This window comes from Buteo buteo, chromosome 14 (genome assembly GCF_964188355.1).
Source record: "Buteo buteo chromosome 14, bButBut1.hap1.1, whole genome shotgun sequence".
NCBI classification, from domain to species: domain Eukaryota; kingdom Metazoa; phylum Chordata; class Aves; order Accipitriformes; family Accipitridae; genus Buteo; species Buteo buteo.
In genome coordinates this window covers 17,573,881-18,150,596 of record NC_134184.1, presented here as the reverse complement: position 1 = coordinate 18,150,596, position 576,716 = coordinate 17,573,881, and the positions used below count along the sequence as shown (strand labels likewise).

General features: G+C 40.8%; 1 protein-coding gene and 1 long non-coding RNA gene across 10 annotated transcripts; one reads left to right on the top strand and one right to left on the bottom strand.

Moving 5' to 3' along the window:
• Positions 1-177,428: 177,428 nt before the first annotated feature.
• Positions 177,429-426,487, bottom strand: KLF12 (KLF transcription factor 12). Of its 7 annotated transcripts, none has more exons than XM_075046072.1 (8): positions 426,212-426,485; positions 357,612-357,675; positions 329,560-329,649; positions 273,843-274,380; positions 258,273-258,408; positions 245,665-245,724; positions 204,406-204,563; positions 177,430-187,092 (listed from the first exon to the last, which is right to left on the bottom strand). In XM_075046072.1, the coding sequence occupies exons 2-8, from the start codon at positions 357,630-357,632 to the stop codon at positions 186,911-186,913; spliced, it is 1,185 nt and encodes a 394-aa protein (XP_074902173.1). In that variant the 5' UTR covers positions 357,633-357,675; positions 426,212-426,485; the 3' UTR covers positions 177,430-186,910. The 7 variants fall into 7 exon arrangements, with proteins under 7 accessions (XP_074902178.1, XP_074902179.1, XP_074902173.1 ...); XM_075046073.1 differs by lacking the exon at positions 426,212-426,485 and adding an exon at positions 425,976-426,176; XM_075046075.1 differs by lacking the exon at positions 426,212-426,485 and adding an exon at positions 424,769-424,900.
• A 355-nt stretch (positions 426,488-426,842) lies between these two features.
• Positions 426,843-453,796, top strand: LOC142039503 (uncharacterized). Of its 3 annotated transcripts, XR_012652916.1 has the most exons (7): positions 426,843-427,120; positions 427,597-427,639; positions 428,062-428,209; positions 428,746-428,885; positions 432,874-433,030; positions 448,243-448,352; positions 453,658-453,796. It is a non-coding gene; the product is annotated as an uncharacterized LOC142039503 (long non-coding RNA). The 3 variants fall into 3 exon arrangements; XR_012652915.1 differs by lacking the exon at positions 428,062-428,209; XR_012652914.1 differs by having other exon boundaries at positions 428,062-428,885.
• The last annotated feature ends 122,920 nt before the right edge of the window (positions 453,797-576,716 follow it).

Genomic DNA, 576,716 nt, shown 5'->3' with positions numbered 1-576,716 from the left:
TGCTTTGTTGTATACAGCTGCAGGTTGCACTATTAATAAACACTGTTTCGACAATATGTCTCAGCAGAAATCAATGACTTGGGACCTGTGTATGCATCTACATATTTTTATTTTGATAAATTCAATTTTGGAAATAATTTGCAATTGCTGGTTCACTGAAGAGTTCTCAAGCTGTAACTGCACAGATACCAGAAGTCTTAGTGCAGGCCACACAGTTCAGTGAAACGATGTTCTCATGATGCCTTCAGTGAATCAGGATGAATTTTGGGGGCAGGAAGAAAGGATCTGAAAAGGATAATTAAAATGTACTTCTATGTATGCCATCCCTGACTAACAAAAACATAACATATTACATTAGTTCCAACCTAACTGTCATTCTGGCTTCCCTTAGTCTTATTTAGATGAGATGTCAAAAATGTGCAAAATACATGAAAAGAGACCAAAAACTTGAGTCAAACATCTGCCTTAATGCTAAATCTTCCCATTTCTAAATTTAAACTAATATTTCCAAAATACATTTGTGAATACATTTCTTATTTAAAAGCAAAGAAAAATCCCCTGTATGGATAGGCTTCAAAACTCCCTAATTATTTCTGAGTCTTGTTACAGTCTGTCAGATAATTGTTTGATCTTTCACTCTTTTAAGTCAATGTCAAAACTCTTACTGAGTTTAATGGGTTCAGAACTCAGGCCGAAGTAGGGAATTTTAAAAATACAGACTCTTGGCACCAGGTACCATAACATTTCTGAAGGTGTATAATGTTAAAAAGGCTTTTTAGCAAGCAGCAAAGTAAATTTCTTTGAACTTATTCAGCCTACTGGGCATATGAATGTACAACAAGCACACAGTATGTTCGCCCATTGAGGGCTCTTGTAAAGTTTTAGATAATAAAAATTCCAAGTGCTGTAAATGCTGGTTGAAACCCTCATTTGCTTTCACAGTTCTAAATATCCAGATTTTTCATAATAACTAACACACAGTTCCCTCCTGAGTACAGAGCTACATCTACGTTATGGGGACAGCTCCATTCTTTACCCCCTCTCTAAGTTTGAACATCACTTTGTTGTTTTGAGAAGCTCTTTTTCTAAATGCAACTGGCTGAGTGGATTTTGAAACATGACTGTCAGCAGGAGTAGTCAAGAACTGACTTTGCATTGGGATCTCACCATAGCACTGGATGACTCTTTCATTACCATGACATGAAATCAAATTTACAGCCAGAACCTGCCAAGGGCCTCACTGCCTCCTTGCAGCTGCCTCCTTGGTAGCTCCTGGTGGTCTACAGAAGGAGGTACTTGCTTCACTCTGTGGGTCTATCTACTTTAGCTACTTAGTGCTCTGGAGAAGTCATTGCTGAGGTGCAAATTTGCCTTGTGCCTGTAACTGGAGTCATGCAGCACACACAGGAGAGCAACCCACTGGCAGTGCCAGTGCAAGGTACCTCCCAAAGGGGGAAAGCACATCTTCCCTATGTCCTCCAGCAGTTTGCACTCTGCACAAGCACATGATACCGCCAACAACCTCAAAACAGTCTGGGGTGGCTGTACAGGAATACACTTTGCATTGCCTACTGAGTACAGATGCATGGTGTCACGTGCCTAGGACAGGCAATTAGTATGAAATTGATTGCCATAGAGATGGTCCTAGAACCAAGGTGGATCACATCAAATCAAATGCTGCTCCTCCCTTTTCTTGCCCCTCACCAGCTGGTAATGAATGCCCACAATGTGGCAACTCACTTGAGAAACATGGCAGGTGTCTGGTCTATCTGTCTGCTTGTGTTCAATTTATCTCTTTAGCTTTATGGGGCAAAGATCTTATCTTCATTTATGGGTTCTCAGCTGAGCAACTTCAGTTCTCATTTAGGTGTCTCACAGATTACACATCTTCTGGGACTGAGACCATAACACTTGCCATGAGGAGATCCTAAGCCAAAGACATGGGCAGATCCAGCACGATATTCATCAAGACACCAAAGTACAAATAGTGCATAAAGTGGATTGTTGAATCATGTACTGTATCTGAATTTATTCCTGGAGTAAAGTTTTAGGTGTTAATACAGTCAGGATACTGAAGTGGCTTGTATGTTAACCGGAACCCTGTGCAAATTAATAAACAAAGCTTAAAATTGCATTGGGAAAATTAGACTTGCAGAGTTGCCAGGAAAACAGCTTTAATGGAAGGTGTGTCTTTAGAAAAAGGAATCTGGACTGTAATCCTTGGGTGTGAAAAGGCTATCCATCAAGCCTTAGAGAAATGGTCACTGCAGGCAGGAATGAGGGACATGGTCAAGGCTCGGTGATGAGACTGTGCTGGTTTATGCTGGAAATTGTCTCCAGGATTCTAGGCCTTGTACTGCTGAAATCACTAAGAGAACTGAACGTGTTTTTTTTCTGGAAAGAGAAAGCAATTAAAATCTCTTTGCTAAAATTTTGCATGCCAAACTTTAACCTGGGACTGATTTGCCTGGTCAGAGGGAAGCCTCAGTGTGTGCTATCTGGTAACTGGAATAGCAAACTGCATGACAGACCCTTCCATGAGAGGGCAAATGGGTCCACAGTACCTGCACAATTGCCATAGCTGCTGCAGAATCGGAAGTTGTGTAATGTTTAGAACAGGAGGATAGTTAGCATGTCTACATGGCACAAAGCACTGCTTTGCAAAGCTCCTTCTAAATGAGTCGGAAGTAGTCTATCTTCATGCAGCATTCTCCTCAGGCTAATGAACTCTGCCTCTTGGCAAGGCTAATTAACCCATATGAAGTGCTATGCTAATACGGCTAAACTGTGTTCGCTACCCACATTACATAGTTTCAAGTCAGGTTGGCTATCTCTGCGTTAAACTGCAGTCGTGGCTGTGCCAAGGGCATCAAAATACCCTGCAAATGTGAGTCTCAGAGCTTGACTCTGCCTGTCCTCTTCAGAGAGAGCTCTCATTGCAGGCAGTGGGAACTTAGCCTAAGGAGCCCATGACTGGGCCTTTAAACATTCAAGACCAACATTTTGACTAATTGACTCTCTATTTTGCCTTAGGATATTATGATAGTTTTCAAAGGCTGGTTCCAATATAGCAATAAGCCACAACAACGTGTGTGTTAGTATGCAATCGGTGCATGCCTTCAGTGCATTGGCATGGAGCCTTTACCACCCAAGAAGTATTCCCCAAGTGATCCAAAGTCTACTGAAATCTGTGGAAAACTTTCTATTGACTTCAGTTGGCTTTGATTTCCATTGACTTCAACGGGCTTTGGATTGGCCCCAGAGATTCCCGTCCCTCATACGAGGCCTGTTTACACAAAGTAATCATTAGACAAAATATGCAAACAACTCTTGGAACAAGTACCGACACCTAGGACTCTTCTTGGCAATGGATGCAGAGTCATACCCCTTCTTGCTTTCTCTTTCTCTAGGTCCCTGTGTTTGTTTTTTGTATAGCCTGGCAACTTCAACACAGCAGTGGCTGGAGCACTCCCTGGGGACTTGGAAGATGGGTAGCTGAACCTTTCCAGATGGGAAACTACCATAGCCTCCATATCACCCATCCTTCACAAACAACCTAGCCACTAAATTGGTGTATACAAAGCGGTTATTGGCAGCAATTCCTTTGGCTATGTTTTACAAAAAGTGGTATGAGCCACTCTGTTTTATGGAGGCAGATGGATCCAGACAGTGTGTAGGATGCCTTAGGAAAGACCAATGGACCAAAATTCCTCAGGCTGTGGATCCCACTGAGGCTGAGGCTTGAGCAGGGGCCAAGCTTCTCAGCTCTGTCACGGGGCAAATATGTCTGCGGCACGATTCTAGGTGTGTGTGGAACTTCCTGAGTCAAAAAGGCAAGAATCTGTGAAAGTGAGGTGCCTGTGGTGGTACTGAGAAGTTGCAGGAAAGCAGGCTTGGATGTAAGTGCTCACATGCTGGTTAAGCCCCACATTGCAGGCTTCTCCCAGTCCTGGCCCAAGTTACTCATCATTGCAGAGAGTTCGGCACATTCAGCATTGCACCAACAAACACAAGGCCTTCTCCATCCATGATCTAGCTCCGTTTTTCAAATAGTGCCCATGGCAATAGCATCTGGGTACATATTCAGGAGGAGTATGTAAGTTTTGCTTAACCTCCTATTGAAAAATAGAGATGGAAACCTATAAAATAAAAACTCCCAGATTTGGAGTTATCAGGAAGACTTATTCAGGTATTACTCTGGCACTGAAATTCATTTTTATTGTGGAATGGGAGCTTCTTGATGAATAAACTTTGATAATTGGTGCTGCAAAGTTTGTAGAGATGATGATAAGATCTGAGGTTATAGGAATGTGGTAGCTGTTTGGTGATCATACAAGTAGAGTGGTATTTCCACAGCCAGATTAGTAAAAATATCCCACTAGGAAAGGAATTAAAATGCTCAGAATTCTTAATCAGTATCCTCACAAAGTAATAATTTAATAAATGTATTTCTGATACACAGATGAGTTTTTTTCAAATAATTTAATCTATAGGCATATTGATTAATGTATTAACAGAGAGGCAATTATCTAATAAATTTTCTAGGTAATGTGTAGTTAACAATTAATGTGCTGTTAATAATAGTTAATGTATACTGTTTATTTAAATGCACAATCATTAATCAAAACAGAGCAAGCAAAAACAATGCTAAGCATTACTGTATCAGTGTACTGCCAGCTCGGACAGTGGTGTTAATTATAGGCCAGATGTCAATAACCTTGCTCAGATCAAGGAGTTACCTGTCCCATCAATAGCCTCAGGGAATATTTCTACATTCTCTCAGAGATGCTGCCTGAGGCTGCTCATAAGCCCCCATGCACTGAGTCTGCCTCTGCACTAGCAAATTAAACAGTGCTGGGGCACGGGAACTCAAGTCATCGGAGTGGTCGCTGACATGCTTTTGGCTTGGGCCGTTAAGCATTCGCCGAAACAATTCGCTGGCACAACTGGGGACTTAGCAGAGGCCAGGGACTGTTCCCAGGTGGCCGTGTGATTGTGGCCACCCTGTTTGGGGGAGTAAGAGAGTTTAATACTAATGGCATGGCACACTGTGAGTTGGCCAGTTTTGGTGCTGGAGAATGGTCCCATGCAAGTGTCATTCATTAGTGTAAGCACAGCTGGGCTGCACAAATAGTAAAATCTGCAAGCTCAGCCCCAGCTGTGGCTGAAATCCACTTTGCAGAGTCCAAGAGACTCCCTCTCAGTTCACCACCCTGCTATGCACCCTGCAGCACACCAGGCAGCTTTGCCAGGCACACCACGGCAAAAGGAACCGGGGCTGTCGCGGACAACCCTCTTTCCCAGCCGCAATGGCAACCCCACGGATGCTTGCAGATGCTTCTGGAGTGCTAGTACTGCTAGAAGTATGCTTTTCCCTTTTGTTTGTTGCAAACAATGGTTTGTAGCAGTTCAAGCACTTGAAACAAAGCCCACAAAGGCCCTTCAAAATAGGATGCAGGTGCATCCGTTGCGTCCTCTTGTTGCATACGTGGATACCGATTGCTAGTCCAGGCCGGTGTGTTCAGTGTGTTCACTCATATGTGAAAAGTCAGTTGTGACCATAGTGCTCTGCAGAACTGAGCCTGAGGCAACCAAACCAAATATTGTCTCTTACTTCAAGTGGTATATAAGTCTGTATACATATATACACATATATATTGCTGACATGTAGCAACTGTTGATGGAGCAAGTTCTGATGCTGCTGTTAAATTGCACTGAGTAGTTAATCAGTGGCCCTGTTTTATTGTTTTTGACATCGCTTTCTACAGGTTGAAGAAGTTTACCTTTATAAGAAGCAGAAAGTTGACAGATATAGTAGATAATTCTGTTATGCCTGCTTGGAAATGATTAATGCTAAACTTTTGAACAGGTCTGCCTTGAAAAGGAAATGTCACCTGTTCAAACGCAGCTTTGTATGTTCTCCTGCGGTAATATATTCAGTGCTTATCAACATGCTGATCTGCTGGTAGTTTCAGGGAGTAAATGTGAGTTTCAGCAATTGAAGCCCGATTCCACAGGTGCATGTTTAGGCAAAACTGCTATTAGTTTTAATAAGAGTTTGTCTAATTCAGAAGTGCAGGACGAAGCCAGCAAGTGGGTAAATGAAATGTGTGAGCACAAGGGTGGGTTTTTATTACTGAGAATACATTGATGTGCCTTTGAGACTTCCATCCAAAAATGTTTGGAGTTTGCTTGAATTTTTCATGCAAAACCAGTCATCAGAACATGTTTATAATTTATTAAATTCTCATTTTATTTCCCTCCCTTCCGGCTGCTTAATAAAGAGTTTCCAGCTGTTTGTACTTCCATTTGACAGATAAAGTAGACCTTTATTCTGCAAAATGCTCAGGAACATGTGTAACTTCAAGTGTGTGAACGGTATCCTTTGACTGTGATGAGCTATCAGCGGGCTTGAAATTATGTATCTGCAAAGAGCTAGCTTTTCATAAGTACTTAGGTGTCTAAAAATATAGATGCAGCACAATGGGATTTTTCAAGATCCTTAAACATGCTCCTCACTCCCCCTGTAATGATTTCTTTAGTACTTCATGTAGTAATTAGAGAATAACAATTGCGGAGCCCACTTGTACAGTAATGCATTTCAACAAACTTCAGTTTGTATAGTACGGGGAATTAGGAAAAACAGGTTAAATTTAACAGGAATGCCAGGAATAGAGAGAGACTAAATAATTGCAATACTTGACTGTCATTTCCTCTCTAGAATGACATTAACCATCTACAGGTGTATTACCACACTGCCTCTCAGATGTACTAGGACCCCGTTCTTTCTGGTACTAAGCAAAATAAGAGGTCTTATGATCTATCAAGTTGTCTGAAGAACTCCAACTGTTTCTTCTGTTCATGATTCGCCTATGAGCTGTTCACGTTTTCCATGAATTTGTCCATTGTTTGTATTTGTATGAAATTTATTTTCTGGAAAAAGCCTATTAATTAACTAACCAAGGAACCAAAGATTGGGGCCAAAGGGCCAGATTTTCAAGCACTCACTAGGGAGAGTTCTGTTTATACATATTTCATGGGAGGGGTTATAATTTCAAAAATAATTGTGGTGGTTTGGAATTTGTACATGCTTTGGGTGGATATTGTTACATACTAAGTTTTTGAAGTAACTAACATTCAAATGACATTCTTAGTCATTTAACTATTCAGTGTTTGAACTTCTCCTTAGAAAGTAGTTTGACAAATACCAACACCATGGAAACTGTAATATTTATGTACTAATCGAATACAAATAGAACATTTCCTCTACCACTTATCTTTGTACACGGTAGACTGTTCCTCATTCCAGATCTGTCCCTCTATCTATCTATCTATCTTAACCTTGCCATATTCAATTCTTAATGCATATTACTGACATTCTCTCAATAAAATTTTTGTTCTATACACTTCTCTCATAGATCAGTTTGCATATCAATGTTGCACTGATAGTCAGTTTGATCCTTTGAGTTTGAAACAACTGAAACTGCAATTCAATATGACTGTTTTCCCTTGCAAATAGGTAAGTTTTCCAGTTTTCTGAATTTCTGTGTATTTCTACTGCATCCATTTTTTAGCTGGTTTCACACATTTTGAATGAGACCAATTCAGTTCTTGCGTGGGCATTTGAAGGCATTTAGGTGTTGCTGCTGGGGTGTTCGTTTTTTTTACTGAACATTGCAAAATGTACGGAGTTAGAAGAACAAATAAGGATCAACAGCCTTTGTTGGCGGTTATTGAAAATTATTAGAAAATGAGCCTAGTAAATCTCTTCCTTTTTAGGGTGTATCTATACTTCGATCAAGGGTATCACTGTAGCCAATGTTAATATCACCATACTAGCTGTAAATTAGCTAATAGAGTAACTGCAGCAGTATAGGGCTCTGCTTGGGACAACCACACAAATATTTACCTGGTTGAGGTATACACGCAGCCTGTATTAAACTTCATGCTGATGTTCCTCTCTCTTGGTCTGGATTAGCTCTGTCCTGCCTGTGAAAGCTGCCATCATATCATTGACTGTCCCTTAAGAAAGAGCTGTGGGTAAGCTGGAGGTTAATCGATGAGCAAGGGGAGCTAGTTTGGTAAGCAACTACTAGCCCAGAACTGAGGGACTGGCTCTGACTGGCTTGGATGATTAAAACACTATTTTCAGTCTTCTAGAAATGTCTATATTAATAGTGTTGATTGCAATAAATATACCAAAAGATGATCATATTTCTGCTGCAAACACACTGGTTCAAAGAATCAGTGACACAAGATGACTGACTTGTTTTCAAATGAGCCTAGCTGTAGCATGTTTGATAAGAATAATAACAAAAACAGAGAAAATACATTTTAGGCTTGAGTCTCAGAGATTCCATATATCCCCTAGACCATCCCCTGGACAGGAAAACAGGAATTGGTTTAATGGACCAGGTGAAGTGAAGGAGAAGAGAAACCCTTCTTCTCTAGAGCACAGAGTGACAGTAAAGCTGCCTGCAGACCTTACAGGACCAGGGGATGAAGCAGCCACTGGACTTTAGCACCTCCTGTGTCACCAAGCAGAGGGAATTCAGCAAGAAATGTAGGGCTTGTGGGAGACCTGTTGTTGGGCTATTTTCTTCTCTTGACATGTGCTCTAGTACAGTAATGTAGAAAGGCGCAGCTCCTCGCAGCTGCAAGAAGGATGCACTCTCCGCCTGGCTTTTCTTATCATCCTTGTCCCTCTTGTGACATAACAGCACCATTCCCACTGTTGGAGACTTTCTGTTGCTCTCCTGGAAAAGTCTAACAGACTCCTAGGGTATGCAGGTAACAGTCTGATTCACCTCCCATCCCTGTGTAACAGAGCAGAGCCGCATACCCCATCTGAAGAACAGAAATTGTTACTCAATCACAAATCACTCATTGATCATACATCATACACAAGCATAAGTTATTATCTGATTTAAATTATTTACCAGGTTAAAATATGCTGCCTTTCACTGTGCACAGAAATAAAATAGTATTTTGCAAAGAAACCCTGAGAAAGTCCCTTTAATGTGTTAACTGCCAGGTCCTGAAGTGTCATTCCAGACACTGATTAAAGTACAAACTAGAAAACAGTGGTTGTTTGATGACAATCTCTATAATGATGCCCAGACTTTTTGTTTCCTCTCTTGTTCTGTGTACCAATACAGACCTAGTGTAAACAGAAACGTGAGCTTTCATTACTTTGTATTCAAGCAGCTGCAATAAAAACTGCTAATGGAAGAGGAGGGAAGAAGAGGGAAAAGATCAAATGCCCTAAAAGATATTTACACAACATAAGAGTTTTTTGACCATGAGATACTATTTTGAGGTTACATACAGAGAGTGAAGAAAGAAAATGCACTTTCAGGAAACTTTGTGACAAGAATAGGTGGGAAAATAATTATGTTGCATGACTAGCCTTCTGTTTGTATAGAGACATTATATGGCAAATGCCAAAGCAAACAGATTATAAGTGAAGCGTAAGTTTTATTCATTTGCTGTCTGATCAGAAGTATTTATACATACCTGTAGTATGAGTGTCTTTATTTTATTTTTCTTTTTTTAAACGTAGGAGGTTTATTAAATCACTGATAGGAAAGTTCAGGTATTTTAGAAATTGCTTTACGTCAAAATTTTGTTTAGAATGTAAGGTTTGTTGCATGATTCAATGTGAAAGTATTGCCTTAATGTGCCCTTTTCCTTCTTTGAGTGGATAACTAACCTGCTGAATGGTGGCGGAACAGCAGATAAATATTTTGGTGAGACTTTTCTGACACCGCCTCTTGTGATGTCATGAGCAAGGTAAGGAAACACAGTCTATAGGAAATAATCAGGAAGTAGGACAGACTGAAACATCTTTCTTAAAAAGTAAGCATGAGATTCACTGCAAAATTGTGAAGTCCTTCAAAGTGGGACCCTTGCAGGCTTTCGTCCTGGTCCCAGCCCTAACCTGAGTTTTCATTAAGGGTCTAGACAAGAAACTAGAGAGCATACACACAGAGTTAATTTGGAGATGGCACCGGTGGGATGGTGCTCCAAGCACTTTGGAAGAGAGCTTCAGAAATCAAATGGGCAAAGTGGAGGGATTCCCTGAAATCCACAGAATGAAACTAAGCAGGGACAAGTGCAGAGAACTGCAGTTCAGAGGGGAAAAAAAAAAAAACATACACAAAAATAAAATGGAGAATAATGAGAGATACAGCAGCACAACAGGAAAGGATCTGGAGATTACTGTGAAGCACAAACCAAGTCAGCAATCTGAAGCTGTTGTGAACAAGACAAATTCAGCATGATGTGATCAAAAACATCATCTGTAAGAGATAGGAGGTGACAGCTTATCTCTATTTGCACTGGTGAAACCTCAGCTGGAAGACTCTGCCCACCTTCAGGTGCTGCGCTTGAACGAGGATGTAGGCGAACTCCAGGTGAAGGTAACAAGCAGGGTAATAGACTTAGAAAACATGACATACAAAAGAAGAGCCATAGAAAGAGAATCGCTTGGTCTAAAAGGGGAAGACTGAGGAGGGAATGTAAGAGTCTACTACAGTAAGAAGATTACCATAAAAAGATAGATTCACTTGAGGGAATTGAAAATCTCCTTTTTTGGAAGCTTTTAAGGATGGGCTAGAAAAATGCCTGTAGGGATGATCCGGGAACACAGCAACATCTGAAGGTCATTTGCAGCCTTATATTGCCTTGATTCATTGACCCACCCCATAAAAATGCACCTGAAATCAAACATCTGTTTTTAGATAGATGATTAGGAGAGGGGTTTGGGTGGTATATTTTTAGCATGGCACCCTACTATTTTCTTCCACAGACAGACGATTTTGTAATTCTGATGTCAGTGTTTTCTTAGTACTTGATGATTTTCATGAATATTCACACTGAAGCTTTAGGAGGCCTTTTCTAAATCAGAATTATGTTTCAAAGGGTTTTGCTATAATGTTACAGGTGTTTGTTAGATGGCAAATACCTCTTTAATCTGTTTCTTCACAGATAGTTAATCACAGAGGGTAAAGTTTTAATCTCTCTCTCAGAACAACTGTAACATTTGTATTTAATGTACATACTGATATTAGTTGTAAAATACATGATTCTGAATACTTTTTATTTATCCAGTTTCTTCAGTTTCCAACATAGATCTCAAAGTATTTTTTTTTACTGGCACTAGGGAGGTTCATTTGCATCACATCTGCTTCATTTGCATCACTTTGCAATGGTTGGGGTTTTTTTGGAGCACTCGCCCTTTAAAAATTTACTTAACTACAAGCAGTGACCTCTGGATGCTGCCCTCAGTATAGTCAATGAGACAGGATTGTGAGAATAATTGACTTTCTTGTTATCTTGATAACATTTTGTTGTCATTCAAGAAATCATCTTGAATTGATCAAAATGAAAATGTGCTGTGTGGATTTCAAATTGAATTTAGCATTCTATTTAAAAGAAAACCAAAATGCTTCATTTATTTTTGCAGTTGAGGAAATGGAGAGACAGTTTTGCTTTAGAAAAAAAGTTGTGTGACAGTAATTTTTAAAATGTTTTGACTTAATTCCACATTTCTTTCAGCAAAAGTAGTTGTGTCCCGTCATTAGCACTCACTACAAAATCCATTTTTTAGCAGAAGAGACACACATAAATTAATCACTGACAGAGTACAAGGTTACGCTCATTGTAATAATAAAGCAGGCTCTGTTGTGTGGAGGGTTAGGTGATAAACTGTCTACTTTATGGCCCGCGAAGGATCAGACGTTGCTGCACCTGATGCGAGTCTGTGGTATCATTTGCTACAGATCCCTGGACAGAGGAGGTTCTGCAGCCACAGGATGGGAATTATTTTTTGGAGCCTAGGGTTGAGTTGGGGTTTTGGTGCATTGTCTGCGGGCTGCACATCGATGCACACAACAGGCTTCTCCTACAACTAGAAACACAGTCAGCGTTCACCTTCGGCGCAGTAGCGAGCCGCCTGTGTCTGCCTGCCTCCCTCCCGCAGGTCCTCCGGAACGGAGCTCCGGAGCCAGCCCAGCCCAGGGGCCATGGATTCCCAGCCCCGCTGAAGAGGGAAGCCGGCTCCCAGAGGGATGCGGCGGCGGAGAAAATGCTGCAGCCCTGGGGGATGAGGGAGGCAGGCTGCCTGGCAGCGGGGCTCAGCAGGTCTCTGAGGCATGGAGTCACTTTGGTGAAGCCACCCCACACGTGTCAAAGCCACTGACAGGTTACGTACGTGTGCTGCCTCGCCTTTCAGCTTCCCGCCATCCCCAGGCCAGCATGGGATGCTTCCTCTGCCCAGTGAGATTTTTACCAGGGATGCCACTTTAATTCCCTTTCCACCAACCCAAACTTGACTCTGTCTTGGGAAGAGTTCACGCGCAGTTTCGCACACCTGCGGGGTTCTCAGGAGAGCTGCTCGTTATTCCGGCCTGCTCACCTGGGAAGCTGTGTGTATACCAAGGATGCATCTCCTGTGGTTATTTTCCCTTTGAGGCGAGGGAGGTGAAATTGTTTGCCTGGTATATACCATTCATTTTCCTCGTGGTAATGGGCAAACACCTTTTTCTTGCTGTTGGCTTTCCTTGATGGAACCTGCAACCCTGCACAACTTTCCTATGTATTTACCCAGCCTGTAGGGCACCGTATTCTTGTTTCATTCTTCAGGTTTCTTTGAAGCCAATGAAGCCGTACTGGCTCTTGAAAGTGCAGAGGTTGGGATCCAACCCGTATTCGCACTGTGTTGTGCCTTAACTGTGCAGGTTATACCAAAGGACACATCAGGACCAAATAAGGTGTTAACTCACTTTTTAAGTCAGCAAAGGACCTTTTTTTTGTTATTATTTATGGATTTTTATCCAGTTGTTCATCCCAAAATTTTAGCAACAGATTTCTGCTAATGATTTAAAGTCAAACCTTGCTATATCACAGGCCTGAGTAAAGGGAAAGAAATTGCTTGTACCTTATTGTTTCTGCTCGAAAGCTAGCAGAGATTCTTCCACTACTTTCAAATCCAAGTAGTACTTTCCCTGACACAAGGCAGAAGACTGTGGTCACTTCTGAACAAAATGCAGAGAGATATGTACTCTGTGCTTGATGGTGTCTACACTGGAGTACTTAGCTGGTGTAAGAGTGGTTTTCTTTCAGGACTATGGCCAGTATAGACAGGCCTTTTGCTGGTATGTCCATATTTGCCAAAACCTGGAAATCCCACATGTAGTGACAGAGCTATCTCAGCAGAAATGCAGAGCACAGACCAAGCCCTGGCTGTTCAGATAAGTCCAATGTTGCACTCAGGACATGCTGAGGAAAAGTCCTACTCTGAAAACAAGAGAATGAGCTTGACAGGGGAGATCAGGGGTTTGAGCAAATGATTAAAGCAAGGACCAAAACCTCTCATACATGCATTCCAAGTGGAAAATATACAATTTTTGTGACAAAGCACTGACAAACCATGAACAGTCAAACATTCTGCATCACTGAGAGGCAGGCGTACCTTCTTGCTCCTTGGCTAATGTATATAATATACTCTTCCCACTATGGAAACAACATGCTGTGTCTCATCCTTCATTCCCATTTGTGTACTCCATTCTCCTTTTCCTGATCCTTCTGGCAGAGCCATGTGTTTTCAACACTTGCCCTGTCTCATGGACGCTGAACATTATTATTATCTCTGTGGTACTAATTGCTTGAGCTGTTACAACCTCTGCCTACATTGCTGGAGTCCTGTCATTTTCTCGAGAAGCACTTCAGTTGTGTTACCAAGAAGATGGTCAGATGAACTCTTGAAACCAGTTAAAATTTAGTGATCTTTGAACTATGATACCTCATGCTTCTGAGACAGTACTGGAAGGTGAGGGTAAATTTCAGAAAAGAGAATCTGCCTTTTGCTTTCTTCATTTGGATGACATCTGACCTTGTTTATCATAACACTTTTAATATACAGTAAAGAATTATTATGGTGAGCTGGACGCAATTCTTCATACCCCACTGGTGTTTCACTGAGGGCTGGATGGACACATGATGCTGATTCCTCTTTGTTGTCAGTTGCTAAACTGTAGTAAATCTCTGGTAAAGAAAAGCATAAATATCTTCCAATACAGGTATTTGTCACTGGAATTTGGAAGGGGAATGAGTTTGGTTCATGGCAGCTTTCACTCAGATGGGTAGGTTGGTGCTCAACCAGTGCATCTATGTTAGCAATTTAGTGCTCTGGAGAAGTGAATGTTTAGGTGAAAATTTGCCTTGTGTCTGTTCTTGGAACTGTGCAGCACACATCTGAGTGCACCCCAGGAGCCAAGGCTGAAGCCAGGCTCCAGGGTTCCATCCAGAGCACTCCATCAACAGTGGTGCAAGGTACCTCCAAAAGGAGGAAAGCACATCTTCCCTATGTCCCTCAGCAGTTCACACTCTATACAAGCACAAAATTCTGTTAGTAATGGCAAAGCAATCTGGGATGGCTGTACAGAAATCTGCTTTGCATTGCAGTGTACATCTTGGACAGGCAACTGGTATCAACTTCATTGCCAGAATCAACGTGTTGTGGAATAGGTCCAAAACATTATAGCTCTACTATAATGAATTGCACCACAACATTATGGCTCCACTATAATGAATTCTGCCAAGTCAAACCCTTGTTGTTCCTTTTTGGGGGGGCCTCAGCAGTAGCCACTATGGGTGCATGCACTGGGAAATGCTGTTTGGTCCAATGTGCTGTCCATGTTGTGCCACAGTCCAAACACCCACAAGTGGCTTCAATGGTGGGGTAATTCAATGTTCCCAGAAAGATGAAAAGGAACACAAAGTGCATGCCTGACTGTAGTGAAAACATCATCTCTTTGGTAACAACCACTTTGATTATGAAGCAATGACCAGTTTTATTAATGTTGTTACATTACAGACAATGAAGTCTAACTCTTACATTTTGATTAATTTCATGTACCTACACAGCTCTGGTGGTTGTTATCTGTTAAAGCACCTTCCATTGTTGCAGAACAAACTGTGTTTAAGATCCTCTTGCAAGACCTTTTCTACCACAGACCTCCCCTCTTTCCATTTTTTTTTTAAACCTCTCTCACAATTGGAACCTGCTCTTTTTTCTGGCCCCTGTCTATTGTGATAGAAACTGTCCCCGTAATAACTTTATGGCTCGACCTTGGTCTGGGGAAGGCTACCTCTATCTCACGATCATAACCTAACTGGGTTTGACACGTACAGAAACATCTCTCCCAGAGCTTGTGTTGATTGCCTTATTTGGGTAACTCATGTATTACTTATCAAAAGATATATAACAGTAAAGCAAGATGTCAAAAGACTTGCACATCTCCATCTACGTCTTAGTCCTTCCATATGTGTTTACCATATGTTCCCCTCAGTCCTGTCCCACTTCTTTTCTACTAGAAGATACAGATACCCAGTAACTGCTGCTTGTTTCCCACCCTTTCTACTCCAGGCAAAGGGTTTTAACAGGTTTAAGTTTCTCTGATCCTGACCTCAGAAACATCCATCTATAACTTATCCAGAGCCAGGTGGTAGATATTTCACTGTTAGCAGTCCCTCTTCTTAAAGACTCCTAGATATCCTCTCTGGAAGATATTAATCTTTGTCTTGATTCTATTTAGTGTTTTTCTTAACAGTCTCCTTTAATTCTGTATAATCGAACAAAAAATATCAAAGAGATAAAACAAGGTACTTATGATAGTCATGAAAATAATAGAGATATCTCATTCTTTACAACAACCAAATGAATATGAAGTGCTTTGCACACTGCAACCTTACAATCTGGATTTTATACAAGTAAAAATAAATGCACACACCCATAAAACTAGTAAAACTGGCTGTTGCAGCTACACATAGTTCCCTGTGTTCATTAAAATTCTATCTTTATTGAGCTTATCTTGATTGGCATGCAGATCAAAGTGAAAATGTAATAAATAAAAGAATATACATAATGGAATCCATGGAAAGAAGCTATTCAGAAGATAATTCCAGTAGGTAAATTGCAATGCAGTATTAAAAACAACAGTGCAGAAGCATTTGAAACATAACACGTCATACACTGTTGAAGGGCCAGATCCTGAGGCCATTACTCACTTGTGTAGACACACTGACTTCAAAAGAATTACTCACCGTGAGTAAAGATAATTGGAGTACGACTAAACAAGAGACTATTAGCTCCTTTGGTGCAGCTGTGTAGCTGAACAACAACTCTGTGTGAGCATGATCCCATCAGCGATACCCAGCTCAGTCCATACTGGCAGCTCCAACTCCCCTCTGGGATGTGGTGAGCACCTGCACAGGGCAGAGGATCCCTGAGTGATTGGAAAGTGGGAGCACAAATACACATAAATATGAAATGAATATGTTTTTCTTCAGTCGTGCCCACCTATGCTGCTTATGAAAATAATTTTCGTACTTCCCTAGCTCTGGCTGGCCTTGCACAGCCCATACATGGAAAAGTGAGCTGGATCAGCCTCATCTCATCCATTGTTAAGCAAATAGTTGTGCTTTGCTGAACTGGGGTCCAGATTTCCATAGCTGAATTTTTATAGCTGTTTAAATGTACGGAGAAAGAGTGGTTTGACTTTCAAATGTCAAGGATGAATTTTTAGGGCAAGCAACAAAGAACAAATTATTTTTTCACCTTAAACTGCTAACTAGAGTACTTTGACGCAGTCATAGGACATGAACATAGGGGCTCTTAACGTCATTTTATTGAAATTTTTATTGGCACAATTACACAAGTGAGATAAGGGTTGATTTACAAGGTTAGTCACAAAAGGTGAACAAAACAGAAACTAGATGACAGATTCTAGACAACAGAAACTAGAAGACAGGTTCTGTATATCATGGGCTATTGGTCAGAATGAGTTCAATCCAGAGTATGAGAGAAAGAACATGTAGGAAAAAATTGACAAAGGAGAAGCCTAAGAGAAAGATTTCTTAAATAAATTTAGAAACCTAACTGGCATCAGTGGCTGCTATTCACTTCCCCTGTTTGAGCATTGGGAACCAACAAAAAGATCTGGGTATGCCAGATTTTGCTTTTCTGGAAAATAAAATTGAGGGAAAATTTCTCCTGCTTTGGTCTTTCATCCCTTTTATGTTTGAGCATTCTTATTACGTACGCAGTATAACCAAGAATTAGCCAGGCTGTCGTGCCATAAGGATGAGTTTCAACAGAGAAAAACATTTGTCTGTGGTTACAGACTGGGTCTCTGGGAAAAAAACCAAAACAAAAACTGGTTGCGGCAGTACGTACTGGAACTTCTAAAAGCAAAGCATGGGGCTAAGTTTACCTGTCTGCCTACCACTGCCTAGAGTGTTTTCCCAGGTCCCAGCTAGTTTATAACATATGGTTACCTGCAGTCATGTGAAAGTGTTTTCAACCAGCCTGGTGAATTATTGGCAGCCACTACTGTTTTACATAAAAAACATTTCATGCTATTTTGAAATAGTAGGAGGCAGCGTCCCCTTCCTCAAAACATTAATAGATATTTTGAACCAAATCCCCTACTCTTTGACCCAACTTTATGTTTGTATGACTCAATTGATCCCAGCAGTATTACATTCATGTGTCATTTTGGAATAAAACACTATAGTGAATCAGTCCCCTTTGTTCCTTTCTTCTACATTCTTCTACCACCACCATGAGAGATTCAAGGAAATTTTCCACATCTGGGAGCTTTCTGAGTAAGCAGTGGAAGATATTGGCACCCATAAAGTCCTGACAAGCATCTCAGAGATTATTATGTCTATAACACTGAAAAAATGCCACACAGGTTATTTCAATACACTCTTTTTTTTTTTCTTGTTCATATTTTGTGAGCAAAACTAAATCCAATTCAAAAAGCTGAGTGGAGCCTTCGCTGTAAATGAAAGTGTCTCCCCCAGCTCGTTGAAGCTCCTAACTAACTGACACGGAAGTTAGCTGCGTTATATGGGCTTCGGGCCATCCTCAGCACAATCAGTCTTCGTCAAGCTGAAACTTGCTGTGTTTAGGCAGGTTGGGATTTCTAAACAGGTTGTTCAGCCCTATTTTCTATGCTCAGTTGCCCAAGGATTTGTTTTCTTCCAAGAGCAACAACAAAGTATTTGGCTTACAAAAGTTTTGAAAGAGTCTATCATTTTGAGAGTTTTTTCTAGCCTTAAAATGGGCAGTTCCACTAGGACAGACACCAGGTTTTCAAGATGGAAGGGCTCTGCAAACTATGAAGGACTGGCAGGTTGTTACCTCTAGCTTTTCTCCTGAAATTGTGACCTTTCAGGTAGGCTGTGACACGGCAGCAGTTTGACAGGATCTGGAGGTCTAACTGAGGACATTTGAGGACTCTGAGGAAAGGTTTGTGTTGAGTGTTAACACCATTTTACTTGATCATATTCATTAATAAGGTGCTTAGAGCCTAGAAGGGGCATGACTCTTGTCTGCTTAAGCCTAAATAAAGATTAATATCCTTTCATGTAGTGTATATGTTTGCATGGTATTTGATGGTGTAGGACTTTGGTACAAAACCATAATAAAATGCTTCTCCAGCATGTCATGTTCAAGCAAACATATATTTACTTGGAAAGAAAAAAAAAAAAGAAAAAAGAAGACCCAAGCCCTGCAGAGGATGTAAACTAACAAGTCTGTCAGCATCTCTTCCAAAGCAGTGAATAATAACAGTCTATGCAAGGTATAGTTGCTTCCCATAAAGAGAAAAAAACCCAACCAAGCATACATTCACCTAAGTAAATTAAAGATTAAATTAAGGGTCCATCTCAATTATCAATACAGATCAATACAATATAAATCATGCAAGGCTTTCTTTTGCCATTTGTCCTGTACGTACTAGAGACTGTTCTTGATGTAATATGTTGAGCTACACGTTTAAGCAGCACTATATGAATAAAAGATACATAAATATCCAACTTATTCAACTCAACAGTTATCTTCACTGATGGAGTCAGCCTTGCACCTGTAGACTCCTATGAAATTCTTAGACATTCAACAGCTATGCTGTCATCACAAGCTTTATACTACTGTACTAGTTCAAAGAAGAAGAAATAAAAAACTCAGAGTTTTTAGACAAGGGTTTCAAAAACTACCAGTAGCACTTACTTACAGAGTTTCTAGTGGTAGCCATAGACTTATGTCTTCAGATCTACACAAACCTGTGGTACTCTCTGTACAACAAACATCATATCTGCTGGAAATGTCATGCCAGTCCTAATGTTTTTTTCTAGCTTCAAATTCCAAACAAGAGAGCAATCCAGAGGTGTTAGATGCCACATGGAGTGTGTAGAAAGAGACAGTCGTTGCTGCAAAATATTTTTGAGGCTGCAAACATAAGAGAAAGAAAGTACCGTTATCCCTGTTTTATAAGTACAGGGATCAACAGATGAAAGGATCTGCCTCTGTTATTCATGGAAAGATTATCATTGACTTCAGTGGGTGTAGTATCAGCCCTATAGCGGTATGAAACTTGGCTTCTAATTACATTAGGCCCACGTAGGCTTAGTTTCAGCCACAGTTCATTTTTATCGCCAGGTTGTTAACCTGTAAACCAAAGGTATTTCAACTGCTGACAGTCTGACTTGTGGTTCTAGGCTCCCAGGATGCTTGACTAAGAGAAACCCATGTCCAGTCACGTTTCATTTGTGCTTGAAGTGTTTGGCTTCCATCAATGGCTTGGGATGGCCTGTTCTCTGCAGATTGAGGAAATAATACATGACGCACAGGCTTGTCTCACTCACTTCAAAGTGTGAGCAACAGTGACTCACCCACCTCCACAGACATCTTTAAACCCTGTGCTGAGTTTCCTATTTTTCTTCTTGTGTCATAGATAGCATTGCTGTCTTTTGTGTTCTCCAGCCTACGTTCACCAGCTTTGCAGAACTTTGAATCCAATCTGGCAATGAGGTTGGGCTTTTTTTTTTAACAGTGCCTTTGGGTTCCCATATTCTTTCATAGTTTACTTAACCAAACAGCATGTGTTTAAGTTTCTCAGTAAGGCCGGGTGTTACCAAATAAGAATAATCTGCATAATATCTACGTGAAAGGGAGGCTTGTTATTCACACTTCGTTATCATCTTGTCCCAACAGACAGCTGCTGTCACTGTTTGCCCTTTTCAGTAGAAGTGGGCTAAATTCATCTTAGTCACAGACGCGGGTAGGTGGCTGTGGTGCAGTCCCCGTCCATTTGGAATATGACACGTTAAACTGAGTTATTCTCTTACAGAGCAGGGAAGTTCATTGGACAGAAAAGGTTAATTAATCTGACTGTGGACTGAACCGGTCCATGCAGGACATCAGCTGGGACAGGAAAAACTTCCATAATTTCTTCAAAATATACTTCATTATGAATACCATGAAAAAATCAATAATTACCTTATTATAAAAGTCTTGCCAGATAACACCATGGCTTCACCAGGAAGGATTTATCTGCTCTCATGCTTGCAGTTCAATGCCAGAATTCAATGAACCTGGGTCATCCATGGCTGTGTAGGCTGTTGATGCTATAGGCTAGTATGCAAAAATGAATACCACCACCACCACCACCACTGCTTCTCCCACACCACTGTTTTTGAATTAAAGTGACCATGGCAGCTCTGCCCTGTGCTGAACCCAGTGCTGTTGATATGCATTAGACATGATCTAAGCATGCCTAGAAGACTGGGATCCTTGGGGGCCTTAGGCAATGGAATACCTACTTTGTAAATCCCAGATGCACTCAGGGAAACGGCAGTCTACATATTTAGTTCAGTCAAGGTGTCAGTGGTGTAATTTTAAGCATCAAAGTAAATATTGTAATGGAAAATTGGAGTACTTTAGTGGGGCAAATGTTATTGGGAAAAGCACTTCTCTCTTTCTTTGATGAAATTCTCCTCAGTTGCACCATAAGTGCTTAGGTGCTTTATTTGAATCTTGCTGAAGGCACCTGCCTGTCTGAGCTTCAGCTCTTCTGGGTGTCCAGAGTTCTGCTTTGGCACATGCCCAGAACAGTTTAAGCAGCCTGATAGCTATCTCCCACCTAAGAAGCTAGGCATTCCTCTGCTGAAGTCTCCTGGGGGGCTCAAACCTGCAGACATTCTCAAAAAACACCAAACGCACACCCAGAAGACTCCTTGGAAAATGTTTTGTGGGTGCTTTTTTAGAACAGACAGTGGAGGAGGATCTGCCACCCACCTTTCATACAATACTCTGTGGTTAAGCCATTCACTTAGGAAGTTAGACTCAGATTCAACCCTTTGCTCTGACTGAAGGGGTTGAAACTAACTTTTCTCCAAGGAAAATGTTCTCCCCAGGGGCGACACTATTTAAAGGGGGAGAGATGGGGTTTCATGCACACTCTTTACTTTTCCTCTTGAAGTTGTTTTACTGTGTAGCAGAAAATTCAAAAGTCACTGGGCAGGCACCTCCACAGAGGTACATTATCCTGTAGCCTGCACAAAGTAGGTTTGGGCAGAGCTCCTTCCTTCTGTTTATATGCTTTCTGGTCCACACCCTTTCAGTTCAACTCAGACAAGTAGGAGATTTGACATTTGAAAGACTGGAAGAAATTAAATCCTGGTCTCCCACTTTGTCCTCTACAGCTTTACTTGTACTAAATAGACAGCAAAATTTCCATCACCAGCATGTTTCAGAAGTATGCTTTTGGAAAGAGGAGATGTAGGCACCTACTTACAGGTTCTGGTCTGTGAATGCAAAGTAAGACACGTCTTGATCTTTGTACTTGCTGTAAAGTATCTGAAAGTACTTGAATGGTGAGTATGGTGAAAACGTAGATTTGAATCCTCTCTCAGGGCACCTGATCTTCCCTGTGCTGTGTACATAAAGCCTCATACATAGGTTCTGGTTTCCACTCCAATAGCCAGCCACGTAGGCTATGACTGTACTTAGTTTTTGTTATTCTTGATAAGACTTAATAATGAGCATTTGGGTTCCTTTCCACCTTAACCAACAGCCCAGCAGTTCTTTCCTTTAGTGATATAATTTTGCTGTTTCTAGGTCCACGTGTCTTTCTGGACCCCTATATTTCTCAGTTAACCTCAATTATGTTTGATCAGTTTTGTAGACAAGGATTTCAAACCATTCACAATGGCAAGAAGGTTATATTCTACTGTATCTATGGCTTCTGTCTTTTGTCATTTTCATGGATGTACTCTTTTTTCCTTGCCCACTAAGCAAACACTGAAGTGGATTCTTGAAGAGTGTCAGGTCTTTAGATCCCTGCCAAAGCAGAAGAAACCCTAGGGAAATCCAGAAAGCAGGAAGGGTTAGGCAGCAAGTGCTCTGGGTTTTGATATCCAGTGGAAGCTCTGTCTCTGAAGTGATGGTGACAGCAGAAGATGGCAACAGCACAGGAAGGCCACATCTATGTGGGGATAGGAAGGGTTGGCAGGAGCTGGGAAGCTTGGAGCAGGAGAGTTCAGGTGAGGGACAACAGGTGAGAAGTCGAGTTGGATGGACAGGAAAAACTGGGGCTTTGAGTTGCTGGGAATTTGGGGGTTAGTCTGGAAGGACGAGAAAGGGTATGTGGGAAGTTCAAGTGGGAGGGATTTTTCTGCAGAAGAGTGGAGGGAGGGTTAGGAGAAGTCAGGACATAGTTGACACTTCAGAGAGCAAAGTGTAAGATCCTGGAATTGTGCCAGGGGAGGAAATTTCCCCTTGGGAAAAGGACATCAGCTGTACTGGGAGTTGGTGGAGGCTTCTGAGGAAATATGGTGACTAGCAGCTGAATGCTTTGGAGGAAAAGAGGCTCTGAGATCAGAGGGAGTGGAAGTGGGGGAAGTGGGCAGTCTCTCATCTTCCCCTCCGTACTGCTTCCACCTCCAAGGTCCTCAAAATTCCTGCATGGAGCAGTGATGCATACAGGGACAATAACCTCTTTCTCCATCCTGCATCAGTCTGATTTTGAATGGACAGAGCTGTTTGAAGGTAATGACCAAGTGGGTAACCTTCTATGTCTCTGGGTTACTTGTTCCAGTACAAAAACCAGAGCAGTTGTGGCATGTCCATCCCTGGAGGACTCCAACTCTCAGATGGAAAAGGCCCCGGCTGAACTGATCCAGTATTTGTGATAGTTCCACTTTGAGCTGGGGGTTGTGGTAGATGACCTCCAGACCTCCTTTCCCACAGGATTTCCCATGGTCCCTGGTGCTAGGAATCTAGAAGGCTTTTAGTCACAGAGGCATCCTTACCTTTGACACCTTACGCTATACTAGCTTCATTCCATTTCCCTTTAATTTTGTTCAAGATGACAGATATGTGTATCTGCATTGTTGCATAATGCTGATGTTTCCATAGGCTTGCAATAATGTGTTCTGAGTTCAGTTTCTTTCTGTAACAGAAAACAACATAATTCAGAGAATATAAATAAGACCACCCAAGGGATTTATGTGCCTCTTGCTGAATTCATCTTGCAGTTCAGGTGCTCTTCTAATCTCCCTTATTTTGTGTCTCAAAACCATCATTTCTGCTTGACCTGCCTGTAGGCCACAGGGCAAGTTGACTTGGCTTCCTTCCAGATCCTGTTAAAGGCCATTTCTGAAGTCATAAATGTAGTTTGCTAAAGAATAAAAGCATACCTTTTCCTGTATGAATTGGTAATATAGCTCTTTTGCAGTTCTCACAGCTGAAGCTGGTGGGATGATCTGGACCAAATCTACTTTCCTTTCTAATGACATAGAAGCTTATGTGGAATCAGAAAGATTTTACTTATGTTTCCTGCAAAAAAAACCCCTCTCCAAACCGAATGACAAACTAGGAACAATTATACAATCTCATTGATTTTTTTTGGAAACCAGGAGGTATGAGGTAATGCCTGAACCTGCACTTGTCCCTGCCAGTTTTAGCTGGACCGCTGAGGCACCGGCGTTGTAGCTCAGCCACCATGGCTCTCTCCGCTCTTGTGGGGCCACCAGGTCTCTCTGCCACCCTGAGAAAGTGCCCGTCTTCCTCCTGCGACATTAGAGGGAGTCTGAGGTGACTAACCCCGCTAATTTACATGCCTCACATAGGTGATTAACGTTAGGTAGGATGAATTGTGGCTGCAGTATATCATTGAAACATCTTACCTTATTTTCCAGATCAAAGTATCTTGTGTTTTTGTTCTGATGAAACAGTTTGGTACTTAACAAGAGGAGCACGTAAACATTTGACATACTAATTAGAGAAGCTAGCTGTTTACTGTATCTTTCCATTGTCCTGCAATCCTGTTTCAACTAATACGTTATGGCATGTGTTTTATTATGGACTTCCACAATCAAGACATAAAATTAAGTAAATATCCGTAACTGTAGTTGTATAAATGATATTCGTAACAATGAGAAATTTTGGGTTGGATTGAAATCAGAATTTCTCTCCAAGTTAATTTTTAAAATAAAAATGTAAAACTTTTTATTCTGTGGCAATTTTTAAAATGTTTGGTTTTGTTGTGACTCAAGGACAAAACAAATTTTGAAATTACTTTTAACACAAACTGTGTTCACAGTTTTAACCAGCCTTTCTGTCCCAGCAACAAAAGAGCCATTCAGCTATCAATTCCCATCTTTAAGATTGACTGAAGGGTTGGAAAGTAATGAGAAATTCCAGTGGTCTTTGTCAGTAGTGTGTCAATGGATTGCATTACCACTAAACTGCTGGATACTACCCAAATCATTTGTCTTTAAGATGCAAAAGTAAGCGAAGTGTTTAAGGATATGATGAATACTCTTCAGAAAAGTTCTAGGTCAACATATTCTAAATGGATAATAAGTATGGCTGTTTACCAAAGCATTTTCTAACAATAGTAAGAAAGTCACCAGAAACTTATTCAACCTTAAAAAAAAAAAATCAAAAAAGAAAAACTTTACATTGGTTTGAATAGAATATGAACTGAAGAACACACATAAAAAATCCATCCATTTACGATATTGTTTGACTATGTAGTACACAACTAAAAATGTTATGATTGTTTGCAGAGTATCTACTATTCAACTAAACAAAAGCATGCTGGGACTTGATTGACCTAAGCATCAGTGCATACCAATCCAATTTGAGTTATTTCACAGTTTGGGAACATTCTCACATAATCTTATACGTATGCTTACTGCATTTGTTTTTTGAGTTAACTTGCCCTTCTTTTGAATAGTACACATAATATTCAATGTTCAGCTGGGAAAACAATTTATAAACGGTGATTCTCAGTAAAAAAGCAGCTCTGCTGCATCTCATTGGCAAGGGCCTGGTACTGATATCACTGAATTTCTTGTAAAAGTCCACTTTATCTGAGCAGCAAGAAATCTCTCATGCCATGTTAAGACAAGATGTTGTGGTTCTATTGCAGATAACAGATTCGAGTCAGCAGTGGACTGTGCTCAGGATTGTGTAATCAAGGTGGTTTGTAAGTTGAGAAGCATTGCAGCCGCATGCAGAGGAGGTGGCTTGGCATTTGGCAGGAATCTCCATCCCGCAACTGTCAAATCCACAATCACAATCCATCATGTAGAATAATGGCTTCCTCCTTCCTGTTCACTCCGTGGTCTAAGCATGATTTTCCATCTTGAACGCATCCAGTCTTTCACATATGTTTTATTTTATTGCACACAATCAGATACACACTGTGGTATCATTAGAAAGTAAATATTTGTTAGTTTTCATTAACAGAAATACTCCCTGTATTGGCATATGATACTTGAAAGTAACCATTTATTTTACATGTTATGGTATACATTGTGGTGTGACAACAGATGATTGTTGTTTTTCAGCAGTGGTCATTGCTGGGGTGAATGAGTACAAGGCAATGAGATAATCCTTACTCTTACTCACTTGTCTGTGGTAGAAAAGGGATGGAAATAGGGAAAAAAAGCAAAATTCCATTTCAGGATTTATCAGTAACTGTTCAAGGTATTCCTGAGAAAGTCTGCAGCCCTGATGAAATAGTAATTTTTAGCACCTACAGAAAAGATTTCACCTGAATGTCTAAAAGGGCTTTAAACATTATAAGTTTCTGGTAGCAAGTATATTAATATAACCTAATTTTATTTTATTTATTTTTACCCTAATAACAATAAGTAACATTTAGTATTGCCTTGTAGGAACTGCCTTAAAAAGTAACCCTTGATATACTCCAGATTCTTAGCCAAATGAAAGCATAGAAAGATGAATGTATTTATCAGCAGTCTCGAGTGAATTAATCTTATGCTGAGTTAGAATGCAATGACTGGAAGTAAATAATTTTCCAGTGCTAAGATATTTTCTTTCACTTTTCAGTGCTAAGAGTCCTTTTTTTTTTCTGATGCTTTTGGGGTTGAAAGCAGGATTCCTCCAAGCTGTTTGCAAATTAGGGTCTGAAGGAGAATTAGGAAACAAATGTGTTTACTGAGTAAGATTAAGTCAGTGCATGAGCAGGGGAACAGGAAGGATCATAAACCAGAGAGACCAGTTCAAACCAATTTTCACAGAACTCCTCCCTTTAGTAACATTACTGTAAGTTACAAATATTACATCATCAGAATAAATGATTATTTGCTAATCCATGATTCAGAAGGCCAACCATTGTTAAACAGCACCCTTTGGAAACTGGTTAACCCTTTGTGCTCCATTTACTACATCATCAAATGTAAAGATGCAAAGAAGCTATGACTGAATTGTGCCAACAGGACAGTGACTGTGAAATCAGTCGAATACATATACACTCCTTTATACAGAGAACTGGCAAAAGGTGGCAGGTAATCAAACCAGGCATGAGAAGCCCTTAGTACAGTCATAGAACAAGTACAGTGCCAAAATCTCACCATAACCCTGTTCAGTTAATGTATTACATAGCTGACAATTCATTTTCTGGAGACTGTGCTGAACTTCTCACTAAGAATGTTAATTACGATAACTTTTTTGATGTAAACCTGTAATTTGGGAAAGGGACTCAGTCATATCATATAAAGACACTGATATTGCATCTGCCCAGACCTCTAATTTTTCTATCCCAATGAATACTTCTGTTAGAAGGCAGAAATACCTCCAGAGATTAATGGATGTATAGAGTGTACAGAGGTGTCCCAGGAACCACAAGCAGAACACACTACCAAAATCAGAAGATAGGAGAAGGAGCTGTTTAAGGACAGGTCTTTGTTAGTGTTTTAGTTTGGGTTGGGAGTGCTACTTTGAGGGGAATCTCCTGACTGCCCCTAGCTAGTATAGGATCATAGAATCATAGAATGGTTTGGGTTGGGAGGGACCTTTAGAAGTCATCTAGTCCAATCCTCCTGCAATGAGCAGGGACATCTTCAACTAGATCAGATTTCTCAAAGCCCCTGATCTTGAATGTTTTCAGGGATGGGCCATCTACCACCTCTCTGGGCAACCTGTTCCAGTGTTTCACCACCTTCATCATAAAAAATTCTTCCTTATAGCTAGTCTGAATCTACCCTCTTGCCTCTTGTAGTTTAAAACCATTACTCCTTGTCTTATCGAAACAAGCCCTACTGAAAAGTTTCTCCCCATCTTTATTATAAGCCCCTTTCAATTATTGAATGGCTGCTCCCCAGAGCCTTCTCTTCTCCAGGCTGAACAACCCCAACTCTCTTAGCCTTTCCTCACAGGAGAGGTATTCCATCCCTCTGATCATTTTTGTGCCCCCCCTCTGGACCCCTTCCAACAGGTCCATGTCTTTCCTGCACTGAGGACCCCAGAGCTGGACGCAGTACTGCAGGTGGGGTCTCACCAGAGCAGAACAGAGGGGCAGAATCACCTCGCTCGACCTGCTGGCCAATGAAGCTTTGGTTTGCATCATGGAGCCTCTCAAAACATGCAAGCTGGATTCCTTTTGGATGACACCAGCTATGAAATGTGCTCCAGAAGACTACCTAACACCCTCGAATTGCTAATGGAAATTCAGTCAACAGGACCTAACTAGAACTAGGCAGGCATCAAACCCCTGAAATGTGTGCAGTGTACATATCATTCTTCTGCACCTATTCCCATTGCTCTGTATTTGCTAACGCGGCTGTAGCCTTAGATACCTCAGGTTTTGAGAAGCTCACTGCAGAGCTCTGAGAAGAGTCAATAAATGGTCCAGAACCACCTCATTGCAATTTGCAGCTATTCCATTTGTCTGCAATATGAGTGGGACAGTGCCCTTTAAAATTTTGTCTGCTGTCCTAGAAAGATGTTTTGTTGTTAGAGCCTTGAGAGCCTTTAGGAATGTCCGTTTATTTTGGTCACTTGTGGGTGAGTACTCTCCGATGCACTGTTGAATGTAATTAGGCTACAGATGGTGCTGATTGTGGTTTTCTCCATAGCACCTAATTTCCTTTTTTTTTTTTTTTTATGTCTTAGTTTACTTTGCTCTTTCTGGTGTTTAGAATTAAAAACATAGTAAGAGTATTGAAGGATCCTGAAAAAAGTATGTTTCCTTTTAAAGAAAGTTCTTATGGACATTTGAGCATTAATTGATTTCCTTGGGGCAGAATTAGCACTGTGTGTGCAGATGACTTTGTGTTTTGTTGGTTGTTTTATTATGCCAGATAGTAATGGATTACATTGATGTAAATGGCTGTACAAAAGATGTAAATTAATTTTACTTTCTGTCTACAAATGATAGGGGATTCTTCAGTCTATGTGTAAGGATTTTAAGTATAATTGCAAAGGAAAAAGCGCCTCATGAGAAGGACTTCTGAATTCAGAATAGTCCTCAATAAGTTCGGATAGGTTAGTCAGAGAAGTCTCCACAAACCCCAAACCAGACGAGTTCCCCTCAAGTCTGAGAGCGCATGATTCAGCTCAGCCTAATTTATGGTGTCGGCAGTGTAGATGTCTGCACCTCAATTAGGTGTTAAGCTCCTATGAAAGTTAACAGAGAGCTTGAAGATTGCCTAAGCACAGTCTTCTAGTGCCATTTGAGATGCCATCAAGAATATGAGATATCTGCATGAAGCCTGCAGGTAAGACACAAGACCTAGGGTGACCCGTGCTCTTCTGGAGCAGCCTAAGGGTGACAACACACAGCATCTAACATATCAATAAGGCACCTATGTTTAGGAAACTGAAATGGATCTGAGCTTTCCCTTGACTCTGATGGGAAATTGGACAAGCTCAGATATAGACACCTGTGTTGCATAGCTTAAATTCAGGCAAGCTGAATTCTACCCTGTATCTCGTAATGGATGCAATGGAAGTGGTAAACAAGTACTCGTAGTGTGAAGAATAGCCCTATTCACAGGGAAGAAAGGACAGAAGTAGGTTGTGGTACTATTAGTGAACAGGAATGGCATATTTTCGTGTGCTGGAAATAGAACTGTGCAAATAATGGATTTTGGGGGTTGGTGGTTGAACTGAAAGTTATACAATAAATTCCTTTCAGTTAACCTGAAATAGATTTTTTTGGTGTGTGTGTTTGTTAACTAATATAAGGACCATGTGTCTCATCTGGTTTGTTAATGACCAGGAACTAGATTTCTATGTAGCCTGTAGCCATGGGTTAAGCATGGTAGCTATATTCCTGTAGCTGTGGATTAAGAAGCATAGATAGTATGCTGGGCAGGAACCACTGCATCATAAACTGAAAATTACCATGCAGCAATATGACCAGAAATAATAAACAATCTTATTTCACAGCATGACTGGAAAGCTTATCTGCTATATTACATATTTTATGGGTTCTAGTCTGCAACTTTTACTCTGGATTGCATTCACGTGAAGTGCCACAATACTTATTCACCTATGTGAGTGAGCAAAAGTGATTCATCATGCATAAAGATTGTGAAACTGGGCAATATCTCTTATGTATCTATGTGTTCACCCGTCTCCAAAATAGTAATGCAAACCCCATCATTTGAAGGGTATATGAGGCAGATTCTTACGCTCTGACATCATATTTAGACCTGAAAGTTTGTCTCGTTTAATTATATTGTTAAACGGTTAAAATATGTCAGTCTAAACATGCTATCACATTTTTGGAAGTACTCAAACTGCTGCAGGTTATGCCCATTCAGGATCTAGAATAAGCTATAATAGCATTAAAACTTACATGCCACCATAATTTTGTTTGCACCAGAGCACAAAACTGTGCTCATAAAGTTGCTGGGTTTTACCTGGTCTAAGTCAAATGGGAATGCTCACATGAATAAAATGAACAGACTTTGAGTCCTGATCAACACGAACAATCTATATGGAAAAAAAAGTAAAAATACCTGTGATATTAAGTTCATACCCATGAGCAGTTTAAAGCTACAAATGTTTAGGAATATATAAGCTGAATTTTTCAAAGAAGATACATGTTGATACTTCATATTATCACATGGAAAGTTGTGCAGTTGGCAGAAAAAGTTGCTTTTCCTTCAAAAAAAAAAGTTATATTAATATTTACTTGATTGCCTGATAAAAGTAATACTACAAAAGAATATTGCAAAACCTCGGAGGCTTGGCATGCTTTTCTATGTGGGTGGAAAAATGTTGTGCCGAAGCCAAGCTGGAATGAATCATGAAACTGTAGCATAAAAAATATACTAGAAGAACTATATTTTTAAAAAAGATGACAGCTAGAATAATAAAGCTGTGGGCCTTACAAGTATATGCAACATAAACATGTTGCTGGAATAATATTGGATAGTATATTATGCAGGACAGGCTTTGATTGCAAGGACAGCAGTAGGGGTTTGGCCTTCGTTCACAAGTTTAGGCTCTGAACTGAGGTGTTGAAGTTAGGAGTCCCATCACCCGAGATGTTGTCCAGGGGAACTCAATAAGGACAGGACTTCCTCTGCCCTATGAGTTCTAAGGGACATATTAGGAGGCATATTAATGGATATAACTTCATTTCTTCCACTGCATCTTTTATATTAATGGGAAGTGTCAAAATAATGTCCCATAGGTTAACCCAGCACAGGTTGGCAGGTGGTCAGGTTTCTTTAGCCTTTATGCTTCTCATGTCTCAGCACTTACGGGACAACTTCAGGGAAAGGCACACAAAATTTGACTGCTATGCTGACACCCCATCTGTCTTCCTATCAACTTAATGGCATAATTACCAGGTTGAAATAAAGATGTGTGTAATGCCAGGTAAAAATAAGAGTGTGTTAATCTCATGTGTAAGCATCTGTGCATGTGTATGAAATGATGCTGTCTAAAAGAAAGACAGGGACCATCCCCTCACCTGGAGGCCAGCATCAGCTGGCTTGCATCAACGCTGCCTAGCGCCCATCCTTTTTACAGCAGACTCGTCCCGGAGACTGCAAGGAGGGACAATCTTAAGGACAGGGCCGAAGAGCGAGCTAAGATTCAAGCAGTGTGACCATCAAGAGTCTGGTGAATAAGTTCACTAGCAGATTGTCTGTGTAAATGTACCCATTGTAACTTATCATAGGCAAACAGGCATTGCAGATAATCCTATTCCAGTTATTAAAAGGTATGTTATGTAAATGTACCATATACACTTACCCTATTGACTGTTCTAGTCCCGTGTTTCTACTTTTTATAACAATCATTAAAACATATTCACCAACTGGCAAACCTGGAACTATATTTGAAGCATTTATTTATGTGCAAAATTTTATGATATTTTTCGAATTCAAGCCAAAGCACTCCTTTGGATGGACCAGCTTAAGAAAAGAGGAAGCAGAAATACCAGATGCACAGAGAATTAACTTCACTGGTATACCTTAGGGCCCAAATTTTGGTTTCTTTTAAAAAAAAATGTGGTGAAGGACTATTGAAACATCTTCAAGGAATTTGCTTTTAACATTCCAGAGAGAACGAGTAGTTGGGAACAACAACAACAAATTTGTACTCCTTTTTGAAAAGTGACAAAAAAATAACAAAGAAGAGCAGACAGATCAAACCCCAGACAGGAGTATGCTCAGAAGCACACGTGAACGGGAGGAATGGGATGTGCTTGTGCCCTTGTAGCTGCTACTTGCAGCTACTTCTCCCTGCCTCATGCATATGCGTGAGTAAGATCCCAGGGCTCTTATCACTCACCTTGTCTGGATTTGAGGCCGCTCCCCAGGCAGGCTCATTTGTCAGGAGCTTTGGCTGGGCATCACGAGCTGCATTTGGCCTCCAGGTCTTCACTTGAGGAATCTTGCTCCAAGGTCCAAATTCTGCTGCTCTTGCTGTCATCGAACAGTCCCTTATTTCCCAATCTATTCGCTATCTCTCAGGTCTCAATTTGGCCCTCAATTAGTAACACAGATAAGGTATTATTTACATTACACTGCGATTTTTATTGACATCAGAGAAATTCACTCTGGGTGACGTCTCCATGTGCTACCTTTGACAATTGAATGAATGAGTAGTTGTGAAGGGGCAGGGGAAACTGAAGAACAAACTCTTGAGTTCCATCCTTGCCTCAATAACTGAAGTACAGCAAGCCCTGATCAGCTCTGATGCATTTGTGCCTATGCATGACTTAAATATTTTAATTTATGTTACCATTGGTTATTTATTATTGGCTTTACAATTCCATAATCATGAGCTCACTTTAAAACATATGACTGAATTAGGGTGCTGGTGGTATTCTCTATAACTGAAAGTTTTGAGCTTTGCAGAGCTTATATATACATTCAGTATAATATATAATAGAGCCTTTTCTCTCATATTGTTTCATTTCACATAAAGCTAGGAAAAACATGTTTCCTATGAACAGTTTTTATAAGAAAAGGAAACACATCTTAAAAATATATATTCAAATAATGTTAAAAAGAAAATGTATAAGAAATACAAAGGCTAGAGAAAATAATTAATCACAGTATTTCTACCAAACAACCTTTTTTGTCAGCTGTATTCAATCAATACAAGGTTGAGGAACGAAGACAAGAAAGCATATGGATAAATAGAGCATACTCTCTGTAGTTAGCCAAACAGTAAATATAACTGTACCTCCAGTCTAGTACTGTAATCAACCACTTCTATCATCATTGACTGTGAACAACATTTCTTCCTCAAAAGCAATGTCTCCATGTTCCCTCAGGAAATTCCCACAGGACTTTTTGATCATTTTAATTCTACTTGTTAGAAATTTCATACTGTTTTCTTTCAGAAATTTTAATTTGCTCTTCTGTGTTTGTAGCGCATTTGGCAGTAGATGAGGTTTTACGTGTTCATTAAAAAGCAATCCTTCCCAAAAGCCCACACACAATTTCTCTCAGAGCTTGGTGTTCCCTATCCTACTCGAAGACGAAATGTGAGGTTCAACTTTTCATATCTCTCCCAGAAGCCAGGATCAGCAAGCAGACGAACAGTGAGTGAAATAGTTTGTATTTGCCTATATCTGAATGAGCTACATAAAATATTACCATTAATAATTCTCATGGAAGCAGCCTAGAGCTAGAATCCAGAGTTTTGCTAAGAGGTGTCTTGGATATAGCTCTGCCCTTTGAAGATTTTCCCTTTCCTAAGCTGATACCATAACTCTTACATTTAGCAGTGGATTCCTTCATAGGAAACTTTCTGGAAAATAACAGAAACTTATCAACCAGAAACTTCAGCTAGTAGACTTAGTTGTAGAAACAACCGAAACGGGGACAGCAGACAGCAACTTCTATGGGAAGTAGAGATTGTGATAGCATATACACACACCTGACGTGATAGTGGCTCAGGAATAGTGACAAGTCAAATTAATTTCCCCAGCTGTGACCAAGTGACGCAACTAGAGACAGCTGCTAAAAAACCCTGGAGTCCCAGTCAAAAATATTCAATAGTTTGAAGTTCTGTAGGTTATCAGGGAGGTATGTAGGGTACAAGAAGCTGTTAAAAGAGTGCAGAGGTGTAATGCAAGAAACCTTCCTATATCATTTGTTTATGCCGTGGTAAACATCTTCCTTCCACATCCACTTTTGTCAGTGGCCTCAGGGGGCTAAGAGCATAAGAAATGCTAGGCCAAATAAGACAAATACCCCATAGCTCTGTCTTTGATACCACCCAGGAGCAGTTACTTAGAATAAGTTTCTATAAATGAGTAGGGTATCTATTCTTAACATAGTTTTCTGGTTTTTTATGATCAGAAGAATTTGGAGTTGTATCCAAATCATTGTACTTAACAGTCACTGATGAAATCTTCTGCCATGTTTGCCTAATTCTACTTTGAACCCATCCATGTTTTGTCCCTCTGCATTATATACATGGAATATGTAGTCAAGCATTGTACAAAAAAGTTCTATGACCCCTCTACTAGTAGCTTAATTAGGTGGCCTCCATTTTGTGAATTTTGTGGGAATAGTGCTTCCCTAACTCACAGTTATACAGATATGTATAATTTCTGTTCTTCACTAACTGTTCTTCAATGGGAAGAATTCTTTGTTCTGTAGTTACAGTAAGGGGTAAGGAACATAAAGAAGAATATATAGTAACTACAGATGCAGGAACTGGAAGTATGATGAGTGCTCTAAATGTTTTGCATATTGCTACTATTAGTCATCCATTTAAAGAAAAAATAACTAATTCTTTAGTCTGAAATAGATAAATTAGGTGCCTTGGTCCTATTTTTTTCATAGGAGAACCAGATTCATAGAGGGCTATACGTTTCTGTGTTGTGGTCCTGTCCACCTAAGCCCAAACACTGGACCTTAATCCAAAGCAAGGGCTTAAGTTTCTTGTACAGTCAGATGCCTGTGGAGTCAGTGGCTATGGAGGAATTTCAAAGGGACATCCAACTTGCTTAGTTTAGTCACGTCTCTGTTTTTTTTAATGTTTGAGGTACTGTTTATCATACTGGTGGCTGTTGCATATGCAATTACTAGGTGCCTAACTTCTGCACACATCATGTAAGAAACATAGAACTTTATAACTTCCACTCCAAGAACCAGAAACACTGAATTATTACTTTAGATCACTTGATTATCAGGTATTTTTTCTAATTTTTTTCACCACTTCATTAAAAAGAAGCATTAGCACTCCAATATGAAGTTTGTGCCATTAGGTACATCAGGAGCCAATCCACTGTAAAGTTAAATTTGCATATTTAACTGCATTTACATTCCTGGGATACTGGTTTTTTCCAGTGACAGAACTACATGATATATTTTTTTTAAAAAGTAGGCATTAGAATATTTACCTTATAAACATTCTGACAGCCTTGGTGTTAATAGGGAAGATTTCCACTGATCCATATATTTCTAATTCTGGTGGGCCTCTTCCCCAAAAGAGTGAGCTTGGCCTCCCATTGTCATTATTGGCCTTTAAAACTACATTTGCACTCTGACTGCCCTTACACCTCACTGCAAGTTATGAGAGATGGAGCAGGAACAACTTTCCCTTGAGTCTTGCCTATGACTCTGTGATTGCCAGATAGAAGCCCTTGGCAGAATCCTCTTCTCTGAGCAGCAGGAAACCGTTTTATCTAAGTAAATATTTAGTTATGTGTTTGTTTAGTTAGAGATAGTGTTAGTGCGTAGCATTCTGTTCATCACTTCAAAAACAGAAAAAGCAGTTTTTGTAATGTTATGTCAGGGAAATGTTTTTTCCAGTATTGAGGATTGTTCTATAACTAAGCAAAGTATTCTAATTTCAAGAAATGCCTTTCTTGCCCTTCAGTGTTGCTAAAACAATGGTCCACAGAAGCACTTTTTGGCCTTCAGAAGAGGCATGTTCCAGAAGAATGTTCCATCTCCCATTCCTTCCCTGAAAGATCATAGGAAGCTGAAGAATATTGCTGCAAACATTTCCTTCAGTTTAGAAGTGCTGGAGTCCATGTTCCATTCCAAAGTTTGCCACAGACCCAGTCCTTTTTAGGACTCTTGATGTGAGCTTTGGCTCAGACCAGGCTCCTGTGTGCCTTCTGTTAAGAAGGTTTCAGGGCACCAGAAAAGCAGCCAAGTCCTCCTTCACACAATGTCCTGACTGTGGTTGGAAAAAGCATTTTTCCTCAAGGGACTGAAAGGGTGGATTGCATTCCTTGGCCTCTGGAAGGGAGAGGCTTCATGTAATTCTCAAAAGGTAGCTCATGGCTCATACTTGGAAGGACAGCTGTAGGCAGAAATAGTCACAGCAGCAGTGTCAGCCCCTAGAACAGGTTTTTTTGGTAGAGGAACATTGATAACACATTGCTTAGCACTGCTAGCAGAAGAGTTTGACCCCAGGCAGACTTTCACACTTGCATCCTCTGCAGTGCTGGGTCATACAGCTATACTTGCTGAGCTGCACTTGCCTCTTCTATTGTATGCAACCTGCAGTATGCAGCTAAAGTAATGAGCCTTTTCTTAGTGCTGAAAGGAGCACCTAATTCAGACTGCTGAGGTTATCTCCTTTGTGAAAGAAACACTTATCATCTTGTAAACATGACAGTGAAATATTCCTGGTTCACTCAACTAATTCCTGCTTTGATGGCAATACTTGTAGACCCCACAAAAGGATGAAGATGTGCTGCTGTGGCCCTTTCCTACTAAGCCATCCGAAATAAAAATTTCAGAGCTAGGCCATCAGCACTGAGGTGATCATGAAGTTTAGAAGGGGAGCTCTCTTGTGGTGAGCAACAACTCCAGTGAAGTAAGGAATGGCAAGGGACATCTTCAGAATGAGGACCCTGTTAGTATGCCTACACCATCAAATAACTTACCTTCCAGTTTTTTCCCCAAGTTAGTCATATAATTTATTTATTAATTCACTTTCAATATCTCTTCTGGACTGAACCAACTTATTTCCTCTGAGATGGTAACCAGTTCTGGGGATAGTTCACTGATGTCAATATGGACGCATCTCCACCAAATTTATTTCCCTCTGTCCTCCACAGTTCTCCAAAACTATGCCCCAAGCATCCTCAAGTGAATATGTACCATATTGCAAGACATGTAACATACCCTCAGAAAGCACTGCTCCGGTGGCTATAATGCAGTGCTCATATCAGACATGATGACCTGAAAAAATGCACACAAAAATGATTAGTATGCGTGCTGGTTTTGGGTGGGATAGTTGATTTTCTTCATAGTAGCTAGTATGAGGCTATGTTTTGGATTTGTGCTGAAAACAGTGTTGATAACACAGGGATGTTTTGATTACTACTGAGCAGTGCTTACACAGAGCCAAGACCTTTTCTGCTTCTCACCCCACTCCACCAGCGAGCAGGCTGAGGGGGCACAAGAAGTTGGGAGGGGACACAACCGGGACAGCTGACCCCAACTGACCAAAGAGGTATTCCAGACCGTATGATGTCATGTTCAACAATAAAAAAGCAGGGAGGAGAAGAATGAAGGGGGGGATGTTTGGAATGATGACATTTGTCTCCCCAAGTAACCATTACACGTGCTGGAGCCCTGCTTTCCTGGAGATGGCTGAACACCTGCCTGCCCATGGGAAGTGGTGAATGAATTCCTTGGTTTGCTTTGCTTGTGTGCGCAGCTTTTGCCTTCCCTATTGAACTGTCTTTATCTCAATCCACGAGTTTTCTCACTTTTACCCTTCCAATTCTCTCCCCCATCCCACTGCAGGGGAGTGAGCGAGCGGCTGTGTGGGGCTTAGCTTCTGGCTGGGGTTAAACCACAACAGTATGCCTTAGAGCTGCAAGGGAGCTGTGGTGTTCCCACTTGACACAGAGGAGGTCCAAGCCAACATGGCCATGAGGCACCTTGCAGTACTTGGCCTGGTGGGCCACAGATCTCTCTTTTGAGAGAATGCCTTTGGCAGATGTGCCCTGTGAACCCCTAAACCACCCTTTTGTTAGCCTCAAAAAAAGTTTGAATTCCTGAAACCCTCATTTTGGCAAGACAAATAGCAAATATCTCAGGACTGTTTTCTTCAGGTGGAGATATTTAGGAATTCCTAGAGATGAAGCAGAGAGAAACCTGTCTCACATACCCTTACTAAAGCTGGTGAGAAACATGTGTTGGATGCTGACAAATGTAATAGTAACTTCTAAAACAGATACTGTTAAGAAACTGTTACGAAACTTGTGCGTTTTTATCTTTTCCTTTGCCCATGAAATAGGGAAATGCTGGCACGGTAAGGCCACTGAATTCCATAAGGACAGAGTCATGTTTATGTCTCACATTAGAGCCTTTGCATACCATGGTCTCATCCTTACTTTTGCTCCAGATTACTTATTTGATTATTGTTTTTTCAAAACCTGACCCTGACACAATGAAGCCAGATTGCATATTCTGGATATACACAGAGCTCTTTTCAAAATCAGGATAGGACCAAAGTTTTCAGTTTCCCCAATGTTGTTTGCCAGTTTCAGAGATAGGACGGAAAGTCAGACAGTTAGCCAGAGGCTATTTAAGTGGGTGTCTAATTACATTAAGTTTGTTATGAGCTAACCAGATTAGATCTACCAATTCAGGCTAGAGATCCTGCCACCACCAGAGTGCCGGCAGCCTCTGTGGCTTCCCTGAGAAGTGTGCCTATCTCTGAAATCTGGAGGAGACTGGGGATCAGGCCATAGATTTACACAACATCATTCTTTGGTCGAAAAATTAAAATCTGAAGCTTGTTTTCACAGAGCTGTCCTGTAGTCTCCAAGGTAGTCTCCAAGTACTCTCACCTCCTACACATCAGGTCATTGCTTGTGAGTCACAGCAGCAGAAAGTGTAAGGATGTCAAGAAAGGATGTCAGCTATGGAAATTTCCATTACTAGGGTTTCCCTTTGGCAGAATAAAATGGTTGCAGTAACTGTGAGGATTCTCTGAGATGTTGTCCAACCAGCTCTCCTTCTCACTGCCATGGAGTTTTATAACACCTGAATTCTGTAACAGCAAAAAAAATTCAGTCTTGGTACAATGGGTGGAAGAGCTCTAAGGTGCAGGTGCAGGCTCAGTGGATGCGGCTGGCCAAAATAATCCAAGCATAAGTGTGTGAAATTCAGGTGTGCCAAGAGCGAAGTGCAGATGGACAACGCATCTGAAACAGCCATGGTTACTACAGGGTAAGTAATGACTTTGGCTTGCCAAAGGGAAATCCTACTCACTGAAATTTTCCATAGTCTTCATCATTTCTTGACTTTGTGAGGGCTGTGCCAGCTCTAATGAATAATAATTGCATGGTGAACCTTTGATTTTATTATCTGTTGTTTGCCATAAGAATTTGAAATCTAGGTGTTGACAATGACATACAATAAAATCAACTGACTTGACCAGTCTGGTCTCACTCGTAAGCCTGCTGAAAGGAACATGAAGTTTAAATGGTGCAATCTGCATCAGGAAATCAAAAACTAAATTGAAAACCACCCCCCTTTTTTTTTTTCCAGACTAAGATGAAAATTAGTTCCTAACCTCACTGACAGCAAATAATGGTTTCTGCATTTTTCTTAGATGTGTTGTTATTGGATGTATTTTCAATGCACTGTATGAGGTAATGCTTAATGTTTCTTAAGAAATAAGCCTGGGGCATGTTCATAGTTGGTATGGCAGAGAATATTTTTAGTGGAAGAGGGTGGTAGTGTGCTGATGATGTACATGATAAGATAAAGAGAGAAAAAGTACATTTTTCTGCATGTTTAAACTTTTTAAATTAGAAAATGCTATCAACTCAATGTGATGATTCACTTGAAAAATGACACTGGGAAAACAGGCCTAATTTAAAAATTGACTCGTGTTTTCTACTGCCACTCCCATAAAATATAGGTAAATAGAATGTGCTGAACATTCTCTGAGAATAACCATTCTCCCTCTTAGTTTCCTGTCAGTGTGAAATTTCTTGTGTTGATCTCCAGCCATACCATTGCTGGATCTTACAGGAAAGCAAGAGTAGATGGGAAACTCTTCAGGAAATGAATTGTGCAGAAGGAAGTGATGCTGATGACTCACTAGGTTGTATTTTTCGTTCTGAGTCAGAACCAGGATGCTTGGCAGGCTCCTGAGGGTGCATGTGCTGTGGAATTGCCACTTTTTGGGTGAACAGTCAATCCCATAGTGCTTTTCAGAGTTGTGGCTCTTGTGAACTCCCAGTTTGAGGATTACATGTAGCCTTTCCTCCTTAAAATTCTCCTGCAGTTCGAAATGAGCATTGTCTATGTCTCCTCATTTCGTCTCCTCTTTTGTCATGTCATGTCACCCAGCGCCTAACACCAATTTCCCTCTTTCTCACTGTTCTTAGATGACATCTCTGATTCAGAGACTGCTGGAGTCAATCAAAAGTCTGTAATGACCTCTGCGGCTTGTGGCGTAGGTCTGAAGTATTTTGCCAAATGACAAAGGAAGACTTTTTCATTCTCAGGTGCCTTCTTCACCCTACAATGCCATCTCTGAGAAAAAGACCAGCAGCAAGTACCTTAAAATGATACTTTAACTTCAAAACTATGTTACCGAGGCAAAAGACTGCCCCTGATGTTCCATGCAGCCCTCTGACTCAGGGCTTGTGTTCAGACACTGATTAGTTTCTCTCAGCATCTAAGACATACTTCCCAATGCCAGTGAGGTGCTCTCTTTTATTTATATCTCCCTATGTGTTTATATGTTTGACAGTTGCTGAACTGAATGTATGAACTCTTTCATTGACATTCTACTTATAAAGGCATATTTTATGGTAACACAAAGACAGTATTTCCCCATTTCAGCACCAGTCATAAAATTAATACCTCTCCTTTTCTTGACAATTTCTTCCTGTATCAATAATGAAGTTCAACATTATTATTTGGGCTTTTAGATTACATAGATTACATAGACTTTTCTATTCTTACCAGTTATTGTAGCTAAGTTTGACATAAACTCATAACCTTTAATTATACTATTGCATGCCACCTGTTTCAGAAAGGTCTGGCTGGACAGAACTCTGTTTGCATTTTGATAACAGAGCTGACTTACTGTCCTTTCCTGAATACTTGGTGTTCAGACAAGTTGTTCAAGTTATTTTATATATATTGTATACACACTATGTATTTATATAAACGTGATTTCCTTCAATCTATCACATAGTCCGTCATGGTGAGTATAAAGAAAACCTGTTCTTCCAGCTCTGCAGATGGCGGAAAGAGGCATAACAGAGGGTAGAGCAATATCAATATTGCAATCGTATTTAAACAGTTTGAGCCATACAGATGGTAAGCTTTGACTGGGCCTTTTAGTTCTTTTAAACCATAGTCAATATGGATTTTATCACTTAGGGGAAACAACAAAAGGTCTTTCTTCAACCTCAATGCAACCATCATTCTGTGGGCAGATAGCAGTGTCATTTACAGTACAAAACTGCTGTCTTGGAAGTCCATGTACTGAATGTGCAAAGAACTCTTGAGTAGGTCTTTGCAGATCTGGAGCTGCAATGTTTTACTTTAGCATCTTGAGCCGACAATCATATGAAGGTGATTTATTTTAGACTCAAAATTTGATCACCATACATAGCATGCGGTTGCCTCAACATAGCTGCCTAGTGCTATCTGAGGTAGACTCAGATACCTAAGGCATCTAGATATCCAAGACACCTGCATGGCACTAGAAGATATGGGATATCTGTGCTGTTCTGCAGTAGCAGCTGTTGATCAGGCAGGATAACATACTGTGTTTGAATGGTGCTAAATATCAATGTTTAAGCAGTTACTTTGAGTCCCATGGGCAGGATTCTTGTCACAGATTCAGATTACTGAAGGCAGATGTCTTCACACAGGTGTTTACGTGGAAGCCTGGTGGTTAAGTTCCACTATGGTCAAGGTAGCTCGGTCTGGCTGCTTGCAGGTGGGGCATTTGTAATCACATGCATATATTTTGAACACTCTAGGGCATCTCATATGGTTAGAGGCCCAATGGCTACGTCTGTGTACAGGTAGAAGAGACAGGACTGTTCTCTGGTCCTGAGGGCAAGTGGCAAGATGTGGCTCATAAGCACTAGCTTAAAGCTCCTCCATCCCCCAAACAGTGTAACTGCATCCACAGTTTCATTAAGGGAACAGTCCTGGGCCCATGAGATCCTCTAAACCATGTCCAGGCTCCATCTGGCAGGTTACTAGCCTGGACCAAAACCAGACTGTAGTGTGTCTTAAAACATAATATGGATGCTCATAGGTATGTGATGGAGCCCATACTTGGACTACTTTTGAACCTCTGGGACATAACAAGAATGTTGTTTCAAGCAAATGGTTTTTTTTTCCATTCTCTGGAGAGAAGTATAAAGTTTATTTCTACTCTAAAAACTCAAGGTATTAATGTCTAATGTATTTCATTCTTAATTTTGACATTTTCTCTATTCAAAAGTTTTAGGAAAGCTCATCACCTTATACATATGTGTAAGAATTGCTATATAAATATAGCTACGATTATTTCTGTAGCACCACAAAACACAATAGAGCACCACATAGTCCTTAATGATAGAATTTTATAAATAATACAATTTATATACTTCTATTCAAATCATAGTGGTATGTATTTTTCTTTCTATACATAAAAATATAATATTGCAAATTAATCAAGAATTTCTTCTAGTTACTTTTCAGGTGTATCTCTAATGCTCAATGACTGCATTTCAGAGATGCAGTTCCCACCAAATGTCATGTCTTGAGATCTCAAGAACACGTACACTTGAGACTTAATAGCTACCTAAGTGAACTAGCATAGAGAATAGGAACAGGCACCCATATTAATTCAGCCTGCCTCTAAACAAATATTAGCTTATAAGCAGGGCTGCATCATTATATTAGTATATATTTTCCAGTTCTAGAGAGAACTTGGAGAGGAATACCCCCTGGAAGTATTGTACTTACAGAAGAATCTCAGTTCTTGTTTCAAATTAAGTGGGGTTGCAGAAATGCTTGAAAATGTGAACTCTGTATAACTCAAATGTAGCTGATCTAAGTAAAAGGGAACTTTCACCACCATTAAGGTGTGTCATTTACTTTTTCAACAGCCTTGTGTAGTTCTCATAAAGAGAGAAAAGAAGAATTTATTTCAGTGCAAGATTGTGACAGTGTAATACTTGATGGAAGCATTTGCATTAAAAAGGTACTGAAATCTTAATTTCAGACAGAGAATTAGTAATAATTAACATATACAATGACTTATTGCCAGTAAAGGAAATAATTTATTGACAGATTTTTTCACTGACAGTAGGTGCAAGAAATTATGCATGAAATTCTGATTTAATTCCACAAGTTACATATACTACGGTGGAGGTGGCATTTCACTTATGAGTCTAAAAGAAGAAAAAGGTACAAGAGTCAGTCCTATTTGCATGCTCTTCATAATTATGTGGTTAACTGGCATGCTGATCACATTGGCACGCCAAAACAGTGGATGCATAATGAGATACTCTGGCAAAAATATGCATTTTATATAACTGCAACTGCATGAATCAATCTCTTAGTTCAAAGTGTCTTCCCCTATTATTTTCAAAAAGCAAGCCCATCTAATTCTGCTTAAGGCAGGAGCTGTGCTGCTGGGCATAGTAAAACCATGTATTGTTTTCCCATATAACTGACTCGTAAACCAAGATACTGAAGGGCACATCTCTGAAACCTCCGAGGGCTCCCAGCCATACTGGCAACACACTGGCCCTTTCCGAGGGAGGTGTCTAGTCTATACCTCTTAACCAGTCTCACCTACTGTGTTTGTCTGCCTCTCGCAGATTGCTTTGTGATTGGCATCCACCCCCCTGCCATGCCAGAACAGCGAATAAACAACGGGATACCCTGGCACGGGGATGCATTTTCATAATGATGAAAAATGAGGATTTCACAGACAGCATGACTCAACTTCCCACTTCAAAGACGAGTTAGCTGAAGTCTTTATTATGGCCAGACAATGCCCAACCCTATGTGAGAGAAGTGGAGGTTGAGGGCAGAAGCAGCTTACTCTCCTGGTGCCTCTTGGCACACACTGGGATGGAGGCAGCTCGCAGCCAGCAGAGCTATCCTGTCTGCCTACAACTGACTGGGAACAGGTAAACACAATATTTTGGGTAAATGGAGCAAGCCATGCTGCCCTACTTCCTCACAGAGAAAATCAGACAACAGTCCCTTTGGATACCAAGAGGCTCAGCAGCAGCCTCCCACCTGGCTCACCTGAGCTGGTTCTTTCCCAACCTCTTGCCAAAATGCCTAAACGATGCCATCTCTACCCAAAAGAGTGGCAAAGCCGTTCAAAAGTTCAGTTGATAAGTTGTATTAGGGCTTGATTCACAAGGGGCTGGATATCAGGACTAAGAGGCATTTGTTAAAAGCGATTACATGGATTAATCACCCTAAGGAAAAGCCTCTTTCTTTCTTCTATGGACCTGTGGAGGAGAAAACATATTCTTAACTTACATGTTTTATTTACTAAAATTAGATGAGACCAAGCTATGTAGCACATATTTCTGTTTACTGGTAGGGAAATAATGTCACATTGCACCTGCACTTACTTATCTTTGAAGCTGTGGTGCATTACTCCAAACAGGTAGGAGTAGAAACAAAGAAGGATATCTGATGTGGTAACCTGGAAGCGTGGTGTCAGGTGCTTGACTGCTGAATATTTAGGAACACCATTTCACCCATAGTTTACATGGTCACGCTAATTTTTGCTCCAGCCCCATAATGACTGTTTAGTTTTGAGAGAAAGCGTAAACTTTGACTGACATTAAATAAACTCTGACAGCACTAAGATAACATGTCTTAGAGAGCATCTCAAGGTAGAAATGTTTTAAATGTGTATGATAAAACAACAGACAAAGATCATGATAATATAAAGCAATTAATTTTGTGGCTCTGGTGATTAATTATGTTAACTCAGCTCTGGAGGTTTATGGCATTCCTGAATCTCATAGAGTGAATTGCAGCCTTTTATTGTACATAGAAAGTTTTTACAGTTATATAAGTGAGAAGCTTTTGTAGTCTTATATTCCAAGTATGATTTCAGGAACTATAGCAATACTTTGAAACTGGGCTTCAATCATTTCAGAGAAGTCAGTTTGCATAACAGGAAAGAATGAAGCTGGGTTCCCAGGCGGTAGCATTATGATATGAGACATCGTAGGGTGAGAGGCTTCATATTCCCTGTGCCACAATTTTAATCTTTCAGTCTATTTTTATGTGCCTTGCTCACCTCTATATTATCTGGAACCCTTTGAAGAAAGAAGAAAATGTGCCATGCTCATCAATATCATTATTTCATATGCTTTTCAGTGGAGATTGGGGGTCAGCATTAAAAGTGTTAAGGACAGTGTGATAGGCCAAAACACATAGAAGTACTGCTCCCTCTCTTGCTTCCTGCAGGTGAGGAGTGAGTGGGAAAGAAAAGGAGACAGAGCCTCTAACCAGAAAACATACATTACACTTGGTACAGGGTCACTGCAAGGTTACTCCTCCTCAGTCTCATCCACAACAAGGCTACCGAAGAGGAACACATTTTGATGTTGTGGGTCATCCCATCACCAAGCAGCTCCATGGCATGTGCCTGAGGCTGCTCAGCCAAGCCCTGCTCCATGCAGGGACCCCATGGCAAACCACTGCTTAGCCCTTGGAGCAGGTCTTCGCTATCACCTGGCAGGTAGCATGATGTCCCACACGTACCCTATTTTGCTGAAAGGGCAGAGTTAACATTTAGGTCATCTGAACAAATACCTTAGCTGCACTCGAAACCTTGTGGACATCTCTTCCCCCACCACCCATGAGTGAAAGACCAGACTGTGTCCAAACTGCAGGTGCGTGCAAGGAGGCTAACGTGTTAATGCCATTCAGTTTCAGGTACCGAGCTACCTTCCTCTGCTTCTCCATGCATACCTCCTGGTGTGTGATTCAGCGCTGCTGACTTTAGATGTCTAATATTTAATTGTCTAAATGTAATCTACTTGTTTTGTCCTTTAGTGGAGAGAAATAGGCATGTTCAGCTGGTGATTCATCTACCCATCTTGGATTCTTGTCTTACACAAGGATGATTTGCCTGTTTCCCACCATTCACTAAAGACAGAGCCTCAACAGTTAACTTCTGAACTTTTAGAGGTTTAATGTTAAATGACATTAATTCATGCCTAAGTGCTTACTTGTGAACTATTTGGTCATAACGTAGAACAAGTGTTATTAGAAGAAATAAAATTGAGGCACAAGTTAAAATGGCTTTTGTGTAGAGTTTTGATGTCATATGTGTGCAATATATCTTGCTATTAAAAAAAAAAAGCTTTTTATGTGTACCTGTGCATATGTTTGTGTACACAAAAAAATTAAAGTGTGTTAGTGAAGGTAACTAGCTTTTGCAACTGAATAAATGTGACAAACTTCCAAGCACACAAAAACTTCTTTTAGTTTTGTGTATATATATGCATATAAAGGAGTAAAACAGAAACATGGAAACCTAATTGTCTTGTGACAGTGTACATCTAAAATCCAAATACACATTTAGTGTTCTTTAATGATATGCCATGACGCTACATGCCGCCCCCTCAAAATCTCTCCTTTTTTATGTAATTGCATACATGTACATACATATATTATATTAGATGTAATAGTAGTTCTGAATTAAGTTTACTTTGACGTATTACCTATATGACATAGCAGAGATTAATAGATAGATGTATACTTGTATGTATCTATGGTCGACTGTTGCATATACCTGTATGCAATGTAATTGCTGGTATGTCAAACCTGTATGACTTGCCCCATCCTTCATTGCTTGTTCATGTTACTTTGCAACTAGAAAACATCCTTGAAGATTTCACTGAGGATATCTTGACCTAAGATGGTGAAAGACACTGTAATGAGCTCTAAACACCTTTCTATTCACCTTGTTGATGGCATTTACAAGAAGACAGGAGAGATCCCATCCTAGTCTATTGCATTGCCAAAGAATGTGCCACCAAGCCCCAGTGAGATGTGGGCTTGAAAACAGCCCAGGTGCTCACAGTGAGACTGGTCTCTTTCAAGGCCGTCCCATTCCAGGACTGGGACAGTGACAATGTCACTTTGAACAAGCTAAGCACAGCTGATTGACCCTCATCAATGCAGGAAAAAGACAAGTAAAATAAGAGTATGCTAGTCATAAAATAATTTATATGAAATATGTGCCTAGATCTTGTAGATTTAAAATATTCCTTTCAATTATGTGTATTTTGTGCAGAAACTGATTGTGTTGTGACTAACAAACTGCTGTCAAGAACAAGAAAGCAATTAATTGCTTAGATTTAAATCTGTACTTCAATAAAAAAAAGATAATCTGCACTGTAGACTGTTAACTTTTTTCATGTGATAATATAGTCATTAATATAATCATTAATGTATAATTCATTAATAATAATAATAAAAAAAGTAAATCAGCTGTTTTGTCAGCTGGAACTCTCAGGTTTCATTTAATTTAGTTTTGAAAATACCTCTCAGGGCCAAATGTTGCCCTTATGTGTGTTTGTCCCTGAGGTCAAGGGAAACTGTGTGAGCAGACCTGAGCTTAAAATCTGGACCAGTGGAATGGTTGTGTTTTTTCTTTTACCCTGCTCACATAAATCCCATCTGTGGACCTCATCCAAAAACTTCTGAAATCAAAGGAAGTTTGTAATGACTTCAGCGGATTTTGGAATAGAACTAAATTATCATGAAATGTTTTTAATTGAAAAAAAATGGCAGTTCTTCAAAGCCAAAACTTTTCATGAGAAATAGCTGGTTTTGATATATTCAGAGTCTTGAAAATAATTTGGAAAGAAAAGTTTGGAATTGTTGAAATGTACAAAAAAAGCTCTGCTTTCCCACTTCTCTTTATTTTTTATTTAGAAGTATTGAGTACAATAAAAATAATGTTGATCACTTTGGACTTTAAAGTAAGTTTTTCCTTATTATCAAACTTAAAATATCAAAGTGTCTGAACTAATTGTTCTTTTGTTTTCTTTCAAAAATTTTATGAAATTTCAAGTTTCCATTCTCATCCCCAATGGGATTTTTTTTTTAATTATGAAGAAAATTTAAATGGATGAAGAAACTGGTTTGTGAAGAACTCCCCTTTGGTTCAGGCCTTTAGTAGGAGAATGGCTGTGGAGCAAATTCATACCTCGTGATAACGCCAGCTGTAATTTCCTGTAAGCCCACTGAAATGAGACAGAGCTTTCTCGACAATACCCATTGCTTGTTGTGCTTAAAAAAAGTTAAGAAAAAATAAAAATAAACTATTTGTCTCTCTGAAGCCTGCAACTCCCCCCCCCCCCCCCCAGCTAACATATTTGCTGTCACCAGAGGAGAGAAGCATTGATAACTTGAATCTGTCAGCTCTGGCTTCCAGGTTGCTAATGAGTTTTAATATTCAGCTGTTAAGTGTAATTCTGATGGACAGACCTTCCAGTCTTCTCACTGCATTACAGAATAAAGTAAGTCTTCTTCTTATTGTGACTAAATGTTGTCTGAAATACTTCAACAGACCAACTGATAAAGCGATTACTGAGGAATGCTCTGTTGTTGTAGAAGAATTCCTATTCTTTATGGAAATGCATTAATAAACAGATTTAGGGTATATCTCATTAAACTGAAATGAGATACTGTCTTGAGTGATAAAAGTTCAATCAAAAACTACTAAAGGAATGACAACCATTCCAAAATACAGATTTTTTTTATTGCAACAAGCCTTAATTTGCATGTATATCATGGTCATCAGTGAACTTCAAATAAAAAAGGAAAGAAAAGGGGGAAAAGAAGTCCAGTGGAACTGACAAGGAATTGCAATAATAAAAAATAACTTCCATAGTCTTTTAACACCTAGAGTCAAACCTTTGAGTTAGAAATGATCATAAACACAAAGATGCACTGATGGTATTGTGGATGGGCTTAGAGATATGTGTTTTTGTACTGAACTGAATTTGAAATTCAAACTTTGGAAGATATGAAATGTTCAGATACATGATCAACTTATTGTTCATTGGATGAACCTCACTGACTCTCTACACATATAGTCTTGGCCCATGACTTATCAGAATTAACATGATTTGCAGTCTTGTCTGCAAAAAGAGAAGTTGAAGTTTAGTTACATTTGGCAATTCTCTAACCTATTCCAGTGTGCAATTACTTACTGCACAAAACGATCATGCAAAAGTTTGGATTTGGTATGATACTCAATTTGTATCGCCATTGAAAATCTATTCAAGTGGTATGAAGACAGTGCAATTATCTGTAGGACATGAAATCAGCCAGCCCATTCTTTGTTTGTTATAACAACATGGAGGAGTTATTTTGCCAACATTTTCATAATGTGGGCTAATGTCATGCAACTGCACTTCACATTATGTCTAAGTATGGGCATTTGACATTTTTCAGGGCATTTTCAAAACCTACTATTTAACAGATATCTTCATGATATGAAGAAAGAAAAGGAAGTTTTCATTTATTGCAGAAGTCAGTTTACAACCTTTAAAATCAGGCTTACAAACTTCTCTTTGTGTGATATAAAACCTGAGAAATCCAGGGGAATTCAGGAGCTGCCACTGGTTCAGGTTTAAAAGGTATCTATGCTATATTCAGCAAGTTGTTTCAACCTAACCCCCTCTTTTAGAATACAAAAAAGCAAGGAGAGGTGCTTTAACCTCGTGACTAGCTGTAATGTTGACACTGTAGAAACCTGGTAGGAATGGGGGAAAAGACTGCTATGACTTGAGCCCTGAAAAGCAGCATCAGCAGACTTTATGTGAATGCTGAGAGTGTTTGGGACGATGTGTACAGGAATAGACCTGCTATCAAGTAACCACGAAAAATAAGACAGATTATTCATCTAACTTGGCTGAGAAATTTTGAAATGAGGAAAAATAATGCCTGAAATTTTCTCAACTAAGACAAGACTGTAAAGTTACATAGGTACTAACTCCAATCTTTGCTTTAGCTGAACAGAGTAGAGTTAATACAGTAATTGAGATTCACAACATTCCAAAGAAGTACTTTCTGGAAACCTTTAGCACAATTTATGCTTGGAAAAATGGCATTTCATGGTTCCATTCCAATCCATTTCTCCACAATGCGAAAATGCTAGACCAAGTAGCATTATCTGTTGCAATAACCTACTTTGGCTCAGATGAAGACCGAGACTGGAGCAGTATTTGAAATCTAACTCTGGAGTTCCTATGCTGCCCATCACTGTGGTTTTTACATGCATTATTTTCAAGATCAGGATAGGTAGAAAAAGGAGATGCTTGCTATATAAGGTCATATACTCTTATTTGTCAAACCTGCATCAACCATGTCTCAGGTCTCTCTGGATACATTTACACTATCAAATAACCTAGGTCCTCAGTTCATTCCTGGGTCCATATTCCCGCACAGTCCCTGTTGCATAAATCTTCATTTGCTGCCAGGCCATTCTCTGTAGTGTGGCAAGTAGTTCCTATAAAACAAAACCCCATTATGGTGTGGTAAGGATGAGACTGCATCAGGTTTGTCTCCCTCTGCCTTACACAGTCCTCCAACAACATTCCTGCAGGCTTTGCAGGTTCAAACTCCTCCCACTACTCTCATACCACACCTCAGGACATACGACACCTATTTTCGATCTCACGCTAAAAGAACAAAAACTCAGTGGATTACCAAGCAGAACTCAAATTATATTTGCTACTTATATCTATATATGTATTCAACTCTATTTTTATACATAAATAAATAAGTATATATATGTATAAATTGCTAACTGTATTTAAGGGCTATGGGAGTACCACGAGACAGCTGTATGTTACACCAGATCAGAAGTGCCGAGCTTTCTCTGAAAGAGGCTACACTTGAGCAGTGCAGATGCAATCATTCTGCATCACTTAGCTGAGGATCCTGCTGTCAGTCTCTGGAGTGAATGTGTCTGTGTGACACTATGCAATGCTTTGCAGAAATACCTCAGCTGGCTCTTAATAAACCCTGTTTGACAGAAGAGTGAGGCAATATCAGAGGGATTAATGGTTTCCTCGCTTAAGTCTTTAGTAAAACATGTCCTATCTTTTCATTCTGAAAAGTATGAAAAATAAAAGAGGGAAGACTGTGCTTTCTTACTTCTCTCTTTTCATTCCCATCAGATATCCCAACTACCATCTCCTCTGCAAGATTTTCCTTAACTTGGCTAGCAAAGCACAGTGGGAGATACAGGTGAGGAATGTAGAGCTTGCAATAAGAAGTCCGCTAATTAATCAGGGCCATAGCAACAACTGAACAGTGTTTCAAATTTTCCAGAGCAAAACTATTTCACTAATATTCCCATAATCCTAGACAAAGAGAAAGGCCTGATACTTGAAAAAAAATAGAAGTTAACAACTGCCAGGTTCAAATAAGGGAAGATACAAATTTGAGAACATTATGTACTAAGAGTGAAAAATGTAGATTAAAGTTGTCCCCATAGATACTATTATGCCTACTGATACAGGAATAATTGCCTACATGTGGGAAGGGTTGCATTTCGATATCTTGCCCAGAGTACACATTGGGTGATGCTGTGTCTCTCTTGATTGAATAATTTGTCTCCGAAGACAATACTTTCAGAAGCAATGAGTCAATCTGCATTCCTGGCACTGTTCTTCTTCTCTTTTTTCCTTTTTCTTTATTTTGTTTTTTTTTTGTTTGGATAATGCCTCCCTACCCATAAAGTGTTATGTCAGTGCTGAATATCTAACTTTTATGGGAGTAAGATATTTATTAGGTAGTTAAAATAGGCAAGCAAGGTACAGGACTGTAAGAAAAGTGTAAACAAGAACTTTGAGAATGAGTGTTCCCAGTGGGCTGTATTTAATTCAGAGGTCTAATTTGCAACTAAAATAGTAATTGTTGCTCATCTGGATACTGAAGAAAGGTTCATCTTGACAAACACATTCATCAGTGTCAAGGTGGATTAATTTGACCAAATGGAGATGTTTCTGATGTAGATGTTTCCATGTGAGCTAAGGCCAGACTTAGAGGTAGAGGTTGAAATTTTATTAGATCAATTGTTATAGCTGGGAAAAGAAGACAAGGCTTCAGACCTACAAGGCGTTTTTCAAATCAGAAAGACTGAAAAGTCCAGAAGCTTTGCTGCTTTTACCAATGCTGATAGTTGTTCAAATAGGAGATACTACCTCTACCTACAAATTTTGCTTCACCTTTGTCCTTAGACAACGAAGGTTACAACAGTATCTGAGCTAGTCACCACTTTGTAGTCAGTGGAGACAAACAGGAACTTCTCAGGAACATGATTCTTTTGACGCATTTCTCATATCTACAAAAGTATGAGATTAACCTTTTACTTATATCGCCTTCCTTTTCTTAATTGATATTAAGAGAAGATGAGGATGACCAACTCAGACAGAAATGTCCCAAGTTAACTGATATCAATCCTATCTGATACCTCTACATTGCAATGTACATGTAAGCTATCTCAAATACTAGAAGTAGTGTAACTATGGTAAAATGGAATTCAGTGCAAATTAATTTATCTTATGAAATTAGATTTTTGATTGCTAGCATTAGGAATATAAACTTGCTAATCAGCATAGCCTACTGGAAATAATAATTTAATGTGCTGATGGATGCTGTGGAAATAACTGACTAGTGTGCTATGCTTTGTGACTGTTGGAACAAGGAAGATCTAAAAAAAAATAATTATAAAAAGAGCTTTTTTATTCACTGCCAGCTGTATTGAACGTTGTGAATTTGTAAGAGTTTTCTCTATGAGTCATCTTCTCTTGGAAAAGACTTCCTCTTCTCCATTGCTTATCACAAGATAACAGCAAAAGAAAATCCTGTGTTCAAAGGGCTTTCAGGATACGGAGGGTTGGTAAGCAGCAATTTTAGTTCTTGTTTGTACATAGAAATACTGTATTTTTTATTATTCAATATTATTTTGAATACCCTATATTTATTTGTACATAACAAAAGGCAGGTAAGTGCGTTCATAGGGCTGGTAGAAAAAAATGGGCAAATTATGTCAATGCCAGTCCAGGACTTGAGAAGTCAAGGTTCCTTTTCCAGCAGGCTTCCTTGGGTGCATAGTTTAGGCCTGTTTTTCAAAGGTATTTAGGCATTGCTCCAGTCAGTGTTGCAATGATTCTGTAATCTATCAAAGCTGTTACATGAACTAATAGCTCTAAGTTAAGTCAACATAGTTTAAGCAGAAAATAAGATGAAGTTTTTCACAAGGCTGATTAACCCTTGTTAGTAACAGACTGTACCTGCATAGGACTAATTCTCCAGATCCCCAATTCTAAAGCAAGGTGGGAAGTCTTTCCAAAGGGTGTCTCTACTTTAGTAATATGTTATAAAAAATTTTCAGTGCACTTTTGGGCCTATGTAATGGAAATGGTCACACTGGCTGTCATGGTCTCTTTGAGCTTCAGAATTTACCTATCTTAATTTCTCTATCACATGACTGCTATTACCTACCTGGTTCTATAAGGTACCTATATGGTCCTATCTTTATTTCTGACCACTTTTTAGGTGTTTATCCTCGTTAACAACCTTGTGAAACAGAGTTATTGCACCCGTTTCACAGGCAAGGCAACAAACGGCTGTGGCTTGTCTTTAAGATTTATTTAGGATTTACTCAGATTCAACATCACGATGTTTCCCTGACCAGTGACATGTCTATACTCCAGAGTGACACAGGAGTAGGGGCTCTTGGCCGAGTTAACAGGCATAGCGAGGTGTAGAAGTTTCTCACAAAGCATTCCCCAAACGTGATGTGTACCCAGCTTGTGGGAGAGTGAAACTGATGTCTCTTCCCTGCTAGAAGAGAAGTGAACCTCCGGTCATTCTGGAGCTGGGATCCCAGAGAGGAGGAGAGGAGCTGGGAGCCACACACCACAAGGCCTAAGGAACCCCACACCCGGATTGCTTCTGAAAGGGACCTAAACTTCTAAATCAGCTGCTTCTACAGTAGTTCATAATGAGCTCCAGTTTTTTAATTAGAGACCTAATGGAAGCCCGTGTCAGGTGGTTGGGTTTTGCTGTGCCATAGAGCAGCCTTCATGGATGTGCAGCAGACAGGGCTATGAGATCGTGGGCATGGCTTTCCTCTGATTTTATAAGGCATATTTTCTAAACCACAGATCACTGTTGCACAAATCCTCACCAGGATTTCAACATCCATTTCAGTGAGGGCAGCAAAACTAGATACAGGAAACATGATTTCAATGTCACAAACACCAATAATGCCGCTGGCCAACTCTGGCTTAAAAAAAATCCACTTGTGCATCTGAGTAATGTCTTAGTTTGCTTTTGCAACAACGTGTATTGGCAATCATGTTCAGGTGGTTCTGGACATTCATCTCTGTGTTCTTTTTAGTGTCACTGCTTTCTGAATTGCAGTCATCTGGTATATGTGACTAACCTTTTTTATTTTCATCTTCCTTACGGCTGTATGACAATTAATGTTGTTAGATCAAATCTAGCCCTCTGTTGCACTTGATTTTGAGTTGAAAGATTTTGAAATTGGAGTAAGGGGTATATTTTAACTTAGACCCATTCCTAATTGCCCGTGGATATGGTTGCTTAATGACTATAAATTTGACACAAAAATCAGGGCACAGCCTTGCTCCCATTTGCCTAAATCCACCCACCTTCTCTTTCTCTATCACATTATCAGCGTCCAAGGAGACACATGGGAGCTGATGTACCGCTATCACTTGTAAGTCACATTCCTACGGCAAGGTAATAAACTTGTGTATGTATAAATATTAGTACACCCTTCACACAGTTTATCTGACCCACTTGGGATTTCATCAACAATAAACTCGGAAGGGCAAAACACTGTTATTGAAGCCGCAGTTTCAGGATGCAGTATCTATGGGGCAATGCCACCTCAAAAAATTTGGCTTTTCTGCTCCCTGCCCAGCTTTCATCCCAGAGCAGAGGCCCCATCACCTGCGCTGACCCAACTGCTCTCAGAGCTACTGCGTGACTGAATTGCTGAAATGCTTTGGGTTAATTAAGGAAAAGCTCTGATAAAACGGGGTTGGGAGCCCAGTCCTTCAAACAATCGTGCTGGTAAAATGGAGGGGACCCGGCACGGCAGCACTGGAAGGCAGGAGGAAGAGGAGGAGGAAGAGGAGTGAATAGCTGGAGCTGGGTGGGCTGGGAATTCCCGAAGCTGCCACTGCCGCTGAATCTGTCCCCTTGCAGACCGCAGCCAGAGCCTGAAGGATGAAAGCACCTCGGAAAACAGTAATATAACCAGTTTGCAACTCTTTTTTTCTGCAGCATTGCTTATCCTCCTGTACTCATTTTTAGGAAAAGCGATGAGTGCAGTAACACCTTTCTGGGGTTCTGCATTGTGAAGTGTTTTCCCCAGTTCGGTTTGTGGCAATGACTCACACTCCTGCGCTCTTCCTCGCTACTCTTTGTCCTTTTCATACACAGACATGACTGCTCTGACTGGTAAAGGTTTGATGCAGATCAGTGTGCATGCTGGCACCTGGGGATCAAGGCAGATAACTTTTTTATCCCAGTTTCCTGTTTAATTTCATAAGGTGCTAGTTGCACTTCGTCTCTAAAGGCATAATATAAGCTTTGTGTGAAGGCTTTATAGGCCTGACATTAATGCTGTATTTTCTCTGTAGTAAAAACAATTGTCCTAATCTGGGGTGCAATATTGTTCAAAAATCTTCAAACTACTTTAGGTGAGAATAATGTGACTTCTCCTATTTTAAGAAGTTGGGGTAGGTTTTTTTTGATTGGTGCTGAACATCACAATCTAAGCAAATAGTACCTGGATACTTAGCTCACAAAGTATTTATTTTTACTTTTGAAGATGGTATTCTGTTTTAAAGTAGCTTTTCACATAACTCAGCTGTCATCACTTGCAAGCAAGGACTGAAGTTACAGATCAAGTTTGGACATGTGGCTTTATACTAGGTCTCACAAAGATCCTGATAGCGTGAAATATTCCTGAAAGATTGTTTTGACTTTCACTCAATACTTAAGTCTATTTAGTCATGTCAGGGATTTTGCCAGTGGTCTGAACTGAACCGTGTTAGCAACTCTATGGACTGTCTACTTTCATACACATGCAGAAACTATGCAGGTACAGGAGACTACCCAGACTTGGCCTTCACATCTGCCTTCAACTGTTTTCATCTTATCTCAATGAGAAGGAATTTCCCTGATAAAATGATCAGGTAGAACCAATTTGACCAGATATTAAGCAATTGCTGTAGATATACTAATCTTTATTAGTTCATTGTGGAGTGACTAAGATTTTGAAAGAGATCCTGGTGACATAAAAATGAAGCGGCAAATAAATTAAATTAAAAAAATATGGAAGAAATAAATTCTGGTGTGTGTGAAAGCATGAGAGAGCTAAGGAAGTATTTTCATTACATTTATTATTCAACAAGGACCTACATCTGTTTCCAGTTTGCACTGATTATTGACACATCTGGCTATTTGGCCTTAGGAACTACAAGTTGCTGTTGTGGCATTATTCTCTGAATCAACTTTTTAGACCACCCGGAAAATAATACAGCAAGTGCTGTGAGAAGATTGTGTTATTTGTAATAAGATTACCTTTTGGCATCTAGATGTATTGTACAAATGGGATTCTGTCATCTTCTGTTTTATAAATTACAATTTTGCATTTTTGACACCTGTGGGGAAAATAAGGCTGTAGCCAAAGGGCTTACTATTTGACAAAGATAAATCGGGATGGCCTGATAGAGTTTCAAGTAGATGCTAGATCCAGTAGTAACTACTTCCTTACATGGAAAACCACCTTTGTTTCAGTAGAAACAAAATACATCTAAAGTCACAGAACTGAAAGATGTTTCTTTAACCTATGGTGAGATGTATTTTTTCTGATTAATATCCCACTGTTTGAAGTGAATACTGTCCAAGTCCTTGAGCCTTCAAACATTTTTTTCTGTAATAAACAGTTAAATTTTCTCCATCACTGGTTTGAGGCTAGTAATCTAGTCAAGAGTCTAAAGGACATATATAGTGAAGTATATGGTGAAGAGTTTGAAAAACCAAAGGGTAGGATCATAGGACAGAGGGGACCACCTAGATTACCGAGCCCACTCCTTTCCAATTGCATGCAAAAGATGGGATAGTCCTGAAGGATTCACAGAACATCTACTCCAAACACCCCCTCAAACCACAGGCCACAAAACACTTCCATTACCCTGTCACAGATTTAAGACATAGTAGTAAAAGACCAACAGCCACAGCTTTAATGTGCCACAGGAAGGAACATGATGAAACGCTTATTTGTTTTATTACAAATACTTTTAAACTAGGGTAATTTGTTGTTTTTGAAGAACGGTCTAGATAATCTATATGGCCACATGAAGCCACAATGCAGCTTCACTTGCTATGTTGAATTACCTGTGGAATTAATTTGACCTCCTGCAGAAAACTAACACAAGCCTTGAAGATGCATAGAATAAAGATATATAGGAAACAATTTGCTGCTTTTTGATGAATTGCAGGATTGTAAATGTTTTTGTGTGCTTTCTCTGAGAAAGTTCAGAGAGCCTCAACAGTTATTTCCATTCCTTCGGGTCAAGGATGCAGTTTTTAATGTGCATTATTGAATTTTTAATTCCTTTAATAGCTAAAGAATATAAAGTACAGAGGGCAGGGCAGCAAAATCACTGGGAGGCAAGAGCAGAGAATGAATATTGTATTCTTTGCAGTGCTATACTACACTCTGCTAGTCTCTTTAGGCTTGCTCTTTGTCCTTTTCAACATTGTGTCCCTATGAGTGGTTTGATTTCTCTTGTTTTCTCCTTAGGAGAAGAATCTGAGGGCAACCTTTGCGGTTGGCAATTGGTACCTCCTGCCAGGCACACTGCCGTACAGACTGTCAACCTGTCTTCTGCCTTGTCACATCTTCTGCGCACCTTCATAGCAACGATGATGATGTCTTCTTCTAGCTCCCTGGCCACCATAAGTGTCTGCAACTGGAGAGAACATACCCAGTTAGGAAATGACTGCACTAGTGCAGTTTGCCAGCAATTAAACATATGCAAGAATGACTGAGGCAAAATGAATATGTAAAAATAGAAACTACTCAGGGTGATTTTTTTCATGTGCATTTAGTGGATTTAGGACTTCTGCAAGACCTTTGAAAAATGATTTAGAGCTAGTTTCATAATGCCTGTTTTGAACATTTTCTTTGCAGTGCCTACAGAGCTTCTGCCCAGTGCTCAGGGAGTAAGTACCTAAATCAGGTGTTCAGGCAGCCCAGTCAGACAAATAAGAAAGTTGGGCATCTTGAGAGGATGATTCAGTGTCCCACATGCTGAGCAATAACTTGCCTGGAGCAATGAGGTGTCGCAGTTAGGGCACTCTGCAGGGAGCAGGGAGATGCCCCCTTCACCTCCCAGAGCTGTTTATGCAGTTTGCATGAGATAAGCATGGGATTCAGAAAAAAGAAGAGACTCCAGGATCAGGACCTCAACCAGGTCTCCCCCTTCCAGCTGACTGACCTAACCAACAGGTTCCTGAATTGTTTGTTGTTCTTCCAGCAGTAAGGGAATGATCTGTCCTGAACCTGGACCTTGCTTAAAAAACAAAGCCTTAACATGAGGAAAGTAGAGTGCCTAGCTGAACCTGGTCTACAGCACGAAGTTTAGGGCACAGCTCTAGAAAAAAGGAATGTGATTTGACTCCCCTCAAGCTAAAAAGGCTCAGGCATCCAAATTTCCTGCATCCCGCATGAGTGCTTAAACCAATAAACTGTTATGCAGAGGGCAGGCTGTATTTAGAAAAGCAAGCTCTGCCTTTGTGAATGCCTAATCTCAGAGTGGATACAGCAGCCTGAAAGCCATGTAATTAGGAATGCCCCTCCCCAAATCCTGGGTGCCTAAGCTCTGGAGAAGGGACAGGTCAGTGCTGATTTCTGCCGGCTGGATCCCAACCATGTTCTTGTCAGGAGGGCTGATTCATGTAGTGCAAGCACCTCATTTCATCGACTGATTGCATTAATCAACTCAGAAGTCAAGCAGGCTTCTCTAAATCCCTTGGGAATGGTTGCTTTCTTACTCGGAGTGTGTCCAAACACCTACGAGATTCAGAGTTACCATTCATGGAAACTGGAACTGTTGGGGTACTAAGGTGCTTGAAGTTGTAGATAGGATTTTCAGGAAATATGCAAACACAACCTTGAAGTTGGGACCTAGGCTGTCAAGCTACTCAGGTGCTTTAGAACATTTTTGCTTTACATACAGTCTCTTAATGACTCAAATGTGCCTTATTGTGCAGTAAGAGGAGATTAACTTTCTTCTTTGGGGGCTATTTTGATGTCACTCTTTTGGGTGCTGCCAAATATGTATTCTTTTTTGTTCTTTGGCTAGTAAAGCTAAAGATAACACCTGAGAAGTTAACATTTTCAGTTAGATGGCAAAGGTTTGAAGTAGTTTTAATGCATATCAGGACACAGCTATCCTAATGGGATCGTATCCCACAACTGCTTTAGTCAGGATACAATAAACTGTTGGGAACAAACTGCTGTAAAAACCTTCAAACAGAAATTCGGAACCTTACATGATTCTTGGAAATAGGATCCGTCTCTTTTCCTCTGAATTCAGCTCCTGCAGCACTGTGTTAACCATCTGGTGTCTTCCAGGAAAGGAAAAATGTAAATTACATCTGTCCTTTGCATGGTATAGGAAAAAAAAAAAAAAAGAAAAAAATAAGAGCTATATTCATAGCTGAAAAAGAACAGACTCATTTCAACTTTGGTGAAAGCTTTGTGTTTCTTAACTGTTAACAGTATACAAAGAGCAAAAAGTCTTTTTTTCTTATATGCAGTTCATTTCCGTGTACTCCACTGATTCACATGCACACAAACAAACTTGCAGTCTGTCTCACTTAAAAAGACCATCCTGGATCAAACTATTTGAAATGTGAGGTCATTCACTTGTGTTCGTGCAACTTCTAGTGCTCATGATTCAGTGTACAATTTTCTACTGAATCTCCTAGCACATCTTGGGGGGTCTTGTGGCTTCCATGCCAGCAACAGTCCCAGATGTAAATGTACAAAAATTAATGGTGTAAGGATAGTTGTTCATTGATGATGAATAGGTGCACTGTGTATGGAGAATGAGTGGGATTTATATTATAATGAACTGTAGATAATTTGGTATGTGATGGGACCCTAGAGTTTCAGTCAATAAAAAAGGAAATCCAATAATGTATTTCCTTTTATCCAGCACATATTCTAAGTTTTTGCCCCTTCTTTTTGCCTAAGAAGGGCCTTTCAGAAGGCTGAATATCACATCACTTCCTTTTTCGTTTCTCATTAGTTTTGTCTGGAACTTCTATGCCTTATTACCAACATTTGGTTTACCCCAGAAAGAATTTGTTTCATGGCATCACAACTGTAGCTCTCTATACGAATCTTCATTATAGTCTCCATTTTTTTGATATGTGAAAGGGCTCTGCTCCAACCTCCAGCCCCTCCAACCCTGACGTAGATGTTGCTCTCCAAGGGACAGAGGACCAGTTGATGACCTCCTGCATCCACCCAGCTAAGTGGTCTGTAGTGACAGCACTCAGGTAGGGACCAAGAAGAAAACTGAGCCCCTACTAGAAGACTGGAAAGCAAGTGGCCAAGAAAGCAATGCTTCTTCAGTGCTGCTGCCACTGGAGAGGTGGTAGGTTTCCACCTACCTCAGCAGTACTGGCTGAGCAAAGACCGTTTAGAGGGATCAGAGGGGGAGACACATATGATGAACATATCTCATGGAGGGGGGTGGAATGAGTGGGAAGATACAGCATGCGCTGTAGGGGAGGAGGATAGTAAATCTGTGCTTTCATAATCACATGTGACTGTACACTGAGGGTGGGATTCATTTGACAAAAAGTAGATGTTTTCATCTGAGCTGCTCACGCTCTATGCTTTCACAGGCAGTGGAGAGAGGTGAGCATTTTTTAAAACATTAGTTTGTGTTTTTGTGGCTTTATTGGTTAAAAAAGAAGAGTTAGTTTTCCACATAATGCAAAGCTTTTGCCTAATCCCTAAAGAAAGGATTTATTACTACTTTGGCAGGGAGCTGTGCTGGAAACTCTCCCGCTTCAGTTCCCTGGACAATGTCCTCCCCTGAAATATGGTTTGACTGTTCTGAATAGTGCATTGCAAATTCACACACAGCGATATTGACATCTGGCTTTAGCATATGGGATACAGATAGTCCTTGATTGCTGAACAGCTGTGCTGTTTTGAAAAGAAACAATTGCATTTGAAGAATATAGGATATAGAGTAGGCCTTGTCCTATCCCACACATCTTGCTGACATTTCTTTTTCTAAATTACCAGTCTGTTTATTAAATTTCCACAGTATAAAAACACCAAAATTTATAAGAGACTGAAGTAGATGGCAATATTGTCAGATATGCCAGCAAACAATCCATTGACAACACATGTTAGGAATCAGTCCATTACAATTAGTCAAGAACAATGCCAGAAGATGAAGGGACTGAGTAAGAACAAACAAACAAGCACAAAGAAAGAGACAAGGGAAGTACTGAAGGTTCAGAAAATGTTCCCATCGATTTTCTGTGTAAAAAAACACTTTGATGAAGAAACCAAGAGTTTTTGCAACAATCTCAGCAACCGTAATACAGTGAGCTCATTTACACAGTAACAAAGAGTGCTGCTCTAAGCTGAACATCAGCTGTCAATTCGTCAGGAAACCATCCTCCATAGCGAAGTGAAATGCAGTTATACAGGGAAGGAAAGCAAATCTTTACAACCCAAATTTATCTCAAGAAAAACAAGGATGTTGGCATATCTTGTTCTGAGTTATGCTGTATATAGAACATTGCAAATAGAAGTTGGTTGTTCAACCTTTGCTTTATTTTGCAACCCACTAGTGTATATTCCTCCATGATTTGGCGATTGCAGGGCTGCATATCCCACTGATACACATTTCAAATACTTTTCACCTAGTAAAAATTTTTGTAGCCAGACTGACTGTAGACACTTTCCATCAGTCCTATACCTTATGCCATGACTTCTGAGTGCGTAGATTTAAAGGTCATAGATGCCACTATGAACACCAAGTCTGCCCAATGTGTAACGGTTTCACCAGTATATTTTGTACCAGAGCCGTGGTATCTGCATGAAAGATACTGCATCTTTAAAAATAGGAGTTTAGTACTGATTTAAAGACCTCAGCACCTCAATTAATCCCACCTAACTGAGCTGCCTGTATCAGCAGTCACCTGAGGCTTTGTCAGTACTGAGTGAAGGGAGAGTAGGCAGCACTGTGGTGAATCAAGATGAATTTAACTTTTGAAGGTGCCTGTTGCATATTCAGGAAGCTGTTAACCTCCTATATCAGTTATGTGCTTGAAACTTGGATGGGACAAATCTAGGACTAAGAGGGCCAAAGTTATTGTAGGCAAAGTTCTAGCAAAAAGAAAATTAAGTGAAATGTTGCAGAATAATACATTGGCTATACAACAGAACCTCCTGGCAGCACAACCCTGTGACTCATCAGAATAACTAAAAATGTCTTGCAATACAGGAAAGTGAGGGGACTGTTGAAATAGAGGAATAATAGTGGTTTTTCAAAGGAAAAGAAATTATTTCTATTTGTTCAATTCAGGGTAATGTGAAAGAGGGCAGATTTGTACTGTTCTAGCAGGTCAGTTCATGTTCAAAGCCTTTTAATGCAACAGATCCCTTCACAAAATTTATTTGTACTAAAAAAAACTAATGTGACAAAAAACTATGATACCAAGCAGCCAAACAAACCAAAGATGTATTTTCAAAGTCTTTTAGATGTATTTTCAAAGTCTTTTATCTTCTTACATTTTCACTCCCCAGCAGATAACCATTTTGTCTTACCTCTGCCAAGTTCATGCAAGTCATATTCTTTTATTTAATCTTTATTTGTTATTAAATTTTTCTAAAGTTTGCCTTTTGTTTTCAGAATCTTTTTAGAAACTTCTTACTGTACACTTTAAATATATGGGACACACCCTTTCAATTTTCTCCCTGCTCCAGGCAGAGTGGAGCAGAAAGTTTGCAGCAAAGACGCTAAATGTCTCTTTCATACCATCTTCTGGGAAGAAACACCATCAGTGCCTTAACCTACACATCCAAAGTGTCATTAATTGATTTGGCATATGATCTCCCAGGAATGCCAAGTCTTTTCATTGCAGAATCTATGGTACATGTAATTTTAAAATCTTCCATGCGTTCTTCCAAATTCAGTACTGCACTGTGGTACAGTAAACAGCTGTGATCCAAAATGCATTACAGTTTTTTTTACAGATTGCATATACAGGAATTTAAAAAAAAAAAGAAAAGAAAAGAAAAAAAAGATATCATACAGCCCAGACTCCAGTTTTTAGAGGGTTGGCATACTTTTTACTCAAAATCTTAACACTTCACTACCAGCCTGCGTGATTCATGGCTGTGTTGCTCTGTTCTGTGTTTTGACACTTGGCTGGCCCATATTAAGATGCTTTCAGAATGTACCACGATCTCTCATTTCACTGAAACATCACAGAGTGTACAAAGGCCAAAGCAAGAGATGGGATATAAGAAGCTCCATATTTAGCTGCTTCATTTATCTTGGCACAGATACCCTAGGTCTCCCTGATGAGCTACCAATTCCGTAATGACAAGAATGAACACTGTAAGAACTATGTACAAATGAAGATTAATACGTAATAATAAGTATTCCTACCAAATATTTACTAGTGATTGGCTTGAAAAGCTATTTAAAGTCCAAATCCCCACAGGCACAGAAGCTGTTGAAGCCAAAGCAGGATTCTCAAATTAGGGGTATCATGGGCCTGATCCTGTAAATATGGTCAAAGTACAGCAAAACGTATAGCCAGGGTATGCTTTTGTACTGTACACCGATAATGAAACTATTCTGCTAGGTGAGTGTGACACAGGGTCTCTCCTGAGGGAGGGCAGAGGCTGGATCCACATGCCTAGCAAAAAGCCCCTTTCTGCCAAGTTCCTTGGTTTCAGCTCCTGTTGCCACAGCTACTTTATTTGGCATAAAAGTATTCTGAAGTGGGGATTTGTACCTGGATGTCCCATCCCTTAGGTGAATTGTCTTGCCAGTAACTTAGAAAACCCATTTCTTTTTTGGTCTTAAGCAGGCAGTAAGTGACTTCACATTCAAATACTTTATAGGATCTCGCTGTCTTTTGGTTGATGGGCTAGCTACACGAAACCTATTCTGTATTAAGGAATTACAGAGTAAAAACAGATCCCAGTAACACATACACCTCTCTGTTTCCTCAGGCTGGCTTTGCTTGGACCTTCTGGGACACTCCAGGCTGTAGCGAAGGCATATTTGGTGGTCTCATTGATAGAGACTGGCATTAGTGAGCGGGCACATGGAAATTCATGTCCAAGGCATTCTGATTTTAATGGATGCCAGCCACTTACTACTTCACTTGGGACTTTTCCAAAATCCTGATCTTATTTTTTTCAGTGGAGTAGGCAACATTTTAGAGGAGATTTAAGGAAGGCTTTGGGGATAATTGATTATGGCATTGTCTGTTTTGCAAGGTCAAAGCAGAAGTTATTAAAAGTAGGGATTTTATTTAAGGAATGGAAGGCATATATTTTTAAGTGATAAGCCCATAGGATGCTAAATATGTCCTTCTGGAAATTTAAAAAATGTAAACTATCATTACTCTGTTCTGTTCTGCGGTTGCAAGCACTGGTGCCAGAATTTTTTTATGCCTGTGGTAACAAAATCTCTCTCCCTCTCCCTTTGCCCTTAGCCAGCCTTCCCAGGCCAGGAATTACAACTGATTTTAGGAGGGGGCATATTACACTTGGTATATATACACTTGTGTATACGCATACATAAATCCGTATACAGCACAGTGGCTATTGCCTAAGTGGGCTTGGTCTTCAAAGTCCTCCATTTAGGGAATGGACAAGAATGTCCTCCATGAAAAGATGACTTTTTAAAAAACTGAAGCAGTAAATCTGCTTTACAAATTGAGGAAAATCTGGGGTATTCTTCTTCATAGTGAATTATTCCTTCTTTATATAGTTCTTCTGCTTGCATTCTGTATGGCAAAATGTCATTGTCATCAACAGAAGCACCATACAAAGAATGCATCTGGCAAATGAATGTTTCTCATATGTAGGTTTTATTACTATTTTTTAATTACATAAAATTTCAAAAACCTGTTTCAATACTTACTGCAGTCAATGGAAAGACAGTTATTTACTCCTGTGGGCTTCAGATCAAGACACAGTGTTGGGAAATGGGTGTACTGAAGCCCATTAACCAGAATTGGTTTTTGGACTTTTTAAACCCTTTTGTCTTTGTTTTGTAAGCCACATGGTTCGTGCTCAATAAAAAGACATTATACTGTTGTACATGCTGTAACTGAACCAACAACTTAAGTTGCACTGTAACTAAATCGTAACCTTTGGACAAGTTACAAGGAAAATGTATTTGCTTTATTGATTCTTACCCTCTTCTGCGCTGATTGATCATTTACTTTAAATACAAAGACTGAAACAAAGATATGCAAATGTATAGTTCACTAGTCTGACTAAATGTCATATACAGCAAAACAATATTTTGTGACTTCACATAATAAGTGGTTTAATTTAATTATTAATTATCACTTTTTGCAAATATTTCAAAATAGCAGTAGTAAGAAACTAGTTTAGTTAATAATTTTGTTAAGGAATTAGACAGGGACATGCTCTGATTTTTATGAGTTTTTTCTGACAAACATAATCTATATTGCAGTAGCAGCCAGAAGTCTGAGCCAGAGTAGGGGAAAAGGTGTCATAGGTATGTTACAGACTTACTGGAAAAGAGTTCTTGTCCTGGTAACACTGCAGTCTAAATTAGGATAGTTGCATCGACTACATCTTTGTTCTCTTTGTTCTCTACAAAATTATTATCTAATTTTATTGAGATTAAACATATGGTGCCGTTTCTGCTGTCTGATTAACTGCAACATTTTTGAAGAGAAAAGAAATCAAAGGGATTTCAAATTAGCTGTGAAAATGCTTGCCCTGCAATTCTTTAACAAATATTTGAACAAACTTTTATAAGGAATTTGAAGGAAATGATATCATGTGTTTCTTTAGGCACTGTCATCAATCCAAAACAATAACCTTGGGAAAATCTGTAGAATCGTATATTGTTCTTTAACAACAGAGCTTATCTCCATGGCAAAGAGTGTTGTGCAAGGAAGGGTATTTTAGCTCAGGAGCACTCCATACTAACAGGATCATAAAGCTTCCAGGCAGAGCTGGCTTGCACTCAGCTTGCGCTTGGTATTGGCAAAGAACCTCAGGGCTTTTGCGTGTGTCCACGTAAATACACACACACATACCAAATGTGGGAAATTATCTGAGAAAAACTGCAGGTCAGCATGGATTGGACAGTAACATATTGTTACTCCCAGAAAACCCTTCTACAGGTAGCACTTTTACAATACCTATAAATAATGTGTCATTATTATTTGATAGCATTTTTGGGGCATTGAACAGATGTCTGTGTCTTTAAAACCTGGTATAAAACATTATAATTATATTCAGAAATAAAAAAGACAGGCATTCTTAAACAAAAGTAATTCTAGTTTTGTTCTTATCTCCAAACCCAACATTAAGAGATCACATAAGTAGCTGATTTAGAGGGAAGTTAAACTCAGATGGCAAGTTGCATGAAGGAGCTCAGAAATGGTATTTGTTTGAACTTATAACTATTCATCCTTCTGTAATGTAGATAAGACATCCACAAAAAAATAAAAGGAAAAAAAAAATGCATAGGTTCCTTCCCAGTCTACTCTTACTCTCAGGTGCTCTTTAGTCTGTGTGATCAGGTACTCTGTGCCTGATATTATGTTTACTACTGTTGTGTCTGTCTGGTAGGTATTTGTTCAAATGCATGATCCTAGAAAAACGCTGACACATATTCATTTCATTATATGGATACATATCAAAAGTTTTTGTTTTCAGTATATTTTCAGCACTGAACATGGGCAAGCACATCAGAGACTTTTAAATAGTCAAAAAAGCATTACTTTCATTTTCCCAAGATACTGCTTTGTGAAAATTCTCTATACTATTCTTCAGTCTCCTCTTATTATCTGAGAAAAATGTTTGGATGTTGTTCCTGCTTCAAGAAATTACAGTTATCTCCTCTTGAATGCAAGTAATAAGATGATCACAGTTTGTTTATAAACTAACAGGGGCCTGAACTTTTTTTTTTTTTTTTTTTTTTTAAGAAAAGGACCTGGAAGGAAAATTAAGTTTGAATCATTAAACTGGCATTGTAGGTTAGGAAATAAAAGCAGGAAGAGACATAAGATGTGGAAAATATGAAAGAAATTGGGGACAAATGTTTTTGTGGCCATTTTGAAGGATAAAATATATGCATCTTGAGGTTTGAATAATTATTTGCAAGCATAGCTTTTGCTTAAGTTGGAACTTTCTGCAATCTAACAGTCTCACCTGCCTTGTGTGTGTGGTATTTGAGACTTCTTGTCTTATATGATAAAATTACAGGATTTTTTATATAGCACAAGGGATTCTAACCAATTCTCATTTTCAGATTATGATTATTACCATTATTAGTTGTTGAATGAACATGCTTATATTGTTATTTTAGTCTTCTTATACAGAGAACTTTTCAAACTATGCAAGCAGTTTAGCCCTCACTGGTTAGTGACTCATGTATGAACTTACCCTCTTTCCCTTCAGAATTATTCCAATCTGTAAACGAAAGAAAAACAATGGGAGTGGTGGAAAACTTTAATTTCAGACTACATGTTGTTCATGAACTGTTTGTTTAACTCTGTTTGTATTGGTTGGGTTGATATCTGTGTCACACGATAATTCTTTTTCTTCATGATTGGAAGCTAAAACTGAATCACAAAACAATTATGAGTGACTAACAGCAATCACTCTCATTTTTATTATCTAGTCACAATAGTAGTTGAGAAACTATTTAGTCTCAAACGTTTTCAGAGTAACCTGGCAATTGTCAGTGTTCTCAGAACAGGGAATGTGATTGAGAATGAACTAAACTGGCCATGTCCATTCACACACACAGATATTCACTGGTATGTAGATCTATTTGCTGCAGACGGATTTTTCGAATAATAGCTTTCTTGTCTCACATATTTCACCACCTGTAAGTTATAAGTGCGATTTGATGATGTTCTCATATATAGCGAAGTGACTTAAGTTATAGGTCCAAGTCCTGTTTGCACAAGCAAATCCTGCAGGAAAGGATTTACATCAATGACAATGCAAAATCCATTGTGCCTCGGCTTTTGCAAGTGGGAACCCCCTGGAAAGTTGGTCCTGAATGATTTTCTGTTCATTACCTGTTAATTATCCTTTCTACCTACAGTCACACAGTGACTATTGTTTGTCTCCAGTAAACATCCCAGCAGAAACTCTTAATGAGTACCTACAGATGCCCTGTACCAGGAAAGAGATCATAACCTGGGTGAGTGAGTTCCTCAGCTCTTCTGGCACTATGGGTCCTTTAGGAGGGTTGTTTAAAATCCGATTGCGAGCTGTGTAAGCTGCATTTTTTTAATATATATTTGTGGCTCTGCCCTCACAAATCTATGATTCATGACAGGAATGCAGCTTGGATCTTTTGCAATGTAAGCAGCTGCAGATACTTCAAATACTTGGGTACATGTGATCCAGCAGCTTGCTATAAATTTGCCCCTAAAAATAAAGTAACAAGTGATTGAACAGTGATAGGAATTAAACACGGCAGTGAGTGAATGGAATGCACAAGGCCTTACCTCAGAACCTTTTATTACAGCAATTGCTATAATTAAAATCAAAATGAAAAAAGAAACACCCTAGAATACTATCTTTGAACAAACTTGCCGCAAGATTCCTTTAAAGGTTTTTTTTATACCGTTGGACACTGAAAAAAGGTATTTGCTGGTATGCAGTGTCACTGAGCATGATATTTATGCTGTTACATCATCTGAGAGTCAACTGCATTTCCACTTTCCACAAGTTACTGAACTAGTTTGGTTTCAAATTTCCCCTAACTTTTTATCATGTGAACAAAATAGGCAAGCAACAACTCTGAGCTTTTGACACTGAAAGGATATTTTGCTGTATGATTTGTGTGGAGACTGACTGAAAGATTGCAGGGTAAATAGAATAATTCCTACTGAAAACAACCAGCTTTGGATCTGTCTCCGATAACTGAAAGTCCCAGTTTTCATAGCCTCTTGTGTCTGGATTTCTCATTTATTAGCCCTCATTTTAATACTGACACTGTGTGTGTTCGGTAATCCACATAGGATGAAACAGTATGTCAGCATGTCTCTGAACTGATCCTTCCATGTCATCTTAGGTTTTACATGCAGCTTTAATATAAAGTGTTTCAGGATACGGAAAATTTTAGAAGATAGATTTCATGGTCAAATTGTGTGATTAGATCCCATTAGCAAATTTCGGAATAGTTAACCGGGGAATTGGTTGAGAATTTCAACCTAGAGGCCAAAGAGTAAATGAGAATTGGATTTAGTTACACTGTGAGTCTCATTTCTAGAAGTGATTTTTTTTTTCACTGAGAGACTCATCAGAGGAGCTGTATAGCCTCCTGCCTACACGTTTCCTCTTCTGCAGGCCTTTTCCTTCTGTTGTTGTCAGATTCCTATCTTACCCATGCACAGCAAGAACAAAGGTGCAAAACTGCCGGGTTTGAAAGGGGGCATATTAGACCCAGATTTTTCAAGTACTTGTAGTGTGAAGTAGCTGAACATGAACTCCTAATTTTCTTTGTCTGAAGGCTGAGCTTTTGCTCTGAGCTCCTCTTCCAGGCTTGCTCTTCATCAAGAGAAAGATGAAGGCACCTCCAGAAGGTACACACAACTAGTGTGTTGGGGATTGAATCAGGGAGGAATGCCAAAGGAAAAACAGACTGAATGTTTAAAAACAGTGTTATTTCCTGAAGTCTTTGTTGAGTTAATTATAACTCAGGTCTTATACTGACAAAACTAATTCCGAAGCTGATTTGTTTAAAAACATATCTGCCTTAACACAGAGTGTCCGACTTTCTGTTTTTTCCCTGAAGCTCTGCTTTTATCTCAGTAAAATCTATGTATTACAGTACAGTAGCAGTCTTGCACTACTACTTCAAATAAACGTTAATATCACTTTTACTGTGAAGCGCCCTGTTCATGTCTCTCCATCAAGTGTGCTTTGTATCTCCCTCTTTAAATGTGAAAGGACAGGGCGAAAAAACGGTGTTTATTTTGCTCTTGAAGTCTGCACTAGCTGTTTAATATGTTTCTTATGAATTACCATTAAGAAAGGATTCTGCATTTAAAAGGAAGCTTATGAGGATATAGGTAAGTGTGAGTGTGGTCTTTTCAGAAGAATGTTTGATTGAAGACCTGTTTTTGGACACAAGGTAAGGAAAAAGATCACTTAACCTCACTTGAATAAGTGGAGATTAAAGGTTAAAAGCTTTAAAGCTTTAAAATGCATTAGCAACAGAACAGTAAATACAATCCATGGAGACATGGAGGAATTAGCAAAACAAATGTTAAACTAAGTAATGCACTCTAAGATTCACTGGAATCTCCACACTAAGTCTGAAGGCAGAGCACATTTAAACGTTTCACTGATTGTTTTAAGATTGTCTTTATATTCCTTATATTGGCTCTAATGGAGATGATACTAAACCTTGGCATGAATTATGCAAGCAAGTTTTATGTAGATCTTTCCATGTTTTAGCCTCCCTGGAGTTCTGGAGTTTTAAAGGGTGATTTTTACCATATACCTCATTTAACCTATTGCATATTGGCCAGATTTGTACTGCTGATGTATCAATAATATAGTCACAATCCTGTTAAAAAAATTCTTGTACACTATTAGGGAAAACAAAGTTACCATCATCAGTGATGTAACCTTATTGTATTGTAGATACAATATAATTTTTTATGAGTACAGCATCTGCTTAATAACAGTATTTGACTTAGATATCTATATTTTAACTTGCATCATGGATACCTTCAACAAATGCACTGGTTCTCTGTTTACCTTGCATACATCAACAAACTGATGCTTACAGCTCAGTAAATCCCACAAACAATGTGCTCAACACTTTGTGAAAACACAGCTACGTCCAAAAATAAGAGGGGTGATCCCAGCAGGGCATATTGCAACAGCCTAATTGTAAAGTAGGGAAGCTCTATACCAACAGGGAATATCTATCTGAGAAAAGGTTGAACAAAATGTAAAAATGGAATTTTTAACTATTATTTCCAGTATTGAAATACGTAGAAGCACCTGGGGTTCCAACAGGACTCCCAAACTGCTAGTGCCCAGCCAAGGCAGCCAAAATCAACACCTCTACTCGGTCCTTTGCACACAGGGCAAAATCTTACTGAAGATGGAAGTCTTGTGCTTGTAGATGCTGCAGATTTGGCATTGCCCACATAGTGGGTGAAATCCTGCCCCCACAGAAGTAAATGTCAAAATTTTGATTGACTTCAATCAAGCGAGGGCACTGTGTATAGGTGACAATACAGAGCAGAAACAATAAATGATTTAAAAACACAGATTATATTTAATAGTCTGTGAGTGTAATTATAACTTATGATATTTAAAAGTATGGGATATTAGAAATACATGGTAATTTTTTGCTAGCATGAGCAACACCATTCTAAAATTTGGCTTCTTAAGGATTCCAGTTAATTTATAACAAATTACTCTCATTGCACAATGTTCAGATATAAGAGCTTCTCAAGATTGACTGAACTTATTTTGAACTTTTATTTTCATTTAAACTCTCTATTAAGGAATTTGGGAGGGTGAGCAGGGGAGAAAGGCATTTGTTTAGATTCTGCTTTTAATAAAGTTTTAACACTTTGATATCAGTCTCTGATTAGATGCAGCATCCTGCATTCCAAAGTGAAGAGAGGCGATTTTCTCCTTCTCTCCTCCGCCCAACACATATCTTACTTTTGTCTTTTAAGCAGAGCCTAATTATTGTCATTAACAGCAGTCTTCTGTGGAGCAACATTCCTTGCTGTGGCCTCTCCTTCTCAACTCAACAAAGCATTATCCTAAACCCCAGTCTAATCGTCCTATTTCCAGTTGGGGGGGGGGGGGGGGGGATGTTGTACAAAACTCTCTGTGCCCACATTCTGTGTTTGAAGCTTGACCCAAAATAATGGATTTTCCTGGCATTTATGAAGTTACTCTGTAAAATGCTTAAGGACAGGATTCATCTGCAATGTAGATGTCTGCATCTAAGCAAGTCTTGGTTCCTTTTATAGTCAATAGATATCAATAGACACTCTGAGTGTGTGATTCATCCTATCTCAAGATAGACGTCTAATTTAGGTCAGGTGACTCACTCCCTGGAAGTACTTATTGACTATAAAGGGAATCTGAATGACTAAGTCAAAGATTTTTAAAGTGATTTGTAAAGTGAGGTGAGATTAAACTCATTCTGCATGCTTCCTATCTTCTGGCACAAAGTCTTCATGACCCTTCTGACCAGCTTTCATTTAAATTCTTTCCACCTGGGAAGATACCCCTCAAGCCTTGCCAGTCGTCTTTTCCCTGAACACTTAATGACTCCATTATCCGTCCTTCCTTGCCTATTATCACCCAGGACTTCAGCACTGCTATCAAATTTTTCTTCTCTTCATGCTTGCTTCCTGAGGCAAGTTCTTCTTTTTCTTAACTCACCTTCAATTCAAAGAAAGAAAATGTTTCTTTGCTTAATATTTGAAATGTTATAGAATTTTGAAGTTCCATAATAGTAAATCATAATTAATAAGAAATAATTTATTTTTTTTGTTTTACATTATGAGTTTTCATTGGATATTTCACAGGTTACAGTAACTCTGCCCGTATGTGACTTTCTAGCTATGTTAATTTGGTCCTACCTCCCTCTCCGGCTGCACTAATATTCATCAGGGAAATCCCAGTGGAACTTCTATTTGTATTTTCAAAAATAAATAATAGGTTTGAATTTTGGCCAAAGTCTTCCTCCAGTAGTGAGCAAGAGACTTGCTGACTGAGAGTCTCTATCTCTCATGTGGTCACATAAATTAGAGTCCTGATCAACGATGACAAGCATTCTGCTAGCTAGACAAACATCAATCTGGTTAACTCCCCTTCTTCCCACTCCTTCCTGACACAGAGGAAAGAAGTACCTTTGGAGAAATTTTGAGATATGTAGGTTGATTTTGTTGTAGCTATAATGTGGCAAGGGGGCTCCAAACACCTTCGGGAGTTTATGAAAATTCCAAGCAGAAAACAAACAAGCTACATGAAGCATAAAAGGCTGCCTTTCTTCCTTGCTTCCTTTTACAAGAAACAATTAAAATAATTATTTTTATTATTTATGATCTCTTGAAAAATAATTTTTCCACACATTCACATGAATATTTAAATCTGAAAGTCTGAGATTCTCAATCCTTTTAATGTAATTTCCATTAAAATAATTTTGCTTTCACCTATATGAATAAAACAAGCAACGATGTCAAGTCTTAAAAGATAAATTTCATTAACTGTGTTGTGCTGACAGAGCTGTACTGTTGTCAGGTGCTGACCTATTACAGCCCCCGAGTGCTCCACTGTGTCATTGGATATACATGTTCTTGTTGGTACTTTTTGCCATATTGCGGTGGGCAATGCGGATCTATGCAATATGGCCCCAAAGTTCTACTGTAAAATCCATCTGGAGGGTGCGGTCTTCCAGGAGCTCGCCTGACTTTCAAGATCCAAACAATGTAAAGAAACTTTTCCTGTAGAAAACAAACTTATTTGGTTAATAAAGTCAGTTGCCACATTTAGGGTTAGATTCTTATGCTTTTGTTTGTATTTGGTAGCACTTCCTTCAGGTATTTAACTGACGGTGTTATTCGGGATGCATTCCTCATACCTAATATAATGATGCACAGCCTGTGTGTAGTTTCTTGTGACTTAGGAGGCAGAGAGAGCATCTGGAGGTGAAGACTCCTGAAATCCTTTATTTATCAGCATGAGTGTTTGCAATTGCTTTGCTCCCTTTAAGGGTTCCACAAACTCCTTATCAGGGGCTCCATACTGCTATTGTCTTCATTAACTATTTAAATTACAAAGTGATGCTGGTGCTCTATAAAAGGCTGAAACCCAAGGTGGTGTATTCTTCAGCATACCCGATTTGTCACATTTGACCTGATTTTATAAGTACCTTTCCACCAAGGGGAAGAGTTTGGGGTTTGTTTTGTTTTGTTTTGTTTTGTTTTGTTTTAATGCTAGGAGAGTGTTTTGAAGATTCCATATACAGTTGACTTCAGGAATGAAACACTATTGTTTATATAAGGGATAAGGAAGGGAAAATACTCTTGAAAAAACAACCCCCTCCTCTTAAGTTGTGTATCTTGGAGCAGAGGAAACACAATCAGGATCTTCTGTTTTGATTAGGAAAAAAAAAAATTAGCAAGACGAAGTTCATGGTATTTGTCTAATTTTCTTAGCTCATTACAAAGGTTATGCACAACTGAGAGCTGCACCAGCAAATACTGTTTCTGCCCAGAAATTATATAGACACTGTATTTTAAAAGACTAAGATACAAGGTTTTCTGTAGGATACATTTCAAAGTTATTTGGGTTTGAATTAGGCTATGTGAAAAAAACCCAACCCAAGCCCCGTCCAAAACTCAATACCCACAGCTTTCCATTATTCCATTCTGAAATATTGTCTTGTTTAATTATATTTTCTCTGCCTACTTTTCCTCTTTTATAAAAAACAGAGACATTACTGTAAAATTGACCCTAATATTGAACATCCTATGTGGTCTGTGAAGAAATTGTTGCAACTGTGGCCGCATTTACTGGATCATCCTGGGTCACTTATCTGCTTGTAGCTGCCTCTGAATTCCTGAGGTACTAGAGGACACTCTCTGTTCTCAAAACACCTAATTTCAGCCCCTGAACAAGCCCTTTACCATCTAAGTCCTGACAATACCAAACCGGTAGTTATGTAGCACATGACAAAAACACAATTTCTCTTTTATCCTGTAGCTCAGGTGGTAGAGCAGTTTTCCTAGAACTTGTGTAGGAACTATAAGAATCATATCCCTATAAAAAAGAGTAATTGCACCACCAACGTCACCACTACCACCAGCTGCTGCCATGTTTCAAGAGCAAGTGTGATCCTTGTATTCAAATCCTGAAAAGGACCATCTTAAAAGCCCACATTCAGCATCTTCCCATTTACAGGTGTGCCAAAGCTTCACAAATCCCTTTGGTCAGGAACTTCAAATTTCTGCTTACTTCCAAGTTCTGCAGCTATATAGAAATGTGGAAAATACTTCAACCTTGATGGAATAGAGCAGCTTGCTGCTTGTTGTTCATTCTTCTGCCCAGGCCACAGTCAAACTTCAACCAATACACATCCTCAAGTACGTTGGGTAGCATCATGTCCCCTTATGGATACTATATGGGCTGCTGCTTTCTTCTCAATCCCTAATGGAGAAGACAGAGATTTGGCTCTCTTTACTCATAATTCCTTGCCTCTTCCTATTTTTTGGTGAGAGAGACACAGGAACATAAAATTACAGAATAATTTTGGTGAGATTTGACCACTGGAAGTCCTCTGGTCCAATCCCCGGCTCAAAGCAGGACCAACTTGAAGGTTACAAGGCTCAGGGCCTTGTTTAGTTGAGGACAATAGATTACCTTCCAAATTCTGCTTAGCAGGTCATCCTTTGCTTGGATTATTCCTTCCCTGTATTCAGAATAAATTTCCACTTAATATTATCCTAACACATATATATCCATCTTTGTGTCCTTATCAATTACCAGCTAAAAAAAAGGAACATGCAACCCTTTATATTACTTAGAATTTTCATTACTTCAATTTCTCTCAAGCAATGAACATACACTTTTCATCTTCATTTAGCCTGCTCAAATGAAGTTGCTACCAATTTCTGATCATCTTTTTGTTGTATTTTGAACTCTAAAATGTGTTTGCTAATAGCTTCTGAACACAATTAACTTATTTATAGTAACGGCTATAAGGAATTTTCTATTGAAAGCTCAGCTTTAGAAATTGGCCACCACTCACTTAAATAAAAAAAATCATCAGTTTTAACAGCATGGATTAAGACATGCCCAATATGTCACTACCATACTTGTGGGATACAGCCTTACTCACTCACACAAGATCAATGTATGACAGCTCTGTGCATCCCTCATAAGAACATAGTGTGAGGACAGCCACACTGAATATGACCATAGACCCTTCTAGCTCAGTATCCTGTCATAGACAGTGGCCAATAAAAAAAGATTCTGGAAGAAAACTGTAAATAGCAGGGTAACCATTCATGATGACAGAGAGAAGAAAGGTCCTTCGGATACTGCTGGAAAAATACCATGGTTTCCTATTTGGTAAGTACAGGCATTGTGAAATTCATTAGGGAAGAAGGTAGCAAACAATAAACAGAACAGAAGGCGAAAAGAAAGTATTGCGCTTGGGAAAGACTACATTGTCCTAACAGGGCAAAACCAGATCTGAGTGTGGATTGCTCTGGTAAGTCCCACTCCCATTCTGAAAATGATTTCCCTCACTTGAGCCCTTCCTCAGCATGTGGTGTCCTACACTGCTATGTAATGCTCAAGCTCTTCCTTGCAAGGGGAGACTTTGTGAGGGGTAGAATTTCAGGTTTGTTTGGGTTTTTTATCTTTGGATTTATAAGCCGTATCATTTCAATAACTCTGTGTGTATGTATTCCCTCTTCAAGAACCAAAATCAATTACTACTAATGTCGATGAGATACACTGAGCCTGAATTACTAATAACTGAAATTTTTTCACAGTCATTTGAAAGAGTTCAAGAGTGCTTGGAGTACACAATTTTTCTCAGTATTTTTTAAATTAGCCTTTGCTTTATTTATTATTTAAATAATTTATTATTATATGCTTAAGACAAATGCATTTTTCCTGTCCCATGGAATAAGTCTCTTGTTCAAAAGGAAAACCGATTAAAGCAGCTACCTGCAGCTTTGCATGCCACAAGTGTACATGTTTCCGAGGCAAAAATCTGAACTCCTTTGGCGTACAATTGATTAATGGCAAGCAAGTACTACTTTGTTTAGGACAAACTATTTTGAAGTGACTAGAAATTTCTCAACTAGACAGAGAAACCAGCTTTTGTATTTCTTAGGGCATTTGCTTTTCATGGATTCTTTCCCAGTAGCTTGGTTATAGATTTATGGGATACTTAATATCTTTGCTTTACATTCCAGAAACAGAAAGCTGATATAAAACAGAGATTAAGATATCAAAAACAATTCTTTCTACTTTTTTTACATGAACAAAGTCAAGAATTTAGTACAAATTGCAGTTGATTGCAGTAGATTTTTACAGTATTTACTTTTTTAATTGCTTTGAAGACTAGAGATTTATAAATGATACCTCGATTTGGTCCGGGACTCTATCAATGTACTACAATAAATTTTTATTTAGTAAGCTAACCCTCACTGACATTATTTAGTATCACAATTCTCTTTGATTCAGGTTAATTTTAAGATGCAGTTGAGCTTCTTTATGGAAGGCATCGCAAAGCTCTGCAGCCAAAGTAAGTCCATTACCAAGTCACTAGTGTATGATGGAAAGCTTAGCTGAGTATGTCTGCAGTGCATCCTTCTGCTGCTCTCTGTAGCTCAGAGCAAGCATGGGGCATGGCTGGCCTTTGCTGCCTTGTATCATGAAGATATGCCTCAGGGGCAAAGGGATTAGGGTACTGCATCTGTGCATAAGAGTGGGAGAAATACCACAGAGAGACAGAGGAGATGATAGATACAAAAAAACAGAAAAGCTGCCAGAAGCAGTGCTGGGAGATGGCTGGCAAAAGAGGACAGGGTACAGACCTGCTCTCCCTTGTCTGAGTCCTTCTGAGTGTAGGAAACAGCAGCCTGAGTATTTGCCATAACCAGGAGTGAACCAGGAATGTGTAAAAAAGGTGGTTGTGTCCATCACCAATTCTTCATTAAGCCCAACAAAGTGGCAAAATATCCACAACTGTCTCATCAACAGGGTCCACATTTTGCAATGGAATTGGGAAGCTGCCACAAAGAGACACCAGTCTATTAGTTCAGCTTATGCTGCTTCCTGATAGTTGTATTTTTGAGAATTTTGCCAAAGAAAATGTCACCAATTATTTCTGATCGGATTACTCACATTATTTAAGTCTTTTAGCTAACTGTCACAATAGAGTTACCCCTTTCAGTTGTTCACTTTGACACCAGTTTTAGAGGGAATTAATTCAATGGAGGGTGGTAGAATAAAACATGCACGCCAAGCTGATTAGATCAGCCCTCAGCCCTGCACACTGTGGTTGTTCTGTTAATTAATCTTGTCGTAAAACAAATGAGCATGCATGCATTCCCCCTTCAGGTCTGTATGCAGTCTGTGATGCCATGCTTGTCTCCAGACAATCGTCTGGTAGTGTCATAGGAAAGTCTTAGGGAGTTGGATAAGCTTCACCCAAAAGCCTGTCTAGGCAGCCAGGATAGCTCGGTTTGCTGGAGTTACAAGGGATGCCAGAACCTCTTCAGACCTCCACATGGCCATGCTGAATCCCTCTCCTGAGGTGTGATGGAGTGGTCAGGGAGCGCAAGTGATCTCCCACTGCCTTGTCTACCTGTGCAAAGGTCAGCTACCTCCACCCAGTGCTTACTCACGTCTGTGCAAATTGTTCTTGGTCAGCATCATCTGGCAGTTCAAAGGACACAGGACCAAAGAGAGACTCTGCATACAGGGGCGTAAATAATTAATAAGTTATTGATCATTAGTAGATGTCTCCCCTACCTGTTATACTTTCCAGAAGATCAGTGTGTCTTACAGAAAATGCTTTTAGAAATGGATCTATAGTGCCTATGACTTAGCAGCACCATAAGACCAACCGTTAGATCTATTAAAAAGGAAAGACTAATCCTTTTCTTTGAAGAGCCAGTCCTTGTCATTAGAAATAGAAGGAAAGAGGGATTCAAAGGCAGTGACGGTATGGGAAATCCAAATCTTTCTCCCTAATTATTGAATAAAGGCATGCCCTTCATTTCAGAGGTTTTCCTTCCCTCCAGACTTGATGATTTGGTGCAAGGAAGCCACATTCTGGACTGCAGCCTCCAGGTCCTGGATTACTCTTTCCTTCCACTGGCCTCACAGTGAAGGATTTGTCTCTTCTCCCATGGGAGCCAGGTGGTATTTGTCTCGCTGACCATTAATCACCTAAAAATTAAAGACCAAATCTAAATAATTTATCTTGGCTCTCTGCAGGCAATGGAAAGAATGAGATGTCTACAAAGGGCAGCTCATCTACCTATCTTAGACAATTATAGTAGAATAAGATGAATTGCCACTTCCCCATTGACTTCCCCAGAGACAATCAAGGTGACAAGTTTAGATAAGACCATTCACTTTTAGATGGCAAAAATAAGGAGAGGAATCTCACCCCACCAGAATCATGGCCTCCAGCAACCATATATTTTTCTAAAAAATGCCTCTTCAGTTGTCAGTGACATTATTTGTTTCTTTTCCTGGTGTAAGTTAGATAATGTCAGAATCATTGGTATCCCAACTGTGCACTGCTTCAAGCAATGCAGGATGAACATACAGTGGGGTTTCATGGCTGGCATCCAGAACACTGTCTTCATATTTTAGTATGACTTTTCTGTAGTCTTTTGTATAGCATGACTAGTATAGCAATTTACAAATACATACTTTGAAAACCTATTTTGATTTTTTTTTGTTGTTCAGTTTTTCCCTCACAGATGTGATATAACTCAAATGTGCATCTGCATACATATGTGTGTGTATAAATATATATAAGGAATAAAAGACACATGCCTTCTGCAAATGCTTTGCCCTGTTTACAGTAGAAATGATTGCTGCCCCATCTAGCACAAGCAGTAATATGAGCTGAAACTATAAAGGTTAATGATTGTTTCTTTGCCACAAAAAAAGTGAGATAGCAAAAGCTGCTTTTCCTCTAATGATCTTTATTAATAACAACCTGCACACTTTTTGAGTGGGGATGTTGCTGGAATAATGATTGAAAGCAGAATAGAAAACATACCGGTAGGTAAGGACTGTTTTGTTTCTGAGTAGTTAGAAGTATAGCCAGAAAGGGGAAAAGCTATTCCATGGAAAACACTGGCTCAGTTTTCTGATGTTAAAATTGCCAGTAATTCCCCATTTCAAGATCTGTAATGTCAAAAGGACAGAGCTTCCTAGAAGTGAATATCTAACAGCACAGCTAATATGTATTGCTTTGCTCTTTGTGATGCCTGCCAGGTTTTCAACAATACTTGAAAGGCCAAGCAGGTTTTTTAGATTAAGCGGGGCCAAGATAAGGTTTGGAAATTCCATCATTTTCTTCAAATACTTTTTTTTTCTTTCCTAACCACTGGCTACGTGGATAAGTTGACTTGAGGGTACTTTTCTAGCATGAAGTTTTTGTAGTGGGAACCACATAGGATTGGGATTTGAGAAGCTTTCAGGAACATTACAACAAAAGACATGGGAGACAAATCCCCACTCCCGTTTCCCTGGGCAGCACATGATGTATTATTGAACAACTACTGCTTTCTGAACAGGGTTATAGTTAATTGTAATTAATCAGCTTCCTTCACCTTTGGGTAAGAACTCTGTCAAGCCTGCAGAACTGTATCTTGTGAATATGTGTTCAGGGACATTTCAAATGTTCATTATTAATCCAGGGGCCATTACTAGCTAATCTTTACATATTTTGACACAGTAATGGCTTGTGATGTAATTCTACACTCAGGAATTTCTACATGATGGCATGTGTTGTCCAGGAACTCCTCACAATATGGATTTTTATGATACATTTTAAAAGCTCACGTACAATTATTTCCACTTGCGCAAATGCACACGCCACAGGTTACACTTCTGATGAAGGAAGGAAGACAAACAAAACATACACATTTTCCATAAGAGGCTGAGAGGTCAGTGACTCATCTTGGAATGTTCTGCAGATGAATTAAAATTCCTCTGCTTTAAAATATGTATAATGACATCTCCTTCCAGTTACATAGCTACACACAGAATAGATTGGGTTTCTTCTCTTTCAACTCCCAAGTTTTGTATGGCACAGTGTAGCAGCAACCCACACATTACTAATAAACAGAATTTAATCTACACACTATAGGAATTCTGGGAAAGATCCTATATTTAGGCTGTACACCACTTTCCATTACAAAAGATTCCTGTGACCTTTTTATGAGAAGCTATAATGTCTCCTTTGTATCTAGTAGACTTTGACTTTTGGCAAGGGAAAGAAATGCCTTTTGTGGAAAACTGGCTGACTTGTACACTACTAACATTTCCCGCTCTCCTCCCGATCGAGCTTCTCAGGAATATATCGGCTGCACAGCAAAACAACAGCAAACTACACAGCCCCATCTAAAGCTGGGCTGATGCCACCAGCGATGCAGCAGCAGTCAGGGCTGCACCAGGAATGCCTGAGAGCTGCCAGTGGGAGAGGAGCCAGGCTGCAGCCCTACCAATTAACCACAGCGCGCTTGCCCTTCCCACCGCCCAGCCTCCCTGCAGGAATGCCACATGGGCAGCCCCAGAGCGGAAGATGGGATATGGCTAACGGTCCAGGTTATTCATCTTCATGATTTTTTCAACCGGGTTGGAACATTTCGTCCTGGCTGATGGCAGTGATTGAAACCCTACCTAAGAAAAATTTAGGAACCGGATTCTCAGCTGTGTCAAACCACAGCCACTCATTTATATGAAGGAGAAAATGACCCAAATCATTTAAAGATATTCAGCCAGGCTTTGATGCTTGACTGAGCAATTCAAGTAACTCTAGAAAGAGTAGTATTTAAGACTAATGACACAGTAATCTGCAATTAGTTCACGGGTACATATGAACCAATAAAACTAAATGATTGTGTGTGTGTATTTACATATCTGAGTTCTCTGCGAATAACGTTGATGATAACTGTGCGACGCATTTATATACAGCTTCCTGACCAGCGATCTCGCTGTCCTTCCCAAGTCTGCGTTGGTGGAACCTCACGGTAGCCTTGGGAGGTAGACCCGTTTCGTTATCCTAAAATTACAGGTGAGGAAAAAGAAGCACCAACAGTTCTAGTGACTTGCACAGGGTCCAAGCCAGGAACGGGAGCCAGGAAGCAAATGTACCTTTGATTTAAGGTGGGTGTGCCTCCAACCGATTACAATTCGTCTTGCACCTGCCTACGCCTGGGGTGCTTGGCTCCATGTTTTCTGATCCCAATTGGGGCTAAACCGCAAGACCATTCTTTGGCATTTGAATGATAAAGAACAACAAGAGGGAAGATTCTGTGGTGGTTAGGGTGCTAGCCAAAGCCTTCGCAAGACCTGGGTCCAACAGCGCAGCTCCTGGCAGAAGTCCTCAAGAATATGTAGGTGCCTCAGCTGGGAGAGGGCCTCGGTGGCAAGCTTGCACTGGGTCCCCAGTGCCTAGGCATTACTCGAAATCCTGCTGGAACAGCCTCCTAGGCGAATGCCTATAGTTGCTTGGTTTTCGGTCTGCCCCAGAGTCACTCGAGAGAAGGTCTGTCCCCCCCCTCCTTCTGCACTCCCCTGCCCCTGCGGGTGCTGTGGCTCCCGTGTCACTCGTGTCTGTCGGTGCATGGAATATATGTTCAGTATGGGCACTATGTAATTCCAGGCATAGCGTGGTTTGAATGTCAGACAGCAATTTGCTAGAAGGCAGAGATGTATACGGGGAGGAAAAAGGGAGGAGACATTCCTTTTGCTCATTATCTTTTTAGTTGCTGAAGAAAGTGCTGTTTGCTAATTAGTAGCACAGTTCTGTGCCATATTTCACAACTTCCCTGTATTTATTTTCATGATGACTTCCTTGAATCACATCCTAAGCTTTACTACACATTAACTTCATAGTGAGCTTCTTTCCTGTGCTTTCCCTCAGTAAAGCAGATGAGTGGAAAAAAGCACAAAACAACCCACAACATTATTCTCAAATCCATATGGGATAGATTAGGTTCTTAACCCAATTATGGTGAAGTTTCCAGTATAGGCATCGTCGAAAAGCTAATGAGAAGTTAGGAGATATTCATGTTTCTGATGAGATTTGAAATCGATCTGAATGGGAGCTTGGCTTTCAACCCCAGTTTGGTTTTGGAAACCATTGAAGTTCCTGCAAATTTCAAATGAGCCCAGATTTGAATCTTTGGGTTTGACCCACCCTGAGCAGTGATACTAATTTCATGCTTCAGGCCACATTTCAATTCAAAATAGAAAAATGGAGTATTTGTGACTTACAAAGAGTAAATGATGGTATCAAAGGGTACTAATATTTGTCCATTGTCTTTACAGTTACATAAACTTAAAAGAAAAAAATATTCACATATGTAAATGTTAAAAAATGAATGATCATGTAGGAATGAGCCACTGTGAAAATGTAGGTCATGCTGTTTGTAGCACCTCGATTTCCTTCAGCGGAAAGAAGAACTACTGTTTTACTTTCCCCTGCAAGAAATAAGAGAATATTGCTTCTGCTTTGGTTTGAGATTTTGCATGTTTGAAAATTCAGTGTGAACTTTTATGCTTGTTATTCATATCTGAACATACTAAGATTTCTATGACATATACTGACAGATGATCCTTTAACAGTGTCTGTATCATACAGTAATTGTAAAGCTCCTCTGGCTCTGTGCGGGGGTGAAATGACTGACAGAGTCAGTCTATGTTATGCATAATGTCTCTGGTATACACAACCTTACGGTAACTACCCACAGTCATTATATTGGATTTAAGTATGTATGTAAGACATAAATGCACCAGAACAGAGTTCTTTCAAAATAGGTACTGAAGTCATGGAAGTAGTTTCTGAATGTACTTTGCTGCAGGATGAATATAAATAGAGCAGTTCTCAAAACATCCGTGCAATGAAATTCTTTGGAAAGGATGAACTACATATGTAAGGCGCTATAAGATGCTGAAATATGACTATTTCAGCACGCATGTATATTTGCAATATAAATCCTCAGCATACATAACAAGTGCCAGGCCTTTTTTTATTTTAAGACTTCAAAACATTTTATATAACATGTTTACACTGTAATTCCAGCAAAGTCATAGTCAGAAAAGAACATCATGAACTTTATACATAAATCATATTTCAAATGCATTTATTTGATAAACCATACATGCATGTAAGTTCGACAGAGCTGCAATTATTTGCACTTGCCTCCCAGGCCAATGAGTGACTCTTTTGCTATCCCACCTTTTATCACTTTGTGCTAATTATCACATTGTGGTGCAGCACTGAGGGGAAAGATACTGAGACCTTTACTGAGGAAGTGTAGTGCTGTGGAAAAACATCTCTTGAGGAGGCCTCCCATATTTCACAGATGGGTGCTTAAAGGTGCACACCCTTTGCAGATACGGCTAGCAGCACTCTCAACATTTCCTTGTATTTCCAAGTCTTGACGGAAACCACGTATGCCATACAGTTAGACCAGCTCTTGCAAGGGAATATTTAGGATGGCTTATGGCAATTTGCTTTTTTTCTGTATGACTTCCATCCAACCCCAAACATGTCAATCGCATAAATTAATTCCATATATGCTAAGAGAATTCTTCAAAATTCTGGGAACAACTACTGGAGACCCTGAAACTGAGGTATTCTTACATGCCAAGAGACCAGTTCACAAGAGTGAGGGGAAAAAAGACCAAATCCTACTATTTCTGAGATAACTGGACTTTGGCTGTCAAAGAGCAAGGTCCAGATGTGTAGGCCTTTTCTATAAGGACAGTTTTGCTAATATTTAGGTAGGGAAAAAAACAATTAAAACTCAATTTCACCATGTGTCTGGAAAAGGCTGAAAAAAATATATTCCAGAGTCCTCTAGTATCTAAATGATGTCCTGACTCAGAGTAGTATTTATAGCATGATAATGAGGTAGACAGCAATGAAGAAAAACCTAAAATGAAAATCAGCTATAATAATTCATTGAACTCCTAATGCCTTCTGTTTGTCCCCCTGCTTGGGAATCTTCCTTCTAAAAGCTGCTGCATCAGGTCCTGCACATGTCCAGCTATTTTTAGGTTTGCAACAGGCTGTTTACTGGGGATTTGAAGTCTGGCAATCCAGATACTCTAGACACAGTTGGAATGCTCTTGCTCACACACTCGCGCCTCTCTGCAGGTTACACTTGGAATTAAAAACTGCGATGTGGCTCTGTCATTCAAACCTTACAGTGTCTGGCATTGGGTATCAAAAAAATCATGATGAAATAGAGCACTGTGGTTTTAATTTAAACTACTTAATGCCAAAAATATTCATGGACAACTTATTGGCCAGTGGGCAAGCAAAGAGTTTTGAGTGATCTTCCATTTAAAGACTATAGTTTTGATCCAGTCAGGAATCAAGATTTTTTTTTTTTAATTTAATAACCTTTCTTCCTTTTAAAATAGTATTTCAGACATTTGTATTGAATATTTAGCAGGCGCTTCTTGAAAATTGGTATTCCCTCCCTCCTCAAGCATGGATTTCAGCAAATTTCTCATTCTCCATTACATGTAATATTATACCTATCCACATGATCAGTGTATATGCACTGACAAGATCAGCATAACAAGACATTTTAAATTTTGAGGTACTCTTCACCATTATATCTCTACAAACTTTTAAAATGAAATATCCCCACTGGTTTTGAAATCCCTTTAAAAAAACAAATTATGAATTATTTAAAATATTAAATACATACAACTTATTGTTCAAAGCATTATACTGCTGGGGGTTTATTTTTTTTTAATAATGTACATTTATTGTTAATTTTTACAAGTTATCAAAATAAATTTTTTTTAAGATTTTTGGACTTTTCAACATTTCCGTGCTATGGAAATGTGATTCTTAGGGCATCCTGGATCCCGCATATTGAGGAAAACAAGAACAGATAAAATCTTATTCAGATTGGAAACTATTCAGAAAAGCAGATAGACTTGAATGCTTTTTTCATTCCGTATCTCCAATATCTATTTTTTTATTACTATATTTCTGTCAATGCAATTCCAATTTAAATTTGCTAGTTTCATGTAGTCCACATATGGCTTTAGCATTTGTCGGTGCAATTTGTTTCAGCACTATGACCAAAGACTACAATACAGCAAAAGAATTTGATGCTAGTTGTTCTTGTTGGATTTTCACCCAGAAACACAAAGCGGACACAATGTTGTTATTACCTGTCAAATACTCTGCCTTGAATTCTGTCATCACTGTTTGATATAAGTTATAAGCTGGAAACAAATGGAAGCTTAATGTTGATTTTAGAGAGAACTGAGGAACATGTTTATGTACTTGGTTCCAAAATGCTGAAATTTGAAGCCTGGAACCTTAAAGAGAGGTCAATGGGAATTTAGCATCTGAATGTCTTTGAGCATCTGGGCTTTGGTGCTGTAAAGACGGAGCTTTTTCTTCCAAAGGTAGGCCTGAGGCCACTGTCCTGATTTACAGATAGCCCCGACTCCCTTAACAGCCTTCATGCCTGTCTCTTAACAGGGGCTGTGACTCCTCACCAGCTCTGATATTAAAGCTAATTATGCACTGTGGGTGCCAGAATATAGGTTTAAGGTCCAGCTGCACTTACCACTGTTTGAAAATGTTGGTATTTTGACTCTGTTTCTGAAATACCATCTCTGTCAGAGGCAGTGGGTAGGACAGGAGCACATGTGCTTTGCTTTGTTTCCCCTCCAACTTGAACTCTGTGTTGTGAAACACAATCAGTCTGGTCATGGTCTATACAGCTGAGCTTTCCTTAGACGCAGGAGCATTCCTCTGAAGGCAACAAGCATTTAAGATGATGTAAGGGGGTTTCTGACCCTCTGTGGGTAATATTGGCAGACAAAACAAGGACTGAGAAGTACGTTTACCTTTTCTGACCTTCCAGAAAGCCAAGAGGACAAGTCTTGTGGAACAAAGTCCCTACTAGAAGGACACAAATAGGTTTAACATGCAAGCACTTCTACAATATTGCTATCTCTTAGATATTCTTCTGCTGAGTACGGAGGACTTCTGTGTGTACAGTGTATAAGGTAAAAGTAGCATCTTCTGGTAACTGAGCTGCTCCATCCCCACCACGCATCTCTGACTGGGAGCTTGTTGCCTTGCGTAGCTCCATGCAATGACTTTGGCTCCTGCAGATGTCCCTCTGTCAGCCTCGACCTGTGCCTCCTTCCCCAGGTCTGATAGCAACCATGCCCTTACAGCACATAACACGGCATGAGCTAACTACCCAAGTATTTTGTCAGCTTTTTGATCAGCCTTTGCACCTTGCCCCAAGTTCTCTGTTGCCACAGCTACACTGCTAGCTTTGCTTGAGCTAATGAGCAGCTCTGGTATGTTTACCTGAGGTTTAGCCCCTGAGAGTTATCCTCACTTCATGTGTATTGTGCAGAGTTCCTGGCAGGTGGGCAGCTCAGCTGGATGGGGACAGAAGAAGGAAGAGCAATAGTCTTCTCTGTCCCCCAGTGGTGGGACTATGGCTGCTGTAAGCACTTGCTCTGAAAAGTCACTCAAGCCCAAATTGGTTTCTGGTTTGTGCTTCCAAAGGTGGACTTCAGCATGGGGAGGACAGTCTCGACAGTCTGCCTCTGTAGATAAAGCAGAGCAGAAGCCTAGCTTTAAGTGCCCTGAACCAGTCCTGGCAGAGTGGTGAACCTCATTAGACTAAAGTTAAGCCTATCTGTGTACTGCTTTTATATCCCTGTGAAGCAGTCCCATCACTAGGTACCACCTGGTCCTCATAGCTTTACCTAGAACAATCTGCCCTGTTTCTCTTACGGTCTCATGTGTGCTGAGAAGAAGCAGTCACAGCTTTGACATAAAAGCATATTCTTCTCAATTAATCCTTTACACAATTTCAAATGGCTACATAAGCAGAGCTATGGCCATCCTAGATCTAAATGAGAGAAGGTACTATCTCACCATGACAGGGCCTGCAGGATCTTACATGCCTACAGACTAGTGAGTGTAGGGATGCTTGAAATACCTGTGAGATTCTCCACACACTACTGGAAGTGCCAGTGCAAGCTCCACAACACCTGTTTCAAATACTTCTGGGGAAAGGATCTAGACTATCCCCAGCAGAGAGAAGTGAGTTAAATTGTCTCCTACAGAGCGAGATGCTAAGACTATCATACATGTACCTGTAGCTGCCTTCATGTTGGCTACCACGGTTTCATGCAACCAGATATCCAGAGAAGAAAAGGGAAGCATCCAAGGAGGAAAGAAGGGACTGAGACAGTCTTGGTGATGGTTTCTTCTGGGCACAGTTAAACCAGGGTGTCCACATGCTACAGGTATGAAGGACCCTCAAAAATATTTGTGGGTCAGCAAGAAACTTGCTGTAAGTGCCTCCCAGCCTGTAGGCACGGAATTGGAAATGCCTGGTTGCATAAAAGGGGATGATACTTTGCTCCTGGGAGAGAACAGCAGCAGGGACCAAGTGTTGTGTGAATCCTACTGAAGGCTCTGTAATGTTCTCCCAAGGAGTTAACAGCACATGGGGTCCATACTATTTTGCTGCTCGTTTTCTGTGCTCCTCGTTCTACATTGCACTGGAGATGATGAATCCAACAGTGGTATCATAAATGTATCACTTCATTGTAATGGGGTTCAGGTACCCTGTACATATCCTTACAAGTACATTCCAGTTCACATTAACAGCAAAGTAATAACCTTTGTCCTCCAGATATCCAACCGAACTTGTTTCATCTCCATGGTGCAGCAACAGCTCCTTGTCTTCTGGGTGTATTATTTCAGCTGCCTTTTCTCAGCTGCAGCAGCACAGAGCAGGGAAAGAGGTAATCCTCGAGGTAAACACTTGTCAAGCCTTTCAGGAGTTTATAGGTCAGAAACAACTCTGTCAGTCTGAAACAAGGAAGTTGTGATTACAGGTCTACATGGAGGAAATGCCAGAATTAATGAGGAGTCTGCTCCACCTTCGAAAAAATCAGCAGGCTTGGCTCTGAGAATTCACAGGAGCAAGTTATTTCTAGTCCTGTGAGGCTTCTGCAAGGAATGTGCTGCTGCCTCTTTCTCACCTTGAGGACACAGAGCAATGGTGATTCTCATAATTGACCAGAGAAAGGCAATATGGCACATTGTGGATGAGACGGCTGCAAAGGGTAGAGAGCTTTTACGGCTCTCTAGAAAGTCACCGCCTTCCTCACTGCATCTGGAGAGCAAAGGTTGTTCAGGTGTAGAATTCAGGTCTTATGTTAACTCAGAACATGATGTCACCTAGAACTGAAAGTAGTTATCCTGCCTTTGTTTCTTACAAAATTTAGACCCATGGCAGGCTATGTACTCCTGGGTGTCATCAAGTCATTTTCACTCTGACGAGCGTCCTGCTGAAGATGCTGATGAGCTGCTTCACTTGTCTGTCATGCTTTCCCAGCCACCCAGGACCACATCAGAGCTCTTCAGTGTAAAAGGTTCCTTCTTCTGCCTCAAAAACTCAGACTCACTGGCACGTGTTCTGAGTGTGCTGAATAAGCACTGCCCAGGCCCCAGTAAAATAGGCTCTTGCCTTTCTGAGTTATTATAAGATGATAGAGAGAAAGTCAGTCAGTTGCTAATGAGTACTATTAATATCTCCTTTTGTGAGAACAAGTCATCTAATACCCTGAAGCTCGAGGCAGTTAGGTTCTTGCTTGAGAGACCATATCATCCTATTATCATTTTCATCTGGCAAGGAAATACAAAGAGCTAGAATGAAAATGGCGAATTAATTACACATTTTCATTGCAATTCTTAATCTCATTAAAACTTTTGCAGACGGGACTGAATTGTATGGCAACCTCAGTTATTTATTTCTCATTAATGGAGATCAGACTCTCAAATCCAAACCTCTCTGGAGGGAGGCACCGACTGGCTCAGGCTGTTTGGACCGCTCTGCGCAGGGCAGTGCTGGAGACGGATGCGCCCATCCTGCCACGCTCACGCATCTACTGTGTTTGTGCGAGATTTCTTCTCCCTCCTGGTCTGGTTTTGTGTTTGCCAGGTGACTATCTCTCAATGCGAGTGACTCCCTATATTCATCCCGTGGCTTTTACATTTTGAGAGCAGAGTCTGGTTAAATGACTGTTTGGGAAAAGTGATTAAATGGGTGGCAGGAGCTTGGTGCTCTTAAGGAAGCTCCATTAGGAGTGTAGCGTCTGGTGTTCTGACAGTAATAAGCAAGTTTTGAAAGGAAAAGTAGAATCTGCATGCTTTCATGTAGCTTATGGTTTCATTTCCTTACTTTTTAGCCTTTATTTGGATACGCTGCATATGTAGCAGCCCCATGAGCTTCACAAGCAAGATTTCTGTGTATTAATTATAGCAACTTTATTATTTCCTGGATATTAACATTAAATTCTTAAAATGTCATCTGCACGCCAAACACTTAAAATTCAAGATGTAGTACGTTTAAGAAAGACTCTTATCTTGTTTTACAGAAATTGTGCTTTTTCTCTAAGGCAAACAGTTATCGCTGAAGTAATTTACAAGTAGATTTTTTCAGTTGCCTTAATCAAGCTTTTTAATATACATGCAAATTGTAGCAGCAGAATGTTTGGATGCACAAAAGCAAGAAATAACTGCACATACTGTATTTCTTTCTAGGTATTGTGTAAGCACAGGGTGAATATTTTTATAAATAAGAGCATCAATGCATGAAAGGCCCACTCAAAGGTCGTTTTTAAGCTGAGTTAGGATTTAAAACCTCGTTCAAAGACAAAGTAAAAGTGAAGACTAAAAACACTGAAGAACTGGGCATTGAACAATAGTATTAAACATTTACAAAAAAGGACATTTTGTAATTTCTTGTTTTGAATCTTAATGTGGGTGGAATCCTGGCTTGGCTGCAGTCAATGGGAGTTTTGGCATTGACTTCAATAGGCCTGTGTTTCACCCTGTATTTTTAGGATAATTCTTCAAGGGATTTATGAGATATAATTTTAAATCATAACAGAAAACACCCACTAAGGAAGCTACTAAATATTTTTTGGGAAGAACAAATAATTTTAAGATGGGAGCAACTTGAAATAGTCTTTCAACTAATTTTCATTTGCTTTTCTTGTTTAATGCAGCTTGAATTTTGTACCATGACAGGAAAAAAAAGTCATGTGAATGTGCACGCTGGAGAATTTTGCTCTTATGAGACTTCTAGAAAAGTTGCAGCATCCAATTTTTTAGTTTTATATTTGATGAACTTTAATGAACTTGATATCCTTGGCTAGTAGATAAGAACCACATCACATCTCATCATTAGTCAGCCAGATAATTAATGGTTGCAACTGCTGTAATAAAAACTGATATTAATCAAACCTGCCATGGTCTGTTTATTATTGTGAAGCAATTCATGTATGACAAGCTGACAGCAGAATATGGAAGAAACAGAAAAGCTATTCATGTGGATTGTTTGTTTTGGTGAGTGACATTTTGCATTGGTTAACACCATCTGACACAAAGCAGGTAGCCATGTGTTTTCAAAGGCCTGTTTCAATGTCTATGGCAGACAAATAGGAGCCTTTATGTTGACTTCCGTGTGCTTTGAAGTCACTAATGAGTATGTTTTTGAATAACATATAGTGTGAAATCTCAGCTGAAGCAGTAAATACATTAGCAACAGGGTGACTGTTTTCCATTCTTCCTCCTTCCCTCTACTTCCTATTTTTGTGGTTTTCTGATGTTACGTCTTGTCTGTAATTACAGTATAAGTTCTTTGAGACAGGAAGACTGTCTACTTATGTATACACATATATATGTGTGTCTGTGTGCCTGTGTTTCTGTACGTGACATCTCATCTGTTCTGAGTCCTTTGCACACTCCTGTGCATGAATTTCCCAAAGCACATCTATATGGTCCTAGTGACAGTATGTCTTATAGTTCCTCAGTTATAAATATAGCTTTTTTTATTGCTCAGGGGCTGTTTTTTTAGTTTAATGCCAGGTATGTTAAAATGCGAATCCTGTGTGCTAGCTAAAATCAAGGTAATTTTCAAGGAAGTGTTTGCTTAAGGGCCCCAGAGTTGTACCAGGAGATGACTGCAGTGAAGAGTTCAGATCATCCTCTTCGACTCTTTAGTAATACCATTCCTCTGCAGCTTTCAGCAGAGGGGTCTGTTCATTGAGGTTAACATTTTCAACCTAAGAATTAAATTTAGATTCTTGAGTCTATATTTATGTATCTAAATATAAACGGTTTCATTTTCAAAGGTGCAGATTACTCCTGACTGGTGCTGACAGCATCTATTCCCATCTTCCCTGGTAGAATTATTAACAGGCACCTTTGTGCTGTGCTGTGCCAAGCAGGGATTCCTGACATGCAAACACATGTAAATATCATGAGTGCCATCTGCAAATGTAAAAGGACCAGGATGAGGAAGGTTGTATGGACGCACTTCAGGGGGAATGAGTAAGTAAGCACAGAAGCTGGGAAGATCACAGCGAAGACTGATTGTTAGGCTTGATTTTTTATGGCAATGAAGATCTGGTTAGACTACAAGTAAAAATGAGTCAGTTGATCCAAACTAAATCTTGAATAATGAAGTGTGCAATTACTGAAGCACCTTTTTTAAGGAAATGTTTGTTCATGTCAGAGAAGAGCTGCAAAACACAGTAGAGTTCGTTGACTTCAGCCTAGGAGAAACCTTAACATGGAAGAGCAAAGAGCTGATTGTCCACATCGAGTTTTATTGATGCATTTGCATAAGGATGGGTACAAAACATCTGATCTAATTGGAACTGCTTGTCCTTTTCTTGTGTGGTGTGAGTTGGTGATAACCAAAGATCATCAGGCAAAGTGTGCAAAAAGATCACTGAATGTAGGTCAAGCACCTTCTGACTGAAGTTTTCTCACTGACTTTAAAAAGAATAAACAACATTTATGCTGCTTGTCTTGAGGGAGCTTAACTATATGTGTTCTTATGTCCCATCCACAGTGCTGCCAGGATTTGATTTTCATGTACACAGTAACTGACAAAAAAACAATTAAAATAAAATATTTGTTCTCCAGAGAAAGTTGGCCAGTTCAGGTAAAAACACTTTCAGCTCCAAACTCCTGTACATACATATTACTGTTCAGATTCACAGATATCTTTGTTGCCAGGCATCTTTGTACCATGATACATCTCCTCTTTCCTGCCACCACTCTCCAGTTTAAGTTGCTTTGTAAAGGTAGACTATAATACTTTTCCCCCCCCCTAATTCTCTATTATTAAAAAACAGTGCACGTTCATACTTCAGATGAGAAGTTGTTACCTGAAAAATGCTAGAGGTCTTGTAGTCTTTGAGGGTATTTGGAACAAACCATTACTGTTTGCAGACTAATTGTTTGGTGAGAATAAGGCAAGCTACCTTAATGACAGCTTGTGAAATAACAATCTATGATATAGTACTTGGATGTAGCAACAACTGTGTTTCAAGCCAAGTAAAAAAACTGTCAGTATCTTGTGCGTGAGAAGCTTGTAGATACCCTGAGGTGACTTCATATAATTCTAAACCAGCAGGTAGCTTCTTGCATAGCTAATCATGGCATCAGTGCCTGGAGCAAGTGGAGGTGGTTGACAATGTACTTTAGTTTTAGATGAATTCAGCTCCTTTTGAATATCATTTTAATTCCCTGTTCCAGTTTCTAAAGTAGGCATTTACATGCTTTATTTTTGCAAAATACAGAAGGTAACCTTGGGGAGGGGAAAGCATAGTTTATGTTAAAAAAACCCCAACAAACCCAAAACCAAAAAAACCCTGATTTGGGGAACTCTAATTAATGTCTTGTAGAGCTGGGAGAATAACTCCTAGAAAATAGTCCAAAAATTGTCTTTTTCTCTCTCTGTGAAATATCTCAAAAATATTTCTGAGAAAGCTTCCCTGTAAGTTAGTTGAGCGTATAGGTTATCCATAAACTACTTAAACTGTACAGACCTCAAACTATTTGCTAGAAACTATTTATGGTGTTTGACTGGTTGTATGGTACATTAATATCTGCTACCTCACAGAATAACTGACGTTTTTATAAAACAAGAGCAATACAAGTGATTTCAAGATGACTGTCAAAAAAACTTTTCTCTAAAACAGCAGGTCAGTTTTTAAAACAGCGTGTAAGAAATGTCAGATGCAGATAGCTCTTTAATGGGATTACAGATGGGTAAGCACTTAAATACTTGCTGAAAAATCCATTAATTCATACCTTTTAACACCTTTAAAAATCTAGGTCATATTTACACATTGGCTTGAAACTTTTGTTTCTCAACAATACTCTTGTTACACCAAATAACAGCAAATTAATATTACTTCGACACTTCATAGTAAGAAGTAAAAGAAAACAACTGTTTGTTTTCATCTCTGTGAGAAATATTTAAAAACATGGATCAAAGTGGATGTTTTACTTTTATTCAGTGAATGCTGGAAAAAAACTTGACTTTTTATTCTCCCACCTCCATTGTCTTCACTATACCTAGACTATGTCTCAGTCTAAACTCTAAAACTGTGTATGTATCACAGCTTGTGTACGCATGTAAAAATTCTGTAGCTTGGTAAAAACTTGGGTTTCAGTGCTTGAACTGACATTGCTGGGCTAGTTAAATTTTTTGCTTTGTGCCCTGTTGCTCCGGATCACAACAGAAGAGAATAAAAATGCTGAGAAGGACCATTTTATTATCATGTTATATCGACATGAAAGTCAGTCTCAAAAGTCAAATCATGTGGACAGATTATTCACCAAAACTATATGCCTTTCCTTGCTGCATGAATGTCCCAAACTCCCCATTATGCTTGTAGAGATTTTCCAGAGCTCTACTTACTTTCTTTTCTATTCCACTATCTCTAGCTTTACATCTACTAAGAGCTATTTTCTTCTCATCTGCCCATTTGGAGCAGAAGCGACAACACAAAGGTTATCTGCTGCTAACCTCTTTCTCTGCAGACAGACCCATAAGGTGGCTTATGACAAAGAGCAGCTCATCATTCACGCTCGTTATGCCAGCATGTAAATCTGTTGGGGGGTGACCGGGGAAGTCAGGAGCTGGCTGAAACTCTCAGAAACTTTCCAGAAGCCTACATGGGCTCTTTTTTCTCTGTGTCTTCAGTGATTTCGGATGCAATGCTATAGAAGTAAGCTAACGTCTGGAACAAGGAATAGGAGGGAAGGGTGCTTTCCATATAAATCTAGTTAAAACTTCATGCATGAAGTGCTTAGGAAGTCTGGTGGAGTATAAATACCTGCAGAGACTTTTTGCCTTCCTTCCCTCTGAAACAGTATTGTCTGGCTGATTTGGTGTAGCAGTGGAAAATCACCTCTCCTGGGGGCCATATCAATGGGCAAAAACTTTTATAGTGTGGATGCAAATTTAACTTGCTTGAAAATGGAAAGTAAACATGGGAGATGGATGAGATATCTGTGTAGGGTAGCCAAAGATGCTCATGAAATCAGCTGTTTTTAAAGCAGAGAAGGTCTGGGTTATTTGTCCTAGGCACTACAAGGAAATACGAGTCTATCTTAAAAGACTCTGAATACTACTTATAATTTACTGTCATTTTTCTTGAGAAAAGGTTGTATTTATATCTAAAAAATGAATTGACACAAAATATTATGAAAAAAATCATTTGCTCAAATGTTTAATTTTTCAAAGGATGTAAAAAAAAATTATGATCCTGTTCCTTCAGTAATGCATCAGCTTTCACTCAATGTCTTTCCCTCTTTCCCTTCATTTTCTCCCACTGAAAACATAGAGAATGCAAGCGGAAAGGGACTAAACAGAACAAATAGTGTTCTTGTACCAAGACTTTTTCTAATATAAAGTTTAAAAGGATTCAAAAGTTGAGAAATACGTTTTCCAACTGTTAAAAAAAAATCTCTGATGATTTTTCCAGTGAAAGAAGAACCTACAAAACCCACCTCCAAAGTAACAGGGAGAGACAGAAACATTAAAATGGAAAATTCTAAATAAAGCAAAAATAAATCTTTTTTTCTGATCAGAAACAAACCCCAATTTTAGAATTAAATGAAAACTGTTTAACTGGTTTTGAAAGCATAACATTTTAATCAGAGATACTAAGAAATTGAGTCATTTGGCTCAGTTCATCACAGCCAGTCATAACTGTGAAGCAGAAGAGCCTGAGAAAGACTCAGGGAGTCACAGAGGGCAGATCATCTGCAGATAATCTGCAGGTCATGACTGAGGTCATTTAGCACAGAAAAGTCACTATTTTTTGTTGGTATTATGAGATCAACTATCATAATATGCTTTCTACTTGGGCATGAGCAAGCACTTGTATGTTTGTACGTGCCAAAGTGAATGGTTCAGACCTTGTGTGGTCAGAAATTTGGTATGCCTACGTGAAAAAGTTACGAGATGTGCAAAGGTGGTAATGCATAAATATTCTATGCATTATAAACAAACAAACAAACAAACAAAAATTAAGTAAGCAAAACAGAAGGAGTTAGGATCATGTGTAATATTATGTCATAAAAGTAAGAAAGGAGTATATTAACTGTATGTAGATGTCTACATAAAGTCTATAGAACAGATGTTTACATCTGAGTTAATCAACATGGTCCTCCTTAATAGTCACTGGAGAGAGAAAAAGGTGCATGTAGTGTGTGATGCATCTCTATCATAGCAGAAGCATCTGAGCTAGTTCAGATTAAATGTGTCCTGTGTTCTTACTCTTTCATCAACGATAACTAGCATGACTAGATCAGATGTAGAAGTCTACAAGGTATAAGTGCAAAATTAAGTGAGAAGACTTCCTCAAATGGCTCACTAGATCCCTAGCCAGCTCTGTGAAATTTGCTTAGGAACTTCTAACAAAAGAGGGAGCTGAGTATAGCAAAGTGTCAGAGCAGCCAGGTCTGTCTGTGATCCTTTTTATTAAAATTCTTAATAGCAGTAATGTTTATCTTTACCTCAGAGGAGGAAAAAAGCCCAACAGTGTAATGGCCACTGGTCTGATAATTCATGCATTGTTTGGGATAAAATCTAAGGACTCCATAGATCAGTGTTAATCTGATCTGTGCCTAAATCCCAGGGTTGTGTGGCTATGAGTGGTTGAAAAGGTCATTCTTTTAAAATCTGTTTTTGGGCTAATTCCAGCATTCACATTAGAATGATTGCTGCTTGTTCAGTCTCTATTAGGATGTGTTTTTCTAGTGTCAATGTAGCCAAGTAGCTTAATCCTCTCTTTAATTTTTACCAACCAAAAACCACTGGTGATATTGTGCCCCTGATTCTGTGATACGAGATATGGGATGAGACTAGTCATAAGCATTCGGCTTTGCTTAACTTCATTACCGTTGAAATTACAGTGAAATGCCTGTTCCTGCCCGCACTTTTCTTTGATTTGTAGAAAGTTAACCTCTTCTGTTTATTTCTAGGCGTAACAATTACTATTTATGTATTGATACAAAACACTGGTTAAGGCTGGGCTTCATCTACAGCCTCATCCCCCACCACCCGTCTTCTCCTTTTCTGCACCTCTCACATGTACACCTAACATGTTAAGGTTTCTTCAACACCTTCCCAGTATTCTCAGCTGTGGCCAAGCTGTAGCTGCAGAAAAGGCTACAGGGGTGTTCAGTTTGTCTGACAGAGAACAGAAAGACACGAAATATTGTACGTCAGCAGCAAAAGCTGGTGGGAAACTTGTGGGCTGCTACCCAATGTCTGTGTTACCAGATAATTCTGGTGGGGTGGAGGGACTCCTGCTAAGGAAGGATGTACTGGCTTTGGAGCTACAATCGACTGACTGTTAACAAAGTGGCCAGCTATTCAGTGTTTCTAAGCCCTCATCTGAAGTAAAAGAAAGGTCAAACAGCAAGATGTCTACTGTGTTTTCTAACCAAACAAATAATCGCTCAAACAGCAAATCCAATCATCCCTTAGAAATTTAATTAAAAAAGATAATTCAAAGATAGTTTAAAATTACTATGTCAGGTGATAGAGACAAGCCCACTGTGCTCAATAAATCAAGCATAGCTGAAAAACTCAGTGGGTTTGGCTCCCTTGCCTCACATGAAGCAATTCTCAATTAAATGTGAGTTTTCTTCTTTAAACAATTTCCATGGTTTGATTTTCTTTTTTGTGGTTATTTGTTCCCTTGGAAGGTGTGCTAGTCATGTTGCTTTTGAACTAAAATTCAGCATACCATATACTTTTTATTGGCATCAGTGCAATTGCTTCTCTTTGGCCTCCAGAAGTCCCAGACCTCCAGACTAGAACTGGTGCAGAGTGCTGCTGGCGCCTTTTCACAAGTACAAAGAAGTGCAGACACATCACCCCCACATTGAAGCAACTGTAATAGGTTGTTTTGTTTGGGTTTTTTTTATTTATTTCATGATCCAGTTCAAAATAACTCCCCTGGTTTTATGGACTTCTCAGGCACTTGCTCCAACCTATTGTACCTCATGCATCTTGGGCTAGATCCACTCCTGGCTACACAAAGAGGCTGGAAAATTGCCTGAAATGCGTAGCTGACCACTCTCCCAGCTGGAGGGGTTCTGACCAGAGCAAGCTGTTCTCTACTGATCTCTGCTGTGCAATTCCCATTTGAGAAAGGCTACTATCCAGCACACTTTTAAGCAGCCACAGAACTTCTAAGTATGCAGAAGATGGCATGTTAAGAAGCCAAAAGCCTCTTTCATGACGCAGAGCCATGATAGGTGCTGTGTGAAGCAATTTTTCATGAGATGGGATCCCCTTCACAGCAATTCTCAAAACTATAATGTGAACACTGTTAAGATTTTTAATTTTTTTCTTCTAAATCTCCTGTTTTTTCTAAAGTCATGTTCTTCTCTGGACCTCCAGGTAATCCATCAACAGCTGAGTGATGTCTGTTTTGCTCCCTTGGCTCCTACCACCTACTGCTTTCTGTTTCTATAACTTAGCACTGCTGACTCTTAAGATTTTATCACAAGTCTCATAATATTTTGTATTTTTATCTAAACCTCCACTGAAGTCAGCTAATTACAAGAAAATCCCATCTCATTTTTTATGACGTTGATACATAATCCTTACAGTTGCAGAGAAAGGTCTAGGCCATGAAAATTTAAAAAGACAAAAGCTACATGAAAACCTAAGAAATATGATTTCATGGCTTTTATGGCTGTCTCCCTAATTTGGGATTCTGGCTCATAATTTTTGAATACTTATACTGTCTCATCAACATACTACCTGTTTTCATGGGATGACTCTGTGTTACATCAGTTTACTTTGTGCTGATCACTTGAAATGTGCATTACTTTCAGGTCAACAGCAGTGTAGATGATTAATTAAAAATAATAAACCATATATTCATATACTCATTCACCTACAGCCTGAGCAAAATGTAATTTCTTCAAGAAAAAGATACACAGTATACATATATATGGATGTAAAGGAAACTATTTTAAGAAGGAAATACAAACCCAAGCTTAGGATGACTGCTGTATTCAGCAGTGGAAAGCTGTGGGTAAACTATGAAGATCATTACGTCTAAGTGGTAGAAAAATTTATAGCATAATATGTATTCTGCATGTGCTGTGTATGTTAAAGCTGCATCTTTTAAATGTATTTTACCAGAGGACACTGAAAAAGTTAGCAAAGATCTGAGAGGACATGTGATGGTTCTCTATAAATACATTAGGGAGGTAAATACATGGAGGTTGAAAAGCTATTAAAAATAAAGGATAAGGTTGGCACAAGAACAAATGGTATAAACTCACCATGAATAAATTGAAGCTGGAAATTAGAAGGAGGTTTGTAACCATCAGAGCAGTGAGGGAGTTTTGCCTGTTTTTACTGAGACTATGCTATGTAGCCTTGAAAAGCCACATGCCCTACTTACCATGAATCCAACCATTCAGGGGTCAAGAAGAACCATAAAAATCTTCAAAAATCTCTACTCCACAGCATAAAAATGTCACAATTCTGAGGGCTAATATTTATTGTAGGACCTTTTCAGCTAGAAGCAATAGTATGAAGTTCTTGTTTCTAGCCCTGCAGGGTTGAACATTTTTTAAAAAATGGTTATTGAACATGTGTTTTGCATAAGGAAACTTTTAAATTCACCCCTCCATATGGCTGAATATCACCTATTCTGAACCTCCTTTTTGCTCTGCCATCACTTTGAGGGGAAATTCCAATTTCAAGGGAAAGAAGGAAATGTTTTTCCCTTTCTTTAAAATGGATACTGCTGTACAGTTAGATCAGTGAAATTCAAGTCAGGAAGATACATTGGCCATTTTAAGGGGGAAAATCTGTCCATGTTTTAATCTCGAGGTCTCTAGGTATGTTGTGCGAAACTATGGTTAAAAAAAAATTGGAAAGATCTCAATACAAACAAATTATACTCTTGATATTGGAGGTATGATCTGATCCCATTTTTAGTAGGTTACAGGAAAATAATATGGAGTTGTGGTTACAGTAACAAAATAATAACTTTGAGGTGATGCTTACCAACTTTTAATTATTTGCTACGAAACAAATCAAAACCTGCCTCACTTTGCTAAACTTGTCAGTTCACGTTTTACATCTGTAAGATCTCCCAAATTCACAGAATTTTGCAGGTTATAACCTTTAAATAATACTTATATATTATTTGTGTCACACAGCTGTATAGAATTAGACCACACTTAAACAATTCTCAGAATAATTTCAAATGTTATTTCTTACTGTGTAGCTTGTATGATTTGTTTGTACCTTGCTTCATCCCTTACCTGAGTTAACTCTTCTGCCCGTTCAGAGGCCACCATTTGCACTGGCTGCATTTGTGTTAGAAAGCTGCCTTAGTTCCACCTTAAAGTTAACTTGCTTTTGTCTTTATTGCCTTAATTTTTGCAGCCACATGACAGTGGCGGCTGCTGCACCTGACTGTGCCTAATTACCTCTGGAAAGCAACACAAGTAACTCCAGCATTACTCTGAAACTCTTTCTTGTTTCCTTGCTGACTTCTTTGTTCATGTCATATTCATTTGCCAGCTCTGAAAATTCATGTTCAGACTCAGCTACGCATCCAACCCACTTTGTTTTTATTTATCAACCACCTAGCAACATTTTCTTCATACAGGATCCACAATGACTACTTGTCAGTCAAAGGCATTACGTTGTGTAAGTATTTGTAACTGTGCAAACACCTCTCATTTTTCCTGAAGTTATTAATCTCACAGCAATCACTATGAAAAAGAGAGGCATGATTTGTAATCTTTTAAGAGAAGCCACTTATATTTTCTAGAAAACATCTTCAAATTCTTACATTATAAACCCAGTAGTTATTACTAACCCTTAGCAAAGGTAAGACGAATATTGAAACCCCACTTTCCAGAGTCATCTGATTACATGAGACTTTTAGACTTCAGCTGCAGCCTTCATTATAAGGGAGAGCTTAAATACGTGACCAAAATGTGCCTTGAAGGCTGAACCTCCCCCCACAACATAGAAGGTAAATTAAAAAAAAAAGTCTAAAATATGTTTCATCTCTAAATATCTTTGATATTAGGGCCAAGTTCATAATTATTAGCAGGTATGAAAGAAGAGTTTTGAGCATTTATGGCACCAAGACATCCTGGTCCAGAAGTAAATATTTTGTTTACACCTAACTTCAAACATCTATAATATAGACATCTGCATTGCTCTATATTCCCTTTATTGTCAGGGTAGAGAAACAAACACTTGCAGGGAGCTGGTTCATCTAGCCTCTTTCACATATACACCAGGGTGGGATGAATAACGTCCTGTCCATTACTTATTCTACTGTATTCAGCATAGGGAACCTTCCCGTGACTGAATTGCATCCGACATTGGGTAAAATCATCTTCCCTACCTTTATGTGGCTGTTTTCCTTGCTGAAACAATGTCACTCAGGCTGTTGTACTTTAGAGTCTGAATATTCTGAGTTTCAAATAAAATATTTTTTTGTTGTTGTTCATTGGTGATATTATATCTAGTAGAGATGGAGCACAAATACATATTTTTACACAGTATTTGAACAATTACACAGAACTACATTAGAGTATGGAACTAGGGATGTTAAAAACATACACCTTTTTGCAGAAAAAATGCAGGCACAGTAAGAAAACACTTTTAGTTTTGAACTAACCATTTATACATTTTGTCTGTTTAGCCTCAAGATTTGTGCGCTAAATCTTGGTAAGAAGATGGCAGGGACCTGTGCACATACCCAGCAACCCACACAGCAGCTACAGATTTTCAGAATGAAGAGGCAGATGAAGAGAAGACCCTCAAACCCAGATGGGTTTAGGGACAAAATGGAGACATTTTTTTAGGGGAGAGGAAAAAAGTGGAGGGAAAAGCAGGTTGTTTAACTCCTTAGGGACCAGCGTGTGTGAGTTTAGGCTCCTCTACAGGGGAGGGCGGCAGGCTGAGCTCTCTGCTTCGTGTCCCCATCCACCTGACAGCTGGATACTGCCTCAGCTCAGGTGTCTTTAGGGATTGCTGGGTGGAGGAGGAGGCTGGAGCCAGGCAAGGGTTCCTCCCAGACTGGCTCTTTATGTCCAGCGAGGAGCAGGGCTGGCAGCAGCTATAGCTGTGCTACCAAACGTCTTAGCTCTCCACTGTGCTCCTGGGCACGAGTCCTGATTCTCCACTGAAGTAAGCCTAGGCACTGCTCTGGGATAATTTGCTCCAGAAGCAGTGTAACTACGTTAAAACGCCACTGGGCTTGTCTGCCTCCGCTGTCCTCTGCACCCCTAAACACCACCCGCCTCCTGTCACCCCGCACCAGGGAGAAGGCGAGACGCACTCTTAGCTTCGCGGTATAGAAACACTCCTTTGGTGGGCTACAACACAGCCTTCACGATATACTGTGCAGCTGAAAAAAACCACACAGAAATGGACAGTTGCATGTTAGTGGTATTGGGAGAGAGATGGGGGCATGTGCTTCGTAGTATGGGCTCCGGCTGCTTCACCCAGGACAAGTGCTCTGCATTTTTTAGGCTCAGGCATTGCCAATCTCCAGTTCTGCTGTAGTCACAGTGTCACGCTGGTCTGACTTTATTGTACTGTTGCTCAGTGATAATACCAGTCTCAGAATTGGCTTTGGGCTCTTTGCATCACCTTTCATTCTGGTTGTAAACATGTCCTTAGTCATGGTCAGCCTCATGCTCTGTAAATATTTTATTGATTCATACAGGGGTTCCACTGCTACTCCATATAAATAAAGCTAACAGAATGCAGCACAAATTAAGTAAGTGTGCACAAAAGCTCCTAAGCCCCAACCTTGGCCACATAGCTGCGTTATTACTCAGCCAAACTGAAAACTGTTTACGTTTCCATTGCGACATGTTATGGTGATTTTTCTAAAACCTTTTACAAACTGTCTTTTCCTTGTACCTGTATGCATTACGCTAACGCTGGGTCTAGGCTTGGGGTCTAGATGCTGTTTCAATACAAAACAGTAACAGTATAACAATGATGTATGAAACATCACTGCCGCTAAGGGATCTGAGTTTTGCAAGATGCTGAGAGACTTCAAATTGCATTGACTTGAATGAAATACATGGTATCATTTCTGAAACCATAATTTTAAGGTATAATATACATATCTTTAAATAATAATTGTTTTTATTTATAAGTAGTCCTAATGAAGTCATTGATACCACTTATATCAGTAAGCACTTCTAAACTGGAGATTAGAACTTGGAGACATTGTGTCACTAGCATTTTTTTAATTGAAAAGTGGATAAGGGTAATCTGCAAACTAAAGCTTTTCCCTAGTGACCTTTGGGGACTTTCAAAAGGAAAACACTTTTCAGCTTTAAACTTCCTTGAAGAAACAAACAAATGAACAAGGTATTAAAAACATTAAAACAAAGTGCTCAGAAATCAGAGTTTTCCAGCTAGATTTGCAGGATTGGGTTCTACAGTTTGCAGTGAACCTGGTTCCTCTACGGTACGCATTTACATTTATTATTCTAGACAACTACTAGACATCCATTCTCAACAATTATGTGGTGAGCATTTCCCATGTAAATGCTCACATGAAAGCATAGGCCTGGATTTATCCTACATAAATTTAAGCAATTAGGCATTGAGGGAATTGAGAACCCTGGCTGCCTGGCACTCTCTACGCACTGGAGAGAGATGTCTCTCTAGAGGCAATTCAGGAGTTAGGTGGGTTCAGTGGGTGCCCCCCTCGCATCCCCTCTCCAGGGGCTGTGGGAGCACCTTGGTGCATCTCATTTCCTAACTGAGGAATCTCAGCTAAGTGATTAGATTTAGGACACCTGTTGTGCATTTATAGCTCCTCAAAGTCATGAAAGAGAGCAGAAGGTAGGAACTTCTGTAGTGGTCAAACCAAAGTCCTTCTGCCCGTGTTTTGCCTCCACCAGTGGCCAGCAAGGACCGGTCCTGCCCACCTCATGCAGGCAGGAGGTGTTTCCTGAGCCAGAGGTGGTGGCTTTGTGTTTAATAGCCCTCAGAGTGTTTGTATATCATGCGTTCAGTCAATCTTGTGTGAACAAATTTAAGATCCCACATCTGCAGCATCTTGTGGGCAGGACTTCCACAGCTTAACTATATAGGATAGTTCAATGGGAAGAAAAGGGAGGGAGTCTTTTAACCTGGTAGAACACTAAGGAAGATGGGAACTGTGATACAAAATAGTGATTGCTCAGAAAGCAGTGCACTGATGCAAAGGCCTAACCCTTCAGACTATGTACATGTCTATAAACACATAATACAGAAAAGCTTGATGCACATTCTTTTTTCCTACTCTGTTTCTTGGCAACAAATTGATTCTTAAATCATTACAAAATATGTGTAATACATAATCCCATGAAGTATGCAGCCCATTTAATTCATCTGCTTGTTTCCGTACCTGTAAACTAGCTTGCTGCCAGTGCAACCTGCCAAGTTTGGGCCGGGGAGGGGGAAAAAGGGTTCAAGGTCCTTATTCAGACCTCTTCATGTCACGCTACTCCTGGACACAGGTTGCAGTTACCCTCTGTATTGTTCTCAAATAGCCTTTATGGACTGTGCAGCTCAGGATGATCAGAGTTTGTTCTCGCTGTATGGGACACATTATGTTCCTTATCTACTGGAACTTCGTTCTTCCTTTGCAGAGAAATGTATTTTTCTATTGTATCCATGGGAACTACCTTCAGCAAGGGTGGATGTCCAAACAGATGGTTCAGCCGTGCCCCCACTTCCTCCCCCCTCCTCTGAATGAATTCCTATCTAAATAATTCCTGTCTCTACAGGTGTTGAGACAGGCAGTTCTCACATGCAAAAAAAAAAAGAGGGAGAGAGAAGAAAAAAAGGAAAACAAAATGATGACAAACGAGTTTACCTAGTAACCATTTGGAAACACTACCTCCTACCTCCATCTAACTATAAAAGGAAATATGTGTTTTATTCCTTCTCTAATCACAAGGTTTCGATGAACATACTGTAAGAGTACATTCAGAGCTATTCATTATCATGAAGTCCTGAGATTTAGGATATGAGTGTGATTGAATGTCTTAGCCATAGAAACCTCAGAAACTGCTGTTAAAGTGCAAAAATCCTTTCTTTAGTGTGCACAGGCATAACATACATAATCCTTTACCTCTGGCAAAGCTGCTGGGTTCTTGCCAAGGGCATGTTTGGTGATGTGTGGAATCTGAGGCTGCTGCATGACATTGCTGTTGAAGGTGCACAGATACCATGGCGATGGGAGTGATATAGGTGCCTAGATAGATGGATGGATGTTTTCTTTACCCACTCGCCAGCATTTTGATTCAACCAGTCCAACTTGATTTTCCAGATTATTTAAGTGAGGAGGCTCAAATCCATCTGTTTGAGAAATCCTGGCAAGCAATCAAGCCCCCTGCAATTCTCCCCCACTGCCATCTCAAAATTAAAGGTAAACACTGAGCAGTTCTCATTTAAATATGAAGCATCTGATACTGCCTTGATTTTTCTTTTTTTCTTTCTTTCTTTTTTTTTTCTTTAGTTGCTGGAGAATAAAAACAACAGTTGAAGGAACTGCAGTCAGTAAAAAGGTTTCTCTGGCAAGGAGGCCAAACTAAATAATGACACCCAAAGCAAAAACATGCTTCACTGAAACTAAACTTTAGTCAATTCACTCTCTGAAACAAAGGATTTTTTGTAATTTCAAAAGTGAACATTGTACTTTACTCTGGCAGCCATTTGTATGTTTTTCAATGATCTGATTATGTATAAATCCCAATTTAGCATGCCTTTCAGCACCTAAATCCTATGAGTGATTTGAAATCATTAATGAAGTTTTCTATAGACTACAGCTGCCCTTCTCTTCCTCCTAATGTTTTTTGAAATGCAAGCTTTAGTGATAGTGTTTTGATGTGCCTCATTTGTTGATGTGTATTTTCTTTCCTTTTTTCTAATTAGTTTGTAAATATTTATGAAAGATACAAGATCTGTTTCACATTCACACAGCGAGTCAATGCTTTTCCCTTCATTCCCGTCCTCTGCAATTGCTGTGTTTTCATGTGCAGTCTCAGACCTTTGATGGAACCTGTACTCCTTAGGATCGCAGTCATCCATGCAATCTGAAATTTAGCATAAGATGAGTTCAAAGGTTGCTCACTCGGGGGATAAAGTCTCCGCTCCTACTCGGAGCCTGAATAATCAAGCAGTTTACAAGATTGGCTAGATTTCACTGCTGGCTTTGCTCTGTGTCTTTGTCTCTGTGTCTTTGTCTCCGTGTCTTTACAATTTGTAAAACATCTCTAGTCTCTGTTTGCAGAATTGTACATCTCCTTTACACTGGCCTGAAGGGGTACTGTAAATCTATCCCTCTCAGAATGATTTAAAATGCTGCAGGTGAAACTGCCTCCCCTTCACCTTGTCCCAGGCTCCCTGCGGGAGCACAGAGAGGTAAAGGCAAGAACCGAACGGGAACGTCTCATGGTCACACCATATGGCTTGGGATAGCTGTGGTTTTCCTGTGTCGAGTGCTTCCTACTGTTAGTGGGGCTTCTTGTGCTAAGGGGGCAACAGGGACTGTATTGGCATTCCTGGTGTTCCAAAGGTCTCTCTAAAAATACTTGTGTATATTTGAACAACAATTTGAAAAGAAATATATATAGGGTCAACAAGAAGAACATATTCAATTCTTAGCAACTTTCCTATAGAGCATCTGTCTTCTAGAAATGGTTGTGAATTCTTTTTTTTTCTTTTTAAAAGAAATTTATCTTTACTACTGATTCCAATGTTATTAGCAGCAGAAAAATAAATTTTGAAAATAATTCCTAAAAGCATATAGGTAGAGAAAAAAAACTGTGAAAACCAAATCTTTTCCAAGCAAAGGTTTCCCTTGACTGAATCGTTATTTTCAGCTGAAAGTCTGAATTGTTGAAAATTCCTACTCAGCTCTATCCCTACTTACCCTGTACTTTTCCTGTAGGAGGAAAACCAAAACCTGAGTTACTGGGAATCATTTTCCTAAAAGTTATGTTTTCTTTTACTCAACTGAGAAATCATTTGTAATACCCCGAGTCCTCTTATTTCTTCAAAATAATCCCCTAGCTTATACAGATGAAGTAGTGTAACCACATTCCAACACAGTCATATTTATTAAAAGTTCAATGTCCCATGTATTTTAAGCAGAAGATGGTTTGGTTTAAGAAATAGTGGAAAATGTTAAAATAAATATTTTTCCAATCATTTCCCAACCGGTGCACTTAATTAATTTTACAACGAGGTGGTGTAAATGAACTTCCTTTTAATTTTAGGGCTATTTGGCCCTGCTGAATGAAGGCATGGTGTGATCAATACCACGAGTCCTACTGCACAGGGCGAATCCAGCTCCTGGTGAAGCTGGTGACAGAGATTTTGGGCCTCACTCTGTGACTTAGCACATTGTATAAGATGCCCCTTGATTTCTGCCTGCTGAACCCAGATATCTGAAAAAAGATATCTGTGTTTTTCAATACTACATGTAAGCTGCCCCACTCTTTTTGCTCCAAGTAGTAAATCCTTAAGCCACTTTTCACTGGTGATCTCTTTCTGATGCCTTGACATCCTAAGCAAATCACTAATAGTTGTTTTAGCCTCTCTTCCAGACATGAGTCTTCATTCCACAGTCTCAGATAAAACAGTGTAAACTTGAGGAAATTCCAGACTAAAGGTGTTAATGGATTGCTGGATTCAAAAGCATTAACTTGTTGGACTTATTTCAGAATAACACCAGCATAATTGAGATTCAAATTAGATCTCTACAGTATTAATAAATGATTAGTTCATACTCAAAAATATAAAATTCATGTGCAGTTCTACATAAACTTACAAATAAATAAATTGTACTGTCAGTGCCTCATTTCTGCCTGATTTTTCCTCAGGGTTACTCTTTTGATGGTGATAAATATTTTTATTATTCTTCATTTGTGGGTTACTGAGTTTTGAAAACACTTTCCAGAGACACATACAAATGCAAGTGATTTGAAAGGATATTGAATTCACTCCACTGTACTTATCCTAATGCTAGAAAGGGGAGTAAGTGCCCATCACCCATCACCCAGGGAGCAAGAAGCAGGCAGGGCTCAGTGCTCTATGCTGTCCACGTTTAATGCAAGGGACAAGAGAGGGCCGTGCTTCTTTAAGGACATTCTTGCATCACTCTGGCATTGCCTATGCCCATCAGTGACTCAAGGGCAGAGTACTCTAACTGAACAGATTTGATTAAACCTTTCTGGGAGTAGATCTATCACAATCCTGCTTCTTCATGTTGCATGATAACATCCGGCCCCAGGCAGACTTTTGATTAAAAGTTCCCCCGAAGATTTGTGGAGAAATTCTGTTTATTCCCACAACTCTGAGAGCATTGAGGTTATGTGCCCACATTTTGAAGTGCAAATTACATAAATTGCAATTTGGCAAAGATGTTTCTGGAGCTGGGAAACTCACTGGGGAGGCCTATAGATGTTTTCCATTGGACTATGGTCAGGAAAAAAATGCCCATTTTAAAAAGATTTCTTTAATTTTTTTAGTTAGCCCACACAATCTTTAAAACTGGGAATGATGAGCAAAGAGAAGGATAGAGTTTGGAGTGCAGGATGGGAACTGGAAAAACTTAAGAGAATCCTTTTTCAAAGGAGAACCACACACTGAGGTCACAACCAGACTCCTGCGATATGATTTATTTTCTATTCAGCACTTGCTATATTCTTGCCTCTTAATTTTTACCTTTGTTTTAGAGACAGCAAATGAGTAAACATTTTTTCTTGACTTTGGAAAGTTTGTTGCTTAGTTTTAGAAGAACTTGGAATAGTATTTGCCAAGTCATTTTTGAACTGCAGAGTGATTATTTATCACACTTCTCACTGTTACAAGTACAAGTCACTTTGGCCTACTCATAATGCACTAACAGCTTGATTGTACAAGTTCAAACTCCTTTTCACTAACTTTTTCCAACTAGACCATAGGTAAGGGATGAGGAGAATTGGCCCATGATAAATAAAAAATGTATTTGAGCTGTTAGTTAGTAAGTGGTTAAGCACCAGAGGCACAGACTGAAATATTTCATTGATGGTTTGACAGCTAACACTGCAGGGGATGACTCAGGACTTCGTGTTCTCTCTTCGCTCAGACTGAACCATGATGATTTTTATCAAATTGAAAAGTTAGTAGAAAATGCTGACTGGATCTCTTTGATGCCAGTGTCAGTCTTAATTCCAGATTTCTCTGAATCTGATATGCCATGGGAAATACTTGAAATGATATGGAAACATCTAAATTGCTGTGGTATGATTTCCTGTGATGCTAATCCTCCTAATCCTGCATGGGCAGCACACTGAAGGGCCACTAAAGATCAGGGTCCTCATGCAAGGCATTTTACTGATATAGTGGGATACTGAGAGCTCCTGCTCTGCCCTCAGCTTCTGTGAGCTTGAGGGTCTGTGCCGGTATGGTAAGATGATTGATAGTATCCCCATTAATACAGATTTGCTGCTGAACACAATGGTCACGACGTGCTGTGTGCTTTTCAGACATTCTGCTTCTGCCGTCAAACCATCTGGAAATATCTCTAGGTTGAAAAAGTTTTAGTGTGCATACAGCAGCACCAAGCAGCATTTCAGGACAGAAAGAGAAAGGACAGAGATTTCTGTCACTGACATTTGTGAATACAGGAAGGCAGCATGTGTTTACAGAACTTTTAATTTTTTTCTGCTGTTTACAAAACCTTGGCATTCAGAGTATCTCCCTGTGCTGTGCTCTGGGAATTGAGCAGAGCTGATTCTGCTCTTGTTGTAGGTCCCTTGATTCACCAGCCTCCACAGATCAGGGATTAATTTTTATCAGTTGCACAAGTAAAAGAGATAAAGACAAAGAGATAAAGGAAGCATATTTCTCCCCATGTTCCTGGGTAATTTGCCTATCCCCACAAGACTCATTTACAATAAAAGAGATCAATAACAGTATACCAGTATAAGCAGGAATTCTTTCAAGAGTCTTTATCCACGCAGTTATAAAAAAGCCTCTTCCAGGTGACATCTATACTTCACCTTTGATCTCAAAACACCATGTTTAGCTATAACAGTCATGTTCACTATCTGTAGCATTTTGAATGGATGATTCTTATCTATGTGTAGAGATCAAGCAGATGCATACACAGCAGTCCTGCGATTATTCCCTTTTAAATATTTTCCATTCTCAGAAAAGCTATGGAAAAGGTGTCAGAGTAATTTCCAGTTAAACAATTGGCTAAAAAATCTGAAACAAATGGACCATTTCTAATGACTCAAGCACCGAACCATGGAACAAAACACAGAATCACTTCAATGCGACAAGTCTGTGAGTACACAGCAAAACCCAAACATTTATGGGATACAGGCCATGCTCTTGTGTTGTAAATAAAGGAATACAGATAACACATCTGATGCGGAAACAAACCGAAGTTGGCTGAACCTTACTCTAATGGAGTTACTGAAACCCACAACAAACTTTCACATCCAGATGAAGCTGCTTTATGTTTTTTGGAAGATTCTGACAAGAATTCTTACCAATTCACAAACAGCACTTAAAGTATGCAAAATCATGAGTAAGACTGAAAAAAAAGTCAATAGGTTTAACTACTAAATTAGATTTCCTATGAAAACTTTTTTCTTCCACTAACCTCAACTCTTGAATTAAATCCAAGAATCACCTTGTGCTGTGTTACTCCAGTAATTTTCATTTACAGTCAAATCAATATTGGACTAAATGTCAGGAGACATAATCTTTGTTTTATATTCTCACTCACACTGGTTTCATAGGATCATGGGATCATAGGATTGGAGGACCCCTCTAGCCCAACCTCCTCTCAAAGCAGAGGCAGCTCCGCTACCAGACCAGGTTGCTCAGGCCTGTGGTCAGCTGGATCTCAAAAACGTCCAAGGTCAGACACTGCACAAATTCTCTGGACAGCCTGCACCTGGTCCGACTGTCCTTACAGGGGAAAAGGTTTTCATTCAATAGTTTGTGGGAAAATGTGTATATACAAGCTGTTGTTCTCAATGTTGTTGTTGTCAATGTTGTTATTGTTGGGTTTAATTTCTCAATAAATATTTCATGAACCATCTGCCAGTGACTGCAGAATGAGTAACGCTGGTCTAGAGAATAAGGGCAGAACTTCTCAAAAGGGTCTCTTGGTCACTTTTTGATGCCAAACTTGGATTTTTCCAACGAATTCTGAAAATATTCTAAAAATTACAATTAATACAGAGATTTATGCAGCCAAAATACTCATTATAACAGACAAAAAACAGTTGGGGGGGGAGTTAAGTAGCTTCCCACACCAGAGTGGTTAAGATGTCCAGCTGGAGGCAGCATGTAAAAGCATGTTGTCCAAATACCCAATCATTTTCTGAATTAGACTAATTATGGGTAGCTAGCAACTGAGGGGTGAATGGGAAGGTTTGATGGGTATTTTGCTAAAGAACCTGAAGCATAAATCCTGTTGCTGTAAATCCATCTTTGACTAATACTGGCAGAGACTGGGTATGTAATGGATTACTATTTTTGGTACTTCTCAGAAATCTAAATACTACTGTACAGGGCAATAATAAGACTGGAAAAGTCAGCCAGGGCCATAGAGCAAGCTTGAGCGTTGATGGTTCACATAGTTTAATTGATACTGGTCTCTGCTTGGGCTGCTCCAGTTGCTTCTGCCCAGAGGAAATCTGCTGTAGAGGCAGCAAGCCCAAAGCAGTGCGCATGCGAGGCAATTAGCATCACTTGCCTTGGGACCAGGTCCCAGACCTCTTCTATTTGTTAGTAGAGACCACGTAGCCATGTCCCTGTGGGGCTCCATGAGAAAGCTGCTCAAGGGAATGCGGTCTGGCCTGTTCTGTGCTCTTTTGCCAGGGATCATGTAGGCCTGAATTCCTCCTCCAAACACCTTTAGCTGAAGCATGCAAGCCAGAAGCTTCATTGCTCCAGGCCCCCAGGGAGTCAACAGAGAAAGAAAGACACATCTGGAAGGTGATTCAGCACCCTGAGAAGTGTCTGGTTCTCTCTATTGACTGTTGGCAGCATTTAGGTCACCTACACATCTAGTGCAGCTGTCTCAGATACCTTTAAAATTACTCAGGATTAATTTGGGCTACAATTAGTCAAAGAACGCTGTGAAGAAAAATCTTGTGATAGCTCCAGCTAAGATTAGGCAGGACTGTTTGAAGGGTTCTGGACGTCTGGGCACTAAGCATGCACGTGGCTATGAAACAATAAATGCAATCTGTCAGACCTACCAGAGTGACCATGCATGGTGTGCATCCAGACGTAGTGCATGGTGCGTGCAGAATCCAGCATTTCTGGTCTGCATTAAATGAATGACTGAATGAAACTGTGCTGAATGATTATACACAAAGCAGTGCACCTCTCCTTGTACATGAGGGAGATGTATGAGGCATTCACTGTCTTCTGCTGCACCCAGGTTCAATAGTTTAGCTAATTATGCAGTGTGTGTCTTTCCAGCAATTATTATTTCATATGACAGCACTATCAAGTTTGGTTTCAAGCTCACAAATGTGCAGCTAAACAGAAATACTAGACCATTTATCCTATTCATGTTTGACCAGTCAAGGAAGCTCATCTTTTCCAGACTGATGATTACAAGTTTATTTCACATTATTTATTTGTCTAGTTTTTTTTATTGTGGTTATCTCTTAGTCTGCACATTTTGAAGAATTTATGGACTGAAAGATGAAAACAGTGGATTAAAGTGCATTGGATCATGCAGACGAACTTTTTCTGCATAGCATGATGACCAATAAGCTATCCAGTTATGCTGCACAGCCTCCACTAGAGAATCTTTTACTATCTCCATATGAGTCTACCCAAAAGCCATCATTCATTCAGGCCATCCATTCTTTCTCTGCTCAGTCAAAGCCTGGGAAAGCAGGTGCATCTTCCAGTTAATCCTGAAAGTCATATACCTTAGCTATAAAAATCAAGAAACATAAAAGTGGCTTGTGAAGTCTGAGATGATAGTCTATTCATCTTTCAAATTGCTGGGGACACTACTGTCATAAACATGGCTAACAATTAGTATCCATTGTCATGTACAAGAAGCCATAAACTGAAGTGGAAGAATAAAGGTCTGTTATGCATGTTGTAAAAACTGGCATGACGAAGAAAACCTGCTGTGACCACTTGAACCCCTAGGCCAAATGTGCCTGGAAATTGCAGATATTTCATTGTCATTGGTTTCACATTTTTCAGGGTGGTAGATGTATGGAGGAATTCCTATTGCCTGTGGCTATTCCCCACGCTGAGGTCAGGCCAGATAAAGAAATTCTGTTCCTTGGGAGCTCTCTTTCTAGTTTCCTCATGTATTCACCACTTCTCCCCAGTGCTTTACAGCATTTTTGCCACTATTGCTCAAGATTTGCTGCAGGTAGGATAAAAAATTCTCTCTTCAGGGAATTCCCTCAGATAATCTCTCAAAGGGTGTGTCCATAGTCTTCTGCAGGCACTGAGTGAGCTCTGCCCAGTCTCTAAGAAAGCCAAAAGCCATGTGCATCCCATTAACACAATGTGAAGCCCAGGCTAACTGGCTTTATTATTGGGGCTTTCAAATACTGCCTTCAGATGGCTTCCAGATGCCTGAAAATCGGACATCTAAGTGTGAGCTAGTCAAGCAAGACTTCTTTTATAGTTAGTGTAGGAGAAAATAAACACCACCAGAGGCAAATTTTATGACCTTAGATGCCTATCTTAGGATGAGATGAATCACCTTTTGGAGGTGTCTCCTTCTCTACATCTACTATATACAGAAAGGCCAACTCGTCTTGATCAGACTTAAATTCTCATTTAAAAAAAAAAAAAAGCTGAGATCTTTAGATAACCATTTGTCTCGGGAACTTGGACTTTACTGAAACACCAAATAATGTAGGACTTGTCATGTGAGATAGCAATGCTGTGATCCTACTATTAGGTCTCAACCCTGGTTTTAAAGTCTTCCAATAAACTTTAGATTTGTTAACAGCAAGGTGTCTATCTCCACGCAGTCACCCTGAAAACCAGACTCATCTTCTGTCCATTTTGCAGGCATGCAGTAGTAGCCTGAAGGTTGGACAAACTATGACCTCCCAGATCTGCCAGGGCAAGCATGCCTCCATATGCCTGGCATGTTGACTTCTCTCTCCTCTCACCCAAGTTCCTCCACATCAGGAATTCAGGCAGGGCCAGTTCAGTCAGTCCTTGAGGGAATAATATAAATGGAAGGATCTCAGATCCTGGCTTTTCAAGACTGCTCTTAATTACTATGTAGGCTTACCCACAGTGTCCTCTTTGAGCTGGTGCTGTTACAAGTTTTGACCTCCTCATTAAAGGTTTCATTCTGTATTCTTACAGTCTTGAAGAATTTAGACTGCTTACCTCTGTTCCTGTGGTGACTATATGAAGTCCTTGGGTTTGCTTGCTGGCTTAAGAGCTTGGGCTAAATGGGCTACAAAGTTTGTTCTGGAAGTCTGGATAACAGAGCAATTAGAAATCAAAGAGGTGTTGAGTTGATGTTTATTAATGTGGACAGTTGTGACCATGCGATACACCGTCTTCTGAATCACAGGTTATGTCCCTTTCACAACTGGCATGTCATGTCAACAAACCTAGGCTTTCATAGTCATTAATGAGAATGGATAGAATTGTCATTTCAGTCCCACTATGTATATTTTGTAAAACTATGCAATTCAGATGACGAGTTTCATCTTTCTTGGTAGTTGTGCTTTCTGAAACCAATAGATTCATCAACAGGACATTGGTATTTTACACCTGTACACACAGGCATATATACTGTGTATACACAGCAACACAGAAACATAAACACAGATCACTTGAGCCAAAGGTAACCATTAAGAAGAGTTTGTCAAAAGCACGCAACAACACAGAAGCTCCAGACTGGAAAGGCTGGTTTCATACTACTTAAGTTAGGCGGCTATTCACCATAACCTTCCTCCCTGTCAAAGGAGACACATATATCTGAAGGATGATTTGGCTCGCTCCAGAATTAAGCTGTCCTCTGACGGTGTTTGTCCTCTTTTCACTGAAGGCAGACCTATGTATTCAAAGTGCTGCACACTCAGAAACACCTTAGATTTACTGAACATAGGGTGGCTTTGTATTTATTTAAGACAAAACTGTACTGAGTTTCTCAAAGCACATGGCCTGAAATAAGGTATGTACAGTGTAGGAATCTACATGAGTGACTACAATCTTGCTGAAGTAATCTGAGACCTAATCAGTCCAGGTCACTCTCAGGAAGACACCTACATCTGGTAAGCTGAATTGTTTCCAAAACTCCACTAAATTGTTCCCTATTAGAAATTTAGATACCTAGCTTGCATCTAGATACATTAGGCAACGAAAGCTAGGATGACCTAAATCCTTCCCCACTTATCACACCTGGTGGCTTCAGTTCACAAGGCCTTTTCACAAAATCAAGCTCCATGCATGAGGAAGAAAGAAGACTAAGAAGTCTGAGAAGGCCAGAAAGATTTTGCAGTTTCAGTCCATAGCACAGTGGTTAAATTATCTGACCACCTAGAAAGACTTAGGTTTGGGTCTTACCATTGGTATTTAATTCACTTTGACCTCCCAAAAAAGCATCTTAGTGTCAAGCTAACAGCTATTCTGACAGAATAGGTCTTTCATTATTTCCCATTTAGGTTGTTTCAGTTTCTCTGAAATAATTAAAAAATGGGATATAGGGAAACAATAACCCTAGGTATGAGGATTGCACCTCGAAAATGGTTGAGCACAAGTCATTGGAGCTTGTTGCTATATTGTGCTGATTAGTCAGAACATGGACAATGAAGAAACTCTGTGCACTTAGACATCCTGGCTCTGGCTGATTTCTAAACAATGCATTATTTCCAGAACAAACTCCTATTGATTTCAATAATTATATTCTGCTGGCTGCTCAGTGCTTTAAAAAAACTTCCCCTGATGACTCTATCTAAATATTCAGCTGTCTAGCTGGCTTTAAACATCTACCTTTTCGAAATGCAAGGTTTGGGTTGCTAAGTCACTTAGAAATTTTTATGACAGTTTTTCCTTGCCAAAAATAGGAATATGACGGGACCAAGTCTGAATTTCTGTTTTTTTCTTTCTTGTTCTCTTCTTTCCCTCCCTACCCTGCTGTAATTGAGATGTTTGTTAATCTACTTGGTTCCAGTGAGAAAAATGAAATACAGTATTACAGTAGTTTTGGTCGAATGCATAGTACAGTTACTCAAATGAGTAAGTCCCTCATTAAGGTCTCTTCTCCAATTAATATTTAGATGCTAACTTAAGTTTACTACTAACAACTGCATAAGGAGTGATAGAGAAGTTTCGTCATAAAATACCGAGTAGTAGCTTGGTGGTAAGGGTCCTTACCAGAGATGTGTGAAATGGCAGGACAGGAAAGTACTCCAAAGTTAAGTGATATAACAACGAACCTCTTTGGAAGCAGGGCTTTCTCATTTTTATTTATTAACTGTGAAAGTCTTCTGTTTCATTCCTACACATAAGAAGAGCACTTTCTTACATGACATGAATGTCAAAAACACATGAAATACAGTGTTTGGTTGGGGGGGGGTGCCAACAAATAAGCCAAGGTGTATTACTAATCCAACTAACCCAGTTTTAATGTTTTAACTTAAGTTCCTCACTTCCATGAATGAACATGGGAGAAAGTAGGCTTGCACAGACACGTGATCCTCTTCCTCTCTGCTCCAAAACGCTTAATATAGGTACTCCTGTCTTATGGCAGACAAGCATTATTTAATACCTCTCTGTCTTCTTTGTACTACCTGCTACACAGAGCCCTTGACCTCTGGCCAAGATTCCAGTCTTCACGACATGATGGTTGGGGTCCCCCCCACTTCTTAATGACAGGCTAGAGTTTTATTTGTATATCATCAGATCCAGCATATTTCTCTATCTCTTTACATGTCAGGGTGGTTCAGTTGTACTTTAAAGTTAGTTTTACAATGGTAATTATGGATCAAGAGTTCACATAGTGCTGTACTTGATGTTAATAAGCAGATAAATGTATAATCACTCAGTATTATGAAAAGTTCTAACTGAAGGACCAAAAGACTTTGTCATTTTACTCCACCCTTTGTGAGTCAGTAAAATGGATTGAATTATATAGCAGAACCAGCACTTCACTGTGATGAAACTCATAAAAAAAACACCAGAAAATGTCACTACATGTTGGCAGTTTATAAAAGGAGATTAACTAGCTTATCCATTGGTATTAACATGTCTTTAATAATGGTAACATTCTTTGCAAATTAAATAGCTATTAACTAAAAAGCCTGTCCAGATATGCTTATGTGCCCATGTGAATATAGGCATCTACCTACCTTATTGAATAGACCTATATAGAAAGAACTAAGCTAGTTTCTACATTTTCAGCAGATTATGCATAGAATTTAAGAACAGTTGGCTCTCACTTAATCCAAAGGGTGATATTTTGGGTCCCAAAATTCCCTTTCTGCTCATCCACTGAGGTGCAAACCTTCATTAAAGTAGTGCCCAGAATTGGTGGCTTTTGCAGTCCAACCTATAAGTTCCTCTTAAATCAAATATTGTGGTTTAACCCCAGCCAGCAACTAAGCACCACACAGCCGCTCGCTCATTCCCCCCCCCCCCCACTCAGTGGGATGGGGAAGAAAATTGGGAAAAGTAGTAAAACTCGTGAGTTAAGATAAGAACAGTTTAATAGAACAGAAAAGAAGAAACTAATAGTCATAATGATAACACTAATAAAATGACAACAACAATAATAAAAGAATTGGAATATACAAATAATGCACAGTGCAATTGCTCACCACCCACCAATCGACGTCCTGTTAGTCCCCAAGCAGCAATCCCCCTGCCCCCACTCCCCCCAGTTTCTATACTAGACATGACATCACATGGTACGGAATACCCCTTTGGCCAGTTTGGGTCAGCTGCCCTGGCTGTGTCCCCTCCCAACTTCTTGTGCCCCTCAGCCTTCTTGCTGGCTGGGCATGAGAAGCTGAAAAATCCTTGACTTTAGACTAAACATTACTCAGCAACAACTGAAAATATCAGTATGTTATCAACATTCTTCTCATACCTAACTCAAAAACATAACACTGTACCAGCTACTAGCAAGACAATTAACTCTATCCCATCTGAAACCAGGAGACCAGAATACTCATCTGCTGCTAGAGGAAAGAAGAGTGTGGATAGTGCATACTCAATGGTGCATCCTGGCTCTGATTTTTTGTGTTTGGGTGATTCCTGTCAGTGTTATAAGACGTTACTACAAAAGAAGCTGAGTTGGTCCACTGCATTGGGGAAAAAGAGTGTCACCCATGTTGCTCCACAGCTGTAGCAAGTACAGTTTAGAGGCATTGGAGAAGATGGCACAGGCAGGAGAATTTGGCTAGAAGTTCCTCTCCTGTTTTATAAATACAAATATTACATGTACTTAAACAAGTATTCAAGGAGGAACCTTTGAAACTCTTTCAGTGGTCTAAGAAGTCTTGCTTGTAATTAGCATCTGAATCTCTTCAGATACTTTTTTCTTCTAAAAAGGAAGAATCTAACCTTCAACATAAGACAACATAAGATCCTTACAATATTTTTCATAGGATCTTATTAGCAGTCAACATACAGTTCTGTCATAAGGACAGACACTTTCCTTCTGTTACTGGCATTGGCCAGGTAACCTCTCTCCACCAAGCATGTATTTCATGGCAATAGATGTGTCTGCATAATTTGTGTCTACATACCTTTGACGTGCTGTAGGAGCAAGGCTGCACTACAAGTGTTCCAGTGCAAGGATTCCAGAGAGCTTTTACATCTACTAAATATTATAGTTACGTGTGAAGGAAGGACTCTACATTGGAAAGAAAGTTGGACACACTGTTCTGTGTAGTTGCAAAAACAAATTGGAATGCAAAACAGCCAGCACATCTTCAAAGGGCAAAGATCTGTGCGTGTGTATGCGTGTACATATAATAGTCATAACTCCCATTTATCACTGCTAGAGCAACAGTGGCAGGCTTTAGAGTTCAAATGTATCTGGATGAAGATGAAGTCACTGTTTGGTGCTAGTCTAAGGCACAGCAAAGTCTAGAGAAGTCCTTTTACTAATTATGCTTTCACTTTCAGATGAGACCTAAAGAATGGGTAAGAAAGGCTTCAGATCTGTAGAAGGAAGCAAAGGGGTAACTTTAAAAGACTGGAGCCAAAGGATCCAGAGATGTGGATCCTAGATATTCACTAATTCTACAATGTTTATCTCCTGACCTGTCCCAGCTCTCACTATCTTTAAAATCCAGAGTGACCGCTGATGTCCAGCAGAAGAGTTCTGTATTACAATTGCCTCTCTATTTTTGATAAAAGAAGATAAGAAGCTATTTAAATTGTACCACATTGTTAACCTTAGATTGATTCTGACAGGATTACAGAGAATGGGTTAAGAACTTCTAATCTTTTTAAGAGATACAGACCAAAGACCATGAAACCATCGTCTTAAATCAAGGCTTTGTCTCTGCATCTCCTTATACATTGGGCAGTGGCATGATACCCTATTATGAACTACTAAACCTAGTAAAAGCAGCAAGCACAGAAGCCTTTTCCTAACTTTGTTGGTGCTCTTGATTTACTGAATTTAAGCTGTCAGACTCTAAACTCTGGAGAACTAAAGAACAGCTGCTCCATACTCCTTCAGATTGTGCCTTAAATGACAGTCCCACACAGTAATGAAAGGAAACTATCTGTTTTGTATTGTTCAGCCCACACAGAAGGAAGCTCTCCAAATGTGAATTCCCAGTGCCTTTCTTTTTTCTTTGCAAAACATACACCAAAAGACAGTTGTATGCTAGGATTATGCGTTCTTTTGTAAGTGTGCTTTATTCATTCATTGACTAGCTGAAAACAAAAGAAAATATCTGACAAAAGCTTCATACATCTTTGAACTTATGACACCCCCACTCAGTATGGATAATATCTGAGGTATAAAAACTCATGAGTTTGACCCCCAAATAATAACTTTTTTATGACTTCCAAGTGAATCCTGATTTTTAAGTTCTCGTCACTTACCCCTAGTGGCATGTGTTATTGCTTGTTTCTTCCCAGATTCGTAAAGACAATTCTGGGCAAGTTCTGCTGTTTGTAGGTCTCACACAGGTCCTTACCTCAGCAACACCTTTGTTCATCTACAGTGCCCATAACTTACAGAGAATAACATGGATATTCAGTTATCTTCATTAATGGTGAAGGATTGCCCAGGGAGAGAAATGAGCATCTCATCCTAGCTATCTCTGATCTTAGAAAGGTTTGAATTTCCCATGGGAGGTGCCTGTTGCTGTTGCTGGTTCTAGAGACATACTAGATGGTCTAAAAAAATCTGCTTTGACCTGGTGTTAAACAGGATCCAAACATCTTGCACTCTTCTGGAGAGGTAGCTGAAGGCATGGTGGACTAACCTAAGGAATCTAAGATGTCATTAGACTCATAGACTAAACTGATGTCCTGAAGACAGGGGAGATAAATTGACCCTGCTTGTACATGGATATCGAAAGAAAAAATAAAGATGTCTTGACTAATTATTGAGGGATTCATTCTATTTTCAACATTCCTGGGCAATTATTTTAACCCAATTAAATGCAATCACTACAGATCCATACCAATGTTATTTGGACATTCGTAGATACAAAATGGATCTTTGAGATGAGAAAAAAATACCTTCTTTTTAATGAAACTTTTTTTTTAATAAGCATAGAGATAAAGGCATGTTATATTAATTTGCCAGTAATTTAAAGTCTTAAATTTTGTATTTGTGTATGTATGAATGTTTAGCTCACTGAAACAAAATTATTTCACCAGAACACCCAATCTAACTGCCACCATCACCTGCTGAATGATGCATTTCTGGCAACTATAGCAAATTTGCCAATGGGGATGTTTGAATGGAATGTTGCTATGTAACCAAACTCCAAAAAGTGTCTTTAAAACAGTGATGAATGAGTGAAGTCCACAAATAGGGTTTCTTCTGTCATAAATGTACTACTTACATAGAGCTTTTTATTGCATCAGTAACTGAACTGACAACCAAATAAATCTGACAAAGAATGTGAAAGACTTGATATATCCTACACTGATGGGTGGAGAAGATTTCAGGGAGGCTTGAACTAGTTATTTGCTTAATAACAAGGTTATATTTGCTCTTATGATTGTAATTATGATTTCATGGAGTTTCAAAATTGGGATGACAACAGCCTTCACATTTTGTGCAAAAAGCTAGGTATATTCTCTTAGTAGCCTGTAGAAATGTGGCTGAGAAAGACTGAAAGAGAAAGATTTAAGAGAGGCTGAAAGATTTACTGTTGTAATAGATTAACAAATGAACTTTTTGAGAACACCTTGTCTGCATGAAACTAAACTTTTCTAATAACAGAATGTCTATTTATTACTTATTTTATGTCACTTTTGGTCTGTTTTATTTTTGTATGCTTTCTTTCTTAATGCGCTCTGATGCTTTTGAAACATAAAATTTATGTAGGTGATAATTCTCCCTACTTTTACTTTTTAAATAAAGACATTGTAAATCCTTTTCCCTAACCAACTAAATATAATACCACAAAATCATTAAAATAATGGTACATTGATGGAGTTAACTCAGTTAATTTTTGCATTTTTTGTTTTGTTTGTTTTAAAGTTGTAGATTTTAGACCACACCAATACCCCAGCATATCTCAAAATAATCCATAGCCATTGTGAACAATTTTAGGGATAGCTCTGCCAGTCACATGCATTCATATTTGCTATTTCAGGTCTGAACTTCTGCTAAATGCATAAATGCTCCAGTACACCCTGGCTGGATTCTGTATTAAACTAGAAACTCAGATCTCTGGAGACAAGAAGTTAGCTTGTTATTCTTAGGATGTATCAGACCAGGCATTTCAAGTAGAAAAAAACCAGAAATATGAATATCATCGTAGAGACCATGGAGAGAATCTCAGACACATTCCTCTCTCTGGCGTTTCCTATGGGGTTAGTTTAGGTGTTGGCATGTTGGCTCTTGTGAGTGAATTCCATTCATAAGCACCAGGTTGTACCAAATCCTTGGACAAAGAATTTAAATGTGTTACTTGGGATTGTGATTTCTACTCTTGAGTCCAAAGACCAAAAATTTGTGTGGCCTCACTGTGCGAAGTCCCCCAGTGTGGAACTGTTCTTTGGTTCCTTATCTAGGCGAACTGAAGGCTGAGAGGAGAAATGGCTGGTCTCTTCTTAAACTTGGGATAAACATAAGAAGGCAAAAGAACTATTTTAAGCTAAAATATCATGCTGGAATACAGCAGATATAGTTAAAAACTAGTAACAAATACAGTTCAGAGTAGAAAATAAAAGAAGGATTCTAAGAAATAAACTCCCTGGCAGTGTTCAAGGCCAGGCTGGATGGGGCTTTGAGCAACCTGGTCTAGTGTAAGGTGTCCCTGCCCATGGCAGGGGGGTTGGAACTAGGTGATCTTTAAGGTCCCTTCCAACCCAAACCATTCTATGATTCTATGAGTCTATGATTCTATGAAACAAAGTTGTGAGTCTTACAAGAAAAGTAATGGGAGGAAGAAAACTAGCCATTTTAAAATGGCTTTGATCAGTTTATGAAAGGCATTCTATAGTTTATTTGCCCATGAGAACAAGGAACTGTACATGATGTTGTGATCTGCTCCTCACATGGTCTTCATACTCAGTAATGTTACTTGGTAATAGAGAATTTGAAGTCACATGAAGCTGAGGATGTCCTATCTTATTTTAAAGTATTTGTTGAGATTTATGATAAAGACACAAAAAGTGCTTCGTTCTCTGCGTGGACTTTATCTGGTAAGATCCTGAATCTGTTTGGAGTACCTTTATCTTCCAGTAAAACTGAAGAAGCTTAGGATATACAACAGTTCTTCAGATGTTTTCCCTACTTTACAAAACCAGATCCTTTCAGGTAACAGTAAGATAAAGATGCAGTGAATAATGAAATTAAGAGAATCTAACAAGACAGCTGTAACCAGCAAGGACATGAATGCAGCAGGTTTTGGCTCAAACTATTTGCTGGATATGGCATGTATATTTCAAATATTTTAGTACATCTTAAACTGTATGGTTTTTGTTGCATAATGTCTCTCAGAAGAAGTTGCATTCAACATGAATCAGGGATGATTCCTAATTTAATGGACAGTCCATCTTTTTCCAAAGTCTTTCTCATAGAGACAACAGTTACAAACAGTGAAACGCATCTTTCCAAATTTCAGTGCCCACAGTCTGTTGGTACCTGCTCCTGAGATGATCATCCTTTGTTATAATCTGTGAAAAGGAATAGACACTCCTGTCATGCAATACCTAGTTTCTGGAGGATGAATTCTGAAAAAGATCAGATGTTTAAGAATATAACTAGTTCAAATGCAGATATTTGCATTGCAGATATTTAAGCACAGGTCACATGAATTCCACTAATAGGGATTGCCTCTGCCTAGTTTAGGCACCCAATTTTTAGGGATCTAGAGAAGCATTACAGTAAGCACCAAAGTTCTCTGTACAGTAAACAAAGAAAAGCAGGAGCCTAACTTAGATGCCTAAAAGTTAATGGGCAGTAATTCTTTTTGGATGACTTTGAAAGCACCTACATTTTTCCTTTGACTTTATAAGCACCTACTTTTATAGAGTAAGTTCACTAAGAACCTAAAATTAGAAGCAAGTTAGATGTGTAAGCTAGACAAGCAGGACTACCTTTTGCAATGACATCTCTCTCTGATGATGACACAAGAAGAATGACAGAGTAGAAAAGAGTGACTAAAGAGAACTCATCTTAGACAAGATTAATCATGTATTGATTTCTGTCTACATACAACAGTGAGGTCTGTCCTAGACACAGGTACATAAATCTGTAGATACGCAAAGAAAAGAGAAAGATAGATGTGATACCAAGCTCCAAACACTCAAAAAATATGTAGGTAAAGAACAAGGTGAAAAGTTCAAAATAAAACAATTTTTTATCAAAGTAATTTTTCATTGTGGGAGTTTTTGTTCATTGGATTGTCTTGCTGTATTACCTGTCTAAACATACACGAGTAAAATATCAACAATAGTATTCTGGCTCCAGAAAGCAAATAAGATCTCAGAATGGCTTCTCTAGCTGAATAAAACAACAATTCAAAGCCAGCTGGTGCCTCATAACGGCATAGATACCAATGGTCCTAAGTATGACAGCAGTCTGCAAAGCAATGCAGTGGGACCCAGATGTTAGTCTGGAGTATTGGAGTTATGGCAGAGAGGTTCTGCATTTGGACTGCTTCCTCCATGCTTCTGTGCCAATGTTTCCATGTCTACCTTCTTCTTTCTCAAGTCACACAGATTGTGGTGATTACGCCTCATATTACCCGTATGATTAAAATGGGGTTTCTGCCTCAGCTGAGTGTTGTTGTAAAACAAGCAGTATGTAACAGCTACACACCAAGACATTTCTCCCAGAGGAACTTCACTCCTTCTCACAGCCCTCATCGGAGATATCATGCAGCACTGTAGTTCTTGACTGACATCTTCATGTCAACAATGCATTGCTTTCAGAGTGCATATTTGGAATAAAAATATAAAGTCATATTTATTGACAGATACTTTAGAATCAAGTTTTATATCCCTGAACAGTTTTACAACAGATGACTGAACAGATAGCTTAGGCATCTGAGACCTCATTAGTGTTATCCATCCGATTAAGTGACAACATTGAAAGAACTAGGTGGGAAATTTGTAAGAAGGTATAGTGTTATCAAGATTTACTTAAAATAGTGAATGATTTTCTCTGTTAGGACACACAAAAGTCTAATGGTAAACAGCCTAATGATAACAGATCTGCCTCCAGAATCGATTCATCTTCACCTAATCTCCAATGGAAAAAAGAAAAAGATTTATGCTCAGAAGCAAAATAGAACATTTTAAAAATGCACACATGCCAGCTTTAAAACCATATGTTTAAGCAAAAACAAAAAATATTTTCTGTATTTTTCTTTGCAAATTTCACTACCAGACACTTTCAATATGCTTAATTTGTTAAAAAGTGCATCAAGTATGCCATTTAAAAAGTAGCACTCATATGTTACTGTGCTTATTTTCACCATAAAAATAGAACTCCCAACACTTAGAGAAGATGAAGAGAGTTTCAAAAATAAGTATTTTAACTCATGTCCTAGACACCTCTGAATCTGCTCTACACTCAGAGCAGAGCAGTCTGTGCATGGGAATAAAAGCACTTGCTACTGTGCAGAAGCTGATTTTACGGAACTTGCCCTCTTTCAGAGCAATTAGAGCCTAATGGCCTTTAAAAAGAAATCCTAGTCTTACATATTTATCAGCTATATCTCCTGGGACACAGCTCCTCATTTCTTCTTTTCACACGCAGAGTCAGAAAGAGGGGATTTTTTTACATCATTCAGTTATTGTTTCCTATTGATTTTTAAATTTTTTTTCCAGGGATGGCCTCAGCAGATCTGCATGGGTGCACGTGAAAGCAGCAACTGGCCACTAATACCTTTTCTTCCAAGGGTGTGATTTACCCAGGCAGGTGCAGGCAGACCTGAGCTCATTTTGCCTTTCCTCAGAGCTAGCTGACTGAGCAGGAGTGCGGACAGGATGAACTCAGGGCTGTCTGTACCCACCTGTGCAGGCATGCTCTGTAAATCATTAGTCACAGCCATGGGATTAACTTCCCTAACAGTATCCACGTAAAAGCTGGCTGCGGGAAGCCTGCAAGGTCCAGAGGCTCTCTCTGTCATCGATGGAGAGGTGGGCAACTCAAGTGGCAACTCATCGCACCAGAAGATGGGGTGATGAATCTCCCTTTGAAAATGTCGTCCTTTTTTATTCTCTAAGGGAACTGCAGTGATTACCTTAGACTTCTGTCTAACTTTGAGGTGTCGGAGTTAGGTAAGAGAAATCTGATCTGCCAAGGGCTAGATTGAAAGCGCCTTCCACAGAGTGGGCAGAGCTCTCAGGAAGCAGCAGTGGGACACCAGCCAGTGTGACTGCAGCCGCCTCGGTCTGATGTTCCAGACAGGATCAAGCAAAGGGTTAATGCCATTGTTTTCACAGTTTGGAGACATGGGGTATACAAAAACTAGAGCTTGGAAAATGTGATGTCCTGGTACAGTTTTTAAATTGTTAGCAGGTCTAAACAGATTTATGTAGCAGTCATGGGCATTTACAATTAGGAACCATGGTCTATTTAAATCCTAATAAATATCTTCTGCTGAACTGTGTCAAAACAAAGTGCAAGATACCCTGAGTGGATTCCTTAAACAAATAATATTAAACTTACTTAAATAATGCCCTCCAGGTATTATACTGAAACACCTGTTTTCTTGAGCAACATCTACTCCCATGGGAAATAAGTTCAAAGCCAATATAGTAGCATACAAAGTGTTTTTGCCAGATACAAATGCTGCCTACGTTCAGTGTTGCAAATGGAAATTTTTTTTCCATTTGCAGTCATCTTTCCTTAATAAACCAAGGTCATTTATACAACACGACTATTTTTATTTGTATGAAAGAGATTTTCATTGGAAATATTAAACTGCAACTTTTTTTAAAAGACTTTGTTGAGTTTAAAGGAAAGAAAAAGTAAACTTTTACTCAGATAGGGTTTAATGTTAATTCAGGAAGGGGGGGAAAGTTTTCTGTAGTTCAGCAACAGTTTCCCTTTTGTCCTCGACGAAAATCTGAAATGAAACCCATCAAACAAATGAAAAGATCCCAGTTTCCTTTAGTAGGCTTTGGATTAGGGCCAACTCCTGCTCCCACTGATTTCAACAGGACAATATCTAACTGGGTTGAAATGATATATTCCTTATCTCTCTATATATCAAGATTACACAAAATCAATAGTAAATATAAAGTGAGATTGTAATTAGGCCTTGCTAATGCTGAGTTATTATTCAGAGTTAAAATCTAATTTGCAATGCACATTAGTTGGGAAGGGTAGCAGAAATAGAGAAGAATAAAGGGAAGCAAGCAAAGGCTACATTGTTGGTGTCATTTCTGCCTTTTAGCTGATAGCCTCATTTTGTCAAAGGCAAAGCTGTCATTGATTTCAGATAGGATTATCTGTTGGACTTCTTGTCTGTGGTTCATTTAAGAATCATGGCAGTTAAGTCTTCTGAGCAATCATAGAAGGATACACTTGATTATATTTAGAGACTTTTCCACTACTCAGATTTTTCCATTAATTTCAGTAAGAGTTTGATTGAGCCCTTTGCAAACACTAAAACCCACTGAGGGCTGGGCGTGAGCATTTCCAGCATTAATGGCAAATGAGCAGTTTCAAAAATAATGTACTAGCTAAAACAATTTCCTAGTAAAGTATTCACATGCAGCAGTCTTCCTGCAGTTCTCAGCTATGCAAAACAATTTAATCATACCTCTAAAGCCAACTGGAAAAAAGTGGTCTAAATTTCAGTCTCTCCTAGAAACACAACCACTAATATTTCCAACGATCTTTCCTAATCCCTTTTGGAAAGAGCTTTTATTGTGGTACCTAACAGTTTGGTTTGCATTCTCTGGAAACCATCTCCAATAAGACGATTACCTCAGAGCAATTAAACAGAAATTCAGAAATAAACATGACCAAATAAACAGAAAGATGTGAAATCTCTTTCCTGGTTGACTTTGCCAAAGTCAAAGCAAATCAATTTCTTAGAAAAGCACTGACATCTTTCCAGGCAATGATCAGGATTGTTATTTTAAACACATCGGAGAAATAACTATTTGGATTTAGTTGGACTCTCCATACATGTCAGCCAGTGTCCCAGCAGCATCTCCACTTTTGAAAAACTAGCTGGAGTGTACGAGCTCTATCTATGCACATGTTTACTAGCAACTTCTCACCTTTTACATTAGCTTTGTTGCTTGTGGCTTGGGCTTAATAAAATTCAGCAGTTTCTGCCAGGTTAGAGAAATGGACTGAAGCTCTTGAAGTAAGGGACAGCTGAAATCAGTAAAATTCAACTGGGTTTGCAGACAAAAAAAACCCCAACCAACCAAGCAACCCAACTGTTAAGCATTCAGTTTCTCTGAGGATACTTCGCAGACTTTATTGTCATATCCTGTCTTCAGCTGTGCCTTGGAGTGAGGCTGGCCTCACTCCTCCACCTGGGTCCTCTTCTGCATCCTATCACAAGTAAATGGTAGTGGGATAGAGGAAGAAGGTGGCAAGCTCAGAGAAAATGTGGCTTAGCCCGTCCTTGTGTTCTGGGGACATACATACTGAGGCTAAACCTCACTTCGGAAGGTACTGAGATAACATATTTCCTCCTGGGAGAGGGAGAAATGAGGAAAGAGTTGTAATTCTCAGAGGAGGCAGCATTACAGGATCTGCTGCTGGGATAGCAGGGCAAGCCACTTTTTACCTGATTCGTAAGATAGTATAGATCTGGCTATTGGACTTATTTTTGCAAGGGAAAGCTTGCAAAAATTATTTTTTGTGAGCTCAACTAAATTCAACTGTTCAAGCTCAACTATATTATTGCTCAACTATATTCTTACATCAGTTCATAGCTTAACATGATGAGTGTGTTTTTCATGAGCGCAAGGAAAGGTTGAAAACTTGATATCATCCAGATTCAAAGGGAAAGGGATGGAAAAAGTAAATCTCATTGGTGAAAAGGAGGGCTCAGCCAGCCCTACAGCAGTTTGACCCGATGATAGCCTCTTGCAGCCACCAATGCAGCTGCCAGTGGAGTTTTCAATAGCCAGATGTTGTTACTGGAAAATACATTCCGGAGTTCATTGGAGCTACTTATAGTCCTGACCTTATGTGACCAAGGCAGCTGATTCTGTAGCTAAAAAAAGGTATTGTGGATTAAGCTGAATGTGAAGCTTCAGCTATAGAATTATATGGTATTTTGCTACCAGAAGTGTAATGACTAGAAAGTGCATGTGCCTCTTTACTGTGCCAACACAACTACTTTCCAAAAAAATTTTAACCTGTTCTATATGTCTCACGAGGTGACCTTATCATTCAAGCAATGGGTGGAGCTGGTATATTTTCTTGCCTTCTGAGCATTTGGCTGATTTACTATCTGGTCCCTTTAAAATTCTTCTTGTCCTTCAGGGTGAATGCTATAAGATAAATGGAACAAAGATTTTGTAAAAGAAAAAAAAATGTCCTCCCTTTCTGCAGAACAAGAAGGATTTTCAAGGTCCTGGAATGTGCTTGTTCCTCAGCCACTCACAGAATGCGTGGCAAAATTAAATACATCTGACACGTACAGTACATCATGTCATGTCTGCTGATTTGATCCAGTAGAGTACTAAGCATTACTCAACGTAAGGCTTATAGAAACAAAAAGGAGATGCTGATTGCTTAATATTTACTTATAGTTTGCGAAACAGGACGAATAATCACACCTTGATTTCAGGGGAATTTTTCCCAATTCCTGTGCAGAAAATAAAATTCAGTTAGAAAGACTTATTTTTCCTAACTTCAAAAAACATTCACTAAAATATGTGGTTGGGGGCTTAAATAATGGGTTTGCAGTATGAGATGTCCCTTTTCAGCAGTGAGACAGTAGAGGGAGTGGAGGACTGGTTATTGAGAACCAGACCCTATAAGCAGGGGCTATTGATATTCTTTTACATTGTTCTGAATCTGTACCTGAAATTAAAGGTACTGCACTACCATTTTCTGTATGAGCTGTAAGTGTGAGAAATCTGTATCAATCTTTAGTAAATTTTACATTTTACCAGGTTACCTCAAATTTTGACACTATATTATACCTAGAAAAATACCTGCACAGTTTTGATGGGATGAGAAACAGTACTTATAGTTCCCAGATTCCACCTACTGGATAGATGTCCTGTGATATTAAAATTTCATTACACTCTGTGTTAGTCAAGCCCTGTGGGTTCGCATAAAAGAACTGTTAAACCTTAACCTCCTCCCTCCTTTCATACCATATCCATTAAGCAGAAGAGAGATGACACCAGTCATTCCCACTACAGCCTCATGTTTCCAGGTCTCTCATTTTCTGTAGAAATAGTGCCACTTCAGCTGGTTTTTTTTTAGTACAGAGTATACTTTTGGCTTGCTTCGTCTCCTGCCATTGCTAGTGCTGAAGAAATGCCTCTTTGGATAGCCTCTATTTGGTCTGCTTAGGGGTCTATCAGAGGTGATGAGATCTTCATCAGTATTGCACTTTTTGTATTACTGCAGACAGTCTTGTATGTGTTATAGCCTCTCCATTACTTCTTCTTCAGGTTACCGTACTCTAAATATTTCGGGATTTCTGACACCTGCCTTGGAAACCCTGCAGTTTTCTCTAGAATTTGCAGTTATTTTTCTGTACTCTCTGTTGTATGGGAGGATGTTTCAAATACTGTACCTAGGGACTTGATTTTCCTGGTCTTCCTAAATGCATGAGGTGTCTGTACTATATGGTTTCTCTAATACATTTAGGTTCTTAGATACAGTCTCCACTTTGACAATTTTCAGATTTTCTATCAAATGTATAATCGCTCAGTACCATTTTAGAGTTTGTTGATATTTGTACACATCAGAAGGATATTAAAATGCATTTTTAAGAAGAACTACAACAGAAAATCAGCTTTTATAATTATGAATAGGAAATGTATGTCTTAAGGGTTCTAATAAAATGAAATTTCAATGAAAATAAGAAAAAGCATAAGTAAGGAAAAGAATTGTTTTACATATTGGAAATTTACCTTCTTTCATTGCATAAAGAATTTCTGTCCAAGAAACATCTCCTTTTGGCTGACTGTACCTAGTTATTATTAGCAGTAAACATTTCACCAGTTGTTCATAGATAGAGCAAAAAAGCAAACAAATCCATGAATCATCCAACCTAAGGTAAACCTTGAACCAACTCTGCAGTTAACTCCAAGATTAAATTCCCTTTGAATATCTATGAACTTTGGGGGGTTTATACTTATTAATGATAAAGTGCCTGCTTTGGCCACTTGAAACACATCTAGATCTATCTAAAATTACTGTGAAAGAAGGATTTTGTGATGGTGGTATCATAGCTACAAAGATACAGAACAATTTTTAAAAGAATAGTAGATGCTCATGGTTTTCTTTCTTCTTTTTTTTCTTCTTTTTTTTAAATAGACACTGCTTACCTCACAGATTCCTGTGTGAAAATTAGAGGCTGAGTTTATAAAATTACCAGCCCTACCCATGTCAGATCTTCTCCACATATTTCAGCTGAAAAATTAGAGAGGGGACATTAAGCTTTATAGAAACCCACAATTACGAAGAAACAAACATGTGCAGAAGCATTAGTGGTGCATTTGAAGAGAAATTTGTGAAAAAAATGTTGATTAGCAGACTGAAAATGATTGCGGAATTGTAAAGCAGTGGGGGATTGGATTCTGCAGAGTCCCTATCACTGGGGAGATGGTTTTGGGACCATGGTGTATGAGACTGTCTGGAATACACTGCCTGTGATCCCCTCTGGGCTAAATGGCTCTTACACAAATGACTCTGAGCAGGACTGAGATTTTATGGCATGTAGACACTGCTAAAAACAAGACCAAGGACTGAGGTCTAGCACGGGTCTCCTGGTGATCCAACCCCCTCAGGAGAGTAGCTTATTCCCTGGTTTTGGTTCAGTTAGCTCCTCTCAAGACAATTTGCTCTTGGGATCCAGCACTAAGCAGCGCACAGAGGAACCAAGCTGTGGCACATGGCCAGGGTTTGGTCTGGAGCCTTCAGTAGTATAGACATGGCCCCACCGATATGCATCCTTGTACTCTATTCCCAAGACACGCTGAGCCTTGCTGAAGGAGCAGCAAGGAGACAGCACTTTGCAGGCCTATATACCCGCAGGTTAGTGACTGCACGTATAGGAAAAGTTTGGTGGGATTGCAGCAGCACAGGGAAACTGCACACTTACAATGGATAACTGCTTATAACAGCAAATTCGTGTACAGAAATCAGACTTCACCTCATGGCAAAAATGTCTTTCCAGTCAGATTGCTGGGTTTTTTTGAAGCATGAACTGCTAAGCCTGTAGCAGCCCTCCAAATACCCTTTATTGTTAGGGAGATAGAAATTCATGGACAGATTTGGCAGGTCTTGCTACTTTCTACCTCATTTGCCGTTTCCTCTTTAAGGGACCAAGTAAAACCTTTGGACACTGCTTCTCTGTTGTGGGTGTCATCTAAGACAAGGCTGCAGGCAAAGGAAGCACATCCATTTCTGGCTTTCTGATGGGTTTTTAAAGGCTAACAACCTCTACCTATTTTCTTCCTCTGATAGCAAGGGAAAAGGACAGTGAGTAGAGGACAGAGGAGATCAGTTTGAGACCATAGCTCACAAGGTGTGGCATTACTCCCTCCTACCCTGGGGGAAGGTGGGGAATTGAGGCAGGTAGAAAAAGCTAGTTCAGTAGATGAGAAAGCAACAGCTGAAGGACTGATTGTATAGGGGCAGTCAGGAGGTTTTTCCTAGGGTTGCTTCATGCTCCTTCCTGCCTTCCCTTATCTTTCAGCAGAGCACAAGGTCTGCCTAGGTGGAGGGGGCAAGGTGGGGTCCTACATTTTTGTTCAGATCAAAGAGTAGCTCCTCTTGTCTCACAGGGGATTCTTGGAGAAAAGTAGGAAAAGTGCTGGTTCTGGAGAAGAGGAAGGGTGGGAAGTTGGAGTTCAGTGAGCACGCTACAGAAGTGAGGTGGGGTTATGGGAAGAGAAAAGAGAAAATTAAAATTGGGGAGAAAGTCTGGAGAAAGTTTAGGACCACATGGACAGGACAACTGAGAGGGAACCCATACAGCCAGGAATGCTGAGGAAGATGGAAAAGTTTGGTGTGAAAGTCATGTGTCACCTAGCTTTGATAGCAAATTGATGCCACAACCTTCCTCTCCTTTTTCTCTTTCTCTCTGTTGTGTTGACACACAGAGAAGTGAATTTTCAGGATTTTTCTAGACTATATGGGTGGACAGAAGCAACAGAAATATACTGGCATTTCCAGAGGACATTTCATTGAACTATCTTCAATACCTATTTTAAAATGGAAATAAATATGGAGTGGAAATGGAAATAAAAAGGCTTTGCATGTAAAGAGTGAAGAAAAATTAACAGGGGTGCATTATTCTTTCTCTGAGTGCATTTACATCTCCAGAAGGACAGTAGCTTAATGTGATGGTATGTGTCTTAAAATGGGACCTCATGACTGGCCATCTGTTAGTCTCATCTTGGCTTTCCTCATTTTCATAGCCTAGTGTTTGCATCCCTCCAGCACATGTTCATTTCTTTATTTTTAATCAAGTATTAAAATATATAAGGAAATGGCAGAAACCCTTGGGAGCAACAAGTTCTTAGTGTGGTCTGAATGAACTTCCAAAAGTGATCAGAAAATTCCTTCTCTTTCTCACACAGTGTTATGACTTGACCTGTCTCTCTTCTCCTTTCAATATGTGATAGCAGCACTGGAAGTTATACCTTTTAAAAGTTATAGTATTTTTAAAATTTCCTCTGAAAAGTGAAGCTTCATTTTATTTCTCTATCATCTTTTTTTTTTTTTTCCAGATGTAAAAACCTCAGACATAGTGTGCCTTTTGTACTAAGACACCCAATTCTCCCTGACTAGAGTGGTGCAAAGAGCTTGGTATTTCAAATGCCGTGACAAATGAAATCTTTCAATATGAATAAAACCCCATGTCCACAGGGAGGTCGGTCTAAAAATCTGTGCAAGACTTAGATGTTATGTTAATGCACCATCAATCTCATGTAAGGAGATGAAATGAAGAATTCATTTTGACTATCAAGAGACATCAAAAATAAATTCCTTATTTAAATTTTCAAATACATATAGGGATTTTTAACTGTTTCAAGTTGCTCAAGTCACTATCATGAAAGATCTTGGTGCTAAAAGCACTTCCTGAAAATCAAGGTCCTTTAAAACTGTCTCTGACCGAGTGCCGAGAAACTGCAGAGGGCAGAAGTCACGCTTGTCACACTTCTCTGAAGAAACACTTTATTTGGAATTCTGAAGCATGTCAGCAGCTCCTACTAAACACTTGCACCTCTTGTTTTTTTCTCAAGACAGCTTGTGCAATGTGACATACAAGTCAGAAAAATGCAAAGACATTTACATATGTATTTAATACATGCAGAATAGACCCCAGGGTATATATTAGACCAAATTAGGAGCCCAGTTGAGCTGGTTGAAACATTTTCCCTCCATCAAACCCTGTTTTAAGCACCATTACTCAGGCTCCCGGCAGACAGCCGAGGGACCCTCCCTCTCTTGGTGATGTGGAAATGTGACAGAACCCAAATTAAAGGCTTTCTTTACCTTTTGGGGGGAGAGGAAAGCTTAAATCCGGATCAACCACATCCCTACCAGAAGCCTTATCTAAAGTAAGATCTTATGGCCATTGCCTCCTCTTATATCTGTATAGCTTGTAGGAAGAGGTGAATATTCAGGAGCTTAAAGGAGCAAGACGGACTCTGCAAAAGCTTGCAGCATTTGGCTGGGCTGTAGGCATGCAGGCTCGAAGTCTTTGCTCTGCTCACAGTGGAGCAGAGCCTCACAACTTAACTCCATCATAAGATGCCCTCACTCATGCTGCGGGCACTCTCTGATGGTTTTGTTTATTGTTTGTTTCCTCCCACACAAAAAAAACCACCAGAGCTCTCATTTTTATTCTCCACCAGAAGCAAACCGCAGAACGTCAAAACCTCTGCGAACTGCAGGCATCATCTTCTGGCCACTGTTCAGGTGCAGGACTGCCCTTGGCACTTGGCTTGGTCTCCACAACATATCCGTTGTTTCGGTGTAACACCGCTGTCTCTCCTTTCCCTTTACTACCACTTGCATGCCCTCTACACTGAGCATTCCTGGCAAGATGTCTGAAGTGCAAGTAAACAGAGGAATACATAAGAGTTTTCAGGGAGTTGCTGCTTCTTTTCTCCTCCCTAGATTTGATCTTGCATCGGTCTTAACTATCTTTTCTTTTTTTTTTTCCTAAACTTAATTTATGATTTTTTATAAATGTTTTTCAGAAACAAAGAATGCCAGCAAAAGCATCCCATTTAAATTGTATAAAGAAGCAATGTATGTATGACCGCATTAGAAAGGAAGAAAATAATTCAAAATAATTGAAAGGCAATGATGAGAGTACTATATAACAATTGGGGAAGAAACAGTTGACGTAATAAAGAGACACAGCAATTTTCAAAAGATTCCAGAGAGATTCATTTCTCCATAATCTAAGAAAGCAATCCAGGCAATCTGGAAATCAGTAGGACTCTTAAAAGAAGGTCTTATGAGGCTTTCAAAAATAAATGTATCTTATTTGTGACAGTAAACAAGAAATTCATAACAATATGTTGCTGTAATGCTATTCCCTGTGTTAAGCAATGCAAGGAAGCTGAAAGCAATGTGGGAGAAGAGGAACCTCTTCTGCACATCAGAAAGTGGCAGAATGGAGATTGTTTATCCTAGATTTTCTAACCAGACAGCCCCTAGATCTTTTGCTAAGTCTTTAATGCTTTGTTATGAAAGGCAACTATCAGCTGAAAAACTCCAGGCCCATTGCTCACCTTCCTGTAACCACGATCTGCCATCAGTTAGGATCCAGTACCTAAAAAATTATGTCTAACATTTAGAACTGAAATTCCCTGGACTGCCCCAGAGGACCTTTCTCCTCACCATTTTATTGTGCCACTTTAAGCTGCTTTTGCTGCAAATGCTAAAAGACATTTCTTCCTTCGTACTGCATTAGGTATTTGCATAGTCTTCAAAAACACCTGCCTCTAGCGAAGACTACGCAGTCAGGAAGCTTCAGTGGAGGTCATGTAGAAGCAGCAGCATGGCAGTAGGTGATGAGTGTCCTGCCCTGAGAGCACCTATAGCCCATCTAGGGCTCATAGAGGAAGCCTATAAAGAGCAGATTCACCCAGCAGACCTTATGGGCTCATACATACCACTCAGAGCATCCTGGGCTACAGTTGGATGCGTCTGAGGTTGCAGCTCAGGGCCACCATTCCAAACTCGGCTGGGCTCAGTTCGCATTTGACTTAATAAAATCTCCATGAGAGATCTCTCAGGTACAATTAAACATGGATAAATGTGTTCCCCTGTTATGTTCATTTGTTTGAAATGCTGTACATGTCAGAACACCCTCTAAAAGTGTGGATATATACTAACTTTTGGAGGTAAAAACCTTCTTAGCCTAAAAGTTCTCTTGGAATACTGTCACGGAGAGGAAGTTTAATAAAACAGAACTATTTGCCAAAACCCTCAGTACAATATTGAGCTGTTTGTGTCATTCGTAGTACCACAACCCAGCTCTACATGACAGTGCACAAGTCAGCTTGCCAGAAGTTTAATCTCTGGTGGCAAAAAGGAGCCGCTGTTTCACCTTTCTCAGGCTGGAAAAGCACCTCTCACCTTTCTCTTCTCTCCCTTCTGAGTACTCTTTGTACTCTTGAAAAAATGATGAGCAACCCCATGCACTGAAAATTCCTGCATAATGCTGAAATGCTAAACAAGAGAACTTTTTTTTCTCCTCAGCAAATATAAACACATTCCACTTGAAGGTACAGTTATAAAATAGCAAAGATATGATTAAAGAATTCCATGTGGATTCATTACAAGCTTTCATTTCTGGTAAACTAATAAAGCTTTCCAGCTCATTTAAAAAAAATAATCTCCCAACATTACACAGGAAGAAAAAATTATTACTCTTTGGGTCTCTGATAGGATATTAGCAGAAAGGCAAAATATTATCTATGCCAGATATATAAGCCAATATCACAGAAAAACTCATAAAGTATATCAAGTCCAGGCAAAAACATAACAAGGAAAAGCAGAAAATCACTTGAACTGCAGTAGTTCTGATGGTAGACCCATAAATATATCTACTGTGCTCCCAGCCAAAGCAAAAACCTCAGAAACACATTTTCAGAGATATACAATTAAAACTGGGGGGGGGGGGGGGGAAGAGAGAGAAAATTAACAATAAGTCCAAAAGCTTTTTACAGAACTGTAATGAAGAAGGAAAAGAACACAAGGTACAATAATAAGTCTGATGAGGTAATAATATACCCAGAAAGAGTTGAAAAGAAGGAAAGTGGACAAAAGTCATTCCTAGTTCAACTCCGCAGCAATTTAAAGAAGCAAGAAACAAATATATGGTATGTGTATATATACGTTTAAAAAACCTTCAACACCACTGCCAAGATTCCTTGTGGTGCTATTTCTGTGCATACAAATATTCTTCCACAAATGCATGTGACTGGCCACATGATGCAGGACATTAAGTACAGCAAACAAGTCTTGTTTCCATTCATGGCCTTTGAATTTCTCTAATATTGGGTTTCAGAATGTGGTGGTCTGAGAAAGAACTTGCTCACTCTCAAAGATTTTCCATAGCGACCTACAGAAAGGAAACAATACCAGTCATACTGCATGAATGTTACATTGATGTTTCCATGCTAAGTGCTATATATGCAGGTTTTGTGTATTGGCAGCCCAGTACAGAAGTTAATGTTTTACACATTTCTTAGAGATGTTAAAAACCCAAACCAACATTGAGTCTTTCAGTGTCTACGTTGAAACTGCCAGGATGTATTTTGCAAAAGTCCAGTGAGTTGAGTTTGAAATATATGTCTGGTAGGCTGTTTTCAAACCAGATTTTAAATTTCATGTAGATCTTATTTTTCCACTCCTAGTAGTGCTTGTAGCGCAGATCTGTCCTGCAGGAACATCTTTCGACTGTGCTTTGAAGAAAACAAAAACAAAAGGTGGAACTGTAGCAGGAGAAGGGAAGCAAGTTGTTCCCACACATTTATTGCCAAGTAAGAGAAACATAGAGAGCTCTCTGGAGAGTTGTAGCTACAGTTGCAGCTACGTCTTGACCTGCTATGCTGCTTTTTGTTTTATAGTCCTCAGAGGAAAATTACATAGGGTTCACCCGGGCGAACACATAATCATCCAGCTGCAGATTCATCCCACCTTGCTTTAGGTCCCTAAAGAAAAGCTTATGTTAGGAGCAGACCTGTTTTACCCTCTCTGTACAGCCGGTGGAGAGGGAGGAATTTCCAGAAGATGACTCAAACCAAGGTCTGAATCTTCTTCAGCTGGGTCACGTGTCTTGCACCTCAAATGTCCCTAGAAGAGCTCCTGGAACACTGAGGATAAACTGGTTTCATTTTTTTCTTTCTACTGTCAGTTTGTTTGACTTAGAAGGTTTTTGAAGGGCACTCTGCTAGATGTTCTAAATTCATAGTAGAAAAAAATGTTTCTTTTAAGCTTTCCTTTGTATTATTTTCCTTGCTCCCCTACTTTTGAGTCTATTGCTTCCCACAGCAAGTGGGGCATAAAGGAAATAGCTCCACTTAGTGAGTTACTGAATAATAAAATCTTAAGCAGTACACTAATTTTGTGGGGGAGTCAGTGGGGATAAGGCACTTCTAGTGGTAGCAATATTGAAAGGCTAAACCTTGTAAAAAGGGAGTTTGCAGCCTTTGTAATGCTCAGATGCCATGTTTCTGGTGCTCTGAAGCTTCCCGCTGTCTTGCACCTTTGTGGTGGATTTTTGCTCTATTTTTCCCCTCAGAGATGGAGAGGCGGTACCTTCTGGTATGCTCTGCTGCTGCTACAACTAATGCCTGTGCTGGTTTAAAATCCCACTTAATCCACCGCCTCCATGTGAGTTGCAGCATATTTCATCCCATTCCTCCAAGTGCCTCCTTCCTGCTGGGAAGCACGTGCTAAAGCAAAGCGCATTCGCCACATTACACAACTCCCAATTACTCCAGGAATTAGGGCATTTCTGATCCCGCTGCTAATACTGACGTTATACAGTTGAGGCTCCCTCCAGATCTGCTTCTTCCTAAGGGCGGGTAGTAGAAGTTGCTCAGAGAGACATGCATTTCACAGGGTCCGGGCTGTTGCCTGCCTGCTCCAGCTGCCGGGTCTGATCCTGAAGTTTACTGCCGAGATCCACCCTCTGGAGGAATCTGCTGTGCGGGGACTGGAAAGGCAGATGGGACTACCCGAGATGCTCTGTGGTCAACCCAGCATCACCAAAGATTTAGAGACCAAAGGGCTACGTGGAAGCGCTCTGCCCCGGTGGAAAGTGAAGATAGGTGCCCAGCTGGCTTCTAGACAAGCTTGCTCCCGAGGGGAGAGGTTTTGTGGGATCTCAGGGGACTCTCTAGGTTGACCAAGTGGGAAAAACAGATCGGAGAAATCCACCCATGGCACAGGCAGGATTTACTGGAAATTGGGTTAGTGGTAGAGTGAGGGCCAGCAGACATCCCTGGAGTCCAAGGCCTCTACCAGTGCTGTTATAATTGTTGGCTTTCTTGTCTAACATCCAGCACACAGAGGCAAAAGTTTGGAGCAATGCTGATTAACTTTAGACCTGAGAGCCTAGTGGTTTTTCTGCTTCTGAATAAGTAATGAAGGTGCTGGCAGCACAGTATTCACAGGCACCCATACATGTCCCTGTGAGAGAAACAGAGAAAAGCAGACTATCACTGTCTCTCAACGATATCTTATTTATATATCAGAAAGAAAAATAGACTTTAGTGTTTGTGGTATTCTTTAAACTGATTTCAGGGTTATGTCTTTACTCTTACCTCAGGAGTTAAGAAACAAACACTCCTTAAAACGCAGATTATAAAACACATACTTATGGCCATCTGGAAAAACATACTGATTGATTAAAGTTCGATCTATCTGCTTTAAGCCCAGCTCACAGTAACTGCAATGATTGCAATTCCAGCTATGAGCTTTTTCTTCTTAAAACATTCCTTGCTGTTATCAGACCAATCACTCAGCAGAACTTTCACTTATTTCACGTATTTCCATGCCAGGGATGTATCTGATAGTCTGGAGCACAGTTCTGCAGAGAGAAGAGAGGTTTGTGCCTGGTGGCTCAGAACTGCTAAAGAATACAAAGGTCCAGGGTCAGTGGTGTAAACTGAGTACCCCATGTGCCTTAGAGCAGCTGAGAACGTGATCCAAAATACTGACCACAGTTCAATTATGTACTGATATGTTCTGTCAGACTTTATATAATGTTCTTTTCATAATTTAATAATTAGGTAATTAGCCCTAAGGGTATTTTGCAAGAACTGCCTACCAGCATGCAAAATAAAATGTAAATTTCCGAAGTGTTGCACTTGCCTGTGACAAAAAAGCAGTAAATTATTTCCGTGCAGGAAGGTCAATGAAGCTGTACATTTTTAGAAAGTTCATGAAAAATGCATTTTGAAATCCAAAATTAATTATGGAAATCTTTTATGGCTACATAATCAATAGCCAGAAATCTATTCTGACTGTATCACTAAGGGAAACTAGGCAATGGGGTTTTTTACATATATACTATGTGATGAGGTACATACACCTTGTTTAGAAAACTTTCAGGATCTCACCCGCTTTGCCTGGAGCTAGCGTGGGTTAGTGTTTCCCCACATCTCCCCATTATCTTCTCAACCATGCGTGAACTACTTTTGATTAAATCATGTATCTTTAAATTTTCTAATAGCTCAGGGATAGTTTGAAAAACAGAGCATGAGCCAAAAGCTCATTGAACATTATTCAATGTGCATTCCCCAATTATTCTACCAGCATAGTGGGTTCCAAACCACTAGCAAATTTGCCATAATAAAATTTTCTATCGACTTTCCTTTACATATTGGTCTTGCCTCTACTGTACCACTCTGAGCTTCTCCCAGTTGGATTGTTTTGCAGCTGGCAGGAGGCAAATATTTCTCTGCTGCCTTCTCAGTATTTGATTCATGTAGTGCTTCCCCTTTTTATTCAGTCTGTTAACTACTGGTATACCAAGTCAAACCAACTGCAGGGCCCTATTCATGTGATACAGACATTGACTAAAAAGCAGCTCACTTATCACATGGACCAGGTGTGCATAATAGAACCTGATAACAGATGGTAACTACAACTACCACTCATTAAAATCCTGATATTGAATTGAACTGTGTCATGTCCAAAAGGAAATCCAGAGGTCAGGCAGATGAATCAGGCCAAAAAGTTCTCACCTTTTTATTTTAAATGAGGCGAACTATTTCTTCTGGTCTTCTTTCTTGTTGTAGTTCTAAAAAAACCATGTCTCAAAAATCATGGGGTGGAGGGATTAAAGGTGTGACAGGATAAGGCATAAGAAGAGAAAATGTATTTTGAATTGCTGTATAGAAAAACTATCGTAGCGGCAGCTTATCAATACCTGAGTTTAATAAATGATTTTTAAATATAAATGAGTGCATAGGAAATGAGTAATGAAAAATAAATTAAAAAAGGCAGAAGAAGATTTTGGCCTGTCCTTACCTTGTCTGCTTAACTTCTTTGATTTATTTCTTGTCCTGTGATTTGCTTGTAAGTTCTCTTTTAGATCACAGTCTTGCATAAGGACCTAGTTTGGTATAAAACTCCTATCAATGTATTTATAAGGGTTTATAACTGGGGCAGGGATCTGCCCATGGAAACTTTTCAGTCCCTGCTGAGTCTCTCATTGATTTCACTGAGATTTAATGACCAACAGCAGCCTCTGTTAGCAGACATTAATAAAAAACTGAGGCTGTACTCAAGCATCTTGGATTGGAGCAGTAGCCCACTTCCCATGTGTCCCATGTGTTGTTCCAATTGCAAGGCAGTTTAGGAGAACCATAAACTAGATTTCTTCCAAAGGAAACTAAACCAGAAGCTCTGCTCCAGCTGCACACCAATGCTCTCTGACCCCAAGGTTAAAACCAATGTCTGGCCCCTCACACAGCTTTGAACCACAGGATTTGTGGGGATATTCAGTCCAGAGCACCAGCCTTTACTTAGTCTGAAGCCAGCATGGTTGTAAGGCCTTTGCTGTGAAGCACTGATCTGCTCCTGTTGTGGTGAATTACTTGTTAATGTAAACCTAGTCTCAATTAGACATCTTCTATGTTTTTTGGATAGGATTTAATGTAATTAATTTTAGCCATCTAAAAGTCATGCACTTCATCCAAGCTAGTTGGTCTCCACTCTTGCTGTAGTCACCAGGTCAGAGCTTTCAATTCTTTCCATTTGAAGACTGATACGGGATATCATATATTTAAGGTATGGGATGATGACCTTTGGGATCTGCTTCTCTTCCTCTATGCGTTATCAAGGCAGGTAAATGACCTACTTTATACTACATGTCTAACTTCTAGGCAGTTAAAATTAATGATCTATCACAGTTTGAGATGTGAGGTGGGGTTTCATGAGTGAATTGTAATAAAAAAAAAAGATAAGAACATCAATAGTCAGATGCAAATTCACGTTGGTGACATTTAAACTCAAACTCATACTTAAGGAAATACACTTTAAAAAGCAAAACCACCTATCCTGCCACCCATATAGCTGCCTGTGTTTAAAACTCAAAGAATGTTGTTAATTTGTTTTGTGCCTTTGATTTCTCTATGGAAATAACCACCTTTATGTATGCTTATCTACTAGTCGATTTCATGTTCTGACAGCAAACAGCTTCTGAGCATATTTGGATAGAAATTTATAGTTACATTGGAAGAAAACACACAGGGACAATAACACTTCCCAAAATATGCAATAACACTTTAATGTAAAACACTTCAAAGAAATGTACATGAAAAAAAAGAAAGAAAGAAAGAAAATTACCCTGAAGAAGTCAGCTGAAGGCTTTCCAACCGTGAGACTGTGCAAATTAAGTTGGGTGGTTTTTTTTGTTTGTTTGGTTTTTTTGAGTCTGCTTTTAAATGGCTCTGAGGTCCCAGTAATCTTTCTTGCTGTCAGAAATCCAGAGTTGGGGCACGCTCCAAACGAAGACCCTCCACAAATGGCTCCCTCTGGTGTGAAGCTGCAAGACTTAGCCTGTTACTGGAACAGTTGATCTTTAAGTTACTGTTTGTATTTTTGACATGATGTATAACAGCCATAGGAACATCAATCTGAAGTTTATCTCAAACATGATTTTGTAAGAATTGCACCAGCAGCTCCTCATTATCTGGGCTACTGAGGATGAAAGAAAAACTTGGATGACCCAGTGCCTGAGTTATTGAATGCATGGTACTAATGTCCAGCCAGACTCAATTGGCTTGGGTTCATCAGGATATACGAGCACTAGCCAAAGCACTAGCACAACCCAAGAGAGCTGCTAGAAAACCTCTCTCGTGCCTCTGTATCCATGTTTTCCAGCACTCTGAGGACCAGGAGAGGTTCTTAAACTGGCTACAGAATAACATGAGTATAAAAAGGTAACTTGGGTCAGGCAAGGCTAATAAACCCTGCTAGGTCTGAGCTGGTTGTGTAGCATGCGTCATATTTTGTACTTGTTTGGATTCCAAGGATACAAAGTAGGGGCAGCTGAGCTGGTTCTACTCTGAATTAGTACACGTTCAGCAAGTTTTATTAGTTTGGACTGTAGGACACACTGAAGTGGCTACGATGTTTCTGCGTATGAGCTGTCCTTAAGAAGCAGCATATTCGTGTTCAGGGATTGCCAATACTGAGCTACAAAAGCAGACTAGACCTTGAATCAGCTTATATGACCCTGTGGTCTTGACTCACATAATCCTCAATCTGGATACAACATGTGCAGATAACTGAGAGTTGCCTGAAATTTATTACTCTTGTACTCATATCCTTCAGAGCTTCTCTGCCATCTTTATTGATTATGACAGTTTCTTGCTGCTCTGATTTTATTCCTAAAACTCCAGGAAGAAAGAGGATGATACTAGCAGTAGCAGCAGCAGCACAGTGATGGCATCACCTGCAGTGAACCTTGATACCCTTGCTCAGAGCGCTTGTGGCCGACACTTTTGGTATGAATGGCTCTCTGTATGTCTACAAGCAACACGTGCGCTGCAGAGCCTGAGCTCCATTCCAAGTCCCTTGGATGCATGTGCTTGTCACGTAAGGTATTGGATGAAGAACAAAGTCTCGCCTGGAAAAGAACAATAACTCCTAAAAATTCAAGAACAAATTTCTAGCAGCTTCAGCTGAGCAATTTAGTCTCTAGACTAGAATTAGGCTCTGACATAACTGCTTTCACAGCTCCAAGACTCTTGGATGCCTGATACTGCAGTGACCTGGCTTCAGTGCAGGAGTAGAAAACCAGATACGGAGCTCAGCAAGAATATCTCAGTCTGCAAGCCTCAGGAACTTACTCGATAAGCCTAAATCCTCTTTTATACTTAAAACTGAAATCTCCCCTTCCTTGTAAAGAGAAGGAAGAAGTCTTGCAAAGAGATGAAACTACCTAACATTGCATCTGTCAAAACAGCAAGAATGACCCTTACTAATGACACTGACTGCAATTTTTACCATAAGTGAGCCTGGAGACTTTTCCAGGGAATACCAACAGCATTCTGGTGTCTGTTTACCTGCAGGTAGAAGTAATTCACCAGGAACAGATGCTCCTGACCACATGTGGGTGGCATAACCTAAATGCCTCGGGACCTTTCAGGTTGTTTAGGGAGGAATCTAGCAAACTTAAGCACATACAGTATTAAGCAGTTTTAGAAAGCAGGCAAGCTGAACTTTCATCTTGGATCAAACCTGGGTTTGGGCAATAATGACCTAAGCTAAACAGGGGTTAGGATGCTTTTATCCTTCTCTTGACTGTAACTAGATTCTGACTGTTGGGCTGTAAGCTGTGGAAAATAACCAGTCCTCAGCAGGTAGTTTGGATTTGTTATGGGCAACAGTCAATCATATGCAACTCATTGGAGGGGGTCAAAGATATGGCCGTGGTATAGAGACAAGCTCCTTCACAGGCACAAGGGTGGGGAAGGAAAGTGTCCCACCGTTGCCTGTCCAAGGACTTCCTCACGTTCATCACTGCACTATACGACTTGCTGGCAGAAGACTGTAGATCTCAGAGATGAGAACAAACATGAAGTGTAATTAGCCTCAATGCAAAGCCAAAGAAACAAATACACAAAATGAGGCACAGCTTGCCCGGGACCATCAGGAGGGCAGCAGCAAACCCCACATGTCCTGACACCTAGCCCATGTGCCAAACTCTAGCTTACGACCGCTTCAGTGCAGGTGGTCACATATTATCATTGTTTGAAATTTATGGCAAAGGAGACATTCTGAGAGAAATGAATGCAAGCTCCTTTTGGCTACGGGGAGTCTGGAGGGGTTTCTCTCCAGGTGGCTGCAGAAAGAATGGCTGTACTCTACTCGAAGCTGATGAGAAACAGTCTCCGAGTTCACACAGTGTAGGAGCCATATTAGCACAACAGTGTGTCACAGTTGGTATAGGCTGTATTAGATGATGCCCAGAGCTATGCTGAGAGGCCTGCAGAGCCTCTGGACTGGTTCACAGTCGTGCCTGGCCATAAGCTGAAGGGTGGTGTTCAACAATCCCTCAAGCAGAGATACTCCAAGATGCCAGTTTTCTGCTGTCTTGTTCACTGCCCTCTCTTCAGGCTAGTGAACATTTCTGGAGAACAGCCAAAAATTTGATTACCAGTATAAGCAAGAGAAAATAAATATAGTGGTTCTGGCTAACCCAAAAGGCAAAGAAATTCTGTGATTCATCCTAATAATTATAATGTCTTTGAAAGTATTTTGAAAAGGAATATATTCAGCACTTTGGAAATAAATATATATTGTATGCATTTTCATTTTTAAGCTGCCATGGAATGTTAATGGTGACAAAATATTTGTGTTATACAGCCAGTATATGAATATAAATATTTTCTTAGTGAGTTTTCTACAGTTTTATAGTGTTTGGGAACTTGTAAGTGAAACTAAATATATGTTTAGGTCTGGTCTTCAGAAATCATAATAAAAAATGTTTTCTGCAATGGAAAAAATCAGAAGCGACTACTACTAAGAGGCATTAAAGTATTGTTGAAGAAGCATGATTTTTACACTACTTAACATTAAAAAGCAGAAGCATGAAAAATGCATCCCGAGTCACTTTAGAAACATAGAAACCCATACTTCAAACCCAGGAGTAACTACATTCATGTGATTAATTCCATTTAGTTAACAGGAGAAAGCATGTAGATAAAATTGATTCCACACGTAACTATCATCAGGACCAGGTCCTAAGCAGAAATGATATATGCCCAAGAATCTGCAGAGCAGAACATGATTTGGGACTGGGGCCTTAACCTGCTGAATACACCAATCACTGTGGCCAGAGTCAGTCCTCGAGGGACCTGTTCTGCCTGCTCACCTGCAAAACAGCCTGAATATCCCATCCAGATATGACCAAGGTCTGAAGCATCCTGGTCTGTGTTTCCCAGGCAAAGTCATCCCTCATTTATACTGATCAGTGAAATATAACAAGGGCTAACACCCCAAAGCAACTCTACTCACCCAAATGGAGCAAGAACCAAAAAACTATACTCTGTCCAAGTAAAACTGCAGGTGATAATTTATTTCAGTAAAACATAATTAGTGGGATTGGAATTTGGCCAGGAGCCTCAGGTAAACATTCCTTTTAAAAATACGAATTGGATATTATTCTAATGAGTTTTCAAAACCAGTCTCAAGTGTATGTACTTTCTCTAGATGCCTAGAATATTTCACATACAGTTAAGTGCAGGATAGGTGCTGTGCACACCAATAATATTTGGTGCAAAGGAGAACTTGGGGTAACCTCAAGGCTTTTCATAAAGGTGAAATTTCTGTGCCATTAGTCATGCTCATTATTACTGGGACATGCCCAAAGGAAAGGTACAAAACTGGCACCTCTGCAAGCACAAGTATAATAATCAAGAGTGGTAGGACTTGATTGTTTCTTCTCGCTGGGTGCGAAAACCAATGCAGAACCATAAATTACTTTTATTTTAGACTTTTTTTGTTTCAAGTTTGTGCTTTACATGGCTCAGAAGTTTTCTGGTGGTCAGTTCTCCCTAAGGTCATTTTTTAAAATCAAAGGGTTGAATTTACAGCCCTATATGGGTAACAGTTGTGGAGATTCATGTTACTTTTTAAACAAAAAATCAGCACCCCTTTTGCAGGTGTTCTTGAAAGATTTGCAAGTCTCAAGCAATTTCACATGTCACTAACATCCCTGCATGATTATATAGCAACCATGGAGAATGTCTGCTTCCTGGTATTTTGGGGGTTTGCAATCCCATCTGTTATATTTCACAGTTCTTCGCTAAGAATATGAGTTATATGATAAGTTGTGGAAAGTAATTACGAAAATACATAGCAAAGTCCTCTGACAGAAGCAAATGTAGTAAGGATGAGGGTCAGGTTGGGGATATGACAGCTTCACTAAGAATCTGTCAGAAAGGTCTTCTGGAAGAAGTCTTGTCCATCTGCCAAACATATGAGATAATTGACATCTTGGATGTTCCCGCCAGCTGTCTCAACAGTTCAGGATCGAACAGGGGCAATTCGCAGTCATTGAGAAGCAGAAATGCATGTTGTAATGCGGGAACTGGAAAACATGACAGGTGACATTTGCTAATGACTGGTAACGATACATAAGAGATGTTAAGTTTTATAGCTATAACCCAGCCATTTTGGAAGACTGAAGTTGAAATACAAATTATTTTTAACACTTTCTGAAAATGTCCTGAGATGATCTACCATCACTCCAGAGTATTCCTTGTATGTCTTCATTCAACATCTAATGCTGACGTGTTATCTTTTGGACTGCTGATATCCCCACACCTTGGACAACCACTAAGAATACAGAATAAAAATAGAGGGGAAGTAAATTTTTAAGATCTCTGGCTTTCCAGTAGATTTGGAAAAACTATACCCTATAGAGATGTCTGAACTTCTCGCTTTAAGTTATTCATAATGCACGAAAACCCACAATAAGTCATTAAATCCTCTTCTTCCATTATATCATCATACCACCCTCTGAGGATGAAATGCTTTCTACCATATCAGTAATTAAGAAAACTAACAAATGGCATTTCTTAATTCACAGATGTAGATCTCTTGAACAATAGAGTAATAAAACAAAAAGTTGAGGAGCAGTCTGAAACATCTGCCATATTTTAACAGCAACAGAATTAATAACACTGTCCCCCACACACCCAAGCATTCTGCCAACACTTCAAAAGGGTAATTGGAGTGACTTGGATAATTATAGATGTGTCATCCTGATGTCAATACCAGGCAAAATAGTCCAGCAGGTGGACATGACTCAATTAATAAATAATAAAAAAAACCCAATGCAACTGAAGTGAGTTGATATAGTTTATAGAAAATAAAACTTAACAAGCTAGCCATAACAGAAAGATGTTCCACACTTGTATGGCACATACGAGCTTTAACACAAAGCTTGTATCTGCTTTACTGTCATGCTCAGAGCACCTAGCAGCAGAGGGACTTGTTACCTGAGCAGCAGCCAGTGGCTCTCAGAAGGACTGTCTCTGTTGTCCTTTGACCAGCTCCTCTGCTGGCACAGCCTGCGGGACCTCAGCTGGCTTCAGCAGTGCTGCGCTCTTTCACATCCCAAGCCCAGGTTTGAAATAAATAAATAAATAAATCCATTACTTCAAAAATTCTGTCAAGTAGGACTGGCCTTGCTGGACTTTTCACTGCTGCCAGCTTCTTGTGCAATATTACCTAAATTGAAGCAAATATTTTGTGATAGCCACGACAGACCAGAATTAAACCTCTTGATCTTGACTTTGTGCAAACGCTCTTCTCAATTTAAGATCTGTTTCATTTGCTAATAGCCGTTAAAATGTATCAGGTTTGGGCAATGCAAAGGATGCCCAGGAGGAGATAATTCAGAGTACGGTATGAGTTCAGACAGCAGAACTTTTGGGGCTTCCAAAATACTCACTCAAGCTCATTCCAACAGTAATTCAAAGTCCCAGGTGCATCACATTGAATGAGATGAGCTAATGTTCAGCCATAGATCGTGGGCAATGTAAGATGATGCATTAAGTGTTTTCCTTTATCATGATTGCTCATGTGTAACCATTACGCAGACCATTACCTCACAAAACACTGGCAAGCCAAAAATCACTCATAATGACAGTATGTGTTTATTAGAGTGACATTCAGAGGACTCCAGCGCTAGTCCATTGAAGACTTTGCCCTCTAAATTACAACATGATTTAAGTCACTTATTTCCACGACCACCTGTGGGTCTCTCTTCTTTATTCAGTTTTGCATGGCTGAAGCAGCATTCTATTGTACTCTATTCTGTTCTGTTCTATTCTATTCTATTCTACGCTACTCTATTCTGCTCTATTCTATGTTGAGCTAAATGCCTAGTTTCCTGTTTTCACCATGGCTCATAAAGGGAGAGAGAGAAAAAACATAGTCCCTAGATCTACTGGTTCTAGCCTCAGGAAGCCACTAGACTAACCCTCACACCTGAATCCAGTTTCTGGATTAAAGCATATCCTTAGCAATATTTCTTACCATACTTAAGAGACTCTAAAGCCACTGTCATCCTAGTTAAGCTTTTCTAGTTCTTAACCATCTTGACTGCTAGGAAAATGCATCTAATGTCAAGGTCAAGTTTGCCTAAATTGAACCTCAAGCCATTACCTCTTGTTAAGCCTTTGGCAACAAGATTGGAAAGCATCCCACTATCAGGTCTCATCATACACACTAGCGTATGGAATGAATGACCTCTCCTGTTCTCTTCACTGATTTTAAAAAGTACATCTTAACCCTTAGGGAAGGTTTGCCTTCCGACCCTTAGGTCCCATTTATAACCACACTGGTATTTCCACATTCTTCTTGAAATCTGGACTTCAGACCAGGCTTGATATCTGTATCACAGTAACAGCCTTGTTAAAGCTGTGTGGACAGCCATGATATTTCCCAGTCTTTACAGGATATTCCTCTTATTTTCCAGGGTCACAGGTGCTATTTTGTCACTGCCCTATTCTGAGATTCAATTTTTCAAAATTGTTAAATATTTCTTATAGCCCCTTTTTCCATGGAGAATGGTTGATAGAATAGAATAGAATAAAATAGAATAGAATAAAAATAGAATAAGATATTTCACTTGGAAGGAACCTACAACAATCACCTAGTCCAACTGCCTGACCAATTCAGGCCTGACCAAAAGTTAAAGCCTATTATTAAGGGCATTGTCAAAATGTCTCTTAAACACTGACAGACATGGGACATCGACCACCTTTCTAGGAAGCCTGTTCCAGTGTTTGACCACCCTCTCCATAAAGAAATGCTTCCTAATGTCAACTCCAAACCTCCCCTGCCGCAGCTTTGAACCGTTCCCACATGTCCTGTCACTGGGTACCAGGGAGAAGAGCTCAGCACCTCTCTCTCCACGTCCCCTCCTCAGGAAGCTGTAGAGAGCAATAAGGTTGCCCCTCAGCCTCCTTTTCTCTAAACTAGACAAGCCCAAAGTTCTTAGCAGCTCCTCATAGGACATACCTTCCAGCCCTTTCATCAGCTTTGTTGCTCTTCTCTGGTCACATTTGAGTACCTTGACATCACTCTTAAATTGTGAGGCCCAGAACTGCACACATCTCATCTAACTTTATATCCCCCAACTATGGCTCCTGATTGCATCTAAGTTGGTAGTATAAGACTAAAAGGCTAAATAATCAAAGGTTTATAAAAAGCTTATAATCAAAGAGTTAACAAACACTGGTCAGAACTTGACTATATTTGGAGCGAGCCTCAGGAGATGCCTGTCACTCCCCACTGACCCTGGAAAGTATCGAGGACAGCAAGGGTCTGTGAAGGGTCTAACACAAGGCAGAGTGTATTCAGGGTGAAGCCCACCATCCTGTGGAAGGAATTGTTTCTCTGCGTCTTCGTTTCTAGAGGTCTCGTGCATGTCTGTACTGAAACACATTTTATGGGATTGTGACTGTTTAGGCAGGCAATTATGTTGATGCTGCCTGTATTGTGTTTCCCAACGTGAAAACACTTTGTATGGTCATCAGTGTTGTTAATGCAAATACTGAACTGTGCCAGCTTAAGAGTCAGTGTTGGAAACAGATCTGCTCTTCCTTTGTAGCAACTGCTTGAGATCACTCCAGGAGCCACTTTATGACATATCTGTTATGTGTTATGCTGCGTTAATGTTATATAATTCATGTTTCTTAGTCAAAATGTAATTGATAGAAAGTCAAATGCCTTGGAGAAATCCAAGTATGTGACATCAGTACAGTTACCATTGTCTGCCAGCTTCAGAACAAAAGACAACAAACAAAACCTGTCTTCCAACCAAAATACTTACAGCTTCTAATTCTTTGTTCTGCAGTCCAAAACCTATGGCCCTGTATTTTCTAACCAACACTGTCAGGATAATTATCTGATAGCTACCTGTGTCATTCCTTTCATCATTTTCAAACACCCGACCAGTATCAAGAGTTTTTAAATCCTCAGGAATTCCTTCAGTTTTCCAAGCTTTGCTAAAAGTTTACCAGGGGCCTTCAAAGATCTTGGCTAATTTCCTTATGATTTTTAGATGCAAGTTCTCCAGCAGATGTTGCCTTCCCTCCTCTGCAGTTACAGATGGTAACTTCTCTATTTCATCCACAACATGGTTTGTAATGGACACAACTTCCAGCCTCTTTTCAAATATAGAAGAAAAACAGCTGTTAAGCACATCCAATCTCTTTCATCCATGAGTCACAGCTTCATTATCTGCATATAGTTAATCATATCTGACATAGGGATTCTTCTTTTCACAAACATTCATTTTCCTGTCTTTGAATATATTGTCTCAGATTGGAATACTTTACCCTTAGAATGGTATCTTTTCTATGGGTTTTCTGAGTTGTGTTACAGATCTCTCCACAACAGGCATATAAGGCATAAGTTGCATTAAATCCTGTATTACAGTTCAACAGTGAAATAGAATAATTATTGCTCTGTTAATTTGTGTTTCTTATGATTACCCTAAGGAGAATGCAGAATCATGGCACAGTTTCTGCTTCCTTCTATTTCACATGACAAAACAGAAGAAGAGAGCTATTAAACTTGCACTTCATGTTTAATAGTACGGTAATATCTATCCACAATCAAAAGCTCTAAATGATACTACCAGAGCCGGACAAAGCATGTTGCACTGCCACTAGATTTTGGATGCTTGCATGGGGCATCCCTTACCTACTACAGTATTTACAACAGTCCTTCCTGCTCTCTTACCTAATTGTCATTGCAGATATTTAAGATCCTTTGGCTTTTTTTCAGACTGGTATTCTTTCATTCTTTAGGTCAGTATAACAAGACTCAGTCGCTAAAGCTGTATCATCTGGCCTATTTGGGGAGGCTATAACAACACTTCTGCATTTGTTCATACTTGATCCCATGAGGAAAAGTACAGTAAGCAAAACCCCAAAATTCTTGTCACCTTTTTTATTTAGTTAATTAGTTATTGTGTATTTAATTAGTCTCCTGGAATTTCCAGTTTGCAAGAAATTTCCAAAAATCTGAAATTGAAGTTAGGTCTGTTTCAGAACTCCGTTTTGAAAGCAAACAAAAAATGAACTTCCCGAGCAGCAGACACCCTGTATTTTGAGAAGATGTCAAGTTCTGAAACAAAATTGGACTTCCATTTTGTGTGCCCATTCAGGTCTTCACAGAATGTTGGGAAAAGACATAGTCTCGAGCAATTTCTCGTCAAGCTTAAAATAGGAACTGCTGGAAATTTCATGGAGGAACACCAAAATATACCATTGCAAAAAACATTTATTGAAATATGCAATTATTATAATTAATAATGCTGCTATTAACAAAAGGCAATTCTCTGCCAAAGCTTGAGGCACTCTTCAAGTCGTTAAAAGAAATCGCAATAATTATCAAAGAAAATATACAGCCTAGTAGAACTTTGAGATAGAAAATAGTTATTACATCACCTAGTTCATTCTCTCTTTGCCAATGGAGGACTGTAGTATTAAGTACAAATTAATCTTCAATATTTGGATGCAGGTTTCCAACTTTTTTTCAGCATAGTGACAACTCTTTCAGCATAAGAGTAATGAAATCTTGGCACTCTGGCCCTCAGCTTGAGAATCTCTCTGGGAGCCAAAGCTTGTCCAGACTTTTCTGTGAGTTTGCCCAGACAGATGTAGTTAAATGGAATTGTTTACATTGCTGTTTTTCCTGTTGCACTTGTTCTCAAGCCAGAAGTCCTATACAAGAAAGAGCATTTTGCTTACAGTGTTGCAAAATGGGACATCTCCATACAGTACAGCTAACATTTTAATAGAGCAGAAAGTAAGTCTTGACTTTTTTTCATTTTCTTGTAGCTGTCTGAATAAATTGCCAGTATGTCCCTGTTGCTTAAAGTTTATATTTTCTATATGCATACTCCTATTGTAAATAAAATAATTAATTTATAGTGGCACAAGGGGACAGATCCAGCTGAGTTCTTAGATGATGCTTCCAGTGTAGCTCTTGAATTCTTCAGTTGTAGGCATTAGGGTCTAGGATTCATTCCACCAGACTTACGAATGCTTATCGAGGCAGTGTGAACATGAGTGCCTCCTGTCTGCAACACACGTCTTAGATTTGTATGTGGCAGTGCCCTTTGAAACCTCTGCATCAGACCATTCTGCTCTGTCAAACTCTGACTCTCAGCATGTTGTAGACTAGAGCTCAGCCCCAAAACTACTTAGACCAGTGTTTTGTGGCATGCTTGGGCATGCGGGCACCAAGGCAACTCTCAGGTCAGACAGCAAGTCAGTTCAGCAAGTCTAGTGAGCTCAGTAAGGTTAGGCTGAGCAAGCATGAGGTTTTTGTTTGTTTGACTTTTGGATTAGATGCACCTAAAGTTCATTCCTTTCCTTAGACTTCTCTGACCTTTTGTTTTTCATTTGTGGAGCTTAATTAAAGTCACTTAAATGAATGGGATGCTAAGCATGTCCCTGGGAGGAGAACCTGGTCTTCCAGTTAAATGCCCTCTGTACTTAGGAAAATGAGGCATACAGCAGAAATTTCTGGTCTGTTGCATGCTGCCACCAAATTGGAAGGCGGAATTAGCTAATGGGGACAAACAGAAGGCCTACACTAAAATATCTTTTAGGTGGTTCTCTTTTTCCTATTTTTACATTCTTGACATTGGCATATAAAACCTATTTTAGGAATGCAGGCCTGGTTTGTCAAGTCCAGATCCCTGATGATTAGGTAGGCAATTCTTATAAGAACTTTATTATTCCTTGACTGTGAATATGAGTCACTTCCAGTTTGCTCAGTCTGGGGAGGCCCCCTTTGCAGGTGGAAACAAGTCACAGATTCATTTATTCAGGTCTTATTTTTTGTTGTCCTGTCAAAAATATATACACCGCAAATCTCCTCTTTATTTCAGAAACACTGGGGAGGAGGTGCATACGTGTCACTTCCAACAGGCATTTGGCTTTCATCTGCCAAACCCTTAAGATCTTTTCTCCGTTCCAGTACCTGCACAGTCACGCAATGTACTCCCTCAAAAAAAAAAAGAAAAAAAAAAGAAAAATAATAGAATTCAAATAAAACAAACAGAGAAGTTGATATTGATCTAAGCTGACTACAGAGGAAAGTAATTAAAAGGCTGATTATTGCTCCTGTGATGCAATTTTGAGAATCAGCACAATACATTCTCCACCTTCTTTATCCTGCTATGCCTAAATAAATAAAATCCAGCTTTTAAAATTATTTAGCTCTTTGTTTCATTTTAGCAGCATCCTCTGGGATTGCCTTGTGTATGTGAATAGGACCTATTTGTTTTTATAGCTTCTTCTTTTATTTATAAGCTCACCCAGGTAGTAGAGTGAATTCAAAACCAACAGTGCTCGGTTAATTATCAGTCACTTTCTATTCCAGCTGTTTACAGGAAAAAACCCGTGACACATTCAAAGATCTGCTGTGTTTGCTATATAATACTACACAGTTACTCTAATTTGGTGTAGTGAGAGCTGGACTGACACTGATCTTACAGGTGTCAGTGGTGAAACTCCAGCTGGCTCTAATGAAAGCAGTTTGAGCTCTGGTGAGGACTTCTGGAAACGCCACCTTTACTTGCCAGAGTGGCAGTTTTTATGAGAGGAAAGGTTTCCCCTCCTGAAGCATTCACTGTCTCCACAGCAGCTAGTAGAAGTCTGTTACAGGGACGGCAGCAGTTTCCCTATGACATTTCAGTGACTCCGGATGCTCAAACGCTCTGCCCCAGGTAATCATCCTTGCCTCAAGCACCACTGCGGTTCCTTGCCACCAACCCGCCGCTGTGCTGAAGAGTCTGCCTGCTTGAAGTTAAATATGGACTTCATGAGTGTCCCCTAAATAAATTCAGGATACTAGTACAGGGAAAACAGTGAGAAGCCTTAGCCCAGGCTTTTAAACTCGGAAGGAAGGATCACTGTCTGCCTGATCTACCCTCCTACACTTCTGCTGGGAAGGAGAGCAGATGGCCATGAGGGCTGTTTGGTCTGGCCATTTTTGAGTTCTTCACTGAGTCATTTATAAATCTGTTTGTTTTTCGGCCTCTTTGCAAGACAGGGTGATTGCTCTTCCCTGTAAAGGCCTTCCAAAAGTACAATTGCACCATTAGCTAATAACATTAGGGAACTTCTAAGGTGAGTGCTAAATCATACTGGCTGGTTTCCATAGAACTTTACTGCCACCACTGAATGAGAGCACATTACTGCTTTGGTTACTCTTGTGACAAAGCAATTTATTAGACTCCTTCGCTGCAATTTGTCTGCCCTAAGCTATGCATCCAAAGTACAGGTAGACATCTCTCCCAGTTAGATGTTTGCACTTAGCTGCAATACAGTTGCCTGCAGGAGACAGTTAATTCTTCAATACACCCACTACCAACCACGTAGACATGAAGGGCTTCATCCTCAGTGGCTTCCTCAGTTAGGACAGCGGACTTTCCAGCTACTCCAGATAAAGACTCCCGCAAGAGTCAAGTCAGTACTTGAAACATAGGCAAGTAGACGGTCCACATGGAACTGGCAGCTATGAAGTCTGGCCTGTGGGTGACCCTTGTCATCATGGAGAGGCAGCTGAGGCAAGGTATGATACTCTAGGACATCTCTGATTATACTAGATACACACGTTTAGATAAACAAATTGAAACTTAAATGTCTTATCACTTGTCCTGCCCACAACCACTTGCTGGCAAGTTGTAGCTCACCCAGCCTGTGGATAGCTGCAAACAGCTCTCTGCCCACCACAAGTAGCTAATGAGTTTAATTCCGAATTGCACTGGAGAAGAAAACAAAACCTCTCAGCTCTGTGGTCTCCCTTCATAGCTGTGTAAGACCCCTCATGCATGTCAATATATTCTAAATCACTGACTTCAAGCCCTTAGCAGGCCCCTAGCTTTCAATGAAGTGGGATAAAACAGAAACTGCTTGAAGTTCTTAAAATACATGTGGATGAACCTGGTGCTGAAGGCCCGGGCCACCAAGCTGCAAGAACAGAGGAGTTGCCCTACTACCTAATGGCACATTAGTACATTAAAAAAACCACCCTGAAACCATTTTCTGGCACTGATGCCAGCTGGCATGGGACACTTGTCTACACTGTTCAACTCCATTGGTGTCCAAATGGGATAGCAGCATCCAGCTGCCTGTTGGGAAGCGTCTCTGGGCCATACTCCTTAAGGGTGCTTGGGTGTTATTTGGAAGAACGCTAGCTCAGGCTGGAAGCCACTCCAATGATACAACAGTACAGGCAATTGTGTTGCATCGCTTGTGAATGCTTCCCACCACTGCTTAATTTACAGGAAAAATTGTAGGCAGAGTAGCCAGTCTGGCTCAGTGCTGGGGTTCATGGCGCTGATTCTTTCCTTTGCAGGGAGGACAAATTCAGTAAATAAAACACAAATTCCTTACAGGCTTGATTTCCAACCTCTTTTTTTCTTTTTTTTTACTTTTTGCAAGCCCTACTCATGCCTCATGAACACTGTAGAGCATGTGATTCCCTGGGTTCTTGTGAAGCTCAGATCACCTAACAGCGTGAGCTCCTGACAAACCACGCTCAGACAAAGGAGGCCACTCAGTAGCTAGTGCTTGTCTATAAGCAGAGTGTGTCCAGCCTACTCAGCAGCCTTAGGCAAGGCTGTGGGTGGGATGGGTGATAGCTACCTGCTCTGCAGACCCCGTGGAAATTAGCATCCACCCGGGTAAGACAAATGAACTGCTGCAATGTCTGGCCATAACGCTGACAGTCAGGCTTCTGACTGTGAGGTGGTCAGCTCTTTTGACCAAAAAGGAGGCATGGATGCGACTCTCGACAGCTTTCAGCAGTCCTCTGAAACACCGAGGGTTCACTAGGGAGGGAGGTATCTGCAGTCTTCCATGGAGAGGTGATTAGTTCCTTGGTTGCTGCTCAGGGGAAACAGTATGCCAAACCAAATGAGGGTCCTGAGCAGGTGGGGGAGCTATATTCAAAGCTGCCTGCTGTTCAGTGTATCAGTGGGCACACATTAGGCAACATAAACCCATGGGTTTTTAATATATATTCACTCCATCCTTCTGTTGCATTTTCTACATTTTCTATCTTAATAAATCCTGTGTGTTTTTCCTAAATACAACATAGTGTGGGCACATGTCCTCCTTTTTAGGATCAACCATGGTTGGTTAAAGATGTGGCTGTTTGGCACAGTCATAGATGGTATCCAGGGACTCTCCAGGCACTCAGCGCTGCAGTCTTCCTACTTTCCTTTTCAGGCTGCCAGAGTTAACTTCTCTTCTCCTTTCTCAGGTCCCTCAGGCCTCTACGAAGCCTTTCCTTAGCCACCACTGCCACCCCAGCTTCTCTTTGTTACGGCTCCTAGATATAGAGGAGCAAGTTGTGCATCATTTCACCTCTCTCCATGGTGTAATGAAGAGCACTCCCAGTCCAGAGGTGGTGGTGGCATCCCACCACCAGGTGTTTACCAAAGGCCAGGTCTATTACCCTGGGAACAATCACATTGCTCCTCAGGTTGGGTTTAGGTATGCTTCAAGCAGGTCTGGCATCAAAGACAAGGAAGACAGGCATTGGCTTCTATTGAGAAAGTACAAAACCCCAAAACAACGGATAGTTTTGAGGTATTGTTCAACACACATCTTGGTAGCTGAGGTCAAGCCAAGCATCAGGTGATACAGATACCCAAAGAGCAGTAGGATCCCAGTGCTACGCACTTACCAACCCCACCCTGTCCCTCATCTCATTGACTGGGACTATGGCTTTGAGACCTGTGTTAGACTAGACACTGACCTAAAGCTAAAACCACCTCATCTCCGACTGGTCCCACCTGGTTAGTCTGTGCTCATGAAGACTCAAGGACCCACAACAAGGACCCTGATCTCAGTAGATCTGCTGTCTCACTCCTTTGCAGCTGCCTAAAGGTCAGGCACACCCTGTGTGTCCTTGATGCTTTTCACACTTTCTTGCTTCATTTTCAGGCTGCCCATGTGGCCTCTTTTGCCCATCAATAGTATAATGGCTTCCAGTTAGTAATAGGTTTTACCATGGCTTAGGGACATATGTTGTCATGGATACATGCTCTGCAAATGCTCCCACAGAATTTTCAACCACCTGAATTTAGTCACTTACTGGACATAAAGCCAGGAGAGTGGTGATAGCATGGGGACAACATGACCCAGTGACAAACATTTGGGTGCCTGAAGCAGCCCAGCTACCTGAGATAGGGCAGGCAAATCCCACTCTAAAGCAGCCCCTCCTCCTAGTGCATAGCACTGGGACAGTTTGATTGCATGTAGATAGGGCACTGGCAGAAGAATTAATGGGGCAATGCTGCTCTTTGGAAAAAAAAATAGGTCATCACTGGCATTATCTCTCACTGCTTCTGTTTATCTCTGTCTTCTCACTTTTCTAGTGGCATAGAGGTAGTTATTCCTTCTCTTTTACTGTGGTTATCTTTCATCCTTCCTCCTCTCTACTTAAAGTCTACCTCTTCATAACAATAAACCCACAACCTGAATTAATTTTGTGAAGAAAGTATATGACAATAAGCAGTAGTAACATCTTTTTTACTAATATTTCTTATAATGACTTCCTCTTGAGTACACATTCCAATTTCCTATGACACTATTATTTGAGACTACATGAAAATCAAGATGTAAAAAATAAGTTTCTTGTTGACTGTCAGATGCTTTTAACATTTTATCTTGGGCAATCTTTTTGAAAACTGCTTGTGAAGAACTTGCTTTCTGGATTTCTTCCCAGAAAGTTTCTAATTTCTCTTTCACTGCATTCTTAAGAGCATCCTTGTTCTCACATATAGTCACTTTAGACAACAATGTCTCTAATTTTGCAGTCCCAGTGTAGATGAACCATATAGCTTTAACAGATGCTTCCATTTGGGGAAAAAAAGAGCCAGTTGCAAGCAACTATCTCTTAATGATTTTACACTTATCTTCTGCTAAAATCTGCATAATTTTCTAAAGGTTAATTAGCATAAATTCATTTCATGGTTAATAAGAGGCAGCTGTTTTTAAGAACAGTGAATGAAGAAATTTTTAGGATGGTGGACTTTAAAGCACTTGAGCCTAGATTAAGGCAGTCTAAATTCCCTCTACTTCCCTATACCTTGTGTCTCCCTGTGGTCGTCCCTATGTCTTCAGGGACACAGGGCACGCTAAGCACAGGGACTATAGATCAAGTTTTCACTGTCTGACCCTGTACTTTGGTGTCCAGGTGTAACAGTGACCAATGCCTCTCAAGTTATTTAGCTACTTGTCAGCAAGTGAATTCCAAATTTGCTTATTGGTGCCTCATGAGTTACTTCGGAGTTTGTTTTTGTTTTTTTTTTTTCCTGCTGCCTATTGCTATATATCAGAGTTCAGAAGTTACCTGAAGTGCCATGGGACATAGCCCCATATGCACTTTTTCTGAGTTTCTAAGTGAGATTGTGGGTAGTGGTGGCAGAACTAGGGTTCCACTGATAAGATTTCAAGTCTTAGTCTGGACTTACTTCAACTCTTTCTGCTGCTGAAAGCTGCTTCCACTCTGAGCAACTTAAATGCATATGTGGTTATGCGAGCTGAGATCTGACCTAGATCTGATGCTAAGCACATTGTTCCTTTTTGTGCTGCTGGCTACTGAAGCATTGTATCTTAACCAATCTTGCTGCAGCAGCCAACTACTTTATCTTTGTCTTTGAACAGATTCTTAGTCTTGGATAAGGATGTGTTACTGTGGGTCAGATAACACTGGCTTTTGAGGAGCTGTTGCAAGCAGCTCCAGTCTTTGCCCTCTGCCTAGCTTTCAGACAAATGTTGGGTAAGAGATTTCCAAATGAAGAAATTTGCTTTATGTTGTTCTTGACCAGATCTTTCACAAGACTCCTGTATAGCTCTGGAAAAAAAAATGTTACTCTAGAAAAGAAAACAGCAGATTCTCTATCACTGATTTCACACAAAAAGGAAGATCACTTCCATGGTCAACTTCATACTGCTGAGCAGGGAAGGGATAACATCTAACAAACAGGAGAAAGTCCAGCACAGAAGGCAGACTGGTAGGCAAGAATGCATCTCAGATACTTTAGCATAAAAAAAGGCTTTGCTATAATATAGTCTAATGCAGAAAGGTTTACAGTTAGAACTTTGAAACTATGACTATTTAGGCCTGAATGTTCTCATAAAAGTCCCCACACTAATTTTATCACAAACACATCTACTCTTTCATAACTTTACATTAAGTCATGTACAAAGACTCATCAAATAGAAGTAAAGAGTCTTCTGGCAAAAAAAAATCCTTAAAATGTTTACCTAGTCATAACTAATAGCTTTTGATTGTTCCTTAGTAAGCTTGGAAGTCATTATAGAAAGCGCAATTAAGAGTCTTGACATTTACTGTGTGTTCCAGTTCAAATTTACTAATGGATACAATTCAGTTCCTTTTTGCACCACACAATGCCACAAATTCAGTTCAGGGTAATGCAGACTTCCAAGGGTGAGCTGGGAATAATTACACAGAAGGTCAAAAGCCTCTTGCCCTGCAATAAGTACCATTTCTGACAGGCTTGCTAGTTTGTTTAAATGGAACATTATAATCAAGCAGATATTAGAAAAGATCTCAAGGAGATTACTTCATACAAAACAGAGTCCCCCCTCATAAAGAAAGATATACCTCATTTTCAATTATGTGGTAGGTCACCAAGAAAGAAGGGCCTTTTAACACCGAGGTGCAACTACAGTTCTGGTATAGTGAGCTGCAACTCCTTATCCAAAGTAGGATTTTATTGCCAAACTTGAAACTAACAGTGTGCTGAACATCCGGCCCAGTGCGAACAGGCTGCCTAAGTATCTTCAAACCAGCCTCCTTGCATGAAAGAAGCAATACTTTTGTGAATGAAACTGGATACTGAAGAATTAGAAATGCAGATACTCCTCTGGTCACCTTGCAGAGAAAAGATGGGGGAGGAGTAGAAGAGATGCTGATTACAACATGCTGTCTACATAAACCAAACATGTGTGAAGGTGTGGGAACGTGCATATAAACTTTTCTCCAGAGTTTGTTGTTTCACTACAATGAAGAAAACTCAAAAATGTGTTCTTTCCTCTCCCCTCCCTCCACGTAACGTTTGTTGCTGAGCCAAGTGTTAATCCTGGACTGACACAGATGTCACCGTTTTGACTGATAAATCAAGTTCTTGTAAGAAAATAGCACAAATAATTGATCTGTATTTAAGAACAAAGACCTGTACCAGGTTGATACAGAGGCTCTTCAGGTTCTTTGGGAAGCCCTCAGAGCGGCATGGACTTGCTGCTGGATTGGGGTACAACTATGCCGAGAAGGGTACAGCAACAGGCATCACCATGGTGAAAGCAGTCCAGGGCATCAATGGCATTCCTCAGCACAAAGAGTGCCATTATTCTTACTTCTTTTATTTGGGTTTTTTTTATTTATTCCAAGTATCTGAGGTACTCGCAAACCTTCAATTAAAAAGAAGTGCCATTCCCTGATTTGAGAAACAAACATCTCATGAACTCCTGAAGCACTTCAGCTTTGAAAGAAAAACAAGTAGAAACTTTTGCCAGTTTGCTGCAAAACTGCCAAGAACTCCACATTCGCTATTAGTTATTTTTATCAGAGAGGGAAGTTGGCTAAAAGCCTGAACAAAGAGGTGGGTCTCCAGTCCCTTGCTGAACATGGGGAAGCTCAGGTTTAGATGTGTTTCTACCAGGAGGAAGAACTGCTAAGGTAGCAATTATCTGTCCTCTGCAACACCACACCCAGACTTCCTTCTACCCCTGTCACTGCAGCTTGCTGAAAGAGCATTGGTGGCACAGAAAAGACAGTCCTCATCACCTGGACTCTGGCTCATCATGTGGCCACCGCATGATACTTCATCTGGAGATGAAGTGTGATATTCTCTCATCATCCTATTTTACTCAAAAGTCTTGCAGTCCCCTTGACTCATAGCCCTATACAGAGTGTGCAGCCTACCTAGTCCGTATAGTACTAGGATGATAGCAATGAGGTCTACATGTAGTCAGCGATCATGAGATCATAGCTGCTCTGCTGCAATAATCTCCCGCTTGCAGCATGTGTCACAGGTATGAACCATTTGGCCCGTAAATCAACAGGTTTGATCTTGCCTCTGGATGATTCCTGAATAGGTTGCTGAAAGGCTCTCAAAAGCACCTCCACCTTTTAAACGGACTCCACCCTCTTTACTCACAGTGGGTTATGAGGAAGCTGCTGCCTTTTTTATTTGTTGCTTAAGCTGACCTGTTAAAGACCATAAATGTATTTCATGCCATACATAAATTGTGGGGCTTCTTGCAAGTCTCACAACAAAAGAGTGCTGTAGGTATGAATATGTTACCTTTGAGACATGGGAGAGGGTGTAGGCTGTGTTTGTTTCAGGATTCAAAATGTGCACGCAAATAGGGGGAACTCAGTTGGATGTAGCAGTGTTGATGCATGGACCTTTAGAAATTTTACTTCCAAATACAGAAATCATTCACTTGTATTTCCGACCACATCTGAATCAAATCCAAAAACCAGGATCATGACAGTTTTGAATCCTATACCATCTTAAGGACAGATTGATTGACACAAGCCACATTTTTGGGGAGGGTTATTCATAAACATGTACATTTTGACACAGCAGGTCAAGTGAGTAGTATGTCATACCTCAGTACTTCAAAACACTGGCCTGCAATGGAGATGATTCCTTGGTACAGTACTTTCTTCAGCTGCTTCAGTGAATGTGTTCTGCGTCTGTAGGTTCATGCCTGTGGAGCAAGAGGTTCTTTAGTTCCAATTCCACAGGTCATTTTTATTTAAATGAAGGTGCCATAGATTTTGCATCTCCCCCCCCATCCCGAGTTAGCCATACATACGTGTGCTCAGCACTCTTTGGCCAAGGCATGCTACAGCTGCATCTGTAGCTGTGAACACACAATCCCACCTCCTGTCCACCTGATGCCTTCATATGCAACCTGCAAAAAGTTTGTCCAGGTCTGCTCGGCCTGAGCTCCTCATGCGCACCCTGACCTTCTCACGGCATGATGGCAGCTTACGAATGTGCTGGACATGCCTGAATACATAAAGCACTAAAATGCCCCAAAGGAAAATCTCTCATTGCACCAACCTTGTGGCCTCCCAGATGGTCAAGAGCAGATTTGGCTTTCGGATGGCCTCAGGTAACCCTTGAGATGCAGTGCACCTGCATCAGTACACCTACATGTTCTTACCAAGCAGAATTCTCTCTTGGCTTATACAATGGAAATTAGAAGTAGGTGTGCCAACATGTATCAGTAGGGAAATGCACCCTTAATCCACAAATGTTTGCTTTATAAAGACTAAGTACTGTAAAAGCCATTCCTTTATGCAATGCAGCCTACATATTATAAGACTCAAGAGACAAGGCATGGATTAAGTGCATTACCGCACAATGGACATATGTCAGTTTGGTTTTTATCACTGTCAAACAAGCACTGGGAAAGAGTCATAAGAAAAATATTTATAGCAATAAATCCCATCTTAACATGATAACATTCAGACTGAACACTAAATTAATTCCAGGTAAATTTAATTCCAGGTAACTCATAACATACTGTAGAGTAATTGTACTAATGTTTCTGGCTGGCTAATAGAAGTTACAGGAGAAACTGCACTTCACAAGTTTTGGATAAGAAACTACAAACGTCTGGTCTGGCTGCACATTAATCTTACTGCAGTAAGTATAGACAACTTTTCTTACCATTAATGACATGATCTATGCTAGTAAACATCTTCCAAATGTAAGGAGCACAAATTATAACTGCTTTCATAAGTCATATAACAAGGTATACACTGTTCTCCGGTCTCACATAATCACGGAAATATCATCACTGCAGTAGCTTGCCTCCCTCTGGATTTTTCCCCTTTACATGCTTATGCTGACAGTTTGCTTTGCTTTACTTTACTCACTAATGTGGTTAAAATTTGTAACCCTCTTGATGACTGCCATGGTTATAGAGCACATCTCTTTCAACAGGTTCCTTTTTCCTGGCGGTAATACAATGTCTCTGATTCAGAGGCTGCAGGATAGTGGTGGTGAAATCACTGGAGCTTACTGTCCCTTGGCACTGGGGACCAGACTGAGAGCTGGGGTAAGCTAGGGGTTACCATGGAGTGCAGAACACCATCCCTGACTTTGGCTTCTGAGGCTCAGTTTCTTTGTTAGTATTTTTCTCTTTCATTGCCGTTCAGAAACTGAGAGGAATGCAAGTGTTTCCATATCACACTGTATAATTTAACAGAAGACTAATATTTTGTCTGGCAGCCTTTGTAGCTTGTATAGATGATTTCTTACACCAACCTTCCCCTTCCTTTCTCCCTCTCTCCCCTGTCCCTCTGAGTTTAAGTGTGATGTTTTGAAAAGCAAAGCTATTTGACTACACAGTTCTTTCTAGCATTTAATAAATTAGGTATGGGTTAATATGGCAAATGTCTTCAGTATATGCTCCTCCTTTTCAGTTTACTTTACTGAAGTCTGTTTCACCAAAAACACATTCATTTAAATTGACTGAAAGTCACTGAGGCTGATTTTTAATTAAAAAGTTTTTTTAAAGAGAGTTTTCAGGGTGGAGAGTAGAGAAAGAGGGGAAAAGGCTTTTTTTTTTGGTGCTAAAAAGCGAAGGTATTTTGATTCAGTAATGGATACTTTCCAATTCAAAAATCTTCAGTGTGTAGATCCCAAGACGACTGCTCTGGTATCCCACAGAAATCTGTTTGTGGCCTAACTCTCCTCTGTGAGACACATGTGTTGCTTGGACTACATTTCCCATCATTCGCAATAACCAGGAGGCCCATGAGACAGTTCAGCAAGAAAGAAACAGTGCACGAGTGATGTTCTCCACAGTGTTCAGCTCATAGAAACACTCTGGTTACAGTTCCCATAAGGCACCTTGACACCTTTTCCATATAGAAGATGGTACTTTCCAATCAACAGTTTGCAGTTTTGAAACAAAACTCTGCTTTTGCCATTGTCCTTATAACAGCAATGATGACAATAATAATAATGCTGATAATAATAATAATAATAATAATAATAATAATAATATGTTCATAGGAAAAGAAATCCCATTTTCTGGTTAGCTCTACTATTCCCATCTTTGTGAATCTTTTCTCACTGAGACAAATTCAAAGAAAAGGAGAACCTGACACGAGCAATGAAGAATCCAGAAATCTACATGGGGGGGGGCTGTTTTTAGCAATTTATTTCATCAGTGAGCTCAGCTTCCTTCCCAGGTGAAATTAAGCTTCTGGAATACGTGCTTAATATCCTTTCTCAGGCATAGTCAATCAATTTTGTATTAAAAATATAGAATGACTGCAACTTGCTGCTTGTACAATTTTTTCCCGCCATACAGTACTGCCATCCTTTTGGTTATAAAATGAAATTTAAATAATGCTGCCGTGTTCCTCTTGACTGAATGAAGTGTAAATATTGATCAAGGCTTCAATCAGCTTAAAATATCAGAAATTGAAAATGGGGCTGCCAAAAAGATGGGTGTTTAATACACTGCTCAGTACTTCCTTTTTTTTCTCCTTTGTGTTTATCAGTGCATTAATTTTTCCTCGTTGCACCAGCATATTTTATTATTTAAGCAAATTATCATGGCTGAGGTAACACAATTATTCTTTGTTAGCTGGCACATTGCCATTCCTTTCATGTGCTCAAGATTCAGCTATGAATTGTAAGGATATAATGTCCCTGATGGATTTAGTGGTGACATCATAAATCCTCACTCTGATGAAGACACTAATATGTGCCGTTGCCAGTAATTTGCTGACACCACTGATAGTTAAGGGCACAAATAAAGATGTCTTTCTTGGCATAGTGCCATGGAAGCCAAAGCTACTGTGAAAGAAAACACCAGCCAGGTGAATTTCAACTCCTTTGGAAATACATCTGTTAAACGGGGAACAATACACCTACATAATTAATGATGCTTTTCTGTGTTCATAACGTGCTTTGAAAACCACGGTCAGTTGAATACAAAAAGAAAAAAAAATGTATTTGAGGGATCTGGCAATCGTTTGTTAATTATTTCAGCTTAGCTAAAGCAGTTCTGGAGTAGTTTGGGGTCACCATGGCATAAGCATGTGGCTGGATTGGACCCAGCATGAAATGGGACCCTGTTGATCTAGTTGCCTGTATGAGCTTCTTCCCTACCCTTTCTCCAGTGGGGAGTCACGCCTGGCCTCCTCTGGCCCAGATCCTGATTTAGGACTGCTGCCACACTCATAGCTGCAACCCAGTGAGGTCAGCATGTCCACATGGGCTTTGGGGGCAAACTCTGGGGGCACTCCCAGGCAAAATGGTGACTTATTGCTCCTAAACCAACAGAGGCAGCCGCAGTGGGACTGAAGCCTGGCTTGTAGTGAGATCCATTGGCACAGGTGAGCTTCTGGGTATCTATTTCTGTAATACACCAAAATACCAGACTGGCACAGTCTGCAGGCCACAGAGGAGGTTTGGCCATGTCTTGTCAACATGATTTATGGCAGTACTGATCCACCTCTTCACTCTACCTATCACACCTTCATCATGCCTTTCCAAAAAGAAATTTAAGTCACAGCACACATTCATAAAACATTGGTATGGCCTCTAAACTGATTTCTTTAAACATACCCTAAAAAAACCAGGGTCCCCTGTGCTGCCTCCCTGCACCACCGCTGCTCAGGAGACCTTTGTTCCAGGACCTTGCAACCTCACTTAATCTCTTTTTAGGTAGATTTAACAGGTCTCACATTTCTCCCCACCCATCTTTAACACTCAGGTCTGCCTTTCCTCTAATAAGATCCCACCTGGGTGCCCTAAGGTGGCACATGCTGAATCCCACAACACCACCGGGAAGCTGAAGATCCCAGATTTTGCTTCAGGAACGGCATGTGGCTCTTGGGCAGCAGTAGGAAAATCTTTTCTGTAATAAAGTAACATAGGATATTAATTACTCAGGTTAGTCCAAGGCATCAAGTAGCATTATCAATATCATTATAAAAATCTTCATGCTAGGGTTCAAATTTTGAACTTGGCTTAAAATCAATAACACTGTAGAAATCTGTTCCTCCTATTTGCCTTCTGTGTTCTTGAATGATTTAAACTTTTAAATTTTCTCTGCAGCCCCAAGAATGACCATTTCCTGCCCCCAGCTCAAATGGGAGCTGCGTCTCACAATGCCATGTGACTCCAGAAGCTGTGGCTTTGAAAGAAAGCCCAAATATCTGCCTTCTGCTGTGCAAAATGTAGATGCTATTCAAACGCTGCATATAAAATACACTTTACATTATCTTGACAATGAATATGTTTGTGCACTGTATCAAGCAGTGCTTGGCTTCCTTATGCTATATGGTGTAGTTTTATTAATAGTACTGATTTTCATCTACTTTACCTGAAAGCTTTCAAACCTCCTGCTTGTGTAAAGTACCTGAGACACCGATCTACAGCTCAATCCAGATAGTACCTGTTTTAAGCACTCCACATGAATTTCTATCCAATTTCTATCTATTCCAAGCTTGCTGGGACCTGTCAGTGTTTCTACTTTGTTCTTCACTGGCAAAGCATTGATATGACATTTGTAAACGTTGCCAGATGAATCGGTGGCCTGGGTTTGGTACATAATTCAGAACTTCAGTTTTTCAGGCCCTCTGAAGCAGCAGCCAGCATTGGAGCCAAGGTTTAATATCATTAGTGTATTAATTTATGTCAGTGTTTCAGTCAATTTTTTTTTAACCGCATTTCACAGAAAATCTCCTACCATCAGCAATTGATCAAACATGACAAGCTCCCTCTTGGCTATTGCCCGTGATAGGGGCTACTTAACTCCTGTATTCCTTCCCAGAATGGAAACTGCGGCTTTTGGTGAAATAAAGGAGCTTCTGTTTCTCTGCCACTGTCAGAAATGGAAATTCAGCGCAATCTTTTCATCGGCTTGCAATGCCAGATCAGATTAAGAGCCCTGATGCCAAGAGGAGGGCATCTGATGCACTGCTTTGAACTGCGGTTCTTAATGCTCTTCGGTCCACCACTTTGTTGGAGCCCCTCAACCTTCCTGTCCCATTAGAGCAGTGCTAAAGTGTCACATCATTAACAGAGGCTGAGGTCTTCTGGAAATAGCCCCGCAAGGGTGAATTCAAGCCTGCTACAGGGCTTCCGGACTAAGAGGGTTACCTCAAGGAGGAAAACACACCAGGGGAGACGTAAACTGAAACTCACAGGGCGCATGCGGACTACTCGGCGGTCACATAAATTGGATGTTGTGACCTCTTTTTTGGGGAGAGTGAGTGGCACGGGCTGTAGAAGCAGCCAGGACCTGGCCACCCCAGACAGCAGTGCCTTTGGATCGCTCACTGATCCCTTGATCTTGGACATCTTAAAGGTTGTGATAACTAAACTGGGCACAAGTAACAGAGCCCATCACAGCCGGCAGCCTGAGGAATCAACCGCCATCCCACTCGGACGCAGTCTCGTTACTAAACCTTCCCTGCATTTCACACACACATGGAGTGCCTGGTATGAAGTGTGTTGTTGTCATAATGAAATCATGGGGAATCAGATGGAAAAATGTGTGTTTGAGCACTTAAAGCTAGACTTGTAGACTACAAAACAGACTTCACAAGTAGAGGTCAAGGTGGCACCAATTAAGACAAGATTATATTTAATGGAGAGTCACCTGGATTGAATTAAGTGTATTTTCTTGGACCTAGCAGGCTGGAATCAGGATAAACAAACTGCTCCAGAATTCCTAGGTGACCTTCTAATAATTATGACCAAATTTGAGTTTCAAGTCTTCAGAGCCCCCGAATTATCTTTTATATAAGAACACACATTGCTACTCGGGAGGTCTGTTTGTTGTGATGAACAGAGCATGAAATAAATCCCTCACACACAATACTGCAGGTGGAGGCTGCAAAGCAGTTTCTCCGACCAATAGAGCTAATGGGCCTCCAGTGTAAAACACATTTTTGTAACTCCCTTTCTTCAGAGCTTCTTTTGTTGTGAGAAACACAATGCCAAAAGAACTTGATGGCTTTGTTTTCCAGTCCATAAACTGCTGACATGTCACTGGTGTTGTGGTTAAGCATACATGGTAAGTCCACCAGAGTTCAAGCTCGTGCTACAGTCAAGCACTGGGGCCACCGCTTTTCTTTTTGCTGCAAGTTTTACTGTTGTTGCACGTTTAAAATATGATAATGTACCTCTAAATGGAAACACAGAATAAAAACATGATACATACACTTCTCAGTCTTGTGGGTTCAATCTGTGGCATCTTTGCCCCTTATGCAGACAGGATGCCCAGGAGAGGAACAGAAAGTCGTACAATTAGGTTGAATCTAATTCCTGTTTGTTTGCCAGTCTCGGACTGCATAATCTACTCGTTCGCATTAAGATGAGCATTGGTCAACAGTTTTTCACCACAAGAGAGTGTCTTTTGAAAACGTGTTGGTTGATTGAGCTCCACTGATCCAGCCAAGACCTACTTAATGAGCCCTTGTAGATTTTCAGATCCCTAATGGGCATCAATTATTTGAACCCTATGAATCTCTGGCAGCTTCTTAGTGAATACACACTCTTGTCAACTTTCACCATTTTCCATTAGCAGTGAAAACAAGAAAAGCTCAGTATCTCCAGGCAGATGCAGAGGAAGCTTCCTTAAAGTTCACTAGAAATGTCTAAAATTCATGGTTTGAGTTAAAACTGGGCTAGAATATAATTTCAGATAAGAAAACATGCCTTGTGGACCTAAAGTAATTTCATACAGGCCTTTCAAGAGTTAGCCCCTTCCAATCTCTTAATAAAATTTAAACACCTGTCATAAAGAAATAAATGTCACTCTTGCAGTATTTGCTTCACTTGATATTGATTTGAACCTTTAAGCTCGTGGCTCATAGTCTTGCCCACTAGGATTAGAAATACTGTTTTTATACTACAAAAGAATGGGAAGACCTAGATTTTCCCATGGGATACAAAATGCTGGGTTTTTCTCTCATAAAGCTGGAGATAAATCTGATACAATTAACACTTCAGATAAGACAATTGTGTAAGTTTTTGAAATGCGTCTTGTTTAGTTTGAATCTTCAGGGTAGGGAACCCTATTTTAAAAGAGGAGAAATTCACCAGCATCAATAATTCTTTCAAAGCTTGAAAAGACATTTCTAAAAACCTTTACGTGGGACGTACAGATAAAGGTGTAATTAAAGTATAAATGGTTATGTTTGGCACCATCTGATTCAGTGTTTCACAGCCTAACTTCTTCCAAATCTTAATGCTGCCACCATCCTCTTTCTCCTCTAACCTGACCCCTAAGATCACTGTATAATCGTACTTCGCCCTCATCTCAGCGCCAGGGTTATTGATATTGCCCTGTGTCCTTTCATCCCTTTTCCTGACTTCATCTCCCACTTCTTAGTCCTTGGTTCGTGTTGCAGGTGCATTACTGCCTCTTCATACTGCTGTTACCTCTTTCTTCTCCCCCCCAGACCCCCCATCCTTTGCTAGGTAGGAATTAAAGACAACAACCTCAGATAGACCCAGCTGAATCTCTGTAACACCAGGCAGGCCAGAAAACCTTTTGACTTGAGCTAACAAGCATGGTGTGAGACTTGCCTCCCCAGGCAGGAACCGGTGACTTGTATTATCCGGTGGTGCTTTTTGTGGTTGTAATGCAGCTGTTTGCAAAAGGATGCTGAGAAACCCTGAGTTCTGCATCCTGTGCTCCTCCTACATATAAAAGCACCAGCTCAGACTCCAGCTACTATATTATTATCACCATAGTGATAAATATATTAATTTTTATTTATATATTAATATAAATATATTAATATTTATATATTTATTAATATTATAAATATATTAATATTTATTTATATATTAAATATATTACATGAGAGTTATTAAATACTTCCCATCCAGGTCCTTTGTCAATTTTAATTAAGCTTACTGTGTCCCATGCACATGCCACTGCAATCAGCAAAGTACATGTACTCCTAAGATAAGAGATGTGTTAGACGTTATGCACGGGGAACGAGATGATGGCTTTTGGCTTTGGCATGAAGTGAGCCAAATGGCTCCAAATCCGCTACTTTATATAAATTGACTCTGGTAGAAAAACATATCAGATTCTTAGGCAGATTTGGGACAAGGATTTGGGACAAGGACTTCCATCATGAGTGACGGGGGACTCCCTGGACACGCCTAGGAAGAGGAATCAGTGATTCACATTTTAGAGGAGATTCACCCTGAGAGCACACCACAATCTTATGGCTTCTGTCTGTGCTGCCTCCTGCCACTCATGCTCATTATTTCTGCTAAACACGTTAAACGATCAATCCTTCAGCACCGAACCGGGTGGTAACTCTGCTCCCTCTCTGCTGGGAACGCGTGGGGGACTCCAAAGCCTCTGCTCCTCCAGGAAAAGGGTCATCCTGGGCTCTGGGGAGCCTTCCTGCCCCGCACCGCTCACGGAGGAGCAGGCACCACGGAGCACGGAGCCCGGTGCCTCTGCCGCTCTCCCACGCCATCCCCGCAGGCTCTGAGCTGCCACTCCTCGGAGCGTGCACAGCCTTCCTCCTCTTCCAGCTACAAACCCAGGACTGCGGGCGACTGCAGCAGAGACCGGCCTCTGTCCCAGGCCCTCCGAACACAGGAAAACACACAGCAAAGAATCTGTGGCACAGGGTTCACACGGGGCCCAGAAGAGCTCCAAGTGTTATGCGGCATGGACACGGCCAGCCTTTCACAGGGGCTGGCACTGAGCAGTGTGGACGTGGGCAAGCCTTCGCCCCATGCCATCGGGACCAGGGGCTGCAGCCCAGCCCTGCCGCAATGAGCTGCGGAGACATGGTCTTTCAGTCTAGCAGCAGCAGCCCAAATCAGAAATAGAAAAGGAATAACAAAGAGAAAAAAACCACTTGGTTTCATACACTTATTAAGACCTTCCTGCCTCCTACAGCAAGGCGTCACCTTCCACTGTGTCTTTGATAAGTGACTATCTATCTGCTGGGTATCATCACCGCACCTGCAAGTTATGGCCACTGAACTAACCTTTGGTCACTACTGCTCATAACTGAATTCAAGCTCGAAATCGCTGGCAATGCTGTCCCTACTTCCTACCAATAACCCTCCTGCTAGGATAGTCAAGGAAAATATTTCGAGCCCTGAAACCTCCTTAAAGTTTATGGGTACATGGCCATCAATGTGAATCAAACTAAAGCTGACAGTCCCAAAGGGCCACATTAGTTTCCCACAAAAAAACATGAATGTAGCACTTCTGTCCCACACTTGGCAGGTTATTCATTTATTTTAATTTGCAGTAACCGTGACTGAGTTACATTCATCTTCCCAGATGTTGCTAGTGATGAAAGCTCAAGGAATAAGCCTTTTCTGCTGTTGATGTACTGTGTGCCAAACCTCATCTTGAGCCCCTGGCTCCCGCTGTACTTTTTTTGTGTCTGTACTGCCGCTTTGTGATAAATGAAACTTGCAGAATCACACGTACCGTGGTACAGGAACAAGCATCTTGTCTGGGGAGTGGTCAGTGCCGGAGGCTAGAAACTCGGGTTGTGTGTACATCTGCAGAGGCTCATGTAATAACTACAGCAAAGTTATAATAACTAAAGCAAAGGTGCTGAGGCTTTGATTACAAATGTCAAACAAAATGGGAAACAAAGCAAGGCTGAGGAAGGAAAAGGGCCCCGTCCCTGTGTTCTCCTCCCCCCCGCCTTGTCACAACGAGCCGCTTTTCTGCCTTTGTTTTGTTTACTCTAAAAGCCTTTGCAGTCTTCCCTTCTTGGCACTTTCCTAGAGTCCTGGGAAGCTCAGAGTTTACTCTCAGTTACGCTGAAAAGCTCCAGATGGTATAAATGATCATTTATAAATAAATGAGTAATCAGAACCAAAAAGCTCCACAGGAACCCTCTACCAGCCTTTTCTACTTTCTCGTAAAACGCCTCAGAAAGAGGCTGCATACTTCACCAGCTGACTGAAACAGCCACGTTACCAATTTGCGCGTACAGAGATCCTTCAGCTAATCCCGGGTTTTCGATTTCTGTGAAGCTCCTTCCCCCTCGCCGCGACTCCCCTGGAAGCGGGGACGTGCCAGACCTCTGCTTGCCGGAGGAGACGAGGAGGCACCCGAGGAGCAGCCCCGGCCACCCGCTCACACCGCTGACCTGTGAACCCCCCCACCAGCCCGAAGGCAAGGGGAGACCCCCAGCATGGCCGAGGCTGGAGCCTCTGCTTCGCGTCCCGGGGGTCCGCGTCTTTCTCGCCTGCCTCTGGCCAGCCCTGGGTGCCGGGGGGGGGGCTGCCTGTGGGACCCCGGGCTGCGTGGACGACCTCGGGCCCTCTATGGGGGGGCCACGCTGTCCCCTGCCAGATGCACTTTGCAGTCCGGGCTCGGGCTGAACCCGCGCTGCCGGTGGGGGAGATGAGAACAGGTCTGGCGCCGGGGGCAGCCACGGCACCTCCTGAAGCACCAGCTCAGCTGGAGGGACAGGTGAAGAAGGAGCCTGAGCTCTCGTTTCCTCCCCTTGGCCTGTCGCTTCTAACATCTGAAATAAAGGGCTTCAAAACTGCTATACGGCTTTTGCGTGGCTACACGGACACCTGGCTCCTAAGATACTCCCAGCAATGTTCCTGGTGCCCACAGGCATGAATTCGTGGAGGTACCGCAGCTACCTTTCGAAGGAGCCAGTCAGTACATACATGCATGTATGCACATGTGTGTATATAAATATATATCTGTATGTACTAAGCAGATACATATATGTACTTGCATGTCTATACATGCTACCAGTCAGACCTCTGACGTCAATGTAGACATAGCTGGTATTTAAGAGCAAATGAGGAATCAAAGCAGCTCTATCTGTTGGATAAAGTGTAGCTGGGGAACAGTTGCATCCCACTTCCCACAGCAGCCAGCCCTCCCTCTCGGTGGCTCTGACACGTTTCCACTAGGCTGTGGAGGCAGGGGAGGAAGCCGTTGCCCAGGAAATCCCCTGCCCTCCTGGCCTCGGCCACACACAGATGGGCTCTGTGCCCTCCCGGCAATGAAGCAATTTCGGCGTACTTCTCTCCCAAGTCTGCCGGTTCCTCGGATGTGGCGATGCGTGGTTGCATCAGCCAGGGCCGGCTTCGCCTCTGCCGAAACGAAACGGCACGGCAGGATGGCCACGATCGTCCTGGTGGAAAGGGTTGAGATTTTTCCGCCTCAAAATCAGACCCAGTGTGTTAGCTAAGGTGCTACAATGGTTATTTTATTTATTCTACACTTGCAGTAGTTTCCTTTCTACATACATGACTTATTTAATGAATGTATTTAACTATACTTTTCCAGCCAGAGACTGCTGGATGGAGACAGAAAACTCTTTTTCCAGAGCTGCAGGCTTCCTTGTTTTCATTCAGTACCCAGTGACGGCATTTAGCCATCAGTGGTGCCACGTACGCTACACCACATGTGTCACATTTACGATCCCGTTGATCGCAGGAGAGGGAAATTTAATAACTCCTTACAGACTGCATACCAGAGCCTCTTCATGGCATCGCATTAGTAAGAAACACAGAGGGGAGCCCCTAATAAATGTTACAAGGGGAAATACCTTTGACTGATAAGGAGCTGAACGGATGACAAATCACAAAAGCCTCCAGTGAACCCCTCAGGAGCAGATAACCTTGAGATGTACCTGTATATAAAGATTAAACAGCAACCCGAGTTCAGCAGAGATTTATAGAGCTTTGCAAGTGTCTTGGTTTCACTGTTTGCTTTTGCAGTCATTTCTGGACTTTATTGTTAGTTTCTGTCTGTTAATATTCTGTACAGGCCCAAAAATACAGGCATAGGGAAGTCACTCCAGAAATAAAGAAGGAATTTATTTGAAATATTTTACAAGGAGATTTTATAGATCAGTATCTCCAGCAAATGAGAAAGATAACCAGGAAAGGCCACAGTACACCTGTGAGTGAGGTTGTGCAAAGATATAAACAAAAACATGAAGGATAAAATATATTGACATGTTTGAGCTTACTGGCTAAATCTGGTTATTCATTCCTTTGTAAGTGGCAGTCCTAGTTATTATGGGCTATATATATTTGGTAACACAAATATGTGAAGCAGTAAATGCCTTCGTTAGTATGCTTCAACAGGAAGGGTAGTGGCTACTGCTGCTATTCAGGGCCTCTCAGGGAAAATACCAATGGGTAAAAAAAAACGTGGCCAGTTACGGACTGGGTTGAAACCTTAACCAGGGGGACGTTTCTGCCTGATGGCTAAAGCGACAGAGCGGGGAACTGAAATGATTAGGTACTATTCTGAACATCAGGAAAACACTTTTTACTGTGAGGATGACTGAGCCCTGGCACAGGTTGCCCACAGAGGCTGTGGAGTCTCCATCCTTGGAGATCCTCAAAAGCCATCTGGACATGGTCCTGGGCAGCCAGCTCTAGGTGTCCCTGTTTGAGCAGGGGGCTCGGACCAGATGACACCCAGAGGTGCCTTCCAACCTCAACCACTCTGTGATTCTGTAATTTCTTGCTCAACTACTGAGTCACTCCAGCTTCAGTTGATTGTCTTTGGCTCTTTGTCTATTAAAAGGGTATAACATTGCCTAATTTGCAAGGATGGGAGGGTTGGGAAGGGACACGTTTCCACAGCGTGCACCACAGGCATTGCTGAGGAGACCAGTTATGCCCAGGAGCAGTCTGCCCCACAGGGCTGGCTTTTCTTTGGAAAGGACAAATACTCAGCGACCACCAAAATTTGGTTCCCCCAGCCTCGCCCTTTCAACTCCCAACCAAAACCTCGTGCCACCGGGTCGCAGTGCAGCAGGCTGGAGTACAGCGAGCTGGTCTTTCAGACAACCCTCCCCTACGGGTGTGCCTCCCTGTTGCAGGCTGGCAAGGAGGAATAGCATCGTAAACCCAGGGGTGAAAGTCTGCACTGCCAGAGCTCTGTCCGGGAGGCGGGCAGCCTGCCCAGCTCCAAGGATGATGCCAATGCGATTGTTTTCTGCACGTAGAGAAGGGAGCGTGCTTATCTGATCCCGCAACTCAACGTGCAAAGTTGAAGGTGGTTACCAGTGGCTGCTCCTCGTCACGCTCGCAGAGAGCTGGACGTGTCCCGTACGGTGTATGAAACACCATGCGCCAACTTTTCACTCCAAATGGACCGTTCAATAACAAAGGAAAAAAAAAAGGGGTGGACGGATTAGATGACAACTGAGCTGTTGTTTGTGCAAGTGGAAGAAATAACTTTTCAGGAACAGACCATGGGTCAGGGCAGTGGACAGTGTGGGCGTTCGCTGGAGAAGTCAGACTAAACAGGCGGTGATGCATTTTATACTTATGGCACTGTTGGGAGAAAAAATGATATTAAACACACACAGGACACTGAGGAAGAACAAACAACTTATTGTGTGGAAAGCAAAAATGCTTTGGAAGGGCCAGTAGGACTATCTGATTTTTAAATTCATCAGTGGTTTGAGAGATTCAAGATCTGTTCTAGCATGGCTTTTGTTTAGACACATCTCTTGATAAGGCTCAGAGGTCTCCAAATCAAATCACTTTCTTTGTTTACTTGTTTCTCTGCCTGTAACCATGTAAAACTATGGTTTTTATTACATAAATGGTTAAAAGCAAATGGATGGTAATGAAAGGGAAAGGGAAAATTCACACTTAGGGAGAAATTTCACCAGTAAGGGCAAAGTGCAACTCCAAGCCTCTGACTTGATATCCACAGTTGTCCTAGACTGGCTCAAACATAAAGGAAGCTTCTCTGTGGAATGGTCAGGCATGAGGGAGAAGCCCACAGGCCTCAAAACGTCCTTAGGAACAATCACAAATACCAACCCTCCTCAACTAAGTATGAAGCCGATGTTTCCAGTGCGCCATTGTCCTCCTTCAGTAGCTGTTCCTCTACTTCATGGGCACACAGTGAATGAATCCTCTCTTGGCTGCACAGGTAGCATCACCAACTGTGCCAGCTTCCCTACACACGGGGGAAGGAGAGGGAAAGCAGCAGAGACAGACACACAACTCCATTTTAAAGTACTTAAGGAACTCAGATTATATAGTAATGCAAAATATTTTTATATCATCCCAGGACATTTTTGTTTATACTGCTGAGTGCTATTTTATTTGTTCCAGCTTTGCCACGGATGCACAAACACTGTGAAAGGAGAAAGAATGTCTACTCTATATGATGGCTTTTAAAAAATCAGAAAGCAAGTAAAATCCATTTCTTAAGCAAACATTCCATTAAAAAAATCACTATATGTTTATAGAAAAGATTTTTTAACAAAGGTTTAATTTAAAAAAGTTAATAACTGGGTATTCCAGAAGGTTTGAGTCATCCACAGTAATAATTAGGGGTTTTGCTCCATACAAAATGCTTTATTTAACCTTCATGCCTCCATTCAGATAATTATACAAATGCATACATTTAAAGGTTTAAACTCTATTTCAATTCACAGCTCAATTCATAGGAAAGTTGAATACAGAAAAGCAATGCACCAACAAAATATGTCTGAGACACCATTAAAAACGATAACACTTGTTCATTTAAATCTTTGAGAATAGAGTGGAATAATCATCCTCTGACAGAATTTCATTAGGGGACTCCCTTTACATTATCATAGGGCAAAAATCACCATTTTACAGTAAGAGGAAAAAAAGCTCTGAGTATATTTACAATACATACACTATACATAAATACAAGAACAACACTTACATAATATTAATAAACTTATAACATAGGTGTTGCCTAAACACTACATACTATATAAATGCAGAGGAAACTATTGGGAAATTAGATCTTCAGGCGTTTACTTTTATTTTTGAAGAAAAGTAATGTTTGCATTTAAAAGCTTTTGAAAAGAAGGCAAAAGAAAGACTTAAGAAACTACTGTGTTTGCTTGCTAGCACTGGTGGTTTTATTCCTTTTAACTGTAGGACCTCTATTCACATTATTATCTCTATGGGGTTACCGATAATGACCCTCCCTTTTGCATCTTATCTAGGAAAAAGATTGAGGTGCCATACATACTAATTCCATTGCTGTGAAGCTTCAGTCCCAAATAAATCACTTTGTAAACTAGAGGGATGTTTTTGTATTTTTACACAGGAGGATCAAATAAACACTCATTGGTACATACAATAATAACGATTAGATATATTAGAAGGAACAATTTGGGGCCAAATGCAACCCCATCCTTAGGATTTCATTCAACTAATGCCATAGGGGAATTTGCTTCTTCCATAAGTGACTTGGCCAAGAATGGTATTTTTCATTATTGTTGTTTCTTCCTAAACACAGCTGAAAGAACTTTCCAATTTAATGGTATTTTTGATCCCACATGTTGATAGCAGTGTCCAAATCTCTCTTTCACTTGAAGTGCATGAATGCGTGTGTCTGTGTGTGTGGGTTGAAGGTCTTAAGGCTGATGGTGCATGAAACTTAAGTAATTCACTACTATATCTGTGTATATTCTATTGCAAGTGCAAATGGGAGATACAACTTTTTAGGGAGAGACAGCAGGTCAAGAGAGCATACTGTGTAGGTGTTCAGCGGAGAACTTCTTATATTACCAAGGAAGCAATGTATAGGGTGATAAGGAAAGAAATAAACCGTGGTTTTTTTAAAAATGAAAAATAAGATGCAAATGTAGCAGTGAAAAATAGTTTGAAACCAGAATGACAACATGAGCTCTGAATTGTGAAAAAGATGTTCAGCCCTGAACACTATGGCTCAAACTGTCTTTGCTCTTTCCATCTGGAAAGGCAGGGACAGGCAGAAAAGCAATATCTGAACCTACTGCTGTATTTCATGGTTCATGCTTAAGGCGATCCATCAAAGCCATCACCTGTGGTCCCCTACCAGACACTGAACTATTGTTTTTTAAATGCAGAGGTCACAGCATGGAGCAAGGTTTAGCAAGTCAACGTGTGAACCACCATTCACCTCTTCTTTTTAACTAACAACATCTTGGATCACTGAAACTTTTGATACTGAACTGAGGAAGATGTTGCAGGTCACACATATGGACAATAGGATGTCAAATAATTTTTTCTATTCTTTTCATAATAGCTAAAATTCACATGCCCAGTTTTGCTTGTCTGGAGGACTGAACACCTGTGTACTGAATAATCTAAAAATTACTACAAGGGCAACTCAGTTTATTTCACAATTTAAAGTCAGTAAGCACAAGCTGCTAGAAAAGTATGCGGGCGAATCAATATAATTGAGAAAAATCCAACTCTGTGTTCGTTTTCCAGAATGAAGGAAAAAAAAGCCTTGCTCATTTTGGGATCGTGAAGACAAGGTGCCCTTTCCCATGCAAGAACTAACACACATAGGGCTGGAGTCAGCCAAACCTCTCAACACTGCAAGTTTCTAAGGGTGCCTCCTTGCAGTGCTGCTGCTCCAGAACAAAGAACCAAACCCTCCTCTCCAACAATGGCTCAGGTACGAGGTAGGAAACTAATGTTTCCTTTGTCCTTCTGATGACACATTCCCTGATGCCCTCCTAAGATCCCCAGCATGAATTGTGTTCTTTTATGTACTTAATATCTGGAGATTACTCTCAGGATGACAGAGTAAATATATGTGTGTTCTGACAGGATTATATCCACTGGTGGCTAACATTTAAAAATAAGTTGTTACTAAACTAGCGGTCTTCTCACATGATTAACCAGTGTGCATAAATGTCTAGTTTTACACGCGAGTCCATGTGCTTTTTTTTTTTTTTGCACCTGCACTTTCTTCTGTTTATGAGCATCTTTGTGCACACCCAACCCTGCCTCAGTGAATAAAAACCAAACACCCATCATCCCACTCCAGCAGCAACCCACCGATGGCAGCAAAAGTCTAGGCAAAATGTGGAATTTTTCAAATACAAAATTCTGCCTGGATAAATGAGAGGTACAAATTTAGAGGATGGAAAGCAATCTTCCTTGGCAAAGGTATTACGACAACCAGTTACATTTTGATCTCCAATAAATTCATTTTTAGAAACAGAAGAAGCATGAGGGATGGCATTACCCTGCTATTTTAAGAATCCATTAGCAGTAGTTAGTTGTTGTTTGTTTTTTTTTACAGAAACCTACCAAATTAAAAAAAATAGTGGGAAAGTCACAGCTGGCCATTTTTTTGTAAGGTCAATTAGTCTACTGATGCAAATATTCAGGCCACTCAATATAAAAATCTCCTTACTCCATTTTAGGAGTATCAACTTCTTGTTTGCTATTCAAATAGTGTCTAGACTGACAGTCCCCAATTTTTCACTCATTTGTCCCCAAAAGAAAGAAAAGTGACATATTTTGTCCACTCCTGAAGTCAACCAGTTCTAAGATGATATGAAATACTATGAGCATTACATGACAAATTGAATGGAGACATAAGGTGAACTCTGTGTTTCCAGAGTTTGATGCAGAGGATTTTTCATGAGAATCCCCATTCTACCATATACCCTAAAAAAGCTCCATTGGGCTTATTGCTGGTTTTTGGATTATTTCACTAGAGAATACCCTGGATACATGGGCACATCAGACATAAATTAGGAAGAAATCCCCTAAAACACTGCTTGACAATGACCTCCATTCACACCTACTGAGAATCGATATGGATATGAGTCATTTGTAAACTAAGATTAACTTTCTTCTTACAAGTACATGACAGATGTTACCTGAGAAAATAACTTAAACGTCTAACACAATATCTCAACATGTGAAAATACAAATGGCACTTTGTGTTTGTTTCTGTGCTGCATTATTGTTCTCCAAGTAAAATTTCATTTTCACCTTATTGTTAACAGAATCCTGTAAGTTATTGCTGTGTAAAAGTATAGGAACATCCCATCAGTTCTAATTACAGGCACTTTCAGTTTCTGTTTCATCTTTTAAAATAGATTTTAGGCTATCTTGCTGAAGTGTATGTGCATTTTAGATGTCACAACCGTCTTGCTACAATTGATTTAGTTGACATGCTACTGCACCTAGAAGACAAAACTCCCCTGGAATCAGCAAAGAGCAGCTGCCTATTTCAGCTCCGCAACCTTTATTCAAGATGCATTGTAGTCAGGGAAATACAAGAAGTAATAAAATCAAATGAGAGTTTGCCGTTACTGTATCTGCAGTTCACTGTAAAATGCCAGAAGGAAAAAAACCAACACAAAAAACCCAAAACCTTTCATATGGTTTTCATTTTAAGTGTTTTTTTTCCTTTATTCAGTCAAAGACATTCTGAGTGTTGACTTACTCGACATTGAAGGACTCAGTATGACTTTGCTATATAGCACGCCATCTGCGAAACAGCAAAGAAGTGGCCACTCCATTTTGCAGAGAAAACATGCTCTGACAAACCAGAACAATTTACTTCTTATTTTTTGTGTTTAAGCTTTGCAAGGCATTATCTTACCAGTTTTCCTGACGAAAACTAATGTTTTTTAAAAATTGTATTCACTTAACCTATTTACACCCCATGTAAAATTGTGAGTTTGAAAATACTTTTCCACTATCGCATATATTACAGAATATTTAAACCGTTACAAGTATAGTAAAATACTTCCAAGGTATTTTGATTTCTAAAGATGCAGTATCCTTATAGTTACATTTTTGTACTAAAACCTGATTTACTGCAGAAATTGATCAGAATTTAAGCCTTTTCAAGCTACCAATGGGCTTGACTTCATAAGCATACATTACACAGCAACTGTTACGCTAGTGGAACTGTGAAATATAACAATCTTTGAATTTCTTTGTGCACTTCTCCAGTTATAAATCACAGGCAAAGGCATAATACAATAACATGAGCTGGTTTCTTAAGACGGTAGTATTTTCCTTTACAGTATTTATTTCCAATTCTTCCTTTTGTGATTTTTTTCTTTTCTTTAATAAACTTGTTTATTACCTGCACATGCATGGAGGCACGTGGAAGTGCTGGGGTTTATAGGCATGAGTGTAGAGATGAGCCTGCGGGAGTAGGGCGGATTTACTGAAAGATCTTAAGACTTGTTTGCTGTGGAAGATGCAGTTTCACACACTGACCTTTCCAAACCAAAGTTAAAACTAAAAAATAAGCGAGATATTAATAGCAAAACTTACTCTGCTTTTGAGGTACCCACCTTCAATAAAGGAGAAAGAGATTTTTTCCATTAAACAGCATTTATTATCAGAAGATAAATTTATAAATGGCAACTAGAATACATTTTCAATGTGGCTAATGGAAAACGAGACTTATGATCACTGTTATTCCCATTATTAAAGGGGAGAAAGGTTGTCCAGCTATTTGTCCATGCTCTGCACTGTGAGTTTACCCCAAACATCAACATCACTGATGTAATTTTCAACACTGTTAATTTTGTTATACATTACTTCAGCAAATAATCATATATACAAGTGAGTCTAAATCTATTTAATTAATTGTGTAAGCATGATAGAGAATAAGGAATACTGCACCTTCATCCCCAAGTATAAACTGCTGTTGCAATGAGCCAATTTTACAGTGCTGAATAAAACAGGTGCTGAAAAAATAACGACAATTTAAAATTTAAAAAGTTCTGTATCAAAGCTGCTTGCTTGTTACATTTTCCTATAATGCTGCCTACTGAGATTTCCTGACAAATCCATTGAATCCTTTTGAAAATATATGAAATCTGACACTTTGTGGCATAGTTTCCCTTGCAAGCTGTAATGGGCATGGTGGAAATTAACTATACTTTACTCACATTTAAAAGCATAAATCTCTGTCTTTCTGAAATAATGGGACACTGTGTATTTGTCTCTCCCAACTGCTCAATTTAGATGGATCTACTGTGTTGTGTCAAGGTGAGATCTGGTACTTCTGCAAACTACATATGATGTAAGCCTTTACCACGGTTGTGAAATGTCATGGACCTGTGGTGGGATACCAGGATTTTTGAGGAAACTACCATGGAGCAATCGCCCTTAGTCCTTGCACAAGCACAGAAGTTTGGTGGGTGTGAATGGCAGCCACTGAGGGAAGGACACCCTGGGAATCTGGGGGACATCAACTCCACATCCAAACACCCCCCTCGCGCAGAGTAACTTCTCTTAAACTACTTCTGAAGGGGAAAACAAACCAGAAAACAACCTCACTGAGTATTTGGAGTCAAAGCCTGAGGGTGCTGATACGAATAAGAAACTTGCCAAGAACCAGTGGCGGACTACTGCTGGTTGTGCAAGTTGTCTGGAGGTAACAGTAGCACAAAAAGCCCTTCCATGTGTGCTGGAAAGGTTGAGGATACACTTCCTGCCTGTGAAATAAGAAAACTTAGCGTATACTCCTTTACCTTTTGGCTTCATTCTGTTACCACTGACACGCTCTGTGCCTGTGTCCCTTGGCGTGAGTGCTGCTTTAACCCTGTATCACTTTGGGGTTCCTTGAATAAAACCAGACCCTCCTTCTGTTGCAGTGTTTCCTATGCATAAAGTAGGAAAAGCTGAAAGACAAGGGATTCACACAGACCAACCTCGGCCTCAAGAGATGAGCTTCCCCAGGGTCTGTGATACATATGCTCCTCCACAGGCAGTTCAGAGCTGAATGCTGAAATTTAAGGCCTCTCAAGTTCTCTCAGATGAGTTTTTCTCTCTTCATTAACTAGAGGGGAAGCCTAAAGAGGACACTCGTCTCTCCCAGTTATACCCTGCCTTTGTGAATAACATTAGAGATGATCTCTCTCACCGTTCCTCTTGTATGCTAACAGAATGGCCTTAAGAGTTTCTGGTCAAATAAACTTCATTTTCTATGGGAGAAAAAAATTAGACATTCTGAAAGGAATTCTGTATGTCATCAGTTCTTCAACTGAATTACTGCTACTCAAGTAACTAGCTGGTAAAAAGTTCTTGGGCAGGAAAATAATTTTGTCAATTGACTTCTACCTGACCTGACTTCTTTCCCTAAACGCTGAGAATGACAGATCCATTTAAGGGGACAATATTGAAGTACATAAAAGACAGACCTCAGACGTAATCCATGAACCATCTCACACACAACACTGACAACCAGTTTTTTTAAACCAACGGCAGTAACGCTGCTGGTAAAGACCCAGTTCTGCTGCCCCACCATGCCTCATGGCCTATCCAGAAGCCCTGATCCGTCGCAGCCTTTTCAGGCTTTGCACGGACACTTAGCGCCTCTGCTTCATTCCTGATTTGGAGCCGAATACTAAAATGTTGCCGAATTTGGTAGAAGTTGATTACCAATGCGGTCAATGTGAACTGATATGAAGCATTTTTCCCACAATGTCTGTGAGTAATTTGGCTTGGGTTTCTCTGCTGACCACTCGGCAGAGGGGAGCCTAAGCTGTAACAGTATTGAAGTTCTTCTTTCAGAGAGCTGATAAACTATCTGGTACTGGGGAATATTAAGAACATATTTAAAGACTATCAAACTCTGGGGCCTGTGAATGTTGTTATAACATATTATCCCAGTCATATTAATCCTCAATTAACTGTAATTGCTTTCAGTATCTGTATGGGTACTCTGTTCTGTTTTTTCTTAAAGATTACCTCGATTTCAGAATCCCCCCAACATTACTATGGTTACTTCAGGAATCAGAAATTAATTCAGACTGGTCTAACATTTAAAAATGAACAAGTGGCATCTCAAGTTTAATCTCTGCAATTCCTGGAACCAAATATTCATAATTAAATGCATTGCAAAAGACCTTTATGGATACATCTTTCATCTCTAAGCTATAAAAATCTCAACACTTAAAAAATCTTGCCAAGCCTCCTCTTTGTCAAATTTAGCTGAATAGGCAGATCCTTATGAGGAAAGAAATAGAAAAACACTATCCCGTTTGCATGAACAACTGATGACTAAGAGTTTCTCTCTCTCCTACATAATTCAATTAATACAAATTGGTTCACAATTATAGGGCTGTATGGGAATGATCAAGAATTTCCTTTTATTTAATCTGAAAAGGCTTGGATTGAAAATCCCAGCAGAGGCAGCCACTGGTACCCATATAAAGGGCCATTTATATCATACTAGACAGCTGGCAAGATCTTGTTATTCCCTAACTCCCAGGGAGAAACCTAATGTCTTGCAGAGCACCACTGCAGAAACATCTCTCCTTCTTACTTATGATTCATCCACTGACTCCTCAACAATCAGCTCTTTCCTTTATCTTTCTTGCTTTCCAGACACAAGTATTATGTTGAAGGAAATTAAAATACTTACTAGTGGTACCTAGCAGGTCAGTGAAACCATCAGAAAGATTAACTTAAATGATCTTACGTGCCATGTCTACATTACACCCCCCACCCCCCTTCTGTTGGTGTGGAGTAAATTATTGTCCCGAGACCCATTTTACTCATTATTGCTTTTTCTCTGCAAGAGATGCAGCTGTTTCTTCTCTGTTTTGTTTTGTTGGTACATTCAATACCATTTCATGAATGGCTACACCACTAACCTTGGTACCAGCAAGTATAAGATCTGACTATTTCCTTGTGTTCAAATAATGGTTGTGGGGAAGAGGATAACTGCATGAAAGAAAACTGCACATTGAGAATGGGGTACTAGTTTTTAGATGCGCTCTTTCTATACAAATCAGAAAACAGTTCTAAATAAGTCCATGGTAAAATACAGATACTTAATATTGTACTTTCAGCAGAGATGCTGCTGCCCCTTGTTTATTTTACAGACTCAACAACAACAACAACAAAAGAAAAGAAAGGAAAAAAAAAGATAAAAGAAAAAGGTTAAATGGCTGGTGTCCTCTAGGGCATAATGACAAATTGTGGTACAATATTAAAATGCCACCATTGTTATTGCAAAAGTCTGCTCAAGTGACCCTTCAGCTCCGACAGCGGGACCTCTCCAGCAGAATCTTCTTGCCTACTCATACGCAGCTTGTCTGTAGCACAGCTCGGGCGTAATGCTGACACCGGCCAGATGGTATTCAAATCAAGGGGGAAAGATGGGATAATAAAGGTCTAGCGGTCTTGCTCTCAACGTCATCATCATCATCATCATCATCATCATCATCATCGGTTTGTGATATCTAATCCTCCAATCAGCAGTGATTTTTCAGGAACAAAATGTCCGACAGCTGAGAAAACATACAAGCTATAAACATTTTTTGTCAAAGGATGCAGCATGTAAAATAATGCCCATTCCTGTAGCATTTCGGCTGCTATTTCCCAGGTGATTGTGATGACACTTTCAGGGGGTAGCCATGCTGAGGGGCAGACGGGGTTAACTTCAGATGGCGAGGAGAAGAGTGGCACTTCTTTTCCTGCTTTTTTTTTTTAAATTTGTTATTATTTTTTGTTACGGACATCAGGGAAAGCCCTGCCTGTTAACACTGTAGAGGGGGATTCAGCCCTGCTGAATTCACTCCGGGTAGTTAAGAGACCCAGCTCTTAAACTCGGCTGGAACAGGTAGTGTTTCTCAAACCAGCATGTGCCTGCGGCGGTGGAGCGCCAAGTGATCTGAGCGGGAAAAGCTGCGGTCACAGTCTGCACACTTGAATGGCTTCACTCCCGTGTGCTTGCGGTAATGCCTCGTCAGTTCGTCGGAGCGAGCAAACTTCCAGGTGCAGCCTTCCCAGGTACATTTGTAGGGTTTTTCTCCTGGGAGAGACAGAAGAAAGAGGGGAAGGGGGAAAAACAGGTGATGACTTTCCCCTTGTTGCTCTTAATCCCCGCAACCCCCTCTGCACACTTCCCATGAACACCCACTGCCTAGGGGTTGCTTTAAGCCAAATTACACAATTAGGAGGTACCGAATCTGCTGAATATAAGGAAAGGGTCTTGAGATTTATCATTCCTGTGGCATTCACATGACTAAGAAAATCAACAGGATTAAGGCAACAATATAGATCCTACCTTGCAGGGGTGATGCGGGGATTAACATCAAGACAAAGGGCTGTGTAATTATTCTTATGACTGCTGTACAAGTTTGCTACCCACATCTTGTCAGGCTACACTTTCTCCCAAAATGACCAGATTACCCAATATTTCAGCGATCTATCACAGGCTGCCAGAGACTTCCAATTATTTTTATGAAGTTTATGAAGGCTTCTCATTATTTGTGTAAATAACAGTGCAGGACACTTCTTAGCAAGCTGGTAAAACTGAACTACGATTTCCCAATTAAACATAAAAATTCAATCTGCAAAACATCCTCTTTATTTATTGTACTTGCTTTCTGTAAAATTAATTTTCTGTGGAAGATGTTACCAGGAGCAGTGTACAATTTCTAAATGTACTCAGCCATGGGACTTGCACAACACTGTTGATAAATACCCATTTACTTCAATGAGATCAGATTTGGGCTAAGTGTAGATTTTTGGAAAATCTCACTCTCTGCTTTTTATTTAAAGGTAAGCATGATGCTTACCCCACGTTCTGTGTCGTATCATGCCAGAGGAGAAGATTAATACAGCAAAACTGGATTTTGTGCTTTCATAAAGCAAACTGTTATAAAATCCCATTTTTGCCATGTTTGTAGGCTATACTTATTTGTGATTTTTATCACCAGCTCTCAAAGTCTACATGTTAAATGCTCTTGGCAACTACCTTGATCCCACAGTCGAGCATGCACCAAAACTGAGGAAGGGAAACTGTGTGAGGTCTGTATGTATCTTCCTTTGGTGTGTCAAAAATGATTTTTTACCCCCCCTTCTGAAACCAGTTAATCACAACCAGGACAACAAAAGAGCATCTGCAACAACTGTTTCCTTCATCAGGCACAGTAATTCCTCAGTTATTTATTATCTCTTTTGAATCACGAGCAGCTTGCAAGAAACTATTTCAATTACACGAACCAGTGACGCAACACTTGCTTTGTCATAGGCAGCACCTCCCTCCATGCATCTCTTCAAAAGTCAATAAATGCTTTGCTGGGAGCCCTCAGTTTCAAAAGAAAACTCCCAAGTAAGAATATCATCACAAAGTTCAAACAGCCCTGAAAAGTCCAGCTGAAATGGCCATGGGTGCCTCTGTAAGGAAATCGGATGCTGTACAGGCACGTCAGCAGGGTTGTCAGCAACATTTGAGCTCCTTGGGTTGGTACCTTCTGTGCACCATCTGGGCTGTGCTGCAGTTTTGATGTCAGACGGAGGTGGGAAACAGTTGTTGCGAGGAAAACCCCGCAATCCAGGCTCTGAGGTGACCACAGCCCATAGCTGCACCAGCAGCAACTTAGCCTAGATAATTTTATAGTCCTCAGCCAAGCACAAAGCACCAAATAGTGTTCATTGCCCCTGGGTGGCTGCAGCATTGCGCGCTTGGAATCCGGCAGCTGCTGTGAGCTGGACGGGCACGAGCTACATGGCAGATGGTGGGTTGCATGCTCTTGCCAATGACACAGTGCTACAAAATGTGCTCTGATTCGCCACCGAACTTTCTTACATACATATCCTTGCCACAAACAGTTGGTGTGGAGCACTGTACAAATATAGCAGTACCTCCATCCAACTTGGCAGGTCTATCCTAACCGTCTCATCACACTGCATCAACATTTTCCAAGTGGAGCATTGCCCCATCCATCCTCAATGTACTTTTAAACTCTCTTTGTTTAGACTCCAGATATTGCCCTGGTTGGTTTCTTTGGTCACAGAGACTTCCAGAGCAAAGCGTGAGGATATTTCTTAAGCTTTGGATTCTTATTTAAAAGCATCTGAAATTCTAAGTCTCTCCTACCACACAGAATCACAGAATCATTTAGGTTGGAAAAGACCTTTAAGATCAAGTCCAACTGTTAACCTAGCACTGCCAAGTCCACCACTAAACCATGTCCCTAAGCACCACATCTACATGTCTTTTAAATACCTCCAGGGATGGTGACTCAACCACTTCCCTGGGCAGCCTGTTCCAATGCTTGATAACCCTTTCCATGAAGAAATTCTTCCTAATATCCAATCTAAACCTCCCTGGTGCAACTTGAGGCCATTTCCTCTCATCCTATCACTTGTTACTAGGGAAAAGAGATTGACACCCACCTCGCTACAACCTCCTTTCAGGTAGTTGTAGAGAGTGGTAAGGTCTCCCCTCAGCCTCCTTTTCTCCAGACTAAACAACCCCAGTTCCCTCAGCTGCTCCTCATAAGACTTGTGCTCTACACCCTTCACCAGCTTCGTTGCCCTTCTTTGGACACATTCCAGCACCTCAACGTCTTCCTTGTAGTGAGAGGCCCAAAACTGAACACAGTGTTCGAAGTGTGGCCTCACCAGTGCCAAGTACAGGGGGACAATCACTTCTCTAGTCCTGCTGGCCACACTACTTCTGATACAAGCCAGGATGTTATTAGCCTTCTTGGCCACCTGGGCACACTGCTGGCTCATATTCAGCCGGCTGTTGACCAACACCCCCAGGTCCTTTTCCGACAGGCAGCTTTCCAGCCACTCTTCCCCAAGCCTGTAGCATTGCGTGGGGTTGTTGTGACCCAAGTGCAGGACCCGGCACTTGGCCTTGTTGAACCTCATACAATTGGCCTCAGCCCATCAATCCAGCCTGTCCAGATCCCTCTGTAAAGTCTTCCTACCCCCAAGCAAATCAACACTCCTGCCTAACTTGGTGTCATCTGCAAACTTACTAAGGGTGCACTTGATCCCCTCGTCAAGATCATTGATAAAGATATTAAAGATATTCATGAGATCCTTCCCCTGCAACTGCCTCTTTGGTACAGGAAATCCCAGATCTTCTTTCCCTTGGTAGAAGACAAATGGAGAACCCAATGCAGGAAGGGATGGTTGGTGAAAGAGAAATACCAGAAATAGTTTGTCTATTAAAACAGTATTACTTTGGTTAAGAAATGAAAGTCAGCTGATGGAAGGACGTGAGTGCAGGTCAGTCAGATGGAGTTCCCAGGTGTTGCTTCCAGCCTTCCTCCTCAATGAGTCCTGCTTACCCAGCCTCAGCTATATGAAAGAGACAGGACTAACCACATTCCTCGCAAACTATTTACACCACTGAAGGAAAATCACTCTTACAAGCTCAACCTAAGAAGACCTTTCATTATTTTCAATTAAATATATGCATATAGCATAAGAAGGAAACATTCACTCATATGTACCTTATAAAAGCCACTGTAAAGAAAACTGTGAAAGATATCATTTTTCATTAAGATTAATCAACATTTTATGCAGACCTAATTTTTGGGGGAAGAAGAATAATATTACTGTTCTGTTAAACACCTACATTATCTGTGGATGGACAGGTGCTAGAAAAAAAATGTTCTTCATAGGCAATACTATACTAACTCTCAACCTTTTGTTTGGTTATATGCCAGACATGAAGACTGACCACTGAGTTTGTAAAAACCAGAAGATCCAGGAGCTCAAAGGATGGAGAAAGTACAAGCAGGAGCAGAATTGCTAGAGGATGGGAAGCTGGTGTCAGGTATCACACACCAGCTTTGGCTGATGAGCTTGAGCACTCATAGCTGAAATTCTCAGTACAATCAACAGAGAGAAGCTAGACCTCAGCAGGGGAACCCAGAAAGCGGTGAGTGAGGAGGTGGACAAAACTAGTTTGTTCATTGGAAGAAACTAGTCCCAGTGCTTATATATATATCTCTATATACCTATATTCTTTTCACGGCTGGATTGCAGTAGAGTTGAAGTCAAATACTCAACCATTTTCCCTCAGACACTTCTGCCTCTGTGTGAGCACTTGAGCGTAAGTGTCTAAGAAACTCTCAGGTTCAACATGTGGGCGTATTTCAGCTCCTTCAATGGCTTGGCAGCCGCTGGAGCAAGGGTGCAGAATTACTGTCACACACCCAGACACTCAAATTTTCATTCAGCTCTAAGGAGCAAAAGCAGGCAGTGTGAGTCTTGCCCAGGGTAGTGGAAACATAGGAATGAAGGAGAAGACAAAACAGTGGACAGTTTTTGGAAAATGGTAGTAGAAAGAGCTGCAGAAAGAGACTAAGAACCTGTGGCAATTAACACAAGGAGAAAGAGAACACTGGAAAAAGATAAAACCCTGTTAGTTCAATCTTCTGAATCTGTAAAGTTTTAGAGTTAAAGAAGCTACCCATTTAAAAATAAATGCCTGAAGCTGTGAACGTTTTCATGGGAGCTGACCCTCTATTTTCACACCTGTCTTTGAGAGCTCTATTGTTTTGCCCCGAAACCTGACAAAAAGATCCCAAACCACAGAGAAATTGTATTCTCATGCCATTCTGCAGCTTAGTCTTGCAATACATCGATACCTAACAGTATACCATGACAGGCATTTACATGGATCAAGTGGGACCCTGGAGCATGAAAAAGTTCTTCTAGACTGTTCCCTGTAGAAAATGAGTATCTTCTATTGTTTGGGGAAGTTAATTATGAAGTTTTAAAGGTATGACTCAACGCCCCAAATGGAACTAGTCATTTTTTTAATCTTCTATTAACAAAACATCTATTTCTAAAAGCCCTCAAATCCTTGCCTTTTGTAGTCCAGATGCCACAATCTAAATTAATTACTTTTACTATGTTATTTTTCCTACCCTACCATGACTCCTCTAAGAACATAGTTACAATGGTTACTCATTAAATCTCCCTAAACTCAAGCAAATAATGAATTCATAATACTGAATAATGACCACTGTTCAGCCGATCCTTCCAAAATCTTCCACCCTCCCCACAACCCAACATCTGTCTTCTGTCTTCCCATATTCTTATTCATGTACTCTAACATCCAGGAGATCATTCACCCAAAGAAATAAATCTCTCCCAAACTTCTATTTTACAATCCGATGACATTCACATATTCCTTAAAAAAAAGCCCATGTAGGTACCAGCAGGAGACCATGCCATATAACAAATGAAGGGACCAGGGTCTGTTCTACCATGGGCAGAATTTCCCATGCAGTACGTTCCTCGGCAGTTATCCTCTGCCCATCAACTAGCTGGTATCATGGTATTTGATGCCAGATGCTTGAAAGACAGGCACCACAAAACCACCATGTAAATAGTTACGCGTTATTCTGCCAGCGGGGAAACAGCTCTGGAGCTCCAGGAAACAGAGCCAGGCTTATGTTCCCTAGGCAAGGAACTTTAGCTACTGCAATTGCAGATGCCCTATGTACTCCCTGTGCACTTGCAGTTCCTTTCATTTGTGTATTATTTAAGCTTCATTTATTCATCAGTTTAGCAGGCTCTTGGCAACCATGTCATTAAGTAATGATGAGGTAACACTACTACCAGGACAGAAAACATGTCAGTGATCAAGTTCTATATGATTTCTTTCTCTGGCATAAACTCACCTCTCTCTCTGGCATAACAGGTGAGTGCCATGTCCCTTCTTATTTGTGTCCTTTTCAGACATTCCCATCTACCCAATTTTTCTGCACATGGAATTGTCATTATGACTCCAAGTTATTACATCACTTCTCTGTAGCCCCTTCCTGCAACGGTACTCAGCATTTTGAAACACTGGTAACATTTTTATTCCAAACAAGAGTCAACTAGAAAATAAACATAAGGGACTGTTCAGGGGTACAGGCTTAGCCATCTAGTCAGATTTTTCTGTATTGAAGCTTTCATCACCCTGTGAAAGAGCCACATGCTGAAATTCTACTTTTGAGAAGGACAAAGAAAAGCACTTGGAAACCGAACTTGGTTTATAGGTTTGTGTAGTGTCTCCAGACTGGGAGGGTGGGAGATGCTGTTCCTCACTCTATTCACAAAATACAATGGGTTTGTGCAAACTTGCACAGTTTAATAGGTGGCACCTGCCCAGCCCTGCTGTCTACAGCCACATCTTTATACACTCAGTTTCTACTGCCATTACTCTTGGAGGAGTATTGCCTACGTAAAAGCAGAGTCAGGTCCTAAGGATTTAGCCCATAACAAGTCAAAAGAAAATAAAAAACTCCAGCAAGCATGCCTCTGCCTATGTTTGATGATGTTAAATTTTCTAGTCACAGTCAACCGATCTGCAGCTTTGCAGGGTTGAGGACATCTCCTGGTGATTCCTAGTTTGGTTTCTGCTACAGCATATTATGCAATATATATAAGGTATAGTATTTATGTCAGCTGGTTTCAGCTCCCATGTAAACACCAGAATCGTTCTGAAACATATGGGGCAGTCATACTGCACCCATACTGATAGGACTCTGGAAGAGGAAATCATAAATTGAAAACCACAAATGATGGCTAATTAGATTTTACATTTCTACTAAAAATAAGCGATTTCAGGCATAAAAGAATCTTTTTACAGCAAAAACACTATCTGATAATGAGCATCCTTAGGTAGTCCCAGAGGAAGAGGGCAGCTTAGCTTTTAGACACAGGGGAAAGGGAAAAATGACAACTCTTATGTTTTTTGTGATATTTTTATTAGTATAATTTTTTAATGAAAAAACATCAGAGCACTTATAAAGCACTTTGCAACTTCAAAGTGCCTTATAAAGCTTTTTTTTTTTATATTTAATACTTCATAAAAATCTGTCTTTGTAATAGCGCTCTCTAACAAATATCATGTCCATTCTGCAGGTAGGAAAACCAACACAGCGAGCATCAGCAACCTTCCCAAAACTGTAGAGAAAGTGAAGAGCAATGCTATGACTCACATATTAGGCACACCTTACTTTATTTCTGTAATGAAACTGCTAGATCTCAGTTTCATCCTTTTAAAAGTTTGAAATATTTTCAATAATTTTGATGCAAAAATCCAATTCAATTATTTAGATGTCTTTCTAAAGGTCATTTGGGATCTTTGTTTCCAAGTTAGTGATTCACTAGATCTCTTTGGTGAACATAGTGAATTTGAATTCTGTGTTTCAGTATTGTAAAAATATACAAATAGAGTATCTTTCTGAGAAGAGATTAAAGTTTTGTATCAGTTGAGCAAGTCTGGGAAAACAATTTCTATGAGCAGAACAGGAACATACTGTGCTGCCTGTGACATGTCCTGAAATTCAGGTTTTTTTATTCCTTGTTCTCAGCCTGACTTAGGCAAAGCACAGGGACGTGGTTTCTTCATGTGAAAACTGGGAACAAAGCTATTTCTTCAATTCAAAACTAAAACTCCACTCTAAACAAGAGACACTTTTGGCAGCTCTTGAACCAATTATTTACAAGCTCCACTTCTGATAATTCAGGCATGAGTCCTTTTCCCACATCACAACACACAAGTATCCTTTCGTTTCACTGCACTGCTGAGCTTGGGTCCTGTTTGCCATCCTGGCCCTTCTTCTCACTTCCTCAGCAAGACCAGTACTAGTTCAGCAACCTTATTTCTTTTCCTTCTTCTGCTGTTGTCCCACATGCCCCTCTAGGTATACAGCTGCCTCAGTTTGCCGCTATTTTAATACAAATCCCAGCAAAAAAAGCCTCTGTGACCAGACTCACAAAATTCAATTCTCCATAATTTTAAGAAGGCAAATCCATTACATCAGTCTCAGCGCTGTTCTGTCACCACATGCTCAGAAGAGAAACGAAGAGGGGGAATCCAAGAAACTTCTCTTCCACATTTTCTCTTTTTGACCTTCTGCACAGAGACTTTGCCTCACAATGGGACATACCTAGTACTATGTGAGACACAAATGAATTAATGCTGTAGGACAAGGATTAGCTACATACATTGCCGAGGGCATTGCTGATGTAAAATGATAAACTTTAAATCCTGTAAAAACAGAAAAAATAAAATTTCTGGAAATGTAAAAGGCCTCTTCCTGTACACCTGAATCCAGAAGCCAGAGCAAATCAACAGTGGGTGACAAACAGCATTTTATTACCCTTCCTGATAATTTTTTCCTGCATGGTGTGGGAGCTGTATAAATATTTAAGTATATGTTAAGTGCGTATATATATACTTAACATGTATTTTTTAGACATATATATATATATCTGTAGTGGAAGATGGCACGAAGTTTTCTCCTTCCCTCCAGCCACAGCAAATATATGGGACTATCAAATTTCCAGTGCCATGGGGAAGGCTGAGATTTTTCCTTTTACAGCAGCCTTCACTCACAAAGGTGTTTGGGAAAGAAAGGCGACGCAACAGATCCATATTTCCATCAGCAGCCAACTGCACGGAGGGTGCCAGCAGACCTGCACATTAACTCTCTTTAACTGGGGTGCTGCAGGCCTGGGTTTTAGTCTGGCCTCCCCAGACACCTTTCCTTCATTGTGGTCCATAACTGCAAGGGAGACGCCAACCAAGTGACACTCCCTTTTCCATCTGCCTGCGATTCTGCTACTGTCACTCCTCCTGGACAGTCCAGGGATTGCTCCAGCATATTAATCAAAACCAATACTGATGTTTCTCAGTATAAAAAGTTAAACTTTCCACTACCTGTTAAAAACAAAACAACAAACAAAGCCCCAAAGAAATAAAGATACAAACAAACAAACACCAACAAAAAGGCTCCAAGGGATGAACTTTGTCTCACTCAGGTTTGCACAACCGATCATTTGTTGTTTGCACTGTGCTAGAAGTCAGGTTCAAGCAGAGGCCTGGACCCTGGTGTGCTGGGCTGTCTGCAGAAAGAGAGCATTAAAAAACTCACCTCCCATGAAGTAAATGAGTTGTGAATGGAATTAAACTTCCCAAATGAAGAGATGCCGATTTTTATCGCCATAAAAAGCAGAACGAGTATATACGATACTAAAGAAAAACATTAACTGACAAAAATACACATGACAAGGGAAAAGATCATTAGAGTTAATGTGACCAAGATACCGCTACATTTCATATCCTAAGCGGAGAAAACACCGACGTGCAGAAAATAACCCCTCGTCCTACACAGGTGTCATCTGATCCTTTTTCCTTTCCCACAAAACAAGAAGTTTCTGTAAAATTTTCCCCGTTTTCTACCTACTTATTTGCAAAAAATGAAGATTGAAAGCAGTAGCTTTCAGGCTCTACCTGCTGTTTCCTTTTAGCTGTGGAAAAAAGAAAGCAGAAAAAAAGAAAACCTGAATAAAACATTAAAACAAAGGCTTTTGTGAAGCTTACTTGCAGTTTTGAGCATGCTCCGCTCTCGAAGACCGTGTTTCCGATCGAAGGCTGTCCTGAAAAGGACAGGGCAGGCACGAGCAACTTCAGACACACTTCATAAAAGACACAGTCTATCGGGCATTTCAGTAGCAAGTTGCTATCCTGTTCCCTCTGACTGGTACTGAGTAAGCTGCAAGAGTTCATGTCCTTGGAAACCCTGTACTGTGTATTTACTCCTCCAGGTCTGGGTGCAACATCTGGGAAAGCATTTTGGACGGAATGGGAGTAGAGAGGCCTTTCTCGCCTTCCATGCCACTGCAGGGCTACATATCGTAGACCACAATCATGTCTGAGACCTTAGATGAACTGGAGTTCTTTGGAGGTAGAATATTAAGCACTAAATGGTTTGCTTAGAGAAAATTTTGTTCTGCATAATGAAATTATCATTATTCCCTCGTGCCACACACAGACAAAACACATATGCACCCCATATTTACAAAGTCAAGGGGCACTGTTGCAAATATTTTTCATAACCTAGAGACTGCAAGCAATCACAGATGCAATTAGACTTGCTTTCCCATCAAAGGGCCTTGGAATAACCACGTGGGCACTCTTCCATATCGGCACAGCATCAGACCTACAATGCAGAGGAATGACTCCCCGTGTGCAAGGTGAATTCAGAGCTCGCAAAATGTGCCAAAAATGAAATCATTTAACTTTCCACAGAGCGGCTATTGGAAGAGAACTGGATGTACAAGCTGCTTGTGATATGGACACCTGCCCGTAAGTAGCTGGACTCAGACTACTATCTCACTACATCCAGAGGTTCCCACTGCTGAACATCACCTTACTAGGCTGTGGTGGCATTGGTGAGCCTGCCTTTATACCCTGGTACATATTGTACCAGCAGACATTTGCTTTTAAATATATTTCTGTCCTGAAATGTGAACCCCATCATATCAATGGGAATAGGCTGAGGCTTCAGCTGAGGCTTCAGCAGCCCCATTTATTAAATAACCTGTGCAACTTTTAAATAGAAACTGCATGAAGAAAGAGCAGAAAAGCTAGAAGTGAAAACTTCTGTGAAATATACTGGTTTCCACATTGGAAAGCTCTACTGTTTATTGAAACCGGCAGTAAATTTTAAACACTAAAAGAAAGTATCTCTTAAAAAATAAAAGCATCACCCAATACAAACAGAACCTCCTATTCTACTTAAATTCATTTTTAAATTGGCTTTGTTTATTTAAATTCCCAGTTTCTGGAACAACATGTGAACCTGCTGTTGCAGCTTTTTTCACCCGACAGATTTACATGGAGGAGGGAGAGCTCTGGGATAAGGGCCCAGGGAGCACGTAGAAAAACTGGCCTTTGAAGAGTGAGTCTGGAGGGGAGGTGACAAAGAGGTGTTAATTTTGAAGTCAGCCAAAGATCTACACAGTTCAAGTCAAACCCAGAAAGATTATTTTAAAAATGTTGGTTCCTCCCAATATTTACCTAAAGAAAGGATTACAAACCTGTAAATATCTCTCTGGAACTTATAGCTAGCAAAAGCCATTAAACAGACCTTTAGAAAACAACAGGTAACGAACGGAGTTTTAAAACCTACAAAGCAAAAATAACTTTTTTGGTGCCTATGATTTCTTAAGTCCGCTCTGAAATTGCTCAAAGGAAAATGTGAACAAAGACTAATGACAGGGGCCCTTTCATATTAAAATAATATATGGAGCAACAGTGAGTGAGAGGAATGCAATGTTTGAAAAAGCACAGACTAAATAAAACACCCATGTACTCACTAGCCCTCTCTCCTCTGGGGTGGTGTCTCAATTCAGCTATAAAGGAACACCTCGGGAAGGAAATGCTGTCATTTTCTCAGGTACAAAACCATATGTCAGAGATGTTTACTGTCTCCATGTAATGCTGCTGAAGACCCTCTGACACTGACAAATAGGCTTCATTACATCTGTGGTAAAGGTATTTGCTCTCATCTCTCAGGAATGATATAGGCGTTGATCAAGGACAAAGCGCCAAACACTAAAAAATTCATTTGGCCTGGGGGCTATATTCAGCCTGCCTCTGTAAGTGCCTAATGAAGCAGCCGCATCTTCTGCAGCAGCAGCACTGAGAAGAGTGATTCAGACCTGGTGCTGGTTGGATCTCACTGATGAAAAGCAGCAGTTGCAGCCCAGTATCTGAGCCCCACAGAAGGTGCTCTGGTTACAGCCTTTGCCCTCCTCCACCCCTCCAAGGCAGTAGCAAAGCCATGGCTGTGGATATACGATGCCCTATGCTCATGGACTAAATCCATTCCCACTTCATGCCAACTGGAAAGTCCCAGGCTTTTGCTGCCATTGACCCCAGAAAGCTACTATGCCACATTCCTCTAGAAATTTGTAAGTAATGACTCAAATAAGGTTGCACAGAAATAAAGAATGCTCATTACTCCTACAATAAAAGAAAATCCTATGGAGGTGAGAGACAGGGAACAATCAGTTCTGTATCAGCTGTTGTAAAATTATGTCCCACATAACCTTAAAGCAGGCATCTTCTTTCTTTATTCACTTCTTCAGGATGATTCACACTGTTTTAAACTCCTTGGGCTTTTCCACGTGGTAGGAGGGTAGACACAAAGAGCTAGAACTGGATTTAGCTGTGAGCAAATTTAGATGTGAAATCCAAGACAAATCAAATTTCCTTTTAAATGACTATGTAGTTGGTTAGATTTCTCAGGTCACAGTCTCCATGCTAGGAACTGCTTTGGGACACATTCACACCCGCCAGTGTGCTCTGCATACTTAGAAAAAAGGGTAGAGCTTTAAATCTTCTCCACATGTACTATCCATTATACATGTTTCAGGTCTCTCTGTTCTTTACCAGGCCCCCTAACAGACAGCATAATTTGCCTCTTCAATTTACATAATATGCCTCAAATTTACATGCTCTCCCTATTTAAGAGGAGACAGATGATGTCTATGAAAACTGGATCATGATATGCAAAGGTTAGCTTCGGTACCAAGAGGCCCATGATTCAGGTTAAAACAGAATACTCCACACTAGGATTTGCAGACTAAGTAGCCTGTGGATGAAAAGTGAAAGTAGCTTTTAGCCATGTGGTCAGCCAGTGGGACACTTTGTCCATGACCAGGTGCACCACCACATGCATACGCTGGGACATCGCCCACAGCCAGCAACCACTGCCCTGCAGTGTCTCTGTTGGCAGCCAAAACCTGCCATCTTTTGGTAATCATGCTTTTCATTACTTAATGCATTAATAAGGCAACTGAAATCAGTAGGAATAAAAAAGGGTTTGTGTGGGTTTTGTATGATCACTGTCATCTATCCAAAAGATGTTTTCACTTTCTAATGCCTCCTTTGCACTGTTATGGCAACTAGCCCAAAGGGTCCTGGATGTTTGTTTTTGTCTTCTCGCTTCTCTCTCCCTAAAACAGGCTCCCCTGTCCTCTCATCTTTCCATACACACACTTTATCCACAACTACTATGTTGATTGAGGCTATAATGAAATGTATTATTTCACCAGAGACTTTAGTGCCTTGCATTTGACCTGATAAATGGTGTGACCATAAGGCTTTGTCATGCTGCTTTCACCATATGTAGCCTATGAACCTATTTTCATTAGTTACAGATGACTGAAAAATAATGACAAGTCAAGTGAAATTTTGCAGGTAAATTGCAAACATTTTTGACCACTTTGCAGCTTTCCACTGACATTTCAGAAACATCCATCCAACTTAAGAGGAGGTCAAGATGTATGTTCTCAATTTTATGGCATGAAAATATCTGCTTGCTTTTTGCCAAAATAATGAAATTATTTAACACATTTTACAGTTTTCATGGACCCATGATTTCCAGCTTCACCAACTTCACAGATCAGTTATTAAAGTCTGGTTTTTATAACCCATATCAGCCTCTCAACAGAAGGCATGATTTGACTCTGATTTACATAAAACATATCAGATTTTCATCATCTCTCTTCAGAGGGAGCAGAATCTGTACATCTTTCACAAACCAGGGCTAGTAGAAAGCAAACAGCAATTCATTAAGGTAAATTTAAACATTTTTAGAATGAAATTTTGACGGGGGAAAAAACACAGTGGAAGGAACCAGTACTACTTAGTCTGCAATACTCAGCTGTCCTACTGGAAGTGTCAATGGCAACTTTAGTACCACCTAAAAGGCCTGAAATAGCCATTACGTATCATAAAATAACGCTATGGTTGTTTCCATCTTCAAAGTAAAAGCAGCAAACTGAGGAAGGTGAGTCCCATGAACACCGCATGGGCGCAGACCTCACTGGGAACAGCAGTTACAACTCTCCCCATTCCCGGAGCCGACATCAGCACCTATGCTGAGTGCAACGCAGACATATGCAGGCTGGGAATGCAACCCAGGGCTGCTGGTATTCTCATTTTTAAAGATTACTAATTTGTAGAGTCATACATTAGTAATTTTCTTTAAGTTCACTGAAGCAGAAACTAACTCAACACAACTCCAGTGAGCCAATTTCTCACAGTTTCTCCTTGCGGAAAGAGTTGATAAACCTGAGCTGCGAGATTGCCTGTGAGCCCCGAAGGCTCTCCATCACACCCGATACCTCCTGATAGCTTTATTTGACGATTTGGCAAAACAACAACAAGAAGCTGATACTAGAAAGAGAAATTTAATACCAGTGCTTGTGATTTATGAAATGTTCTAGTACAGGTTTCACTTGCAGTTTTTCTAGTTGGAGAGATGATACGTAATTCAAGCTCGCCCCCCAGTGGACTCCATGCCCACTGCCCACACCAGTACACTAAGTTTTGAGGACACTGGTGAGAAATATTGGGGAGCTAGACAATAGCATACGTACAAAAACCTAGGAGTTACTCGAAGAGAACTAAATGCAGCTGTTATTGTCTATAATATTTTGTTTCCATTTTTAATTATAAGAGGTATACCTTCCAACCAACCAAGTTGTTCATCCTGTCAAAATACTGCATTGTTTTTCCTCTTGTATCCAAATGACTGTGAATGTTTTAGTGGCTATGCATATACAGTAAGTGAAAAAAAAAAAAAGTTCTCAAACACATCCTGCTTAGGTAAATGATTGTCAGCAAGATCAGCCTGCCTAAAAAAAAAAAAAAAAGTCCTGATTATGCAATGCTGAGTTTCTGTGATCTTTTCTCAGAAAGTTTCCTACTGAAACTTGCTCACCCTTGCGTGCATAGCTGTCATACTTCATTTATACTTATCCCAAACTGCACTAATTACTGTGGGTCATACGTGAATAATTAACTTCTTTTGCCTGAAGCAAAAGTAAAGGCCAAGATAAAAAAAAGTAAGATGAGATTAATACACAGAGTACGCTACATGTAAGTCTGAATACACCAACTTCTTACCAAGACCTGAGAAGTGTTGTGTAAAACACACTGAATTTTAACAGCATGACACAGATTTTCTCACTGGATCCATTGGCTAAATTCAGTGCTCACCTTCTCTCTCGAGTACACTTTACTTCTTACATTGCAGCAGGCATGAAGGCATGACAATATAAAGCAGTTAACAGCTGACATTTAATGAAGGTTTTTGATTTGATATTATTTTTCTTTTCTCCCTGAAGGAATAAACCAACATCCAACATGACTGCAAAATACTTCAGGAAGCTGCCTTTTGGGGTGGGGATTCATTTCAGCCAGCTAACAGCCTGGTAGGTACCTGGGCTTCCTCTGTATTCAGCAGTGAAAGAAAAGCACCTTCACAAGCCAATCCCTGGGCCTGCCTGAAGAGGGAATAACGTGCCCCAGAGGTGCCAATCCCTCTTCTCTGACTACCCAGAGATCCCAGACAGATAGCATAGCCTAGACACTCAGCTGCCAGGGCACCAAGGCTGGGGAGATGGATCCTATGATTACAGCAGGTACAGAAACTCCCTTCATGCTGCTGGAGAGTTACAGCTGCAAAAGCTGTAATTACCAACACCCTTTCAAGCCTTCAGTGCCTAGTTTTGAGCATCCTAAGTACACAGCCTGAGATTCAGCAGTGCAGAGTATCTAACACTGAGGGTGCGCTACCCCAGGCACTGGTCTGCCATGAGATCACTCATGAATTACAGACTCATGACAAATGTGATTCTCAGTGTTTTCAAACATCATGGTAGAGAAGAGCCTTCCGTATATCTGGGCTAACTTGGGTGTGACATTTCTGAGGTTGTTCAGATCTAGTTTTGTAACTCAGCTCCTTACACGATGCTTGCTTATGTTCCTGGGCTGGTCGCCAGTCTTGCAGGCTAGAAAAGAGTGACCTCCCTGTGGTATAAGCACGTGAAGTGGTATTTTTGGTTCAAACCTAACAGTCTACTGTTTTCATGCCTCTGCTGGGCTCTCTGCCTTCTGATATGCTACAGCCATGTAATGCTCAAAGTGTGATACAGGCAAGACTAGGGAAAAAACTTAGAAATCAGGGCAGGGAGAAGGAAAGGGACAGAACAGGGTTAGATTGGGATAAAAGAAGTAAAACAAGAATGACAGAGAACAAGGTGAGAGGGTAAGGATATATAAAATGTATCAGAAGGGTAGGGATGGAAGACCACACTGAAGATGGGAAAGAATAGGGAAGAGGAAAAAAGAATTAAGACAAGACATGATAAATAAAGAGAGAGGAGAAGGCACAAGCATTAATGGGAAGATATGAAGAAACTAGAGTAATTGTCCTGGAGGGAAATGTAATGAAATTCCCAGATCACCAGAAAATTTCCACTGTTTAAGGAAGGGACTCTTACCTTACAGAAATTGGTTTAGTAGGGGGTATTAGGACGGAGCCTTGTTCAGTATTCCTCTCAACAAAAGTCCTACCAACCAAAAGACATATTGGAAAGAGTGATGGAGACGTGGCCTCATGTGAAATGGAGAAGCCATCACTTAATTTTTTAAAATAATATCTCATACTCTTTAGAGTACATCACACCACAGAAAGCGCCAGCAGATTCTCAGCAAAGAACAACGTGCTACATGCTGGATAAACACCATCTTTTCTCCAAGGAGTTACAAGAATGGTGAACTACATTAAGAGCAGAGAGATCAATAAATTTAATTTAAGCAAATCAGCAGCAGAGCAAGGAACAGCACTGAAACTCAGAGCGTTCTGTCCACTGCCTTTCTAGCCATCCAAGCAATCCCCTTTTAAATTGTTCTCGGTGACTTCAAATTGCTGGTGAGTTTATCCACAATAAAATTACAACAATTACACATCATTGCTTCAGCTACCCCTTACATGCCTGTCACATAGTCTAATAACAGCCCATAAAGTTAATAAGGACACCACGTATTGATTAAGTGTTAAGTAGTATCATCACTGAATGGGACCCAGCTCATCAAGGCACCTCTTCTGCATCTCTGTTGTAGGGACCTAGTGCAACCTATTCTCATATAATGACCGACTTCCCTCTGCAGTATGTGGTAGGTGCCTCTGAAAGCCTCCAGAAAGAAATACTGAGGTCTTGAGTTTACCCTTGAATTGGACTGAAGGCATTTAGTGGCACCAAGCAATTCAAAGGCTACATCTGTAAAAGCAAATAGTAGCTCAACAGGAGAAGATCTGTAGAGTGAAAAAAATGGTGCTGAAGATCCATGTCCACACTATATGCTCTTCTTGATGGTTTTCTTTGGACTAGCTCTGGTTAGTCCCAAGCAATGACCACCCATTGTTCACTGAAGCACAGTAGGTGTGTCCCTGGAGGCCACTTTTCTGTTTAGTTTCATCTGAAAGGAGCCTGGTTTGTGCTGACATCGGTCTTGTGCTGTGAAGTGGGGATCACAGGGAAGTTCAATTCAAAAGCACACTCTTGATCTGCACCAGAACACCAATGCTGGTGCACTTGCAGACATATCTGTTAATTAGGTACAGGCCTTTGGCTCTTAATGTAGGATAATGAGTTCAACAGGTCCTAAATTAGGCAGAAGGGAACCTGCTTGTCTTAACTACAGTATACAGTGCCAGCAAAGTCTTACCTGTGTGCGTCCTCCTGTGAGCCTTCAGGTGGGAACTTTTTGTGTATACTTTGTTGCATCCCTCAAAGTCACACCGATGGATGCGCCGCTTCCTGGAGTCTGGAGACTCGGACCTTCTCTGACGCCTTGTGCTCTCAATACTGAATGGTGAAATTGAACTAGAAGACAGAACAGAAGCAAAAAAATTAAGAAAGAGCATGGTGTATATCCTGGGTCCCAAAAGATCAGCTGTAATGTATCATTGTGCCAGAAGTGACCTTAACAATTAATTAAATACTTCCTTTTCTACAATGTAGTCCACAGCACATATTTGAAACAATCTGTGCTTGAACTAGAGTATATTTTGCAGCAAGAAGTAATTGAACTCTTGATTTAGAAGTGCTTATTGCCAGAGAAAACACCACGATCCTTGAAATACTGCTCCAATAATGAAGTAGCCTGACTTTATCTGAGCTTTATTTCTATTTTACATGTGTCTAGATGCAAGTGCACTGAACCCTGCTTTCTAAACAACTTTATATATAGCCTCCATAATTTCTGTTTGACAAATTTAAATAGATAAAAATCCTGAAACCTTTTATGGAAAGTGTTTCCAGTACCCAGATCTGGACTATGGATCCTCAAGTTTGGCCAAACACCTGTTGTTTGCTTGCGTACAGATTGCTAACAGATCCATATCACCCTGCAGCAGCGATTTTTCCATTTCCTTATTTAACAATTCTCAATCTATCACCTGCAAGTCAATGAATTTTACTTCCTTTTAGACCACTGATAAATAAAAAGTTTATTAGCACAGGGCCAGTGAACAATCCCTACAGAAATACAAATGGTCATCAAAGATACTCCATTTACAGCAACGTCCTAAGGTCTATCAGTTATCCTAATTTTAAGCAATTAAAAATATAATGTTGAAGTCACATTGAGTTTCTAAATACAGTGCGTACTGAGGCTAATACTTGAAGAAAGCCTGCTACAACAATGCACTTGCCTCAGTTAGATAAACCTGTGTCATAAACTATTATCAAGCTGGAATACCAAGATCCAAACCCTCATTGACTTCCATTAATTATATTACCCAGCAATAAATCATTATTAATTGATCGCCTTATCAACCCCATTATGGTTATACTGCACAGCAGTCACGTTCACCTACAGCTATAGTAGCCTGTTTAGCTACTTTAAGTACTGGAACACCATTGGCCTTCTTCAAGTTTCTGGGGCTTCCCCCACATTCCTGGGTTTACTGACATTTAAGGTAAATGATCTAGAGATTCGTCAGCCAGCTCTTTTAAACTCTTAAAGTTCTCAGTTCTCCTGAAAGAATTTGTGACTGTCATATGAAAATGAATCAGAGGAAAGAAACTGGATCTCATCACAAAAAGAAGCACGAATCTTTGGGGAAGCTAAGATACTGAGAAAGGCATTTGAAAGAACGACTGATGTTGATGCATCTGCTGAGAAGCTCCTGTGTCAACACCAATCTGCAACGTTCTGTTACAATAGCCACTGCTGTTACAGCTATAGCTTTTCTGGAAAAAAACCTTCACTTTTAGAGATTTCCAGAATTTGCTGAGGACTATTTATATTGGGTTAAAACTTTGCATAAAGCATCTTGCACTGTTAGCATGTGATTTCACTGGTGTTCCAATTCTCTGCATTACAAATCTTTAAGCCTTGAATTAATGGTAGTCCAAGTGTCACATTTTTCTTTTTGTTCAAATATTTTTACAGTACAACCCTAATTTAAAGCAATATTTTTAAAAAAATGGTGTACTCTCTTTCTGACAGCCCTCTTTTTCTCTTAACACTTGATATATATTCATATTTAACCTTCAGGCAAAGAGATTTTCCAGATTAATTATTTTTGCCTATAATACAATGTGTGTAAACAGGTGTGCGGGGAATTTCTGAAATGGAAAAAGAAATGGACAGACAGTCATAATATCAACATTAACTAGCAAAAAGTAGTCCCTAAGAGAGTAAGACACATCAGCACTAACTATGTGACAAGAATACAGATATGTTTAGCTGTCACAGAAATGGCTTAGGAATTGCATGTAAGCATCTGCATCTCAGGGCAAATAAAAGTCTTGGGTTAGATGATTCACTGAGAACCGTCTTGCTACTCCAGGCTTTTTTTTAAAATATCCCACCAGCTAAAATAAAAAGCAAACATGTAAGTCTGTTCATAAAGCTCAATACTGAAGGTACAAAATCCAGTGCTCAAGACCAGAAAATCTTTATCTTTAAAAATAATATCTGTGCATCATTTTTGTGTGAATATGATTTATGAGCCATCTTAAAAGCTTATTTTGTAACAGGGCATTCAGATCCTGGACAGTACAGCGAGTTTAAATGGGAGGAGGATCAAGCTTATAAGGCTGCTGCAACTTCCAGCCCCAAGACAAAGCAAGCCTTAAGCAGAGTCAGCACCTTGTAAAAAGCTATTTGTCATATACAAGAAAGTGACCTCGTTGTTGGGAACTGCTCTGTGCTTTCCCCGGTCTTTGTACAGGAGAGGGTGGCATAAAGCAGTACCACGAAGGTGGCACACGATCAGTGCTGCTGCTTCTTAACTGGATTGTTCCCTCTTTCTAAAATGCAAAGCATCCTACCTATTCCACGCCAGGGAAAATAACCGAGTAAACCACAGAAGGCGACGTGCATTGCCACCATCCCCTGGGAGCTTCACAGCCATCGCTTGCTCAGCGTTACCAACAGCTGGAACCAGCAGATGTAACCTCATGCCTTCCCTTTGCAGCAGTGCAGGTCGAATGACAAACTAACCAGCAGAACAGACTCACGTGGCAAGTGAGAGCACATCTCCAAGGTGATCTTCCTCTGCCACTCTAACTCCCATGGCACAGGGGGACCCCACAGTGCAGACACGCTCACTGGTGGAAAAGGAGCCAGATCCTACCTGATACCACCAGCTTTGTTTTAGCCTTACAAAAGCTGTGTGACTTTTAAAAATGGTGTGACTTTTAAAAATGGAGATACCACAGGAAGCCCTAAAAAGAGCACAAAGCACTTTTTTGAGCTTCCTGAGGTTAGTCCCTCTCACAGTAACTTTCAGTTGATTTGCTGATGTTCTTTCCCTTGGCCACAGAGCAGTGAAGGGACACCCTCCTTTTTTGCGAGCAATTTCTACAAAACACCCTCACTGACTACACAGACATAAAAAAAGTCCTCAAAACCATGTTTGGGGCCTTTTAAAGGCCATGGGAGTTCTGCCAGGTGGCTCTGGTCAGCACAGGGCTCCAGCAACTACTGTTTGATGGCACCACAGTGGACAAAGACTTTGAGAATGGACATGACAGGGAACTCACAGGTATTTATTTTTTTTACTGAGTTTTTTCTTTTTGTTTACAATGTATTTAAAATCACATAAATTAAATAAATTAAAACAACAACATATCGTAGCAGCCTCTTTTGACCATAGGTGTCCCTCACAGACTGCCCAGAGTGAAGACCTGAAAACACGTCAGCAGCCAAGAGCTGCCAGGGTGCCCAGACCAGGAGCTGCCAGTTCTCCTGTTAATGGCCAAGATCTCAGTCAGCCTTTAAGGCTCAAGGTGGGGTTTAGCAACAGGACTGACACCAGATGTAACATCCCAGCAAAACTGCAGGATGCCTCAAATTACTGCCAATACACCAAGTTTGAAAGAGAAATTAACAAAGAAGAAAATTGGGTTCTGACCTGTCAGGTGGATATTTATTTATTTGCAGTTTGTTATTTCTAAAAACTGTAAAATTTCTATGTTAGTGTAAAAACTGTGACACTAACAGAAATCCTGGGAGACTGCTGGCTCCCTCCATAAGCAGCTGCAACACCTGTGCTCAGTACTTGCTCATAGGGGGAAAATGAATGAAACCAATGTGAGCATTAACAGTGATTTACAAAACTTCAGCTGTGTTATTTCCAGCTAGAAGTGAAAACATGCATCTGCAACTCACGCATGGCCAATTGCTTGTCTTTCTGATGAAAAAAAGTCTGCAAAGTAAAACAAAGACTGGGGCTTTGCCGGTAGATGGCCATCAAGTTCTGCTGAACATGATCTGCGCTGCATGTGAAGGGGATTAAAACAACCCTGTTAATGCAGGATTATTTCTCCTTTCTACGGTTGCTGCCCATGACCTCCTAGGTGTTTCGCCTCTGTTCTACATACAGACTGTGAAAGGCCCTTAGGATATGCAGTAACACTGTTAAACGCAGATGTACCAGGTCTTTTTATACCAATCCTGTTGTCTTCTAAGCAATATGCAGAGCAGAGCTGCCCGGGGAGCATGGCATGTTTATTAAAGCCTTGAACTGTGCTCAGTGCTGCGACACGCCAACAACATGCCATGCAGTGACAAGTTGCTGCACACTGGCTGCTCCCCACAAACAGCCTGCTCATGTGCTCTCACCCTGTGGCAAACATGCAGCGTGTGGGCCACCAAAGGACGAGCTTCCTGGTGCTGCCAGCAAGCTGGGCAAGAGCTGGCTGACACGGCCAGCATGAAGCTGATGTGCAGCCAGCCACGCTTTGCTCCTTGCTGTACAAACCCAAACAGCGTCGCAGTGTTGCGTTTTTGTCCTTGTGATTGCCGCCTTTACTCTTGCTTGGCCCCTCCGCTATGAGCTCAGACTCTTTGGTTATGTCTCCTGCCTGCCTCGCAAAAGACCTCATGGAAAACACGCTGACCCAGGGCAAACAGGTATAGACCAGCTTGTGTTCAAAGTCCCCCACACCTTACCATACGTCCCTCCTTCATAGCATTCAGAATATACTACCTTCTTCCCTAGCTGGCCCTGTAGTTAAACAAGGGACTTAAGGGTGCACCTTAACAATAGTCTACGGCTGTGAAAAACAGACATTAACTTCACTTCGGGGTGAGACCCAGGCACATATCAGCTGTGTCTCCTCCATGCTGGCTACCACGAGAAGGAGAAACAGACTGGGCTCAGTCCCATGTGGCATCTGCTCAGCCCGGATAAGGGGCTTGGCAGGCCAGAGTGTGCCCCACAAGGTGGGCATAATGCGAGCTGTGGCCCTCTTGTGTTTCTCAGGCTCTGGGCTGTTGAAGGACATGATTTGGCTAAGATAGCACACCAGGACAGTCCTGCTCCAGTTGCTTTCCCTTGAATTGGCACTGGCACTTGTCTGACTGCAGGGAGACAGTTCAGGGACCCACAGTAACGAAAAGTCAATTCTGCAAAAAAAACCTGAGCAGCTTGCTTGCTTTTGCTGGTTTAACTCCCCAAATAGTGGAGTCTGCCAAGTACCTGCACTGACACATGGGATAGGATGGGAACCTGTGTCCAAGGGTTAGGCGTGTGTCATCACCCCCTTCAGTGGCAACTAGCTGTGATTACCACCAATGCTGCAACTTCCATGGAAATTTAGAATTTGTATGAAGAAATCAAGAATGTGGACATAAGCAATCAACACAAGGAACAACTGGAAAATCCAGCTTTCGCTCCACAATGAAGCTTATTCTTGTGATACTTGTATATATAACACACACAAAAATAAACACATAAATGGATAGGCTGAAAGCAAAAACTGGGAGATATTACCATGCTAAATACTTAGGAGGTGACAACATGCCTTGGCAATACAGGATAGAACCAACAGGCCAACATTCATATCTCACCCTCAGGCCAATTTTGGACGTCCAGATATTTACAGTTTTTCTTTGGTTTTAAAGGGAAAAAAGATATAAATATACAATATTCAAATATAAAAATAGTGTATAAATTTAGCAATGTGAATCTTTGCTTTATGAAATACGAAAAGCTTCTGGGCCAACCTGTCAGTCGTAGCAACTAAAACTGCAGGCAAATGAAATAAAAGCAGAAAACTAGAATATCACATGTCTGCATTCAGATGGTAATGAGCAGCTGAAGAAAATCCTTGGACCTCCAGCATTTGCTCAGCAATCAAAGGGAACCTGGGCTGCAGAAAGAAACATCATGGGTTTGGCCACTTAGCATTTACAGAAAGTAGAGCTCTTAAGTGAATAACTATGGGCGCTAAGTCAAGCTTTCTCCTTTATTTTTGAAAATCTTGGCCTTTGGATCCAGTGGTGGGACAGCATCCCCTGAGCACATCGAGCAGCACGCTCATGCAAACCCACAGCAGCTGTCTGTCCTCCTTCGGGTGAAGTAGGGCAGTAGTGACCGCAAGCAGCTCACAGAGCAGCTCCCTGCAAAGGACAGTCAGAAGCAGAGACGACCGCTGTCCCAATGCCTTTGCTTGGCTCCTTTGGCACATTTCTGAATCGAGTGAACATGTGCACAGCAGCACACCACTCATTCAGCGAGCTAATCTCACTTACGATAAAGTATCTTCTTTCTGTTAAGACCTTCAAGTTTCAAATGCTAACAGGCATGACATGGGTACACTCTGCGTTTTTGAAAAGGGGAATTGAACCACGTTTCCCAGTCTCCAGCTCTCAATTACTTTCTTTTGTAGTAGCTTTTCACATAACGTAATTGCATTTTCTGATAGCTCGTATAATGTTACCTTCCCACTCAGGATATTGGTGAAAGTATCCTTATAAACACCACATATTAAACTGTAAAGAAATACGATATGGATTATTTTTCATTACAGTTTATAAAACTTCACCTAGTAGTGAGATGCCAAAATCATGCTATATAAAAACATAGTAGTTTTTTTCTTTAATATGCCTAAATATCAGTGTAGACTCCTGATAAAGTCCTCCCCTCAAATATTTAGTCACTGCTTTTTTTTAATACAAAGTTTCTACTGTCTCCTGTTCACAGACTAACAGATGCACATGCATATATACATAAGTATTTTTTCTCCTCTTTGATTCTTAGATTCTAATTAATATTTCATGAAAGGTAAACAGCTGCCTTAGGAATGTTAGACATTAGAACATATCAAGCAGTACTTAAGGTGATCATAAAAAGAAAATACATACTACTCTTTTATTAGTAATTTTATTATTACTCTTTTATTAAGTAGTTACTTCAATCAGTGTACTTTAAGGTGATGTTATACTGGAAATTATACTTTTTGTCAAGAAAGAAAGCAGGAACTTGGCAGCATACACAAACAGTACACATATTAAATGGGAAAAATCACATGGATAAACAAGACACAGATAAGACATGATTTGAATACATTTGGTTCAGGAAGTGCCTGAGCTGGAGATGGTGGGAAATCGCACTGGGAGCCGACGGCGGTAGGAGCATGGTAAGTTTGCCCTGTTACGCTCTGTCCTAGGTGTCCACTGCTGGCTGCTGCCAGAGGCAGAGTCCCGGGCAAGAGGATCCTCTCCTGCGGCTCCATTCAGCCATTCCTGTGCTCTTACATCCCTGTCCTGGGTGGCCAGCAAACAAATACCCTACACATCTCTGACCACAACTTCATCTGCAGTATTTATTCCTGCTGAGACCAGCTAAAGTTACTTGAACTGTTGAGCTGCCTTGTAATACTCAAGTGTGTTACAACATCTCTCCGGCTGTGGTGGAACCGAAAGCACGACTATACATGAAACAAACTTCTGGCAGAGGGAAAGAGCTTTGGGGTCTGCTAGGAAAAGCACTGATGTCAACCATGGCATGCATCCTTACCTAAATTATCCATCACCTCCGTTATCAGCTGTGTTAAGCTGAGACATGAGAATGAGACAGTTGCCTGATCCTCCCGATCTATGTTTGTGCTGTGGGACCCAGGAGCACTTTGCACTCTTAGAGCAGTGCTGTCCTGGGGTGTATCCCAGCTCCATTCTGGGCTGAGACCCAAGTACACACCACATTCTCCTCTTTCACGCCGTTCTTCTGTCCTGGGTTTCTAAGGAAAGGAAGCGGGGCCAGGAAGTATCTATGACATGCTCCAGCACGTCCCCAGAACTGATGACTGGAGGACTGGTACTGCAAAGCACACTTCCGATAGAGAAAACCTATAAATCAAGCCTATGATGAACTCTGGAATGCCACTAAAAAAAACCCCAAACTTACCATCTATTTTACCCTTATCATTGACCAAGAAAATTTTAGCCTGTAGAGTTATTGTGTAAAAAAGCAAAGGAATTACATGTTAAGTATCTTGCACATAAGCATTGCCTACATAATTAAAATGTTTATTCCTGGTTTTGGGAAAGTTCACGGCCATATGACAACTTGCACCACCTGCAGATCCTGCTGTAAGAACCAGAACCTGGGCCAGCCTCTAAGCAGAGACAAACTTACTCCTGCACAACAACATCCAGCCATAGCCAAGCATGGGCAACAGCAGCTCATGACCAGTGACACCCCTACTGAATTACTGGGCTGCCGCTTAACAAAGACAAATTTCACATTTCTCTTAACATGGCAGGACATACAGAGCTTGTTTCTACCTGTAAAAATTTTAGAAACATTTGACAGTAAGGCTATGATGTTTCACACATGGACAAAATACTTTCAGCAATTTTAAACAATTCTGCTTCATTGCTCTCTGTCTTTCCCTTGGTTTGGATACGTGGACTCACATTAGGTGAGACACTTGTCCTTATATTTTGCCATAGATTTCGAGATGACAAATGACAGTGGTTGTTTAAATCTGTTTAGGAGGTATTTTTTTCTAACACATGCAACATACAGAAGATGCATGGCTGCATCACCAACAATTTCAGCTTGTCAGGACAGCTGAACACAGTGCATAAGACTCCTCTGGATGCCGAAGCCAACGTTAACACCTCTTTTTGTAACATGCTGCATTACCATGGAATAAAGAGTAATAGAAAAACTCAGCTGGGCAGAGACCTATCAACCTTCTGCTCAGCAGGGTTAACTTCAGAGCTAGATCAGATTGTTCATGGCCTTGTCCTGTTGAAGTCTGAAAATGTTCGAAGGTGGAAGAAAATGGGTCTCTCTGGGCAACATGTTCAGTGCTCAGCCACGCTCATGTTCTAAAGGGAATTTCTAACGAATGCTCATTTTTTCTAAATAGTTCCTACATAAATGTTTATATTTATAAATACAGATATCTACACATTATAATGAAAGATAACCAAGTGACCATGAGCTAATGCAAGTCTGAATTTTTTTTTTTTTTTAAAATTAGCATACTTTGCTTTAGCCCAATGGTCATCTGAGCTGAAGGGGAAATCCATGAAAATAAGGAAACCTCAAGCAGTGGGGTAAACGTATCTTCACAATGAACTTGCAGATGGAATAAAGTACATGAGCAAAGGACTGTTCTTTGGATCTGAAGACGTCTTCCAGACGTCTTCCATTGTACGTCTTCCAGAAACCCTGTATGCCAAACGTGTTTGATGCACGCTAGTTCAGGCCTGGGAGCCGAACCTGGTCTAGCAGAGAAAAAGCATCTTATTTCACCCCTTCCTTTCAGAGCTGGCAGAACAGCAGTGATCATTCACAAGATCTCTTAACGCACCAGCCGTCCTAATGCTCCTTCCAGACGGAGGCTGCATCAATGCCGAGTCTGTCCTTTCTTTTTTGTACCCTTTTAGAAAGAGCAGAAAATTGGGTAACTGAGTACCTCCAGCTCAGCTTTGAGAGCACAGGGCCCTGCTTTTTACCTTTCCTGTTTCTTTCTGATTCATATTTTTCCTTCATGTTTTTCTGGCAACACATATGCAAACAAGCTACAGCAATACTGGTATTCTCAGCAGAGGAAATTAAAAAAGGGAAATAAAGACTACTCTGTTGGAGACAGAGGTTGAGCTGAAATTTCCAGCATGGAAATTAGATGAGCATGTACATATTCACGTCTTTCACCTTTGTTCTGGTTACCTGTAGAAGCAGCACAGACACTTTACTTACTAGTGCAGGACTCCCTGCACGTTGTACCTTGCTTTCCAGATTTTACTTTCTTCTCATATCTCTAATTCTGATTTCTCACACCTGTGCAGCACAGTAGTCAGTCCCAACATTTGTACCATGATGACTCTTGCCGGTGCATCCACCTCTTCTTGTTGGTCAGACTAACAAATGTGGAACTGATGACCGCAGTGGTGATTAAAAATTCCCTCTTCTGTATCCTTAGCTGACAAAATTGTCACATAATGTCTTGCCAGGTCAGTGACATTAAATGAGGACATTGCATCCACTGGGACTGAAGCTCATGTGAATGACCTTTTCTTCCTTCCTTTTCAGAAGGTTTATTATTTGTAAGTTACATATTTGATTACCCTGGATACCCACGTATAACGCAATTATGGGTGTTCATCTGCCATATTCTGTGTCACCAAGCAGATTTTGGTAACTGCTAAATAGTTGACTCCATTGAAGTGTACACTTTGGTGCTTATATATATGTAAAGATAACCTGCCACCCCTAATAGAATGTCACCTCAAAACCCCAATTTTATATGCCCCACAGCCCTCTAGAAGCTCCCTCAGCTCTAGAAGCTGAGAATATACATCGCAAAGAATTAATCTATTGCAGAGATAAAATAAGTATCATACCTATTTGATCTGGCTAGGAAAAAAGGGACTAAATAATTTAATTCATTTGGGGACAAAAAAAGTTACTGAGCACAAGATCATACTTCAGGGATCTGGGTTTCTTTTTCTAAAACTACTTTCTAATTGATAAAGTTTAAGATTTATGTTTGGGTTTTTTTTTTTCCCTTCCAGAGCACCCTCTCCTATTGAAAGGAATTTTTTACAAAAGAACATAAGAAAATATTCTATAAATCAAAATTGTTACTATACCCCAGAGGCCATACAGATTGTGTTACCAAGCATTTTCATTATCAATGAGGAATCCTGATGTATTTATGTTATACAAGAAGCTAGCTTTTCTATTCAATATGCTAACTTGTACCTGGCTTTACAGTCTGGCATGTTGATGAAGTACCTCTTAATTTAGATTACGAGATACTTGCTACACCTTTTTTGCTGTTTTGTGTTTGCAAAGCAAAATAAGTACAGTGAGGTCCAAATCCATGAACAGAGTACTAATACGCTACTGCAATATGAAGAAACCCCACTACGTCTCCTTGCATCTGTGGTTTTACACACCTACTTATAATATAGTCTCACCTGAAAACCAAGCAATGTTCTGGGCTTCACTGGGTCCAGCTCCTCTGGCTCTTTTCCCAGGAACTGCAATTTCTTTTCTCTTCCTGCCTTATATTTTCCTTCTCTCTTCCCTCAGACTTGCTGCCACCTCCCCAGCTGGGATGTGCCTCTCTAGAGAATCACAGGGCCAGGTTTTGTCACTGAGTAAGATATTTACATAGGCAGAAATTTATATAGTTGCAGTATCACCATATTTGCTGGTATCTGTAAGATTTCTAGTGGCTTCATCTGCACACCGCGATAGAAAGCGTCCTTGAAAGTTGTAGAAATCACTCGGCCATATAATTTCTGAGAAAGAGGAACCCATGACTACCATCTACGAGCTAGAAGAGTTACGCTATCTTTTTACTGGCCTTGCACAGATTGGTTGGACCATGTGGGCAACCATTCCTTTTCTTCTTTCCATCGCTGAAATCAACCTGATTTCCATCCAGTGAATACTCAGTCTGCACTCTGAGTAACTGCAGGTAGGTAGAGTCTTCCCACTTGCAATTAATCAGGCAACAGAGCACTTACCTACTTTTCACACATACCAAAAAGGCAAATTTCTACAATTCCTTGTTTATCTTTACACCAGTTTAGCAGTCAAAAAGATATCCAGCTTGGATGTGTGCCTTGGAAAAGTCTGGCACAGCTGCCATTGTCTTCAGTGGAGTCAGACAAATGTTCTCCCAACAGAAAAAGGAAACCAGAGTATTGTGGATTTCATGAATCGGTCTTCTTAACACTTTCTCACCAAGGCAGCACTGTTTACGATCTCAGGTGCTCATGGGCAGGGCAAGATTTGATTAAGAGCAAAATTTCTTCTGTAGGCAGACTGCATATGGCCTTAAGGTACATTTTGTACTAAGAAATCTAAGGAAGTATGTCTCTAACAGATCTGTTTGTCACATCAGAAATTGCTCCATTTGCACTCAGAGTACAGTCTATATTCTTCAAAATAATTACCCCATAACACTTTTTCAAGAGCATTGGTTAGGCTGGTGGCCAAACAGCTCCAGTACTCTGGGCTTCACTGGGTCGAGGTGGCTGTGTGGGCTTGCTCTCAGGCTCCTCCACTTGAACAATGAGGTGGTTCTCACTGTGGCTATTCCCTGGTCATAAAAAACTACAGATGCCTTTAGGATAACAATATTCTTCTTTAGAAAGGCAAGAACAAAATCGTGATGACTTTTTGTCATCAAAGTAAAGGGTCAAGATTTCACCCTATGCACGCTCTAGCCCTGCTAAGGCAAAATCAGACTGAGGACTTGGCTGGTTGTGTTAACTGTCACTTTGTATGTGAATTTATAGGAAAGTTCTCATGCAAGGATTTAAACTGGGTAAGATTCAAATGAAGTTGCTTCTTCAGATTTTTGAAATGTGACACAATGCGTTCTCCTGATAAGGAATGCTTTCCCACTGGCTAAAGGGTATATGCCTCCCTTTGGGATGTCAAGTATTCAATTATTTGAGGGAAATTATTCTGCTATTTCCAACAGACATTGAATGTTTTGTTCAGAAAAGGATAAAAGCATACAAAGTTGAACAAGCTTTGCAACTGTCAGATTTTTGACCCAGCTCTTCCCTAAACACTTGCAACAGGCAAAATTGTATATTTGCAGGCTTTATGAAATAAATTTTATTTAACTTCATCCCACAAGAATTATTTAGATAAATATTTAGTAACAATGCTACCCAGCAAAAGAGAGAGAATTCACAGTCATATAGTTTTGTAGTTAAATGAACACTTTTTCACAGGGGGTTAAATAGGCACTCTTTTCAGATTAGCACACTTTTTCCTTTGATTCGAAAATACCTCAGGGAGGAGGGAAGGAACTCAGTTTCCATCCATGCAGAAACATCACCCAGTCACCAGCAGGATTTCTTGCAGATGCCTTAGAAACGCATATCAGACCTCCTTCATCTGCATGATACTCCTTGTCCTATTTAGTGCTAAAGAGTATTTCTATGGCCTTGTTATTACTTGGTGTACATATTTTTTACATTACTCTCACTGTAATTTATTTTCACACTTGGAAGCATGTTCACATTACAAAGGAAACCTTGCGAAGGAGCAAAGTGGATCTGTCTAGCTGCTCTCTGAAGCTGGCGCATCCCTCCTGACTGCATCTCCTACAACGCTGAGAATCAAGGGATGATAATAACAGGCCACTCTGTTCACCTTGCTAATTTATGCATGTTGCTCATTAGCGCTCTGCCAAGCATAGTTTTTAAGTCCCAAAGGTAGGTCAACAGATATCAGTGGCTAGAAAAGAGTGCTCTGAATTTCAAGCATCTTAAATGTGTGGTCAGGAGCACTGGTCTAGGACCCAGCGGTCCCTTGGTTTGCCACAGGTTTCCTGCATATATTAGCCCAAAGCCAGTTGTGCTGAACCAGGATCCAGTTCATTCATTTCTGGAATTTCTGAAAGCACCAGTCTCCCAAATCTTCACCAACAGGATGTTTGGTTTAAAAACTTAAATCCACATCAGGACTTCTTTAGTTGTACTTTTAAATTAAATTTCCTTTTTTTTTGGGGGGGGGGGGGGGGAAGGAACACAGCCCCCCCACCTTCTGGATATTTTCCCCTTCCAAATCTACTAAAATCTCTGCTTATTTACTATCTGAGATATTACAAACAGTATCAGTCACCAAATAAAGCACCAACCAGTACTGCCAACATAGTAATTAAGAACAACCGGCGTGCTTACACTCAAGCTTTTACTGGAGAAATCAGAGTCTGTTAAAATCTAGCAAAACTCAACCCTGCACATATGTTGTTTTGTTTTGTTAAATGGGATGGAACATACCAGAACTTTAAAGATCAAAAAACCCCCGTAATTTCCTAAAACATTTGGAGCCTTCGCATGCAGTAGAAAGGGATAATTATCAAAGCATTTTGCTGTCACAATTGTTCATTTGGAAGAGGCACTGAAAAAACCCAAATCCAAATCCACAACTCCCAGCACGACAGAATGACGTTGCCATAACTACAGTAAATAAGAAGTAGTGTTAGGCAGGTGGAGGGAGACATCACAGTGGCATTTGGCGCAAGGCCAGATGAGACAACCACGACCATTTCAAGTGACTGCCTGAATAAGACAAGCTAGACATCTCACCCTGGAAATGGGGTCCCGCGCTCCACATGCACCACTGAGCTGCCCACTGCTTTGGGGAGGTGTTGCTGCTGACACCGCCTGGGATGTGAGGGAGGACGCTCAAGGCACCTCATGACACCCCCCCCGAGATGAAGGAACACATTTAAGTGGGGAAAAGAGAGCAGGGCTCTTCCCTCCTACCACAGATCTCATTTCTTTGCCCCTGTTACATACTTTTATCCCATATGAGAGGGATGGAGGGAGGAGGACTGTCATCACAAACTGAAACTGGGTTTAACACAAGATCACAACTTGGACACACAAAACCCAACTCGATGTGCCCATATCTGGTTTTGGGTTTTGTTTGGTTTTTTTTTCCAAAAATATTGCTGTAGGGAAGACATTCACTTCAATTACACCCCTGAATCCTCTTTGGAAACTCCCATTTCCAAGTCCACCTCTTCCCCCTCTGCCTGGATAAGTGCAGGTCCATTTTAAGTTTTGTATTAGCCATAAAAGCAGCCAGAAAATCCCTTTCTCATTTAAGTCTCACATTTGGCATCTCAAATGCAACCCAGCTTGTTACACAAACTGAGGTAGAAGTTTTGAATACTGATAAAATGGATATTTTAATAGTAAAAATGTTAATTAAATGTGATGTAGAAGCATCTTGTGGCACAACATGCCATACAGGAGGTAGGTAGTGGATGTGGACTGGCATACCCACCCCACCGCTCGCCCCGCAACAGGCACAGAATAAAGCTGTAGTGCTTCTGTCAACGTATTTGTTCAAAGTAGCGTTTAAACTCTGTGTTCGCTGGCCAGTTATTTCTTGCTCTTGTTATGGTCTTTCCTACAAAAATGAGATGTTGGAATTTCAATATGTTTTGTGTTCAGTAAATTATACTTGTTTTCAAAACATCTTTAACCTTTTCAGTGGCCAGTAGACTGGCAGGTGGACCTCTTGTGTCTTTTCATACTAAAAGTCTGACAAACATCTTCTGAAAAAGGCAAGGCAGGCAGGAAGATAGTAGGTAAAATTACAGAATATCAGCCAAACCAGTAGCGCGTACTGCATTGCTCTCTAACACTGGGATGGTAAATCCTACTATCTCATTTCTGTGACGAAAAATTGGGCAACAATAAAAAATGGCCCAGTATTCATCTGTTTTTGTGACAGGCTGCTTACATTTCAGTCTCTGGAGTTCAAAGAGCAGAGACGTGGTTTACGTAGATGTGCCGCAGGTGAGCTTCTTTTTCTGAAGGGCTGAAGCCTAACTCTACCAATCTGAAAGCACTAGATTTAAAAGCCATTTTGAAGAACAACTCTGTTTTGAAGTCTCACATTATTTCAGAGCCCATCTTACTCAACAATACCATTTGGAAGTATACCCCAATTAAATGCACAGCTGCTCATTAAAGCAATGTGTTACATTCAAACAGTGGCAAACATCAGGAAGGAGGATAACATGGCTTAGGGGTCCAGAGTCCTGCAACTATTTCCTGGGTATCCTTAGTCCTGTCCCTTATTCTTTTTGTGGTTTAGCTCCTGATTTGAAAAGCGTGGGGATACTAGCCTTCCTCCTTTTCTCCCTCTTCTTCCCACCACCTTAGGTGTATCACCTTTTTGGGAAGTGGCTGAATCACACGCTTGTATGAAAACACAGGTTTTCCAGGCAGAAGAGTAAATGCTGTCACTAAACAAAACTAACAAATTCTAAAAGTATATCGTATAAAAGATCAAAACTTAATATCTCGTCATTTCTGACCCTGCTAACAGCCAGTAAATGCTACTTACTGTTTGCAATGATGGTTGGAGTGTGTTTCATCCTTACTGTAGGTGCACGTTTTACGCGAGTATGGTTAGGAAAAAATCCTTACTAATGCTACATGGTGATCACGCCTATGGTCCTACTTCATGCCTTTGTATCACACATGCATCACCACAGAAAATGCGAGCCAAATACTGGTATCGGATTTTTGAAAGATCTCTTAAGAAAATTAGGTTTTCTTTTTCTAAAGTAATGATTAAAAAAATCATTGAGTAAAACAGGTTTGCGATCAGACTGCTTCTACCCTGCTGGCAAACCTGCCAGAAACTGCAGGCTCCCAGCTCTGGGACAAGAGAGCCATTATTGCCCAAACGCTCACAGGAAGGCGAAGCCACTACTTCATGTTCTGGCAAACGTCCCTGCAAAAGGTGGTGCTGTGATTTATGTGCCATTCAATGTTGTTTTCAAGACATTCACTGAACTGAAGAAGCACCATTAGAATACGTCAAGCACACGTCAAAACCCATCTAAATCAACAGGGGCTCAAAATACATCATGTGCTTGACATACAATAATTGACATGTCATACTACGTTTGACATTTCAAGGACAGTAGTGCCTATTTAAATGGAGACACGGTAATATAAATATTTTTTTACTTGAGCTAACCAAAATCTAACAGGGCATCTTGGTGAAGTGCTGTTCAGTAAATATCTGGGGAAAAAAGAATTCTTTCAAAAGAGTAAAATCTCTAATGGCTCAAATTATGAAATGCAGAAGAGCCAACTTACAAGAAGGTAACTCTACTAACACATTACCACCTCAGGGGGAAATTCTGGTCACACTGGCTAGCAACCTGCTACTGATTTCCATGGAGCCATAATTTCACCCATCCCTCCTCACTCTCTTTGCATTTCTGCCTGGGTTTAGGCCTACAATTAACATTGCCCAGACTATCAGCATGACAACCGATATAGAAATATGGATTAACATGATGGGAGTACAGGGAGGCATGCACACAGCATGGGTCACGCTCTTTTTCCCTGCATAGACAAATCGCAACGTAGCAGAATTTTGAATTACATATGCTTCACCTGACACCTCATCCTCTCTCCTGGAGGCAACGGCATGGGGACATCACCAGTAATAACAAAGGTCCTACAGGACATGTTGACAGGACAAAGGGGGAGGTAGTATAAACCATCCAAAGAAGCAGCAGCCACGCAAACTACTTATAGCATGACTAGGAGATTCCTCCAAATTTAACACCCAACAAATTGAGAGCCCACTGTCTTACTTTCTTCTGATTCCCACTCATAAAGGATCCTTGGTCTTTTTTTCTCCATTTACATATTTGAAAGGAGTTTTTCCACCATATGTTGTGATGCAAAGGAAAGGTACTGGCAGAAAGTTTTTAAACTGAGGGTTAAATAGATTAAATTAATCTGCTGCTGCTGCTTTTACCTAATACTTTCATGTATAGTCTTAATTGATTCTTTCTTGTTCCATCTTCTCTCCTCTACATTTCCAAGACATGATGCTATACTCCTCTGAACTGCTGTTCAGTCAAGCCATACATATTTCACTCTTTTACTCTGTCCTCTTAGCTATCCCGTCCAGCAATCTAAGCAGTTTGGTGCTCCTCTCAGGTCTTGTTCAGATTTGTAAATGTATTGAATGAAGCACAGTTCCCTGAAATAATGCTATGTTCTCAGTGAAGAAGCATGACAATAGCATTTGCAGGATGAGACCCATTTGCTCTATGTGTAATCTAATGATGTTACGCTATGTGGATGCCATATACAAAAAGCCACTGTAAATGAAGGTGGGTGGAACTGCCAGCATACAGAATGAAGAAAGCATGCAGAAATCTAAAAACCAGGTAAATGACTCCTGTGCAGAATATTCTTCCCCTCCACATTTTCTTTCATGGAAAACTCTACATTGAAGAATGCAATTAATTTATTAATGTCTAAATGCCCAATCTGTGAGAAGATACAAGCAAACTAATCTACCTTTTTTTTTTAAACCCAGATCCTGCTCATAAATTCTGCGATGCTGATGGCCAAACTAAACAGAAATATTGTGTTAGTTTAAAACTCTATTAAACCAGAAGGGGGAAAAGGAGATTGGAGGAGGTAATCATGTTAGACCAGCAAGCAGAGAATTTTAATCCCCTGCCAAAACCCTGAAAAAGTTTTTGGTGAATCTTCTTAATTGCAGCAACTACAAAGAAAAATAGTATGAGTAATCTGTCATAAGTCTCCTTCTCCTTTCAGAGCTGTGGAGAATTGAGCAAGGTAGAGAGAAAGATACAGTGCCAGGGTTTCATTTTAGACCTCAGAATTAAATACAGAGATCAAGTAGTTCAAAGGAGATGAAGGAAAAAAGAGTTCACGTACTTTGTGAATTTAACTTCTTAATAGTTGCATCTAGGCTGCAATAACAAGACAAGAGCATACTGGGGGAAAATGGAAAAAGAGAAAACTACTAACAAATGTGAAGTTATTTTCAAGACTCAGAATAGGATAATTCAAAGAACTGAGAACAAAAAGGAAGAGTAAAACTATAAAGAGCTTTTTGATAGCCTTCTTTTTAAAAGGTGGCTGAGCAGATTTATCAAAGTGTGTGAAATGTTTGATCCTAAGCTGAACTTCCATGAAAACAGAATCATATTCCTTTCTGTTCAGCGGTCAGAGAAATGCTGCCAAAGCCATAGCAAAGGACAAAGCGCATTTTCTGATTTTAAATCAGGGAGTGCTGCATGTATGGACACAAATGTCTCTATATATGTAGCTAAAAAGGTGGCTCCCAAACACAAAGTGTGTTTACACATTTAATTGACTAAACCCAAGAGATCAAAATCTGAATAGCTGGAAATTAAAATAGTATCAAAGGAGGCTAATTGAAACATAGTTTTTTATATAGAGAATGGAAATACGTAAACTTACTCAAAATGTTTTTGCTAATTAACAGTTATATCAAGGCTCTGGAAGTAGGATCTATCAGTGATGAAAAGACATAAGGATGCTGTAACGGCAATAGGTATCTATTCTGAAAGCATAACCAGCACCAAATACTAGGGCACAGTATTTTGAGCTTGTGTATGCCATGCTGAGCCCGGCCCTGCTCTGCTCCACCTGATGGTTGTCCTCCTTCCCCTGCGCCCATCTGCAACCCACCAAGGGGAATGAAGCCATTCCACCACCCTGTAAGCTGTACATTAGGGATGGGACATTCTCATAGATTGAAGTCGGGACAGTCTGTTACCCTTTCTGCACCAAATGCCATCCTTCAAGCATGCAATGGGATTTCCAACACCTTCAGGAACTGGACAGGACATGCTGCTCTACGCAGAGGCTCTGCTGCGAGGCAGCCTTCTTCACAGTCCTTACAAAAATGCGGGAGCTTCTGCTTGCCCCAGAGCAGGAGATCAGAGGTACCTGGTCTCATCAACAAGTGTCTGCTTGCTCCTGCAAACTCAGACTTCAGTGGGATGCTGCCTTGCTTGGAGAGAGGAGGCTGGCCTTGTGCAAGAGAGGTCCTCCTCCCAGTAGGATCCATTGCTGGGTCTTCCCTTGGGACTGTGAAACTGAACAACCAGGAGCAGAGGGAGCAGCAAAGGAGAACCAGCCAAGTGAGGGCACCAAATGTGACACAGGTAAAAAGGTGTCCGCCACTGTCCCAGTTCAAGGTGCTACAAGTCTTCAAGTCGTCCAGACGAAGGTCACTAATTCTGATTTCTAATTTTAAGAAGGGGAAAAAGTGTAAAACAAACAACCAGCAGTTCTTATTTGTGATTTCTAAGTCAACAGTCACAGCCTTAACTCCAATCAAGTCTGCACTGGATCTTCTTTGCATGCCTGCCCTGCTCCCAGTCCTCCCCAGTATGCCACCACCTGGTCTGAGTGCTAACTTCCCAGTACAGTGTTAAACAAAGGACTGAGAGGCTGGAGCTGCAGAAACATCTGAGGGAAAGGAGACAAGGGAGATGAGAAAAGCCCTGTGACACTGCAGTGGGAACAGTCCCTTCATATATGCCCTTCTACACACGGGTTGCTTTCCCGTCCATACTCCCAGGATACTCTGCAAGGCCTTGCAAAAAGAATGCAACTGAGCAGACTTTTTACATCAAGCAAAAACAAACAAAAAGATGTTTGTCAGTTAAGAAGTCCTAATACAGACCACAATTCTGATAGCATCTTTACATGTACTCTTCTAAATCCAATTTGCTTTCAGTGCAACTACTTGCAGGAATACACCCACAAAATGGCATAGAAGGGTTTAAAATTCAGATCAAATGTTAAGTTGGTCAGAAAGTTAAGGAGGCCATGTCACTCCAAAAATGTAATTAATTTTTAAAGTCTAAACCCAAAGTAGGATGCCAGAGTGACTTGTTCACGTTCAGAAGCTATCTTAAAAAGGTACCCACTTATGGTATAAAAACGGAGAATTTTAAAAATGAAACATATTTTTATTCAATTAGTAGTTTGTCCTTCTAAATCTCTGCAGGGTTTGAACTCGTGAAAACCGAGTAATCTGTTTTCCTTTTCTCTGGAGAGACAGCTTAGCTTCTAACCAGCTTGGTTAGCTTCTACACACATACTTTTTCAGGTTGATCTTCATGTTACACAGTTTGTGCCCCAAATCAGTATTCTAAAGAAAGCTCAAAACCCCTCTACAACTTGACCATCAGGTGATGTTTGGGATTTAACAACATTATATTATAAAATTAAAAATTTTTAGAAGATGAAAAAAGTAAAACTTACATCTTGCTGCTTAATATTACACCATATCCACAGACATGAATGAAAATTGCATCGTATTGAGTACAACATTGAAGGGAATGTTTTCAGTCTCAGTTACCTGTACCCAACTTTGTTGCAACTTTTTATTGCCTTCTCTAAATGTGTACTTACATTAAAATTGTTGTCCTCCTTTTAGCATTGTTATTTCTCAATTTTTATATGTGATTAGAAAATTTTAATCAGTTTTAATATACCTAGATTACCTGTACACAAAAAAGCACTTACTAAAAAATCAAAAATACTTTTAGAAGTTCCCATTATTCCCACTGAAATGAAAAACAAAGAAAGCAATTCTATTGCTCTGAGAGGTTTTCCTCTACTATTGTTTTCACACATACATTAATTGAATGCCACTCTTGAAAACGCACTCAACGTTAAATCTCGACTCTAGATGGCAGCAGCCTCCTTTAGTTTTTAGTTTTCTCCTTAGTTTCCCGGCCTTTGTTCCTTAACACTCCAAACAATTCTGTACCTCCTTCTCTTCCCCCAAAATAAAGATTTCAGTGCTCCACGCTGCACAGTCTGGGGAAGATGACTGGAAGGCATTTTCACTAGAAGAAATCAGGCCATTCCTGCAGTTAAGCTACATGGTTCTTCAAAGCGTATAGAATAATTGAGGCCTAAGGTGGGAAAAAAGAAAGGAAGATTTTTCCCCTCCCCCTTCCCCTATCAGTCACCTGGAGAAATGTTAGAAAAATAGTGCTTCTTTTCATCTAACAACAGCCCCCTCAGAAAGGGAGGGGGCAAAGGACAGAGAAAAAGAGACAGAAGAAATGGAACAGAAAGGTGCCATTTCATAATGACTTTGAACCAGGAAAAAAGTCTACCTAAAGAATATGGCTTTAAAGCACTGAACAATTTAACAAAGCTCTCTGTTCGGGCACAGTATACTGACACTATGCTGGTGGAGTTTATTAGATGAGCTGAGGCTACTTTATGTATTGTAAATCTTAACACATAAGGAAGGATATTGCTCAAGCTAAAACACCTTGTCTGAACTCCTTTTCTTTTTCCCTTCTAATATTTGCATTTAGTTTTGCCACTCAGCCACCAGTCTTGGCAAGTCTCTGCATTTTTCTAATTATGTCCTTCCCCCACCCTGTTGCTAGTGTCACCTGTAATGGGTATTAGGTAGGGTACTGTACCTCCTCCAACTCTAGCGTTTCTCACATGCTCTTTGACATGATCACATCTCTGACATTCACATACAGAAATATCTTAAACAGAGATTTCTAAAAGTCCATGCATGCAGCATTCCTTAACGTCTGTAAACTGTTGCAATTAGAGGCCGAGTCTGTGAGCCCCCAAGCATACAAGCAATTTTATTTGGGCAAACAATTCCAGTTCAGCTGGATCAGTCCCCTCTGTGCAGTTTCCCATAAATGTATTTTCAAAACCAAGATATTAGACTTTTAAGTTCATGTTTACTATCAGCATTTTGAGTATTCCCACATACACATGTTGTCATGGTCTTAATTCTACTGGTAAGGAGACACAGGGGCATCGGAGACCATTCAGGAAACTGCCTTTTGGAATAGTTACTGCTGAGGGGTACTTAATGCAGTGCTCTAACACATCAACGTATTAGCATTGCATCCTAGGCTTATGTTTGTGCTATCTTCACAACTCATGGACTTCTTTTTTCTGTATAAAACCCACACAGTTCAGTCCCCTACATGCCAAGTTGAGGCCCCAAATATCCAAAGGCTGGTGATGCTGAAGATGCGTACACCTAGCTGGAAAGCATACGCATGGTGGAATGATAAAGGCTATAAAAATACAGAAAACTCCAATAGATACCTTCATCCTCACATTTCTCCAGCTGCAGTCAGGAAATGCATTTTTCTATGAGAAGCATAGAAACAAGAGAAACAAGGATTCTGAGAACCAAGGATTTAAGAGTAGCAGACTGACATAAAGTACTGTAAGAAACATATAACTACGTAAGAAACAAAAAATATCAACTACTGAATTAATCTCTGACTCGCTCTACTGCAAGATCAGACAATTTTAAGAAGTCTGAATACAGACCAGGACTGCTACCAGACTCTACTTGAGCACCATTACTAACTACATGACCATTACATGACTTTTCTCACAGTGCGGTTTTACCATACACCTGAAATCATGTAACCACAGGCATCTAATAAAGGCAGTGGTTTTGCTTTCTTCCCCCTCCATCCCAAGCCATAGGCACCTGTGAGAGACAGAAAGAGTTCATATCTCGAACATTGCGGTGGGGCAAGTTGTGCCTAAACCCAGGAACCCTGCCTAGCAAGGAACCCTGTCAGGTGAAACGCAGCCGACCGGCCCCGATCCGCCCCGGACACCATCCCGGGGCGGGCGGCCGTGCCGTGCCGTGCCGGAGGGTGCGCAGCTCCCTGCTCGCACACGCTCTTCTGACGGGCCGAGCGGGGCAGCTCACCGGCTGCAGCCAGAGACCCGACCGACCACCCTCAGGTCCGCGCCCAAGGGGACGTCACCCCCACACAGCCCCCAGGACCCCTTTCCTGAAGGTTCTGGAAGCACGAACCGCCCGTCACACCTCATTAGCCTAATGAGGCTAGCTCATTAGCCTAGCTCAAGTGTCCACCCGAAGGAGGGGCCAGGAGAGGATAAAAGGGCGCGAACTGAAGCTCCACGTGCGTGTGCCCTCCAGGACGGGACCCCTCGGCTGAGGGGAGCAGCGCTGGAGCCAGGGCCGGTGAGAGCTTTCTTGCTTTTCCTCCTTCTCTCTCCTCTCCCGTAACCCCCCACCTCAACCCTTTAGGGACAAAACCACTGACCAGGTCTGGGACTTGGAGCAGATCCAGCCGCCGGCGGGCTCCTCTCCGAGCGGGAGTCTGGGAAGCGAGGGGGTCCGCTCTGAACCCCCTCACCCGACGGGAGGGCTCACCTGATTGTCTTCCCTGAATTAATCCCCAAGTAGGCAAGGCTTGTAGTGTATATTTGGTGACGTATGGCCAGCACATGTTACGCAGTCTACTGATGTAGTTTCATACCAATTCTTATTGTGAGCATACCAATTCTGGTTGCAAGCATGCCAATTCTTGTTGTGAGCAAATAAAAGTTTTCTGAGTTAAAGGATCCCTGGCGTCGTTTCACCTTAATCCTGACCTGGGAATCAGCAAACCTGAGTCGTCGTCCTGAGAAATGAGGATGCGACAGCACGTCTAACCCTATGGAGAAGCAGGTGAGGGAGCTAGCGTGTGCCACTGCCCTCCCTGGCGTGATTCACCGACACTTAGCTGAACTTTGGTACCCACACAACAGAAGCGGCCAAAACCCATAGCTAGGAACGGGGACTGGACTCTGCCCATTAGATTTGCCCATTCATCTGTGCAATCAAGTTATCCGTGCTGCTTTTGGAAAAGTAACTAATATCACCAGGTCACATCACTGATAAAGGACTTAAACACTAAGTCAACAAATGAAGACTTCCACTCACACACACTCCATAACTTAGCTTCCTTGTCACATCACAACTGAAGCATTCCAGACATAAGGTGTCTTCTAGAAGACCACACTAACACTAACACTTTCTAACGTGAAAGCCCTGACTACCCAACACTGACATACATAGTTCTGTGTTGGGGGTGTGTGTAAAAAACTGAAATTGGTGGATCTAAACGTTAAATCCTACAATTGAATCCAGATGGCTGAACCTCTGTCCACCTAGGACCCCACGCGAGTTAAAGACATTCCTTGAAGGTGGAAAGGGTTCCTTGCATGAGTGCAGTTGCACCACTGGGATCAATATCTTTACTTTTGGGTCTAACACAATTACAATTCAGAAATGACACACGAACCACAGCCACTTTAAAAACTGTATCTCGAGGGCCCAACACAATTTATGAGAGCATCAGAAATCACCAGTGGTCTCACCCTTAGGACTACAGTAATGAACAATTCATTTTCGTGCTACTAGAGGGAGCAAAAAGAGAGCAAACAAAGCAGTAAACCTTCCTCTTCCTTTCTTCTCAATTATTATCAGGTTTATCTATAATTCATAGGTTTTACTATGAGAATCAACATAAAATCTGAACAGAGTTCAGATTCATGAATTTATTCTCTCAATACCCAAGTGAGGCTGATGGACAATGTTACTACCATTTTTCTGACAAAGGAATGACACACAGAGTAATTAACTGCCCATTTTTTTTCTTTTTTTTTTACAATAGGTATGGTCTGGAATAGAAAATATGAGTGATTGGGGCATCTTTAAAAATCAGGGCATAAGAAATGTGAGATAACAGGGGTGGCATATGGCAGACAGGAAATCCTGAGTCACGGTCCTATATACCTACTGAAAGCAAAGGTGTATGTGATTCCAGATAACTCATCCTTCAAACTCCACTTTCCTGGCTTTCACTGTATGCTCATTTTATGGCATTTACAATTAGAACTCACATACTAATTTTCAAAGAAGGATTTTTTCTCCAGGATGGTATTTTTACCTTACACCTCCCTTTTCATTTGTTATGTCCTCTTCAAACATCCTTCTCTTTCTCTGTTCTAACTTCGTTAAGTGGTTTGCTTAGACTCCTTTCAGGGCCAAAGGAAAGACAGACACAGGGAGAAACTGGCAATTCTTTGAATAATTCACCTCATGTATCTTAGACATACATATTTTAACATGGGATGGAGATGACCACCTCTCTCCATTAAATGCAGAATGATCTCTACTTATCTACTTTACTGGTAAAAGGAGTCAAACTAAGAGAAACACTGAATATTTATTTATCCATGGCAGTATCTTTAGCTGTTACACTGAAGGCAACAGGTGACACTGAGAAATCAAGGCAACTCTTTCCACACTGCTGATAAAAAAAGGTGCTGCTTTGTGAAATGTATTTAAGAGCAGAGATAAAGGAAATTGAAAAAGACTCATTTGTTTTACAAGTTGTTTGACTGCCTAGCAAATTGCTTAGTCATTTGTCTACTCATATTTGCCATACGTGTACATTTATGAAAACACGGTCTGAGCAAGGGACCACAGAGGGTGTCTGGAGGCAACACAGGGCATGCTGATAAACTCTTGACTTTAATGTATCAGACTTGTAATGAGGGACTAATTTGGTTCTAAGCATTAGCTTGGCAGAAACAAAATACTTACAGACTATTAATAGAGAAACTTTTCACAGAAGCTGTGACCTTTATGACTTAGCATAGTTTACAGCCCTACCTCTGTTACAATTAAGCAGATCCTTGCTGCAAAGCACATGTTTGTGTCTTTTTCTCCCAATTATAAGGAAGGGACTGCTAATGTAGAGCAACTCTTCAGTACACATACTGATGCAAATCCCTTCGGCAGTACAGAGGTGTACTGAAACATGGTAGGGAAAAACACAGGTTTTATGGTGTTCTGAACAATAATGTCCCCTAGCATCCCACAAAAATCCGTCCTCAGTATCAACAGCCACTCTAGTTGAAGGCCTTTGGAGATTTGAAGACAGTGATGTCTATGCTGTGATAATAAAACTAATTAATAGGAGAAAATATTATTGGTCACAATGTTGCAGTGGAATTGGGGGCCGGCGGAGGAGAGTATGGAAGTGGTTACTTCTATCCCTTCAAAGTCAGACATATGTAATAGATTTCTTAAGACTTTGGGTATAATCAAACATTTAAAAACAGTATTGCAAATGCCTGATAGAAAACAGTTATGAAACACATCAAAGAGGATAGTCCATTTACTATTTCAGCCTTTATTTGCCAAGTCGTGTCAACAAACATACTGGTTGGTAAGGTCAGTGAGGCTAGAAGTACCAGGGAAATAACTGTATCAGGATCATTTTTAACACAAGTGGTTAAAGTCTAAAACTGAGGAAAATATGTAATGCAAAATACACACTTGCATTTTTAGACACATTAAATCAACTTTTTTTTAATCATAAAAGATACTTATTTGTCTGACTCCATCTGCTCATTGCTGTAACTCACAGCAGTACACAGAACATTAGCGAAAAGACATATAGTCTAAAAGCGCAGGTGCATGGGATTAAACAAAAAGAAGACATAAAAGAATGTAAAAAGACAGTAAATTAGCTCCAGAAATACAAGCTATAGAGATAAATTTGGAAATAATTAGAACAATAGGTACAGTAATCCTAGTTCTTCCTGGTACTGCAGAAATGAGGAGCTCTACAGGGGTATGCCAATACCTCAAGTAGCAGAACAGCAACAAGCATCATTTTGTCATATTTAAAAAAAAAGAGGGTTGAACAAGCTACCGACTCATTAGAAGTAAATGGTGAGAGCAGCTAAATGACGGGCATTTCAGCAGTTTTATGCTTTGCAACCGTTTGTGCCATGAGGAATGATTTGCAGTGATATTCTGAATGTAAAGAGTGATAGAATAGTTTACGGGAAGCATGTTTGTTTAATTTATCCTATTCTTACTAACAGATTCAAATGATGGCAGATCTAGGATTAATTTGGTCTCAAGAAGAGAGCACAGAGTGAACACTCTCCCTGTGAAAATTATTTCAGCCACATCTTTGACAGCTGGCCCACAACCATGTTACCCTGGGAATGCCAAATTTGTGAGATAACCAATGGGAGATAGTAGAGCTCTCCACGGCCAAGAATGTAATGATAGGAAGTGATTATTCACTATTTTTTCTAAGAACTGGAGGCTTAAACTGAACAGAGGGAAGAACTTTTTTTCTTCATGTAACACATACTTGGAACTCATTGCCACTGCATACTACAGACGCCAAGAGAATAAATGGGCTCAGAGGAGGATTTGACAAGTTCACAAAGGGCAGGACCATATATGGATATTAAACATTCAAGTCAAGAAATAGCCTCAGAGGCAGAAGGTGCATAAACTACTGATTTTTTTAAGCTATAAAGCACAAGATGGATAGAGGGAGGGGACGTAGGTATTCCAGAGGAAGAATCACTCTATACCAACCTTGTTTTTCTGTCCTTTTGGTAAACACTAGCCAGGTTACTGGGTCCACTTGGACTGACTCAGTAGGAAGGATTTTAGACTTTGGTCAGTTGTTTCTACACACATACTAGTGAAACATGCCCTTTTGAAACCAAATGCCAGCTTTAGTGAAGGGCTCCCATATCAGAGGAGTAGGTAGGCTAGCTCTTATGCCAGCAGGACTAAGATGACCTCCAAACTCCACACTGCTTGGGGCATTTACAAATACATGGCATGTGCAACAAATGACGGCTTTAAAAATGGCAGACCCAAGGAATCATGCTCATCAGAAAGGAAAATGTTCGATTTGCAATACCTAGGCTATCCTTCAGTCCAACAAGGCAGGGCTCTTCGCTGCACATTGTCCATTGTTTTGTTCAGGTCAAATCCAGATGACAAGCTGATGAGCATAGTAACACTTCCCATTCAATATTTTATAGACCCATAAGGACATGCCATCTTCTAGTATCGCCTAGCCCAGGAAGCAGGTGTAGGGAGCATGAAGAAATATCGAAGGGCATGGGAAGGTGGTGGGTGGGCTCCTCGTTCTCAGTGCAAGAGGCTGGAGGAAGGGTGAGGAGCCATTGCCAAGGCAAATGGGGAAGGGACAACAGCAAAAAAGAACAGGACATACAGGCTGCTGAAGTGACTGAAGCATACTGGAAGCAGCAACAGGTAGTCTGAAAGGTTGAGAAGTAGTGGAGATTTAAATAGCTAGTTCAACTGAACAAGTGTCCTTGATCTCATTCTTAAGACAATTTTCTCTAAAAAAATCCCTACTCTAAGGACAGGATATCTTAGCAACTTTTGCTCATCAGGTCTGGTGGTAGAAGTAACAATACCATGGAAACCACTTTAATTTTCTCCATTGAAATAATTGTAGGGCTTAGTGCTTGCATCAAGATCATACACAACAGTATTTAATGATATTACTATGACACAGTGATGGAGAGGGTGGCTGGGAAAGAGGAACCTAAAAAAAACCCCAACAAAACCAACAAAAAACCCTCCACAAAATTGCCTGTCGAGTAATTTTTGTGAAAAGTAATTTACACAGCAGTTTTACAGAAAAGAGAATTATGCAGTTAAATTGGCACTGCTGGATAATTACACTGTACATGAGGCCTTGCTTTTAGAGAAAAATATAAGCTAATAAAAAGAGTCAGACGATCGGTAATGGCAGGGCTTTTGGGAGATACTGGAGACACAAAGCTAAATAATTTAAAGCTATGGAGTATAATGACTGTGAAACTGAATTATTTTAAGTTTACATTAATTCTCCACCCCATTACATATCTAACATTAAGTCCAAAAGCTAGAGAATTCTCCTCCACTGCAAACAACCACAGCAACAACGAGAAAGCCGAGGGGAGGTGATCCCGAACATGACTGGACTCTGAATGTGTCCTCCCAACTGCTGTGTACATCCTTAATATTCAGAGGTCTGCTAGAGAATTAAAGCCAGTTTACACTTCCCTCCAGTTACTGATGGTTCAAGTAAGGTCTCTCTCTAATATGGTCAACTGCAGTCAATCAATTTTCTTTGTGGTGCCTTTTTGTACCTTTCAAGCACCAGAAGCAGATGGCTCAGCCTGGCCGTCTCACTGCCACATTTGTAACAGAGAAACCAGTGAAAAGTTAAACAACATTGAATTAACAATGAAAATGATGACTGGTGTAATGAGAGCATTTCATTACCTTTCCATTGTAAGCAGTTTAGCCCTGATTATTATTGACCTTTGGCAATACTGCAGCCAAGTAAAATGTACTATCTAAAAAAGCACGGGTATACTGGAAGGCAGACATTGTTTCTGAGTGTATTCATAAATAAACCAGACCATTTCCCTTCCTGTGTTAGAGGTTTACCTTACAGCTCAGTTATCAGCATTCAGCAGTCACCCTTACTTCGTGTCTGTGCAACAAACAATACAAGAACAACTTGACACAGTACACCTGGCAGATTATTATTATTATTATTATCATTATTATTATTATTACTACTACTACTTCTATGGCACCCAAAAGAGCACTAGGTACTTCACAAAGTAGTTAAAAAGACAAACTATGTGCTGCAGTGAGCTAATACTTGGTGAAACAGTAGAACTACACAGGGGTGGAAAAACAGGAGGAGGTGGTGTAACAAGAGGAAGTATACAGGTTACAGGAATAACATTAAACAGTTACTAATCTGGGAGACACGAAGTTCAGCGCACACTGCTTGTTCTTATTCCACACTGAGTTCAGAGGAATCCCTGTGACTGGACATTTTGTTAGCACGCTTTCCAAATCCACTGTTTTTTCCAAAAATGCAGTTTGCTTGCATGCTAATCCGCATTTTTTTTTCTCTTAGGTTTTGTAGTCTGAAAGTAGATATATTTGAAAGTTTTGTCAGTTCCAAAGTAAATATGACTATTAAGGATTTATGGTGCAAAAAACAGCAGCCACAGATTCGAAGCTTTCACTTATTTCACAGTGACGGCACAATAAAGCCCATGACTTTGGGCCAGGATGCACCAGGCCAAATGCACAGGAGCAGCTTGCTTCCCTACACACCACATGACACATCAACAGACCACACTGTGGGACTCCGCATGCTCACAGCACAAGTTAGAAGAACTTGCAACTGACTGGTTTCTCTTGCTCACTCTTCATTTGATTTTTAGGGCTCACTGTTTAGGGAACCACGCAGCCCACTTCGTGTAGCTGATCTACTCCCACTGGAGTGCTACGATGCCGTGTGAGCCTGCTGCTCCCACACACCTCTGTGTCCTGACAGCACTTCCCCCTCCTCTGCCAGAGGGATTACAGCATCCTTCACCTGCTGAGTGCATTGGGGACAGCCCAGTGGGGGAGGCAGAAGTGAGGAAGGTGCATCAAAAAAAAAGACCAGGAAAAAATACAGTGCTTGTTACCAAATCCATCTACCAGTACAAAAACAATTGCCATGCTGTTCCCTGCTCTTTGGGCAACCGCATACCATCCAGAACAAAGCATGCTGTTGGCGCCTCCGGACTATTAATAATAGTAAGGTATGTGCTGCAGCGGGAGGGAGAACCGCAAGGGGTGGTTCTCCACAGGGCTGGCATAAGGAATGGATCTGCTCCAGGCTGCCTGCCAAATGCACTGGAAAACTTGACTTGCCAGGGGCCGCCGAAGGATGCTTCTCTCCTGTCTGCAATACTCTTTGGAGGGCTTTTACCCAGACCGGGCTGCACTGAGACAAATGCAGGTGGGAAGTATTCCTGCTTGCCCTCCAGTCTCTGCAACTGGTACTGCTGCCTTCTGGTGAAAGAGTCACTGGGCTCCCTGACCACCGTACAGATAAAAGCTTCTGCTTCATCCTGCCATGCCCCTGGGGCTTTATAGAGGTCACTGGAGCCAGTGGTAAAATCATTCCTACTAGGCCCTTAACCCAAGGGGAAGCAAGAGGGACAGCAGAGCCTGCCAGAGGGACTATTCAGGTTTGTCCAGGACCCACTGCAAATGTAAAGATTAGGACAGTCTCACAAGATACAGAGGAGAAAAGAGAAAAATTCAGAATGTTTTGCTGGAAACACCTCACTCCCTGCTCATAGCCTCATATACCAGAGGTTTTGGAAGGGGGCAGTACCCCAGCACTGAGAAAGGAAGGGACACAAGGGAAAAAAAAATTGAGATGCTAGTGTCCATCAGTGCACCATTTAGCATGGGGAGACATGTCCAAGGGAAGTAAAGTGTGTATTCATAAACAATCTGCTGCCAGTTCAGGTCTTGGATCACCTTTAGATTTCCACACACATGAAGTACCCCTGTGATGCAATGTGTCCCTGCTAGGGTGCTTCCTCCCCCTTCAGATGACTGACAAACTGTAGAACAATGCACGGAGAAATGATTGCTGGCTTAGTTAAATGGATTGCAGACGGCTAGCTGCTAGAAGCATTACTAAATATGTTGATGTTTCATAACTGAGTTTACTCTCCTTGCTATTTGTGTTTCTTGTTTGCGTATAGCAGGAACAGTCAGGCAGGGCGAATGCTTGCCGTTGTGCAGATCTGCTGCAATACCTCATTTTCACCGGTGGAGCTGATCGAGGCTTCCCAGTTCACTTTTCCCGGCAGCCAACCCTTGCTGCGGAGATGCACTGTGGTGCATTGAAAGAAAGCCCAGCTCCCTACAGAAGTGCATACAGAAAATTTATACCTTGTCTATATACAACCTTCAGCTTTCAAACCACTAGCACCCACTCCACAGGTAGGAGAAGCAATTTGGCTTCCATGTGTATGGAGCAGAAAGAATTTGAGATATCATCTATTTTACAGAGGATTAAGGCTACCAAGTATCTATGTTAAAACATCAGCCTGCCTCACAAATATAAACATGCAGTCAGGGTTTCCAGGGACACATGATCTCACATTATGGTATATGCCAAGGGGTTAATCTAAGCCTTGGAGATACGTTTTGAAATTGGTTTTCTTAAGTCATTGTCATCTCTTAAATATAACTTTGTTTTCATTAAAAAAAAAAAAAATCCTTTAGGAGTTTCCTCTGAAAAAAATTGTTCTTTGAGGCTGTCTTGAGGATTCCTGGAAGTTTTTCATGTGTTCTAAAAATTACCCCTGCAAAGCCCCTCACAGTCATGCCTCTCTGGTGCAGATGCCCAGTGAATGCAGAGCCTGCAGGGCTCCTGCACTGGGTGCCCCCAGCTCTACAGCTTGAGATGGCCCTTCCTGACCAGAGCTAGCTCTCTGCCCAAATAATTTCCACGTGGCTTCGCAAGCTACTTCTTGTAGAGGAAAGCTTAACTGAATTATCACCTCATTCCAAACTAGTTCCTATACAAATAAGAAAGCCCGTGAGCATAGCACCAAAATTTATTGAAATGCTTATTTTCCTGCAACGGTTGACAGAGTGTGTATTACTTTTCAGCAGCTAATACAATTTTGCCCCTGTTCCTATAAAGGACCAACCACGGTTTCTCTCTAAGACAGAGTGTACCTCTGCGCTCCCACAGCCAAGATTCTTCCAGGACTCTTTATTAACATTTTCCCTATGACAGCTGCTGCAGCTGAGCTGTACTGCACAGATTTTCTGCTTGGTATGGGGGGTTGGGGAAGGGGGCGTTAATTATACAGAAAGATGGAGCGGGGCCAGGCAGCCCCTCTGGTGCACTGTCTCCTACATGCACAGCCTCCTTCCTGATGTTCTGCAGCTACAAGGATCACCTGTTGGTCTTGGCGCTCGCCCAAGCTGGGGCCTAGCGGAAATGACAGAATCAGCTAGAAATGAGAGCCAGCTCCTATTCCAGCCACCCAAATGAGGGAAATACAAAAACAGATGATGGCAACGTGATCTAGCTGCTGCATGCGGGAGCCAAGAGGGGGTGGGGTAGAAGGGAATGGAGAAGGAAGGGATGTATGTTGAAAAAAACCAAACCAAACACCAGAAAAACCCCAAAACCACTGAAAAGAAGCTTTTTTCCTTCTGTTCTTCTCTTTTCATATTCAGCACAGCAAAAACATTAGGGGAGTTTTTCTCCATATGAACACCTGCTGATAGGGAGAACTACCTACCTTGTTCCTGCTCCTGCTGGGAACGTTGGGTGTTTCCCTCTCCCATATGAGAGATGTCAAAGGCATATTCAGGTACGCGGCAGAAACAATCTGCCTTTTTCAGACCGACTGCTCTCTGTATTGCGCAGCAACACACAAACTGTTCACAGATCTGTGTCAGGAATTCCCTTCTCCCATAACAACAGTGCTCAGCAAAACCTCTTGATATTTGGGTGAGCTACAATGTCGTGCAGTAGAAGGATTAAACACCACTCACCTCTCATTTCATTCTTGTGGGTAGAAAAGCAGCTAAGTAACCCAATAGAAAAGGTAACCATCACTAACAGTATTTAAAAGAGAGGAATACTGCCTTTTAAATGATAAAAATACAAGCTAACTACACATTGCATTTCCAGATACAACTAGTTTAATACAAGATCCTGGAATCCACATTTACTCAAAGCAGTAAGCATCCTAACACCTGAAATGTCTTGTGACATTTCTCTGGACCCTTGAGTTTAGGGATACAATAAATGCATACTGTCTCAAATAGCTTAATAGGCTTTAGATAAGCTTTTAAGAGATTTTTTTAACCAATATTTTTTAGAAACAATAACAATAAAAGCAGGAGAAACTTAATTCTTAAAAGGAAGTTTTTCCCTCTCCAAGAGCAAGGGAATGGGTCCCCAGAGCTTACTTCTTCCTGAGAAAATACTTCATGAATAATCAATGCACAGGCCAGTTCCTCAATAAGTACCGAGCCTTCAAACATGCCCAGTATTCAGCAGTCTCTATGACTCTGGCCTTTAAACTGTAACACTTTTTGCCTTGCCCTCCCCAGTTTCTCAAGCTTCCTTTATTTCTGTTCTTTCTAGCAACTAGATAGGTAAGCAGAAGCAAAATTCAAGCAGTGGGAGCAAGCTGGGGCTAATTTGCACCTTATGAATTATTCAGGCCCTCCTGATTCCTGCACCTGCACCGAGGCAGGAAGCTTGCAAGGAACAGTCATTACTCTTCTCTTGGGTTTGCACAAGCTTGGTTACCGCTCAGACACTTTGTTCTGTAACCAAGGGCTTCAGGTCTTGTATTAAGCTGTGAAAGTGGGGGGAAAAATATAACCTCACATTGTCAAACACCCCTCTGCTGCCCCAAACCCAGGATAATCATTCAACCCCTTCTGAGACAAATTGTAGTGTGTATCAGACTGCTGAATTCATCTCAGATATGCTAATCCGGATCAGAGCATCAGCAAAGAAAAAACAAATGTGTGCATGAGCTGGTCTCATCAGATATTTACTCAGCTGTATTAGATTGCATGTTTAAACTTCTCCCTAGCTCAGTACGGAGTATTTCATGTGCATCAAGTATTTCACATGTTAACTTGATCATTAAGGCATCCTTCTCCACAGATACAGCACAAATAAATTCTCTCCCTGGCATTCTGGCTAACATCAGGGGTACTAACAGTTTAATACTATTGGAAGAGCCTATATCATGCTTTCAACAGGATGGATTTAACGAGCAAATAGGTCTTTTCCATCTTCATCTACTATTATCTTGGTAAACAGAACGTGACACCTAACTGCAAATCCAGATATGACCCATGAATCTAGACAGCCATTAGGAACATTTGCAGAGAGCAGATACAAACCAATTAGCACTATGAACATTTTAGGATAACGATATTTTTTTGAGTTAATATGCTAAGGCAAACAGATCTAAAAGTATTATGCAAATTCAAAGCAGCAAACACCATCTTTAGTGCATCTCATGTCCACAGTTGCACTGAGTATCTTTGGGTCTTGTCCTTTACTAACATGCCATCACCAACAAGTTCTCCAGTTAAAAGATTGTCTCATTAATCCCAAGCAGCTAAGCATCATGCTTTGATTGATTCAGTAAAACAGATCTGCAGCAACTGATAATGAAACCTCTTTAATCCCCTCTTCCAAAATAATGAGTCAAACACAAGTGTTAAGCATTCAGAAAGGTACAGTCAATCCTTATCAAATCTTCACTCTTCTTCTTTCTATGCCTAAAGAAGTTAATTCATTTTCCATTCAATGCAGAATGCATGATTGGTCCTACGCTGCTCTTACCTCATTCCTATCCAGTAATAGGTACTCTGACTCTTTTTTAAGGTATTTTAATCGGGCATGTAAACACGTTTTATTCTTTGATGCTCTTTCATTCAGCATCATTAATCCCCAGCATGAAATCAATAGACTTAAAACATTTAATCACGTCAAAATGCAACATACAAATCCACAAATGACTTTAGCTCATCACACACACTGAAGAGCTTGCAAGTTGGAAACTATGCCATCTTTTTGCCACAGGAATCAGCAAACCCTAAGCTAATCTTTCATTGAAGTAAACAGATTCTCTCTCCAAGTATCTGCCATTAGGCAAAAAAAGATGTTGATAAACAAAACATGGGATTTTCTCTTTGCTCTGTCATCTTTTTTCATCCCTTGTGGTCACATTGGCCTTATGAGATTATGTGGCCTTGTTTTACCACAACTTCTTGACAGTACGCCCGTTTAAAAAAGTTTAAAAACAATTACAGTAACTGGTTTGCAGAATGTACTGAAGGTGCAAGGGAAGGGAAAAACGTCTTTGCAGTTGTTTATTTTCCTTTTTTAACAGCACACGTTGTTTCTCTCATTGAAAAGAACACTTAAGGGACAACACTCATAGTTGCTTTTTAAAAGAAAATGAAGGTAATTTGCTTCACCTTATATATGATTTCCAAAGCCATTGCAATACAGAAAGTAACAAGAATCTCTTTAATGGGGCAGAAATTGTGGCTGAGATGTAAAAACTAAGGACAGCCAGATACATCCTTTGATAGGCAAAAGGGCAGAAACAGGTAAGCATGGAAAATGAATACTCTAGATAATGGAATAACATCTTTAATTCTACTACATTAAAAAGCACTGAAAGCTTGCTCATTTGAAAGGAGAAAATACAGTTTGGAAAGTGAAATATATGGAGAAGTGTGGAAACCAGCATGTTGAAACTCTGATTCGGAAGGCAGGCACCCAAAAGACTTCTCACCCACTGTCCCATGAACAGTCCTATCCAGCATGTCCCTAAACTCATGAGGTTCTTCGCTGTTAAGCTGATCTTCTTCGGGTACCTACCACAAGGCATATGTTCACACATGCTCTTTCTGGCAGGTGCCCATTTTCCACCTACAGGCAGGGCAACATCCTGACCTTTGCCTATGTCTTGTGAAAAAGCCCCAAAAGGCAGGCAGAGTTTTGATGGCGGTGGCACTGGCAAGGTGCTGTATTGTAGCCTTGTGGTCAGGTAATTCTCCAAGGGAAGGCAGGACTTTGGTTGTAGGTCCTTCTCAGACAGAAGGGTGGATTTGGCATCTCCACCATCGCAAGAATAACCTGGCTATAAGGACTCAGGGTCTTCTGCATGAGTGTTCATGGAAGCAAGGCTGCTCTGCAACCAGGAATGCAAGAACCACGAGGCTAAAAGGTTGGGTAGAGAAGGTACATTCTGGCTCCATACTGGAAATCTGGACGCTCAGCTCCAAAAGGGCAATGGTGAAAGCTCTATTTCAGTATCCACAAGTCTTTCTGTCCTAATGTTGCTTCAGGGTATGCAGCCTACAGCCTCAGTCCTGTCCATGCTCAGGTAGGATTCAGGCTCTTCTTACCCCCACTCTCCTCATCCCATGACTTCTGTGCTCCTGTCTATACCATGGCCCATATTCAGTAAGAAGGGAGATGAGATACTCCACTGCTCCCCAAGTATCTCATCTGATAAGGCCTCTGCCAAGGATCCTAATGATTAAAACACCCCTGTGTGTTAGCGGTGAGAACCTAAAACTCAGGTCTCCTACTTTTTTGACAGGCTAGTTAATGAAGCTTTTCTGCAAAAGGTGAATATTGCTGTTGCAGCTGCCAGCTTGTTTTTCAAAAGAATCATGCCTGCTCCATTATCATCCAGAAAGGGCTATGTGGACTACCTCTGAGTGAAACAGATGCTTTTAGATCCTACTTGTTCCCTATATAGTCCATCATGACTTATCTAATGTAACTGAGTTGTATTCCTATGGAAGCACTTATGTTCCCTAGGCAGTCAGTGTAGAGGAATATACACCTCTACACAGATGGGTAGGGTCTCCTTTTTGGTAGCTCCTGAGACATGCAACTGTCCAGTGATTATAATGGGGAATTCAAGTGCTTTTCCTCAGAAGTCAATCACCCTGCAAGGCTTAACCTTGACATACAGGTAGAAGTTTGTTGTCAAGTTAGGCACAAGTGATTTTTAGTCAAGCGTTAAAGTTTTGTGAGTGTGTAACAGAGATACCACTCCCCTCCCACTACAGCTGAGTGAGGGAATGAAAATTTCATAGCAGGTGTGACTAATCTGTACTTTACTGTAAGTATCCGAAGTCTTAGTGACCTCCTGATTTTGCAGTTTTTCCCACTGAAAGTAAGGTTTATGCACTGAGCTGCATGGAGGAAAAGCCGTAGATTAGGGAATAACTTCAAATGCTTTGGCTATCCTAGATGCATTAATTTTTCATTACCTCATTTATGAAAAAACCCCACCCAAAACAAAAGAACAAAAACCTGAGGTAAAACTAAAGTATGTAATGAGGACATTCCAAATCAGGCAAAGAAAAGATCAAGCATTTTCTTCTGGCCACACTCTTAATAACTACCAGCAACGTCCTATTTATTATCATCATCATTATTCTTTATCCTTTTTCTTTAAAAATGATCCAGATTGCCTCCCTAAATGTGTAATTTTTCTGTTTGACAGAGGCTATATTCACTCATGGTTGAAAGCAATCAAAGTTTAGACATAAGAAATGTATTTTTTTAAAGCCTATGCTCTGTAGTTACAATTTGGTCCTGGAGATGAATTGGAAGTACAGAATTGGGCCTTACATTCCTACTGACTGAATGGGAATCTTAAGAAGTGAAACAGTGTACTCTGCAATGCTTATTTTCTTTTTGAACTGGTGACAAATGAGAACTACTGCTTCGAGTTAGTCTTACAAATGGCAGGAATAAAACAGCACAGTGCAAACGTTCGTCTTTGAATAGTGGAGATTCAAAGCAAACTAAGGTGAAAATGGTGTCCAGCAGGGTAATTCAGATCAGGAAAGTCATCCAACTCTATAGCAGCTTGACCCTAACATAGCCCCAGAGGCAGTGCTACAGCTGCCAGCTAGACAGCTAGCCAAGAAGCTAGCAGAGGTGCAAGCCAAGAAGCCAGCCATGAACCCACACGCCAATGCAGGAAAGCTATATTGCAGAATTTGGCATCTGGGTCGTCCAGGTGCCAAACATCTCCCATCTGGCTGAGCCTGTGGAACGAGGTGTTAGAAAGAAGAACAGAGGTAAATTATACAAGACAAAAAGCAGTACCATTTGTGAGACACCAAGGACGAAGAGGCACATTGTGCCCGCCAACATCTGAAACTCACACATAATATCACTTTGCCACCAGTGAAATGGTGGATAAGGGCACTTCTGGTTCAGGGGAGGCTGTATGGACAAAATGCTCAACATTTTACAGGAAAAGAACAGTTAGACATGCATGAACTGGAGCAACAGTCCCCGCCTGTGGCCATCCACAGAGGTCAAGAGATGCAGAACGTTTGTGTGGGATCGGTTTTGAGTAAAACTTACAGCTTTCAGTAGATTCCATGGGCCCAATAAAAAAAGGGGAAAGTAGCCTACAAAAAACGTTTCTTTAAGACTTTGTGATCCATTCTGTTCCCCCATCACTACGAAGAAAATCAAATATGTAAGAATGTTTCTGTACTTTCATACTAGAATACTATAATTTGGCATGTAATTTTATGGAAGAATAACCTTCTTGAAATTTGGTGGAAAAAGATAACTTTAGTAATACAAAATTGAAAAAAACCCCAAAACTGGGCATGCATGAAATTTCATTCAAATGAAAAATACATACACTCACATAGCTGTATTTAATTGTAGCACAATTCGCTTCTGACAAGCAGTTACTGTTCCTGAACTGCAATAGCTCTGTACTCCAAGAAGCAAGACCAGCTGTGATGAATACTCCTAGCAGTGTGAGCAGTTTTAGGTGCACCATAAGAATTCATACTTTCAAATGATACACTGACTTAAATATTCATCTCATTGGTCTCATTTCTACCTTTTACTCTACAGATAGGTCGACGTGGCCTAAACAAGGTTTGACAGATGTGATTTTCTTGAACAGTTTGGTCCTTTATTTTAAAAAGACATAGAAGAACCCATATCTCTCTTCCAAGTTACTGGTTTTATTAGCAGCTCTTTGGCTCATCAAAATATTACATTTCAGTCTCATCTCACTCCAGTCAGAGCCAACGAACTTTCAGTCGTTTAGAAGTGGTACGTGAAATGACTTATGCCATCTTCATCTACATCTAACCATGCGTGTTGTTCAGGGGGCCTCATTAGTAGGATCTCATATTCATTGTTACAGTATGTGTAAACTCTACATATAAATCCATGACCAATTTTTTGAGCAGAATGTTGACAACATAAAAAAAAAAAAAAGGGCAAAAAACTGACAAGATAAGCCTCTTTCATGAAAATGCTTCCTGTAGAATAGAAGCAAATGTAATTGGTGATTACATAGAATATTATTGCTTATTTTGGCTAAACTTGCCTGTATCCAAAATTGTATCTAAAATATAAATTTATTTTAGAAATACAATATTTTGGGAGACTAGCAGGCTCTTCAGAATAATTTCTGAAGTTGCACTGATGATTTCAATTGGATCAAAGAAAATTCTAAGGATTTTTTAAAAAATAAACATATTTTCTCAATGCATCAAATTCTCAAATTCTGCTAATAATGTTACATTTTTGTACCCAAGGAAACTTTAAAAGCTTTGTATGGGCTTTAACAGAGAAGTTGCGGCTGCTGCTACTGCTACTCTGAAAATGTTTGAGTAACAAGATCCTGCAAATTTTTAATATAAATAAACCAGTTGTAATGCAATTAACTGCAAATTGGAGATAGGACTAGATTTGAGGAACGATTTTGGTTATTTGACTACTTATTAGCAAGTTGAAAGTGTTATTGCTCTTAAACATGCCGTCTTCTTATTATGAAGCTTAGATCTACTTATAAATGTGAAGAATTATATTTATTCTGCAACTTATTTGCTTATACTGAACGTAGATGTTGTTTTTCCTTCTGTATTCCACAGATAAAGGGCCCACAGATTACTAAGAGCTGATAAAGCAGTGAGTTGATGGGTTTACACTTGTCACATGATGAACATGACTGCAAAAGAACTTTTATAGGGGCCCAGAAAACAAAGAAAAGAAGCGGGGAGGACAAACAAGCAAGCAAGGACACGGAGAGTGGGCATTTCATTGCACACTATTTTAAACTCCAAGAAAACAACAGCAATGAATCCAGCAAAACCAGGAACACTATCAGTGTTGGTACATTGCTTATATCATATGACATCATTTCTACCTGGGCCAGTGAGATGAACCTGAGGCACCTTACAGCATCACAACGCTTGCTGAAACCTCCCAGTCATTCCCCTCACTGGTTTTGTATATAAACTCTCTACTCTAAAGCAGGGCATCTACTAGATGCATTACACAGTAAGGTTTTAAAATTTTAGCCTCCTTGAAAAAACAGGTAAGAAGACATTTGCAAAGACCTCTTCCTACATTTTACAGCTTTGCTTGTCGACTGTTTCATGGTAACTGGCAATGACCCAATGTAACATGAGCTATGTGGATTCACATTAACTTTGTTACTCAATTTCAGTAGACTATTTTGAACATTTTAAACTGCATTATCAAACGTCAGACAGGATATTTTTTTTCTATTCTCGTATTCTAGTCATTGGGATTTGGAAAAAAAACTTGCAGCTTTCCCATGATGCACACCACCACCCTCCCAGCCCCAAAACATAAAAAGCAATAGCAAAAATCAACTTCGGACCTTGCCGAGCCCCGCATATCCCCCAGCCATGACATAAAGAAGGAAAGAAAGCTGAAAAGCACTGCTTCTAGACTTTGTCAATAAAACAGAACATTATATAATACACAATAAAATACTTCATACCTGGAGTTGAAAAAACGAAAAGGGTTAACAGCTGACCTGGCACAGCCCCACATGCTCTCTCTGGAAATTGAACACAGACAATTAGGAATTTTAAGTTACCCCAAACAATTGCAGGGGGCTTAGACAAGCTTGAGGGACACTTACTGCAAAGTAAGCACATAGCCTCAGTGTGGAAGGGACTTTACGATTTTCCCATTCACTTAAAACTCCTTCTTAAACTGAAATTGCTCTGTAGAGGTCCCAATTAATGCTAAGCAAGTCACTAGGAGCTCTGCCATTAATTTGCATGGGAGCAGAGTCAAAGCTTAAGGGCCCAGGTGTCACTCAGTGGTAATTCTGGATCACGGTGGATTGTATTTTCTTATCAAAAAATAATCAGTGACCAAGAGGAAAACATTAACAAGAATGTAGAGCACACAGACACTGCACAAAAAGGAAATAGAGGCTGGAGCGAACACCCGCTCCCAGAATTCTGCTGCTTAGGTAATATTACTCCATATTATTCCCAACACATCACTGAAAAATCTAGCCTTTAGTGCTTTTTACTTAAAACTGAGACTCCAGGGAAAATAGATAATCTTCTAGAATATTATTTGGAATATTGAACAACACAAATACACAATATCATAGCTGTATAAACTCCTATATTGGGATTTGGACTACATGGAATGCTCCTTTTCACTGACAAATTCTGATCTACTGCATGTGCTCAAACAAGAAGCATCATATAGCTGGCTTTTGGAAACAGTTCCACCACGTTAGAAAAAAAAAAAAAAAAAAAGAAAAACCTGTGGAAAGCCAAGTCCATGAATAATCCCCTTCGGTCCCTCTCTCTGTGGTTTAGACCTCAACTGTACCATGAAATTAGTCTGAGGCCAACGCCCAAGAAACTAGCAAAAATATTAGAATAACAACATGAATCATAAAAATGTTTTAGCACACTAGCAGTTGAATACATTTGCACTGGAAACATTTTGGATCCTTTATAATGCTCAATTAAAATGGCCAGGCTGACATAGTAATTGTTGAAAGTGAAAAGGAAATTTTCAAAGCAGCTTCTCTTGATTTATATAATTGCACTTTCCATTGGCCCTTGGAAACCTACAAATAATCTATTTTCTCCCAAGATTTTGCACTACGTCTTTCAAACCTCTCACATTTCCTTGCTTCAAGTGTACAGTAAATTTTGGTCTTCTTTACTCTTTGCTTGATTTTGCCATTTGTTAAATGTTAAATTTCTGATAATGACAGAAATCTGCTATCAAGACGACAAAATGATGTAAAGAATTTTCAAAGTCTAAGTTACTAGCTCTATCACAGCCTGACACTGTTTTTTTCCACCTTTTTTTTCCATTCTCCATGTAGAGTTTCTTCCTTCTCCAGGTACCTGTCCCATGGTATCTCTAGGTACAGATTTTACTTCACAGTTGCGTCAGTACCTAATCAAAGGGCACTGGGACAAAATCTCCCCCATCCCATTACGCCTCAACTGAAATCAATATGCACTGGAAAAACGGCAACTGGAAACCATAACACTGACTGTTCTCTCCCATGTCAATTAATTTATAATCATCTCTGTGTCTTACTGGAAAAATATTTATTCCTACAGTTGATGCAAATAGCAATACATTACCCAGAAGTCATGACTCTACATTTTGTACACTTCTTTTCATAAAGGTCCCTTTTTAACAACTAAGCAATAGGTGAGGATGATAAATATTTGCACACTGAATTTTTGTCAGTGGGAAATTTAGCAGACAACTAAAACTCTGGTTAGAATCTACAGTATCCAGGCACTGAAGTGAAAGACACCCAGACATCCTCCAACCAACCTCATAGACACCTAAAACTTGCTATGCTCCTCCCTGTTTGGCCTGAAAGCCAAATGGCTGTGGCCTCCCACTCAGCCTCTGCTCTGATCCATAAACCATGGGGAGAAATGCCCAACACTTGCTTCTAGGACTTGAACCTTATCTGTGCTATGAAAATGGCTAAAACACACCTGATGACATGGATTCATCGTGAAAGGGGTATGTAATAGTCACTTCCCAATCCAAAATACAAGTGTAGGAGGAAAAAGAAGAGGTAAAGGATGTTGTAGGACCACTCCTGGATACCTTTTGCGTCATAGCCTTGTGATCCAGAAGTGGCAAATGTACGTATGTGGCTTCCTGAGTCAGTGCTCTAACCACTAGGTTTTTATGCCAGATGTGGGTGGCTGCACCACTGCTGCCACTGATGGTCACATTTTTAAACAGAGTGAAGGCTGGTAGGAAGAGGACAGCATGCTCTGGGTTTTAAACCAGGCAGAAATAGGTAAGCTCAGAACAAAGTACTTGATCTCTTGTTTTTCACAATGGGAAGTTGGGAACATAAGCCTTTTTTTATTTTCCAAACTGTATTTTAATGAACAACTACAGGTCAGAAGCCCAAGCTCCAAAGAGAGCAGAGATGACAACCAAATACCTAGCAGGTAAGTGGAGCCAGGTCTAGGAAGCTGGTTGCTCTGCCCGTTGAACTTGAGAGCATTTAACTCTGTATTGACTGTATCATGGGAGTGTTGAAGCTTTGTGTAGGTGCTCTGAAACACTGCTGGATCCAATCACCTATTTCATAACCTCACAACACCTCCACCAGACCTCCCCCAAAGCAGGCAATCTGCATCTCATCTCAAGTGCCCATGCTGTTATGGTTCATCTTGGTTCTGGGTACCTGCAATATTTCACACATGTTGTGAGGGTATGAGGACAGCAGTACCTCTACACCATGCAGTATATGGACAAGGATGTGCCTGTTACAGAACTGCATGTACTTGGTAGTTCCTCTCAAGCAAGAGGAAAAACAGATTTTATTTTGACTATGCCTTAGTAGTAGCCAAGAATCTCAGAAATGATGTGGTGATACAGAGAGCAAGTAGTTTAGAAGTGGAAATATTGAGTGCAAAGGGCATCAACCTGTTCAGCTGACTAAATAATTTTCAGCAAATAATTTATTATACAACATTATCCTGTTACTCTGCTTTCGAAATTTTTATGACTGATATTTCGGTCATTATTCCAGTTCCTCCTGTGAACTTATTTATAAATGGTTTGACTCTTTGGCCCTGATAAGCAACTGATCATAGAAATAGCAATGGCCATCAGTTCTTAAGAGAAACACCATGGTGACTTCTATGTGAAGCTATCTGTCTGTCTAACAGCATTGTGTGTCCCTGATTTATCATGCAGTATCCCAACCCTATGTTAAGTATCATATTTTTAATGCAAATAATTGAGGGAGATATTTTGACAAGATTGAGACTCCTGCTGATTTCTAATGAGTACAGAAATGCAAGTATTTCTTTTTGTGCCTGCTGGCAGGTTCTGTTCAGTTCCAGGTTATTTCATTTTTCAGGCTGTGTTTGCAATGCTGGAGATTTCTGCCAGCAGCAGATCCTGTAGGGAGGCTTTAGGATGAGCACTTTTTAGGGCAGCCTCTGACCTAAGTACCTGCCCGTGTGCTCCACACTGCCTGAGCTTAGCAATACATGCTAGGCAAGAGCGGTTTGGTCATTGCTGCCTCCTCTGACTCACCCTGGTGTCGTCTTTACTTTCTGCCTGCCTCAGTTTTCATATTCCCTTGCACTGCTGCATCCTGTGGCAACTCAGTATATCCCAGAAGGGTAAATAAAGAAAAACGTGACCCAAAACTTGATTCCTGACACATCTTTTGTTTGTCACAGCTATAATGATGAAGGTGCTCGGCTTGACTCTGAAACCTGTGACTATCATTACTTCTGACAAACCTCAGGATTACATGCTACTATCTCAGCCATTGCGGTGCTTTACTCCTTGTTTCAGCCTTCAATTCCTTTCATTTTGGCTACAGTAACTTCATATGTGTGGTGGCTTTAAGCTCCAATTATCCTTTTCTTGATGTGTCCAAAATAGTAATACTCATGTCCTCAGTCACATACACATGGAGAATGACAGCCCCTTGGTACACGAGCTCAGCACAAAAAACTCCTCCATATCCGTCATCCAGGAACTTCCTTTCACTCCTCTTTATCTCCAGCCTAAAAAGAACTTGCTGTGAGAAATGAGGTTGCAGTGGAGTCACTACTAGTGAAAGAGGATTGAACTAATAAAGGGGAAAACCTAGCACAATCTTTTCCCATTGTGCAGGAAAAAAAGAAAATGGAAGAAAAAATGTGGTTTTTTTTTTTTTTTTAAGATCCCTGTTTTCACATGCTCACTCAATTATGCCTTGCTAATCAGTGTTCCCCTCTTAACAGTGACCTCCTTTGCATGCATTTTACATACTTGTGACCTACACAACTTTGTGTTTTTGCATGCATTGATCTAAACACTCAGGAAACATTTTTCCATAAATCAGTATAAGCACTGCTATTAAGATTTAATTGTGCTGCATGTTTGTCTGTCACAAAATCACAGGAACTGCCTTATGGAAAAGGAAAGATAAAAACTTATCTGATCTAGATAATGAAAAAAGAAGTAATTTTGGCTCAAGTGACAGCAGAGGACAATACTCTTTCTTATCAGTAAGTCAAGGTACCAGTTCACTAAGGTAGTTTTATTGTGGGTTTTTCTGGCAGTGTTCTGCTATCTAATCCGCACTGATGAGTATTTGCTACAGCTCTGAATTTCTTAATGCACACAGCTCTGCCTCTGCTTTTTGTGGTGATTTAGAAAGAAAAAACAGAAAAAGCTGAATAACGAATCACTGGGAAAACAGCTGCCAAATAGGTGTACAAACTGCTAACTGGGTAGCAGTAATGCATAATGTTATTTATAATTCATTCTTCGGTGTCATGCTCTTCAAGCTATTACACGATGCCTGCCTCCCTATCAATAAAATGCATTTCACATATCTAACCACTAATGACTCAAGCTTCACTCTGGAGCAACACATTGTAGTGGATTAAGCATGGGACTAGAAGGCAGACATTCCTGATCCCAGCTCATCTTCTGCTTTGCTGCATGGCCTTGAGCAAGTCACTAACCTGCGGGTAATTATAATATTTGAACACACAAGGGACCTGTACAATTTAATTAGTTAATGTTTGCAAAGCATTCCAAAGATAAAAAGTGCTATATGAATTATAATCATACACTATTGTTTTGGGGCATTTTATTCCAAAGCACATTTATGTAAACATGTTTACTAATGTAAATTCCCAGTAATGGCAAAGTTTGATAACTACTTTGAAATGACTGACACTCCTTAGACTAAAATTTAAATTAATTAACAAATTTCATCTAGTTTTGAGAAGACAATCATATGAGACAACTCAATATAGACACTGAACTGAAGGTGGGAAACAAGATCTTTGAAAGTTTCCTTGTGATGGATAAAGGTACTGAAAGAGACATACAGAACGGTATCTATGAATCCATACCTGTTACAAATAACTCTCTTGCTGCACTATGCTGGTCCCCAAAACAGCCTAAGTGTTGATTTACTTTTTTTCTTTTTAGCATCCAGAATTCTGTTACAGTTTTAAGATTAATGGTTAGACCCAGTGAAGTTAATGGTAAAACTCCTCTGGACTTTAGCAGAGCCAGGATTCCTTGGTTCTTCCAGCTTATTATGCACTTAATTTCAATATTTCTCTTAAAAGGAAAATATTACTCCTTGCAATGGTGTGATAAAATATGTATTGAAGAGCAATGCCTAGCACTTCAAAGTGATTCAAAAGAAGAGAACAGACATCCTAATGGCAATGCATCCTTGCTCTAGATTCATCTACTCAACAGTCATGGTAACTTACTGTTATAGGGGAGATAGGAAAACATAATTTTGTGTAGACCAAGCTAAAAGCACTTTTATTGTCAAATTAGCTTTCTTCAGGGAACAATTTGACAATATCCCTATCTCCTAATATACTGTCATTTAAGTAATACCATCCTTTCAAAGCAGGCAGCAACGTCAATTTCTTTGTAGAAGCTGCTTTTGATTTACATTTGCCATCCACCTGGCACTTGTTCCTAATGATCATTGGCTGATGGGGAATCTGTTATCCTGGCAAAAGGCTCTGGGACATATACCGGCAAATTTCCACACCAAAAATCCTAAAATCTCTGTGCATGCACAGAATGGCATCCTTTGATTTTACTGCCCAACTGTCAAGTTATTAAACTTTTTGGGGGGTAAAATATCACATATAAAAAAAGAGAAGACGAAAAAGAACCTTTTTGAATAGTATAGGTGCATTTGGATTACTGAAGCCAAAGGCTCACAGTTAGTGCCTGAAGAGCAATTCCCAAAGGTATATAGGGCTGTCAAGCTCTTGCACTAGTCGTCCTTAGTACAGCTTTAGGCACATTCATTTTTATATACAAACAGAGGATTCTGAGATTTTAAATTCTACTAGAAGAAGGTTTGTAAAGTGCCATATAAATACATTGTAGAAGAATTCAGTACTTCTTTAGCGAGTCATCTGAACCACATGTAGGTAGGAAAAATCACACTTACAGTAGTTGCACAGGCCCAAAGTTTAGATGTTCTTCTTCAGTTTCTTCTTGAGCCACAGACTTCCAGCATGGCCTTAGAAAATCACATAGAGGGGGATTCCTCACATATAACTTCAGCAATGTTAAGTTTTATCACTCTCCCTAAAACATTTGTGCAGGCTCCTTTATAACCATTGGGGAAGGCAGGCACCTCCAAAAGGTAGATGATCACAACTGATAAGATTATTGGACCTAAAAGTATGCACATCTCTCCACTGAAGAAATCCCAAACACCTGAGCTTAACTTTTAGATAGATTACATTGTGAGAGACGAACCTTGCTGCAGGGTTCAGATATGTCCAAACTGGACAGTCCAGTACTGCCCAGAGGTTCCCTAAGCTAGCTGACACACAGCACACCTTTGACAGCTCAATGGTGCCTTTGGGTCATTAGCCAACTTCCAAACCAGCAACACTTTTCACTGCAGATACCTTTTCTTTTCTGCCACAGAATATATATCTGACACTGCTGACAAAAAATAAAACAAAACTAGAACAGAAACATCCCTGAAATAACGACACAGTGGGGGCATCAACCATAGTACAGATGACTGCCTGCCTGTAAGGGCTCTACATCACCAGTGTTTTCTGCTTACATATCTGCATACACACCTCTCTCTCTATTAATGTTTAATAAGTCAGTTCAGTTTGTAGAGTGACTCTGGAGGAAGCTGAGGAGAAGCTCCACTGCATAAGAGCCTGTGGGGAGGTGGGAAGCCCATTGGCAGTTCTGCTTTCTGAGTGTGGGGTCCAGTTTCCCACCAGGAGCATTGCAGCAACCATGCAATCTTCTTCTCTAAAGCTTTACTGCAATGGAAAAATGCATCCCAGACTTGGCAAATCTTCATGAGAAAAGTAAAATTGAAACTGATGTATTCCCACGATTTTGCTTTAGACCCATTAGCATTCTCCAGTGAAAAAAAATGCTTTATTGAGAAATTCCAGACCAGCACTAGTCAGTTCGCCATCTGTAAAATCACCATCCAATTGTGTGCCAGTTTTAAAATGAGCATTTGTTCACAGAGGGCAGATGTACCAGAGGAGAGAGAAGCAAAGTTCATGCAAGTACTGCCAAAACACCCTTGCTTACGTTTCTTGGAGACTCAGGACAAAGTATTTTGTCTGCAAGTAGAAGAAAAAACTGAGGTTTTTTAAAGTTCCCTATAATGAATAGCACAATGGTAGTAATGATTGCAGGTGAAGCAGGAAGACAGACAATATCAGTATAGAAAATGAATGGCTGATGGGAACACAGTTATAAACCTGAAAAGAGATAAAAATCAACCACAGAAGTTGATTTACATTGAAGAAGAGGAGGGAGAAAAAAAATCTAGGGAGAAAAATTCAGACTCGAAAAATACATACCAGTTTAAGAGAGTACATTGGTAATGTGGCTATGCTGTCTGTCTGCTGTGGAATTTCTTTTTCACTAGTGCAGTATCCAAAACTATCTTCCACAGTATTGGAATAAAAGCCAGCACAATTTAAAAATAAAGTAAGATGATCACATCAGCATCAACGTATCAATCACATAATGCAGCCAAAGAGAATAGGGGTAGGGTCGAAGCCCCTAATCTCATTTTCATACAAGCACTCAGTGGCACCCAGCTTCAGTGCAAAGAAGAGTTCACTCTAAAGGTCACCATAGTCACATCCAAATGACAAATCACATTTCTATGAATTAAACGCAGCTACAAGTATTCAGAATTTCCTTTCTGAATTTTCTGTCTCTCCATTATCCCAGAAAAATAAGCGACCATCATCAGTTTATATGCACAGTCCATCTTTTCCTTGACATGATTTGAAAGAAAAAACAATTTTGTCAAAGAAGTTCCCTCTGCCTACAACCCCTAGGGAGAAAAAAGGCTAGAGACAGAAGGAGGAATTTCTGGATCTTTGGATTTTTACCAATACACTGATCAAAAGTTCATGCTAAAAATCACCCTCTGCCTCTCCTGCTTCTGCCCTCAGCAAGTAGGAGATATTATGTTGTGCATGTTCAGGCAGAGAGAGCTGCATGCTGTAAAGTAACATAAGTGTGCAGGGAAAGAAGGATATGAATGCCCTGTTCAGGGTTTGCATTACTACGTACCATGGAGATGGCTCCTGAGCCCCGCTGCATCAGGGCTGCCAGGCTGAGGGAACAGCATGTTGCCTCTGAGATGGGCCCATAAAAAGTTTTACTGGTCTTCTAGGGCTTGACTAGTGCCTTCTCTTCCCTTGGCTTCATAAAGATTTCTAGAGTCTATCTGAGATTTGACCCTGAATATATGATGCTATTCTTGTTGTGTAATAAGCATCAGTGGTGTCAGGCATATAGACGCAAATCTGCTCTTTGTTAGAGAGCTACATGTCAAAATGAGTTTCTAAAACATGCTACAAAAAGGATGAAATGCTGCTTACAATGCAAAGCCTGCTGAAATCTACATACTGCTGCAATATGTATTATCAGCCAGAGCATATTATCTGAAATTAATAAATTATTCTTAGTCTGTATTATGGTAAGGCATAACAACTGCCATAAAGCAGCACTGTCACATAAAGAAATTTCACTAAAGTACCCTGCTTGAAATAATGACTTTGTTTATCAATAACTTTACATTATTGATTGGGTTTGCTGAACTGAAGAAGGACTATGAAGTCATTACAAAAGAACTACTGAGAAGTCTGGAAGCTCAGCCAATACAAAGCTAGCAGCAAGAGGGCAATTTCCCTGAGAAAAAATAGTCATACTTGGTTATTTTACAAATATGCAAGCAAATCACATCCTGTTTAAGTAAATAGGAACTAATGCCAAACACATGGCTTTTAGTGTCTGATTGTTGCAATTTTTACTGGTAAGAATTTTTTTCCTCTGAGAATATAGTGGACCTGAAACAGAGCAGCAATACAGGCAGATGCCTTCCAGTTTTAGAGGACATGAAAAGCAAAGCTTTCATATAGGTGCTCCAAACTGTCTTGTGACCCAGCCACATAAGGGTAATTTCCAAGACAACAAGCTTAAAAATGGCTGTTATTAAAACAATGGTTCCTCCCCAAACACTGACTAGTTACTTCCTTCAGCTTGTGGTTAAAACCTTGGCATTGCAGATTTAGATCCAAGGGAAGATGCTGGAGCATTCAGTATCGTCTGGTCACTCCCAGTTTCTGGCACGCTGACTCCCCAGTCAGGTGGCGTGGATTGCCATCTCCTCACCTCACACCAGAGATCTGCAGTGCTGACACGTGTGTCCCAGGCAGCTGTCTGCATCGCCTGCAGTCAATGGAGAGGAACGAGCACTCATGGGCTTGAGTCTCTCTCTCTCCCTAAATTAGACAGCTAGAACAGGTCAAAAGAATTACTGCCTGGACACGCCAACTGCTCTCCGGCCCACATTCAGGGAGGCGAGATAACTAGCTCGGATGCAGATACCTACATTGCAGATGTCTAACTAGGCAAGACAAACCCTGAACCCCACAGACAGCACACAGGGAAAGTCAGGAGCCTCACCAAGGCAATACCCCCCAGCCCCACATATTGTGTGAGGGGCAGCACAGGACCCACCCAAAGCAAATATCCACCACAGGGTATTTGAAATCCCATTGCTCCTGAAGAACAGGTGGCAATAGGCAAATATATATACATACATATATATATTTATAATCCTTATGCAGGATAATTTAAAATATGTCTGAAAACCAACCAGAAAAAGGTCAACTGTTGTCTTGCATCTGCCACCAGCATCTACAAACTAGTCTTGGTATTTTGTTTAACAAAGACAAGATTGCACAACAGCAATCTGGTACTGAAGGAAAGGATGCTGCCATCTCTTTGCCATGCTGTACTTCCCAGCTAGTATATGCAAAAAGTTATTTTTTGTTGTTAACTGTATAACTATTCACAAGAGCGAGCTTACAAGCTCACATAAGAAAGAACACACTCTGTGGGACAGTATTCTAGACTCTGAGGTCCAGCCTGCCTCACTTAGGCACTGAGCTTAGACCTACACTTTATTGCCTACTGAAGCAGCCTTTCTATGCATGCCCCTACGCTGCCCGGTTATTCATCAGAACAGTAGGTGCCTTTCCACATCCTCAGAGGAAATTCCTGTCTGCTAAGTTTAGATGCTGAAATTGAGCACACAGGATCTCCCTTTGGAAGGCTTGAAAGGCACCTTCCTCTCTCCAACAAGGGTACGTAGAATGCAGGCTTTTATTTTCAGTGGACTGCTTTGCTAAATGTCTAATATTAAGGTACATGTTAGATGCCTAAATTCAGAATAGACCCTTCCTGTAAGGCACTGTTATAGACTGAGAAACAAATGGATTGAGTGAAGTCAGTATAATGTGCTAATGTCTCTTTTCAGCTCTGCAGCTGTATGTGTTGCATCTGTGACTGAGAATGAAGCAAAGAAGAAGACAAATTGCAGATCACAGTCAAATTAGGTTTTCCTAATGGGGCTTTTGAAATAAACTAACAGATTACTGTTTAAATAAAACCTGTAACAAGGATGAGTTGATGTTATATTATTAAATTTCTTAATTTAATTCTTAAGCTCCAGAGCCAGCCAAGAAATATTCAACACATCTACCTTCACAAACTGTGGAATGCACTGTGGAAAACCTAAAAAAGCTTTTCATGGTTTGACCAATTCTCTAAGTGTTCAAGCAGTATCAATCACAGAGAACAGTATCTGCCTGCCAGTTATATATTAAAAGTATTTGCTAGCGACCCATGCTTCCTCTTTTCATTAATTAGACAGAACTATTTAGTGCAAAATCATGACAGGTTGTTTTATTTTTCAGGCTTATTATGTGTGCTATAAACTGAGCAAAAAATACTTCGCATTTCAGGGCCTGGTGTTGTAACTAGCGAATTCAAAATATGTGCTAGGACTGTCTATCAAGCAATAGTGGCACTGGTGAAGAAAACTTCCCTTCCTTTATCACCGTCAGAAGGGAACCATGCTAATTACAGTGAGAGCCAACGCCTTGCCTTGCCCATAAAGACCTCCCTCTCTGCTTAAGGGGAATATAGGTTTGAGGATCACAGTTACTGTGCTTGACTAGAAGATGAACTAGCAGATGTCTGGTGAAAACACAAAAAAAGTAGTTCCTCCTCAAACACGGCTTAGAAACATCAGTGCCTTTGGCTGTTGATGGCCAGGAAAACAAAGCAAAACATTAAGTACTTTTAGATACCATGTTAAGACGTTTAAAATGCATCTATAATAAATTATATAATAACAATGTCTAATGGCCTTTATTATATCCCTTCCTATTTAATAATGTCCAGAATGCCCATATTTTGAACCTCTCAGATAAAGTAATGTGTTGTTTTGTGGGTCTAGCACAGGCTTCGGTGCCTGGAGGCTCTAGTTCTATTTCCAGCTCTGCTTCAGACCTACAGGGCGACCTTTACGCATAACCTCATTTTCCTCACCTATAAAATGGGGATATTAATACTTATTTACCTCACAGTTGGTTCCCTTCCAGCTGCTACAGTGACTGAGCAAGCTCATGCATCTACAGAATTGCTAATGTTCATGATAAACTGTTCCTTTTTTTTTCCAAACAAGCAATACAGACATTAAATTAAGAACTTATTTGTCTGTCTAGTGAGTACAAGTACACAGAAAAATAACAGCAGTGGAAAAACTGTTCAAAGCCCCTTACTCATTTCCTTTCAATGACACTGTCCTTCAGGAGAAATGTAGGTAGTTCCTATCTGACAGCAACTAGAATGAACTTCTTGATGCTGCTGTCAGTCAAGAAAAAAATTCATGGTTTTTGAGTGAAAGTCTAACCTGGTCTCCCTTTAGAGAGGATATAAAAACACTGCAAGCTTTGCAAGTAAATAAAGGGGAAGAAACAATTTCAGTTTGAAACTTTACCTAATAATGGGGGCAGAGAGAAAGAAAGGAAAAGAGAATCAGAGAGAGATGAGAGATACAGCCATCTCTTCCTAAACGGAACAAAGCTACACAGAAGAGATGCTGGCAGGTGTGCTGGCCCACAGCTGGTGGGACACCCCTGCGGTGCTGCCGAGGGCTGGTGCCTCCAACAGTCCACAGACACCTCAGCAACACTCATCTTGCTCTGGGAATGTGATACTTACTCTTGTACTGCTCTGGCTATGGAGAGCGCTGTAGATCCAGTTTCATTAACGCTATCTAAGGTCACATTTGGCAGGTCGTCATCATCACTGTCACTTTTAATTTGTCTGGGAGATAGGCCTCGGGGGTCCATTTGTGCTGCAAAGAGACATATAATGGATTAATATGAGCGTGCTGAAACTAATCTCATCCCAGAACAACATCAGGGCACACAACACATCCACTTGCTCGGGCTGCATGGCACCGCTTGTGCTGAGCTTCCCAAACCAGGTGACGGATTGGTAAAGTCACCTAGCGGTGTTACAGCTAGGCACAAGCATTTCCAATGGCATGCAGGCGTGCAAACGCACACAGGCTGCACCAATGCATTTGGCGGACCTGAAATAAAACTGCATATATAATATCCGTCAAAAACTCTGTTTACCCTCAAGTTACTTAATCTGCCTGTCTTCAGAAAGTGAGGAGAAAGGGCTACATCTGCTTTGTACAACACAACACACTCCAGAGTAAATTTTACAGCAAAATTTCAGGAGCAATCTTTGATTCTGAGTGTTCACCATGAGATACCAGGCTGGGACACATGTCACTCCAGTCAACTAAAATTCAGGCATCTGAAAAAAACCAGTTGTCCTGATTTCTGACTCAGTTCAACACTGGTGTCAATCTCTGAAGGAACCTTCCCTCCAAATTACATGTGGCAAAGCCACTGCATGTAACTTTACTCAGGCAACTAACTTTCAGGTGACAGATGTCAGTTAGGCTTAGCCAGTTTTTTTTGAAAAGTCACATAGTCTCAGGTCTTACGAACATCTGAAGATCAGGAATTGCAGGACTGTTTTGTCCGTTCACAGCTTAGAGTATCCATGCTGTATGCCAAGGGTGCAGGTGCTCAGGCACTGGCGGCGGGGGGTCACGGGGCGGCCCCTGTGAGGAGCGGCTGGGGCTGCCCCATGCCGGACACAGCTGGTTCCAGCAAGCTCCAACCCGCCCACCCCAGGGCACCGCTCAGCCCCACAGACAAGGCCGGGGTGCCCTGGGGAAAACAGGTTTAAAAAAGGGCGGAAAAAAGTCACACGGGCAGAGAGAGGAGGAACGTGTGAGAAACAGCCCTGCAGACACGGAGGGGAGAGGAGGTGCTCTGCGGTGGAGCAGAGATTCATTCCCCTGCAGCCCATGGAGAGACCACCGTGGATCGGGCTCTCCCGACGGGAACTGCAGCTCGTAGGGGACCCACGCCGGAGCAGGGAAAAGCGTGAGGAGGAAGGAGCGGCAGGGAGGAGCTGCTAGGGACTGACCCCAACGCCCATTCCCCATGCCCCTGTGCCGCTCTGGGAGGGAGAGGGAGAGGAGCTGGGAATGAAGGAGGGAAGTTGAGCCTGGGAAAAGGCGTTTCAGTGGTGGTTCTCACCATCCTAATCTACTTTTAATTAGCAATAAATTAAACTAATTTTCCCCACGTTGAGTCTGTTCTGCCTGTGATGGTAATTGGTAAGTGATGTCCCTGTCTGTATCTCGACCCACGAGCTCTCCCACCTTATTTTCTCCCCCTGTCCTGTTGAGGAGAGGGAGGGCAAGATCAACCCACCAGGGTTACATTTTGTGCCAAAAAGAGACAAGAAAGGAGAGGAGAGCAGAAAGGTAGGCTACCTGCCTTCCCTCTTATCCTGGCTGCTGCCCTCCAAAAGGAAGAAAGCACAACCCGCATATGGGCAGGCGGAGGAAACCCAGAGATGGGCGTGGGGGGGACTATGGGGCACAAGTGTGACCTGGGATAGTCCCGAGAGAACGTGGGGGCTGCTTGTGTCAGGGGACAGACCCAGAGACAAACTTCAGAGGTCATGCAGAGAAAGAGGCATTCCTCCTCACTCATAAAATACCATGTAGGATTAATAGGTGCTGAGAGACACTGAAAGCAGCTGGAGTAAAAAGCAAAGCTGGAGAGATGCCTGACCCTGCAAGGAAGGAGCGGGAAGGAGAAAGATGGGCGAAGAGAGTTGTTTAAAAATGTGTTTACTTTGTTTGGTCAGGTGAAACAGGGGAATGCAAGATTATTTATTTAAAGACCTAACTGCTGCAGTTTCTTAGCTTGTGCTTTCTTGTATTGCAGTGTCAGAGACAGGACACTTCCTGGGTCTTGCGACGTGCTTTTCAAGAAAGGTAGCTGTCTTTCCTACTCAACTCTGGCTAACCACAGCCCTGGACAACAGGTACCACAGGCTCCCTTAAGAGACCATGAACAGTTCAGTGGGCCTACAGCTACAGAGCGGCTCCAAAAGTCACAGTTAAATTTCCCATTTTTCCATGTTTCTTATGTTACCATGTTCACTAACTCTAGAAAAGTGACTGAGTTACACTGAAAAATGGGAGGGCTGTAGAAACTCCAGGAGCTGTGCAGCCATAACAGTAGCACTGATGGATAACTGGGCTCTTGAAAAGAAAGCACTCCCCAGGTGAGTGATGACTCAAGGGAAAGCTGGTCTTAAATTTTAATTTATGTCTTAGCTGTGAACCACCTCTGAGTAAAAGAACAGTGAGTGATTATAACTACCCTTCAGCTGCATTTTTTTTTAAAATGTTAAAGAACTTCATAGAAAAAAACCTATTAAAATATGTTCAGTAAGCTGATGCGACAACCCCTTCTGGAAGGGCAGTGCATTTACAGATGCACAGTATGACTTCCTACTTGCACAGTTCAGGTGCCTCAGTAATACTGGCTACATTTGGACTGCTTATTATTTCTTCATGTATGGTAAAGAAAACACCTTTTACTTATCAAAGCAAAGACTGTTGACAATGAACAATGGCCTGCATGAGACAAATGTAGAGCAACTTAGAAATTGTTCAAAACATTTAATTGTTTCTGAGTGTACTTCTTAAAATCACCGCTTATATGTGATGGTATTCAATGCGTACCTGAACATTAGGGATAATCTAGTATTTGATTTAAGCGAAACTGAACCATCTAGTCAGCTGATTTAGCCCCAGACAACTATCTGGAAAAAAGTACTACTTCTGACTTGTTCCCTAATGTTCCTTCTTAAAAGCAACTTTAAGTATGAGATTATTATTACTTACTTCATTACTTCAGTTTTTCTTAAAGTCAATCTTGTTACAAGAAGTTATATGTTTGTATCTGCCCGATATTTAAATACTGCTATACAGATGCTTTTCTGAAAGCTCATGTTTGTAAATAAAATTAAAATTGTAACAAAAAACTATGTATGCGATACTTTGTATTAACTATGGCTTAATCTGACTTGCACTACAGCAAAAGTTTTAAGCAGCTAGCTCAGAAACTTTCTTAACGTTTAAACCTAGGCCTAACTTGAAATCACAAAAGTTGTTACATAATTCAGTCTGTAATACAGTTATTATACACCAATTTTGATCACTTAAGCGTGAATACACCTACATAAAAAGAGACAGTATAAATGTATATGAAAAATCTTACATACTTTTGCTCTTTATAAGCCACGTTGTTTCATTATTATTGCAGATTACCAGCTCTTAAGATATTACTGAGACTCCTATGATATTTAGTGTTGGTTTTAGATTACCCGAGGAATGTGCTAGGATGAAAACTCTCAATTACCTTCTTTTTGTTTCTGCTTGGCAAGCTAAATCCTACTCTGTATACTCCTAACAAAGCCACGAAGTTGCCAATGGGGTTGTGCTTTTGCACCTAGGGATCATTTGGCCCACTGGGCATGGTTTGCCCCACCAGATGCCAACTTTTGAGCACATCACGAGGTGCTGCGACACATGAGCATGGTGAGAACAAAAGGCGAGGAACAGAAACATATCAGTGGGCAAATTCAAAGGTGGGCAATTCAAGGACATTTTTTGTTATATTTTTGCAGTGAACCTAACTGAAGATGATAATTAAATTAGAGAATGATCTAGGGATTATTCCCTTATTTTTTAATATCGGCCCACATATAAATCCTTTTTTGTCTCCCTCTCCGTTTGTGACCTCTTCTCAGCTTGCAGACTTGGGTGGCTGAGGCACTGGAGAGCCAAGGTGACTAACCAGGAGGCTGAGCTTTGCTGCTGCCAGCTGGTGTAAACTGCCCTGTTTTCTCATCAGCATGGCTGCAGCTGCTGCAGGGAAAAACAGACTTTAAAGCTATTCTCCTCCCCCAAATGAGCCATGTGAATAACCAACTGGCTGAAAGCCTAACAGATATCTCGTCCTTACCACTCACTACAGTGTGCAAACTGCAGTGCAGGATTTTTATACATTCAGAGTTCATGACTCCTACTTACGTCAACAGCTTTGACTTTCTCTCAGACATCTAAGAACAACTGTCGAACTGCTGGCACCAAGGTTTATAAATACCAGCGGCAGTTCATAAACACTGAATTAAGAGTAATTACTGGCCTAATGAACATCAAACTGGAAAGAATGAAGAGATGCAGGCAAGAGATAATTTAGCAAATGAGTTGAAAAAGGTGGAGGACAAGTGAGCAATGGAAAGTGATTGGCAAGCAAGGTGGAGAAGAGCCCACAAAACATGCCAGTGCATTTTAACCTCACTTTGTGCTATACCTTGCTCTGATGACCAAGCTTTTCCTTGAACTTAAGACTACGGGTACAGAAGGGATCCAGCTGGGTCACTGAATCAAGTCCTCCTGATCACAGGCAGACACATTTAATTAATAAAGCTCAGGCCGTAAAAATGAGCTGGTTTTCTTGCCCTTGCTACTCCTCTTGAAAGGCAAGATTTGTCCGATAGAGCTATTGGGTGGTTTTGTGAGGTGTGAATGAGGCTAAGGTGAGGCAAGCAAAAAGAAAGAGTCGGTCGGGCCTGCTTTCGTTGGACAAAGGTGTCATAGAAAGAGTGCACAGGAGCCACAGAAGCAACCTGTTAGCACTCCATGTTGAAAAGACTGGTGAGCCAGGGGAGTTATTTAAGAACATCGGCAAGTGCTGAAGGCTGCAAGTGGCCACGTCGCTTTCTATCCCTGTTAGCCTCGAGAAAGAGTGATCCTTTTTTGCTAAAGAAAGTACAGAGAATTGCTCTTGATGCATGTACATATATGCAATCACTTCTCAATGTTCCCTTTGCCAAACTGTACCAAAAAGGGGTTTCCCTTTCGGCCGTACGAGCAAATTCACTCTCTGCACTTGTTTTATGATAAGACATGCAAATGGGTCTCATGTAAGATGCATACTAGCCTGTAAATACTCTAGAACTTGTCTACCATAATCATTAATATTGTATCTGCCAACTGTCAGTTTCCAGTAGGAAAAAATCTGATCTGGATCTGATATAAGCTTGCTTCTATTTCTATCGAACTAAACAGCTTCTTGGCTTTAAAATTTATACTGGCTGGGGGGGCCAGACAATACCTGATCCTGTTTCTCAGGACAAAACTGTCCCTTCTACAATTCTGGAACAGATTTAAACTTGCACAGGAACTTTCTAATGAGTACTGATTGAATTTCTTCTTTCTGGCATATGGCTGTGTCATTTTTGACATAGTACAGGATTAGCCATGTCATGGAAGAAAAATCTCCAGAAAGGATCCAGCCTGCTGCCTGCTAAGGGCAGATGAACCCCTTGGGGCAGGACACAGCCCCCACCTTCCCAGGGGGAATAACCTGAGCACAGGGCCACGCCATCAGGGTATTTTTCTCCTTCTCCACTCCCTGAACTTGTGCTCCTGTCTGCATGGGGGCATCTCTTGGGGAGGGGGGACTGTGGATTTAAATCTCTCCAGGCTGACGAGAGTCCAGCATTCCACCCCTCACTTCTCACACAAGTTCTGGGGTTACTAGGCTGTTGGGTAAATGCTGTCTCCCGTCTGTCATATACAGGCTCCACCCAACTATATCCTAATCACTTTATTTCTTTCCAGCCATTATTTAGGGATATGCAGCTCAAGTGCTCTGACCTGGTTGGGCAAGGCCAAGCACCGCCAAAAATCCTGCAGCTGGATGCCTGTAGTAGGTGGCCTAAATCTGGGCCCTCTCAGCGGTGAAAAGGGTCATACATTAACATACTGCTATCACCACTTACTCAACCTGATTTTTTTTTATCCAGACAAATTCCCTGTGAGTGAAAGGGATGAAAACTCATCCCCTCAGTAGGCTCACAAAGACCCACTAAAAGTAGTTTCACATCTACACACTATCTTTGATTTAAAGGCAAATCTGAGCCCCTTGGGTTAAAGATGAATTAAATATTTAAGAGCAGGAGAAAACTAAGTAACCATCAGGAGTTTTGCCTCTCTTTATAGCTAAGCCATGTAGTATTAACTAATGCCGAAATGAGTCATTATGAGATGATCCTTGCTGGTGTGAATGCAGAGAGAGAAAATTTCAGCATCCTGAAATATTGAAGCCTCTGGCTCATTTTATCTTAATACCTCAGTTTTCTGCATTAAATTAACTTCTCTGCTAATAACTTTGTAAACATACATGCATGCAGGCCTGCTGATACACCACAACATAATAAAAACTGAATTACACTTAGTTGCTCTCTTAAAATAATTAAAAATCTATTTCTGCTTTTTGAAAGGATTTCCAAATTCAGAGACCATTTGCTTCTGTTTCACCGATTAAACTTCCCACCCTGCTTTCTCTGAAGGATGCCTACTATTCAACCCACTAATCAAAATGATTGCTCATGATGGGATTTCCAAGTGGCCCTGATATCCACCCACTAGACTTGCCAGCCACAAGCAGGTTTACACAGGTCTGCAGCAGGGAGAGTAACGCCAAGACCTGTGCTAGGTGAGACATCAGCCTGGATGGTGGGGAGGCCCCTCTGGCCTTGTTGGTTCTGATCCATGCCTGGGTGACGTGTTTGGTCTCGCAAACATAGCTAGAGGTTTTTATTGCAATGGAAGTTTAAATTATGCAGAAGTGTGAGGTACCTCAAACAAGCTGAAAAGAGTCATGTTTGCTGTTGCCAAATGTCCTTCTCAGAAACTCCTCTCCAGTTGCTTCCGGTGTATGCTGGCATACAGCAGGTAAAAGAAGATTAGCTGTAAGCAATGGTTGCTTTGCACTTACCTCCCTTTGGAATGGAAAACTAAATACTATCCCACACCCCAAAATTAACATTTACAAGAATCTCATTAGTACTGCTGTTACACAGGTTGTGTGTCTGCAGAGCATGAAGGACTGAAGTAACAAAGTGACATTTGCTGCCAAACTCCTATAAGGATAGTATTGGAAAATACGGTTAAGAAGATTTTATGGCACTCATGACCTAGCACAATATGCTATTAATCTGGCAGCGTCAGAAACACTGCAAAAGAAGTAGTTTGAACCTAATAACAATAATCTGCCACTCGCAATGATCCCAACAGCACCTAACAGGACATTTCTATCAGCCCCCATCCTCCCTCGGAGCCCTGGACCTCAGGAGCTGGGTGACAGCGGGAAGGGAGGGAAGAGCCTCTCTCTCCTCCTGCCTTCAGGCACCTGCATTGCAAATACAACCACCCCAACCCTTCCATACAGCCGGCAGAGGGAGATGGGTGCCTTCAGGGTGCTGAGCCCACCTGCCTCCGTGGACTGCATGGAGAATTCAGCAGTGTGAGCCCACCTCCCTCCTCTTGCCGGGTGCTGGGGCACCAGCCCTGGAAGAGGAAAGTGGCTCGCTGCCCCCTTGAGCCACTGTGGACCCGTTCCTTGCTGGGAAGAGGAGGGGAGTAGCCTTTGCCATGCAACTCTGTCGTGACTTGGTGTTCTGGGAAAGGAGCAAAAGTGTCTGGGGGAACTCAGTAAGTGCCTGAAGATGGGACAATGGCAACAGCACTGCGCAACCTCACTTGCTCCCACTCTCTCCCTGCCTGCCACTATTTGCTTAATGCCAACGAGGTGCCTCGGTCCCTAGCAGAGATGCTGAAGAAAATGATTTCTGGCCTCAGGACCCTAGTGGGCAAATTTGGAAGAGAACTAATTCACAGGGGTACACGGTAATCACCATTAAAACCAATAATCTGCCAACAGTTATGAATACTGTAGTCTCTAAACCATAACTTTGGTCTATACTTTTGGCAAACGGCATAGTTCAGTACCAGAAATATTCCAAGGAGAAAACTGCTGGCCAACACAGACTTCTTTTGCTCTTTCTTAAACTGCCACTGTTTCATATACCTCTCATAAAAAAATGCACCTGGGTGGATCAAATGCCAAGTAGAGGGACCGATTCATCTTCATCCTTCTCGGTTACTCTTGGAAAACAGGTTTTACAACTGTGCAAGCCCAGCCTCACACCCTAGCTTGCTATCTGAAGCAACTGAACATCCCCCTTCTTGGCAGTTTTTTTAGAGAACAGGAGCCCAGCATGGATTTCCCCAGCAGGAGAACATCAATGGAGAACATCAGAGAGACTGCTGCATGTTTTTAACAGAGGAAGCAACACTTCCAGACGCAGATGTACAGGAGCTATTTGAAATTATGCCCTCACAGATTAAGTGTTATATTCAGGTTTACTTAACGTGTTTTAGGAAACCAAATCCTGGCTTTATGGACCTAACAAAATGCACAGGAATTATGGCACTCATGATTTTCTCCTCCTAAGCTGGTCCATACTATATGAAGCACATATATGGCATTTTTCTTCCTATTTAAGGTTCATTATAAGTGCTTTATGCATTGGAAAACGCTCTGAGCGCACCTATCAGATTTTTAATCAAAACAGCTTGGTGTCTGGTCGGGGCAGCAGAATTGGTCGATTTATTTCATAAAACTTTATGTACAAAGCAGCAGTATCCATGAACGTAATTGTCAGAATATAGAGTCTTACAGGGGTAATTTTTATTACAATTTACAGCAAGATTACCCATACTCCACAGTTTTCAGATTTTATTGAGATTTTATGGGACTATATGGCTACAGCAGTTAACTGCACCCAGCATGGCTATGGTTCACAGAGAATGGGAGTTGGCACTGAATGCTAGTGTAACTAATCTACCAGAGAATATTAATTGCTATGATCCAATCAAAGGCAATATTTAAAATCATTTCACCAGTCAAATAATTTGCCATAAACCTGTAAAAACGTAGCTGTGTGGAGAAATACAGGGGTGAGAGTGATTGCATGGATGTAATATATGCACATATTTAAGCATCTCTGTCATTGGGTTGTATACATAAACATACAACACCATTTTGTTAAGCAAAGGACTTTTCTCTTTCTAAGGTATTTGAATGCCATGAGACCTCATCTACACAAAAAACAAACTGCTGAGACTATTGAGATTTATATCTCACTGAGCATCCAATATACAAGTACTCTATCACCAAAAGTAAACAGGGAAAACAGTAAAGGCAGAATATATTTAATATTAAATAAAATATTGCAAAGCCACTACAAAATGGTAGCAGATTGCAACTTACACACTGCAACAGTCTAGAGAGATTTTAGACACCAGAAAGTTTTCAGCAGGTTGGTCCAAGGCACAATAAAACCCAAAGCAGGGATAAAATAAATAAGTTTTATGCATGTGTTTCTGCTGGATCCAAATTTGTGGGATAAAGGTAACTAGATCAAAGCTCAGCCCTAGTGAGGGTACAGAGCTGAAGGACCAGAGGCATTCTTGGTGTCAAAAAGGACTTCCTCATCCTCCTTATTGCTAGGCTTCACAAATAAAGTTGGAATACACATCTACCTCATTACCCTCCCCAAATCTGCTCCTAGTTAAAAAACATACATGATGTTAAATCCACTGTTGATAAATCTTAAAAGAGCATGTGCTTCTATAGTGGAAAAACCTAAGCATGTCACTAGCGAGTCACCAGAAATACGACTTTTCTGGAGATTTAAGTAGAACACTGTTTATAGGACTCCCCACAGTTAACCCAAGCTACTTTGTCTTCAAGCAACCTCCTTCTCAATTTCAAATACCACAGCATATCTTGTAACCTGTGTTTTAACTCTCCATTCTGGCAAGAATTACTATTTACCCTAGTTCTTAAATATATGCACCATCTCCAGTAACACAGGTCCCACCCTGAACGTAAGCCTTTCCTCTTCCTGGCTAGGCATTGCCAACCTGCTTCTCTTTTCCAAGAACCACTAATACTTCTTCCAGACGAACCAAGCAAATGGGGAGAGAGATTCAACACTTTGGGGGACTGGAGGGTGGAGGTGGGACAGGTTGGAATACATACAGCTGCAAAAGATTTTTGTGCGTAACAATAAAAAAAATTATGGCTAAAGTAGAAACTCTCTGCCTCAATACAACTCAAATCCAAAATAACCATCTACTAAAATGTAGAAAGGATAATCACTTCACATGAAATAAAAAAGGCAACACTACTGGTTTTAATTAAGAGTCTCTTCCATAGCATAATTTATACAAAGAGACCATATAATCTGACCTTTCAACTTATGGAACGGTTCTTTAAATTTCTAGCTTTGGGCTACAAATTGCGTTTACTTTTGTGGAATAAACTTTACAATAGGCAGAAATAACAGGCTATACTTTAAAAAAAACCCCAAGGGCAGTGGATAATGTAATCTAGTGGTATCACCTGTTCTAAGCTGCAGAAAAATCTGTAGCAAAAGGTACTGCCTTTACTCCTTAATAATGTCTCCACAATGAGGAATATGGCATGTGTAAACTGTGAAAAGACACAATCTGTGTATTTCTGCTAGGTCTATACACAGACATAGTATCATAAAAATAGTCCACACCAATGTCATTACAGATGTTTACGTACACAGGAAGCAGATGAAGTTCAGTCAGCAAATTTAAATTTATAATGTTCTGACTACTGGAATTTGCAAGTGGTTGTGTCTTCTGAAAACTTTAAAACCCTTAAGAGCAAGAACCCAAAAACTTGAACCCCAAACCCCAGAAATACCAAAGTTGCACAGGTCCTTGGTGCACCATTATCAGGAGGGAGCTTCTAAAAGGCCCTTCAGTGAATGGAATAACTCTTCTGAACTACAGAAAACAAATTTTAAGGATATTATCTTTGGCAAAATCTGCTGCTAGAGGGACATGATTTGCCAGTAGTATTCAAGGATATCTTCTGAAAGCAAAGCAGTGGAAAGACTCAGGCTAATAGGACCAGAGTTAGTAGGGGAACATGATGCTGCCAGGGCAGGCCCTTTCGCTCCTGTCTGCTCTGAGCCTCTCCTTGTTCCCCTTCACCTTGCCCAGATCACTTTTCTACCTCCTTTTGCTTCTTCCCCCTTACTCTGTCTCCAACCCTCTCCCACTTTTCCTCCTGAACATGTTCAAACATCCATAGCCATCTCACCACCTCTCCTCTTCTTCCCCCTTCCTTTCCATCCTGCCCCTCTCCCCACTGCCCAGCCCCTTCCAACCTCCTCCATGCTTTCTCCCAGCCACAATATTTTTTGCTTTACCCTTTAAGGGGACTCATATTTTTTTCAGATCTCCCAATTTGGCTTGGTTTCTGCAACTGCCTATAAAGACAAAAAAAAGACAATGGTCCAAACCAAACTTGAGGTTCATGGCACAACACCACAGAGGTTCTAGAGCTTTTCACCAAAAAAAGCTGGAATAAATTTTTCAACATGGAAAGTGCTACATTTTTTTCTCTACGCTCAGTCTCAGGAAGAGTGGAATAGTTTTTTTCTTGAAACTTTCCTCAAAAAGAAAGAAAAAAAAAGAAAAAAGAAATAGCCTGAGGCAGACATGCAGCATGGAAAATGTTAGCCTAAATGGTTAGCATATAGACAGACTTTGAGCAACTAAAGACAGGGTTTTAACGGAAACCATCAGGCAACCTTATCTATAGGTGCTGCTACCTGCTGTGCCTCTAATTACACCTTTTAGCAATCCTCACCATTGCTGAACCAGGAGTAAAAAAGGCAAGGAAAGAGTTTTTCATGGGATTTTAATGCTCTGGAATACTTTAATGTATAATAATGTCTAGTGGTCACCACCTACTCCATGCAGAAAAAAATCTCCAAGTGCTTTTTAAGGCTTTGGATGGCAAGACAACAGTGGTGACCACTGAAGGGAGTGAACTTCATCTCTGCCACATTGTAGGGGGTGGCAAAGGGGGCAGCTCGGACCCACGGGGACTTGTGCCTGGCTCCCGTCCCGTCCGTGCCCCAACAGCCCTAACACATTACAACACTTTGTGCACATGAAATAATGTAAGGATTAGGTTGTAGGGGGCAACTTGCACAGCTGGGCTGGCAGTGTGGGGCAGCACACAAGACCCCCACTTTGGGGGTCTCCCTGGGGTGCCGCCTCCCCAGCGGGTGCATCAGGGGGATGTCAGGAGGGGAAGGTCCACGATCAGCATGGGAGTCCGCACGTAACAGTGTGTGTGTGTGCACCGATGTCAGTGTTGTGGGATTACCAAACAGTGTTAGAAACTTGTAGGAATTTGGTAAGACATTGTAAATGGCTAGTGTTGTATTACCGATACTGAACACATTGTCCACTGATTACCTTCTAATTATGTGTTGTTAATAGATTCCTAAAAATGCTTCGATCCTGATTTTGATTTACACTAGGTGAACTGAGAGGTTTTTATCCTGCAAAAAGCATCAATCTGACAGAAGGGTGTTTTTGTAGCATGATACCCCGGGCTCCTGTTGCCCCCCTTGGGGTACAGCATGTGGCACAGGACCTGACGGGATGCTGCCAGCAGCTTATACATATAAGAGCTAATTCTCTGCAAACCCATCTGGTTTTCAATGCTCCAGAAAGGGTTTGATTTAACAGGAAACCTTTTAAGTAAAAAATAGGAGAGAGGAGGCAGGACAGAAAGCAGAAATGAGTAGCACATTGGGAGGCAGAAAAGGAGATCTGAGACTCTCCTGAAGGAAGGTGCAACGGAAAACGCCAGGATGAATGACACCACAGAGAAGGATGCACAGTGGCAGAGGAGATGATAGTATGGGTTAGAAATATTAACAGATAAGGATGGAGAGATGAAGTAGAGCTGCTGAAACTGGCATTCAAAGAACAGTCAGCAAGATGTGAAGGACTAGAAAATATGGAAAAATAAAAAAAGAGGGGGAAACAGAAGAGGTAGCGATTTCTTGTGCTGGAGGGAAGTGAGAATTCAAACAGAACATGAAGAAAGAAGTATTTGCTTGAACTGCCTAGAAAAGCAGCTGCCGGGAGACAATTTTGTCCAAGAGAGAGGAAGGTGGACTAGGAAGCATCAGGGGAAGCAGAAAGCCACCCAAGCAAAATGCCTGGAGGCAGGATTAGAGGGATGGTGGTGACCTGAGAAGGTTTTGCAATAGAATTAAAAATGAAATGGTTCTAGTCAAACCTGGATGGAAGAGGAAAATTCAGCATGAGGAAAATAAAACTGGGAATAACAAGGAAAAAACCTTTCTAACTCGTTTCTTGCATCTTTCCCCTAAGTACCTGTATCTAGAAAAACATGAGAGGTCTGAACTGAAGTCTGATGTAATTTTCATCAATTTTAGCATGGGAAGTATCTCTGTTCAGGAAAGTGCCCAAGTCTCATTCAAGTGAAAGGGCTTAGATACAGGCTAATGTAAAATACAACTTTAAGTGCTTCCCAACAACACCCTTGGATCATCAACATGGTCTCTGATTTAGCACCAAAGCAGCAACAACACAGAGATTATGCGACAAATGCTGGCAATGCTATCTAGGTATCAACTTTGTTTCAGAGTGCGTACTTTTTTGTCTCTGAAAATGACCAATGTTCATGTAAAAGTTGAAAGTTGTGACTCTAGATGATTCTGAACCTGCATTTCTCCTTCAGGTGGTAAAGGATTAGCAACCAATTCAGTTTGACAGCAATGTCCTGTTAGCATCTGTTTATGTTTATTTCTTGTTTTCAGCATGAGAGCTGACCACTGAAGGGAAGTTAGTCTGTGCATATATGAAATTTACTTAATCAGTTAATTTGTGCAATATCATTGCATTTTATTATTTATATTGTTTTGCATTAAAGAAAGAAAAACACACTCCAGCAAAAGCTGAGAAAAGACGACTACCTAGAGTGGATTGCTGCCCATTATTCTTCTATTGTATGTATTCAAATTAACCTGAACATTCATATCAAAAGAATCAGTGATAGCAAAATGGGTACAACTGATGAGAAAAAAAAAATTAAAGAACGCTTAATCCTTTCTTTTTCTTCAGCTGTACATTAATAGGTGCTGCAGGGCTGGTTAATGATCTCTGCCAATAACAGCACAAAGGCGATATTGTCAGGGCAGCTCAGGAGACCCGGAGCTCATGGGCTGAAATCTCTATGGCACATTAAATTCTGGAATTTTGACAATGAAACTGGGGTAGCAAAGTTCCAGTTTTACAAGATGAGGAGGTGCTTCCCATAGAGGAGACTACTACCAGAGCCAACTAGCAACTTTGAAAAGAAAACAAACAGGAAAAATTCTGGATGAACTCAAGGTCAGGTGCTGCTCAAAGCTCCAAAATCAAAATGCAGACTAAAAATTTCCTTTTTCTTTTTTTCCCAGACAAGATGGTGAAAAGTTTTGCTTTCATTCATCATTTCTTGACATAACAGTACAAAGTCCTAAAATTACATCACTGTATGAAGTGCAATAAAACTTCTTAAACTGTCATTTTGAGGCTTAAACCAAAACCCAGATCAGCTGTGAGCTCGTTTCCTATGTCCAAGCCTGTTGAGACACAGGAACATAGACCTCATTTCAGGGGAAAATTAGCTACATTTCATTCACTCACACATGATAAACCATGAACCTTGAAATGAGTCTCTTTCATTCCTTTCCTCATGTTCCCATCTCTGCCACTAATGCCTTCTTTACAAAGCTATGCTTTTCAAAGTATCTGGGCACATCTGTTTTCTCTTTTCTTCCTCCACCCATCATGTCACCATCTCTAACAAGTTTTTGCTCCCTCAGTAACTGTTATGTTCTCATTTTTTCTTGCTTTCCAGCTCTCCTATCTGTGTTCTTTGAACACCTCTGCACAAGTGTATCTGTCCTTCTGGCGCATGCTTTCTTCCTCCCTTCACACCTCCATGTGCCTCAGGACCTGTGTCTGCAAAACTCATTCCCAAAATATACACTCCGTGTGGTTTCCTTCCATTCTGCTGTTTAATCTGGAAGAAGAAACCAAATTCAAAGTATTGCACTGCCACTCCCTGAGCTTAATAAAACCTACCTCTCTGCATCTGCACCACTCTTTGGTCCAAAAGCCTTTCCTCTGCACATTCCTACAGCCCAGCGACTGCTTTCTCTTTGCATGGAAACAATTTCTCTGACATTCCTTCCCTTGCCAAATCTGTATCACCTGGTGAGTTTTCCATGTTCATCTATGATGTTTTATATATTGTCGCTATTCTGTTGTCCTACTTCTCCAGCTTCTGGGGAGGGATTTATTCCTCTCAGGACAAAACTTGCCACGAGCTGTCTGAGCATCTAGCACCACTGCTGACCTCAATCTTTATAAAAATATTTTATTTATTTCAAAGAGCATCTGGGATAAGACTTTTAAAGGTTCCTCCCGATAGTGTAAGTTGTATGTCTTTTCAGCAAACAACACAGCAAGTTTGGAAACTAACAGCTTTATAACATCGTTACATTTTCGCCATACAAAAGCGGTTTTAGAGATGCCACAGATGCACAAAACTGGTTCCATCTTACCTTTGACATGGCTTCTCCCATCCTCCAACAGTGGTACTACTATAGTGTTGTTCATATTCCCAGGTGATCTCACAGCTGTATAGACAACAGGTACCGACTGTACCACCACGGGGATACGGTGCACATGACTCATTTTGTTGGACTGCAAGTTCATGGGGCTTGAAGGTGGTACTGGATGGATAATGTGCAAAAACTGCTGGCCTCCAACACCAGATGCAGAGGCCACAAGAGGACCTGGAGTTAATACTGACGGTACAGATGCCGCTGAGGATACCGATGTTATTACTGTGGGTGATGAAGCTGGCCGACTAGAAGAAGTAGAAGTAGAAGAAGGGGAGGAGGCTGATGCTGTCATGGAAACTGGTGAAGATGAAGCTGCTGTAGGGGACGACCTGGCTTTGTTTATTGACAAGTCCACTGGTTCAGTCTGTGTTTGGAAATGGTCTGTAGATAATGAATCCTCTGTGGGGTCTGCCTTCATGTTGTTTAGTAACAAGGGTACAGCTTCCATATCTGGGTAGTTGTGGACGTTTGGAGACTGTTGAGGAAGGACAAAGGGATGTAGTTACATATGTGGCTAAAGATGACTTGCACAGCCAGTTGCTAACACACATCACACAACTTGGTCATAAAAACCACAGGATTTGTTTCCTGTTCTTGTGTCAGCTCACAATTTTAAAGGACAAATCATGCTAGAAATCACAGACATGTTCAGTTTCAACAGAATATTAAAAAAAAGTTCTACTCCCATTTCTTAGAAGGTGGCAGGATTAACTGTACAAAATCACCCTGTTTCTTTGCACTATGCAACGTCATCAGTGACAAAAATTTTAATATCTTCACTATTTATATTGACAGGATACTTTTTCCCCAACATCTAGCTTTAAGCTACAGCGTTACTCTCTTGTGTCATCTCCAATGGACATGAAGACAAACCAGTCACCACTGTTTTTCAAACTTTCTGCGTGCTTGAAGACTGTAATTTCCCCCTACTTGTCTACCTTCTTCTAGACTAGGCAGATCTTACTTCTTTCTCTCATAGGTCAGCTTTAAAAGAACAAGCCTTAGCACTCTTGTTTGCTCTTTGCAGTGATCTTTGCAGTTTTGGCCACACCAGTTTTCAGAAGCCTTATGCTAAACACAGTCTTTCAGTTCAATGTTTGACTTTTTGCATTCTGCATGGTTACTGCTAATGAACTTACAAGTCAGTTTGTATGGTTGCCCTGTTACAGGCAGCAATGGCTACAGCAATTCATTATTCTGAATTAGCACATTAGATAGCCTGCCCCATTGTTATAAATTTTTTTATTTGTTTTCCATACTAATTAAGAACAATTTTCCTGACTTCGCAAAGTAATTTTATTCTTTAGACCAACTCTTTCAAAGCTGGTTGGTCTAAATTTATTCTAGACTGGTGCCAACTGCCATTTTTATACTTTTATTCCTTATTTCCATCATCAAAGAGGTTAATAGAATTTTTGAATAATGCTAGGCCAAAGATAGATCCCTAGAGAAGCTCATTAGATATATCTTTCCTTTTTGACAGTACTTCATTAATAACCACTCTTTAAAAATGTTTTTTCAAGTAATTTTCAATAGGAAGAGCAAGGAAGGAAATGCCCATCAATAACCTGGTAGTAAGACAAAGCACAGCTCTCAGCTAAGCACCTCCATGGCACTGCACTGCAGCAGAGCTTCTCTACAGGCACACACACACGCTTATGTGCTGTAGTACAGAAAACCAACCTCAATAAAAAGCATTTGCCAAGCTACTTCAAATCTCACTTGACCCAAAGCAATTATTCCATATACAGATCTAACAAGCAATCTTTTTATGGTACCTAAGCAGCTCCAAATGCATTCTCTCAATCTCTAGATTATAGTATTTACTAAGTATCTAAAAATATTAAGTCAGAAATATTTAAGCCACAAATATTTTAGTTCGTCTACTCTAAATAAGCTAACAATCAAGCAAGCTATGAATTCACTTTGGGATTTTTGTAATCAGCTATGTTAAATATTTTCATGGAGAACCCTCCTGGTTTTGAGTCAGAGCCAAATTTCATCACAGAACAGAGTTCTATTTCAAAAGGAAAATAGAAACACTAATATTAAAAACTGTAATAATAACAGCCTAAGTGGATATTATCCCTGGCATGCTGAAAGATGAGATGTTCTAGTAGATCCCATCTATTCAGCTGATTTAGACTGGTTCTTAGATCTGACATTTTCCCCTATTTGAAAGCAAGAACACCTCTGGAACAGTAAGCCTCTTCCTCTATTCATACACAAATCAACTTGAAACAAAGGAACCCCAATTCATCTGGCCCCCTGGACCCTGCTGTTCTGCTGTAATACAAATAACAAAAGCAAAAAAAAATCCCTTTATAAAGACCATGGGAAGTCCTCCAGCTAAAAAAGAACACAGAGTGAAGAACAGGTTACTTTTCAAGGTGCATAAGCAGCTAAGAGTGACAAGGTTACAAAAACCTCTTCCTCAAAGTGGCAAAACTGCCTGTAATTGCCCAGTGATGATTCCTGGTAACTTCCCTGAAACACCTTATCCTGGCTATTGTCAATACTGAGATTCCGCATTAGGCATACCATACGTGCTGTGATAAAGACAAAACCATAAACATACATGGCACAAGTAGTTAATTTGTCAAATCTTTACAAGTCTTATATATGGAATGGGCAAACAGACTGGTTCTGCTGAACTAAACAGATCAGTTGTAGAGTGAAGGCAAGACGGAGAGGGACACTCTGCACAGGCCATACCCACATCTTCGTAAGGCCAAAGGCAACATCTTCTATCCTATGTTTGAGAGAAGGGGGATAAATGGGGTCAACTCACGTACATGGGAGATGATGGATCCCCTTGTGCACATGGCTGGGCAAGGGTCATCTAGAAGCAGTACAAACTGCCAGCTCCATCCACAAGGCAGATAAACGTGCCATGGAGAAAATCCTCCCTGTTGACATACTTCCAGGCTTTGCCTGGGTGCCAGAGGCAGATTTCAGGCTGACTCAATGCCACCTGCCTCAGCAGCACAACTTGTTCCTCTGTGAGCTGAAGGATGGATTACCCCACTGTTGCTGTCCTCTGTTGCTCTTCAGATCACCTTGAAGTGCTCTGAAGGCACCGGCAACTTGATGTACCCAGCGTATGCATGTCAGACTGTTCCAAAGGAGTCTTCTGACTTTGGGGATACTTCTGGGACTGGACACAAGGGATCCATGCAGACCTCAAAAGCAGTCCATCACCAAACAGAGTGCAGTCTGCCCTGCAGTCCCACCTGCCTTTGCAGGAAGCAGCATCAGGCCCCCTAAAGGAAGAGTAAGGAAGAACCCCAAACCCTTATGTAGCTGATGCCACACAAAGTACTTGTTCCATAGATAGAGTCAATTGTCTTTGAGACAAAACACAGGTCACGACTTACAGATTTTTCTAGACTGTGCTAAGAACAGGCCTCTGTTTTACTATAGTAATTACACCTAGTCTTTTGGGAATTAAAAAAAAAAAACCAAGGAAAAAAGTAACATGTAACTGCAGTCTATCATAGAAATCACTTTCTCTTTTAATAGCTCTTCTGCATTTACTTTTGTACTGTACATTCCTTATATTGCATCCACTTTCGGTAGGTACCCTCTTCTTGTCCAGAACTGCCGGAAGGGCCATGCAGTCTCTATGTACTATGGTAATACAGTCAATACTATTATTTCAGTCTTCAGTTGTAAAACTAAACTCAAAACCTTTACAATCCCTTCATGAATTTCTCCAAACAGGATGAAAACTGGTATGCCCTTCAATGACCTCCTTCCACCTCCAAAACTCTCAGATTAAGCATGCCCTTTCTTTGGCAAATTCAGGCTGTGACTGATGTCAGTTGACATTACAAAAGACAACAGGATCCTTATCAAAACAGGTTTGTACATCCTGTACTTCAGATAAAAATTGTAAACAAGTGTTATATTTTGTTCTGGTGGTGGTGAACAAAGAGATCTACCTCAACAACTCACACTCCCTTACAGTGACCTACGAGTAGTATAGATGTTTCTCCATGATCTCAGATTTTACTTAAGCTGCCAAAGCTCTATTTAAACTGTACTTGAATCAAAACTTTTAACATTAAATTATCGTTATTACCTGAAAATGGATGGTATAAGCAAACCTTTCCCAATGACGATGACTGGTCCAGAGTTAGGAACTATGGGACGAAGAGTAGCAATGAAGCCAAAAGGATGGCTGAATTCTCAGTACACCATTTCTTAGTTAGAATGTTATGAACTAACAATTAACTGTTCATTTCCCTAGATGATGAGTGTTGCCATTAGTTCCATTTAACAGAACCACATCTTTTCTAATTGAGATCATAACACTGTGGTTGGGATATTCAGAGGTATACCTTCAGGCATTCTGTCAGCTCATAAAGTCAACCGGCTGAAAAATGAATGGTTGCGTGTTTTTTTTCTTCTGTCTCTCTATTCCTGCCTTTCTATCCTTATCTAGTGAACTGGGCTTCTTGTGGTGGTGTGGGCTCAGCTGATTGCTAGTTTGGGCTGAAACAGGTTTTCCCCATCTGGCTCCCAAAAGTGTCCGTGTTGGTTTTGCAAACTTCATTTTGGTTTTAGGGGTCTAAACTCTGTTGTTGAGAGTTTGGCAGCTTCCAGAGCATTTGGTGGGTTAGAAAGGGTTCAGCCTGAGGTCCCTGTAACCCAGTGGGCTGCCTTGGACATCAGCCCAGACCATGGAAATACAACATGAAGGGGTACAGCTCCACGTGGCTTCCCTCATCTCACTGCTCCTGCCCACTGCTATAAAGGAGAGGGACAGTTTCAGCCCTGCCTTCAGTTGGGATTCAGAGGCAAATCTCAGCAATGCCTCTCTCTGCGACACCGCCATCGCATCCTCATGCTGTTCAACATCCACTCAAATCCAGGCTGAAACAGAACTGGAAGGCAGGTTAGGATGGCTCCCTGCTAGAAAAGGCTTTTTAATAAAGCTCTAGCCTCTCTTAGTCAGTGCTCTGTTTCATGCTTTTTGTGCCTGCCCTTTAAAGCTGTACACCAGTATTCTCTGCAGTGCTCTGTTTCATTAGCTTGCCATTAATAAACGCCGCCAGGAACATAACACGTGATTTCCCTATTCACAAAGCTTTTTTTGGCTGTGTAAAAAAGCATTCCGTACTGCCCTCTTCCCCAACCATTACGGAAAAACAACCAGTCAGCCACACAACCAGCCACAAGACCCTGAGCGAAGTATGGTGAAGTTAGGGCTGATAATGTCTTATCTGCTGGATGGCCATCCTTTCCTGCACAGTTCTACATCACCTTCTTTCCAGCCCCCTGAAATCCACCTCCTCTTAACTTCCTTGGGAGGAAATTTTGCAACAGCCCCTTTGCACTCTCTTATTCTACTCATGGCAATCTTTTCTGTGTACCGGCATTGTCTCCCATCCATGACCAAGTCATGAAGAGCTCAGTTTACACACAGCTGAGTGTAAAACCAGTGAAAAAGCAAAGACCATTTTGTTTTCAGCAACTCATCCTGATGCCTTGCAGTTCATCAACTTCACAGGCTACTAAGCTTCAGTGAGTCTTTGTGCCTTTGTGGAGTTTTATTGCTCCCACACAACCGAGTTTACAAACCTCCAACCATCAGCTGTCAGCTTTTAAAGTGTTCTTCCTTTCTGGCAGCAATCGCCCAAGGTCAAACAATTTGTAAGAAAGCATACCAAAAAAGCTGTCCTTGATGACGGAAACTGAACAGACTAAATTTAGCATTTATAAAATAAGCTGGCTTTAAGGACAGGAAGTTAAAAAATAAATTGCTAAAAGCTTAACTCTTCAGTCAAAACCCCTTCTTGGTTGTCATCGTGCTGCCCCACCTCATTCTGCTCTGGCAGTAGAAATTTCAGGCAGCATGATTTTGTTTTGTCACAGTTAAAGGAGAGTGCGATGAGAAAATCATTCTGAAAAGCTACCTACATATTTAACCATGCTGTTGCCACTGCCATACCAAAACGCCAAGGCTCAAGCAGTGCAGGCATACAGTCTTATGGGCAGGCAGTGCAGAACTGAGCTCAGCTAGAGCAGCTTTCAGCTCTGATCACCATGCTTGAAGGGTGAAATCTAAATAACCAGGAATATTCTGCAGGTTACAGATTTTCTAACACTTGACAGTTAAAGAAACACATGCTAGGTTTGAAATGACAAAAACCACTTGCTCTAGCAGAAGTAATACTGCTTCTGCATAGCACACAGATGTGCTTACAACTCTAATGCCGTGAGATGTGCAGGTGGATTGGGTTTAGGATATGGTATGTTCATCTTTGGAATACAATTTGTTTTTTCAAATTAAAATGGAATATTTTCCTAATCTTTCTTGTAGATAAGGGTAGAAAGCTCATGCTCCCGAAACAGCAGTTCTGTGGGTGCTTGCCATGAAGCATATCTGCCTGTATCAGGTTTTATCCTGTCGCGCCCCAGAGTGGCACTTGCAGAGTGGCAACTAGGCACTTGCAGAGTATGAAAGGTTGGCGCACGGCTAGCTTGGGTAAGTAGCAGCTTAGGCACTTCAAAGAGCCCTGTAAGTTACGGCTTAAGTACCCAGCGCTTTCCTCGGAGTCTTTTTTGGTTTATCTTACTAATGCAAGGGTGAATTATCTTTAAAATTATGGGAAGAGATGTTTTTGAAAACACCTTCCCATCATGAGAAATTACATTCACAACACTCACATGCTTCCGCTTGAAAATCTCCACTTTAACCAAGCAACGAAATACTCTAAGAAAAGGAAGAAGTAATACAACCTGCCAAAAAAATGAACTAAACAACGTCTACTAGAAACACTCTGCTATCCCCCTGAAAAGAAGACACATCCAAGCCTCAACTATGCTCGCTTTGAGATGCAGCTATCATTATTAATCTGTACATGAGGGGTACATCAGTACAGTGGTGACAGACAGCTGTCGAAAATCAGAAGGGCGAACACGTAGACAGCTGAAAACTAAAACTGAGCAAAATACTTAAAAAATTGTTTCCGAATGCAAAAGCACCAAGCGAACAGGCATTTGTGCCTTTTTGCTCAAGGCTGCTGCTGCAGGCTTTCCCAGGCTGACAGAACTGCTCAGCTCGGATGCGCTGGACAAATGCAGCAGGTCACGCTGAAGAAAAGAGCAAAATGCAAGACAGCTGAACCTTTCTGCTTTTTTTTCTGGAAGCAGAAGTTAAAAAGTGGCTTACTATTCATTTTCAAGAAACGGTTGCTCAGGGTCAAGGTTAAATTTGTGTTCCAAGGAAGAAAAGAGATTCCCAAGAGATGGCATTCCCAAGCAAGGTTGAGTCAGACTCTGTTACAACAACTCCCATTGAAGCTTTTCTAAAAAGCACCAGTTGGCACCGAGAAAAACAGAGGGTATGGTCCAGGAATTATTAAAATAAAAAGAGGTTCAATGAAAATGCATTTAAACAAATTGGAATCAATTCAACAGGAGAGACTGAGAGATACCACTTTAAAGTACTTGTGATTCACTTAATGTATCATTATCTCTGCGTAACACTTGGATGTTTGATTTCAAAGTGGATGTTTCCAACCCTCAAGGCCTAAAAATAAAATTTCTATTCTCTTTGTGAATCTGAAGGGGCAAAAGAAACTCAGCAGACACTATGGGGCACAGGTGGCCTTTGTCAGCAGAGTGATGCAAAATGCGTAGAACCTACAAAAGATGCCCCCAAATAAAAGAGAATTAACTAAGAGATGGGGAGATCAAATTCAAACCAACCACTCATAAATAGACAAGCAAAATTCAAGCTCCAAGGCTGTAAAAATTATCTTTTAACTCTTCCTGAACAGAACACTATGGTGTTACTCCACAACTACTTCAACAATTAAAATGTACCATGTGCTGCAACCTTTATTAACAGCTCAAACTAGGACTGGGAAAATGTGTTTCAAAATGAAAGGAGATCGCTATGCAAACAGCATTAATTTTTAAACGTGTTTAACAATGAACGCAAATACATCTAGTGTGAAATGACTTATTTTTAAATAATACATTTGCAAAGACAGAGTAAGCATTAAGGTTACTTGGCATTTAACTTTCCTGTCCCCAAACTGACAGGTTTACCAGAGGGTTTCTCCAATGACACAGAAGGAGAACAAGTGATTACAGACTTCTACAGCCCAATAAACTAATCAGCCCCTGTACTATCTGGTACATTAAATGTAAAAATGATACATTTCTTGAACATGAAGCCAAATTCTCAGTTTCTCAGTATGTCAAACTCCACGTAGGCCTTCCATGATTTTCTCTGAAAAGCAACAAAACCTACCCCCTTGATCCCTAAATCATTAACACGTTCAGAAAACTAGCTGTTCAGCATAGAAGTATTATTTATATTTGAGCAATGTTACTAGAATGCTCTATCAAAGGAAGAATCTGTTGAAAGAAACTAATTTATGCCCATCGCTATGACACAAATCTTCAAGAGAAATGAGTCTAACAAAGGTGTGGAACAACAGTATTGTAAGACGTTGCTTGCAATATTACATGCTTAAGCATATAAAGAATACTGCTAATATATTTGTATTCCTTGGACTAATATATTTTAGATTTGAGAATAATTTGTGAACAAATGGCAGATCCCTACGTAATTGTTAAAGAGGAGATAAAATACCATGAAAAAATATCTTTTTGCCCCCAGTTCAGAATTATTTTTGGGATTTAAAAAAATGTTAGTTTATAAAATCCCAGACAACAAGAACTTCACACTTCCACTTAGCAGCTCTCATCATATGTTTTTCCCCTCATGTTTTTGGGGTAATTATTCCCCTTTTTGATTTCACTTAGTTCTTTCTTTTCTCTAGTACAATTTTAAATCAGAATCGTTCCATTTAGGTTATCCAAAAACTTGAGTTAATAAATTTGAGTCCTTGACGTTTACATTAGAAAACAATAAGAAAAATTGTACTAGACATATATTAGGATTTTTTAATTAATTTGGTTTTGTCAATCTAGACTAGTTACTTAGCGCCACATGGAATACATTGGGAACTTTCCACAAGTACCCACCAAGCAAGTTTGCTGATCAAGAGGTCCACCAAATTGGCAAGGCTTAGTGAAAGTCATTTTTGAAAAACATACTCAGCAGCACTTACATTTCTAGGTGAAAATATTCAAATTATATTCTAAGACTTATTTTTATCTAACACGGATGCATTCGATGTTTCCACATGAACCAGCCTGCACTGAAAAACAATGAAAGCCTGAAGAAGAATTTGCAGCCAACTATTTGCTGAAGATCCACAAGTAAAAACTTTGATGCAAAGATTCAGTCAATATTTTCCTACTCTGCACATCATCACAGAATATTCATAAATGTGTTAGCAAAAAAGGACTATGACAAATAATGCATGAAACTACTTTTTATACCTTTTAACCACCTGCAAGCTGTTGCCCAGCTCCAGGCAAAGCTCAGCCATGTTCCCAACAGCCTTGGAGCTCAGCACTCTCAAACTGATCTTGCACTTCCAAGCCATTCCTCCTTGGGCAAGCAGTGCCAGATGCAGCAAGAGGACTCCGCACCCAGTAAATACAGCTGATGTGAAAAAGATATAAAAGACTAGGCAGTTAATTCTTTTTAATTATTCCTCAATAGTCAGTCTTCCTTGCATGTCCTTTGTGGTATGAAGATACTCATGAACTACTGTAACATTATACAGGAGACGCCAGTAATTTTACAGCTATCTGATAAATACATCACAAGTGATGGTGGAGGTGCCATGCCTGAAACTCACACCTAATGCAATCCATGCACTGCAACTGGGCTTCTCTCTGTCTCTCTCTACATGTCTTTGTTCATCTTAATTTCCACCAGAAGGATTAATTTTCCCAAATGAACCTCCTTCTTCTGTTTACCGTTCTTCAAGCTAAAGTTTAGGTTCATTTTGTTCTTCTGACCTCTCAACTGAGATTGCATCTCAATTTCAACACAGTTTTCTTTACTAAAATAAATACATTAAGTAGAACTAACTACAGTTGGATTTGACTGAAATTAAGCCTTTCAGTGGTTTGGAGGGAGGGGAGAAAAAAAAAAAAAGGTTCACTTTAGAGAGAAAAAAATTAAAGAAGTTTTTACTAAAACTAGCACTTTCCAGTGCCTGTTCCTCAAACAGACTTCCAGGACCACCTACCCCAGAACTGGCTGTTGGTCCGAGTAAAACAAACATGCCCGGTGCCGTTCGCTGGCACTGAGGTTCCACAGCCTGCATTTGTATAGCCAAAACCTCTCATGCCCTGAGTGCGGGTAGCTTTACCCAGGCTCGTTAAACTGGGTGCAACGACCTCAGTCCTAACCTCCTTGAACTCCTCCTCCTGCTTCCCACTGCTGCCCTTCCTCTGGGACTGGGCAGCACCAAGGAGGACATCAGCTGATCTCGAAGAAGGAAAAAGAGCCAAATTTGGGAGGAGGAGAATAACACTGGCTGGAAAAAAGCCTTACAGAGGCAGACAAAATGTAGAGATTTGGTCTGGCTCTGTCTGAGAAAGGAAACTGATAGTGAGTCCTGGCTGGGAAGGCTGGGATACCATCAGCAAAGAGACCAGGGCTCCAAGGGGTCATGTGAGGTGAGCCTGTGAATTAAGGAAAGTAGGCATTCTATATCCTAAGCAAGCCATTAGGTCACCTAACGTCACCTCAGATGCAACTGGGAGGATTATGAGATGAAGATGAGGGTGAGAAGAAAGTGCTGCCCATCTCCCTGGGTGGTGGGGTTGGCTGGGAAGGCTGCGGGGCCTGGCTGGATGTGAGGAAGAGTGTCCCAGCCTGGAGGAGAGGAGACGGGTCAAGCTTGGAGTGACCAGACAAAAGGGTTTGTGCCAAGTAAAGCAAAACGCCCTGCCAGTGCCTGGCATGGGACCCGAAGCCGCTGAGGTTCAGCATTCCTCTGCTGTCAGCAGATATCCCCGAAACCCACTGGTGAAACATCCGGTCCCTCCACAACACCCATCCACAAAAATTGAAGACAAGAAGTGCGTGTTGCAGTAATTGCCCACTACAGGGTCTGATCAAAGTTAGCACAGACAGCCCTCCTCCTAACACTGTCCTAAGGCAGGCTGCTTCATCGTTCAGGCTTACTAATGTTCTTTTAACACAGCTTTTGGGAAGGGAGGGTTGGGAGGGCTAATTCTGACTTTTTCCCCCAAAAGTGAATGTGCTCTTATATAAACTATGAATATGTATATTTGGAAAATTAGTTTTTAATGCCTCTGGAATGGATTTTGATTCAACTCACTGCCCTGGTACATCACAGTACTTACTGTTACAGAAGAAAAGACCAATAAAAACCTAACCCTCTCTGTGCACCTTCTCTGAGTCTTTACATATATTATAAAAATCACACTTAAAGGCTAAATAAGATAGGATATGGATTACGAGATGGACAACCTATTGACACTATACACGGACCAGCAGACAAACACTCAGGTACAGACCATTTAATGCAATACTCTGGAGCTAACTGTGAAGACTTCCTTGTTTCAGTTCTTATCCTATGGCAATAATAACCACTTACTGATTATTTCAAACTGATTAGTGTTCAGAAATCTCCTTTAGATGGGGATAATACAAACTACTTGCACTTTACACAAGGGAAAATGTGGGGGGAGAATCTTAAAGAGTTTTTCCGGTACTACAATATCAAAGTTTAGAGTTACAACATTAGAGCTAAAACATTATAATACTGAATAAAAAATTAAATGCATTCTAACCACAAAGCCCTATAAATATGATTTTATTCTTTCTGATTTTTAAGGGTACTGAATATAAATAGCATAGAACAAAATCTATCATTATTCACAACAATTTTCCTGCTCTAAAGTAAAGCCTGCAGTGTGTATCTATAACAACTCTCATTATTTGAAACTATCATGTCTGAAATCTGAGACAACTGCACACTCATATTCTTATTTCTTTATACCTTTAACCTTAAAACCAATATATATCTCAACAACTGAACTAAACCAAACTCAAACTGATTATTTTTTAAATAGCTAACAATATCACAGTGATTTTTAGTATACAGCAGAAGAAACTGGGTATTTAGTTGTTTTTCTCAGAACAGAATAATACAAAACTAATAGGATCACCATGTTATTAGTTATAGGTGACATCATTCTAAATTTGTTCCAGAAGACTAATTGTTTTTAAACAGAAGAAACATCAATTTTCAAAGAAGGTGTTTGTCACAGCACCTTAATAACTTCATTTCCTAAACCTGTATCAACTCCGGAATATACAACAGTCCCCAAAATTAAATTCTGTTAGAAAAAAAGTTGTTGGTTTTTGACAACAAGTAATACATATAAAATACCAGATTAGACACTTGAAGCTAAACTGCAGATAAAACAATTCTCTTGAGTCCCCTTAAGAGATGCATATTTTAATTTAATGGAAACTTCTTATATGCTCCCCATGGTGACAGGGGCAACAAGGCACAAACTTTCTCCCTCCTGTCCAAAGAAAAAGTGGAAGAAATGGAAGAGGAGAAAAGAACACTTTTACTTTGGCCCACAAATTATTTTTCAACAGAATGGTAAGTTTTAGTTTATTTTCAAGCTCTTTAGAAGTTTCTGTTAAAAAAAAAAAGGGGGGGGTTTAGTAAATGTTAAAATAAACCATCATTAATGATGCACACTGACCCATTTAATATTTAGGCAGACAAAGAACACACGTAAGTTATTTTCTGATCTTTTTGTTATTTCTTTACTGATTATAACAAGCTAGTGAATTTGAAATCAATTCCCCAAAGTTTTTCGTTGACCTAAATCCCCTTTCCCTGCCTCCTCCCCACCCCCTTCCTTTGTTAACAGAACAACTTTTTGTACAAAGTTTACCCTCGGCTCTTTCACTAAACCAAATGATTCAGGCTCAACTCGAATGCCCAGGCATAGGCGCGTGGTGCCATCTGAGACCTCCCGGATCCCAGAAGACAGCACGGAGCTGGGGGACAGGCTTTGGCACCCTCACGGGGAGGCACTGGCAGGGTTACGCCAGCACACCTCTGAGCACACAAGGTGACGATGCTGGCAGCCATGCAATTTGCTACCTATGCAAACCCCAGCAAAAGACGCACACAAGCACCTCGTGTAAGCACACAACCCCACAAGCACAGAGGGGCCAGAAGAAAAAAGTTCATGCTTCGTATTGGTAAAAAGGTTCTGTAATGCTTTATTTAATTTTTAATACAGAAATAAACTTACTGCCCGCTTCATGATGTTGCGCAACATCACAACAATGACGTTAGGGTTAGCACTGTCACACATACCCACGTTAGATGCAACAGGACACGACAGCTGGTACTGGCTATGGAGCTGATGTTTTGCCACATCTGAAATCACTCCCCCTATTTGAGTCAAAATTATTCTTACGGTCAAAGAAAGAAGGTCCTTAACTGTGTGTGTCCATCGACTCTATGAGAATTTATTGTCGCATTTTTAGATGCGTACACAGACATATAGATTAACCCTACTCAACAGCCAAAGCTTACGTGAAGGATCCAAAGCTACTGAGCATTTCCAAATTCTCTTCCTTACTGTTCGAGAAGCACCATGGTTTAAGGTGCAAGAGCTGATCCCTGTATGTGTGCTGCTTTGCTCCTCTGACTTAGAAGGAAGACTTGAGTTACATGCAAAACCAACATGCTAATTTACTTTGGGAGGGGTGCATGAGGTAGCTTTAAAAGAAGTATAAATTGAATCATTCTATTTTTCCACTAACCATCGTTAGGGTGCACAACCGCATGAAGATGAGCACACCAAGTACCTCTCTAGGCATATTCAAGTTTCTGCTTCTCCTGAGACATAGACCCTATTACTCTTGTTGACACGCAGGTCTTATATTTAAACTATTTTATAGCACTAATTAGTACTGACAACTCTTAATGTATTAGAAATTAAACAGGAGAATTCACACTTAGGTTTAGGGGTGGGTTTTTTTCCACTGAATTAAAAAGAGTATCTCTAGCTTTAATACATACATAATTGCATGTTACAGCCATGAAAATCTAACATGAGAAAACTAAAAGCTGTGAAGTGCAGCTGTTTCATAAACGGCTTGGCGTCTCACAAATTGGCTTCAATAATTCAAGATTTCTGCATTCAAGCAATACAAAAGACAGCTTCTGACACAGAGCAACACCTGAGCAGATAGGGCCGTGGCTCCTCTGTGGTGCTGCCTGAGGCAGAGCCACAGTGTAATTGTGCCAATTAGCTCAGGTACCCTCTTCCGAGTATCAGTACACTGACCACTTTTGCTCCGTTTCACTTCCACTATCCTTCACATCTCCACACAAATGTATTGTAGAATCATAGAATGGTTTGGGCTGGAAGGCACCTTCAAAGATCACCACGTCCACCCCCCTGCTGTGGGCACTGACATCTTTCACTAGATCAGGTTGCTCAAAGCCCCATCCAACCTGACCTTGAACACTTGCGATGATGGGGCATCCCCAGCTTCTCTGGATAACCTGTTCCAGTGTCTCACCACCCTCATTCTAAAAAATTTCTTCCTCACATCCTACCTAAATCTATGCTCTTTCAGTTTAAAATCACTGCCCCTTGTGCTGTTACTACAGGCCTTGGTAAAAAGTCTTTCTCTGTCTTTCTTATAAGCCCTGTTTAAGTATTGAAAGGTTGCAGCAAGGTCTCCCTGAAGCCTTCGCTTCTCCAGGCTGAGCAACTCTTTAACTATCTGTCTTTCTTCATACAATAGTTGTTCCAGCCCTCTGATCATTTTTGTGGCCCTCCTCTGGACCAGGTCTAAATGTCCTCCCTGTGGTATTCTCATTCCACAACAGAGATTACCTTTCTTGGTTAGCATAGAGCCAACTACTCCCTCACCTGCCAAAAAATATTTTAGAGGTACAGTGATGGCATAAACTAAAATCTTGCTCTGATGGCATATATAACACCCTTTTGCAGTACTCTCCTTGCCACTTCAAGAGCTTGTCTAGTCCATGATTTGCTACCCATTACACAGGGGCAAGTTTGCCAGATACTGCTCATCTTTACAGATAAGTTGGCCACACAAGGAGCTCTTCTTGTGCGTACTTCCCAGGTAACAAACTTCACAGTAACAGCCACACCAGCAAAGAACAACGGGTCTACCACTTGCATCTCCAATTGTGAACAGGCCAGTTTTCCAAAGAAAGGTTGAAGGAGCTATGAAAACAAGCAGGTATGGAAAATTCTGATGACATGGAATGCTTCCTATACCCTCATTAATTACAGACTAGAAAGCGCTAAGCACTTCAGATTAACTTTGTAAGAAAAAAAAAAATCCCAACAAATAAACCCCATTACACTGAATAGAAAACCATCTAACTTAGCTAGCAGGGAAGCAGTCTCTCAGAGCAGCAGAACATCCCACTGCCTGTACTGCTGGTGCTGGGCTAAGCCACCCAGCATTCTCACTACCTGCCACCAGACTCCAGCACTGGAGTCCTCTTCTACAGCCCTGAAGTCCCTCGTCCCACACTGACCTTTGATTTGCATTTTATGGGGAAAAACCCCACTATTCCTCAATGAGAAGATATTGAGGAAGGAGTCTTGAGTTCTGGTCCCATGTTATTTTAGATAATCACTGGATGAAATCAATGGAGGGTATTTTGTAAGCAATGTGTGAGATGGTGTGAGCCCACCTTCCTCTAGCATAGCTGTCAGCAACCTCTGGCCTCTGTGCCAAAGGTTGCATGTGGGTAGACTGCAAATAGCACACAGCAGGAATTAGATGCTAAATCATCCGTCTCTCACAGAATCAAGATGTCATGAATTACCTGTCTGGTAATATATGTCCAGTTAAGAGAAAAATCCTGTTGAGAACAACTCTCTTGAAAATTTGCCTAGCAAGTAAACTACAATCAAAATATTCTCTCTCTCTCTCCTGTTATGTAAATCTTAAAGCCTGTAAAGCAGACCAGTTTGAAAAGGATGCATCACAAGGATCCCATCTCAGAACAGCCTCATAACTGCACCCTGTAAACCATAAAAAGCCTCATAAATAGAGCTCTCCCTGCAAGTGCGGGAGACAGATTTGAATCTCTTCAGGCACCAGTGCAAACTGAACCCAGGTCTTCCACATCATTAGTGTTAAGTGATCCATGCTTCTAGGTAAAAAAGAGCTCAGGAACATTACCTGCTATTTCTGTGTTTTCAGATACAAGGTTTCAGCAGAGTCGGAGTCAGAGCAGTAGAAGTTTTAACATCTCAACTGCCAGGTCAGATACCCTCAACAGGAGATACATAGATCACTTCTCTTCCTAGTCCTGATTAGATGCACACATTGCTGAGCTACTCTGCCTTTTAAAAGGACCACATACACATAAACAAGATTTTAGGCCCTAAGAAATGTAATGTTATTAAAAAAAACCAAACTAACATTCCTCCAAATTTTTGTGGCCAAACAGAAGATTTAAGGATTTCAGTTTTGAATTTTGGCACCAGAATACCTACTGATGTTCCACTTCAGGAACAAATCTGGCTAAATGCCCATTTATTTTGCTGTGTAGAGAATTAGGAGAAAAAGAAAGTCAGATTTACACTTGCATATGACTAGGTGTCCAAGTGACTAGCTGATACAGACATCATTTAACACGACAACAGTGCTATGAAAAGACTGTTTATAATCCCATTACAAGATTTTAATAGAATGACTCACAGTTAATATAAAACCCGGTGGTCTTCACAGAGAGATGAGGTACTTCATCATATTACATGGTAACAAGAACTTTGATATACAAGCACCTATTCCTCAAGTGCACTAAGCATTTCTGACGATTCTGTTTAACTTCAAATCCAATGACTCTACAGCTTAGACAGCAATTTATATTCAACTACTAACTAATCTAGAGCTTGCATAGGATATAATTGATAGCTTTATTACTTTATTATCCTGGAATGTAATGACAAGCTTTATCACCATTTTTTTCCAATCCCTTCCTTTTAAAAAGCGAGCTCTTCTTATATGGAAGGAAAATAGCAGTTATATTTTACTGTCTGTGACAGATACTGCAATTTCATTAAATTTAAAGTAAGTTAACAATCATACTGAAAGGTCATCACTTGGACTTTACAAAGCCAGCTGTATTAGCCCAAAGACTAACTACAGTGGCTGTGCTATGTGGAAGAATACAACAAAGTCGATACACTCATAGATTACAGGAAGCAGATTTTGCTTGCCAAATTCTAATTTTGTTTCATATGTGAATGTATCATCCTCCAAAATTTGCTTATTTTATTTTATGATGTATTACGTCTACAGCATAACATCAGACAGTGGTTCAGCCCAGACACCAGCCCCATGGGATGCAGGCATTGCTTAGAGTGACCAGGGCTGTTGCTGAACCAACTAAAGACCCCTATTCTAAGGGAACAGCTTTCCAAATGGCCAAGAAAGCCAGCTTACCAATTGATACACTCTGACTATGAAAAATATGTCCCAACAGGGCTGATAGTTAGAATAGTAGGGCCGGCTGGCTGCCAAAATGAATGTGAGAATCTATTGAGGGAAATCTCAGGTTATTTATTCATACTCAGTATCTCAAAAGAGAAAGAACATTTGTTTAGGCCAGAATTTGCAGACTGAGCCCTGCTTCAGGCATTGATGCCGTTTCAAAATGTTGGCCTTGATGTACCTAAATGTGAAAGATTCGGGAGCCTTAACAAGACAAAACAACCAAACTTCTTATAGTATTACATAAGATATAAACCTAGGAAAAGTTTGTCAAGTAAAATGTAATTTGTGCTTTGCCTTCATCCTACCGGTGTCTGAAGACTTCTATATACAGAACAATATTAACACATATGATACAGTTGATCTTAGAAATATTGATTACACACTAAAATCATGACATTTCAAATCACATGTTCCTTACATCCTGAAGTTACAGAATACTATCATAGAGGGATATGTTTATCATTGTGAGGCTAAGCCAGTTATCTCTGGAAAATTAGTTTACTCTGTAACTCTTTCAAGATACAGAAATACATCTTACGACAATAATACAGCACTTGCAATAGCAATTCTGTACAACAAAGACAACAAATACAGTAACTGGTGGCTCTTGGAAAGGTATCATTAAGTTCATGTTGAGTTCAGTAAGCCTCTCCTGCTTGAAAGGTTGTGAATGATGTGAGACATTTTTTCCAGTATACCCCTTACAGATTAGCTTCGTCCAGTAAAAGAACTAGTCCAGCTATTCTCAAACAAGCAGTCAAATCCTCCTGGGGAACAGACGTCTTTGAGTCTTCCCTTCAATCTTTCAGATCTGGCAGAAAGGCCAAATCCTTGGTATATAAATAGTAAGAAGAATGCCACTCATTTTCCCTCCACATACATTTTTGGTAATGACACAGAACGCTGTAAAAATTAAGGAAGAAGAAAAAAAAAATCCCCCCAATGACACAGAACAGAGACAAATTTGAATAGATTAACCCATTTAGTTCATCTAAGTTGTAACTAGAGGATCTAAATGAAAATTAGGAAAAGTAAGCCCTCTGTTTTAAATTCCTGAGTCTTGCATTTCCCCTGTACCAGTGTGTACACAAATAGACAGGGTTAAAGCTAAGGTAAGAAAACACATCGCTTGGTGATTACACCTGTATAATGGAAGAAGGCAGCTCTTGCCCCAATTACAACATACAAAAGGATAAGCAAGATTTCAGGTTGGGAGCTGTATACTCAGTCCTTTCTAATTCCTAACTGTAGACCCCAAGCTGCAAAATGGGTAACCAACAAAAAAGGTAAGCAAAGTGCCTCAATAAAAGCGATAGTCTCGTTCAGACATACTGATTTCCTCAATCTGCCAATAACCCCTTTGTTTTATCCAGATTAACTTTGACCAAAGGTACGCATGGTCAGAACGAAGCTGAAGTAAAAATAGAAAGAGCACAGTAGGAAGCAGAAATAGTATGATGTTACTCATCCAAACTAAAACAGAGCTGGCTATAGGATGCTCCAGAAAGACGTTTTTTCTTCTTCTTTAAACAAGGCACCATTTAAAGGCTTTTAGAAGGCACTAGACTTAAAGGATGTCCAGAATTTTAACTTCAGCCTGGTTTTCCCAGGAAGGGTATTAATACCTTTAGGGCAGCCAAGAGAATCACAGGTATTAAGAATATTTATTACCAGAAACCACTGAAGCAGTTCAATTTATTCTCAACAGAAAACTCTGAAGTGACCAACACAATGAAAATATCTATATATATATGGTAATGAATGACTTTGATAAAATGGAGTAAGACTTATTGTTTTGCATCCATGACAGAGACATTTTTGTACTGGAAAATTAACAATACATAGGAGATTAAAAAGAATGAGTAGGACACATGAATTGCTGTCTTTTCTGTTTTACAGTGCATCATAAAACTATTGAAAATTAAGGTATTTAATCTGATCTTATATTACCCAAGTCACAATGTGACCTGATACAATTTGTGATTTACATACTATTACTATACATATAAAACAAATGGATAATAAACACAACACTTGGGTGGTGACTAAATGGCATGGATGCCTGTGACCAAGCGCAGTTTGCAGCCAAGCTCAATGTACTGAATCGGTTCACCTTATGGAATAACAATTTCTGATGAAGTAGGCTGCAAATATGAAAACCAAGTTTTATTTTCCATTAATAGCAACTAAATTCAACTGATCTCCAAGAACTATGAGCTATAACTTTTTGCTCGCTTAAACTACCAAGATTACTACCAATGTAAGAACAGGTATTAATGTGAGGACTGCTGACCTGGCCTTGTGTGTCCCTGAAGCCTTGGACAGCTACAAGACCACCACCGCGCTCCAGCAATGACTAACTTCATCAATGGTTAACTCTCTCCGCCTGCCATCTGCTTACACCACAGTCAGAGAGGTGGTAAATGCTTAACAGGGAGGAAACTGATGACTGAGTATTTGGCAGCTACAATCAGCACAGCACTTATTTTTGGGTGATGAATCACCACTTTTATCCCAGCCACAGGGTGCTGGTACATTCACTGCACAGAAAACCTCTTTTATGGATGGGGCTGGTGGCAGGGCGATGAATGCTGCTCTTGGTAGAACCATGTCAAGGGACTGCTTTGGACAAACCAGAAGATCCTACGGTCGAAGGTGGCTGTGTGCAATACCACTCACCATCATTCGCCAGCCACACATCAAGCTCTGGGAATATGGGACTACTGGTCTGGAGATATCCAAAAAGTTCATTTACAGTCAATAAGGATCACCTTTTCTTCCATAGGGAGTGAAAACAAGATTGAGGAGGCAATAAAGTCACGCAAGATGTCAACAACAGTGCCCAGGGCAAAAGCTGGATTCAATCCCTTGTAGCCCACTTGCATTAAAATGATGTCACACCACAACAATAATACTTCAAGCCCTGTCAAAATCTTGAATGAACTCGCAAAAATTGGCAAATCTGAAAAAACCTGACTAAACAACATTTTGATACACTCAGCTAAAGCACGTCTCCGAAATCCTGCTCTCCACAAAGCCCTTGGCAGCCTCACCGCAGGCTGCCTGGGACCAGGGCCAGGAGACATACCCGATGCCGTCATGGGCTAGAAATTTCACTCCAGCTACCTTCAAAGCCCACCAAGATGACAGCAAGATGAAGCAGCTTTATTTGGCACTACAGTGCAAGTGCTCTTTAGCAGAGCTATAGGTTGTCAAGTTTTATTTGCCCTCCTCCCCTTGCCTCTCATTGAGAATCTGGGACTAGTTCAAGGTCTGACCCAGCTTTTGGTACTTCCTCCATGGTCTCTTGAACACCGATTTCCACCACAGCAGCACTCACGGTCACAGTATAATTACATATAGGTCAGCAACCACTTTCCACGGCATATCAGGTCTATCATGAACGACATCCCAATAAAATGACAACAGTTCCACTGACATTTTGTCTCAATATTAAGAGATGTGACAAAGTCAATGAATGTATCACACACACTTCAGGGTAGCGAACGGGTCAGAGCAGTGCTTTTGCTTTAGTATTAACTTTGGTGGAATCCAGACTCCCCAACAAACTCAACAGAAGATTTCCTTTTGCCCCCCCAAAACAGGCATCTCATAATTCAAACACCTGGCTTAACATTGCCTACAGTACCAAGTTATTCCATCTTTTTCATTCTGCCTTTAAATTGACATCAACAAGTGCTAAGGCTTTTATATAAGCTCAAGCCTGAGAATGCATCTGTCTATATTAATATCCACCCCAAATCCATTCATTTGGGGATCCATCAAGAACAGTGGAATAATAATAATAATTATTTATAGATACATACACAAAAATGTGTGTGATACTTGAGTACCTCTTTTCTTTTTTCCCTTTTGCAAACTCTTTAGAAAAACCCAGTGAACACCAGTTCTTTCTTTTTAGTCAGTTTTTATTACAATTCCCCTCAATATCTTAATGAACATTTTAGTTTGAGAATTTCCAACTCATTTCTGCTTATGACAGTTGGTTTTACACCAGCACAACCTGAATATCATCCCATCAGAGATCAAAGGAGAAGAGAGTGAATTCTAACAAAATCAGCTCTAATTCCATTAGATTTCAAGCTGTGCTTATGAATCTGCTCCTTGGGCGCCAATCACTAAAATGCCTCTTTCAGCTCTGGCTTCTTATTTTTTATATCTTCTTCAGAAATTCAGTAGCCACTCATGACATTCAGCAATGAGTGTTTTTGTAGTGTATATACAATATATTGTGGTGACTACTGGCTAGAAACAGATCCCTAATACACACTGCACACACACTTGTTGTTTCCAACTTGCAATCCTTCAGTGTGTAAAACAGACCTAAAGCCACAAGGCTATTTCCTACTCCTCATTTCCACCGTCACCTCTGGAGCACAACTGTAATCTGTCATTTGCAATTCATGTATAATTTAAAGGATCTCACAGCAAAGTGTCATACATTACTCTGTAAAGCAATGATATCTACCTAAAAACCTGTTTGTCAATTGTAATGAATCTGCACTTAAGCTCTGTTCTTATTTTTCAATTATCATACACAACAGTAGTAAATTTTTCAAAAAACAAAGTTCTGCATGATGTTATGGGATACATCAATGTTTTTAGAGTGATTAATTCAAAATCTTTACTTCAAAGCCATGATACAAATACAGTCAGGTGTTCTGCACCAAAAACTATTCTTTCAATAACATAATATCTCCTTCCAAAATAAGAACTGAAACAGTCAATATTCTCTTAGTTTATTGTTAGTTCAAGACAGTTACAATTAAAGCTTCAGTACAGTGATCTTTTAAGAGCCCCTAACAAGGCTCAGAAGTGCTGTATGTAAGTTGACCTATACAGGAGATTTCAGTAGCATACATAAAGAACCAAAATTTGCAGAAATTGTTTTTTAAGTTTACATATCAGGATAATCTTTTTAATAGGACATGTAGACTAAGATGGGGGATTTCAGAAAGGATTATCCCTCTGCCGTGGAATATTCTATTTCAAAATTTCCATAGAAACATTAAAACCCTTTTGAAATGCATCACTAGTATTATTTGAAACACCTGAGCCCACATCTATGAAACTCCTTCAAATCCTTTGGCACCGTATCAGAGTGAGGGTGCCTGACACCTTGCATCCTGAGCTATAAAGCCCCTGAAAAAAAGAGCAAAACCAATACTATGGCTGGAAAAATACCTTTTTTTTTTTTTTTTTTTTTTTAAATGAATTAGCTGCATCTGTGGCTATATACACATCTTTAAGAGACTGACAGAATCTACATACCTGGTTAGGTACCTAAATCCCCTTTGTTTAACTGGAAATTGGGAACAAAAGTGCTGTGGTAGGTCTGGAGCACAGTCTGTCTACCACAAAGCAGAGATTTACCTTCAAGCTCTGTCCATCTGTCTTTCTGCTACTTCCCTCTCCCCCTCTACCAGTGTAAAATCAAAGATGATCATTTCTCAACCAACCTGTCAAACAACCGCTGCTGCGCTGTAGCTGGTTAATCAAACATGTCCCTTTTGAAACGTACATGCTGGTACTTTATGTGCCACTTCAAATTAGCAGCTCCAAAAATTCAGGTCCATTTGCAAACCACAGTCTGTCCCAATCCATTATCACATGACACTTGGTCAGCAAGCAGATTGTAAATTAACATTTCCATCTTCTGCTGTAGCCTTTTAGTCATAGTAATTACAATAAAATCTCTTTAATCAGCAGACTCATAAAATAACCAAGACGGATGTCTTTTATTTAAGGAAGACCTTGTGATACACATTATGTCACCAGCTGCACGGGGAGAATATCAGGCTTTGCTAAGGTAGCAAAGCAGGAAGCTTTCTCACACTCAGGCCATGACCAGCTATTTGAGTTCCTCACTGATGCAATGCCTTCTGCTGCGATTAAACTGAAACAAATAACAGATATTTCCAGTTTCCTCTTGTATTCTCAGTGTATTTCTGAAGAATTTAATAAAACAATCTTACAAAATGCCTGCAGATCACCTAAGCAAAGACAGACGTGCTCGTGTAATATCATTTCTACAGTATTCAAGGCAGCCTTTTCAACAGGGCTTATAATTAAGAACGCTTTTGATGGCGAAATTGGGCCTCTGCTGTTAATCAAAGGACCAAAGACACCCCTCAGCATGCATAATTCTGCACCTCTTTGTTTCAGGAAAATCCTGACAGGAAAATAATGGTTCCTTCCATTTCTTTCTTCTCTGTCAGTTAACCAGGGAAGGTTATTCTGCTCCAGTCTCCCAACTGCTACAGCATAAATTACCAGAGGGGGAAAGAGTTGGAGGCACATACTTCCCAGGAAACCTTTTGCATGTTTTTTGCACTGGGGGTGAATGAACTGACTTGGACAAAATAGCCTTTGCCAGAACCTATGGGTATGACCCAGAACGAATTCAGTGCTCGTTTAGAATTCAGAAAAATTGTAGCCAGCTGAAACAGTCTGTCCCCCAAACCAAACCCATTTCTCATTCTTCAGATTTCCCCAAATATGATCTCATCTCAGACCCAGCTAACCTCAGAGGCACAGCACTGCCAAGACTCTTCAAAGGCTTCAAAGACCTGAAAACAAAACACAACATATTTTTGCAAAGCTTCTGTGTTGAAATGAGGTCCACCTTCGACAAATCTTCCAAGGTTACCCGTTGCCTGCATTTCCAGAGAAAATTCTTAGGTTGATAGGACACATCTGAGTTCCCAACTTGTAGAGTGAATCGGTACTCACAAAGCACAAGAATTTCTGGTACCAGGGAAATAAATCAGAATTAAAAGGTACACAAAAAATAATGGGGAAAATGTATGCAAATAGAAATCTAAGAAGCTTTGTTCAGTCTCAGTCTTCAAGACAGGTCAAACAGTTCCTGATCCTGCTTTTCAGTGTTTTGATCCTGTCATTGATTTATCCCCCAGAGAAAGTAAAGAAGTTTAATCTTCAGACAGATATTGAAATCACTGCAGCTAAAGAGGTAAAGGGCTCTCAGAAATAAACCATCTTGGTTTGCAAAAGCTTTTTATACTTGCAAATTTCATTAATCATTCTTTTTGCAATGTGCAAGTTCAAGACAATAAATCTAAACCATTCCTAAAAATTATCAAACTAACAAAGATAGAGGTCCTAGGACAATCTTGACCATGAGTTAACTACTCCTGTGCTGCTTCCTTGATGTTACTGGTCAAAGAGGCTTGTAAGAGATACAGACATCGCCTCACCTTGGCTGCAACCCCTCTGTGCCACATCCATGTGCCTCCCCCATGCAGGACATTCATAATTCACTGAATTTACAGTCTTATTAGGAAAGGATCCATTTAAAGAAAACTCCAGCATGAATTTTACATCAGTTTTCTCCTTTGGGTATTCCAGTATTCTTCAAAGAGAATGTGTCAGTAATTAATGCAGGTTCATACATTTCTTCCTAGGAGTCAGTCCACGTATGTGTTTATGTCCGACAAGATATGTCCCTCAGCAAAGGCCTGAGGAGCACTGGGACCAACATTAGTTCTCTAGTTAACTGTCATTCACTTCAATGTAATCGTCTAGAGGTCCTTCTGAAAGAAGCACTGTCTTTATTCTTCATTGTTCATACAGCACTTGATGTGGTCTAAAGATGTCCTTTCCTGACATAGCCTATTTTTAATAGCTTTATATTTCTTCTACAATACCCAATCTGGTATAAAAGCCAAATGAAAAAGTTCCAGACTTAATTGAAATATTTGTTTTTAGGAAATGTAACAAAGTTTCTGGAGAGAACATCATCGCTATCTTCCCACCAGAACCAGGCAGAAGTAGTGGGATTTACAGCCATTTCCTTCTGGTTTGCAGTTAGAGAGGCACAGGAGCTGCACTCATAGGAGATGCCACAGAAAGACATTTGGGGACACAAAGATCAAAGAAGAAAGAGAACCTGAGATAAGTAACAGATACAGCATTGCCAGTTACAACAGCAGCTAAATCCTATTCTATCAAACATCATCATGTGGCTTTTACAGTAGACTTGAGGGCACAGTATTACAAGATATCTTAGAGGGCTGCATCTAGTCTTATTTTTAGTTTTAAATCAGATAGCATTATAAAGACGATGTCCCTAAAGGCCATTCCCACACACTAAACTTTATCTCCTGCCACCCACAGAGATCATGGGGCACAGCCTTTCCATGCTCTTACTTTGCACTCCATACTTAAGCAAACCATAATAAAAGCATCTTCTTCTCGGCAGCTCCCCGCCCCCTGCCCCTGAAACTACCTTCTCTTCCAGAATTACTGATTTATGCTGTTATGCAACAGCATCTTCCAAAACCTACTTTGACTTTCTTCCCAGACATGCTAGCCTGACCACTGGAACAGCAGGAGGGAGATTAAATTTGATACTAGAACGTCTCCACCAAGGAGAAGCCAATTTTTTAAATTAGGAGCTCGTTTTAATCACTACCAACACTCTGTGGGCAACAGGGTTTTATTCTGATCTTGGCTACAGTCACAGCTAGGAAAAAGAGCTATTAGTCTGAAACTGAAAACTTTACAAAAATTGGAGGACATTCTTGATAGATTTTTTTCATGCATAATCAAAAGTTCTATCCACAGTCATGGTCAGGGGATGAAGACTACAAATTTCTGTATTTAAGTCAGAAAGTATACAATGTAAACACTGAAGATTCAACAGTAAACATTTTCATATATGCTCTGAGTCCTGGTGAGTGGATCCAACCAAGTCTATGCACCAAGAATCCAAAAACTTGTCTGTAAAGGCAATCCAAACCCAAAAACCTTCCATGGACTATGCTTGTTTAGTTTCTCACAACTTTTCTATGTCAAAGGTGCTGTATAGAAAAAGGGGATAAAGTGTTCCTGTAACAGTATGTTTAAGAACGTAGAAAATTTTGAAAAAATACAAGCAAACAAATAAACAAAAAAACCCAGACATCTTTTCTGCATACAGTAGCAAGCAGAGATTCTTTCAAAAAGAAAGCAGTGTCACGACATGTGCTCCTCAGATTCCTTCTTTTGGGGCTCTCCCCCTTTTTTCTTCCTCCCTGACATTGCATCGCAGGCTTATACGGGGTCTTTGTAAGTGAAACAGACTGGTTCGGTATTTTTCTATTACCTTCCATTAGGCAACAGGGGTTTTTACCACTATTGTTAAACTAAATTTTCCTTAGTATAGATAGCTACAATCCTGCAAACAGATATATCTGAGTTTTGACAGTTGGATCCTATTCTTTGTAAAGTTGGCATCCTTGCAAAAACTAGATTGCAAACTCATAGACTAACATGGTACAGCAAAGCCCGCTGATGTGTTCATCTCCCTGTATCTCTTTAAAAACTTGCACTTCTTCCAGAGCACCGGTCACTGATCAGGCACTTTCAACTCTGATCCTTTACAAACTAAGCCTGTATTTTCCTTTCAAAGTCCTTTTCACCACTACTTTCCAGCAGTAATAAACACAGTTCTTTCAGGTAACAGCTGTCTTGCAGCTTGACACTCTGTTCAGAAACCTATTCCAATGACTGCTACGGGAACATAGCTTAAAATCAGGATAGTTTCCAACGGACTTTGAAACTATCTGCGCTTTTAAATGTGAGTGTATGAAGCTCATTTTCTTTGTAACACTTGAAGCCGAGCAGTTACCTTAACTGACCCAGTGAAGAGGAAAACGCCAAGCAACATCTCTCTGAAGTGGGCATGCACAGTCAGCGCAGAGAGAGTGCAAAACAGCAAGGGCAGGACATAGCACTTGAAAGAAAAATGGATTTTTTTGGAGTTGCAAGCAGTGACCACATTGCTTTAAGCATCTAAAACACAATAGCAGATCAGAGTGAAACAGGATGCCTGTCACAGCATTTTTGTTTTCAAAGACTATTTAAGAAAAGACTGAAGTGTCCATAGACATGTCCCAGGCGACCCAGTTTACTCCAGCACTACTCCAACAGTAACACTGATACATGTTCATAACTCCTAGAGAGCTGCAAATGCAAACTCCACGTTGACATTAACAAGCACACCAAATATATCACTGCCCCTTTTTTTTGATTATAATTATGACTGGGACATACCAACAGGGCATGAAAACAAGTATATTTCCTTAACACCCATGAAGTAGAAGTGAGTAAGCAATGTAACACGTAGCATTATGTTCAAATGCCTTGGCTTTGGTCATGCACAACTTTGATATCAAAACCCTTCAGAGCAGCAGTGATGCACCCTTCTCCGCACGATGGTAGGGAGGTATGGAGAGTTTAAATAAATACAGATTCAGTCATTCTTCTGCTGAAGAACACTTGGAAATAAACAAAAAAACCCCCATGTTCTCAAATGCAAACAAGTTTTTGCACTGATTAGTCTACAGAAGAAATGACTGACTTGTTTTTTTTTCAGGGGGTAGGGTGGGTTGGAAACAGGACCAGCTCCTACAAGGGGCTCCTGTCCTGCGACAGAATTTTCTACATCCCAACACAATACAAACCTAAGCTCCCATCGCGAACACAGCTAAGGGAGGAAGGACTCTATGGTTGCATGACATTACTCACCTCACTTAGAGATGCCAGATGTTATAGCAGCATCAGTCATTTACTCTATGCTTGCATAAAGCATAGAGACTGAGGCAGACGCCTCCTTTCTTGTCCACCTCGTTTATAAAGAAAAGCTTTATATATATAAAAAAGCTTTTTTTTTTCATTTCTATGAAAAACTAGCAGATGAGTCAGCTCTTACAGCATTAGAAAAGTGTATTCAGCATGAGACATGGTTAAAAAGTACCTCAGCTTATCATTCAACTTGGAGACTGACTAGCCTCAAACAAGTACCTCAGGATCATTCTTTTCTCACTTCTAGAACTGAGAAACCATCAATGTCTAATTCAAATAAAATAGACACCCCGCCCAAGAATCTTCCTGTAGTTATGGCAAGCTGCAGGTAAGCATAAAATAGTTGTAAGGCTCTGACAAAAAAAGTGAAAGAAAACGCTCAAGTTCACAAGGCTCAAGAAGCAGCCCCAAGTGTTTGCAAGGCCACTGTCTTTCTCTTCTCCTCACAGACACTAACCCAGATATAATTAGGCATTAACTTTATAAACAATAAAAAGGTCTTCTCCAGGAGATGCTAAAATGATGACCAAAAAAAAGTGAAAGCAAAAGTATTTGCTCAACTGTATGTAGCTTCTATCTGACTTCTACATCTTTTTGATTTACATAAAATGCTGTAGTAGCAGTCAACACCGCTTTTTAATTTTTGTCAAGTTTCAGACATTGAGGAGGGATTGGCAAAGTTCTGCAGAGACATGCTAGCAATAAATCAAAGGTTGGTTTGCTCTTGTCTTGAGGCACACAAGATGTCCTTCTGTTTTTACCAGATTTTCTATTATTGGGCCCATGTATTCTTTTTCCTGTCTCAGCTGAGATCATGCACCACAGAGTAAAATGCAAAATGCCTTACTACCAATATTAACAGAAGAGCACTGTACCATATTATTCATGCAAGATATTATCAAAAAATTATTTCACAAATCTATTTGCTACACTTCTCCTCCCCCCTTACTCGCTGTTTACTTAGCTGCCGAAATCACTACATTTCAAATGCCAACGTGAACATTACTATGAATATCAACTAACATCTTCTGACTGAGCTACAATTTAAAATGTCAGTTCCAGGCAAGCAAGTGAGCAAAACTCATGAGGGCATAATTTATTAACACTGTAAAATGGACTGCTGCTCAATTTTTTCCTCTAGTAATGACAGAGTTGGCCCCTAATCAGACGTGCGCACACTACGGGGAGTTATAGGATCACCCTAACTCTGCCAGCTGATTCAGGTTTTCACATGTGCTTCAGTTCTTAACTGAAAACCAGGTAAAACATTAAAGAAACATATTCTAGGGTAACGATGACAGACTACATCCTGAAACATATTCAAAGGACACCCCGTCCCCTGCAAAAAAGAAAAATCCCTTTGCAGAAGATCACAGCGACACAGAAATGTAAGGCTGCACGTGATATTAAGGTAGAAACTAATTAATTTTGTTGTCCTAAAGATTGAACTGGATCAGATTTAGAAAGGTTTGTTCAGTTTATTGTTAGAACTTTAAGAACTAGGGTTTTACAACCTCGGGAGGTGGTCTGTTAAGAGTGCTTAGCTACTGTTGAAGTTGCATGGTTTTTCCTTGGAAAACAAAACCTTATCATCATAGCCTCTGTGAATATGAAGAACAAATGTTTATTGTGCTGCCTATAAACAACCTTTTCAAAAATTTGAATGCTATCCTTTTTTCTCCTTTCTAGACTAAACAAATGTTTATCCATCAATGCTTCTTCTATCCAGTTATTTCATGCTATGCTTTTATTAACTTTATTTTCCATTCTAAAATTGTTACTTTTCTGTATTGAAATTCCTCTTAATGATTCTGGATCTCACCTCCAGTTTACTGATTTTAGTTTGATCTTCTATAGTGCTTGCAGTCCAGCTTGAAGTGCACAGGCTTTGTTTAGCCACAAGAACAGAGGGGTTTAGGGGGATCTTATCAATGTTTAATAATTACTATTGTAATTAAACTACTAATGTTTAATAATTAATAATAAAATAAACACCTGTTGGGAGGGACTAGAGAAGATGGAGCCAGACCCTTCTCAGTGGTGCCCAGTGAACAGACAAGAAGCAGTGGTACAAACTGAAATACAGAAAATTCAATTTATACATAAGAGAAAAACTTTTGTACCATGAGGATGGTCAAGCACTGGAACAAGTTGCTGAGAGGTTGTGGAGCCTCCATCCTTGGAGAAATGCAAACATGGACTGGATACAGCCTTGAGCAACCTGCTCTGGGTGGTCCTGCTTGACCAGGGGGTTGGACCAGATGATCTCCAGAAACACCTGCCTGCCCCTGCCACCCTGTGATCCTGTGGTTCTGTTAAACTGCATCCTACCAACCACAAGTTGATAACCCCTCTAGATGTACCCTTCTGCCAGATGGCCTACCATCACCATTTACTCTGTGTGCTTGTGGTCATCCACACAGCGTGCTTCTGTATGTTTGCAGTCATCTACATAGTAATCATCTTACATACACTGTAAATCTCCAGATTGTTTCTGGGATGTCATATAGGACTCTAACCAAAGCCTTACTGAAGTCAAGAAGGAACATCCCAGCTGAGCTTCAGTGTCACCAAAATCACTATCTCAAGCAATTATTTCATAAAATCCACTTCACAAGCACTATAGTCCATCATTACATGTGGTTTTGTCCTCAGTATTGTAACTAGGAGGCTTAAAATGTATGTACTTTATTACAAAACTGTCTTAAAAGTTCCAGCTTACACTTATTCATGGCCACTTGCTTTTGAAGAGCTATGCATTTGAGCATATTTCACGGTAGCAAATTTGGTTGACTGGTTTGCAATTCCAAGATCTTCCTTCTTTCTCTGTTTTAAGAACATACTCTCTATGTGCCCTCTTACGGGATCTCACCTGTCCTTTACAGTTTTTACATGGTAATCACTCATGGATTCCAAATTGCTTCAATTAGTTGCTTGGGTAGACCAGAATAAACTCCACCCTAAGCTTACAAACCTGAATGCATCTAACTCATTAAAGCATTCTTTAACCTGTTCTTTCCTTTTTCTGCCCTGTGTTCCTACCACCTTTCTATTAGCTTCAACTGTGCTAAGCAGCTGATCCCAATTAACCTTCTTTGTAAAGACAGAAGCAGGAAAGGTCAATCCGTACTCCAACTTCTTCTGTCATCCATTATTTTCTCATCTTCTCCTTTAGATAACAGTCTTGAAGCTTCCTTTGTCCCCTTCTACTTACAGGAGCTTTTTACTACTTACAAAACCTTATTTTATTGTGCATTACCTCCCATACTATCTGTAGCTCTGCATTTTTTAATTTGTCCAGCATGCTTTTGATGTCCTTTTAATAGTCATCATGCCGAAAGAGTTTGAAAACATTTCTCCCTCTCCCCCCCCTACTGTTTTTCAGCTACTTCACTCTTATTAACCAACAGTCTCGAATTAAGTCTCAGCTTACCTGCAGAGAAACTGCTAAATGATCTCAGGTTTTTAATATTCTTTTGCAACTGTATTTCAAAGCTGCACTAAACAAATCAGACAGCATCAGCCAAGCAGTCCACCCACGTTCACAACCTTTCTTTACCTAATGATAATTACAGATTGTACTACAGACAGCCTTTAATAAACAGCATCAAGTTTAGCAGGAAGACATCTGTAGGGACCTTTCTGTTGCCATGGAAATATCTTCAGGCCAAGCTGTCTTTAGCTCCACACGTTACCTCCATATTAACCTATTCTTCTGCTTTTCTTTGGGTATTAGTACAAATTATGGACTAACTCACCCCAATCGTATTATTATAAATGATATTACATCTGACTTCGAGGGATTCAAAAGAACAAGGAGTCACAAATTCTACAGAAAAGGGTAAGTTCCTGGACTTCCAGGCAAACTGAATACTTGCCTGATGTTGCATGGATTTTATTGCATGAGGTCCTCAATATTTTCACCTTCCACCAGTAACTGGGGTAAATCAGGGCTCCCAGCAAGGAATCGAGCCCTACAACCACCGCTGCACTTTCTGAAGGCTAGTGAGCAATTCATGACTAAATTTTTTCATATCATTGTAAAAGTTTGGATGAAACTTAAGTTGTGCCAGCTCAAAATATTAAATAGATGATTACTTTTTGAGACTGATTAATGCAATAATAATCATGAACACAATGAACAACAATAACAAATGGTGTACAATGCTACACCAATAGGCACAATAAATGTGTGTAACAGACACTCTTCACATGGAGGTCCTTTTGCTTTGAACGACCTCAAAACATTTTGCAACTATGTACACATAACACTGCTGAAATATAGTCATCTCGAAGGGTAGAAAGTATTAAGCAACTTGCAAACACCATATAGCATAACAGTAAGATCTTTAACACCCACACAGAATAAACAGGATCTCAGTTTTTGAGATCTCATCCAAAACACACCCACACAGCCAAGTGCATGGTATTCGATTTACTTATTTCATATAAATGAAGAAAGAAATTAACCTCTGCTAAGATATGAACCATTGGTCTCGAGAAGAGTGAGGGATCCAAGCTTGAAAATTAGATTTTTCATCATTAACTATGACATTTTGACTGCTTCTCTAAAATTAAATAGGACATAATTGAAAATGTTCCTTACTCTGACGGTATTTCAAACCGTCAATAACTTTTAAACAGAAAATCAATCAGAAGTTTTCCCTACCAGCTTGAATTGCGACACTAAATTTTTTCAACAAGTATTTGATAATAGACTTTTGAAGACGATCATTAAGATTGCTGTCCAAAGAAGCACAGGCAACCTCTTAAGCAGGAACCAAATGACATAATTTGAAACCCACAAAAAATAGGCTTAAAGAGAATGCCAGGAAATACAAAGCTAAGGCTGCTGGTGCTTACCTAGTATGAATTGCATCTGCTAGTGAAAAGGCTGTTAAGTGAGTTTCTCAGATAAAGAAAATCATAACAAAATTATTTTCTGTAAAAGTTTTTTTCCTATAAATTGTAATACCTTAAAACTGCAAAATAAAAAAAAATTAAAAAAAAAAGATTTCTATCAGGCTGTCCAGAGTGTGAACAGCAATTTAGGATTTATTTTTGAACTGGTCACTCAAAATTCACAGAAATCCATCCATAGACCCCAGAAAATCTGCGACTGTTGCTCAGAAATAACATTAATTTCAGTCAACAATTAAAAACATCTATTTTCATAATAAGAGCCGAGCTTTCCCTCTTCTTCCTTGCATCTTTCTTTCAATCTTTATTTTGTTTCTGCTTGATCTCATTCCCTCCAATGAAAAAGCTTACTCTTTTAATAAGCACAGGGATGTGGTTTCATGCAAACTGTAAAATTATAAATACTTGAGAACAGGCCTTCAGGCTGAAAATCTTCATATAATAACGACAAGTGGCCTAGCTACGACCAGTACCAAAGAGGCAGCACCACAGCTAAGAAATTAACTTGTCACCTTGGTCTTTCTAACCGAGAGCAGCATTTGCGCTACACCACCATCCCAAGGTCAGTGTAAAGTGACATTAAACCCTGATGTCACGAGAAGCAGCAATCCCACCTCCCTGCTGCCCCCAACTTGCCTCCCCCCTCATGCTGCCATATGGACTCACACAGCAGCACCAGGGAACTGGCAGGTTGAAAATAATCTCTTCCTCCCCAAAAACGATTCATTATTACCGTATATCCGTTCCTCAACCCGACGCACTAGAAACGCTTCTGTTGGCGATGGGGAAGGAGCTTGGGGTCAACCACGTGTGGCCAAGAAGACAAGGTGGGAGGATGCTGCGTGCTGGCAGCACTACTGGCTTACGCCATGCAACAGTGACAATGAAATGAAGTGGGGGTCTGAGGACAACGCAAAAGGGACACTGACACCTGTCCAAGCGGTCAGAGTCCTGTATAATCAACTCACGTTCAGTGGTGCCTTCTTCTGTCAGTAATCTGGGATCAGCGCGACCACGCACAGACGACTCTGTTGTGCCACTGTCCCTAAAATGTTTTCTCGTGTGTTTAATTTACATGATTGCATGCTACCATTTGTGCAAAGCTCTCCAATCGTTCAGCGCTCATGATAAACGGCCATCAGTGAATGAGACAACAGGTCGTACTTGTTACGCTGCTGTCACTGATGACTGCTCAATGCTGTGTTTCGTTTGGAAGATGCCACTCAGCCACCTGAAGTAATATTAAAGCTTTCTCATCCATCTCATAGAAGACAAAACCTGAGTTCAAGGTTTACTGAATTCCCCACTGCTGTACAGACCCACCAGCCAGGCCTCAACACAGTGGGAAGCTGAGACCCTGCAGTGCAGAGGACTCTGCACCTCCGTGAACTCCGCTTCTGCTCCCAGCAGGGCGCAGGAGATCTGTGCTATGTGCCCTCCCAGCCTTCCTCTCTACAATTTCCGCCCCCATGAAAAGTGCCACAGGGGTGAGGCTCTGTGGATGTGAAAAACACACCCATCAAACTAAATGGACCCAAAGCAGATGGGGCAATAATGCCAATGATAAACTGCGGGTGGAAGAAAAGGAGGACGATGGAGATAGGCACCGAGCATCCTCCCCTCTACACTTCAGAAGCTGAAGAAGTTAAAGACAAACAGCTGAGTAACAGTGGAAAGTCAATCACAAGGCTTAATTTAAGCTGCATTACATATAAACGATCCCTGATGAACAGCAGGCACAATAAGCAGATCAGAAAAAGCAGTATTATTTTTTAATTAAGAGGAAAAACAAAGATCTCTGGCAGATCCTAACTTCAATACAGTTCAAATTAAGAACAATAAGGTAACAACAAACAATCTAGCAGCATTTACCTGTGCAGCAAATGATCTCTGGTAGCATTACTGGCTTCGCAAACAATGCATTTGCCAAGAACAATGCACCTATTTAAAGAAATAACCAATAATCCCACTAGCACTTTCCATATATAAAACATACATATAAACATTCCATACAAAACATTCCATATAAAATCCTGTGATTTCTGAGATTTTTTTACATTTCAAAGTAGACATAGAAAATTTTTAAAAAATATACTTTCCCTCTAATTAAACCGTGAATCAATGAAAAAGTGGAAGTAGGTAGTAGCCAAAGCACAACATGCACAGAGTGCCATTTCCTAGGCAAGAGGACTTTGCAGCCAGCAGAGCAGTGCCAAGAAAGAACTTGCCACTTGACATACAGCAGTTACATAAGTGAGAAGGCCGATGCTAATTAAATCAAGAGATTCCAACAAAAGGTCATGTTATTTAATATGCGGTATTCTTGGGCCTTTAAAGAACACTTAACATATGGCACTTATGCTTTTTAAGTCACATTTCAGAGACTTTTCTTATATTTGTTATATCAGGTGTCCATCTACGAAGACTTGCAGAACAAACTTGCGATACTGAATGACAAAGCAATAACAAGTAATGCACGTAGGAAAATTAACCCTTACTGTGCGTATACAATGACGACCTGTAAACTGGCTGCACATATAAATGTAGCTGTTCTGGTGGTAAGGGGTTATATTACACTAGTTCTCTTGGGAAACAAGACATTTCCTTAAAGATGCCAGGTTATGGAGTAAGATGTGTAACACATTCCTTTAAATGCTGCATGAAAGATAGACTTGGGCAAGGCGGTAAAGACCTTTCAAGAATTAATTTCACTTACATTGAGGACTTTGATTAAATCACCTTCCTGTTTTGGGTAGGGGCTGGCCAGGGGGGTGGTGTTAGGTAACATTTTTGTTTAAGGCCAACCACAACCTAAAGCATGAAAACTCATTGTAAATCTGTATCTTACATATATAATGAATGACAACACAAATGTCTCAAGACTTTGAAGCTACTGTGAACACTTGTCTGAGAACATCAGCTCAACCATGTTTGGGCATGTTATCACACACGAGGAATATGCAGGGAGGGAGCAAAATGGAAAACACCACCGCACAACTGAACAAATCCAATATGTACCATATAGCTCTGGATCCCCGCATAGGGCTCACCTCCTCTAGCTTCAGATGGATATCTGACACCTTCATCTGTGCTGGTCATCCATGCACCCATTCTACCCAGTGGAGAAAAATCATGGGGCCGGAGGATAATTTGTCTTACCTGTCCTAGAGACTAAGGATGATTAGCTCTGACACTGTTATTTAACATTTAAATACCTAACTTACTGAAGAAGAATTCCTCATCTGTTATTTAAAAAAGTATGTTAGCACTGAAAAAAATAGAAAAAAAAAAGCTACAAGGATGATCTGAGGAATGAATATTCAAGGATATATAAAGCAGATAACACACTTCGGTTTTGGAAAATGACGACTGAAGTCCTATGATAAACATCAAAATCCTGATTGACATAGAAACTGTTCCTCACAACTTAAGAACAAGAGTAATTGGCAGACAACAGCTATAAAATAATGGAAAATAAGTAGACTTTCATGTAACACCTACATTTTCCACCACATTGCCACAGGTATTCTGGAGATCAGAAGCATAAATGAATTAAAAGATGGATTAAACAGTTTCACTGGGAAGAGTTCATTAGTTGCTATTAAGCACAATGGTCCAAGTATAGCAATGGGCTTAAAATCACCTAAAAACTGCTAACTGATCGAAGTTATGTCCAAGGAAGGATCACACAACATTGACCTTTTTCATCTTCCCTGTTTTCCTCACCTGTTGGAGACCGTGCTGGAGTGTGTGGCCAAATGGACCTTTGGCTTGACTCACCATGGTGGTTACAGTGGTTCTGAATAAATCAGCCTGCTACCGCTATCACCTCATGCCACACAACCAGACTTAAACCATAGACTGCTTTAATGCACAGTATGTTTCACCACATGCCCACATCACAAAGGTTTTACGTTGTGTTTTTGTTAAGTGTCAACTTAGCTCCTTTGTGGATATTACCACTCAAAATGTCATGCTGCATACTCAAATGCCATTTGGACAACATCTAAGGAATAGGTTGTGAAGCATCTATGCTGTCATGTTCCCAGTAAAAAAACCATGAAAGAGATGGTGTGATAAATGAAGTATGAGATGAAGGAACAGTTTCTTCCTTCAATACAGGTTTGTATTTTTCCCCAGTTACCCTGAGCTTCCAGCAGTGCAAGGGCAGGGCTCAGACCACTCAGCTTCCACAGGCTGAAGGTGAGGCTCTTCCAGTGGCCGAGTGTTCAGCAGTTACCACGCAGCAATTTTGGAGACCAAGGTACTCCCTCAGTCTCACCATTTGCCCCACAGCCACCCAATGGGGCTATCCGATAGCTTGCTGTTGAAGTTACCCAAGCCATCAACCAGGGTAACAGATCTACAGAACATTTAGTCTGGGGCTGAAGTATTAAAAGACAAGAGCTGCACTTGGATTTAAGAAGCGTAGTGAAATACACAGGGTTGATGGTTACATTTTGAGCACATTTTTAGACTGAGGAAACATGACACAGGGGTCAGTACAACATGGTAAAGATAAGACCACACATATTAGATGTAAAGCTAGTTCTTCCTATTAGGGACACAAAGTTTATTTGAACATCATCTAGTGCACCATTCATTTCACCCCCCAAAAAGAGCAACAAAACAAATACCTGTGTTTTGCAAAAGGCACAGACTTCTTGTTCTTATCAGGGCGCAATGGAAGCAGTTGTTTTCCATCTATGAATTCTTTACTGACTTAGAGGCTGGTTAGTCCAGATAAACTCTCCTCCATACATTCTTCCCTGACAACTCAACTCAGATAAGGTTCTCCAGCTAAAATCTGACCAGATTAAGATGTTCAGGGCATTCGTGACAAGAGTGCTTTCCTTGGCCCAGCAGAGCCCAACCTTCTTTTTTCTATCCCCCACCCCCAAGCTTATGATAATGATGAGAAGTTCTTTTACTTCCTCAAGGTCAGGCTTGAAGTGGTGGGTAGCAATGAACTAAATGATTTACTTGGGAGACACACTCTGAATTCAAAATTAGACTGAGCCTTTAACTGAAGCTGGACCATAATGAATACATTTATCTGTATCTCATATGAAGAGGATTTTTTTTGAAACCTTCAGTTTAGGCACTTTTGCCTAGAGCAAATTGATAAGTGAATTATAAGAAATATCTACAGAAATAACACCAATGTGCTACAGATAAACAAAATACTGAGAAAAAGAAATGCATAATGGGAACAGTCTTATGCACACTGAAGCTCATACTGAAAACCCTGGATGCTGCAAATACTTCAAAACCTTTATGCTGTATAAAAGAGTAACAATGTCTAACCAATAATAGTATTATCTGTACTGATCACTGATTTTTTAAAAGCTGATCTGATCAAGTAACTCCTGCTATTAGCCAATGACCTTCATTTTTAAGCCATTCTACTAGCACTGGGCTCTATCCAAGTTAAAACATCATAATTTCATGTTTGGCGCATCACTTCCAGGTTATGAAGCTTCTCGTAGAAAAATGGGGAGCTTATTCACTTGAAGTTCCTTTCTCAGGATACATATTAAGATTGTATTAACATTGTATTATTACTCATTAATAATGCTCCCCAAAAAATAATCCTATGACCATAGACCAAACAGAATTATGTCATGGGTTGTATCTTGAGCTTGAGCTGTGTAGTCTCCTGTTGTTCCTGCAGACAGAAGTAACTGCTGGTTCGTTACACTCAGAAGAGAGAGAACATATCATGCGGAGTTTGTTTTTCCTCCAGGTCTGTAAGGAAAGGGATCGGTCTTTATGTTTTTTCAGTGTAAACTTGCTAGTCATCTGCTCAGGGGCTTTTCTGTCAGGTTTTATAGGAGCAAACAGAAGCCAGGAGGAGAAACTGTTCCCACTTAAGAGTCTCACAGATGAACACATCCCATCTTCGGAATATAGTGAAGAATGAAAACATGATGTAGATCAAGCTTCCCTCCTTGAAATTACTATCTTTGAAACTATGTGAAACAGAAGACCTCGCTGCTGAGGATACCTTGGCTTCCAGAAATGTCCAGAGGCAATCAGCAGGGCGTCAAAATAAATGATTCTCTCACACCATTGTTTTTGCTCAGTCATGCCAGGACAATCTTACTGTTTCATGTGAGATAATGATGCAATAAATCTTAACAGATCTGTGCCATTCCACTCTTTTTCTTGCCCCCCCCCCCCCCCGACATGCTCTCAAGATTTCTAGCATGCAGATACATCACGTTAATAAAGAAAGGCCTTGATCCCGTAAGTCCTTGTGTGGCTCAAAAGGTTGATGTACTCCATTACCAGAAACAGCACAGGCTACACAGAGGTGTTATAAAGGATAAGCCTCAGACGTAGCCCTCCACCATGTTTGAAAACTGCCATTCTTTTGCATGTGCGATCCCTCACACTCAGAAAAACAGCTTTAAAAACAGATCAAAACCCCCCAGCAGCACATTCCGTCAGAAAAATAGGGTTGTAGGGAAATCCCTGTATCATCCTAACCAGGGCAGGCTGTGCTGTCATGCAGCTCTGTTCTTTCACATAATGTCACTTTGCTGTCCTTTGTCGGAGTCAAGATGCCTGCCTTGTTCAGTCGTTTAGCACCTGCAAACTGCGTGGCGAAGCCTAAACCGCATGTTTCATCCACGTGGCATGACTAAAAGCATGACACATGAGTTAGGGTAGCACATATCCAAGCATTTATTGACGCGCCTCCCCTTCCCTGAACACCCCTTCTGCTTCAAGTCTGTTTTGGCATTTGACTGACTCCTCAGAAAGCCAAAATTATTGCCATTTTTTTTTCCCCAGGCTACTTTTATGCCAGACTGGCAAGCTGAACCAGCTCACCAAGTGATCCCACAGGTACCAGCGTCAACTCAGGGACAGCAGTTGAGGAGTCAGGGAAGGGAGGGGGTGGGAAGAGCAAAGGAATGGGACAACCTCTTCCAATGCCTGACCTAGCCTCCACTACAACTAATGGTAAGATTATTACTACAAAGAGTACTAAATCTTGTTAAGACTGGTGAGCACTCATCTTGCCCGTCCAGTAGCAGAAGTCTAGAGAAACCACCACACTCTTGTGTTTGGCCAGTTTGCTAAACTAATGCCTTACCCTGCCAGAAAAATCAGAGGTCATCACTTAAGACATCAGCACAGACAGGTGGAAGAATCTTGTTAGCTGCTGCCCTGAGGTTTGCGTGCCTGCAAGCGAAGCAACAGAAGTAGCAGGGGATTGAGAGAAGGCAGCAGAGGAGCACAAGCCACCCGCACAGGGGCAGGGCCATGGCAGCGCACACCAGAGCTACCTGCCCATGCCAGGGGCCAGCAGCAGCCTAGCTGCAGCAGCACCGAACTCCGCGGGGGCCAGTTTACCCAGAGATACTCCCTACTAACCCCATTTGGCTGCTTCCGACCCCAGAGTTGGCTCATACCCAAAGTGCACAAACCCTGAGCATGGGAGTACCGCTCTGAAGACAGCTCACAGTCCAAGCTGAGCACTGCTTTAAGGGCACTGGAGGTAAAGCAATGCAACTGCCTTGCACTGCTAACTTCTCCTGCAATGCACAAGCAAGACAAAAATTAATAATTTCAGCCAAAGCTTCACTGACTTTTTTTTTTCCTCCTTTTCTGAAGTCAGGAGGTTTTACAGAGTGACAGACCAAGTGCAAATAGCACATGTCCAACTTCCAGGACACCTGGCAAATCAGGGTTTAGAAATACATATTGGTAAGAAACGTCAGTGTTAGAAGTTCTCCTCAGCGTTTTCACATGAGACAAGGAAGACAAAAAGTAAGTACACTTGTCAGTGATTTAAAGGGGAGACACAAAAGAGTTACTAGGGAAGACAGACTTGTGAAACCCTCATCTGGCTTTCACAGCTGCTCGAGGAACGATCCCAGACTGGAGCATCACCTGGTCCCTCTTCACCCTTTCAAGCCATTACTGTCCACGCCCTGCTCCTTCACACGGGCTTTTAGTTACATTGCACGTGGCATCCATAGGTCTGCACAGTCCTCTTGTTCTCTGGTGAACACATTCTGCAGTGGATCTAGGGACTCAGCTGCAGTTCAGAAACACACTTAATGTAAAGAGCAACTCCTAAATATGCAGAAGTGGTCAGGGCTCAGTTATGGACCTGTCATGCATCTTTTAGATGAAAAAAATTACTGTTATAGAGAAAAAGATTTTTCCCTTATTTTAAAATGAGTAAGGCAAATCCATCTAATGATACTACATGCAAAATTTTTAAACAGAAAGTTATTTTAGCATAGCATGCACCCCAACGACAGTTGCTGATGTAATCTGCACTCACCATTAACTACTGCATAACGACAAATACCATGTATCTTTTTAGAGATTATATGGTTCTAGAAATCATTTGAATGGAATCAAGGAACATACTAAAAAAAAAAATCAGGGTACACAATCAGCAATATACCCTGTCTCATACACACTTCACAGCATCCCTCCATTTGATATGAACAAAATTAGTCCATAAAGAATATTTAAAATTCACTTCTTCACAAAAACATCTCTTGTTGTAGGATGTATTGGAAATTGATTAGTTTAATAGTAGAGTTAAAACAAAATGACGAACAAGCATCATACCTGGCATGCAATACATTACTCTGCCTTAAAAAGCAAGGAAACTTAAACTGGTTGATTTCTTCCAATTATTTTAAAGACTTTTATACAACTCAATGCTTCTAGAGATTACGGTAGGAGTTTTTACACATTTAAGGTTCCTGCATGGTACCCTGGCCCCAAGTTGGTACCATGAGTAAATAACAGAACTCCTTCTGTTCTTAAAAACTAAGCAGATATTTACATTCTCTGCTGGATGCTGAATATTCAGTACCTTTCAAGAACAGGCCCACAGCATGCTTTCCACTGTGGACCAGATATTTCATACTCTGCATATGTGACTTGGATTTACTTCATTTTCAGCACCGTTTGTTTCTTTTTAACTTGGGGTTTGCAGACAGGAACTTGTAAATATCAATTCATGGGAAGCTGCAAGTGTTTCTCCATAATCCGTTTAAAGCTACCAAATTTCTCCATAAGCCAGCTATTTTATTGTTCAGCCTTTGATAAACATTTGATACTTTTCTGACAACAGTAAGGTCCCAAACTAGGCAGTGAAAGTGGGATGAAACTCAAAGAGTACTCTTGGGTAGGCTAGAATTATTTATGGAATTTTAAACTAGGAATAAATTAATGCTTGTGTATTCAATACTAACAACATGCGTATTTATTTTATGCTAAACAGCTGTCTTAAATTGCCACTTTATCCCATCAATACTCCGAATGGTTATTCAAGAAAAAAAAAAATTAAGTCTATTTCATGTTCCAGACAAGTCATTCAGCCTAAATCCATACAAGAAAACTAAAATGTATAGTAACCAAGGAAACAAACTCAAGCTTCAATGAGCCAAACTATGAACAGTTTTCCAAGAGCAGAGGTAACCAATACTTACCTTTCTACTTTGGATTTTTTTAGTTTAGTCTGTAAAAATAAATACTATTCAGATGCCAACCAGAATAGTTTTGGCTTCTATTCTATCTGCTATTTTAAAAGTTTTCTATCATGAAAATCAATAATGTTTTCTACGCAACGTCTGCACAGCATGTTTTAACTTGCGGACCACACAGAACTGAGAATGTTGCAGATCTAACACTTTAAGCAGTTTATACCTACACCCTAACCTGGATCTGTGAAATAACCTAAATTTCGAGAGAAAAACTCTTTAAGATATTTTTAGCTTTTTTTTCCCCCTCTTTTCCTGGTATAGAACACATCCCTGCCCATGTCTGAACTGGCACAACTGCAGAAGAGTTAACGGTGGACAGGAACTTCCCCAACCAAAGTTCTGACATAAAATCCACAGCCTATACCACTACTACTACTTCCACAGGAGGAAGGAACAAAAAAAATCTTCTGCATGTCACAATGTTCTCCACACCATAGCTTCGGCCCTCCCCAGAAGCTTCATAGCATAGACTCCCTAAAAATCCACAACTCTGTTCTGCTATGGCTAATGGGAAAATAAATCAAGTCTATCACAGGAAATGCTCTCTTTGCCACGGCCATGTCTATCATTAAATCTTAGGCTCTCATTGTAGTCTCAGGATGGCAGCAGGCAGGTGCAAGACAGTTTAAGGTTTTACAGGTCAAAACCAACACCACAACCTCTGGTTATCAGGAAAATCTCCGTGGAGCTCAAAGAGCAATGACAACTTGCAATACTAAAGGTCATGATCTGCTCACGTGGTCCCCAGCCTGCACACTGGCAGATACTGGAGAGCGTACCAGTACTGTATGCTTGCTTTTTGCTTGCGCTTTCTGTAAGCACATGCTATGAGCTACCATGTTATGGGTAAGAAGAACCTTTCAAATGATCCACTGTGGTCACTCTGGTGTTCTCATAAAGTCCCATATGGACAAAACCAAAATGATCACTGTTTGTGTGGAAGGCTGAACAGGTTGGAGCTGTGGTAATCAGTAGTAGCTTTGGTGTAATGACCTTTAAGTAACGGAGTTTGAGACCCTGAGGAGAGTGAGGAAAGACAGACGGTAACAGAGACCTAGTCCAGATCGATCTAGACCCTTGACTATTAGAGAGCAGAAGTTTTCAGGGAACTAAGGAAGATCCCATGGGAGGTAGCTCTAAAAGGGCCAAAGAGAACAGGAAAACTGGAAGATCTTTAAGGACAACATCAAAGTGCAAGACTAGTGCATCCCACTACTCAGAAAAGCAAGTATCTGGAGACCAGTTTGGCAGACGTGTAACACATGATGGAGCTCCAGTGCAAAAAGGCAGTATGTATATATATATATAGCAGGAGGAGCAAGCAGGGACAGGCTACAAAGTACGAACACAGAAATATCACGCAGACACACGGGGCTGGTGTCAGGAAAGCCAAAGCTCAGCCGGAGTTCAGACTTGCCGGTAATATCAAAAGCAACAACAAGAGCTTTCGTCACCACATCAGCAGGAAAAGTCTGGACGAGGGAAACGTTGAGTCCGAGGCCGAGCGGGATGGGCAAACACTCGTAAGGCCGAGGAACTCCCTCGCTGCCTTCTGCATCAGCCTTCGCTTGTGCGGCCTTCTCACAGGCAGACGAGGTTCAAGGAGCGGAACCGCCAGCTGTGAATGAGGACCGAGTCCCAGGGATTACCCGAGAGGACTCGACCCAAACCAGCCCATGGGACCCACCTGCCTGCAGGCACGGGCCTTGCGACAGCCGGCCGATGTCCTTGCAGCACCCCTCTCCACCGTGCTTGAGAGGGCCTGGAGACCACGGGAGACCCCCGGTGACTAGAAGAAAGCAAACGGCGCAGTCCTCTTCAGAGAAGTCCAGGAGGGTGCTCTGGCGCTCTGCAGACCAGCCAGCCTCCCTTCGCTCCATGGAGAAGTCACATGGAAAAGCGAGCGAGTCCTCTGGGAACGGAATTCTGGGCACCGTGAAGGAGGAGAAGGTGACGGGGAACAGTCGGCGTGGATTCACCCAGGGTGAAGCATTTGGCATCGCTAATGGTACCCAATCCTGCCTTTCCTTCCTCAGCCAGCAGTTGTCCCTCCTCACCAACAACTCCCTGTTCCACAGTGCAAAACAGAAGCCCACAACTAGTCTTTTATCAGTTTACACCTTCCTGTTCACAAACAGCTGTTCAGTACTGAAACAGCAAAATGACCAGAGAAATCCAGCAAAGGGGACCAGAAAACATTTGGGGCCACCAGACACCCAGTACTTGAGAACTACCAAGCCAGAATATGACCAGGCTGTATCCAAACCATCTATCTGGCAAAAAGCTGTCAAAGAAAGCGGCAAATGTCATGGAAAGGCACCTACAGTATTAAAAACATAACTGAGCATATCTGTAACCCAGATGGGAGAGGGTGATGCTGCTATCTTCCAAGGACAAACTGATGCAACTGCTAGGGAATTTCCAGTAACTCACCTACCGCTATGACATAAGCTCCACACACTGCATCACAGACGAAGATCAAAGCCAAAGTCAGTGCCTCGGTATCAATATTGATCTCTAGAGTAAACTATGGAAGTAGGAAATGGGCTACAAATGCCGCCGGAGCAGCCTAAGCAGGCAGGATGGAGGTGACACCCACATGGCTGGCATCCCCCAGGGAACAAGGGGAGCGGAGGCATTTGGAGGAGGCAGTGCTGGCGAGGCTGATCTGACACGAGGCTTCCCGTGAACAAGCCTCGCCTGGGAAGACCTGCTGTCCTCCCTCTGTTGCATCCCCACGCCTCTCCTCCTTGGCCAGCCCCTCGCTCCCGGCCCACCCCAGTAAGAGCTGGGGCTCGGCCGCAGGGGTGGCCCACATCGAGCTGCCACGGGTCTTGTCGTCCTCGTCCACCTGGGCTCCAACCTCGGGGAATGGCAAGCACGGGCAGCGACCTGCGCGGACAGGGGAGGACGAACACCGCCTTTCGTGGCTGTTGGCTTTTTTGCCTGTGGTTCCTATGGTTTTCCAGTACGTTTACGCGATGCAACCAAGCAAAAACAACATTTGTAAAAGGATGCCTGTGAAAGCGGATGCCCCCTAAATAACAGTTTATTAAATACTCATCCTTCCAGTGTGAAACAAAGGAGGGGAGGGGTGTGAAGAAAGGGAATAAAAAAAAAAAAATTTAAAAAAAAAAATCAAGAAAATAGGATCCTTAAAGTAATTTATGTAAGGGCTCATCTCCACAGGGAGGAATAAGGAAAAAAGCCAACAATGCTAAAAAATATACAGCTCTTTCAGTACTTCCCACCAGGATACAGAACAAGAGTAAAATATACATTAAAAAGACTACTTATAAGGCAACCTCAAATAGAAAAGAAGAGTTAAGAAAACATCAACAAACAAGAGAAAACTAGAAGTAATCCCTTCTCATAACAAACAACGAAGATTAAAATAATTTTGGTACTATCATAACATAGTGGTACTTGTCTCATGCTGCTGAAGTGTTCTGTGATACTGTAAATTATTGAGTTATATTGGCTTATGCTTATTTTTCTTAAGCTAGCCAGTATATAATAAAATATAATAACAAAGCACACTTACACAATACTTCTCGCTTCAAATATCTCAGTGTCCTTAAAGAAATAAAGTATAGCAATTATCCAGCTAAGAACCAGGAATATAGAAAGATTTTACTTCACCCTGAGCCAAAACAAAGGGAAAGAACGAAATCCCAGTCACTTCCATTCCTCTTCCATTCTGAACATACCAACGTTCCCTGTTGAACAAAATACAGGCCATCATAATGAACAGACTACTCTAATGAGCATTAAAAAAAAAAAAAAAATCCATTCAACTCACTGGTGAGTAGAACAAGATGAAACGTAATGATTAACTTTTCTCCTAGTGAAATAATTTAAAGATTTTGTGATTCACAATTATCTCACTGAGACATTTCAATGGAAAACATTTTAAATAAGGAACTCTAAACCATAAAGAAGTTACTGTGCATCAGCAGGTCTGCACTATCCATCTATATACATAATCACACATGGAGGTAAATGTGAGGTAATTCAAGGTAGCTTTCTTGTTAATAAAAGCAGGATTACCTAGCTCACCTTCATTGGTTTCTCCATAGGAATAGAGGGACTACATTCCCTTGGAACCTGTTGAATTTCACTGCAGTTGCAACCTGTATTAAATTTCAGATGCCCTACCAGGTAAGGCACGAGATCAGAAGAGTAACATCCTTTTAGATGCCAATAATTGTTTTGCACAAATTCTAAAACTCACATTATTGTATCTCAGAATTGCAGTGCGCTGTGACATGAAACAACAGAGGCCTGTGTTGAGATTCAGTGCAGAAGTGCAACAGGATTTTAGATTACAGCGCTGTATACCAGCTGATATATGGCATGCTCTGTGCTCCCCTGACTACAGCATTAATAACTTTCCAGCAGGATTTGCAAACTCTTTGCTCTTTTGCAAAGAGCAAAAATCTGTACCTCATTGGTTCCTCAATTAGGATTGCAAACTAGATCAAAACTACAGTTAAGCTGTGAATATTTGATTCCCAAACGAAACAGAATGTGGAGCACACACAAGAATCATTGGAACAAAGGTTATCGGGGGAATGATGTAAATGTAGATATTTGGATGGCTGAAAATTTTTCTTACACCTTTTTTTTTTTTTTCAACATTTTCAACTATTTTTTTAATGCAGTAAAGGAAATGTTGACCTTTCACATCTCTATAAAACACACAATTTTCAACCCAAAAAGTGGATTTATAAATTGACAGTAACCAACAGATATACAGCTTGTATGTACCATGCTTGTTTTTCTTTATGGCTAGAGTTTCTCAGCCGAATAAATCTTCCATGAGATTCCCATCATAAGCTCTGGTAGCAGAGCAAGCTGAGAGGTCATAAATCATCAAAAAAGCAGACTGGCTTCAAGGTGAGCTCACAAAATAATTGACTGGGGATAGAAGGCAACCCAACTATAATCTCACGACACACTTCAGCATTACATTCAAATCAAAGTGTTGACTTTCTTCTCCCAAAGCCAACATTATTTTTTCAGTCCATATAAGCACACAAAACTGTCATCAATTCATGTATTTAACATATGATATATTGTGCAACTATGATTTTTCTACGGAACTGTAACAATATTAAGTTATGCTAATTTCTGGGTAATATCACACATTCTCTTTGAAACTCTTTCCAGTCTTGCAGATAAAATATTATCCTTCTCCTCTACCAAATACATCCTCATAAAATCTAATTTTTTAGTAAGTGAAATCATCTTCTTGCTGCTATTCTATCATTATATATATGGGAAACCTCTTTCTGGCATGGCACTGTTAGCTAAACACAAGCTGTTTGGAGAAGAGATCTTTCTCTGCTTCACTCCTTTTAGACTTGCTACTATATTCCTAATACACGCAATCATTATTATCTGAAGATGCCCATTAAAAGAGTGTCTAAACACAACTTCTAATTAATTAAACCGAAATATCCAGCGACAGCCCTTTATTTGTATAGTGCCTAGCACAATGAAGTCCTCGCCCACAACTGAAAATCTCCCTGTTCCTGCCATACATACCACAAACGATACCAGACAGAATAAGGAGTACCTTCCCTGCAATGCTCTGTAACAGCCAACTTAAGTGCCTAGGAAAGGAAAGCAATGGCAGATAGCAGTCAGTAAATTAAGTCTCAGAGGATCTGGGATCCTTCTCTTAGTGAGAATTTCAGACAGCATCATACATCTTAACAACCCCACCTGCATTTTCTATCTGTAAACTTGGTTAACTTGGCAAAAAGACTGCCTGGCAAGCGTGACAGTGAGTGTGCTGACTGAGCTGGTTAAGTTAGCATTTCCTATTAGTCTTAAATCTATTACCTTTTTACTGCACTTTTGTGTCTGATCAGTGGGGAAAAAAATCCCAAATAAATAAACCACACCTACAACCACGGCACAAAACCCCCTTAGCTCTCTATTCTATAGGAGGGCTCACTTCAAAAGGAGTAAGGAACACGTGCAACACTATAAATACTCAGCATTTGGCAAGGCAGCAGGGCAGAGACATGCCCAAGGTAGAAAGTTTGGGTCCCAGAAGCAGCAAAGGTGTCTCAGGGTACAGTTCCAGATACAGTTAACCAGCTCTAACTATAGGCCTTTGTCAAAAGCAGCACCCACAATCTTCTTTCCACCCTTCCTCTCTCCATAGGATGGAAGATATCCATGATTTCCTAACAGCATGACTGCAGGAGGTATACAGCCATTCCCTTCTCCTGTTGGGTTGGGTTTTCCTGGATCAGTGATCGGCTGACTCAGCTCTCCCTGATGTCGTTCAGTCACTGGCAATGGATACAGCAGGAATGTTGTAGGAGTTGGCTACCTTTTATTCTTCATGTGAGCCTCCACTTAATATGAAACAGCACCCACAGTATTTATCAGCTTGTGATGCTTCACTCAGCTCAATTAATCCAGCTGATGTAGCTGTGGTGCACCCTTCTGGGTTGCAAGCATATCCTTCAGCAGTGCTCGGGGAATACAGCTGTTATCTCCTTAGGTACATCTCACATGGCTTTGCATCATGCCCTGTAGGTTATGTCCTTACTGGTCTTTGGGATCAGATCTTGATCTCTTTCTGAAGAATGTAATACATTTATGGCACCGTAAAGCAACTAATGATTGTATCAGCTGTGTTTCTAACACCTCAATAACACTCGAGTATCATCTATTGCGAGATGAAGAAAACAGAAAATAAGACGAGCTAGTTTCTTTGCAGAAGAGATTGATACATGTGCACTGTCCATATGCTGTTTGTTTCCCCAAATCAGTCATGCTAAACATTAAGTAATTCAGAAAAAAAATATATTTGAATGAATGAAGCAGAGATTTCTAAATTACAACAGCAAATACTAGAAGTGCTCTTTTGTCTAACAGTACAAAGAATGTACATAAGCTGAATGAATCAACATAAAACAGTTCCCCATAGAGTCACGGAGCAAGATTTGCTGTTGAGACTATTCTCAACTGAATTTCAGCAGTTATTTTTTGAAATCTTTAAAAATAAACCAGATTTCTGTCACTGTTACCCAGGCTGAGGTAGAAAATGTTTATGTGTATAACAGCATAAGCATCAGTGGCATTCTTCAGACACAAGATGACAAGATAATTTGGCTAGAGACAAAAGACACAGAGAACAATATTGGCTTGTTAAAGGGTTTTGTCATTTTAGTCATTCTTTTCATAATTCAGCCATGATAAGGCATGGGAACAGAGACAGATCAAGCAGAATTAGGAGGTAAATTCAGAATAAGATATATAATCTTCAAGTAATGATTTGAGGGGACAAAATGCAGGCACAGGAATGGGTGAGATTGCAGATCTGGAAACAAAAAGACTGATGAAAATTAGAGGTTCATTATTCTCTGTAGTTGAAGATTAATTGTGGGACATAAGTCCCACTTTCATATCTCCTTTTAACAAAAGCTTATGGCCTGGCTCTGCAAATACTTGAGAAAGTGTAACTTCATGTGTCCAAGTCAGACACATTCACCAGTTTTCAGAAACTGGGTCACATCCTGCAATGACCAGCAAGACTTTCAGACTTCACAGTGAAGCCAGTCAACACTATCTATCCTCACTTCTTGACAGTAGCCATCAGCTAATAAATTCACTGCCCAGTCTGTACTACCGTTTAAATTAATCCAGCCTCTGTACATTTTTACAATGAGGAGTATTACTTTTCAAAATAGTTTTTGGCAGAGCCAAAGAATAAGTAATTTTTTCCTGCTGAAATACCCCACCTTCACTTACATGGGGAGGGACTACCTTCTTCATGTCCTTCTCTGAAGCTGGTTACTGACGCACAAAGATTTTACTGCAGACCAAAAGATCTAAAGCTGTAGGTCACTGGAGGATATTAAATGATAAGCAAATTCACATTTCTAAAGTAATTCTACCAATTTATTAGCAATGCTAGCTCCTGTTCCACAGTAGGGGAGATAATAACGAAGCCTTGTTAAAGGGCAATGCGATATCTTTTATGTAATGTCTTTTTTTCATTTGTGATAAAGTCATTAAAGCAGCACTGTGTCTTCTTGAAGCCTCAAACAATAGTCTGCATTAAATCTCCTGTGCAAAATTAAGGACAGTAGTTCACTGGAAAAATAAGCATCTGTTCTTGCTAATGCTGATGGCCTTCTAAAAATCATTAACTATTCTAAATTGGCAACGATAAAACAAAGCAGAACTGTTTTAACTTTTTCCAAAGCAAAGAGAAAATCCATTTCCCTTGTAAATACTTCTTTGTTCCAAATTTGCCCAGTAACCTATATCTCATGAGGCATGTCTCCCTTTCGGGCTGCCTAAATCCCATTCTCCCACAAGCATCTAGCTTGAACTCGGTGTCTTTTAAACCCCGGTTGGTAGAGGTTTGTCTTCACTGCATGGACGCAGGCTGTAGCTCCTGAGCCCTGCCCACCTCTCCTCTAGTCACAAGCTCAAAGGAACCGGTGGTGCGTGGGGCATAGCTGAAACACAGGAATCGGCTCCAATTTCCTTTCAGCCTCAGCTGGAGACTGGGCTGGTTTGCAGTGGGTGTAGCTCACACAGCTTCATTCTCTCAGGGCTACCCTAAAATTTCAGCTGACTACACTTTATTTGTTCGCTTATTCCTTCTGCTGTATTGCATTTTAAATCCACCTTCACTTGCTCTAGATATGTAATGCTTCTGCAGTGTAAGGACTGAGATACTATATAAGAGTACTGCTTAAAAACTTTTCAGAGGTTTCAGCCCTGGTTTGGACACAGAGCACCCAAAGACTGGGCAAGACACAGACAAATCATGAAACAAAACATCTCCAAACAAGAAAGTTAAAGACCCTGTAGGTTATGCATGGATGGTACAGAAGAACCTTATGTTATACTTAACCTCTCCTGCAAAAAGATTGAGGACTCCAACAGGAAAACCAAAAGCAACACGGGAATATAATGGATTGACTGCCTGGCTTAGTATCCAAATACAGTAGAAAATGCTAGTCTCGGCTCAATGATTTGCTCTGTCATGGTTCTTATCTACATCATGGAGGATTTCTACTCCTACCACCACCACATGTAGTCAAGAGACAACACCTGGTGAAGACCAGGTTACTCAGAGCAGCACAGGGAAGATGAATTTCTGATGAATGAAATGCACGTGGCCAGATGGTGCCTATTTCACTGTAGCCATATGCCACAAAAGGTAAGTGAAGAACCAACTTAAGGTTAAAAGCAGGTGCTGTTTGTATAAAATCTCTTTGGGTTTTTTTTCTCCTATTGTGCTTCCATTTTGGTGGAGTAGGTGTAAAAGGAAGGGGAATGTTACCACTTTCTGAGCTTTTTATTTCTGTTGTCCAGTTACCGCAGTGATCATCGTTCACTTTACCAAGGTTGCTAAGCAGTGGTATTTTCTACTGCTCGAGTCAATAGGTTGATGGGTTACTGTTCACAAACTGTAAGGAGACACATGAATTTCAAAAAAAAGCTTGTAACAAAGTCCTAGGATAAACACACTATGTTTAATCATTACACTCATCAAATGATGAAATAAATTGAAACCTTGGAGTAAAAATGGACTCAAATGCTGTGATCATATCATCTGCTGAAGTAATCCACCAGGCCAGAATCGTACACATAACATCATTACGACAATTCCTATTTGAAGCAGGGGTGTACGCATTTCGCTCATCTCCTTGCAGTCTTGGAGCCAAACTCAGAGTCACAGGGGTTCCTTCTGGCCCAGACTCTTTGCCAGAAATGGAGCACTGGCACCGAGCAACTCCCGAGAAAAGTTCTGCACCTTTACCTCACCTACAGCTGTAACGCACAGGATGCCCTGGGAACACGAAGGTGACGAGGCATACCAGCACCTGAGTGGGATGTGACCCAGCATCAGCCTGCCGTCCCTCCAAGCACACCCGCTTGGCTCCATGCAACAACCGCCCATGGTGCGATTAGACTCAACTCTACTGGCTGCTCTCTCATCAGGCCAGCACAGCAAGAGCCAGGACAGCGGGGAGGACTGGCTGGGCATCCCACATGGCAGTGCATGCGTACATGGTCAAACAACATCCACATTCCCCCAGCAAGGTCCTTTCTGTGAATCCCACCTTGGAGGTCATGAACAAGGGACAGCTAATCAAGGCACAGCTACTGAGAAAGCACCTTTTCTGGATGACATCTTCATGTGCCCTGCAGGAAAGCACTCAATATCCCTACAAGAAGTAGGCACATATCCTTGGAGCCCACGGTTAATTTCATCTTAACTTCAATAAAGTTTTGCAGTAATTGCCTTGTAAAAAACACCTATCACCATTAACACAGAGGACCCACCAAGACCAGGCTGCTTAGCTATCACATGTGGCAGCCTCCCACACTGCAACAGCAACCTGAGGAGCAACCCCCCTTGCTTCACCACGCATTGTGTGGCCTGGCCCCAAAAGGGCTAAGCAAGACCATCACAGAGCACCACGAGGGAATTCTTCTGTTGCCACTGGAAAAGGCAGGAAGCTGATGCTGATTCAGATTAAAAATTAGGTGCGTGCATTCACAACAAGCACGGGTAACTACTAGCATAGCTGTGGGAGGTTCATGATTGGTTTTAAAATCAACAAGATGTTTATTTGAAATATGGGCTCAGACTTAAAGAGGAGACAATTCAAAGTGGTCCCATAGCCCTTCTCAGGCAAAAGAACAGATGATATTATCCCAGCTCCTCCAAAGCCTCATTGGCGAGGCACAGTGACTCAGTGCTCTCTGCTCTGACCGCTCAGCGCTCACCACGCTGGTCGAGGACCACCCTGGTAGAGGACCACTGGTGCTTCAGACTGTGTTAGTTTCACTCCTCTGCAACTGATACAGCCTTCAGGATCCCCTAACCACAGATTAAACTTTCTTTTCATAACCCTTAAACCATGCCTTACTTTTGCCCTTGCAGCAAACCTAGAGCCAATAGCAGATACCAAACAGGAACTGCAAAAAAACCATCCGTCTCCCTACAGCTTTTGGAAAAGTTTGTCTAGTCTTGTCTAGTGTTCAGCATCCCAAGCGATGACACTTTGGCCACTACCTTCAGAAGACTCAAAATGCTGTCTTAGTTCGTAAATTTTCAAAGTAGAAATCACATCTCCCTGTAGAAACATACACTACGATGGAGGTGCAACTCTAGGGACTTTGGGCACTGTAACACCACAGACAGAGATCGCAATTTCAAATTCATACTACCTGGGATCACGCTTTAGTTCCCACTCCATGGTTTTCACTTATGATATTCATCTTCTCAAACAGCTCCACGTGCTGTTTTTGGTAATCGCATCCTTCAAGCACTTGTCCCTGTTATGTCTACCAACATCTACATATTCACAACAGTCTCTGAAGCACATGCTAAACATCTGTTTCAACCACCTTTCTCTTCAGAGTTTAAACTGTTTGCTGGAAAATTGCCATCCTAATGGCTAGCTCCTCTGTTAGTGAACTGGAGAATTCATTTTGTATTTATTGATTGTTCCCTAATGAAGAGTCATAAAGGTGCCAGAGACTCTTGACCAGACACTACTTAATTAGTACCAAAGTGCATAAAATCCCAAATCAAACCGAGCTCTTTGTCTAACGGCTCAGTCACTGGAAAAGAAAAAAAAATTACATCATTTTCTGCTTACACAGAAGTCTGTAAAATTTTATTAAAAAAACCCTAAGGAAATTAAAAAACTATATAAATTGTTCATTTCCTTCCAGTTCCTAAGACACCAAATAGGTCTTCCAGAATCAAATCACACTTTGCTAAAGGAAGTATTCTTCATAAAGGACCCAGCAATATGCATTATGCATAGAATTTCTTTTAAACTAGACAAAGGCAAATATCAATAAACATTTGTTTTCTGAACAATAGTGAGAAAGGTTTATGTTACATAAAAAGACATAATGCAAAGCATCCAGAAGGTATTAAAAATTACCTCTAATGGATCCGTCTTTTCATCATCGTGGCTCCTACAATAGTCCAACTTTTATGTTTCCTCAAACTACTTTGTATTGCAGTATTTTCTGAGGGTATTTGCTCTCAAGAAGGCAGAGATGAGCAAGAGCTCCATTAAATGTCAAGTTTTATTTCTCTCAAACTTAAAGCCTCAAAAAAATCCTGAGTAACTGATATCTCCTTGCAAGTCTTTCAAATTAAGTCATCCTGAAAGTTAATTCCCTCTCTTCCATATCATTTAAATTCTCAATTAAATAATTGAGAAAATAGCAGGAAGAAAAAAAGCCAACTAGCAGAAGGAGGCAAAAGGCCATCCCTACATGGCAACAGCACTGCTGCTTTTATTATGCTCTCTGCTTGTTGAGGGCATCTGTCTTCAGAGCAGTAAAGTGGCTTGGATTCTTTGGGATAACTTAAGATGCACACAAGGAAATAAAGGTTCATGATAACACAAAATCCATTAAATACAGATGCCCTCATAGTAATCTACAATCCCTGACATAATTATTACCACATATGTAAGAAAATACCCTTAATATGTCCAAAAACATAGTCTTCCATTTTTCTAAATCTACCACTCAAATGCCAAACCCTTCTTCTGCAAAAAATTCAGAATCCTATTCATGATCTCTGTCTTGTATTCAGCAGTTGACGTGATACCAGCTTTAACCATCTGAGGCTTTTAGCCCTCTTAACATAATGATAAACAAGTGTATTTCACCAGAAAGAGAGCAGGTTTGCACAAACAGAAAATGGGAGTAGGACAAGCATATAAAGGATGAAACAACCACAGTAAGGTAAATATTCCAAGAAGGCAGAACATAAAGATATGTACGGGCTTCTCAGACACAAGAATTTGGCCTCTTTACTGTAATCCATTATTTTTTCCCATTTTTTTTAAACTGCACCTTTTTTTATAATCATAAAATTACACCAACAGCATCTCAGCTATGACAGATAATTCCAGTAAGTCTTCCACAGAGTTTTGTTTTGGTTTGTGCTCCCAGCAGGTGAGACTAGATGCCCACCACTACATCTCCCAAGAAAATAAGCTCCAAAATGGTAGAAATGAAGAAAAACATAGAAAAGAAAATGACAGTACAACGGGAGGGACATCTAACCACAGAGAAGCTTGGGAAGGGTCACTACCGTGCTGCAGAGTGAGGCTGCACAGAAACTGCTTACCCCTTGCTCAGATTCCAGCAGCTCTGTTTTAACTCTGACTGCCGGCATCCCATCAAGCATTAACATTCTGTTCTCAAAGGCGCTGATGTCCTAAGGCAGAAAAGGACAAGGTTAATCAAAAAAATGATGAACAATACCGGGTTTAATTCACTGGTTTAGTTCTGTAATCTTTTAGACACAAGTAAGTTTCTTTTAGCAGAAATAAAGTTAGCAAAGATGTAATATTAATTTTAAGGAGTAGCTACCAAGTTACTACTTCTGTTAAAATAGTAAATTATACTTTCAATTATCCTTAAAAGAAAGCTAAGTCTTCGTAAGCAACAAGGGAAAATCATCTCCAATTACTACTTTTTAATTTTAAATTAATCACACAGGAGCACATATATATAAATTCCTTGCTTTAGAACTGGAAAGGAGAGCAGTGTTGTCAAATAGCTGCAGGTTTTTGACAGTATACTTAGGTATATTTGATTTCAATCAAATCGTTTGTACTTCTGTATTACCTAGAGAAAGCATATGCTTCAATTCAGAGAAGTTCTAGTGAAAGCCTGTACACACAGACACCCCCCCCATAAATTAATACACATCAACTCCTCCTCAGATTTCATATCATTCATTACCCTGTAAAGTTATCAGCATTTGTCAATGAAAATCTCCACACACTCACCTCTGACACAAAAGAAATAAAAGAGCATGTTAGAAGGATGCATTGTCCTTGTAGTAATGGGCAATATATGCTGAAAGCTTCAATCTGAAGACAGATTTGTAGAACTGTGCTTCCCTCAATCAACATCCCTGCTCTGAATGTCTCATCCCACTGTTGCTGAAGCAGTTTATGTAGACATGCAAAACAACCTCTTGTGCCTTCAGTTCAAACACTACCTCAACCTGAGTCAATTTTCTATTCCGGCCAAGGCTCAAGGCTGCTGTTTGAAAGCTAGCCCCTTCAGCTGCCATTTAGTTTGGACAACATGGACAGAATAAAAGACATTTTATCCCTCAAGCTAGAATCTGACTTTACGAATCCAGACACCCTGGTCAGTGGTACAGAAATACAAAGACATCACAGCTATTTTTCAGATAGTGAAACTATAGCACATAGAGCTTCTAAGTGACTCCTTCACAGCCACTTACTTATCTGCAACCCCCTCTGGAAGGCAGTACTTGAGCCTGGAGACTCATCTACACTGTAACTTACCTCGTAGTCCTCAATAACCACACTGTAATGGAAAAAACACTTTCCCTGTGTTTCATGGGCAGCAGATCTGTTCAGTACTGTGTGGTGCTGTTATTCATAAGGAATATGTTCATAGCCCTGTTTCTTACCATGGCTGCTTCAGGGGAATTTTAAGGAAAATGGTCTGTCGTAACGGAACTTCCAAAATCCATTTTAAAAACTTAAATTATTTTAAACATTTCTTTTTTTTTTTCCAATTAACGCATCTCATCCCAGGATCTTCTTTTTCAAGGATATAAATATTGCAGCAACTGTTTATTTTTGTATACTCCTTTACTTTATTGTAATTTAAATAACATGTTGAAAAGCAGGGAAACCGATATGCCCACGCTCCAACAGGGTGCCACGGGCAGAGCAAATGACCGGCTTAAAATCCCCATTGCCCTCACTTTGAACCCCATGTGTTACAGCAAGGCAGAGCTGCGGTTTGATACTACAGGGCGGGCAGGAACTCGATGGTAAACCAGATAAGCAAATGCAACAGCAAACGCAATCTGCACTTTTTTCCTTAAAAAGTACATTTATATAGTTCATAAATGCTTAAGTTATAAAATTTCAGATCAAACAAGTCATTTTCAGCACAATGCCCCTGCATTCACAGATGTGTGAATGAAGACAAGTCAAGCTGTTGAGATGTCCCAGGCCAGGCTATGCTACCGCTGTCTATGTATTTTAAGCTCGACACGACAGGAAGAAGAAGAAGAAGAAAAAAATGCTCTTCCTATGCCTTCTCAGCAATTTATTTTGTGCACCTTGTATCTTTCAAGGCAGGAGATGGGGAAAGAGCAGGAGAGACTCTGATGCCACAAAACAGCTGGCTGAAATTGTTGCAGGCTTTGCATCCCTCTTCCCAGCAAGGGCGGTGCACCGTTTACTTATCAGAAGCAGATCTCGGGTGTCACTGAGCTCAAGCAGTTTGGATGTGGTTTGGGGTGGAGCGAGAGCAGGAGCCAGCCTGGCATTCCTGGCTCCTCCAGCGCCTATTCTGCAAGCAGAGAGGTCCCTCTCCCTTCTTGATTTATGCGGGGTGCAGCTGAGTTTTACAGCAAGATCAGGAATATACCATCATCACGCATCCCTTAGGCTGTTTAGCTCATAGACAAAGAAGGATGAGCTGATACAGCTTCGTGTCCCTGAGGAGGTCTTACCCGCCTGAACGAAGGGACGAGGCTGGCTTGCGCAGGAGGTGCAGGTAGGAGGAGGGGGGAAGACAAAGCGCCACCGAGGAAAAGCAGGTTTAATGAACTGTTAGAATCTGATTAGAGGCTAATGTCCCTTTTAGTGCTTTGTACCAATTTACAGCTGATATACTTGAACCATTTTTCCCCACTGACTGTGATAAACTCATTAGTTTTAAAAATGCAAGCTAACCAGAGCCTTTGAAGTTTAAAACTGATAAATCATGAAAACCTGACTGGTTCATGTACCATTTAACACATTTACATTTAACTAAATTTTCGTAGTGCTTGCTTCCCCTTTTGTTCTCTAAAAATCATATTTCTTAAAAGCAGCGCTCTGCCTTTTGAGCACTGGTCTGAAGAGCGAGTGCAGCGAATAGCTCTGGCTTTTGGGTCCTTTATAATTCGGTGTAGCAATAATCACAGAAGTAGATTCTTTCAAACTATTTGATCCCTTCTGCATTTATAACATTGTGTGACACATCCTGGGGGACCACTGCCTGGTAGATCCAGTCTGTGTGCCACACATATGGATGACACGTTTAGCCCAATAGTCGCCCACAGAGCTGATCCTTCCCAACTGAGCTCTCCTGCCATAACCAGCATTTGCGCTACAGTAGGTTCAAATCCATTCAGCGAATGGGACGTAACTGCGGAGGTTTGCATACAGTGGGCAGTCATCTAAGGCAAAGGGGCTTCACTCATCCCTGCAGGGGCTGGGGGTGCGACCCGAGTTCCCCCGGAGCCTCGCCAGCCAGCCAGGCAGATGGAGCATCCACACCTGAGGGAGGCCAGGCTGCTCCAGTGCCCCACGTTAACTGATGACACTCAGGAGACCCACCAGCAGAGACTGGTATTTTTTCGGGCCACAGTCTTCTCCTGGCTCACTCAACTCTTTTCATTGACTGTGGCAGCTAACTTCCAGCTCCCAAAATTGCCCAGGTGAAGGTGACCTGAATTCGTGTGACAGCCCTTCCTTCTCTATCCTCCTACCTCCCACCCCAACCCACCTGGTGGACTCCAGTCACTCACCTAGGTAAAACACATAGTATGTCCTAAACTGGGCATGTAATCAAGCCAAACACTGCATGACCTTACCAAAACATCTGTTCTCTTGGATCAATAAACTAACTCATGCTGAAAGAGATCAACCTCTCTTTCTCAGTGCCATCCGTTGGAGCCTTTCACTGATCACTTTGGGCATTTATTCCCTTGAAAGATTAATCAAAACCACAAACCATACCCAGGTCCGTATGGACAACTGCTATTAGAGCAGTTGTTACAGAAGATGCATATGCTTTTGGGCTTACAAGCTCTTCTTCTGAGAAGCTGTAGCAATCAGTCTAATAACAAGACTCCCCCACCAACCCCCAAAAGTCCTATATCTTCCATACAGCACGGCTGCAACTACAACTGGCATTTTCTTCATGCAGATGACTTTCTGTTGCAAGTTTTAATCAAATTATCTTCGGCTACTTTAGAGAAAGAGAAAACAAAACCAAAACTCGTATCTCATGCTGGTACAACCTCCCCTCCCCCCCCAGCATCCTGTAGTGCTTATTTAATTATGAATTACACCATTGTGAAATTTGGCTCCTGTCAGAGACTGAAAGAGTTAATGTCTGAAACATTGTGGTGGGGCAAGTTCTGCTTAAAGACAAACCCTGCACAGCAAGGAACCCAGGTGAAAAGCCCTTCAGCTCAGACCTCAGCAACAGGAGGAGGAGGGGGTGCTGGAGGGTGCGCAGCTCCCTGTTCTGGTAAGCTGTTCTGATACAAAGATCAACCAATGGCTGTGTCTGCAGGGAAGGAGAAGTTACTCCACAAACGACCCCCAAGCCCAAAGACTCATAAAATGCTCATTAACCTGACGAGTTCAGGTGCCCGCCCAAAGGAAGGGGCAAGGATGATAAAAGGACACAAACTGAAGCCCCGGGTGCACAAGCCCACCGGGACTGGACCCCTCGGCTGACTGAACAAACGCTGCACCCAGGACTGGTGAAATCTTTCTCTCTTCTTCTCTCTTTCCTTTTCCACAATCCCTACACCTTGTCTGTTTCACAATATAAACCATTGACCAAGTCTGAGACTAACAGTGGATCCAGCCGCCCCTAGACCCTTCTGAGGAGTCTGGAAAGCAAGGGGGTCTGCTCTGAACCTCCTGACTCAACAGGAGGGATCTCCTTATTCCCTGAATCAATGTATATGGCTACCCTGGGTTACACAGTTTACAGAAGTAGTCTTATGCCAACTCCTGTTGTGAGAAACCCTGCCACCTACTACCACACCTCCCCAGTTCAGTTTGCTTCTGTCATAAATAATATCTTTAACTGACCTTTTGGTGTCGTTTCACCTTAATTTAGCCCGAGGGAATTTCGAATTAAACACGACTCCATGGTCTGTCCAGTCTGGGTCGTGACAGCTCCATCCACGAGAAGGGCTGTGGCTTTGTAGCCAAGTTTCTAATTTGGCCAAGCCAAGCATTTGAGAATCGCACTGCAAACTTTTAACAACAGAGGAGCTGGTGTTACAACCAACCTCCTGTCCTGAGACACCACTAAAGACACCCGTAAACCCCCTCCCTAATTTCTTTTAAGCACAAGATGATAGAAACTGCACATCACCATCCCACACCACAGTTGTTGTCTCTCCCACTGTCGCAAGATCTTCACGTCAAGCTGCTCAGTACTAAAGCATCAGAAGCGAAACGATGCTGTCCCAGACCTGGCCAGATTGTGATGGGCACACGCAAAAACTCCATGCAATCCCGGGAAGAAAGGAGTGAGCTCAGGCTTCAGAGCACCCAGAACTCACATTTTCCGCATGGATCAACAAACACTTATGTTCCTGCGCCAGGCAGTCTCCTCCTCTTGTTTCATCTAATGAACGCAAGAGAGATAGACAAGCAAGGTGGATGACGCTAGTTACTGCTGTCACTAATGAAGGTAACGGGCTTACTTAGTCACACTGAGGAGCTGCACACTGGCAAGATAAAGCCACTGATGGTTCTGAACTTTTACATGAGACACCAAAAATGTTCAGCTGACAATTCAATCCTTTGTAACTCTGGTGGGTTGACCTTAGCCAGCTGCCAGATGCCCACCCAGCCACTCTCACACTCCTCCTCCTCAACAGGAGAGGGGAAGAAAATAAGACGGAAAAGCTCATGGGTCGAGATAAAGACAGGGAGATCACTTATGAGGTACCATCACGGTCAAAACAGACTTGATTTGGAGAAAATTAATTTAATTTATTGCCAATTAAAACAGAGTTAGGTGGTGAGAAACAAAGACAAAAAGTAAAACACCTTCCCCCACCCCTCCCTTCTTCCCAGGCCCAACTTCATTCCTTCATTCCAACTCTTCCTTTTCTTTTCTGTACAAACTTAGCTTCTAACATGACACACTTTCATTTTTGAGAAATGAAGTATCAGTTGGGGGAAGAGCAGTCTCAAATTCAACATTCAAGCAACAGTAAAAAGTTTCAAGTTTAAGGGGAGTATGTTAGAATAGCTAAGAGCCGAGAACAGCCCTTAAGCAGTCTTTCTGTTTCAAAGCTATGACTTACAACTTTCCCTGCCTCATCTTCTAGTTATTTTTACACAAGTTTTCTGCACATGCAGTAATTTTTTAATTCATCATTATACTCTCATTTTATGGTTCCAAAATTTTGAGTGATTTTTGTGAAAACAGCGCTCTTGATACCTCAGAAACATGAATTTTTAAGTTTTCCTTTTTTATACAGATATCTTGGAAACATCACTAAACTAACCACCATATGCCTTAGCAGTAAGATTACCTTGTTGATGTTTCTGATCAGGAATACCTAAATTCCTATTATTCTCATTACTTACATTACTATACTGAAGTTATCCATCAGTCAAAGCAACAGACAGCATAACACCTCAGAGCAAAAAAACTGAAGTGATCCACTCAAAGCAAAGCTTTCGAAGATATGACAGACCCTTTTAAGGATATGACTAGATAAGATTTCCGAAGTTTGAAATTGTTTTTTCTCTGTGTTTCAAGGGATAATAGAAGAATGAAAGATTACCATCTCTTCTCAAATGTAACTATCTCCATAGGGAGAGGAAGCCAAGGAGAATGTCTTCTTTCCAAATTCTCACAGCAAAGAATCACTCAATTGTCTACTACCTCAATCTCCCAAAGACCTTCATTTCCAAAGAAGTCCTTTATATACCATACAATGAGATTTGTTAGTCACTTAAATGTAGTTATCTCTAGGGTGAAACATACCAGCTAACATTGCCACAGTATGTATAAGAGCAGTTCATTCCAAAAAAGTGAAGGAAACAACTATCTGACAGAAAATAAAATTAAATTTATGTGGCTAGAAGATAATCACTGAACTGGGAGTTCTGCCAGGAATTGGGGTTAACAGCCCATGTCTTGCCATAAGATCTTCATCATATGTAATTATGTTTATAGCTGTGTGAAATGCCCATAATGAAAGCAGATTCTTGTAGTTCTGCATTTTACTCTAAACTTGAATTTCCAGTCAAATTCACCAGAAAAGAAAAGGATCATTTGCATTTATTGATGCATCAAGGAAAACAAAAACAATTTCTTAAGAAAAAAAGTAGAGTGAAGCCTTAAACTTCATACTGTTTTCATATGAAACTGGGTGGGGTTGGTCAGAGTTCATTCCAATTCAAAATGAAATTCCTTTAGTGAAAAGAGAACACAAAGTTTGCAGAAGCCTAGGTGAACAATATGGATATACAAGCTGCAATTTGTCTTATCTAAAAAACAAAAGCTTAAAACAGCACAGCAATGAACTTCTGGAAATAAGCTAGACAGCAGCTCAGCTCATGAGTGTGAAGAATAATTAATTAAAGCTAACAACAAGGTTGTTTCTCACTGGTCTACATACCCCTCTCTGGTCTGCTTGTTAGCCATGAACAGAGCTCAGGGTGGACCCAAATGCAGTGCATGAAGTTCCATACATCACTCTGTGCCATACAAAGCCGTGGGAGGAGACCAGTCTAGGTATAGATATATATATCACAGACATGCATCTACATGGCATCCAGTGATCATGGAGGCATCATAGCTCTAAGCTTTCCAGGAAGGCCTCTGAGTGTGGTCTCTTATTACAACTGCGCATGCCAGGTAGAGCCCAGACCTCAACAGCAGCTGTGACTTGATGCTGTCAGTGCCTGAGAAGCACGTGCAATGGTTGGCCTTCAGCTCGTGTTGTCCTGCTGAGATCCTCATCTGATGTACCAGACCATATCCAGCTGTATCCTGCTGCTACCAGTACAAAGATGTACACATGCAACACAAGCTTCTTGAATTCCTATTCTGGTGCCTAGATCCCTTAGAAGAAAAAAAACACAACTAATTTTCCAGACCGCAGGTTTCCAAAAGTTGTTAAGTAGCCAAATACCTACGGATGTAGCTGTGTTTTAATTTGCTATCTATTTTTACAAATCTGTCTCCAGGGAAAAAGTTCAAGTCCAGACAATATTCAGTGAGGAGAACCAAGATCTCATGTTTTGCTTCAAAAGCTTTTTTTGTTTGTTTGGGTTTAAATTAGGTTTAGCAAATATAAATAGAACCGAAGAGATGTGGTCAGCTTCCAGGTGACAGAGGAGCATCAAGTGCATTGGCAACTAGAGGCCAATCTGCTATTTCTCAGACTCAACAGGCAACCCTGTCAGCTTACAGGCTGCTTAAAATCCCTTTACATCAGCTCTGCTCTCCTGCTACTTCTAGCTATCTCTACAAAGAATTACCGATCATTCCTATAGTATGTAATTCAGACACAACACGTTACAAGTAACAGTAATTACACCAGAGCCATATATTTAACTTTTATCAACATTAATGGCTTTATTGTTTTCCTTCTAATACAACATTCACAGAATATTTCATAAGATTTTTGTGAATACCAATGGATTCATTAAGTATTTGTGGATTTTCTTTATCTTGCACTTAAAAGTCCAGCTTAACAAAAAAACACCAACACCCCCCAAAAAAACAACAGAATAAAAGAGAGAGATGGAAAAGAGGCATCATTTAGGAGAGCATACTTAAGAAAGGGTAAGTGTGGAAAAAGCATGCACTACATTTATCTTTATGCTAGAATTAATTAAAAAAACCCTTTTCATAACACTTCATGATGCATAATAGTAAAATAAACTCTTGATAGTTTCCTTTGGGCTTTTTAAAGCACAGACAAATAGTGAAGATTGCTATCAAGTGGAAATTCATTACTTTTTCTACAAAAAAAACCAACCTAGTAATTGACCTAGATTGCCACTTTTCCTTGACCACAGTTACAAGTCAAGTGGTTTTAAAAAAATTACTACTCAATTTCCAAAGTAGTTTTCTGCTATCTTATGTCAACTGTCCTCGAGTTTGGAGAACAGTTTGAAGAATATGAGGCTTAAAATTAAAGAAAAACATCACCACCACCCTCAAAAAATTGCAATAGGAAATATAAAAGAATTTTCATAGTCCTACAAATATTATATTGATCAAACTTACTAAAACATATACTACTTAAAGGTTACCTTGACTATTAGGTGGGTTGTTGCCTCAATTATTAAACTTGAGAAAAAAAATTACATGAACAGCTGGTAAGAACAGTTTCAGATCAGGTTTTCTTTCAAGAGGTCCCCTGTCTTTTGCCTTTACTGAGAACTAAAATCAAAGCTTAGATAATCAAAATTAAGTCTCAGGTCACAACATGTTTTTAATTAACTTCTGGTACTAGAAGGAGTATGCAACATCAATAGAGTGTCAAGGGAATAATTCTGCCATCTGACAAAATTTTCCTGTATCTGTTGTCTAAATTGTGACTATTTTGTATTTGCTGAGCAAATAAGTGTTGAACGGCATTGCCCAGGAGCTTACCAGCAAATACACACTGACCTAAATTTTACTCTGAATCCTGCCCTCACCTGCTCTGGCAGGAAAACGAGCTGCAGAAAGCACGGGGAGCTGGTTGGCACACTTTCCCCCCACCTGCCAACGTGCAAAGTCTGCTTCCATGAAGACAGATACAGCATGGGCCCTGCACACTGGAGAATAAAGGGAGCATTTAGCATGTAGCAGTAGCCACGGTTTAGTCCAAAATTTTTGTCTGAGATGTCGTGTAGCAGGCCAAATGGCCAAACGTAGCTGCTCTCTGCCAAGAAGACAAGATGCCATCAACAGGTCCTGCTTGGCTCCATCACTCCCTGCAGCCCAAAGGGACCATCGCCTCGAAGTGACAGCACCTTCAGCTCTGCAATTGCAAAGCCCCAGAGGGAGCAGCGAAACAACCGCATAGGACGTTTCATAGACCTGAACATCATCCCTTCCTCCATAAATTACGCTGGCCCTTTCCATCCTGGGTTTCCAAGAAAGCAAACATGCTACCAACAACACTGTACGCCCTGCCGGAGCACGACAGGCTGGCGGATCATCCCCAGCCCTTTAGCCTGGGGAGAAAACTGTTGCTCTGCCAGGTGCTGTGTTCCCTCCTCTAGGACAAAATATAGTAATAAGTTGACTATCGGTGCCAAAAGCTGACTTCTTATAAACCATGGACATTACAAACTATATCCTCTGAGTAAGAACAATATAAGGTAATGCTGTCGTTAAATATGCCGAGCTCTATTCTAGCAGCTGGGCCACAGAAACATTAAGCAGCTGATATTGCTCTTAGCCAGCAGAAGTGTTTCTCACTTATCTGAGGTCTCAAATGTATAGGCAGAACTAAGATAAAACCAGGATAAGCCAGCTTTCCCACTTTAGGTTAAAAACATAACCGCTAAAGTTTAGGAAATTCAGTTAAGCCTTATTTTTATTTCAGATTTACTTTCTTCACAAGCAATTTTAATTATTTTTTTTTTTTTTTTTTTTACTATTAAAGAAAGAGACGTATATGACACCCATAAGAGAACACCTTGTGCCCAGAAGTCAGTTGCTTGTTTCCAGCTCAGCTTGTTGCAGTGCCAGCTACAGGGACAGAGCAAATTCACTGCAGCCTTGAGAGAAGGAGGAGAATATGCTTGTGTGCAGCTGCACTCTCCAATGCCAGATATCATAGGACACACCTGCAAGGAGTGCAGCCGGTTCTCACAGGACCTCAGAAATCGTCTGCCACGGTCCATGTACAAAGTCATAGATACGATAGGCAACAAGCAATGAAACCAAAAATGTTCTTTCAATGGCCCTATTCCAGCTGCTAGGAAGAGCTGTAACCACAAGCTTCGCCCCAGGAGCTCCACCAGTGCAGAGGCACAGCCAGAGTGCTGGTGTTTGCAAAACCATGCATAAAGACCGTTTGATTCATGCACATGCCAAAATAACAAAGGAATAATTAAATAAAGCTGAACGATTGCACGGTCAAATGAAAAAGTCAGACTATTTGCCAGAAACTAAGCATCACTCCATCACCTTTTGCTGCACCTTTTGCACAGCACCTTACGTGTACGTGGAGGAACAGTAATTGCTTTATACGCTTCTTGCCATGGAGCAAACAAACTGCTTACTCTGACATTTCAAAAGAAAGGCTGTATGCTCTGATGAAACTCCGAAACTGCAAATGTTTAACATCCTGTCACAACCCAAGCTCTGTTCTATTTAACATCGGTTTGAGGTTTTCCCACTCCCCACAGGCTTCAGTACAAACTCCTGAGAAAATATTAATATTAAAGCTGGCAAGCAGCACTTGGTACATTTCAAAAAAAGGGCAAACTCTGACTTTTGTTCACTTAGTGAATGAATTATAAAGCACCTCAATTCAAGAATGAGAATCTGTAAGCATCCACCAAATATGTGAAAAAAATTATCTAAAATAACATATCACTCTCAGACTGCTCACAACAACTTCTAGACAGAAGTTGATACCTGACTGCTCACGAGGTGTTTTCTTACCCAATACAGGATGATCAACATGCTTATGTACAAAACTGCCAAATCAGATTCCACAAGCAATAAATTATTGTGGAACAAGGGTCCACTTTAACGGCAATTCTAATTAAATGTTAAGAATTTCTAATTAACGTTTCACACGTCACCAACATGCATTTCCCACAGATTCTCGGAGAAGTTGTGATTCCTCAAACACATTTGGAAAAAAGCGTACTGCACATGAACAAAGTTACTGCTAATAATTGAAATAACTGCATAACTTCAAGATTAAAGAGTATATTAAGTAACTATTGCTATAGCCATAAAAATCACAGAAAAAAAATATCAAAGATATACGAGTAGCACACATAGCACTACAATAACAGATGGTTTGAACTTTCCTTGTAACATGCCTAAAATTCAGAGATACCAAATTGCTATATACAGCTAATCAAACTGGGCATATATAATAAATTTAAGAGTATAAAGAAAATCCATGAGTGTGTGTCTAGGGGAAAGACAAGATAAATGAGTAATTCATTTATAACATATCATTTTACAGCGAGAAACATTGTGTAATTCTGGAAAAATTCAGGGAGCAATGAATGCTACAGCCAATGTTTTTTTTCTCAGGATCCTAGGATAATTCAGGTGGAAAGGCACCTCAGGAAATCTCCAGTCCAACCTCCTAATCAAAGCAGGTACAGCTCAGAAGTCAGACCAGGTTGCTGAGGGTCATGTCCAGTCAGGTCTTAGCAACCTTGAAGGATGGAGACAGCACCACCTCTCTGAAAACAACCAGCTCAACTGGGAGACAGCCCCCATGGGGGGAAAAAAGGTCTGTCCTCACACTCAGCCTGAACCTCTCATTTTCAATGCACCGTCTCCCACCCTTCCACCACGCATGGCTATGAACGGACGAGGTCCCCCTGAGCCCACACACCCCGACAGTCTTTGCCCATCTGACTGTGTCCCCATACAAGCTGTAATAAATGTAATTCAGACACAAGAACGTTGTGGGAGACACCGCTGAAAGCCTCGCAGAAGCTGAGGTGAATGGTGTTCACTTCTCTCCCCTCACCCACTACTCCAGTCACTTTACACTGCAGATGACAATCAGGGGGGTCAGGCATGCTTTATACCTGGGGTGACTGTTCCCAGTCACCTTCCCCTCCTTCACGGTGCCCAGAAGCCTGGTCATTTTGCTGTTTCAGTACTGAACAGCTGTTTGTGAACAGGAAGGTGTAAACCGATAAAAGACTAGTTGTGGGCTTCTGTTTTGCACTGTGGAACAGAGAGTTGTTGGTGAGGAAGGAAAGGCAGGATTGGGTACCATTAGCGATGCCAAATGCTTCACCCTGGGTGAATCCACGCCGACTGTTCCCCGTCACCTTCTCCTCCTTCACGGTGCCCAGAATTCCGTTCCCAGAGGACTCGCTCGCTTTTCCATGTGACTTCTCCATGGAGCGAAGGGAGGCTGGCTGGTCTGCAGAGCGCCAGAGCACCCTCCTGGACTTCTCTGAAGAGGACTGCGCCGTTTGCTTTCTTCTAGTCACCGGGGGTCTCCCGTGGTCTCCAGGCCCTCTCAAGCACGGTGGAGAGGGGTGCTGCAAGGACATCGGCCGGCTGTCGCAAGGCCCGTGCCTGCAGGCAGGTGGGTCCCATGGGCTGGTTTGGGTCGAGTCCTCTCGGGTAATCCCTGGGACTCGGTCCTCATTCACAGCTGGCGGTTCCGCTCCTTGAACCTCGTCTGCCTGTGAGAAGGCCGCACAAGCGAAGGCTGATGCAGAAGGCAGCGAGGGAGTTCCTCGGCCTTACGAGTGTTTGCCCATCCCGCTCGGCCTCGGACTCAACGTTTCCCTCGTCCAGACTTTTCCTGCTGATGTGGTGACGAAAGCTCTTGTTGTTGCTTTTGATATTACCGGCAAGTCTGAACTCCGGCTGAGCTTTGGCTTTCCTGACACCAGCCCCGTGTGTCTGCGTGATATTTCTGTGTTCGTACTTTGTAGCCTGTCCCTGCTTGCTCCTCCTGCTATATATATATACATACTGCCTTTTTGCACCGGAATCCATGGGTTTTGCACTGGAAGCCATGACTTCTCCACTCAGAGAAGCTGGTAACCTGACAAATCTACTTGTATGATGAGCCGGAAATTGGTTCAAATTGGAGTTTTCTACAGATTTGCTTATCAAGAGCTATCAAGCACAAAAATACAGTTATAACCTCTGGTTATGAAAGTATTTGTGCCCTAGATTTTTTCAAACTTGGAAGATATACCAGGGCAATACCATCACTCACACACAACCTTGCTACATCATTTCCCTAAGCATGTATCTGCTATTGACTGTTCTTAGAGGAAGCACAGAAGGTAGATGGTCCTTTGCTCTGACAGAAAATGTCCATGCTTATATTCCTATGTCTTTTCTTTAAGTATAATACATGCCAAAACCATGAAGGTTAAACCAGCTCTAAACCACTGGATTCTAGTCTCAAGACTTGCACTCAAGAATGAATTAACATTCTTCTGCCAAGTAGCTGGTACAGATCACTGCCAAAAAGGGACCTTAAGTTAGGTGGGCCACTGTCTATTCTTCTGCAGCATTTCAGTCGTTATTTATTCCAGAGGTAAATGAGATAGCACAGAGCACCTACAGCTCAGCATGAACTTCAAATAGTACCTTCAGAGCCCTCTTCCTTTGTTTCCCTAGGTCATTAGTCAATCACTGAAAATGCAGCAATACGGCGTGTCCATGTGTACCACCATTCCTGGCTGATTTCATGAATGGTAAAAATCACAGCCAAACAATAGTGCCTGGCAAAGCACCAGAGCACTGCAAGTTATTGTTATTTTCACTGAAATATGTAGAAGTGTTACACTAAGCTATACAATGGAACTATACATTCCTACCTGCTGTTGAACTTCACCTTGCATCAGAGGTGCCTTATGCAAAAGCATTTGACAGAATTGTGTCTGACTGCTAAATGTGCCCCTGCTGGGTCTTTAAATCCTCATTAGTGTTAAGCCAGTGCACCTGATTATACATCGCACAGCAGGAAGATCTAACAAAGTATTGTTATTTGTATTATCTTTTTATAACCTAGCATCATGCTCCCATTAAAAATGTATAGTGACCCTACCCATGTCAAGGCTTTCAAGAAATAATGCACTGAGATAATTGGTTGTTTGGCATCATACATAGCCTTTATAGCGTGTGTCAAGCTCTGAGTCATACTAATATATTTAATGTTTCTCATTAGGACATAATAAGAAATTGTGCCTGTATAAATCACATATTTATTCCCAACACGTGGCTTAGTTACACTATGTAAAATGATGAAAACGATTTCCTGTCCACACTAGCTATGTCTCACATAGAATAAAATGCTTTTATTAGATTTACTTTGCACCACAAGAACTGGATGGGTTAAGCTGCTCATATTTTTAAGCAACGATTTCTGCACAGGCATAGAGTGTTATGTGTACTGCATCTTTCTGAAGAGATCTGGACCACTAACATTAATAATGTGACAAACTGCCTCCATCATCATTCTGGATACTGAAATTCAATAAACATTACTGAAATATTCTAACCACTAAAATCACAGCCACAGTGGTTTCAAGAGCAGTATTTAACAGACGCTGAATGATGCTGGACACAAATCTGGGGAGTAATTCCCTCATTCAATGTAGAGGATTCACAAGAATGCTTTTCACATTGAAAGCTCATGCTAAGTCACCATCACCAGTTCACACGTAAAGTAAAAAAAGAAATCTAAGAATTATTTCAGGAAAATACACATTTTCTTAAAAATCACTCCTCACAAGACTTCAGCTTAAAAAAAAATAAAAATAATAAAAAAAAAAATCATCTATGTTAAGTACCCAACTCACGTTTTGTGATGAAAAGCACCAAAACGATGTCATTGATTGTGCTGTTTCTTCAGATGCCCATCCTCTGGCTCAGTGCAAACAACACAGAGCCTCCATCCAACTTTTATGTGCGTGTCTATGCGTTATGTATGTGGACATATACTTTATATTGTTGGAAGACATTAATAAATTCTGCATTTCAAGAATTATATAAAAAAAGCATGGTAATTCTATCTCCTGTTTGGTACCAGGCATAATAAATTACCCACTTCTAAGCAAAAATTTTGAAAGTCTATCATCACTTATTCTTAAGTTTAAAATAGTCTCCGGAACATTCAGGTGGGGTTTTTTTGTTTGTTTTTGTTGTTTGTTTGTTTTAAAGTAATGACAGCTCCTATGAGTGGCCATTTGCCTGAAAAACAGCAAATTTTCAACCTGAAAGAATACTCACAAGATTAATGGATTATGTTTATTATTCTAGAACACAAAATTAAGTATTAACCTGCACACTAAAACTGAGAAGAAAAAAAAGAAGTCATACTGCTGATCAGCTCTGAGGAACGACTACACTAATTCAAGAATTCATACTGTTATGACTATATCTAATTATCAAGCCCTCGTAGAAGCCCACGCAGGCAAAGCAAGCCTTTTAAAGTAGGTTACCAAATAATCCTTCACGTTTTTACCATCATCAGCTACCGTACAACTGCTCTAGGGTCAGACGTAAAGGTTTATGCCTGGATTGGATCATTTTTGTTGAAATTTTGCAAGGCAGATACTAGTTAAGTGCTCATCCTGTTGAATGGCCTACAAAGAAGTTAGTAAAAAGCAACTGTACAGGACGAATCTTGGCTGGCTACCTGGAATGTCCCGCAGGGTCCAAAGCAGTCTGAGCTGATGCAGGATGGAAATGCCCAGGTTCACTCCTCACAAGCAAGGAATATGGGTTCATTAGTTTAAGTGTAACAAGCATTCTTGAGCTGCCATCTCAGAAAGAAGTGAAGGAGGCAGACACTTCCATGCTGTAACACAACAAACAGTAGATGCTTGTAGATGCTGATTCTTTTCTCCTTTTTCAATTTTTATAACTTGTAAAATTTTCCAACTGAAAGCTTCAGGATTTTTAACTAAACAAACAACAGTTCAACAAAACAACCACAGCCATGCTAGCCGGCACTTAGGTTCCTTTGCAAATGCAATGTTATCTCAACCACACATGGAAAAACACCTTTTTTTTTTCCGACTTGCTAGATACACATGTAGGCAGATACTTTTAGGTCACTTATGTTTGGATTAGAAATGAGAGACTTCTCTCTGAGATGAATGTAGATGCATCCCAAAGTAGGGTAAGCTGTGGAGAAGCAGGGCACGAGGAAGCTGTCCTAACCAGGGGGCTCCTTCGGACACCACAACTTTTCAGGATGCTCTTCTGTGTCCTTAGGGTCTGGTGCTACATAACTACGTAGTGCGTTGGAAAGTCTGGAGGCTGAAGTGAACTTTTCCCCTTGCTTGCCTTGCTCATATCTTATTTAGGATTTTAGCACCATTTGGGGAACAGTTACAGACACTTTAAATTACATTTGCCTGGTGTGGTCTTTTATTTATTTACTCCAAAGATCCCCACAGGGGAGAGTTCCGAGACACTGCAGTGGAAGAATTTCAATGTTTTAAAACACCTTCTGATCAAAAAAAACCCTCTGTTTGTCCTTATAAACCATTCCTTGGTCTCTGATCCCATCAGGCCACAATGTGGACAGACCCCGGCAAATACAAGCAAATGGTTTATTACTTCAGTGCACTTCCTTGCAAACTGCAGTAACTGTTACTGACATAGATTTATGACTAGGTGAAAACAACTGGTTTACTAGAAACCCAGCCAGAAAAAGAAACTGGTAAGAAGAAAAGTCTGACTTTGTACATCAACTGATAAATAATAATCGCTATCCAGTATCCAGAGTAAATTTGGCAGAACTAATCCCAGCCTGCATTCTGGAATTAAGAGTGGAGCACAGCCTATTTAGTAGACCAACTAGGTATTGCCTATCACCCACTGAAATCACTGAATATGTTTTAATTTTTTTCATGAACAAAAGCAGAAACTAACCCTGATCATGGAATGTTACATTGATGAAATTACCCCTTTTTTCCAATAACCTGTTTTCATATTAGTCAAACAAGTGCCTAGGTTTCTGTGCAACATTGTATGATGAATTACTTGCCCAGACTTTTCTAAAAGAAGTAGCAACTGACATCAGCTTAACACAAAAGGATTCTTAAACTGCATATAGCTCACAGACACCAGAAACTAAGGACATCATTCACTCTTTTGGAAACCTGCTATGCCCAACAGTAAATCTTTTCCTTCAGGCAAAAGTGGTAAGTAGCCTTGATCGTAACAAACTGTTGCTACAGATCAAAGAGTAACGGCACATTTTTATTCAGAGTAAACTAATAGCCAAACTCTTGCTTGAAGCCAAATACATGGTTGAGAAGCACACAAACAGGTGTTGTTATTACCGTCTACATTTAACTACTCTACTCTTCCAGTGTTTCTTTGTCTATTTTCCATGCTGAAAAGGTATCATCGGCTGAGGTAGGAAAAACCACCCGCACCAACCAAAGTGGGTGAACTGGTTTCAGTAAATTAAAGCTTGAAACCTCTTAACGTTAGTATTAAAACTTCTTTCCAACACACACCCACTTACGAAATCATGAACGTTCTAAAACTTTTGAAATTACTATTATTACCACTACAGAAATAAATAGCAGGTGAGCTTGGTTTATAAATGCTTTCCATATATTTAAATATGTAGCAGTTAGGATAATTACCCAGCCTCTTCCAAGCCTCCTTTATCAAGCCATGAATTATCAGCAGATAGTATATTTTTACTGCATAAAAGCCATATTTTCAGAGATGCACGTTGCTTGCTGTTCCTGAAGAGCTTTAGAAGTCCTGAATAAGAGAGTATGATAGTTAAAGGCATCCAGACTATTCAAAAGAAAGGTCTGGCTCCTTGTACATGAATAGCCAAGGATATTATGAACTCTCTGGCTCTCTTTCTGCATATAAAAAAAGATTATCCTTGCTTTCTGCAGATATTATTAAGGCAATTCACTTGTTTTACATTCTGCAATAAAATAAACTCCACTGTCATGCTGGCTGGAGCTCCTGTATCTCATCCATTATGTAAATCTCCAAAGAGTAGTTCAGCAAACATCATCTCAGTTCCACTGCACCTAATAAGATGACCTACACATCTAAGTTAATTTTCATCTTCCTAAGACCAACAGAAACTCCTTACTTCTTAATCTGCAAGAGAGATTCTTACTGTCATCTTCCTTCATAACCACCAAAGCCCAAGCTCATGCAGTTTTAAATGAAACTCAGACCTAACTCCAAATGTTTGGGTTTTGGGGGTTGCACCACCTCTTCTAAAAACAGGAAAATAAAGCCAAGGAAAAAATAATGTTTTGAATCTCACTGTTTCTAGGACATCTTTCTTGTTGGGTGGTTTGGGTTTTTTTGCTAATACAAATACTGGAACACTTCTACATTACTTAGAAATTTAGGTGGAAACTCAGTGCATGTTTACCTATAAGGTTTGAAAGCCAGGGCTTTTGTTTTCATTTGAGCTATGCCCACATGTCCATCACAGCTGACTGCAGCAATCACAGCTGTAGCAGACTGCTACCAAACTGAACTGAAACAACAACAACAAACCCTAAGTAAATAGCAAAGTTCAAAAGAAGGTAACAGCCTCAAAGCACAAAACTTGCCCTTTCCTGACTCATCACTGAATCTCTGCACAAGAAAGGCTTAATGAATCACCAGGAGTACACATGAAGTGCCATGTGGGAAGCGTAAGAGCAGGTCAAGATTTACATTAATACCAGGAGCTTATTTTCTCTTTTAGACACATGTCCTTGGGTATATGAAATACCATATCCAGTGGAATCATTATTCAGGTCTGTTAGCAGTGGCTATCAGTATTAAAATAACTGCCTTCTCCTTATGTGCTAGCTACTGAATTCTAACACATTCTTCTACACCTTCATATAAGAAGTGACAAATTGCCATTGTTTGATATTATTCTCTCCATGGCATGTCAAAAATACTAAAATCCAAATGCATTTATTTCTAGCACTAAATGTTTATTGTCAGATATGTAGGAAAAGGAAAACAAGAAAGCGTATGTAGTATTTCAATTTCTGGTTCAATGTATCTCAATCAGCACTGCTGTGCAGACCAAAAGCCATGGGGTTTTCACTTCTCATTGAGAAATAAAGATTAACTCTAAAATGCAATTAGCTGTCCTGCTTCATGATACTGAGAATTAATACCTCCCACAACAGAAGCATCCTTTTTTTTCCATGCAAACCCTTCCATCCTGATAACTAATGACCAGAAACAGGTCACAAAACAAGCAGAAACAGTAAGTCCTGTAAATCTCTGGTTTAAACTTGTTTTCTATGATGGATCGTGCCCAACAGAACTGAACATTATTCAGCTTCTTGGAAACCAAAAACCTGAGAGTATGAATTTAAACATTTTTCTCCCCATTAGGCACTTCGGAAACTTGTGTTATACTTCTGAAAATACACACATCAAAATGGTCTTGTCAAACAGCTTTGAAATTAAATGCCTCGCGCTTCCCTCTCTAGAGTAGTACAAATTTAGTCATTATTAGAATTAGTATAATTGTTCTCTAAGTGCTCTAGGAATGAAAGGTGAAATGAGCTTGGTGACTGCTCTTTCATTCCCATGAGAACATGCCACAGCAGAGAAGTCAGGCTGCAAGAGCAGGGATACTCAGGGATGCTTTGAAAACTGAAGGACTGGAGTGTCAGTCCAGCAAAGTGGAGCCTGGTGTCCTCACCATGTCTGCACCAGCATAGCTCACAGGCAGAGGAGATGTATGTTCTTCCAGGGAGGACACAGAAATCCCATGGGAAGAACTGCCTTCTGCAGATGCCTACCGCTGTCTGCCAAGTAGTGGAAGACGGGCACCTTCAGCAAAATGACTGAAGGTGAAAGGAACGGATCCAGGCCTTTGAGATCTAGCTTCCTGTGGACTATGCCCCACCGCTTATGACTAGTCCTCACCAGGGGTATCAAGGCTGAAAGAGGAACCAAAGAAGCTGGTTTGAAAGAGAAGCTGGTTTGGGAACACCACTAAACAAAAGAGGGACATTGTGGAATCTCAGCTGGGAGGTCCCTGAGCATTCACTAGCAGAACCGCAAGTCTGCATCTCCCTCCGCAAGCAGCACTGTTGCAACAGGAAGGGATCTTCTCAGTTTAGCTGAAGACATCCACAGCCTATGCCTTTCAATAGCCCATGGGAAATGAGAGTATGTTAGGTAACCTTTTTGGAGCATAGCTCCTGGTTTGGTTTCTTCCAACCTAGCTTTCGCAGCCCAAGGCCATGCTATGAGGCAAAAGGAAGCACACCAGGTCAGGACATTCATGGAAGTATCTCCTGATCTAAGCTAAACCAGTAACAGTCTGCTCACTTCCCAGCTCTAGTCTGGACTGCTCCAGCCAGCTTCCTCCAAAAACAAAACTGGCCTGTGGTTTGGAGGGACTGATCCTTCCAGGCTCTTGTAGTAACTGTGGACAAACCCCTACCAGTTTGACTGGTCCTACCAAGCCCTCCAAGCCTGTCCCCAGAGACCCCTGCACACGGCCTCACACCTGAGCCCACGACATGCAATGCATGCTTTCATGCCATGGAAACTCAACACTGATAGGCCTCCAATTATCTGCAACAACAACAATAACGAGCAACAGAAGCACCGCAAAGGTACTGGAGGACACCCATACGCCAAAAGGCAGCAGCACACCTGCAGCAAGCGCAGTATGGAGGGAGCTAACCCTGGCTGGTGGGCATGCAGGGACCTGGCACCACTCGCACCACAGCTACAGTTCACTCCCTGAAGGGGATGCACTCAGCAAGGCAGGTATGCCAGGTCCTACGTTTAGGCTTCGCAGTCCTGAGACACTAGATGCAGATGCAGCCAGAACTGAGGAAATGCTCACATCAAAATTTCCCACCTAGATCTTCGGGCTGCTTCCATCATTTTATTTCACATAGTCTACAACATGCATTTTGGAGACTACAAGAGGTAGCAGCATCCGTTTCTGCCTCTCCCAACAAGCAGGAACTCTGCTTGTAGCGCATCTTCTCTCCCACTCAGCCCAGGAACACCAACACAACATGCATTTCAAATACCAGAAATGGCAACCAAGGGTGTCTGTGCCTGCATTATAAAGCAATTTGTCACTTTATGCTCACAGGCTAGTTTTTGCTATCTCTGTTCTCAGCTCTGGCTAAACTTTTCAAGGTGAAGGTTTTTTTTCACTCCCAAGACAAATTGGAAAAAAAAAAAAAAAACCAAACAAAAAAACTCGAAAAGCCAAAAAAATCCCCAAGCTTTAAAAACCAAAGCAACAGTTACAGGAGGACACTCATCACAGGAAGAGTTTAAGCTTTGTAAGACCTAAATTAATCAACAGCAGTAATACAAGCAATAGATGCCAACACGTTTACTAACTAAAATTGTAAGGGGATATCTATTAACTTTCAGAAGCAGTTTAACAGGCACTCTACTGCACTGAGTTATGTCAGTAGGCACTGAAGCAGACCCTTAAACACAGCTGTCACCTACATCCACAATTTACTAATCAGACTCATCACCACCACCCATCTCTTCGTGGGGGAGTGATCTAGGCAACACCAGCAAGATCTACCTTTGCTTTACAATGACACTTAGTAATTTTAATGACGTGAACTGTGAAAAGAACTCTGGTATTCTTAATATTCCATGGTTTTGTCACATTTTGTCAATTCTAGACTAATTACTCTCTTGTGAGCTGCACTACAATGTGGGCCACCTTATTTCCCCCCACACCACCTCACATGAAGGTAGGTGCCATCCTTTTTTATGCAATTCTCCATTCTTCCTTTTTCAAAAAAACGTTTAATAAATAGGATTTTAATTCAAGAACTACTGCAAAAATCAATGCACCTGAAACATACCACAGCAGCTTCAAGCAGAGCAAAAATCTGTGCAGCCACCAGGATGCAAACCCCGCACACCACTGCCGAGCAACTGCTGGGCCAGAGACATTTCTCCCGATCCTGAGCAAAGCCTCTCGGGCAGCTCTGCGCTGACTACTTGAAAATAAAATCATATTTATTTTATATAAAGATCTCTGTATTTATTGATTTTAAAAGCAAAGCTTCAGGCTTTTGCAGTAGACCAGGCTTCGTCAGGCAATGTCTAACACACCCCGTGCCTACTTCCATTGCCTTTCTGAAGTGTGAGGGTGCAGAAAGACCAACAGTTATCTTCAAGCACTAAAATAACACTTCTAAAACATATTGTATTTTTGATATATGAAACGTAAAAGTTATGGTTACGATCCTCCATAGATGTCTGCCCCCCGATCCACACTGGCAGGAATAAAATACAAGGAGAAAACCCTCAAAATCATAATCCAACTTGATTTTGAACAAGGTCAGATCACAAGCCAAGCACTTAATATGATTTGGCCCTAACTCCAATGAACTGATTTTGTGTGTGTATAGATGTGTGTGCTTTGGATACCCACCCTAAGCCAGCTGCTGAAGAGCACTGTATAAACACACCAAAATAGTTGGGAAATGAACGGAATGGAGCCAAGACCCAGGACCCATAAACAAGAAACCATTTAGACTATGAAAGCAACTGCCCAGCAGAAATTAAGACAGAAGCGATGTAGAACAAATTTTGTACTGTTGTTCGTAAGGAAAGCCTAATAGGAACGCCGAGGTCTCCCCAGAAATCACTCATTAACTTTACAAAGGCAAAAGGGAAGAGGACCGAGTTCATACGCAATGCAAATGCGTCAAGCCAAAGAGATTCGTTGCAGGCATCTTAAATGCCTTTTTCTCCTTGGAAAAGATCAGTGTTGGAAATGCCCCAAGCAATTTTTCAGCCATGGGGATCAGTTCCAAGTCCACCTCACCCCACTCCCAGCGGGGCTGAGCTGGCAATAAGCAAAGCTGGGGGCTACAGGGCTTACAGCGCATGGCCGCCAGCAGCCCGTCAGCCCCACTGGGTGCCAGGAAAGGATGGGAGCAAGAGACAGCACAGTATGTGGCAGTCTGTGTAAGCAACAGAAAAAGAAAGAAAATCTCTGCTGCTCTTCCCTTTCCTGAATATAAGGTTTGGGGAAAAGTTTTCCTCTCACTCTACAGTTTCAGCATAAGTTTTACATTTTTCAGTGACGGTAAATAAAAGCAGATCTGTCCTATGAATATGACTGGGCTCCAGACAACAAACGGCCTGCTATCTATTCACACTGTGAAATATTCATTAAATATCAACCACCAGTGGACTGTTAAGGGACCCATCTTGATAAATGCTAGAGAACAGATGAAACCAAAAGAACTTCAGTCTCCTTGCCTTGATGAATGGGGCCATCAGTCATTTTTAAGTGGTCATTTGTTACATTGTTTTATCCAAGATATTTATAATCATAATGAATTGAGACAAAACATCAAACTACAGCCTGTTTGCCTGAGAGTAATCTAAACTGAAAAGCACATGACAGAAAGGATAGATTGATGGGCAGTGCAATATAACTCCCTTGAGATTAATATATTTTACCCTGTTGATGTTTCTAGTCATAATTATACTCGAAGAATCCACTGAATGACATTAGATGTGAAAGATCGCTTAAGAGCAATCACTTACTTTCTAGGAAAACTGCATTTGTTTGCAATAGATACGGAGGGGACAGCTGACAACAAAACCCAAACATATCACCACACTGCTACTAATATTCTGACTATGCAAATATAAACACAAAAGTTCCTCAAAGCACCCTCAAATACACTAAAAAAAAATTTTAAAAAATTTCAAAACCAGACTATAAAATCACAGAGAAAGTAAAAATTGAAAGTCCTGTGACTCCAAACTGCATCCAAAACCAGGGTAGCTCCAAAGTCAGATGAGACAACTCAGGGGCTTGCCCAGCCTGCAGTGGAGCACAGAGTTGTTCCTCCCCAGGTGCAGGACTTTTCGCTTTGCTGAACTTGATGAGGTCCCTGCCAGCTCCTTTCTCCAGCTGCCAAGGTCACCCTGAAGGGCAGCCCTGCCCTCACTGCATCAGCTGGGTACCCCTGCGCAGCACCACGCATGCAGCCGGCAGCTCAGAGGACAGGCACCCTCCTGCACCCTGCTCCGCACAGGAGTCAGAGGAGGTGAGGCAAGGGCACATCAGAGGTTGGGAGACTGCTGAGATGGGGTGAGCTCTGGAGAGTTCAAGAAACACCCCCTTGTACTGAGTTCCTCCCTCTAAACAGCTGAGCCAAAGTTTGCCTTTTTTTTTTTTTTTTTTAAGAGATGACACACAGGTTACATTTGTGAGACAGCAATATTCTTGGACTTATCCCATAGACCTCTTTAGAAAATAAGCAGTCATCTCCTAACACCACTGAATTCAATACAGCTGTGCTCTTTATCATTTTTTGAGCATTAAGTAACTTAGAACATCATTACACCTGATCAAATGAATTGCCCAGTAGTATTTCTGCAAGTTGTTTGTGAAACCACAGTGTGAGTGGGAGACTGCACCCAAGACCACTCGTTATGTACAACCCAGACCTGCCTTTCCAATCTGAGCAACCTCTCCTCCCCTTTAATTTCACTTTTGACCTCCTTTCAGCCCTGCCCATTTGTTTTTGGTTTAAAGTCTTGATCTTTACTTTGCCAGAGACTTTCTGAGCTATAGTTCCTCCCTGTCAGTTACCCATTTCCTTACCAGCTCCTACCCTGGTCTCATCTCCATACACCCACATTCAGTCGTAGACTGAAAAATGTAAACTTCAAACATCAGATTCAACGGAGAACTGAACCTCTGGATTCAGTCACTGTTATAATGGGAAATGTAGAAGCATCGTAAGCTGTGTGCATTCAATATACATGTATGCTATTGGGTTTATTTTGCATATTTCTCATTGTTCTCGGAAAGATTCATCTAGCCTCATTTTGAGACAGGAAAATTTATGTTCATATTTCCTTCATTAGTTGCATATATGCTTGGATGTCAGTTATTTATACAAAACCACATTTACATATATTATTATATGGTCTGAGGCAGACCAAAGACCTAAAATATACCAATAACATATATATGATGCAACACAAGTTGTTTACACCCCCAACGATATACCAACATACTCATGTTAGCAATGGAAAGCTTTCACAACTTGGTTAGCAAAACAGCAATAAAGTAAAAGGCTGAGGCAGGGTGCTGAGTGAAATCCAATTTCTTTCCTACTGGAGCCAGAACTTTATCAACTGATCTTAATAGTGACCACAGAGGAGCCCTCTCCACCTCTATTGCTTAAGTTTTCTGGAATCAGTCTTCCCACAAAAGGAATTTTTAGCCTCAGACTTTGAATTCCTCCACATAACCACATTTTTTTCGTGTTCAGTGATATGACTTAATCATGGTACTTTCCTAACATAAAAAATTAACAGCTGGATTCAGAGCCCTATGTTTGCAAAGACTACCAAACAGAAAACATGTAAAAGAAATTACTCAGCATCCCCCTCCTTATCTTCACATATTTTGCACAGCTTCCTCACAATTACTGCAGTATGTCATCAGAAGGACATGAGGGAGTGGAACTATGGCTCGATGTGGAAGAGGTCACCCTGTTCTCCTGTTCTTCCTTCCTTCTGCTACCACTCTGTGTTGAACCAGAAAGGCAAAAGCAGAGAGAGGAACAGAGATACAAAGCTAGCAGTACTGCATCTCCCATGCAACTACAGTCTTTCCCAAGTAACCTGGGAAAAGGCCACGTGAGTGCAAGAGTCTTTTGCGTTCGCCTGACCTGGAAGCCCTCCCTCCTCTGCGCAGACTCTGGTTACAACAGCCCCTCTCAAGGATCTGACAAATCCTTAACTTTTTCTGCCCTGGTGTCACTTCCCAAGCCAAATACTTAAGAAGGTCCTCTAGTCTGACCCAGTTTCTCCTCAATTCAATGCAAAACGTAACCATGCTATAGCAATACTGCTCTGTGCTGTCTTCTGGATAACATGAGAAGTCCACCATAACATAATGATATCCAGAGATAGCTTACAGATAATTAGTTTGGTCTTTGCACCCTCTCACGCTTTCTGCCAGTAAAGAGCCTCCCGAGTTTGTACATACAGGATTTTATCACTGCAGTTCTGGAAGATGCAAGCAAGGTTTGGACAGTATCAGTTTTTCACTCTGCTATTCATAGCCAGCAGGTCTGAGCAGGGAAGCGTTTGGTCCCCCACTATGCAAGCCCATCCTGGGCTATCAGACATCAGTAGGGATAAACAGCAGCCACCGACACATCAGCCATCAAACCAAAGAGAAATTCCTTAAGAGTTTGTGTGCTGGTTTTAGCAGGCAACAACTGCTGGTTCCTATCTGGGCATACAGGTCCCTGATCCCATAGAGAAACTGTGTACATTACTGCAGAGTTACTAATACCACTAGCTGTCTCTACTAGGGTTTAAATTTGGTTCCTGGAGGCTGGAGGTGTTTTCTGGGACCTGTGGTATACAAAGCAGATGTTCTGTGGATGCTTCCAAACTAAATATTGTTTCACTGGCTGTCATTTTGGGAGACAGGATTCAAGGACACAGATTATTTCCTCAAGTCTTATGCTGCTTGTGGATCCAGAAGTAGCTACGATAAGCATGTCCACTACCTGTTGTAAACACTAAAAAAGCATACCTGAGAAGGAATTAAGCTCTTCTGTATCCAAGTCAGTTGTTGATAAACTGCAAAATTTGAACCACTAAAAGATTGATAAAACCAAATTATCACTAAGATAAATAAGAATTTTTGTCCTCCTGAACTACTTTGCTCAAGTTAATAGAACTATAGACTTACATTTCTGGTATTGAACTGACACTGCACTTCTGAAAAAATCCATGGGTTTTGCTGGTTTTTTTGATTGTTCCCACCCCTGACTGAGACTCACGGGTTGAAGAAAGCTATCTAGAAAATATGTTTTCCACCATAACATATCCCTCCTTGACTAACGGAGTTTCCAGAATGCCTTATTTAACTGAGCTGCTGTGCAGCATCCTGCTGGACCGTGCGCTGTATCCCATTGCACCGCACCCTGCAATTGTCATTACAATTCATTTGCTCCAGTGCAAACCCACAGGCAGAGTCAGCTTTGTTTAAACAGCCTTGGCAGGAATCGGTTAACATAGCATCCCAGCCAAAGCCTATAGTTCAGTCACCAATAAGTCAGACTGACAGACGTCAAGGCCTACTGAATTTTATCATCTTACAAAGCACAAGAATAAAGTCAGTAAAGCACAGAGGTCCACTAACAGCTTCCTCCTTTTTAACTAGCACAGAAATACATGCTGTAAGACAGCCATCTCCCTATGATAAGAAAACAAAGCACCAAGATACTTTCGAAGATATCATATCCTATTTGACTTCTTAAAGAGCATCTGTCAATGTGGCATCCAAGTGCCACTCCACAACATATTAAGCTTCATACCCAGCAGCTGTAATGGAAGACAATGCCTCTCTCACTCTCCCTTCATCCTTGCACATAAGAAGAATGAACACCACTGTGCATCAGCCCATTCAAGCACCTGGCTGCAAAGGAATTACCTATGTCCCTAACGTACTACTAGGTTTTGCTTTGAACATTCAGGTTTGGTCAGAAACTGTTGCGTTAAGCTACAGCTGTGTTATGCTACAGTATTCCCCTGCCTGAAAGACAATACAGCATAGGAAGCTCAGACCAGTTATTTCATCTATTACATTTTGTAACACAATATAAATTTTTGATAATAGCAGTAATATGTATAATGCATATGGCTGTAAAAATGTCAACCAACTTTTATGGCTTTCCTCTTCATATGAATATTCAGTCATCCATTTGTCCCTAGATCCACTTCAATCCTGAAAAAGAAAAGATGAAATAATTTAATGGATGTATTTTCTTAGAGGTTCATTAATTTCTCAAATATTATTGCATATGTAAATAAAAACCTAACAATAGACATCTATTCCACAGTAAAACAGAGGTCAGAAGAACAGTAAGTCTATAAGCACTTTAAATAAAACTGGATAAATACAACAAAAAGTATATTGGAGAAAGCCTTATGTTTCCTCTTAACTAATGATTTCAGTCAATGCTCTCAGTGTCTTTAATTTCTGAGCTGCTACTTGAACACACTAAATCCCAACTGCTTTAATTAGTCTTCAGGGCCCATTATATTTCAGTACCCTGCATTTGTACAGGTAAACTTCCCAGCAGTTACCGAGTGCGAATATTCTTTACTGGTATATCAAAATGTGTTTCCCAAAAATACTATTTCAGATCTGGACAATAACACATTAAAAGCCAAAATACACTGATTAGTGAGCTCAGTCAATACTCCAGCCATGGGAAATAACTGTGCAAGACCATTACACAATTTGAATACTTATTCCTTGAAAGGTTTCCTATGGATACACGATTATTTTAGTTAAGTTTCCATGTGAATCTATAAAAGAAAAATGTATATTGAGATTTAAATACTATATTATACTTTGGGGAGGCTCCTTCAGGTTTAAGAAAATATACTAATCTAGTAGTCTAACTTTTTTAAAGCCTGGGGTGGGGGGAAGCTTCACATGTCCAAAATTTAAATAACAGACAGTATGTCTTAAACCTCTTGCTAGAATACATGCATATATCTGGAAGCAAATGCTGCTTACATATGTCTCTCTTACTAATGGAAATGGTGTGAAGTCAAGAATCTAAATCTGCTGTCAGAGTTATTATAAACAATCTGTTGTTATTTTTATATCATTCAAAATAAGGTCATCCTTCAAAATAGCAGTGGAGCATCACCTGCCTGCTTTTAAACCACAACCCAGTATTTCATTACTGCTGTATATACGACAACACGACTAACAGGTTTCCAAACACTAAGCAAATTTTACACTGAAAACACGACAAGAAGCTCCCTTCAGCATGTAAAATTAGTAAATGTTCATATACTGTGCTACTATTACGCTAACTAAACACCATGCACTTAATTTGATTTCTAAGAAAATACTAACGTTAATAGAAAAAAGTTCCAAATGTTCATACGAATCATAAGAGGTAGCAAAATCACTGCAAACACTGATCTAACTAAATGTAACTGAATACTGTAGGCTTAGAGCATGTTAACTATTGTAGACCATTTGTCCCATCTCCCATGCATCTTGTAGACTCTCCTTCCTTTTGTTGTTTAATCTCCCTTGGCATTATTTGGATTGCTTCAAAATTTCCATTTCATGAAGAAGTTTTGGGTTTTTTTTAATTGCATACTTGAAGAACCACCTTTGAGTTTCTAGCTGCTCTTTCTCTGTGCTAATGTCCAAAAATGGGATAAGTGGACCAGGTTTTCCATATCCTGGACATACGTGATATGGTTATCTAACCTGAGCAGGAAATGACATAGTCATCAAGTTCTTTAAAATTAAATGTAATATATTCAAAAGCTTCATGGGATCTTTGTCAGAGGAAGACAGAGTCTGACCTGTAGTTGTTTCCAGTTCTTCCAGTTTTCTCATCATTACTCCTCCCTACACGCACACAGACACACACGCTCCTACAACACAACTTAGCTTCAAGTTACACACCAACCCTGAAGTTCTATTAGGTTACCGTGGCTATGGCGACAGAGCAAACACAGGTATGTGTTTCAAAACCGCTAACACACCGCTACCCAACCAGCCATAGCCACAGCTGGTTTCGCTGTGCAAATCATGTACAACAGCCCTCCCCATGAAAAAGCTACTTTTGTTAACATCAACAAATAACTGGGTTAGCTTATTAATTCTCTTCAGGTCTGCGCAGTTTATCAAGCACTGAATTGCCCTCGTCCTTGCACCGCTGGGGTGCTCTCCTCCATGGAAGGGTTTTTGCTTGTCCTCCTCTTCGCCGAGCACCGGCAAGGCACATGACGAGCTCCAGCAGTGCCCCCCCCCCCAACGCTGCTCCACCACGGTACACGGCAGGGACAGGGGTTGGCCCCTAGCACTGACCAACACGGTGACCAAGAGCATTGACTTTGGTGGCCAATGCACACTTGCCACCCATATAGGCCACAGGCCTCGGGGAGAAGATGAAGACTAAACGGTTTATCTGAAAATGGCGTCCAACTAGTAATTCCACAATTCCTGTTGCCTCATTTTCAGAAGAGCTGAAAAGCTTCAGCTTCAGATGAAATTACTTCAAAATGCATATAAAAATAGGACTGTCCATCCTTACAGATCTAGTGCATCCATTCCGCCACATCTGTCACTGCTGTGAAACCTGCTCTAGACTTTGGTTTTCAGCAGCTTACTGTGAAATCTCAGTTCCTACTATCACAAATACGAAAACAGACATCAAAGTCCAAATAGAACCATCATCCATTTGTATCAAGTGTTTTTTATGCCAGAAGAAAATCTACCCAACAAGACAACCACACAATATCCCCGATTCAAAACCTTTATGTCAAAAGGGCTCTTTAAGTAATCAGAGAGCAGAGCACCTAACAAACCACCAGTTTCAACCAAAAGAAAGAAATTTAAGTAGCAAACACAGAATTATGTCCACTTCCAGCCAAAGGTTAACCATCATCTTAAAATCATGTTTTCAGACCCCCGTACTTTATAAAGCTTATGAATGATGCCAAACATTAGATTCTTTCCCCTACAGAATAAGAAAACCAAACAGAAATTACAACACCTAGTCCATTTTCAAAGACCTGTCTTCATCAGAATAAATGCCTTGGTGGTTCCACCCTGGGCAGCATCTCTACCCACTGGCGGAGCTGAGCAGGAATCACAGACCAGAGTAAGGAACATGAGAAGGGTTTCAGCACAATCATGCTGAGCATATTTCTAGACAAACAGAGGCCACTATGTGTGTGGAGGTGCCCTTGTCTCTACAAATAGTACATTTTTTAACATATAAACCCACGTTAATTCATTTTTAAAAAAGTTCATACTGGTACCACCTTCACATCTCTCTTACATACTGCTAACTTAAGTAAATTCACATTAATACAGTTACAAATTATACCTCATGTTATTTTCCCCCTTTTCTAATTCAGACAGATATGGGAATGTACATTTGGAAAAGACCAACTCATTCACAAAGTTAAGTCATTGGCTGAATCAGGACTTATTAACTTTTCCCTCTACAAAGCAAACCCCAGATTTAGGCATAATTGTGTTTCTTAATCACCTTCTTGCATCATTTATTTTACTTTAAAAGTATGCACTTTTCTTCTTGAAAGCTCTTAAATCTGCACTTACACTTCTGCAATCCCTTTCAAAGGCCCTGAGTCACACCAAACTTCCCCGATGACAGAGTGCAACTTCTCCCAAACTCATGAAAGCCACCCTGAACATCAGCTAAGGCAGGATCACTGAAAGCACGGTTTCAGCAGCGTTCGGAGACAGAGGAACACAAGTTATCCTCAACCCAGTGTTGACAATGGCTACCTTTATATTAATAGTAGTCACATACTTGACCCTTTTCTCCTATGTTTCTGATTCTTGCAGGGAAATTCATAAACTCCACAAAGCATTCTGCAGAAGCTACAGATAAAATATATATTAGCCACGAGCTACAGATTTGCAACAGTCCTCAACATTTTAAAATCAATAAGGGACAGGAGAGGCTGAAATTCAGTGCAGCACTGCAATGAATCAGCATAGACAAAAATCTACCTAAACTGCATTTTGAGTGCCTACCTTTCTTGCCTTGGGGTCTAGCGCCCAGGATCTTTGTAAACTGAGTTCTGTACTATTGTAACTGAAACTAGCCAAAACACTTTGCCACAAAGTTGGCTGTAAAAAAGTTAAAAAACTTTAAATTCTAACATAAGCCACTGTTGTACCAGCAGCCATCACAAGCTGCAAGATGAACTAGGTAGTACAGCTTAAAATACATTTGGTTTAGGTTAAGTGTAAGTGCTACACAGGACCAAAGGAGCACCTGCTACGCATTCTGTTACTCACTGAACAACTGTGATCATAAGGTTTATTCTGCCCTCAGCTAAAGTTTTTGCTAGTCTTTGATTGTGATTTCTGTTCAAACAAGGCAAGCGGAGTTACTTAAGATGCCAGCCCTCCCAACAACATCTTTGTTGCTCTGACGTAGTGTCATAACAAAAATATCTTAAGCAGCTCAAAATATTTCTGAAAATTAACTTAATGCTTCAGTTTCTGGTCTTCACTGGTATTTTATTAAAAGTAAAGAGAAGCAGGAGGCAGAGAGTGGGATGCTTGTTGCTAGGAGATACCTAGCTCTCCTGAACTCCTACAGACTGAAATATTTATCCAGACTCCCACGAAGAATGACATCTAGCACAGAGAAAGAGAGAGATGCACACACTTACTGAAGTACATCATGATTCAACGTAAGAAGCAGCAGCTCTGCCACCAGCTCGGTCCCTGGGGTACCTAAGCCAAGGAGGCTGCAGTCTGGGATGGCGGGGAGGGTAATGCAGCTCCTCCTAAATGTCTACCCTGATTTCAGCTGAGCCTTATGGGGTGATACCTTCAAGACTTTTACGCCAAACCAGAACGATCGAGCTCTTGGCAGCACAAGAAAATGCATCCTTCACTCACCTGGCTGTATAGCTGTGTTGTTTTTCTGTTGTTTGGGGTTTTTTCCCCAAATCATTATCCTCTGATAACAGGTCTCCATAGGAAAAAGCATGCAGCTGGCCAGATGTGGATGAACAATTCATTAACCAAACATACAACCTTTGTGCCATGCTCCTCCCCCTCCTCCCTTTAAAAGGTTTATTCAGTGATTAAACTTTCAAGGAGTGCTTACACAGTCTTTCAGTAGAGGCTTAGAGGAATAAACATTATTCTTTATAGGGTCTTTTATTTGACATTAATGAATTATTTTGAACTGAACAGCTTCAAGGATAAGTCCCAGACCTTCTGGGACTTAAAGATGAATTTCAAGAACTCTTTGTTCTCCCTAGCACTTAAGAGTCCAGTTTGACAAAAATAATTTTATGTAAATATGCTACGTTTTATAATTTCAGAGAATTATTACTCTGGGAAAGATAATGTCTTTCAGTAATATCTAAAAAACCCTGCAACTGTATCAATATACACAAATGAAATTCGAAAGTGTGTGCACACTGTTATATTGTAAAGGTACAAAAAGACTTAGTTAAAATCTGGAGAAGTAACGGAGTCCTCAAATGCCTGCATTTAGGTAATCATCAGTGGTCAATCTGGAAGAGTGTAATAAATTGCAGGGAGCAGAGGAAAAGGCAGCAGAATACTACATCCTCCTTGAAATTTTATTCTAAAAGTAGTTATCTTTGACACTCTCAGTTGTTTGAATAGATAGCTCTGAAACCTTGATACTCCCTTCACAACTCTAGTTTAAATAAAATTACATTGATTTTTGTTAGATCTAAATAAAATAAAATTTTGATAAACACAATCACACATCACTTTGGACAGCTTCTCTGACATAAGGAAAGGTTCATATTACAGTACACACGCTCAGCGCAAAGTCTCTCAGTTCACCACCTTATCCTTGCACACAGTTCAAACTCCACATTAGAGTTAGAATTTCATTTACCAGCCCGTCCACAAAGCCAAAGGACTTAGTGGGCCTTTTCTTGTTACAAGAATTACAGCTTTATACATATATTTCTATTTATACACACACATATATGTATATAAAAACACGCAGACATACAGCCACGAATTTTTGGTGGATTGATTAAATATTATTTGTAAATACTTGTCTTAAAGAATCTGCCGAAAGCATACTTCCTAATGTATCATGAAAACAACACAGGACTTTCAGCCAAGCTGTAAAACGTAACTATGTTTCTAAACCCATGAAGAACTCGAATTTTAAAAAAAGTGATCTTTTCCCCTTATCTTCAGACTTTCTTCAGCAAAACAGTACATATTACTCTCCAGGTAATGACTATCCAAGACTTCTACTCATAAGAGCTTACAAGCATCTGAAAAAAATTACAAAACAGTAATATTTTAAAACTGGTTATTCCTAATTTCAGGTTGGAATCATGTATGTTGTGTTGCTACATTTTGTTTGCACTTCAACTAAAACAAATATGATTAAGTGTACTAAAAATGAAGTCAAAGTGTGAAATCCAAAAGGAAGGTACCTCACAGGAAAAGTGTTCGTGCTTCATGTACAATAAGAGGGAAGAGACTTGCCAGTGATTCTTCTGCATCATCATAGTGAGGCAAGGGATAAAGACCAACCTCTCCAGCAGATCTTCCATCAAGAGACTAGGTTGGCTACAGAGGTTCCACAGAAAAAGACTTAACCGTACAGGTTCCATATTCTTATTTTTCCCCTGCTAATAAGGATTAGCATTACCAAATGCTATCACCCACTCCCCCTCTTCTGGTTTAATACCTTTACTTAGACCAGGTTTATGCTCAGTCCAAAATCAAGCCAGCTCTACTTGCAGCACAGGCAGCAGTACTTACGCTCTTTTCTCAAAGCTGCAAGATAATATTCATTTATATTCTAACCCATTCAAAAATAAATCAAGGATTTTCTTTATTTCCTGTTAAGAGGCTGCTGAATCCCAGAGACCATCAGAAGAACAAACAATCCTTGCACTTGTATGCAGTTACAACTGAAACAGCCAGAGCTTAAGGACGAGGTCACCAGTTTCCTTAGGACACCCGGTGAAGCATTGGTTTCTGTGCGGACCGTGCATCTGATGTTTCTCGTGGTGATGGCAACCTCCCCGACCACCTGATCTAAGGGAGGGTGTCTGAACACCTAAGGGTCCATTCTACAAGTCCAAAGGAACAAGCACAACTTCACTGCAGACTTGTGCCCAAATCTGCTCTCGGTCAACCCAGCTGCAGAGAGCACCCCATGGTTTGGTAACAGAGCACAGGTATCAGAGATTTAGCCTGGAAGAAAGTCTGAAACACATGAATGTCTGAAACAGATTAATTCTGCCTCAGATGGTAAATACCACCCTTATGTGGCTCAAAACTTTGTAGGGAGTCTCCTCTTAGTTGCCTTCAGAGGGAACACCAGGACAATGGAAAAATTGAAGTGGGGAGGAAAAAATGTAACACTGTTTATATGTAGTAGCTTATACAAACCCTGGCACGTCTTCTCCTTTTACACTGTTCAAGATGTTGTACAGCACTAACCATCATCCCACCGTGGACGAAATACCGCGCAGCTTTCCCCTTACCACAGCGTTGAGCGCGCTGTGCCAACTTTCACAGCAAAACCACTTAGAGAATAAGCAAAAACAGAATAAGCTGTGCCCATTAAACTTCTTTTAAGAGAGGGAACAAAATCATTCCCACAAGCAGCAGAGGAAGCTAAACAAGCTGTAAGTTTAAACATCACCAGAAGGTGGTTGTAAAACCAGTGTTGATGCTGCCCGTGCCAGCCGTGGGGACAAGAGCCAACACCTCGTTTCGCCAAGCCCCAGCCTGGAGACGGCCACCTCCTAGGAAGAGCCCACTGACCTACATGTGCAAGTCCCACCTCACCACATCATTCACCGCAAGGTAAGTTAGCAAAAACCCATCAAAATGCTCAAACCAACCTATTTTGCTCCTCCAAAACAGAGGTGACAATAAGCATGAGGCGGCATTGACCCCCACAGCTAGCACAGCCACTGCAGCTGAGAGAGGACAGGCTTCCACAATTTACCCCAAAGCTGGGAAAGACGAGCAAAGAAAACCAAGAAAACGTTGTTCCAAGTTGTGATACGTACCGAAGAAACCCAACCATCCTAATTTCCAGGTTCAGAGTTATGCTTTCAAAAAAAAGGAAAGTCAACAGCTGAATGCACCCTGCCCTACAAAGCAGGTAGTTATGTTCAGCTCCTACTCCTGCCTTTGCTCAACCCACAATAAATTTCATCACTGCATACATTACAATTTAGGCCCCTTTTGCTTTCCATTAGAAATGTACCAATAAAATGCTTTTTAAAGAAAACAGTGTGATATCTATGCACGTGAAGGTGTGGGTACATATTCAGGCTCTAAACCAGGGGCACTATGTGATAGCAGTTATGCTATTAATTAGTTTAAGGAGTCTACTTGGCTGGCATCCTACAAACGTGGCTGATGAGTGTGTCTATTTTAATAGGAAGGTACACCCTCTAAAATTGATCAGTTGACCACAAGTGTTTCCCTTAATAATTTTTAATGTCTTTTCTCCTAGCCTGCCCTTTCTTGAAAGTGCAGACTAGCATTATTACTAATCTTTACCCCTCAGCATATTGTAGGTAAAAAGCTCAGAAAAGGGAGAAATCCCACATCTAAGTACACACCGTTCCCCTCAGGGACTGACCAGCTTGAAACAGCTCCACTACCAGACTCAGTAGCTACAAATCTTTTAATAATAATCTGAAATCCAGATAAAGTCACTGAAGCATACTCATGCTTTTGATGTCTTCGGGAGGAGTGAGGAGAGTAAAATTGACCCCAGTACTGTTCCTGGAGAATTTCCACTGGAAACTCTCCATCCCAGCATTTCAAACTTCCCAATACACTCTAAAGCTCAGCTCAAGCTATGATTAACCTTAGGAAAAGGTGCATCTGTTCAGAGATCTACCTGATACATATCTGGCCATATTCCACCCGTTTCCCTAACCCTCGTCATTTCTCTCCTTGTATTTTTGACAGGAGACACAATTCCTCTGGTTATTTTCCTGTCCTTGCTTAAATAGGAATATATTTACTTCTCCCCTATCTGACAGTTCCCCCATCACTTTCACATTTGGGAGGGCAGGGGGGTGTTCAGGAGTACTTCAATGTACTAGTTAATTCAGTGTTCCGGGGGCGGGGGGGGGGGGGGGGGGGGGGGCGCGGGGATTAAATATGTAGTCAGATTTACAGATTAAGTGCAAAAACCAGAAGTAGCCTGATTTCCAAAGGTAATTTGTACTTTCTGGTCTCCTACTGAGATCACTGCAGCAGCCTGCAGGACTCACCATCTGCATGCAGTAAGCCAGTGCCATTTCATTCTGCAAACCAACATGGACAAACATCCCCTTAACCGTGGCTCAGCAATTATTCACATTCATAGCCCAGAAACTATAACCTGAAGAATAACTTTAGCAGATAAAGCTCTTGCCAGTTGGCGGGTTCATCTCACCTACCTACGGACACCTACACCTGCGCTAGCTGCCCTTCATGGCTCTGTAGTTAAAGGAGAGAAAGAGGCAGCACAAGGGCCTGAGTCACTGTCATTGCGGTCAGTCCAGCAACTGCTCTTGACCAAAAAATATTTTAAATAAAATGGTGCTTGGTTGCCTGCAGAGTGAAGGGTACTACAAGTTTTAAGAGCTTTGGTTTTTTTAAGCAAGTCTTGGGTTCATCTGTTCTCCCAATCAAAACCTCCAATTTTTAAGACTTTAAAAGCCGTCATTTTCAATGGAGCCAGGCAGACTTGGAAAGGCATCCCATTTTTAAAAAAGCTTGGAGAAAAAAAGAAAAGTAACTTAAGATGGTTAAATACTACTGTCAAACAGGAATGGCAACACCACCCATGCTAAGATTCCTGCATACCAAGGTGATACAGAGAAGTTAATGCAAGTACACTGCTCATCAGTTACATGGACGTCACCATAAAAAATTATTATAAAAATCAGAAACTAAGGATGGTAAAGAAGTTGCATTGCTTGGTTTATTAAACTAGAGAGGAAAGCACACCAAATAAACAATCCTGTATTGCATGTACGAAACAAAAATTCTAAAGACCAAGGATTTTCACCCTGGAGCTCCTGGAAGTTGGCCAGGAGGCTAGTCCCATATGCTGTGTCACCCCAGTGAAACCAATCAATCCCAAATTTATGCTCCTGCCACTCCCATTACAAGCTAGCAAGTGGATTCATTGTATTTAATTATCTTTCAGGGAAGAGAACTCAACAAATAAATTAATAAACAGCATTAATAAATAATTTAATAACAACAGAAGACACAAATACCAGAGGAGATTACCAACTGAGAAGAGCCACCCCCTCCCGTATTCCAGGTGTAACAGAAAACCAACATAGATGTGACAGTACGCATTCTGTTTTGAATGAAGCATGCCTCTGGCAAGGCTCAAAGACTTCTACCCAAGACGCCCAAAACTATTCCTGGCTAACCACCACGATCCGTAACCCCCAGCCCATAACAAAGCATCCTGACTCAGAAGAACATAAACAACATGAACAACCACATTCACCGCTTCCCTGAGCATCAAGATCAGCAACTCTTTGCCAATCAAAGCTTTTGTTCTTCTGTCAATTCCCTTTGATTACTTTTTTGATTTGGAGGTAACCTGACATGGTACATGACTTAAACTGCTTAACGAAGCAGTTAAACTAACTGGCAACTAACTCGGAGAAATGCATTAGCTGAAGATGCACCTGGGGCTATACCCATCCTCAGTTTAATGCCAGGAATACACCTACCTGGTATTTTGGAATTACGAGGAAGCTCCTAAACTACACAAACTACTTAATCAAATTACAGGAATATTTTTCAGTAAGAGATAGCAAACACAGCTTTTGCTGTTATAATCATACTGATTTCAAGTGGTTGCCCCTCATCTACTATCAGCATCACAGAGTTCCCCCAGCCCTTTCTCCCAACTACTCCCGTTGGTTACACCGGTTCTCCTTTCCACATTACCCAACACAGAAACGTTGCAGTTGTCCCCATCTCAAGCCTCAAGCGTCCTCCCATCTCTCTCAGGTTCACGACCCCTACGGCCACCCTTGAGACGCAGCCACCACAGACCCTGCTCCCACGGACACTCGCCCCAGGCAGGGAAATCCCCCCCCCTCAACCGCTGGATCTCCCCTTCCGCCTCCCCCCTGCCAGGGCAGGTTTCTGGTAGGGGAGTTGGTGTTGCAAGGCAGCAGCCCCCCCAGCTCAAGCCCCCTGCCCCCTGCGCCCAGCCAGGTGCTGGTGCCGCAGCAGGCACCTCCAGCCACAAACTTCAGCGCTGTGGGGCTGACAACCAGACCACCCTGTTCGCACCCCAGGGAGCGAGCACTCTCGTGCCCCGCTGCCTTACATTCAGGGGCTCCAAAATAGGTTGTAAGTATAATCTGAAACAAGGCGATGAAGGGTTTGTGAACGCAAAACTCCTCCGTGACTTCTCCCATCTACCTTCATCACTCCCTCTTACCACAGCTCTTGCTTCATCCTCTTCCCTGAGCTTCCTTCTTTTGCGGACCGCTCATCCACCGGCACCATTCCAACAACAACCCTCTCACTTTCAACGAGACTGGCTTTATTCCCATTAAAAAGACAAATTCTGACTCCATCCTGTTGATTAATCCACTGCTAAGGTAGATTTCAAGGTTGGGTTTCTTTTTTTTATACACAAGAATTACTTCTTCTGTATCTTAAGCTGCGCTCCTGATTATTCACTAGACACAAATATTGTCATGATTCTATAGTTCTCTGTATTTTGAGCTTTCAATATTTTGAATTCACTGCTAGCAGCACAGGTGACTCGTGCTACCTACTCCAAGACACCACCAAAACAGAACCTGTCTCGCATAATGCTCTCCTAATGAAAAGGTTTTGTTACCAAAGACAAAGCAATTATAAAAGCATCACTACAGGAGCAAACTTCAGTTAATAACACCACCACACACAATCGAAGTAATGACAGCAGTCCAGAGGCAAACAGCAAATATCGCTGTATGCTGCAATATTAAGATGTTCTGAGAACAATTTTATTAAAAGCAGAGGTAGACACAATAGTCTTTGTAATAACATAAGGAATACTGCAAACAACTAACACTTCCACAAGTGGTAAATGTCATCGTCCTAATGATAACCCCTACAGAGTTGCATCCTGTTGAGTTATCACAATTAAGATTCTGTTAAAATGCCCGTTACAAATATCTATTTTTAATTAACTGTAATTCAGACTTATAACATGAAGCAGGTTGTAGCTTGCTGATTTTTATAAGACAATGATTTAAGGATTAGAAAACAAAACAAATGTTAGCCTCTCAGGGGGAAGAAGAAAATCAAACCAATTTTAATATACACGGAAGAAAGTAATATAAGTCAATAAAAATCATAAATTTCGGTTACACAGACCAAGTTTTATAGATAATAAGAAGTAAACCACTGAAAATAAAACCCCCAGAAGTGTACATTTACAGTTTAAAAAAAAAAAACACAAAAATCAGTGTTACAGCCTTGAAGTTAATACCAGAAAAAACATGGAAGTGAAAACAAAGTCTACATGTTGGATCAGGCTCTTCTAGATCCTTCAAGGGTTAGCTTCAAAAAAAAAAATAATTGCATATCAAAGGGTTAAAATCCAAACTGCTCCCACCAGGGCTATATTCAGCACAGGCCTATTATCACCCCTCCCTGGCCCACTAGGTCTTAGTACCCAACCGAAGGCTTACAGCTGGGGAGGGCAAACAGGGGAGGTTTCTTGCATTCAAGGGCCATTTTCACCAGCTGCATCACTTCTATTCTTAGTCCCACTGATGCATTACAGTCAGATTTTGCTTTTCCAGCTGCATTTTCCAATCTAACGTAGAGAGGAAGCCCACTTTTCTCATCTCTCTTCCCCTTATCAACTGACCGAGTGACAATAACACAAGATCAGTCCAGTGATTCATCTGCCCGTCCGCCTTCGCATCCCGCTGCTCACAGCAGGCACGCTAAAATACAAGTGTCAAGCAGTCAGGAAATCTCGACAGGCCCCTGATCTTTAGGGTATCAAATATGGTAAGTCATCCCCTTGTATGGAAAAAATCTCACAGACTGGGGCCAGCGGTTTAAAGGGCTTTGACACACTGAGAAGGATTAGAACAAGCCAGCACCATCTCAAAATGAAAGAGCAGTGAGGTCTGGCTTCCCAACAAGCAAATTCACTAAAAAGCCACAAGCTTAACTGGAAACATCTTAACCTGCAGTATGTCAGCAAATACAAAAGTATGCTCTTTTAAACACGTACCGAAAGAAATAATGTCGTATTTTTTTCCATGTTGCCTTTCTCACCAGGGTTTGAAAAGAGCCCACGAGGAAACACTACATTGAATGAGTTCAGGAGGAGCATATTAGCTAAATACAGAAGCACGTTTGTACTAATATCCAGAGATGACATTCACAAACATCTTGTTACTATCCTGTACATGCCTTCAAAATAGGCAAACATCTCTAGGCTGTACCAGGGATACAAAAGTTTCACAGAAGCTGCCCTGGAGAAGTCTCCTGAGGACCAGTGTGCCCGCGATGGTGACAGCAGTGCCAGCCATGCCTTCTGAGCTTTTTCATGCTTTGTACCCAGCGCTCTCAGATGAGCGTCGTTTCTGGGTTCAGGAAAGAAAAGGAGAATAAATTCTCAAGATAAGAGACCGAACAGTCATAACATGCCCTCCCCTGCTCTTGAGGAGGGCAACAAAGACAAGAAGTAGCCGTCTCGAGCTCTGTTACGGAGTTGGAGCAGCAGGTAAGGAGGACGGAGCAATACAAGGCTCCACACAGAGGATCCTAAAAGTCTCCTGGAGGCCTTGGAAAGCCAGACAGGACCCCGCGCTGGAGAAGGCTCTCCATGGACCTCAGGAGGAGACCACTGCCCTGCTGTGTCCCTGGGGCTCAGCTCCCTGCCCCAGTCACCCTCTCCTCTCTCCTCCCCTCCCATCTCCCAAGCTAGACCAAGAAAAAACACCTCCTCCATAAAAGTGAGGGGCCTTAACACTCAGTTAAACTCATACTAAGCTTCGAGCAGCCGATCAACATTAGCCTGAGGTTAAGCTACAACCGCCCTTGGAGGCAACACCCTGCAAGACCATGGCGTTTTCTGAGCTGTTCCCAAACTGGCAGAATTTAGTGAGACGGGGTGGCATAGCCAGGAGAGCATCTGTCCTCCTCCTCCTCCTCCACTCCTGCCAGGGGTGTGCCAGATCAGGATCCTCATCACCGGGCCCTCCCCTGCTTTCACGGCTTCGTTTTCTCTGTTGCCACCTAAAGAGCCATCCATGGAAAATTCACACAAATAGCAAAAAACTAGGATGGAGGAAACCTCAAGAGATCATCCAGTCTCTCCCTAGCAATTCACACCACTGTGATTACCTCAAAAATCATTACATCTTTATTATATCCGTTACTGACAAGCTTCAAGAACAGAATTGCTGGACCTGCAAAGAAAAACTGCCTGTAGCACCAAGATTCATCCTGATCCACCCTGAAGACAAAACATCTGCTTTAACTTACCACCAGGACCACAAATAGAACAAAAATAGTCAGTGTATGCGGGCTGGGAGTTTGCCAAGAGCTCTGATATTTACTTCAATTGTTCCTATAGATGTCTATAAAGTAAACATTTTTCAGTGGAAAATTAGGATCAAACCCCCCACAAAATACAACTAATTCCAATAAATTCTGTGCCTTTTAAGGAGGTTTTGCAGATCAACTATCACAGATGATGTCTGCAAAATGTTTTAAAGATGAAAAGCAGTATGAATTATTATCACAAAGTTTTAGCTGTCAAGAACAAGAGTGAACGTATGAAAAATACATTTTCATTCCTCAGTATGATATGAAATAATACAGTAGTCTTTTAAATGAAAAAAAACCAACCCATACACAATAGAAATCAGTCCTCCAGTTTCTTAAAAACTGATTTTGTACACAGGCTTTATGATCCATGCCCCCCCAAAACAACAACGGGAATGGCTAAAGGCAGTTCCCTCATGCAGAAGTCTGTCTTCCCCTGGCTAAATTTATTTTCTGAGAGGCAAGGCTACTGCTAACCCTAGTCAGATGAAGTTTCCAGATACTGTTGAACTCTGTAATACTGGCACATCTAGGTCATTAAAAAGGTCCTTGGAGCTGATGATCTAATTGGTTGTGATCCCTACTGAAATACAAAAGTCAGTATTTGGGGGGGGGGGTGTGTGTGTGTGTATATACACACACTATATATATATATATTTATTTCAATGCATCTCAAGTCAAGGTACATAAAGACATAAATGTAAATCTGTAAGTGTAAATCCATACACAGGCTATATGTCAGTAATGAACAGTAGTGAATGCCCTCAAAATAACACTACTCTCACCACTAAAATAATAATCTTTTTAGTACAGTAAAAGGACACATGGAAATGTAGACACGCTAAGGTAACCACATGCAGAAGGTGTTATTTGTACGTACAGACACTTCTAAATACCTCTGATCTCTTGGGATTTGGTTACATCCGATTAGTCACACCCAGAGAGTCACCACAAATAATACCAGGATTTTTCTCTATTGCATGCACAAAACCTTGCAAACTACTTTTTTTTTTTTAATTAGAATTTGATCATATAATGTTAAAGTAGTTTTAGCTATAAGGATCCTGGACATTTAGATATACTCTAATGGGTAATGGTCAGACAGAATGCTTCACTCCTGTACTGTGCCATAGGGATGTACTGGCTGAAAAAGATATTAATAAATCTATTACCGTAAGCATTCACCTATACGGAGCAATTATGTAACTTTTAATTATCTTCTCTTATATGTTACAGTCACATAAGAACACAATGCTGTTAAAAGCAGTAACAAACATCAATACACACTTGTGAAAGACAAGGGCAGACTTAACAGGAATGGAAAGGAAATAGCATGAAGGGAAAAAGTAGAAAGACTCAAATGCCACTGAAAAGCAGAGAAGGGAAATGAATACATGTTTACTGCAACGCACACTACTGCATCTGCATTTTCTCTGCTTCTCAGAAATGGAAACGGAGGAGTATTAATGATAGTGAAGACCATCTAGCTTACTGCCACTATGGAAGAAATCCATTAAATACTACAGTGTAAAACTAGAGTTATACACAGTATCTCTTCAAAAATACTCAACAACTCTGCAAAATACAGCAAATGGAAAACTATGCTTTACATTTATTTTGCTCAGTTCATTTCTCTATGTAAGTCTAGTATTTTTTAATGAGATTCTTTTCAGGGACATAGCAGATGAGTCCAGCAACTGACTACTATTTTGTGACTGTGCACTCCTATTCACTTTAAAACAGGTGTATTTGTGAATATTTGCTTGTTTGCTCACACTCCAGTGGCCCGGCTTTGCCATTTTTAGCAATTCCTTCCTGTGTGAACGAGCTCGAGCATCGGGTTTTCTTTCACACACCAACAGGAAGCCCTGCCACCAAAATTACAATGTGTGAGGAGAGGTGCAAGAAAGCTGCATGACGAAGACAGACATTTTCGTATTAATTTATATCTTAAAAGAAAACCAGAAAAATAAGGTAACAGATATGAGGTCTAGAAGAGAAAGGGTTAAAATTGCTATCTAGTGTAAAGTGGCGATACTGGCAAAGAAGGAGAAGTCTCAGCATATGGTGGAACAAGAGGACAGGACAAAGCATTGGTAAAAGGAAACAAAATACCACGACCTTCAGAAGCAAGGACTGCCTCTTGTAACTACCCCACGTGCAGGTTTTCTGTATGTGAAACACAGGGGAGGAAGGTCTGTGAGGAGTTATGAAAATATGAGCTGAACAAGCACCTTGCAGATGGCTGACAGAAGCAGAGTGATTGAAGTAAAACCCTTAAGATGAAGGGAACCAGAGGGTGCCGGAATGAAATCTTTCTTTTGACTATACCTAAAAAAATCTGGAAGACTTACAAGAGAGAAATACTACTACCATGAAACCCTTATGACTTACTATGTACACCAGATAAATTGTCCTTCACCTCCAATTATTGGACTACGAAGTAGGTGGAAAACCAGCTGGACCACTAGCCTCAGAATATATTTACCAGCTACTCAAAGTCCTACTAGTAGCCAATTTCTAGGGGCTAATACTGTTAAACAGCTTCATTAAAACCAGTATGATGGGACAGAGCACACCTTCAGCAGGTTTGCAGGTAACAAAATTTGGGGAAGCGGTGAGCACACTAAAGGGCAGTGCTGCCACTCAGAGGAATCTCAGCAAGTTGGAGAAATGGTTTGGCAGCAACATCGTGAAATTCAGCAGAAGCAAATGGCAGGTCCTGCACTTGGGGAGGAATAACGCCATGCACCACTACATGGGACCAGACCAAATGAATGACCCCCAGAAATCCCCTCCAACCTACGTTAGTCTACCATTCCAAGTCTTCTCCTATGTACGTTATGTTTCTCCAACCATTAAGACTTCAGCAATATAGTTTTTTGAGAGTATAGGAAGATCCCATTCCAGTGACACAAATTTTTAAGATCCAGAATTCAGGGAAAAAATCTGAACTAGGAAGTTTCACAGAAGTTTTAGCATTCTTGTGACTGGAAAGAAAAAAAAAACCCAAACCCTATTTTCCTGTCAAGCTGTTCAAAAATAAATGCAATTTTTCTTTAGAACGCCTAATCTTGGATATGCATATGTGTGTGTGTATGTAAAAATATATATTGTGTATTTATATATATTTGCTAACACATCTTGAAACTTCCAATTTGTTCATGGCATTCTGAAGAGGTTAAAAACCCAGCAGCTTCATATTTAAATACTATACCACAGAAATACAGTTCACATAGTTAATTCTCACTGTTTAGGGATATTCCAGCTTTCCCATAATACAAACTGTATTTTAAAACACAGTTCCTGTGTCACGAGTTTCCTGTTCTTCCCATGTGATGCCCACTAGCATAACAACAGCTACAGCCATGGCTTACAGACACCAGAAAAGTGGCAATATGTTTTCAGCTGAAAAGAAAGATCCGCATTACTTGAGTGCCACATCACGTGCCATCGCTAGCACATACTGTTAGACTACATCTATGGGACTTCAGTAGCTCAGATCAACTGCTCCGAGAAAGACTTTTTAAACTTTGAAGATGTGAAAAGCAAAGCAATAATAATTCCACCAGGTTTTGGTCTTGGGTTTTGGGGTTTTTTTCCTCTATGAACACATGGTAGGTTTATGTAAGCATGTTATAATCCATCTGAGACATTTTATATCTTCCAAAAGCAAATTTCAAGTTTTGGATTTTTATGTACAAACTAAGACTATGAATCACATGATGAAACAGAAGGAGGAACAGATTTCTGTAGTTTCCTGTCATCTGTGAACGAAGCACCGGGACGCATACATGATATTAATCACCCAGGACTCCACAGATTGCATCACCAGAATTACATATGGAATCCACAATTATTATTATACATTGATGCTAAACTTAGACTGTGCTCAGTACCGAGGACTCACAGGACTCGTCCAGTTCCCTCTTCCCTTCAAAATTAGTGCAAGCTCAGATGATACTGTTTCCCCCTTCTAGAAAAATAAGTGTCCAGGTTGTGTCTCAGTTCCAAAATATTTAATAACGCCATGCTAAAACAGTGGTTTTCAGCAACATCTGTAATAATTTTTTTGCAGTGGTGTAACTGATTTCATATAAAAGCAGAGAGAAGGAACACAAAGCAGACTGTGGAAAATTCTGCCTGCATTTCAACCATAAATCATGAAGGTCATGCTTGGTTTCGGGTCGTGGGACATGCCTATCCTTGGGAAATATCTGGAAGAGAGGGAGGGAGCTCTGCCTTGGTCTGGCTCACTACGCGCAAAGCGCCTCCAGGCATCTCTCCAGAGCCCCCACCACCTTCAGCAATGGATGCTCACCAGCACGGCTCTCCACAAACTACACCATCAGGTGCCCACAGCAAAAGCCTAAGGGCGAGCAACCATACTTTCCTCCCCGTATTGTATCATACCAGGGATACTCAGCATTCAACATTTTTGTGAAAACAAGCAGCAGCCAAGCAACTGGCAGTAGTACCCAATGAAAAACAATAAGAGAAAAAAAAAACAACTACCCAACAGTTCACACCAAGTATCTAGTTCTGTCCCATAACCATCCTTGGACTGTACCTGTAATTTCAAAGAGAAACACCATATTATTTTTTTAAAAGATCAGGTCACATACTAAAGAGAATACACAGCTCTGGAGGAGAAAAAAACCCAACCAAACAAAAAAAACACCAAGGAAAAGAAGAAAGAAAAAAAAAAAAAGAAGAAAAACCCCAACCACAAAAGCAAAGCATCCTCCTTCTCAAAATACAGTCACAAGACTTAGATGTTTTAACTTCTAACCCACATTCTCTAGGGGAGGGATGGAAGGAGGCAGGATAAATACATGTTGCCTAAGAAGGCTTAACAATGCAGATTCACTGTTACACGGCTGTTCATAAAATAGAATGCCAGTTTCACCCTCATGGATTTTGAAGTGGGGAACACAGGGGATTTAAGTTAATTATTATACTTGCAAGTCATAAAAGTATTAAGAGAAGTACGGCAAGCACACTTTTACATATTAGCTTTCACTGAAAATAAGAGGAAAAAAAAGGACAGATTTATGACACTTTTGATTATGACCACACTGTATAAATATAGCTTGAGGCAGGGAAAAAACCACATCGGTCTAGCTCAGATTTTTAATATCATAAATCTGTAGCTAATCCTTCAAGATAATGTATTAGTAATGCTACAGACCTAGCGTTTCCTTTTTCTGTACACAAATATGTGACTCAACTGTGCGAGGTGCCTTGCACACCCATCTAAGTTGGGAGCATGGGTTGTTTCAGAGCCCAGCAAAGGTTTACTCACTGTCTCCAAGCATCACGTCCCTTATTAAAATCACTGCTGTCATGCAATTTATCCCAAAATAGGTTTTGACTGTGGCAGTAACGGTTTCTAGATCTTGACATAGGCCGAGATGTATCTAATAGATAAAAGCTGTACTTAAAATAAATAATTAAACTTAAACCATAGTTATTATTTTAACTTCTTGCATTCCTTATTTCATACTTAAATTAATACCCTATTTCTTTTTATCAAGTTAAAAATCAAAGCACTTCAAGGAGTGCAAGACCTTCTAAGGAATAATCCAGACCCAGCAAAAATAGTCCCCAACTGTAGTCCTTTTTTTCACGCCGTACCACCTAGGAAACCCTTTGTGCACCCCAGCCACAGCTTCCTCAGCTGTAAAGCAGAACAGCAACTCTACCTGAAGACAGTCACATTTCTTGGTGGAGGGCACGGTTAATCAAAACAGACAAACCCATCCGAAAGCATGGTGCCACCAGCTCTTTCCTCCCCCCTCCCCACTCTGGCTTCACCTCATTGACTCTTGGCTCAGGAGAGGTTCACCACCTCTGATGTTCATCTGAATACTTTGGAGAACTAAGGTCACCAAACGGGCAAAACTACAATTGACTTCTAAAAATAATTAATTTTCAGCCAGATTAATGAACTGAATCTACTTGCCCAGAGGCCAAATCAGTACTGCAGCCAGCACAGGGAAGGGAGTACAAGTGGAAGGAGAAGGGGAGATGGAGACCGCTGCTTCTGGCATAGCGATGTGCAGGGTTTGCTAGGTCTGCCCCATCAAAACCGTATCTGGTGGACAAATGGGACAACATGCCAACTGCTGACCGTTACTGCAGAACTGGAACGCTTTCCAGAATTTTTACATTCTTCAATAACAGCATGAATTTTGCACAGAATTTTTAAATAACATAAGACAACACTTATACTTTTGACTGGTTTATCAAGACAGAGAGATGTCAGGAATTCATCAGCCAGAGCTGGTAGGATCATGTTCTGTGGCCCCATAACCATTTTGTTTTTCCTGTAATTCTGGAATCATCTTAGGACTCATCTACTGTTGACAGAGCTATACATTTTCTCATTAAACTTCAGTGGGATCAATCCTTAATGTAATTGCACTCGCGAAACAGTGAGCGAAACATAAAGAGAACTCTCCATAAAAAGGAGATGAAGAGTCCACAGGAGTATTTTTATTTCTCAATACTCTTTCTCTTTACATTACAGACAAGCTTCAAAAGAAAATTAAATTAACCCATGAGTGCTATTTAACTGTCAGATATGATGCCAATGGGCACTTTAACAAAGACCAGACAGTCAGAGAGAAGAGGTAAGATACGCTGCGATGACTTTTCAGTACTTTGCTTCTGTACAAGTGAACATATTCCAATCTTTACCTGCATGGTGTCTCACAGCAGACAGCACAAAAGGCGTATTTAAATTATGTGTTTGTTTATAGAGGCAAAAGAAAATAAAATTACAATGAAACCTCCAAGATTTGCTTGTAGGTCCAGCAAAAGAGAGAAGCATCCTGGACCCAGCTGCTAAGCCAACGGAGCACATGTTCCTACTTTCATCTAGGAATAATTCAGCACAGTCTCTACAAACAACATTTTATTTAAGAAAACTGATCCTTCCGAGGTAATTCAAAGCTACCACTATTACTGGGCAACAGCTTAACTCCAGTCATATACAGATCATTAGCTTTCTTTTCTGGTCAATCTGACATTTCTATTATATAGCAGACAACTTTGCAGTACAGTACAATGTATCTTCTCCAGTCCTGTTAACTTATTTTCTACAGGCAGCAGATAATTTATACCTGAAGTGACTTTGATTTTATTTTTGTTGAGATATCCTATGCTAAGTTTCTGCTCCAAACATGTTTTTACAGCTGAGAATTACCAGCCCTGAAGATACAGATTTCCAGTGGAAGCATGAACATATTTAACTAGAGATGGTAAAAGAAATATGGGTTTGCAGCTACTTAATATTATCAAAAACCTTTACTGTAAGAATATAAAAAGAAATGAATAGTTCAAGGTAAAACATTATCTACAATCACTTCCCTACATGTCCTATCTTTATGACTGCTGGCTGCAACCTTTTTAAGGTCCTTTTACTGATAGTGCTTATCTCCGCTTTCATTTTAAAAACTTTTTTTTTTTTTAAACTTCTTGGAACGAAGTACCCTTGAAACTACAGATCAAACTGCTTGATTTTGACTTTGTCCCAATGATTTTTCACCACCAGCTGTTCATAATCCCAACACTCTAATACCAGAACCACAAACAAAAAGGTACCATGAAGTCCAATGTTCAGAAGGGACAGCCACTCAGTTTGCGGAAGCTGAGTGTTATTTGGTACCTACAGACCTGAAGATCAGATCCAGTACGCGGCAGCATCCACACATCCCCCACTGCAGCTCCAAGCTCGCAGGCACCTGGTCCTCAAGCTCCGCCACCCAGAAGCCCGTGATGGGGACTTTGTGCGTGGGAAGAAAGAGGCACTTCACAGCAGGATCGAAGCCTTCACCCACACTTCTAAGAGATGACCAGAATTAGTAAACTGCGAATGCACCAAAAAAAGGCCGATCTTAGACCCAAACCCTGTGCATGAGGTACCGGAGAACAGAGTACACAAAGTAAAAAATGGCAGGTAGAAGGAAGAAGAACAGAGTACATGATGGAGAGCGGCAATAGAAAAGAAACAGCGTAAACTTCTACAGCTCTTTCAGTATGAAAATTTTAAGTACTTTAAGAAGCTTCTCTGAGGGAATAATGTCTTTTTTGTTGTTGTTTCGTTGGGTATGGTGGTCTGGGGTTTTTTTCCTCTTTCTCTGTTTTTACAGAAACTGCTGGATCAGAGAGCTGAATGAGTTGACCACTGTCAGGAAGTAAAGCAAATTCGAGACAAACTATGTCTATTGATTTTAAATGTTTTCAAATCACAAGAGCATCTTGCATATGTATACTCATGAGCAAGAGACCAGAATGGAAAGAGAAACAAAAAGGTAAGTGAGCCATAAACAGAAAACATTAGACAAATGTCATTGAGACACTAGTATGAAGATGAGTCAGATATGGAAACAGCTAAAAAATGTGTCCAAAGAAATGAGAGGATGGAAAAATTCAGAAAAATGCAAATTTCAAGCTACTTAGTTGTAATGCTTGTGCTTTCCTTACTTTTACAGTATACATATCTGGCAATGTCCTATATTTATGAGCATAATAAAAAGGTGACAGGGCTGGTAGGAGTATTTTAATTATATTAGTATTTCTGGCTATTCTGAATTTTAGCAAACCTATAGCAAGACAGAACGAGGAAATAACCTCAGCTGCACCCATGCTCAAGCTCTGCAGGAGCATGGGAGCCCTCCCGCCATGCAGGCTTCTGCTGTACTTGAACAATTTCTTGCAAGTACTTTCAGTTGTTGGCAACTACAGCAACCTCAGAGGAAGGAGTCAAACTCCACAGCAAGAGAGATTCGCACCATCCTAGACTTCCCTGCTTTCTCCAACCCCTACCGGACCACAGCCAAATAATACTGGGGGACTGCTTTTAAAGCCTAGGGCTAGCTTTATTTTCTCTGCTATTTACCTCTCCTAGAACTGGAGCAGCGCTCTGGGTCCAACACACTCATATTTTTTCTGCTCCCCAGCTAGCAAACATCTTGGTTTCTTCCAATCTCTTTGGCTATTTTCCAATCCAGGTGCATACGCATATAATAAAAGAATCCCCTAAAAACCTTAGTCTGAATATCCATGAAGAATTTTTTTCCCCCCTCCCTGTTTCTCCCTCTTATCTTCCTGCAGTCTTAGCCAAAAAAAAGTTTCAGAACAATAATGCAACCTTTCCTCAAACTACATGGCAAGGGTTCTTCCTGCAATAAGCTCCCCTCATTAGAAGCACCAGGTTCACATCACATCAGAAGTTGCAGGGACAGAGAAGTTACACAGCCTCAAGAAACTGCCAAGGAAGGGAGAGAAACACGAGACTGAATTGCCATTTACAACTACTCTCCATGCAGCAACACAACATGTAAACGACTGAGGGTTTAAGCACTTCTCCTCCTCCAGCCACCACTGCTGAAGAAGATGCTGCCCACTGCTGCTGAAACTGCCCCAGCCAGTGGTTACCCTCCTTTCAGACCTGATATTCCCCATTAGGGAACAATAATGCTCTCAAATATGCAACACTTGAGCAGGTAGCAACCTATGACAGGGTGAGGCTGGGGTAGCAGGTTTTTGGGGTAGCAGCTGAAAGAGAACATGTGGTAAAACCCAAAGTTTCCTTGCCTGGCTTGCACGGTCCTATCACGGAGCTCCACGAACACGGGAACATAGTAATTGGTTTGTAATCTGTACGTCTCTTACTAGTTTAATTCAAAACTCATGTATTAGCTTGAGACGCATTTTCAAGAGTTTTCAGCCATTCAGACACAACCCATTGAGAGCCAGTCACATCTAGTTTTCTCGGTCATTTAGACAATTTGAAAATCCTACCTTTTAAATTATTTTTTGCCATCGTTGTCTATGTCCGCCTCCCCTTAATGTTACACATCTAATCAAAGTACCCAGATGGGGACCTGAGGTGTCCAAGACTCTCCCTACACACAGTTTACACAGGGACAGGCATCTCTGGAGATTGTCAGAGCCCACCTGAGATGTAGAAGGGCTTTTTACCTCTCCCTTGACCATAGCAGGAGCATTATGCCAACTACACTTTACCTAAGCACAGTGTCTCCATCAGGTGTTAAATGAAATAAGCCTAGGTCACCTTCCCTTATTGTATTTCATATCCATATATACACACATATGCATATCTATGTATAACTATATATTTATCTGTACATACAGACATACATATATAAATATGTGCACTTAAGCATTCTTCAGCACAGCTGCTCTTGGCATGCTTGCGCTCACGCAGTAAGCTGCTCTTGCAAAGAAATTAACTGATCCAAGTCAGGACAGACTCTTATTTCTCTCCCTTACCTTTACAAAACCTCTAAGCCTTTAGTGGGTGTGGGTGCCTTTCCCAACACCCTTTTGTACTGGCATAGCTGGAGTCATACACAGCAAAGAAATTAATCCAATTAAATTTAAAAAAAAAACAAAAAAACAAACCCAAACAAAACTAGAAAAAATAGTTGATATAGATTGAAGACAGTGATAAAGATGTGTAGTTTTGCAGATCGCTCATGAACTTGGCAGTACCTTCCTGATGATCACTTCTGTGTGCTCTCCTGAGATGCCAACAGAGCCAAGACCTAGCAAGTGCTTGTTTGCAAGTAAGCCCTCCACTTTTGTGGAGCTTTAATAAGGAAAGAGTCTTTTCATCGGTACATGGTTTTGCCTACTACCTACCAGGCTAAGTCTCCACACGAATAGATTTGCAAAATAGCACAGCTCTCACACAGTTAATGCTATTACAGACATGTCTGGCAATGTGGAATCTAGCAATAGGAATCAGCCAAAAACACTGTCTCGTTTTTGTTTTTAACATAAAAAACTGGCACTCTGCCCTGCCATTACAGCAGGCTGCACCAAGGGCAGATGAGAGGGTCTTCTGCATCCTATCAGGGTCTCCTCACATCCTATTTATCAGACCTCACGCAGATAGTACTGCAAAGTCAAATTCTGTATTTCTACTTAAAATATTGGTCATGTTTTTGCAGGGCACTCTCACCATCAGGTAGCCAGATGGAATCACAGTCTGTTGAAAAGAAACAAACACAGATCAATAACTACAGTCTGATTCGTGTGCTTTAAATATTGTCAAAACATGCATGAGGAAAAGGCTGGTGGACTTAACAGCAAAAGCTTGATGCACTCCAATACTCCTGTACAGGGAACTAGCATCCACAGGAGCTAACCACAGAGGGAGAATTATCTGCAAGCCAACAAGTAAATAAATAAATAAGGATGGGGAGCGTTCAACATTCTTTCAGCCATTTATATTTAATGATCTCTGTATGACACAGTCTACAGTTCTCCAATAACAGAGCCATGCAACACGTGAATGAGAACAGGAAAGCATGAACTCAGAGATCAACCCCAACTCCTCCGGCTTCAAATTGAAAGTAACAGTCCTTTCCCTATTGATTTTTTTTCTCCTCTTTCATTTGTGAAAAATTGATTTTTCTCGCTTGCGTTTGCTGAAGTGTCCACACCTGCAGCTCACTGTTTGCTTTAATCTTTGTTCACCCATACTTCCAAGTAAGCCATGTCAAATAAGCACCTGGGAGCCCCTGTCCCACACTCACTGGTGGTCTTACCAAGTCTCAGAAATCCTACCCCTCCCACGTTATGACCAAAAGATGAGGAGGCTGCTCCTGCCTTCCCAGAGGATGCTCAGAGGCCCCTCCAGTAGCTGGAGACCCTCAGGACAGAGCACGTCACACATTTTTGCAGAAGGCCATCTCAGAGCACAAACAACACCTGCGGAAGATGCAACAGGAGCTCTCGCTCCCCCGGCAGATCGCAAGAAAGCAGCAGAGTAACAACGCCAGGCTTCCCATGCCTGAACGCCCTCAGGAAACCTGGCACTAAAAAGGAAAACCCTGGAAGAAGAGCAAATTGGGGAGGTCAAGATGAAAAGGCGGGAAGTACTCACACAATAAAGCCCTCACCACGGCTACTGCCCGTTTCTCTCGCTTTCTCAGTGATGGATTTAAAAAAAAGAGCCCACATCACACTTTGCCGAACTACTCGGTTCCTCTGAAGACAGCTGAACTAGCTGGAAAAACGCCAGACAACGGCAGTCCTTCAAATCCCGTGGCTATAAAACTTTAAAATTGTAACATACAATTTAAAAAAAAAAAGTTTGACTGGAAATTTTCCAATGAGAATGATTTGGGGATTAATCCAAATAATAATTGAAAAAAAATAATTGAGGCTAAATCTGTGGTGCTTATGAAATACTAATATTTTAGCACTGAATCCCTCCTACAAAAAAAAGGAGCTCTTAATTCTCAAACCAGGCCAGCCTGTGCGGCAGTATTTATGATGTGCACACATGTCTGCTCTGAACACGTAATGGCTTATTTCACTTTTGATCTGAACTAAGACTTACAGATGTGAAAGGCATTAATCCATTTTGGCAATCAATCTCTTTCATGCTAAAAAAACTGCACATAGCACACAAAAATACTAATTTGTGTGTAATAGGCAACTGAATTTTAAGGTAACTAGCCATGTTCCAAGCTTATGCATTTAAAAACCTAGAATATATTCCTATTCCAGTATCCTTGGAGCATTAACTGTTTGGGGTTTGACTTAAGTCAACTTATTTTAAGTCCTTCATGACTGTTATTGTCTTTCCCTGGCTCTTTGGCCCAGAGGCACAAGTAACACACGAATTGTAGTGTAAGCCAACAGTTACACAATTCTACGGCTCATTTCTCAGACTGGCAAAGGAAAGGAGACCGAGTAATCGTGACAAAATCAACAGATACATAAATTATAAATCACATCTAAAAACCTAATTACCTATTCAAGATTCACTATAAGGGAACACATCCTGCTTGTACGCTATGGGAAAATTAAACAAGGAAATTAAGTGACGCTGCAGGTGTCAAAGGGACAAAGCCCCCAAGCGAGGGGACCTGGGGCAATGGTCCTCTATACGATTACATCCTAAATGGACAGCATCCACACGGCACGTTGCACTGTGACTCCTACAGTGACATCCTCCAGTATGCGGTGAGGGGCAATTCATCTCTTATGTAGCTCTGTCCTATTTGGTTGATTTTCTACGCAGCAGCAACTCCCAAGGGAAAAAAAAAAAGCGCAAGTTCTGCCACAACATTATTCATTAAAAAAAGAAAGTGTCTCATCCCATGCACAGATGAATGATTCATCGTTGTGCCCTGAGGAATATCCAGGCCAAATGAGGATGCCAGATAAAGAGACAATCACTCCACAAACTAAGTGCAGAGTAAATAAATAAAATGAGACCTCTTCCCTTTCTGAGAAGGGGAAGAAGCATTTTTCTGTGAGTTTGGGTCTGCTCTAAACTTCAGAAAATTTAGTGTGCAACAAATCTTTCGTTGAAGCAGTAACTGAGAACAGAGATTTATAACACAGGACCACAAACTCTGTGGCAAAAGGAGCATTCATCTACTACTCTTCAAGCAGTTAAGTTGAGCTTTGCTCCACGAGTTCTAAATGTCAAACTACCCTAACTAGGAGTTTGGTGACCCTCAGTTTCAAATGTAGTCAAATGAAGAGAGTCAGAAGAGTTGAACTGCCCATGCAGATGTGTCCATCTCTGGAGGGACCTTGCTACAAGGAGCCCACCTCTGTACCAGCACGATGGCTTGGGATATCATCTTACCCCGGTTCCCAGGGGAGCCGCGGTGCACACAAACCAGGTTGCTTTTGGAGGAAGCTAAACCAGAAGCCCCGCTCCAGCTGCACACCAAATGCACTCCAGTGCCCAGCGGGGTCATAAGGGTCCGCAATAACAACTGCTTTCATCGTTTCCATCTGCTTCTCCTGCTCCAGATCACCTGCTAATGTAGACGTAGCCTCCAGCACATCATTAGGTGAGACAAGTCTAAATCTGGTAGTTTCAAGATTCTGCAACTGCTTCAAATCCCTTTTAAAATAAACGCACACTGCATGACATAGGACATATGTTTTGCTAATATTACCAAATCAGTATTTGTTGGATATTTTATGGTTCCCTTTACTCTCCTTGACTCCTGCTGCTTCTTTGAACCACCTTCCCCTATTTTCCATGTGGGCAGAACATTTAAGTTTGTTTGCAACTAATTACAAAATCATGGGAAAGGAGCTCAAAGGCTGAAGTACTGAAGCTGAAGAATTTGGCAGCTTTGCCCCTGGGAAGTAACAGTAGATGTCCTGGGAACATGTAAAGAAGACACTGCTAGACTTCATGGACATCCTCTGATCAAAAATGCAGGCATCTGATCAGTGGTACCTTTGGGCAGCAGCACATCTGAAGCCATCACCCAAGGGTCCCCTTACTGCCAAGGGGAGGAAGAAAGGCTTCTAGAGCTGAGCACAAATCTCACAGCAAACTTCCAGGTGTGCTTGGTAAAACAACTAGCCCTAAAACGAAAAGTTCAGGTCAGATCATCACAGGTAGGTAGCCCTTGCACAAGCATCAAATACCACCACGAAGAGCACTGGATCACACTATGCAAGATACTTTTCCCACTTGCAAGATTAATATTTCAATAATAGTATTTGCTTTATGGCTATAGCACTGTTATACACTGGCTTCCTATAGATTTATTGATTAAATCATCTTACTTAAAGGACAACATCCTATATTCCTTTTATTCCTCATCTACCTTTAAAGCATTTTCTTTTTTATTTTCCATTCACCTCCTTCACTATATATCTGGAATTTATATGGAGCAATACGTAGAACCTACCTCTTAAAATACCTGTCAAACGCAAGCTTTTTCTTGTTACTATTTTGCGAATGTAACTACAGAAACTTATACCTTGATGGTCTGAAGATGCTCTTTGCTTTAACTCATTTTGTCCAACAGGCAGAACAAAACAGAGTATGTGGAACATTCTGACCACAATTATTTATAATCCACGAGAAGCTTTAAAAACAAGACTTTGGACTTGCTCCTGCCTGACTAGCTCTTATTCATCACCTCCCTGCCCTGCAGTATATGTATCATGTCTCTCAATAATGGCTGAGAATAAAGAGAACTGCAACTAATGTGTGTTGAATTCCAAAAGCCAAGACATAAAATATATGAAGAGCAAGTTGTAAGCTGCTCTAGTAAGATTGGTTTTTTAATTTTAAAAATAAAAATTAATTAAATAAAAATTAAAATTAAATATCCTTCTCTTCTGGATAGTACCCTTCTTTGTTAAAATCGTTTTTAAAAATATGAGGTATTAAAAATATATAGTTTATATATATTATATAAATAAATAGTACATATTTATATACTTACGTATATTAAAAAAAAAGAGTCTGCATGAGACCACCTTCATGCAACGATCTCCAAATTTAATTAATTTCCAAAGCAATCATTTCCAGAGCATTAACATTTCAAATGACTAAAGCACACAGTGAGGTGCAGAAGCATTGAGCACTTCAGTAGCTTCCTATAGGAAGCCTGCTGCAGAAGGAAGAACGCATCGTTATCGTTCCAGCTTCTTGTCCTGAATCAAAAATACAGCTTCAGACTTCTTCCAGCTGAAAACTGAGCTGCTCTGAAATCAAAATAAATGCCACTGTCTTGACAAACACTAGGTAACAACCAAATTCAGGAAGTGCTTTGGCATTAAGGAGCCAAATCCTTGTCATCACAGAAATTTTAGGTGATTATTTTGTAAAGAGTTTTACAACTGCAGAGACCAACGTACTAAGAGTAAAGCCTCTCTTATAACATTCTGGTGCCTTTTTTTTTTTTTTTTTTATGTTTGTTCCTAGATAACAAATACGACAGTCTCAAAAAGAGTTATGTGAATTATTAGTGTATTTAAATTGTTTGCCCCAGGCAGGAAAAAAGATCACGCAGTTATAAAACAATCTCAAGTCCACCAACCATAAAGAAAGCAAAATGTAAAAGGTACGAGGATATTTAAACAAATGGAATTAATTCAGGTCCTTTGCTCCGTAGTATCTGAGCATCTTCCAAAAGGACATAAAGAAACATAACTAACATCTGTCATCTTAAGCTTAGTCTCTCAAATCTTTCCTCGGAAAAAACAGATGTGCGCCACAGGGTTTGGGGGATTTGGAGTTATTTCATTCTTCTTTTTGTGCCCCACATGCACCTGCACATTTGTTTATTCTTAGTCATGAGAACATGGACAATTTGAGAATGACCTCGGGAAAGAGGGATGGAGCAGCAATATCTAGAAGAGTCTGAGCATCATTAAGGAAATAGATGGTCTGTAGCAAGAAACGGAGAAATGTCAGAAAGGAGGAGAAAAGAGGAGATACGGCTCATCTCATCCAACATGTCTTGTTGTATAAAAATGAACACACACTATGTGCATCTTCAGTTTTCTGAAAGGCTAGGAAAAAGGAATGTATTTGGCGAGATCCAGCTTTTCCAGGCTTCTCTAAAGGTCATAAGGTATAGTCTCTTGAGCATGCTCATTTCAATTCAACCATCTCTCGCCGTAAAAGCAGTTCCCCTTATTTTTTCAGTAGTCTTTTAAGGCAATCACAACCTGGGTATCTGGAAACGTAGCTCTGAGCTTCAATTCTTTTCCACATACTGCACAAGGAATGCTCTGCCTCCCTCCTGTGTCCTTGTCATTCCCAAAACAGTCCAAAATTCCCACTCTTCAGGATCTGTGAACCAACAAAAAAGTCGGAGAAGTCTCTTGCTGCAACCTGGCCATGTTCAAACAGGAAAGAGCCCCAAACAGGAAGACATAATGGCAACATATTTGATAACAATCACCAGCATCACCTGAGGGGGTCACTTAGCCTTCATTTCGTCTTTCAGGCAATGTAGGTAATTTAAAAATAACAGAACTGTTAAATGGCTATGCTACCACAGATTCAAACACCTAGAAAGGAGATATTTATGGTCACCAAGTAATATTAAAGTTTAATCTCCCTGTCTTCAGAGCAGAAGACACTCAAAAAGAAAAGTGGGAAATATGATTCACGACAGGGTGTTAAATCAGACAATCTTAACTGTAGGGTCACACACACATTGCCATGCTAACTCTCTCATGGTCACTTCCAGAAGGAAGCTCCTACCATTCAGCATCAGATTTTCCATGCTTGGGCTGTGCCTGGAAAGCAGCGTTTGGTTTGGAAAGGACAAAGAGTACAGCTTTCTGCCCAATTTTGAAGCACAGGAAGAGGCAAAAAGGTAACCATGTTCAGAACTGAATTCCTCTTCTCCATCATGACTGTCACCATCACCACCAAAATGCCCTAAAAGATCTTTCCCCCCCTAAAAATCGTATTTCATGTAATGAAATAGTGCTGGTAAACTTTCTTGCATCACTACGCTCACACCCCAGAGCTTTCCTTACTGGTATTTCTGTCTGTCTGCCCGCCACCTGCTCTTTGGTTTCACAAATGGATTGTTAACTTTCTCCTCCATATGTGGGCTCTTATTTCTGCCCTCAGACTTCTGGGCAGGTAGAATTCACTTTGGCCTTCCAAAAATCAAGTCCTGTTCTGGTCTATCAGCCCGCTTTTAAGTTCTACATCTCTGAGCCCAAACCCCAACAGCCCTCAAATGCCTTTTGAAGCTAAATTCCAAAACAGGAAGCTCTGGAGAGGTAGGTGGGAGCAGCCAAAAGAGGAGTTTATCAGAGAACCTGATAAATTTTGCTTAGGAGGAAAGAAAAACCTCTTGTGGGTGTCTGCTACTTCTAAAAACCAGGGGCTCATGCTCTCACAGGCAGCTGTCACCTGCTCTGGTTGGAGCAGCAGCACGCGGGAACTGCAAACCTCTTCCTTCCCACTGAAGGATGCCCAGAGATGTGAGAGGGCACGATACCCTCGTGCCCACGGCATGCCCGTCCCTCCCCACCGCCTATTTCCCACACCCACTCACACCCCTTGTCTCTCAAACAGATCCACCCTCCGGTCCTGCTGATTTCTCATCCCCCCGATCCAAAATGCCACCAGGTCTTTGCAGGCAACCACAGGTTGCTTGACTTGTGCCACAGCAACAAGAAAGCAAACCCAGGCTTCTTCACCCAGATGAGGTGCTCCACCAAACCCCTGGTGCTGGGGGCTGGACTGACATAGGCAAGGAAGAGAAAGGGGGTCCAATCCTCAACGCACCCCTACCTCTCTCACAGGGCTCTCTCAGGCCGCTGCGAATCCTCTGGGCTCAACTTCGTCAGCTGCTGGAGTCTACAGTAAAAAAAAAACAAAACCAAACACCCAAACCATAAAAAGTAAAACAAAACCTGCACTGTCAGCCAGGATTTTCAGAGGAGGCTGGGCTTCTCAGAAGCATCCAACTCGAGACGTCTTAAAGCGGTTAGATTTTATGTGTGCTATTGCTCTCTTAAACCTTCTCTTTAAGGCTGGGAAGCACATAATCGAGAAACCTAAAAGACTCTTGTGGCTTTCAGGAGGCGTGGGTGTCAATGCAAAACGGCACTCTGAACTTTAATTGTTCCGTACAGACATTACAAGACTAATTTGTTGTAATAGATTTAATGGTATCACAGCCCTCTACATATTTGCATTGCTCTGCAATATCGAAGTTTTCCAACCCAGCAGCTTCATATCTGTATCACGGGGGGGGGGGGGGGGGGGGGGAAGAAACCCACGGTTTTAGGCACTTCCCCTGCCTGGTAAATTTACAAACATAAGGCGGCAGCTAGAAACTGTTCACTGAACTTCCCAATAGACAAAAACTGATCCAGCTGCAGAATTCATTTCTTAGCACAAAAATTACAATGCCCAGTGACCACCTCTGTCCGTAACATGGCTAGGCACAAGGGGTTTGTGCTGTGCTCTGCAGTAAACAGAGGTCTGGGCAAATTCAGAAAGTCCAAAGTCCAAAGCTCCCAATAGCACATGTGCTCCTAATAACTGTCTTTTAAGGTAACAAGGACTCCAGCTTGAGTAATTTCTCTCACCACAACAGCAGAGGTATCAAAGAGGAAGAGAAAGAGGTTTTTAAACATGTTGATCCCAACAGATTTATTACACAATATGCCAAACAAAGCCACATAAAGAAAATATGTAAGGGAATTCCACATTCTCTACAAAGACGTCACAAGACGGGGGACAGCCATCAGCACACCCGTAACCCATTAAGACATTTTATGAAAGCAACTGCTACATTTAACCAAGCCAACATGAATCTAGACCACCCGAAACTGCACATTATGTGCAAATGCCGCACAAGAGCAAGGTATGATATATAAAAAGGCCCTAATCTAGTTACTCAGCTACCAAACGAGGTGCAGACCAGCCAGATTCGAGCTCTTTGTTCCTCCCTCCCCAGCTGGAGAGTTCATCATCCGCCCAGCCCACATGCCATGCTTGTAATTCAACCTCAGCAGTGACCAAAACAAGCTCAAGTCTGCACTTTCCTGACCTCTGAGGAAGCAGATAACATCAGTCAAGTTCAGAATTAACTGTCTGCTAAGTTTCGTCAAATTTCCCTCCGACACAGGATGCCAAGAAGCACCAAGAACCAAACTACAAACGTGCAGCGACTTACCCTGCGCTCCCCCCGCCCCCGCGCTTTCCTTTCCGCACTGATTTCATGCACAGCGCTTATGCAATTCATCAGCTGAGCTTGTGGCAGGTTAGCAGAGGGCAGCGGGGACAGGCTGCCCTTTTTCTGACTCCCCGGGAGGGGCGAGCAAAGCAAGGAGCGATGCCACAGGCAAAGCAGAAGCGGCGCAGGGCACTGAGCTTTGGCAACTAGGTACCTGGCCCTGCAAGGACCAAGGGGAGCCCAGCGCAGAGCTACAAAATGGCAGAGATCTCATAGAAGTCGGTACTTACCTGGAAGAAACAACAGGCAGGACTGAGCCTGGTACCACAAGAGGTTCAGCATCCTTTCAAGCATTCACAGTAACACACCAGAAAAACATACGCAAGACTAGAAAGAGTAAAGAGATTAATAGGCTCCAGAATAAAAAGCCAACAAAGAACACAAAACTTCTTTTCGAAGGTGACTAACACCACCCCTTACGTGAAATAGTATAGCAGGTTAAAAACAAAATCCATGCTTTCACCACAGCAGAGAAACAGATTTGCAGTGGAAAAGCTTGGCCAAAAATTTTTCATTTATCTTTGGCAATTTAAACCATTTTCACATAAACGATGTTAAGGAGGCAAAACTGACTGACGCTTTCTTTCACAATAACACGTCAGCCAAAAATCCCGGCTCATATGCCTCATTTGTTATTATAGTCAAAGACTGAGAACTTCACTTCTGATTCTTTACGTGTAAATATAACTTCCCTAGAAAACATGCATCACATTGGGATAGATTCAACCTTGACTGAGGTGTGTAGCTTCCAGGGATTTCCCTTCACTTAAACAGAAAAAACACATCCCTTGTATGAAATAAAAATTACTGCAGAACTTGGAGTTTCTTTACTGGCTTCGATCTAAATTCCAGGTCAGGCTGCCAGTGACATGTATTCGTGTGACATTCAAATGATTAAGATGAAACATTATTTCAACAGAGTCAGGCGAATGCAGCCTGTCATTTTCAGAAAGCATTTTACAACAAAACCAAAAACAAAACCACTTGATTTCTGCAACAGAACAAAACCACTGATAGGAGAGGTGAAGTGAACAGCAGACTGCAAGGAGCCCATCCTCTCCATTTCTACCGAAACAAACCAAAACAACGGTGGCCTTCCTCTTTCCCCACTCCTCCCCAGTGCCAATTCCATATTAAAAAAAAAAAAAAATTAATTGGTGTTTTGGAATTATTTGATCTTTGATCCTTTCCTGTCTTACAACAACCGTGACAGATGCGGAACCAGAAATTTTTATTATTATTGGGAGCCAGAACTCATGTCTCCTTCACATGATGTCTCCCACTGGTATTTAAACTTTTTTTTAATCCGAGTTTTCAGCAGCCATGCCTGCAATTCATAACGAAAGCCACGGTGGAATCTTTCAGGGCTGCCAGCAGTTGTGGTTACCCCGCTTCTTATAAACACGGCGGCTTCCTGCCAAGGCTCCCCTGCTACATCAGGATGAATCATGGCATCCTTCACCATCGTGACCCCCGAACGCAGTCATGCCACAACTCTGTCTAGTTCTATTAACTACACATCACAGTGAGATAGCGCTTCTGTGCCTACCTCCGAAACAGCCTGACTCTTCCCTAAGCCAGCTGAGAGGCTGCCAGCAGACTCCTTCAGGCTGTGTACAGTTAATAGTTAGTATTTTCATGTTTCAGAAATAACAGTTTTCACTAATTGCTCGCAATATGAAGTTCATGGTACACCTTTAAATATGTTGTGGTGGCAAATATGTAATCCTCAAGGCAGGATCCTATGCATCATTCACTCTTCTAACCCTGCAGATAAAAGCACACGAGATAAAGCTCTTGATTAAGTGAACAGTAAAGAACAAAAGCAACTTTTTTTTTTTTTAACTAGGTGAAAAGAGGTGAATTAAAAAAACAAGCAGAGCATCTTATCGCTCTTTGGTGATCCTGTAGTGGATACATTTATTGCACAGCAGGACATTAAATGTGTTTTCCTATATACTGATAAATTATAAATTACATGTGTCCTACTTCTGGTAGTACCACTTTTCTGATCATCTCCTGCAGCACTGAGTCAGCTAATAGCAGCCTTGGCACTTCTGACCTTTACTTAGTCAAAAAAATTCCATTTTGTTGTTTAAATCAAGGATCCTGCCTGCAGCCCCCCATGGTCACCATTGCACCTACCCACAGTGACTCGGTCAGTTCAACAACGGCATCCCAGCAGCTTGACGCCAAGCCACACGCATGTGAGGCTGAGACCAGTTTCTCTAAATGACAAATGTTGAGGTGCCCCTTCAGTACTTCTGGCTGAGATGTTTCCAGCCCCTTCAGATCACTCCACCTCCCAAAACCTCAACAGGGTTGAATGGTGATGCTGTCAATCAGCAAGAAAAAATTTCTGCTGCTGGGGGAGCAAAGGAAGGAAAAATAAAACCCACCCTCCCTCACTTGCTTGCTGTGTGCCTGCACCTCCAGCTGCCTCGGTGCACTGTGTCAGTGGATGAAAATAGACGGGCTTGACAACTTCGCTGGCTCTCTCAAAGAGGCCAGTTGGCAGAAGCAGCAGTCTGTTCCTGGGTAGAAAAGGGTGGGTCTAATATTTCCTCCCCCCCCAAGTCTGAATGTTCACTTCCCCCCCCCCCCTCCTTTAGTCAAAACAAAAGAAAGAATTTCTCTTTTGAACACAAAAACTGAAAAATCCACACATCTGCACACAGGTGGCGAGTAGGATACCTTCACAAGTGTCATCTGATTCCACAGAACCTAATCTTCCTATCAGAAAAAAGGAAACCTAGAAGTTATGACTGCAGAGATAACTTTCCAAACACAAGCAAGCATATCATGAGGCAATGAGCTACAGAAATGCTCCCAGTGCTACTGTTGTACCTTGCTATGCCACTTCAGAGCAAAAGCGTTCCTCTCCAGAAAACCTGGGGACAACCCCAAAATTAAGAAGCAAGCCTAAATTTCACACTGCTGCTGTTCTGCCATAATGCAGGGAGACTACAGAGAAGCAGATTAGCAAGAGAGATACAAAGGGCTATGGGGCACACCAAAGTCCAACAGGACAGTTAGGAAAAGCCTGCAAGACTGGAAGTGCCCAAAACACCTGTGATGCACCCAGGAGTAGGAGGAGATGGAGATTCAGCCTCCTAAACAGTACAAAATACTCAAGAAGATGACTTAAATAAACTTTAAAAGAACATCTGTGTCGGTAAGCTTTGCTCCAACAAGACCATACATCACCAGGGGATATTTTACGATCGATGCTTTACACCTCAACGCACAAATCGGCACAGAGTGCAAGTGCCTGTGATGCATCGCAATTCCACAGCCCTGCCTCCAGGCAAAGCCCGGAGAGCGCGCTGCCACGGCTGCTCCCCGACCCCCACCACCGAGCTCGCGGAGCCGTGTGGGACCGCGGCAGCGCCTCGCTTGTGCACGCCTGGCCGGAGGAGCCACCTGCAACTGTGCTTACGGGCAGGTGGCACAGCCAACACGCTTTTTTGGCCCGTGACCACTCCACACCGTTTTCAGGATCAGACTACCAGGGACGTGAGTCACCTCTGCGAGATTTCAGCCGGGGCCCAGGCGCGGTCACAATGCAGACAGAAAACATCGCTGCTCTGGCAGCAGCCATCTGTGCCGATACAGGAGCAGGTTTCATAAGGCAAAAAGGCTTGAACTGAATTTATGTAAGAAACCTTAACTAACCATCTCAGTACCACACAGGTCATTTTCCAAATCATCTCTCCACTTCAGATGCTCCAGAGACGTTGCTAAAGCTGCTAGGTTTTGGAGCCTATTTCTCATGCAAAGTCAAAATGACTAAGAGGCTTTCAGAAATTTTTAACTCGTGATTTATGTCCAGAAATAAAGATGTGGTGGTTTGAATAGACAAATCTACTTATTTCCGATGGCCCTCTTGAAACCGTTGGTACAACAGCACATAAATGCTTAGTACGGGGGTCATACACAAGAGATCGCTTCTAAAAGGCACTTCTGGAATGTCGTAAGAGCACCAACCTGCTTCCCCCCCAAAACGGACATCCACTAGCAGCATCTCAAGGGTAGCGTGTTCTCAGCATATCCCCTCAGCAGGTGGTACTGACCATCTGTGGCCTGTCACGATGCAGGACCATAGCCTACTTTTCTGCCATCAACAGTCTGAAGTTGCAATGGAAGAGCCTTTTGAAGAAAAGGGGGGAATTACACCAAAAGGAGGAATGGTGATAGAGAAAGAAAGAAAAAGAAAAGAGCATCAGCTCCAAATACTTTTTTTTTTTTTTGTGGTCTGTTCTTTGTTCATTTTTAGCATAGAGTTATTTGTTACATACAGGTGACGGACTAAAATCCAACATATGCTAGTTACATGGAGATGCTAATTTTACTACAGAGAGGAAGCTGAACGTATTTATTGGACTCGGACAGACCTGGAGACTGATCCCATCACTAATTCCCATCTCCTGTCTGATCTTTAGGTGTTTACTCTCTGAAGCTTTCCTACCACCACCGAAAGGGAGCGTAAGCCATCTGGGTAGGAGCTTTCTGCCTGTGCCCTGTATCTGGTAACACTGTGTTCCAGGTTTTTCATTCTTTAGCCTTCAAAGCCCTCCTTTTAGAGAGAATCAAGGCATTTGGGAGAGGGCTATAAGAGAAACTAGGAGCTCCTCAGGGTGAAGGACTGAGGAATGCACCACTGAAAGACCAAGAAGCCAAGCGAGTCCTAGATCCATCGAGAGACGCCAGGAAGTAGGAAGGAACTGGACATGGAACTGGTCTGAAGAGCAGCCGTGACATTTGTGCCAGAAAGGCACCATCACAGCAGCATGGCAGGGTGCCACCTATCTCACGGCTGCATAGGCTTTCATACTCCTTCCTACCAAAAAGGACCCTTAAACTGTTCTCATCTTATAAAGCAAACAGGAGTAAGACAACTGTGGACGGCACTTTCTTCCTCTTGTTTTGCTATACAGACTGGGCATAACGATCCAATAACAACTTGACCATAAGCAGCTCAGAGGTCCTGGCCCCCACACTAGCAAAAATTGTTTCTGACATCCCATCCCACACTGAAAGACTACACATAAGCACGACAGAGCTAGTGACCACCGCAAGACACGGATAAGGGTCTGGGTCTACCAGCACCGAGCTGCAACTGTAGCGTAAGCCATCTGTCTGCAGAAGACTAGTGGGGTGCCACGTACGTGGAAGCTGGCCACATCGGGGCCTGGCCAGCTGGGATCTGGGCCATCTTCCAAGCCTGTTGCTGTTGACTGCTGAGAGTCACAACAAAGGGGTCTTTTCTACCCCAGATGAGCTATTTGCAGATCTCCGACAAAAATAAACCAAATGAAGCAGATAGGTTGCCACGTGACGAGGAAAACTCAGTAAATAAGAAGATCCTCAAGTACAGAACTGCAAACTGGAGATAGCCCAGAGCTTGAATGAAAAGCAGATGGAACCCTTAGACGCAGCAGGACCCCAACATACCTGGAAGAACTTCTGGGAAGAAATACTTTTTTAGTATTTTAAAGCATCTGGCCTGCACACAGCAGAGACAAACCCAACTGAACAGAGCAACAACCTCGACCTGTGCTTACAGGTAAGCCTTTGCAAGAAGGGGTTCCTAAGTAGGTTCCTAAGGAGATACTTCTACTTTTAACACCACAACCATTACTTACCCATATGCTTTAGAGCTACCCTGTGAGAGCAGTCTTCTGCATAGCTGCTAACTGTTCTGTGAACACCTTCACGGGTTGTACCTTTTCTGTTAATACTTCTGAGAGTTTTGTGCTGCAAAAGAAACTAACCCCAAGCTGACAGCCCAACAGCATAGGTGGAAATCCCAGCAGCAATTCATTTGGTAGGTTACTGGCAGATAAGCACAACCACAGCCCAGAAGGCAGTGTCTCTGGCCACGCGGGCTGTTAGAGCAGCGTCAGATCACTGCAAGACTAAGGTGAAGCAAGCTTTGTACATCACCTACAAAGTATTACTAAAGGAACACACAGGTGGGGATACCAGCAATTAAACACTGCAAAGGTGCTGGGAACTGCCCACTAAGGAGTTGTTTCACACCAGTCACACCCACAGCCCACTGAAATGGCTCAGTGGTGCAAATGATGCCAGTGATACAATCCTAGTCTGACATTGCAACTGGGCCACTGAATGCAGAGCTACTAGCCAGGGAAAGCAAGTAACACTTCTTCCGAGGGCACAGAGACCCTGCTGGAGATGCATCAAGCTCCTAGCAAAGGAGAGAGGTCAGTGGCAAGGTTTACAAGCCTTTCACAGCAGGAAAGAGAGACACAGAAGCAGCAGCTGGGAAGCAACACAGCTGCAATGAGTGAGAGCACTCAGGAGAGGGAAGGGAGTTCCGCAGGGAGGCAGCAAGTCAGGCTGGCCAACCTTGCCCAGCCTACACACCAAAATCTCCACGTGCTTTGAGAAGCACAAAACACGTACCTCACGCCTTGGAGGAGCTGGGGGGAGACGACGGTGGATCTCCAGAGGTCTCATTTCTCCAGTGCCAAACACAGTGCTCGGCATGAGGGAGTCCAGCACCATTAGCCTCGGCAGAGCCTGTTGGCTTAACTCCTCCTGCAGCCGTCTGCTCAGGTCACCCAAACCCCTGTGCCAGCACAGCCCTGCTTGTGGACATACGATGCGGGTGCCTTGCAGAAGTCGCACGTGAACCATGTATACTGATCCAATCACTTCAGCACAGTGATCTACCTTCTCCTTGCCACCTGAAACAGCCCAGCTGAAAGCTGGTGATGTTGCACGGAGGAAGGGATGGGCCAGGGCTTTCCTGCAGTCTCCAAGAAAAATTTGGGTTACATTTTTCATCTGAGCTTCAGTGCACGAGTTTGCTGGTGCTCTGTCCAGAATACCAAACCCACCAAACAAGTGGTACAGGATTACCTTACTGGCTACTTCAGGGAAGCCTGAACACAAACTTAAATTATCACTTAATCAGTGCTCTAAAAATAGTTGCGGAGGAGGGCCCATCCACAGAGAAAAATAAGCTGTTGAGAAGAACAATGCTCTGGCAATCACCTCAAATTCACTGCACTTGGGAGAAGAAATCTATCCTTTATGAGCTGCTCTTGGGAATAAAGGAAATTCATGAACTTGCCAGATAAACCTTTCAGAGGGAGGAGAGGAAGACAACCATTTCATGCCCCTTTCCCAGTCAACACTGAATACACTTACAGGTGGGTGAAGGGAAAACGAGAAGGAGTAAACCTCATTTAGAAAGAGATGCATCAGAAGGAGTAGGGAAGAAATTCAGAGAAAAAACAAGAAGGAAAAAAGCAAGTAAGTATTTAATTGAATAACTCCCATTAAATCATGGAACAGAAGGTCAGGAATTCAGAGCAAAAGGAAAGAAAAGGGTAACTAAAGGGGAGATTTACATGTGCATGTTCACACGCTACTACCTCAGTGCCTGACTGATTTGATAACCATCCCTTGCATATTATGCAAACTCAGTTTTCAAGAAACCTTTATCCTTTACTCAGGGCTTGTGGTGGGGATACATCAAACACCACAACTGTAGCACTCCCTTAGGTTTTTTTATTCAATATTTTCTGCATTATCCTCCTCAACCAAGAGAAAAAAAGGTAACCTCAACTACTCAACTTGTGCTGTAAACTAAGGGTGGATTTCAGCTCACCTAATGTTAGCTATCTAAACACTTCTAACTAAAGCTAACAGTCCAAGGCTCCCTCTGTAGTCAAGGAAAAAGACAACCACCTCCAGACAGCAATTTATTCTCTTTTAAGATCCATTTCTGTGACTGGTGGGAGGAAACACACTTTGGAGACCTGTCTGTCTACCACTGCTGATAGAGGACATCTAGGCAACGAGGCTAAACCAGACACCCAACTGCAGTGACGGAACACAGGGGAAGCAGCTTTTACCCTCACAGTCTGCAAGGCGCTTGGAAGAGAACAACCTAGAGAAAACATCATTTGCACAAAATACTTAGGTCTTTAACTCCTCAGAGGACAAAGAAGGGGATGCAGATGCGGGTCAAGGACTGCTAGTGGAAGGATCTTTAATATTAATGTTTACATCTAAGGCCCATTCTTCAATTCAAAATTAAGTAAAAACCAAAGAGGTTCGCTAGTTTCCTGGCAAAGCACGCTTGGCACTTAATGTCTTTTCTGATGTTTACAAGCACAGAGCACGGTAAGGGACATCTGCCACCACCAGCACACCTTCCTGCAGTCTGCACAGGAACAACCAGAGGACTTGGCTCCGACTGATCCCCACTGACAACATGAAGCCTTCAGAGAACGCTGCCAAAAACTCAGTGTAACAGGATGATGAAGATTGGTGGAGACTGCGTAGAGGAAGGTAAAGGGGAAATATGTACCATCAGACTCACAAAGTATTTCCACTTCTCTGCAGCATGGCAGGGGTACTTTTGAGCAGAAGAGGGGAGAACGAAGCTGATGGCAACAGACTACCATGATTTGCTGCAGTACCATTAACAAACTGCACTCAATTCATCTCCTCTGGCTTCTTTCCATCACATTTTATCAACTTGTTCAAAGGGAGCATTAAAAGCTCTTTAGTACCTTGCTACATTTGCTACTGCTGAGCAGAAGTAATTGCCAAGTAAGATATCTATCTGCCAGAGCCTGCTCATGCCTGAGATGGTAGAGGTCACGTTCTGGAAAAGTTAGACTTTGAACTTTTCCAAGTTTCTAATTCCCACTGTAGTTACACACACACATAAGACAACTGAACAGCACAGAAAAATGGAGGCAAAAATCAGAGGTGCAGCAGAGCTGACGCCTACCCCACAACAAGTTTTACCTCTGAAACTATCTGAGCAATTTTAGGAATTTTTTTTACCCCATTTTCAAATCACGCATCTGAAAAGCACAGCTATTAATTACAATCAGTGAAAATATAAGTGATCCCTGAAATACATGCTGGCCCTCACACGCCCAGTGCTGCCTCCCCTCTCCCCCCTGCTCCCTCCCCCAAAGATGCACGGAAGTACCAAATCCCATTCAGGACTCCTTGAGGAAATTCTTTGTCCGTGATGTTTTCTCTAAAAACAGTCCACAACCGACTTTCTTTTTTACTTCCAACGTAGCGGGATTCAATTTCAGTGCCCCAGCTGCCGCGTGAATCAGACGGGAAGGAGCAAGCTTTGAAGCGCGGCCGCACAGAGGCCGCCTCGCAGGGTGCCGGGAGCTCCAGCACACAAAGCACCAGCACCACAGAACCACAAGGGCCAAACCATTACAGCATGTCACAGCAAACGCCTCGGCCGTGGAACTGGGCCTGCGCAAGTCAGTCTTGCCTGAAGATATCCTTACACATGCAGTAATACAGACCGGAAAAAAAAAAAAGCAAGCATTTAACCTCTGATGGCATTTTCAGCCAAAAATGTGACTTCAAGAAGCCTATTTTTTTTACATTTCTTGTTCAGCTATACACGTTATGGCATAGGAGTTAAGCACGGTATCAGTAGCTAATGTCACTTGATAGCCTACTAAAGCTTTGTTAACCATGAGGATTTGCATGCTATTATCAACAATGTCATAAACTTTCCAGACTTCTGCAAAAACCTCCCTGCTGCCATTAAACTGTTAACACTGTCTTTCCCCTCTCCCTTTTTTTTTTTTTTTTTTTTTAAAATCTCAGTTGCCGACCAGACAGCATCACATTTTGCCTTTCCCATTCCTGCTGCTGCTGCACTGCAGTGCTGCGCTGGGAGCCCTCTCCTCCACCTGACAGAGCCGCCCCAGCACCTCCCCTCCTGCCCACAGGGCTGCAAACGCAGCAGGACCAATCCTGCCTCCAAGCACCCTCCCTGTCTATAGAGCAGGCTAGAGCACCAGCACGACAAGCATGCCGAAAGCCCGGCGGCTGCCACCGGTGTAGCTGATGCGCGCTCTCACTTTCAGTGGACCTGGGGCACGACGTCCTTACCGATGGGCTGGTTAGCAGGCTGCTGGGTGGGGTTTTTTTGAGCACCCATCATTAAGCCCAACTTCACATTAAGTCCTTACCCAGGAGGACTCAAAGTCTACAAAGACAGGTACAGCAGAGAGACACAGAGACCAAAAGATGCTCATCAACAATAAGGGAAAAAGTTATCTCCTTGAAAAATAAAAAGTTTGAGCAAAGATGACAGATTTGTATGCACGTATCCTTTGGGCTGGATACCAACCAGTAAGGCGAAATAGGAGAAAATGAATGTCCATCATGAATACAGACAAGACATGCTGGGGAACAAACAAAAAAACCCAGCATAAAGGCTTGTAAAGGGGTTTAAAAGGTAAGGGAAAAGTTATCTTGATGTATCTCAGGTAGATTTGATGCAAGGAGCTGCTTTCTGAGTAGAAGGGAGAAACAAGAGTAGGTCAAGAAAAGCAAAGAGCCAGTGAGAGCTGTGAACCATCACTGCTATGGGCTCACTTGATGTGCAAGCACCAGTTGTACCAATATGACATAAACACCCAAGAAAGTGCAAAGCAGTTCTTGTACAGCACAGCGACAATCAAATGAAGGATGGGTGAAGCAAACAGAAAAGACTGTATTTATATATATGAAAATATATCTAGAATAGCTACTTAGAGATATATATATACACACACACACAATACAGTGCATTTTGTGGTCACTTACAAGAGGGATTTGTCTACCTTCAAACTTTCTTTTCCATGATGCTGATGTGCTGAGACCTCAGCTGTTTTTCCACTTGTTTTGATTTCTTTGGGCTTGTTTTTTGGGGTTTTTTTTCTTCTTTGTGATAAGTATCCCCCTCATTGCTCTCCCATGTGTTCCCCCATTAGCCTGCTTGTGTCCATCTACTGCCAGCTGTCTCACTCTTAAGACTCTCAGGAGTTTGTTTGTGGACCACCTATCATAAGGAGATCCTCACCTGTGACCAGGGCTTGTACAAATAAATTATTTGAAAAGGAAACATTTATGATGCATTTATGGACAATATTCTCCAACAGGACAAGAAAAGCACAGCTCAACTCTGTGATGATGCTGAACTGCTGATTAACATAATTGAATAGCTTTTGTGCTCTCCAAGCAGATTAAACAATTTACAGTCACTGAGTCTTTGGATAGACCCAAATGAGGAGATCAGCTTCTCTTCGAAGGGACCACCCATGTACTCTGTGTTATTCTCCATGGCCTTCTGATCCAGCACTACTGTTAGCAAAATTGAAGTGTGCTTTGGGTACCGATTTTAATTATAACAAACCTGTATGAAAGATCTCGGCAAATGGTTTGATCGTAGTGTTCATGCACTTTCTGAAAGACTTACTGAACAGCAATAATCCATTTGGATGCACTGTAACTCTGACAGAATTCAGTATAAAGACAGAAAAAAGTATTTTTAAAACTTCATTTGTCTAATTTCAGTTTAACACAGTACTGATGCACTAAACACAAACACTGTTCATGTATTTGGTATCTTAAGAGAAGGATCAAAATTTTTCTTCCTCTCTTCATTCTAGTAGAATCACTGACAAAAATCACATACTCCCCAAAGTCAGCCTCTCTAAGATTTCAGCTCCTTGTCACTGCTATGCTACAATTTGCAAGAATTAAAACCCAAATCGCATTTTCATCTCTTTGAAACCATTATCCAGGTAAAATTCATAATTCTTTAAAGTGACATGATGTGAAGTACATCTAATACCACTCTCAGTTTGTACAGATGATAATGAAGGGAGCACCCTTTTTGAAAAAGGGTAACTACTACTTCCCTGGCATTGACATTAAACCAAGCTTTATGCCTGTGAGCAAAAAGGCAAAGGATGCAAAGCTAGTAATTTCTTTGGTTGCCTCTCAGTTCGTTCCCAGATGTGGAAGGGTAATAATTGTCTCCAGTTACTTACGCAAGAACTTTTAAGTAAATAATGCTTCTCACAACTATCCTATGTTTATTTACAAATATATGCACATCATTTTTCAGTGTCTCAATATGAAAACTAATACTAGTAGCTGAACTGTTTCAAAAGCAGACACACGTTTTCAGTACTCAACTTCAGATAGCCTAAAAATTTACCTGCAGGGTAACTTTACTATTTCAGTAAATGAGCTGAAACAACTCTGCACCTCTAGACCGCACCCAGACTGTCTCAAGCCAATCTAGTATCACCTCCAGTTTTAGTACCTTTATGAGAGTGCTCTTCTCCCTCAAGCATGATCATCAGTATTTGAATAAGAGAAGAATGAATGCTAAGACCATTTCCCAGATTCATACAGACAACCTGTACCAGGGTTTTTACCTTCTTCTGCATGCTATTGCATCATTAATTTATATCAGAGATGGGAAAGAAGGGCTACAGGAGAAGTCAGTCACTGGTAAGTGAATTTCAAGAAGGCTGTTGCTCAATTACCTGGTTAGATTTCAAAAAAAAGAGAAAGAAATTACACACACAGAGACTAATCAAGAGAGAAGAGCTGGCAACAAGACAGAAGGAACTTCTAAGTGTTATAAAGAATGCAAGTGTAAGCTTGAATCAATAGTTTCTTCTACATATTATACTCGGGCAAGATGAACAATGCTAAGTTCCTACTGCAGGATTTTTTTTTCTTCCCATTGAAGTTACCTATACTCTTAGACAGTGAAATGAAAGCAGACAACGCACCAGTCTGTGTTTCATTCCTTTGGTATCACCTGCATTTTTTTAAGACAGCACAGTTACACACGTGAATGAAGGCCTCTATTTACCTGCTGCGCTTTGATTACTAATGAGGAAGCAATGTCAGCTCAAATTTTCAACTGTGTCAAAGAAAAAAAAAAAAAAAAATCAACTTTAACTTGAAGCCCAGACACAGTGATAAACCATGAGAATCAGCAATTTGTACGTGTACAGCCATCTATACTACACTTAACTAAGCACCAAGTCTTTAAAACCCTGAAGAAAAGTTACCTGTAAGTATCTAAGAAAAGAAGACAGCAAAGGTGGCCCCCAGAGTGTCTACAAACTACACGATTTTTCACTATTATAAAGCCAAACAACATGATGAAACTATGAAGGAACAACTTCAGTTTAGCTACAGTGACATTCAGGACACACTGACTGAAACACCACACTCCCCATGCAAAAACCTGCTAGTGACAGAAGTGAGTATCAACTTGTATCAAGAAGTTAAACTCCACCATGCAATGTCCCTGCTGCTTGCAAATTAAAGGACCTGACTTTTTTAAAGCACAGTTGTTTCAAAAAAATCCCTCAGTGGTTGTTTTAGGTTTTGACATGCAGTGGTTTATTTCCTTTAATAGATACTCCTCTATCTACTGTGTAAACAGCGAGAGCTTCACTGTTTAAACTTCCAGTAAATCCAAGATTAACACACTTCTTTTCTTCCCATCCCACAGTTTTTCATCTATTTGTACAGCACCTCCAATCCAGCACCCGAGAACCTCTGGTTCAGAGAGCCGTGCCCTCCAGACCCCCCGAGGATGGAGCTACTGCTGCTACCGAGCAAGGAGGGAGACGGAGCCAGGAGAAGAGGGCTGATGCTGCACGGGTGCACAGCTCTGGGCAAAGAGCTGCTCTTAGACCCAAGCAACACGGGCATACCCCTGCAGCGGCACAGGCTCTTCGGCTGTGAATTACAAAACCCACCGATGCGTATTTTCGGTATTCCCACGCACAGAGGGCAGGTGGTACCCTGGCACTGCCACCACAGCTCTTGCAATAGTTCAACTCTGCTGAGAGGCACAACCTTATTCCCTCATTCCCTGGTATTATGTGAGTGCACCTGGGTCTTGCTGTCCTTGGGTCTTCTCTGTTATTGGTATTCTCCTGAACAGCCTGTTGGCAGGTGGGAACCCAACCAGTTCTCATATTCGCTAGGAAGCCTCCAGATGCCATGGCCCACTCCACCTCCTATTAGCCCCACATCAAAAGCCGCTCCTTTGGTCCTCCATCAGTTCCTGCAGCTCTCCTTTCTTGCTTCCTCATCTCTTTCCAAGGACTTGCTCTTTCCTTAACTCTTCCCCCCCTTTAGTTCAATGACTAATTCAGTTCAGAAAAAAAAACCAAAACAACTGTAGCTCAGTAAGAAGCAGATGCTCCCCCTCCCTCCTCTCCATTCCCACCTCCATCTCAACCCACCACACACAGAGAAATACTGATAACGATGCAATTAAGATTCCTAAGTCTTGTCCCCATTCCTAAATCTTGTCCCCAAAATCTCAACATTCATTAAGTTTGGGACTGTCACTATGACTAAGTGAGGTGCACCGCAGTGTATAAACTGCCTCTAGTAAGCCTGGAGAATGCTATAAGTTCTTACATATATAGGAAAGTCATCTTTCTTAGAAACAGGGCCAACTGCTCCTAACCAGCTTCACTCTTGTTTTCATACAGCCACCCCAGCTGCATTCTATGTGCAACCGTCACGTGTTGCAAAGTGATTTTCTTGACAACATGCTCATTTATACATTGTACAGTATTTCACAACACCTTTAATGTTTCAGTCAGAAAAGCTGGCCAAGCAAACATATTTCTCATTTTGCACAGACATGCTTCTGCAGTTTGCTAACTGAAAAGGATGCTGCCAGTATCTCAGACTTTTAGGGTTTTTTAGAGTACATTAAAACCGGGCTTTTTCCATGAGACTCCATTTGCCACATGAATCTTTCCCTCTTAAACGCAGTATTCCCTATGTTCTCAGTAACTTCACTATTTACATATGCCCAGTCTATTATATTGCTGTTTGGTGAATTTATTTTCAAGTCATACAGGGTGCAGATTTGAATCCAGACCAATAAATCTGACACACAAGTCCGGAATAATTAGTTTCTTTCAGTCAGCGACGAGGACTCCGTGGGCCTTGCCAATTCCACCCATCAGTTCTCTTCCTTGCCCTTTCTTTCTTAGAAGAAGCCATCTACCCACTGGCTCCAGCCTCCCCAGGCAGCCTGCGGCAATGACAGCTTCATGACAAACACACACTGGAAGACATGAAAGAGACACTTCTGATTCGAAGGAGATGACGCTTCCAGCTTACCTCCACACTAACTTCTCTCATTTAGAATCATAGAAAGGTTTGGGTGGGAAGGGACCTTAAAAATCATCTAGTTCCAACCCCCCTGCCATGGGCAGGGACACCTTCCACTAGACCAGGTTGCTCAAAGTCCCATCCAACCTGGCCTTGAACACTTCCAATGGCAATTTCAGCATCAAGGTGAAGGACGTCTTGTCATGGAGCTGAAAACAGCAGCCTCCATCTTTCCTCCAGCAGAAATAAATCTTTCTTTCATCACATCATGCTACAGAGAATTCAAGTGCTCTGTCCAGAAAGTTTTAACACCTTGTAGCTCTCATGCCCAGTCAGAGAAGCAGCTGACAGAGATTCACACACATTAGAGACTGAAGGTAAGTAAGAAAGAGATATTTACTTTCTACTTGAATTGTTATTTCCCTTTATCTGTGACTAATGTCATCTCTCACTTCTTTCGTCACCTTACTCCCAGAAGTCAATACAACCTATCTGAGCCAACATATCCAAGGACTGACACTGATGCTGCGCTGGAGCTGCTTTAGAGCCACCACAAAGCTAAGAGATGCTCTGAGCCTCCAGTATTATACAAGCAACAGCTAAATAAATATCACATAACTATTTCTAAAAATCTGCCTATACTTGCTAGAAACAACAAGGAATCTAAATCTGAAAATAGTATCAATATTCTGCCAGAAAAACACTGAACATTTAAAGTTCCCCTGATGTTTCTACAGGACTGGGTTTTTGCAGCTACCAATTTACTGGTGACACCCTAGAAAATCAGAAGAAATGGGAAAAAAGCAATAGGTCTAAAGGTATATTTTTTCCTGACTACTGCCTTAGAGGCTGCATACCTTACTTATATGGCTACTATTCTAATGACTTAAAGTGAGTGATATTCAGAAGACAGTCATCATATTATGAGATGAAAGAACCCAGAATAATCCTCTCTCTTCAAATAAAAGCAATAGCATTCTGCCATTTCATACATTTCCATCTTTTATTTTCATATTCTGAGAATTCTCTATACATCTTCACTGCAGTTATCCCTTCTTCCTTCTAAGTTTAAGTAAAGAGCAGTGACTTCTCTCCAGCTTTCATCTGGAGGCATTTATCTTACAATCAGTCCTGCAGCATGAAATTCAGTTTGTATTGGCACAATGGCTTCACACAAAAACAATCATACTTTTAGCAGAACTCTTATGCTGCAAATCCTTGTTCCCATCTTGACTGACTTTGCAGTAATCCATGTAGTTTATTTGGTTACACAAAGAATCACAGTTCATTTGACATAATTATCTTCTTTTTCTGTTAGTATCTATATATGGCATCCTAAACTGCCATACTCACTTTTTTTGATGCATGTTCATGATCCTCAGTGAATGACTCGGTATACCTGCTGTTCTGCCTTTAGCCATACAAAACTCTACCTTCTGCTTTGATTATCTGTGGGCTTTAAAACAACTAAACAAACAAAAAAACACCCCACCCTAAGACTCATCAAGCACTTCCCTTTCTCAGTCTTCCTTCTGCAAACACCAATCAAGAAACCTTTTTTCCTCATTTACTGACCTCCCCTCCAGCTCAACGCTTCTGTACACAAGTTGCCAACAGCAGGAGTCTCCATGGGATTCTGCATCACTGCCATTTTCCACTATTTCTTTCCTAGATATGCACTTTTTCTCTTTCCATAGGTCCCTGATTCCCTCCTCCCATTCATTTATCTTTCTGCCATCTCACAGCCTCTGCCACTGGAATTCGTAGCCGTTGCATGTGGCAAGTCCAGAGCAAGCTGCCTTCATCTGCTAGAGCCAGCCACTGAAAAACAATACAGCTGAATCCTTCCTTAGCACCCACATCACAAACATCCTTGTAACTTTCAGGATGTGAAGCATTAAACAAAGCCTTTCTCCTCAGTTAAACTGGCATGATGAGAAAAGCAGCATCGCTTGGCCCATGCACGGAAGGCTTTTGTGGTCTCCTTTTTGCTCTTAACATTAAGTCCCACAAGACATATAGCCCATAGATACAGCTGTCTTATCTGTGACATACAGGTTTCAGTGGTCCCAGGTTGCCTATGCTACCAACGCCTCTGGACACTTAGGACCTGATCCCTACCAGCACCTATGCAGCTGCCTGCCTGCATCCCACCTCCTACTTCCAGTGTAAAATCCCCCTGCAGCCCCTTGATGTAGGCAGATCTAGATTCACCCTGCCTTAATTAACGTAGCCACAGAAGGCTACCTTAGGCCACTCAGCATAAACACCACTCACCATAAACATCTTCATAATCACCAAGCAAGGCACAGTTCATAAGGAATAATAATATTTTGCATAAAACATTTAATAAGTTTTGGGGGAAAAATCCAATTATTTGAGACACACAAAGTCTTATCCAGGTCTAAAACAGATGTACAGGCTTGCATACTCATTTTCTTTCCAAGTACATCATTTGTTCATCATAATACATCATACCTCCTTAAAAACCGTGCCTAGCCATCTTCTCCCGGCCATGAAACAACTAGCACTAGAGCCAGCAGACAAACTCACATGGGATGGGCTTTTCCCTGGGGAAATCCAAAACCCTGGGGACGTAAGGCTGTCCCACTCCTAACTTTGGGAACAGCTAGAGGTGCTTTCCTGCCAGCAGCACTGGTGGCCTCCAACCACCTGGTCTGCTCCTGCACAGCCACAGCTGTTTGGGGGGATGAACTGGGAAAATAACCCGAGTTAAGAATAAATTGGTAAAACCCAAGAAGTTAGGGCAGTTTCTTGATCCAATCCAGTCTGCTTACAGTGGAAGCGGTATGAGTGACCGAGGGACAGGCACCACAGATGGGTGGCAACAGGGACTGCATAACCCAGCACTGACACTAAGAGAAGCACGGCAGCACCTCCGTTAGACTGACTGAACCAAGACCTGTTCCTCGCTAATGAGCGCAAAGAAGCAATCTCTATCCACTCTGTATATAACTCAGCACTCGTTAACATGTACGCACTGTGCCATATGCTTTTCCTCCCATGCGGATGCCCCTTTCCACCCCCCCCAGCATGAATCCAACACCATGCTCCAGGGATAAACGAGCTTTCATTTTGAAAACCTTAACAAGCCCAGCAAGACCAAATTATGATCAGCAGCCTTTAAAAATGAGTGGATATGAAAATTCCTATACAATAAAAATAAGTTATCCAGCAAATATAATTTACTTTGGCTTATCACATAGTCTCTTGCATAAACATAACAAAGAGCATTCAAACCACCCTCCACAGAGTTTAGGAACATTTACAAGACATGAATGATGATTTACAGCATCTAACTCCACCAAGAAGAAAACGTTCCATGTTGCAGTCCATCAGCTGTGAGTAAGGCACTAACCACCTGATCTTTAGGAGCATTAATCTGTTAACTCCAGCAGGAGTTGGGTTAACACAAGCAAAACTGGAGCCAGGGATCCCAGTTCAGTGCTCCTTATCCAGCAAAACTTTCACAGATTCTCTCCAGTCCTCCAGCATCCAGAATTAGCTATTACACCAAGAAACACAGAAACCCAGAATTATTATAAATATCATTTCATGGACATGCAGTGACTTTCAATACGGCCTAAACTCTTCAGAGATATTAATTTAAAAGCCTGAACCAACAGTTTAGGATTTCCTCTAAGCTGCAGCTTTCTCAAGTCAATATTTGTAAAACATGTTTCACGTTTCCAAGGAAACCAAGTGGGTAATACCTCTTGCAAACAGCCTCCTTCAATATACTTCTGATGGCTACAGGGCTCATAGAAGTTATTCGTGGTCTGACAAAGGAAAGAAGTTACACTTTTCCTTACATCTTCCGAAAAAAAAAAAAAATCAGCCTGCAGAAGCAACTGAAGCAACGTACATAGCAAGCATCTACAGAAATCCTTGTGGACTTTGCCATCTGAAGCAGACGTATAATAACCCTTGCATTACTCAGCTTTTCTACGTATTTTTCCCATTGGTAGATCTAAAAGTGCCCAGAGCAAACAGCATTACATTCGTTTTGCAAATGCAAAAATTAGACACTTCTTAAATTACTTCCAAATTATCAGCCAGTACACCAGCTTCAGAGGTCTGAACATATCTCACCACCCTCTACTAAAAATGTATTATGCATCTCATGGTAAAGTTCAAATGTTAATGAAGATAGAGACCAAATCCAGGGATAGAGTAGCATGTTATAATACAATGCTGCTCACTTATTTTTTTCTATTATTTTTCTTATTTGACAGATATTTAAATCAATTTAAGGCATGACTAGCTCACTGCATCCTGCAGACATAAAATAAATGGTGAGGCGCACAAAATATACTTGAAGTAATTTTGTTGATGGGATCTTTGGAAAAAGCAAGATTATCAACAAAACAGCAATGACATAATATCTCTATCTGAAGAAGAGAGGAGGAAAAAGTACAGCCTGACATTAAGTAGAAATAACAAATCTATGAATTCCACTTTTATTAATGCAAAGACTTAAAATTTTAAAACAAAATGCCTGCAACAGTATTTTTGTGCTCCTGCACACTAAAGACAGATCAAAGCAATAAAGAAATCCATTTTCCTGTCTGTTAGAAGTTCTGCAAGACTTCTGTTTCCAAAGAGCCGGGTAATGTGCTTTTAAATGATATACTTAAAGAGCATTATATGTCCAAACATCCTCGCTGAAAAACAAAGACTCTGAAGTTTCACCAGAAGAATCCAGACTAGAAAAATACACATCGCGCTCTCACATCTGCTCACATCTACCTACAAGATGCCCTCGACAACTGTTTAATACACAAAACAAATATCCAGAGTTCCTCAGCATGTTGCATTTTGTTCGCTCAGAGAAACTCAACACTGGATAAGACACGGATGCTTTTTGGTGGCTTAGGGTAACAACAGAAACACCAGCCCTTCGAGGAAGCACCTCAACCTCCTCCTGATGTAACAGGCATCGAGCTGAACCCACGGACTTTGGCTGCAACAAAATTTATTGCATCCAACACGAATCTGCGACCTACAAAGACCCACATTCAAGAACAACACGTGAAATAAAGCTGCAGCTTCTCAACAAGCCTAGAAGGAGCAGCCAGGAGACTCCTTTGACTTTACAACAGAGGATTGTTTAAACAACAAAAATGAACCCATTACAACAGAATCACTTTACATAATGTACCAGGCATCACATTAGCTACATAAACTTCTGTGGCAAGCAGTGAAAACCAATTTCTGTCTTACAAAATGTCCCAGAGTCATTTGCAGTATAAGAAATGTCATTCCAGAGCTGATGACTGAGATATTAGTAATGGACAAGATCTTCAGTGGATAATAACTAGTGCTGCAATAAGAGGAATCCACGTCACATGGAAAGTATATTCAGCAGCAAATAGTTTTCAAAAGATCTTAAGTCACCACGTAGCAACGACGGGCTTTCTTTTTGCCACCATTTACTAATGAAACACACACACACGTTTACTTTTCTTGGACCATTTGTGTCCTCCCTCCACCCCTTAATTTAGTCGTTTCTCTCCCCTGCAACCTGCCTTCATCCCAGAGAAGGGTGACTCGCACAGAGTCCGACAGCACAACTGGGAAACAGATGGCAAAGAGCAGAAATACTCTCCCAAGATCCTGGAGCCAGAACAAACTTGAGGACACGTACCACAGGCAGCCCTCCCCCAGAGCACGGGGAGAGGGAAAGGCCCCAGGGACCCTCCTGCCAGACTGCAAGAGATGTCACGGTCACCTCGGACCTCAGATGTCCCAGTTAGAGAACAGCAGGACGCGAAAGGCACCTGACAGCCTGACCTACACGGAAGAAACGGAGCTGCTTTCCTCGTGAGGTACCACAAGTTTTCCCAAAGGTAACGCGAGACACCAGCACCAAGACACCACGTGCAGCTCCAGCTGCCTCCTGCTCCGACCCAGAAACCAAGGGGTTACTGCTTCACTGCAGTGTTTTCAGGAACCGCTGCAATAAATCTTCAGCAGAAATTCAGGGCTCCAGGGACCTATAACATGCTATGTCATCTATAACATGAAAATATAAATTAAGGGATGACTGGTTTTCATATTTAGAATTGTGTGCAACGGAAACTAATTCTGCATTTAAAAAAACCCCAGACAATCCAACTTGAAAGTAAAAAAAGATAAAACATCTAATAGTTATTGCATGGAGAAAAGAAGAGCAACATTACTGGTGAAGAACAACAAACAACATCTAAAAACTCCACTTCAGTAAAAAATGAAATCATTATTAGCCTTTGCAGAGGAAGGATTTTAAGCTAATGACTGCAGACGCTTTAGGCTCACACTTCTTCTTTGCCACGTGAAGAGCTGTACTCAGAAGACAAAGTTCAAAAGCTCCATGGAGAGCTGTTCACGAGCCTCATACACCACTGCTGGACTGTAAAGGGCTATTTCTTAATAAACTGGTGGTTCATAAAGAACAAAAATCATTAATAGCAGCAAGCCAAATGGAGGAAAGCACAAGCCCACTTCAAGCACCCCACTGGAAGCTTAAACCAAGACGCTGCAGTGCGCACTGGAGCAAAGTTTGTCGTCAGGAGGAGGAACTGGAGCAAACGCTGGGACTGTAACAAGTGACCGGAGGTCGACTGGATTTTAGAAGAGCGATATTTCCCCACAGACCAATTAGTTTTGTAGCAGTGGTGTACGAGATACATTGTAAAGCTAATTTTACACACATTTCACTTTCCTTTTTTAAAACACAGATAAGTAAACACCCATTTGGACTTCTCAAGAGCACAAGGAGATATTATTTTGGCAGAGAGTCTCCATCGTGCCTGGGTGTTATTTCTAGCGCTTCTTACCTTCTTCACTTTCCTCTCTGGCAGTTTGAAGCATTAGTAAAACCTTTCCTCTGACCAGCACTTTTCAGTTTTCTGACTTGCTGCACAGGGCTACACTGCACAATGGTCCTCGCTCCCAACCCTGATCCTGCTCACAGGATCTGCACTAGTTAGGTCAACTTGCAAAAAGAAAGTGACGCAGCCAGCATAGCTCCCTTTCCCTCTTTGAGAAAAGAGGAAGGGAATTACATTTCCAATTGTATTATTTTTTGATAACTCTGCATCCTACATCATTTTGCCTGGCTCCATGAGAAATACAAGCAGAAATGGAGTTATCACACTGAATGAAATGATACAATGAAAAAGCTGGGGGGAAAAAAAAAATTAAAAATCTTGCTTTGGCCTTTAGTTGCTATTTCAAGAAGTTAGGGAGAAGGCAGAGGAAAAAAAAGAGAAAGGCCCATCTTTAGTGTGGTTTCCTTATAAAATAAGGTTACTTACGATCACAGTTTGGAAGTCAGAATATGTAGAAATTAAGCTTTATTTACAATTATATCTCCTTGAGAAGACTGAGGAAATAGAGCAGTGTATACATAAGCATGGAAGAAAGTCTCCAAAAAGGATGAAATAATTACAGGGAAGGGCTCCAGTTTGTTCAAGTACCAGTAGGACTTCAACGCTAAGGTCACTGTGAAAGAGCACAACTTCCCCAAGTTGACCAGACCTCAGCAAAACCACCTGGTATTCTTACTCACTCTTTTAAAACTGGTATGATTAAGGAACAGCAGTTATGGGGGAGAAAAAAGTAGAGTATCCAAATAACAGCACTGATCCTGAAAAAACATAGGAAGAAAAAGCAGAGTGAGCAAGAGACAGAAAGGTCTGAGAAGTGCAGCACAAGGCAGGCACACCAAACACTGAGCCTGGGTGATTCTGCTCAGCTGGTACCTCTAGCCAACAAGCATCCTATTTCAAACTTTAGATATAATACGCTGAATAGACATGTCCGAAAGGGCACCCAAGAAACAAGGTGTCAGTGTTATCAGCTGAGAATAAGTGAAATATTTGAAAAAGTTATTTTCATAGGCAGCTTCACAAAATGAGAATAGACAGCTACTCCTATCTTTTGACAATGTTTAATACTCCTAGAAGAAGCAGGTTAACCAACAGTGCTCCAAAACCTGTCTGGTAAAGAAATGGCTTTTTTCTATAACATTATTATATGTTCTAATGAAAAATTCTGACTCTTATTTAAATTATTCAACAAAATGACATTTGAAATTATGAAACCAATTTACATTCCTTCTTTCATCAATGCTCATCAGTACTCATTTGCTGTTGAAGTTTCAAAGAAACTACTAACTTGATAAAAATCGCAGATTAAACAAAACTCAAATGTAGTAAACTAATCAATAAGCAGGTGCATAATAGAGTATCTTCTTTCTCACAGCTTATTCAACCACCACAGACCAATAATTAGCTCATTCAGAAGTTGAAAAATCTACCGGGAGCAAAAGAAACTAGGTAAATGTGTTTTTCTCTTCCAGTCTTTTAATATAAACAATATGCTGAAGGGTGATACCTACTAATTCTAAAACTCTCAAGGATATTTTAAACAGAAACTATGAGTTTCTCTTAATAACCAAGTATTATTTTTCCTGTATTTAATATAAAATTTAGTTTTAAACACAAATACTTTTTAGTAAGATCTTTAACCTGGCACATTAAAAATAAATCAAAATATTAATAAAAATAATTTCAATTATTTTTTCTACAATTTACACAAGTTCCAATTTCTAAATATAGCTGACCAAGTCCATAGTAAAATCAAACCATCTAGTAAGTAAGAAACACATTATCAGTCATAGTGTAATACTAAACATGCAAAAAATTAAAACTCAGTAAATGAACATTAACTCCACAAACTTTTTAAATATATAGGTATGCATACAACACATTCTCTCTGATAAAAATTTGAGCGTAGTCTGCATAAAGACTATTTCATCTACTGCGTAACAGCAAACTAACCGTCACTTACCCCAACGGACATCACTGGGAACGGAAAAATCAGTAAGAACTGCAGAAACCAAACAAGACTTAAACTGATTGTTTAAATCAACTTTTCCTGCCTGCTACTTTAAAGTCAAAATTATTTAAATGAATTCACCCTCTTCAACAGCCGCAAATTAAAACACTGTTCAATTATGCAAACTCTGAAAATGAAGACAGAGGAGGAATTGACAGAAGACTGGTTGACCACTCACTTAAGAGACAGAGGTATAACAAGGTTAAGTGGCTGGAAGCCAAATATATGGAAAAATTCAGGGTACAAATAATGCATAGAGATTAGAGTAATTACAACCACTGGAACAGCTTACCAAAGACGACAGTTGATTCCCCATCACATGAAGTTTTTTACATTACAAATGTGCATTCACAAAATGTTCCACCTCCAAGAGACCATGCGCGCTTCATGCACGCCAAGGTGATACTCTACCGATAGCATTATTTAAATTGAATTAGATGATCATAATGGTCTTTTCTGATCTTCAAATCAATGAATCTACAATTTGATCCCATGTTGAGATCTCTTATTTCTTCTCATTTCGCTAAGTCCTGCCCCCAGCGAGTATAACTTCATTTGACTTTACAGTCCATTCCTTCTGCTATTTGCTTAATGCCAACATGTCCACCACCAACTAAAGACTTTGAACAGAGCCAGCCATCACCTGAAACCATCCTTCGGGACAGTACTGAACTCGAAACGCAGCTTCACTCTTCAATCAAGACCTCAAACACACACTTTTCAAAGCCTTTTCACTAAGTCATTGCAGACTTAAACTGTATTTTACATGCTACTCTATGGGGGGTACCTAATATGCTGTTTAGCCTACGAGACAGGGAATTAAATCCCCCACAACATGGGACTTCATGTTTAGGCAGAAGATTGCTGTACAGCTAGGAAAGCCTGCATCAGGCACCAAGAGCAAGGATGATGGTTTTAAAGCAAAACAGCCCAGAAATACTCCTAAACCACTGAACTAAGAGCTCAGTTTCAAGCTGGAAGCCTCCTACTACACATACAGCACTGGACGGGTCTCCAAAACCAGGGTTCATATTACAAACTGGGAGAACCAATTGAATTCAGCATCTGTGGCTAAATTCAAACTTGTTCATCCAGGCAGAAATCCTTAAAAGTCTTTGCAACTTACATGTTGGTTAAATGTGGCTTCATGGCTTCGTGGCTTCGCTGCTTCTGCAGCACTTGCAGCTCCGTCAAGATGCTTTTAGGACACAATTCCCGTACTTGACACAGTTGCCAATCCTTAAGCTTCATAAAAGCTGCAGTCTAGTCATTCAACTTTTAAACTGAAAACACTATGATGTCTGACAAATAATGACTGGAATTACTGGTTTAGATCATATCAAATGATTGCTGTAGCATTTGTCTCATTTCTGCTCCCTCCTATAAAAAATACCTTCACAGATTATTTGATATAGATAAAAATTCTCGGGTTTGCCGAATTAGTTTTAACATTGTATAACACAAGAAGAACACTTCCACTGACTATTTTCATATTTCTAATATTTAACCGATATGAAAAGAAGACTTTTTGTGCTACCCTCACGTTTCTATTTATGGTATCACAGTAATATCCAAGGAGCCAGCCTGGACAGAGGATTGACCCTGGCTTGCTCTGGGCCTGCTGAAAGATGCTCCAGCACCCACGGCCAAACGCCGGGGAGCATCCTCACCCCACCTGCCCCGCTCTTTGGCCAGGCAGAAGCCACCACAGAAAGCCGCACGCTCAGAGAGGCAGCCCTGCTCAGAGGGCTTGCCAGTTAGGTGCTGAACAACTGAGAAAATGTCCCTCACACAGAGCAAGTAGCAATTTTAAGCACATATATATATATATTTTATATGCACTATAAATAGCATTAAGGGCCCCTGGCTTCTTCAGTCAGATGAGTTGAAAGCACAACAGTACAAGTAGAAACGATTTTAGGAAGAAGCAGGGTCTGGGAGGGGAAGAGTAGTTCAAGTTGCTACACTTTTCATAAAATGAAGGCAGCTTTAAAATAATCCAGGATCCAGAAAATGTGGCTGAAAATAACAATTAAAGAAGCTTTTTAATGACAAGACACTGTTCCATCCAGGTCATCAGCAGAAGGGTTACAGCAAGACGAAGCGGCTGTCAGAGACCAGCACTCCTCACCCAAGAGGCAGAAGGCAGAGCAATAGCTGAACACACAGGGATGAGAACTGATGGATGGGAACATGCAACATCGACCGCGGTCAGAAGTCATCACAAGAAGAAACTTTCTCCTTTTACTTTAATTCCTCTTTTTTTCTCTTTGTGGTTTTGGGGTTGGTTTTGTTTTGTTTTGTTTTTGGGTTTTTTTGCTTTGTTAGGGCAAGGAAAAAGACATGTCAATGAAAGCCAGGCACACACAGACCTTCAACAGTATTTGGGAGGGATCTGAATGTACAAGCATTTTTCGTTTCTGCTGATAGACTTCAGGCTATGCCCACAAGAGGACTTGGGTACCAAACCACCAAGGTCCCGGTGCTGTCCCTGCTGTAGGGAACCACAGCCTGGCTAGGGGTGCCTGCTCTCACAACACACAGGGCTAGTTAAACACGAAGTAACAAAAGCCACCAGAAGAGCCCACAGAAACTGCTGTTCCTTCCTCGCCACCACCAAACCCTGCAGGGCCAGGAACGTTCCCCCCAGGATTTCAGCAGAGCAGGTCTCCTCTCACCTATCTTCAAACAAGTACAGTGCACACATCTACGTGTGAGCTGAACATCTGAGACGTCCTCTACTGTCAGCCAATGGAGGGGGTTTCTGATGGCCTTCTGACCACGAGAATGATTCTGGTGTCATGATCTTAGTACACACCTCCAAGGCGAGGATGAGCCAGGCTCCTCTTTTGGGGAAAGGAATGTATTTTATTCAAGCTATCCAGCAGAAGTGACTTAGGCAAGTGTCTGTAATTGCTATGCATAGACTCAAGCCTCCCATCCCTGCCTAGCCCACATGCTTCTTCAGCATTGCAATGAAAAAGAAATATTGTCTCCTTAAATCCAGAAACACGTGAAACCTAAAGGAGAGCACATCTCTGACAAGCACAAAATAAACTCCTCTTGGATACTGGCTGGGATGCAAAGAAGAAAAAAGTGTACTAACTCTCATTATATTTTTTATTTCGTGCTATGTTTATATTTAATTGATCGATGTGAGTATTGTAAACTTTATCCCAATAGAGTCACAGCCAAAAGTTACACATCTATCACCTTCTCAAAATAGAAGGTGCGTAATTATTGCTATGTAGTCTTTAGACAAATGTCGAAGACATTTTAGCAAAACGTTGATTTAGCTGAATATAGGTCTGGAAAGTAAAAGTGAAAATGGTAATGCTTTCCGAAATAGCAGCCTTCAAATCTGCCTACCAACTAGACTGAGTCTGCATGCTCTCCCTTTCAAAAGGGGAAAAATAACCCACTTCGCTCATTTTTCCCTTTCAAAAATCTGTAGGCCACTGTCTCTATGAAAGATTTCCTTGGTTAGATGGAACCAGCGAAAAACTAAGTTGCCGTCTAACTCTTACTGATTTATAGAAACTGGAAAGGAATGTTTTTCCCCACCTTTGCGTTTTGGGTTTTTTTCGTTGTGGGGTTTTTTTTTGGTTTTGGGGTTGTTTGGTTCTTTCTAAGAGAAATCTTTTCATTTCCCACTTAACCCAAATTTTCTTGCAATGGAAAGATTGTCTGAAAAAGGAACTGGAAGAGCTCCAACTACTGTCCAACACTTAAAAAGATTTTAAAGTGTCATCAATCACAACTCTTTACATGCTCTTCTAGAGCACTGCCAACCCATACTTGAAGACTAACTCAAAACTGTTTTATGCCAGCATTGCACACTCAAAATAAAGACAGATACAAAAAAAATATTTCTATATTATTCTGATTTTAAGTCAAGTCCTGCTCGGATTCACGTCAGATGTTACTACATAATACTCAGAGCCGTTATCTTTCTTTTTTTCCTAGGAAGAACTGGCAACTAATACCATTAATCCTAGATATCTCAGTGGCTACCTCGGATGACAACATGTTATCACATCTGCTGTAAAAGGTGTCCTGAATTTTTAGCAGACCATCTGAAAATGCTGGTACCATGGAAAAAAAGGAGTAACATCCACGGTAAACGACAACAGTCACAGTCATTCTTTGAAATGCATGTTACAAATTTCTAATGTTGCATTATTCCATTTAACGGACTTCAATCATTTCAGCTGAATTTCTCAGTGACTGCTTCTGCAAAGTTTGATTTGAACATTTTTGAGAGCACACCAGTCACTTCTGACAATTTTGGTAGTGAGAAAAAAAAGCTAAAAAATAATTCAGTTTGGAAAGATTCTCCCTCAGGGATCCACAGAAGACGACAGAAACTGCTGGGGTTAGATAGTTGCCTTTATCCATGTCAACACCAGTCTGTCGAGAGTTGAACAAAATATCCGAGAATGACAGTCTGCCCATGCTCAGGAAGGCTTCCAGAGCTCGCTGGTGGCATCTCCAACTCCACCAACGGACCTGAACTTGTTTCCAGCCGGCCTGAGCTCTCTGCACGTCACCTGCACCGACCCAGCCAGCCGGCATCCCTCTGCTTCCCGCGTTGCCGTCAGGGACCTATACGGCTCCAGAAAAGAGAAGCAACGCCACCACCGGCAAAGCCCTTCTTGGCCAAGGCAGAGAAAAAAAACTATTTAGGTAGTCAGCAGGGGGATGAGTGTTAGCATGCATAACCTTGCGCTCTTTGCAGCTCTGACCACTGGACAACGCCCCACACTAATTAGGAATTAGGGTCACTGCTTACCACCTTACAGAGAGGGTAACGAAGTGGTTGTCCTAGGTGACATCTGACAAAACCAAGACCAGAACTCAGGTCTCCCGACACGACGCATCATCTGATTAATTATCCCCTTTGCAGCGTGGATGTCCAAGGTCATGCATTTGATTGTTCTACACTTAAACGACGAGAACACACTCGCCCCACAGCCGGGAACAAAGCTCGGGATTTTTGAGTCCCATTATTACTCTGCTATGTAGCAAATACTGTGCCAGCCATTAGCAAAGAGCATGCTTCATTCCTGTCCTGGAGGCTGGTTCACAGAGAGGACAAAAGCTTGCTACTGCTAACCAGACATTCCTTAACTCAAGTGGTGCTGGTCTGCACTCCGACTCCAAAGGCTGTCAACATCAGCTCTACCAGCAACCCACAAAAGGATAACCAACATTGCACGAGTGCACTTGTTTCAAGAAAAAAAAATATTAAAAAAATCTATAAACAAATAAATGAACCAGGAGATTAAAAAAAAAAATACAACCATTGCTAGGATTGCATTCAGAGGGTAGGAAATGCCAGTGTGCAAGGGTCTTGGCAAACTTTATTAAGTATCACAGAGCACATACTTTTAATAGTCTTTAATTATGGGATCTCCCTTGACCCTAACACACACAGTTTTAGTTCTGATATACCTTAGCTTTCGTATCCTTGTGATTTTACTGAACTTTAAAAAAATAAACTTAAAAAATTAAAAAAAAAAAATCAGCAAGCCAACACCTAGACAAGTCCTACCCTTGTACCTGCAGCTGAAGGGGCTCCTCTGACACTGGAGTTGATGAGCACAAGAGGCGGACTGCACGAAGAAACATACTGAGTATGAAGCATACAGTCCCTGAATATATTTCACATGACTTCATATATTCACTCCCAGGTTTTACCATGTATTGCAGCTGAGAAACACTGGGGTGGCTCACGCCACCATCCCTTCCCAAAAATGCAGGAAATGACAGAAATAGTTATAGGACCAAGGCACACCATAATTTAAAGTTGTCTTCTCCAAATCAAAACACATCATTCTGCAGCAGACATAAATGCAACAGATATTTGTATATTATAATTTGATTTTGGCTTAGACCAAAGTCCAGATCACGCTTTCTGATTAATACCATGAGATTTTACACCGAACGCAAGAAAGGAAGGTCCACGCAAGCTCAGTGTTACATACAGTGTAGATACACTGACTTTTTGGCAAAGCCATGTTCATTTGTCCTCTTCCTTCTGTGTCTCACTACTATTTTAAGAATTCTCTGCCACCAAAAGGTAAATAAAACTAATTAAAGAATACTCTACCATTTTTGTATCATAGTTATTGCTTCAGAGCAAACATGAGAGCACAGACTCAGAATAAACTTCAAACCTACCAGTCACACCAAACTTTGCAAAAGTACGAGAAAGTTCACAGATTTTAAGGCACCAAGTCCAAGCAGACCTTCTGCACAGAGAAGAGCTTCCAAAGGCAAGCACAGCACCACTAGCACAGGTTTGTTTGTTTTCTTTTTTATATATATAAACAAAAGAAACTGCGCAACTGTTCTCATTTGGTCCAATTTCACCCACTTTTGCAACAGTGCCACATACATATATTAGGTCTAGTTAATGCTCCAGTCAAGTTTGTCAACATAGCTCTATGCCTAGCTATAAACTAAAACAATCATTTTGACACTGAATCGTCAAACATAACTCTTGTTGCTTTTTTTTTTGCATTTAGTACCAAATTAAAAAGAAAAGTAAAATTCATCCAGTTGAAGCAAGAGGACTGTCTAAAGTTCAGTTGTTGAACACAGGGTAAGGTTACATGGAGCTTTTTCCACCGACGAACAATGTTGAAAGTGTCCTTAGTACTACAGCGCAAAAGCATTTCTCTTTTCTAGCATTAGCATGCATTTAGTTTAAAAAAAATGAATTTCTTTTTCACCACATGGGAAGTGCAGTCATTTCATGCTTTCACATTTGCACTTCCGATATTCAAAATTTGTCTTACAGATACAACACACCTTGCACAAAAGGAAAGGAACAGCCACAACCTGACTGCTCAATACTTTATTTTTTACATCTCACTTTTAAACAGCATGCTCATTATATGTTTTCCTCTTAGCTGGGGAAAGTGAGCATGCTTGTGTTTGCAGCTCCTCCTCTTTCAAAGACGCACAGCTGCAGCTGTAGTAAACAACCACTAGTCAGGAGCTGAGAAGGTCAAAGTCTCAGTGCTGCATCCATTTCAGCTTTTCCAAAAATTAAATTTCCATTTCAAGAAATTAATTTTTTGTTTCATTTTGTAGTTACATCAAGGAAAGGCAAACCACAGTCATCCTCCTAACAAAATAAATCAAGATACAATACTTCAAAAGCCACAAGCAAAACACTTCAGCAGAAGTAAGTATTTCTCCGGCTTTATTAATACACAAACACCTCATTCACAGTCTCATATTCTGCTCGATTCGAACAAAGACTTGGTCAAAACCAACCTTGTACTGATGAGACCTGTTACACAATGCAAATGACATACTGAAGGAACAAGCAAGGAGGTTGGCAATCCTGAAAAGCGACGCCAGCGGCCACGCAAGGCTCACCGAGGTGATCCAGCAGCCTGCAGGCTACAGCACTACCGCTTTGGGAAGGCTAGCGTAAGCGGGCATCATCCACCCAGTGATGAGAAAAAAGGCACACACCTTCCCTTTATTTTATAAGCTACCCAAAATCTAAATGTCAGGACACCCTGCTGGTCCTGAAACCTGCACCGAATTACACAGACCTTCTGCAACCCTGCGGTGCAGCAGAGAATTCCCCACGCACCAGGGAGAGGCATCACCCGTTTTTCTCAAAAACATGGTCTGCATTTCTGTTTAATTATGGCGGGCACCGTCACGCACCGCCTTGGTCTGGGTGAGGAGGAAGGTAGATGCTCCCACGGGGCTTTGCAGTCCAAGCCCTTCGCTGACCCCACTCTACCATCTCCTGGGGGAAGAAGAGCTGGTTCAGACCCGCCGCATTTCAGCCTCCTCTTGCCTGAAATAAAACTCTGCTTGCGCATGTTCAGGTCTGGCTCATCCCAACAGAAACAGCTGGCAGAAGACTCTGCGATTAGCCTGTCCTGGAATCTTAAAGTTTATTTTTAAAAGTTGTTACACAGAGTCTTCTTGGGCTCTCAGGGGCCTTTCCAGCAAAGGTTTTTTTTACAAAGGGAGTGCAGGAAGGCCTGGAAATATTACCACCAAGCATCACTGGGGAAAAAAATAATTTAAAATACCTCATTTCCCATCCCCCCTTCTTTACACATCTGATATTGCCTCACCATCAGAAGCAAAAACCAAACAGTATCTCCCACATCCTAAACGCCTTCCCAGCCCCTCCAGCACACGTGCAATCACTCATCAAGTGCCCCATGGCATACCTCCTCTTCAAAAAGCCTCTTTTTCCCCACAGCCGGGGGACAGAAGAAAAAATACGATTTTTCCCAGCCCTCTTTAAATGCTATTGACTACTCCATGAGCTGGGGAAAAAAAAAAAAAAAAAAAAAAAGGAAGGAAAAAAAAAAAAGCCCAAGCCACCTTGTAAAGCTGCCAGTATCCTAATGAAAAGGTTTGCCTAAAAAAAGGTGCTCCCCAGACTGCCCCCCTCCCCCTCAGTTGCAGGTACCAGACACAGGAAAAGAAAGGGGGGGGGAAATAAAATAAAATAAAATAAAATAAAATAAAATAAAATAAAATAAAATAAAATAAAATAAAATAAAATGGGAAAAAAAAGAGAAGGAAGGAGAATACCACCACTGCTGTTCTGGACGCAGCGTGGGCGAACGGGTGGGGGTGCTGGCCTGGGGAAGGGTGCGCATGGGTGCTGCTCCCTGTCCGCCGAGGGGGTGATGTCATCCCGCCAGGCTCCAGCCCGGGCACCTGCCGGCAGCGTAGCGGCAGCAGCTCCGACCGGCTGCCAAAGCCTCCGGCAGCACAGGGAGGGGAAAAAAAATAAAAAACATTGCCAAAAAAAAAAAAAAAAAAAATCCGCATACAATGTTTCCTTTGCTATGCGTGGTCTGTTTGTGATGATAGGTGACACGCCAGCTTGCAGACAGCGGTTTCAAGTTGATTATGTCCCATTAGAAAGATATTCCCCCTCCCCCAGCACGAATAATATTTTAAAAAAAAAAAAAAGCAGACTCGGTTTAAGCAGCCTTACGTCATTAATAAAATGCTCCTATCGCCCCATCTGTGACCTATTCAGCACAGTTACTAATCCCACGCTAAGACCACTTTGCTGTTCCTGTACATTTCAGAGTTGTAGACCAACCAGAAAGCAGAAAATGGAGCCCATATGCCAGCGCTATATAAAGCAGCCTTGCAAAGTTGCCGCGAACGTCTACCTGCCGCGGTGAGACAAAAAGGGAAAAGCAAAAAAAAAACCCAAAACCAAAAACAAAACTGGGGGGGGGGGGAGGGAGAATACCATTTATTTCATGGTGGATAATTAAAAAAAAATAAATTGGTTTACTTACTTATTCAGGGGGAGGGGGACTGCCAAAAGCTAGCAGGATTTTACAAGCTCGATATAAACCCCGATGCAAGTGAACTTCTTTTCGGTGCCTCCTACCAAACTGCCCATACCTGCTCCCCAAGCGCGCAAAACGTCTTATTTTCCACACAAGCCCGTTCGCGGGAGCGAACGCCACGCCAAGATCCGAAAAAACCCCACTGTCTGGAGCGGAGCATCACATCCCTGCAAACCATGGCGGGGGGAACTATAAAATAACCCATCTGGTTGCTCCTATCCGCCTCCCCCAGAATCCCACACCGCCCGTTCGGGGGAGGCGGACAGGAGCCCAAATCTCACCCAGCGCATTTACCCGGCTGCACCCGCAGCGGAAAGATTTCGGTGGGCTTCGCAGGGTGACGCCGATGCCACGGGGCACGCATCTCCCGCAGCCGCTCTGGGCACAGGCTTTTAACGTAAAGACCCGGGGTCTGCTCCCCAAGCGACACCAGCCGACTTCTGGAAGAGCAAGTATTTATTTTATAGAAGGTAATTATTTTGTAATATAGCGTTACACTCGTTTTTATTTCCCCCCCCCCCATATAGCGTTACATTCTAATTTCTCCCCCCTACAGAGAGCGTTACACTCCAATTATTTATTTATTTATTTATTTTTATATATCAAATTTTTTCCCACCCCCCCAAAAGGCGCAAGGGCACCGCGGCTGCCCGCACCCCCGCCCGGGGACGGCAGCACAAAGGGCTGGGCGCTCCCAGCTCGCAGCTCATCACTCCTCGCTTATCGCTTTTTAATTTTTCTCCCAGCTTTTTTCACCGCCCCCCCACCCCCACCCCCACCTCACCCCACCCCCCCCCACCCCCCTCCTAAAGCCTCAGCGGGAAAGTTTGAGGGAAAAGTTCGGGCCGGCGGCGGGGCCCGGCCCCCAGCGCCCCGCGCACACACACACACACACAAATATTCCGCCCCCCCCCCGGCATCGCTGCCGCCGGGGCACCGCGGGGGGGGACACGGGACACCGCCGTTAACCTCTGCTCCGGCGGCGCTGGGGGAAGGGGGGGGGGGCGCCCTGCCCCCGCTTTTCTTTAGAATTATTTAACTTCGGTATAGGAGCGATTTTTTTTTTCTTAAATAGAAAGCTGACTGGGACAGCAGCAGCGAAAGCCACACACGTTAGCCGTTTATCCTGGTAAGAAAGGGAATCGGCACAGACCTGTGCAGAAGCGGCAGAGCCGGAGAAACTGTCCCCTTCCCCTGACACGGGCTCCCCGCTCGCTCTCTCTGTCTGTCTGTCCGCCCCGCTCTCCCCGGGCAGTGTCACCCGCTCGCTCGCTCGCTCACACAGGGCACGGGCGGAGGGAGGGAGGCAGCCGGCGGCCGGGCTCGCCGCCGTCCCCGGGAAATGAATGGGGGCAGCCCGGGGAACCGCGGCGCTCGCCGCCGACTTACCCGCGTCACATGATGAGCCAGCGGCAGGGTGGGCCGGGGGTGGAGGCTCCCGGCGCCGCCTCGCCTCGCCGCGCCTCACGGTGGGGACGACGCCGCCGCCGCGGCACCCCACCGGCCGCTCAGACAAAGGGCCCGGTCCGGACCGGCGTCCCCCCCTTCCCCAGCTCCCGGCCCCTGCTCCGGCCGCGGCGGGCGCCGGTGGCGTCGCTGGCATGCGGCGCGTCCCCGCCCCCACCGGCAGCCGGGCGGGGGGAGGGGAGGGGCCGCGCCCCCGCCCCTCGGCAGCCCCGGTGCGCCGCCCGCCCCGCGGGGGGGGGTGGGGAAGGGAACGCCCGGCCGCGCCGCCCGCCCCACGGCCCCGGCCCGCCCTGCCGGCCGCGGCGGGAGGGGGGCGGGGGGGCCTCCAGGGGCGCCGCCGCGGGGAGGGGCAGGGCGGGGCCGGCAGCGGGGGCGCTGAGGGGCGGGGCGGGGGCAGGTTAACGGGGTGGCGAGGGAGGCTCGCGGGCGGGCACGGGGCGGCGGGGGCGCTGAGGGGACCCTGGGGGGGATGACACAGGGCGGTGGTGGCGCTGAGGGGGGCCCCGGGGGGGGGGGGGGCACATGGCGGCGGTGGCGGCGCTGAGGGGCGTCCCGCGGGGGACGGCGCGCAGGGCGGTGGGGCCGCTGCGGGGAGCCCCGGGGAACAGGCGGGGGCGGCGGCGGGCCGCGGAGCGGAGCGGGCGGCGCCGTCCCAGGGCGGCGGGGCAGGGGAGGCCGCGCCCCGGCGGCGGCGTTCGCTTCGCTGCCTGTCCCGGCCGGGCCCTGGCGGTTACCTGGCGGGGGCCGAGCTCCGCAAACCTTCCTCTCTTTTTATTTTTTTTTTTTTTTTCCTTCGCATGGATGGTCCGCAGCTCGTGAGAAGTACGCGAGGTGGGGGTTTCAGCGTGGAGGTCGGCGCGTAAGCCTGAGTCGCGCCTCTGCAAACCGAGAATTTGGGCCGGGGGGTGGGGTTCACACCTAAGGGCTGCAGATAACTGGGTTGTAAAGGGTTTAACGACGGTATGCAGAGGAACGTTTTCCAAAATCTTAAAAGTTTGTTTAAAACGTAAACTCTAATTATTACATGGGTGTTTTAAAAGAAGAACTTCAAAAACCTTAGGAAACAAAAATAGAAATCCCGAGGGTCGGTGTTAAACTTTAAGAAGCAAATCTCTATTTCTTTTCAAAAGCCTTCTTACACGTACGTGTTTACACAGTGAAATACTTTGGTGGGAAGATCCTGGCCCATGCCTGACCAGTGTCAAGACTATTAAGCTGGCCCGACGGGTTACCCAGGGATTCCCTTGCTTTGGAGAGCCTTTTGTTAATGTGAAGCTGATGTGGCCATTTTCTGCTTCCTCCCCTAGGGTTCGTGTTGCATGAAGTAAACAGCGTGTGGCCAGAGTGCAGGTGAGCTCTGACGAGCCGTGGCTGCCAAGATGGTTTCCAGGCAGTGTTCGGGTGGGATTCAATTCAAGGAAGCTTAATAGCTTTGTGAATAGTCAGGGTGCCCTGCTGGACCCTGGCAAAAGCCACGGTCAGAGCGGGTACAAAATGGCAAATTCTTTATGAGTCCCAAGCCCTCATCCTCCTCAAATTCAAGCTCAGCTCAACAGCTCCAGCGGCTCCCACACCTAACAATAATTTGGTAAATAAAATGCAAAAAGAGGGATCCCTTGTCTAGTAGGTTGGCCCACCATGTGAGTGTGTTTGTAAAAGCCTGTATAGCATGTGTATTTACTCAGCAAGCCAGGCTGAGCTCAGGTAAATAATTACTGGTAAAATGCTATTACTTTCAGTAAATACAAACTAATGGTTGCTGCTCTACACAGTATTTACCAAGGAAGCCAGAAGAACCAGAACCAATGTTTGTTCCCATAGAGGATTTCATGCCAACTGCCTGAAATACACATCTCTGCATTGCTTCGTGTGTTCTCCCTGTAACTGGTCATCTGCCGCCTTTTGGCATAAACAGTTTAGGTAACATAACCCCCTGGCTATTTGCCCCTGCATCTTACCTCTATTTCCAAAAGGTAAAAAAAAAAGGTAGAATAGCAAATAAGAAATATTAAAATGGATATAAACAGAAGTCTACCTCACAGTCTATATAAATATATGTCTCCACAAGCTATAAAGGGGATTAGGCATGATTTGCTATTATAATTTTGCCTCTGGTGTAATCATTTCCTTTGGAGAAAACTGAGCATAGAGTTAAAATACAGTCTAATGACCCAAGCAACACCATTTCCTTGCATTACTGCTTTAGATACAGAACCAGTTCCAACAACTCACTGTAAGTTACATATGTGATTCATTAGATTTCAGAAGATTTTACCCAAGTCAAAAGTTAATGTTGTAACGCTTGTTTTAAAAGATAAAATATGCAATCCCATAGGAAGCAGTCTACTATAGAACACAGCTGGAAACATTCCCTGGATAGATGCACAGCTTATATTCAGATTTATCAATAAAAAACACGAGTATTAACATTCATCCTTCTTAACCACTTGGAACAGGGAGCAACGATTTCCCAGCGCGGAGTGTTCTGCAGAGAAAAACTGGTTTCTACCTACTGAGGTTAAAGGATTAATGAATACTTGGCACATGAAAAATGAATTGTGATAGTGAGAAGATTGCATGTAGACAGTGTGATAAGGTGCGTAACAGAGAAACATCATGTTATACACGTTGCCATGCCCCGAGAAGCAGACGAAGCTCATTTCCATTGAATTTCAGATAAAATATTTTAAAACATCAATATTTATTTTGTCATACTTAGTAATATTTTATTCATTTATCTAATACATCTAAGGAAATCATCTAGAAGAGGGGTTGGCTGACTGACATTTGGTGATAAAATTTGTTCTCCGTGAGCTTCATTATGTGCTATGTTGGCTGTTTACATGGTCTATTGCGTGCTACTAAGAACTATTACCCATATGCATGAATTTGCAGGGCAGTATCTAAAGCAAAAAATATGTAGCTACATTCGCAGGAGAAACGTATTACATGATTATATATCAATAGATTGATACAGAAGTAGGGATATTACACATTAGTATTTGATATATATCACAGATTTATAGAGAAATGTAGTTCTCAATCACATGCTTTTATGGAAAACCTGTCCTACTAAATCACCATCTTGGCTCACTCCATATACCTGACCCCTCTGTTTCCATTCGCATCTGGCTTAACAATGCTGAGCATACATTGTCTATGTGAAAATGTTCTGGCTTACATTTTAACACAGAAATACTTTGAAAACATTCAGTGTTTCTAAAGATTTAGAAAGTTCTCTTTTTTTTCTTAATTTTTTCTTGAAAGAAGGAACTTTAATCACATTTCCTATTAATCAATGGGACTTTTCAGCATGCCATTTTTTCAGAAACAATCTTAAATTTTGAAAAAGGACTCTGAACAGTGCATTGCCATATACAATTCTAAAAATAGAAAAACATACTTTTGGAAGTCAGGAGAACAAATTGGCCCACGGAACATTTTTGGTTACTTTTTCATAAGCTTGACAAGCATATTTTAGACTTTTTTCCGTAATCCTTCTCCACTTCTGCCATATTGCTTACAAAGCAGTACTACTAGTTCACTTTTATCGAGACCCATCACTTACAATCCCAGATGGCTCTTTTCAGTCTTCCCGTATCTCTTCTTCCCCTAATGGAGTTTCCTAAAACTTACCAAAAAGAAGGTTTTATAAAATCTCCCCATAATGTTCTTCAGCCTCTCACCTCTCCTATAGTTCTCCACTGATGATACAGAATTTTCTTCACCATTCTTCACCAGTATCCATTGCCCTATTTGCATTTTGTCTTAGATCCTAATCCAGCAAATGTGCAAATAAATAACACTCTTGAAAGCAATTTAATGACTTCTACCTTTAACTTAAGCATGTTTTAAGTCTTGGTTTGTTTTGTTGTTTTGGTTTTTTTTTAATTTAATCATAATGAATCAATCATTTTTCAAAATGGTGAATGGCATCACCAGCAGAGAGCACACTGGAACCTCAGAACAAAAGAAAACAGAAAATCAATAGCATATTTTAACAATGCGAGCCCGAAACACATAAAGATACATCTGAAATACATCACTAATGTGCTGAATATTGAGAGATTTTGTCATTTAAATTAACACCAGTTATAAAAAAATCACTCTTAAGTTACCTATTGTTTATTCCATTTCAGCTTATATTCAATTTTTTAACTCAAACTAAAAAAAATAAAAATCAACCTTACTACCCAAACCAAAAACTAAATGCATTTTTATTTGGGATGCATGGTTAGACAAAAGCTTTAACAAATTACATGATATATTTTAGAAGACAGATTGTGTTCATTTGCTGAACTTAGGGAAACCTTTGGGTTGACAGATAATCAATTCAAATACCTGCAGTTGAGGGATTGTGTTACTAATTCCTTTCACAAGCCTTCCTTTTTGGACACAGGCAAATAAACGGGTTTTCTTTGCCAAGGAATTGACCACATCAGCAGATACAGCCTTTCAGGTATGGTTGCTGTCTTGCAATCCAGCCTGTGATCATCTGCCAAGTGCTTCCTCCACTCCTTCTCCACTCAAACTGGTGTTAAGCTCAACATGAATACATGGGCCTTGCCCCTTTATCCGACAGCCGCCGTCAAGCGTGAGGTTGCGGACTTTTTTGGGCAAGGACGTCAGCTTCTGTTTCTTTGAATCTGCTTATAAAGTGTTTCAACATGCATGGCACTCTGCCATCAAATGCTGGGGTTTATAGTCAACTTCTAGGTGGCCATTAACCAAAACGGTCATTCTAAAACATTGAAGTACAACTAACAAGTAGCGCTATCGTATTTCATGTGACTCACTCAAAACTCTAGCAGTAATATTCGTGGGTATGAACATTGGAGCTTTTGTACACCACGTTTGTATTTTTTCTATACTTTGTATAAACCAATTGTTTGGTCTTAGACTATCAGGAAATCTTCTTCCCTTCAGCCCACTCTCCTTAAAAAAAAAACAACAAAAACAACCTAGCTCAGTGCATAAATGGCAGTGTTAGTGTACACAATGCAGCCTCTCTGATACAATAAAGTATATAATGGAGAATAGTTCAGTTACACTACACAAAAGAGGAAAATTATAATCTAACAGGTGCGTGTTTTTTCTCCAGGGACAGAGATCAAAATACTCAATTTGCCAGAGCTAGACTAGCAATGTTGCCAAGACATATATTCTAGGCAAGTGGGGCCACACAGTATTAATGCTTCACTCCCTTGATCCAAAACCTTGGTGCCCTTTCTATAACCTTGGATTGAGATCATCCACTATTTTTTTTTAATTTTGATCTTGCCTTCTTTTAGCAAGAGTCCTTGAAGGGTTACAATCTTATTTAAGAAGCAGGAGAGCAGGAGGGGCAGTTCCTTATTTAATATAATCCGACATTGGCAAAAGTTAATAGGGAGTAGGAAATCATCAAGGAACATGTTCTGGGAAAGAAGGAGGTTTTGGTCTTTGCATCTCTCCAGTGTTTGGTTAATGTTTTTGTAAGAAAAAAAATGGAGACAAGCACTTCCTGGCTCTGGACACCGTGTCAGTTCAATGCTCAGGAATGGAACGGGTTGCTCTAGATTTTCATTTCAAAACTCTGTAGTTCGTAGCTGAATTTATGGACCTAAACCACCCTGAGAAAATTTCTTACATCACTTTAAGCTCCATGTTCAGTTCCATTATCTCAGCTCCTCATATTGAATACTGTGGTTTTTGGTTGTTTAGGAGACAAAAAAAAAAAGGGACCTCTTAAACAGTGCTTTATAAAGAGAGGTGTACTGTATTCTCACAGGAGCCTTAAAGCTACTACATCTCTTTTGGTAAGATAGAGACACGGTGCGGGATAATCTTTCCAAATTTTTCCTGTAACTCCCACTGTGTTGTGTTCTCTGCGCCTCTTGGTTATTTTGTGCTTCACTGCATCTTTGTAAAATTAGTGATAGCTAATTTGTTCCCTGTGCATGTAGCCCTAGGCTACAAAAGAAGTTCTTCACATGAAAGACCTGGAGGAGCAGTTTCAAAGCCAGAAGAAATGTTTCGGAAATGGTTGGGGGTTAGTGCATGGGACTGAGAAGTGTTCTGCAGGCAGGTTAGCAAAGGAACGAGTTCAGCTGGACATGGATCTGATTTCGTACCTAGTAGGCAGCCAAAAACATCTGGGATGTCTTTGCAGATATTATCATAGCAATCTTTCACGCGTTTCTTGACAGGTTTTAGGTATAACAAATATTTTCAAGAAATTCTGGGTTTTCCCACTTGTTTTTAATTCAGCAAAGTTCTTTGTTCTCTGTGGAGATGTTAAATAAATTACAACAGAATAAATCTCCAAACAAATAAGCACTTAGATGCTTTTTCTTTACTCAGACAGCATTCCTCCTTTCCCATCTTCCACCCTGTCTTACAGATGCTTTCCTGTGTTACTAAGGCATTCATGTTGTTAACTTCTGTTTTGATTTCAAGGCCACACAACTTGGCTTTTCCAGTACCAGAATCTCTTGAATTTAGGAGATATTTACCCAGCCTCAAGAATGGAAACGATTAAGAATCAGATTGGAAATGGGAAACATTGAAAATGGTTCTTTTCAACACTTCTGTTATTTCATTAGGTTGGCTTGAAATGCTTGGGTTTGCACCTGGGCATCATGGACATATCCGTGGTCATGGTGATTTCTCGATCGTATGCTTTCTGGATCAAAAGTTGATGGCTCACAAGCATTAAGAGGCTTCATCTGGACTCAGTTGTACATACCATCTTTCAGATGAGTAAATTATTTTTTTTTAAATGAGTTATAGTTGGTTTTTTTTAAATGGGGAATTTCACAGATTATTAACCATAGTTGTGCCACCGGGTATCAATCTAACAGCTGAAAAACCTAAGCATGGTATTGTAGCAATTGCTTACTTAACGTCTGGGCTTGTTTGTGTGGGTTTTGTTTTTTAAACTAAGAGAATAATTCATTTGAGTGACTGCAAAGCTCAGTAAATACCAGTTATCAATTCTCTTTCTAATGACAACTGATGACATGATTTTTACAAATGGTTGAGCACTTGGCAAATGTTAACCATAGAAATCGAATGAGCTGAAAGAAACTCCAGTCTGCCCTATTGTCGCTACTGAGCTGACAGATGGGAAAAAGAGGAGGAGGTTGTGATGCTCTCCCAGAAGCCCAGGGGCACACCGCAAAATGACTGCTGAAATGTCTTGAAAGACCGTAAGTGAGAGAGGAGCAGATTTCCAAAGAGCAGACATCACCTATATTTTGCTTTAAAAGTTGGCCTTTCTAGCACAGCCCCCCCAAACGGGCTGACCAAATTCTCTGCAGAGCAGCTAGCATCAGAGCTTATTTGAGCCTCAGCAGTGGATGTAAAATTGAATTTCCACAAAGGAAGGAGGAGCTGGAGCCAGGCTGCCTACTCCAGCAGCTGCTGGGAGAGCGAGAGAGCAGGGCTACCATTACAGCTGCCCCAGGCAGGTGGCCCAAATGCCAGCATCTGCCGCTGCCCTGGACACCGTCACCTGCCTGGGCACTGTCAGCATGGCCAGAGTGCTTTGCTCCCCTGGCTGTCCGCTGCTATGAACAGCTGCCCACTCTGCCAGTGCCTAAGCAGCAGGGAAAAATCCCCTGGTACGTGGAAAAGCCTGTAAGCCCCAGAATAAGAACTGAGAAATGGGCGGTGGCAGTCTGTTGAGATCAGGTTGCCCGGCTTTGCCTCTCCTTACCTATCTTTTTTTTTCCCCTCAATTAGTCTAACGTGTCTCCTTTGGTTTTGCAAAAAGTGACTCGAGAAGTTTAAAGTACCAAACTTCAGTAGCTTCACCCATATGTTCTGCGCGCCTCAGGCTAGACAGCACATATTGGTAGACAGACTGAGAAGAACATTTACCACATTACCTCTTAAAAACTCACTTTATTTTTCTTGTTGAGCTGGCTCCCATCCAATGTGACACTCCAGCATGAGCCATGGAGTGACAGCAACAGCCTCCATGGAAACACACCAGAGCATGAGGCCAGTCGTGGGGTAGAGAGAAAAGGCAGCTCCATCCTTTTCCTTAGTCTGCCACGTTTTTTCTGTGAATGAGCTTTCTTTTCATTTTTAAAATGTTACTAGGAGTGCCCCTCCTATGCCACCATGTCTTTGGTATGTCTGTTGCAGCAATGCAAAGTTACGCTGAACCTGGAAAACCTAGGGCTGATTGCAAAGCATCACCATCTCACAGCCCCAGCATTATGGACCTCCGCTCCTCTTTTTTATGTGCTGGAGCTGGGGAGGGAACCTGCCTCTGCAACCAAGACACGAATAAATGCCGGCTGCGGTGGGTAGAGGTTTGAAAGTACACTATGGAGTGAGGGGCTTTCATGGAGTGTGCCCTGCCAGCAGCCTCGGCGCTGCTCTGCCAAAGGTCCTGCAGGCTGAACATCTCTTTTCGGCAAAACAGAGGTAGCAAAGGGAAACGGCATATTAGAAATTTTCTCAACGTCTTTCAGGATTTTACATACCCCCACTTTGCCCAGGAACAGGTTTATTGGGAAAACCATGGGTGGAAGGGAGATGTTAAGCAGGTGGCTCTCCCAGTAGAGTTAACTGGGGAGGCTCTGATGGTCAGGATGCCCTGAGGAGAAAATCCCTCATCATCACAGCTATCATGGCGCCTGCCTCTCTATCATCCTGAAAACTCACTCCCCTATCTAATAGCAGCATGCAAAGTTGCCTAATGCCATTATGATATAATTGATGATATAATTTTCCCTTAATTTCTCTGAAATTTTCCTTTTTTCCCCAGACTGCCTTGAAGTAAATCTCTCAGCCTGACTCCACTGTTCAATGCAGACAGTGAACCAGGTAGCTGTTTGGCATTCTTCCAAGAGTTTGAGCATTTCACAGATAGGCTAAATCCAGCAAAATTTGCGAGCCTACAGGCTAACTGCTACTGTGCTTAACTTCTAGACACCTGGCTTTACATCCACAGATAACAGGACAATACCAAGTTTCGCCACACATCACTTGTAGGCTCCCAGTACTGAATTCATACTGTGCAGTGTGAAATACCCATTCTGTATATGTCACGGGGAGAATCAGGTGCCTGGGATTCATCACAGCCACAGTACTGAGTGGAGAGCCTCTTAAACTAACAAGGAAGAATGACTGAAACCAGTCATGCAGTAGCATTTCCCTCATCTCAGCACCTAAGGAGCATATGTGTGGGCTGCAAGACAGTAGCTTTATGGCGTTGGGAGTCATAGCCTGGTACCGTCTTGAGCTGAGCACCTTAGCCATCTTTTCCAGGGGCTGAATCAGCTCACTTTTTTTTAAAATGATTTGTCAGTACCCTGACAATAATAAATATTTGATATGTAATACAATATGTAATAAGCACATTTTAATGTATAATGCTTTAATATATGTTATGAATAATAATAATAATAATACACAGCAGGCACCTAGGTGATGTATCTGTTACCTCTCTGATCTCCCAGCACCACTCCTTATATTAGCTGTGCTTGCCTGAGGGACTGGGATATTTCTGACTAAATGTGGACTGTAGGCATTTACATCAGGACTAACCACCCTTACACTCTCTCTAATGGAGAAAGATACTCAGCTTTAGGGTATGACTCATCTCATCCTAAAATAGGTTTCTACATTTTACTGGCATTGCCAGACATCTTTGTGGTGCCAAACGGTTCAGTGGGCATCAAGAGCACACTTGGCTTTAGCGTGGACTCCAGCTCTTTTGACGCTGATTTAGTCACTCCTCATGTCTTTGCTGTCCCAAGTGCTTTGGGTGTTTGTGGGTAACACCAGATCACCTAGGCCAATTCTGCTCTGAAATCTTTTAGGCGTAACAACAGATCTTTATAAATCTGGCTACTGTTTCCTTCGTTAAATTCCCTCACAAGACTCTTTGTCCCTGATGTCTCAGACACACAGGAAAACTAATTGCACAGCAAGCCATCATAAGGGAAGCCAGTCACCTGGCTTCGTAAGTGATACTCTATGATCTACTGAAATTACTTCTCTGAGATCACCAAGGGCTCTAGAACTCCAGTTAACATCTTTAATATCTATTTTCAATGTATGAGACCAGGTCCTGAGGTGATGTCAGTTTGAACATCTACATGGAGGTAGTGGTCCTGGGCAAGTTTATTAAGCTGGGGATGTGGCCCATCAACTCTGTGTATCTTCCCAGTATGTTCCCCAGCACTTTTCATCTTTTCTCCTCCTTCTCATCTGTCTCTCATTCCAAGAGAGCCTGATCATTCCAACATCTTTATAGTGCAATACATTAAAAAGAAACTTTTTGGCTACCTTTAAAGCACTTTATATCACTTTAAATCACTTAAACTACTACAGCAATACTGCAAAGAATGCCATCTAATTTACATAAAGTCACCCAAAGGTTAATTAGTATATGGAGGTAAGTTTCCAAAAGAGTGCACCAGGAAAAAAGCTGCAAAAAGCAATTCTTTTCTTAATTGGTTTTGTACACACACCTCTCATTCTATGTTTTACAAATGTACTCGGTAATTTCTGTCTTAATTTTCTGGGAAGATTGCATGTCAGGTAGAAAGGAAGTCTGTCATTGTGTCTGTCTGAATGGTTACTTGACCTTTTGTTGTGGGACAGACTATTTGGAAACAGTGCCATCACATGCCATCACAATTGCATGGTAGGTGCTGTAATGCTACACTTGCATGCATCCTCTACACTGGAACAAAAAAATAATCTCTAGTTATCTTCCTATTTGAATAACTGCTGGGAAATGTTGATAAAAACATCCCATTTGAATGACATATAATAGTACATATCCCCAGCTCTGTCCACATTGTGGAACAGAGGGAAGGTGCTCACCTGGCAAGCCCACGTGCCAGAGGAAGAGCAGGCCATTTAATGTTAGTACGGAGGGGATTATTTTTCTGTTTGAAAAGAAACACTCTGAGGGGCCATCAGAAACTGTCCCCAGGTAACCGAGGGAGAAGGCAATCTTGGAGCCTTGCTGGATTCGCCTCTCACTCTGGACACCCAGAACTGCATATGGGCTCCGTATCCATCTCTGGATCCTGAGACTTCACTGGAAGTCATTATGCTTTTCTACAAGAACTTTAATGGATGTAGTCCAGGTTAATTCGAAGACCCTACTTCTCTCAGCAATAATAGCATACACTTCCACTATCAAGACCCAGAAAACATGATGGGTTACACAACAGTGCTTTTAATGAAAGATTTTAGCATTATCCTTTACTGCAACTAGACTTCTGCCTGAGCCTGAATCTTGATAACCTAGAAAAACTTAACAATGTTGAGTTTGGTTTTTTAAATATGAGTGGAAAGCTGTGGGTTTTTAGAGGCTTTGGAGCTCTGCAGTGTGAAGGTGGTGGCTCCACCACTGGTCCTTTGAAGGATAAAGTGGGTTTGCAGTTCTGTAAATGTTATTTCTGGTGAACATTTCTACAAAGGCCACCTAGAAAGCAGACCTGATGCAAACATTTTCATCATGAGGGAGACATACAATGGTACAGCCTCTCATGTGAAAGCAGATGTTACATTTCGCAGTGCTAATAAGGTAATCAGAACCCTTGCATTTCCCTTGGTCATGAATAAATCTGTCCTTGACAAGTAACATCCCTGTGTTCATTCAAAAGTTGTAATATAATAAGAATACCAATAATCAACATTGAACTGATTTATTCTATTTTACATATCAATTATTCCTTATTATTCTTGGTGCCTAAGAAAGTGTTCTTTCTCTTCCTTTAAACAGCTCTTGTCCATTGTTGGTGTTTACAATCTTCTTATTGTTGCTGAGGGTTCTCCTATTCCCTCCCTGTCACCGTTTAGCAAAGCTAAATGCATTTTGTTATTCTAATCTTTCCTGAAAAGTCAATCCCTTAATTAGAATCTATGGTTGTGGAGTTCCATCGGGTGTCTGCAGGCTAACCACCACTAAGGTTATTTTCTTACTAATTGTGCTCAGAGACAGGACATTTGTTAGTGTTGTTGATGGCATTAGTTTATTTTTTAAAAGACTGTTTATCTAGGTGAGAGGCAAAAGGCAGAATTTATTAAATCAGATTTTCAAAGGATCAAAGCCTACAAGGCATAGAAAGTGATGATTTTCTTGGTTGGGATTTTAAACCAAAACAATGCAAAGACAAAACTAAAAGCCAGGGGTTTGGAGAATGAGCATGTCAAAATCTCTCTCTAAATATTTTAAGATATTTTAAGAATATGCTTCTGAAAGAAGGCTGTCAAACATTGATCTGCTCTCTCTTACCAATTGCTAATGAGCATCAGAAAATGTGGAAACACTCCTTGATTCCTAACCTATTGCATACATTTTGCTAAAGAGACATTTGGAGATTCAGTGAGAAGAAAAGTAATGCAAAAAAAACCCCCACGCTACATTATCCTTTCTCACCTTTGTCTCCAGTTTTGCTCACTGATCAGTCTGCATGCAAGTTTTTTAGGAAGGATTTAGCTTTTCTAGCACACAATGGAAGAAGAATCAAAAAGCCTTTGCACAGACAGCACAAGTGCTTGAATTAAGTTTTGATGGACTTCTCAGTGTGGCATTTCTGTGTACCTGTTAGCAATGTAAGTTCTTTACAAATGTAATTGCCCTCCACAGCAGCACACATACTAATCTAGGTAATAAATGTAGTAACAACCTTCCTGAGGGACATATCTTTTACCCTGCACATATATTTCACTGTGGCTTGAGTATTTCTTATGCTGGGATATGTCCCATTTGATTCAGTTCTATCTAAACTAATTATTTCATTACCCATGAGCTAAACCAGAAATTTCATTGATTGGACATACCAGGTAATGGCATTCCATCAAGGTAAGCTCAGCATGTGTTTCTGTCTATCATCTCCCCTGTCCACCATTTCATAATACAGAGATTATTAAGATCAGGTGTGTAGCGTGGCTTCCTCTACAGCACTCAGGTTGAATCCTGTTCTGTCACTCTGCTGTGTAATCCAGTCACTTCTCCTGGATCCTGCATTGTAATTTGCTGCCTACTTCCAGTTTAAAAAGTAGCCTTTTTATGGCATTTCTCCTTCACTTGGGAAATAAGTCCTAGCAGCTGGGACTTCCTTGTCCCTGCCGTGTCAACAACCATATTTTTCACTTCAGCCCTAGACCAGATGTGATCTTACCCCAGGTGACAATTACCAGGAGACCACACTAACGATTTAGCTCTATGTGGCTAGTCACACGGTAGCGTTCAGACCTGTGCCCCAGTTACTGGCACGGATGTGACTTGAGAACAAGTACCTGTTGGGCCATACCGTTACTGTGCCTTTGAGGATGCCTGTGTCTTTCTATAGGAGCTTCACATCAGACACAGCCTTTCGTGCCACCCGTAGCATCTATACCTCCCCGGAGAGCAACCACTGTCCCACGTTCACATTGTTCATCTCATTCCCCTCTTTCACCCCTCTGTTACAGCTGCTGAGGTGGACTGGCTTTCTCTTCCCTGTTCTCCTTCTGTCCATGCGACCTTTCCTGTGCCACCTACACAGTGTCTTAACTTGAGCAGCAGCAGAGCTTACTCCCTCTACGAATATACTCAGAACTGTGATTTAAGCATTCTTTTGGTATTTAGGAGCTGCAGCCTAAAACCCTGACAGTTCAAAACCTCTCCAACTTCCAAGATGAGATGGATAACACCAAAGACCCTGAAAGCTGAGTCCAATAGGTTAAGGCCCCTCTGGGAATTTCAGAAGAGGTTGGGCATCTTGTCTGGTCAGTCTGGAGCACGACAGATCTTAGGTAAAAGACGTGAGGCATGTCCTGACACTGGGCTGCATCTGAGCTGGCTCAAAACTTTGAGGGAGCTGACAGCAGACGAGGATGTTTCTGGAGAGTAAACATCTAGTGGGTTAGACATTGCTGGAGAGTAGGCAATCTGGATCCCTGGGATTTAGGCACGTGGATTTTGTCCAAGTCCCAGTATAATTTTGAAAGGTGTATGTGTTGCTCCTAATGCCTGCTCCTCAAAAAAATCTGGCCAAAAATTGCATGTGCTAATACCTATATACCTATACCCATGTACCTACTGGCTTTGATTTTTAATGAAACCCCTCTATTTATTTGCATGACTAAATGACGTGTCTGCATCAAAAGGCCCTTGGCATACAGCTCACCACTGTGCATTGTACACTGCAGCTCCATCCCAGGCTGAGGTGCCAAACACTCTGAAGTTCAGCCATCCTGGTACTGTAAATGGGAAGACTCATTCCTCCTGTGTAAACAGGAGACAAACTAGCTTTCAGGTAGCACAGAAAACCAGAAATGAATGCTTTTCCCCTTAAAAGGCTAAAAAGCACCTGTAGAAGGAAGACCCATCCTTTCAAAGCATGAAAAACATTTAAATTTGGCAGAGAACAAAACATTTTGAGATGATGCAACACAAAACAGTCACTGACACCCCTACTGAAACATAACACTGGTTCCAGGATGTTCAGGCACTCCTGCTGGGACAGATAATCTGCATTTAAATTACAAGATTTAGCCATATGTCTGGCTGGGAAATGAAAAGGTTGGAGTGATAGATACCACCTTGTGCTTCTGCTGTTGGAGTCTTTCATCCTGCTCAGTCACTCTCACACACCGTGGTCTGTTCCAGGCTAAACTCTCTTCCTATTAAATAATACCTGAATGACTCCAGGGCCCATTTCAGAACCGAGCAGTCTCTTTTTTTCTCAGAAACTATATATCAAATCTTTGGTGGGAGCAAGCTTTTGACTAATATTCTCCTCTGGTTATTTAACTTGTAATAACTTATCAATTTAACCCATGCAACTTTTATTTGAGATTTAGGCTATGACATGTGATTGGGGATTCATACTGTTCAATTTAGAGAAAGGTAAATCTTCCTCACTTACAAAAAGGGTACACCCTCGCTCCCCACTCCTGTGTGTGTGCATATGCATTTTAAAATAAGAGGACAATATTTCCTTATAATTCAAGTAATTATTTTTTTTTCCCCATCTGGTATGCATAAGCCCTTGCCATTATCATTCAGTGGGAAACAATATTTTTGTTGCACCTTCAAGTCAAAACAACATCTTCTTTGTAGCTGCTGGATGTATTCTGTAATGGCTTGGATTTTACTTCTTTTAGACTGTGAGAAATGATTATTACAGTATTTCCCATAATTTAGTTGCATGTCCTTAAAAAAATAGAACTAATTGGTGAGAAAAATCTCATTTTTAGTACTATGAAGAAGAAAAAAACAACAGTATAAGAACAAAGATGTCTGAAATACAGAGCCTTTTCCCACATTTTTTGCATGTTGCTGTTTCTGGACTTTTTTTTTTTTTTTTTGACTTGCCATTGCACATGGCTCGGGTTTAAGAAACAGCGTAACATAGGCTTAGTGATTTGACAATGATACCACTGAGTGGTAAAGGCACGATCTGGGTTTAGAAATCTGGCTGCCGTACTCTTTAAATGAGAAATACTCCCAGAATTCATAGTCTTCATTGCAGCCCTTGGAGGCAGCCAGGAAGGACACTGCACAGAATCAGCGCATTGCTGTCCCTGTAAGTGCTGCCTGTAATTTGGGACGTTTTTAAGCTACACATGTGAGGAGCTGAGCTGAAAGCTGGCACTCTTCAGAGGGAGAATCTGCTCATGAGGACCTCAAAGGATGATGCCAACGCAGTGCTTTCCCAGGGAATTTTCTAGAAAAGATGGTTTTGCAGGTGAGCTCCTGGCTGACCCCTGGCCAAACTGGTGTGGCGTGGGGAGCATCACTGTCACCAGGGGTGGCAGGGGGCACTCCCCATGGCCCCAGGCTCCTGCCAGGCTTCTGCTGTCTACAGCCACCAAGGCAGAGCTTTGAACTCAGGTCTCACCTGCAGATCTCTGTGCTTTTATCGCCACTTGGAAAAAAAAAGGGGGAGGACCATTAGTTTAGACCAAGTGTGAACTGATAAAAAGGGGATGTCCTTGTGAATTGCTCCCACAATTGTCACTGGCCTCCAGTAAGAACAAAGAAATACAAGAATTGATGTAATGACCCTGAAGGTACTTATTTTCATATGCTTTATATTGTTGTTTTATTTCACGGCAATTTTAATTAAAAGTAAGCACTGGCAGTAATCATATGGTATATGCTTCCTTTTGGTAGCTTTGAAAGATCCTTTTTTCTTAAAAGATCCTGATAGTGAGGTTGATAAATCATCTAAATGAGCATGCATGAAAACTTGTAGAATCTAATTTGGTACAGAATTTTTTCCACACGTGGCATATATCCTAAGTAAGTGTTTTATAAGAGAGACCAGAGAGTTTTATGGAGCATGGTTTGGTATATAGTATAAATACATATAATTTTGTATATGTGCCATACGCAAAATACTATAGGTATCTGTTTAAAGAAAGACAGCATGACAAACCTCTAGAAGCCACAGAGTCTACCTGGTATGTATTACACATCTTAACAACAATTGCCTAATAGATGTGCTGATGCCAAAAGGACCCTTTGGGTCTTTCTGAGAAGAATACATCTATAAGCTTCCATGAAATATGTCATCCCTTTCACTCATTTATACTAAGGAAATACCAACAAAACACTGTGTTTATATAGCTTTAAGGATCTGATATAAATCAACAATAGCCAGGAAATACAAGAAAGCCCAAGCCTGACACTCCCACTTCAGCACATTACACACTGTTTTTGCAAAGTGAGTTAGAAGCCTTGGGTATCCCACCTCATTTTCAGTTCTTGATTTATGTCAGACCCTATGGGAAAAGTACCAGCAATAACAGAAGCTTCCACCTCAGATAAAGAGTTCAGATAAAATCACAAGAGGTCACATGTGCTTTACATAAAATACCAGTAACTTTTTGGTCTGAGACACCATTACCCAGCAGCTGAGACCGAGTCCACGCTCTACTTGGCAGCTCTCTGTGACCCCCAGAGCTGCCCGGCCAGTGCTGGTACAGACGCGATGCCCTGCGGAAGGGAGGGATGCTCTATACCTGCCAGAGGAGTGGCTCCCCAAACCTGCAGGATGTTTTCCATGCCAGCTTCGGTTCCGTGGCTGGGGTGATCCCGGGGTGGCAGCACTACCTGTATGGCTGCTGCCAAGCCCATTGGCTTCCAGCAGCCCCCAGAGCTGGTCTGTGGTGAGGGTGGTACTGCAGCTTAGCCCCCTCCACACAATCACGCTGCTGGGAGAGGGCCCTGGTGCCCAGTTTGCAAGCTTCAGTACATATTATTTCAGTATATACATGTTGGCATATGTAATGCCAATACATACGTAGTCTCAATCTTTCGTCTGATGCAATCCAGAAAGTTAAATCGTTCTAAGACCCACTGTTTTTTTGTTTTAGATTAAGACAAATTGACAAGTTTAGCCTGGAGAAAAGGAGGCTGAGGGGAGACCTTATCGCTCTCTACAACTGCCTGAAGGGGGTTGTAATGAGGTGGGGGTCTGTCTCTTCTCCCAAGTAACAAACAATAGGACAAGAGGAAATGACCTCAAGCTGCACCAGGGGAGGTTTAGATTGGATATTAGGAAAAATTTCTTCACCAAAAGGGTTATCAAGCATTGGAACAGGCTGCCCAGGGAAGCAGTAGAGTCACCATCCCTGGAGGTATTTAAAAGATGTGTAGATGTGGTGCTTAGGGACATGGTTTAGTGGTGGACTTGGCAGTGCTAGGTTAATGGTTGGACTGTATGATCTTAAGGGTCTTTTCCAACCTAAATGATTCTATGATTCTATGAAAATATTTCATTCCAGTGCAGGGTTAATTGATACAGGAGGATTAGATGAAGGCTTTTTACATACTCTTCCCCCCCCCTCCCTCTCCTATTGCAGTGATACCTGCTTGACATCAAGCCTCAGCATCTGCTTTGGACCCATGGAAAAGGAAGGAGGCATCTTCCCCTGAGCCTTCCTCTAACCTCAGCAGCCTTGTCCTACAGCAGCAGCTTCTCCAGTCCTATCCTTGTTGTCCCAGGGTCCTACTCTTGTCGTCCCTGGGCCCTGGGGTTTCCTCCCTGCTGGAGGCAGAGCTGTCACTGCCTCTGCAGCTGTGGGAATGTCCCGGGAAACCCAGAGGTGGGCCGGGCCCCGAGGACTCAGGGTAAAAAAGGGCCTCAATGAAAGCCCCCGTTCCTTTTGCAGCTTTGTAATTCTAGTTATAACCTTGATTCATTGTGAAACAATTTGGTGAAGAGAAAAAAAAAAAAGGCTTCCCTGTAAGAAGATTTCTTTTTATTGTCAACTTTCACACAGTCAGAGGAAGAAATTCCCTAGGCAATTAGAGCTTCTAACATTACAGGCACAAGGTTTGTTTTGAGAAAACAAACATGTCAGCATTTTTTAAGGTGTTTTTTCAACCTTTAGACACATTGGCAAGGCATCGATTCAGTAGGTTTTTTTACATGAAGGCATATAGACAGGAAAGCACAGTACCAGCTGGGAGCGCAATATGCCACTGGTCTGTTAATGAGCAACAATGTGAAGGAGCCATAAACCAGACAAAGCAAAAGGAGGAGAGAGGCATCCACAGAAGCGGGTGTGTGGCAGCTACCCAATCATTGGAGATTTCCCTGGTACTAATATCTAAAGTCATTAGCGTAAAAGCAGCATTGGTTAGGGACATCTGCACAGCTGTGAGTAGCTGAGGGGTTTTGGTTTGGGTTCGTTTTTTTTCCAAGTCCTGCTTTCCACAGTGGCAGTGGTGTAAAAATAAACTTAAACTAAAATCAGTTTACAGGGAACTGGATAAACACAGTATAATAATGGCTCCACTCTTGCAGCTTGCACCCTCTGTCTATTAAATGTTAGCCCTGAATTTTCATAATATAACGTAACAAACATAACAGCATTTAAAAAGAAATGTGATCATTTTAAGCTTTTATCTTAAAATTCTGTCCTCATTTATGCTAAGTAGCCCCTCTGACTTAAATCTGTTTATTACAGTAAGGTGGGTTGCAATTGTAGCCATCAGTGGCAAACATGAGATAGTTCTCATTAAAATAAAAATTTCAGTGTTCCTATACATACATTTGAACCATGTGAAAGATCCAGCACATGTAATATTATTTTCAGCCAGCTCAGTGAACTTGTGCTGAACAGGTAAAACATGAAACCAAAAAATAGAGTTTGAAAAGGGAGAGGAGAATTTAATAAATATGTGCTAGAGCCAGGAGCTATCAATTTCAAATCATTTTCCCCTGAAGTGCATCTGTGACGTGCAGAGTCAATACCAGAGGTATTTCCCAAACTTGGCCCCTGACCTTGCAGCCGGACCCTGTCCCTGCACAGCCTCCCACTATCCCCAGCAGACTTTCAGCCAAGCCTAGGTGGTTGTGCATACAGATGCAACAACTTGACTGGTGACCTAGATAAGACACCTTTCCTAACCCAGAGGGCAGACAATTTTAAGGGCACACTACTGCTTCCCCTCCATAGGAGAAACTTGCCCCCAAAGGACATCTCTGCAAGGGACAGCCGGGGTTTCAGAGGGTGGCAGGGGCTGTCAACCAGAGGCAGAGATTCTGCATGGCAGCTCTGTGAACATGGCAAAGAACTGGAGGGAAAATATGAGGAGAAGATGAACCTGTTCAGCACTAAACATGTTTATTTTAACTTCTTTGAAGCTTCTGAAAAATCACTGAGCAAAACTCCAGGGTATAAATCAAAGTGAGAGAGAGAAAGAAAAAGGGCAAGCGAAAGAAAGCCATTACTTTGATTGGCAATGAAAGATTACTCAGGATCCATAACTGTGTTTACCTAGCTCAGCTTTAAGTTCACCATTTCAAAACCCTTGAAAGAAACACATGTTAAAACCAAAAACTAAACCAAAAAATCCCAAAGTGTTCACAGGAAAATGACTTGTGTAACGACAAGTGGAAGCTTGGGGTTTGCCACCTATGCTCACACAGCTACTTTTTCTTTACTATTAAATGCATATTTTATAGAATTCCAAGCTTTCTCTACTAGGAGTTTAAATTACAGAATAGAGGCTAAAATGATGAACATAAAGATAGCTATCTGACTTTTCTTCTCGCTTCAATTTCATGTCCTTCAGCTACGCCTTAGCACAGCCTGATTTACAGTTTAAGACCGGAAAGTCAGTACTAGGCACACAGTTACAATAAGTACTGTTCTCACTTGTTCACTATAAGCTCCCTATTTCCTTCTTAAAAGTTGTTTTCAAAAGGATCTGCTTGCGTAATTGTGCAGCAGCAAGCCCTGGTAGCCTCAATCCCCAAGAATGTTTTCAATGACCTCTTCCTGCCCAGTTTTTCCATGAGAGAGAGAGCGAGCTGTTGGGAAAGGGGGAGCTGACAGTGTTATCAGAGGGTAAATGAGTAGACAGATGCAGAACAGAGATTAGTGTTTTAGGAAAAAAAAATTTTTTTTCTCTCCCTGGTGTTACAATAGCTTTTAAAAAATGCCCCCTCATTTTAGCATTTCATGTCCTTCTTGTGGGCCCTTCCAGCAACAAAGTAGACTCTAATTTTAAAGGTGAGAATATTAGAGGAATGGGCACGTTTCACCCACACAATGGCTGCCGGCATCAGACCCAGACTATGGATCAGTCCTGGCTCTGAAGAGGCTGGGTAGCTTTCCAGTGACAGTATGAGTCAACACGGCCATTTGTACGACAGATAAGTAAGTGCAAACAAAGGGTGGGAGGGCAGTAGCCAGAGCATCAAAAAATGACATGCCTGCTTCTGAGGGGAGCTGAACTCGTTAATACAAACACATACCTGTACCACATGTGTAGCAAATCAAGATTTGTTTATTTACAGTATCAGTTTTGGTTATGGAGAACCCTTCAAAAACCTAAGGGCAAAATGACCTTGAGAAGTTCACATTATTAAGAATTAATTATTACCCTCTGACAGACCCCATTTATCACCATGAAAACCAGATACATTAATTAGAGCACTTCTGGCATTGGAGCAAACCTGTTCCCTTCATGTTAGATTTTGTTTTAGATTTTGTTCCCAGAGGGAGCACAGGAATTCTTAAATGTACCAAAGAGCAGTTTAAAGATTTTCCACTACGATGAGTTTAAAAGTATTTTTTTTGTCCCTGAATCAAGCTCCATAATAACCTCCATAATCAAAGAATTATCTTTGCTAGTGACAGACAAAATTAATAATCAGAGTTTCAGTTTTTAACCCTGCCTGTCACCTACAGCACTGACGCTGAGGTCCACTGGATAGATTATTCAGCAATTAACGTTATGTGATGTTGCTGAATGCAGCATATTTCCTGTAGCTTAAAAACATGCCACGCAGTGGCAATGCAGAGTAGGCAGCTTTTAAAGTTTGGATTAAATGTAAGTGAAAGTCTCCCATGACTCGTTCAACTTCTGCCATTACCTTATGTATTGTGATAATGGTGTAATGCAAGGTAGGGATTTAAAAGGACAAGAACATAAATCTTTCTTTGAGATTGATGACATTTTGCCATTGCCTGTGCATCAAGAGGACAGAGGGAGTTTGCTGTGTTGCAATTTCCCACCCTCCTCCCAGTAGGAGTGCAAAATGAGAACTTTACGCTCAGATCAAACCCTGTATTTGTCTCCAGGACAAAATTTCCCATTGCAGGTCTTAATAGACCTGCAAAATTTGGTCCCGTAGGGAAGAACTCGGGAGTTGTCAGTAACATCCTGAGGAGCCCTTATCACTTTGTTAGCCACAATCAGCTGCAAAGTCCCCACCATCGCTTAGGTTGCATTTTTCCCTGGATGGGAGAAAAAAATCTGGACAAATATGATGCCCCAGTGCTCCGTACTCTTAACTTTTCACCCCAAACGCTCTGCCTCTTTAAATGAAGCACAGGCTGGGACACGGTATCTGCTTCTCAGAAAGCCGAAGGTGGATGCGTGCCAGGGATTTGTGCAGCTTCCTGGCTTTGCTGATAAAGAAGGGCCACTGCAAGGTAAACCTCTGCTCTCTCCCTGACATGTTTCCTCTGCGGCTGCCCAGAAACAAGGGATCCGAGAAGACGAGGAAAACATGGAGACCGCAACACCAGAGCCAACTGCCTGTGCAGGAGGACGCCTCTGAAGAGTTCACGCGCTTCTACATTTAGAAATGTGAGCCTCAAGCCCGGGCATTTGCATCAGTGGGTGGAAAGTATGAGAAAGCACATCTAATGCTGCAAGTTAATGATAGCATTTGACCATGTTAACCTGTAAATGACAAGGCAGGGTCACAGGAGTTAATTATTCAAGTAAGTGGCTGCGAAAAGATATGTTTAAGAAATGCTGGTAGTTCACACTGACTGCAATGGAAAGTGACTAATCATTTCAAAGTTTAACCTTGACAGCTCTAAGCAGACCCTTCTTGCTCTTTTTCTGGTTTTGTTTTTTAAATCAATATTGTCTACCTCACAGGAAAAACACTAAAGGTTTTGCAGCAAAAAAACCCCCAAGCTGGCTAGAAAGGCACCTGTGACATGAAGACAAGAGCTTCAGGAGAGAAGAAATCTGGTTTAGAGGGGTTCAGCTTTGGGAGAAGGGGGCTCTCACCTCAGCTCCCAACTGCCCACGTGATGTGGGGCTGCTCCCCTCGCCTCTCAATACCCGTGTATTTAGGTTATAACCTCTCTGGGGCAAACTCTGCCTTGTTTGTACAGTGCCAAGCACAATCAGGTCCTGCTCACCGCTCATGTCCCTCAGCACTGCCATGATATAAACACTAAAGAAGAGAGACTGCCCATACCTGCATAGCCCCAGCTGAATCCACCACTTACTTAAAAAATTTCATTATCTTTTTGGTGCCTGGACAATTTTAAAAACTTGCAGGCAAAACACAATTACTGCCCTGCCATAACTGCTAAGCTGCATAATTTTAAAAGCCAAACATTCCATTAGAACTTTTTGTTTCAACAAATACCAGCAAGGGAGGTAATACTGGCAATATATTTTTCTTCTTATGTATGCTGAACTGTTTTACAGCTTCTAATTCTGATATATGAGTCTACAATTAAAAAAAAAAAAAGGCAAGTATAAACTAACATTTTATAACACTCAACGTATATACAGCACTTCATATCCCAAGGGTACTTAAATCAGACATAGAACTGTCACTTGACCTCTCAGGGAAGTGCAGCTACCTCCAGACTGGGACACACAATGTGTTTAATAAACAATATTTGAGGTTTGGACATGGACAGGAATAATTTTTCCCACTTACAGCTCTGGTAAGGATAAAGCGAAAAATAAAAGCACACTTAATGTATATATGCCTATTAAGATACTGAAACTAAAAGGAAGATGGACTTGGAGAACTTAAATATGAAGAATACATTACAGAGGGTAAAAATGAAATTTGAGCTGGAAGATGAGAGGGCAACTAAGTGAATATTATTTTTTCTGTAAAAAAAAAAAAAAAAAAAAAAGCCTTTGAGGTTATAATCTAGTTATTTAGAAGCCTGGCTTTACCATTATCTGAAAACCAGAACCCCCAGTGTTACTTGTGCCCATTGCTGTGGTGGGAGCTGCACTGGAACACAACCTTTGGGAATACCTCAAAGGGAAGACTGCAAAATCCTCAGTAGTATTGCCTATGGGAAAAATTTAATTCAAGAGTGATTCATTCTTGATGCGTAGCATGAAATCACGGAGGTTGTGGGAGCTTCCTATCTTCTCCCGCTCATGTCGTAGGGGTGCTAGAGAGGTTATCTTATTGGGTTCTCAAAGAGATAAAGAAATCCACTTGTAAGAGGGGTCAACATGTAGGCATGGCCAACCCTTCGTTAAACGCCTTGCATCTGTTGCCCAAAATGGCTCTTCAGCAACAATCTGCAGTCCCCTGGGTATATACTACAGTGATTACCCTTGTCACAAGTTTAAGTTCTGCTACCCAGGGTATTATTGTCCCTGGAACTCCTGCAACAGCTTTCAAATGGCTGGCATCATTTAGAAAATGGGCTTTCCTTCCTGCTAGCCCACCCTTGTGAGAACAGTTGCCACCTCTGCAAACAAACATGCACAGCTGGGAGACAGAACATTCAGGCTGAACTTGAGGACAGTCTCTGCTAGCAGTCTTTGGCCTCCTAACAGGGGCTGTGCAACCTAAACTTCAGAATAAGCAAGTAAATAGAGATGTTCGTTTGGATAATCGGAGGACTTGTAAAGCTGGGTTACCACAGAGATTGCTAGCAACACTGAGTGACAGACATATGACCCATTCTACCAGAATACCTGAGAAGACTGGAGAAAGTCCAGGACCACGCATGTGACTGAATGTCATTTTCTGTATCAATGGAGCATTCGCAAATGTCATAGGAAGCTGTCAGCGGCCAGGAGGAAGGAATCTCAGCCATGGCTAGAAAAAATGTACTTGGGAGCAAGGCAAGGGTGGTGGGAGGCAGGGGGCATAAGTATAAAGAGAACCACTGATGCAACTCATACCTGAGAATAAATATAAAAGAACATAGAAAATTTTAAAGTTATCATTGCAAACAATCCGGTGCCAAGTCAGCCTACATGAAGGGTAATCTTGTAAGATAAGCATGTAAATTAAAGATTGCAGAAAGCAGAGGTTTGGTTTTCAAGTCCCATTCCTCAAGTCAAGAACAATTTACTCTCCTGCGGTACTTGGCCTGAGGCAGAGGGATGCGGTAAAGGCAGTGTGGGTGGTTCACAGTGTTCACTTTGCTTTGGCCTGGGAAGCTAGGAAGCCACAACAGTTCTTTGCCTGTAGACTTTCTGTTGCTCTAAGCATGAATGTCCCTTTTGTCCTCTAACAATCCCATTTTTGTGTTTAGGAAGACAGTCTTTGACCCTTTCCTGGACTAGGAGTGGAAGCCAACTGAAGCAGCAGGATACTGTTCTTCCAAAACTGTTTTGTGGTGCTTTCTTTTGATGCCATTGCTGGCATCATGCAAGCCAGGGTGGTTTCCAGCTACTTTGCTAATGTGCCTTCATCAACCTATACCAACAGTGATAACCATTGCTTATAATATGTTTTTTCAGTCTTCCCCATACCATCCTTGCATTCATTCCCTAGGAATAATTTCAGCTAGTCCTTATAGATCTTCAGCTCAACATTATGTGTCCCAGAGCAGGCAGATGGGATGAAGAGAGGCCCTGCACCATCCTCTCTTGATGCCAGCCTGCTTATTTTTCTGAGTATATTTACAGGGAAACTTTCAGCCAGTTTTGAGTTTTCCTTCCTTCTGTAAACCAACCAGTTTTAGATAGTGTGGCAGTGATACATACTTCCAGATAAGTGTTGGTACTTAGATGTGCCTGAGCTGCCTTTATAGTCATTGGACATGATTCAGAGGCAACAGTCATGTATTTAGTACATTTTTAGGAACTGCAAAGTATTCACAGTTCTGTCTACCTGTCTAGCCTCCAGCTGCCACTGTGGAAGGGTCTTCTGTGGGTCAGTCTTGGGTCACATCTGCCACCTCCACATGAATATCTTGGGTACCGTAAGTATGGTGTGTTGACCCTGGCTGGACACCAGGTGCCCACCAAAGCCTCTTGATCACGTCCCCTCCTTAACTGGACAGGGGAGAGAAAATATAACAAAAGGCTCGTGGGTTGAGATAAGGACAATTTAATAAAGCAAAAGCAAAGGTCATGGGCAAAAGCAAAGGAAAACAAAAGATGTTATTCTCTACTTCCCATCAGCAGGCGATGTCTGGCCAATTCCTGGGAAGCAGGGCTTCAGTACGCGTAGTGGCTGCTCTGGAGGACAAAAATGCCCCCCTTCCGTCTCCCTTTACTTAGCTTTTATAGCTGAGCTGATGTCATATGGTATGGAATATGCCTTTGGTCAGTTTGGGTCAGCTGTCCTGGCTACGTCCCCTCCCAAGATCTTGCCCACCCCCAGCCTACTGGTGAGACGGGGAAATGTTGGAGAGACAGCCTTGATGCTGTGCGAGCACTGCTCAGCAGTAGCCACACACTGGTGTGTTACCAACACCTTTCTAGCTACCGATGCAGAGCACAGCATTACGAGGGCTGCTGTGGGGAGAATTAACTCCATCTCAGCCAGACCCAATAAAATAAGTGATCTCAAACGGCACAAGATCCTTATCTGTGGACAAATAAATGGAGCTCCTATCTCACATCATCTAGCTCTGTCTATATTTACCAGTTAGAAATAGGTGTCTTTATCTCACCTATCTGAGAATGGGCTGGTGTACCCCTGGGGATTCCTGTCTCTATCCATTGATTTAATAGGAATTTAGGTGAGTAGATTAGGTGTGATGACTTATTTTTAGATGGCTATAGTGAGGTGAAATGAATCCCATCCATACTGGCACATGATTAATGTTGGAACAGTAAGCACCTTGCACTTTGCTCTTAAATGTCATAATAATTTTGGTTAGATTTAATGTGTTTTTAAAAGTGTTCCTGCTTTTATTAAATTGATCCTTGTTAATTATAATCCAATAAATTTTAGAAGAGGCTTTAAAGGGTAATGATTTATGCATCTATGTTCAAAAATCAGAAATATCAGACAGCAAGCCAGCAAACTCCTACAGAATTCAGAACATGCATTTTGAGAAGTGATTTCAAATCCCTATGCAAGTCAAATAGAGGGAGAAGTATGTACAAGACATATTGCTATATTGTGACAAACCACAAAGAAACTTTCAGCTATATAGCATCTTGACAGGCTGTTCAAAATCAAGTGTTTAACCTCACTCTTTACCTTGATAATCAGGTTTCCCTCTTTGCTTCACACATATATTATGCCATATTTAACACACAAAAGAAAAAAAGAGGTAGTATTTTCTTTACTGAGAGCCAACTTTGTCGTGATGCACCCCATCACTCTTGTCTTTTATCATAAGAAAAGCATCCTGTACTTGCTTGTATAGCAAACAGATCTTTCCTAGCAGTAGTCCTGATATCCGGAATAGGGATTTATAAGGCTGTAGTCTTGCCCCTCAGGAATAACTGCTAGCGTGTTAATCTGCCAACCGCCCCCCCACCCCACAAAAAACCCCCACACAAGAACCCCCCACCACGCAACATAACATTTTTTTCTGAAGTCTTGTCTCTCTAAAGATACAGGCTTCACTTACTTCCTCTGAGCAGTCAGTGTTCATGTTAGTGACACAACCTCACTAATCCATTAATGCTCATAAAACTCTGTAACAGTACTCAAAAAGTATTTATAGACTCAAATATAGAAGTCAGGGCATATCCCTATCATAAACAACACCTTTTTTGCAATGTTCATTCCACAAATTTAGTTATTCCTTGCTCAGTCACACCTAGCATGGTGGTCTTCCTGGACAATAAATACCTACAAGACCTGGTGATTTTCATGCATTATCTGTATCATCTACTTTTCTTAGATTGCCCTATTCTGATCACTATTCGAACAGCTGCTGCAGTTACTGAATTTCTCCTGTTATAACCCACTCAGGTGCTGTGTCTCAAAAGAATTCTGCTGGTCTGCTGAGGAGCTGTATGTGAGACGCTAGAAGGAATAAGGAGGTGCAGAGAAATATCTGAAGTGGCTAAAAAAAAAACCAAGAAAAATTGAATTCTATCAGATAAAATAAAAGTACCTGTTCAAACTTGGCTCTGAGTTCTCATAATTCTCTTGGTGCACTACTGGTATTTCACAGCTTGTTACAAAAATGCCTCAGACAAGTCACTGCGAAGGTGTGAATGGTGATACTCGTCCATAATGTCTTGGACTTTTTGTGAAGATGCATGTCCTGAGCATAGGCAATGTGCATGCTGTTTGCAGCAATGTCGGTGGCTGCATGCAACCAATACAACTTTCAAGGTATAAAAATGGACCAAGCTGGTTTCTGTTATTGTTGTTTTTCTGAGTTAGGGAAGTATAGGACCTGGGACTACTTCCACTGACTAAAATGACAGCAGGAATCAAGAAAAAAAATAAGCTGATAGAGACAATGATTATAATGATGATAATCCCTCTCAGAACAAGTTATCTGTTGTACTGCACCTAAGATCAAGGTGTAACCTATGTATATTAAAAAAAGCAGGAAGAAGCATTTGGAAGAAATATTTGGAGCTAATTACATACTGAATGTGTCAGCTACAGAAATATTGGGCCAAATTTTCAGCAGCACTGCTACACATTGGTTTTGATTGTGTCATTCTTCAGCATTTCTCTAGATCAAATGTCCTCGGATCACTGTATTTCTGAATAGATACCAGCTTTTATGCCCAAATCCAGTGAAGGTATAATAAATGTAACACAGGAAAGTGATTTTGTTTTACTTCAGTTGATCACCAATTTAAATATGTAGCCTATGCTGTATTTATCCTTTTGGCAAAACAAAAAAAAATGTCTAAAAATAGCCATTACTACCTATAGGAACTCTGGATGAATGGAGCAGCTTAAAGAAAATCTGAAAATGAATGTGTCTTTTGAAAGCAAATATGCTATTCAGAGGTCAAGCATATACTACTCTTTCCTTGCTTCTTAATAACGAAGCAGTAAGCTTGTTTCGTGGTAACAATAATAGCCACTGTACCAAATTTAATCCAGCACTCTACATACAGCGATACTGACATCTGATGATACTTGTGACAGATTATTATGGTCCTCCATCATCAAAGTGCAGTAAAAATTCAAGGCTGCAGTAAAAATTAATCTGGCCATGAAACTGGCCTATAGTAATTCCCCCCACCCCAACTACTGCAACATTGATGTACACAAGTCATCAGATGTGACTTCGTGAGGGTATTAGATGTACATAAAGCTTGCAGAGAGAAACAGATGGTTGCTACAAAATACTCAGAAACCAACTACTTAAAGTGCATCCTTTTACATCTCCTGTGTCATTACAGACAGGATCATGAGTAAGCAACTTAGCAATATCTAGGATGTTTTGAAAACCTACTACCCCTGAGTTGGTAATAACATTTTCACCTTTCATATGGAGACTACTGATTCAAAGTCTGGCCTGAGTTAATCTGACCAAGAAAATGATTCTAATTTAATTGCTAATTTGAAATAAGTCAGTAGTTTTAGTGAAAAACCTAAGGGTGAAAGTCTTCATTACAATGGCACAGCCATCCCTAGGACTCTTCTGGATCCTCAGAAAAGGTGAAGGAACTGAATACCCAGAAGAAACTGGTCATTGGCATCAAGCTGTGGAAAAGCTAGGGACACTGTGGTGCTGCTGGTGGCAGGGCAGTGTAAGAAGGTGCAGAACCTGTTGATGGAGGACTTTTCTCTGAGACTTACCAAAGGGACTAATACATTCCTTCTATCAAATACTGATTTGGAGGTCAAAAAAAGTACTGTTTCCTGCTAAGCAGAGGAATATAAATATAAACATAACGGGATGTAAACTATATCCTTGGATTTTGCCTCATTTGCTTAATCACTTTTGTGATAAACTGATTCTCAGATTGCAGAGCATCTGTATAATCCATATGTGGTAATAATTTCATGCACAAACTTCAGTATGCACAGTGCTGTAGAATTGAACAAACCTTGTCAATCACTGACCACAGGAAAACCTGTTGGTGGAACAAATTTGCTGCATGCTTTAATTGTAGTCAAAGAGGCCTAGTTTCCCCTAGATTTTCATGGTTTGTTGTTCAACTAGAATTTCTTCCATACATCTGGAATTTGCTTCAGGTTATATGATGTTTTGTGGTCCATCACAACATGGCATAATACCAACTGATACTATATAATCCATGATGAAAATATGCCCTTAATGCTCCATGACAAATGGAAAGAATTTGGATATCTTATTTAAAACAGTAGAGGAGAAATGGAACACAGCCCAGCTCTGTAGTTTAAATTTGTCCTTTTTGTTAAAGCAGAAGGGGTATACAAGTAAAATGTATCTGAAACTTAGATTATTCATAAGAGGGACTCAGTGGCTTAAGCTTTTCTGAGTTCGCTTGCCCATTTTTTTTTAACTGTTTCCTACCAATACTTATTTCTGTAATAAATGTGCCAGTATAATTTTGGATATGCTTTTATGATATTAAAATAGGCCTTCTGGAAAACTCATTTAGCATTTGAGTATAACACTTCTACAGAATTAGAAAAACAGAACAGAAAACTTTACCCTTTTGAAATCAGTGAAAACAGCCCTTTTGACTACTTGAGACCGTAGCTGCACCATTTTTAAATTTTCTTTTAACATTCCACAGCATGATGGATGCAATGCCAACATAAAGAAAGGTATATGGTCTCTACTGCAAACAGCAAGCATTGCCAAAGAGAAAATGTTCTATTATATTCTACGAACTAGTTTGAAACTCTATGGATATGTGTTTTTTAATAAATTCTATAGGCTTTAAAAATGTTATCCATAGATTCTCTCACTTTAATTACTTTCAAAAATCTATCATCTTTTTTCCAGGGATCTGCTTATTAATATTAACATTGTAGTGTTAATACTTTTTGGTTCAGACTTGTTTTTAAGTAGTACAGTGTGACAGTACTGTAGGAGAATAATTAATTATAATTTTAAAAGCATCCAAATATTTTGAAAAAAGAAATAAATAGATTTGATTACTGCTTATGATCTATTTAATGCATGTGTAAGTAGATGTTTAAATATTTTGCATTTGCAACTGGAATTGAGCCTTATATTCTACCTGCAGCTGGGCTACGATCTGACTGCGTAAATAACAGGTGTTCTAGTTTTAGTGACTCATTTCTCAGCTTCCTCAGGGTCAGTTAAACCACTAAATATTTCTTGGATGTGCCTCACAATATAGGGTCTCAAATCAAAACACTATTATTGTGGGATGCCTCATGTTGAGATTAACCATTCTCTTATTTGAGGATTTTTCTTCTGGATCAGTGGCTGGCTGTTCTGGAATGGCCAATGTTCATAGCTGATACTAAACAGGCACAAAAAAATCTCATTTTCTTTCACCAAAATTTGACTTTGTTTTCCTGATCCTGCACAATGCATTTTAATGAAAAGGTTTTAAGGAGCTGAAGTGAGATACGGCCTTGAAACTGTTCTACATTCTTCTGTGCTTTCCAGTCCTTCCTTTGTCTTCCCTCCTCTTCTTCCACCATGTGAGATGGACTGCATTGCACCAGTGCAGTGGTAGATGATCAGCAGTGCTACATTTAGCCATTTGTAATAAAACGTTCCCTGAATGACTGAATGATGAGGAATATTTCTACCTTGGGAGCAAAGTATGATGCACCTTTCTTTCCTTTTTTTTTTTTTTCTGCCTGAATGAGCAAGAGACAAGAACTGAAAATCAACTCCAGGAATCTTGCATGACTCTGCAAAAGATTGCCATTAAACGTAATTGTCACTGGTAAAGCTGGGATTATATGTAGTCTTATAAATTCACCTTTCCTGACTGAAGCTTTAATTATTGCATTTTGAGGCAGATTTTTTGGTATACTAATACAGTTGAAGACATTTCAAGATTATAACTAACCAGAAGACGTAACATTGACTGAGAACCAAAACCAACTCAAAATTAGTGTGAAACATGGTTACTGCATGAGACCAAAACAGTAACTGTAAAAGAGTATTCTTCACTGAGTAGGTATACTCCTAGATGGTTTTGGCCCCTATGCTGTTGAAATTGTTATCACAGACACCTAAATAAAAGACAAAAATATTGTCCCTGAAGTCCGTAGAAGACTAAAATATTAGGGGAGTGATGAGTCAGTATCATGGAGAACTTTGTACAGCTTGGTAAATAGTTTAATAAAAATACTTGTATTTCAACATGGTGATAGGAAAACTCATTCATCTACAAATAATGGGGAAGAAATGAATCTGAAGAAGCTTGTGAGAAATAAATCAGGTGAACAGGCTCTCCCATGGTAATGCAATGCTTACATGTAACCCAGGAATTTATACTTAGTGTAGGAAGGCTACATACTGCTGTGTGTTATTCTGCTGGAATAAGCCCAGCTCTGGTGTCTACAATTTGATAAGGATTTTGAAAAATCAAAGACATTGCAGACAAGGTCCTCAAGGATGATTAAAATGGAAACTCTTCCTCATGGAACTCATGAAATAAACTACTTAAGACATTGAAGATAGGTGAAAAATTACTTAAGTACCCATCTGGAGAACAGGAATTCAGTAATAATGGGCTTTTTGATCTCACAAATAAAGGTGTGACATTCTAAAGGCTCAAAAGGGCTGTTTTCACTGACTTCAAAAGGGCAAGGTTTTCTGTTCCACTGGAGTGGCAGAGGTATGGTCAGAATTAAAAGTGATAGGATTGAAATTCCATCAGTTCCGGGATCTTCAAGAAAAGGCTCCCATCCCTTATGATGACTGATGGTTTTCATGCATGAGGTAGCTGACTATAGTGAGAAGGACATGGTTCTTTCAAGTACAAAAGGGAAAAGCCTTATGAGCAGGCTATTATATATTAGAACTCGGACACTTCTTACAGAAGCACAATTAGAGCATCTCAGCTTGATGCTGAAATGGATTAATTCATAGGAACTTTTGAAGTCAGACCATTCAAAGAAACCCAAATGAGAGTGACGCCTTGAAACATAAAATGCTGAAATATATTTGTCGTGTACACCAAGTCTTCAGTGGAGAAACAAGCCCAACACGTGAAGGTTTTCTTTGTGTTAATCAGCAGTGTCAGGTTGAGATGACGGTCCAGTGACCATATATGAGGCTACTGGTCAGGTGCAAGGTCAAGCCAGGATGCCCAAGCAACAATTTGGGCAGAGGGACATCTCCAGCATTTCTCAGGGCAGGGCTGGGTGCCTGGGGCTGAGCTGAAATCGGGCCCCTGTGCCATGGGCAGGGTGTGGAGGGAGGCCCCGGGCCAGGCTGGTCAAGGCCAATAAGGCCCTTTGGGGCCTAGATGGCAGCTTCATAAGGCTTGGCAATTAATATCTGTTTCGGTTTATGCCAGAGACCTTCTCGGGAAAGATGTCCTCAGCATGATGGCATTTTCTGGCAAGATTGCTAATCTGTATCTCTTACTACCATTTGTGAAAAGGGGTCACCCATCCTTTCACAGTATATATGAAGAGTGATGTTCTCATACAAGCATGACATTGTCTTCTGAGACCATTATTCCCTGATGCATAGCATCAGTTTATGAAGTGAGGGCAGCTCTTGGGTCATGAGATCATATCAGGCTTTTTATCCCACTGTACTCCTTTCTTTATACAGCAGACATTGGGTTTTAGTAGTTTTCAGCATCCTGTCAAGTGAAATGTCAATGGATGACAACCTAAATTTAATCATTGCCCTTCTGTAATTGAATCAAAATACAGATCAGTCTGATTCTGCGGGTTATTTTACAGTGCTTTATTATTTTGATATTGTTTCTAACAACACTTTTGATTTGAGATAACAAAGATTGGCAGTTACATGACTCCACTCCCCACAAAATTCTTTAAGTTATCTACTAATTTTTGTGGCTTGCATTTTGTTCTTTCTATACCAGGAAATAATTTGTTATGCCTAATTGCCTACTTAGTTGCAATATTTTCTAGTAAAGCTATCATGAGAAAGTGAAAATAGCAAGCTAGGACAAATATTAGTCTTCTTCAGCCAGCATAAACAAACCTATGCCTACCTTGCTCCAGGGTTCCAACAATTTCTGTGGTGCCAATACGAGCTCTTTCATTTGACTTGGCCTGTATTTTTGGCATACACAACAAACTTAAAAAAACTTCCTTTTCATTTCTTATATTTCCAGTACCTAAGTTCCCTTTTTGTAGCTTTTGAAATAGTTTTTGGGCAACATCTTGGAAACATTATTTTAGCTTATTTAGAGAAAATCTCATCTAGTGTTGTGAGGATCATCCATAAATCAGTAGCAATAGCTGGAAATATGCTATTATTATACCATTATTATTTTATATTTTTATTTTAGATATCATAATACAACAGTAGTATTAGTACTTTCCTTAGGATCTCACCCCCACCAGTAATCCAAATTACATCTGAGATCAGTTTGATACTTTATCAGTTCAACAGACACATAGTCTGCCTTCAGACTTTGCTCTGTTGCACTTTTGCCAAACCTCCATGCCAGGGATGTCTGACCTTCTGAATCAGGGCTGGATACCTGTTCTGGAAACCTCTGCAGTTTGCTCTCCCGCACTATTCTCCTGTGTCTTATGGATGCAGTAGCAGCTCACAGGACTAAATACCTGGTAATGCGTAAATGCATTTCAGAAAAGTTAAAAATACTTTTTGGGCCAGATTAAATTGTCAGTTGCAGAGCCCTGCTATTGCGAATGTACCAACCAATGCATTTTTCCCCAGATGTGGATTCAATCTGAAATCATATATGTATAGCTGAAAAAAAGAAGTATCTGTTCTCCAAGGTGTAGAAAGGGTGTTTGTGAAGTGCTTTTGGCAATGGCAAGAAGCGGTTTATGGTTAGCTTCCATCCACACTTCATAAATAACATTCTCACTAATAAAGACAAAAAATTTCTACACCTAATTACTAAAGCCAAAGAGTCTGTCTCCATTTGCTGTCATCACCATTCTGCATTTGTTAGCCCCTCTGAGGCAGTGATCTCTAGTTTTGACAATACAGTTACAAGACACATGAAAATAAAAAAGGAAGTATCTTCCGGCTTGTTAAGGCAGGTGGGTGATGGTCTCAGCTGTACTTTCATTTCCCTGTACATATTGTTGGGTTAGCTTCTGAATGGGGTATGCTATTTCCACCATATAAAATTTACATTTTTGTTTCTTTTTGCTTTATTCCAGAAGCTTATGTCTTCAAAGCTGCCAGGAGTCACTTGTCAACCTATTGTTTTTCTCACATCAAAATTTCATCTAGGTATACCTTAATAACCTCTAGACTGTCAGAAAGGTGTATTTTCATGTGAAACATCTGTTAAAAACTCAGATGGTGATCTTCAAAAACGATGTTTCCCAACTGGGAGGAAAAATGGTCAAAAAGCTACCATATTTTCCTTTTGCATCAAGTGCAGAAAAGTATTTCCAACTCTCCTCTACAGAAATATGGTGGAAAACATTCCCACTTTACAGGTTTTGGACCTATACAGAAGTGAAAGATTCCACCCTTTTTTCCACTGTGCTTCCTGCTCTGGCCAGAAAGTTGCACCCATGCTACCTGCTGTTTCACTTGCTTTCCTCCTGCAGAGCAGTAACTGTCCTGTTCCAAAGCAGTTTCTATTTCAGGATGAAGGGTGTTCTCCTAGGAATTTGAACAGGAGGGCACAGGAGAGCGGCAAAAGGAAGGCAATGCGGTTTTCTCATCTATGTTCTTAAACCCACTGGGATCTTCCAAAGTCCCTGGAAGACCAGCTGCAATGCTTTTGTCCCCTTCTTTCCAATGTAGTCTCTGTATGAGCGTTAAGTCCCAGATCTTAATTATGTGTTGCTCATTTAACAGTTATCCCTTCACTTAGCCCCTGAACCCTGTAACTCAGCCCCTCAACTTCTTTTCCCACATAAAAGAAGAAAAAAACCCCAACCTCTAAAGGTGCTTGGTGGGCTTAAGGCTTTGACTGGTAAAATCCAGCAAATCTTGCTGCAGTGGTTGAAAAGTTTACTCATGCCTCCTTTACCATGACCACTGTGGGGCTGGCACAAGGGAACGTGTGCTTGTGCCTCTGCTGTGATAAAGCAAAGGCTGACAGCCAGCCTTAAATCACTTGCAAAAGTGAGCTTGAATAAGACAACTCCTGTACTGAAGTAGATTGTGCATGGGCATACATTTCCTCCTGTCAATTCTGCTAAAGGGTGATAACCTGTTACAAAGAGACCATAACAAACAGCTGGGAAGCAGTAACATCTTAAAGCACCTGAACTGTTTGCTAAGTGAAGCTGAATGAAAGCCCTTAAATCAGTCACAAGTGCTTATACTTTCATTTTTCGATTTTATTCTCGGTTTAAAAACATATCACTCATATTTTTCATTTTTATATGCAGTAATATTTTCCTCAAATTTATACAGTACTTTCATGGTCAGCCTCCTCTACTAGTGTTAACTGAAAAGAATTAAAAACATTAAATGATTCTGAGCCAGCTCCTGTCAGAAGTAAAGTTAATTTCTGACTCTTCTTTCTTCCAGGCACTACTTGTCAATGGAGAAGAGCTACTTAAATCTTTCCTAGTTGTCTTCCACACTCATAGATCTTTAACTCCAGTGGGACTTTCTGCTGGCTGGTCCATTTCTCCCTATGAGAATTTTTTTCATTCATTTTATTGCTGATACAATGTGTGATTCAGTGGTTACTCAGCACCAACTACTCTGACAGAGTTTTGCTTCATTCAGCATCTGAATTTTAACTCTTCAGCACTTGCCACAATCCTCTGTACAGTTTCTGTGAGCAGTCATGTGTAGGGGTCGGCGTTCGGAAGATCTCGCGTTGTCACGGAAAGTTAGAGGGTTAGTCGCAGCCTTGTGATGTACCTGTAACCCCACCTCCCCTTGTTAGTATAAAAGGAATTAACTGCGCAATAAAAGGCGGAAGTTGGCGCTCACACTGTGTGTGTTATCTGTCTCTTTCCCTGGTCCGGGCCGACCAGTGATCTAAGCGTGGCACCTTGATATGTAGCGAATGCTACAGTCATGCAACTGGATCATGCATAAGAACCTTCTAAAACACAGTTCCCGCAAATTTTCACTTCATAGTATTTGCATTCATTGACAAACTTTCTGAAAACTATCATGTTGCAACAGTAAAAGGGAAACTAGGATTTGACTTATCACTTTTCTGAGTTACCTTTGACATGTTGCAGTTCATGGGACCTTTTCTTTTAAAATTTCAGGTGGCAGGGACTTATGCCTTTGGAGGACAGAAGTGTTCTGTAAGTTCTGTTGACAGTCACTGTGGAGATCCAAGTTCGTGAATTGCTGCATGGCAACAACTGAGATGCTCCTAGACAGGCACTGATGTATTACTATTGGTTTCTTGTCAAATGTGTTCCCCCAAGTGTAATTACGCACAGAATGTGAATATATTAAACCCATTTCAACCACTACGTTTAGCCTCCTCAGCTCTTGTGAACAGACATGCAAAAAACACTCCAACATTTTTTCCTCACTCTTAAAAAGCCCTAGTATCTTTGCTTCCCACCTTTAAAGAAAATCAATGTTTGGCAGCTGTCTTATGTTTTTGCTATGTTCGTGATTTCCCTCTGTTTTTGGCATTGCCAACACATTCTGCAATATGCTGCAGTGCCCTTAACAACATTTTGGAACAGTCTCGCTAGAAATGCCCGTTCACAGAGGATTGAATTAGCATGCATCGTCTACACTGTGTACGGTTATGAGTTTTGAGCCTTTCCCAGTATTTTATTGTTGATATTTCTTTTCAGATAGATTATACTCATGTGAGGAATGTCCCTATTTTGTGACACGTTTCACTTTTTTGTTTTGCTCTTACATATTTTGGCTGAAACATTGCTGATGGCACAAAAAATTCTGCATTTCTTGACTGACCAGGCGTGTCGTTATGGTTATTATTTTAGTTCAGTTTCATGTTCCATTATTAATAAGCATATTTGCCATCAGGTTGGCTATCTCTGTTCTTTGGCTCAGTATCAATCATTTTCAGAGGCTGAAACTGGATTCTGAGCCTCCAGCTACCGAGACAAAAATAGGATGTGTAATTTGTCACAGGTGTTTGCTGGAACAATTCCAGCAATGGACACAACACAAAAAATTGCAGAACAATGTTAGATTTCCATGACATGGTGGGAACTCCCTCTACCACTACCTGGGATCTGTCTCTAGAGTCCTACGGTTTGTGACCCTGTGTAACCACCTATGCTGACTTCTAGGTGTTGCTGTTGTAAATAAATCTTCATCCACACTTGAGAATTTCAAAATCAAGTTTTTAAAACCTATTCCTTCCTCACATTATGCATTTTATAGTAGGAGCATTAGACCAGGTAACACAGAATCATGGATTTGCAGAATCAGGTAGGCCAGAAGGCATCTCTGGGAGACATCCCATCCACCCCCCCTGCTCAGGGCAGGGCTAATCAGATCAGGTTGCTCAGATCTGTGTCCAGTTGAGTCTTGAACACCTCCAAGGATGGAGTGTGTGTCCCACAGTGTCTCTGCATCTCTTCTAGTACTGGACCAACCTCATGGTAAAAACAAAATCTTGTATCTAATTGAAATCTCCCATGTTCCCCCTGGCAGCCACGGCCTCTCATCCAGTTGCTGTGCACCTCCAGGAAGAGCCTGGCTCTGTCTTCTTTAAGTCATCTGATCAGGTAGTTGCAGACACAACTTTTAGTTGCAAATCTCCCCTTAGATCTCTCTTTTCCAGGCTAAACAGGTCCAGCACTTGCAGCCTTTCCTCATAGATCATGTACTTCAGCTCCAGGGCAGCTTACTGGCCTCCTCAGGACTCAGTCCAGTATATCCATGTCTTTCATGTATTGGAGACCCCCAAACTGGACACACTATTCCAGATGCAGTCTCACAAGTGCCAAACAGAGAAGGAGGCTCACTTCCCCAGACCTGCTGGCTGCAGTCTTGCTAATACAGCCCAGGCTGCTGTTGGCTTTCCTGGCCACAAAGTCACATTGCTGGCTCATGTTCAACTTCTTGTCCTCCAGGATTGCCAGGTCTTTTTCAGAAAAGCTGTTTCTGAGACAGCCGACCCTCGGCCTGCATTGTTGCATGAGTTTATTCCATCCCAGATGCAAGACTTTGTATTTGCCTTTGTTGAACTTCATGAAGTTCCAGTCAGGCCATTTCTCCAGCCTGTCAAAGTCCCTCTGAATAGCAGCCCTGCTCTCCAGTGTGCTGACTGCTCCCCCCAGTTTGGTGTCATCTGCACACTTGTTGAGAATGCAGTCTGTCCCATCAGCCAGGTCATCAATGAAGAGATTAAACACTGCTGGTCCCAGTATTGATCCCTGAGGGACACCACTATTTACTAGCCACCACACAAGTTACTTTGCGTCACTGATCACAACCTGCTGAGCCCAACAGTACAGCCAATTTTCCACTCACCTTATCATCCATTTATCTAGCCTGTATCTCACCAGTTTCATGATAAGAAGGCTATGGGAGATTGTGTCAAAGGCCTGCTAAAGTCAAGGTATACAACACACACTGCCCTCCCCTTGTGCACAACATCATCATAGACAAGAAATGAGGTTGGTCAGGCATGGTTTGCCCTTCATAAACCCATGCTGGCTGCTTGCAATCACCTTCTTGTCCTTCATATGTTTAGAAATGTCTTCCAGGAGGATTTGCTCCCTAACTGTCTGAGGGACTGAGGTGAGGCTAACCATTCTGTAGCACCTAGATGCTCCTTCTTGCCCTTCCTAAGGATGGGTGCAATGTTTGTCTTTTTGTAGTCATCAGGAACCTCCCTGCTTTGAAACTGCCATGACTTTTCAAAAGTGTTAGCAGCATTGCAATGACATTACCTAGCCCCTCCAGCAGCCTCGGGTGCATCCCATCTGGTCTCATGTGAATGTCTAAGTGGATTAAGTGCTCCTCAATTCTGTCTTCTCCTACTGTGGGTACTGCTTCACACCTGCAGACTGCTAAGAGACTCACGGACCTGGGAAGCCAGAGGGCAGACCTTACCAATGAAAACTGAGGAAAAAAATGCATTAAGTCCCTGAGCCTTTTCCATGTTCCTTGTCACAAGATTCCCTACCCCACTAAGCAATGAGCCCACATTCTCATGAGTCTTCTTTCTGCTACTGGTGTACTTACAGAAACATTTCTTGTTGCCCCGTGCCTCCCTTTGTAGTTTCAACTCAAGTTGCACTTTGTTTTTCCTGACTGTATTCCTACATGCTTGAACAGCATCTGTTCATTCCTCCCAAGTAGTCTGTCCCTGCTTCCACCTTCTGTGTACTTCTTGTGTTTGAGCTCAGGCAGGAGCTCCATGTTCATCCATACTGGCCTTCTGCCATGCTTGCTCAACCTTCTGAACATTGTGCGCTGTTCCTGTGTTCTGAGGAGGCTGCCCTTGAAGATCAGCCAGCTCTCCTCGGGCCTTTTGCCCTGGAACACAGTTTCCCATGAAAGCCTCCCTGAACAGACCTAAATCTGCTCTTCTGAAGTCTGGGGTTGTAATTCTGCTATTTATCTTGCTTACTTCTCTCAGGATCTTAAACTCCACTGTCTCACAGTTGCTGCAGCCAAGGCTGCCCTTGACCTTCAGATCTTCAATCAGTTCTTCCTTCTTTTTTGAGTAGCAGGTCCAACATCTCCTCGTTGGTTCACTGATCATCTGCATCAAGAAGCAGTTTTCAATACAGTCCAGAAGTCTCATGGATTGTTTGTGCCATATTGCCCTTCGAGCAGATACTAGGGTGATGAGAGTCATGTATGATCACCAGAGTCTGTGATTTTGAGGCTTTCTTCAGCTGCCTAAAGAAGGATTCTTCTTTACAATAGAAGATCCTTCTCTTCTTGATCAAGTTATCTGTAGGGATATCTACTACAACATCACCTGTGCAGGTCTATCCCCTGATCCTTACTGTTGTGGAGACATAGAGTTCAGCAGGTCTGGGAGCAGATGTCTCAGCTTTTGTGGTACTGGGGGGAAATGGTAGGCCAATTGCATGGTATCATGTGCCAGAGCACTTCATTGAGAAGCTGTCAGCATTATCAGCACTTCACCATTGATTGATGCTGGCAGGCACCAACCGAGATGGAAATCAGAGGCTATAGAGTAACAATGAAATCAGCACTGCTGGGACTCAGCTCCAGATAATGACATCTAAATTTAAGTGTGTGGTTATATATGTAGGGCCAGTGTCTAATCTCAAGGTATGAACATGGGTCTTATCTGCAGCTTGGTGCTCCTCACTTCTAGGTAAGGCAGCTGAAATAACAGCTGTGGAGATGGGCTACCTTTTATCAGTGAGAAAAGGAAAAGATCCCTACCGCTGGAAGATGATAACTAATAAAATGCTCACTGTAGGGCAGTAAGTGTTTGAGAATCCCTAAGAAGCAGCTACAGAGATGCTTGCTGGAAAAAGTCCCATGAGAGGTGGGTACCTCTACAAAGGGGACAGTTTGTACTGAGCTGGGGGCCATACAAGGCCCCCAAGGATAGAGCTGGTTTGGTATCACACACACTGCTACAGCAACGTAACTGGAGCCATTCAAAGTGATTCAGGAATTTAAGTCTATACATAGATCATTGCAGAGAGATTTAAAATCCAATGGCAAAAAAAGCTTTTACCAGAAATAATGGATACGGATCCACGTTTCTCTTCTGAGGCTCAGTAGTATTCATACCTACAGGTACAACATTATAAGACAATATATGTATTGCTATGTTGCACTATCTTTTATTGCAGGAGAAACAAATTCTCATGTTTTAAAATTTCTTTTAAAATTATTTACATTCCCCAGAATGTTAAACAATAATATTAATGTTTCAGACAGTATTTTTCTTTCAGGTAAGTGCCACAGGCCTAAAAATGACATATTTTTTTCTCTTTCAGGGATCAGTCAAGAGTTTATGGGTCAGATATTAATTTCTTGATATTGTTTTTTTCTTTCTGCTCCAAAGATATGCGTATTTGTTTCTTCTTCTGCCTCAGACACCTCCTTGTTATGTAAGGCAGGAAAAAACTTGGCAAAGCTGGTGTTTCTTGTTATCTATCCCTGTTTTAGTCTCTCTACTCCTTCATTGTTTGTAGCTGCTTATGTGGGCTCTCTTCTTTAACTCTTACAACACCTGGTCAATCCCAGCTCCTTGGCCTTTACTTCTGCTTGCTGTTTGCTTTAACAAGCATGCCAGCTGCTTTCTCCTAAGATTATTTTACTAACCCCATGAAATCTACCTTCAGCTTATCAAGGGTGATAAATGCTTCTCACTCTGTCTATAAGTTGCTATTGAGAACTACTCCTGGGCATTCCTATAAACCTGCCAGTCTTGTTCTCACCTTCTGTCAGCCTGGCTGAATTCAGGCCTTTTCCCATCCTTTTCCTTGATTATTCAGGACTTGGCTTTTTGATGGTACTGGCTGCCCACAGTCCTCACTATTTCAATTTAAAATTCTGATTGTTCAGATATTTGGGGAGTCAGAATACCGATCCTACAATTCATAATTTCTCCAGCCAACACAGGCACACATATATGTGCATGGAAGTAAGCCCTTTAAAATGAAGAAAGGTTTGTATGTAAAGGGAAGTACATTTTTAGGTACATTGCTATATCCATTACATGCCTGATTATCAAAAAACCTAGCAAGTGCCTTCTCCACTGGAATCCACACTAATATTATAACTGAAATACACTTTTGCAAAATTTCATGATCCAGTATATGACAGTTACTACAAGCAACTGCAAAATACGAAGCTCTTTCACAAAACCCCACACTAGTACTAAATGACATTCAATCTACTGTATGTACTGTAAAATCATCCTGTGTGATTGTGGATAATAACAGGGTTTTACTGTGCAGGTGGTTTATGTTGTCAACAAGAACTCATGATAAAAACACAACATTAAGATCAGGCTGACATTAGGAATCAACATAGATTGTCAAGTACAATCTGGCACCTAGCTTAAATCACAAAAACTAATTGAATCACATTTTTCTTGCCTGTTGTGTTTACATAATAGTATGTCCCTTAATCTGCTGAACCCCAGTTTAATTTCTTGTCTTGGTGTTTCAGAAATTGTGTTGGCAAGAAGGGTGTCAGAGGGGCATGTCCATGTTAATTCAGCCAAATCACCCCCCTCCCTCCCAAAAGGAAAGGGTTTGGGGAAAGACCATTCTGAGATCTTGACTGCTATGAAGACAAACAGGGATACCTTTGCATTCCTGTCTGGAGGATATACGACTGATGTCTAGGAAGAGCCTGGCTACCTCTCACAGTTGTAGATAACTGGCCCAAATGTTACCTTGCCATAATTTACAGAAGCTGCAGCTTTCACTTCAGCTAAATCTCAGTATTGGGATTTTTTAAAAAATCATTTTATATGGATATTTTGTTTTACTCATATAGCTGATTATGTAAATGTGTAATATTCAGTACTGCTTCCTATTAAAAAAAAAAAATGCAATAAAACCAACCAGCTTGATTCCTGACTGGCTCACCTTGTGTCATGAACATATCATGTGCTTTCTATAGTATCTCCCTCCAAAAATCACACAGCCTGGAACTGCTTCTGATAATTTTACTCAAAGCTGTGTGTCTCCTTACAGAGGAGGAAGCCCCATTTATTTCAACGATGTCAGCTCTGGATAGAGATGTACTCGATATAAATTAAGCTGTCCAAAACCTGGCTCACTGACATGGTTAATAATTTATTGCAGACTTTCAGTGCATCTTTCTCACAGAATCAAAGACAAGCTCCTATAATGTGAAACTTAGGACTGTATGGAGAAATTTCCAGCATGTCTCACAAGCACTTTCAGAACATCTATAACAAAAGGTATGAGGCTATTGCAGTGGTTCTTTACTCCAAAGACAGAAAATACATAGTGCACTAACTGATGCAGGTACAGGTAATTAAGCTGGCCAAGTTATGTTCTCATGTATTCCAGCAAAATCCTAATAATTTCACTTGTATCAGTAGGCTTCCTCTAGTCTTGAATATTGTAAAGGAGAATTTGAGCAGTCTGTATGTGTTAGAGATGCAGATTCATTAATGTCAGAAAATGATATTAGTGTAGTGTTTGAAAATGACTTCCTCATTTGTGAAGCCTGCCTCACCAGGAAGATACTTACTTTAAGCAAAACCCAAACGTGGAGCCAAAGACTTCTCATGATCAAATCTGTCAGCTTGAAAGACATCCTTTCTTGGTTTCCTTCCTCCCACCACATGTCCACTATATGCAAGTCTCACAGATTAGAAAATATTGCTCTGTACCATGGATTCATGACAAGTTTTTTTTCATCCAAATTAACCTTTGCAAGCTCCATTACTTTCCTGTCAACTTCCCGGTTACTGTCATAATCAGATTTCTGGAGGTTTAGTTGTATTTGAGAGACACAAAACTGCAGTGGGCATTTAATCACTAGCCAGAGCTCTGGAAGAAGAATGCTGTCATGAATATCGAGTGGGTACATGCTGATACATGCTACAAAATGGTGATGATACAGCTCTCTTTTTGTAGCTGTCCAGCCTTGCTGGCTCACAGGGGAAGAAGTAGTCACTGCCTTTCCTTATCTCCCACTTGTGTCACAATATGTAGGTAAACTACTCCAGAAAGGCTTTTAACAGGGTTTAAAGCAAGAAATCCTGTTTGGAGTATAGCAAGCTAGGGAGGAGAAGTTCTGCATTAAACACCTAGATAGGTATTTCAACAAGCTAGCACTGAATAAGGAATTTTGCATCTTCTTCGGAGAGAGGAAGCAAATCTTTTTTCACTCTCTGGTTCTTCAAACGCAGATTGAATATGAGCCTGAAGACAGCGAGATGTTAAGCTGCCTCTGTGGACAGCCAGACAAAGCTGTTAAGATGAACTGGGAGTCTGATTCTATGAGAAGGCTTGGTTTCATGACAAAGGGAAGAAGGTGCCAGCTGCCAGCAGTCCAAGTGCTTTAAAGATAGGACTTCCAGGAAAACATGCATTTGAATTTCTCTCCACTGGACAAGTTTTTGCTCTTGAAACGAGGTATGTTCATGATTATTGTATGAATTAAACAAGCAATGATATCCTAGGATCTTAGAAAGCCTAACTGTCAGTCATGTTAAAGGGTTACACTTAAAAGTACTGCAGGGTAATCTGAAGTGATAAGAATGCGCTTGCCATCTCTTTGAAAGAAAAACAAAACAGATTGGGTTCCAAGCGTTTCTAGAGTTGTGAACTGCAACTCTTGATAATACTGTTGACTTCCATGATATACCTGAGATATCTCCCACATACTGGTCACTGCATGTTAAATAGCCAAGGACAAAGCATATGAAGAAGGCAGACAAAAATTTAGTGTGCCTTGCTTGGACTTTAGTTTCTCTGCTACCAGTGCCTTCAGATAAAGGGAGGGATATAACCATGGGCCTTCACAGTCTGCTGAAACATCAAAGCACTGGATGTTTTACTTGTTTAAAATTACATTGCAAACAGCTACAGTTAATGTGTGGAAGACATTTATTGTAAACATAGTGTCTGTACTGGAAAGATGCTCTTTTGAAAAAATACCAGTTCTGACCATGAAAGTGAAAAGCAATATACAGATTGTGAGTTTGCTACAGAAAAAGGGATATCTGAAATTGTAAGCATTTTCTTATTCTTTTTACCAACTTTTATCTCACCAGAAGTTACATCAGTGGATATGTTCACCACATCTCCATGAAAGTTCTTTTCAGTCTTTAACTTTATATCCCTCCACTTAGATTTATTTCAGATAATCACAGCATTTTTTAGATACTGTGTTTGAAGATTATTTTGTTTTGTCAATCAATCGGCAGTATTTCTTCTGACTCTCACAAAATATCCACATATTTGAACTCCTACATTTTCTTTAAAATACAGGTTTTTAAGTGAAGTTAAAAATAATTACTGTCATCTCACACTGCTCAGTAACTGCTTCAACTTAAAAATAAATTATATTTTTCATACTTTGCTTAACATACATCTGCATCAGCCACAGCTAGTGTTTTTCTAGGTACTGAAGGCAGAGACTGTAGGTTCTGCTGCCCATCCCAGTTGAGACATTCACTTATGTTCAAAAGACTCCATGCACAGTTTATGCTCGTCCTCTAATCCAAGATTTAGTTACTTATTCAAACTGAATGTAGTACAGTTCTCAAAAACGGTAATGAATGGAAGGTTTAAAGAGCTCCCTCCCTGACAAGATAATCTCAATGGAGGTTTCTGGGCTAATGGACCACAGTCCCACCAGAGCACAAGGTGGTGCCCAGCTGTTGCTCTAGCCCTGAGGCCAGGCAGCATCATGCAGAGGGAGATTTTTGAATGATTGATAGGGAGTGGAGCTTCAGTGCCTAATTGACGATTATACCTTTTGGGAAAAAAATCCCCTGCTGTCAGTATTGTCAGCAACCTGGGTCAAATTTCTCTTTTCACAATGATAGCAAAAATGCTGTTAGGTCCACCTGAAGGAATCCTGTCTGGCAGAAATGATGCATAGAAAACTCAGGCGGTCCCTCAGTGTGCCAGCAATGATCCAGTTCGACCTACTGACAATCCAGATTAAAGGCCGTAATGTCCTGCTAATGCATTGTTCTCTACAAAACATTTTCCTATGCTTTGTTGCTTAGAGTGACCACTCCTTTGCTGGTCTGCAAAGCCAGTATTGTGCTGCCGTGTATCAACACTCGGCACCTTTGGAAGCTGTGCCTGTGGAAATCATTCAGAGGATCAATTCCTCCCAGGTGAATTAATTCAGGATATGATCCCACTGTGTCCTGCATGCCCTTGGCTCCCAATGTGGGAGATGCTCAGTGACAGGTAGAATTAAGGGACCTCAAGGCCTGCTCCTGGTCTCACAAAAATCAACTGCCAAACTTCAAATGCCTTGTGTGGTGAAGGATCAGAGTCTCCCTGGGAAGAAGAGGATACAAACGAACAAACCTGTGATATCTTTGCACAAAAGATTGTTCAGTGCCAGTGCATAACATGAAAATTCACCAGAAATTTTCTTCAAGCTTACAAACACAATAATTTTACACAGAGAATATTATAATAATGGCTAATAGTATATCTCCAAAATACCATGTAAAATACATAATGCCAAGATCAATGGTGGGGAAAAGCACTGAAATGACAGCCTTGCTGTTCAAACAAAGCATAGTATTAAAATTCTGGTGGGCGAGTTTGGAAACAAAAAATGTCAGCTTCTGACTGATGCAGTCACCTCCCTGGCTGAGTGTCAAAATAGGTCAATAGAGCTTTCTTTTCACAATAGCTAGAAGTAAATGGAAACTTTGCTGTGTTCCAGCCTAGATCAGTAGGAAAAGAGACATTCTCACTGTCATGTAGCTTTTATATTTGTTACATGATACTCAGCGGTATTAAATGACAGCTGGCAGCTTTTCAGCGGAGGCAAATGTCCCTGAGGATGGCACCACCCCTTGCACGCTTGCACCTTAAACGTCAGGGCCCAGCAGTGTAAAACACTGCAGCACCTCAAGGTTCAGCTCAGCCAAGCGTGGCAAGGTCAGTCAGTGGAGCAGGAGGAGGGCAGGGGAGGAAGGTGGGGGTAGAGATGGCAGCCTGACCATAACCCGAGCGACTAGGGCTCAGTTTCTAATGGCAACAATCTCAAAAGCTTCTCTGTGCACAGCTTCATAATTAAGTGTTAAATAAAAGTGCTGGTGCTGCAAACAGTGCATCCTCCCTTACACATTCTGACTTCATCTTCAGACCTGGTAGTCTATTAAATAATGCAGTCTGAAAATTCCTAACACTTAAGCAGGGACTGTGAAATTAAGACATGGTCCGGGTCTCAATACTGTTAAACACAGTGATTTCCTTCAAGTATCGCTTGTGAACACTGTGTTCCTACTACTTGGAACCACATCTCCATATTAATACATTCCTAGGGCATTTTCTAAACAGACATCTAGCTTCATTGTAAAAACTAAGACAAACTGATCAGAGTAATAGATTACAGTCACAGGATCTGTGCACAGAAAGGTGTAAATGGAACGAAGGCCAAAAAAGAAGTATGACATCTTTTCACAACTTGTAGCAGACTTTTTCCGAAACATGAAAAATAATCTCCGTCACACAACAATCTCAGTCTCAGTCACAAAACAAATCTGCACCAAAGCAAGGCTACAGCAAAACAGAGTATTTTTACAGGAAAGACAGAACTCATACCTTAGTAGTAGTGGATGAAAAAGTAATGACCTAAACCATCTAAATGACTATATATTATTCATCATAATGTTTTCATGATTACAATTAGTACAAACACATTTGCTGTGCTTCCAAACATCAGTGGGAATGTTGATGTTTACATCAGTGTAACAGAGGTTTGTGTATTTTCCTTACAGCAAACTATTATTTTTAAAACAGGGTAGGGACAGGAAACAGGAAAGCAGACATCTGAAAAACGGGCTGACCTACTATCTGGTTTGTAGCTATCGCTATTTTTGTGCATTTGGAGAGAATTATATATAATCTACATTAGAGTGAGATTTTAACGTCTTTATGCACAACCATGTGATTTTCTGAATAAGGGATTCGACTGTGTTGCAAATGCTACCAAAACTGTTCCGTGCATGCTCTGGACAAATTTATTTCAGTGTTGGGTGGATTAGTGTACTAAACCAGGCGTGGTTCAGGGAGAGGTTACTGCAGAGGTTACTTCTGCAATTTGAATTCCTCACAGTATGGGTGTACCCACGGTGCCCTATAGCACTATATCCAGTTTCTCAGGTAATTGCTCCTTTTATTCTGCTCTCCCTTCTCCTTTTGTGTATACGTGTGTGCCTCTATGTGTGGTGGTAATGAAGGGAGGAGGGGAGGAAGAGAAGAGGGTTGGGCTCAGTATGTCTTCCATGACTCTCTAAAGATCTGAGGCTTCTCCAGAGCTAAAATAATGGGAATATTTCTCCTTTTCTTCTTGGGGAAAAGAACTAACATTAATTAAACAAGGCAGCTTTTCCCATTCAGCGCGAGGCATTCACTAGGAGAGTTTTGGCTTCTGGCCACTGGGGGAGGGGAAAAAAAAAAAAAAGAGAATCGCCACGCCACCTCATCTCGCTTCTAAATTAAGTACAGCCAATACCCTTTTTTATTTTTTAACCGCCCCAGGAGGCGGACGCTCCCCTACCTCCCCCGTGACACCTGCAGCCGAGGGGACAGCCCCCCCGTGCCACGACCGGCCCCTTCGCAGCGCCGGGCCGCCGCTCAGGAGCTGGCTTCTCCCCGCCCGCCGGGGGAAAAGCGGCCTTCCCGCCCGCGGGGCGGCGGCGGCGGGGCAGCGCAACCCGCGGGGCGCCCACCCGCCGCCTCCGGCGCCGGCGGGTCTCCGCGGGGCGGCCCGCTGTGGAGCGGAAGGGGCGACGTGGTGTGAGAGGGCCGCCCGCCCCTCACGCCCGGGGCCTGCCGAACTGACGGTGGGGTGGGGGCCTTGAGGGAAAGGCGCTGGGACCGCAGCGCTGCCTTCCCGGCAGACGGGAGGGCGGCCGCTTCCCCGCCTTCCTCCCCGGGCCGCTCGCCGGTAGCGCGACCCCTCGCCTCACCCCTCCGCACATCTGCACCCCGCCACAAGAGCGACTTGTGTGCGCGGCCCCGCTGCCGGATGAAACCCGCCTTTGTCCGCCCTCGCACCCCCGGCGCGGCGGCGAGGCGCCGCGCATATCAACGACCCGCCGCGCCTCCTCCTTCCCTCCCTCCCTCAGGCCCGCCCGGAGACCCCCGGCAGCCGTTGGGCCTGAGGCGGCCCGCCCGCGGGTTGCCGCGGCAACGGCGGGGCCTGCGGGGCGGCTGCTGTCCTGCCAGCTCCGCCCGGTGAAAGTGAATGTGCTCACTGCCGTTCTCCGGTTTGCCTGTCGAAACCTGCAGCCCCAGCATCTGCGAGCTGTCCGCTGAGCTCTCTGAAACCGGGCAAGGCTCGGGCGGCCCGGCCCCCCCCTCAGCCCCGAGGCTGCGGCCCAGCCCCGCAGGCAGCAGGCCGCTCTCTGCGTGTTTCCATTTTTGTGCCCCCGAGAGGTTAAAGCGATGCTTTAAACATTGCTGCCCTTTTTCCCCCAACTGAATGCTGCCCAACCCCCCTTCGCTAATGCAACGGGAGGACTGGCAAAAAAATCCCGTCTCCAGAGGTTTTTGCGCCGTTTTGAACGCTCTGTCCCGGCTTGCTCAGGTCTGCGCCGAGTAAGGGACGAGCGGCAGAGTTGCTCTTTCAGCTGAAAACGGTGGGCAGCTGTGCTTGGGTGCCGGTGATCCCAGGTCGAGTCCTTGCCGATGACTCGCAGTGTGCGCGGACATCTGCTCAGGGAGCTGCTGCACTCACCAGCCAGAAGTCTTGGAGCTGGATTTCCATACGGAGGTTTTTCAGCTCCAGACACAGTGTAGTTAGAAATAATTTTCTGCCGGGAAGCGTTAAGTTGCCAGCTTGATACAGTTATATAATATTTGCTGGGTTTTGTGTGTCGGTTCTTTTTTTTTCCTTTAAGATTTGTCGTGATGGGCCAAAAATAAAGCAGAAGGGAGCAGAAAAGAACTGCACTTACAAACTGGATTCTTCACTCCCATGAGGTCATTTGTGGGATAGGTTTTGATTTGGTAAGCTATTTAACATGAGATTGGAGAAAAAAATAAAATATGATAGGAGATTAAACAGTACTTTTTTTTAAAAGCTGAAAGTCAGCAAAAATAAGACTTAAGCTAAATAGCATAAATTAATTTCTTTAGGAATTGTATACCATAAAAGCAGTTTAGTCTAAGAGAGGGCTATGAGCCCTTTGAAAGAATCACGTTATGTACGTGCAGTCATAAATTAAAGTGAAGTTCTGGCACTCGGAAGAGTGGCATTGCCTTCCTGTGTGCTTTTGTTGTATCTTGTGACTTGGTGTATCATGTCATTTACATTACGTAATACGTAAAGGACCCTGAAATACTAATTCTCTTAAGAGATTGCTGTTTATTTAAATACGTAATCCCAAGCATTTACAGAGGGTGATACCAGCTAATCCTCACTGTCTGATTTCCTAAGAAGTAAATGATTTTAGGGATCATTTGTATTAAAAAAACCCTACTGTCAGCTGGCTTTCTGGTTGTACTTAGCAGTGTATCCCTACTGTACTTAGCAATGTTGCTTTTGTACGAAATGAATGAAAGATGACAAAAGGCAAAGATTGAAGAAGAGCACTGGGAATTTTCAAAGACTTTCAGTTCTTCACTGCCATTTCTCTCTTTCACTGTATTCTCTCCAACAGCTTAAACAACTGTTGTAGGTAAACCAAGTTGTGCAAGTGGAGCCAGTGTTTAATAAGGCATGCTGCTTTAGTAAGTCACCCATAAAACCAAATGATCTTTGATGTTTCAATAAATGCAGTTGTTCTTACCACTTTCTTGGTCAACAACATTAACTGAAGTATAGCTTGGAGTATCCACCTATGAGCTAAGCATATTTGAAAAAAACACCGAGTAAGTATTCTGTCAGTATTCATGAAGCTGGGGTAGTCTTCCTTTGTGAGAACAGGTACTCGTTAAAAGCACCTCATCTTGTCAAGCAAATTGTGCCATGCCATGCCTGTAATTTTATTTTGTGACACTTTGTAAAAAGGGGATATTACTATAGGGAGTAATAGAAATATGTGTGGGTGTGGTGGGGAGGGAGGAGCGCTGTCTGGAGAAAAAGTTTCAGAGAAACTCAGAGAAGGTTGAGCCAGGATGCTGATGGGGTCATAGGAGAAACAGAAGTGAGAAAGAATCTAGAAGCCTTACCAGAGACCTACTGCTTATCCCTAACATTTCAAAATGGGGTTTTAAGTCTGAGAAATAAGTACAAAAATGAATTATCTATACTCTGTGGTTCCCAAGGTATTTGAGACTGTCTTTAATGTTCCCACTCTAAAAGGGGGTTAGTTCTTTTCTCTGTACACTGCATTTCAAAGGCAGTCCCCTAGAGTGAAGTTCAGCTTTGGCTTCAAGCACAGAAATTTAGCTATGAGAATGTGAGTGAGGTGTCTTAACTTTCCACTGCAGACAGTGGGGGCAGGATTCAGATTCCTCCACAGGAGCCATTTGAACCTGGTGCTTTCATACATTGAAAGGGCACCTTCGGATACAGCACAATATGACTTCTGGACAGACAGCTGGAGGCCAGGCAGGATTAGCCAGCACAACTCTAATGGCACAAGATGCTTATTTAGACAACTGAAGTTAACCCAATAACATTCAAAGGAGTTTGCACCCTAGTGTAGATGCTTCCATTTGGTCAGCTGAGTAAGTCTGCATATGCCACTGGCCGCACTGACATGACCTGTAATGACCGTGGTAGTGACTTGGACACCTAGCTCACACCAAGGTGTCTGTGCTTAGGATCTTAAATTCAGGTATTGAATCCTATCCCTGCAGGCTTAATTTACTTGACTAAACGCTTGCGACCAGCACTGTTTGAGACAGCCGTACAGCACTGTCAGTTATCACATAGGACCTAAGGAAGACCCACATCTTTTGGAGTGGCAGCCAGTCCATGCATTCAGCTTGTCTGAAGCTCTTTTTCTGCGAAAACTCACCTCTGAAAACTCAATTCTTCAAACATTTTCTGAGAAAATACCTCTCTTTTTAAGTTTCCTTTTTTCCGCCCACAGAGATGTTTTATATACAGCCTCAATCTTCTCTAGAAATTCAGAGATGTCTAAACCTAAGTATTAATGAAATAAAACAAGACCTTTCTTTTCCAGAATCTTTATTGCTATAGAAAGCAGACCCTTGTTAAATGGGAAAAAAGGGTGGGGAAGGGAACCTGGGCGCCATTTGAGAAACTGAAAAGTGTGAGTGGCTGAAAACTTGCTGTTCTGTGAAGTTAAAAGTTGATCAAAACCTTTACAAGACATAGGGCTGAAAGCATTCAACTTGATGCGTTTCATTCAGGAAAGGACTGGAAGTGAAGAAGGGTAAAGGAAAACCAGTGTAATACATTGGAGAGTAACAGCAAAACCAAACAAGTATACAAACATTGGGAAGAAGTCCAGGAAAAATAACAAGCAAACACGCTTTTCTAAGGCAACACAGAGAAAGAAAATCTGATACATATTGGACACATCTCTCAGAGATTATTTACCTAGTGAGTTTAACATTCGTTTGAATAGAAGGGTGGGAGAAGACCCATCCTTAGGTGCAGACATCATCTACCACTTCTTTATGACATTTCTTTATTTCTATTCCCTCAGAGAAACATTCTCACAGTTAGCTCCAGAATTTCTCCATTTTCATATTTCTTCCATCTTTTTTTCCTCTGAAAATGAAAAGACTTCCTTTGCCTTCAGAGGACTTTCTTATGTGACAAAGTCAGGTCATCTTTTTATTCTTTTCAATATTTTATGAGAAGCTTGGCAGGCTTTAGAGATTCTTTAAGTTTTAGGACTGAAGGAGAAGCAACTCAACCTTATGCTCTTGTGCCAAGAGAGAAAGCACTTTTCCTGGTGAAATGTTTAAGCCAGCCACTGGAACATCCTCCAACCTTTTCACCTTTTCACATCAATATCATCTTGAAGTCACAGCTCCCATAGATACCATCATGGGGCTGGAGCCAATAAAAGATATAAAGCATCTACAGCAGGACTTAAGTGGAATTGCATTGTCTGAGCCCGGACTGGTGATCCAAAAACCAGCTGGTCATCTGTTGCCTAGCTTGATTAGATGCCTTTCTGTAGGACTGTGAAGTTCTTGAGACACTTACAGCCAAATTAAAGAGCTCAATACCTTTCTTTTGTCTAAAATAAGGGAAAGGTTGGGAAAGCAGGCTATGCTCCATCTACAAATGCTTGACGGACCCAAACTGTTAGATATTTTTGGAGCATGCCTAACGGGTTGGGCCTCACAAAAACGCAATGGATGCTTTCCCCTGAAACACAGCTGAAGAGGAGGCAGTAGTCCTTCCATGCCAAATACACATACATGCACGCATGCACACCAGATACAGCACCAAATGTTCAGGGCACTCTCACCCCCAGAAATGGGGAATGTAACACTCTTAGCCTGAAAAGTTCAATGGATATTGACTACATTTCACTCATTTAATATTAGAGTTCTGCTAGAAGCAAGGACCAAATCCTAAAAATGCCGCTTTCCTGTGATCACCGTAGCCCCTGGATTACAACATCATGATTTCTCAATGTTCTCCCCCCCCCCCTTTGCTGTACAGAGGGACAGAAAGTCCACCCATCCTAGTTAGTTATGTGGCTGATTATTAGAACCCTTATTTGTCAGGTGGGAGATGTGAACTGCACCATTTGCTGGGAGGACATGGAACCTGAACCTTCCAGTTGAGGTGTGGACACCACATCTTCTGTTAAAAGTGGGTGTTGGCACCACTTCTGGTTGCATTTTAACAACAACAACAAAAAAGCATGAGTTCTGTTATGTTTTTTCAAGAAAGAATCCGGATACCCTGTCTTCAAAAGGCAGAGGAACTTTTCTTAGTCCTGACTAATCTAAGTTCTACATAAGGATGGAGGTAAGGTAGGCTCATGTTGTCAGTATTTCTTACTCCCTGGCTCTCAGTAGCTCCTCACACATTGTGCTGGCTGTTTGAGGTCATTGCTGAGAGATTCCTAAGGATTCCCACCTGGGGAGTAGCTACTTAACATAGGTTCTGAGAGCAAAAGCACAGACATGCTGCATGTAGGTATGAAGTGGCCAAACCACATTGTATCTACTCCTTAAACTGTTTTTGTTAGAAATGTTGCCCTAGTTTTTCCTCTTCCAGCACATAACTCTCTCCTTCAAATCAGTGAGAGGAGATACTGCTTTGATCAGGCTTGATCCTTTCATAGATGTCCAGTCATCTTTCACTGCCATGTGACTTTGTGATAAGCTTTAATCATATTACAAGGTGGTCAGCTGTTTGGTTACCAGTCCTACTTGGGTGGGCTGGGCATGTCATGTGCATCCATCTGAATAAGAAATTATCAAGGGATAACAATCCTCCACTGTTAGCCCTATATCAGTCCAAGCTGGAGGTAGAACATCAGGAGGGGCATAGACCAACATTGTAATCAAAACGTTTGCACAGAGACAGAAAACAGAAGAAAAATATTTATCAGTTGTCCACTGTTTACCTAAGTAATCACTTTAGCTAATACTGCTTTTGAAATTAGTAATTACCTGTAAAACTGTAGTATCTTTTCAATTGGTTAACTGTTGTTTTCTCTCTCTGAAGAATTTATCTTTCTGAAAATTTTCTACTGCACATTCTGAAATGGCATGTTGCCCTTTATTGTTCTAGAAATTTGAATCTGAACTTAGCCAGACAGATCATCCCCCTGCATTTCAAATCCAACACCCCAGGGGCTTTATGTTTTCCCTGTGTCCATCTGCTGACAGGAGGAGTTTTCACTAGTGTTTGGGTTTGTGTATTAGGTCATGTGGAGAAACAAATTAGTGGGTAAGAAATTACCATTCTTCAGACTCCTTCCTTTTTTTTTATTTTTTTTTTTTTCTTTCGCAGTAAGAGGCACAAAGATAAGTGGCAGCACATGGCTTGTAGCTGCCCTATTATAGCAGCCCTCCCATGTGGCCAGTTCAAAAGCTAAGTCATAGTTCTGATACTAGCTAATCTGGCAAAAGGATTCCAATGGGTGGATGTGAGAATAACATCTGCCTTTCAAATCTTATGCTTGCCAACATAGGCATGTGAGGTTTTTTGTTGTTCCAAGAATCTCTGAAGCATAGAGAAGGTAAAGGTCCTATGAATTGGAACCACCTGCTTGAACTAATGTTTTGGCAAGCTCCTGTTTTCTTGGAGCTGGTTCAGAGTATTCCGGGCTATGTGGAATGGGAAAAATCCACAAAAATTACTTACCGCCCCATAAATATTTTCTATACTATTGTGTTCAGATGGGAAAAGTGTAGTGAGCAGGCCTAGTAAGTGTGAAGCACATACTGTGTCTGTATGACCACTCCCTTTACTGCATAGTCTATTGTATTCCCATCTGACACAATAGATACAGAGCTTAGAGATGTAGAGGCAAGCAGCTTTGAAACCTGATGCTGCAAACAGCACAGTGGATTAATCTGCTGTTTTCTCCAGTCCTCTATTTCATGGTCTCAATATTTGTTTCGGAGTAGCTGGACTGAACATTGAAAGTTTCTGAAAGGGAAAGAGTCCCTATCATACTTAGATTTGTGTATACAGCCTGTACGTCCCTGATGCCATACCACTTTAGTGTGAAGGGCTTCTTTTTAAACCAAAGACTTGTTACAATCCTTCTAAAATAGTCCTACTGAAGGCTTGCTTGTTTATCCTTCAAAGGAAAGACAAAAATGGGATATCCTCAGATATTTGTGAATTCATGTTAAAAAATGGCAAACATATGAAAAAAGTACATTTTCTATACATTTGTCTTTTCAGGCCAGATAAAAAAAAAATTAAATACCTGCCATTCACACAAAATCAAGAAGGAGTTGCACCTCATCACTTAGATAATTAAAAATTGAATGATTTAAGTTTTTATAACCATGGAGCTAAAATGTACTGTAAGGTTTGTAAAACAAACCAAAGGTCTTCTTGATCTGAGGACACTCATAGCCATTCTGAGCACTAACTTGCCCATAAATGCCTAATTTATGCAAAGTGAAGTGTTCAACAGAGAGAACTAGAAAGTCTAAGCCAGAATGCCGTCAAGTAGACCAGTCAGGATATTTCCCAGGAGGTTCAGATGGCTGTTCTGAATCAAGCATGAAAGGTGTTAACATTCGTATCTCTATAGCTCTTAGACAGGGTATGCAGTATAAGGGTGTCATTACTTTTATGAATTTTGTAAATGATCTGTACAGTCCCAGTCTGGATTGTTCTACTCGGCTTTTCTTGGTTGGTCAGATTCTGGCTGAGCTGCTCCACCAGCTATAGAGGAAGTGCAGCTGAAATAGGTTTCTAATGCATGTGTCTAGATACCTAAAGCTGTGTCATATGAATGCAAGCTCTTGAGGATATCGTACTTCCTTTTGTTAGAAATGGCTGTAATTAGAGTGGTAACAGGGTCAATCAAGAAGTTTAATGTAACCCCAAAGTGTTTATTTTTTAATTACGCATTTACTGTGGGTTTTTTAAAAGGGTTACTTTAATCTCAACTCACATGTGCTTTTCAACTTCCTGAGTCTATTCAGACTCCAGCACTGGCTTTGTCCCTTGTCCCTTCTGGTGCATTTGCTGGATTCAAACTGTATGTTATTTCTTCATTAAAGTGGATACTTATGATCTATCTTTCCTTGGCATTAGCACCAGTACTGACACTTTATAGTGCCTCAAGCATTTAATCACATCCTTTCTCTGAACTTTAATCTGGTGGGCATAATTTACCTCTCCAGGGAAAAGTTAAGTACATAAAACAGTTTTTAAAAACATTGAGAGCCTCTTTGCCCTTAATTACAAGCACAAGGGATATATGGACTCAGACAAAACAATAAGATTCATGTATCCCATTTTGACTTAATTTTGTTACCACTCTTGAGCATTCTTTGGAGGATTTGTTCAACATCCTCCAGCATATGCTAAATTTTCCTCCATGAGGTGCCCACCTACCTACATCATGGAGTAACTCCACACATCTGCTGGTAATTTGGGTCCTTTACTGCTCATGCAGTATGTTCATTCATTCACTCATTAAAATTACCAGTTATCCTTTTTCTTATAGGCACTAATTCTCTTTGTCAAATGACCAGCCGTAACATTTTCTTTACAGGTGATTGAAGACTATCACCTCTTTGTAAATTGCCAGTCTCTTTGAGTTCAGACTGGAAAAAATGGTGTTTACCTGAATGATAGCGAACTTTTTCTGTGCTGATAGGATAATCACAGTTTAGCAGCTGTTGATTGTTAGCCTTGTGCTAGAATGTCTCTTGTCCAGCTCTCTGGGTTTTAAATCAGTAGCAGGGCAAAAGATAGCAGGGATTCTAAACACAATCCACATTCAAATAATTTGTATTCTGTCATAGCATTCCTAATGGTATATATAGAGACATTCCCAAGTTGTCTCACCTGGGGGTGTTTTTTAGAGCTGCTGAGAATTGACAGGTCTCATGGTTTTCAGTTCATAGTATGGTATCTCAGCATGCCTGAAAATTAGGGCAATGTTTTTCTAGATGTCAGTGTGCGAAGGGTCCACAACAAAGGTCACCTCAACCATTCAACCCACCACAGCACTCATCATTGTGGTTTTTTGAATGCTTACATAATTACATGGTTACTAAGATACCTTGGATTGTTTTAGAGGTTTGCTGAAATTAACTGGTTCCATCAGTGTAGGGATCAGATTGCTGAAGCTCTTAATCCAAGTGCAGATGCTCCTTGCATTGTGCTGTGTATTTTTTTCATAAAACCATCTCCTTAACTAAGAAAAAACCCCACATATACAAGTGTTGCTGGAATAGATGTCAGTTTATAACCACTTTTTGCGGTATTGTAAAGCAGACCATGAAAGTGTGTGTTTATTTGTTTTATAGAGTAAAGTATTCTCAAGAACTATGCCTACTCAATATACTTACTCTTTACAACCCATATATGTTGCCTCTTTGAGGAAGGGACTGCTTGCAACAGGAAAGGGATGCAATACTCATGGCAGAAGTCATAGGAACTAGAGCAGGCTTCCAGAAGGATTAGAGATGACAGTGTTTCAGGGGTGAAAAAGAGCAGATTTACGGAGGTAAGAATTAATGTAAGAATATACAAATGTTGTGCTGGGTTAGACCAGAAACCTGAATTGTCCAATATCTTGTCTCCAGCAGTGGTCAGTACTAGATGTCTTGGGGAAAGTAAAAGAGATAGCAAACACATGGTACAAATCTTTAAATAATACTTAGTTAACATCCAGCATATTTCAGAGCAGGGAATTCCTGAACCAGAAGTCGTGTCTCAATACTTAATGGGCCTCAATGGATTTTTCTTCCATGAACTACTTTTTAACTGAACTTCTGAGCTTGTCATCTGGGCTCTCATCAGAGCCAATGGCAAGATGAAAATAATTCTATGACATGATTCACCTAATTTATTTTCTCACCTAAGTATGAGAAAACAGTTGTCCAAAAAGCACTAGTTTCTTTTTAGCAGGAAGAAATGTAGGTGATTAACTCAGATACAATGCTCTATGTGAAGTTACGAAATGAATGAATCCCATTCTGGACATGAGATTCAGATCACAGATCCTAAAATGGTATGTCTTCATGTGAACTATTCTTTGGTTAGTCACCTAAACATAGGCATTCAGAGCCATTTGAGATGAACTGTCTGGCCTCCGATGTCTTTTCCAGAAGCATGTGGGTCTTCTGCCATAGGTCCTGTGCCATACTTGCCAGCCTTGCGAGAATGCCTCAGATACTTCAGGACATCTCAAAAGGCACTTGATACTCCAGAAACTGAATCGATCCCAAGCTATCTAAGCTCTAACTGAGGAAGGTGAAGTCTATTCAGTGCAGTGAGTGAAGCCTAAAGGTGATGTGTAGAGCTTGATTCAGCTGGCCCTAACACTGGTGAGTGTTGAGATGCACGAGGGTGCCCGAGACATTCTCATGGAGCTGGCAGGTGTGACATGGGACCTACTAGAGAGAGATGGCCACTCTTTTGAATGGCAGTTGGAGGCCAGGCAGAGTAACATAAAACATTTCAAATGACAATAGACACCAGGCCAGGACACTGAACTGAGCCTCCAGTACCATGGCATCTGAACTGTTCCCCAAGTTTCATTGACTGTAGGGGCTTATGCCCAGCTCCCATAGGTGACTAGAGCTAATTGAGGTTGTTTAGATTATCTGAGCCATCCACGTGGGAGTGGTATATATGAGATAGATCGGACCTAGAGAAGACCCCTGTCCCTTCTGGTCCGGCAGCTGGGGCTAGGTGAGTACTCAAGTGACACTCAATGGCCATGTGGGGAACAGAACAGGCTTTTAAGTGAGAGAAACGAGGCTAAAGTTGCCAAAGGGGGGAATTAAAAATGTGGGCTGGTTTAAAAAATCAAACATTTGATGAAGCTTTTTTCCCACTAAAAGAAGAACATGCAAATTTAAGTAGTCTTGGATATGTTCAGTGGAGGATACCGAGATAAGGAAATACTGTTCTGTATTCTATATTTGTACAGTGCAAGGTTGCATTTTTACTGGGACTGCAACATAAATAATAATCATAATAAAGCTACACTTCTATTTTGAAAAAAAAAAAAAGAGGAAAGGAGAGATTAAGATGTTTTTAAGAATTTGAAAATAAAGATCAATCAAATATAGTTGCAACCAAGTTTAAAGATCAGAAGGTGACTGATTACAGGAGCAAATACAGATATTAAAATGTAAAATGTGGAGGAATTCATACAGGAAAAATACTGTTACAAACAAGAAGAGAGGAAGAATGCTATGAAGTTGGAAAAGGTTCGTAAGGAAATGGATATCCCATATTACAATTTATCTACATAGGCAGGCTTAGAAGAATAAAGTTCAGTGTTGAAGTTTACTATGTTGTCATGAAGAATGGGAAAAAAGCAGCAGCAGCAGCAGCAAGATTGGTCTGAATACAGAAGAGGAAGGTTTCTATGCCACAGGCAGGATGAACCTATTTAAATAACTTTATAGAATTTCTGAGTGAAAACTCAACACCACCCACCCCCCACCCCGCCCAGTACTTTATGGATAAATTAAACACCAGAGTCTTTAATTTTTAAAGAAGGATTTTAGGAAGGATTTGGGCAATGGACAGGTGAATCACTGCAGTTTCATAATAAGTCATTTAGTGCATTTTTTTCCATTTTCTACTTACTACAGTTTTCTGTTGAAGGAATTCAGAAACATTGTTAAAAGGTACTTGCTTCATCTATTAAATGTTGATACTATGTTAGCACATTAGTCAATAAGTGAAATCTATTAGGAAAATTTTACTTAAGAGTTAATCTGTTTGCTGGAAGGACTTCTTAAATTTTAAGTGTATACATAGTCATCTATGTTACTTTCACAGTGTTGATCTAAGGATCCCTGTAGGTAATAATCTTGGAAACCATATTCATGAAAGCTGTAGAAAATTGTTGAAAAGACCCTAAAACTTTAATACAAAACTGAAAGTTAGTATTTTAAAGAAGAAAGAAAAAACCTTTACTAAATCATACTGTGATAAACATGCATAGAAATTTCCATAAAATCAAATTTAACTTACAGTTTCTTCTGCTGTAAAAAAAAAAAATCTGATGAAGAAGAAAAAAGAAATATATTCCTACATTTTAACTTGGAATTTATCCATGTCTTTCTTTAGTACCCACAAAAATGATGTAGAAGAAACCACACACACATGCAGAGGACGATGATTTAGTGCCTGGGATCGTCAGAAAAAATATCCTGCCATTTCCAATCAAATTTAGCCTGTATATTATGGTGAAATTCTGTAAGAAAAAACAAAGAAGCTGTCATCACATCTAATGGCTTGCTTACATTCAGAATCCCCTCTGGAATAATAATTACATCAGTGTATCCTTTCTGATGTATCTCTGCTTTGCCTGCTCCCACTGTTGTGCCTGCGCTCTTAGATGTTACCTGTGATTTATGCCAGGCATCTACACCGCGCTGTGCTGCATTGGTGGCTGCACATTTCCATATGGATGGGTATCCTGTGGTTTCTGGCACTGCTCCCGGGCCCTGCTGAATTCCAGGCCATTTTCATACTAGATTGCAAGGTATGTTCAGGAGGCCAGGGGAATTGGGGATGGGAATCCATTGCTTGTAATTGCATTCTGGTGTATCTCATGACTCACTTGGCTGATCAAACAGTGTGCCCACAATTTATAGATACCCAAGAACATACCCTTGGGTGAATTTTCCCCACAAGCTTTGTGTGCAGATATAAATATCCTAACGGTGTACCTGAAGACATCTTAGCTATTAATAGAAGTCTTTCAGGCTCTTACAAAGTTCATTGAGTTTTAGGAAGTTGTAAAGCAAGCTCCCTCATTAAGAGGGGGAAAACCAATGGAATCAGTAATTTCCGTCATACTGAAATTACATCTGTATCTGTGTGAAAATCTGCCTTAAACAACTTAATGAAAAATATAGACTAACTTTGGGCTAGTAATGGCACGCATCCATAACGATAAGCAACTATTACTTTTATTGCTACTGCTATTTATTTTTTTCTGTGGTATTGCCTAGAAATCTTTCTTTCTAACATGTTTGAATGACCGTCTCCGTCTTTGTCACCTTACTATTACAATATAGATATTATACAATACTCACCTTTTTACCATTATGCTATTCTCTGGTTTTGAGAATGCAAACTCCAAGAACCAGGAAGAGAACAACACTTCAAAGGGTTACATTCACCACAGAAACAGGGTGTTTTGTGTCCTTTAGCTAAATAAACTGGCCTTGAGAAACCCACACTCATACATTCCTGATTTTATTCCTGGTGAGAGGATGGAGGTCAGCATTTCTAACACTTCAGGGACTCAAAAAATATCAAGGCAATGGGCATGTGAGGAATCAGCTGGAAATTGTTCCTGCCGTATCTTACATTTTTCTCCATGATAGCAGTGTATCAAAACGAGTCATCTGTTCTATACCTGGAATCGTATGTAACTTGATAACAGACCTCTGGTCAGACAACATAATCTGGTAAAATTTGTCTTTGGCCACAGATGCTGCAGAGGGAATGTTTTGTATTGACAGCTTCGGCAAGAGCAAGGAAGCGGAGACACTGTATAGTCCAAGCATTGTATGTTACATTTCCTTTGATTTGGCCTTCACATCTCTCAGCCTGTAATTGCTTTCTACTTTTGGTTTGGTGATGATCCAGGTTACATAAAGACTGTTTGACTAGAAAGATTTGGATGATCTCCCAGTGGCTGAAAGGTAATCTATGTGAAATGACAGGAAACAATTCTTTCCCCCCCTGACTTCTTCAGCAAACCAAGCAAACTTCTTGCTTCATTGGTTTCCATCCTCCTTGTGCCTGTCAGTCACACTTGATTCAGAGTGACTAATCATAGCGACGAGATGGCTTCCCGGTGCCTTTTTATCTCTCAGCAATTAAACACCTGCCACCATCCTGTGAAAACTTTTACCAGCTTCGCTGTGGAACTTTCTTTTGTAGCTGGAAAAAACATTTTAATACATCTGCAGTTTTATCTGCCTCATTTACTGCAGTGTTCACTGTAACAGGTCACCACTGCAAAGCTTGTTTCCCAGGCAAGGAAGCTGTTTTCTAACCTCTGCTACAACATCTAACAAGGCTTCTCTTTCTCCACCGGTTGTGAGTAGGACAATGTTTTGCCCTCAGCTTTTATGCCCGATCCCACAGACTTCAGTAGATGTTTTGAACGCATGGTACTATAAGCGGACGTGTCCTGTTGATAGATTAAGAGTTTCAAATCCAGCAATCCCTAATCGCTTTTCCAGACAGCAGTGCTTATCCAAAATAAAACACAGCTACACAGAGTAATCTATGAAGCAATCAGTGATACTGTTTCATAATAAATCCATTTGCAAGCAGTTTGGTTCACTAGTGCCACGACTTCCACGTTAACATGTTTGTCCTTGTGGTATTGTCATTGTTTATGTCAAATCGATGGGGCCGAAGGCCCGTTTTGCATACCCCTTTAACTACAGCATTCAAATGAAACTCAGTGTTATGTGAACATTTACGTATTTCTGTTGCAAAAGTACTGTTGAAAAGCTACTTAAGCAAACCAGCTGTGCAGTGTAAAGGTGTGTAGCACTGCAGATGGAGTATAGAAGTGGAAAGCTCTAGGCTTGATGAAGCTTTTCAGCAGACGTAACAGTAATGTCACTTCTCTTCAAATGCAGTTCACAATCCACTGCCAATCATTGCAGCAAACTGCATGGAAAGTTGAGAGTTTATTTCACAGCAAAATAAGGCCAATCACAGAGCTTGTTCCAGTTTATATTTCCACTTGTTCTTCAAACTGGATTTACTGAATAGAAGTCCAAAGTGTTATCATTTTGATTTTGCAAGAGGACCACCACTGTTCTGCTGTGACCTAATGCAGAAATACGGCCTCACATTTCTCTGCACTATTTCTTCTCTTAATGATGGCATAGTCCATGGAAGGAGTGGGGGGAATAATAAGATCTCTTTCCAGCTGGTGCTGGCTTCATTGGCTTTCATTGAAGCCAGTATGTGAAAACTGGTTACAGTTAGGAAAATGTTCATGTTGATTATTATGAGGTAATTTTAAATAGTCTTCACATTTACAAGCTTCTCTTTCATCCTACATGCTCAGGTTGTATCTGAATCCCTTCTCACCTTCATTTACTTGACCCTTTATAAAACAGGCTTCAAAAAATCCCTGTCTCTCATAGAAGCACTGTGGAAATTAATTAATAGTGTGAAACTGTGAGGTTCTATGGCAATGAGCATCATAAAACCAAGAAATAAAGTTCTATGGGAATTACTGGTTCATGGAGAAAAAAAAAATGGAAGTTAGCTTCAGCCCACTGCAATTTAGAAAAAAAAATAAAATAATTTTGATCTTTTGGTGAAACAAATTTTTGGAAAAAAAAAATTAAGCTTCAAGTGTTCTTTCTGTCATCTTTGTCAAATCTTTGGAGATGGATTGAATTTATAAGTATATATATGGAAGAGTACCTTTTGTCTTTAATAACAAAAGACAATATATTCCATTTTGAAAATATGAAAAAATCACAACATAATCAAAATGCTTTTAAAAGAGGTCTTTTTTTCCCCTCCTTCCTTTCTTCTTTCCTTCCTTTCTGCCTTATTTTCCTTTCTTCCCTTCTTTCCTTCTCTCCTTTTGTCTGTCTTTCTCTCTTTTTTCAGAATGAAATTTCTTTATGCTGAAAGTCTGCCATAGAAAGTTGTTGTTTTGACAAAAGGGTATTTTTTTATTGGAAGATTTTCAACTGCTTCTACACAGAAGGAAGTTAAATTTTCAGGGCAGTGCTTGTGTAGTGTGCTATAAATAAAGCTCAGGGCAGAAGACTGAACTGTAAGTATTCAACAAATAGCTGCTTATTAACTTTAAAACAACCATCTGCTTCAATAGGGCAAGATCCTGTGGGAAAAAAATATGAACCTATCTTTAATTCCTGTGAAGGATTGAACGATGTAAACATTGTGCAGAATTAATGATGGAATTTTCTAACTTTTAAGAGCTTTTCTTCATAACTTTAACATTATTTTAATATAGATCTTCTGCATAAAGTATATATATATTTATACATACATATTTATTTATGTAGATATTTATAGATATGATTAAATTTTGAATCATCTGCCTACCCTGCCATGTATGCAGAAGGGAAGCCTCCTCTTTCCACCACCTTGTTCAGTGCAGCTGATTTCCAGTGGTACAAGGGCTACAGGGAGAAAGGGGAAGGCTTAGGTCTTGTCCAGGCTCTCTGAAAATGGTGATCCTATCCAAGACAGCAGAAAGGATGTCTAGCATAGGCCGTTAAAGCCCTTTGTGTGTACTATTCCTTATGGAAGCAGAGAGATAAAGGAACTGGAGTCTCAATCTGGTAATTGAGTAATTCTGAAAACCATAGTGGGGTTCTTGCTCTTTCCTAGGGGTAAAGTGGCAGTGCATTTCTCTTACATAGCCAGCATTGGAAAGCGATAATGTAGACCATTTATATCTGTCTCCTTCATGACACACCATTCAACAGAGTGCAACAGAGACAAACCTCTCTGCTTCCCACTCCTCAACACAACTGTAGGAAAATAACAGTGGTCAGACCTTAGGTACATGTCACCCAGTATACTGCTTCCTACAGAGGTTTAGGGAAATAATTTTTAAAAATGAATGAGAGTGAACTGTCTTAAGTGTGCTGTCTCACCAATGTTTTAGGGATATCCTGAGGCAGGCTATGTGTCAAGCCCATTGCATCTAAATGTCACTGGTGGAAGCATGAATATGTCTGATGCTCTTTGAAATCTGTCACAGCTTTAGCACCCAACATTGAGGGAGCAAATTCCACAATGTAACTATGTGTTGTATGAGAAAGGGCACCCTTTGGTTTGAGCTTGTTACCTCATTACAGAGAACATAAGGCTGGAAGAAACAGGCTGGTTGGTATTTGCGCTGAGCATCCTGCTATTGGAGGTGACCGCAAGAGTGTTTTAGTACACTGGGGAACGTGGGAATTCAGTCTGACGTGTCCCCACATACCACAGCTAGCAAAACCTTTTGCAGCACTGTAAATAAGGCCCTTTACGGTGTATCACCTTCAGATGGCTCTTTTTGAAGCTGAAGACTCCTAATCTTTATCAGTCCCACTCCATATGTAAGCTTTCTTCTGCCCCCAATCATTCTTGTTAGCTTTATCTATACTTTTCACATTCTGCTGTGTCCTTACTGAGGAAGGGATTTAAAGTTTCACGTACTGTTCAAGAGACAGCTGTACCTGGAATGTATATATCCCTAATAGTTCCCCGCTGTTATTTGGTACTGTGCTGATATTTTTAGTCAGCTGTCCAAAATCATTCCAAAAATCTCTTTATTAAGTATGAAAAAATCTTCAGGTTATATCTATGCCAAGGTATCAGAAGGTTCCCAGTCAGTCACTGGGCCCAGTGTATGCCCTGGTCCTGTGTCCCTTCTCCCAGACGTAACCCAGGTAGACGTGGCCTCCCAGGAGGGAGCTCCAGCTGAACTCCTGCTTAGGACAGGCTGGGCACCTCAACTACATGGTGTGCCATGAAGCATAGCCACCTTCTAGCTACAGCGTTCCAGCCTATCATTAACTGTTATGTATAGACATACAGATAGATGTGTCTTCATGTTTGCATGCATATATATATATATATATACACACATATATATAATTTATAGCCTACTTTCCTAAAGAAGTGTGCTTATGTGCTGTAATTGGCAATTCATCCATCTGTCAGTTTCTTCTTGATAACTTTTGAATGTTTAAATTGATCGAGCACTACCAAATTTGACACAAGGGTAATGATCTCAGAAAAGTTATGCGTTTCACAATTACTAGTGGTTGACTTTTGGTAGACACTTAAACTGAGCCTCTACTTTGACAGGCATTTTCATTTTAAGCTGATATCAGCTGACTATCACTGAAAGCATTCCTTCCCCCCTTGCATTTGAACTAGCAGTGAACTAGACTGGGGAACCAAGCCAACTGAAAAAAAAAAAAAAGAAATGGACAAAAAAATGGACAAAAATACATCAGTGCTTACACGGGCACATGTGAAGAGGGCAGTAGCAAGGAAGAAGGTCCTGCTTCTCCTAGTGGCAGGGCCACCTGATGCTGTTCAGAAAGACTACTGAAGCACGGCCCCAGGAAGGTGCTCCAGCCCAAACTCAGCAGCGAGCTGCTCTGTTTCACCTGCCAAGTGGCCAGTCAGCAGGGACATACCTGTGGCTTCAGCCGCAGAGCTCTGCTGGTTTGTGTCACAGATAGCAGCTAGGATATGGGGTGTGAGGGAGGAGATTAGGAAATGGGTGGAGAAAATGGAGACACAGGGAACCAGGCTTTGCCAGCTCTGCTGCTGTTGGAAGAGCATGTTGCCCATCTACTTAGGCCGTTGTACAACCAGAGATGTATAGGGAAAGAAAACAGCCAAGAGAATTATTCCCCAATATACCATATTTATCTGTTTTCCTACTATTCTGTTGTTTGTTGTAGCTTTTTACCAGTTTGTCTGATACTGTGTTAAGTATGCTCATCTGTAGTTCCCAAGATCACCCTTAGAATTCTTTGAAATAAATATGATCCCACGTCAGCAAAGACATTTCCTGTCCCAGTTGGAACCAGATGTCTCTCATTCACTTCTATACTTAAGGAGGATTTAAGTGAATATATTGAGAAGTGATATTATTTTAAATATAATGACCTTTAACAAATCTATTTTTACAATAAATGCAGCAAAAGCAGATCCATAAAAAGACAAAAAGATGTGTGTGTGACAAGGCAGGAAAAGCAGTATAACTTTGTATATTTACTATGTATATGTGTAATTGCAAAGCACATCATGATGCAGGAGATCCATCTGTACGTTGCTTATAAGAGGCACTGTAGAAGAGAAGGTTAATAAAATAGTTCAATTAAAGCTACGTGAGGCAGTAATGGTCTCAAAACAATGCCTTTTGAGGAGTCCTATATGAATATTTTGCACATCATTCACCAAATGGTGGCTGTATCTTTTCATAAAGTGGTTTCATAAGATTGTCTATATGTTTTACATTCGTTGAGTTTTATTTTGGTTTGTTGTTCATTTTTTATTATTATTTATATTTAGCTATTTCTAGCAGCCTGTTATTCTGGTAAACCAGAATAGATTTAGGAGTGATGAAATTTTTCCTGCCATTAAAATTAAACATTTTGCAGCAAAAGTATCTCTTAGAAATTGTTTTCTACTAGAGTTAGATTAATATGTAAAATGGGAGGACTCTTCCACAATTCTTATTGAAATGCTTATTCTCTACTACTTTGACACTGAGCATCAAGCTTTGATTAAATCTACATGGATATCTGCACATGGTATTTCAGAAAAGCCCGATGGTTTGTGTGGCCTGTCCTTGGATGAATCAAATAGCTGTCCCTGAAAATAGAGACAGCTCACTCCTGTTTCCCTGTGCTAAGCAAATTCTCTGTCTGCCACATTTTTGTCATGAGCAAAGTCATGTTGATGTTAGTTGTTAACACAGTAGCTGATCTCAAGATGGCATATAGAAGGTGGGAAATTTCTTTTTACAAAAATGGTGACAGCCTTATATTGATTTAATTGGAGTATCTTTGGTCTCTGTAATTATCATGCAATGTGGGAAACTGGATCCATTAATGATACAAGAGTTCTCAGATACCCTTGAAAAAGAAGAATTTGTTAAAGATTTTGTGCCATGTTGCCGTATGATTTTTGAACGGGCTTAATTTCACTAGTGTAAATACGAGAAGGTTGAATTAGCAAAAAATCATACATATGGCAAGAATAGTGAAGAATTAATAGAGGCAGCTCATCATAGCCAACTATCTGAAAGACTGCGTAATTTATGTGAACTTCTAACTTTCAGTAAATAGCACAGGATCTGCATGAATTGAAGGTCCAAGGTGAAACTGAGAAATGTCTTGCATTTGAACTGTTTCGCTGATCCCTGTACCTCTCAACCCTGACTGTGACATGTTTTAGGAGATCAGAGGGTCTCTCAGGACAGGAACACAGTAATAATGAAAGATGCTAATTACCTCTGTATGATCTGGATAAATCTTTCTTTGGAGTGTGATGCTTGAGACTAAATTTTTAGCCATAATGTTAATGACTGCAGCAAATAGCAGCTAGCAAGGAAATAAATACACAACTGATCATCCTGATCTGCATGCAGGTCCTGGTTCAAAGCAGTGTTGTCCAAGAGCTACTTTGTACCAGTGACTATAAGGCACATCACTGCAGGAACAACAAAAGTAAACAAAACCAAAAGGAAATAAAACAAAACCCCTCAAACACCATCATAGTGTTTCAATTTCCAAAACTAGCAAATAAAAAAAAAAAAGGAATCTTGCTTAAAAGAAATTAAAAGGGGCAGCAAAAGGATGTATATGTACAGATATGCTTTGTTTAAAAATATCGTCTTGGAATCTCAGAGGAAATGCACTTAATACCTTAAAAAATATCCTGTTAAAGCAATGAAGAAAAAATAAAATCCAATAAAATCCAAGCCATTGTGAGTAAGGAGTGACTTAAACAGTAAAAAGACTGTTCAAAATAACTATATAGCATTCCAGGAATAATATATTCTCATGCAAAGAATGAATCATTCATCATTCAAAGACTGAATTATGACCTCTCCAAATAAGGAACTATGGCAAATTAAATATAAAAATGCAGTCAGATAAAAAAAGAAAAGAATTTGAGTAATGACTTGCTTGAATATTAATAAACAAATGCAATTTAATAAATAAATCATTTGGAAACACATCATGTACATGGAGCTTCCAAGATGCTGTTGGCTGCAAGGCTAATAGATGGCCAAAATGTAAACTGTGCTTACAGACCACTTATCCTAGGGAAGACCAAACAAATGAATGAACACTTGACATTTGTGTTTGCCATGGAGGAGCTGAAAAAGTTTGTTTTGCACAAAGGAAACCATCCTTACAGGAGATGGTTCAAAAATCCATGTCATATCGAAATGTCTCTAGAAGAAATTTCTAACAGAACAGCAAATGAACTGCTGTTCACAGATAACCAAGGCATTACCATATTCACCTTAGATCCCTAAAAGAATTCAAGGATGAAATATTTAACCATTAATTGTTTAAAACTGCCACAGGAATGTGCAAATGTGAGAGAAGTCTGGGCAAGATCTGTGGAACTGCCGACATCTGGTATCTGCTGGGCAGGCTGATGGAGGCTCTCATAAAGAGCAGAGGTGGAAGATGTGGTCAGGCATTGAAAATCTACCAGTTTTCTAAAGGAATCACAAACATACGGGAGCTTGGGTAGATACAGTGGGATTTCCAAAAAGGCTTTTGTTAAATGCCCTCACCAAGGCATTTAAAGAAGATACAGTATGATGATGCTTATCTGATAAATAATGATTAAAAGATTAGAAGTTGAAAGTTGAAATAAAGTGCCAGTTTGCAGTTCTTCCAGTTTCTTAGTGTGGGAGGTCACAAGGAAGCATCTCTCTCATGGTCTGCATAAATATCCATCCATAAATAACTGAGAAAAGGCAGAAATGACAAAACATACTTATGGTATGACAAAGCTTACGGATGATACTAACCCATTTAAAGCTGCAGAAATGAAAGCTGAGGGAGAAGATCTACTGAAGGATTTCATAGTACTGTGTGCATGGCGCCTGAGCATGGTGTCCTGCTCTCTCCGGTGTGCGGCAGAGAGTGCAGGGTAGCACATTGCACAGGTAGAGTTAGTGCACCGAGCAGAGGAGGCTAAGGAACAACGGGGAACGTGCTGCCCCTCGTCACCACGGGAGAGAGTGGATTGCACACTGTGGACTCTTAGAGTACTCTTCTGGAGAGGCATTGTGACGTGCTAGGGATGTTTTCTTTTTAAAGACATCAAAATGTGTAATGGTGTGGAAGGTAACTGCTTGTGAAAGATATCTGAGTTTTTTATACTGGTCTGTGTTGACTTTGTGAAGTCAGATGATGATTTTGACTTTTGCAGGAGGGATCAAAAAAAAGAGTGAACATACAACAAGGAATTCCAGCTGGAAGGGCTGGCAGCAAAGGGGAGAGGGATTGAAGGGAGAGTGTTTGGTTGGTATAATGTGAGGGTAGAAGAAGTTTGACAGTTACACAGCATATTAGAGATTAAGAAAGACAAATGATAATGGTTTTAGGTGAAGAAAAATGGAAGGATGCATTTAGTTAGATAGGTTCAAAATAAGATGTCTACACCTTGAAGACAGCCTGCTCCAGATTACGAAATCCTGTCTCTGAGAGAGTCTAATAAATGCTGGCTTTTACTACTGGATCCACTAACTCTCCTCCCTGACTGTTTCATTCACATATAGTCAAGTACTTCTTTGAGAATGTAGATGTGCTAAGAATTAGCATGTCTACATATTAAGATTTTCTTCTTAATATTCACAATAAGACTAAGGTGAATATTGCTATACACATTTTATAGATGGAGTAACATTAAACTGGGGAGAGACACCAGGCATTTTAAATTATTAACTGGAGAGACAGTCTTAATCGGGGGGTGGGGTGTGGTGGTGGTGGTGTTGCAGGTTAACTAGAAAAGGAAAAAATACTGAGAACCTCAGCTCCAGATGGTGGAGTTGCTGTTTTCAGTTACAGGATGAAGAAACTTGTTTCTGAAGAGCTTTTGAGAATACGCCAGCTCTGAGGTAGCTGGTAGATTAGGCAACCTCACAACCTAACTAATGAAATAAAGGAAGATACTGATAATTGTTTCATCTGTTAATAATACTTTCCATTACTGCAAGAGCACATTTTAATTTTTAACCGGATAGAGAAAGGTTAGATTTTTCTCGTTGAACCTATGCAGAGGTGGAATTCAATTGTGCAGAAGTAGATGTGTGCATCTGAGCTTGTCATTGGTGACCCCCCCTAGAGTCGTTGAAGAGATACAAGCCCTTTAGGGCACGCTATTTATTTAATCCTAAACTAGACATTTTCATTAGAGGAATCATGCTGTAGTCTTTATTTGTCTGTTGACTCTACAGGATCCTAAAGTAACTAGTTCATATCCAGCTTTCTGTGTTGTAGAAATCCAAAGTTACATGAAATTAATCTCATTCTGAGTTAACTCATGCACACAAGGTGTTCAAGGTGTCCCATTCTTGGGAATGGCATATTGAAGGAAGATAAACTGGAAACTCATAACAGGTTTTCATCCAGAGTGTGCAGAGGAGTCTTTTGAGCTGGGCATGTACTCTACTGTGGTGGGTTGACCCTGGCTGAACACCAGGTGCTCACCAAAGCCGTTCTATCACTCCGCCTCCTCAGCTGGACAGGAGAGAGAAAATATAACAAAAGGCTTGTGGGTCAAGATAAGGACAGGGAGACAACACTTACCACTTACCATCACAGGCAAAACAGACTCAACTTGGGGAAAATTAACTTATTACCAATCAAATCAGAGTAGGTTAATGAGAAATAAAACCAAATCTTAAAACACCTTCCCTCCACACCTCCCTTCTTCCTGGGCACAGCTTCACTCCTGAATTCTCTACCTCCTCCCCACCAGTGGTGCAGGAGGATGGGGAATGGGGTTTACGGTCAGTTCATCACACGTTATCTCTGATGCTTCATCATCCTCAGGACTCCTCACACTCTTCCCCTACTCCAGCGTGGGGTCTCTCTCACAAGAGACAGTCCTCTATGAACTTCTCCAATGTGAGTCCTTCCCACAGGCTGCAGTCCTTCATGAACTGCTCCAGTGTTGGTCCCTCCCCAGGGCTGCAGTCCTTCAGGAGCACACTGCTCCAGCGTGGGTCCCCCATGGGGTCACAGGTCCTGCCAACAAACCTGCTCCAGCGTGGGATCCTCTCTCCATGGGGCCACAGGTCCTGCCAGGAGCCTGCTCCAGCGTGGGCTTCCCACGGGGTCACAGCCTCCTTTGGGCATCCCCCTTCTCTGGCATGGGGTCCTCCCAGGGCTGCAGGTGGAGATCTGCTCCCCCGTGGACCTCTCTGGACTGCAGGGACACAGCCTGCCTCACCAGGGTCTTCCCCACAGGCTGCAGGGGAATCTCTGCTCCGGTGCCTGGAGCACCTCCTCCCCCTCCTTCACTGACCTGGGGGTCTGCAGGGCTGTTTCTCTTACATGTTCTCACGCCTCTCTCCCGGCTGCTGTTGTGCAGGGTGTTGGTTTTTTTTTTTCTTCCCTTCTTAAATCTGTTCTCCCAGAGGCACTACCACCGTCACTCATGGGCTTGGCCTTGGCCAGCGGTGGGTCCGTCTTGGAGCTGGTTTTGACTCTGTTGGACATGGTGGAAGCTTCTAGCAGCTTCTCGCAGAAGCCACACCTGTAGCCCCCCTGCTACCAAAACCTTGCCATGCAAACATCTACCTCCATGGAAAAGGCTGCTTAAGGAAATTTCTCTTGATAAGCAACAAAAGAAAAACAATTTTTAATTTTCAGAATTACATCTTCACTTTATTGCTCATCATATTAGTGTTAAGGAAGCTCAGACCAAGGTTCAGATGTCTTGAGTTGAAGCACTGCTGCCCTGTGGTTGTTTTCTGATTGTCTGTCTGCAGGGACTCTTCTCATTTTCTGTGAACACGTTCCTGAAAAACTGTCCACTGTGGATCCATGAGTCCACCTCACCTTTCGCCTCACATTTCAACTCACTTTCTTCTCTGCTGAAGGAAAGAGGTATTGTTATGTCAGCAAAAATGAGATAAATTTGGACTATATTGTGTTATTCTCACCTTCAAAAATGGATTCATGCTGCTAAGGTACCAAACTAAAGTGTGTTACAGAGACCTCTTTAGTTACACTAAAGTCTGAAAAGGAAGGTTCAGTCATTGTTACTGCATGTATGGTGTACTTATAATTGGTTCACTTGAAATACAGGTAAATTTTTACATTTGTCCTCATTAGTTACACACTTACTTGTAGCTGCTCCCAGGTCAGCCTTTCATGGGGCCATGGCAAATTCTGTATGTAAAAATTCACCTATATATTTTCAAAGCTCTTTGTGCCTACACTTGAGATTTATATCACATGGCACAGCCATCTCTGCAGTTTAAATAAACATATGGTAGAATAAAAACCTAACGTATTGGCTATTTTTCTTGTAGATGGAAGACTTTATTTGGTAGGACAGTGAACTGGCATTTAGAAAGCTGAAGTTAAATCTTGACTTTTTTACAGAGTCTTCTCTGACTTTTGGTAAGTTACTTACAGAATGGTCCACAAAAAAGAGATGTAGATGGTGCATTATCTAGAAGTTTAGTGTAATATTTAGCCATCGAGCTGGTTTCCTAGAGGAGAGAAATAGTTGCATGGAGAGTACCAGTGCAGATAATGGGATTTCTCAACAGAATACCCAAATCACCCATCTATAGGGGCTAAAACCACATTTGTTTGTCTTACCTTTGGAGATTACAGTGTATTTAGAACTGCTCAGTCCCTCACTCTAAGGTTTTAAAGCAGCTAGTATCACTGGGCTTTCAACGAGGCAGCCTCCTGTAACTATTGCAATGAAAATAAACAAAATGCTGCTAAAAGTAAGTTATTGAAATCCAGATGTCTGCTTTCATTTACTTTATCCTCAGAAAGTTTTAACATTAGATGATGATGATGATATTTCTTGTACATATTGATATGGGGTACAGTACCACTTTCTTCACATTTCATGTCAGCTAAATGTCACAGACTCTCCAATACACTGGCTGTAAACCAGCAATAACTCATCAGGGAGAGAAAACAAAACCAAAACTCAAAAAAAGAAGCAGGGGAGTCTGTACAGAGAAAACATCAGCTGCTTCAGGGAGCTGTGGGATTAGAAGCATACTTATGCCCAGTGGCAGGGAAAGAGAAATACAGTCCATTCTATTCTCTTTTTAATAACTGATAATACAATAATAAATATATAATGGTAATAATAATATCAAGAATACATGGCTGAGTGAAAATGAACAGTTTGAATAACTTAACTTCATTAGTGCAGCCTTATTCAGTGAGATGCTAAACACTCGCTTCTCTCACCTGGTGCATCTTGGAGGTTCAAGACCCGTCAATAGAAACATATTTCAAATGAAGCATTCCATTCTAAAATACTCTAAGAACTTGAATGAAAGTAATTACGCAAGCTGCTTGTAGACTCAATAGGAGGCATGTTAGCATGTTCAGTTGGGGCCATTTTTTTTTTCTCAATTATTTTTAAAAAGAGAAGTATTCTACAATGTGCCGTAAATTGATAAAGGCAAGCAAGGGCATTCGTTGCAGGGCATTAAGCAAAGCAGGTAGCTGTAAGTCTTTTGATCCACATATCAGGTTCTACTGAAAAATGAGATAAAGTAAAACAATAAAAGTTATTAACAAATTAATCTGTTTTAGAAGGTGAATACCTTGGTTTCCTCTTACAGTAACTGGAGTCATGGCTCCACTGCATGATGTAATACTCATGTAGGAGGAAAAGGTGGGGGTTTTCCCTTGAATGTTACCGTGCAAATATAGTGTGCAGTATAATGGCCTGTATACTGTTTGTAAAGTTATATTAGTTGTGCGTTGTTATGTTGTCTTCAGCGATTATAATGTTCACTTACAAAGTACAGTGAAACTTTGTTAGTAAGAGCAACAACATACAGTATGTGCTTTTAGGTAAAAGCTAAAATATACTGTGACCCAATGGAGATGGAGTTCATACTGAATATCAAAACTAAAAGCTATTTTGAAAAAAGAAGCAATGCCAGAAAAGAATTGATTTCTGTGATGCCTAATTACAAAGAGCTATTTAAAAAAAGGTGATTTGGATAATATAGCTAGAGAAGAAACAAATTTTTTTTTCTTCTATTAGTTAGAAAAGCAGATCCAGTCTTGAATCAGAGTGAAAACTGAAGTAATGAAATTTTCAATTTTCAAATAAAAATCTAGTAATTGGAAAAATTTTGGTTCAATAATTTGACATTTTTGTTCCTGTCTGAGCTTTAATGTTTTATTCCTCTAAATTAATTTACATTTGAAAGCAAAAATTTGGCTTGAGTTGAAAAGAAGCTTTTGTTTTGCAGTTGTTAATACATACCATTTTGAGAATTTTGATCTTTTTTTCCAGCATTTTTATAAAGTGGGAAATTTCTTGAAACCAGTTCTTTACTGTGCACATAGAGGTTTCCACAAATCAGCAGCTAAAGGTGAAAAGAAGTTTCTTTGAAAACTGTCTTCCTAACCATACCTCAAAGCCCATACAGGATGGGCTCTGGCCCTCAGGAAGGGAAAGGAAGAAGTTCTTTTATTGCCATAAGCTAATACCTGGCCAACTGTACAGTACTAGCCCATGAACTGGTTTTACTAGCCAACTTCTACCAGAGTTTCTAATGCAGATGAAGCAGTATTAGCATAAGTTTAATGGGATGGGAGGACAACTGGGGAAGCAACCATTTAGCCTCCTAATGGTCACCACTGAATGTTGCAAACAAAACCAATCTCCCCCCCCCTCAAATGCATAAAAATAATTTGCACCTATGATATGCTTTTAATATGGATAAATATAAGGACTCCTCTAAGATACCTTGCATAGTTACTTTTTTTAGGATTCATATGTCTAGCAGTTAAATATATGTATGCAAAAAATCTTTTATGTTTAGTGCCAAGTCTCTAGAAATCATTTCCCTTGCTACTTGTCTCCTTCAGCCTTCATTTCCCTTCAGAACTGCTCTCCCTAAACTAAGCTCAGCTTCATATGCCTGTTCTTTCTTCTGGCCTACTTAAGGGGTTCAATGTCTCTAGGTACCTCCTCCACCTGAGGGAAAACCTTCCATTTATGGTATTGGAGGAGCTGATCCAACCTCAAATTTCTGGTTTTTAAATTAAAATTAGGATCCTTTTTCAATCATACTGCATATGCTTTCAGAAAAAAGATTGTCTCTCCTTTTTTTTTGCAAAGCTCTCCTATTTCCATTCTGGAAGTGGGTTAATAAGCATTGCTGTTTTGTAACCACCAAACTTAGTTATTGTAAATATTTTGTTTGTTTGTTTATAAAGAAAAACTGTGTTGATTTGATGTAGGAGTGGGCATTTGAAGGCTACATGAGACTGGATGTGTAGCATATGCCACTAGTGAAATTCTCTGTAGCCTTAAGGCTTCCCAGAGACCCCCCAGCAATGGAGACTTCAGCCAAGGCCTGCAAAAATACATTTGGTTCCATAGGTGGCCCAGGATCATAAACAGATGAGATGATAGCTTAACATCACTACATCATTTCCGCTTCTTGTCCTAACATCTTCTGCATGGCATTAAGTAGAGACACTGCCCCCACAGGCATTTAACCCATTACCCAGAGTCCTGCAAAGCATATGTGTGGAGTACCAGATAGACAATCAGCACGGTGGTATATAATCATGTAATATTTAAAGTGAGCAAAGAAAGGATTTTTTTCTCATCTTACCTTTGGCATTTTTTTATTTATCATTGAATTCTTTAGGTTTTAAGTGTACTGTGCTTTGCATGTAATTACTGTACAGAATATAATCACTGAAAGCCATTTGCTGATTTCTTCTGAACTATGAAATATTTTATGCTATTTTATCAAAATTGAGTAAGAAAATAAACCCAATCTTTTAAGAACCCCATATAGCAAACAATCCATGCGTGAAAGCTAATAAAAAGCTTTAATGCTTGGACTATCAGCTTCTATGGTATCACACACAGTTCTATTGTAAAGAAGCCAGAACTGGAGTTTTAAGTTAAGCATTAACTCAAATGGATATTAATGTCTTGGGTGCCATTTGGAAAGCAAGCTGAGGGGTGGAAGACAAGAACACAAGTGCGTGTATTGCATATCCACAGGGCAAACCACTGCTATACTTATTAGACTTACACTCTTTGACCTTGTACATAAAGATGTGAAATGAGGCTTGAAATAAAAGAGAATGCAGTGTGATTTGCAAGAGTTAAAAGAAGAAGAAAGGCCTAAAGCAAAAAAACCCATCCCCAAACCAAAAAAACCCCAAATCCAAGAAAACAAGCCCCAACCAACTATTTTCTGATTAAAAATGAGCAACTGCATTGTTAAGTTGCCATTAGTTTCTATGGTTCCAAAGGTGGACATAGTTGTTATGGTGAGTTCTGGGTGTACACAGGACACAATCATTTTCTGAACTGCAGGCCAAAGAAATGAATGGAATAAAAAAATAAATCACAGGATATTTTTATAAGTCTCACCATGTGGTTCTGGATTTCAGAAATAATTTGCACAAGCAAAAGGTTGGTAGTTTTTAGCTTCATGGAAATAGAGGACAATATAGAATTATATGTTACCCAAGATATTTTACAGTTAAGTATCCTTCGACAAAGGTATGGCAAGGCAGTACCATGAAGATCTAGAAACACATTGGAGTTAATGGCCTTCCTTAGCTGGTTTCTAGTGCTCATCAGAGTCTCTGGTTTGTTGTTCAGCTGTACAGCCAAAGACGTGCATGACCAATGCTCCTGTCTTTTCCCTGTCCTCACCTCTCTTTTCTGATGTCCAAAGGGATTAGTGACAGCAAAGACACTTTCTCCTTTCTCTCCCCCAACATTATTCCTCTTCTAAAAAATTCATTTTATGTTACACAAAAAATAATCCATAGGATTATATCAGCTAAAATGTTAGCTTGAAAAATTGACTTAAGAGTTTGGACTTGTGAAGTAGGTGCACTTCTAATTGACTTCTCTGTAGGAGCTGCAGCCTCTTAATCTACCTGTTCCAGAAGCTGACAGTTAACTAATTTATGCCTTCTCCAAACAAGTGTTTGTTTTTTAAAAAAATACTGTGAAACTGTTTGGGGTACAGCACCCTTCCTATTAGAAAAGAGACAACACTTTTTCTTTTGGCTTTTTGTACTGGTGTGAAGAGTTTCATTTCCCAGCTCCAAACTTATTTTGCCTGGTGTCACAAATGATAGATTGAGAGAATCCAGTCTCTTTTCACCTCTAAATGAGTAACAAGTTAACCTGGATGAAACACAGCTTTTCCCCCAATGACCTGCCAAGGGCTGAGCAACTGAACTGCAGTAAGCTCCCAAATTTAAGTTAAAATGTTTAGATAGCATCAAGTCACAGAGCATTACTTTATAAAGACATTAGCTCCGTTTAGGTAAACCCAAGTAATATTTAGAAAAAGGCAACTCAAGCAATGTTTTCTTCAGAAAGTCTTCTTAATTCACCTTGAATGGAGTTGTAGATCTGAAAACAAACACTATCTGAAAAATTTCAGTAAAGTCTCACTGAAAATTTAGACAGTTAAATTTCATATTAAGCAGAGCTGTTGCCAGGAAGTGTTATCTTTCCATCAAATCACGACAAGTTCTGGGTGAAATCTGTACATTTTTGGGGTGTGACTGAAAATATCGAACCTCCAATTTTTCACTGAAAAATAAACATTATCCCTGTGGTCTCTCTGTCATCTCCTGATGAGCTGGACAAATACCATTACAACATTGACTTTACAAATGAGAAAAAGGACATGATACCTCCCAGCCTCTCTGGCTCCAGCGTTTATAACACAGTCCCCATTTTGTCTCCGTTTTGGATGGAAGTATTTGCACTGCAGAACAGAGGAGCTGGAGCTCAAGCACTGAACCCTGATCCTCAAGGCGAGCCCGCTCCCAGGCGATGCTGCAGACCAGCCCACCCCAAGACAAACGCTGCAGAGAGAGCTGGTTGTGCTACTCCTCCCAAGGGCTAGAAACAGGTCCCACCTCCTCCACGTTTCACAGTGTTGACCCCCTGAAAGTGCGAGGAGCCTGAACATGCCAGCAGCACCCAGACACAACTACAGAGAAGGCAGCTGCTACGGAGAGGGACTTGGTGGTGTGAGATCAGCCAGCAGTGGGAAAGGGGGTGGCTGTTGATGAGGAATTCCACAGCTCCCTGTTTCTCTGGGCCACCTCTCTGGGTCAGGGAGGGCACAACATCTCTCTAGGTTGTCCTGAGTCATCACTCTCACAAGGAGGAAGGTTCTCACCTGGCAACAGAGCCTTTGTAGCTACCTAGTTTTTAGTCCCTGTAAACCAATAGGCTTATGATAGGTATGGGGAAAAGCATTTGCCCCCCCAAAAAACATAGCCTACACTCTTCCCGTCTCAATTATTGATTTTCCCCCCTCTATATTTAACCCTGAATAGTAAAGGATAAGAGTATTGAAGAAATAGCCAATGGAAAAAGAAATGGGAGACGAAAAGCTTCTAATGTCAAATAACAGCGATATATTTTTCATGTCAAAGACATTAAACCATAACAGACACAAAAAATGTAGTAAAACAGTACAAGCATTGTTCCTACAAGACCAGAAAAATTAAGTGGTGCAGATATTCAGCTACAGCCAGTGGTTTTTTATTAGAACATGTGGTGTGTATAATGTCTACACAAAAATAACATTACAGAATTATAATCATTATGTAAAACATGCAGACATGGCTTAGGAAGGTTAAATATTCTGAATGGAAATCAAATCCTTTCAGATATCAGGGGAAAAAAGCGATTTTGCATAGTCCTTCCTGAAACTTGTGATACAATGACTGCAATTTGTTCACCGCATGCAGTTTTGCATACAGAGTAAGTACATTAAAAGAATTTTGAGCACCCTGATTGTAAGCAGCAAGCAAAACAGAATGAATGAAAAGTCAGATTCTAAGGCAACATTCTAATGTATTACACCTATATGCAGTTCGGGACAATTATATAATTGAAATCAAGTGATCTGAAGAAAGGAAGAAAAGAACTGTTGGAAAGCTTTTACATGCCAGCCTGACAGCTGAGTTTGGACAATGAAAACTGAATATCAGAAAGCAAATCCTCAGAAGGAGTTACTGCCTTTTTTAAAAACAAAACAAAACAAACACTCCAAAAGCAGAGGACAGAGATCATGAAGAATGAGCAATCAAGTAGGCTGTGCAGGAGCTTCTGAAAAGCACCTAACCTACACTGTGAAGATCTTCGAATACCGTATTATGAGCAATTCAGTCAGAAGACCAGAAAGAAAAAAGAAAAATCAAACAAAACGTATACAACAATTGTCAGAATACATGGGAGCAGAAAGAAAACAGATCTGTCGATCATCCTTTCCAGCTCAGCTGAAGTTTGAAGTCATACCTATTGCCCATCATTTCTGAAGACTGAAAAACTGGGTGGAACTAATGAAGGTGAGAACAGGAAAGAAAATGTTGGCATTAGAAGAGACACAAAGAAATTTTGGCAGGGACACTTCTGATTTGGTGGATAACACTGAACTCAGTGGCAAGGAAGAGCATACACTAGAAACAAGGCTCAATCCCTGGCAGTAAAACCTGAAGAAATTAGGTAGTCAGAGGAGTATTTTTATTATGAGCTCAACAGAAGGTGAGTACCTTGCCCCAGCACTCTGAAGTCATCTCAGTAAAATACGGTGTATTGAACCAAAAGTCTTAAAGTACTACTATTATGCCATGCTCAGTGCCCAGGAGTAAATAGCATTAATATTCCCAGGACAATTATAAAATACTTTCACTGCAACATTTACTAAAATATTGACAGAAGCACAGATGGGTGACAGGATCAGATCTTGCATTCCCTTGTCTTTATGTAGACTTTGAAGGATGTGAAGGAAGTTTGCTTGCTCTCCTTTCTGCACACCCATGAGAAGCTTGGCAGGCTCTGGATCAAAGTATAGTAGTGATTATTTAAAGTTAGTATGATGTATGAAAAAAAAATGGAACAAGGTGTTTTGCTACACCTTGAGGTAACTGAAATGAGAACCATTTGCAGGAAGTCTGAGGCAACCCTAATTCAAAAAATGAAAAAAAACCCCCACATTTAGGCATGCACAAAAGTATTGATTCAGCACAATACTGACACACGCTGAAGCCTTTTTCTTAGTACAGGCAAAGTAAAACACAGGCTTAAGGTTACTTTTAACAAAGATACTAAATGGAAACCTGAATACTCAGAGCTGTGCAGGAGTGACAAACCCATTGCAAGCCAACCTAACACATGGGGCATCACAGCACATCATTGTAAATGAGCAAGGATATGATGTCTGATCTGCTGAGAAAATGATGTTTCTGTGGCATGTACTCACCAGTCTTTCTGGGAATGTCAGTATTTCCCTCTTTGAATCTTCCCTGTCCATCTCCCTTTATAATAAAACTCCCGCAAGCAAAGGAGAAGGGCCCAAGAAAAGGAACAAGATCAGGCATTCAAAATAGCACAGCTACTACAATGAAAAAGCCCAGAGCTTAAGTGATGTTTCATAAGGCAAAGTAAAAATTACCCAGGAAATTTCATAACAGCAACAACGAACTGTTCTCTTGTTTCATAGCATTCACCCTTTGTTCTTAAATATCCCTCTGCAGAAAAATAAGCAACAGACTTCCTCTTTCAATTGTTCCTTTTTACATAGACTGTCCATTTATAATGTACTTTCAGAACATTTTTGGGAGTTAAATTTTGTCTCTGTAGTTCTTACACTCTCCAGTTGTAGGCTATGTAGAAAAATTCTTCTATTCCTCTCTCATTTTACATATTAGTTTCAGTTTAATATGATCAGTCTGAAGAGACACTTGCAGTATTGCTGGCTGGCATAGTGGAAAATACCTTTTATGGTCTAATGCACTGATGTGTACATAACCCTTTACCCTTATGCTTCTTGTTTGTTACTTTTTATAGTTATTTGTGTGATTATATAATTAGCTGACCTAGTTTATTGTGTTTGTTCCATCATTTGCTCCTGGATCAGAACAAGATCATAAATAACAGTGAAAGAAAAGAAGCATTTATTTCCATACAGAGTGACTCAAAATTTTCCCTCTGATAGATTTTTGTAAAGAAGGTGTAGTAGAAGAGAAGAAATTCTGATATGAGATTTAAGCATGAAATATTCTTCATCTGATGGAATGGGTATTTCCTCTCTGTCTTGGAAATTCTGACTTAAAAAGGAGAAAGTGAATTTTATTCCAAAATAATTCGCACATTATTTGAGGCACTGAGGAAAGCTGGAAGCTCTTAAAAATTCATGTGACGGAAGCTCTAGTACAGCAGTTAATGAAAAGCTATAGAGAATGCTGGTGTTTACTAACAGTTATTTAGCTGGATCCGTTCATACTTTACAGCAAAAATAATTGTGATGGAAATTATACCATAGATCTGAATATTTTTCCTTGTCATCCAGCACCATTGTTATTCTTGCCACTAGTTGTTTCTTGTGTGTCTGCTCAGCATGCAATCTGTAGGAACTACCACAGCATAAATGCCAACCATAAAGAAGAACCTTTAAAATGGACAATTAGGAAGTAATCTGTCCTTGAGGAAATTAGCTCCCTAATTCTCTATTAGTGGCAGATGCTACCAACTGATCTAGAAATGTTTTCATTCCTTCAGCCTAAGCAAATCACTTCCCCATTCGTCAGGCTTTCCACTGTGTTTGAAGCTAACATTACAAAATATAGCTGTTCTAGACACAGAAGGTCTGTGAGATATGATGGGAAATTATAATTTTGCTGTATTTTTTTAATAACATTTTGTAAGATTGTATTAGTGCATCCTCTGTAAGGTATTTTATACCACTGAATTTTCTTCCCACAGAAAGGAAATCACATTTTATACTCTGCAGCTTTTTACAATAATTGTTATGGAAGTGAATTGTTGAACTCTTAGTAAAATTCTTCAGGAAGTTTATCTAAAGACCTTTTAACAGAGCACTTACTTAAAGGACTGGAAATATTTCTACATTAAGTGCTAAATATTCACTTTAGAAATCTCTCCTATGTAGAAGAAGTTCAGTTGCCACTTTTCTCAAAGGAAATGGATTCTTCCAGCATTAACTTGAAGCAGAGAAAAAAAGTCATTCCCCCTCACTCTCCAGATAATTTAACTAAGGACTGGCTCATTTTCTAGCCCTACAGTTCTTTATAAAATGCATACATTTATCAGGTTTAAGGTTTAAAAGTGTAATTCTGCTATGTACTTATAATTGCTGGACATAGGTAGGCAAGTTTCATAGCCAAACATCAGTCTCCTGAAAAGCAAATGAGATGAAATTCATTATGGAGCTACAAGGAACAAATTAACTTCCTTAAAAAGACCGAAGATGGGGCACAGGTTTCTATGACTTCCTTGTCTGCTGGCAGTACTAACTCAAGCCAGTCCTTATGTGCATACCAACATTTTGAAGCTGGTACCTCCATCATTGTAGCCTCACTGCAGGAAGAAAACAGCAGTTACAGTAATAGCAAACCCAACACTTTAAAACTAAGTTAAGATTCAACCTCTGTCCTAAGCACCCCCCCCCCAACTTTGTCACATGTTGCATACATTATATCATACTTAAAAACCTTTGTTTAAAAAGACTTTGAAGTATTATGCGGGAAAAGGGTTACCTGGATTTAAATTTTCGTGAGGGACTGCAAGAGATATTTTCTGAAGATCCCACATGTTTATCTGTAGACAATATATGATGGAAACACAATAGGAGTTATAAAGAGACTGATGGGAGAACCTTCAGAAATGCATAGAAAAGCGCAGAGACACTGGAATAAATTGTTAGCCCTCATTGACAGTATAACATTACTGCAGAGCTACTGTGACTGCTGTGTCAGCCTGCGCTGCTCCACCTTAACAAATTGTTTGAAACCTTATATATAATTAAGCTGTATTTTCATTTTAGCACCCTGTTGTCATGTACCAACCTATTATGCTTTAGGTTTGCAATAAAATACACAAACCTATTATGCATAGCATGAAGTAGAAAACAGGAATATAATATTACTGCCTTTCTCTCTGTTTGCTACTTATTTAGATGCTCAAGTCTTCTGAAAGGCATTTGTCTTACTGTGTAAAGTTTCTACTATCTCTGGGTATTAAATCCATAGAAGACTAATGAATAAATAATAGCAACACATAGACTTCACTTTCATTTGCCATGAGTTTGTAACTTTATTCACAGTAAATATAAAGTATCAATGTAGTTTAAGAGGTATACTAGTGATGAGTTACCAAAAAATACCATTTCCATCAACCATATGTAAACAATTTGTTACAGAGCACGTTAAGTTATAGTTGAATTGAAGATGCATTCCAAAAGCTTATCTTACCTATCATATGCTAATGGTTGTCCTACGAGAAGCCACTGATTAATGTAGGAGCTTTCAGATTTGGAACATGGTATAATTTTCATCACTTCACACTTCTAATAGAAGAGGATTGATTTTAAAAAGACAAGGGAAATGTAAATAAAATTCTAGGCTAAATTCAGAAATCATTGTGTCCTACCAGTGGTTTGTAAGGCTCTGTTTTTATTCCCTGACTTCTTTTGAAAGTAGCTTTATTCTAGCTCATCTTTGCAATCCTTGGAGAATGCTGCAGCTCAACTCTCCTTTAGGAATGGAGACCAAGATCTTGTTGGAGGTACCAATATTTGTTTCTGCTGTGAAGGTAACATTAACCGGCAATTGCAGGCAGTTAGCAGCTATCCGATTCATCCTGTAGTTACAGCATCTTCTCCATGCCCTCCCAAACCTTAGGAAAAAGTGAAGTGGTTTTGATACACATTGCTTTTTCTAATACTTTGCAACCTCCAAGGGAGATGCAAACAGTCTGAGAAATAATCCTAATGAAACCAATGGCTTTAAATTCCATGGCTATAAGTCTTGATGTACCTAAAGTCTTCCTGTGACTCATATTGAACACAGGAATATAAGGTAATCTAGTAATACCCTTCAAACAAACTGAATCTTTCCAGGTATAAACAAAAGAAGTTGTACTAGACTTAGGCATCTAGTACCTAATCTGCTGCTGCTGAGCAATAAACATTTCAATGTTTTTGAAAGAAAATACTTCTATTTACACCCATTTTAAAGACTGATTTTGTGGTTATTTTCCTGGAGATTGCTCCCACTGGCTATTGAAAGTTGAACAATAGGAAATCTGGAGGTCTTCTCCATCTCTTTTCAATTTATGCCTACCCATGCCTACAACAAGGCTAGAATGTCATTTTATCAATAACACTATAATGCATCAGATACTCCTAGGTAAAAAAGTCTCACTGGAAAAAGGCAACTTTCAAATACTCTGGGATCATATAAAGCCCATTTATTTCCATCAAGCCTGTTGCTGCTCTATGCTTGTGAAATTGAGTCCAAAACTTCAAACTAAGGTAAGCCTAAGAGGAAGGTGTTGTGGGTCAGTTTCCCTCAAATTGTTGTTAAAGTATTTACTTAAAGTTGTCTGATAAAATTCTGATAAAAGTCAGGAGCCCTCAGTGTGCAAAGCATGATTATCTATGGCTGACCTGATGCAGCATTGAAGGCAGTATTGGACTAGACCTCCAGAAACCCCTTTCACCCCAAGTTTCTGTGCTCCTACTTTGCATGTTTATCTTATGTATTTTTTTAATGTGCAGATCAATATAGATTGTGGGTGCAGTGAAAGGCAGATTCCTCACCAAAATTTGCCAAATATACCAAGAAGGGGGGATGGTGGAAGAGTTTTCTCTCTTGTAGAGAGTTGTAATTAAGTGCAAGAGAAGCCTTTTAATTTAACAAAAGACATTTTTGTGCGTAAAGAAGGGAAACAACATCTATCTGAACTGAGAGAGTGGACAGTTGAGGAAATAAGAGTTTCAGGAGAAAACCTGTTCTTCTGGAAGACTTCAAAAGGACATTGGCATATGGGCTATAGTATACAGTCCATCTAGGGAGAATTAGGAAAGAGGGGTCATCTAAGATCTGAATCTATCTGAAAGTGCTTTTTGGGGAGTGCTGTTGCTAGCAGCAACAGGTTGCTTCACTGAACAAAAGACAAGAAGGATGGGCAAAGCCTAAAATCCAGACTATTAGCATTTCAGAAGAGGGAGAGCAAGTCAGCTGAATGGGGAAGAACAGAGATTTTCTAGAAATAACATTATCATGAGTGAGTAAATCGTAGTATTTCTTTCTTTTATTCAGCTGCATGTTTTATAGACATTTGTAATTGTACTACTTTGAATGACACAAATAAAAGCTTGTATTTGCTTTTTACCTTAGTCTGGTTTAAAGCTGACTTAAGGCCATAAGCACTGAAGGACATCATAACATCAAAGCATTCCTCCTCTTGGATGGACTATATCTATACACCCAAGTCTTGGGGCACTTTAATAAGAGCTCTACATCTTCTACCGTACCCGGAGGGTAACGGAGCTACGTGAGCTCCATGGGAACACGTAGATCTGGCACCACAACAATACAGGGAAATGGAAGTCTCTTCTAGTGACTACAGGTGATACTGGAGTCTCTCTAACATGCAGTAAGATATTGGGGTACTTTCCACAAGGGCCAAAGGGAGGGTATCATACTATGCTTTCAAGCAATTTGAAGATTCAGAGCTTTAAAGCTTTGGTCAGCCAGGCCAGGCTAGGGTGGCACAAAAGTTCTTCTGTCTGGTTTATTTGTGCTAGTTATCAGAACAATTTTACTGTCACAGTTTTAGCTGTCTGATAGCTCTAGCTGGTCTCTAGTTATCAGTTTAAATTTTTAGAGCATTTCTCAAAGAGAGACTTATGGAGCTACTACTTTAATACTTCCCTATAAAAATGGCCAAAAGTGGAAGCCTAAGAATGTAAAATGCTAAAATAAGTATACCTTTCATTTAGCCTTTTAAATTGTGAGCCTACTGGCAGATAATCTTTCATGCTATCATGCTGTAGTGCAATCGATACTTGTAAAACTGGTTTAGGAAAGCAAATTAAAGAAGTCAAAAGGAATTGAGCAAATACATCTAAGGAGCTGTGAGTTCTTCTAATTGCATGAAATCTTCTCTTTCAGAAGGTAGTGTTATTGACAGCTTTGCCAGTCATTCCCTTAGCTGTATGTTGGAAAAAAACCCTTTGCAAACCTGGGGCGTATCTGCATTGATCTCTGAGCCACCCGTAACGTAGGCTGGATGTAAGGGGAGAGAAAGGGGGAGTGGATGGAGCGTTTGGGGCAGTACTCTCCTGCAAAAGCAGTGCAGCAGCATAACTGCCAAGCATGAAGCAAGTTTTCATGGATGAAGCAATCTCTCTTGTACCTGCAGTGATTAACATATTTAGTGTATAAACAGCAGTTTTCTACACTACAGAAATTTTGAAATTTTCCCAAGAGTTGCTAACAATGGTTAAATATTAAAACCCCTTATTGGCTGTTTACCTGCTCTCGGCATCATCATATATACTTTCCCTGATAAATATTAGAAGAAATACTGGTGTCAGACCCTATGGAAGCTTTTCTACAGTAGGGTTTCTAAATACTGAAAGATTTTAGTTCTACGAGTCTGGATTTTTTTTCCTCCTTACTGTAGCTATTGCCATATGTTTTCTCAGAAGTGTTTTCCACAGTATGGGCTTTGTAAACTTATGACAACGAGCAAATGTCAAATATGAACTTCAAAGATTAGATAACTAGGGGGCTGAAACTCACAGAAAGCACTTAAGCTCAAAAGAGTCAGTGTTTCAGATGAGTTCATGGCATCTCCCAAAAAGTGGGAACGATTGTAACTGATTGAAATGTGCCATTTCCTGCACTGGACACATGTATGAAAAAAATTACAAAATAAAGCTGTGAATTACAGAATGGTGAGTTCTAACAGCCAGCTAATTACAAGATAAAATCTTAATCCCACCTGAACTAAGGAAAAATATAATTTAGCTTTTCCCCCTTTATTCACCTTTGCATCTATCCCTTTTGTTTTTTATAGAAGGATACACCAGCTTGAAGTGTTCCTTTAGAATCTGATCAATGACTTGATTCAGAGGCCTTTTGAAATCATTTCTGCTGCTGAGAAGATTCACCTAAACCCACTGTCACTGTTGCATGATTAGTTAGGCTTTTTTAGTCTTTAATTGTTGTAGGATCTCATATGGCCAGTGTCTTTAATACCCTGGGGTTAAATAGCTGATTTTTCTACTTTAGCCTGGGCTTTGGGCTTCCAATCCACTCTGCAAAAATTATAATTGTGAAGTGTGTTCAGGTGGGTTCTTTTACAGCTGTAACCAGTAGTAAATACAACTTCATGTAACCTTCTTAAAACAAATTATTGTTTAAAATTAGCAATATCTATAATGAGTAACAAGTGAAAATGAATGTTAAATTCATCTGTGCATTTATTCAAGTTACTTACATAGTTAGTTAAGCCTCTTCTGCCCCAGGCTCTAAGCTGTGGAATTTGATTTTTAGTCTCTTTCCTCTCCATGACATCCTCTTCTTGACATTTCCCTTCAACTATCTGTTAACACCAAGAAAGTATATGATACATTAAACTTTTGTGGAGTTGTGACCTCCAGATCAATATGGGAGGCTGAAGCACTCTTGGGAACTATTGAGCATGGCCAAGGATGGCCGTAACCAGACCACCACAAAGGAATAGCTCCTGCATGGTCTTCTTAGGGTGCATTTTTTAACTGCTACAGCTGAATCTACCAAACAGATGCATTATAGGAAACAGTGCCAATTACCTGCTCAAGAAAAATTTTGGGCTTTCTAGGAGCAGTTCCAGCTCTTTTATGCCATCTTATTTATGAGTAGGGGATTGATTCCCTAAGCTTTCTATGAAAAATTAATTTGATGTATAATACTTTCCACATATTGTATTCCAATAATTTTAGAGGAAAGCTTCATGAGTCTCTGATGCATTATTTGGCTGTTATTACATCTTATTAATATTATTACTACAGCAGTTTTAGCAGCAAGCGTTCGTAGGAAATACCCTATCAACTGCTTTTAAAGCACAAGAACAAACTAATGGTAGGAGGCAAATTAGGCTAAAAACTTTCAGGTCTGGGACACTGGGTCAAAGGCAGGATACTAGAAACTGCTGTTACCCCAAGGGGCAGCCAAGGACTAGGAAGGTTAGAAGTGTGCAAAAGAATGTCATTATTTAATTCTATGCCTGAACTCCCTTAAAAGCTCTTATCTCAACGGTGGGGGAAACCCCCCATTAATTAGGTGTAATCTTAAAGCTTATTGTTGTGTTCGATCACAATGCAACTGTATTCTTGCAGTGGTAGCCCTTGCACAATTCTTACCTTTCCCTGAGATCTTCCTCACTCTCCTCCCAGATAACTTGTTCGCAGTCTAGTCCGAACTTGGCCAGCTGATCAGGAGCTAGGAGTTCAAGGTGAAGTTATGTCAGCATGCAGTCAGGTTCCAGCAGCACCATGTTGTTCTGTGTTTTTCAAGTGGTGTTTTACAACTTGGCTGATTTGATTCAAGGAATTAACCTGCATGTAGATAACTTGAGCTAACACTGCAGGGAAGTTAAGTGCTAAGCAGACCTTTCGAAATGAGATTTGCCACTCCTTAACAAGTAAGAACAAAAAGACTGCTTGAGGTAGGCCAAAGGAGACACAATTACCTCTGCACCTGCAAAGATTGTGGGCGGCTGAGTAGTCGCAGCACTGCTAGAATTTCATCTAGAAGACACCCTGTCGCGTAAACTACCCCCAAAAAATGCAGTGACAGGTTCTTTGCAAGAATCCCATTAGCAGATACACAGTCAATACAAATACAGTCAACAGAACGGTTAGAATCGACCTTTGGTAGAAATAAATAGTGTGTGGGTGTCCATGAGTGCACATATGTGAACAAACACATGGGTATAAACTTACCTATTGTACAGTGTATATATTTTCTATGTAACCATCTCCAGCTGAAGAATTTAGTTATTTAGTTTTCCTCACTGTAAACACACACTGAATTGACACAGTGTGCAAGTGTTTTGCTTCGCTGGGGTAATTAGCCCTACTGGTGAGACTGTCAGGCTTTAGAAGAGCTTATGGAAGTGAGTAGGGAGGTGAGCTGTTTAGGAAAGATGCCATGCTGGCTGAGAGGTGTGGAGCATGGGATTTTTGGATGGTGAGAGCCATCCATCTGGTTCATCTCTTCCATTTCAGGAGATATACTCAACATTGTAAGAGTCCCTAGATGCTCATCAGTTCTAGGCTCTGATGCTTGTTGCTACAACTACTTCCCTTGGTAGCCTATTTTATTCTCTAATAACTCTATGAACTGAAAGGGCTCTTCCTAATCTTCAGTACATAATAGACATGGACAAACTAGCTCAGTTAAGTAAGAACTGGCCAGGAGCCTTGTTCATCTTTAGATGCCAGGGCAAAATCTTTTGGGTTTAAAAAAGATTTAAGGACCTCTCACCTTCTTTTATGTTACCCCTTCTTTGTGCCGCTCCTGTTGGGGTGTACAGATGAATGGGCTGTTCTTGTTCATGGAATACAGAACATTTATCATAAGGTGGGAATATGTTTCTAATATAAAGATCACTGAAAAAGACTCAGTTCCTTGGCTCTGCCTCTGCAGTCTGCTGACTTTTCTAAAACTGTGTTGATGGGGGGTGTTACGAACTTTTGTGATCTGACAGTACATAGGATGGCAGCAACACAAACTATTCCCATAGAGACAAGTTCCAAGAAGGCCAAGAGGACTACTAATATTAAATAATTGCATTGCGTTGCATCTCCCTTTCTAGAACTGATTTATTACACATATAAAAGTATTATGATCTTTCCTCCCATTATTTCAAAGTGAAATGCTTAAAGAGCTAATAAAATCAGTATTTAGCACACTTTTTATTTTGTAGTTCAAAACTTCAAGCTTGGCATAAAAAAACATTACCTCCAGGGAGTGAAAATAGCCTTACCCAGCAGCTTCAAATACAATTATCTGAGTCATTCTTTCTTTTACTCCTTGCAAAATACCAAACTGAGGTAAAAGTCCTTTTGGCTGATAGACAAAAGGAAATTACAGCTGTCTGGAGATCAAAAGACTTGCAATAAAACTTGAATTATGACAAAAATATACTGTTTGTTATTAAAGCCTCAACAGTTCATGAATTAAACAACTGTATGTTTCTCTGCATGTTTGATACTGCTTATGTTTTCCTGGGCACATATATTTCTGCAATATAAAGTTCATTACCCTATCTCTGCATACAAAATTGTTTTATTCACATCTTATACACTTATATGATGATTTTTTGTGAGACTAAACCAATTTACAGTAGGTGAGAACTGAGTCCATTGAAATGATTCACTAGGGCAGTGGACAATGTTAAATACTTACAACTGTTCATGTATGCATGAGTAGTCACGTCATTTGTTAATAACTTGCTGACCATCTTGTGGGAAGAAGCTGCTCTGTAGGTAGTATATACTTTATTGACTACCCTTGGCAAAATGTAGACCAAGAACATTTAAGCCACTACGTACAAAGAATGAAGCAAGGATTTGCCGATGGTACTGCAATATTTATTTTCAATTGAATGAGTGTGCTAGGGTTTCACTTTTGAATAGGATCTTAGGATTAACAAGTTGTTCTTCACATTTCATATAAGGATATGTTGGCAATTATGTTCATTCCAAAAATTTCTTTCATGTTTTAAATGCTTCATTATGGCCTATAAAACAAGTGGATTAAGGGGGCCTAATTCCCTGTACTTTGAATTTAGCTCTTGATCACATTTTCAGCAGTTTTTAAATGGTGGAGGCTGCCCAAGCCCCTGGCTGCAGTGCAGCTGCTCCAGCAGTTGCTGTGCCCTTGTGGGGCAGAGGGTTGTGGAAACTGCAGTGCCAGATCAGGCCAGTAACCCAGCACACTCAGGCTGCACTCTCCCACCTGCCAGTACTGGATTTTACAAGCATATTTTCAAACGACAGCCAACAAGCAGCTATTTAACTATCTGCCAGGAGGCTAAATTGCTTTCTCTTGCCACTTTGATATCTGCAGGTACCTCGATGTGTGAGGGACTGATACCATACCTAGAATTTTGAACTTAGAGCTCAGCATGTTTTAATTATCCGCAAGAGCACACTCTGTGCTTCAGATTCAAATACATGTTGTGCTAATTGGCTCCTCACAGCTGGGAAAACAATATTTAGCTTAAAGTATGTCCGCTAAATGTTGCTATCTTTTGATTTTATTGGCATTCCCTTTATCCTTGTATAGTCATGTAGGAGTATTGCATTGTGCTCTGCTGAATACCATAGCATAGCCTCTGTGTCACTTACATGTGTCACCTTCTCTAAGGTTGTCTTTTCCCTGACTATTTGTCTTTCCTCTGAGGTAATGGTCCCAATCTTTGGAGTTTTTATTGGAAGTGGCATCTCCCATAGCATGCGTCTATGGTCACACTCACCACCTGTCCCTGAGCCCCTGAGTTTATGCAGTATACTTCTAGGTGTAGGCTGACCAGAACCAAATGTAGTGTTCAAGATGAGAACATGTTACTGGTTCATGACTTTACTCCTTCCCATTCCTGTGTCCTACTCTAGTCTTTGTTAAAAAATAAAAATAAAGTAAAAAAATCTTTGCTGCCCCATAAGCCTAATTCAAAGCCTACTAAATTCTTAAGGGATCTCAACCCTCTCAGCTTCCCACCAAAGTTTTAAGTTTTAAAAGAAAATGTTTCATGTTTTCACCAGTGAAACCAACACTTAATTTTTTACTTTCAGCACCTTTCTGAAGATCTTTCTGGTTAATATAAATTGCCCTAGTTTGAAATTTAACATTGTTGTTTATATACTAAACTAATACTTGACACTTTAGTTGAATGTGTATTTCTAAATAGACAATTTAAAAGTGTTTAGAATTATTTATTTTAAAATTTCTCTTTTTCTCACAGACAATCCTATTTTGGTGGAGTTTTTAAATAAACTCATTTAGTTTTTTCCTAGTCTTTGATTATTCTTTTTTTAAATTTCCAGTCCATGATAAGTCTTTGCATTTCACCCTCATGGCTTTGTATTCTTGGTATAAAAGAAACTAGAATTTCATATCACATTAATAATTTTTTTAACAAAAGTTGGTCTTGAAGAAAAAAAAACTAGGTATGTTGCAAAATCAGGCATTGTTAGCTCGCTTCCATCTCACTTTAATGGGAATTAAATAGCGGGGGATACCAGTATGCACTTAACACTGAAACATTGTCTTGAGACACTCATCATTCCAGTGATCTTAACACATACTCTACTGCACACCCTCAATGCTAAAAATATATTACTTTTATTGATACCAATCAATCTTTGACTCTGATAGAGATTAAACAATTTAATGTTGGTAAGCAAACACATACATAAGATACTTAGTTTTGGAGGATGTTGTGGAAAAGTTATGATTTTGATTTAACTGCCTTGTTACTTTATTCATGTGCCAGAATACAGATATCAACATCCAAGAAGTTTCTTTACTAGGGGCTGTCAAACCTTATATCCTGCTTCAGTGTGTGTGACTACAGTCTAAAGAAAGATGAAAACATCTATAATTCATTTGACCAACTATACAGACCTATTCTATGATTTAAAAGAATTTAGTTGTTGATCCTGGCAGCAAAAAGTTGATTTTATGAAGTATGAGATTTTATTAGTTTTATCTTAGCATGTGTGATGGTGTTATTATTAGATAAAACAGTACTCAACTTCTTAAAAAAAAACAGCTGCAGTGCTGAATTTTGTGGGATGACTAATTCCAGCAGGCTGCAAGCCTAAGCCATCTTCTCACAGCTCATCCTTTAGAATATGTTTAGCAAGCTGATAGCCTGGTCTGCCCAGCCCAGCAGCGATACTTCTTAAACATGTAACTTTTGAACAGATTCTGCATGAAATATTTTACTGTTCGTAAGCGTACTGACACTGCTTTGGTCAAGATTTTTGAAGTTGCTTCTGTTAGTCTGAGCTTTGAGGGTGTCAGTTCCAGACTCAGCGACCCAACTGTGAGTCAGGGTCCAATGCTGTTACAGGCAATGAAGGTCTAGTCAATCCAGCCAGTGGACTATGGAGAACTATTCACTGCAGACTGCAGCAGACACTTGTGTCTGGTCAGCTGAACAGACCTCAGATGGTTCTTTTGACCAGGTCTCCACTGATTATAAGAGCTTAGATGCTAGGATAATGTGGACACTTGTAAGTTTTAGATTCCTGTTTAGGTCTCTGACTTCGCAACTGAATCTCATCTTGATATCCCTTTGCTACTTCTCTCTCACCAGCTGTGGGTAAAGATGAGGGGTAGCTGAGAAATGGAAACCTACTGTGAAATACTGCAAGACCCATGGCTGGTCCCTGTTCTCCTGTTTTGGTTTTTGGTGTTTTTTTGTTTTTTTTTTTTTACAGAGAGATGCTGGGGGATTTTAAGCCATTTGCTTTTTCTCAGCATCATCTTCTCTCATTTTCTGGTCCTCTGAGACTACATCTGCAGGCACATGTGCATCTCAGCCAGATCTCTGCCCTTGGGACCAGGATGACCAGCTTCAGGTCCTAGTCTCCACAGAAGTGGGAATACCTGGTCCAGAGGGAGCAGCCTCCTGCAGGGGCCGGCAGGACCCCAGGACTAGTACAGCACCTTTGACAGTGCGAACCCAGGAGATTCATCCTTCTTCACATGACCTTCACTGATCTAATGAGGCCTTTTCAAAGCCAGAAGTCCAGCTCATCTTAGACATCACTAAATGGTATGCATGGCACTGTGTTTGGACACCTATAGCTTTCCAGTCCAAATGCCCAGATAACCTCTCTTCATCAGGGTCAACTGCAAGGAACCATCAGCGTTCAGCCCAAACCTCAGACTTACACTTTCTAGGTATGCAGCAAGTTGCTTGAACTACTATGCCACTAGGTCCCTACAGACATATGTAGAAATAAAACGATAGTGTACAAAGGGGAATATTTCTTTGAAAGTGTGTTGCCTTAATCATCATTTAATTGATGGAATAAAAAACATTGGGATAAACAAAAAAGTGGAAGAATGAGTGTGCCAGGGATACAGAACGCTGGAGACATAAAATTTCCATGAACACAATTCATCAAAAATAGGCAATATTGTAAAAGGTTTTCTACCCAAACTAGGGAAACAGCAGTATGCAGGCAGTGTTCAGTAAACTGCCTGACAGAAATACATTACTATTTCCATGACCATGTTTCTACTAAAGATTAAATGTAACAGCTTCAAAACATCATTAAATGCTAAGTTATTTTTTACTTTTAATGAGCCTGTTGTAGCCTCAGAGCTGGGAGAGTGCATACTTGCTAGGCTTCTTCATTATGTTTTCAGTAATAACTGATATTCCCAGTGCAATTTCCACTCTGAAAACTCCTCCCAAGTCACTTGGTTCATGTTGCTATTGTAAAAAGAAGGCATTAGAATGTGTAAATCAGTGTCTAATCATGGCTAAACCTAATGTTAGCACAATTGGGCTGGCAGCCACCACAGAAATGTCTGGATTTGAATTAAATATTTTAGTGGGCTTTATTTGGCACGTATAGCATCATAGAGACATTCAGATTAAGCATCCAAAGAGTTGGGGAGGAACCATGGTTATGTTTGATTCCCTGACTCAGACACAGCCTTTATTTATATATAAATATAAATAAAGGAAATCTGTTACAGAATTGTTTGTCTAGAACTGCTGATTTTGTAACTAACTTTTTGCCCGAGGTCTGCATGTTTCCAAAGCATGGCAAGTCATGAAGAACTCCAAATTTAATTGGAGAAATTGGTAGCCTTTGCTAGCTATAGCGAGGCTAGTAACTCAGGAGTCAAGCTCTATATTTAGGTATTTGGACTTAAAAGTAGTTTTAGCTACTGCGTGGTCTATGCTTCTTACTGTGATTAATAAGTTGCATTTGCACTTTAGACCACTAAAAAAATAAGACTCTTTCTGTTTGGAAAAAGCCAAGGTCTGCCAGGCATAGAAGCAATACCTTGAATATAACAAAAGGGAAGCCAAATTGTGCCTTTAATATTAGGAGTTCTAAACATGATGATGAAAAAGCTCTGTGCTAGTCAGCAGGGAGGAAACACAGGAAAATTAGAAGAATTCTTGGGTAAAAACAGAAAGCCTTTATTAGCTCTTGGGAAATTCCTGCTTTGGTTTAATGGCTGAACACTCTTAGGGGAATACATGTATTGATCCTTTTTCTAGTTTCTGCAATGTCCTCTACTGTAATTACTTCCCTTTATGTCTAACAGAGCCTGAAAGGCAGATCCAAAATGGAGCTCAGCGTCTTGTATCTGAGCCATGCTATATGCCGTTGGAAAGCAAAACAGAACAAACCCAAAACATGAGCAAATTTAACTTAAATGAACAGCTCTCTTGTGATTATTTTTCAAAGTCTTTGTCATTGTATACATCATCTTTTTTGTTTAATATAATGTAATTTGTTACACATAAGTGAAAACCTCTGAACAGTGTTGTCTTTAGCAGAGAACAGACACTGATAATGAGGCAGAAAATTATGTGAGCGCCCAAAACATTGATTCATTGCTTAAGCTGTCTTTTAAACTTGCTTATGAAAGTAGTGGGTCGTCTGTAGCCAAATGCTTCACATGCCCCATCAGAATTAAGGAGGACACTGTCCTTGCTCTGAGCTTTCTTAGATCTTCTTAATACCACAAAAAATGAGAAGCTGGTCCTTAAGAAAGCCCCACGTGCCTGACGTGATTCCCACAGTCGTACCTGTGTGATGATTTGGCAAATTTGCCAATGTATAATCTAGGGATTCGGCTAATACTACAAATCAGTGCAAAAAAACCCCATAATGAACTTTCTTAATGGATACATATTCACCTTTCTGACAACTTCAGGGTTAAAAATCAGTTGTAAAAACTTAATGACTGAAGAAAAACACATCAGGCAAGCTGAAGCTTACAAAAAGTTTTCTTGAAAAGCCTTTCTGCAGGGTGTGGTTGCTTGGGAGCGGCAAATTCCCAGACACAGCAAAATGAAGCCATATGTGAGTTAGGTGAAATATAAACCTGGAAAGACACAGAGTCAGCTCTGAGGCAGAGAAAGAATTAGGTGGGTATGCTTTCACAGGGAAATCTGAAGCTTGGATTTACATTTAGGGTGAAGTAAAGTTAGACTAAATAGCTGACCTAAGAAGTTTTTCAATTTCGAAGAGAAGTCCTGAGCCTCTGGAGAAAGACCCTGGGAGTTAGAGAGCCATAAGAGCACCCCAGTGTAATGGCAGGAAGGCCTCTAGGAAACTGTGGATAGGGCCAAGTGTAGTGCCTATGTATTTAAGACCCAGCTCAACCTGCAAGATATTTGCGTATTTGCTTTCACTCGTGTGCCACTGAAAAAATTGGACAGGAGGGTCTGAATGCCCTGTGTTAGCTTCTAAAGCTGCTGGGTGGGATTGCTGGTGCCAACTGGGGAGAGGGGGGGTCTGGGTGAGACCATGTTCCCTTGAGCATCCTGCAGCTTGGGGGTCAGGTACAGGCAGGGGGGTTGAGTTGGTGGGGAGCCAGCCAGCAGTAGCACACCCTGGGCTGGAGGATGGCATCCATCCTGCCACCACTGTGCTGAGGACAGGAAGCATGGGGACCTGACACAGGGCCAACCCCAGAGAGAACAGCCCGCAATCATAACAGTGAATGTTGAAGATACAGCCATGGTCTGAGCAGGACCAACTGTGCATTGTAGCCACACGTGCATGCGATACCTAGGGTGGCCTAAGCCCTTGCCCTGACATCCATGGGAAAGATGCTCAAATGCACAGCTGAGAGGGCAGCCACAGCGTACTGCAACAGCAGGTAAATGTAGAAGTAACCATATGGCAACTGTGGCCATGCAAGTCATATTTTCCACACTGCTGGAGATTTTAGATTCAAGACTCCCACTGACTCCAAAAGAGAAATGAATGCACCTTGTTTTGGTTTCTGCAAACACTGCATTTTCCACAGTCATATCACTAGACGTGACAGTGGCCTCCTTTAGGCATACACCTCTTACGTAGACAGGCGATTTTCCACAAACAGGGCTGTGAGATGTGAATGGCTGTATTTTGCCACAACAGGCGTAACCATGGAGGTCTAGGTTGGTGCCCCCTTATTAGGTCCTCAAGTAGTTTTAACAAGCATAATTAGATCCTGTAATTTATAAATGCTGCTGAACTGTGCAGTCTACATCAACAAGAAACACCAGGTTCTGGGGTGTTTGCACTAAGTAGCCTCCTAGGAAAAATATATATGAAGCAATTTGCAGGGCAGGCTATTGTTCTTAGAAGAGGTCATGAGGAAATGAATATTCCTGGTTTGGAGAAATGACCAATAAAACCCATTTCAGTAGACTTCTGAAACAGCAGGCATGTGAACAGACTAACATTTTAAGACTGCTATGATAATTTAGAACAAGGTTTTCTTCAAGTGATTTATTCTTCTAATATCTTGCTAGTCACCATGCTGATACTGAGGATGCTAGAAAACATCAAACAAAAAAAATCTTATATCGCCATGTATAGTCCCATTCAGTTCTGTGAGTTCTGCCTGGGTGCTAGGATCCACTTGCAGCTTGAATGACAGCAATATTTATATATGTTACATACATATTAAGTTAAGCTGATTGAATATTTCACACTAGCAATTTATCTGGCAAATCTTTTTCTGCTCACCTAATATTTGTGGAAAGATTATAATTTCTTAGATTATGTCTTACTCAATGATCATGTACACTTTCTGCATGCAGCTCAGCAGACATGATTGGAGTTGTGTTGATCAATTGTGTACAGCAAAATGAAAGACTACTGCTATATAATTGTTGCTCCCCGAGGCTCACATCCAGATCCCGGCAGTTCTCTTCCCAGTTTATTGAGCTGTAATTAAAATAAAAGGGGACACTAATCTTGCAGTGAGCACTCATGGGAAAAACTTTGACTGTTTTAAAAATATGGATGGCAATGAATTTGTTAGAATAAATCAGCCCTGAAAACAAATGCAAAGATGATGTCAGCATGACAGAGGCAACTCACCACAGTCATTGCGGGTGTGTTCACACTAATTCATCCTATTGCTTCCACAGTTTCAGTCAAGAACCTTTTAGCTGACAACAAGGATTTATATTTAGTGCTTGAGGGGAAGAGCAGCCCTTCCCTAAAATACCTTTCCCATTTAACATGTTTTTATTTCAGAAGATAACATCTCCTTTCTTGGCTAAATGGAAGACTCTTGTTCTAAGAAAAAAGTGGTGCTGTAAATGAGCAGAACACGTTTGTGACTGTACTGATCCTTGAGAGAACATAGACTCGATAATGCTACAACTTTTTTTTTTTAATTAGACTGACATATGTGAGGATTCTCAGGAGAACAACAAGGGGAATTTTTTTCTTTTCTTCAGGAATTCAGAAATGAAACTGAATGGGCAGAGTACTTCGTAACACATCCTGTTGAGCAAAATGTTTTCAAGTGTTGACAGATTGTCGGTACTAAGTTTTGCAACATTTGACTGAATTCTGTAGTGAGTTTATTAAAGTCATTTAGTGCTGTGCGAGCAAGTGCAGTATGTGTTCCACCCATTTTGATTAAAACAAGGCAGAGCACTGGAAAGATGCCAAAAAAAAAAAAATCAAGTAATCCATTCATATCTTTTTAGGAAGTTTGTACAAATACATGCCTACTTCATGAATGATGGGGCATGAGGAGAACAAAAAAGAAATTAGTAATCGAGCAGGCAGCATAAAAACCCCTCCTCATTTGTATTTAGGAGTTCACAGTATGAGTATGTGGGAATAGCTGCTGTCAAATAGTTCCCTGGGGGACTAGATACAGCATTGTTATATTAGGTCAGCTAAGCAGGGAGAGGGTTGTATGTCTATGTAAGGGTCTAGCAGGGCAAGCAATGGCAACTGTTGTCTTTGCCAAAACAACTCGGCTAACTTTAGCAAAGACTGCAACTTAACAGCATGAAAAATCCCCTCCAGCTGTACTAGTAAACAACAAAATGGAAAATGAAACCCTGTTAACAGCAACCTGATTCTGTTTCAGCTAACTGGGTGATTTACTGGTTAGAGGTTAGAAGTTCTGTCAGTAGTTCAGTTAACAGACCTGATGCATGACCATCCGCTCAAATCACCATGGCTAAAGTAGGCCTGTTGCAAAGAATGAGCGGTTAAGAGACAATGTTCAGGCTGCAGCTATATGACAAGTGGCTTCTTAGAGCTAAATCACATACTATTAGTGCTGACCTACAATCTTTTGCCTTGTCAGCTGCTGGCAGAGTATCTTGATCTTGTTCTACCTATCTCTGACAAACACCCTGGCTTCCTACCCTTATTTTCCTTTGGCAATCCATATAAACTTTGATATGTCAATAGAATATTTTGCATTGAGTGCTTATGAGAGATGAAAGTGGGTTTGTAGCTGAGCAAACAGTGCCCCACTTGGCTCTAAAGATTTCTCTGTATTGATGTTCTTGCCATTCTGACAAGAAGAAATGTCATCCAGCGAGGATTCTGACACATATCACACTGTATACTTCTGGACGTTATCCATTTAAGATGTACACAAGTCTATTGAAAGGATGTTTTTATTAAGTGTAGAAAATACAGTCCTGCTGCAATATTACTCTAGGCTGCAATACAATCAGGGTTTGGATTTGTTTTTTATTATTGTTTTACACCACCAGTGGTTGGAGGGAAGATTTTATGAAACTGTCAGCATCCAAAATTGTCAGGGGAGCCAGGTTCAGGATATAATAACACCCATATATTCAAGCAGGATGCTTCAGAGGCAGGATAGCTGGCTTGTACAACGTACTGACAAAACTCAGCTGCTAAGCCTGTCTTGATGGCCCAGGAAAAACTGTGCCTTTGCTGGGGAAATGTGAAAGTGGCAAATACTTAGCACTGCTACCCATATAGCACTTGTTCAGACTAGAGGTGGACCCAAGCTAAAAAGCCCTGATGAGAAGCAGACCTAATTTGTTTGGATAAAGCACTGTGTTAATGCAGTTATACTGACTAAACTAGTACCACTACATCAGGGATCGTTGTGACATTAATTTACCAGCAAATGCATAGAGCTATTCTGGGTTCATTTACACAGATTTCACCTGCCAGAGTGGCTTTTTAATAACACCTCAAGGCTTAGCCCAGTGCTTATTTCTGCATATGCTGCACCTGTAAGATGATAAACCTATTCACAGCACATTGGTCTACCTGGGATAGGTCTTCTGTAGGACTCCTTGTCTTTCTTTAACACTTCTCTGTAACAACAGTAACATAGCAGTGTGTACGTTTTACAGCAAGTATTTCAAACAAGCTTACTGCACATGAGAGTTTAACTTGCTCATTTGTCAAATAATGTCAAACTGTGAGGTTTATCTAATATCCTTCCTTTGACACCACTTTACTGCCTGACCGTAGGCAAATCGCCAGATCCTCCATTGATGAGTTTTTCCCCCACTTTTGGACTCCTGAGATTCAGTGAACAGCTCTTTAGAAGTGAAAGCACTTACTATTATTAACTTGAGCGTGTACACCAATGAGAAATGTGCATAAAGACTTAGTTATGGCTAGATTCCATAATCTTTACTCATCCTAATTAGCCTCTGAATTTGAATGGTCCATTGATTATAGTACTCCAAAAGACTGATAGAACATCCTTATTTATGTTGGAAATAGGCATTTTAAGAAAAGTAATTGTTATTGTGAAAGGCAATGAAGTTCACATCCCAAGTCACTTATTACAACCCTACAAATGTTTATGCAGTAACATGTAAATGCAAGAAAGGTGTTACTCAGGGTTAAAAATACCATGCATCTCTCAAACATAGGCACAATGTAGGTTTTATGTCCCCTTTGCACCTGAGGTTTGGAGGTCACATGGTACACTTTATTCTATATAGTGACATCCCTTGCCTTTTCCTTGCCTCACCCATAATATTCTACGTATTTTTCTAAACATAGGTGCTTGGACTCCAGACATAACACTGTAAAAATCCGTCAGCTCAGTTCAAGTCAGATAATGCCCTTGGCTACTTTTATCTTCCAGTATGTCACAAATGACCACTCATTTCTTGACAGAGGTGTCTGGGTCGGAATACGCCCAGCTTCCTGCTGGTAGCAATTAAAATTATCCACCACCCATGGGTAGATTTGAATTAAAGTACCAGCAGAAAAATGACTCTTGTAGCCAGATAGGTCATGCATCAATAACAAGGTATAAGCAAAGGTGGCACTAGAAGGTGAACTGCATGTTACAACAGAGCAAAAAAGGAGAAAAATTCTAACCTCAATGTCATATGAATAATGGAGAAATATTACCACTGACACAGGAACAGGCTAATGCAATGCTGAGGGAACAGTGACACAAATGGCAATGACGGCTGTAACATCTGGGAAAAAAGATGGAAGAGCCAGGTAAAGCACTGGGGATGCCAGCAGGGTAACTCCTACATCTGAGAACGGTAAGGACTGCTGGATCCTCAAAGGAGTGGTGAAGATATCATTTCCAGCTGACACAGATTTCAAGCCAGGACATATCTAAAGGCCCTGTTCTGCCCTTAGTTGATTTCAGTAAGTTTCATGAGTAAACACAATGGCAAATGGCTACAAATAGCCTTAAAACCCCCATTTTTTTTAAGTCTGTTACAAATCAGTGTTTATAAATGACAGAAACAGAAGATAAGCAATTCCTTTAGGTCCAGCTCTTAAGGTTTCAAAACTGATTTATGGTCCCTCAACCCATTATGCAGACCATCCTCCTGCATGAACACTTTCTGTCTGCCTGCAGAGGACTGGGATAAAGAGGCTCCACCTCCTGCTAAAGCCATATCTATAGTAAGTAATTTTACTTGCCTATTGCTGACATTGCTATATGGCATTGCATTATTACACAGTTGCAAATGAGTGGGGGAAGTTGCCTGCACAACTATGCAGAGTAAAGACAGTAGTCCATAAACAAGCATTGGTATTACAGTGTGTGCTTATCCTATGGAAAAACACGAGGACAGTGCTCTTGCAAATGAAAGTTGTTCCTGTTTCTACATATCTTTTGCGTTGCTGTTCTGCTTACTCCAAAGCAAGGGTCAAGTTAAGTCCAAGCCTCTCCATAGCTGAGCATATTTTTCTTTATCTATTGAGATAGCTCAGGGTCAGATTAAGAATAAAAATATTTGTTCAAATTATTTTTATCAAAGTAATTCTACTGGAAACTGCAGAATTTTCAAAGCTGCCTAAGGCAAAAAAAAAAAAAGGAGAAGGAAATGTTATTAAAAGATGGCATGAGCTTTTAATCATGCACAGTATTTTATTGCCTTGTATATTCTTCCCCAGTGAAATTTATACCTCTAAATAAATGTGTATGTTCTACAAAGAACATGCCAAAACAATTCTCTTTCAAAACTGATGGTGCTTCTAATTTTAGGGAGACTAAAAAAGAAAAGAAAAAAATTGATCCAGGTAATACCTGAGCTGAACTTAAGCTATTTGATATGTATCTAGCTAGCTATACTTAAATGCATATTTAAAAAAACCCAACATATCACTGTGTGTCCTATATCCTTTATGGCCAGTTATTATGCCCACTGGTGTATGCATTCTGGGTGCTGTAATGCAAATGCCCATGTTATTTCAACAGTCAGTGGGGGAGAAAGAGATGGCACCAGAATGCCATTGATTTACCTTCTTTTTCCATTTACTATAGGGTGAAACCTGGACAGTGTTCTTTGGCGGGGTAGCTGGGATTTATATGGCTAAAATTAAGTTCAGTAAATCCTGAATTTGATGCCTGATAGTACTGATGCAAAGTTTTGTGCAAGATGGATAGAAACACAGCAAATGAAGAAAAATATAGTTCTTAATGGATATTAGTAGTTTTTAAATGAGAAATTCTTCATTATATGTCTTCCTGTTTGCTATGTACTCTGCCACAGAGCTTCTGCAGTGCTTGAAGTTCAACATCATGATTTTTGGACCCACTTTCATACTTGAAGAACTCATCTATAATGGCAGAACAGCATGGAAACTATAGGAGTAAAAAAATCTATCCATGTATCTCTCAAAGATCTGGATGGTTACAGTTTTAGCTAGTCTTATATTTCATCATCCAGTTTCCCCACCTGGACTTTCACACGACTGATAAAGAAATTAATTACATAATGATTTCATAAGAATCTGCCATGACAAATTATAGATGCGAGATTACTATTTCATGGTTATTTACTAGTGCCACTTCGAGTTGTAAGCATAAAAAATGCTTAGTCTCTCTATAATCTATCTTTCAAATTGTGCTCAAGAACACAGTGATCAAAAAGGTGTGCACAGCATAGCAATTACAGTTGTGATTTTCCAAGAAAAACGGCAAGGCAGTTTGGCTAATCCGTAAGACTGAATGAAACTCTGGGAAAAAAATTGGAAAAAAAAACCTAGAGGAGAACATGGCATTCCTACAGCTTGCCTCTGCTGAACTCCCCTGCTGTGATGCATAATTGTGCCAGACAACCACAGGTAACGTGTCGAAGACTGAAGAGATAACTAAACTCTGGAAAGGTTTGTTTATCCAGTCCACGAGGTATGCACCAAATCGCAGGTAGTTTAGTGACAGCAGAACTAATGAGGTCTGGTTTGCTGTGGCTTTGTGTGTCACGGATGCCTTCTCCAGTGTGCACAAGACCCAGCTGAGGCTGAGGGAACAAGGACTGAGCTCATTCCCCTGCCCAGCTCACCATAACCACAACACGTAGAGGTATCTCGCAGGTTCAACAGTCAGGAACCTGTGATTCAGGACTACAGGAACCTATGGTCTCTCTCTGCATAGAATACGTAAGGCTTATGTTATTAGAAAGCCAGGTTACAAAGGTCTAAGCATCAGGTATACCCCATTATTTGAATTCGATGTGCTAAGCAATCCTTAGCAATGCTAATATAAGAAGGATAATCAAGCTAAAGGCAACCCAAGCTGGGCATACTTTGAGCCTCTCCACTAGCCTCTGGACTGAGCAGCAGTTATGGTTTTAAGACTCCAGTGGCACAACATGAACCTAAATGCTGTCATCCTTTACCCAGACTGGCATCAGAAGAACAAACAATCTCACATTAACGATCTGCTTTCCACTTCATACTTCTGCTCTCCAACATAGTGATGAGAAAGAGAGATGCTGAGAATTTAGCATTTTTGTCTGCAGATAATTGACTTTTTCTGTCAGGATCTGAAACAAAATTTTATCCAGATTATGTGACAATTCAGCACATGCATGGCTATGAGTGCAGGCTAAAAGAAGTACTGCTACATTTTCATGGATGAATGTATAATATTAACAATATGACCCAAATACACCCTTGAAGCATTAACCCTAACAAATAATAAGCCCTATAAAGAAATTATAGATTAGAAGGCAAAATAATTTCATCCAATACAGAAAGTGAAGTGTAACAAAGCTAACCTGTTAACATAGATTTATAGTATAATTGTATCTTGCTGTTTGCTGAGTAAAATAAAAATTGCAAGTAAGGTCCAAAATTCATTTACTCATATCCCTTAGTAGACAATATCACTAAAAATCACATTTACAAGGAGGAAGAAGATTTCTGCTAATTTTGGTATCCTGAGATGTATGTTCGTTGTCAGACTAAGCAGCCAACGTTATGATCTGCAGAGAAGTAATGGGTATGCTACTGTTCCTATAAATGGAAGACTGCAGACAGCAGATCTCATCTTGTTCCACCTGCAGGAGATAGTGTTGTGAGTTAACAGGAGACAGGTTATGAGCCAAACGCTGTAATCAGCTACATTTAGCTCAACCCTACTGATTTCAATGAGGCTTAACAAGTGGAAATGAGGACAGACTTGCTCTTAACTGAGAGCTCCTCATGTCAGATAAACAAGAATGAGAAGTCCTTGCAACTTTCTATCTTTTCCTCTTAGTAAATGTTTTAAAGTATATATGTACAGGACTGGCTGTTATTAAAGGCAGGAGAGAGGCTACTATTGTGAGATATCATCATCACAATACATACTAACCAAGGAATGATTTTTTGTAATTTGGGGTTAGAAGGCAAGGCCACTATCTAAAGCTTGAAAGTTTGTATTCTGGGGCAAGGACAACTCAACAAAATACTGACATTGGTTGTTCAGTTTATCAGAAAAGTAGAGAAAAAAAAAGAAAATATTCCCCATCAAAAAAATACATGAATTAAATATAATGTAGGGATTTTCTCCCTAAGGTCTCCATGATGAAGTGAGTCTTTTTTCCCCACAGGAGAACACGTTTCTTGCTTTTTCCAAGGAAACAACTTCTGTGCTTTGCAAAGATAAAACTTCTGCCTCCGAGTGCGAAGTGGAAGCTGAATGTCAAAGGGTAAATTCCATGAGAGATGACAAGTGCTGATGGGCTTGAATTTGCACAATCAGCGGCATTCAGTCTCTCCAGGGGAGGTGACATGGGGTGTCGAGGGAAGGAGGAAGACAAAACGAGTTCAGGCTGCCATCTCAGTAGGAAAGCTTGGTAAAAATATGTTCAGAATTTGGAGTTTGCCAATGAAATTAGCTGAAATGCCTTAAAATATTTATTTGGTGGATTTGTTTCATGTTAATAAAGAATGGAACAATCTCTTCAAGTTCTTGTTTTGCAAAAAGAGGAGCTGGGTGTGGTGGGTTAAAACACAGGGAGAGCTTATTGTTTATCCATTTTTTTCTTTCTTTGTTTTGGAAAAATAGTCCTTAAGGAATGTCAGAAAAAATTGCCAAAGTAGGAAAAAGAGCAGGATGTGATTTTTCATAGGGTTAAGCACCCACTTGAAAATGCAGAAGCGCACAGCTGGCTATCTCCCATGCTATATGAATTATATGAATTACATGAGAAGAGAATCTGCTAAGAGCTTGTCTCATGTGAATCTGAGGTTCAAGAACTACCCCTGAATAACTGTGGAACTAAAGGTATCTCTGCATGAAGGAAATACTTTCAAGAACAGGCAGTAGTGGATTCCAAGCATGGGTATGTAGTAGTGCGCATTATAGCACACTGAAAGAAGGAAACTGTTTCAGCTTCCTGAGGAGAGCAGTTGTAGGGTCTGCTTTAGAAACACGTCCTGGTCCCCTCAAAATTAGTCTAAAATATCAGATTGGCACATATTCGTATGTATATGGATGAACATACACATACACACACACAAAAAGGGTATCAACAACAAAAGCAGAAGATGAAGATAAATAATCCTACCAGAACAACTGATTGCTTAAGTTGCTCTTTCCTCTGTTTTTATGAGGTCTGGAAGCATGACACATGACTCTATCTCTCCATGACTTACATATGAATATAATTTCCCTGACATGCTATTTTTCCCCTCCAAAAAGTCCCTTCAGATCAGGGGAAGTAGATGTGGTACAGATAGCAGGTATAGGATAAAGACTAGTATTATGTATGTCAGATATATGGATACCCAACCAAAATCCAGAGGGAGGAAAGACCAGTCTTACTAAAATAAGAAAGGACTGTGAACATGTTATAAAAGAAATACAGCCACACGCAGTGGTACAACATTCTGCAGAAACTGGCTTTTGCAGTGACAGAGAGTATCTTCTGGCAGATTTTTAGAGTGTTTTTCCTACTTCCAGAGGTTTTTAATGCAGCAGCTAACAATCTGGTTACCGTCATGTAAAACACTAGCACAGGCAAGGCCCAGAAACCTTTCACACGGCAGGTCTAGCTGAGGCCAATGCTATGAGCCTTCCTGTAGCTCATTACGCTGTAATGGAAGATAGACGCTTCTCTTTCCCCTGGGAATTTTCAGTGAGGCAGCTGGTACACATTCATTACTTTTTTGTCAATATGCACCTTTAGGCCGGTGAAGATGTAACCTTATTCTCAACTTGATTCAGAGAACTGGCGTCTTCTGTGCTTCAAAGGCAGCCTGGTTCTGATGTTTCCCAGACCTACAACCAGGACTCCTTTCAGCTGGTACCGGCCTGTCACCCACTGGGACCCTGACATAAATGACAACTGACAAGAAAGTGCTGCCAATAGAGAAAGCTAGGAATCATAAGCCTTGCATAATATTCTTAATTTCCTGGCCTATTTTACAAGTGAGAAATGGACCAAAATGGAAAGACGACAGTTCTTCATCTATCAGAAACATTAGGCACAAGGAATCAAGAGGAAACTCTCATTTTTGTTATTTGCAGGTGGGGAGAAACAGAAATACTCTGTCATGTGGAAATTCCTACCTGCCATACAATTTAAGGGTTTATCAGTCAGTCTTACTAGTTTGCCCCAAAATTGAGTGAATTGAGTTGTAGTGATAAAAACATCAGCATGACATTGTCTTGACAGAGGAATTTCTACCAGGGATGTTGCCTGGTGCCTCTTTGAAACTCGTTCTTTTATGATTGAGCATTAGCAGGAGAATGTAGATAGTAATATGGATAGGTGTCACATCCCAATTTTTCAGGACAATGACTCAGGTTTGCTGATTCCCAAGCCAGGATTAAGGTGAAATGATACCAGGGATCCTTTAACTCACAAAACTCAACTTTTATTTGCTCACAACAAGAATTGGTATGAAACTACATCAGTAGACTGCGTAACATGTGCTAACCATACGTCACCAAATATACGCTACAAGCCTTGCCTACTTGGGGATTAATTCAGGGAAGACAATCAGGTGAGCCCTCCCGTCGGGTCAGGAGGTTCAGAGCGGACCCCCTCGCTTCCCAGACTCCCGCTCGGAGAGGAGCCCACCGGCGGATGGATCTGCTCCAAGTCCCAGACCTGGTCAGTGGTTTTGTCCCTAAAGGGATGAGGCGGGGGGTTACAGGAGAGGAGAGAGAAGGAGGAAAAGCAAGAAAGCTCTCACCGGCCCTGGCTCCAGCGCTGCTCCCCTCAGCCGAGGGGTCCCGTCCTGGAAGGCACACGCATGCGGGGCTTCAGTTCGCGCCCTTTTATCCTCTCCTGGCCCCTCCTTCAGGTGGGCACTTGAGCTAGGCTAATGAGCTAGCCTCATTAGGCTAATGAGGTGTGACGGGCGGTTCGTGCTTCCAGAACCTTCAGGAAAGGGGTCTTGGCTGTGTGGGGGCGACGTCCCCTTGGGCGCGGACCTGAGGGCGGTCGGTCGGGTCTCTGGCCGCGGCTGGTGAACTGCCCAGCTCGGCCCGTCAGAAGAGCGTGTGCGAGCAGGGAGCTGCGCACCCTCCGGCACGGCACGGCACGGCCGCCCGCCCCGGACTGGTGTCGGGACGGATCGGGGCCGGTCATCTGTGTTTCACCTGACAGGGTTCCTTGCTAGGCAGGGTTCCTGGGTTTAGGCAGAACTTGCCCCTCCGCGATGTTCGAGACATGAACTCTTTCCGTTTCATAATAGGAAACACTGGAAAAGGGATCATTCTCAGCGCAGAATGATTTTAAACTACTGGTTTTTTAAAAAATGGTAAGTTACAACAGAAGGTTTTTAGTCCCTGAATGTAGGAGAAAACATGCTTCAGTTGTGAAAAGATCAAGTGTGAAACATAACTTCTGGACAATGTATTGTGTTGATGATATGTATGTGGGGAGTGGGACCTTGGATTGTGCAGAGTTATCTTTTTAAGGTATCAAGAGAACTATTGAATAAAATAAACCAGGTATTACTAAAAAGAAATAAAGGAGGAAAACATACTGGTGTTCAATTCATTGTAATTACAAGAGAAGCACCTGAAGGAAATTAGAGAAGATAATTAAAATAGGGAATATATCCATAAAGGATCTTACATTGGCCACAGTCGTGAAGATGTCTGACTACCTGTGTGGTGTCCTAGAAGGATTAAAAAAAATGAAAGTGTATTTTATGGTGTAATTTTTCATAGAATGTATGTGTGAGTGTGGCAGTCTGACAGCTCTGCCAGATACATTTCTCCATTTAGTCATGGAGGATACAGAGCACAGGACTGTCATGATTAACATTTATAAACGTCCAGACAGATGGAAGGGCAGGTAAAAGCACTGAACCTGGCCAGCTACAAGTCAGGCTGAGCAAGCAAGAGCAGAACACTTAATGTGGCGTAGTAAGCTGGGAGAATCAGCCTCGGAATTGAAGAATTAATACTTCTGTAACACAGAACAAGGGTCACTAGAAACTATTTTTATGATGATATCAACATAATAAAAAATGCATATTTTTTGCATTCTGGAAGATATTAATTCATAATAATGAAACATATTGGTGCAGAACCACCCTGAGAAGTCAAAAAAACTAGCATATGTGCCAGAAATGGGGATTCAAACTCAGTTCAATCATTGAGATCATAGCTAGAAAACCACTGAAGAAATATGGCCTCAATCTTTCTTGCTGGAATATACCAACCATCATATATCAAAACCTGGAAAACGGCATTTTTATATTAATAGGGAGAAATACTTCTCTCTTAAATCAATGACTAAACTCACATTATTTATGAGTCCCACCCATAAGCAAATGAAGAATGGATTTTTTGTTGGATTCTTTCTGTATAAAAAGCAACACAGTTATTCTTGTATAGGCTTACATTTTAATTCACAATTGTTGGCCAGAATGATTTTTATCAATACGAGTGAGGATTTCTATGATAATGCAAATGTCACGTAAAGTCACACAGGTATTCAGTATAACAGTGCAGGGAGTTGCATGCTTTTGAGTTAGATGAAGTCATCTGGAATATAAAGCAAGTCCAAAAAGCTGCTGGTGTTTCCCTGTGGAGTGGTGAACAAAACATTATTACGAGTTATTTGTAAGGAAGCGTAACACTGCTAATAGTGCATCAGAGGCAGGATGGGTGAGAGCGCAGCATAGGCACTAAATTGTGGTGGAGGATTAGAGCCCTCTGATCCACCTATATGATAATTAAGAAGAAATCTTAGGAAGTTCTTGTTGACAAAAATAAATAAAACACCCATCTACCTAAATAATGAACTTAAACTGCATGTCTGTCTTTGACTTGACAGTACCTTTCAGCTTTAAAGCAATGGATGGTTTGGTGTTACACAGAGAGCAACTTAGGGGCAGGGAAAATAGTTAATCAGTGAGCAGGAACTATAGAAGATCCTTTAATCTAGTTGTCAATGGGGCCCATATGTCTATTTACTGAAAATCCCAGGAGAAACCGGGGATGGTTCCAACTTTGCACTCTGCCAGGGAGGGAAAGTGCACTGCATAAAATGAAAGAGTTTCTTCATCTATTCTCCTCCCTCCCCCCATGAGGAAAAGGCCAAAAGCTAGTCATTTTACATGAGGAGGTTATTGGGGATTCAAAATTCCCATGTGACACGTGCTGTGTTGATCCTTGCTGAATATGAAGATCCTTGAACAAAGACTAGTGTCTGCAGCAACGTGGCAAGGAAGGGTCTGAAAAATATTCACCTATTTCAAAGAATTTGCTTCTGCACAGAAGGCCATCATTTCACCATGTACCTCTACTAATAGCAGAAAGCAATACTGGTGAAAAAAGACACATCTGCTCCCTGTCATTCCAGAGCTGCTTGTGAAGAGGTATTTTCTAGAATCAGCAGCAGTGAGTTTTCTGTAGATAAAAAGTCTGCAAGATTTTTTGTGTTAGATGAAGTAAACTAGGTTTCCTCAGACCTTCTTAAGAAACAGAAAGAAGTCTGAGGAACTGAAAAATCAGGCTCTGAAGCTGGAATCTGAACCACAAGGGCAGAACATCTAAATTTAATGAGGCTCTGCTTGACATCAGCAGGAGTGTTGCAAGGCCAAAGTATACAGGATTAGGCCTCAAATTAATGATGCAATGAAAAGGAAAAATGCATAATTTTAGGGAAGATCGTTTTGATGATCGATTTTATAATTATTCATGGCACCTAATGTGAATTATCTGGATACTTTTATTGATGGCATTTATTAATGCATTAAATTTTAAACTGTGCTCTGGAAGACAGTATAATACAGGCAGGAAACAGAAAGAGAGGTCAAAATCTTTCAAAAGAGGCTGAGAAATAAGAATGCTTCATGCAATTAAATGGTACGTACAGAATCCAGCTACTGCTATGTCACTGTCTTAAGCCTAAACCCTTATTACAGGGCTGCTGCAACAACTCAAGATTGAATTCTTATATCAGATCTTTTATTTTTTTTGTGGTATAATCAATTAATGAAACATTAAAAAAGCCATCCTTTCCAAATGCAGTTTCCAAAAGAAAATTAGTTAAAGTCAGCTAAAAATCCCCTTGTACTCTCTTCATGGCTGCTTTATTTACACAGTGCTTCTGTGGTCCCAAATTTGTGAAAGACTTCCATCATCATGCTAGTAGTTCAGACTTTCTTCCTTCCCACACTCAGTACAGACTCCTTAGTTCTGAAGCTGTAGTACTTAAAATCTGATTTTATTGTAGTGAACCTGCAACAAAACTGTGGTAGTTTTCCCACAGTGAAGCAGGGCTTGCTACTTATTACACCATAAGAGATCAAAATTATTCATAGTGAGAATGGACTTACTTACTGATTTTGAAGTCAGAGGTTTTTGCCTGAGAAGAATCTAGTGGAGACTGTTGATTTTCATGCAGATGGACTCCTTAGCTGTTTGAGACCTTATCCTATCTTTGCTGTAAGGTAGCTACAACAACTTTAAGACCTAAGGCAATCAGAGTTGCTTCACATCACCAATAGTGGGAAACATGGTCTTTCAGATAAGTGAGGTGGCAGAAAAATTTCTTCTGCACTCTCATGAATATCCAGCTTCCTCTTTATCCCCCAACAGCATTTTATCTTCAAGCAGTAGAGGGATAGGAAAACCCTGATTACTAAGGAGCGTGCCTTTTATGCTAAAGTATTTTCATTTCCATACTATTCTGTGGAACAATGCATCAAAAACCTCTGTATCAGGTAAAATGCACACTGTGATTTGTATACACTCCCACATAAAAAGGAGGTTAGTAAGACAAATCCCACTTGGCAGTCTAGATGTTCCAACAGAGCAGAGCTTTGTGAAATGTAAAGCATTCTCCTTAATCTTTATGATTTTATGGAGCTTGCAAAAATGCGATGTTTTCAGCGGTAAAATGTGTGACATTCTTCAACATATCCCTGACATTAAACAAAGCACTGTTTTTTTCATGCCAGCAGCACTGGCAGGACAGCTTTTGCGGGTGCAGTCTCTGATTTCAGATAGGGTTGGCTGAGTTTTGTCTTCAGAAAGCTCTGGTCTAGCTGCAGCCAGGTGCTTGCTAACTTTCTTTTCAATATCTGACTGGCTAAGCTCGGAAGAATTAACTTGCTCTTGCTCCTCCCTGTGTGAAAGGGTATGAGGAGTAAAGCCCTGAAAATCTTTCAAAGATTTCAAGTCCCCTGCAAAAACCACTGAAGAACTGGGATTTCTTCTTTTCAATAGCAGATAGCTGATCCCTTCTGCTAAATAACAATGAATAATGTGGAGTTTGGGTAGACATTTGGACCATTATTTGGGAAAAGAGGAGGCTGGGAGGTCTACTGCATAGCTGCAGAGTATTAGGCTAAGGATCCAAATTCAAGCTAGGGCATGTTTTCCCAACTCTGTCTCAACAGCTGCCTCCTAGCTGCTTTACATGTACAAATCTTCCTATAAAGATTGAGTAACAGCCTGTAATTTTTCCTTTGGCTCAGTATTTCAGCTGTATGATAACAGTACTGCTGCATGAGCCAGTATTATACACGCTTACCCTCAAAATCCCCATGGAAGCGTGTGATAAAGAAGGGAGGTATTGCTACTTACAAGCTCACAGTTTACCCAAATTCTCATTTCCTACTCTCCAGTTTGATCCAGCAGACAAGGCAGCCGGTGCTGTCCAGGGCCAGATCTTGCTGTTTTTCTAGGGGTCTGAGAAAGGATGGAGGGGAGGGCACTGGCTCTCCCTAGCAGCTGTCAAAGTCTTTCTGGTGCAGATGCACACATCCAGCCCTGTGGGAGGCCACAGGAGGTCTGACAATGATCTCAGAGTAGTACCATTGCAAAGCCACGCACTGTGTTTTTCTGTACACCCGCAGAGATGCATCAGCCCTGGCGCCCATCTCACAGTAAGGGAAAGATGGGAGCACCCTGCTTTCTCCGGCTACGGATTCACCGGCTGTGGCAAAGACCCCTGAGCAGGGACTGAGGTGACAAGTCTGCCTCACGCTCAGGTGTCTGCCCTCACCTGAGCATCCTCACCTTTCCTGCTGCAGAGAAAGTTGTGCTCATACACGGGGGCCACTTAATGCTTTCCAAAATGTTCTTCCAGTCACCTTGGCCCGGGGAGGATTTTCTACAAAGTGCTCAGGCTTTTGAATCTGTTTTTAGTGACAATCTGCTCATCAGTTCAAGAGGCCCTGAAACTGAAGGTATCCAGCTAGGTAACGGCTGCCCAGTGATCCAAACGAGATCATCAGCACTAAATGTACATGATTTCAAGTCTCCTGAGCTCCATTTCTTCAAGTGTGTGTTGTTATTCTTCTTCCGTACACGCTCAAAAGGAAGACTGGTTTAAAGACTCTCACTTCAGCTGTTTATTAGATGAGATAACACAAACACTTCATTTAGAGCACTTGAGCAAAGTTTATAGTTTCCCTTCCAGGGTGGCTGACCTGAAAACCTCTCCAACAACACTCTTGAGAAGAAGCATAGAAATGTTCATCTTAAAATCAATTTCAGATAGCTATTAATAATCAAAATCAGTATAGCAATAGAAACCAAGATGCAAACCTCATTATAACACTTTCTAGGCCTCCCTGTGTTTAATGTAATACCTTATAGCTGGCTTAGAATTGATATTTCCTTTGATAGTGCCATTACAATGGCACGTAGTATACAGAGAGGTATTAATCTTGTTTGCACTGCTCACAGCCCCTGCTGACCTAAAAATTAGAGCTCAAATTCAGATCAGGTCTGTGTTTTACTATTTCACAAGGTAGAGAGCTGTTACCCTGTTTGCAGGACAAATGATCAAGCTCACAGCTCACAGTTGTTCTGCACTGGATGGATGCTCTTGCTGATAAGAGAGATGCTAAAATCATAGTTCCTGAGAATCTAAACTTACATTCGAGTTAGTAAATGTAAACAAAACTTCCTGGTCCCTCTTTTCTCATATTATTCACTTCGGCAGACAAGTGTAACCTTGTGGCCAGGCTGGTCTGATAAGTGTTTAAAGTGTTGGTCATGTGCATCAAGCATAAATCCATGCAATGTTTCAAGTAGATAGTACATTCAATTTTTCAATGCTAAGAAGCCATCAGGATAGCACAACTCACTCATTTTTTTTGTTATGTTTTATAAGACATTCTCTAAAGAAGTGCTTTCTTCCCACAAGTAAAGTCTCCAGTTTGTCCTCAGCTTGTTTCTTTCTATGTATTGCACATTTCTTCCTGGATTAAGCAAAGCAGCAGTCTGCATGCCAAATTTGAAGTCATCTGCAACCCAATTATGCTGTAAAAAAAATTTATAGTACTGATATCCTAAACTAGATTTTAATAGGTATTGTGATGAGAGGTGTTATTGTATTACCAGCCTTGAATTAATTTTCATTATCTTTCTTTCTTTTAATTAATCATTTTTTTTCTCCTTCCTTTCTTGCACTGAGAGTCCAGTAGGACCTAATGGACACTGGGGAAGTGGGGAGAAGGGAGAATAAATGGAATATAGGGTTGCAGAAGCAACAATTTTCTTAAATAACTAAGGCCATGTAAAGGAAGGAATTAATCTTTTAAATTAATTAGACATATTAGCACAAAAAGATTAAAAGGACTGGAGAGTGCCATTTTGTGATCAGCCTGAAGTTATGAATCTTTAAAATTATACCTGGAATTATTCAACCCCTTCAAAATGAAATGCAGTTTCACGTTTTAAACAGACTTTCAGAATGTGGAGCAGAGGTTATGTTTTTAAAATATAGTCATCTTTGCTTCAGAAAAATTGGTGAAAAGAATGAGAAGAAAGCATAAGGATTGTCTCATACATGTCTTAGAAAGGAAGGTTAATGGAGATCACTAGATTGATTATGATGATCCCTTACATACTGAAATGTATCAAGGCTCACTCAGATTTCATGAAGCAAACCCACTGGAGTTTTAGGTCATACTTCAGTCTTCTGAGGAACTTCAGCTGTATAACATGTGTAGAGAGCAGGTCACCACTAACATCCTAGGCCTTCGGAATGTAAAGAACTGATGAGCTAAAATATACCTGGATAAACCTTATGGCTAACCATGTCTAGGCTACAAATACCATCAAGGTCCCAAGCTGGTACAAAATCCCTTCCTTAGCCAGAACCAGTGATGAGTCTTAGGCCACATTGATCAAGACACTTGCCAGGTGCCCAGCAGTGTTTTAGCAGAGCTCTGGTCCAATATTCTTGCCTTCATCCAGGTCCAAGCCCCAGTGCTACAGAGGAGAGCAAACCCCCCAAACTGTGCAGTGATGGTGATGGGAGATCCTTTTTTGCTCTTTGCTGACAAATGGTGAAGGCTTGAAGTATGAGATTTAATTATTTTTATTGCCTTCAATTATCTACAGTACTAAGAATGTGTTTGGAACCTGGAAAGGAGGGGATGAATAGGGTACTCTGCAATCTCATGTTCTGGTCTCCCAGTCAGACTTCCTTTCTTCTCAACTGTATTATTAACCATTAAAAATTTCAGTTGACTCATTTCAATACAGTTTTCAATTTTTCAAATTGAAAAACTTATTTGTGCAATTAGAAATAGTATTTCATATTTTGTAGAAGGAAATCTGAAATCTAATACTCTAGGTGCTACATGAGTGTTGAGGAACTCTGATCAAATAAGAAGACATTTAGCTGGTTCACTGTAAAGATCAGTAAGAAACAACATCCTTGCCCTGACACTCAATGGATAATACCTTGGCAACAGTAGAAGCAATGGCACAACTCTTGCTCAGTGCAGTGGAGCGAAGACTTCGCTGTCAATATCAATCAGGATTCAACTAGTAGCAAAAAAGATTGAGTCACAGAGATAGCAAACAGCATAATAAATGCCTAATAAGAAAACAGAAGTAACTTTGACACTGGCCTATTTAATACCAAGTACACATTTGTCTCTGCTTTTTCCATGTTTAAAACAGCATAAGCCAAAATGGCACTTCTGACAAAAATTACTTGATCCAAACACAAATTCTACATATGAATGCTTATGAACTCTGGATGATTCAAAGCCAGTACTACATTCTGTGACTCTGAATGGGAGGTTTACACTTAGATGTGCTAGGTAGGAGGTCATCTGGTAGGAGGTCTAGCTACATAGTCAGGAAGAAGACTGGCCTTCCACTGTCTTGTTCTCAGGCTGCCACCTTTAAACAGTCCTCTCAGAGATGGGAAATTATTTGTCAGTGTCTCTAAGGATATTTCAAAATGCTTCAAGATCATATATATTGCCATATATCCACTTAAAATAACAACTCCCATCTCCCTCATAAAAACTGTGCAATTAGATTACTCTGGCATAGGATTTGGGGGAGCACCCTCTGAAACCCAGTACCACTCAGTGTGTGTAAGCAGAGGGAGATACAAAATCCATCCATGTGATTCTGCAGTGATTTGCTTTCTCCATGTAGTTCTACCACAGAGCAGAAATAGGAAACTTCTTTATCTCTCTCTCTCTCTCTTTTTTTTTTTTTTGGTGAGAGATACTAATGCTTCTGCAGAGAAAATGGAAGCAAAACACCGCCTTGCACTCTCTATAGTGCATAGAAAGTATTACGTTCCATTCTGAGGGACTGCCTACACTGCTTGGATGCCTCCTTTATACAAACAGTCACATTAATAAAGAATGTCTCCCCTTTTAACCACCCTGAAGCTGATTTCTCATCTGGGAGGTTATAAATTATTTTTAGAGGTTAATTGTTATGCAAATCTGCTCATCATGGGGTTCCAGCATCCAGAGAAATGAGAAAACATTCCCTTCCCCAGTGGCAGAGGCTCATAGAGGACACCTTTTCATTTCTAAAACCATTTGGAGAGGATTATGTGCCATATGTTTTCTCAAATATATCGCACACTAAATGTAAGAAACCTGTATTAACACAGTGTTAAGGTTGCACAGTTACAACATAATTGTATATTAATGTGCCTATTTTGTGTATCTGTATATTTCATAGTATGCATTTCAAAACATAGTGCCCAATCCTGTAAATTCTGCTCAGATGAACAGTCATCACATAGGCAAGTATCCCCTCTGACATCTGCAAGTAAGCTTTGCAGAATCAAACCACAAACAATACATAGATTTTAAGTATATGTTTAACAAGAAAAATGGAGATAGCAAATGCTATAGACCAGATGATGAGACAGAAGGATTTTGCAATGAGATTTTTTTTCACCTAAGAGTAAACAGGAAAAAAATACGTTCATTTCTTATTCATTTCTCATTTCTTGTACTGTGAGATTCAACTCACATTGCTAGCTTCACTTACCAGGTGAACTAGTGGTAAAAGATGGTTTGGTGTAAGTTTGTGTGAATGGGCTGTATAGGTAACTACTGGTGTGGATGGAGAAAGAGGTCCCAGAAAACAGCAGGCTGAAGGATAGAAAAAAACATGTGTTGAGAAGTAGAATGTGAAAGCGTCCTAAAAACTGAAGCTCCAGAGACTGATGGTCCTGTTGAATCCACAAGAACTGATGAACTCAGGACACCAAGAGCCTGCCACATCTGCCCAGGGCCAGCAGCACCCACTGGTATCAACAACAAGCCATATAGCTCATTCCTGATTCTTTTAAAAATAACAATTTGAACAGTAAAAGATGTTATAATAAATATCTGTTGTAATCTGTAGTCCCCTAACTTGGTGTCCTGTCAGGGCATCCTGCAGCATTACCCTTTGAGACAGCTACAAAAAGTTGTCATGGGATAAACACATGGGCCTGATAATTATCTTGGTGGTTTTTCATAGAGGTTTTCAGGGATACAGTATGCTCCCACCATTCAGGAACTACAGAGATCCTAAGCAGCCAGGTCTCTTTCCTGAGATCTTGGTACAGTGCTGTGGAATTGAAACTTAGAGAATCTTTGCGATGAGGAAAACTAAGAGTGTATAAGGCCCATCATTTTTGCTAGGTCTTGTATGAGGTGAGAAAAGTCTGTTTTCCATCAGATGGGGGGAGAGTTAAAGAGTAGGACAACAATAACTCAGATGATTGAAGAAAATTGCATTACAGCAATTATCAACACTACTCTATGCTCCTTGTTCCTCCCAGCATATATAGTATACTTTTAGCTCTTTTTAATAGTAGGAATAATAACTCTGGCAGTGGAATTTCTGAATTTTGATGAATAATTCTCTAATTTGGAAGTTAATACTCAGTCAAGTTCCAGGAGAGGTCCAAGAACTGTATTTCTTTAAATACAAGGAAATATATCTATGTTAGGAACACAGAACAAAAGACTTCAGATATAGTCATAAACAAACAGAAGGTCATTCTGAGGCAGATGTGTGATACAAATTTACACAGCACTGATTTATTGAAGTACCTTGGAAATATGAAGAATAAATTTCACCAAATAAACCACACCATTTAAAGTGGTGGATGGTAACTTTTTTCCTTCAGCATCAGATAATTATAGCTTTTTTTCCAAATTTTCATCAGCAAAAAGGTGAAACCATCCATAAGTTTCAAGTAATAATGAATATAACTTATGGCAAAAATATAGTACATTCAAATATTAATGATTATACTATATTTTTTTCCAAAAGAATCTGCAAAATGCTTTAAGTACTCAATTTATTCCCAGTCCATCCTGTTCCGAAATCCAGTGCCTTGTAGGGAATAAGTATCTTTGCTGTGTCAGTGCTGTGGGAAAATGTCTACCTTTTAGGGCCTTCTCTTAGCAGACCAGAAGTCCTACTTCCAGGACACTTCAAAGCCTTCCTGTTTGAATACCCTCCCTGCCAGTCAGAGTAGGTGTTGGGTCTGGGCAACCAAATTCCTCTTAAAGGAATGGACACTATAATCGTGATAGGGTCCAAACAGTAATTTCCCAAAAAAGGAGGTACCTAAAAAAACCCAAGTAGCAGTTTTTCAAAATGTGGTCCATAATTAATACCTTTTAAATGTATATTTTAAACCTGCAATTTATTTAACAGTGGATTCTGACAGCTACTTCTTTTTGAACTTGAAGATAATGCATCATTCAGTGACAAAGCATTAAGGTGTATAATTTTTATTTAAAAGAAATTTACTTATTATTTTATTATGTATGCAAGTTGACATTTAAGTGGTGTTTGGGAGCAGTAGGGAGCAGAGAAAACAAATAGTCCCTGGTTTTTCCCCATTACTTTGAGAAGGATTAGGTATCCTCTGAATCATGTTGATACGTTTTGAGCCAATGAGATAAAGATGGTATTTTAATATGACTTGGGCACATCCTGAGAACAACATGAATTTGAATGAGAAGAAATTACAAGTGAGGCAGTACTATGGAGGTGACCACAGATGAAGAGCCCTTAGAACCAGAGTCTTACTCTATAAAGAGAAGAAAGAAGAGTACTTGAACTTAACATCTGGATCTTATTTCACAAATTCCTCAGGAGGAAAGAGTCAACAAAAGCAATAGTAGCTTCCCTAGCAGAAGTGGGTCAACAGAAAGAGACTGTATGGGCTAGTTTCAATGTATTTTTATAAAATCTCACTGAAATGGATGAATGCTATAAAGAGATATACATTTAAGGAGGAGGAGGGGTTGGACAGTGCCCCCTGTAAGAATCAGTAAAATGCATTTACCTCTAAGAACTGACTCCTTTGGTATCCTGAACCCAAGTGGGTCTGGACTCCTTGCAAAGTTGCCAGAGCTCCATACAGCTGTGGGAATCAAGCCCTACACATCTCATCAAGGGACTCCAGGCCCATGCAGAAAGCTGTTTCTGCTAAAGCTGCAGCTGCCTATAGTTATCGGGGCAGGCAATGAATTCCTTAATGTGTGTTCTGCTAATAATTTCAGTGCTACATACTTTTCCCATCTATGAAACACTGACTTTGCACTATGGTGGATGAGAGGGGTTTTGTTAAACAAGTCAGGAAATTCTCTTGAAGTTGTCATACGAACAGTAATTTGGGTTTTTACATGAGTGAGGATGTTACCTTATGCTGTGACACAGCTGTAGTCAGCAATTGGGCTGAAACTGAACTCTCTCTGTTACAAAAAGAAAAATGGCTACTCGTGGAACATTTTCCACATCCCTTTAATTTTGGAAATTGCATGCAGCCTCCTTGATGTCCTTCCCCGTCCAGAATTGCCTGAGTTAACCTTTAGGCATGTTGCAAAACTCTTTAATTTCCACCATTATTTTGTTGTTGTTTTATGAAGGATAAGAGCAATTGCAAGTGCAGGTAGATTTTGGGGTGAGATAAGAGCATTCCAGTTATTGCCTGGCTTCCATCACATCTGGGCCTTGCAGAGATTTTAGAGTTACAATAGGAGAGCTTTGATATTATTGGTATTTTAGGTTAAGCCAAGAGCACATTCAGCAACCAACTGATCTTTTAACTTTCAACAGATTGAGGTAAATAATTTAAAAACTTGAGTTCAGAGTTTGGAGAGGTATCTCCAATATGAGTTTTAGTTAATGTATGAACATTAACTATGGATTTCCTGAATTTGTGCATGTAAAACATGAATTTGAATACTGTGTGGTGCAACCTTAGATCAAATGCAATGTGTATAACTCTGAAATTAAAAGAAGGGAAAGAAACATTACTAAATATCTAGCAAGAAAAGTGAAATATATATTAAAAAAGCTCTGGGTGTGTTGGGTCCATCAGTAATCAGTTTTCCTTCAGGCAAAACCTTTTTGTCAGGTGATTTCTTTATCAGAACAATTTTTATGACTTCTTACTCTAAATTCTATTATTCAATCAGTAAAGTTGACAAGTACAAATATTTCCCTTCATTGCCAATTTAGCACTTTTCTCTAGCATTCTGCATGCCAAATAGAATTGTAGATTTTCCTTGTAAAACTACTTTAGCTTTTACAAGTTAAGGGGAAAGGAACAAAAGAAACACAGCTTGTTTTAATAAAAATATTGACTCATGGCTTTACAAAACAGAGTTGAAATGGAAATTTTCCCTGATTTTTTTTTTCTCCTATTATTTTAAAAATAAGGTTTCTCATTAAAATCCAAAGGGTAGCTTTGTTTCTGTCACAGAAGACATGCTTTTCCTTTGTAGAACATCCCAACTGAGTAATTCATTCCCATCAGAGCTCTATTAGCAAAAGGAAGGTGGATGTTGCTTAAAAAGAGGGCTTAGATCCAGCAGAGCGCTTAAGCAAGTGCTTAACTTGTCAGTACTGCTAATTGCATATTTAAAATTAAGCATGTGCTTAAGTGGTGTGTTGGTTTGGTGCCTGCCTCCATAACTTTTGGTCAGGAGTGATTACTGCTTGTTGGTAGTGCCCTGACTTAAGAAAATTCATAACTTTCATACTATTTCTAGAGCCTATTTGCCAAACACCACTACCATAAAACCCATCAACACACTCAGCAGAGAAGCCATATGAGGAGCTTGCAGTTAGGTTCATTCTTTCAGCTCCACCTGTAACAGCAAAGAGAGGACTAGGAAGTGAGATTTTTCTCCAGATTTAGGCATGTACATCTGCCTAGCTGCATGGGCTCTCCTCATGGACAACGGAGAGAAATAAGCACATATAGAGACCTCAGAGTACTTCAGAGAATTGTCAAATGGATCAGTATGATTTGTTTAAAAGTGCCTGCTTCTCTCCATTGACTGTAGTGCGAGATGAGAGGATTGAAAGTGAGATCTTAGTTGTAGACAGAATGTAAGGGCAGCTGAGATGAATCCCTCACCCCTCTACTTAGTGCATGAATCACTATTCCAGGTCTTTACATAAGCAATATATTAAAGAAGAAAACCTCACAAGGTTAAATTCACATTTTATAGAACATTTTAAAAAACTGTTGGGCATGGTTCTAGAAACTCATTCCATTTCTATTCGTGTTCTCCCTGGCAGTGGTAAATAGCTTTAATTCGCATAAAATTAATGTTAGCACTAACCTGCAGGCTATCATACTTATTCTCAGAGTGCTTCTAAATACTTCTCTGCAAAAAGTAAGAGCTGTGGTCTCATCTGGTACACATTAAGAATCCATGGTTAGCTTCCCCATGGCAAGTCCTCAGAACAATAATCACAATTTCCCCAACCATAGCTATGCACCTGAGGGTTGTTTGGTCAGCACTTCCAACATATAATAGCTGCATGAGCTCAGCAAGAGGCTGCTCTGGCTTCCCTGATCCTCTGACAAGGACTTGGAAAAAATCGAAAAAGGGCAGAAATCAGTGAGGAGATGAAGCATTTGTAATTCTTTTTTCGTACATCACCAACAGGTACACATTTGCTTTGTCACATTTTCAGTGGGAAAGAATGCAGCTACCTTTCTCCCCCACTTCCAAAATTTGTTATTGATTTACCAGTTTAAACATATGTGTTGCATTGTAAACTATTCTGCACATTTAGTAAAACTTGCATAAGCATCATCATGAATAAACTTTGGGAAAAGAAGAACACCTCTTACATGCATTTTTTGGGGGGGTGTTGGTAATGGGGGAGGGGGCTACAGGGGTGACTCCTGTGAGAAGCTGCTAGAACCTTCACCAGCTCCAATTTGAGCAGCTTCATGGTGCTTTGTTGCTGGCTGGACTTAAACCACAACAATGTATTTGAAAATGCTTATGGTTTTTTTCAGGCTTGTGAGACATTACAGAAGGTATTGAGCATAAAGTTGCCAAAGTGCTTACAACCGGTATTAAATACAAGGCAGAGTGCCATTATGAAAATAAAAGTCAGCTAAGAAAGAGTTTTCTGGAGACTGCAAAGGAATCTAGTGCTGAGATTCATTGAGCAATGGGACATGTAGACCATAATGGGGGAAGCATAGTGTGGCAATATGCATATGACCAAGTTTTCCATCTTATCTACCAGCAGGTAGCAATCTACACAAAAGTGCCTTAAACCTTGCTGTTTTGCAGTGTTATTTAGAGAATTTCATTGTATTTCTCCTCATTCAAGTTATAATCACCAGAGAAGCTGGAAAGGACCTTGACAGCTCACCTTGAGACCTGAGAGCTATTTTATTGCCCCAGTACAGGATCAGTTGTGTTTGCAATAAGTAGTATGTTTTTAAAACCTTAAACTGCTGGAGGTTCCATGTCGTCTCCAAACAAATTACTGAAATGCCAACTGGTATTATAATGTCTCACCTAAATCTGCCTTACTGCAACTTATATCTTATTACTTATTTTCCATGTTCCATTGGATGGACATTAGGGATGTCAAAGACTCAGTCCCAGGGGTGGGAAACTTCTCTAATTTTGAGTGCCTACATCTGAGCTTGTTATCCTAGTAACCCACTTTAACTGAAATAAATAAGCACTTTTAGAACTCAGTCAATCTCATCTATTTCATCTCTTTATTTCAAAGTGAGATGAATTGTGCCCTTGAAGTACTGTCTCTTCAGTGGATTTGTAATGGGAGTTCAAGTGTAGGTATGTACATTGCAGATATCTCATTGGTCAAATGAACCCTCCCCTGTTCATAGTGGGATGATGGGAATACTTAATTTTCATTCATTATCCTGGCAGGCCCTATATGTTATGCACTGTAGGGATCTCTGACTATGAGATGGCACCTGTATCAATATGACTTCAATACGAAGAACTTGCTCTTTTATCCCATTAGCCTTCTTTAGTATGTCAAATTGTCACCAGTGGAACTAAGACAGCATCTGATTTTAGGGAATCCTTCGGTTCTTGCCTGACTCCATTATTATGAGAGCCTGCATTTTTTTCATCCCATCTAAGGAACGGTAGTAGTGTAAGAGAACCAATGTAAGTTTCCAGATGTGTATTTTTCTAATACTGGGATGTTTCTGTTTGTTTGGATTCCTGCAGAGATGGAATGTGTAGCTGCGGTAATCATGACTCAACAGCAAGATTAACTCCTCTTAATTGAAGAACAGAAGACAAATTAAAACAAAGCAAATGATTTGCTGATTTTATGCCAGGTTTCAGGAAAGTGGTCAAAGTCAGTAACAGTTACTAGGACACAAGCTGATTCAAGTCCAGAGAATTATTCTTGACTTTATAAGCTTCTCATTGTAAGTGGCTATTGCACTATACACAGCTCATTGCTATCAGTGCAACTGCAGTAGGTGCAGTTGCATCAATAGTTTAAAAAAATAAATAAATAAGTAGAATCATTGTTGTTGCCCTGTAGAAAAAAACACTGGAGAGTCTGATCCTCAGGATGCTCCATGAAATGGCTATGGATCTGTGCTGGTGTAATCAAGATCAGCATGTAGTTTTCAACTAGGGTAAAGGGACCCTCAGAGCAGAGCTTGATGATATTTAGCAAGTAAGGCTTTGTGTCAGATTCTGGTAACATTATGACAATGAAATCTGTGGACATAACAGAAATGCTATTGAGTCACAATTTTCTGGAATGAGGCAATGGACAGGTCTGCCACGATTTCTTGCTGCTGCATAATGGTCTAAGCTGACAACACAATATGTACTCAAGTATAGGAATATTCTAGTACTTATTTTTTATTTTCATTTTGTCACATTAAAGTAAGCCCAGCTTGGTGATTGCTTTGAAATGAAGTCAGGTAAACTAGATAAGGTACAACAGGAGAACATTTTCCTTCAAAGAAAATTGTGATGTTTTCAGTTGCAACCCACAAAGCATCTACCCTCATCCACAGAAAAGTAGTATCAGATCTTTCAAAATCTTGTATTCTTGTGTTCACAGTGCTTCTCAGTGAAGTGGTAACCTCTAGTCTTTATGAAGAAGGTTTTGAGCCCTTCTGGTTCCAGGGCTTTCTTCCTGTCTGTAAATCAATTAATTTCTGTCTGTTTCTCATGCTTCTGCTCTAACTAAAAGTGTGCTATGCTCTTCCTTCATTTTCCTATACAAACAGAAACTTCCAAGCTTGCTATTAGCCATTTTCTGGAACAGTCTCAAGCAAGTTTATTTTAATATCATCTCAAACTCTGATAGAAGGAAGTTTCTGCTTTGGATGATGAGGGCTAAAGGTTATGGTCATGCCAGCACAGATGCACAAAATCATCAGGGTGAGGAACTTCCCCATGATGGTGCAGCAATTTTTTAAACTGTGTCCAATGGTAAGTACTGCAATTATGTACAAGCCACTGTTACCAGCAAAGCCATTTGCTTTGCCAGCTGTGTGGTAAGAAAGCAAATCAAGCAGAAATTTTGGTCAAGCTAGTTGGTGTACTGAAGTAAAACAGTGGAAATGCACAAGGCCATGATGAGCACAGTAGGTGATAGAGTATTGTTACCTGTTGTGGGGAGTTGTAAGGTATTAATCTTGTTAAGAATGTTAATGTTAAGAAATGTTAACATTAAGAAACCATCTTTTAATAGTTTGATGTGCATTACCACTGGATAGCAAAGCTGATGAATCCCACTGTTTATAGCAGTGATAGTTCTCTCTGCATGGAAAACAGGATCATAGGGATGTCCTGGATTAAATTCTTTAAAACAGTGTAGTATGGGACAGAAGAGCTGGCTAAGGCCTGTGCTGCTTCGTTGTTATTTTCAATGCCATTATTATTAAAAAAAAAAAGGGGGGGGGGAGGAGACGAAACAGAAGTATAACTAGACTTCTGCTCTACTGGTCCTTTCCCCATTGGTGAGACAACTTCCACAATAAGTTTATGCAAACCCTATGCAAATACACTGCTATGGGATGGCTTAAGTCTTATTAAAACAGGAGCATATAACTGTCATCATTCTTTAAGAGTAGTTGCAAGAAATTCTATATGGACCCATGCAGCTTAAACAACTGGGTTTTCTGCTGCCAACAGCAGTACATAGCACACTACAATTGCTCAGGAGTGTGAAAAGCATTGATAAAAGAGCTTTGCACAGGAAATACTACAGAAAAACACCAAGAAGGCAAAAAGAAATCAACAGATGTAAGGTAGCTTGACAGAGAAAATGCAGAGCAAAGAGCAAGAAAGAATAGTTTTCAGTTGTGTGTTTGGCTGAAATAGATATGGAATTGACAGTGAAGAAATAATTTCTTGTTTGAACCCTCTTGTAGTCAAGGAAACAAGACTCTGTCTATCCTTTATAGACTTACAGTTTCATCAAGGAAATCTTAACTCCATCATCAGTCTCTTTCTTTTATGGAAACAAGTTACAGGACCTCAAGTTTTGGCCAGCTGCTCAGACCAAAAGTTCTTACACCATGAGGGTTGTAATGCAGAGCTCCTAGCTTGTGTCCAGGCAATTCAAAGACTCACAGCCCTGCTGGCTGAAGCAGAAGTCTGAAGATCCAAAACTGCAAGGGTTAAGATTTGCCCAGCCATGCCTAAAGGGAGTCGGGCAGGACCTGTTAGCAATAAATAAGAGTACATAGGCTTGATCAGCAGTCAGTTGACCTCAAATGCTTCCTCATCAATTGGACACTCCTGTGACAGCTCAGGGATCCCAACACCTGTGACGGGCATGGGATGGGAATGCATCACTGTGCAGTTCTCCTTCCAGGCATAGTCACAGCGTGATAATACAGTCCCCTGGTTATGCTGACAACTCCAAGTACATGGAGAGAGCTAGGAACAGCTGTTAGCTCTTGGTGATCTTGCTCTGGATGGAATTTCCAAGGTAAAGACTCCCTGTAATCTACCTTTTCCTCCCAGCAGAAGCAGCTATCTACCACTCCTCTGACAGCAATCTTTCATTGTCTGCCGGTACTGCCTCAAACAGAGCTTTTGAGTTAAGAGCCCCTTTTTGTTAACAGGTATAAATCTAAAAAGAACAAATGTAAGGGTTTTTTCATATAAATATGGGGTCTGTACATAGCAAAAAAGAAAGGGAGAAGTAGAAGAAAAGAATAAAGGAAAGAAAGCAGGTCCAAACCTCACACCAGGGACCTTGACTCCACACACCACAAAACTTAAGGACAGGTATAATTGTCCTCACTTTACCCATATGAGAAAGGACCCCACACACACACTCTCAGAGACTTCAATCTTCAGTCAGTCATCCTTGCCATAAGTTTCTTTAAACTATAACTGGATCACCTTCCAGATTCTGGGGGACCACTTTGTCAGAGGAACTCCTAAGGATACAGCCCCTATTTGATGGAACCGACAGTTACTAAATGAATGAAAGACCGACTATAGATACAATTCTTTGTTTGTAGTAGAAATCCTGTTTTACCAGCAACTAATTTTAAGGACCCTTATAACAAAATATGTGTGTTTGTACACTCAATGTTCATGTATTTTATTTTCTGTCAAATATAAGACTCTAAATTTATGAGTATCATGATCTGTGTGTGTGTGTGTTTCCTTGGGATTTTGGACCTTAGCCTGCACACTTGCTGCTTTTGACCTTACAGATCCCAAATATGTAGGCACCGTTTGAACTAATTTGCACAAATCAGTTTCATTTTTTCTCTCTCCCTGAGTGTACATGTGGCTCTTAGTCACATGCAGAAGCCCTACATGTAGCAGGGGAAGCATATCTTTGGCTAGAAAGGACCAGAAATCAGCCAAGGCCAAGAATGGTGAGGGACTCCACAGGGATGACGTGCTGGTCCTATTAAAGTCTGTGGGACTTTTCCCACTAATGTTAGTAACTCTAGCCTTCCAGATCCATCCTTTGAAAGATGATTTGAACAGTTCTGCTTTAGGCATTAAGGTGAGTCAGTAGGCACTAAAATTGAAAAACAGATGTGGTTTTAAATAGCATCTAAATATTCTGCAAAGTGTTTTATTAGTATGTCATTAATCACAGGTTGTGCTCCATAGGTGAGCTTTTGCTTTCAAAACAATAAATCCACAAACTAAGTGCAAACTTGACTTCTGCTTGTCAGCTTTAAGAACTGATAATCACATGTATTTTTCCACTCCCTGATTCCTGCTTGCAGTTTTTATTTGAAGTGACCACCACAAAAATTGCTACAGTAGATTTTATGAACAAAAGTACAAAGCTTGTGTGACAGAAAACTGCAGAGTTAAGAAAATACAATCCTAGCAATTGTAGGTCCTATAATCTTCTAAATTAGCTTAGATTAATTGACTAGTGTGGAAATGAAAATATATTTCTTGTCACTGCTACACACTCAGATCCAGATGCTGAGTATCACCTTCTTTTCCTCTCTTTTCCATGTTTGTCTTGGCATACTAAAAGAAAATATTACTTGGATATTTAAGATAGATATGCTATATCTTCATACTGACACTAAATTCTTGGAACAGCAAGAATAAACTTTTGAGGTGACTCAGAATGGGAACAGTCTCATTTGTCAGATACGGACAACAACTATTTCTCATTTACAAGCATAACAAATGACCTATGGTGTGTAAAACAACTGCAGTTCATTAGTTGTCATTCAGTCTTTCTGCCCAGGTGTGAAATGTTTTTTATAATAGAAACATAGAATGGTTTGGGTTGGAAGAGACCTTAAAGATCACCTAGTTCCAACCCCCCTGCCATGAGCAGGGACACCTTCCACTAGACCAGGTTGCTCAAAGCCCCATCCAACCTGGCCTTGAACACTGCCAGGGATGGGGCAGCCACAGCTTCTCTGGGCAACCTGTTCCAGTGCCTGACCACCCTCACAGTGAAGAACTTCCTTACATCTAACCTGAATCTACCCCTTGTCCTATTGCTACATGCCCTTGTAAAAAGTCCCTCTCCAGCTTTCTTGTAGGCCCACTTTAGGTACTGGAAGGCTGCTATAAGGTCTCCTCATATACTCTATCCTCATATACAGATACAGTCCTGCTTTCTGCTCTAGGTGTCTCATTTTCATTGCAAAACATTTTGTTTACGTTAGTAGCTCATAGAATGGCTGATTAAGAAAAGCTCAAAACTCAGAGCTGGTGTTGGTTGCTTTTGGTAACCCATTGTTTCCCTCTAGAAAGGTTATTTTCTGAGTATTCAAAGTTATGCAGGAAACCCAGGGAGTAGGTGAGTCTCTAAACACTGGTTCGTGTCATCACCTAAGAAAGGAACATGGAGAGCTGCTTGGGAATGTGAAACCTTTAGTAGAAAAGCTTTGCACAGAAAGACACTGATAAGATAGCAAGGATGTGGAGACATCTAAATACTGGTAATTTGACCATGTTAAGAAAGGGAGAGAGAATGGTTTTGGAATTAAGTGTCAGCTGAAGTAGGCTTGGAAATGTGTGCAAAGAAATTACCTTCTGCTGTGTGCAGATTGGTTTTGGAGACACTGTCTTGAGGTTTTAAGATAGTTGTGCATGCCAGATCTGGTTAAACTTACCACATTGCCAACGTTTTGATTGAATGGTGTTATTGAAGAGCACACCCATTTGGGTCATGTCTGTCTGAAGCAGAAGCCAGAGCAAAATTGGACATTGAACATGCTGTATTTGCTGCATATTCAAATTGTCCCCTTCTGACTGCAAGGAATGTGGTAGACTGGGGTAGGGGGGAATTTTTCCAAAACAAAGGCTCAGTGAACCCAGGCTTTCAAATGAAAGTACCTGTGCTGCATACATTTCCCTTTCTAGCTGGTAACTGGATGCATTTTAATGACTTCCCCACCATCATCTATCCAGCTCTACAGCACAAATGAGATGGTCTTCAACACCACAAATGATGCCTGAATTATAGGAGTGCTTTACAGGTTTCTAGTCTTTCTTTCAATATCTTGTCCAAGAACAGGCATCTCTTTTTCAGGTATTAATCTGTCCTCAATCCTGAGGGAGCATCGTCTAGGGCAGTTCTTGGCTTCTGTGGAGTCAGCTGGACATCAGCAAGAACTATGAACTGGGCTCAACTCTGGCACATACCTTCCTTCTTAGTGCTTTGTAAACTATTGCTCACACCAAAAACACTACAGCAAAAAAAACCATGGAAAGAGTATCTACCATTAGTTCTCTCTCTCCCTATTCATCTTGCTAGCATTTAAAGATCAAAAGCTTATTCTTTAAATGTAGGTTCCCATTGCTGGCACAATTAGCTGTGTTCATAACTAATAGGAAGACATTTAGCTAATAGGAAGTGTTGAGAGAATAGTTTTTTCATCAGCCAAATCTTATTCTTTCTCTCCCATGCTGAGTAAGCCTCCATTAAAAATTAAGAAAGTTTATGTGTTCTGATGCTTTTTTTCCTTTTTCTCCCTTTAAACTAACCTCTTCAGTACTTTTTCCTGGGAAACTGACTTAATTTCTCAGCAGTCTTCTGGCATTGTCTCTTTTTCTTCCTTTTGTGGCAGTCTTAGAATCTATTTAAAAATGGAGGATCTTTAAAAAAACTGAACACTTCTGACATTTGTGACAAGTTGAATTCACATTTCTGTGGCAATGTTGACACCAGTCTCTCCAATATCCTGCTTATCTCACTCACACAATAGGAAAGGTTTTTTTCACTTATATGTTAAAACCTGCTCCTGCCTGTAAACATGTATATGCACTGATGCTCACAACACAAATAAGTAGGTGACAGAAACAACAGTATACTCTCAATCTTTGACAGCTTGTTTCTTCACCATCACCACCAGTTTCCCACAGGGGCAAACCATTTTTGCTGCAGCTCTACTCGAGGGTTAATTTAACATGTGCTTCCAGATACAGAACTCTCCCTGAGGGGAAAGCATGTACAAAAATGAAACAACACAAATATCCATTATTGTAAAATTCTCAAAGGCAGATGTGTACAAAATTCTCCTTGTTCTCTACTAACATTAGACAGCCCTGGAATCTCTCTAAGCACAACACTTAGATGAAGAGTACATTTTAAAATAGAATTTTAAAACAATTAAATAAGAAGAGATACTTTGGAGAGGTACCATTTGCTTTGCACTCCATACCCCTTTGCCTGCTCCTGTTAGAATAATAAATACACATCCCAGATGACAGAGTGGCAAAGATATTGTCCATAGGGACATCTGTCTTCCTCCCATAGTCTGTAAAGGATTGTTTCAGTAACTTTGGAGATGTCTTTTTGACTGTGACATTAACAAGTGGTTGCAGTGACCTAAGTAATAATATGTCCTTTGTCGAACAGTGCTCCTTTTAAACTAGCTGAACAGGTTTTTTTTAATCTGAACCTCAGGTGCAAAGCAATCCTTTAGGAAGTGAATGTACAAAACCACACCAAAATCTCTCAAGTTTAGTTTGGAATTTAAAAAGAAGAAATATCCTACTCTGGAAATGACCACAGCAAAGAATCTGATGAAAAAAATTGGCATTAAGTGTTCAAATAAAGACTTAACAATTTCAGTTTGGGGAGCTTGGTCATCCCTCTTGTTAGTTTGAACAAATGTAAGAGTGCAAAAAGTGGCATCCTGAGCCTTACCTACCTGTATCCTCATTTATAATTGGAGTTGCTTGAGAAGAAGAGCTCAGCCATAGACCCATTCAGGACTTTCCAGCCTTACCTTTTCCTCAGATGTAGGCAGCTTGCCCCAGCTTTTTGACACAGCTCACTCCAGCACAGGACCATGCAAGCAGATTAGCTTGGTTTGTTTGACTCTGCCATGGAAAAATTCTGCCATCAGGACAACCATCTCTTTGTCACTGCTACACAGGATGTCTTTACTAGGAATATGGTTTTCTTTCACTAAGTCCTCCTAGGGTCAGGTCTCTTCAGGATGTCCATGTAGCCAGGCTAACGGAGAAGTTCAGAGTTTTTCATGCCTGGATGAGGGAAGAACAGAACAGTTAGACATCTTTGTAACCAAGCATTTTTCCCTTTCTTTACTTCACTGGACCCAAGATTCATAGTTCAAGCTTCATTTATTTTTTTTCCCTCATCATGATCTTTTGCTGAGTCCATAAGCTCTTCTTTAGACAGTAAAGATAATAAATTCTCACACTCAGTACTTGAAACTTAAACAAATATTGAGCAAACTGAAATTAAAAACCACAGCTTTCAATGAGGTGTCTCGCTGACCCAACTCATCTTTCCCATTTCTGAGCTGAGGAAGGTCCCAAACTTCTTGGAGACCCCCCACTGGAGGCAGCACAGTCAGGTGACACTCCCAAAAGGTTTGATCCTGTCCCCACCTGAGTCAGCTGAAAAATTTCCATTGGCTTTAAAGATGCAAGCACCATCTCTTAGGGCCAGGTTGTGTTTTGTGTCACTTCGGTGGCTGACTGCTTGTGACTGGACAGCATCCCACTGGCTGGGAGGGAAGGAGGGCCTCAGGAGCAAGTGGCAAAGCAGGCAGAGCAGGGTGCTTGTGCGTCCACTCATCTCACAGGTTTCAGAGGCAGGCTGCAGAAACACCAGTAACCAGTTCATGGATAGCTTGTCCAGGAAGGTCCAGCTGTGTCCAAATGATGTAGCACCACACTAACACACACTATGCAAACAGGAATGGTGTGCAGAGCCCCTTGTGCTCCAGCCACAGCCTTTTGCAAGATCCAGGGCTGCACTTCCAGGTTTCTCTGCTCAGGCAGCAAGCCATATCTTAAGGGCAACTCATGTATGCTCCACCTAAACAGAGCATGGGCTGCTGTTGTGGTTTTGGAAACTGTGCACAGCAGAACATGGTGTAGTAGCAGAACCACATTTTTGTCTGCTCTACAAGGAAGAACAAAGTTAAAAAAATTAGAGCAACACAACATCTCTTTTTAAAATGTATTACCTGTACCTGCAGCAATGTTAATAATGAACCACAAGTAAAAGCTGATGGCTTACGAAGTGTGTTTAATTGTGGGCTTCTTGGAGTCTGTGCAAAGGCAAATCAAATGCCACTGCCATAACTGTTTCACTTCTTACTGTCTCATTGCTGAACTTCTTGCTGATGTAGCCATAAAGGCACAGTACCTGCTTTTCTCACTCCTGTTGTTTAAAAGCACAGTAGCTTTATCTATCTGTGTAGTATTACCCTATATTTCTTTCAATAAATATTTAAAAAAAGTCATTTAATGAGGTTATTGAATTGTAAGTGCACATTTAAGGAGACAGGAGAAAGAGAATAAACCTCACAGGAATGAAGATGCTATGCACAAAGCACAGCCTTGTTGAGCTCAGGAACAAAACTCCCATGATAAACCCCCAAGGCAGAACTCCCAACACCCAGGCAGCACTTTGCTCAACTTATGCAACAGGTATAATTCTTGTTCTGTTAGGCATCAACAATGTGGCACAAGAATAAGGAGGAAATGTACCAACCTTATACAAACTTTTCAAGACAATACACATTTTTTGGAACCTTTCTTCCAAAAGAAGACTCTCAAAATTGATACAAAATACCATTACTTTAAAGATTATAACACAGACTCGCAACTAGGCTATCTAATACAATATACTGTTACAGATATCTCAGTTTCAATTACAGTGCCAAGTAGCAATATCAAAAAAATGGACATGAAAGCTGTGAATGAAGACCCAGCTAGTAGCTTCACATTCATCAGTAGGTGAGCAGATGGGTTCAGCTGGCACTATTTTCTCTGCTGGTAGTATAAAAGGAAAATGGCATTCCCTTCAGTCAGTGGTTTGCATATCCCAGGAGGCCCATATTAATCTCTGTGTCATAGTCTGCATGCAAAAAATGTGGTTCCATGGAGTGGAAGAAGTTAAAAAGTCAATATATTTTATGGCCCTACAAGGAGCTGACAGATGAATTCTGTCCTTTCCAGAGGCACTCAGTGAGGCTGCACAAGGGGAGACTGGTTTTCTTGCTGGGTGTAGGGACTTCCATTATTATCATATTTATCATTAACAGCATGAGCACACGTGGAGCAGCAGCACTTCATCAATATTCATGCTTTATGTGTTGGTACCCTGCAATCATAAAGTTTAAAGCCACTGCCCCACTGTTTAAAAGTCACACAGATGTAGTAGTGCAAGTCACCCTGGCAGAAGATGCCCTCTGGAGGTATCAGCTGTTCAGACAAAAAGGAGGATGGGATCTAGGAGATGAGTCATGTAAGATGCAGCACGAAGAGGATTTGCAGAAAAGGCTTCAAAGCAGTTGATGCAAGCAGATGTTAATAAATAGCATTACTTCATTTCTAGACATTGTTTTTTATCCTGTCCCTTCAAGGCACTTTACACAAGAAGTCACTATCGTGATCCAAATTTTCCTGAAGCACAAGGGCTCCCACAGCCTCAGAGTCCTCCCTTTCCTTCCTTCGGAGCCTGCCTTGCTCCAGGCATTTGGGATGGCTGACTATGTTTCCTCTCTCCCTAAGCAAGGCATTGCATCAAGGACAAGGTGAACAGGCAGGCTGTCTCCCTGCTGCCCACCTGCACCCATAATATACAATGAAAAATAAACGGCAAGGAAATGAACTGACCTGGTGTTATCAGTCATGCCGCATCACTGCTGTTTTCAGAGACTGGACCTTTCTGAACTCATCTGAGGACTCTTCAGCTGCAAAGCCAATGACCTCATTTGTCACCTCGCAAATGCTTCCCTCCTGTGGACCTTGTGGATGATGTACATCTTTGTTTAACAAGACATCCAGCTTTGAAGAAGGAGGAAAAGATTACTGATAGTGATGTGAACTCAGAGCAGGCATAAGTCACCTTTCCAGGAGAGCTCAGCTCTGATTAAAGCAGAGTTAAAAAATGTGCCTCTCCCAAGAATTCCCCTTGTAACATTCCCTGTTAGATTTTCCAGATTAGATCAGTGCATGACATACCAGGAAGGAAATATGACTACAGTTTTGAGCATAGAAACAATTAAAAAAATGAAAAATTTTTTGAGTGTTGATGGGAAAACCATAAACCTTTGCTGCTTAGTTAAAAGGGGCACCAATTCATTTACTGATATTAAAAATTCTACAGCCTGTGTGATACAAGACATGAAAATAAATGATACAGCAAGTCCCTACTGTCTTAAAATCCAGTTGCTGATGAAAGCAAAGTAGATCAGGGCCAACTAAAGCAAGACTAGGTGATAAAAAAGGGTGGGGATTTATAATTTTATTTTTAAAAATTAAATAAAAATTTTAAGGTGCAGCGTTGCTTAGAATTAAGCAATTTAAAAAAATTAAAAAGCAAGCTTCTCTGTGTTTCTATGCAGGTAGCATAGGGAGACTGAGTTCTATTTTGAGAATATGACGGTGCTTCTTAGATGTCATTAATTTCAGCAGAAGGTTAGCAAAAAATGGGTTTGCAAGATTGGGATCAGCCCCTGATTTGTTCTGTTTTGCAAAAAAAAAAAAAAAAGTTTCAAAGAGGAAAAAAACCATTTTGGGACTTTGGTGACAAAGAGCCAAAGCAGTTTCTCAAAACATGTCTTGCTGTAGTCTTTGAAAGTTTCTGTGTCGCTAATAAGACTGTCACACTTGAAGGAGCACTGTACTGTTTTGTAACCTACCATATGAATTCTGGTGCCCAGCCACAGGTTAAATGCACACAATGAAATCCTCTTTCCTCCCACTGCCAGTTCTGTCACTTACTACACTGAAGTCCACAAAAATACAATATGACTCAGAATATGTAGGCTGTGGCTAAGCAGAGAAAGTTCATTCAAAATTGATTTTCTTTCAGGCATCCCTGATATTCCGTGTTTCAATTGCTCACCTACTGTACAGTTGAGTGAACACTTAAGGAAGTCACAAAGCAATGCAGCCTGTCTGGGACATGAAGGAATGTAGAGCAGGATAATCACAACATCATCAACCCAATTCTCCAAGGTAGCTGGCCAATAATGCTGTTCTAATTGAATAACTTATCCACAGCTATTTCCCTTGGGAGAGCCTACGGCTTAGGCTCTCTGTGTAGGCAGATGGTGCAGCATACACAATGAAACCTGTAATTTTCTCTCACTACTGGGCATGTTAACAGTGAGCTGTTTTCCCAGTTCTGCTAGCCCATTAATATTTTATTTTAACTGTTTTCTTCAAGTTATTATGCGCCATGCAGCAGAGAATGGAGAAATCTGTGATACATTTCATATTTATTTTACAGCCAGCTCACTAAGCTACCCCATGCTCATTAAGGCTTCTGCTTTGCTAATCAACAATTGTATATGTCATCATCAGGTATATGCTGAAATGAAAGTGTCATAATTAAAAACAAAGGTGCATGTGTCATTGGAGCCCTGAATTACTAACCAGCAGTAAAGCATAACAAATAGGCTGCAAGTGAATTCCAAATCCGCAGGGCCGTTTTTTAAAACATGCATTAACAAGCGCATGCCAAGCATATTTCTGACTCTGAGAATGCTGTCCTGATCTTGCACTCTGAACTACATGTCTTAGCAATGTACTGCCATCCCCTTGTCCTTAAACGTTGGAACAGCAGCATAATCCTCAGCAGCAAAAGTGGTTGAAAGGCAAATGCAGTCTGGGAGGGCAAGGCAGCAGAGACAGCCCATCAAGAGCGTAACAACATGACAGATGACAGACCCAGAGGCAAATCCAGGCCTGCCAGCAGATCAGCCTGTAGAGTCTGCCAACGAGCCAGATGCAGCTACTGAAAAGATATCATCCCTAGCTTAGCATCTGGGTCTTGCTGTGGCCAACCATACTTCATGTGCTCCATGTCCTTACTGCTGACCCCAACTGCTGGGAGAGGCTGGAACAATGGGGAAGAGCTTGATTGCATCAACACCACTGCATTTAAATTTTGCTAGTATGAGCATTGTGACTATAAAAAAAAGTCAATCTGTGTACAGTATAATTACCAGTTTGCATTTATTTTAGCTTTTCTGGCAGTATGTATACATTGTTTCCCTTCTCCTACTGTCTCTGAAAAAAGACAGCTCAGGGATTCATTCTTTGTTTGCTATTCCCACTCAGAAATACACATTTAGCTACTTCACCATCTCTTAGAAGTATCAGTACACTGTAAATCTATGTGTAATTAAAGCTTGACATAGAGATCCAGCAGTCCTTGTCCCTGGAAAGGTGCAATTCTTTCTAATTCACAAGTATTTCCAGAGCTTGGCTTGTAGGATTAGACATCAAATAAGTCTTTGTCAAGTGACTGGTGGGACAATTAAAGTGAAAACTAATGATATGCCATCACTGAAAAGATAATTGCACCCATTGTTAGACACTTCCCAGGTCAGGATACATGCACAGCCTTTCAAAAGTGGCATTCATTCGTTCACCCTGGCATCCTAGTCTGACTACACAAGTGTATTAATAAAGTCATCATTTTTCCTTTTATAGAAGTTAGGGACATTCTTTTTGGATGGTCCTACCCCCCTTGAAGTTCAGCACTGCTTTTCTACATACTAGTAATTGGCTCAGTAAGTCAAGGAAAATGTAAATGCAGATACTCAAAAGCATCCTGTTGAGGACAGGGTAGGAAAGAGGAAGGACCTGTTCTCTTATTTTCTTATATATAATAGCTACTAAGAAATCCCTTAAGCAAATGTTTATAAATGTGTTCTTCAGAAAATATGTAGTATAGGAAATTATTGATCTCTAATGGAAATTTCCTTAGTCTTGTTGAAGTCTATGTACATTTACAGAAACCAAACCATATTGTCCCTTTAGGTTCAAGGTAGGATTAATCTCACTTACCTCAGGCATGTAAGTCACACTAGGGTCCCTTTTAAATCAATGGAAAAAGATAGGCACCTTCAGAAGGCTATTCATCTCATCCTAATGTAGGCATCAGAACAATTCATCTGAAATGAATCCTTCTGTGAAGGTATCTGTGTCTTTCTATTAATTATAAAGGAAGCCTACAGAGACTAACTTTGAATTAGGTTCCTATTTTTTACTCTTGTAAGATCAGGTGAGTTGTATCCCACTCTTGGTGTTTCTTTGGCTAAAGAGAAATGTGTACATAGAAAAATGGGAAGTTAAAAGTGCACAGGCTTTCATTTTAGATTCATATATATTCCCATAATTCAGAAATGATTACCAAATAAGATGAACCATAAAGCTACTTCTCTGTGTTTAACACTACAAAGCTGGAAATAGCACAATTCCCCATATACAGCCTTTGAGCTACTTGCAGTGGGAATATCTAGTTTTCTTAGTGAATCATGCAAAGCTGGAAGATCATTCAGTGCTGATTCTGTCTTCTTTCCATTCATTTATTCAGACAGATAAGAAGATCCCAGATGTATAAAGGCAGCCTGCACTGGGGACCCAGTCTATTCTGATGTTAGCAATTCTTGTAGTTAGTACAGGGATGCTGAGCAAATGGGATATTGAAAAGGACACTGGATACGTTGCAAACCATACAATCACAGCTGTTTTGAGGGGGGACACTTATGTGATAAGTTCTGATGAAGATACAGTCCTCTAACTAAAACTGCTTGATGATCCTGTGGATGGTATAATAAGATCTTTTTTTTTTCTCCAGTAAAATCTCATTACTTTTTCTACATTTTGATGGACAAGCATGGCACAAACCAATTGTTTCAAAATCTTAAAAAGTCTGAAAAAACCCAAAACATTCTGCTTTAAAATCTTCCAAAATAAACTTTTTTAAAAAAATCGAATTTCATTTAAAAAATACATTTAAGCTATGCAAAGAAATACCAACTGTTTTGAAGAAACACATCACTCAGTGCTGGAATTGTTTTTCCTTTTGCTTTCAGCTAGCTGAATAGTCCATATGACAAATTACTTTATAGGTCAACCTAAAACAAATTCAGAACTGCCAGAAAATTGAAAAATTGGTTATTCACATAGCAGTACTGTGCGGTTAGTACTTCATCTGTTGTTCTGCTTTTGCTGTGTAATAAAGACAGTCTTGAAAACTGATGCTGTTTCTCCTTAGAAGAGGTAGAATATGGCAACGCAAGTTTTCCCACAGCATCCTGTTGTTTGTCTGGGGTCACCAATACAAAGGAAACGGAGTCACCAGCACATGTCTATACCCACAGAGCTCTCTAGAGAGAAACAAGCATGGTTAGCTAATTCCACTTATGCTGATATTGCTATTTTCTGTGCTATTTATAGTTCACTGTACTGTGTCTACTGAATTAATTTCAGAAAAGCTACTAAAAGTCTCCAATTTGGTGCAAGCTGCAAGGAAAGTTTTTTTTTTTTTATCTATTAAACAGCCCCTTGGAGCAACCAAAACTTTCCTTGACAACTTTTACAGAGGTGTTATTCCACTACATGGACAAATAGAAGTAGATTTCTGCAGCAATTTAAATGTATTCTCATGTATTGGAGAAAATGGATCTTTTTGAGTATACATAGATATTTTTAATATAGAGATATGTCTTTAAGAACAGAAGTTGGTGACTTAAAATATGGAAGGGATGTAGAACTGTTTTTTTATGGAAAACAACACTGTCAAAAACTACAGCTGCTTCCATGGGTCAGTCTAATTTTCTTTACTTTAATGCAGAACCAAATGCAGATGGTAGGAACACTTCCAGGTAATTTTTTTAAAAGCCAACATCCAATATTAATGGAACGAAGCAAGGTTGCTTGCATGGGTGTTTTCATCAATGCATTTAGGCCCACAGAAAAGCATTTGCATTGAAGCAAAACTTGCAGGGTCTTGGCTTACTGCAAATTCCAAAGTGGGGGAAAATACCTTGACATCCCTTCCCTTTGTTTTGTCTCATCGTCTCACAGGAATCACTGTACAGAAAACAGCTTTCCAAGAGCACAGGAAGACATGTAGGGCCTGATCCATTTTCCAGTGAGATTAATGGGAGGCCTTTTATTGACTTTAGTTGAGACTGAGGGCAGCAATAAAGATATCTGGCTCACAATTCTGTATTCAAACCTACTCTAGTAAAACATGTATTTAAAATCCTTCCTTAAAGGCCTTGAGTTGTTCTGCTACTGCGGATCACCCGAGACAAAATTGTGGCTGGTATCTCCATCCATTCGTAGAAGAGTACTACCAAAGTCAGAATGGTGAAACCATTATTTCCTGTAGAAAATCAGCAGAGTTGCCTGCAAAAAGAATAATGACCTACAGCTGGATGGTTCAATAAAATCATGATAATTTCCTGCAAATTCTATAGGATTTATTCAGGGGAGCTGAAGAAGAGAAGATGAGATCCAAATAATTCCTAACTTTGCATCGGCACAAAGCTTCACTACTGGACCAGTTCTCACACTGGTATAGCGTGAAGTAGCAGAGAGGGTCCCCTGAGTTATGTGGGATCACCCCAGTTCCTTAATCAGAACCAGGCAATCATAATCAAGAAAAGGCCCCATTCCATGATCCGCCTCTATATGAAATTAAAAAAAAATAAATTGGAACAAGAACAAATCTGTCTCTGACCTGTTTTTATCTCCTCTGTCTAACATTCCTTCCCAGACTTGTAATGTAAGTATGTAGTAAATATTACACATCTGACTTTACCTGCTGTCATGATTCTTTGGTCACAATATTCAACATAGTGTAATGTGACAGAATGCAATCTCCATGACAGAATGAAATCAGATCAGCTAAAATTTAGTATCTTCCTAATTTTTATCTAAATAGTTTGATACAAGAAAAAGAGCATAAACTGTTAACAGGAAAACCTAAGTGTTTAGGAGATAATATTTATATTTATTTATGTAAAGGAATATATGTACATATATTAAAAAATTGGGGATAAATAGAGGGAAGAAAATACTGACAGGAAATGGAGCAAATGAGATATAAACTCTAAGCATAGGAAAAATACATCATATAAGTGAATGCTGCAGTAAAACCCTGTTTTATAAGCAGTTGTGACCTGTTTGAGGGAGAAATGCGAAAGCCTGCCAAAAGCGTATCATATCCATCTGTCCAGTTTAGAATATTAGTTGGGCCTTTACTTGGACAGTTCTCAGTCCAATCCTGTTAATACTTACACATATTAATAGCCTTGTTCCTAAACGCATTCCAAAATCATCAACTCAACAAGACTGGAATGATGTGTAAGTAAGATGACATGTAACTAAGATGATATGTAGGGCCAAACACATGCATAGGCACATGTAGGATTAAGCTGAAAACCTGTTAATATACGGTCATCATTATGGTGCTAGCCCCAATTTTTGGAGGCATGACTTAAGTTCCTATTTTGATCTAGATTTCCATGACCTTAAGAGCATCATTAGGATGAAGATTTCCATGTTTTTACACATTACTGCAGTCCTGCAAACTTCTACAAGACTTGTGCTTGTACTTCTCTTTCACCTTATGTGCAGAAATGCCTGTTTTCAGATGAATGTGCACAGAATTGGATTTTTTTCCCCTACTCTAGTGAAGTAATCTTTGGATAAAATCAGTACTCTTTGAAGAAGGCTTGGAACTTCATCATGGCAAGCTGATTTCTCCAAACTCTTAGTTACATAGTACTCTCTAAGCTTTACCATCCCTATCCTATTATTTCTTAAGTTCTTCTCTGCACAGTCTGAAGCCTGGTAAGGGGGACATTCACACATGGAGACAAACCAAACTCTGATTCCAGCATCTGGATATTTTGAATTAGAGGAGGACTATACCACTTAATAAAAATACAAGTGATGTCCACACAGATGTAACTATAATTTCAAAATCCTGGGTATTTATGGGGTTTACAGTACACCTTTCTCCTCAGCATTTTCCTAGGGGCCAGCTTTAGTGTCTGTATGTCCTCGCATCTGGTGGATGAGTAATGAATGTTTTGGTGATCCCACCTGATGTCCATAGCTCTCCCCAGGCCCCCAGTGTAAAGCTAGGCATTCCGCACTTCCAGATACCAATATTATAGACAGAGGAGTATGTGGGACTGTGACAGTGAAGCTCTTTTTTGGATCTTGTTTTGGGGTTGTGTGGCAGGGTTTTGGTAGCAGTGGAGGGTCAGCAGGGCTGGCTGCTGCTGGAAGCTGCTGGAAGCTCCCCCAGCTCCAAGCCGGACCCGCCTCTGGCCCAGGCCGAGCCCATCAGCAACGGCGGTAGCACCTCTGGGAGAACAGATTCCAGAGGGGAAACCTGCTGGGAGAGGAACCCCTGTGCAGATCCCGAGGGCAGGGAGGAAGGAGGGGATGCCCCTGCAGCCCGTGGGGAGACCAGGCGGCAGGCTGTGTCCCCCAGCCCACGGAGGGGAGCGGGGGAGCAGATGCCCACCTGCAGCCTGGGGAGAGAGGAGCCCACGCCGGAGCAGGGGATGGAGGCCCCCCAAGATGGCCGCCGCTCCCTGGTGAAGCCCGTGCTGGGGCAGCCGGGGACTGAAGGACTGAGGCCTGCGGGAGGGACCTGCGCTGGGGCAGTTTGTGAGGAACTGCAGCCAGTGGGAAGGACTCACGCTGGAGCAGTTTGTAGAGGACTGCCTTCCATGGGAGGGACCCCACGGCGGAGCAGGGGAGGAGTGCGGAGTCCTCCTCCCCCTGAGGAGGAAGGAGCGGCAGAGACAAGGTATGATGGACTGACCCCAACCCCCATTCCCCGTCCCCCTGCACCGCTGGGATGGAGAAGGTGGAGAAAATCAGGAGTGGAGTTGAGCCTGGGAAGGAGGGAGGGCTGGGGGGAAGGTGTTCTCTAAGGTTTGGGTTTACTTTGCAGTGTCCTTGTTTTGATTTCATTGATAGTAAATGAAATTGATTTTGTTTTTCCCCAAGTTGAGCCTGTCTTTTGCCCGTGACCATGAGTGGGGAGTGATCCTTCCTTGTCCTTGTCTCGCCCCATGAGCTTTCCTTTATATTTCTCCTCATCCCACCATGGCTGGTGGGGGCAGTGAGCGAGCGGCTGCGTGGTGCTTTGTTAACAGCTGGGCTGAAACCACGACAGATCTCTAGTGTGTCTGTGTCTCATCTCTATGTATATATCTGAAAAAATACTATTTTCCCAGCTCAGAGAGAGTTGTAAAGATCAATCAGCTGTTCAGATAAGAGTATGATGAAGCTATATAAATACTAAAGCAAAGATAAAACATGCTATTGGGTCACTTAAGGCCTTGCCCAGAGGCTGTTCTGGGGAAAAAGCAGTATTTCCCTGCAGTGGTCAACTTGCCGGTTAAAAAAAAAAAAAACACAAAAAGGCTTTTTCAGCCTCAGAAATCACAACCATAGTCTTCTGATATTAAATTATTAACACTTAAGCAAGGATCTTAGTTATTCTTCACATTGTTTCTACCTATGAACAACATAGGACAGGTTTATAAGATTGCAGTAAAACATACACATATGCTTTATTTAGAAGACTTCCGATTTTCCTGGCAAGTATTGCGTGTATAGAAATTTGGGTACTTGTCCATGATTGCTGTGTGTTCAGCCTTTCTCACCAGTTTTCTAGCACATGATCTAACTAGAAGTATGTTAAAATTTTTAAATGAAAATCCTTATCAGATACCATCCAATTCTCCTCTGTGGCTACTTTGCAAGCCTGAGATACAGCTCTAGTTCATAAGCCTTCTGTGTCAATCTAACCTAAGATTTCAAGCAAAATGCAGCAAAATGCAGGGATTTGCTGTTTTGATTGGAAACCAGGCAAAACTTTGTGGCTTTATTTTGATTTTCCAAATTTATTTGGAAATGGAAGGTGACAACAGAACCTCTGTGAGCTGAAAAGCAAATCGACTGCACCTCGGTACAATTTTAGCTGTAATCTACTGGCTCCCAGAAGTTTAGCATAGCTGTTTGCAAAGTTCCTATCATATCCTGTGCCAGGAAGTGTACTTTGTCTATGTCTTAACAAGTACATGTAGCACAGAAGTCGTTTATTAGAGGTGAAAACAGAAGTTATATTTCTGCCTTCTTTTCTTTCCTAATAAGGATTTTCAGCCTCCTTTTGACTTTAGACAGCTATTGAGATAGCGATGTGTTACCTTCTCTTCGGAAAGAACAATAAAAAACAGAACGGCAATGTATGAATCATGTATTTCCTTCTGAATGCTTGTTTTATATTTCAATGAAATTGTTAGTAAGTAAATTCAATATACATACAAGGGCTTTAAACAATCTGACTGAAAACAGGCCATGCCACCCCACTATGTCCATTTCCATTTTTCAGATTCTAGGCTTTTGGGACTGCATTGGACATAAACGTTTATAATGGCAAACAATGTTCATTGTGAAGATGCTCACCCAGATAGTGTCACATCCACATAGTGTCACACCACCTTTAAGCTCACCTCTGGATGAAATATAGTTTGGTAGCCTGGCCCAGATCATCCCAGTTGCTTAGCTCTGTGTCTCTGCAGGGCTCATTGATGCATGAATACAGTGATGGGAATTCATAATGAAGAACAGTAGATGCTGTCAGCCATAACTGTCCCCACATTCCTGCTTTTGCAATTAGCACAAATGGAAGTTCAGATCTGTCTGTGTAAGCTGTATAGATAAGCCCCCTGAGTCTTCAATCTACTAATAAAAGTTTAACAGTAAGAAGGTGGTGGGAAAATATCATGCGAAAGAAGAAAATCTGTAAACCTTCAGGTTTTTTTCCTTATGCATGGAAAAATGATCAAAATTACTTTACTCCTTTAAAGGAGCAAATGCACTAACACACAAAACTGTGAAAGTCTCTTAACTACAGAACCAGCATGTCTTCCTTCATGCCAAGCAACAGGCACAAGCATATCTCCTCCATGGCTTGATTACCAAAATAATACAAATTGTCTTTTTATCTTTTTTGCCATCTATAAGCCTCCACTGTTGCCATTACTTGTCTAATTTACTATAAACATCCAAAGGAAACATAGTCATCATCATTGCCTGCATTTTCACAATAAACTAATGACTTAGCATATCTTGGTGGCTACTGAGTGAGACCTCTCCAAAGACACTGCTACACAGAAATGGCTGGGCACTCTGAAAAACCAGGGCACTTAGGAATTTGGGTAGTTTGCTTTCCAAGAACTTAATTGTGATACTGAATATTTAACAGGTGTTTATGTCTTTTGCTCACTCTTACTAAGATGCATCACTATGCAACAGTCTTCTAATGTCAGGCAGAAAGTTTAAGTACTCTTTTTTTTTCTGTAGTTTTCCAACCGACTGTTACTTTACGTTTTCTCAATGTGTACACGAGGTGAAACTAGTGATGCATGGAGGAGAACAGGCTTGAGTATCATCAGATAATAATTACATCAGGAAAACACTGTTTCTGTTGCTCTTGCTTCTTTTCCAGCAAAATTAAAAATCACACCTTAGAGAGGATGTCATTAAGGACACAGTAATGCTGCCTTGCCAGTACACCACCTCCAAGAGGCTTACGAGAATCAGACATCTTGAGCTGTGATGAATCACCTTGGTTGTTTTTTTTATACAATCCTAATATTCAGCTCAGTGAAGCAGGATTTTTCCTGCCCCAGGCAAGACAGCCTCTTCCTTGTGCTTCAGATCAAGGGGCTGTAGAAAATGATGGAGAGTAGAGTGAGGAACAGGGAGAAAGTACCAAAAACTTAATTACTGAAAGGTCAAATGAGCTCCTCTTTATCTTCAAACTATTTTTTAACTCTATGAGAGATTGAATTCGGCCGTGAAAAAAAAAAACAGAGTGGCAGGAGACCTACCTAACTCACAGAGCTATTCTGAGGATAAATAATTACAGCCTGTAAGGCACTCAGCAACTGAGATAACGACAACCATAGAATACAGATAGATAGACTTCTTAATCCTTAAATGACTCATTTCATCCAAGTGTGACAATCCTACACCTCAATCACATGTAGGACACCACAGGGAGGAACATGTAGGCTCCTTAACTTTAATGGCACCTAGTCAAAGATCTTTTCTCCTATCTTGAATATTTCCCCTGCAATACTTCCCTTGTCTACTACGCTTTTCTTTTTTTTTCTTCCTTTTTAAACACCTCCCTGCTGTAACATTCAGGTGATTGCAGGATATTCCAGTACCTAAAGTGGGCCTACAAGAAAGCTGGAGAGGGACTTTTTACAAGGGCATGTAGCGACAGGACAAGGGGTAGTGGCTTTAAACTGAAAGAGGGTAGATTCAGATTAGATGTAAGGAAGAAGTTCTTCACTGTGTGAGTGGTGAGGCACTGGAACAGGTTGCCCAGAGAAGTTGTGGCTGCCCCATCCCTGGCAGTGTTCAAGGCCAGGTTGGATGGGGCTTTGAGCAACCTGGTCTAGTGGAAGGTGCCCCTGCCCATGGCAGGGGGGTTGGAACTAGTTGATCTTTAACGTCCCTTCCCACCCAAGCCATTCTATGTTTCTATGATTTACAAGTTTCTGATCGGACTTACAATGTGAGATACAAAGAGTTTTTTGCTCATACACAAAAGCAAGATAAGCCCTTTCTTCACAGACTTTAGCGTCTAAAAAGATAAGGTATAAACAAACTGAACTGAGATACATCTATTACATGGACAGACAGGGATCCCTCTGCTCAAGCTGGGACATGGCTGGGGAAAGCCATGTTAGGTCTGGAAGACATCTAGGTGCATTACTATAGCTCAAGCAACAAGAGAAGGGTGAGCAAATATGCAGGTATGCCCTGAGAGAGCAAGGGAAAAGACAAGATGTGATAGGGTAAGAAGGAGAAAAAAAGGTTTATTGGCCACGTCCTGATAATTGAAAGTTTTAATGGCACTTTCCCCTCCCCCCGTGGAGTAGTTGATACTACAAGAAAAAAGATGGTGCTAAAAACACACTGAAAGCTCTCTGCTGCCTTTTGCAGAAGATGAATGCAGTTTTAAACTGCAGCTTTATTGTCTGTTGGCAAAGTGACTGCCATGAAGGGATTTAAAACTGCAAATACTTTAGCGTAGTCAGACATACTTTTGAAAAATGAAGTCCTCTCCTGCTCAGGGGATTAGTTTAACTTATTATAACATTCAGTTTTGTAATTCTTTACTACTTCTTCATCTTGTGTTTGCTTTATGAGGTTATTATTTTTAACATAGTTTGGTAGAGTCTAAGAAGGCTCAGAGAGACAGGTGTTTGAAATTCTAGGTGTAATAAAGAGACACAACATTTATTAGAAAAGAAGAAATGTGGCATAAATGGGAGTTGCCTTTTGTTGCTTCAATACCCAGCTCAGTTCCCACTGCAGTAGTTGGCAATTATATTTGAAATGGGGCTGCTTTTGGTCCTTAGGTAAGGACACACTGACAGTAACAGTATAGCTGAGATATAGCAGACCAAGGATAAGACACTGCAGTTCTGGCTACTGAGGTTCCAGCTCTGCCTGTCCTGTTGTGGGCTTGGATGTGTCTCTTGGAGCCACCTACCTTCACTTATGTTTATTCAGGTTGAGAAGTCACTTGCACAACAGAGGCCTAGTCAGCTTTCGTGGTTTTTAAATATCTTCACACAGGGTATTCCTGTGTTTTAGAAAACCATCATATACTGATTGAAAAATCTCCATAGTTGAGAAATTTACCCATAACCCTTGGTAATGTGTTCCAGGCATCATTTACCCTGCACCATTAACTTATTTCATCTCTTGTCTGGTCTGAATTTATATAAGCTAAATGTCCCATTACAGGATTTTAGACAGATTGACAGCCCTGGTTGATCAAAATTTCAATTGGTAACATAGAGACTGATCAAATCATGACTTAATCTCCTTCAGTAAGTTAAATTGACTAAAGCCCTTGAGTCTTTCATTATAAGGCATGTTTTCCAATCCTTACGTTATTCTCCTGGGTCTTTTTTTGATTTCTCAACAATCTTTCTGAGGAGTTTACAAATGAACTGGCCTCAGTATTCCAACAAGAGTGATAAAAAAACCAAAGAGATATTAACTAGAGTGTTTCAACACCTTTCACCTGCATGATTGCCAAAGGTTTCTGGGGAAGGACTTCTATGAGTTCTTATTTTCAAAAACTAGAATTTAAACTAAGTTTGAATGTGTGTTTGCTACTGGCTTTTTCCTCATTTCCTCATTTTGTTGATTTTCTCACTTCCATCTGTGTTTGGAAATGTGCATGTATGAGTTTTTAAATATGCTTGTGAAATAACTGCAGATCATCTTCAGATTTTCTATGAAACACTACTGAGCCTTGGACTATATTCTTAGTGAGTCCCTTTCCCCATGTTTATTCTTTCAAGCCACTGGGCAGTCCATCCCCAAATATTCAAGTTAATCTTCACCTCCGTCTCCCCACATGGCAGCTACATACTGTCCTGTACAATCTGAAAATTGTGGTCTACCTTCTGTCTTCCTACATGTATGCTATCACAGTCACATCTCTTAAAAACAGAATGTTTTTACTTGCACCTAATTTGCCAGTAAGTTAAGACAGCCCAATCTCACCCATCCATCTCTTTCATTATTAGCTGCTCCACTAATCTTCAGATCAACTACAGGTGTAATCAGCAGGGGGTAATGTTCAGTTCAGAACACTGATAAAATTGCTGTACTGATAAAAAGCACTGTAAAGCCTGAGAACAGATCCACTCAGGACCTTGTGTATGACACTTGCTTAGCGATGACTTCTCACTGACATATTTTGAATGATCAATTACCTAGCATTTGCTCCATTTAACATCCATTGTGCTGATTTTCTGTTGTTTTCATTTTTAATTATAAGGTTGTATACCATTAAAACAAATGCCTCACAGAAGCCAATGCAAATATAATTACCTTTATCAGCCAAACTTCTAACTTCATAAAAAAAGTATGTACCATGTTAGTTTGACAACAATTCCTCACCATCAATCTGTGTGGATCAACATTAATTACATTACTTTCATTTAAAACTTGATTTACTGGGCTCAATATCATTCCATTTCTTTTGGCTGGGACTGAAGCCCTAATGACAAGGCTGAGCTTCATCCATCTTTTCTTCTTTTCCTCCTTCCTTGTTTTCTGTCTTCCCATCCCTCTCCCTCCCTCTCTCCCTTCCTCCCTCTCTTCCTTCCTTTCCTCCTTTCTCTCCCTCTCTCTCTCACACTCTCTCTTCCTTTCTTGCTTGCTTTTAAAATAGCTTAAATGAACAGAAAGGAGACAAGAAGCTATTATCTAGCCTGTTTTGCAGCTATCTGACCTGTACAATGAGGATACTGACACCACCAATTTTTCTGAAAGCATTTGAACTCCATAGGTGGAAAACACTCTAGAAATGCAAAAGATTATTGCTAAGTATTGTTGTTGCTATTCTTAATATCAGCCCTTCCAGCTTAAGCGCTGCACTTTAGGAGGGCAATGTCAAAGAATAACCACAAACTAGTGAACAAAGGGAAGAGAGATTAAGAGCTCAGACATGTAGAACCTGCTTCTCAGCAACTGTGCCTCAGCCCCTGGACCAGCAGTCAGGTTGGATGCATATGGAAAGTTTCCAGGTCTTGAGGGCTTCAGTTGATGGGCTGTTATTTGGAGCACTGTCTCCCTAGGGCAGAAAAAATTGGCAAGTAAACAATTAGATGT

Bases quoted from the DNA above. Each gene is read 5' to 3' on its own strand.
- KLF12 (XM_075046072.1), bottom strand. From the start codon at position 357,632: ATGAAGAGGAAAGCCATAAAA. The intron at 329,650-357,611 runs GTTGGTTGACAT...TTTCTGCCTTAG, and splicing joins TGAAGAGGAAAGCCATAAAA to GACATCAGCGCCTTTGAGAA. The intron at 204,564-245,664 runs GTATGAAGTATT...TCTGTCTTCTAG, and splicing joins TTTCGTTTTTTCAACTCCAG to TTCAATTTCACCATTCAGTA.